The sequence below is a fragment of the Ochlerotatus camptorhynchus genome, unplaced genomic scaffold (assembly GCF_037179485.1).
Source record: "Ochlerotatus camptorhynchus isolate MF236.1 unplaced genomic scaffold, CSIRO-AGI_Acam_v1.1 ptg000124l, whole genome shotgun sequence".
NCBI lineage: Eukaryota > Metazoa > Arthropoda > Insecta > Diptera > Culicidae > Ochlerotatus > Ochlerotatus camptorhynchus.
In genome coordinates this window covers 2,194,776-2,770,233 of record NW_027040614.1, presented here as the reverse complement: position 1 = coordinate 2,770,233, position 575,458 = coordinate 2,194,776, and the positions used below count along the sequence as shown (strand labels likewise).

The 575,458-nt window shown below is 42.4% G+C and overlaps 6 protein-coding genes and 1 pseudogene across 8 annotated transcripts; 3 read left to right on the top strand and 4 right to left on the bottom strand.

Annotated features, from left to right (window-relative positions):
- Nucleotides 1–50,005: 50,005 nt before the first annotated feature.
- Nucleotides 50,006–104,490, bottom strand: LOC135699982 (facilitated trehalose transporter Tret1-like). Of its 2 annotated transcripts, none has more exons than XM_065220325.1 (5): nt 104,227–104,490; nt 84,526–84,647; nt 84,297–84,457; nt 84,060–84,235; nt 50,006–51,093 (listed from the first exon to the last, which is right to left on the bottom strand). In XM_065220325.1, the coding sequence occupies exons 1-5, from the start codon at nt 104,357–104,359 to the stop codon at nt 50,168–50,170; spliced, it is 1,518 nt and encodes a 505-aa protein (XP_065076397.1). In that variant the 5' UTR covers nt 104,360–104,490; the 3' UTR covers nt 50,006–50,167. The 2 variants fall into 2 exon arrangements, with proteins under 2 accessions (XP_065076397.1, XP_065076396.1); XM_065220324.1 differs by lacking the exon at nt 104,227–104,490 and adding an exon at nt 93,446–93,584.
- A 5,967-nt stretch (nt 104,491–110,457) lies between these two features.
- Nucleotides 110,458–111,503, top strand: LOC135699943 (uncharacterized; annotated as a pseudogene).
- Nucleotides 111,504–111,734: 231 nt separating this feature from the next.
- On the bottom strand, nt 111,735–112,869 carry LOC135699965 (uncharacterized). Its single transcript, XM_065220290.1, has one exon. It carries the CDS (start codon nt 112,713–112,715, stop codon nt 111,735–111,737), a length of 981 nt encoding a protein of 326 aa, XP_065076362.1. The 5' UTR covers nt 112,716–112,869.
- Nucleotides 112,870–143,369: 30,500 nt separating this feature from the next.
- Oamb (Octopamine receptor in mushroom bodies) lies at nt 143,370–544,404 on the bottom strand. Of its 2 annotated transcripts, none has more exons than XM_065220322.1 (7): nt 543,379–544,404; nt 395,152–395,719; nt 377,114–378,089; nt 348,224–348,661; nt 299,087–299,323; nt 272,515–272,938; nt 143,370–144,639 (listed from the first exon to the last, which is right to left on the bottom strand). In XM_065220322.1, the coding sequence occupies exons 4-7, from the start codon at nt 348,473–348,475 to the stop codon at nt 143,744–143,746; spliced, it is 1,809 nt and encodes a 602-aa protein (XP_065076394.1). In that variant the 5' UTR covers nt 348,476–348,661; nt 377,114–378,089; nt 395,152–395,719; nt 543,379–544,404; the 3' UTR covers nt 143,370–143,743. The 2 variants fall into 2 exon arrangements, with proteins under 2 accessions (XP_065076394.1, XP_065076395.1); XM_065220323.1 differs by lacking the exon at nt 143,370–144,639 and adding an exon at nt 199,229–200,372.
- Nucleotides 237,437–238,370, top strand: LOC135699994 (speckle-type POZ protein B-like). The gene has a single exon (XM_065220341.1). The coding sequence runs from the start codon at nt 237,636–237,638 to the stop codon at nt 238,158–238,160; it is 525 nt and encodes a 174-aa protein (XP_065076413.1). The 5' UTR covers nt 237,437–237,635; the 3' UTR covers nt 238,161–238,370.
- LOC135699964 (uncharacterized) lies at nt 371,199–374,618 on the bottom strand. Its single transcript, XM_065220289.1, has 6 exons — nt 374,517–374,618; nt 374,149–374,441; nt 373,828–374,075; nt 373,658–373,771; nt 372,134–373,323; nt 371,199–372,083 (listed from the first exon to the last, which is right to left on the bottom strand). The coding sequence occupies exons 1-6, from the start codon at nt 374,616–374,618 to the stop codon at nt 371,199–371,201; spliced, it is 2,832 nt and encodes a 943-aa protein (XP_065076361.1).
- Nucleotides 443,358–452,248, top strand: LOC135699963 (nucleolin-like). The gene is made up of 2 exons (XM_065220288.1): nt 443,358–443,714; nt 452,084–452,248. The coding sequence occupies exons 1-2, from the start codon at nt 443,358–443,360 to the stop codon at nt 452,246–452,248; spliced, it is 522 nt and encodes a 173-aa protein (XP_065076360.1).
- Nucleotides 544,405–575,458: the final 31,054 nt, after the last annotated feature.

Below are 575,458 nucleotides of genomic sequence, written 5' to 3'. Positions count from 1 at the left end.
ACTTTGCGTGCGAGTAGCTCGGATTTTCGCGATGCGCGAGCAAAATTTTGATACGCTGCTCTTCTTGCTTGGACGGCATTTTGACAACTGAAGAGTGAATTCCAAAATAAAAATAGGAGCAACATTCTACACACACACACCTTCAAAATGAGGGGTGTTCAGGTTTTTTAAATGCAAAATTGAAAGAAATACGTCAAGTTGATATTGACCAAAATTTTGACCGTATCACCCTTTAATCATGCGCTCGTTGAGGGTTTTCTCGTCGGGCTGCTGATCAGTTAAGAGTTTGCTAACTGAGTTACATCTCAACTAAAAAGTAGTTATCCCGTCAGAAAATTGTGTCAAACTAGCCTGAACATTTCATTGTTGTTACTTGGGATTAATCTAGTGTGCGGGTTTGCATGAAAAGTTACAGTTTGACATGAGGTTGCGTCTCAACCAGTGAATGATGACTATTTTACACATCCTATCAAAAGAATCATATCATTCAAAATGGAGCAACAAATTCTTAGCTTTTTTATGGTTAGTACACTAATATTTTTTTTAAAGTTCTATGATAACGTTGAGCAAATTAGCACTCTCAAGTAAGTTCAGAATAATCTGAGTATTGGCAGCTAAATAGAAAAAAAAAATATTTTCGGGCTTGATCTTCTTCGATTTTTTAGAAAAACTTAGTCAGTGCTGCTTTGGTAAATTTAGAGGTTACTTACTGATTTTTCATATGTGCGCCCCAACCACCTCAAATCCATGCGTATCCTTTAATTAAAACCACGGTCTGGTAAACAAAAGAAAACAAATCAAATCAATGCGTGACTCTCTCATAGCCAATGTAGATGATGAGTTTGATTTTTTTTCGTTTCTCGGTAGTAATTGAAACGTGGAGCTACGAAAAGATTGTGTACATGCACTGCAAGTGCACCGGTAAAACGGACCATGATCATGAGAGCTATTTTGAAGTGATTAGTGAAAAAACAGGAAATTCTCTTTTCAGCAAGATTTTTCGTTTATTTCCTTCATGCAACAGTAAAAACACCTTGTTTCAATTTTGTGAGTTCAAATTGGTTCGAGCATCATTAAGTCTTCACCAAACCCAGATTTAAACTAGTTGGCTGCAATCAGATCGTCATAAAACTTTAAAATACATTTTTTTTGACGTAGGACCACACACTTAAATTTTTTCGCCGAGAATCCAACAGCCGAGTATTTCAGCAATTTATTTAGCTGATATTCAGTAAAACAATTGCCGAGACTCAGCTAACAAATAATACAAATAAATTTTGCTGAGATATCAGCTAACAAACAGATATTTTGCAGAGATATCAGCAAAAGTTACTGCTGAGGTAATCGGCTGTTGGAGATTTTACCGAGCTAGATTAAGTGTGTACGTCTGTGATTTCTATATAGGGGTACACTTTGTGAAAACCGAAAATGGAGCATGTAACAAAATTATGAAAGATTTTGAACGTTAATAACTCAGCTGCCCCTGGACCAACATCAATAATTTTATCACCAATCGATCAAGAATATTTCTACGCATCTGTTGAATTTAATCTTTTTTTTTAAATGTTACTGTTAATTGCACGAATGTGCAATTGTTGCTATGATAATTAAAATTAGCAACAATTGCCTGCGAAAAGCGATTTCCCTAACACAGATTTCAAAGTTGAAGTCCATCCGGTGGTAAGTGGTGGTGTTCTCCAGTACACAACGAAAGGCTGCCTGCAAGCAGTGAGCTGCAGCCCACATGAGCATCCATAGAAAGAGGAAGTAGCCGCACCGCTATTGATCGGAATCAGTAGCTCTTCGTGAGTCGCTGTGGGCCATCTATGTCAAGTGCGTCATAAAGAGTATAAACAGAGAGAACCGCGCTCAAATTCCTATTTCTACACACAACACTAGCTCCTGCTGCAGTTAGCAAATAAGATTTAGTATATAAGACCACGTAGTCCTACGTCAACATTGCGTACAACCAACAATCAATACGAAACTAACGATTTTAAATTGGCTCACCACTTTAGTAGCCTATTGGTCCCAAGCAAACGATTAACGTACCCTATTCTAGTTGAAATTCTATTACTACACTATGTTTGTTTTGATTCGCTATGAAAGTTTGACAGATAACATCAGGGGTGTGTGGATTCATGCAGAACATGCAGGGGTGAGTGAAATAGCTTTCGACTGCTTGGGACCGTTGTTCTGGTACTGAGTGAGCCAAAAATAATAATGATTTTCTTCGGGACCCAGTGGTCTTAGAGTTACCTCTATGGTACAACCCCATAGGACTCTCCTTCGTAGTTATTTTTTTTTTATATTAGCTTTTCAGCTTCAGAGGTGGACTCCTTCAGGGGATATAAAATTACACAAATTCTTTACTATCTTAAACTAAAACTAGCCCTGATGGAGATTTCACCCCTTGACGATAAAACTGTCATCAGCATTTTTAATGAAGACTGAAAATCCGTATCAAAACTTCTAACTCCATCGAAAGTCTAGTCATTTCTGGAATTTTCGTCTAAAGTTATTGGAACTAATTCTGTCAGAAATTCCAAGTTCCCACATATTTTCTGGAGTTAATTCAAAAGCCTTGAAACTACCGGAAATTATCTGAAAATTTTTAGAAGCCTACTAAATTTACTGCAAAAACTTCTAAACTTACCTGTGCTCATCTGGGCTCTGGGCCCAAAGTTTTTGTTTTTCATGAAATTCCTTAAATGTTCGAGGATTTTTTGGGACATCTCTTACGTCTTAACAATTTACATTCATGAAAAATCCTGCAATTAACTAACCTATGCGTTCCTAACGTCAAAATTGGCATAGATTTCATAAGTCAATTAGCTCTAAAAACATAATATCTCAATATATTTTCTGCACAACAAGTTGCATTTTGTCTATTCATGTTTTTGAATCCGCTAGAAAAAAAAAATTGGATCATGGTAGGGGAAATGATGGCTTCGGCATGACAGACTATTTTCGGCACCTCAAATTGAAACACTGATTTCGCTGGATTTTCTAACGGAAACACTTCACTTAATGCATTCAAACGATTCTTGAGGCTTCCAGCTTCAATTTGATTACATTTTTATCACTGAGAAAAAGCAATCTAGCAGGGTTTTCTTGAAATGAAACACACGCACTACAAAATGCTGCTGATTTCGAGTTGCCGAGCTCAAATAGAAAGGTTGCCGTATAAAAAGATGTTGCCCACAATAGTCACTCTCACTAGAGAAGATTGGAGCTTTGTAAAAGCGTTTCAAAACAGTTTTCGACCATTCTTTCGACTGAAATTGTTAGAGCAGCTGGCAGCAAAAGATTGTAAACAAACCAATACTGCATATGTGTGGGTTCCTTAAAGAAAAGGGCTATATAAAGATGGTCACTGCTTAAGTTGCCGAGAATACCGAAATTCCCCTTCTTCTTCTTCTTTTTCTTCTTCGCATTTTAAGCTTATTGCATATCGCATATTAGCTTATGGCGTGCTCTCAACTTAGTGTTCTAGATGCACTTCTACAGTTATTAATTGAGAGCTTTCGATGCCTGTACCATTTTTGCATTGGTATGATTGTGTGGCAAGTCCAATCATACTTCTATGCCCTGAGAAGTCGAGAAATTTTCCAACCCGAAAAATTCCTAGACCGGACCGGGAATCGAACCCAGCCGCCTCCAGCATGGTCTTGCTTTGTAGCTGCGCCTTTACCGACTGAGCTAAGGGAAGCCCCACGTAACCCTACGAATGACATGAAAAATATGATATGAAACGGCAACACTGTTGAGCGCTGATTTTTTTCTAATCGATTTACCCGTTGCTAAGGTTTGTTTACTCCAAATGAAAATATCCGTCAATACTGGTGCAACAGTGATTAATCCTTGAATTTTAAAAGTTGATTGTACATCACAATCCCAAAAGTTTGGTGCCGCTTTTAAAATGGAAGAGGCATGGGATGAGGTAAGTACGGGAAATGCAGGTAAGTGGAGGCGAACCAGCCCAAGGCTGAAAGCCTCATTAATAAAGTTAAATAATAATAATAATAAATGCAGGTAATGTCGGCCTAAGTGTCCCTAATTTGGGCTCATACATAAATTGAGCAATCGACTAAATTTTCAATAGCAACCAAAAATATCCATTAGTAACGTCCCAATAACGCGTTCATCTAGATAAAATTGATAAATAGCAGATTTTTAGCGATGGGCCCAATCGTAGATCCATAGGCGAACATTAGAGACATTTCCCCTATTATCAAAACTGCTGCTCGATTGAAAAAGTATTACATAGGGGAAATGTCTCTAATGTTGGCCTATGGATCTAAGATTGGGCCCATTGCTAAAAATCTGCTATTTATCAATTGTATCTAGATGAACGCGTTATTGGGACATTACTAACGGATATTTTTGGTTGCTATTGAAAATTTAGTCGATAGCTGAATTTATGCATGGGAACTTGTGGCTGACCACTACATTTAAGCAGCAGCTGAAGGTGGTGATCCCCTCCATGAGCTATACTAAGCTGCCCCAGAAGTTCGAGTTTCTGGAAGGGGAAGTGATTTGGCAGCGATCATAGGAAGTCGAAGGATAAAGACCTTCCACTATTTGAAAAAAAAATACTGATGCATTCTACTTCCCAGTAACTCTAACAAAACAATTAATTAGTGAGCATATCACATTCCTTTTTCAGAAACATTCCTGTATAATTTTATGATCATTTCCTTGGACAGCTTCAGGACCTGAAAATTCAAATAAAGGCGATAAAATAATAAATGGTATGCCCAATTTGCAGCTATGAGCGAAAACCGACGAAAACATCGTTTACCATGGACCACACTGGCAGTTGGCATATATTTGGTTTGATGCAATTCTGTCCATCTTGGATTGTCTCAATCTTCCAAGCCAAAAAGGAACAACAGGCTTGATGAACTTCAGGTACGGTCCAGCTGGCCAAACGAAGGATACATGCAATGGCAAGAGGGAAAAACAGTGGTTGGGGTTTGAAAAAAAAAACTTCTTCGTTGCCTTTATCTACTTCAGAATGTTCAGTTTTTCACTCTTGAAACAAACTTCAAGAGTGAAAAACTGAACATTCTGAAGTAGATAAAGGCAACGAAGAAGTTTTTTTTTTCAAACCCCAACCACTGTTTTTCCCTCTTGTCACGTTTTTCCTCTAATTCATTGCATGTCACAGAATCAAACACCACCCTACTCTACACTTATTATGTAAAATAATAAATGTATTACCCCATAGCGAAATAAATTAAGGTTTGTGTTTATTTTTATCTAAACTATTTATCACATGCATATCACACATCTTGTTATATTTCTAACATGTACATTTTTTTTACAGTAAATAGTAAGATGGGTTAATAATAAAATGAGTGTCCTCCGGAGGGCCCTGTCTTGACAAATTTACTCACCGCTGAGTTCCTGCACTTTTGGCGATTATGAGTGAACAAAACTCAAATTTGGGTCGTTCTCATTCGCCGTGTTGCTACCATTGGCATGCCGCCATCTTATCGCCGAAATTGTATTCAAACACGTTTTACAACACGAAATACATGGCGATAAGTCGTAGTCAAACAATCTCGATTCTGTCAATGAATTCAAAAAAAGAATTCAACCAAAATCGAAGCAACCGAAAATTCCGGACCGTTATGGATGATCCGGAGCTGAGGAGCTTAACTGAACCATGGAGAGACGGAATCATCGCGTTTTGTAACGACCAGCTATTGAATAAACAACAACGATCAGATTACGAAGAGCTCCTCGAATTGGTCGTAATGTTTTTGGGTGGAGTTCCTCCAAAAGGATTAAGATTCCACAAAGCAGGTAGCCTTAGCCGTGCGAGGTGGATCGGTGGCAAAAAATCATCATTTTGAAATCATGGATGTGCAGCGAAAACTTCGATGATTAGTCTCTTTGGAAGCATAATATAACTTTGGCTCTATTTCTATCACAATGCTTCATTTGATATTGGTATGGTCTAAGTAGTTCTGTTTCGGCCCCTCTAGTGGATCTGGAATTTTGAGCAGATCTCCACAACTTTCACGATCAACATTACGCTTTGATTGCCATGAAAGCCTTTAAAAATCATCTATGGTACTTATCAGAATGGAACGTGGCCCTTGCTTTTTTCGATTCAAAAGTAGAAATAGACTCTGATTGATTGATTTCTTTATTAAAGATGAAAGAGTAAAGAAACTACCAGCTTTAAATGAGCCAAAAAAAAAATCGATCGAAAAATCCGGAAAACGACGCAAACTCAGCGAGGATAAAGTTCCCGTCAGAGCAACTAACATCAGGGACCATTCGACCCTTTCGGACTTTATTACTGAGGCATCAAGTGAGTTTTTTTACTGTAATGAACATCTCCACCGATTTTCTCGGTGAAAACCCTGAACAAGATTATCTGAGAGGTAAGTAAATATTACAAATCATCAAGATCAAAGTTATTTTTTGTTAATTTATCTTGTTCATGAATATGTATTCACTGTTACCAACCGAAAGAGAGTGACATATTTTCATAAACATTGTTTCGATTTTGAACAAAAAAAGTGCTTTAAATTTATTGAAAGTGACGGCGGTTCTTTTCTACTTAACAGCGCAGCAGCGAGTTCAAGCTCTTGGGGTTGCGAAAGATGTCACGGAAAGGGCCGTAAAGCTTGTTTCCGACCTCAACAACTCGGTAACCAAGAATCCCAAACAACATGAATACCTACTGCAAGTTGTGGAGCACCACCGAAAAATGAAGCCGATGAAATATTGAAGTCTGAGCAGCAGCACATCGAATGATAAGGTTTTAATAAATTGTGCGCCAAAGCAAATACACCCTTGTGAAAAATCACGCTTGTTTCCAAATGACCCCCGTGAAACATAATTGTTGTACTTTACCGGAAACCTTTGTAAAGTTTCATCAAAATCGAAGATTCTTTGCGCATGATATCGGCTTTCCTCCATGCTGAGTGAACCCCTACACAACGTGACTGCCTCGCGCAGACAGCAGCAGGCGGCAGCTGGCAGTGCTACTAGAAAAAAAAGAATAATGAGCAGTTCGTTTGGTTAGCAATCAGTAATGGCTAAATAACTTTTTCCACAAGCGTCGGATCGTTTTGCGGTCTTCTAAGAAAAGTTTTCTTGTAAAATTTCCTAGCGAAAAATTGGGTTGGTTTATTTTTGGAGGATGATGGGTGACCTCACCAGATTTTTATTTGAAAAAGTAAGTTTTCCCATAGAAAATCCTACGTAAAATTAAAACCGCTGGCGCTAAAATATAGTTCCACCGACCGATCTGAAATTTAACACAGTTATTCTAGGACCCAGAAGGACCCCGGAAATCATACTGGAACTGGAATTTGAATTTTGTCCCACCCTAGTACCCATCTTAATAATACTCTTTACGGGCATTTTTTTTTATGAAAAATGATTAAAATGAAACTATGTACGAAATCGACTCAACCAAAAATGAAATCAGTTTGTTTTGCTTGCGCTGTCAAAGTGCAAAAAAGTTTCTTCAATCATGGCCATCTTGGTCTTTGCCATAATGATAATCGTCACGATTCAAGTTAAAAGCTGGATAAAAAGTTACCGTTGAAAACCAGTTTTTGAGGGACCACCCTAAGATACTTTTTAAAAATCTGTATATAAATCGAGAACCATTAGATATAGGAAATTGCTGCCTACAGCAAAGGGGTTCAAAAAACATGTTCTACAACTTTGTCGACCATTAATGCTGATCCATCTCGAATAACTAAAAAGTTGATTTTTAGTGCTCATCCACCGTAAAGACCACCCTAACCTAATGTCTTGATCATCAAAAGATGGTCTAGAATAAATGATAGAGATTATCCAAAGTCTGCTCCTAAAACTAAAAATTAAGGCACAAACAATTTACACTCTAAAAAATCATTACCGACTTAGGTATTTTTTTTACCAAACATTGAACAGTTGAACTCTACGGTAAAAATCAGGTTCATTAGTTTTAAAGCATCAAAACATGGAAAACATCACCGCAATGGCAAGACTCGATTATTTAAACAAGACTGGCAGTGTTTTGAATTTGAAATATAGTGAAAACAAAAACTTTTGATATGAGGGTCAAAGTTTTACCGAAAGTTCGCTGTTGAAAGTTCGGTACAAAATTACCGGAGTCGGTAATAATTTTTAACAGCGAATTTGTTTATTCCCAGGTTGGAACTAGTTTTGCACCAGTTTTAACCTAACTGCTGTCAAAAAGAAATGTATTCGCTTGGGTTGAAACTAGTTCAACACGAGTTTCAACTCCAAAACCGATAGGCACTGAAATATTTGTGATTGTAATATATAATATACATCTAGCGTGATTGTTCATACGAAAAGGACTTTGGAAACAAGGTTTAAGGAACACATTGGAGAGGTAAAAAAGGCTAAGAAAGAGATTGATAAAAGACTTCATTATGAATTTAAATCCAAGGTTGCATAAATATATGTTACAAAGGAGCACAGTTTGACAAAGGATAATATTAATATCCTACGGAGCGTATCGTCACTTTGGAAACTAGACGTAGCAGAAAGTTTAGAAATATTTAAACACAATCCATCAACATTGCTTAATAGAGATCAAGGAAACGGGTGCTCGAAATTCTTCAGCATGTTACCCAAAACCGCACATCATAGCATGCTTCTATCTGTTCAAAACTAAATTTAGGTACCGACCAAACTGGTTAGGGTGTCCCACATCAAATTGCATCACGAAAAAAAAACGCTGTGGAAAATTACCTATTGGGTATTTTATCTTAAAAATTTGGGTAGAAGCAGTTTAGAGTGTATTGTTTACACTGTATTTTTATCGCTGTGGGGTCACCCGAAAAGCAACGTCGCGAACTGATTTGGCGCAAGCACCTAGAAAATCCTCAACTCTCTCATCGGGACGTCGGAAAACAACTCGCAATCGTGCAGTCAACGGTGAGTCGTGTGATTAAACGTTACTACAAAACTCTGAGCATCAAACGGAAGGAGAAATGCGGTCAGAATGGATGTTCTATTAGTCATCAAGATCACAAGCATGTCGTGAAAGCGTTAAGGCGGAATCCCAATGCTTCGGTCAGGGATGTGGCCAAAAAGTTGAATCTGTCCAAGTCTTTGGTTCAGAGAGTCAAGGATCGGGAGAGAGTGCATACGTACAAAGTGCAGAAGGCTCCAAATCGTGACGAATGGCAACATACTGTTGAAAAGTCATGGGCCCGGAAACTGTACACCCAAATGCTGGCGAAGCCTCATTGTCTCATCATGGATGATGAGACTTACGGCAAGACGAACTTCCGGCAGTTTCCGAGGATGCTGTTCTTCACCGTCCAGCACAAGTTTGATGTTCCGGAGGAAGTAAGGAAGCAGAATCTTTCAAAGATTGCAAAGAAATACATGATGCATGATGCAAGCGATCTGCTCATGTGAAAAACGGAGTGCGCCGTTCGTGACTACCGGTACTGTAAACGGGGAGATCTACATCAATGAATATCTACAGAAGCATCTGCTTCCTCTGTTGAAGCAACACGAGGGCCCAATGATCTTCTGGCCGGATCTAGCTTCGTGCCACTATTCAAATGTTGTCCTGGAATGGATCGGTACGAAGCCAACGGGGTCACTTTCGTACTCAAGAACACGAACCCCCCCAACGCACCGGAACTAAGGCCCATCGAAAAATACAGGGCTATTATGAAGCAGGCACTACGGAAGCATTCCAAGGAGGTCAAATCTGAGGAAGACATGAATCAAAAGTGGGTTTCCGTACAGAAGAAGCTGCAGCCAGATGTTGTACAGAACCTAATGAGTGGAGTTAAGCGTAAGGTGCGAGCGTACGGTTATAGTATTGATGTTGAATGAAATAAATAAATAAAATTATTTTCTACAGCGTTTTTTTCCGTGATGCAATTTGATGTGAGACACCTTTTAAATGTGACATGGCAGTTAGATACCTGCTGATTTTTATTTTTAGTGCCTATGTTTTAATTTTGTTTTTCGTACTGCGTACCAATGCTACTGACGCTAGGGAGGCAGCTTCCACACCTGAACCCTACCATTTGACCCATCAACTCATGAACCGGGGATCAACGGTTTTACTTCCCTACGGCTGCAATGAATAACACATAACACATCTGCAAAAAGATTAATGTTGCAAAATCGTAAAACATGTCACAAGTCATTAATATACATAATAAATACAAGGGGCCCTAATACACTTCCCTGGGGAACTCCAAGGTAATTCCCCACGAGGCTTGAAATAGAATAATTAAAAACAGTTCGTTGAGTTCTGTCACGCAAATAGCGGTTAAACCATTTATGTGCAGTACTTGTAATTCCAAAGCGCTTGATTTATCGTAACAATAAGGTTCTAGAAATTGTTTCAAAAGCGCGTGCTAGATCCAAGTTATATTTCTAATCCTAATTTCGCTAATACCAAATTCAACGCGGTTTCACAAGAATGACCTTTCCGATATCCCGATTGTTCTGGTATCAACAAACTATTGCTATTTCAATACTCCAACTGCTGGCCTTTAACAACAAGTTACAAAATTTTCTCTAATGTGAGCAACATGTTGATGGGACGAAACTCTTCGGCTTTAATCGTTCCAGCAACTTTTTGAATAGGAACCACTTAGGATTCCTTCCAAATTTGTGGCACATGTCCATTCTGCAATGATTGATTAATAAGGTCCAGAAAGATGTGGCCAATTACATGAAAGCAATCTTGAATAACTATAGCATTAACATTATCTACTCTAGCCGATTTTGCTAATGAAAAACAAATAACTCTAAGTTCATCTTATGTGAAAACCTTCAAAACTACAACTACTATTAAATGGCTGTTTTATTTTGTCAGGTTCATCGACCAATGAAACACTGTCTACAAAATAATCATTAAACTTAGTTGCAATTACTTGTTCTGACTGTTCTAATGTACCATTAAAAGTTATGGACCGCGGTTTGCAATTACTAGGTTTAGATAAAGATTTCAAAATTTTCCATAACTCTTTGCTGTTGTTTTGATGCTGATCAATCCTCCTCTGGACATATTCACAACGATTTTTTTTAATCGATTGTGAATATTTCAGAGTCAATGCACGCATTTAATAATGTTTAAATAAATAGAACTTAAAAATATTACAAAAGCATTTTCTTCAAATTGATCGATAAAACCAATAAAATGAAACAGATCGACGATTTTAATTTTATGGAACAGTTCGTTAGAACTTACTGAATCGTTCGGTTTTTTTGACATTTCATAATATACACAGCAAAAAAATAATTTTAATATCACATCAAAGTGGATGCACTTCAATCGTATCGAAAATATGGTGTAATATTGCTTGCTAAAAAAAGCAAAATTATCATGAGTACAGTGATGAACTGACATTATATACGTTGCTTTTACTGCATTTGTTTATTTGTGTGGCCATAAAAATTACATGAGATTTTCGACATGACTGAAGTGCATCCTCTTGGATGTAATATTAAAATTTATTTTTTGCTGTGTATATCGTTTTTGATCGGTCGGTAGTCATTTGGATTACCGAACCTTCGGCCGTTGAAAGTTCGGTAAAACATTATCGAACACGGTTATAATTTCGAAGTATGTATTCGACCTAAATACTGCTTCTAGACCATTATGTGCATTGATCTCATAGCCAATGAACACGTAATTGACCTTTCAATTTTGTCGAACCTCTTGCCGGAATCCCTATATGAAGAGCATTTTGGGTGTGTTGATTTCTTTCCTTTTAATTCCGTTATAGGTAATTGCTTATCTTTTGACAGAAACGCATATTTCGTCTACAACTCTACTACTGATGAAGTCAGCAAGTAGTAGCCGAAATAAGCGTATCTGTCAAAAGATAAGCAATTAAAACGCAATTGAAAGGAAATAAATCAACAAACTCAAAAAGCACGTAATCGACGTAATCCAACAAGGGTCCTCTTTTCAGAAAAAAAAAAGACAATAGATGTTTTGCTCGGATTAATCGAAACTCAAAAATGATGAAAACAACGTTCAACTGCGCCAAAAATCCACCTCAGACAAAACGATATGATTTGTGACACAAATCGCTCAATCAACGCACAACAATGCCAAATTAATTCAGCAACGCACTGAGCCGGAAAAATGAAGAAATGCAGTAAAACAGTCGATTGAAAACGATCTAAAACAGACAATCATGCCAGTTAGTGAGCTACGTATAATGAAATATCGACACACACGCACGCTTGTAAGTTAGTTAGTCTTGCAGCCGGTCTCTCCAACCAAACAACAAGGGGTTACCCAATTACCCATGGCAACCCACAGCAATAAAAGCAGCACCACACTTGAAAGCCAATAATAGAGCCAATAATCGCTCGCTACCTACTAGGAATAGTTTCGCCTCACTCTTTTGCACAATATTTATCTCGCCCGGGGTTCAATCGCAGCGCAGTTCAGCCGGGTAGGTCGGTATCTATCAAAGCGGGTGGCTGGCTAGGGAAATTCTATCAAAACTATTTGCACGTATTTTCTTCCCCTGAGCGACCCTAAGTGGGTGGGTGGAGGGAGTTAGGTGGAGTTGGTTGGTGGTCAATTTCATCAGAGCACACTACTGTGCCCATTAGCCGCATTGAGAGACGGGAGACATTTTCCCGGCGGGGTATCTTTGTTTATAGCATGCTGTACCATATGGGTTCAATCAGCTGATCAAAGAAGGCTGCTGCGTTGTCGTCGTCGTTGTCGTTGCCATGGGGTATGCCTGTGCTTTGCCCTGTGTTGGTTTATTATAGGTTATGTGTCTTTATTTTCCGTTTAGATACTGACCTGATCTCGATTCTCGGCGGTCTCCGGTTTCTGTTTTCGTGCTTCGATGGTCAGTCTTGCCCGCAGGCTCTTGATGACCGGAAATTGACCTAATAAAATAGAAATAGAAAAAAACGGTCAGTGATTGATTGTACCAGTCGTAGACAAAAGTGAGATAGCAAATCGAAGTTATTTGCTTCACGTCACGGTACAACGAGCAAGAAACCTAATGAAGGAAGTGTTAAGCACGTTAAGTAAACCTGTGCTCGAACTTGTTTCTCTCCGTTTGTACAACTTGGATCAGGTTACGAATTAAACCAACAATTCTGGATAATTGAGTAACGGTTTGCACTAGCACATTTTTTGCTGAAGAAGGGGTTGAGAGTACCTTTAATGTGTGCAAATCGTAGCATCTGTAGTTGCTGCTGGAAATTAAATTTTAAAAATTCATGGCTAGTGCGATGCTTTCTCGACATCAGTCTACCGCCATGGCCTACCATCGGCATTCAGAAAAGCCAACTGAGTAAACACGCTCAGTCTGCCATAAAAAGCAGCCTTGCGCAAACATGAAACATGCCCAAATCCTCGCCTCAGAAGTTCAATTCCATTTCATTCATCCAAATCCGCCGTGCGCTCGCTTCCGTATCTGAATGCAGATCTTGGTTAACGGGATATCTAGTAGTTCTCCCAACGAAAAAAATGAAAACGGAGGAAAGCCGAGCGATGATGATTGCAGCAACAAGTCGTATCGTTGTAGAACCTAGACCACTGTTCGGAGCTTGTCCTAGAAAGGTGGCGCTGGTGCTGGTTTCGATTCAGTACCGTCAGCAGGATGCGACAAAAAAGTACATTTAATCTAGGTACATCATCCATCTTCCGTTTTTCGGTTTTTCGATGGACTAACTTGGCCGTCATCGTCGGAAGGGTTTGAACAGCGGGAGGCTGACGCCGCCTATCTGCAGCAGTAGCAGTGCAGTGCACCGAGCGGGTTTGTCGGGTGCAGTTCCGGCAGTCAGTGTGGCAGCATTCAACACGTATGTTTTCTGTTCCTGAGAGCAGCGCACAGCTTTTCGCTTTTATCTTTCGGCAGTTTAGCATGGTTTAACTTGTGTTGTCTGGCTGGGTATCCGTTGTACTATGCAATACACTGCCGGTTGGAAGTTGTTTCCAGATTCAAATTTTCGCTAAAATAGCAATAGTTTGTTCTCGATCACAGCCTCTTTTAACAAACGTGAAATTGTTGTTGGGCACCAGAAGCCATGCAAGAAACATATCGACTTTTGTTGACTTCGCACAATGATCACAGATAGTTTCAACGATGGAGATGCTCTAATACGCACGACGTTCGGTAATGCAGCGAAGAAATGTGAGATAGCGGGTCGATCTACCCAAAGAGACGGATTCTTCTGTGCATCACAAAATCCAGAGGGTAAGTCACTCTGTCACATTGTGGCACGTGCCCATTCGTCTTTCCCCTGTAGCGAGAGGGTCAATGCCCGTGTCAAGGACTAATCTTCGGACAAGTTACCCTGAACGGTAGTCGCACGCTGACTAATATTCGATCTCTACAGTTGTGAAACGGTTATGGAACTCTACTACTGCAAGTCAGCGATATAGCTGGTGGACCTTTTTATTTCTCACTCGGAAAGCCGTGCTCCGGGCTGCGGTCGTATTAGCTGACAAAAATCCTCCCGCCGGTTGTGCTTTTTCATTAAACAAACAACAGCAAAGGAGTCGCAGGGATCTGTCATTTTCAGCGTTATGTTATGGTTGGGGATAGGGTTGCCAGTAAATATATTTTTTCCGTTTAATTTTCTTTGAAGATCTCGGACAAAAAGTCGAAGAACATAAGGTCGAAGGACAAAAGGCTGAAGGAAAAAAGGTCCAAAGGAAAAAAAGGTCCAAAGGAAGAAAAGGTCTAATTGAACTTAGAGGGAGCGATATGGACAAATGGTCGAATGGAAAAAACTTCAAAAAATCAACATCAAAACTGTCAAAATATTCTTTAGAAAATTTTCGCTCAGAGTTTAAAAGATCTAAAATAAATTCTGCCAAAAAACTGATCATGATTAGAAAAAGAATATATTCAAGAGAAAGGCAGTTATTTGTCTCCGTGACTCGCAAATATTTGAGAGTAGCCACCCATTTTACTCTCCAACAATATGACCAGTTTATCTGATTCGACCTTTTGTCTATTTCGACTTTTCGTCCATTTTAATGTTTCTTTTTTTATTATAGTCACTTTAACGCTCTTGGGTAATTCGTGACTTGTCCGGGGGTGAGATTTGAACTCGTGACTTTGGCGTGAGAGGAATGGATGCTAACCACTATGCCGGGGTCACCCTCCTCCCTATTTCTATGTTTTGTCCAGTTCAATATTTTGACCATTCGATCTTTTGCCCTATATGTTCAATTCGACCATTTGTCCATTCGACATTTCTTTCCTTCGACCTTTTGTCCATATTATACCTTTTGTTATACAACCATTTGTCCTTCGACCTTTTGTTATAGATTCCACGGAGCTTATCTCAAGTCCTTGAACTCTCAACAGTTCTTGGAATTTCACGGGGCAAACCGACCAGCCCACTCGCACCCTCCCTGTGGCTACCGCCTTTCTGGCATCAGCTGCCGAGAGCTTGACGGTAGCCACTTGGGTGAAAAACAGTCCCTTCCTCAAGGTAATCGCTGTTTGCGGTACCTCGACTTGACACTGCTCCCTGAGCGCCTTGACTATCTCGGTCGCCTCCGTCACTTCGTCCAGGTCCTTGACCTGGATGGTGATCATCGAGCCTAGCGACTTCACCTGCACCCCATCACCATGTTGGTTCCTGGTCTTTAGCGCCACGCTTGAGCACCAGGAGCATCTCGCCAGTACGAGTGCGCCTGATGCTCTTCACGTTGCAGCCCATTTCCGCAAGACGCTTGTCCGTTCTCATCTTCTTCAAGACTTCCGCGTATTTCGACGCTTCCGTCTTAAAGATGAGAGCCTCACCCTTCGTCTTGTTCCTGTTCCGGGCAGAGCTGCTCTTGGGGGCAGTTTTGTCCGGGGGTTTCGGGGGAGCGCCCTTCTTACCGCCCTGCTTGGAGCCGCTGTTTTTCTCAACTGATTTTCCATTCACTATTTCAGCCCTCTTCTGCGGATCGTCCACTGTTGCATTGGACTGATGGGCCACCGCCACGCACTTCACCTGGGTAGAGACTTTCCGTCTCTTAGGGCGTGCTGCGCCCTTTACTGGCGAGGGTAAGGGCCGATCGCGCTTCTGTTCCTGCGTAACTGTGTGTTGTGAATGGCTGTTCAGTCTCGACAAAATCAAAATACTGCTATTTAATTTTTGTCCAACGTTTCGGTCCGTTTGGGACCTTCTTCAGGGACTCAATTTTTACAATTTTCTCGTCTAGTGTGGTTCTGTGGAACCACGTAACCTGCGTAACGGCAAAGTGAAGGGCCTCACTGGCCATCGTGTTGTTGCCCGCGAAGTTGAAGGCGTCCGTCTGGGTAGACTTCGGCTCCTTCTGTTCCGCCCTCTCGGCGACCTCTAGTCACTTCCTAAGCCGCTCGTAGTCATCCTGGGCCTCGTTCACGGTTGCGCGGAGCTGTCGCATGGCCTGCTTTAGGTCCTTCGCGATGTTGCTCCGCGTGCTCGTGAACTCAATGATGGCGTCGAGCTGTCCCGCGATTGCCAGCAACCTAGGGAGGGGCCCAAAGCTATTCATGGCTCTGATTAGCCCGGGCCAGTCCTTCGGTTGCTCCTCCGGCTGTCCACCGATCTCGACCGTTGTCTCTGCGTCTCGCGGAGATTTCGACCGTTTGTTCGGATCACTATGTTGGGGAGATCTGGTTAGACCACCCTTCGCGACCGCTATCCTACCGTGCAACTGGAATAGTCGCTGTTTGATCCCCATGGGTGCCTATGCAAGCAGTGAGGTCCATGACAAGGGTTGACATAGGCCATCATGGGGCGTTATGTTCAGAGCCGGATCGCGTAAGACGGGAATAACTCAACCGAACCTGTGCCGGTGGGAACCGGAAGGAACGTATTCTAAGGCCTGCCAGGGTTTTATGGGACGGAGACGGACAAGGCATTAGCTCAAACGTCGTTTCGGTCGGTTCCACCCGACTGTACTAAGCGGATGAAATACCTTGGCCGCCAGCCCGTAGCGTGGTTTATGAGAAGTTTCCGCTCTGTTACATACGGCCAGTGTGTCAGTAAACATACTTGCGATCTTACTGACATCGATCGCAAGGCGCCGTCTGGCGCGTCCCATCGTTTGTTGTTCGATTAGCCGACTGGATCAGTACCGCAGCACTGGTGGTCAATCGTTTCCAGGGTACACCACGAGGAGGCGAACAACTTCACACCCCCCTGGTTAGGTGTCTGTATCCGCTGATTTGCCGTAGATCCCGCCTCTCAAGGGTGAACAAACTGGCTGTCTACAAACAAATCATAGCACCTGCGATCCTCTATGCAGCTCCGGTATTTCAAAATTGATGACATTAAGACTAGGTTTGTGTCAAATGGCACAGGAAATTTGGCTACAGAAATCTCAATGCGATAACCCGAGTGGAGAAGGACGACATGGCCAGCGGATTGAAGATCAACGAATGTAGAGTTAACGAGACTTGCGAGTATTCCTGCAAGGGTAAAAGCTCCCGTAGCCCCTTTCCCAAGGAATCGAAATCGTGCTCGAATTTGCCGTTGGACATAGTGCACACGGATGTACACGGTAAGAAAAAAGTACCCAAAATTAAGTTCTTTTCACTCATCTCGGCACTATAGTGCAGGAACCTAAAAGTAGGTAAAGCGGGTCAAAGTAATTTTCATTAACTTGTGTGCAGTTCGTATGGAATTTTCCACTGGATTTTTAACCAAGTAAGTTAGTTGTACCCAACAGCAGGTAAATATGATTATACTCAACGTTGGGTTCCCACACTTTACTACCCCTGCTGGGTGGTTTTGCTCCTTCTTTTTTTTTGACAACATTAGAAGGAGAAAAGGAGACAAACTGGTCAAAACTAGGTAAAAGTGAACTTTCCGTTGTGTATTTTTTTCTTACCGTGTATGGGGTCCAGTTGATGTATCATCGGTAAGTGGTTTTCGATACTTCATGACCATTAGCGACGACTATTCGAGGTACTGTACGCTGTATTTGCTGAGAGAGAAATCGGAGGTAGCAGATAAAATCGTCGAATATGTCGAAGCGTTCAAGACCCTTTTGGCCGCAAACCCAAAGTCGTGCGGTTCGATCTTGGGGGGAGGGGGGGGGGGGGACGTGCTGTCAAATCAGCCTACTGATCATTCTTGTATGCAACTGGTTCCAAACGTAAACAAACGCTGTAGGTTTCTTATGGCTTGTTTACGTTTGGAACCAGTTATGCGAGGTAGGCGACGATTGTTCGTATTTGACAGCCACCTCCCCCCCTTGGTTCGATCAAGGAGGAGAATGTAGCAGCGAGAAACTGTGTTCGTTCTACCGTCAAAAAGGCATCAAGGCACAATACACGATGGCGTACAGTCCGCTGCAAAACGGAGTGGCGGAGCGACGAAACCGTTATCTCATCGAAATGGGTAGGTGGATGCTGTTCGATTCTGGATTGCATCCGGTTGTATTGGTGCGATATGTGAGAGCGTGTTAGTGCATATCCGAGGAAAATGCAAACCGATGTCAAACTCATTTTGACGGGTATAATTTCATACATTTTTTAGGTTAGCCAGAGGAAAATAATAAACAACTTTACACGGCGCTGCTCCCGCTAGTGTGCGTGCGTTAAACGCCACTAATCTCCATTGGACGGAAGCAATGAACACGGCGGTGTATTTGCAAAACATATCGCCATCAAGATCCGTTACAGTCACGCCGTACGAACTATGGAAGAACCGAAAACCTGACGTTGGTCATCTGCAAGTTTTTGGTACCAGTGCCTGGGTACACATCCCGAAGCAAAAGAGGAAGAAGCTCAACCCTACATCTCAGAAGCTGATTTTCGTCGGATATTGCCAGGACCACAAGGCGTATCGGTTCCTGGATAAAGCAACCCGGAAAATCTACATCAGCTGGAACGCAACGTATGTCGAGGCCGGACCAGAAAAGCCGATCGAAAATCCTCAGAAGGAGAACACGGTCGAATATCATTCGACACTGAAGCCGACCGTAGCAGATATGCCCGACGATTGGTATTGGAGAGGACGATGATGGTATCAATGTGAACATCGAGAGTCACCAAGAGAATCCTGCCGAAACGTAACTCAGAGGTCACCGGTGTCACCAATACTACCACCCATGAACCCAGGAGCTATACCGACGCAATCCAATGTCCAGATGCAGAAGCGTTGCATTTCGCAATGAAGGAGGAGCTACAGTCGTTACTGGACAACCAAACATGGGACCTAGTACCACTATCCCTTGGAAGGAAGACCGATGGGTGTAAGTGGACCTTCAAGAAAAAGCTCGATGAAAATGGCAACACAGTGCGACCAACAAGGATTTACACAAAAATATGGGACACACATTTACACAAAAATACGGATTACGGATTACGGATTGCTCGGCAAACTATTCTTCATACCATCTTGACCATTGCCAGTCGGGATGACACCCCATGGATTCAAAACGGACGGCGACAAGCTTTGTCGGTTGAAACGCTGCATCTACGGGCTGAAGCAAGCGGCACGGATCTGGAACCGGAAAATCGACAGCACGTTCAAGAAGATGGGGTTCAATCCTGCCGAATCGGATCCTTGCCTGTACGTGATGGAGCAACATGCTAAGCTCTGTTACATCTTGATCTACGTTGATGACATGGTTGTGTGCTGCCACTCAAAAGAAGAATTCGAGACAATCACAAAAGCGCTGGCGAAGCAGTTGAAATTCTCAATCCTGGAAGAGCTACGACTGTTCCTTGGGATACGCATCGAGAAGCAAGACGGACACTACGTGTTGAACCAGGCCGGTTAAATCGACAATATTGTGGAGCGGTTTGGGCACGAACACGCCAAGCCGTCTAAGATTCCACTCGACCCAGCTTACGTAAAGCAAAAGGACGAAGAAGAACTGCCTACCAATGAATCGTACCGTAGCTTGGGAGGTAGGCGTCAACACGCGGCCAGACATCTGTGTTGCAACTTCATTGCTGGGATCCGGAAATGAAGGCTTGGCATGTTTTGTCGACGCAGACTGGGCTGGAGATGGAGGAGATCGAAAATCCAACTCTGGTTTCCTGATCAAATTCGGTGGACGGTTGATAAGTTGGGGCACCCACAAGCAGTCTTGCGTTGCACTTTCTTTAACAGAAGCCGAGTTTGTGGCCTTAGCTTAAGAATGTCAGGATTTGTTATGGATGCGGAAGTTGATGAAGGATATCACTGAGGAACCAGCATATCCAATTGTTGTGTGGGAGGACTACCAATCCTGCATCAAGATGGTCGAGTCCGATCGCATGGAAAGGAGGTCGAAACACATTGACACGAAGCATGCGTGGGAATGAATTAGAGCTTCATTGGAGTGGTTTGAACTTTGCAGAAATGTTTGAAACTTCATTCAAATTCTTGAAACTTTGCTGAAGTTTCTGTTGCTTACCTCAAGTTTTGCAACCTTCAGTCGAAGCTCATGAACCTTCGCTAAAATTCTTGGAGTTATTTCAAAGATATACGAACTTTGTGGAACTTTCTGAAACTTCACTTAAGTTTTTGAAATTTCATTGAATCTGTGCTGAACGTCTTGGACTATCGCTAAATTTTTTGGAGCTTTGCTCATAATATTGAACTTAGCTGATCTTTTCGGCACTCCACTGATTTTTTTTTTAAATCATCAATGTTTTCGGAACTTCTCTTATATTCTTGGAATAATTCTGAGAAATGTAGAGAAGATCAACTAAGTTCTAAGGAATTCATCGAAATTCTATGATCGCCAACAAATTCCCAAATTTCACGACTTCGAACTACCCGCGACCCTTTTTAGAAATTCTTGGATCTTCTCAGAAGGTCTTCGAACTTCTCCGGATTTCTTGAAGCTTTAACTTCACTGAATTTCTCTTGGAATGTTTTGGAGCTTCACTGGAGTCCTTGAACTTTCAAAAGTTCTTGGAATTTCTCCGAAGATCCAGGAAATTCTTCGAGCACACCTCAAAGTCTTAAAAATTTGGACCTTTATCATTTTTTTAGAACTTTGCCATTTTTAGAACTTCGCTGAATTTCTTGTTCCGTTGATGAAGTTTCGGAGCTTTAACTACTCCGAACTACACTTTTTAGAAGTTCTTGGAACTTCTCAGCATCTCTTGGAGCTTCTCAGAATTTCGTGAAAACTCGCAAAGTTTGTTGAGAAGCTATTGGCATTTTTTTAAGTTCTCGGGGCTTATCACAAGTTTTTTGAACTTCACTGTATTCTCTTGGAATGTCTTGGAGCATCACTGAAGTGTTTTGAACTTTGCAGAAATGTTTGGAACTTCGTTTGAATTCGTGATGAATTCGTGAAACTTTGCGAACTACCTCAAGTTTTCTCAACTTTAATGAAGCTCGTGAACCTCTGCTGAATTTTTTGGAGTTAAAGATAAATGAACGTTGCCGAACTTTTTGAAACTTTGTTGAAGTTTTTGAAACCTTGTTGAAACTTTGCTTAACATATTTGAACCTTGGTGAAGATATATGAACTTTTCTGATGATTTCGAATCTCTGCTGAAATTTTTGAAACATCGCAAATGTTCTCAGAACATCTACAATATTCTTGGAAAAATTCGAGAGCCTAAGAGAAGTTCGAGATAAGCACCAAGAACTTCAACGAAGGTCCAAAGAATTCAACGACCCAAAAATTTCACGGCTATTTACTACTCTCGACTCTTCTTCGAAGTTCTTGGATCTTCTCAGATGGTCTAGGAACTTCTCAGAACTTCTTGGAACTTCTCGGAATTTCGTAAAATTTGTCAGAAGCCCTCGAACTTTTTCGGAAGCTCTCGGGGCTTTTTGAACTTAACTGAATTTCTCTTGGAATTTCTTGGGGTTTCACTGCAGTGTTTTAAACTTTTCAGGAATGCTCGGAACTTCATTTAAATGCTTGAAACATCGCTGAAGTTTTCAGAGCTTACCTCAAGTTCTCCATACCTCACTGAAGCTCTTGGGGCTTCACTAAATTTTTTGGAGCTTTTGAAACTTCGGACCTCACCTCAAGTTTTCTAAACTTCGCTGAAGCTCTTGGAATTTCGCTGAAGTTTTTGAAACTTCATTGAAACTTTGCTGAATGTATTGGACCTTCGTTACTGTTTCTGGAGGTTTGCGCTAAAATATTTGAACCTTGGTGATAATATATGAATGTTGCTGAAATTTTTGGACCTCCACTGATTTTTTTGGAACATCACCAAAAGTCTCGATACTTCTCCTATATTATTGGAAACATTCTGAGAACTTTAGAGAAGTTCAAGATTAGCACCGAGAACTTTAACGAAGGTCTAAAAACTTCACGACTCCGAACTACACTCGACCCTTCTTAGAAGTTCTTCGATCTTCTCAGAAGGTCTTGACACTTCTCAGAGCTTCATTTAGCTTCTCAGAATTTCCTGAAACTTCTCAGAAGATCTTGCTCATTTTGAGAAGCTCTCGGAATTTTTTGGAATTTCTCGCAGCTTACCTCAAGTTTATTGAACTACACTGAATTTCTCTGGGAATGTATTAGACCTTCACTGGAGTGGTTTGAACTTTGCAGAAATGTTTGAAACTTCATTCAAATTCTTGAAACTTTGCTGAAGTTTCTGTTGCTTATCTCAAGTTTTGCAACCTTCACTCGAAGCTCTTGAACCTTCGCTAAAATTCTTGGAGTTATTTCAAAGATATACGAACTTTGAGAAACTTTCTGAAACTTCACCTAAATTTCGCTATTTTTTTGGAGCTTATTATTGAACCACAGACAAACAGACGTTACTCTTCATTGTGTATCATCGTTCACGCATTTAACGGTTGATTTGAATATTATCAGTTCCGCGAACTACTCGCCGCAGCACTGGCATCGGATCACTTTGACGTTTCTATACATTCTATAGAACTTTTATGCAATATTTTTTTAGAGTTAGCGAGCAAGCTTGTTTTCCGCGAGATGTCGCTACTGAGGTCCTATGTTTTGAGATATTATGTTTTCAAGAAAAACTTTTTCAAAGAGTTTCGTCTGTTTGTCTGTGATTGAACCTTGGTGAACTTTACTGATGTTTTCGGACCTCCACTAGAATTTTTTAAACATCACCGAAGTTTTCGGAACTTCTTCTATATTCTTGGAATAATTCAGAGAAATTTAAAGAAGATCAACGATGGTCCAAGGAATTCATCTAAATTATATGATAGCCAACAAATTCCCAAAATTTCATGACTCCGAACTACTCACGACCCTTTTTAGAAAATGTTGGACCTTCTCAGAAGGTTTTCGAACTTCTCCAAATTTCTTGAAAAGTCTTAGAATATCTCGGAACTTCTCTGTGCTAATCTTAAGTTTTTTAAACTTCACTGAATTTCTCTTGGAATGTCTTGGAGCTTCACTGGAGGAATGTTTGGAACTACCTATAAATCCTTGAAGTTCTCGTTTTCCAATTTGAATTTCTTAGAGTTATGTTGAAGATATTTGAACTTTGCCAAAGTTTCTGAAACATCGCTGAAGATTTTGAAAATTCGATGAACCTTCTCTAAATATTTTGGAACTATGCTCAACACTTTGGTGAAGCTATTTGAACTTTGCCTCCACTGAATTTTTTGAAACATTGCCAAAGTTCTCGATAAATTCTGAGAACTTTAGGGAAGTTCAAGATTAGCACCGAGAACTTCAACGAAGGTCCAAGGAATTCAGCGAAATTCTAAGATTCCCAGCATAATCCAAAAACCTTCACGACTCCGAACTACTATCAACCTTTCTTGGATAAATGCTTGGATCTTCTTTTTTGGAGTTTCTCAGAATTTCTTGGAGCTTCCCTGAATCTCTTGGAACTTTTCAGAAGCTATAGTAATTTTTCAAAATTCTCGGAATTTTTTTTGAAGTCATTGGGGCCCATCTCAATTTTTTTTTTTGAACTTCACTGAACCTCTCTTGGAATGTCTTGGACCTTCACTGAAGTTTTGTTATCTTTGCAGGAATTTTTGGAACTTTATTTAAATTCTTGAAACATTTCTGTTTAACATTGCTGAAGTTTTCGGAGTTTACCTCAAGTTTTCCAACCTTCACTGAAGCTCTTAGAGCTTCGCTAAATTTATTGGGCTTAAGTTAAAGACTTATGAACTTCTCTAAAGTTTCTGAAACTTCGTTAAATCATTGATGAACTTCTTCGGCTATCGCTACATTTTTTGGAGCTTTGCTAAAAATATTTTAATCTTGATGAACTTTGCTGATGTTTTCGGACCTGCACTGGAATGTTTAAATCCACGCCAAAGTTCTCAGAACATGGCCTATATTCTTGGAAAAATTCTGGCTAGAGCTACCTTGTGGTGTACCATATAGGGATGCATTTTCTTTGACAAACTGGATATTGTGAACATACAGCCTGAGTGACAAACATCCAGAAACCCAAACACTTTCGACCTTCAATGTCGCATTTCCTGGATCCGCCGCACAGCAGAATTCCTCATCCTACGATTAAAACTTTCATCCGAAACAACTTTCGCCATGTGCTTGTGCATTCCACTTCCACGTTGCTCGGAACCATTCGTTCACGATGAATATACACTACCCTAGATAGGACCCCGAATCTATCCTGTGTATATGTCGAGTATATACAGCCGAGTCAAGACGGAAACATTTACCTACCTCGCATGGCATCTCGTTTTTTTTTTTTTGTGGATTGTGGAAGGTCGGGAAGGAGAAAGCATAGCCAACTTTTCCATGTTTGCACTCTGAACTTTTGATACATTTCCAACTAAACTCTTCCTTGGCCTGCTGTGCTGAGCTGAGAGCCCCGGTGCGAAACTGGTGAGAACACAGTTCTGCAGAACAAGGGAGCACTTCTTACTCGCTTAATCCTCACTTTCTTTTCTGGTTTTGTGAGCTGTATTTGTTGTAACCCTAGGTTTTTATGTGTTGGTATGAATTTTAAACAATACAGTTAACACGACCAGTTACGGAACAGTTTTCCGGTCCTACAGTGGCTGGGAGCCGGCGCTGGAGGACGCAAAACTTCCAACATGGGGATGCATTTCCTTCCCGAGCCGAGCATATGCGAACCGGTGAGTCGATTATCATAAATTGGCCTTAAAGTTCCGTTGAATTGTGCCGATAATTTTCCAAGAGCAGCCAAGTTTAAGCCGTTTCTGTTTATGTTGCTGAAGGAGCATCCTTTGGTGCGGATGTTCGCTTCTAACGCAGCCGTTGCCTGCAGCGCCGGGATGCCCGCAAAGTGCTTCCACGCGGCCCACGCGGTGCTCGCATTAAAGCATTTTGGCGATGGCTTTAAATCGGAAAAGTACTGGAAATTATAGTTTTGTGTCATCGGAAAGAATTGTCCAATTGAGCAATACTGCTACTTAACCACACATCATTCTAGATTTACAGTTTAGGAACATAAGCATGCACTTTACCAACCCATCAAATCCGCGCACTAGAAATTCAACCAAAAGCCAATATTCATCCAAACGAGGAGCACCACTCCCGAAGAGCTCTAACCAGAAGCTCATAAGCCTCTCGAAACATACTCTCGACACACCATCCCAAATGCGGTCCGGAGCGGGTGCTCGAAAGATAATTCAAAACTGCCGAGCTGAAACTGAAATCGAACCGCCATATCTACACTTTATCAGTAGAGGCGTGTTGCCCCGGGCAACCACATCATCGCCTACGCTTTGGTAGCTGCTAACACTACTCAACATAAACCTCTCTATATGGGCTGGACCGAACATGAAATGTGAATGAATGTGAGCTCTGTTCTTGTGGTAAAACTAACCCGAAGTGCACTGTCACATTGACAGCCCCGATGTGGAGGCATGGATGGTGTGGTTGGTGGCACTTAATCGATGCACAAATGCAAACTATTTGTGTTGCTTTGCTCCTGTTGAGCTAGTAGTCCCTGGGCACCCGCATCCTCACATGTCAGCCGGGATCGAGAGCTATTACCATCGTCGTTGTTATAGTAGTTGTCGTCAACCGTCATATGCACTCACGTGGTGTGCTGTGTGTGAAGGGGTTCGCTTTGTGATCTCCAGAGAGATGGAGATTTGTGAAATAATGATGTTTGGTTTTCCTATGCATAAATGCCGGTGGTTGGTGAAATGGATTAAAATGATGGCCGAATGGAGTTTCTGCATTCAACATCGTCGTCGTCACTCAAGTGGCTTTAAATCCGATAATATGTCTCCATTGTTGGTTCGGGATTATGGAGAGAAAACCTATGGGTGCTATGGGGGAAAGAGCAGCTCTGCGGTGGTGAGTAAGAACAATGTTGGTTAGCCGGTTGCATACCTTACGGGCGAAATCGAGCAGCAGCAGCATCAGAAAGCTTTTCGTTTTGTTTTGGGTTTGAGTGTAACTACGACTACTATAGGATCGGATATCAGTCAGTCTGCCTACGTCGATTAGGTTCTCGGTATTTAAATGGTAACAGAAGATGTGTCTTGCATCCAAAGCTGGGTTTTTTAGCATCATCATCGTGGTTGCTTTGATTTCTGGGGATAACCGGAATTATATGAAGACTGATTACACGCAGAGAAATGGATTGCACGTTCAACAAAATATTGGGTCAAAATCAACAAACATGTTTGTTATCTGAGGGCTAACAAACAGTGCAGCGAGGTCGTGGTTCATTCTTCACCGCCACTCACCGTTCTCCTGCACACCGCCGAAGATCGTGCTTAGCACACGTCGCTCGTAAACTCCGAGTGCTTGCAGGTCCTCCTCGAGCATAGTCCATGTCTCGTGTCCATAGAGGACCACCGGTCTTATTAGCGTTCTGTACATGGTACATTTGGTGCGGGGTGAATTTTTTTTGACCATAGTTTCTTCTGGAGCCCGTAGTAGGAACGACTTCCACTGATGATGCGCCTTCGTATTTCACGACTTACATTGTTGTCAGCCGTCAGTAAGGAACCAAGGTAAACGAATTACTCTACTACCTCGAAAGTATCCCCGTCTATAGTGACATTACTTCCTAGACGAATCCTGTCAAGTTCGGTTCCGCCTACTAGCATGTGCTTTGGTTTTGACGCACTCACCACCAGTCCGACCTTTGCTGCTTCGTGTTTCAGGCGGGTGTATAGTTCTGCCCTCGTTCCAAATGTTCTTGCGATATTGTCCATGTCGTCCGCAAAGCACACAAATTGACCGGATTTCGTGAAAATCGTACCCCGGCTGTTGAGCCCGGCTCGTCGCATAACACCTTCTAGAGCTATGTTGAAGAGTAGACATGAGAGTCCGTCCCCTTGTCGCAGTCCCCGGTGAGATAGTTCACCCGAAACCCTTACGCAGTTTTGCACATCGTCCATCGTTGCTTTGACCAGTCTGATCAGCTTCCCAGGAAAGCCGTTCTCGTCCATGATTTTCCATAGCTCTGTGCGGTCGATACTGTCGTATGCCGCCTTAAAGTCGATGAACAAATGATGCGTTGGGACCTGGTATTCACGGCATTTCTGGAGGATTTGCCGTACGGTGAAGATCTGGTCCGTTGTCGGCTTGATAACTTTCCACGAACTCGGTCATTTTAGGTGATAGACGACGGAAGATGATCTGGGATAGCACTTTGTAGGCGGCATTCAAAATGGTGATCGCTCTGAAGTTCTCACATTCCCCTCCTTCCACTCCTCCGGTAGCTGCTCTGTTTCCCAGATCCTGACTATCATCCGGTGCAGGCAGGTGGCCAACTTTTCTGGGCCCATCTTGATGAGTTCGGCTGCGATACCATCCTTACCATCCTTACCAGCTTTGTTGTTTTTGAGTTGCTGAATGGCATCCTTAACTTCCCTCAGCGTGGGAGTTGGGTCAGTTCCGTCCTCTGCTGCACTGACGTAGTCGTTTCCTCCATTGCGCTGGTCTCCCGTGCCTACGTTCTCCTCGTCATTCAGGTGCGCATCGAAGTGCTGCTTCCACCTTTCAAGAGGCTCCCGTCCTTATCCTTGCACATTTCGGCTCGCGGCACGAAGCCGTTGCGGGATGCGTTGAGCTTCTGGTAGAACTTCCGTGTTTCTTGGGAACGGCACAGCAGTTCCATTTCCTCGCACTCCGCTTCTTCCAGGCGGCGTTTTTTCTCCCGAAATATGCGGGTCTGCTGTTTCCGCTTCTGTTTATACCGTTCCACGTTCTGTCGGGTTCCATGCTGCAGCATTACCGCCCGCGCTGCGTTCTTCTCCACCAAAATAGCTCTGCACTCCTCGTCGAACCATTCATTTCGTCGACTTCTTTCCACGTACCCGATGGTGCTCTCGGCTGCGTCAGTGATGGCTGCTTTTACTGTACTTCAGCAGTCCTCTAGAGAGGGCACAACGAGCTCGCCCTCCTCTGGCAACGCTGCCTCGAGATTCTGCGTGTATGCTAAGGCGACATGCTAAGGAGAAATCTTGAGCCGGTCACGACAAGCGGTGCTTGAGTTTTAATCGGAAAGTCAACAACCAAACAAAAACTATACCATCAGGCCATTCGAACTGCTCGAAAACATCCATGGGGGTGGCTGCTACACCAACCATTCCATCGTCCAACATATAATGTTGGAGGACTCGTTCCTTATTTTTACTCGTTCCTTTTTGCACTTCCAACTAACACAATAAGATGTTATAATTACGAATCAACATTAACTATACAGAAAAAGGAAAATCCTTTCCTTTCTCAGAAAAAAAGCATTCGCTCTTTCAATACTAACGTGTTTTCGGTGTTCTCGTTGCTCCACGCACCGTTCATCTTCTTTGAGGAGGAGAAGCACAGCTTCATAATGAACGGGAGTTTTGTGCATTTGTGATCGATCGCGCTGTGGTTGCACTTTATGATGACGTTCGCCGCCAGGCTACGCTCGGGAACTCGACGAATCCGGAGGAGGAACTTCCCGATTTCAGCGTGAACATTCGCACTTGCGACGGGTGGCAGTCCTTGGTGGTGAATGCAGTCAGCAGCAGATCCTTGGACGGCATACGGGTAGGGTATTGAAGAAGTGGAGAATATGATTTTTGCTGGCCTGGGAAGCGATTGTTATTGGAGGCGCTGTAGACCTTGAAGCTGATCGAATTGTCCGACAGAATGTACGGGTTGGTGGACTCTGACAAGTAGTTCAGCTTGGAAAATTGGATGGTCCGTTTCGGGTCAGCGGTGCGTCCTTCATCAGTCCGACGTGTGTTCCGGCCGGTGTTGGTTTCCAGTTTTCCGACGGATGATACTCGGGCGGTGAAAAATTCGGTGCAAATCCATTTCCTCCGCCGGCTCCCAGAAGGGTTGGTTGACTAATGATTGACGTTCGTTGTGCGGGGCCGAAGAAGGAAGGATCGTGTAGCAACGGAGCTCGTCCGTTGCAGGCATTCTTGGAGACGGATGCATCCAGTGTGTAGTCCCAACTGGAGTCCGTGTCGTTTTTGAAAACATTGAAAAACAAAACAAAAATAAGAGCTGTTAAAATACCGGGTTGCCAAACAAGACATTATTCACAAGCAATCAAAAGTCAGTTCAATGACTTCTTGGCATTGCCGGTACAGCTGTGGCACACTGAGGTACACTGAGAAAAAAGTTGGCGCAAAATAAGTGTGTACAGTGACCACCCCTTGGCTCTACCCTAGTTAAGAATTACCTCACCACGTAGCAATTTTGAACTACTGTCCACTAGCGAAAAAGTTATGACCTCTTGAATAACTTTGTCGACGACAGTAACTTCCAATCTGATCAGAATCTCGAGATATTTTACATGCGAGAATTTCGCTTGTATACAAACGCCACGTAGTGTGAAAATTCTGAACTATTGTGCACCAAGCAATAGGCATTGACCTAATGAACAACTTTTTCGAAGACAGTAACTTTCTACCATACGCATACGCGAGAATTGTACACGTTTACTAGCGCCACGTGGTGAGAAAATTCTGGGCTACTGTTCACCAGCCAAAAATTCTTGACCCCCTGAATAAGTACACCCTGCCCAATACAGTAACTTTCTATCTGCTCAGGATCTTGAGCTATTGTTTATGCGAGAATCGCATGTGTATACTAGCACCGCGTAGTGAGAAAATTCTGAACAACTGTCCACCAACGAAAAAATCTTGAGTTCCTGAACAACTTTGCCAAGGACATTTACTCTCTATCTGGTCAGGATGTATCACATGCGAGAACTTAACTGAACTACTGTTTACCAGCAAAAAGTTTATGATCTCCTGAACAGCTTTGCCGAAGACAGTAACTTTCTATCAGGTTGGGAACTCGAGCTGTTGTAAATGCGACAATTGCACGTATATACTAGCGTCACGTAGTGAGAATTTTCTGAACTACTCTCCACCAGAAAAAAAAAGTTATCATCTCTAGAACAACTTTGCCGAAGACAGTAATTTTCTATCTGGTCAGGATCTCGAGATCTTCCATGTCGTAGTCCAAGATCTTCCAATTAAGTCAAATCTCACCTAGTACGGACACCGTATACGCGGTTTCCATTCACATTTTCTTTATTATCCGCATTGTTTGGGGGTTAACTGTGATAAAAGTTTAGCTTGTTTAGTTAAAAACAAGTTTTGTAAGGAATACCCGTTGGTTTCATATCGATTGGTAGCTCGGCTGCAAAATGGCTTGAGCTTGAGCTTGAGCTTGATTGACCGCCCACGGTTGCTACTTTTTTACTGTCAGATCAGCTGTAATTACACAGAGAACCAATAGACGATGCTTGGGACTAGCAATCATCCTCAATGTGTAAAAACTGGTGATCTTAAATTAGGCAATACCAGCGCCGGCCGCGCCCGAACACAGGTCAAGAAAGGAATGGGAAGGATTGTGTTGACATGACACTCGCTTTGATGAAAGCCGAGAACACCTCTGTACTTCCACGAGGAATCACTGGGATGTTAGATAAGAGGGTTGGGTTTGCAGCAGGGTTCGTTTTGGTTAATGATAAGCTGAATTGATGTCCTAACGATCATATAACGCAAAGGAGCTTGGGACTAAACCCACGGTCTTCTGCTCAGTAAGCAAAAACGTTTGCCACTAGGCAGACGAGCACCTTTTTAATCACCGAGTTGCTGTTATTACCATGTAGTCATATTAACAAATAAAACGATTGACGAATCTTGAATGTAGATGGGCCTGAGATTAGACTCATGATGTTCTGCTCAGTAAGCAAAAACGGTTGCTCTAAGGCCACCGAGCCCCTCACAATACCGTTGCTCAAATTTGTGTATCCATTCAAACCCGGAACCAACGACAACAACGAGTTTCGCAAAATACACGATACACAAGCGATTTTACCATAAATCTCGTTGATATGTAAGGACCTGGGACCGCGTTATTTTGCTCAGTAAACAGGCCACTGTAACCGACGATCTTTCAAATCCGAAAACTAAAAACTACGAAAAAAGTACTTAGGCCTTCATTAAGTTCCACTTTCACGCGACGTTCAATGACAGGGTCCTATCCAGGATTACTTCTGAAAAATCCAAATCTGGCCAACGCCCACCCTAAACATGTTCTAATCCACCTGAAATGACTAACGAATGGAAGACTTTGACTACCCAGCCATGCAATAGTCTCATTCCGTGCCTAATGGCAACTTGATGATTCTATTGCGCTCATCTTTTGGCACCACCCAGGGGAGACTTGGTCCTGTACCCAATGCTTAACTTATCTCCATTCCACTCAGCTACTCGCAATTTCTTGTGATATAGTGGGCGGAATATTATTATATGAGACAATTCAATGCAGACGTCTTTCCAAATTTGGCAGATCGACAGGTAATCGGTGAGTTACCACGATAGTTGCTATTCAACAACTCGACAACGTCCCATCGTCAACGCCTGCTATGAGAATTTCCCATTGCAGACGTCAACGAAATGACGTCATCGAGCTATCGATCAACTACCCTGGTTATCGCCTGGTACCTTATAGCACGATGCTAGGAGGCGAACCGGAAGAATCGATGAGCTACCTCTCCCCCAATAGCTCGACTGCAAAATGGCAATGGAAAACTCACACTGTTGTACAAAGTACAACGCGCGAGTACTCGTGTTACAAAAGTTGACGCGAGTAACGGAGGGTTAAAATCATCCGCATAACATAGCTTCGGACACCTGATTGAATAGTGAATGTCATTCAAATACAGCAGAAATAAGAACGGCCCAATATGACTACCTTGCGGTGCACTAGAAGAAACCGGAAACGACTGAGAAATACGGTCACCTATTTTCACTGACATTTGACGACCGGTGATGTAAGAACGAAGCCAATTAAGAAGGGGACCATGGAAGCCTAATCGCTCTAATTTGGCAACAGCAATCTTGTAGTTCATTTTATCAAACGCAGCAGAGAGATCCGTGTAGATAGCATCAACTTGTTCGCCTTTTTCAAGCTCGTTAATGTTAGCGCCACGATAGGTCCTGACGTCGATAATGTCGGAGAAGTGCCGTCCATCAATCAGAACGTGGTCGATTTGCGATTCCTTCTGCTGTGGTGATCTTCAGGTGTAACGATAAGGGAGGCATGCACTGCAGTGTTGGAAAAAGGTGTTCTTGGAGGCGGCGAAATCGATGAGTCGTAGTCCAATCGTCGGTCTAAATTCCTCCTCCTGGCCTACCTGAGCGTTTAGGTCACCTATGATGATCTTGACGTCGTGGCTTGGGCAGCGATCGTACTCGCGGTCGAGCTGCGTGTAAAATGCGTCCTTGTCATCATCAGTGCTTCCGGAGTGAAGGGCTGTGCACGTTGATTATGCTAAAGTTGAAGAATCGGCCCTTGATCCTCAACCTGCGCATTATTTCGTCGATCGGCCACCAACCGATCACGCGCTTCTGCATTTCGCCCATCACGATGAAAGCTGTGCCCAGCTCGCGTGTGTTGCCGCAACTCTGGTAGATGGTATGATTACCTCTAAACGTTCGCACCATGGATCCTGTCCAACACACCTCCTACAGCGCTATGATGCCGAATCCGCGGTCCTTCAGGAGATTGGCGAGTATTCGGGTGCTCCCGATGAAATTGAAACTGTTGCTGATTTTACGTTTCAATGTTTTTTTACGGCTGGCTCGCAGGGCCTGACACCAACCCCCTAACATTCCGGAGGACCAGGGTGCACAGTTGTGTTTAGAGTCCTTCACTGGCACTCGGGCGTAGATCAGCCGCCCCTAACATGAGGAACAGACGCTGTTGTGAGCCGCTCCTCCTGGAAAACAGACGCTCAGGCTTGCCGAAGCAAACCCCCCTTCCCTGTCAGCCTATGACCAAAGTTCCCACCGGGGTTGGTTACCCAATCTACCCTAAGGTTGCTCACAGTTCCCGGCCGGTACCACGGGGAGATAGGGATAGGAGTGGCTGGGAAGAGGCTAGTGATCTCAATGAGATCTGTATTGCGCATTACCCAGCATTTAACTTATTATTATTAATTCTACAGTACTGTTTAGCTTCTTTGTGCTTAGCTTCACCGCGCATCGCCCATTGGTGACGAGGTGCACCAGAACATACTAAAAATGAGGGATAATGCACCCATCAATCATTTCCTACCCGAAAAACTGCGTACGCCCCTGCTTGGAAAAATATTCTCTCATCCGGAAGCCGCATCGCAAAGTCAGGTTTGTTACGACATCGCATTTCAACCGCTGGCGGCATCCGAAAGCATTTCGAAATCCGTTCACTGTTTACAAATTGACGATAGGAACTATTTACAAAATACCATACCTCGTAGAAGGGATGTATGCGAGGGCGCCAGCCGCGTACCGGTACAACTTGTTCACATTTGTAAATACACAGTGAAACGTAAAATCAGTGCTGGCAGTAGAACCTACTTACTTTGATTGACAGACAGCTGTTTTGAAAGCAACCGGCGAGACTGAAAAAGGTACGTCAAACTTCTACACTATGTTTTTGTTTATGTTTACAGTCCAAAGATGCACCACACTAGAGCCTACTACGTGCACGTGGCTCCGGTTTGCTTCGAGAATGGCAGCTCTTTTGAATCTCAGCGGCCAGCCGCCACACAGGGAGGGGATGAGACCGAAGCTTAAATTTAGCGAGAACAAGTGCTTTTCTTCCACCTTAAGTAGTTGTCCCCTTTCGGTAAAGCGAGCGCAAATCGTTGTTGCATCATTCCTCAAGGCCACCGGAAACAATTACTGACATAGTCCTACCAGTCGGAGAAGAATAAGAAGAACTGGCAATGGAAACGACCGGAAGCGCTGTTGTCCCTGCATTTTTTTTCTGACGACGTTCACCAGAGCATTTAGCAGCAATTTGTTGATGGATTCCATCATCAGCGGCAACTTTGCATTCTGCGCTCGGTCGGATTATTCCCATCCGTGGGACGGCGAGTGCCACCGAGAGTCGAACGATGGACGGCTGCCGGAATAGAGATTCTGCTTTGGCTGTATTACGTCCCTACTGGGACTTTACGCCGGCTCTCAAGTTAGTGTTCTTTAAGCACTTCCACAGTTGTTAATTGAGAGCTTTTTCTAAGTCTGTGCCAGTTTTGCATTAAGAATAATTGCGTGGCAAGTACAATCAGCACCGTACTCAGCAATTCCTGAGGGGCGGAAAAATTTCTCCAATGTTTATTGCAAATCAAACAGCCGAGTAGTTCTGCAATTTATTTTGCTGAGATTCAGAAAATCAATTGCCGAGACTCTGCTAACAAATGACATTTTGCTGAGATATCAGCAAAAGTAAATGCCGAGTTAATTGGTTGTTAGAGATTTTATCGAGCTAGATTGAGCGTGTGCAAGTTTCGTGAACTGAATTTCAGAACATTCATGACTATCTTCAAACCTTAGAAAATCCAACAAACAATTTTAGCTGCAGATCAGCAAACATGTGCTGTATAAGCCAATATTCTTGAACATCTGGGCGAAACAAAGTTCCCAAAATTTAAAGTAAGTGCCAAAATTAAACCCTGAACTTCCGAGAATTGAAATGAAAGGACTTCCCTGAACTTCGGCAGAATTTTTTTGAACTTCGGCAGGTCTTCGGGAACTTCGGTAAGACTTCCCTGAACTTCGGAAGGACTTTCCTGAACTTCGGCAGAACTTCTCTGAATTTCCGCAGAACTTCCCTGAACTTCAGTAGGACTTCCCTGAACTTCAGCAGGTCTTCCCTGAACTTCGGAAGGACTTTCCTGAACTTCGGCAGGACTTTCGGCAGGGCTTCCCTGAACTTCATCAGGACTTCGCTGAAGTTCGGCAAGACTTCCCTGAGCATGGAATCTTTGAATTGAAGTTGTCATTTCAGTAGTAGATTTATTATAATTATACAAGAATATTGTGTTTACGAATACGGTCAAAATTTCGATACTTCTCAGTGCTTGGTGCATTTTGAATTTGGGTTTGGTTCGAACGGGTGTGGATTCAGTATCAACGGAAAAGCATTAACTTTCACCTTAATTGGGAACTATGCCGCTAGAGGCGCTTCACTTTTATGTTACTTATGACGGGCGCTATAATATATGGATATAGGTCCAACAACAGAAAGTTGCTGTCTTCAGCAAAGTTGTTCAGGTGACCAAGTCCTTTCGGATGGTGGTCATATTATTTAAGAACTCAATCACTACACGGCGCTTGTGCGCGGAAAGGGGATGAACGTGTAGAGGCTGAAAATCTATGCCAGGTGCAATTTTGCAATCCAAGTTGGCGGCCATCAGTTCAAGAAAAACTGTCAAATACTCTACAATATGGGTATTTCCAGAACGGAGACGACGTGTAGAGGCCAGATATTGATTCCAGACTGCATTTTAGAATCCAATATGGCGGCCATATGGCGGTTCAAGAAAACTATCAAATACCCTACAATATGGGTGTTTTCGGAAAGGGGATGACTTGTAGAGGCCGGAAATCGATGCCAGACGTCATTTTGGAATCAAAGATGGCGGCCATTGCACACTGGGACAAAATAGAAACAATGTGTTAAAATTCAATAACTTCGGTGCTCGCTGGAAAAAGAGACTAAAAAATAGTCATTCTTATAGAAAAAAGTCTCAGAAATCAATTGGAGTGGTTTTCATCTTGGGCACGATAGAGTAAGTTGGTGTTTTTCACCGTTTTGCCCCAAAATCTCCTATTTTGCATGATTTGAATGCTGTATCTCAAGATACCGATGATATAGACGGATGATTTCTTCGGCAAAGATGATCAGGGGGTCAAGGACTGTTGGATGATGTACAGAACAATTCGGAATTCTTCCGCCAGGTGGCGCTAGTGAGCATTCGAAGTGAATATGTTTGCGCTGCTGTATCTCAAGATCCTGACTATTTAGACGGATGATTTCTTGGGCAATGTTATTCAGGAGGTCAAGGACTGTTGAATGATGGACAGAACGATTCGGAATTCTTCCACTAGACGGCGATAGTGAGCATTCGAAGTGTATATGTTTGTGCTGCTATATCTCAAGATCCTGACTATTTAGATGGATGATTTCTTCGGCAAAGTTGATCAGGAGGTCAAGGACTGTTGGATGATGGACAAAACAATTCGGAATTCCTCCACTAGGCGGCGCTAGTGAGCATTCGAAGTGTATATGTTTGTGCTGCTGTATCTCAAGATCCTGACTATTTAGATGGATGATTTCTTCGGCAATGTTGATCAGGAGGTCAAGGACTGTTGGATGATGAACCGAACAATTCGGAATTCTTCCGCTAGGCGGCGCTAGTGAGCATTCGAAGTGAATATGTTTGCGCTGCTGTATCTCAAGATCCTGACTATTTAGACGGATGATTTCTTGGGCAATGTTATTCAGGAGGTCAAGGACTGTTGAATGATGGACAGAACGATTCGGAATTCTTCCACTAGACGGCGATAGTGAGCATTCGAAGTGTATATGTTTGCGCTGCTGTATCTCAAGATCCTGACTATTTAAACGGATGATTTCTTGGGCAAAGTTGATCAAAGGGGTCAAGGATTGTTGGATGATGGACAGAACAATTTGGAATTCCTCGACTAGACGGCGCTAGTGAGCATTTGAAGTGTATATGTTCGTGCTGCTGTATCTCAAGATCCTGACTATTTAGACGGATGATTTCTTCGGCAAAGTTTATCAGGAGGTCAAGGACTGTTGGATGATGGACAGAACAATTTGGAATTCCTCCACTAGGCGGCGCTAGTGAGCATTCGAAGTGTATATGTTTGTGCTGCTGTATCTCAAGATCCTGACTATTTAGATGGATGATTTCTTCGGCAATGTTGATCAGGAGGTCAAGGACTGTTGGATGATGAACCGAACAATTCGGAATTCTTCCGCTAGGCGGCGCTAGTGAGCATTCGAAGTGAATATGTTTGCGCTGCTGTATCTCAAGATCCTGACTATTTAGACGGATGATTTCTTGGGCAATGTTATTCAGGAGGTCAAGGACTGTTGAATGATGGACAGAACGATTCGGAATTCTTCCACTAGACGGCGATAGTGAGCATTCGAAGTGTATATGTTTGTGCTGCTATATCTCAAGATCCTGACTATTTAGATGGATGATTTCTTCGGCAAAGTTGATCAGGAGGTCAAGGACTGTTGGATGATGGACAAAACAATTCCGAATTCTTCCGCTAGGCGGCACTAGTGAGCATTCGAAGTGAATATGTTTGCACTGCTGTATCTCAAGATCCTAACTATTTAGATGAATGATTTCTTGGGCAAAGTTAATCAGGGGGTCAAGGATTGTTGGATGATGGACAGAACAATTCGGAATTCTTCCACTAGGTGGCGCTAGTGATTATTGAATGTGAATATATTTGTGCTGCTGTATCTCAAGATCCTGACTATTAAGACGGATGATTTCTTCGGCAATGTTAATCAGGAGGTCAAGGACTGTTGGATGATGGACAAAACAATTCGGAATTCTTCCACTAGGTGGCGCTAGTGAGCATTCGAAGTGAATATGTTTGTGCTGCTGTATCTCAAGATCCTGACTATTTAGATGGATGATTTCTTCGGCAAAGTTTATCAGGAGGTCAAGGACTGTTGGATGATGGACAAAACAATTCGGAATTCTTCCACTATTCTTCGGCAAAGTTTATCAGGAGGTCAAGGACTGTTGGATGATGGACAAAACAATTCGGAATTCTTCCACTAGGTGGCGCTAGTGAGCATTCGAAGTGAATATGTTTGCGCTGCTGTATCTCAAGATCCTAACTATTTAGATGGATGATTTCTTCGGCAAAGTTGATCAGGAGGTCAAGGACTGTTGGATGATGGATAGAACAATTCGGAATTCCTCCACTAGGTGTCGCTAGTGAGCATTCGAAGTTAATATGTTTGCGCTGCTGTATCTCAAGATCCTGACAATTTAGATGGATGATTTCTTCGACAAATTTGATCAGGAGGTCAAGGACTGTTGGATGATGGACAGAACAATTCCGAATTCTTCCGCTAGGCGGCACTAGTGAGCATTCGAAGTGAATATGTTTGCACTGCTGTATCTCAAGATCCTAACTATTTAGATGGATGATTTCTTCGGCAAAGTTAATCAGGGGGTCAAGGATTGTTGGATGATGGACAGAACAATTCGGAATTCTTCCACTAGGTGGCGCTAGTGATTATTGAATGTGAATATATTTGTGCTGCTGTATCTCAAGATCCTGACTATTAAGACGGATGATTTCTTCGGCAATGTTAATCAGGAGGTCAAGGACTGTTGGATGATGGACAGAAAAATTCGGAATTCTTGCGTTAGGCGGCGCTAGTGAGCATTCGAAGTGAATATGTTTGCGCTGCTGTATCTCAAGATCCTGACTATTTAGACGGATGATTTCTTCGGCAAAGTTGATCAGGAGGTCAAGGATTGTTGGATGATGGACAAAACAATTCGGAATTCTTCCACTATTCTTCGGCAAAGTTTATCAGGAGGTCAAGGACTGTTGGATGATGGACAAAACAATTCGGAATTCTTCCACTAGGTGGCGCTAGTGAGCATTCGAAGTGTATATGTTTGTACTGCTGTTTCTCAAGATCCTGACTATTTAGACGGATGATTTCTTCGGCAATGTTGATCAGGAAGTCAAGGACTGTTGGATGATGGAAAGAAAAATTCGGAATTCTTCCGCTAGGCGGCGCTAGTGAGCATTCGAAGTGAATATGTTTGCGCTGCTGTATCTCAAGATCCTAACTATTTAGATGGATGATTTCTTCGGCAAAGTTGATCAGGAGGTCAAGGACTGTTGGATGATGGATAGAACAATTCGGAATTCCTCCACTAGGTGTCGCTAGTGAGCATTCGAAGTTAATATGTTTGCGCTGCTGTATCTCAAGATCCTGACAATTTAGATGGATGATTTCTTCGACAAATTTGATCAGGAGGTCAAGGACTGTTGGATGATGGACAGAACAATTCCGAATTCTTCCGCTAGGCGGCACTAGTGAGCATTCGAAGTGAATATGTTTGCACTGCTGTATCTCAAGATCCTAACTATTTAGATGAATGATTTCTTCGGCAAAGTTAATCAGGGGGTCAAGGATTGTTGGATGATGGACAGAACAATTCGGAATTCTTCCACTAGGTGGCGCTAGTGATTATTGAAAGTGAATATATTTGTGCTGCTGTATCTCAAGATCCTGACTATTAAGACGGATGATTTCTTCGGCAATGTTAATCAGGAGGTCAAGGACTGTTGGATGATGGACAGAAAAATTCGGAATTCTTGCGTTAGGCGGCGCTAGTGAGCATTCGAAGTGAATATGTTTGCGCTGCTGTATCTCAAGATCCTGACTATTTAGACGGATGATTTCTTCGGCAAAGTTAATCAGGAGGTCAAGGATTGTTGGATGATGGACAGAACAATTCGGAATTCTTCCGCAAGGCGGCGCTAGTGAGCATTCAAAGTGTATATGTTTGTGCTGCTGTATCTCAAGATCCTGACTATTTAGACGGATGATTTCTTCGGCAAAGTTGATCAGGAGGTCAAGGATTGTTGGATGATGGACAGAACAATTCGGAATTCTTCCGCAAGGCGGCGCTAGTGAGCATTCAAAGTGTATATGTTTGTGCTGCTGTATCTCAAGATCCTGACTATTTAGATGGATGATTTCTTGGGCAAAGTTGATCAGGAGGTCAAGGACTGTTGGATGATGGACAGAACAATTCGGAATTCTTCCGCAAGGCGGCGCTAGTGATTATTGAAAGTGAATATATTTGTGCTGCTGTATCTCAAGATCCTGACTATTTAGATGGATGATTTCTTGGGCAAAGTTGATCAGGAAGTCAAGGACTGTTGGATGATGGAAAGAAAAATTCGGAATTCTTCCGCTAGGCGGCGCTAGTGAGCATTCGAAGTGAATATGTTTGCGCTGCTGTATCTCAAGATCCTAACTATTTAGATGGATGATTTCTTCGGCAAAGTTGATCAGGAGGTCAAGGACTGTTGGATGATGGATAGAACAATTCGGAATTCCTCCACTAGGTGTCGCTAGTGAGCATTCGAAGTTAATATGTTTGCGCTGCTGTATCTCAAGATCCTGACAATTTAGATGGATGATTTCTTCGACAAATTTGATCAGGAGGTCAAGGACTGTTGGATGATGGACAGAACAATTCCGAATTCTTCCGCTAGGCGGCACTAGTGAGCATTCGAAGTGAATATGTTTGCACTGCTGTATCTCAAGATCCTAACTATTTAGATGAATGATTTCTTGGGCAAAGTTAATCAGGGGGTCAAGGATTGTTGGATGATGGACAGAACAATTCGGAATTCTTCCACTAGGTGGCGCTAGTGATTATTGAATGTGAATATATTTGTGCTGCTGTATCTCAAGATCCTGACTATTAAGACGGATGATTTCTTCGGCAATGTTAATCAGGAGGTCAAGGACTGTTGGATGATGGACAGAAAAATTCGGAATTCTTGCGTTAGGCGGCGCTAGTGAGCATTCGAAGTGAATATGTTTGCGCTGCTGTATCTCAAGATCCTGACTATTTAGACGGATGATTTCTTCGGCAAAGTTGATCAGGAGGTCAAGGATTGTTGGATGATGGACAGAACAATTCGGAATTCTTCCGCAAGGCGGCGCTAGTGAGCATTCAAAGTGTATATGTTTGTGCTGCTGTATCTCAAGATCCTGACTATTTAGACGGATGATTTCTTCGGCAAAGTTGATCAGGAGGTCAAGGATTGTTGGATGATGGACAGAACAATTCGGAATTCTTCCGCAAGGCGGCGCTAGTGAGCATTCAAAGTGTATATGTTTGTGCTGCTGTATCTCAAGATCCTGACTATTTAGATGGATGATTTCTTGGGCAAAGTTGATCAGGAGGTCAAGGACTGTTGGATGATGGACAGAACAATTCGGAATTCTTGCACTAGGTGGTGCTAGTGATTATTGAAAGTGAATATATTTGTGCTGCTGTATCTCAAGATCCTGACTATTTAGACGGAGGATTTCTTCGGCAAAGTTGATCAGGAGGTCAAGGACTGTTGGATGATGGACAGAACAATTCGGAATTCTTCCGCTAGGCGGCGCTAGTGATTATTGAAAGTGAATATATTTGTGCTGTTGTATCTCAAGATCCTGACTATTTAGATGGATGATTTCTTCGGCAAAGTTGATCAGGAGGTCAAGGATTGTTGGATGATGGACAGAACAATTCGGAATTCTTCCGCAAGGCGGCGCTAGTGAGCATTCAAAGTGTATATGTTTGTGCTGCTGTATCTCAAGATCCTGACTATTTAGACGGATGATTTCTTCGGCAAAGTTGACCAGGGGGTCAAAGACTGTTGGATGATGGACAGAAAAATTCGGAATTCTTGCGCTAGGTGGTGCTAGTGATTATTGAAAGTGAATATATTTGTGCTGCTGTATCTCAAGATCCTGACTATTTAGATGGATGATTTCTTGGGCAAAGTTGATCAGGAAGTCAAGGACTGTTGGATGATGGACAGAACAATTCGGAATTCTTCCGCTAGGCGGCACTATTGAGCATTCGAAGTGAATATGTTTGCGCTGCTGTATCTCAAGATCCTGACTATTTAGATGGATGATTTCTTCGGCAATGTTAATCAGGAGGTCAAGGACTGTTGGATGATGGACAGAACAATTCGGAAATCTTCCGCTAGGTGGCGCTAGTGAGCATTTGAATTGAATATGTTTGCGCTGCTGTATCTCAAGATCCTGACTATTTAGACGGATGATTTCTTGGGCCAAGTTGATCAGGGGGTCAAGGATTGTTGGATTATGGACATAACAATTCGGAATTCTTCCGCTAGGTGGCGCTAGTGATTATTGCCGTGAATCAACGAGCTTACGGCTTACAAAAGTGATCGTCTGCTGGTCAGTGTAATGCCGCTGATACACTTGTATGGCAAACTTTAAACATGAGCATTATTTATATAATAAATCTTTATCTTTCTTTATTAAAGAGACTTTCAGCCATCGGCTGGTTCATCTCTGGGATTATATAATAAATTATGAACACATCCCTGGTCACATTTGTATAGTTTTGGTATAGTTGTTGTATAGTGCTCATAATCAGAGTAGGCTGCACGTGTGAACGAACGCGACGTTCTTTTTTTTTTCTCGGAGTTAAAATTTTCGACGATTGGACACTTCAAATTGGTTCTACATAGGACGGGACTAGTTTATGTCGATCCCCATCAAACGAACCGTCTTCGATTGGAACTACAATGCAACAATAGCATGGATGCTTCTTGTGGATTTACTTGGACTAACTTGGTGAGATCATATCTGATTTTATCTATATAAACTAAATGTACATGATTCTCTTAAATTTGGCAAATTCAAAAGTTACCCTTTTTGAAGTACTAGTCTTCACCACATAAAGGGCACCATAACGGAGCATGAGATATGATCAAATTATTCACAATACAAACTACAGAAGTCTTTTAATCATCCCCTATAGTCGGTCTCCAACAATGTTCCCCGACGGTTCCAACTCTTTCCGGCCGCTGATAGACCGTTGCTTTCACATCACGAAAGGCTAGGTTTCTGGTCAATCCAATTTATTCTTGCGATTTCAAACCAAAACATTCAAGGTGTCAGAAATACCGGGTTGCCAGGATGGGTATTTTACAAACAATCGCAGCCTGCTCCATGACCGGCACAATCGACACACTGACGAAAAAGATGACCCAAGATTGATGTGCGGAGTGACCTACACAGTTAAAAATTCGGAATTTTGCTGGTGATGAAAAAGTCCATGCATGCAAAAATGTAAGCATGTAAACTTCCTTTTCCCGTAAACTAGCAGCTTGCAAGAAATGTTGCTTACAAAGAAGGACAGTTGCATAAAATATATGGAATATTTCATGACATGTGTCATAAATTTACACGATCTGTAACGTAAACTTGTGTGATGTATGATGCTCCTTTTATGTGCATCATAGTAACGCAAATTTACACTATTTTTTTAAGTGTACCTCTTACGATCATCATTTAAAAAAAATGTTACTTTTTGAATAACTGTTTTTTTTTGGAAAAAGGTAATTAAATTTAGGAATATTTAATTAACGCAATGGAAACAAATTTACCTATATACGGATCGTTTTCCATGAAAAGTTAACAACACTGCCGAGGGAACAGCAAAAGCGTAAAAACCAGACATATGGGTGCGTGACTGCAAGGGAACACAAAAAAGAAACTATTTTCTCCGACTGTTTCATCCTAGTATTCTTCTTTGGGGTGGAATTTGCATACTGGGAAGGAGTTTTCCTGGAATTGGTCCGCAAGCAATTAACATGCTGAGAGGCACGCGGAACCACATAAATTCAATAAATAGCAATATCATTAAGGTGGTGCTTAATTATTTCGCTGGTCATCTCAAGGCGGCTTGCCAACCGCTTTACGACGTCCATAAAAACCCATCCACGAAAATGTCCCTCAAAGATTATCGTTCCGAGATGCCGGAAAATGGCAGCACATCCAAGTAGGAAAGACTCAAGATGCCAACTCGCCGATACGTTGCGGCAAAGTGACAGCCAAAGCTATTGTCTAACTGTCAAATTTGCCGCGATGGATCTCCAACGGATGCAATGTGCGTGGGCCTTTACCCCACCCGGACCGGAGCAGGTCCCATTAAACGATGGTGGCGCTGTAATTCACGTGTAAACCATCTCATCATCACCCGAAAAAAAAATGAAGCGAAAATGGGAAAAATCACGTCCCATTTGGGCAGTGAAAAAAAAATCAGAAACAAGATAAGAAACGAACGACGAAGACGGCGACAGTTCAACTTCCGGTCATGCCCAACACAGTCAGTGTATCAATGGATTTCATCATCATCGTCGACGTCGTCGTCCGTTGCTCTGAGGCGCGTAGTGAAGCTCATAAAAATGTCGTTTCCCATCCTCGGCCACAACTAAAATGCTTATCTGCGCTTCACTTTCCCACCAGCCAGCGTGACTCTGGTGACCTATACGCATCTGCATGGTGGAACTTAATTTTCGTGCAAGAGAGCAAAACTTTTCCACCGTGTTTGACTTTTGCGTGTGGGTGGCAGTAAATCATAAAGGCTTTAATTATAATTGGAAAATTCAATCCCACGAGCGAATGTGTCCGTCGAGGTTGGCCACCCCTGCGATCACACTGTCCCGAAGAAGACTTGGGCGAAAGTTTTATCTTTTGTTTGCGCGCCGAGTTGGGAAACTTTTCCTTCTGGTTTCAGCCGTGTCCGTACTTCGGTCTCGAAGTAGGCGTTGTGGTTATTGAATTTGGATGGGGCCATTTTGCTTCGAAGTTTGCTTTGTTTTAGGGTTAGCTTGCGGGGGTGAGTGTGGGTGGGCGGTGCTGAAAAGTTTATTCTTTCGTGATTCGGAGTATTTAACTTTGGGACTGGAAGTCTTCTAGGCGTTCGAAACGTATGCCATCTGTTTCCGATTTGAAGCACTTTAATGAAATTATAGAACGCTACTGTATTGCGATGCATCCTTAGAGCAGTTCCACGCCAAATGACGAATCGGAAAAACTTGACCTTCTCCGAATTGCATGAAACTAAAAAAAAAAAAAACTGAAACGCCAGGAGAGGAAGAGGTGTTGAAAAGGGAAACGCCAGGAGAGGAAAAGGTGTTGAAAAAAGTCAAGAACGACAAGGAAGACAACAAGGAGGAAGGCTGGCGTACCGTCGAGAAGCCGAAGGAGAAGTGGAAAAACGGAAGTAAAAAGAAGTGAAGAAGAAAGCTGAACAGAAGAAGGAGATACCCCGGACTCGCCGGGAGTGAAGTAAGGGCGATGCTCTGATCGTCGACGTTAAGGACAAAACGTCGTATGCAGCACTCCTCCGGAAGGTTCGCGAGGATCCGGAGTTGAAGCAACTAGGAGAGAACGTGGTGAAAACCAGGCGAACTCAGAAAGGCGAGATCCTCTTTGAGCTGAAGAAGGATCCTGCTATCAAGAGCTCAGCCTTCAAGGAGCTCGTCGAAAAGTCTTTTGGCGAAGGGGCGAGCGTAAGAGCTCTATCCCAGGAGACAGTGGTCGAGTGCAGGGACCTGGACGAGATCACCACAGAAGAGGAGCTAAGAAGTGCGTTGAGAGTGTACTGCGATCTGGGAGATGTCCCGATGTCAATCCGCATGAGGAAGGCGTATGGCGGCATGCAAACGGCGGTTATACGGCTTTCGACAGTTGCAGCGAATAAACTGTTGGAGACGGGCAAGGTCAAGGTTGGCTGGTCATTGTGCTCGCTGAAAGACACTCCTCGGGTTACCAAGCAACTGGAGCGATGTTTCAAGTGCATGGGATTGGGTCACAAGGCGAGGAACTGCAATGGCCCTGACAGATCTGATCTGTGCAGGAAATGCGGAGAGAAAGGCCATATTGCAAGAGGCTGCACGAAGCAATCGAGGTGTATGCTCTACAAAAAAGAGGACGGTAACTATCATACGACGGGAGGCTTTAAATGCCTAGCATACAAAAAGGCGATGGCAGGCCAACAGTAATGGAGGTAACCCAAATAAACCTCAATCATTGTGACACTGCTCAGCAACTGTTGTGGCAGTCGACAACAGAAACAAAGTGCGACGTTGCAATCATTGCGGAACCGTATCGAGTCCCTCCCGATAACGGTAACTGGGTGGTCATCGAAGGAGACTTCAATGCTTGGGCAGTGGAGTGGGGAAGCAGATGTTCCAATGCAAGAGGGCACAGTCTGCTGGAAGCTCTGGCAAAACTGTAAGTTATGCTGGCCAATAAAGGCACCAGCAGCACTTTTCGCAGAGATGGCCGGGAATCCATTATCGACGTTACTTTCTGCAGCCCGTCGCTGATGGCAAACATGGATTGGAGAGTGGGCGAAGGATATATCCATAGCGACCATCAGGCGATACGATATGGCATCGTCCAACGGAATACTGTGGCAGTACGGAGGACGAGAACTTGTGACCGGAAGTGGAAGACGAAGGCTTTCGACAAGGATCTGTGCGTTGAGGCACTTCGTGTGGACTGGAGTCCCGCAGATATAAATGCGGACGAGCTGACAGAAACGTTAGTGAGAGCATGTGACACGACCATGCCGAGGAAACTGGAGCCAAATAACAGACGGCGTCCAGGTTACTGGTGGAACGAGGCACTTAGCACTCTCCGCGCTAGTTGTCTCAGAGCCAGAAGACGTGTTCAGAGAGCAAGAACGGAAGCAGACAGAGAGGAACCAAGAGAAGTGTTTCGAGCGGCCAGGGCCGCTTTTAAACAAGTGATAAAGCAGAGCAAGTCGAACTGTTTTAAAGAGCTGTGTCGAGACGCTGATGCCAACCCCTGGGGCGACGCATACCGAGTCGTGATGGCGAAGATCAGAGGTCCAACGATGCCCGCTGAAATGTGCCCAGAGAAACTGAAAGTCATCGTGGAAGGACTTTTCCCGAAGCACAACCCAACAACCTGGCCACCTACACCGTACGGTGAAGAAGGAGAGGGAGACAACGTCGAAGTCACCAACGAGGAACTCGTAGCAGTGGCGAAAGGATTGAAGGTGAAGAAAGCTCCCGGTCCGAATGGAATCCCCAACGTAGCGTTGAATGCGGCGATCCAGTCAACCCTGGACATGTTCAGGATGGTGCTGCAGAAATGCCTGAACGAGGGTCACTTCCCTGACAGGACGAAGATACAGAAGCTAGTGTTGCTGCCGAAACCAGGAAAACCGCCGGGGGATCCAGCATCGTACAGGCCTATATGCCTGCTGGATACACTCGGAAAACTCTTGGAGAGGATCATCCTAAACAGGCTGACGAAATACACGGAGAGTGAGCACGGATTGTCGGAGAGGCAGTTCGGATTCCGGAAAGGGAGATCGACGGTGGATGCAATTCGGACAGTGGTCGAGAGAGCTGAAAAGGCGTCCAAACAGAAGCGGAAAGGAGATCGATATTGCGCCGTGATAACGATCGACGTCAAGAATGCGTTCAACAGCGCCAGCTGGGAGGCCATCGCCGAAGCACTGCATAGAATGAGGGTTCCTGATTACCTGTGTAGCATTATAAGGAGTTACTTCCAGAACCGGGTTCTAGCCTACGAGACGGACATGGGAGAGAAATCAATCCGGATCACGGCGGGTGTGCCACAAGGCTCCATCCTTGGTCCAACGCTCTGGAACGTGATGTACAACGGCGTGCTAACGCTGAAGTTGCCCAAAGGAGTCGAGATCGTAGGATTTGCGGACGACGTCGTGTTGGCGGTAGTAGGCGAGACGTTAGAAAAGGTAGAAATGCTGGCAATCGAGGCGATCGACACGGTTTCCAACTGGATGCAAGGAGCGAAGCTGCAGATAGCCCACCACAAAACGGAAGTGCTATTGGTCAGTAACTGCAAAGCTGTTCAGCGAGCAGAAATTACCGTCGGGGAGAACGCCATAGCATCAAAGCGCGTGCTGAAGTATCTTGGAGTGATACTCGATGACCGGCTATACTTCAATAGCCACGTCGAATACGCATGTGAGAAGGTGGCGAAGGCCATCAATGCGATAGCTAGAATCATGCCTAACAATTCTGGACCAAGCAGCAGCAAGAGGCGTCTTCTGGCTAGTGTATCGTCGTCGATACTGAGGTATGGAGGTCCAGCCTGGGATGCAGCGCTGAAAACGAAGAAGAACCAAAGAAAATTGAACAGTACGTTCCGCCTCATGGCCATGCGAGTCGTGAGTGCGTACAGAACCATTTCGACGGAAGCAGTATGTGTTATCGCCGGTATGATACCCATCGTCATCACCTTGGCGGAGGACACCGAATGCTATATGCGAAGAGATACCAGAGAAGTACGAAAAATGGTGAGAACGTAGTCGATGGTTAAGTGGCAACAGGAGTGGGACGCAGCGGAGAACGGTAGATGGACACACAGGCTACTACCGATTCTTTCGACCTGGGTGAACAGGAAGCATGGAAAAGTCAACTTCCACTTGACGCAGTTCCTGTCTGGTCATGGCTGCTTCAGGAAGTACCTGCATCGCTTTGGACACACAACGTCACCCCTCTGTCCGGAGTGTGGCAACGTAGACGAAACGCCGGAGCACGTGGTTTTCGACTGCCCAAGAATTGAGGCAGTGCGAGTGGAGGTGCCGGCCCCTAGCGCGAGAAATGTCGTCAGTGAAATGTGCCGGGATGAGAGGACGTGTAGCGTCGTCAGCAGGGCAGTGACGCAAATTTTGTCGGAGCTGCAGCGAAAATGGAGAGATGATCAGCGAGTTAGCAACGCCGGCTAGCTGAGCTAAAGAGAAGTTCTTGAGCACAGCCCCCCCCCCCTCCCGACGAAATACTCTAGGGGAGTTCCGGGGGGATCCGCAGGACAGTGACAGGCCGGGCTTTTGAAGCATTCCTTACTATAAAAAAAAACACACACACACACAATTCGCTTCATGCGCTACTAATCAACTATATATTCAGCCTGATGTTAACACTTTAAATCAACCAATAATCAGCTTCTGTTCTTACTGTTCAGCTTGAATTGTTACTTGGGAGTTTCATTGTGGTACATATCGTGCAAATTAATGAAATTCATAATGAATTTTTCCGGCTAAAATCCATCTGGAAATCTAATGAATACCGAGAGTTTACTTCCCTAAGTGTACTATGGTGGATTAATCATCATTCATGGACCTAGGATTTGTAAGCACTTTGGGTTTGGGTGCTTTAATACACAAATCGGTTGGTGGGAAAAGATGATATGGGGATCGGTATCAGAAACGACGAAGTGACGTTTATATTGTGGATTTCCGCCGGTTTTGTCGAGCTTATTAGGACACCTGACTTCCGGATCCTTGACGTTGGTTTCACTGCTTTTGGTTGAGTTCCGAGGAAAATCTGGAGCTAAATTCTGCCGAATGTAAACAAGAAGGAAAGTAGAAAGCAGGACACGCTAATAATTGTTTACCCAAGTTTACTTTGAATTATTCATCTCTCTATAGAATGATAATTTATATTTCTTCCACCAATAGAATGAAGACTCGACTATTGGTGCGTTTACCTTATAGTGCAAATTGTAGTCAATAGCTATAAGTTTTCGATAATCCTCCGAGCAGGAAAGATGCCTCTCGGAGGCAATGAAATGAAATTATGTATAAATCGAAGTGTACTTTTTTTTGTGAAAAAAGAAAACATTTGTTGATTCATCTTTCCTGTCCGCTGACATTCCATCAATGCCCTCCTGCAAGCCTAATCACAACGTAAAGCCTTTATTTATTCTGGCTGAAACAATGCCTTACCAATTGGGAGCTTCCCGTTGGCCATGGTTAAGACTCACCGGAACAACCTTCTGCCTTACCTGCTATGTTTTTCTGTGGAGGTGAACCAGCCTTATTCTGCTGAACCTCCGCAAAAACTTAGAAGAAACCAGCACTGTTTTAGCGTGAACCGGATAATTTCGGATGAAAAAAAAACTCAATTTACAGTTTGTTCCGTATACATACATTCCGTAGCAAAAGATTCTACATTCTTGAAATGAAAGCGCCAAAGTGCCCTAACCTACCTACACTGGGACGAGTTTACGTATATAAGTTATAGGGGAAATGGCTCTAAGATTGGGCCCATCGCTAAAAGTCTGCTATTTATCAATTTTATCTAGATGAACGCGTCATTGGGACGGTACTAATGGATATTTTTGGTTGCTATTGAAAATTTAGTCGATTGCTGAATTTATGTATGGGTCCAAATTAGAAGCATTTAGGCCGACATTACATCCATTTCCCCTATATGTAAATAAAAAATCACCCCCCCCCCTACTCCACCCGCCAAAGCTACCATCGCTTACACACTAAACACAAATGTCGTAAAATCTACTTACCTCCTATCGACCATCTCGTCGTCCGCCCGCTTATCAACGGTAAAAATTGAGTGTGAGTGCATCAATCAGTCTTAAATAGCAGTTTCTCCTCTTGCACGATTCCTCCCACATCATTCACACCACATGTTCCATCGCTTCCAAATTCGACGACGACGACGAGCTGCTACACTCGGCAAGGGTTTTGCTCTGGATCGCACTCCGGTCCAGATTGGGGATGACCACCATGATGAACAGCGCGCCAAACAGCAGAACGATGCTCATGTTCCAGAACAGCCACCCGACGCCGATGAAAGTAACCAGGGTCGGTACCAACCGGACGCACACGTACAGCGAAGCCCAGCTGATGGCGGTGGCGATTGTCCTCAGTGGAAAGACGTTCTCCTCCTCCAGACTTTCGTCGAGCCACTTCCAAGGAAGTCGCTGGAAGCCGATGGCGTACAGGAAGATGAAGATTCCGGAGCATAGCAAAGGAATGTGGCCGTATTCGTCCGAGTGGCCTCGCATGCCCTGAACGTGGCAATGCCAGCCGAGACCGGCCATCGCTGTGGCCATCAGGAACGAACTCCACAAGAGCAGCTTGTAGTCACCGATTTTGAAATTCAGCAACCGGTAGACCGGGATGCTGATGGTAAAGATTCCGGCCACGTAGATCGCCGTCCATTCCGGACTATACTCCCCGTGGCTAAGGGTGAAGATCCGGGTGAGGTAGAACATCGCCGGGATGGCTCCGGTGAACTGCTGGAACACGATCAGCAAGATGGTGGGATAGACGATACGGGAGTTTTGCAGTTTTCGAAGCGATTCCAGAAGCGGCACGGCCATGTACTTGCACTGCTGCCAGTGGTTCAGGTTATTCTCCATGACCTGGATCGAGAGGGCATCATTGGTGTGGGTTTTCTTCAGGACGGCCCGGGCGTGGTTGACTTGCTGGGTCGCACACAGGTACCGGGCCGATTCCGGCAGGAAGAGGAACCCGATGAATAGGAATATCGGGAAGGCCGAGCTTATCACGCTGGAGAACTCCGTGATGGGGATGAGATCTGTAAGCGGGGGCAGAAATGAAAAAAAAAATATGATTGGGTCGTTAGGAATTGCTGAGCAGAATCAAGTTGCATTCAAACAACTGATGTTATTGCTATTCCGGAGATTCTTTTCATCTTGCGGATTATTTACAGTGGGATGTCGTTCGTTGGGCTATCATCGCCCACCTAGTTTTTGTTGGGCTCCCGCAAGAGCTTCCGTTAGGTGGGCTGTAGCTCACCTAAATCGAAGGCAAACGTCATTTGTTGTTTTTGAAAGTGTAGCTACGATGGTCGATGTAAAGTTCTTCGTTCCCAAACTGAATGGAACGAACTGGTCCACCTGGAAGATCAAGGCGCGGATGTTGCTTACCCGTGATGATCTGTGGACCGTGGTGGAAGAAGATATTCCGGAAGAAAAGACGATTGTGTGGAAGCGTGATGATCGCAAGGCTAAGGCGACATTAGTGTTACTGCTAGAGGACAGTCAACTGTCTCTAGTGAAGAACTGTGAACATGCGCGACAAGTGTACGATACCCTGAAAGCGTATCACGAGAAGACAACGCGTTCGCTCCGTGTCTCACTACTTAAAAAACTTTGTGCTACGAATCTTCCTGAAGTTGGTGATCTCGAGAGGCATCTGTTGGCGATGGATGACCTTTTTGATCGGCTAGACGCAGCAGGCACGAAATTGGAAAAAGATGTAAAAATTTGTATGTTGCTCCGGAGCCTTCCTCCGTCGTTTGATGGTATCGTTACCGCCCTTGACTCCCGGTCGGACGATGACCTAACGATTGATACCGTCAAGTCCAAGCTTTCAGACGAGTACAATCGTCGTCTGGAGCGCGAAAGTTCTTCCAGAAAGGGGGAGAAAGCAATGTGGTCTTCCGAAAACAAGCGCGACAAGGAGAGCAGAACGTGCCACTTTTGCAAGAAGGCCGGCCACTTTAAACGGAACTACCGGAAGTTCCTGGCCGAGAGGAAATCGGATGAAGGACCATCGAGGACCGGTACTGGTGGCAATGCAAAAGCAAAAGCCGCTAATGTAGAGCAGAAGCTCGTCGCGTTCAAGGCTGGTAACGAGAAAACGTCGCTGTGGCTCATCGATAGTGGGGCAAGTGCCCACATGACATCGGATCGTTCCTTTTTCACGTCTCTGCGGGAGTTTGCTGGTGGATGTATCACACTAGCAGATGGAAAGAAGACCCAAATATTGGGTGAAGGCAGTGGCGTCATCTTCGGGATCGATGACGAAGAACTAGATGTGAAGATTTCGATGAGTGAAGTTAAATACGTGCCTGAACTGGCCTCGAGCCTTATTTTAGTGACAAAATTGGCACAGAAGAACATGAGTGTAGTGTTTGATAGTGATGGCTGCCGGGTTGTGGATTCATGTGGCACCGTTGTGGCAACGGGATGTCGCTACGGTGGCGTGTATTACCTGAAGACCAGAGAGTCTGCAGCAAGAGCATCAGGGCAACATCTTCAAAATTGCCAGCATCAATGGCACAGACGCCTTGGCCACCGTGATTGGGCAGCGGTGGAGCGGATTAATAAGGAGCAGCTGGCAACTGGTGTGAAAGTCGCCGACTGCGGTTTAAAGCTCGTGTGTGAATGCTGCATGGAAGGCAAGTTGGCTCGATTGCCTTTCCCACCTGTTACGGAACGCAAATCTAGGCAGATCCTGGACATCGTTCACACAAACCTCTGTGGGCCGATGAGGAATGTAACGCCAAATGGTAACAGGTACGTGATGAATATTATTGATGACTTTAGCAGATTCACTGTGACCTACCTGCTGAAGAGCAAGACGGAAGCTGTAGACTGCATTAAGGAGTACGTGAAGTGGACCGAGACCCAGTTCAACCGCAAGCCCAAGGTGATCCGCTCTGATGGGGGCGGGGAATTCGATAATAACGATCTCCGCCGATTCTACAAGCAGGAGGGAATAAATCCTCAGTTTACAACGCCGTACTGACCGCAGCAAAACGGCATCGCAGAGCGGAAGAACAGGGTTCTTTCGGAAATGGCGACGTGCATGCTGATAGATGCTGGCTTGGAGAAAAAGTTCTGGGGGGAGGTAATTCTCACGTCTACGTACCTCCAAAACAGGTTGCCTTCACGATCGCTTCAGAAGACGCCATTCGAGTTATGGTGGGGAAGAAAACCCGATTTGAGTCATATCCGTATTTTCGGGAGTGAGGCATTTGTACACGTGCCTGATGTTAAGAGGGGAAAGCTAGATAGCAAAGCCCGTAAGCTCAAGTTTGTCGGGTATTGTATGAATCAGAAAGGTTATCGATTTCTTGTGCCCGGAACAGACAACATTGTCGTGAGTCGTGATGCTCGTTTTATTGAGCTTGGCAATGGCTCCTCCTCCGTAGAATTTCCTTTGACAAATGTAGACACGAGTGCACAACAGCCCGAGGAAGAAGAAATCAAGTTGATTCCATTCAAGGAAGATGATTCCGAAGAAGAAGAAGAAGATGAAGGAGCAGTCGGTGGAGAAACAGATTCGGAAGAGTTCTACGATTCGTGGACTGTAGAGAACCAAGAAGTGCGACGATCTGGCAGAGAGAATCAAGGCGTAGCACCTCGCTATCTGCAGGACTTTGAACTAGGTACTGCAGGAGTTGCAGCGTGCGCTGTAGACGAACCGGTTGATTTCAAGCAAGCTGTCAAGATGCGGGAATGGCGTTCGGCGATGGATGAAGAGTTGGAGTCCCATCGGCAGAATGAAACGTGGAAGCTTGTTCCGCTACCCCATGGAAGGAAAACTGTCGGTTCGAAATGGGTTTATAAGATAAAGCGCAACGAAAATAATGAGATCGTCAAATACAAGGCCCGCATTGTAGCACAAGGCCACACCCAACGCTATGGAGAGGACTTTGAGGAAGTCTTCGCACCCGTGGCCCGACAAGCAACTCTGCGAACCTTTTTCGCGATTGCCTCGAAGCGGAAGTTGATCGTTCGTCATCTGGACGTCAAGACGGCGTACCTCTACGGTAGCCTTGAGGAAGAAATTTTTATGCGGCAGCCGCCGGGATACATGAAGCGAGGACAGGAAGACTTAGTGTGCCGTTTAAAACGGAGCATCTATGGTCTTCGGCAGTCCGCTCGATGTTGGTGTAAGAGGCTCCAGGACGTCCTACTGAGAAACGGATTCAAGAGATCTAGCGCGGATCCGGGCCTGTACATTAAGCTGGTAGGAAAAGTCAAAGTGTTCTTCATAGTCTATGTCGACGACATTCTTCTGGCGTCGTCTGCAGAAGGGGAACTGAAGAAATGCATCGAATACCTAAGCGCGGAGTTTGAGCTAACGTCCCTGGGTCAACCACGACATTTTCTGGGGATGGAGATAGTTATGAAGAGAGGCGTCTATCACGTGCGCCTGATGAACTATGTCGACAAGCTGATTGAACGGAACGGAATGTCTGAAGCCAAGGAAGCAAAAACACCTATGGATGTTGGATATACGAAAACGAAAGATACAAGCGCACCGTTGAAGGATCCTACCGTGTACCGTAGTCTCGTTGGTGGGCTGCTGTACTTAGCAGTCATAGCCAGGCCGGATATTGCTGCAGCTGCGGCCATCCTTGGTCGAAAATTTGCAGAGCCAACAGAGAACGATTGGACCGCAGCCAAACGGGTCCTGCGGTTCTTGAAAGGGACGAAGGAGTGGTACCTAAAGTTAGGTGGAGAACCCAATCAAGAGTTGGTTGGCTATTCTGATGCCGACTGGGCTGGAGACCTGGCCACCAGGAAGTCAACAACCGGATTTGTGTTTGCATACTGTGGTGGCGTATTTTTCTTGGACCAGCCGTCGTCAATCGAGTGTCACGTTATCATCAATGGAGGCCGAATACTACGCCCTCAGCGAAGCCTGCCAAGAAACAATATGGATTCGGCAACTACTCAACGACTTCGGTGAAAGGCAGGAACATCCGACCGTGGTTAAGGAGGACAACCAAGGTTGCCTCGCCTTTGTGAGAACAGAAAGAAGCAACAGACGCTCGAAGCATATCAACACTCGGGAGCATTTCGTGCAGGAGTTGTGCCTTAAAGGAGAGGTGGTGCTGGAATACTGCCCCACAGATCAAATGTTGGCAGACATCTTTACGAAGCCACTTGGACCACAGAAACATCAGACCTTTCGTGAGATGCTCGGGCTTGGCGTCGAGCAGTGAGGACATCGCATTGAGGGGGAGTGTGGAACGGGAGCACTGCTTGTTCCTCACCTGGTAAGCACACACCATGCACCCTACTACCGTGAGCGCACCTATCGAATATGCACATCTGGCATCCCGCCACTGAGTTTGACATCTATCCAGGGCCATCTTTAATCGCAAACGTGCTTTTCCGGCTATCAAGCAGCTAAATAAAGTTATGCTTTTAAATCGTATTTTCGCGTAATAAAACCGATTATTTCTTGTCCGAATCGACCATTCCAGCTTCCAATAGTCCATCTGAACTCTTGTCGTCAGTGTTAACCCCGATAATAAACGAATTCGCTATAACCTATGGGTTTAGCCCAACGAGCGAAAGTTGCCTGTTTAAGAAGAAGATTAACCGCAGCTTTCATACAATCAAGACTTCAATTGGGTTCTTTAATTTTTGAAAAAAATATCAGTTCGTGAAGTGCTTATTTCGCTTTAAATCTTGAATGCAAAATCGAGATGGAAGTAAATGAGATCGAAAAAAATATACATAACCCACTTCACTGGATTGACACAAAACCAGTATTGCCACATTTTGCCTCTGTATTTTGAGCTCCACCCGTATTTTTGATTTTTTAAATATATTTTCATTAATCTGTGATCTGGAATACAGATTCCGTTATTGGAAATGGTCTAAAATCTGTAGCATTACAGAAAGATCTGTATATGTGGCAACACAGCTCAGAACTAACAAATTGACAGCTAGCTCCCATGCAAAGCCTCACCGAGGGGCAACAAATTGGTGATTTTTGCTAATGTAATCACACTTATTTAAAATAGTTCCGGTGTACCAAAATTGATGTAACTTTGCATTTTTTGGTTCCATTTGAAATGCAGATTACGAATGTGCAATTATCTCAATACCCCTAAATAATTTTAAAATGACAGTTTTAGAATTTGGAATTGGCCTACTTAGATGGCCATGACCAACTAGAAAGTGTAAAGAACACACGTCTCCCGATTTGGGATCCAGTTACATGAAAAATTTGCATAAAATGAACTACGTGCGACTGTGAAGCAATTCCAAGACCAATTTCCATGAAAACATAAATTGAACAAATTGAAACAGAGAGCAGCGCAGAGCCGAGCGGAAATTTTCTTCTGATTCAATTCCCACTACGGACAGAAGATGACGGTCCGCCTTCCTTGAGTTCCGTACCTTTCAAGTTGCATTGCAGGTGCTCTGTGCACGACCGACGGTGAAAATGGAAGAAGGTAGAATCTTAAAAAGGACTTTAGTTGACTTGAAAGGTACCTTACATGTACAACTATAGTAGGAGAGGTAGTCACAACTCATAAACTGAGTATACAATTTCGGTACAAGAAGCAAGGGATCAGGTGGTACATGAAACTCAGCGGGCTGGAGAGAGTTTTTTCTGCAAGACAGTTGCCTTATACTGCAATTTAAGTTACTCTTTCTTCCTTCTAGCTGTCGTCCCGAATAAAAGTTTCATGTTAAAACGACTTGGAGAAACATTGGCTTTATTTTCATCCTTTGTTTGACTCATTTTGCCCACTTATTCCACATCTTTTGCACTAATTGGTAGCAATTTGTTGGTTACGTTTCCCACACATGCAACAAGATCATCTCATTCAGTCGAATAGGACGGTTTTCCCATATTCAGTAATTTTGCTATGTACTTGTTCCTCAAATTTTCCTCTTATTGGTTTAATTTTTCAACGTATTCGAACAATTTACTTCTTCAATCTGGCAATTTTTGACCGATTTGTTTGGCGATACTTCTTTTGTAAACAAAGCAAGGAAACGTACGATATATATTACACATCAGAGATGCGCAACACGTATCAAAACGGCCCGGCTTACTGTGTGGTATTTAAGGGGCAAGATGATTCAGAAACATCGAGCATGTTCAAATCGAAGATTTAAGCACAATGCTTCAGAATCCATGAATTACAGCATAGACAAGAAAAATTATTAAGATGTACCCAACAGTTTCCAGGCTGCTTTCAAGAACTGGCTGTGCTGGTGTGGGATTAGATTCGATTTGCTTGGCGAAACTTATTCTGTAAACACACAGGAATGCAATCCAGCGGAACAAAATTAATAGCTGCGAAACGAGTCATTTTAGTGACTTTGTGTCTTCGGCAATGTTTTTTTTTAAATAAAAAGTGCAATCTTTTTGTCCAAAAATAATCGTACTAAACTTGTACTAAACTTCTATTCAAAACGTACATTTTTAATTATTCATTCTGGAGCTTTCGTGTCTTCGATGAAGTTGTTTATAAGTCAAAAATATTAAACTTTTACGAAGACGTAAAATTTTTAGCGGCCTTGGTTTTCAAGTTATTGATTTTTTTTTACTATATTTTTAATATCAAAAGTAGCCAGACGACGGATGGCGGTTATCACGAAGAACCTTGCGATGACGCTTGACCCTTTACCATTGTTGTAACAGATATCAGAAACCTTGCCCCTACTTTATACATGCTCCTCTACATACCCCTATCTACTCTATGTATACACGACGCCACTGTATCTCGATAATGAATAAAACGTAATAAACACCACATGGTGTCAGAAGTGGTTTTCGCGCGCGGAAAAACCCGAAAAAACCGATGAAAATATCGTGGATACGGGAAAAATAGTTCGGAAACGCGAAACGTAAAGTTGGACAACGTTAATATTGATTGGATATGGATCGGTAAAGCGTAAAAGTTGCGAAAATGGTCGATCCACCACAGCCACCGCCTCAGCAGCAAGCGAACAGCGTACATAACCCCATTCAAAGTTTCTCAGCCCAGCCGCCGGAGAGAATCAACATCCGGAATCAAATTGACAAGGCGAGAATCTGGAAAGATTGGAGTCAGCAATACGAGTGGTTCGAGCTAGCAGCAGGAATTAAACAGCTCCCGGCGGAAAGGCAGGTCGGCATCCTCATGAACAGTCTGGGACCGGATGTAATAGGAACGTTTACGGGATTCCAACTGACGGAAGAGGAGGAAAAAGACCCGAATGTGATCAAGCGAAAGTTTGCCGAAGCGTTCAACCCTACTGCTAACCCTACGTACAGCACGTACATATTCCTGAAGCTTATTAAGCTGCGACAGGCTATTGTGGATTGCGATTTCAATACTCCACAGGAAGGTATGTCTACGGAAGATCGACTGCTAAAGGACAAAATCGTGCTGGGAGTGCGCAGTCAAAAAGTTCGGGAGAAGCAGAGTTACATTTTCCTCGTGCGTGCAAAAATGTGCTGCCGAGACTCTCAACAAACCGTCTCCCGTCGCAACGAAAACAACATGTGACGAGCGAGAAAGAGACACGCGAGAATAAGATACGAGCGAGATACAAATGCGACACCCAAAAATCCTGGCGTGCGCGAGGCTCGCGCTGATCTCATGTGCCTCATCTCATGTGCTACGATTAATGCTAGAACTGCAGAGCTCGAAGTTCTGGAAGGTGTAGGTAAGCAAAATACAGGCTGTAGAAACTTGGTTGCTTTGACCGACATTTCATTTGCGTTTGCACAAACCATTCCTATTTTAGAGGAAAGGTAGCATATATTTGCAGTGCTTAAATTCTTGAAATCCTCTTATAGCAAAAGTCATTAATTTGCCGGTCAATTAGCATATTCTTTGTTTATTTTTTTTTCCGGTTCAACACTTAACTGCACTTGCATAAAAATTCTACAAAATGTGTATCGGTATTGTTTAGTACGGGAACTTGACCGTTGCAAGACGTTCACACATTTTCAACGTAATTTAACCATTCACCGGCAACACAACTGGTATACATTGCTAGATGGGATGTTACGTATTTTGAATAGATTATATCGGAATGCTACGAATGCAGTTTTAATAATTCAATGGGTGGAAGAATTTTTTGCAGAAATTTTTTTTCTTGGCGTATTACCTTTACGCTTTCACTTGTACTTTGTTATCATTACTTTAAAAATGTTCAGATTTTTTTCAATGTGCCACATGTGATCGAGCATTCAGATAAACTCTATAACAGAAGCGGTGACCCACTGGGTCTATGCTAAATAGCTGCAGCAAAATAGTGACATGAGCGGGCATCGTTGGCTTTAACTCAGATGAGCGTGTAGACCAGTGCAGTGATATATTTACCATTCCAATTATTAATATCACCAAGTCTACCGACCTTCTGTTCCGTTCCTTCAAATCGCTTCTGGTTGGCACGGTACGATCTAGGTGGCATCTGCTGACCGCGGGTTTCGATGGCATCGTTTTCGCGTCGATGTCCGTAATCGCTAAGAAGAAATAACCTTTTCGGTTAGAAAATGGGCGACCTTGCCTTTGTATACCAACAGTGTCAGAAAGAAGCGCCTGAGTATCGGCACCAATTCCACAAAGTGACCACCAAGCGCCACCATCTCGATACAGAACGTGGCACAGCCATTGCTACAACCTGCAACAGATCAACCAATCAAATCACCATGTTGCCACCATGTTGCCAGAGTGTATGGTTTAAGTTTGGAAAATACCGTGTTGAAAGTTGATCTATCTATTTGAAAAATTATGATATTCAAAAACTTAAGCACATTCTTAAGTCATCCTTTTTTTAGCAACTCGCTAATTCAGATCAGAAGAACATAAGCAAATGCTGATCTTTTAAAACTTCCTGGCTGTCTAGGGAGCATATCAGAAAGAATATCCTGTTACTTATGCAACGTTTCCTGAACATCTACAAAATTTCCTTAAGTTTTAGAAAATTTACTCAAATTTCAAAGTACCTTGAAATTAAACGATGGTCCAAAATCTTCATCTTTAGGAAGTTCATTGAGATTTTTAAGATCTCTGACAAACTGCTATGAAGTTCCCTAAACTCAAACGAAGATCCCTGAAGTTTTCTATCTTTACGAAATTCCCTGAACTTTTTCAAAAGGCCCTGTACTTTTATGAAGTTATACGCAGTTCCTCGAATTATTACGCAGTCCACAAAACTTCATCAAGCTTGCTTCACGTCTACGTTGCTCGTTGATTTTGAAGTTCAACGCACAAAATTTCCTGAATTTGTGCGGAATTCTCTGAGCTATTTCAAGTCCATGAGGTTACATCAAAGCTCTGAAGTTATAAAAAAAGGTCCCTGAATAATAAAGAGGTTCCCTGTCATTAAACAATAAACTTCTACGAAGATACCTAAATTTGTATAAAGTTCCCACTTCTACGAAGTTTTCTGAACTTATCCATGATCTCAGAACTTCAAATAATTTCAATAAATTTAGCTCATGATTCATCTGACATATGTTGGTCTTAATGCATAAACCAAAATATAATAATAATACCAAAGAAACATTAAAAATCAGGACAGTGTTCTAGCGAAAACAGTTAACGGAACATTAGAGTCAAACGAAGCATAAGTGTTACTAATCACATTAGCGACAGTATGAATAGCCTCATTCAGCCCATAATGTCAATTACGAGCTGCGAGGTGTATGAAGTGTCGTTGTCTTATAACTTTTTCAGGTACGTAGAAGAAGAGTTACCGAAGCAGTTCGATAAAACTCTACGAAGTTCACTGAAATTCAGTGAGCTTCTACAATGTTAGCTGAACTTTAAAGAAAAATCTGCACTTCAAGAAAGTTTCCTGAACATTTAAAAATTCCTTGCAACTCGGATAGCAGTTCGTACCCTGGTGTAGTGGCTGTAGGTGCATTGTCAGACAGCACCAGCAAATCAACAGAGGAAGTGGTAGAGCTGCTGCATGAAGAGGTGGTTATAATGGACGTGCCCTCAGGAGCACGAAGCAGCACGAGCAATAAAGCATGCAAAAACGAACATCAGCATCCTTGGCAGAAAGGGTTTGCGGATCTGTCGAGATTCGATGCGTTGCAAACAAAAAATAATAATAATATAGGAAATCGATTTAGATCTCCATTGTTATATTTGTTTTGTCCTTCGGCTCCGCAGAGCTTTTAAAGTAATTGAGCCTACTAAACAAACATTTTGGAAAACATGGTTTTCGATTCATATATCGTTGAGTGTTGGATTCATCCCATAATTTACAATCCAGTTTTCTTATTTCTCATCATATTTTCAGGTTGACAACTACTTGGGACGAACACACCATGCTTTTTGTCCAAATATATTTGAACAGTTCTCAAATTTAAGAAGATGTTTGAATTAACTAGTGATATCGGCTACAGCTTGAAAGGCTGAAAATACTGATGGATGAAGTCTTACGAATCAATTTCAACAACGAAGTTTTTTTAAAGGGCCCTCCGAACTATTGGTTCTCTGCCAGCAGCAAAATACCTATCAATTTGATCCACCAAGATCAATCGCATCCAAATCAGGCTGATCAATATCCCAAAATTTGAACTAATTTGGTGGCGAACTGAGTCTGCACTGGCTCTTTGAAGTTTATATGCGAATTACTATAAGAAAAGTGTATTTTTTGTCCTCATCGCTCTGCACCATAATGATTTACAGAAAAGTTGTCCATCAGAGCCCCCCCCCCCCCTTCTTATTCTGACGAGAAAATTTCCCAGCTACAGCTTTGTTGAATGTCAAGAAAATTTGTTATTAATTAATGTCCATGTTGATAACTTAATCGGCTGTTTTCAGGGCAACACTGCATCTTGCCCTTATGACATAATAGCCTTGATTTTTTTGTCTACTGAGTAGTAAATGTACCATGTCAGAAGAACATCATCTTCCTTATCAATTAATAACTAATTATCCTAACGTTCAATTATTCAATTCCCACATAAACTTCAATGGGCCAAGTGCAGTATGAGTTCGCATCCTAATGAGAACAAATTTTGTGAGAATGATCAGGAGCTGATTTGAAATCGTTTGAACTTGGTGGAGCTAAATCAATATTTTGAACCATGAAAATTCCATGCGCATGGATCGGTAACAAATAACCCCGCCGGTAATTGGTTCGTAATCGTTTAACTCATCTTCCGCTTGAAATACTTCTATAAAACCACAATCTCTCAACCCTCAAAAACTGAAATCAATCAGTTGTACCAGCAACACGAGAATGTGACAGGACTACAACAGTTCTCTGCTGTTTTTTTTATCACCAGCCAGCCACTTTTAGCATGCACGCAGAACGTAGGTACGCTGCCGATCTCCCTGGAGCTCGCCGAGCTTAGCTCATGAGACACAGCACATGTGACACGAATGAGGCACGTAGGAACAAAAAGAAACGCGAAATAATACGTCTCGAAATGTACCAGGCACCTACGATCTTATAGACAGCGTGTCTCTATCACGCGGGATGGATGCACGTGTACATTAACTCTGGGGAGAAGCTCCTCAGTGACTCCAAGTTGACCCTTGAGAAAGCAATTCAAATTTGCAGATCCAGTGAAAAGACGACGGAAACGTTGCACCAGATCAGCTCTGACACGAAGAGTTGCGATGCCATCAAGGGAAGAGAAGCTGATAAACCTTTCAACTGCCGTAGGTGTGGAACTAAGCACGGAAAGAAAAGTTGTCCTGCATTCAAGAAAACCTGTCCTGTTTGCAACAAAACTGGACACTTGCCAGAGTGCTGCTTCAAGAAGAGCAAGGACCGGGAATCGTCTAGCAGTAGCAGTAAGAAGAATAAGGAGAAGAAAACAGCGTCTATCTTACAGGAAACAGAAAATTCGTCGGAAGAGGAACATGTGGACCTGCATCTGCACGCAATTCAAGCTCAGGAGAACTCCAGGACGGATGATGACGATTGGTTCGAGGGACCTGCGAAAATTAGTTGTTGTGGAGCACAATGCAATGCTGTGCCATTGGATCTGGCTAGGAAAACTGGCGCGAAGTTACTGGACTCATCGACCAAGTACATCGTCTCGTACAATGGACACCGGAACAAGGTGGAAGGCGAATTCACAATGAAAAGTGTAGTGAAAGGTAAAGAAGAGAACATAACCTATAAAGTTGAGGATCTAGACGTCGTTCCTGTTCTTGGAAGGACCAGTTGCGTGAAGCTGAATCTGCTTATGCGAATACACGTCGTGAGAGAGGACACCAACATTTTCAAAGGTTTGGGCTGTCGGAAAGGATTTGAGTACGAGTTGGACTTTAGCCGGACGCAAAATTCGAGATTCGACCAGCAAGGATGATTCCGCACAAAATTCGAGGAGAAGGTGAAACTGGGAGTTATAAGGAAGCAAGAAGAACCAACACCAGTGGTAAGCAACCTAGTAGTGGTCCGGAAGAATAAGAAGATTCGACTGTGTATTGATCCGACAGACGTGAATAAAAGCATTCTGCGCAGACACTATCCACTCAGGACGATTGAGGAGATTGCGGCAAGGATCTGTGATTCAACTTGGTTCACCATACTGGACTGCAAGAAGGGCTTTTGGCAGATCCAAGTAGCGGAGGCGTTCCAAAAATACTTGACATTCGGAACGCCATGGGGCCGCTACTCATGCAAACGTCTTCCATTCGGTCTCGCATCAGCACCAGAGGTGTTCCAGAATCAGATCTCAACGCTGCTGGATGGACTAGATAACACGGATGTCTCGATGGATGATATATTGATATATGCAACAAGCGAAGCGAAACTAAAGGAGATCACAGCGAACGTTATTGACCGCCTAGATCGCGCTGGATTGAAGCTGAATAAGGAAAAGTGTCGGTTCGCCGTTAGATCCGTGAAATTTCTTGGACACATCGTATCGGCGGAGGGACTGAAACCAGACGACGAGAAAATTGTGGCAATCAGAAGGCTGAAAGTACCGGAAACCAAGAAGCAGTTACAACGTTTGCTTGGAATGGTAACTTACCTTTCGAAATTTATTACTAACCTCTCGCAAATTACAGCTCCTCTAAGATTGCTACTCCAGAAGGAAGTTGCTTGGGTTTGGAGCCACGAACAACAAGCAGCATTCGAGAAGATAAAAAGACATCTCTCAAGTCTCCCAACGCTGAAATTCTATGACGTGAATCAGGAAAACGTGCTATCGGTGGACTGCAGCTCACACTCGATGGGAGCAGTTCTCCTGCAAGAAGGACGCCCGGTAGCATATGCATCTAAAGCGCTGACTCCATCTCAACAAAATTATCCTCAAATCGAAAAAGAGGCCTTTGCAATTAGATTCGGATGTCAGAAGTTTCATCCTTATATCTTCGGGAGGCCGGTAACAATTGAAACCGACCATAAGCCTCTTGAACCGATATTCAAGAAACCATTGGATAAAGCCCCACCACGACTGAAACGCATCATTCTCGATGTCCAACCGTATGCACCGTCGATTATCTACGTAAGAGGAGAGAATGTACCAATTGCTGATACGTTAAGCCGTGACGTTGACAACCCGAAGGAGAAAAACGAGGATGAGCTAGAGGTTCACGTGGTACTCAACGTGACGAAGCCGTGGATGGATCAAATTGCAACTCAGACTGAAAGGTCTGAAGTGTTGCAGAAACTAATTCGCTGCTTACTCGAAGGATGGCCAGAAGAACTAGCACATGTGGATGGTGATCTCCAGCCCTATTAGAACTTCAGAGATGAGTTATCAACGTATGAAGGTGTGATTTTCAAGGGTGACTGCATTCTGGTGCCAGAATCGCTTCGAAAGAAAGTACTGAGCCTTACGCATGCTGGACACTTCGGAATCCAGTCTTGCATTAAACGTGCGAAACAGTTAGTGTTCTGGCCTGGCATGGGCCGTGACATCCAGCGGTATGTGGATGAATGCAGCGTGTGTCAAAAGCACAGTCGAAGTTGTGTAAAGGAACCGATGATCGTCGAGAGGATTCCTGACTATCCATTCCAGATAGTCGATTCGGATATTTTCCACTTCAACGGAGTAAATTATCTGGTACTCATCGATAGCTATTCGGGATGGATTGACTTTAAGAAACTGCGCACGATGGAGTCATCGGAGGTAATAGAGAAGCTGGAAACATGGTTTGCAGTTTGGGGAGTTCCAGAAGAGCTCAACAGCGATAACGCGAAGCAGTATACGTCACAATTGTTTAAAAAGTTTTCATCAACGTGGAATTTCGAACACGTAACGTCGAGCCCGTACTATCCACAAAGCAACGGTCTATCTGAAAGAGCAGTTCAAATAGCCAAGAACATTCTAAGGAAGTGCAAAGAAGACAACAGCTCCGAACAGCTTGGTTTATTGAACTACCGCAATATTCCACGATCTAAGGAACTATTGTCGCAGAACCAAAGGATTATTAGCAGGATAACAAGAACTCCGCTGCCGATAGCAGAAGAGAAGCTAAAACCAATTGTTGTCGAAAACGTCAAGGAATCCCTAGAAGCTGCGAGGCAGAAACAGAAGGACTACTATGATCGAGGAGCTTGGAAACGCCTGGAATTGGATGTCAACGATAATGTACTGGTGCAGAATCAGTTGACTAATATCTGGGAGTCGGGTAAAGTGATCTCCAAAACGGACACTCCACGGTCTATTATCGTTGAGAAAAACAACGGTGACATCGTTCGACGCAACATGAAGCATGTAAGGAGATCCGTTGTCTCGATTACACCTAAACCCGAAGCCATTAGTGAAGATGATCCCGAGAATCCCGAAGGAATCGATCCCGATGGACCGTCATCCGAAATACGCCGTCATTGTCGCCAGCTGTATCACCACAGGGTCAACCTTCTCTACCAGTTCTTCAATCAAATGATGATAGCGGCCTTCAGCCATACGTGACAAGAGCAGGAAGAACTATCAAACCAGTAACCAGACTAAATTTGTAGTTGTTCTTTTTGAAAAGGGAGATGTAACAGATATCAGAAACCTTGCCCCTACTTTATACATGCTCCTCTACATACCCCTATCTACTCTATGTTTACACGACGCCACTGTATCTCGATAATGAATAAAACGTTATAAACACCACAATTATCACTTTTTATTTGTACATTGAACGATGCTTGACATTACCACTTTTACAATAGTTTCATGAAAATCATGAATCAAAGACATTGCTTTTGATGCGTGGAAATATTTCCGATCGATTGGTGGTAAAATTATTGAAATTGGTTCAGGGGCAGCTGAGTTATTAATATTCAAAATCTTTCATAATGTTGTTACATGTTCCATTTTCGGTAGTCTTACATCAAAATGCTATGCTCAGCTCATTTCCGACTCGCGAGTAAGGCTCCATGAAGTCTGTTTTTGAGTCCCACACCCCACTAACCAAGTTCAAAAGTGGCGGGGCAAAGACATTTGAAGATAGTTTTTAGATATTTTTCCTTATTGTGGTGTTTACATCAGTGCCAGTCTGCTAGCGCTAGTGTACTAGAACTGTGCTAAAAAGGAGTCAGCATCAGCACCAGCATGAGATTTCCGGAGCAACTGAAATTCGTACCAGTTGGTTGAGCTGGTGGAGCTAATGAACTAGCATATAAATGTAAACACCCCGTAAACCTTCTGGCATCCCTACGTAAATTAACATGGCAACTCACTCGCAATAAGATGATCCAGGTGTTAATGGTGCTGAATGTAAACATTAACAAGGCAGAAATTCATATTGATGAATTTACGATACGGTAGACCAGCAGATGGAAATGATGGGAACATGATAATAACGTTTTGCTACCTATCAAATCGTATGTGAAATTTTTTAGTAGGTACATCATCACTTTTGTGGTTTTGAATTTCAAACCTAGGCGTCACATGCTCTGGTGCAGTTGCGTGTAAATTCATCAATGAGAATAAACTGCCAGACTGTGATCTTTCAAAAGGTCTTGGTAAACAAAAAAGTCAGCTAATCGCAACTGTTTCGTGAACAGCCCTATTAAGGGATAGTAGTGTGAGAGCACCATTTACTAAACGAAGATAACGTGTGTCAAAAATGCCATTCGCATGGCGACTTCTGGAGGTGAAAATGGAGCAATCAGAGCAGAAAAAAAGCTTCCGGCACGGAGATGCCTACTACAATCGAAAGCGCTCGATTTCGATGAATTATTGTTATCGCAGCTGGCGTTTGTTTGGCGCGTGGACCAGTTATCACGGGTTCTACTTTGCTCCTGCTGTTACTGAGGCACATTGTGAAACATTCTTGCTGCTGGAGTATCGAAGCAATCTATTAATTTTTTCCATTGAATCAGAATATGCCTCTGTACCAAAGGTTCAAATTTGATAGACACTAGAACGTCAAAATTGAAGACCGGCTGAAGGCTGTGTTCCATTTGGTGAATTTTAACTTAACCCGTAAAAGCCCGGGACAAACTTTTTATTTTCAAAAATTGGTATCTCATAGATGCCAAGGCCGATTAGATTGAGACTTTTTTTTAACATCGTTCCGGTGAATGGTTCTTACATCTGTTGGGTGGTAATCCCCCCCCAAGAACCTCCTTCTTTGTTATATATTCAAGAATGTGTTGGTACGGAGGTGTGTTTTTTCAATCTTCATCATGTATCTTACTTATCTTTGCCTCAACATATTTTTTTCGTGGAGCTTCCGTGGAAATGATAGAGGATTATGGTTCCATATGATCAAATTTATTATCTCTGATAACGATATCATGCGACATATTAAATCACATCTACTAGATGGCAACTCAAAATGCTAACCATAGAGCCATATGGCAACCGTAGAACCGGTTCCGGATATTCCGGATTATGGTTCCATATGGTCAAATTTGATATCTTTCATAACCATATCAAGCGACACATCAAATCACATCTATTCGCCGAAATATGATCAATGGCACACAAAACGATATCCTTAGATCCATATGGCCTCCATAGAACTGGTCCAGGATATTCCGGATCATCGCTTCACATGGTCAAACCATCTCTCATAGCCACTTCTAGAAGCAACTCTGGATATTCCGGATTGTTGTTCCATATGGTCGAAATGTTATGGTTATGAACAGTAAAATCATTATCCATAGAACCATATGACCATCGTAAAACTAGCTCAGATATTTTTGATCATGGTAGCAGTGGAAACATTAATTGAGCTAATTGACACCTTACAATAGGGTTCTAATGATCTAGGTAATGGGTTTCCTATTCTGCAAATTCATCATTAATCATTATCATATCATACGACACATATGTCGTATTCCGACATTTTCGAATGAAATCAAACTGGATATTACACGTTTTGTAAACCCGAGCCAAATCGCGACTACTCTAGGCAAATATCTATCACTGAATGACGCCGTTTTTTTTTTATTCCCAAAGCTTTCAGTTCAGTCTTGCCGATGAAGCTGAGCTGAGGTCGACGCTATGCGTTTTTTTTATATAGCATTTGAATACTTCCTTTCCATCTTAGAGCTTTTCATAAATTCTCAACCATTAAATTACCACACAGCATCTTACTAGAATTTATTGAAAGCTTTCGCTTGAAATATTTCACCTGAAATAGCTGTCAAAGCATAATATGGTTCAGTGGAAGTTTTCTTACTTATTTACTTTAGTCACGTCTAAGAAAATGTTATTTACTTCACAGCGACCCACTGACCTACTTTTACTTTTATTCAACGCGTACCTAGTGTCCTAAATTTTCATTCGGCTGTGCAAGTGCCTTATTAACTGCATCTCCCTTCTCATCTACTCTTGTCCCACAAACAAAAAATCGAAGAAAATCTTTGCATATCCGAGTAGTCAAATCACAGGAAGCTGTCATTGTAGCATGCGAAGGTTTAGTTCTCCGCACGGAATCAGCGTGTGTTTTGCTGGCAAGTTTAGCTTCTGCGTCTCTCTCTTCCAATTCATTACGATCAAGGTCACCGGATCTAGTAGGAGACCACAAGCAAGGGAACATCCCACGATACCTCCATCCGACCATCATTTCGAATGGAGTTACACCAAGTCTTGAGTGGGGAACTAGAGTGTTGTGCCGGTGGACATATTTTTGCAACGCAAGTCTCCAATTTAACGGGTGTTCAATAAAAAAATGAGGATGATTTCAGTGCCGTCCAGCGCTCTTGGGAGAGCATCGCGACTAAGTTGCATCGTACGGCTGACCAGGGCCCCTTCTCCAATATTCATTGACGTATTTTCGAAGAATAAACATTATGTATTACTGAATCCGTTAAAAAAAATTTTTTTTACTACCTATATGACTGAAAAAAATCTCATTTTTTTTATTAAACACCCGTTATACCGGCAAGCCTAGAAGCCGCCAATGCCTTAATTATACCTTGGTTCTGTCTTTCAACAGAACCATTTGATTGTGGGCTTAACGGTATTGATTTACGTACTTCTACACCCTTAGCTACACCGTTGTCACTCTGCAGTATAGTTGGTCATCCCCATATTTGGAAAATTTTGCAAAGTGCTTTAATGGTTCTGCTAGCATCTAAGCCCTTCATTTCAACAGATGTATCGGGAATAAGTGTCGATAACAACAAGAAGCTCTCCAGATCCATAATTTGGAACCGAAAGAAAATCAACTGGAAGGATTTCCCAGGGCCCATTAGGTACCCAGACAACCAGAAGTCGTATAACAATGTACAGACAGTATCGTAAATTGCTACAGTTTAAGTCAAAATCGCATATTAGAATGGCATACCTCGCATTATGTTTAAGTTAAAGCATATAGAATGCAAATTTCCGACTTATATGGTAGATCTCTGCTGACTAGAGGCTACTGCATCTCGAACCATTTCCAACTCCTTGTCTTTCTCCGATGCAGTTTCAATTTCGTTCCAGGCCATTTGCATACAGCTAACATCCAAAGCATACAGATAGTGGCTGCCTTCGTCGTCGTCAAATGGTTTGTCTTGCTGTGAAGCCGGGATTAACCTAGAACCATCTGGAATGTTCTGGCAGTCTGGTACATGTTCAATTGTGAAGTCATACGGTTGAAACCGTAATGCCCAGCTCTCCGCTCCAGATATAGCTCTTTTCCCCAATCTGTGGTTGGAATTAAAAATGAACCGATTTGCCTCCGCATCCGTACGAATAACAAAACTTTTGGCCAATAGGTAGAATGAAAATTTTTCTACTGCCCACACAACCGCCAACGCTTCTGTTTTGCGTATGTTGGTATTTTTGCTCGTATATGGTTAGTACCTTAGATGCGCATGTGATTATTCTTGGTATTCCTTCCGCGTTGAATTGGGTCAAGATCGCACCTAATCCTGTTGGAGATGCGTCTACAAATAGTGCGATCATCCGCGTTGAAGTATCCTAGCCGTTTGATTGAAGTAAGTGATTCTTTTTTGATGTAGTTATATTCCATAAAAAGAATCAGAAGAGGCCAAACTCCGAAGGTATTCCGTTTTCGTGGCACAATGAGGAACGAACTTATCGATGAAGGTAATCAACCGTATGAAGCTCTTTACTTCGGAGCACGTAGTAGGCTTTCGGATTTTTTTTTTTTTTTTATTTTGGGCCTTTTAACAGTTCCAGAACAACATGTGAAAAGGGCATACAAGCTTTTTGTAAACAAACCTTCTTATGCCCTTTTCTCGCCACCCATATGATACCAACGCAAACCTTTAACATCACCGGGTAGGGGACACTTTCCCCTTCCCGATGATATTGCTTTTTTGCGTAAGCGACCCTCGGTTGGTGAGAAAAGGGCCTACAAAGGTTTGTTTACAAAAAGCTTGTATGCCCTTTTCACATGTTGTTCTGGAGTTGTCATTTGGGTCCTTTAAAACTGGATGTTTAATTACATTTTTGTTTTTGATTTTAACCTCTCACAGATTGTGTTTAAAAGCTGTACTTCCTCAAGAAATTTCAACACTTTTTTGGCCGTTTCCTCATCATCCGCAAGAGATTCTTTTAAGTTGTCCGTTAGCCCTGCTTTTTTTCGCTCCCTTCCTAACTCGATACAGTCCACAAAGATATGTTTAACAGTTAAATGGCTATTACAAAATCTACATACGGGAGGATCTTCCTTGTCTAGTAGGTATTTATGTGTTAGTAAGGTGTGCCCTATTCTTAGTCGTGCTAGAATAACGCTTTCTTTTCTCGTTGTTCCTACCGCTCGCTTGTAAGATTTTACGCTATGCTTTACTTCTCGCAGCTTGTTATTACTGGTCGATGTCCATTCAACTTGCCATTTGTGGTTTGTATGTGTCTTTATCAGTGTTTTCGATTCTTTGAAGTCAACGCTTTCGATGTCTACATGGGTTGCTTCTAATGCTTTTTTGGCTTCTTTATCTGCTCTCTCATTCCCAGCTTTCCCTATGTGACTGGGAACCCAGCACACCACTACTTCTGTTCCCCTGCATCTGATTTGATTGTTTATCATAGTTACTTCATCTTTCCAATGGTTTTTAATTCTTCGATTTTCCAACGCAGATACCACACTCAGCGAATCCGTGCATATAATGTAGGCCCCCACTCGCTCTTGGCTTGCCACCCAGCTTAAGGCTTCCTTAATCGCTATACTTTCGGCACTAAATATACTACTAATGTCATTCACTCGTTTCCTTAGTATTGTATCCCTGACCACTACACTAAACCCGCATCTTCCGTCCTTTTTTGATCCATCCGTGTATATCGGCGTGTGGATTCTGTACTTGGTGTTCTTCATTTTTCCAAATGTTCGCTGCAGTTCTGTAGAGCTCGTCCCTTGTTTACAAAGCAAATGTAAACTTTTGTCAACCCGCATCGGTTTCCTTTCCCAGGGTGGACATTTTGCTCGAGTGAAAGTCCTCGTTGGTGGTAATACCAAATTCAGTTCTTGAAGTACTCTGGTTCCCCTGATAGTCACGGTATAGGCTTCCCTAGCCGGTTCAGATCCCCAAATTTCGCCAGAGCTATCGTCCTCGCCGCTCGAGGCATTTGAAGAACTCTCACTGTTGTTTTCTTCATTGTGAACTTCGTGATATCCACTCAATCCTGCTTTGCGTGCAACGAAAATTGCCGTCCGCTCTTCTAGTAATGTTCTCAAATCCGGTATTCCCGTCTCTACTTGTAAGCTAACGACGGGCTCGTCCTAAAAGCTCCAGTCAATGCTCTAAGTCCCGAATTATGCGTCGTTTCAAGGTACTTCAAAGCACTTTCATCTAGTCCTGACAATATTGGAGCAGCGTAAAGTATTTTTTCTAAAATAGTAGCGCGATATATTTTAAGTAGAGTGTTCCTATCACCGCCCCAAGCCCTAGCAGCAATGCTACGAATGAAGTTGATTCTTTGTTGACAGACAGCTTTCACTTCTTCAGCGTGTTTTCGAAATTTCATGAAGCAATCCAGTGTAATTCCCAAACATTTGTGGCTTGTGTTAAGAGGGATACCGATTCCGTTCAGGTGCAGTGTTCCTGAAAGACGGGGTTTACGTGAACGCGGATTACGAAAAACTACCGTTGCGCTCTTCTCTGCAGATATTGTATATCCTGTTTGGTACTGCCAATCTTCGATCTTCGTTAGCGCTGCTTGAAGTGTATCTCTGATGCTTTCAGAGTTTTCTCCAGTTGCAATGAGGATCACGTCATCTGCGTAAAGAAGGCATTTTACATCTGGTGGTAAGTATTGCATGATTGTATCGATCGCGATTAGGAACAGTGTTACACTGAGAATTGAGCCCTGGCATAATCCCGTCTCCATGCTCTTTTCGTTTGAAAGTGTGCCATTTACCAGCACGTTGAACGTTCTTCTTTCCAGCATTTTATGCAGGAACCGTAACATAGATCCATCAATTTTCCAATCTTTCAGTCTCTGCAGTATAAGTCTCCTCCAAGTCGTATCGTAAGCCTTTGTTACATCCAAAAACACAACCTGTGCGTATTGTTTCTTATTTAGTGACTCCCTGATAGTTTCCTCGAGTAAAGCTAAATGGTCGACGGTTGTTCTACCTTTTCTAAACGCATACTGGTGCTTACTCAAGAGTTCATTAGACTCCAGAACGTGCACCAAGCGATTATTAACCATTCGTTCGAATACTTTTCCGACGCAACTGTTTAAGTTTATTGGGCGATAGTTTCGTGGATTGACCCGTTCTCCTTTTCCTTTATATAAAGGAACCACAATGGAACGTGTCCACTCTATAGGAAATATACCCTCAACCCATAATCTATTGTATGCTTCGAGTAACTGAGTCTTGCAATCTATTAGTAGATTAGCAATCATCGCGTAGTGCACTCCATCCGGTCCTGGCGACGAACCCTGTAGGCCTTCGAGGGCTTCTTCTAGCTCGTGATACTGAAATGTTTGATTATATTCAGAATCATTTTCCTCGTCGATTTGAAACTCCTCTGCTTCCGCTGCTTCTTTCCACTCTGTGAACCTCGTACCATAAGCTTCGTTACTAGATATAGCTTGAAAGCTATCTCCAAGACAATTTGCTATACCGTTATCATCTATTACTGTTTCGCCATCGCACATTATTGCATTGACCATCTCGTTTTTATTTTTCCCTTGTATTAGTCGATATTTGCTCCACATTTCTTTTACTGGGGTTTGCACCGTGAAAGTATCAGCTAATGCTACCCAGCTCTTCTTTTTTGCATTGAATACAACATCACGAGCTGCTTCTCTAGCCTCACGAAACTGCTTGGCGAGTTGTTCTTTCTCCTCCAATCCGGAACTCGACGATTTTAATTTTCTTAGAGCCTTGCTTCGGTTTTTTATAGCTGCAGCCACTTCTTCATTCCACCATGGAACACATTTCTTTCCTAAAAATCCTTTTGTTTTTGGGATGAACCTTTCTGCTGATTTAAGGATCTTGTATTTGCTCCTCCGCACCGTATTTTCGTTCAAATTTGATGTCAGTCTGATATGACGTCCAGTCGGCTTCTTCTATTTTCCACCTAGGAAAGGTTTTCCGTGGCCTTGTAGTTCCTGGAAAAGCTATAAAGGTCGGGGAGTGATCACTGCCATGGAAATCCTCGGATACGGTCCACTCCAATTGTCCTGCAAGGTCCGTGGAACTGATTGCAACATCGATGCAGGAAAATGATCCGTTCGAATGGTTCACATGCGTTGGTTCTCCGGTATTCAGTACTGCTAAACTGTTCTCTTCGATAAACTCCATAACGATTCGTCCTCGCAAAGATATATCCCTAGATCCCCAAATAGTATGATGGGCATTCAAATCTCCCACTAATAGAACTGAGTTAGGTGTCTGGGTGATTATGTCCGAAAGATCCCTGGTGGAGATTTCTTCTCTGGGTGGCAAGTAAACATTTACGACACGAACATTGAGTGGGGGACCTACCTTTACTATTATTACTTCCAGATTTGTGTCGAATTGGATTTCTTCAGCGTCGATTCCAGTTTTGACCGCCGTTAGTACTCCTCCTGCTGCTCGTCTGCCTCCTTCTCGTTGTCTGTGAAATATTCTGTAAACATTGATGGCTGGTGGTTTCCGTGCTGAACACATGCTCTCCTGCAAGCAAATGATGGCTGGTTGCTTCTCTTTTATAAGTGTGTCCAGATCAGGTTTGCTAGTCCTTAGTCCTTGGATGTTCCATGAGATTGCGATCGGGTGGTTCTCGGCTGGTACCGTTTTGTTGGCAGAACGTCGAGGCGACTGACAGAGCACAGGTTGGGCTGTAACGTCCTCGCTCCCGTCCCCCGAATCGTCCTCTTCTCCAAGGAGAAGCGGGGAGGCTACTTTCTCTTCGCACTGCCCCAACCAACCTGCGGTGTTGCGTGGTCCTTGTGATGAGATTGGGATATCCATTGCGTTTGTGAGATTTCTACTGTCCATTGTGTTATGTTGTTGATTATTCCGATATTCGTATCCGTGTTCGTTGCCAATATCATTATTCAACGTTTTCATATTTGTTGAATTTATGTTTCTAGACAATTTTCCGTTTTGGTGGTCTTTCTCTCCTAGTCCTTTGTTGGTCACCATTACTTTTGGCATTCTCTTTGTTTTGTTTCTCGGGTTGGCCAATTCGAGATGAGCTCCGGGATCGTATGGTTGTTACTTCCGAGTTTTGCTTCTTACGTTCGTTCCTGCGTCTTCTGGCTGCTTCATTACCTTCTTCGTTGTTTTTATTGTTATTAGGTTTCGCTTGTATTATGTATTTTTCGTGTCCTTGATCAGCTTCTGTCATGATAGCGTCTTCTTCGTCCTCGGATATCCCCATTTTTTGTTTAGTTATCGCTCGATTTGCTTTAATTTCCATTAGATCAGCCTTCATTTTTTGGAATTCCGCAATGATGGTTCTCATTTGCTCTACTTCACGTCGTAGCCTTTGGATTTCCCTGTCTTTTTCGGTTTTCTTTGAAGCTTCCTTTAGCTTGATGATTTCCGCTTTTAACATTTCCACTTCGTTTTCTTTTCTGATACGTTCAAGCCGGTCCTGTGCACCGCTCACTCCAGCGTATGTATTTTCCCCGTTTAGTTTCTCATATTCCTTCCTGGCCTCTGCGAATGACATTCCCGTTTCCACTTTCATTTTGATGATCTTTTGCTCCTTGACATACTTGCTGCACTTTCTGCTGATTGGTTGATGGTTTCCTTGGCAGTTCTTACAGAACGGATCCTGATTGCAGTCATCGAGTCCTTCTGGATGTACTCCAGAGCAATTTTTACAGACTGCAGTGTTTGAGCACTTGGTTTTGGTATGACCATAGTTACAACAATTGTAGCAAATCATCGGGTTCGGGTAGTACAATCTCGTTGGTAATCGTAATGGGTTAAAGTAGACATACTTAGGAGCAACGGTTCGTCCAATGGTAAGTATCAGTGTTGGTGTGTTGATTTTTTTCTTCCCTTCTAGTCAAGATATTCTTCGAACTTCAACTACTCCTTGATCTTTAAGCTCCGCTAGTAGAACTTGTTCCGTCATTTCCACAACCTCGTGGCAGCTCACAACACAGCGACACCTGCTTAGAGTGGGATGGAGCTCTACTACAACCTCTGTGCCGTCGATTAGTTTCTTCATGTTGATTAACTGTTTCGCTTGCTGAATGCTTCTGGTTCTAAGCACGTACTTCCTTCCTTTGTCCTCTGTGCTTGCTGATTCGATTTTTCCTCCACATACATCTTCAATGGACTTTCCGATGATGAACGGGACAGGTAGTTTTGAATTTTCGCCAACAGCAGACATTTGTAGAATTAAACGTTCTCCATGCAAGCCAAGGCGGTCCATCCACGCTGGTACAGTGCGGGCATTTTCGTTACTATGCTGCTCATTATTGTCGTCTGGTGGATCACCCAAGAGGGGGTCCCCCGGTGCGGAAAGTGCTGTAGCCATGAGGCCAGGGAGCACAGGAGGTTCAGGATCCGTGTGTAACGCTCAGAATCGTTTTGTATTTTAACCGCTGGTTCAAACTGTTTCCCAACTTGCGCCCTAGCCTAGACTAGTAACGACTACCCTTTCACCTTCTATCTGAACCACCCAAGGGTTAAGGTTCAGGTGGACAGTTTTGCAGCCCCACCGAAGTGGGAGACGACTACGCTTTCTCCTAGTACTATCTCAACAGAGCGTTAAAGGTCCAGTTGTGATAGGGACGTTTTAACCCAACACGTCCAAAGGTACAGCTAAGTTCAATATCGAACAAGTAGATTCGTTCTCCACACGCCTAACGATAGACACTGCTCTTGACAATAGAGCAATGCGTTTGTGAGGAGCTTTCACTGGCAGCTACCTACGGTTGGAGCAAGTTTTGCTTGCAAGCGATGTTGCATGCAATCTTGCTTGCGCTATCCGGCTTATTCCACGCAAGCTATAGGAATGTCAAACAGTAATCCACTTTCCTTCAGATGCTCTTGTTTACTCAATTTTTAATAAGTTCACTCTGTCTTCCACAATCTTGGCAAAAGTAAACTTCACTTTCACGTGCCACTAAACACTTTCAGTAACTAACTGAACTTTGAATAATTACAGCCCGGTGGCTATAACACTCCGAAAAACAATCCGAATTCCACACGTCTTAGCACTCTGTCTATCTGTATAGAGCTTGCATACTCGCCTGCGGAAATTTTTCATTTTCTTCATTGATCAGCCATCTTTCCGGAGTCAAAGTGAACCCAAAAAACTCTGCCGTTTGAGTACCAAAAATACATTTGCTGTCGTTTAGCTTAACATTATGATTTTCTAGGCGTGCAAGCAGTTCTTTCAAGTTTTCATTATGTTCAGCTCCAGTGTTTCCGTAGACCAACACATCATCCAGATAGTTTGTACAGCCTGTTCAGGCAGCCAGGATCTTGCGTTGTAGAGCCTCTTAAAACAGGTCGGGAGCATTACACAGGCCGAAGGGCAATCTCACACAACAGAACATAACAAATTCCGTATAGAAATTGGTGAGATGCCTGGATTCTTCATCCAGCTCCATGTGAAAGAAGGCATTTGACAGATCAATTGTCGAAAACCATTCCGCGCCGTTCAACTCTGCCAGAATCTTTTCTAAAGTGGAGTACGGTAGATGCATCGGTTGGGTCACCGGAGATCGACGATGTCATTCGTCCCTTTCGGGACCACCAACATTGACGAACAAAATGATGTGTCCATGCCATCTACAATAGGTTCGATGATATTCGCTGATACCAAACTTTCCAATCTCTCAAATCATATCTACTCGACGAAATATTTATCACCACTTGTTTTTGGCTGTGTTACGTCTCCTCTAGGACTTTATGCCATGGAATCGGTTCTGGATATTCCGGATTATGATTCCATATGGTCAAATTTGATATTTGATAGGCGACATATTAAATCACATCTACTTGATGAAATACGACCAATGATACTCATAACGACAACCATAGAGAAATATGCCCATCTTCCGCTTCCGGATATTCTTGATCATGGTTCCATATGGTTAAATTTGATATCTCTGATAACCATATCAAGCGACATATTAAACGAAATATGACCAACAGCTCTGAAAACGAAAACCATAAAGCCATATGGCCACCGTAGAACTGGTTTCGGATATTACGGATTATGGTTCTAAATGGGTAAATTAGTTATTTATCTTAACCATATCAAGCGACATGTCAAATCACATTTACTCGACAAAATGTGATCAATAGCTCTTTCAAATAATAACAGAGCCCTATGGCCACCGTAGAACCGGTTCCGGATATCCCGAATTATGGCTCCACATGGTCAAATTCATTATCTATTATTGACATATCAAATCACATCTACTCTACGAAATTTGACCAATGGTATTGAAAACAACAATGATAGAACCATATGGCCACCTAAAAGTCGATTTAAGATGTTCCAAATATATATTTTGCATAATATAGGTAAACTGAATCCAACAGATCCAAAGTCGATAACAACAGAATTTCAGAAACATAAGTGAAGGTGTATCGACCCATACACTATGGAGGGTCGGAAACGAAAGCAAGTGCTGAATTAGAACCAGGCAAGATATCGCAGCAGAGGTAGCAGTCTGTGGATCTGAGAGAAGAGCCTCAACAAGAACTTTAAAGTTGGTTGGAAATGCTATCTAACATGAAGCTTCAGTGTGATAATTTATTAGCTAGAAAATGGTCTTAGAAGAGAATAGGTAGATAGTTCCGTTAGAGTACGGCAGTATGAAAACTGAATGGAAGTTGAAACTAAGCGAAGGGCCAGTAATGAGACAGTACAAGTCAAACGCACACTTCTTCTGAGATTTGAAGTATGTCTTCAAATCTAAAGGCAAAAAAGTGCGCGCTTGACTAGCTCATATACTGTCTGCGGCTGTGGAATAGTTCTAGCGACGTTTCATCACTACCTAAAACCCCACGTTGCCGAAAGATTCTTCTTTACCCAACTATCCTGTGCTACTCCTCTCGTCATGGCCAACTTAGCCATCTCAGAGAGAAAGCAGTAGGGTGGTTGTTGCGTGCTGTACCATCAACAGCATTGTTGACGGCTACTCCCGTCTTGAATTGTTACATTCAAAGTGTTAGATAGCATTTCCAACCAACTCTGAAAATCGCAATCTTCGTGACACCGAAGGATCTTCCAACTGGTTTTCTAAGAGCAGAAGAGCTACGGCAAGCAGAATATACGTTGATACGAAAGGTACAGGAAGAGGTATTTCCGGCTGAGCTAGGAGTTGTTCGGAATAAGGAACCTGTCATTCGAACGTCTCCACTTCGCTGGTATCATCCTTATGTTTGCGAGAATGGCATTCTAAGAGTCGGTGGACGTTTGCGTAATTCGAAAGAGCCTGACGACGCCAAACATCGCATGAATCTTCCAGCAAGACACCGGTTAACCAGGATGGTCTTTGAACATTACCATCTTCGTTTGCTCCACGCCGGTCCGCAACTTCTGCTTGGAACGGTTCGGCCACGCTACTGGCCTCTCGGAGGAAGAAACGTTGCAAGGCAGGTGTCCACCCGAAGCCAAAACAAAGACAGCAGTTCATGGGAGAACTACCTACATCGAGGGTCACGGTTTCTGCTGTGAAGGGCTACGTAGCCTTACATGGAATTGGTGTCCAATTTGTCCACAGCGAGGATCCTGTAAGCACTCCGACGCACTCACCTGTAAGCACTCACACGCAGAGGAAGGTGTACCGATTTGTATTTGGACAATGGCACGGATTTCGTTGGACCCCGGAACCAGCTGGAGGAATTATTTCGTCTATGTAAGGATGCTGATCATCGTCAAGACGTATTCAGGTTCTGTGCCAATGAAGGGATTACTTCGTATTTTAATCCTCCCGGCTCCCCACACTTAGGACGATCAGCTAAACATCAAAGCTGATCGGTACGATCAGCTAAACATCACATGCTACAGGTCATCGGTTCCAATCCTGTTTCACACGAAGATATGGTCACGTTGCTAGTTCAAGTGGACGGCTGCTTGAATTCCAGGCCGCTGATTCCGATGTCAGATGATCCTAACGATCTTGAGTCTCTTTCCCTAGCACATTTCCTGGTTGGCAGTTCATTAAAATCACTTCCCGAACTACGGTTGGTACCCCCAGTCCGCTTAAGACAATATCAAGCGGTTCAGCAGCATCTACAGCATTTTTGGGACAGATGCAAGAGAGAATACCTCTGTCAGTTACAAGGTAGGTCCAAGCGTTGAACTAGAGACAATAACGTCGTTTTTGTACCAAAAACCGCCAACCCCCCAAATTCACCAGAGATTCGTCCGGTGGAAAGATTTTGGGCCATAATGAAGGCCAAAGTTCGAAAATCCTGCAAGGTGTTAAAGAACGAGCTGGAGTTGAAGAAAGAATGGATGAAAGTGACCAAAAAGGTCGGCTCCACCATTGCACAAAATGTAATGTGGGGTCTTAAGGGAAAGGTACGGGCTTTCAGCGATGGACAGGAAATTGAATAAAGTAATTATGCCGAAACATAATCCATGTGTATTAGTTCATTCCATGAAATTTTCATGAAAATCCGACTTAAAATAAATTGTTGGCGAACACATTGGTGCATTTTTTTTTCGAGTACAGGCCTTAGACCAAAACAGACAATGTTCATTAACTCAGTAAGGACTGTTCATTTTATAAAACTGACATCTACATGTGACGATAGAAAGCTAACGTTTTACCTCAATTTGATGAATTTCTTTTCGCCGTGTACAAAGGTTTGTTGACAAAACACAAATATTTTTTATTTTTTTTTAAAACAGTTTGATCCGAACATGGGACGAATTGATGAAACCGAGTTTTAATTATTCAAAAATACTGCTCAGAGCGACTATCTTGTAGAGATATTGCGAAAATTGTAAAAAGATCGAAGTCTGCTGTGTATCAAATCATCAGAAAGTTTGGAGAGCACCATACGTTGAAGATTTGCCAAAATCCAGAACCAGACACGGTGCTGCAAACCTATAGATAGAGAAGAAATGTGTTGAACTTTTGTTGTCTGAAGAATCTAACTCTGTACGTAAGATTGCCAAAAAACTGGGAATATCCGTCGGAACGGTCCAAAACATAAAGAAGAGGAAGAATATCAAGATTTATAGGAAACAGAAAGCGCCTAAACGGAGCGCGGAACAGCACAAACGAGCTAAAGAGCGATGCCGGAAGCTTGATACAATTTTGAGGAAGCAAAGCAACCGTTGCATTTTAATGGATGATGAAACATATTGCAAACTGAATACAATCACACTACCTGTGCCAAGTGCTTGTATGGCAAGCAATTTGTTCATGTGAACGGTGAAATTTATCGCAGAGAATGCATTCAAAAACGACTTGTTGCTCTGTATCGTCAGCACAAGATCCCTCCACTGTTCTGGCCTGACCTTGCTTCCGCCCACTACGCTTCTGCTACGCTCAAGCTGATGAAGTCGTATAAGATCAACTTCGTCGAGAAAGAGGATAATCCACCAAACTGTCCAGAACTGCGTCCGGTTGAGCGTTACTGGGCAATCATCAAGCGCAACCTTCGACAGGATGGTAGAGAAGCACAATCTGTCAACGAGGTTAAAGAAAATGTGGTCAGCTGCTAGTCGAAAGGTCACACAGAAAACTGTAAAGAAGCTTATGAGAGGAATTCGTGGAAAAGTACGTCAGTTTTATCATTAAAAGCATTTCGTGGATTTTTTTACTTTGCAATTGTTATAGAATAATAAGAATCTGTTATGCATAAAACCGTGTTTAAATTGGATGATAAATATAAAATATATCGTCAAATGAATGTGTCCGTTTTATAAATTGAACAGTCTTTAATCTTTGAGATTTGATCATATGCGTAGAACAATTTTTTACTTCAAATATGATCTTCTATCGCCCCTTAAATTATTTGCACTAAGGAACCGAACGTCCTGTATACATAACAAAGAGGGAGGGGCCTGGGGGGATTACCACCCAACAGATGTAAGAACCATTCACCGGAACGATGGTAACAAAATCTCAACTTAATCGGCCTGGGCATCTCTGAGATTCATTTTTTCACGGGGATTTTACGGGTTAAATTTGACACTTCTAAAATAAATTATAATGTTCGAAAATTCCCCTGTTGTTGAGCTTACGAATTTCGCGAAGGTGGTTTGTCAAAATTGATTCCTGGTCTGTCATAAATTAGGCTGGTACAATTGCATCTGTCGAATTTAAGAGGAAATTCACCAAATGGAACACAGCCTGAATGTAGGGCGTTCGACAGCTGGATTTGAACAACCTGCTTCAGTTTCTGTTTCTGAAATAAAAAATCGACGTTATTTATTTGCAAAACGGATAATCACCAACCCAGCTTCCACTCCACTCCAATATGTCATGCCTTTCTTTTCGCATTGCAAACAAAATATTGCAACCTTTCTCGCGGCACGTAGCACAGGGACGTTACCGGCAAGTGATAAGACAGCTCGGCTCGGAGAAGGGAAATTTTGTCGCGAACCGACTTCACGCGGCCTACGGGATGACTTTTGCCTGTTATCAGTTCCGTCTACCAATGGCGCTCCATCCATGCAAGCAATTTCTAATGAATATGCTTTACAGAAAGATAGCCCATTCCACCTTATCTCCGCGGACACTTTCCGCAAGAGACTTTCACACCAATCTAAGGCGTTAATCGATTACGAAATCCAATCACGGCTCGAGCAGGTGGATGAGAAGGGGGCGGGGGTTGGATGAAGGTGAAGATAGCTGGCGCCCCGTATTCCTATCATCGAGTTAAGACGGCTACCGACCGGGGGGATTCACAATCTTGTTGACATCATCAGTCGGTGGAGAACCGCGTGGCAGAGAGACACCTATCGTAGTAGGCATGTCGCATGAGAATAGGAAAAATTCAGGTTGTGTTCCATTTGGTGGATTTTCACTTAAATTTGACAGATGGAAAATTTTAAAATAAACCTTCCATTGTACCAGAGTTATTTCTGACCGACAAGGAATCAATTGTGACAAACACCTTTTCGAAAATCGGAAGATCAACAATAGAGCGATTTTCGAACATTATAATTTATTTTCCAAGTGTCAAATTCAAGTGAAAATTCACCAAATGGAACACAGTCTCAGGTGTTTAGACGGAACGGGGGTTGACTTGAAATATGGACGACTTCCAACTGTCAAAATCTGTTTCAATCGAATGACAGTTCGATCAACAATCAATACGAAACTAACGATTTTAAATTGGCTCACCACTTTAGTAGCCTATTGGTCCCAAGCAAACGATTAACGTACCCTATTCTAGTTGAAATTCTATTACTACACTATGTTTGTTTTGATTCGCTATGAAAGTTTGACAGATAACACAATAGTCCAGAATGGGAATTGAGTATGGAAGATGCATTTAGGCTGTGAACCATTTGCCGAGTTAAAATTAACTCGTGGTAAAAATGACATTTCGAAAGTTATTTTCTATGTTCGAAAATCCCCGTGTTGTCGATCGACCGGTTTTCGACCCACCGTTGTCAAAATTTAACTTCTTGACTGTCAGAAATAACCATGCTCGGATAGCAGGGTTCATCGATAACTTTCCATCTGTCAAATTTTAACCAAAAGTTAAAATAATCCACCAAATGGTTCAGAGCCTAAGTTGTTCCTTACAGTTCACACGAATAATTCGTAATTATGTTGTGAAACATTCGTTATCAATACGAACGAAAAGGCAGTATGCCAATTTTAACGAAATACGCTTCAATAATCTATTTCGTTGCAGAAAACAACGAATCAATTCGTGGTACAAATAAATCATTTTCGCTGAAGAGGAGACAATAAGGGGGCTTTTATGATTCGATTTTCTGTCAAACGCGAACCAGCGCCTGATTGGTCGGGCGAACGTATAGGAACGCGAGAATTTTTACAACAGGGAACCTATTTTCTTGTAGTTTGACAGTCAACTGCGTCGCCCATAATGAATTAATTTTTGCACGGTCGTTTCCGCGAGAAAAGAAGAACACGTCACAGCCAAAAAGAAGCCAGCTGTCGTCACTTCCTGTTAGATATAAACTAAATTTTATTTTCAGTAGATGACGGGAAGGGGTCTATTTAACATGCCCGCAATCGATATACGTTACACCAAGGAAAAGTCTTATCAGCCGCTCCCCCTGTTTACGTTCAGATTGCCTATTCGAACAGCAAAATCTCACTTACCGGACATCAGCTGAATCAGAATCCCCAGCGCAAACTGCACGTACAGCACGCTGTCCAGCAGCGGTTTGAACTGCTTCGAACCGAACTCGTCCACGTACGGCGGAATCAGCGTGTAGCAAATCCCGGCGGAAATTCCCGCCAGCGCCCGGCCGGCACTGAAGAACCAAAACGACGTCCTGGATTGGAAACATAAATGTCAATGTTGGCGTCAGATTAAAACCCAATCTTCGTTGTTACCCAAAGCTCAGCAAACAGTTGGAGGCGATCATCAAGCTGGCCGCCATCAGCATAAACAACTTGGTGCCCACCTTGTAGTACAGCTTGTAGACGACGACCGCCGCAATCGCTGCAGCCAGGGCCGGAGTCGCCGCCAGGGACGTACGCTGATTTTGCGAAAGCTACACCCAAAAAAATAAATCATTACTATGCCTGTACCGCCTTGGGGGGGGGGGATAAATTCACGTACCTCGTCACCCCGCGTCAGTGTCAAACGCTGCTGCGTCAGATCGTCCAAATTGATGTACACCTTGGTGAAAGCATTGCAACTCCAGGCCACCATCGTTCCGACGGACAAGTAACCGAGCGATGCTGTTTGGGAAGGTAGAAGGATGAAAGGAGATTATTGAAATGTAATCAGAACTTTGTGCGGCAGGAGATTGATATCTGCTTTTCATCTTTATCTACATTCTGTCTCCGGATGACGCATGGCAAAAGGGTCTGGAATTTGAGTTGGTCGGAATTCTTTGCAGTTTGTTTGGAGGGGGGGGGGGGGGGGAAGGTTTACTCCACACATTCCGGAGAACGACAGAATGAAACGAAAGCATTTGGATGGGAGCTGTTTGGTTTGTAGGTGGATACAGAATCAATTACAGCCATTGGAAACAGTATCACTTTTTTGTCAAAACATTTTGAAAGAGTTGAGACACATTCGATAGGCGTTTAAAACTTGGCCTCTTGAGGCCATCTTGAAAAAAAAATTGGTTGATGGTGCAGATTTCAAAATTTTGAGATAAGTTTTAAAACACTTATATTTTTAAAATTAAGTATGTTTCATTGATTCGTTTGTTTGGCATGACATTAATCGTGATTGTTGGAAATCGATTTAATTTATTGATTTATTCGAAAAATTTATTTTAAAATGTCATTCCCCACTGTGCAAAATTTTTAAAATCTGTATCATCAAACCGGTTCTCAAGATGGTCCCGTGTTTTAAACGCCTATTGCATCGGAATAAGTGGTACGGACTGACGTTCTGTTCAGATCAACATTTGACGTTTGATGTTTACCTATGCAAAATAGGATAAGTATCAGCATTGGATGCATGCTTGGATTCATCGAAATCGAGCACTTGTTGGCATGGCCTGCTCCTACGCCGATGCCCACGCGGAGGGAAAAGTTATTTTTTTGTTTGTGAATGTGTGTGCCTATACGAAGGTTATGTAAACGAAGAAAGGGATTGAATGCAAATCGATTGTTTGTCTTACAATACGCCTTTTTAATAGAAACTAAGCAATCGATTCAATCTCTGCTGGTGAATAGGAAAACGCTAAAAGGAGTGTTGTGGGCAGAAATGTTTGCCGGGAGATATAGGAAATGGAACACTGTGGTCATTCACACATTTAATTTAACACATGGTCTTCATTAACATTAATTTTCTATCCGTGTACCTAATTTGCTGTCAAGGATAAGGAAATGAGGTAGTGGATTTAAATGGAAATTGATAATCCTTTTTTTTTTTATACAGGTATAAACCCACAATTTCCAACGCTCCATTATGACATGAGATTAAGCCCTCCCACCAACGTCAAGGGGCAAAAACTAGCCATGGGGAGGGAATTTCGTAGGCATTGGATTGCTGTAAATAAAATGGGAGCACTGCTGGACAACTGTCATTGAGGTTGTTCACAACATTACGTACTGTTTGACTGTATATTCAGGAACATCCTCTAATCGAATATACCAGAGGAACTCAAACCAGCTCAACCAGGCTCAAGAGAAAGAGGCAGTGAATCAGACCCCATTAGTATCCTCAATTCAAATAATGCTGCAACTCACACAAAACAAACTACAGAAGTCTATTCATCATCCTCTAGAGTCGGTTTCAAACAATGTTCCCCACCAGTTCCAACTCTTTCCGGTTGCTGATAGACCGTTGCTTTTCTCATCACGAAAGGCTAGGTTTCTGGTCTGCCTTTGAGGGCATTATTAAACCCTAAAACACAGGACTTTTACTATCCTATGAACACAAAACAATTTCGCACCCTCCCCTCCCCCTCCACTTCCCACGTTATCCTGATTCTGATTTCAAACCAAAACATTCAAGGTGTCAGAAATACCGGGTTGCCAAGATAGGTATTTTACAAACAATCACAGCTTGCTCTATGACCGGCACACCTGCGGCACGGGCACACTTGTGGCACACTGAAAAAAAAGATGACCCAAGATTGGTGTACGGAGCGACCTACCCCTTGGGTATTTTACTAAGACGCCCACATTCATCAGGATTTGACAATATGAACCCTAGCACAAATCGGTAAAAACAAACGATTTTAAATTTTGGATGTTGGCTCACACTGGACTAGTCTATCGGTCCCAAGTACATCGATTAACGTGCCCCATTCTAGTCGAAATTCTAGCTCTACATTATGTTTGTTTTGATTCGCTATTAAATTTCGAAAGATAAAATGAGGGGTTCGTGGATTTTCCTATGCTTCAAGGGGTGCATCGATTAACTTGGGACCGAAGAGAGTACCATAGCTGGGCCAAAAATTTGAGCACGTTTCACGCGGGACCTTCTGGTCTTCTAGCACTGCGATCACCAACTTAGCCAGTTGACCAGCCGTATGATATAGCAGTAGGAAAGTAGACTGTTAGACCGTGGCTATTGTTCTAGCCATCGTTCGGTTGGCAGCAAACCAACAACAGATCACTTTCGCTTTCCATATGGATGAGTCTCACTAAAGATCGCTCTTTTGAGAGCGAGAGATTCGGTCTACGATCCGGTATATGGGTATCAATATGGGTATTTTTGGAATCGGGATGACGAATAAAGACTGGAAATCAAAATCCTGATTCCAAAAATACCCATATTGAATGATATTTGGCATTATTTGCTGGTTTCCTTTTACCTGGAGCCGACATCTTGGATTTCAACATGGCGTCAGACATTGATTTTTGATCTCTAGACATCAACCCGATTCCGGAAATACCCATAGTGAAGGGTATTAGGCAGTATTTCCCAGTTTTTTTTTATAACAGGAAGCCCCCATATTGGATTTCAAAATGGCGCCAGAAATTGATTTCCGGTATATATACGTATTTCCGATTCCAAAAATACCCATATTGAAGGATATTTGGCATTATTTCCCAGTTTTTCTATAATCGGAAGCCACCATCTTGGATTCCAAAATGGCGTCTGACATGGATATCCGGTCTTTATACGTCATCCCGATTCCGAAAATACCCATATTGAAGGGTATTTGCTAGTATTTCCCAGTTTTTCTACAACCGGAAGCCGCCATCTTGGGTTTCAAGATGGCGTAAGACATTGATTTTCGGTATGTATACGTCATCCTGATTCCAAAAATACTATTTTGAAGACTATTTGACATTATTTCACAGAGTTGGTTGGAAATGCTAACATGAAGCTTTAGTGTGATAATTTATAAGCTAGAGAATGATATTAAGAAGAGGGTAGGTGGATAGTTCCGTTAGAGTACGGCAGTATGAAAATTGTATAGAAGTTGAAAATGAGCTCCACCTACCCTCTTCTTAATATCATTCTCTAGCTAATAAATTATCACACTAAAGCTTCATGTTAGCATTTCCAACCAATTCTGAAAATCGCTAACTTCGCGTATGAAGTAACATAAAAACACTTTGAATTATTTCACAGTTTTCCTATAACCGGAAACCACCATCTTGGATTTCAAGATGGCGTTGGTCGACGATTTCCGGTCTCCACGTCACCCCGATTCTGGAAATACCCACATTGAATTCACAGTTTTTCTGTATTCAAAAACCGCTATTTAGGGTTTTTGATCTAATTTCCGTCTTACTAAGGACAACCCGTGCTTTACTTCTCTTTTCTGAACGAATTTAAACCAAAAATGGAATATTTCTGTCAAAGATGACTTCTTAATTTATCCACCTTTCTATACGTACCGTTGGATTTGATAAACAGTCACAAATTGTTGAGATATTGTTCAAAATCTAATACTGCTTCTTGATTCTAAATTCGTTCTACGAGTTTCAATTCCGTCCTAACGCATTGAAACGCCATTAGATTTTCTTCGTCCTACGGATAAACGTAGAAAAGGGGGATTCGTATTTTTATTTTTAATGCCTTGTATTGATGGCTGCTTGAACATGATTAGATGCTACAAGATAATTTGTTTTATATAGAATGTATCGACAAACATGAGTTGTTTCACTTATGGAAAGCCAATGGAGCACCTAAAACTGTGTCTTTCTGTGGCTCAACATATTTTGTGCAAATTCGACATCGATGCCGACCTCATGCCAGATTCATTCAAAGGTATTTGAAATCGCAGAGAATCTGTGCAAATACTTTAAGAGGCGGTGGGATAAGCACAACCGAACCTTGAGCAATGTTTTCGAGCAGAACGTTGAATACTTTAAACAACCGTTTCGATTACCGGAAGCAATTATGAATGAACTTCCGTCTACATCTAACGGTGTTAAGCGTGGTCGAAAGCCGTTGTCTTTTGATGACTGTACCGATAGCGTTAAAAGACAAAAGACAACTGACCTTCGCAAAAATTATGCAGCAAGTGAGCTATGCTACGCAGCTCAGATGAAATTACGATCGTGCGGGAGAAGTAACGAAGCTACTGTTGTCCGGAATGCCACGTGTACGACACCTACTCGGGCCAAACGGATGCTTTCAACTCTGCAAGGCTCATGCCAGCCCAAGATCATGCCGTACTCAAATAATGAGGCGTTGGCATTGATTTTGGATGCTAATTTGACAAAATCTCAATACCTTAAAATGAGACATGGCGCAAACACGAGGAATGCTAAGTTGTATCCGAACTACCACGAAATATTGTCTGCTAAAAAAGCTTGCTACCCAGATAGCGATGCCATCACCGTTACCGAAGACGTTGTCGAAGTGAAACTTCAAGAATTGTTGGACCATACTGCAGCAAGAATTATCGAAGCGAATACTTCAAAGCTTGATGAATTTTCAGAAAGTGAACTGCTCGACGTCGTGCTTTCCGTTAAATGAGGGTTTGATGGCAGTTCCGGTCACGCCGAGTGTAAGCAACGATTTGACTGCGATGATGCAGCTAAATCGGATTCCAACATGCTTATTACATCTATTGTTCCCATTATTGCTCGAAGCGGCGAGAAGTGCCTTTTTCAGAACCCTCGACCGTCTTCAACACGCTACTGTCGTCCAGTTCATATTCAGTTCCTAACTGAAACAATCGAGGTATCGGTTAAAGAAAACGACTATATTGAACAACAGATCTCGGATTTGCAACCATTGAAGCTGACGATAAACGGGAAGAATATCGTTGTCAAATAAATATGATATGCTCATGACAATGGTAGACGGAAAAGTGTGCAACTCGGTAACGTCTACAAAATCTGCCCAAAGGTGCTACATTTGTGGTGCCACGCCTATCCAAATGAACGATCTCTCCAAAATACATCAACGCCCAACAAACAAGGATAATTTTCAATTTGGTCTTTGCACATTACATGCATGGATACGTTTTTATGAATATTTCCTTCACATCTTGTATCGTTTTTAATACAAGAACGGTTCCGTGTGAAAACAGGATTGATCGTCGACAAACCTCGTTCAGGAGGATCTGGAACTTCGAATGACGGAAACAGTGCACGCCGCTTCTTCCAGAACTGGGAGAAGTTAGCTGAGATCACCGGATTGAACCCTGCATTGCTATATAGATGCAAAATAACATTAGAAGTTCTGGCTTCGGGATTGGAAATTGACTCTCATAAGTTTGAAGAGTATTGTTTTGAAACGGCAAGAGAATTAATCAAGAATTACCCCTGGTTTTATCTCCCGGTGACTGTACAGAAAGTTCTTATGCATGGATCCCAGATCATAAGCCATTTTCTTGTGCCAATTGGGCAATTGTCGGAAGAGGCCCAAGAATGTCGGAATAAGGACATGCTGAACGTTTTAAATTACAATGTATCACACATAGTCGATTTGATAAGCACATTGTTGTGTTGATGCGCCAGCTAAACGTTTTTATCATGGCTTGCTAGGATCATGATGTGAAGCCGAAAAAGCTATACAGTGTTGTTTGAATGAGAGATGACGTGTTGTAGAGGTTGGATGTTGTTGGTAGTATGGCAAATGTATTTCTAACATTCCAAGCGTAGAACATATCAGAACCTAATGAAACCACTTGTATTTTGTAGTTCAAAGGCATACTTTAGAATGAAAATGTTTTGGCTTCCCGTATCTGCCCGTTCTCCAGATATTTTGCGTAGAAAATGACCTATTTTTATGTTAAAATATTGAATAACTTTTGATAAGTTCATTATAACAACCTAATGTCTTCTAGTAAAATGCGTGTTTTGATGATATCTACAATTTTTTACAACAAATCATACTGCTAAAATAAAATTTTTAACATTTTTTCTAACAAAAAATGATTTTTGAGGGAGTTTTCATAAAAACGTCAGTTAACTGCGTGTTTTGATGATATCTACAATTTTTTACAACAAATCATACTGCTAAAATAAAATTTTTAACATTTTTTCTAACAAAAAATGATTTTTGAGGGAGTTTTTATAAAAACGTCAGTTAACTCAACATTGTGTATACGATATTGTTATCTTCAGCAAAGTTGCTAGTATTTGCATTATCTACAACTTTGCTCAAGATGCCAACCACTTTTGAGCATGTTTACAAAATTTGAATTTTCTATTGCCGTTCTAGGTGGACAGATCCTAATTTTACTTACTTCAAAACAAAGCTTACAAAGTATCTAACAACTTCTCTGAAGACACTACTCTTCCAAAATGACGTTTACATACCCAAAATAAAAAACGCACGTTTTCGGTAGGTTTAAACCACTGTGCAACCCCGTGAACGCAAAAAAGGTGAAGGGATTACTTCAAGCGCAATCCGAACCTTTCGATTCGGGACGTAGCCTAGAAGGTCAATTATTCCGTCTGGTTCGTCCAGCAGACAATGAAGCGGGCCGGACTTCATGTCTTCAAGGTAAGGAAGGCGCCTAACCGAATCGATAAACAGAATACGGTGGCCAAATCCCGCGCCAGCAAGCTGTACCACGAGTGGTTGGTGCAGCCGAAATGCATCGTAATGGACGACGAGACGTACAATAAAGCGGACGCCAAGCGGATCCCCGGCCTGGAGTTTTTCGTCGGCAAGTCCCGCCTGGATGTTTCGTAGAAGTTCCGGAAGAAGATGGTCGATAAATTTGCCAAGAAGCACTTAGTGTGGCAGGCGATCTGTGGGCGCGGCAAATTCAGCAAGCCGTACATAACGACCGGCACCATCAACGGCCAAATATATAAAGAAAAATGCCTCCAGAAGCACCTGCTGTCCTTCTTCCGGTACCTAGAAGGTGACACTCTGTTTTGACCGGATCTGGCATTGTGCCATTACGCGAAACTGGTGATGGAGTGGTATGAAGCCAACGATGTTGTTTTTGTGCCGAAGGAGGCAAGTCCGCCAAACTCACCAGAACTTCGCTCAATAGAAAATTTCTGGGCGATTATGAAGGGCAAGCTCCGGAAAACAGGGAAGGTCTTCAAAAACGATATGGATTTGAAGAAAGTGGATGAAAGTGTGTAAGAAAGGATTTGATCGGTAGCGTTAATTCCAAGGTGTGGACTAGTATGTGCTTATTTATTCCCTGAGAGTTTCAAAAATATCCGACTTAAAACTATTTTTTGTTGATCATTTTTGTCTGTTGCATTTTGTTTAGTGTTGCTCTCCTTCTTTCTCATGGCTCTTGCTTTTAATACGTTTATCCAAAGATCCAAATCTCATTCCAGGTTCTCGATACTGATTGTAGACGTTTGATGATTACCTCCTCCTTGTATCTGCTTGTTGTGCCTTCATATTTTTTTATCCTTGCTTGGTCCTGCCGGAATCGCATATTAATCTCCCTGAAACTGCTGGTGGTTCCGATTGTGTTTAATAATATCGCGATTCAGACTGGCTCCGTTGGCTCTTTCTTAATGTTGCTGTTGCCGTCAGTGAAACGTTGCGTATGAGCATGAAGAGACTGCAAACCGGTAATATGGGATCCCCTCACTCCATCAGCCGGTTAGAATCCTATGCTCATTTGGGGTTAATACGTATGCAGGCTAATTTTGCGTGACGTGGTGTCCTCTGACTAAGTCGTTTAGATTTCCTCAAAAACAAAAATTCTTTCGAATCCATGGACATCTCTCAAAAGTCGTGTGGAATGTCTGCAGTGATTTTCACCAGCCCCCCTTACTTTGAAGTAAACAAAGTAGTAAACCTTAGCAACGATTGACATAATGTCAACTCAAAACAGTGATGTATTTTTATATTATACTAGCTGAGTGTGCCCGGTCTTGCTCGGGATTCAATATTAGCTTGAGTTTATGCGCCGATTTAAAAAAAAAGCATGCTATATTGTACGTAGACCCCCCCCCCCTATTATCTAAGGGGCTACCCCCTATGATTATCTCCTTATACCCCTACACTCGCCCCCACATGCCTAATTTGGTTCCATTTGCTTGATTAGTTCTCGAGCTATGCAGAAATTTCTGTTTCATTTGAATTAGAGCCCCCCCCCCCTTACAGAAGGGGGAGGGGTCTCGAACCATCATAAGAACCTTCCACGGCCCCAAAAACCCCTGTATACAAATTTTCACCCCAATCGGTTCAGTAGTTTCCGAGTCTATAAGGGTCAGACAGACAGACAGACAGACAGAAATTCATTTTTATATACATAGATTTTGTGTCATACTTGCCATCGTGTGCCATGACGTGCCAATCAATGAGCCACGATGTGTATCAGCACTGTGTGCAGAGTTGAATACCCCTTGATTTTGATTTGGTTTCAATTACAAAAATTGTCATGACAAAAAGAACAAACTATAAATTAACTCCCTCCCAGCTATGAACTAACATAATTATCGAAAAAAGAGCGCCAAAAATTACCTGTTTTTGTCAAATTATTTAAAGAATGCCCTTCATTATCCAAAACTGGATTTCATCACATCAGTATAAATTCACCAAAATAGCTTGAAAACCCTCACAATAATCTTGAGAACACCAAAATAGAAACGCCAAAATAGCTCAGAATGCCAATGAACATTTTAAAACATTCATATTTTTTCCTACCCAGTAATAAAGAGTCAGTTCCCAAACTTACCGACAACCGTAAACTGTACGGCGGTCAACTTCTCCGCCAGGCGACATCTTTTCTGCATTTCCATCGAGTCGTTACTACTCAGCATCCTCCGGGAAGACTGTTTCACCCTTCCCACACTTCCCATGGTGACACTTTTCGCGGATCCGATTCGATTCATGATGAGCTTTCAGCTATGAACTTCACCAGCAACTTCCAGCAACCGTTTTTTGACACTCGAAGCTTTCATCAATCACGCCCACCAACCCTCGCACCTTTGATGACGACTTTGTGGTTCGATTGCACTCCACTCATGTTCGGCACCGCCTACTAATACTCTACTTTGGCACCGAAACACGAGCGTTCGTCATTCAGTCAATATTATGCTCAAAACCCACTTGGTTTTTTGTTTTCCTCGCTATGCTCTCACCTCAAATGGTTCCGAGAGCAGAAAGGAAAACCTCCACACCTTTTTCTTTTTTCTCGCTGGTTGTTGGCGATCCTTATTTTTTGTAAGCTCAGGTTTTCCTAAACGGTAATTAAGCACCACCAGCGGCACTTCGACGATGGGATTAGGCACGATTTGGAATGTTTCCTTGCTCCTCTAAACAATGCAAGAAACAAAACAACTGCATAGAAACGTCGAGACTGACTGATCGGGTGCTCTGATTGCTGCTCCGTCCGGCTAGATGTAGCATCAGTGAAATGTTGCGTAGGAGCGTAGAGAGACTGGAAACCGGTAATACGGGATCCACTCTATCAGTCGGTTCGAAACCTATGCTCATTTGGGGTTAATTCGTATGCATGCCTTTCTGACTATTTCGTTTAGATTTCCTCAAAAACAAAAATTCTTTCGAAACTAAGTGCATCTCTCAAAAGCCGTGTGGAATTTCTGCAGAGATTTTCACTGACCCCCTTACTTTGAAATAAACAAAGTAGTAAACCTTACAGTGGCGTCCCGTAACCTCACTTGTTACCTGTGCACCCTTCAAAACCCGATGTAATGCCATATTCATACTCGAATCGGTTGAAAAATCCACTTAATCTTCTAGTTTACTCGATATCTATCCATTGCAACCAATGTTTTGATAACTGTTTATGTTTTGAAAGTCGGTGCACAGGTAGATTGAGGTTAAGGAAACGCCACTGAAACCCTAGCAACGATTGGCATAATGTCATCACAAAACAGTGCTGTCTTTTTATATTATATGTTGTGTCATACTTGTCATCGTGTGCCATGAAGTGCCGATCAGTGTGCCACGATGTGTATCGGCACTGTGTGCAGAGTTGAATATCAAGGGGTATTGATTTGGCTTCATTTACAAAAATTGTCATGACAAAAAGAACAAGCTATAAAATGAATGAATCATTAATTCAAGGTTATTTTCCACACATAATGGTACTGTTCCATTGGTAGTAAGCAATTAAAATCCCCATATATACATTTGGAAAAGAGTAAATTATACGCTTTTGATGCATATTCAGGTCGAAAAAAGTTGACAACAACCTAAAGAAATAATTCATGGACTTCCCCAAAGAACCAAACAATTCAAATTTGTGTAACCGTTGGTTCCAAGTTTATACTTGTTGGCTCCTCCACAAGTCCTAGAAACCTTCGTTTAATACTAATTAATACGTCTTTTTCCACAGTTAATACTAATAACATTGGGACAGCTGGCACTCACATGTTGGCATTCGTGCGGGTGAGCCTGTTCCACTTAAAAATTACTCGAGTATGAGTGGTGGTTGCTTATTTTGAGTAGTTTGAGCACCGTGGCCAAAACAATATCCATGCCCTGATAGTTTTCAATCGTCACTCACAGATGGAGTACCCGTATATTCACAAACAACATAAATCAAACATAATCTCGTTTTTCCATTAGAACTTTTCCTATAAATGCTTGGCTTGATTTGTTATTGTTCATTAATTTATTTGATAAGGCTCAAACGAATTAACTTTACAGAGACGGGGATTCTTGTTCACTATACAATAGTGAACTTTTTGTGAACATTAACGGCAAAGAACTCACCTGGGAGACCGTGAGTTCCTGCCCACATGTCATTTCTCATCTTGGTATCGGCCGAAAGAACTGCTGATTAAGAACAATAAGGAGGGCCACACAATAGAGATTTTCACGTCCGATTGTATTGGTGCGATATGTGAGAGCGTGCTAGTGAATATCCGAGGAAAATACATAACAAATCGATGTCAAACTCATTTTGACAGATCTACTTTTATACATTTTTTAGGTTAGCCAGAGGAAAATAATAAACAACTTTACACGGCGTTGCCCCCGCTAGTGTGCGTGCGTTAAACGTCACTAATCTCTATGGTTGCTGCCGAGAAAACAGACGATCGCGTGGCACACATCGAGAGTGGCCTGCTTTTGTCGACAGCCGAGTGAACACTGGCTTGATTTGTATGAAGCTTCTTTCCAAATTAAATCATCGGACAAAGTAGTAGTGCGCGCATGTGTAGTGAAACCTCACACCGTGGTGCAATTGTTATAATTTTTGTGTTGTTTTTCTTTAATTAGGTCAAATCGTTAGTACGTTAATCCGAGATGTTAGTGCTGATCAGTGATTGTTAGTACGGATGGTAAAAAGTACAGACTATTTGTTGGTTAGTGTTAGTAAATGTATTAAAATTACCTAAAAATTAAAGTTTTAAGATCTGGCAAGCACTGGCGTCGAATCATCATCGATCGTCATCATGACAGTTGACAAACACACCCCGACTGCCGACCGTTACCAATAGCACCACCGCAACACCACCATTACACAACTCATCACGAGAATGATCGCGATTATGAATATTTTTCATACCTTCCGGAGCCAATGACGGATATTACAGTTAACAATTTATCCCTCAAAGAAATCTTGCATGCTCTTGAGTCCTTGGATACGTCAAAAGGCGCTGGTCCAGATGGTTTACCACCTATTCTTCTAAAAACACTTTCAAATGAATTAGTAAAGCCTTTATTTTGGTTGTTTAATTCATCGTTAAACGCCAGTATGCTGCCTCCAATTTGGAAGGAATCTTTCTTAATCCCTATTTTTAAAAACGGGAAAAAATAGGATATCACAAACTATCGCGGGATTGCTATATTATCTACTATTCCTAAACTTTTCGAGTCCATCATTAATGCCAACATATTTTCCCAAGTTAAATCTCTCATTACTAGTAAACAACATGGATTTGTTAAAGGTCGATCTACAGCCACTAATTTGATACATTTTGTAACATATGCTTTAAATGTAATGGATAAGGGAAATTACGTAGAAACATTATATACTGATTTTAGTAAAGCATTCGATAGAGTGGATATACCACTGTTGATTTTCAAGTTGTCCAAGTTAGGTTTTAATACCAGGCTACTGCAATGGATCGAGTCATACTTGTCAAGGAGAACGCAAAGAGTAAGATTTGAAGGAAAATTGTCGTCTGTCGTTCATGTAACATCTGGTGTGCCACAAGGTTCGCATCTTGGTCCACTACTATTCATCTTATTTGTCAATGATATAGAATACATTTTGAAGCTGCTTCATGTTTCAATATATGCAGACGACATGAAACTTTTCATGGAAATATCTAAAGCTATTTTAGCAAGAAGTTGACATTTTTTACACTTGGTGTAAGAAGAATTTGTTAGAGATTAACGTTAGTAAATGTAATTCTATATCGTTTACAAGAAAGCATGCCATAGTAAATGACACAATTTCCCTTGGTGAGAAAACAGTTGAAAGGTGTAATCAAGTAAGGGACTTAGGCATTATTCTCGACTCTAAGTTGTCATTTGTTGATCACTACAATAACATTATATATAAAGCAAGTAACATGCTAGGGTTTATCAAAAGATTTAGTCTGCACTTCAATGATCCTTACACTATTAAAACATTGTATGTGGCCTATGTGAGACCTCTTCTTGAATACTGTAGCGTAGTGTGGGCTCCGTATCAGGATACATATATAAACCGCATTGAGTCTGTTCAAAAACAGTTTTTGTTGTTTGCCCTTCGAAAATTAGGTTGGACGAGATTACCACTTCCATCTTATGAATCGCGATGTTTGTTAATAAGTTTAGATTGACTGAAAAAACGAAGAGACTTTGCCATGGTAACATTTATAAACGATGTTATTGCTCAAAGAGTTAATGTTCCGGAAATTTTAGAAAATATAAATTTTTATGCTCCCACTCGCTCTCTGAGGATTAGGAATTTGATTTACATTAACAATCAAAGAACAAACTATGCTAAAAATGGGCCTTTGAATAGAATTATGACCTGCTATAACGCATATTCCCAATCAATTGATATAACAATGAATAAAATAACACTAAAAAAAGCATTCTTTTCAAGGTTAGCCAGGCAATAATATTTAAGACATAGTTAATAAGCATTCATTGTAATTGGTCTACGATTGATTGACGACATAAATAAATAAATAAATTGCACAGTTGTCGGAGATGCCAATTTGGTGAACTTAATTGTTTTGTGGTCAAACCGTTGACTTTATCCAAAAACTGTCTTCAAAAGAATTGTTCACAAAAAACATCGCGCATATTATGACAACCAACAATATTTGTCATGGCATACTATGAAAAAAAATTATAAACACAAACTTTTTTTCAAAAGAGATAGAAGAGTAGTTTTTTCAGCAAAGTTGTAGTACTCACAAAAATATGAATCTTTGCTGAAGACACCAAATTTGTATGACGAATACTTGTGAAGATATGAAGCGTTGTTGATGGAAACCCCCTTAAATTCAGTTTTTAAGTATAACTTTTTTTATAACAGTAAACAATGTTCTAGAAAAATGTAAACAACATACAAATACATGTTTTTGCTCAAAACAGTATGTGACTAAAATCATCTCTTTCAAAGTTATAGTACTTTTTACATTTATTTTTCCTTAATTTCAACTGTATATAGGGGAGAAGGTGGCAAACCGGGACACAGCATCAAGAACTCTTTTTAAAGCTTAGACTCTGTACTACAAAGTAGTGAAAGTTTGGTTAGCGCCAATTCATAAGTGAGTTAATAGGGTCACGTTGAATGTTCACGTGTTTGGCCTTTTTCTATATGTCTCCTCATTTATGACCGGTAAATTATGGATTAGAATTTTTGAGCATTTTGGGCTTCACTGAGATACATAACATCACATGGTAGTATGGGTAAACCTTCGTGAAGCCCCATAATATCATTGGTTTGGATTATTTGGTTTTCCAAAATACCTGGAACTCAGGTCTTTATTTTTTGTAGAGTCACTTTAACACTATTGGATCATTCGTGACACATCTCGGTTAGATTTGAACTCATGACTTTAAGAGGTATGGATTCCATCCGTTATGTCTTACCAAGGGGTGGTCACTCTACACACTAATTTTGCGCCAACATTTTTCTCAGTGTGCCTCATGTGTGCCGCGCTTTGCCGAGAGTGCCATGCCATCGGACTGTTTTTTTTTTATGAATAATTGTATGTTTGGCAACCCGGTATTTTGACAATTCAAATGTTTTTTTTTTGTTTTTGGTATATCAAACCGTACGAGCTGTCGAAAACAATGGTCACGTCAATGCCAGATCAACAGAATGGGCAGCCCATCAAGAATACTGCTGCTGCGCAGCACTCAGATCGGCCCAATTCCGTCTCCCGTAAGTCACAGTGCGATGAAGATTTGATCCACGGAGAGTACAGAAAACATTACACGCTGGTGAGGAGCATTGGGAATGCACTCATTGAATATTCTGCACCGAGATATCAAAGATGAGGACGTTATCATCGATCACCATTTCCATATCAAGCTGATTAACTTCGGATCGGCGACGTTCGTACAGGAAGGGCAACTGCAGTCCGGAAGTGGTAGGCAACCGCTACTCCTGCCCTGAACTGGAAATGTGGGCTCTCTGTGTGACACTGTACGTGTTGTTGTTCTTCGAGAACCCATTTGTGGACGTTGAGGAAATCCGTGGACAAGAGTCCGAAAACCATCACCATCCAGGAGCTACTGGAGACGGAATGAATGACGCAGGAAATCAATTCGTCACAGTTTAATTTTCCCAAAATTGTCCCCTGCTAACTGTACGAAATCAATCCGTCGAAGAGCTACGTAGATGCAAATATCTGCGCCAGCCAGACGGGACTGTCCACGTCGCCGCAAAGCCTTTCTATATTGGGTAATGTCGATAGTGAGCAGCGTTGCCAGTATTCCAGATTTATCTGGATTTTCCAAATTTTCAGTCGTCTTGCCAGATACACAGACAGATCAAGTATATTTCCATATTTTTTAAATATGTTCCAGATTTTCTCAGATTTTTTATATATGTTAATGGACTCTCTAATCAAAAAAATAAAAAGTCAAACTGACATCTTTTTAATTATAAAGTACCATCAGCGTTGGATATTATTGCAACATCGTACATGGAATTGCTACAGTATGTTTGCAGTGGGTTGCAGAGTCATGAAAATTGAGATATTTTCTAAAGATTATTAAAAAAAACCTTCAAATTTTTAAAAATACCTGGCCTGGTTTTATTTATTTTTTTTTTTTTTAGGTTTTGTTAAGATTTTATCTATAATTATTTTTTTTTGAAATCCTGGATTTATAAAAACCAAAATTTCAATTGGCAAATCAAAGTTGGCACTCGTGGAGAATAGAAGAACTATAACAGTGATGATGGTTTCAAAATTTTCCACGGGGAAGTATACGAATGCAATCTTAAAATGCTTTTATTTTGCAAATGGAACATTTTATTTAAATCTGGTTGCTGCTACAGTGGTAGAAAAGCTCAAATCTATGTGTACACCTAAAAATCTGAAAAGAAATTAATTTTTCTGTATTATTTGTCTATTGAGTAGTCCTTAAGTTTTCTACTAACATAGCATCAACCAGATTTAAATAAAATGCTCCATTTGCAAAATAAAAGCATTTTAAGATTGCACTCGTATACCTCACCGTGTAAAATTTTGAAACCATCATCACTCTCATAGTTCTTCTATTCTCCACGAGTGGCAACTTTGATTTGCCAATACGAAGGATTTTTTTTTTAATTTTGTAGAAATTGAAAACTGTTCAGAATTGAAAACAATAAATTGAGTTTAGGAAAATTAGCAAGGCTTTTGAATCTAGACATTCACCAGGTCTTTGAAGTATATTGGTGAGATTTTTGAAGATAATTCATAGGATTTTTAAAGTACCTGCGAATATTGAGTTACCTTAGCAGTCTGAATTACGTCAAATTCTGAATTGCCCTAGAATTCAGAGTCTTAAGGTAGTTCTGAAAATAGTTGTGAAGTGTGAGGCCAATTTCTTGTGAAACCAAAGGGAATTTCAGCTTAATTCTGAGTAGGGTTGTGGGCTTCGTCACCCGTCGTTCAGGCGTATTGTGAGTGTCATGAAGTGAGGGTTCGAATCCCGCTCCAGCCGGTGTAACTTTTTGGAACCTGAAAATTTACCTACTGGCACAGAGAACAGACATCCAAGTCAAATTCTTAAAGTGTGTAAGAAATTTAACTTAACATGAATGTCAAAATTGTTGTGAGCAAAACATTGTTTGTATAAAACCGATCAAAACATGGGCCGCAAGTGCGAGTTTTATTGGTGCGCAAATAAACAAGGTGTTACCAAGCGAAAATCTTTTCACAATTTTCCAAAGGATGCTGAACTGTCCGAACTACAGGAGATTTTCTTGTCACGTGTAATCCAAGCGCTTGCAACGAAAAAGTTATGTTCCGACCACTTCCACCGGAGGTTTTTCGAGTTCCTGGAAGAACGGATGTAGGTTAAGCAGTGTTCAAATCTTACCACATGAATTTAAATGAGGGCTAATTCTAGTTCACACCCTCACTGAATCATTTGAAGATACGCCGCCAGTGAACTCAAGAAAAGTCAATTTTGCTCCTGATTACTATGCTCAGTTAAACTTGGAACGAAAAACGGTTGTAGATCATCAGGAAACTGTAAAGCTGTGTTCCATTTGGTGAATTTTCACTTAAATTTGACAGATGAAAAAAATTCTAATAAACCTGTTATTCCAGCAGACTTATTTCTGACAGACAAGGAATCAACTTTGACAGATGCTTTCTCGAAAATGGGCCGTTCAACAACAGAGGGATTTTCGAACATCATAATTTATTTTCGAAGTGTCAAATTTAAGTGAAAAATTTCAAAATGGAACACAGCCTTAAAGACTTTAGTTTTTTATTCGAAAATAATGGTTCCGCAGAACTCGAATAATTTCCGTTGTTTTGTCTTGTTTGTTTTGAACTGATTTCACAGTTCATTTTTATACACGGTCAAAAATATCAACCCAAATTTCAGTTCATTTTACTTATTAATCGTGATAACTCGAGTCGCAGCATTCCGTATGGCAGCGCCAGTGTTTCTAACGTATTTTAATTTGAATTCTTACATTTAATTTTTCGAAAAAAATTGTTTAAGCTTGGATGTCTGCTCTCTGTGCTACTGGTGTGTTGTCAGTTGTCTAGTGTTAAGTATGCAATCTGTGCAACCTCTGGTTGAAGATGTTGTCAATTGTCTTTTAAAAACTCTGATGACATTTGCATGGAGATTTTGAGAAGAAAGGAAATAGTTAGAATTCGGAAGAGAAATCATAGAAAATTCTTAAGATGAAACTTAAGGAGTATGCTGATACGAATCGTGAGAATAATTTTAAAGGAGTTCTGTCCAATGTTACTATGGAGATTAATTTTCATCGCATTTATAGTAATTTGATCAGAATTATGCGAAAATAATATCTGGCAATTTCTGGAATACTTTCAAGGCCATTTTGCCAAAGTACTTGAGTACTTAAGCATACTGAAGAGGATTTCAAATGAATTCTCACATTACCTTACGAAGTAGTTTAAATGGAATTAAATAATAATAAGTTTGGATATTATCAAGATTATTTTGGGGGAATCCAGAAAGTCAAAGCAAACATTTCATGTGTATGCTGGGATTTAGCTTAGCTTTATCCGAGACTCAGCAATCAAATGTCACTTTTGCAGAGATCTCAGTGAAATTTATTTTTACAAAGATTTGTACAACCGAGCTCAGTAGAAAAAAAAAACTAAGTGTGTATGATGGAATTCTAGGATGATTCAAATGAAACTATGAAAAAAGAACGAAGATGTCCAGTGAAGAGTTCCAACTTAATTCAGACTAACAACAAATTTCATGATCCGGGACACAGGAAAAATATAAATTCCAAAATTTAGAATCATTTCAAGATCCTGAGACTTCAAAAATAATGCTTTCAGACTTTCATTTTAGTTACCTATATAATAAAATTATTCTTTGGCATAAAATTAGTCGTAATGGTCATGTGAATAGTGGAGTTACCCGTAGTTTGTTTGTGTCAACAATCAAATTTTGACACATCCCACTGCACATACGCAGAAAGAATGCAGTGATGCCAATTACTTTAGAGATCACTTAAAATATGTACCATGGGTGCCAAACAGTGCCACTGAGTGAGTCATGGTGTGCCCTACTGTATTTTTGGCACACTGTGTTTTACAGACTAACCAAGACATTCGACGATGTCGTGACTAATCTTATGTACCTTAATTAATTATTTAATTAACTAATTTTTAATTTATCTCTGAACCAATCATGCAAGGAGCAAGACTGCTTCTAATTCATGTGCAATTTCAGAGTTGCTTTTGAGGCACCTCGAGTAACTCACATTGCTCAGTGAGAAATATCACTGTCATTTGCTTTCTAACTGTTCGCATTACAGCAACAACAATCGTGAGCTTCCGCTCTGCAACTCCAGGCGATTATGATTGCGATTTGGAACTTTCGGTACCTGCTTTGGAGAGCTTGATTGATCAGGGACGATCCTTTCGGAGTCAGTAGGTTTGGTTGCTGAGAAGGAAGAACAACTGCTGAAAACAGGCTGGAAGTGTAGGTTATTGTTGATAGTAGGCAGGCACTGGCACAGGTTCTTCCATAATATTCAAGTTATTCAAAAGGCTCAAAAGACACTTGGGCTTACTTTGTTTACAAACTAAACTGACGTCTAATATGAGACGCCTTTTCTTAAAAGGAGTAAATGGAGTAAGCAGAGAAAAAATCGTTGAACGTTGATAAATATTGAGGCACTCGCTGCAAAAAAAGGAGCTCAGAGTAAACCTGTCTCACCCCTTGCAATCATGGTGTCGAACATTTCCATGCCAGGCATGATCGGGCATGCAAGGAGTTTGAGATCGGACCTTTTTTTATTTGCATGAATCTGCTTCTCTATCTTCAACTACCTTCGTAACAGGATATGTCTTGCTCAGGTTTTATACTAGAACTACTTTACTCGGAAAACTGTAGCAAAAGAATTCAAACACTATTCCTCCAATGACACCAACATAATTTCTAAAAATTTACTCTTTAAGCTATTGTGGTAGAAAAAATCGCCAACTGACTCGTGCGCGAGCAGATTGTGGTGAGAGAAAATAATATAGTTTTTTTTTTCAATTTTAAGGATATTTAGATATTTTACCAAGACATAATATGAACGTCGAGACCAAATTATGGGCTATAAGACCTAAAACCTAAAACCTAAATTGTTGCTCGGGATGAGTATATATGATTTGGGAAAACCCTAATTCCCGCATTTTTCCCGGCAAATCCAAATTCCCGGTTTTTTCCCGGATTTCCCGATGCGAATTCACCAAAATAGTCTGAAAACCCTCACAATAATCTTGAGAACACCAAGGTAGAAACGCCAAAATTGCCCAGAATGTCAATGAACATTTTAGAACATTCATTATTTTTCCTACCCAGAAATAAAGAGTCAGTTCCCAAACTTACCGACAACGGTAAACAGTACGGCGGTCCACTTCTCCGCCAGGCGACACCTTTTCTGCATTTCCATCGAGTCGTTACTACTCTGATTGCTCAGCATCCTCCGGGAAGACTGTTCCACCTTTCCCACACTTCCCATGGTGACACTTTTCGCGGACCCGATTCGATTTAATTTATGATGAGCTTTCAGCTATGAACTTCACCAGCAACTTCCAGCAACCCTTTTTTGACACTCGAAGCTTTCACCTATCACGCCCACCAACCCTCGCACCTTTGATGACGACTTTGTGGTTCGATTGCACCACCGCCTACTATACTCTACTTTGGCAGCGAAACACGAGCGTTCGTCATTCAGTCAATATTATGCTCAAAAACCCACTTGGTTTTTTGTTTTCCTCGCTATGCTCTCACCTCAAATGGTTCCGAGAGCAGAAAGGAAAACTGTTTGCGATGCAAATTATGCCCTCACACCCCACACTTTTTTTTTCTTTTTTCTCGCTGGTTGTCCTTATTTTTTGTAAGCTCAGGTTTTCCTAAACGGTAATTAAGCCCCACCAGCGGCACTTCGACGATGGGATAAGGCACGATTTGGAATGTTTCCTTGCTCCTCTGAACAATGAATGAAACAAAACGACTGTATAGAACGTTTGCGCGGAACGATCCGACCGAGGCTGACTGAACCGGTGCTCTGATCGCTGCTCCGTCCGTCTAGATGTAGCGAGAATATTTCCAATATGGAGGAAATACAAGCACTTATCAGTAGTATTGAGATAGTGGCTATGTTGTTTTATTTAAAAAAAAAACTCTCAAACTTCTTTCGGTGCCATGCATGTCATGCATGGCGAGAACTTTGCTACGAAGAAGAATAAGATAACGGTGGTGGCGATGCGGGAAAATTGTTATTTTCTTTTTCGGGTTTCTTTTCGCTGATAAGACAGTTCTTGTGCAGTGCCTACTTGGATGCAGTTAGTCATAAGAAAGTGATTCGTTATATTTCTGTTTTTGTCAATGAATGACAATCAGGGTGGGAAATGGTTGAAAATAATTTACGAGGGAGATTGTGGCAGCATTTACTATTTCCGGTTTGCCTAATTACCCACTGCTCAATGAATGCTATGTGTAGCCCAAATTACAAGTATGGTTGATTTGGTTGAGCCGTTTGATGGATAAGCTGGATGATTTATTCTGTGCAATTAAGAATTGTGTGTCAAACGTGGATGATAACAGTAGACAGCCGTGATTTTCAACATGGCGTTTTGGACAGGATTTGTTACAAGAATGATGTCTTCCAATCGGTGCTGTCGTGGTAAAATTGAAGCAAGTTAGTCTCAATATGGTATATAAGGGTGCTACTATTAGGAAAAAAAATATAAATTATGGTTTCCGAAAAAGCTAGTTAGTTGTTGATCGTGCTAGACTACAGCAGTAACAGCACTGCCTAAAATCTGTGCCTCTTTTGAAGAATGATTTCAGGTTGTTGAGATACCGTCGTGGCTATATTGAGCGTGCAGTATTGACCAAGACTTTACCCAAATCCAATTGATTCCATTTGAGCGTGTAGAGAGAAACTGTCAATAAATATATTCATTCTGTTGTTGTTCTCACCGAAACCACATGTGATGTGATTATTATTATTGAAAGAATTCAATAGGTTATGTGTCCAGTTTTTACGCGATTAAATCGAAGTTTTTTTTTTTTTTCTAACTTTTCGGCGGGTTTCGTTGTTCCGGGAGTAGTTCGCGAAAAGAAAACGTCGTACGAAATGGAGGAGGAATCGAAGAGTTTTCGAATCAAACCATTCGATGGAATTGGTTTCAACAACTGGAGCTTCCGCATGCGAGCTTACCTCCAGCAGCTGGAAGTGTTACACTGCGTGGAGCGGAGTACGGAAGAGGAAGAGTTTTGGAATACTCCTGATACGGCAACGGCGGAAGTGAGAGCGGCGAATAAGATCCTGGTTCAAGCGCGAGTGAGAAAATACAACAAGTGTCGGTCTGTCCTAATTCAAGCGGTGGCGGACAGCCACCTTGAGTACGTCAAGGACAAAGTGTCACCGAAGGAAATCTGGGACGGTCTACATGATGTCTTCGAACGGAAGAGTATAACTAACAGGTTCTTGCTGAAACGGCAGCTGCTCGCAATGCGATACAACGAGAGTGAGAAGCTGCAGAATCATTTTTTACGGTTCGACCAGCTTGTGCGAGAGATAAAAGGTGCTGGTCGTATGGATGAAGAAGACGTTATATGCCATCTGATGTTAACGATGCCAGATTCGTTCGATGCTGTCACCACAGCAATGGAAGCAATTTCGGAAAAGCTGACAATGGATTTGGTGCGACGAAAGTACCTCGACGTTGAGGCTAAACGCAGAGGGCAGCGGCAAGAAGCTGAAACGGAGGAAGCGGCTTTCGTGGGAAAATTCAAAGGCAAACTGAAATGCTTTGGCTGCGGGGAGCTCGGGCAAAAACGTGCTCAATGTCCAAAGTCCAGCGAGAAGAAGAATAGTGCGTCGAAACCAGTGAAGAAAAGTGAAACGCAAAAAGCAAATGTGGGAGTAAAAACGGTGTCGTTCGTGGCCGCTGAAACCCACCCCGAGATGGCGGCGATTAGTAAAATGACTGACGTGCGGTGGTTTTTGGACAGTGGGGCATCGGATCATATGTCCAACGACAGATCACTGTTTTCGGTTTTGGAAAAGTTGGATCGTCCGGTTGAAATTCTAACTGCCAAGAGTGGTGTGAGCTTGGTTGCAAGCTACAAAGGTCGTGTTATCGCTAGTGCTTTGGTGGATGGTAAAAAGATTCAGATTACCATGGAAGACGTGCTGTTCATTCCGGAACTGTCACTGAACTTGCTTTCGTTGCGACGTCTAGAAAATTCCGGGAAAAGAGTTGTATTTTTCGGCTGAAAAGTGAGTGTCGAGGACGAAGAGGGAGTTGTGGCTACCGGACGACAACTAGGCCGTCTGTACTGTATGGACTTTGTTTGTGACAAATTGAAGCCTGACGAAAAAGCGCTAGTGAGTGGTCGAGTGTGCAAAAGTTTGAAAATGTGGCATTATCGATTTGGCCACCTTGGCAATGAGAATCTCATGAAACTTGTGCGGAACGAGATGGTCGAGGGCATGCGGATGGAAATCGGGCGCGCTAATACCGAAAAGTTCTTGTGTGAACCGTGCATTAACGCAAAACAGACGCGGGAACCGTTCGAGTCGCGGGTGGAAAAGCGTGCTAGCAGGCCTCTCGAGATTGTGCACAGTGACGTTTGTGGCCCCATCTCCCCTCTCTCCTGGGATGGCCACGAGTATTTTGTTACGTTTACGGACGATTTTACGCATATGGCGGTAGTTTACCTCATGAAGCGTAAGTATGAAGTGCTTGAACGGCTGATGGAGTACGAGGCGATGGTAACCGCCCATTTCGGGACAAAGATCGCGCGTCTCCGAAGTGACAACGGCGGCGAATATACCGGAAAATCCGTGAAGAACTTCTGTAGGCAGAAAGGCATAAGGCTGGAGAAAACGGTGCCATATACGCCAGAGCAGAACGGGGTTAGCGAGAGGCTGAATCGAACAGCTATTGAAAAAGTGCGTGCAATGCTCGAAGCCAGTGAACTTCCGAAGGAAATGTGGGGTGAAGCGTTGTACTCAGCTATATATCTGCTGAATCGAAGCCCGACTGTCGCGGTGGAAGGTAATATCACGCCATATGAAGCGTGGTACAACAAACGACCGAACGTATCGAATCTTCGCGTGTTCGGAAGCGAGTGTTTCGTACATGTTCCAAAAGCATTGCGGAAGAAACTTGATGCGAAAAGCCAAAAGGCAGTTTTTGTGGGCTATACGCCGAACGGTTTTCGTTGCTGGAACGGTGAAAAAGTGATTGTGGCTAGAGACGTCGTCTTCAATGAGTCACGATTCGGGAAGCTCACTGCAGTTAATGAAGAAAACCGGGTTGATGAAGTGATTATCATGGAACAGCCGGATAAATCGGAGCGTGATGGTGTTCAAGAAGACGATTCAGAGGCTGGAAATAGTAATCCTCCAAGTGAAGAAGGTTGGGAGTCGGCAGCCGACTCGGCAGAAGAAGCGGTCGGAGGTGCGGATTCGGATCTGGAGGAGACCCCAGAGGAAAACAGTAACGTGAGAAAAAGTGGAAGAGTGATTAATCCACCCAAGTGGTTGAGTGATTATGATGTGGATAACTCGGATATAACGGCGTTTGCGCTCAGTGCGGATGAATTTGTTGAAGACATTCCGTCGGATGTGAAAGTGTTGAAGACTAGAAGCGATTGGCCTATGTGGAAAAAGGCCATCGATGAAGAACTTGCATCTCTGGACAAAAACGATACGTGGACCCTTGTTGAACTGCCAGAAGGTCGAAAAGTGGTGGACAATAAGTGGGTTTTCAAGATTAAACGGAACAGTGATGGTGAAGCGGAGCGTTACAAAGCCAGACTTGTGGCGCGCGGTTTCTCGCAACGGCGAGGCTTCGACTATTCGGACACTTACTCTCCGGTAGTGAAAATATCTACGTTGCGTGTTTTGTTGGCATTGGCCAACCAGGAAGATTGGGATGTGCACCAATTAGATGTCAAATGCGCATTTCTGAACGGCGTGTTGGACGAAGAGGTGTATATGCGCCAGCCGTCTGGTTTTGAGCGGGGAGGTACACTGGTGTGCAGATTAAACAAGGCGATCTACGGGTTGAAGCAAGCTTCGAGGAAGTGGAACTTGCGTTTCCACCAGTTTATGATCCGGCTGCAGTTCAAACAAAACGAGTACGATTCATGCCTGTACAGTTGGTTGAAGGGCGGTGTGGTGTTGTACGTAGTCATCTACGTAGACGATATACTTGTCCTCGGGAACTCGGTGGATATAATATGTATGCTGAAGGCGAAGCTGTGCGGTGAGTTTGAAACTAGGGATCTTCAGGAAGTAAAGTCGTTTCTTGGCTTGAATATACATCGCGATCGCAAAGCAGGAGTGTTGACTGTAGACCAGCGCGTTTACGTAAGTAAAATTCTGGAGCGCTTTGGGATGAGCTGCTGTAAACCGTCTGCTATACCAATGGAGCCTGGCCTGAAGCTAGAGCAGAAGAAGGATACGAAAGAGATGACGTCCAAGCCGTACAGGGAGCTTATCGGTTGCCTAATGTACCTCATGGTGACATCGAGGCCGGACATCTGTGCGGCAGTAAACTATTTTGCTGCATTCCAGTGCTGTGCTACGGAGGATCATTGGGTGCACCTCAAGCGAGTGTTACGCTATCTTCAAGGTACGACCGATTACAAGCTCGTGTACCGTCGACAGGTATCACCAACCATTCTCGAAGCGTACGCGGATGCTGATTGGGGTAATGACCCGAATGATCGGCGTTCGGTTTCCGGGTTCGTTTTCAAGCTGTGTGGATCTGTGGTTGCGTGGACAACCAAGAAGCAGTCTTCGGTCGCGCTTTCAACCACGGAGGCGGAACTGATGGCCCTTTGCCTGACCAGTTGCGAGCTGGCTTGGATGGCGAAATTACTCAGCTCTATTGGATGCGCTATGAACGAACCAATCAACATCTTTGAAGACAATCAACCTTGTATTGCTATAATCGTCGAACCAGGGAAGCAGAAAAGGTTGAAACATGTGGATATCCAGCATTTCTTCGTTCGTGAGTTGGTTGAGGATGGTAAGCTGCGTATTGTGTACTTGCCGACTGAACAGCAAATTGTAAGGTCAATTTATGGTTCGCGTTTATGCGGGTTGGTGGAAGAACGGTGAGAATTGATGCAGTAGTCAATATTGCAGTTTGCATTGAAAGTTGGATTTTCAGCACACTTCTCAAATCACAGTTTATCCTTGTGCTATATTGTTGCCAGAAAAGATTTGATATCGTATTGATAAATAATTTAACAAATTCTTGAATACTTGCTTGAGTATAAGTGCTAAGCATTCACTATTTGCACGCTACAATTATCCCATGTACTATGTAATCTTTTGTTATTGTTTTTTGCGTCATTACAAATCATAACAAAGAAAAAAAACTTTTTTGGATTTACAATTTACAATTTTTTTATGCACAATACATCCTGGCAACACTGCCAGAAGCGATCCTTCAGATTGTCAACAGAAACAAAACAGAGTTGAAATTTGATTGTTGTTGTTTTCTTGAAGTTTCCTGCTGCCTCGGAATTGTGCGCTTGAAAATTGTTGTCGAAATAAATATTGTAGTAGCAACGATTACCAGGTAAAATTAAGTTTTTATTATCTTTTGATCATTGACTGATTCAACTTTTGATAATGTTTGCTTGCAGCAACATGGACGATGACGAGGCTAACGCTGAGGATCAGGAGAATCGGGACACTACGAATCAAGTGGATTACGACGTCAGCTTTGATGATAATTCTGACCAATACTCCATTGAAGCTCTCGACGATGATTGTGACCCTCTGATTCTTCCTTTGGGTCATGATGACGCTGCAGGAAATTCATACACGAATGGAGGAAAACCTGACGAGCCTGCGAAAAGTACGGGCAAAAGCGAAAGGAAACATAATGTATCGCTGTGTGGATCATTCTTAAAGCGTAGGTTTGTTGGAGAAACATCCGGTAGCTTGATAGCTTCAAAAATACTGTACGGTGATACAGTAGAGGAGATTCTGCAAAGTGTGTGGACAATTGTGAAGCCGGTCATTTGTCGTGAAGTTATTTTCATCGAGGATAATGGAAGTCAGGTTCCTACCTGGGCTGATAGTGAACCATCGTATGAGGATTTGCAGAAGTTCGTTTATATGCAGAATAAGAATCGGAGACGAATAAACATTGACCAAATTGACAGCAAACTGCTGATTAGCTGGAACACGAAGGACATACGAGTACATGTACACATCTACTCAACGGCTGTATCGTGCAAGCAACTGTGGGATTTGGTCAACAAACAATTACAGGATACTGATCGAGCGGGTGCTCCCAACAACCAGTCTCTCTCCGTGTTGGCTAATGAGCTTCGAGAGTTGCATGGAAGACAGTTTACCGGTCACGCTAGCGCGTGGAAGCTGTGGGCAAATTACATCCACACGGCTCCAGCACACGAACGGGAACGAAGAATGGCAGAGTTACCTCCGTACTCCATAATTAAGTTCTTCAGGTCTGTACCTATTTCCGAAGCTGTGCAGCTGGAAAGTACTCGAAATGGGCTATCTGTTGCCAGCACCATCAATGACGCATTTTCAACGGAGCTAACAGTATTGGAAGAAGAGGCCGACCAATTGATTGCACTGGGACAGAGGGTAAAGCACCGCATTAGTGCACTGCGGGCTCGATCATCGATCAATTCGAGTCTAGTTTCAGCAATGCAGGACTCTATCAGACCAGAGGAGAATGAAGTAAGCCGTTCCCTTGCAGAAAACGTTTCGGATATGTATGATATTGATCATTCGTGAATCATCATTTTCAAATACATACGTGATTTTTGTACCTGAACAATTTTATTCAAATAAAGCCTCTTTACTCACACTTTTGTTAACTTCACTCTCCTTTAGCATAATTTGGCTGCCCAGCATTTTGCGACAACCCAACTGAAGGGTTAAAGACTCCACCCGATGAATATCCACAGTGATGATAAATTTTGGTACAATCATAGTTTTCCAACCCCATAAATGTTTCCAGAGCCAAATGGGACAGGTTTTCGTTTCGATTTTCTACGTATACTTTCCTAATTCGTGATTTCATCATGCCGAATATCATTTCCACCGGATTGAAAAAGGGACAGTAAGGAGGTATCCATACAGAGTTCTTTCCTGGGTATTGAAGTACTTTGTTGTTCTTTAGGGCAAATTCACGACATTCAAAAAATATCTTCCGGGTGAATGTTCCCTCTGTTTCAAAGCAGTCCAACACACCATGCAAACCCAGAAAACATAAGAATGATGCCCTGGGACGACGCACAAATTCACCCCGGAAAACGAGTCGTTTCCCCTTGATCCCGTAGCCACGATCCCTCAAGATGCTTCTGTTATCCAACGACACTTCGTCTAGAAATACTAGTTGATACGTATCCCAATCAAAAGAACTTAGTTCTGAGCAGTAACGGAGAATTTCATGCTCTTTGATTTGGATGGCCCTTCGTTCCAAAGCCTTCCACGTCAATCCTTCAGCATGAAAAATTCTGCAGATAGATGATCCACTAATCTTGATCTGGAATCGTTGGTAGAAAAGATCTCGACATTCCTCAAGGTAGAGAATCGGGTTCTGATGGTAGAGGTCCAAAATCCATTGCCTTTGTCGTGTACTGAATTTCCGGAATACTTGCTCCCGCTGCTTAGAGGAAAGTAGTCCATTCTCCTCGTAGGATGTTATCCAGCCGCTGATTGTTGTTTTGCTCTTACGGTATACAATTGCAAGCCTGGCTCTTGTTAGCCCGAGGGAATAGTAGCCATAAAGGCAATGATACTTAGTATTCGTGCTAGCTCTTTTATTTTCAACATTCTGTAGGATTACGTTGGCCATGTTCCTATTGTAAATAATCAATTTCCACAAAATCGACGGAAAACGAACAGCTATGAAAAATCAAAACAAACAATGACAGATGTCATAAATAAAACAGCGCATGCCAGAACTTGACAGATAGCACTTCTAATCACACTTATGCATGGTTGCACTTTCAAACTGTGCAGTCCATTTAAGGGAGAAGAGCGCAATAAATTATGAGCACATACATGGTGACACTTGTATACTTTTTGAATTTGCTCTTAATTTATTATACAAATAATGCTCATATTCATAGATTGTCATGCAAATTTATCCACATCAAATTGCATCACGGAAAAAAAAACGCTGTACACAATTACCCATTGGGTATTTTCTCTTGAAAATTTGGGTAGAAGTAGTTTAGAGTGTACTGTTTACACTGTATTTTTATCGCTGTCAGTTTATCGAAAGTAGGAAATAATTGGCGTTGACGGCACTGTCGAAAAATTTGCTCTTCCAGCAAATGTAGACAGTTTCTTATGGGAATTTTCGATGGAGTGAAAAGATAGTACGAAGTCCGCCATGTTTCACGCACAGTCTGACGTTTGCTCATGGATTTTCTCATAGGAGTAAAGAGCTACAGAGTCGCCGTCAACGCCAATAGCGTCACCCGAAAAGCAACGTCGCGAATTGATTTTGCGCAAGCACCTGGAAAATCCTCAACGGGACATCGGAAAACAACTCGGAATCGTGCAGTCAACGGTGAGCCGTGTGATTAAACGTTACTACGAAACTCTGACCATCGAACGGAAGGAGAAATGCGGTCAGAATGGATATTCTATTAGTGATCAGGATCACAAGCGTGTCGTGAAAGCGTTTAAGCGGAATCCCAATGCTTCGGTCAGGGATGTGGCCGAAAAATTGAATCTGTCCAAGTTTTCGTTCAGAGAGCCAAGGACCGGGATGGACTGCATACGTACAAAGTACAGAAGGCTCCTAATCGTGACGAACGGCAGAATACGGTGGGAAAGTCACGGGCCCGCAGACTGTACACCCAGATGCTGACGAATCCTCATTGTTCCACCATGGATGATGAGACTTACGTCAAGACGGGCTTCCGCAAGCTTTCGGGGATACTGTTCTTCACCGTCCAGCTCCCCCAACGCACCGAAACTAAGGCCCAACGAAAAATACTGGGCTATTATGAAGCAGGCATTATGGAAGCATCTTAAGGAGGTCAAATCTGAGGAAGACATGAAGAAAAAGTGGGTTTTCGTACAGAAGAAGCTGCAGCCAGATGTTGTACAGAGGCTAACGAGTGAAGTTAAGCGTAAGGTGCGAGCGTACGGTTATGTTATTGAAGTTGAATGAAATAAATATGCCAAAAGCTTACTAATGGGTTATATTTTACTGTCTGAATTTCTACAGCGTTTTTTCCGAGATGCAATTTGATGTGGGTGGGACACCTCTTAGTAGGATGTGGTGTACAGGGGTTACTCAAAATAACTAGGATAGGCAAATTTTTGGTCAACTTAGGAGTGTTGAAACTTCGTCAAATATGATCCGATTTTAAATCTTCCAAGAGCATTTGACTGGAAAACTAGTATTGTTCTACGGTGAAGCCACGAAAATAATCCTAGTCACCTAATACCGTAGATATTCCGGTATCCGGTGTATATATGGCCATTTCCCTGGAATCGGTTCTGGTGGAGGGTTCTGAATATGCTTTCTATAGACTTAAAGTGAATCATTGACCACATTGGCCGCTCTCGGAACCACTGGATACCCCCTGGGGAACCTGTAGCAGGGGGCAATTGCGTTTTTACTCAAAAACATGCCGTGCATCGAATAGAAATTGTAATGTAGGAAACATCAGCAGACATCTTCAATACATTAAATTTTAACGTGTATTGCTGTACCCTTAATGTATTCAGACTTCAGTGTGACGTCCAAGTACATAAAAATACATTCGCCTCAAACGTTACATCAGAATCAAACGTCTTGACGATGTAAAATTTGACATCAGAAAACATCCAATGACAACAGAACCTAACGTTACATTAGAATCAAAGTTCATCACGATGTAAATTGTTGTCCCTCGGTCCCTCGCCGCATGCAAAGTTTGTTTTGTCCTGAGTCAGCACTACACGGCGAGTAACGACCCAAATTTGAGTTTAGTTCACTCATGTTTTCCAGGTTTTTCCAGGAAAATTTTTCCGAATATAAGAAAAGCAAAGATTGGATTCTCTGGATTCTCATCAATTTTCCTAATTTTAGGGCAGATTTTTGAGATTTTCCACTGGAAAACATGCGGTAAATTTACTCATCCTCCACTTTTTTCGATATTGAGTGCACTTTACTCAAATTTGCGTTGATCTCATTGGGCGTGTACAGTTTTTTTCGCAGTGGAAAAAGTTTGGTTTTTCGATAAATTAGCCCGGGAAAGTGCCGATAATGTGTCCGTCGCGAGTTTTGGTGGCGATTCAATGTTTTTCTGGTAAGTAAATGTGAATTTATTAATGTAATGTAATGTAATTATGTTTTTTTAGGAGAGTGTACCAGTACCAAGCCGAATCCCGGTAGGGAACGCGAAGCTGGATCCCGGCGGGGAGTTTGCAGCCGGATCTCTTTGCAGGTTAGTGAGTGTGTTTACTAAAAGCTACAATAAAGTAGAAGTGGACCCCGATGGAAATCCGATGACGGGTTCCGTAGACGGATCCTGATGACGGGATTCCGTAAAGGGATCCCAATGGGGAAACCGAATACGTATCCTGATGGGGATTCCGTAGACGGATCCCGATGGAGAAATCGAATACGGATCCCGATGGGAAAACCGAATACGGGTCCCAATGGGGAAACCGAATACTGGTCCCCATTTAGTTTATTTGTAGTTATAGGCAATATTGGAAGTTGTTATTTTAACTAATTCAAATATCAATCAGATCTTCGATGTTTGCTTACAATTGAATTTTGGGGAAGAAAGAAAACTCAATAAGTAATGATAGGATGAGGCTGAACAGAAACTTTTTGATTGTGTATAGTGGGAGTTCGGATTGTTATGCAACTATCTGTATCTGGTAGGGGGATATTATAGCTTCTCACTGGATTCAGCTTGAGTTGGGTTTGATTATATCAGAATATACCCTGCATTATTATGTGTGTCGATAAGCATATATTGCATGGGGGAATTTTGTTTAGTTTGGAATAGATACTGGTTGAAAATATCGAGAACAAAATGTAAAAACTTCATAAGATTGAATAAAATTTTGAAGTTTTTGGAAAGTATACATATGCTTACATAGCTGAACACAAAACAAATTTAATAATAAGCTTGATGCAGTAGGTTTTTGGTTTGCGTTGTTGGGCATATTATTTACTTTTGTGAATTCTAACTCAAATGTTCTAAATATCAATTTCTTTAAATAAAATCAAGTATTTTATTATTCTCTTCAGCAATCGTGGGGATGGGAGTGATAGCAGTAGTGGGGGAGACTTGGTGACTAATCCGATGAAACTGTCACTTCTTGAAGCTAATCTTTTTCGTATGTATTTCCTTCATTCTCTTTTCACACTTTGCATATGACACCATCTATGTACATTGGCGAACCAGCCAATGGCTGAAAGCCTTGTAAATAAAGCAATAAAAAAAAAATATTTACATTGATATCTACATTGATTCAATGATGTGCGGAGAGCTCATTCCGAATGATCAGTGGACCAGCCTCGTCCCAGATGATCATGGCAATGCAAGAAAATTTGTTTTCGTTGAAGGAAGTATCACAACACAGGTAATTGCTATTAAATATTTTTGCAGACAGTGACAGATGGTGAACATGACGATCCAGTCAAGCTGTTATATCATAGACAAATGGTAAGTTCCAAATTCGCTGTTGTCGCTGTTGCCAGTCCCTAATAAACAAATACCATAAACGAACTGTATCCCGGATGGGTAAACTATCCCATAAATGGTTTGGATGATACCCCCAACACGTCGTAAATTAATTAACCGTGAATCGCAGAAACTATACGAATTATCGCGTATCTCTTTTGTTCATTATATGCCAAGTTAAAACATAATCATATATTGTCGTGGAATGTTGTGGTTTTAAGATGCTCGATGACCCAGGAGGGATCGTTTTTGCTTACCGAGCAGAAAATCATGGGTTTGAACCGAGGGGGGCGACACATCTAAATCTCAAGTTTAGATGCTCAACAAATCTCACACTAACGAATCAATCTTCGAAAAATCTTCTTTCATTTGTCGCATCTACTTGCATCGTGCATCATCTTTTTGCAGGAAATCTTCAGAATCGTCATCAATCTTCTTTCTATCTTCTCAGCGTGCGCGCAGCTAGCCACAGCAAAACACAATCTTTTCTGCATCGTAGATAGAGTCGTCCCCCTCGGTTTGAACCCAAACCCTCCCACAACAGAATAAACCGCCAACGCTAATCTAAAGCGCCGTAATAATAAAAACAAATTATATGTAAGTTTAAATAATTTTTAATTTTAAATATAAATAAATATTCCGTATTAATTAACCATAAAATATTTCGTTGATTTACGCCTCAGCATTTTGTTTTTTGCATGGTCAATAACATTAGCCGATTATTGTAAACGTTACAACAGCCTGTAGTGCCATTAATTTTCGTTTCGTGTGGAAAACCTGGAATTGGGTTGTATAATTTCGAAAAACAAACAAATTTTTATACATCATCTGAACGAGCTTCGTTTTCTGAGCACAAATATATTTTTATCGTTCCCATAGACATTCATCTCGATTTGTAAACCAAGATTTAAATTGTCGATAAATTGCATTAGATGGCATTAATATCCTTTAAATGGCAGTTCGCTCTATGGCGAGGGCCGCTAAAATGGTGATGTTTGCAAATGTAATGTTCATGTGAACCAAAATTTATGAAATTTTGGATTTATGTGTTTAATAATTTATTTGATAAGGCTCAACCGAATTAACTTTACAGAGGCGAGGATTCTTGGTCACTATACAATACATCTTAAAACTATAGTCAAAAGGTACAACACAATAAACACTTTATCTTCCGCTATCCAAAAAGCCTCCTCCATCAGAACTGGAGCCGCTTCCAGTGGTTTCATTGTATGGCAGATACACCATCGGTGGGCAAAGCGCTTCCATTGCAGCAATGGACGCAAAACGTGGTCAGCACTCACACACTCATCACGAAACGGTTGCTTTTCAAAGTCGACGACGCATCGACCGAAAGAACTGCTGATGAAGAACAATGAGGAGGACCACACAATGGTTGCTACCGAGGAAATAGACGATCGCGTAGCACACATCGAGAGTGGCCTGCTTTTGTCGACAGTCGAGTGAACACATTTTTTTTTTTTTTTTGATTTAGGTTCCATTTTTGAACTATTTTTTTTTTCAGGCTAAATATCAATATTGGATTCAGAGAGCCGCAATAATGGCGGTAAGCTCCAACTCGGATTAACTTTTAATACCGTCCCTGTTTGGATGATCTGCAGCCGGACATTCTTGATCGGGATTTAATCCGAGGATAATATCGATTGGAGCTTACAGCCATAAGTGATTTAATGAATTCGCTGATTGCGACTCTCTGAAAACTAAATGCACAGGTTTCATACGTCAAACTCATCCTTTGCAACGTCCTCTTGTAACTTAAAAATACAAAATGTCATCATAACGTATTTATAATGACTTCATAATTCCGAAAAAAAACATGTTTCCGGGCGGAATAAGTTTTATCAAGCCTTATGATGGTACACAAGATGGGTCACAAGTTTATATAAAATTTAAAAAGTGGTTCGCAATCAGGGAAAGACTGAGATTTAAGAATTCTAATGTAATTTTTTCATAAATAATGCCAATTTAGAACTCTGTACTATCTAATAACTATTTCTTCGAACTTTTAAGCAGTTTGGATAACAATTTGGCCAACGTATAAGATACTTACTTTACTTTTGCTGGTCCGACGTCCATCAAGATTTGACCTGTATAACAAAGTTGCGCCAACTAACTCGGTCCCTGGCTGCTTGTCTCCAATTTCTCGAGCGTCCCACACTTCCTACATCTTGCTCCACTTGGTCTAACCACCTAGCACGCTGTGCTTCTCTGCTTCTTGTACCGGCCGGATTTGAGGAAAACACCATTTTTGCGGTATTGTTGTCCGGCATTCTTACAACGTGTCCCGCCCATTGTACCCTTCCACCTTTAGCGACTTTCTAGATATTGGGTTCGCCATAAAGTTACGCCAGTTCGTGGTTCATTCTTCTCCTCCATACACCATTTTCATATACCCTGCCAAAGATGGTCCTAAGCACGCGTCGTTCGAAAACTCCCAGTGCTCCTCGAGCATTGTCCATTGTCATATTTTTCATGCACAATAATTTTGTTTATTATATATTTGCAGTTCGTCAATAAGGTAGAAGACTGGCAGCCCAAAACTTTCCGCATTTGTGGATTAGCAGCGATTTTTGAAGTGATCCGTGAAGGGGAAGGTTTGCCACTTGTATATCCGAACAGTGGACCAAACAAGCCAGCAACCCCGTCCAAAGTGTCATGCATTATTGACAAATTGGCACAGCGGGTCGATTTAAGGACCCACCGGAATGAAAAAATCTGAAACCTGACTTCATTGCACGTTTGTGCATGAATTTCAAAAATCATGATTCTCATTGTAATCAGATATAGTCTATTCCCTAAATTGATACCTAAGGTTAATTTGAGCCCAAATTCATGGTTTTCTGCCCACTCATGCAAAAGAAACTCTCTGGAGAAAACTAGTGAAAGTTATTATTTTTTTATTTTATATGGGGAAACCATACCCCGCTTCCTTGTAACGGTTATAAAACCATAATGGCTAAAAGGATCACCTAATAAATGAGTCTATTCCCTATTCTATACCATAAGTTTTAATCGATTATTAAATGTTCGAGCATATTCGCAAAGAATTTTGAGAAACTCACGAATGAATTTCAAATATGAATTTATAAAAATCATAGCCATAATGGCAACCATGCGGCAACATAGATTTGTTGCTTGCACAATGTGCTATCCATAAGATTAAGGTCTAAATCAATATTTATTCCTAGTTTGAAAAATACGCTGCACATATTCATATATATTTGATACCCTTTCTATTGAAATACTGTTCGAATACTCAAAACTAATTTTAGAAACATTATGTATGAATGAAAAGTCGAAGTAATGTTTCTTATTGAAACGTAATAATTTTGACGATTCATTTATCCGATTATGTAATGTGCACATTTTGTTGCTTCACCGTTAGACCAAACATTTGTAGTGTTCACAATACACAAATATGTCACTCGAACATGTATATGCAAAACTAAACTAAAAAACATACATGCAGGCGTTTCGGAAGGACTGTTTGTTACTTTCGGCACTATTTTCCTTTTATCCTTAGATACTAACTCGTTGATCAGTTGAATGAATGATAAGAAAAGTGTTTTAATCTTTATTTTAGAGATTTTCAGCCCAAGGCTAGTTCATCTCTAATCCGTAAAACTTATTACTTTATAGTTTTATTGTAGTATGCCTTGATTTGTCTATATATCAATATTTTTTATGTAGCAAAATACTGATTGTTAAAATATCAGGTAGTCAAAGACTCACCGAATGGTCCTAGGAACATCCATAAAATTAAATACTTCCTGTATTTGGTTGTGATCATTATGCAATGTAGTAAAGCACTGAATTTATATTCATCAGCTGGTATTAGACTCTGAGTGATAGATTAGATTGTAGTATGCGTTGATTTGTATCTGTAACTGAAAAGTATAAAAATGCTGATTTTTGACCTGGTCATACTGAGTGGCCACCGGATGGTCTCCTGGAAGATCCGGATCATCCTGAAAATTAAATACTTATTGTATTGGATTGTAGTATATACACCACAATTCGTCTCTATGTAATTAATAATGTAGCAAAATGTTAAATTTTTAAACATTAGCTGGTGCTCTCCTTCAGTGATATTTGGGTTGGAATATATTTAGTATTCAGTATTTTTATGACCAACAGAATCCTCCCGGTACAGAACCTTGAAAGATGGTTCATATGGCTTTTTCTGAGAGTTACAAAAGTTTAATTTTTACTGAAATTTTAATGGACCATCTGCACTTATATTTGGGATGAAATAAATTTAATATCAGACTGAGGAAGTTTTGAAATTGTGGGTGTTAGCATTTTGCAAATTGTGGTTCTTAGCACAAGTCAAAAACTGCTGCGGTCTGGAATCAAATTTATTTATTTTTATTTAGATGCAAGGGGACGCAGGCATGTTTTCTACAAATTTACTGGCTTTTCTGATCAAAATCCAAATTCTATTTATGAAAAGGTTCTCTAATATCTTCTTGACAAGTGGAACTGAAGGGAAACATTTTCATGAACAGAAATTCGGTTTTGAATGAAAAAAAAACTGCTTTTGACATTTTTTTTGTGCTCAGCACGGAAAACAAAATCGGCGTAAAATAAATCCAAGAAAAAAAAATTTCTCACGAATTAAATTATGAATGCTGTAGAGAAAAACTGTATGAAATAAGGTTTACTGAAATGGAGCCGCACCCATCAACCAAAAGAATTTCTAAAGTATCCATGTACCATAGAGCAGGTATATGATCTTCGAAAGGTCTTTGGAAACATCCCTGATAAACGTACACTTGCTGGAATTTCTAAGATACATGGTTGGATTTTTTTAATTATTAGGGGTCTTCAGAATTATAATTAATTAATTAAACATATCCAGATACCACAGTGCAGATCTATGATGCTCTTTAATTTTTGGAAAAAATCATAATCCTTCTTTCTTGCGAGAATATCTAAGAGTCATGATTTCATTTATTGAACAATTAGAAATCATCAGAATGATTACAAATCAATCAGGAAAATAACCAAAATAATCAGAGATTTTAGTGCTGAACGTCTTTGTAATAAAAAAATCATGATCAACCTACTCTTGGGAGACTTTCTAATATACATTGATTGATTTATTGAACAATTAGAGGTCTTCCGACTATTAAGTAACTAGTCATAAAAATCAAGACGCCATAGTGCATGTCTATAACCTTCTTAAGTTCTTTGGAACAATTTCTGATCAACCTACTTTCTTGCGAGAATAGAAAATTAGATTAAGATACAAGATTTGATTTATTGAGCAATTAGAGATGTTTAGAGTAATTGCTAATCAACCAGTAGAATTACCATGATAATAAGAGAACATAACGCTGGTCTATGGTCTTTTAAAAGTCTTTGTAAATTTTATGATCATCACCTCTTGGGAGAATTTCATAATTTATAAATAACCTACTTGCATGCGAGAATATTTAAGAGGATATTTATTGAACAATTAGAGATCTTCAGAATAATTAGGGTGGAACACTTCTTCGACTTGGTGCTGGTCTATGATATTCTGAAAGTCTTTGGAAACATTCTTGATCAATCAACTTTTGCGAGAGAGTGAGAGAGATATTAGATTCGATTAGAGGTCTTAAGAATAATAAGTAAATAACCAGAAATATATAAAATACCATAGTCCAGGTCTACGATCTTCTAAAGTTCTTTAGAAAAATGTTGATCAACCTTCTTTCTTGTGAGAATGTTCTTTTTCTTCGCATTTCAAGCTTATTGCATATTGCATATTAGCTTATTGCGTTCTCTCATCTTAGTTTTCTAGATGCACTTCCACAGTTATTAATTGAGAGCTTTCGATGCCTGTACCATTTTTGCATTAGTATAATTTTGTGTATATTGTAGCATCATACTCTATGCCAAGGGAAGTCAAGAAAATTTTCAAACCGAAACATTCCTAGATCGGACTGGGAAATGGAACCCAGCCACCTCCAGCATGGTCTTGCTTTGTAGTTGCACTTTTACTGTCTGAGCTAAGGGAGGCCCGTTTCGAGAATATCTTAGTGTCATTATTTGATTTATTGAAGATCTATGGAATGAAAACCAAATAACCAGAAAAATTGCCAACATATTCAGAGACCATCTTTCAGGTCTATGATCTTCTGAAGAAATTTGGTCAAATTCATGATCAACCTATTCTACGATAATGTCTAAGATGCTTGATTGGATTTATTGATCAATTAGAGATTATCAGAATAAGTACTTATCAACTTGAAGATTTCCTAAAATATTCACAGAAAATTATGCTGGTCTATGATCTTCTGGTTTATGAATAATTTCTGATTAACTTACTATTTTCCGAGAGTATCGTATAGTCATGATTGGATTTATTGTACATTTTGAGATCTTCCGAATAACTATCATTCAGCCAGAAGAATTTCTAAAATACCGAGAGACCTTAGTGCAAGTCTATGATCTTCTGAAGGTATATGAAAAAAAAATTATCAACCTACTTACTTGCGTGAATGTCTAAAAGACATGATTTCATTTATTGGAAGATAAGAGATCTCCAAAATAATTACCAATCGATCAGAAGAACTACGAACTCTTGCGAAAATATCTAAGATTTATTATTTGATTTATTGAACAATTAGAGGTCTTCAGAATAATACGTGACTAACCAGAAATGACCAGATCTATGATCTACTGATATTCTTTGAAATAATTTTGGATCATCCTTTTTCTAGCAAGAATATTTAAGAGATATGATTTGATATATTTAACAATTAGTGATCTTAAAAACAATTAATAATCAACCATAAAAAATGACAAAATATTAAGAAAACATAATGCTGGTCTACAGTCTTCTGAAGGTATTTGAAATAATTTCTGATGAACCTTCCTTTTTGCGAGAATGTCTAAGAAGCATGATTTAATTTATTGAACAATAAAAGATTTAAGAAAAAATACAATCAACCAGAATAATTTTCAAAATATTCAGAGACCATACTGCAGGCCAATGAATTTCTGAAGGTCTTTGGGAAAAATCCTGTTCAACCTTCTCTTGGGGGATTTTCTTACAGTCCTGGTGTGATTTATTGAGAAATTATAGGTTTTCAGAATAATTAATAACACTTGGAATATCCATAGACCTTAGTGCAGATGGATGCAGATCAGGAAGTTCTTTGTAATAATTTTGATCAATCTACTTTCATGCTAGTATATCTAAGAGTCATCATTTTATTTATTGAACAATAAGAGAGCTCGAGAATATATTCCGAAACATCCAGGTCCATGATTTTCTGAAGGTCTTTGAAACAATTCCTGTTCAATTTATTCCAGATATAAGGAGGAATCATCAATCCATCAACCAGGATGAGCAGGTGTATGATCTTTTGAAGGTCTTTAGATGCATTTCCTTCCTTTATATGCAGATAAACCTACTCTTGCGAGAATTTCCAAGAGACATGACTGCATTTATTAAAAAAATAGAGGTCTTCATAATCATAAGTTACTAACCAGAAATAACCAGACACCTAGTACATGTTTATGATCTTCTGATGTTCATTGTAATAATAATTGCGGATCAACCTACTTTCTTGCGAGGCTTAGGATTGTTCAAGTTATAGAACGAACACACACTACCAGCCCCATTTTTTTATTTTACTACTTAGTTTAATGCTTTCATCGGCAAGTTTTAAACTCTTCTTATAAGCAACAAAGCAACAATAATATACTATATTTTTGAAGCAGAACATTTGAAACACATACAATAAATTTCGTTCTGATTATCAACTTTGTCAACATACCTTTTATCACATTTTGTTCTAATTAAATGATCTGACAAATGTAATGGTTATTATTTTGTACCTAAAGTGTATAAAGTGGATCTCATTGAAAAAAAAAATGAAAAATAACCTTGTTCATTTACGCAAAAAACAAAAAGGGTGCAAATATTTGTTATAACTTAAAGCAATGAATATATGTTTTTATCATAATCTATACAAATACTGATTAAAAGAATACGGATGCAGAGAAAGATTAAAAATTAACAGACTATTTTTGGTAACCGTTTTATAATATGAAAAGTTCTTATCTAAGAGCCATAATGTCAGATTATCGATCATATAGAAAAAGCTCCAAAATATAATGTACAAATTGCGTTTCAATGTTCTCTTGGGAGAATTACTAAGAGACAAGATTTTATTTATTTAACAATTAGATATCTTCAAAATAATAAGTTATTAATCAGAATGCAGGTTTATGATAATCTGAAGTTCTTTAAAAAATTTGTTCATCAACCTTTATCCTTGCAAGAATATCTAACAGCCATAATATCATTCAGGCTTGCAGCCATTCGTTTGCTATAAAACAAATGTTTTTCGGATTTATGGAGTCATTACATCATATGATATGATGTATGATGACATGATATGATGATATTTTGCACATATGAGAAACAAGATGACTTTGTAAAGTATGTGTTTTACACATGAAACCTGTCAATTTTGCTTCCAGAGATTCATAATTTGATAATCAATGATTATTAATTACTCATGAAGAGTGAATTTTCACCGATCATAAAATTGCTGACTGTGACTCTCTAAAAGCATAATTGAAAATATTCATGTGCCAAATATATAAATTACAACTTCTTCTTGTTAATTACAAGTATAAAATCAATTGATTTCACAATGCTGAAAAACCAGTTTTTATAGAAAACGAATGGCCACAACCCTGGTAAATATGCTCTCTTCATGAAGAATGAATGTTCAACGATCATAAAATTGTGCCTCCCCGAAAGTGAAACTGACAGGTTTCATGTGTCAACCACTTATTATACAATCTCTTCTTTTAACTGACAAGTGCAAAATATCTTCTGAAGATTTAATGATTTCATAACACCCACAATTTTTTTTATGGTAAATTAGTAACAAAAACCTTAGCCAATATGTTACTACAAAGCCACCTAGTTATTGTTAACATGGTTTTCTGAAATATACAGATCGATCACTTCCTCCATATGGTTTACCAGCCATTATCAATTGACCATGCCTGTCACGTCAGCAACTGGAAATGGGATATTAATCAATATGATATTATAATATCCAATCTCTTATGTAAAGCATGGTTCATAAGAATTATTGCATACCTTAATATGTCTGTATCTGTATAAAGGTATGAATTATGAAACTTGAATCCCCCATCACTAAATTCCCAATATATGTTTTACCCCCGAATGTATATGCAAATATGTTAGTGCAACATGTAGAGAATCGCACTACATGTCGCAATACATTTCCTTGATGCCAGATGATTTTTTTACAAATTCACCTATTTTCTCATTCCGGTGGAGCCTTAAAGGGAGATCTGGAAGCGCAGCGATCGCATTGTCATGATAAGGCTGTCCACTAGACAGTTGCGATCAGCTGACTTTTTTGTTTACCAAGAACTTTTGACAGATCACAGTAGAACTGACAGTTCACTCTCATATGAATTTCTGCTTTGTTTATGTTTACATTCAGCACCATTAACACCAGATCACTCACACACTCTTGATTTCTAGCTGTCAGTTCCACTGAGAAACGTCTCTTGGATCACCTTATTGTCTGGTAGTTAACTCAAAAATGCTATAACAATCGCCAAGCTCGCTGTAATGTCACCAAGTGGCTTGTCACCCACGAATAGGCGCCTATGCCAGTGGTCTAACAACTCTTAGCGCGCTAATGGCATAGTTCCCCTGCCGCATAGAAAGTTGCCACAATGATATTAGGTTAGCTAAGGTCAGTTAACTGACTGGTGGGAAACGGGAGCTTAAGCATTGACTGTTATGTACGCATTTTTATGATGTTATCTAACAACAATGGTGTGTAGTGTTTACACGATCATGTTTCTAATTCTAATGTGTTGTAAATATAATTGAAAGCATTTGAAAAGTAAGATTTCAGTGTTTTGTACTTCTAAAAACAAAAGTAAACATCTACATTTGAAAACATTCAAACAACGTTTACTTTAAACGTTTTGTACATCTGAAAACATCAGAGAACAACAAACACGTAATACAATTGAAAACATCCGAACAACGTTTAGTTCTAACGTTGTGTACATACAAAACATCCAAAAACGTTTGGCGCTAACATCAGGAAACTTCTACATTAAAAAAAACATCAGAAAACATTTAAATATGCACAAATCGGTCTACGATTGTGAAACTCACCACATCCACGATGGGATACTGGGATCGGGTTAGGGAGAAGATAACGATATTTTGTAGTTTAGTTGATAAGTGACACAAGGTCGACAGTCCTGCGAGACCGAGAAATAATATTGTAATTTGTGTTGTAGTTATATTAAAATAAATGTAGTGTAGTTAGAGTTTGTGTTTCCTCAAAACTTGTGTTACAACGTTAATTGTGGAACGATTGATTTGAACACCGAAGTTTCTTCAGCAAGCACCCAGCTAAACCTACATGTCCATTTGAACAACATTGCTTAGGACAGGAAATTTCTATCTGATCTCGATTTCAAGTTATCACTAGAAGAACTTTATATGTACTCTGGTGCCACCTAGCGAGTCAATTCCCACCTAAAACGTTCCCTACTGAACGGGTATCGTTCGTTTGAACAACTTTGCAGAAGGTATGTAACTTCTACCTGGTCTTAATTCTGAGTTATCAATGGATGAGCCTTATATGTACTCTGGCGCAACTTAGCGAATCAACTCTGAACTAAATTAACACTCCGAATACGGTGGGTAAAATACTTTACGCCGACTACGAAGCCTCCGAAAAACGTGTAACAGCAAGTTTGCAATAGCATAACTTAGCCATTTCTTAACGAATTTCAAAAATTGTGGTACCTCTAGAATTCCTAAGCCCTGTAGATTATTTTGTTTGAAAAAAAGATTAAAAATAGGGCCGTCTACTTTATTCAAAAGCGAAAAGAGTCGTTACACTTTTTTTTTTAAAAGGAGTGTTTATGGGTTTTGCAAGTGGCTTAAGATCCATAAATTAGATTAATGGGCACAAATGTTCATAATTAGCCAGAATACAGTCATGGTTCCTATATTTTGAACCTGGAGATAACGGAACGGTCCTTAAAAGATCCGTAGCATCCGTTAGAGTGGTCTATCCATAAACCCCTGATCCTAGAACTCCGCGCTTTTTTCGAAAACATTAGAAACTGTGATATAAAAAATAATTTGGATTCATGACATAAACATGGACCCGGATGGCCATCGGACCATCTTCCGGAAGATCCGGAACATCCGTAAAAGTGTTCAATCTATGAAACTAGATCCCACTAGAGCCCACGGTTTTTTTTTTATTTTTTTTTTGAAAACACGTGGAAGTGTCGTATATAAATTAATTAAGGGTCATGACATAAACATGTACCTAGAAGGCCTTGGGGCCGTCCTCTGGTAGGTCCGGAACATCCGGAAAAGAGGTCAACCAATGAAACTGATCGTAGAGCTCCGCAGTTTTTTCAAAAACATTAGGAACTGTGATATAGGAATTTTGGGTCATGGTATAAACATGTACCTGCATGGCCATGGGATCGTGAAAACTGATCCATTAGTTCCACGGTTTTTTTTTTTCGAAAACACGTGGAACTGATACTGATACTGATTCTAGAACTTCGTGGTTTTCTTGAGAACACTTCGAGCTGTGAAGTTTTCGAAGTATGTTTCATGTATGAAACACTTTTACGGATGTTCCGGATCTTCCGAATGACGGTGCAATGGTCATCCAGGTTCATGTTTATGTCACGACCCCAAATTTATTATTATAACACAGTTCCTAATATTTTTTCTAATAAACTGCGGAGCTCTAGCATTAGTTTCATGGATTTACCACTTTTAATGATGTTCCAGATCTTCCAGAGGACGGTCTCATGCCCATCCAGGTCCATGTTTAAGTAACGCCCTTTCTTATATCACAGTTCCAAGAGATTTAAAAAAACTGCTTTTACCGATGCTCCGAATCTTTTGAAGGACGGTTCCATACCCATCCGGGTTCATGTTTATGTCGTGACCCCAAATTCTTTCTTATACAACAGTTCCACGTGTTTTCGAAAAAACTGCGGAGGTCTAGGATCAGTTTCATGAATGGACCACTTTTATGGATGTTTCGGATTTTTCGAAGGATGGTCCTATGGCCAGCCAGCTCCAGGTTTATGTCATGATCCCAAATTCTTTCTTATATCACAGTAACTAATGTTTTTTGAAAAAACCCCGGAGCTCTACGGTCAGTTTCATCGATGGACCACTTTTAAGGATCTTTCGGATCTTCCTGTTTATTTCACGACCCTCTATTATTTCTTATATCACAGTTACTAGTGTTTTCAAAAAAACGCGGAGCTCTAGAATCAGTTTCATGGATGAATCACTTATACGGATGTTTCGGATCTTTATGAGGATGATCCAATGGTCATCCTGGTCGATTTTTATGTGACGACCCCAAACTCTTTTTTATATCACAGTTCCAAGTATTTTCGAAAAAAAAAAACTGCGGAGCTCTAAGATCAGTTTCATGGATTGACTACTTTGACAGATGTTTCGGATCTTCCTGAGCACGCTCTCATGGTGATCCCAATTGTTTTTCTTATATCACAGTTCCTAATGTTTTCGAAAAAACCGCGGAGCTCTAGGATTAGCTTCGTGGATTGATCAACCGTTCCGTTGTCTCCATGATCCATATATAGATACCATGACCGTATTCTGGCTAATTATGAACATTTGTGCCCATTAATCTAATTTATGGATCTTAGGCCTCTTGTAAAACCCATAAACACTCCTTTTATAAAAAAACGTGTAACGACTCTTTTCGCTTTTGAATAAATTAGACGACCATATTTTTAATCTTTTCACAATCAAAATAATCTACAGGCCCTAGGAATTCTAGAGGTACCACAATTTTTGAAATTCATTAAGAAATGGCTAAGTTATGCTATTGCAAACTTGCCGTTACACGTTTTTCGGAGGCATCGAATTCGGAGTGTTAAGCAGCTGGTGGCTATTTTCACCATCACAATCCCTCTTTTGGATGAACATCATTGATGACACCTTCTGAGGTTGACTGTAAGTAGCCTCTTGAATATTTTGATTCGTCGATGGTATGGAATTTCAAATTAGTCATTCTCTATTGGACGCAAATATTTGTCATCCGATTTTAATTTAAAAAAAAAACTCAACTCATTTCCATACTCGAGTATGATTCCTCTGTCAGTCTTATCAGCCGTAAGCTTCCAAATTAATCAACATGCCAAATAAACCCCCAAATCGCGCATCACGTTTTCCGGACTACTGCGATCGCCACAAATAACCAGTATTATTATGAGATTGACAGTTTGTGCAAACATCTTTACGGCCAAAACATAATCCAGAGCAGGCGCTGCCCAAAAAATCCACCAATCAGAGACGACCGCTGCCGGATCGTACGATCCATTTCTTATCAACACCAGAAGAACACTGGAAGTATGTGCTGAAAGCGGCACACGCACATCATGTGATTAACAGCAATCTTCTCGCACTGAAGCGCAACAAAGTTGACAGGTTCAGCGCGAGGTGAAGTTGTGCTGCCATCACACAGGTGAATTGCTGGTTACTAACAAGATGTAGTGCCATCAAATTATCAAACCTTGGAGTTGATTTATTTGTTTCAAAATATAACATTCAGATTGAGGTATTTGTAATTTGACGTCAATAAAAGTTGACGTCTGTAAATGAAAAGCTCCAAGGACAGCAGTTCGACAACAATGTCATGCATTTGCGCTCGCAACTGATAAGAACAATAACTGCCAAGTTTAACAACTGGAAGTGTCATAAAATTGACAATAACCGTTTCCACCAAGTACACTATTCAAGACAGCAACAATAACCGTAAATAGTAAGATGCGGATCCGTCGTCGTCGCCGTCGTCGTCATGACACCATTCCGAACCGAACCGGGTTAAATTACCGCGCTTCGATCTAGACCTACTGTGATGAAATCGGAGCTCATCACCATCCATACTTTCGGTCTGCCTTCTTATCGCTCCCGACATTCTGTAATCATCAATGTAATACCAGCCAGACACTTTACATAGACCGCACCTTCTCCTATAGATGATGCGTGGTAAACATAAACAACGTGGTTTCTGCCAAGACAGCGAGAAATCAAACACCATCAACGGCGACGAGGATCATGCGATGCTCCAATGTTTATGGCGGGCGTTCGGCTCTGAGTAATGTTTGATTCATGATAAGAACGGTGCTTTCAATGAACTCAACTTCAAACTGCGTGTCGTGCGGAAGGAGTAGTAGGCCTTGGAGTAAAGCTTGTCGCGTGATCTCGGAAGAAAACATAAACATTGGGAAGGAAGAAGAATCTCTCTCCGTCGTCGCCGTCGTCGTCGTCGCGTCGTATTTCTGTTGTTTTAACTTGATTGTTTGCAAAACTGTCGATCCGGTTCGATTTTCAATACAGAACTTTGCGTAATATTTGTTTACCAGTATCGACGAAGCCTTTAGCCATAGCCAATCGTGTGAAAAGTTGGAATGAAATTTCGGATGAATCAGCTAACCCCTCGTTGTAAACATAGTCATATCTCACTTTTATTTTCCTGGTACATGTTAAAATATAGATTGTTTATAATCTGCTTTTCCTGTTGTGATTTTTTCTTGTTCTCCTTCTGCTAGTTGTCATGTTGAATAATCTGATTATTGATTTTGGTTTCCTATAAAGATTTTGGTTTTTGTTTTTCCCTTAGCAGTATAACACTCACTATTCGTTTCATTCGATAAACGCGTATATTATGTAACTTTGCTTTGTGGTTTTGATAATTCTTCTTGCCGACTAGCTTCCGACAATTTTGGTTTACCATTTAGGAAAAAAATTGCTGTTTGGCTGATATAAAAAAGCACAGAGAAGCATATAAATTTTCAAAACGTCATGCACTCACCTATATATTTCGAATATCCGTAAATACGGCCGAAGCAAAGATTCAACAATAAATAGATTTCAACTTTCTGTTTGTTTCTTTTGGTTTATGCTCCATTGCCTAAACAGTATTCAACACTTGCAAGCTTTGGAAACTTTGCGATGATCGATTTGATGGCATTTGTACAGAGCAATAATAGGATGAACGACTTTTTTTTTATTTAGTCTATGTTTTTCCTTTGTACACCGAGAAGTTTAACAAGTGGAAATTGGTTTTGCGATACTCTGTTTGCTAATACTTGATAACATTTATACTATATAGGTGTGTTATAGGAAACAACATCACATTGCAGTTTTTTGTCTTTATTCTTCTTTGGTAAAAATAAACCTTTATTCTAGTATTTCTAACGGTTTTCCTTTTTGGAAGATCACATAATCAAAATAAATAAATAAATACTTCGTGGCATTTTCAATACCTTCCTAGGAATAATTTACCTTCATTCGCTAAATAAAACTAACTGAATTCTCCTATAACTTAGGAGAAATTAAAATTTTACCTCATTGCATATGTATTCCATTACAACAGTGCTGATAACTATCATTCATTCACGACCGCATTGACAGAACGGCAATGCAATGTGCGCCGTTTCATTTTCTGACGCCGTCGCCGGTGAATTTCCATCTAGCAGCTACCGCAGAGTTCTACCGCAGCTGTCAAAGTTCGACCGCCAGTATGTAAAAGAGCTGACTACTGCAAAAAACATAGTGTACATTTATTGGATGGGAGGCAACAATTGCCGAACCCCCAAACTGCTGAACCCAGCAGCGCAAAGCTTGTTTGCGTGCTGTCATAGAGAAAGCACAACTATAAATGAGAGACGCTTTTCTATGCGATCGCACCGTCTACTGCGATCGCCCATTTTGCTGATTATCGTTTCTTTTCTCGTACTGTACACATGTGTTGAATAAATCAGTTTACTTTTATTATCAAACCAATTAATTCCGGTGTTATTATTTAACCTGCTAGCTCAGCCCAATAGGTTATGGGCCCAGTGTAACGCGGAGTTTGTGTACATTTGTGGACAATAGTGAAAACCCGGAACGTGAAGTGTTTTTTCAAGAACGAACAATTTTGCGTCGCGAGTGAAAAACAAAATGGCTGATGCAAAGGTTTCGCTAAAGAAACTGAACGACCAGAACTATTCGATCTGGAAGTTCAAGATGGAGCTTCTGCTGGTGAAGGAGGAACTGTCAAAGCTGGTGACGGATCCAAAGCCTGAAGCGGTCAGTGCGGAGTGGCTCGCGAAAGACGGGAAGGCTCGCGCTATGATCGGCTTGGCGGTGGACGACGGTCAGCTGGTTCACATCATTCGGAAGCAGACGGCGAAGGAGATGTGGGACTCATTGAAGCAGATTCACGAGGCGACGTCCCTATCTTCGACACTTCACATCTTGCGAAAGCTGTGTTCGCTGCGGCTATCGGAAGAGGGTGATCTTCCCGAGCACCTGAACGAGATGACGGATTTGGAGAATCGTTTGGAGGTGATTGGGGAAGGTCTGAAAGATCGTGTTTTCATGGCGCTAATTTTGTCGAGCCTTCCGCCATCGTACGGCAGCTTGATTAACGTGACCGAAAACAAGCCGGAGAACGAAATTACGGTGGATTTCGTGAAGAGCAAGCTGCGCGACGAATGGCGTCGTCGCTTCGAGTGCAACGGTGGAAGTGTGCAGAGCAGCGAGAAGGTGATGAAAAGTGTGAAGTCTAAAACGACGGACAAGAAGAAGAAAGGTGTGTGCCATTACTGCCAAGAAGAAGGTCATTTTCGACGGGAGTGTCCGAAGTTGACCAAAGGTAGGCATGAGGAAAAGAAGTGGGAAGATGGAAAGGCGAATTTGGCTGCTGAAGTTCCGGGCGGGATGGAGATGTGTCTGATGGCTGTGACGACCTCTAGCGCAAACCGGTGGTACTTGGACTCCGGTGCTACGTCTCACATGACCAGTGACAAAAAGCTCCTGAAGAACGTGAACGCAGCGAAGCAGCCGGAAATTTGTCTGGCCGACGGAACCAAAATCAAGTCGAGAGGAAAAGTGGTGTCAGTTACCGGCAAAGGTATTCGGATGGATGTCACTTTGAACGACGTGTACCATGTCCCTTCGTTGTCAGGAAACCTGCTCTCGGTGAGTAAAATTTGTGATTTGGGTTACAATGTTTTATTCGATCGAGCTGGATGCAGAGTTTTGAAAGGTCAGGAAGCTGTGCTTGTGGGCGAGAGGAGTGGTGGCTTATACCGCTTGAAGCAATTTTCTCACCAAGCACTTGTAACCAAGGCTGCGCATCCGGACCTGTGTCAGCGCCTGTGGCATCGAAGGTTCGGGCATCGTGATCCTGAGGCGGTATCAAAGATAGTGCGTAAAGGATTGGGCTTCGGGCTGAAAATGCAGAAATGTAAGATTCAGTCCGTTTGTGGAGTGTGCTGTGAAGGAAAGATGAGCCGTATACCATCAATCCGGCGTTGGAGAACGAAGGAATCTAAAGCCGTGCAGGGCGTGTCAGCGTACAAACCATCGGTTGCGGTATTGCCAAGATTTCAAGAACCTGAACGAACACGGTTCGGCGCAGTGTAAGTTCAAGCTGCGATGCAACGTTGAAGAATGCAGACAAGCTCACAATTATCTTCTGCATCCGATCGATGGTGCAATTGGTACCACAGCGCACATTCGGACAAACAACGTCACTTTGTTCCGAATGATACCGATTAGTCTTTACTGCGGAGAAATATCCATCACTGTGTTGGCTTTCCTGGATGAAGGTGCATCGGTGACATCGGTGACATCGCTCACCATAAAGTGGACGGCCGACATTGCTAGAGTGGAGAAGGAGTCAAAGCGGCTGTTGATGCGGATGAAAAACTTCTTCTGAAGACGGTCCGCACTGTCGAAAAGCTGATGTTGCCTTCACAAGCTTTGGACGCAAAGGAGCTTTTGCGGCAGTATAAGCATATGCGAGGATTGCCCATCTCCTCGTATGACGGACGGCCGGAAATACTCATCGGGTTGAACAACATCCACTTGTTCGCCCCGATTGAAGCAAAGCTCGGTGCAGTGGTTGATCCGATAGCCGTGCGGTGCAAGCTCGGATGGACGGTCTATGGACCGAAGCAAGCGAACGCTGTCGAAGCGAGCAGCGAATATCTTGGAATCCACCAGGAAGTCACAAACGAAGACCTTCATAAGCTGCTGAAGCCACACTACGCACTGGAAGAATCGGTCGTTGGCGTACCACGGCAGTCTGCTGAGGACGAGAGAGCTCGCGAGATCCTCGAGAGGACCGCGAGACGAATCGGTGACCGCTTCGATACCGGGCTACTGTGGAAGACGGACGATCCAAGGTTCCCGGATAGCTACCCGATGGCGTTGCGAAGGCTGAAGCAGTTGAAGAAGAAGCTAGAGAAGAATCCGGAACTTCACGTGAACATTTGTAAGCAGATCGATGAGTATCAGGAGAAGGGGTATGCGCACCTTGCTACTCCGGAGGAGCTCGTTGGAACGGAACCCGATAAGGTTTGGTACCTTCCACTAAACGTGGTACTGAACCCCAAAAAACCAGGGAAGGTACGCCTCGTGTGAGATGCTGCGGCAACGGTGCAAGGTATCTCCCTGAATTCACAGCTTTTAAAAGAGCCTGACATGCTTGTGCCGCTAGTGACTGTGGTTGTTGGGTTTCGGGAATACAGAATTGCTGTAGGTGGCGATCTGCGTGAAATGTATCACCAGATGAAGATCATCGCTCGGGATCGGCAAGTACAACGTTTCCTCTTCCGGAAAGATTCCAAGGGACCTCCACGCGTGTTCATCATGGACGTTGCCACGTTTGGATCGACGAGTTCTCCCTGTTCGGCGCAATATGTGAAGAACCTCAACGCTCAAGAGTACGCTGGGCAATATCCGGAGGCAGCAGCGGCGGTTATCAACCGTCATTACGTCGACGACTACTTTGATAGCGTCGACACCGTGGACGAGTCAGGTTAGGTTTATTCACCAGAAGGGAGGCTTCGAGATTAGGAACTGGGTTTCGAATTTGCCGGAAGTACTCCAGAGCCTCGGTGAGCAGAAACCGGTTTCAGCCGTCCACATCACCGCAGACAAAGTAACGTCACACGAACGCGTGCTAGGTATGATCTGGGATCCGGATCGTGATGAATTATCTTTCTCTACCCAACATCGCTAAGAGCATCTTCCGTACCTATGCGAAGACAAACGGCCAACGAAACGTGCGGTGTTAAGCTGCGTCATGGGCTTCTTCGATCCGCTTGGTTTACTTTCTCCGTTCACGATCCACGGAAAGATCATCGTGCAGCACTTATGGCGTAGTGGCTGCGATTGGGACGACGCGATTAACGACGATTGCTGGGAAATGTGGAAGCGCTGGATTGCTGTACTGCCGGAAGTCGAGAACATTAGGATTCCACGTTGCTATCTTGGAGATTCCTTGTCGTCTGCGGTTGAGTCAATCGAAGTTCACATCCTCCCGGATGCCAGCGAACACGCATACGGCTGTTTTGCGTATCTGCGAGTAGTCATCGACGGAGCTGTGCGGTGTATTCTAGCAATGTCTCGATCTAAAGTGGCACCGTTGAAGCGCCAGTCAATCCCGCGACTGGAGCTGGTGGCGGCTGTACTTGGAGCGCGGATGAGTCAAACGATGATTGCTACGCATTCACTGAAAATCGATCGATGCGTACTGTGGACAGATTCACGAACGGAGTTGGATCCGGTCTGACCAACATAAATACAAACAGTTTGTTGCGTTCAGGATCGGAGAAATACTGGAGTTGACACGAGCGGAATATGGCGGACGTCCTGACGAAATGGCATCGAGGTAACGATCTGGAAAGCGATGGGGTATGGTTCACGGGTGCACCATTCCTGTACCAGCCCGAAGACCAATGGCCGACTGTGGAGGTGCCGATCGAAGAGACGTACGAGGAAGCCAGGGGCCACGTGACATTCCACGGCGTGGTTGAAGTAGACCGATGCTCGAGATGGACAACGCTGCAAAGGGTGATGGCGTGTGCGGTCAGGTTCATCGACAATTGCAAACGCAAGGTAGCAGGGCTGCCGATAGTCACATTGGAGGCAACAGATAACCAGCAACATCAAATCCTGGTACCGATGCAATCGATACAACGTCCGCTCGAGAGAGATGAGTTTCGAACTGCGCAGATCATCCTGTGGAAGCAAGCGCAGTTCGAAGGTTTCCCAGATGAGATGAGCAACCTCACCAAGAATCTGGAACAACAACAACCAGATGCAGTAATGGAAACGGTGAAGAAGAGCAGTTACCTGTACAAATTGACTCCGATGCTGGACAAAGGAGGTGTAGAATGGAGATGTCCGTTGACATGCCTTTCGACAAAAAGTGTCCAATAATTCTGCCAAGAAAGCACGCGATGACGGAGAAGCTGATCCAGTTCTACCACGAGAAGTATGGACACGCCAATCGAGAGACGGTGATGAACGAGCTTCGAAACAAAGAAAAGAAAATGAACTCTCCGCAGAATCGCTCCATTTCGAGCAATATCATTTTCGTGTAAGTCATTGTGTTTCTTGTTATCGAGTCATGATGAGTCCTTTCAAACATGACTTGACTATCGAATGTTTCGTTCGTCAAGTGCTTCAGTTCATTTCATTTGAAGCAAAGACTTGAAAACTGCTTCCTTGGCGGCTATCGGGTTTCAGGAAAAGTGTCAAATACCCTACAATAGGATATTTTCCTCGATATTTTCGGAACGAGGATGGCACGTAGATACTGAAAATCGATACCCGACGCCATTTTGGAATTCAAAATAGTGACAATTGGTGTCAAATACCCTAAGATATGGGTATTTTAGGAACGGGGCCGATGCGTAGAAGCCTAAAGCCGATATTCGACGCCATTTTGAAATCCAAGATGGTGGCCATCAACCCGAGCAAAGTAAAATATCAAATTGATAACAATTTCTATTACCCGGTAAACAGCCAACATAACAAAAATGATAACAAAAAAATGCTCGTTGGATATCACAAAAATAACTAATTTTGTTAGCATTGATAATATCTTGATAACAAATTCTGTAAGCCATACAAATTTATTCCATAAATTTCAAATCATGTTATCATTTTGATATCAAAGTCTTACGCTGAACACAGAAATACAGAAAAACAGAAATATGATTAGGGATTAAATGCACTATTTTTTATTGTTTCAATGCGAATAATATTTAAAGTTTTTAACTAACCTTGCATCGTTAATAAATAAATAGTGAATTTTTCATGATAACAACTGATAACACTATTGATCAAGGCTGATAACTAAATAAGTTATGCGATAACAACTGAAAACAAAATGATATCTGGGATAACAAGACTTGTTATCTAGATGATATCGGGTTGTTATTCTACTTTGCTCGGGAAGTTTCATAAAACGTGTCAAATACCCTATTTGTACCAGATACCATTTTGGAATTCAATATGGCGGCCATCAGGATTCAGAAAGTGTTTCGCTTAGCTGTAGCAACGCAAAGAGAAAATCGATGAAGAAAATCTATCATCGCGTGTACGCCCTTAGGGTTCGGCCAGGGTAGACGCGACGCGACCAATTCAAAAGAATCTTATTATTTATTATTATTCCTTGCGTGAGTCGCATCGCGTCGCGTCGTGTGTCGCGTCTACCCTGGCCGCGGCCTTATGCATGCTCACTGTCGAAATGTTCGAAACTGAGAGAGCCGTACCCGAGAACGACGAAGCCAACGCAGCTCTAATGGCAGAGATCAGCATTGACGAGTTGAAAAACTCCATCCAAACGTCGCTGAGTTCCTGCATTTTTGGCGATTATGAGTGAACTAAACTCAAATTTGGGTCGTTCTCATTCGCCGTGCGAGAATTGACGGTTTGCCGGTAGAGTTCTAGCAACGAGTTTACCGTATGCGTTATAATGTTTGCACCATCGAGCAATGTCAAAATTAAAAAAAAAAATCTCAAAAATTTCGTTTTCGATTTTTTTTTATTTATTCAAAGGAAGGATGTTTCTCAGAGTCTTAAACTAGGTTAATCATCGATCGAGTTTCCACTGCCTCCACACGCTTCCGAAATGCACGGCAGGTTCTAATAATGTAATCTGGATCCATTTCTCTCCAGGTACGGGTCAATGTTTGTCTGAGGCTTACTGTACTCGGGTGGCGTTTAGAACAGGCCTTGGCCTTCATGACGCGCCATATTGAGTAATCCAGCGGATTAAGATCGGGGCTGGATGGTGGCCACATATCCTTCGCCAAGAACGGAAGATGTTCCTGCAACCATTTCTGAGTGCGGATCCCTCGAACCTGTGCACGGAGCCCCATCTTGTTGAAATACAACATTTGGCTTCGGACCGTACTGTTCTTTGATCCACGGAAGAACATACTTAATTAAAATCCCGATGTAGACCTCCGTGTTGACCTTGTCGCCTTCTGGAATGAACACCGGGTCTATTTTTTTTTGCCATCGGAAGCCACTAATCCAAAAACCATAACGCACGGCCACGTCTTTTACCGGAAGAGAACTAATATACCGGTCGCTTCTGGATCGACGGTAAACATGCTCTCGTTGGTGAACAGGATTACCGGATTTTTTCGCTTAAGGAAGTTCAAGATTTTCTTGCCTCGTTCGACTCGTAGCTCCCGGATGCGGTTGGTAATCATGTGAGTTTTTTTTTCCGAGCCATCGACTTCGCCCCGCAATCTTCCTTTACGATCTTCCATGCCTTAAAGTCACTGATCCCGTGTTCCTTTGCCATTTTCCTTATTGAAGGGACTGGATTCACCCAAATCTTCCTTTTGATAGCAGCGATAACTCCTTTTTTTCTCGGTCTAAAACCCTTTTGACGGTCCACCGGGACACTCCCACGGCAATTGACATATCTTTTTGTGACATTTGCGCATGGGACAAATCACGAATACGCTGCCACTTCGTCATGGTGCAACTGTCAAACTAAGTAAATCATTTTCTTTTATACACAGCCTACTACGGTATGAGCTATAGGTTACGTGCATGCAAAGAAAATCAAGGCATTGTATGCACAGGTGAAACGGGAACCTTATTTGTACTAAGGTGCAAACTTTATCACACATACGGTGCACGGCTACACTAGCAAGGTTGTATTAGTGAGATCTTGAGGCGAGAAGTCAATTCAAGGAACAGAACAAAAGCGGATCTAGATCGAGAAAATTGGCTCCACCTACTTGCACGAACATTGACGACAAGTGACGGTAGCGGGCAAATGTTTAACACGGAAAGTGAAAATAATATTGGATAGCTTTATACAAGTCATCTCGTATAATTTAAAAAAGCAGTATTGCGAAAGTCTCACAAATATGTTCGAAAAAACATCTTAGTAAGCTCCACGTCTGCATATTAGTTGCTCTATAGAGATCTCCATATATAAACATGAAGAAGAAGAACCGAAAAGGTATCACGATATCACAGCTACTTAAAAAGGTAGCACGCAGTCTCATGCACACTTTTATGCATCTGGAGAACTCAAGCAAATCACATGAAAAAAGACTATTCAGTTAATCGTGTCCTTAAAGGCGTCCCTAAAAAATGTATTTTTGTTTTGCTTAATGACGTGTTCGGGGTAATGGAGATTCATTAGAAAAAAAATGATATTTTGCAGGGAGGGTAGGGATGTGTTTCTGAGTGGAAAGTAATTTTATCTGCATACAAAAGGTGACATTGTAAATTTTTCATTTGAGCTCTTATTCATTTTTTTTTTCCAATAGGACGTTGCCTTGACGCACTGAAATTATTTTTCTGTAGGAAGTGTAGTAGCTCAAAGTCCTACTACCGCCAGGTGTCGCCAATGTTCGTGCAAGTAGGTAGAGCCAGTTTTCTGAATCTAGATCTGCTTCTGTTCTGTGCAGCTTACCAAGCCAAGGACCGCATTTAATCAACAAAGTTCAGTACACCAGCATTTTTACCGCCCTAGCTGACGCCCCTTATTGGTTGGCTACCTCCCCTTTCAAATGAAAAAGTCTGCGCCGGAATACAATAAATTGAAACAAAAGCAAATCGAGTGTTGTTTAGTACACTCAAATGATTACTTCGGCAGTAGTCATGCATGATTAAATTCGAAATAATATTTCCAGTATTAAATTTCATTATTTTTGAATATTAATATATAATCAAAACAGATAAAAATTCAATCAAAAATTATTAAAATAGAATCAAAAATAAATTAAGTTTATTCAAAAAAGATAATTTTCAATAAAATCAACCATGATTAACCTGGGTTTCATATCAGACGATTAGTTTTTAGAAAGAGAGTATTAATTTTTAACCATTCGATATGATTAAACTGAGTTAAATGTCAAATTGATTAAATTTCAAGCAAAATGGGAATATTTTAATTTATCAGTGTTTTAGATACTATAGATTCCATAGATAAGCGGAGGAAAAGTATAATGTAGCCAAACGAACTGTCAGTTAGTGTAGCCAAACGAGCATGACGTCATCATGGTGTTGTTTGAGGGAGAAGTATTGTAATATTATGAGCACAAAACACTTTCCACTCTCCACATTCCGATTTATTTCGCGGACAACGGAAGAAGGAAAGATAAAGCAAACCATTCCTCGATACATTGTTGCAAAGATTTGCTTTGCACTTCATTTTAAACGTTTACGCACGAAACAAAACAAAACTGCATAACGAACACACTTAGAAATTATCGCCGACTTCGGTAATTTTTACCGAAATCTGAACAGCTGAACTTTTCGGTAAAATTTATGCAATTCAATTCAATTGCTTTTCAGCTACTTTGAAACTAAATCTCCTCTAAAATGACAAGATTTGATCATTTAAACAAGGTTGAACATGTTTTGATATTATTTTCAAATTCAATAGCCTTTAAAATGAATTTACCGAACACGGAAACAAAATCTTAGTGTGAAGAGCTCTATGATGGTATGAACTTTTTTCACGGATGCCAGTAAGATCATTTATTTTTAATGGTTGCCAAAACAACTTTTGGTGCCTCTGCTTATCTATGGAATCTATAGTATATTTAATGTTTAGTTGCCTATTTAACATTCCCTAACTCGATGAAAATCCCACTTTTCCACATCCCATACAAATTACCTAAATTTAGCTCCGCAACAGAATATTCTTCCTAAATCCAAGTCCCCTTCAATATTGAGTTTTGGAAAGATGGCTGTACTGTGTATTCGCACTTTCGAGTGTCAAAATTCGCTTATAATTTCTGGTGTTCTAAACCCCGTGCAGCCGATGTAGATATTCACCAGCGGCGTGTCTCTTTTGGACAGTGTAGATTTATTCATGACATTCCGTTGAAGGGAACAAAGATCAAACATAGAGGAAGTAGCTCAACACTAATCTAACCCGTTACCTCCTACCAGGATAAAAATAATCCAAACAAAGCGGGCAAAGATAAACAAACTTTCGACTTCCGGCTTCCTACCCTTCCTGACTTTCCAATCTAGCCCCTTTCACAATCACCCAGACGGCACAACATGCCATCCGAAAACTTGGCAATAATCCACTCACGTTCATAGCAGTAGGCTGTGCTTGGCGGGAAACCACCTCAGACCCTACATTTATGCAACAACCCAAACACGGTGGCCCTCATCGCCAATCGCCACATCCATACATGAAGCTTTTGAAGTTCTAACGCTTTCTCCTCCTCCGACGCCGACCGTCCAGAATGTAATGTGATGTAATCGCAGTAGGCGTTAGCTTCGATCGTATCGCCAAGCCAAGCCAAGCGTGGTGAATAATGATTGCCCGCACATGGCCTGCCTGATGTGCAGCTATTTTGAAGGTGAGCATTCCTTCGGATGCATTTTCGATCCGCCAAAAAAAGTTGCAATGAGGTAAAACTTTTCCTTACGACACAAAAATAAATAAAAAAAACATCGATTTACGTTGTCTTTCTTCTGCTTTCACTGGAATCTCTCTTGGTTGAGTTGAACATAATCACCGACCGTCTGACCTAATTTTAAATCAATCTAGATGTTCCTAACTACCTACTATGGCCTAGAGTTGTCAGTTGGAATTTATCTTTTTGTGCTAAATTTCACTACGATGTTTTTCCTTCTACCATATTTTTTTTTTTTTTTGCTCTTGTCGCTCTTCTATAACTTTCTCTCACTTCACTGTTTGCTTGTGCTTTTACGTGTTTAATCCTTTATTTTTAGTTTTGATTCATAAAAATATTACCCGTATTACCCGTGTATTATTTACACAGTTTAAACTTTTAAGTCAAGATGCTTTTCCACTTCGGTTCTCACTGTTTTCCTAACGAGATTTATGTTTATGTTTGTTTCAAACTTCCCGTCTTCTTCTTCATTTTCCCTTCGCCTTGTTTACAACTGTCCCGCTGAACTATGTATATACTCTGTAATAATGCGGGAGGAACGTTGAACTGCGGACTTCTCTCGATTTATGATAAAGTTTGCTTTCCACTTACCTTGCGGCTTCGGCTCCGGCATTGCGATGGAAGGGCTTTTTTTTTTGTTTTGGACCAGGAAGGAGAATGCTTGGAATGTTTGATGTTTACAGTTTCTTGTTTTCCCATATCGCATTTCGATGTCTTCCGGGAAAGGGGATTATCCGTAAGGCGATTGTTCCGGCGACGTGATGATTGTTTACATCATGCTGCCTAGCAGTTTCTACTCTAATCTAATCTAGTCGCATGGAGTTTGGCGGAAAACAAATAGGCACAAAGTAGGCTTTGAACGTCGTGAGCGAAAAAGTTGTCAAAGCAAATTACACGCAAAATTTAATCTGTTTGAAATTTAGCACACTGAATCAATCGCCGAAACGTCACCCTTCGTTGGAAATCCCCTCCCCCCTTACGAACTGTCGCAGAAATGTAGCAATCTCCTACCCCAGAAGGATCAAATATTTGCCCTCGCCAGACTGGTATCGGTCAAACTACTTTCCTTCCCACCTTCCGACCCTCTGCCTCCTAAGCCGTCGTCCCTGCCGTGCCCGCTTCCTGTTCCTCCGTACCCCGCGAACCCAGGGCTCTCCATGACCAGCGGATGGCAGATGTCGTACACCGGCACACGACTAACCACTCTGCCCGGCGACGACGAATCCGCCATAGGCGACACCGCCGTCGACGTCGTTGCCATGCCACTCGTCACCGCCGAAGAAGCATTGGTAATACTGTTGCTGCGGCCTCTCCGCACACCCGTACCGCCCGGACTAGAATTCGAACTCAGGCTCGGCGCAAACGATCGTCATCTGCTGTCGGAAAGATCCCCGATCGGATCGCTGTCGTCCCCAATGGACTGTGCCGCCGCCGATGGGGAAATGCTAGGCGTTCGGGCCCCGTGCATCCGGATCTGCGACATGTCCGAACCCCGGCGACTGGCCGGCCGTTGAATCGCTTCAGCCGAGCAGAAGAACCGACAAATCAACCGCTTGAACGCGAACCGGAAGTCCTTGGAGAAGAGGGCGTAGATCATCGGGTTGATGGCCGAATTGCAGTACCCGATCCAGAAGACGATCGAAAACAGCAGATCGTTGATGCAGTTGTCGCAGAAGGGCCGTATCAGGTACATGGTGAAAAACGGAAGCCAACACAGGATGAACAGGCCCACGATGATGGCCAGCGTTTTGGCCGCTTTGGTTTCCATCCGGAAGCGCTTGACCTGAGCTTTGATGTTCCGCTTTCCCATCCGTTTGCTGGAGCGTGGCGACAGCAGACTCCGGCCCTGACCATCGACCGTCAAATACTGACCGCTGCTGCTCTTTTCCTTGAAAGGCCTTCGGAAGATGTGCGACGCGTTATGCTCCCTGCCACCATTGGACGAGTAGTGAACGGCGTACAGCAGCTTGCTACCCTCCCCACCGGAGGAACCCTGGTTGAGGTTCTCCGTCGAAGGGTAGGACACGGAAATTTTGATCTTTTCATGATTCTTGCAGCGGGTTGTGTACCGCGACAGCCGTTCCGGCGAGGCACTTCCGATGCTGGTGGTGGTACTGTGGGTGCTTCCGTTGCTGTGCGGTGACTCGTGATGGCCGCCGACGCCACCGAGGGCTGCACCCGGAGCCCCGTGGGCACTGGCCGTCGAACCGCGGCCCCGGTGGATCCGCAGCGTCAACCGGTTGTCATCGAAACGGGTGCCCATGCCTGTATCGGTGGGGGTGAGAGAGGGAGAAAGGAAAGATGGAAATGAGGTTAGTTGAATCGTTCGTTGAAGGGGTGTCAGTTCGTTGCTTTAGTAGCGAAGATTGCAAAGTTCGTAGGGTGAAAAATGGTGAAAGATTCACCAATCGTTTGTTTATGAGTGAGCAAATAAGAATACAGTAAATTGTCAAATATTGGGCTTATAGCCCAAGTAAAATAAATGTAAACGTCGTATTCTAAAGAAACTTTTTCGCTTGTAGTAAACAGTAGCCTGCTCTCTTATCAAATGTTCTTCAGTGGATGAATTTGAATTCATCGATGCACTCATCGATGCTCTGGGTCACTAACTGATTGACAGCATGTCTCGCTTGGACGAGTCCAGTATTCTCCTCTAAAGATTCAAGTGAGAATTTTTGTTTTTGGTTTCAGAACTATCTTCTCCCAGAAATTTGGAGGACCTCCACTGATATCCAATAGAACCTTATCTGAAAACCTAGAGAACCACTGCTGAGATTGTGTAGAAGTTTTCAAGAAAATTTTGTAAAATCTCGCTTGAGATTGCGAAGAATCTCCTCTAAGATTCGCGATTATTCAGAAACGTAGATTTTCTTTTTAGATTCTGGAGAATCTTCTCTGACATTCTGGGGAATGTCCTCTGAAATTCTGGAGAATGTTTTCTGAGATTCAGGATGAGCTGCTGTTTCCTCTAAGATTTTGGAGAATCTCCTACCAAATTTCTGGATAATGTCATCTATTCTCCTCGGAAGCTCTAGAGAATATATTCTAAAATTTTGGATACACTTCTCTGAGATTTTGGAGAAGCTTGTCTGGGGATTCCGATAATCTTCTCCAGGGTTCTGGATAATCTCCTCTGAGATTTTATGGAATCTCATATGAGATTCTGAGGAATTTTCCCTGAAATTCTAGTTAATTACCTCTGATAATCTTCTTTTGAAATAATTAAGAACCTCTGGAATTTTGGCGTTTTTCTTCTGATATTCAGGACAATCTCTTCTGGGATTTATGAAAAATATCTGAGATTTCGGGGAATCTCTTCTGAGATTTCAAATTTTTTTGATTATCTCCTCTGATATTCTAAATAATCTCCTTTGAGATTTTGAATAATCTCATTTCGGACAATCTCCCCTGTGATTTCGATTTCTCTCCTCTAAGATTTTCGCGAATCCCTCCTGAGGTTCTGGACAATATCCTCTGAGAATTTGGATTATCTCCTCTGAGATTGATGGAAATCTTTTCTAAAATACTTGAGAATCTCCTCTGAGACTCTGTTAAATCTCCTTTGAAAATTTGTAGAATCTCCACCTGTATTTTATACATAACAATCTTCTCAGATTTTGAATAATCGGCTCTGAGATTCTGGAAAATCTTGAAGTTCAGCAGAATCTCCTCTGAGAACCTGAAAAATCCCCGCTGGGATTCTGCATAATCTCCTCTGTCATCTTGAAGAATCTCCACTATGATTCTGGATAATGACCTCTGAAATCTCATCTAAGATAGTGAAGAATCGTCTTTGAGGTTGTGGACAATCTCCCTGCGAATCTAGACAATCTCGTCTGAGATGTTGAAGAATCTCTTCTCATATTTAGGACAATCTTCTATAAGATTTCGGACATTCTTCCGCTGAGATTGTGATAAAACTCTTCAGAGTTTTGGAGAATCTCCTCTGTGATTTTGAAGAATCTCGTTTAAGACTCTGGACAATCTCCACTGATATTTTGAATAATCTTCTCTGAAATTCTAGACTATCTACCCTGCGATTTTACAGAAACTCTTCCGAGATTCTGGATAATTTCCTCTGAGACTTTCGATGACCCTTTTCAATATTCTGGATGGTCTCCTCTGAGATTATTGAAAATCTTCTCTGAGATTTTGGAGAATCTCTTAAAAGATTTTGGAGAATCTACGCTGAGATTTTGGAGAATCTCTGTGGAGATTTCGTGAATCTTCTCAACATTTTGGAGAGTCTCCATTGAGATTTTGGCGAATCTGCTCAAAAATTTCGGAGAATCTCTGAGATTTTGGACAATTTGCTCTAAGATTTTCGACAATCTGCTAGGAAGATAATTTCCTCTTAGATTTTCGAGAATCTCCTCTGAGATTTCGTAAAATCTTTTCTGAGATTTTGGAGGATCTCTTTTAACATTGTGAAGATTCTCCACTGAGATTCTTGAGTATCTGCTCTACCATTTTGAAGAATCTCCACTGAGATTCCGGAGAATCTGCTCTGAGATATTAAAGAATCTTCTCAGAGATTTTGGAGCATCTTTTCTGAGTTTTTGAGGAGTCTCCTCTACCATTTTGAAGAATCTCCACTGAGATTCCGGAGAATCTCCACTGAGATTCCGGAGAATCTCCACTGAGATTCCGGAGAATCTTTTCTGTGATTTTGGAGACTCTCCGCTATGATTCTGGATAATTTTTGAAATTCTGAATCATCTCTATTGAGATTTTGAATAATCTCTACTACGATTTTTCTAATCGCCTTTAAGACTCTGGATTATCTCATATTATATTTTGAATAAACTTCTCTGAAATTCTGGAAAATCTCCTTAAAGATTCAGGACAATCTCCTTTGAGATTCAGGATAATCTCCTTTGAGATTCAGGAAAACTCCTCTGAATTTTTTTTAAATTTCCTATGAGATTTTGGAGAATCTCTTTGTAAATTTTGGAGAATCTCCATTGAGGCTTAGCAGAATCTCCACTGAGATTTCGTGGTATCTCCACAGAGAATTTGGAGAATTCCCTCTGAGATTTTGGAGATTCTCTTTGAAGATTTTGGAGAATCTTCTCTGAGATTTTGGAGAATCTCTGTGGAGTTTTGGGGAACCTTCTCGACATTTTGGAGAATCTCTTCCGAGATTTTGGCGAATCTCTTCAGAGATTTCGAAGAATCTTTGACATTTTGGACGATTTGCTCTTAGATTTTGGACAATTTGCTCTGAGATTTTGGACAACCTGCTCAGAGGATAATTTCCTCTTAGATTTTAGATAATCTCCTCTGAGCTTCTGACAACTCTTCTGAGATTTTGGATGATCTTTTCTAAGATTATTTGTTATCTCCTCTCAGATTTTGGATAATCTCTTTTGAGGTTCTGAAAAATCTCTTCTGAGATTCAGAAAAATCTCTTTTGAGATTTTGGAGAATCTCCTCTGAGATTTCGAAAAATCTTTGAAGAATTTCCACTGAGATTCCGGAGAATCTGCTCCAACATTATGAGATTTTGAGATATCTCCTCTACAATTTTGAGGAATCTCCACTGAGAGTCCGGAGAATCTTTTCTGAGATAATGGAAAATCTTTTCTGTGATTTTTGAGACTCTCCTCTATGTTTCTGGATAATTTCTGAAATTCTGAATCATCTCTTTTGAGATTTTGAATAATCTCCATTATGATTTTTTTAATCTCCTTTAAGACTCTGGATTATCTCATATTATATTTTGAATAAACTTCTCTGAAATTCTGGATAATCTCCTTATAGATTCAGGACGATCTCCTCTGAGATTCAGCAAATCTCCTCTGAGATTCTCCACTGAGGTTTAGCAAAATCTCCACTGAGATTTTGCAGAATTTCCACTGAGATTTCGTGGAATCTCCACTGAGAATTTGGAGAATTTCCTCTGAGATTTTGGAGAATCGCTTCTGAGATTGTGGACCATCTCTGAGATTTTGAACAAACTGCTCTGAGATCTTAGGTGATCTTTTCTAGGATTCAGTATATTTTTTTCCTAAGATTTGGAAGAATCTTCTCTGAGATTTTGGAGACTCTCCTATATATTTTGAATACTCTCCATTGTGATTTTTCAAATCTCCTTTAAGACTCTGGATAACCTTCTCAGAAATTCTGAATAATCACCTTAGAGATTCAAGACAATCTCCTTAGAGATTCAAGAAAATCTCCTCTGAGATTTTGTCGAATTTCCTCTGCGATTTTGGAGAATCTCTTTAGAGATTACGGATAATCTCCTGAGATTTTGGGGAATCAATTTGGAGATTTTGGAGAATCTCCTCTGAAGGTTTTGGAGAATCTCCTCTGAGATTTTGGACAATCCGCTCTGAGATCCTGGATGATCTATTCTAGGATTCAGGATAATTTCCTCTGAGATTTTGGGGAATCTCCTTTGAGTTTTTGAAAACTCTTCTGGAAATTTTAGATAATCTTTTCTAAGATTCTGGGTTATCTCTTAGATTTTGAATAATCTCCTCTAAGACTCTAAGAATTTGGAGAATCTCCTTTGTTATTTTGGAGAATCATCTCTGAAATTTTGGAGACTCCTCACTGAGATTTTGAAGAATCTCCACTGAGATTCCAGAGAACTTCTCTGAAATTTTGTCTAATTTCCTCTGCGATTTTCGAGAATCTCTTTGGAGATTACCGAGAATCTCCTGAGATTTTGGGGAATCTAGTTGGAGATTTTGGAGAATCTCCTCTGAAGGTTTTGGAGAATCTCCTCTGAGATTTTGGACAATCCGCTCTGAGATCCTGGATGATCTATTCTAGGATTCAGGATAATTTCCTCTGAGATTTTGGGGAATCTCCTCTGAGTTTTTGAAAACGCTTCTGGAAATTTTAGATAATCTTTTCTAAGATTCTGGGTTATCTCTCAGATTTTGGATAATCTCCTCTAAAACTCTAAGCATTTGGAGAATCTCCTTTGTTATTTTGGAGAATCATCTCTGAAATTTTGGAGAATCTTCACTGAGATTTTGATGAATCTTCTCTGAGATTTTGAAGAATCTCCACTGAGATTTTGAAGAATCTCACTGAGATTCCAGAGAACTTCTCTGAGATTTTGTCGAATTTCCTCTGCAATTTTGGAGAATCTCTTTGGAGATTATGGAGAATCTACTGAGATTTTGGGGAATCTAGTTGGAGATTTTGGAGAATCTCCTCTGACGTTTTGAAGAATCTCCTCTGAGATTTTGGACAATCCGTTCTGACATCCTGGATGATCTATTCTAGGATTCAGGGTAATTTCCTCAGCGATTTTGAGGAATCTCCCCTAAAATTCTGAACACTCTTCTGAAATTTTGGATAATCTTTTCTAAGATTCTGGGTTATCTCTTAGATTTTGAATAATCTCCTCTAAGACTCTAAGAATTTGGAGAATCTCCTTTGTTATTTTGGAGAATCATCTCTGAAATTTGGAAGACTCCTCACTGAGATTTTGAAGAATCTCTTCTGAGATTTTGAAGAATCTCCACTGAGATTTTGAAGAATCTCCTTTTTGACTTTCATGATCATGTTTGGAGAATCATCTCTGAAATTCTGGAGACTCTTCACTGAGATTTTGTAGAATCTTCTCTGAGATTTTGAAGAATCTCCACTGAGATTCCAAAGAACTTCTCTGAGATTTCGGAGAATCTCCTCTGAAATTTTGTCTAATTTCCTCTGCGATTTTCGAGAATCTCTTGGGAGATTACGGAGAATCTCTTGGGAGATTACGGAGAATCTCCTGAGATTTTGGGGAATCTAGTTGGAGATTTTGGAGAATCCTCCTCTGTTTTGACAATCCGCTCTGAGATCCTGGATGATCTATTCTAGGATTTGGGATAATTTCCTCTGAGATTTTGGGGAATCTCCTCTGAGATTCTGAACACTCTTCTGAAATTTTGAATAATCTTTTCTAAGATTCTGAGTTATCTCTTAGATTTTAAATAATCTCCTCTAAGACTCTAAGAATTTGAAGAATCTCCTTTGTGATATTGAAGAATCATCTATGAAATTTTGGAGTCTCTTCACTGAGATTTTGGAGAATCTCCTCTGAGATTTTGAAGAATCTCCTCTGAGATTTTGAAGAATCTCCACTGAGATTCCAGAGAACTTCTCTGAAATTTTGTCTAATTTCCTCTGCGATTTTCGAGAATCACTTTGGAGATTACGGATAATCTCCTGACATTTTGGGGAATCTTGTTGGAGATTATGGAGAATCTCCTCTGTTTGGACAATCCACTCTGACATCCTGGATGATCTATTCTAGGATTCGGGATGATTTCCTCTGAGATTTTGGGGAATCTCCTCTGAGATTCTGAACACTCTTCTGAAATTTTGGATAATCTTTTCTAAGATTCTGAGTTATCTCTTAGATTTTAAATAATCTCCTCTAAGACTCTAAGAATTTGGAGAATCTCCTTTGAGATTTTGAATAATCATCTCTGAAATTTTGGAGTCTCTTCACTGCGATTTTGGAGGATCTCCTATGAGATTTTGAAGAATCTCCTCTGAGATTCCAGAGAACTTCTCTGAGATATTGCAGAATCTCCTCTGAGATTTTGGAGGATATCCTCTGAGATTTCGGAGAATCTTCTCTGAGATTTTGGAGAATTTCCTCTGAGATTATGGAAAATCTCCAATAAGGTGTTGGAGGATCTGTTCGGAGATTGTTTCAATTCTCCTCTGAGATTTTGAAGGATCTGTTCTAAAATTTTCGAGTTTTCGACTCTTTTGAGATTTCGGAGCATCTTTTCTGACATATAGGAATCTTTTCTGAAACTTTAAGGAATCTTTGCTGATATTTTAAAGAATCTTCTCTGGATTTTGGAGAATCTCCACTGAGATTCCACAGAATCTCCTATGTGATATTGGAAATCTTCACTGAGATTATAGAAATTCTCAACTGAGATTTTGGACAATCTCCTCTGCGATTATGGAGAATGTCGTTTGAGATTTTGAACAATCTCCTCTGAAATTTTGAAGGATCTCTTCTAAGATTTTGGAGAATCTCCTCTGTGATTTCGAAGAATTTCATCAGAGATATTGGAAATATTTTTGAAATTTAAAGAATCTGAGATTTTAAAGAATCTTCTTTGATAATTTTAAGAATCTTCTCTGGATTTCGGAAAATCTCCACATAGATTCCGGAAAATCCCTTCTGAAATATTGGAGAATATCCTTTGAGATTTTGGAGAATCTTTTTAGAGACTTCGGAGAATCTTTTCTGTAATTCTGAGAATCTCGACTGAAATTTTGGAGAATCTCTTCTGAAATTTTGGAGGAGCTGCTCTAAGATTTTGGGTAATCTTCTTTGAGATTTCGGAGAATCTCCACTGAGATTTTGCAAAATCTCCTCTGATATATTGATGAACCTTCTCTGAGGTTTTAGAGAATCTTCTCTGAGATTCTGAATAATCTCCTCTGAAAATGTCAATCATCTTTTTTGAGACTTTGAATAATCTCCTATGCGATTTTTAAGAATTTTCTCTAAGACTGTGGATAATCTTAAAAAATGTGAATTTTGGAGGATCTCCTCAGAGGTTTTGGTAAATCTCCTCTTGATTCTGGAAAATATCTCCCGCGGTTCTGGAAAATCTCTTCTGCGATTCAGGCGAAACTCTTCAGAGGATTTGGAGAATCTCTACGGAGATTCAGGAGAATCTCCTCTGAGATTTTGAAGAATTTCCTCCGAGATTCTGGATAATCTCGTCTTAGATTCGAAATAATCTCCCTTTAAAATTGTGGAGAATATCCATGTAGAATATCATCTGAAATTATTGAGAATCTCTATTGAGATTCTGAAAAATCTTTCCTAAGATTCAGGAGAATCTATCCGGAAATTTTAATGAATAGCCTCTGGGTTGTTGGAGAATCTCTTCTGAGATTTTGAGCTTCTTTTCTGCGATTTTGGATAATCTTCTCTAAGACTTACAATAATCTCCACTGGTCTAAATGGTCTTCTCTCAGATTTTTGATAATCTCCTCTGAGATTCTGGATAATCTACTCAGAGATTTTGGATAAACTCCTCTGAGAATCTTAGGAATCTCCTTTGAGATTTTGTGGGGTTATTCAAGAGATTCTGGACAATCACCTCTGCGATTTTGGATAACCTCCTCAGAGATTTTGGAGAATATCCTCGAAGATTCTGAAAAATCTCTTATGTGATTCAGGAGAATTGCTTCAGAGATTTTGGAGAATCTACTCTAGATTTTGAAGAATTTTCTCCAAGATTCTGGATAATCTCGTCTGAGATTCAAAATAATCTCCTTTTATAATTCTGGAGAATATCCATGTAGAATATTATCTGAAATTATTGGGAATCTCTTATGAGATTCTGAAATTTTTTTCCTAAGATTCAGGAGAATCTATCCGAAGATTTTAATGAATATCCTCTTGGATGTTGGAGAATCTCTTCTGAGATTTTGAGCTTCTTTTCTGCGATTTTGGATAATCTTATCTGAGACTTACTCTTAGATTTTGGATAATCTCCTCTGAGATTCTGGATAATCTCCTCAGAGATTTTGAAGAATCTCCTCTGAGAATCTTAGGAATCTCCTTTGAGATTTTGAGGGGTAATTTAAGAGATTCTGGACAATCACCTCTGTGATTTTGGATTACCTCCTCAGAGATTTTGGAGAATATCCTCGAAGATTCTGAAAAATCTCTTATGTGATTCAGGAGAATCGCTTCAGTGATTTTGTAGAATCTAACCTGCGATTTGGGGATTCTGCATTAACTTCTCTGATATTAGGGATTCTGCACTATCTTCTCTGCATAAGAATCTTTGAGATTATAGATAATCTCCTCTGAGGTTGAGAGATTTAGGAGAATCTCTTCTGAAATTTTCAGAGAATTTCGTTTGAGATTTTGAAGAATCTCCTGTGAGATTCTAACTAATTTCCTTTGCGATTTTGAATAATCTCTTCTGTGATTTTGAATCATCTATGAGATTCTAAATTATCTCCTCACAGATTGTAGAGAATCTTCAATCACAGATATTGTGGATGGTTGGTATCACTCTAGAGAAATATAAGAATATTCATTAATATACTATGGAAGAGCTCCGTTGCAATTGAAAAGAACTCTTCCACAGATACAATATATAATTTCCAGTAATTAAGAAATACCTCTGAAGAACCTCTGCAGACATTGTGGAGAATCTTCACACAGTTTAACGAAAACGGCCACGGTAATTGCAGTAAGCCCTTCTTAGAGATTGTGGAGAATTTCCACAAACATGACGGAGAATCTCAACAGAGATTGTGAAAGACGTCCCCATGAATTGTAGATAAGGTCCCTAGAGAATAAGAAGAACTTCATCAGATATGCAACTTCCACAGACATTGGGTTGAACCACCACAAACATTGTGGAAAATCGCTACAGAGCATATGGTGGTCCATAATAGATAAACTACTTTCCAAGGGGTATTGTAGACCATTTCCAGAAAATCCTCCAAAGAGTTTGAAACGGAGTTTGATGAGATTCTGGAGAATTTCCACAGGAAATGTAAACAATCTCCACATACCTAGAATGTGGATAATCTTCACAGACACGGTAGAGATTATCCACAGATTTACAGATAATATTCACAGAGATTGAGAAAAACCTCCACAGAGGTGGGGAAGGATCGCTTAAGAAAAAAATATAGAATATTCATGACGATATTTTGGAGAACCTCCATGAAGATTGGAGAAAATTGGAGAAAATCTCCTAGCATACTGCATTCCACATAAAATGAAGATAATATTCATAGATATTGAGGAGAACCTCCGCAAAGATAATGGAGAAATTCCATCAATAATATGAAAAGTCTTCAATTTTCATTTTGCGGATTTCTTCCACACATAATGACAAATATATTCTGAAGGACCACCGTAATTTCTGCACAGGTTCTGGAGAATCGATAACTCGCGAAAAACCTCCACAGAGATTGTAGATAGCCTCCGTAAAAGTTGAGTAAAACCAAGGCAGATATTGCGGAAAACCTTCTCAGAGATTGAGAGCCCCATAGTGAGGAATTTCCATATAGATTCTGGAAAATCTCTACAAATCGTAGAAGATCTTCTCAGATTGTGAAAAATCTCCACGTAGATGGAGGAGAGTTATTTGAACCTTCTATATTTTCCAGCGATTCTACACCCTTTGAAACAGGCTTGGAATTGCTCGTTACAGCTAAAATCCTACTTTTAGAATTCTGAAGCTAAGAGATAATAAAGTAATAATTTGTACATGTAAGATGCAAGAAGAGGAGGTAAAGTTTGTGTATGACAAATCTGGAAGCGAAATTGGCAGGTTTTATGTGGTCATACACAAACTTTACCCCCTCTTCTTGCATCTTACAAATACAAAATATCGTTATAATATCTCATAGTTCCATAATTCCTAAGAGTAGCATTCTTGCTGTAACGAGCAATTGCGAGCCTGCTTAGAAATAACTATTTTTACAAGTGACGTCTTTCAACGTAAACAAACATGTCATGTAAAATTAAGTGTTCCGAAACCCAAACATGTCCTACTCGAAAAAAGTGCGATCGATTGAATTGAATTGACTGTATAGAACCTCCACAGAGATTGTAAAAAGCCCCCACAAACAGCCATTGAGATAGAGGAGAACCTCCTTTCCCATACAGAATCTGTATTAACTCCACGGTGAGACTCTGTACGACGTCTAACCCTCAGCAATAAATCGTCATCTTGCTAAAATTAATGCTTGAAAAAAATACCATCCTTACAAATGTTCTCATCAAAACCGATCACCAAACCGTTGAAGCGTTCCTTTACTGCCGACATCGCCTCCCACTGTGTGCCCTTATCTTCCATCCATCCATCGCTTTCATTCAACTTCACCGTACAACGTAACCTCCGAAAGTATCACGAAATGTCAATTTCCCAACATAAAGCTGTCATCGTGCCGCTTGTTCAATGTAAATAAAACCATCTTACCCCCGGCCCACACAAACACGGATTGTGTGACCGTTTTCTAAATACCATTCTATTTATGAAAGCGACGATTCGATTCTCTATTGCAAACTTTTGCCACAGAAATAGGTAGGTATCCACTCTCCAGAAGAAAAAAAATGACAAATTGCGTGGACCCATCCCATGGAAAAGCAAAAAAAAAACTAAGCGTAAGCAGATTTTCGCCTTTCTCCGATCGCCCATTTTTGTATATAAGTTCATATTCATAAAAGGAAAAGACCTCCGACATTTTTTCCTTTCATTCATTCTGCCTTTGGATCGATTTGAGAGGAAGGTTCCGCCTCATCCAAAACCGAAACAAGTAGCCCAAAGTCATCAAATTTGTAATCGAGTCCTGAATAAATAAAGCACTCTTCCTGTCTCTCTCTCTGGTTCGTTTTATAGCTACTCTACGCCAAAATGCCGGTGGCGGTGGATTTTGAATTGATTTTCTCAAGTTTTCTTCGTGGTTTCTTCTTTTTTTTCTCTTGCCCATCTCCATTTGCAATCTCATCGGATGATTCGCTTGGATGATCTTTAATAAGGATTTGTCCGGGTTTTACCGAGCAGCTGCCTACTGCTACTGATGATTTATTCATAAACGTCATGTAAGCTCATTGTTCATGTATGACACATGGCAAGCGTACCGCATCAGTCATCGTCACCATGGATGCATTTATTTATGAATGGCTTTCCCTCCCCCCTCGACGACCCTTTAAATGCCATCTGCTGGTGACGTGCTTTCATCGATTTGATTTGAATAGGATTTGTCTCGTTGTTGTTCACCTATTCTGATTCAAATCAAATGTCAAACGTCATTTACAACAGCCCACCCTCTTGGGCTGTAAACCATTTGCTAAGTTAAATTTAACTCGTGGTTAAAAGTGACACTTCGAAAGTTATTTTCTATGTTCGAAAATCTGTCTGTCGTGCTGTCGATCGACCGGTTCTCGAGCCACGGTTGTCAACATTTAACTTGTCTTTCAGAAATAACCATGCTCGGATAGCAGGGTTAACCGATAATCAAACGTTAAAAAAAATCGCCGAATGGTTCAGAGCCTTAGCAGCCCACAGCAAATCCCCATCATCGATTGCTTTGTTATAGGGGAATTTACGTATTTGCGGCAACCTTAGCAGCGACCATCTTTCTATAGCCTTTTTCTCTAAAGAACGCACACATATGCAGTGTTGATTTGTTTACAATCCTTTGCTGCCATCTGCTCTAACAATTTCAATCGAAAGAATTGTCCAAAACTGTTTTGAAACGCTTTTACAAAGCACCAAACTTCTCTAGTGAGAGTGACTATTGTGCGAGGGGGGCGACTGTACCTACGATGAAGGCAAAATTGTTTTTTGCTGTGCACGCTGAGTAGATAGTAAGAAGATTTATGACGATTCTGAAGATTTCTTGCAAAAAGATGATGCGCGATGCAAGTAGATGCGAGAAATTAAAGAAGATTTTTCGAAGATTGATTAGCTAGTGTGAGATTTGTTGAGCACCTAGAATTGAGATTTAGATGTTTCGTCCCCCTCGCTATTGTGGGCAAAACTTTTTATTCGGCAACCTTTCTATTTGAGCTGCGTGTTAAACAGCTGTGCTTTCATCGGCAACTTGAAATCAGCAGCATTTTGTAGTGCGTGTGTTTCATTTCAAGAAAACCCTGCTAGATTGCTTTTTCTCAGTGATAAACATGTAATCAAATTAAAGCTGAAAGCCTAAAGAATCGTTTGAATGCATTCAGGGAAGTGTTTTCGAGATAAATTCCAATAAAATTAGCAAATCAATTTGGGTTGCCGAAAATAGTCTGTCATGCTCTAGATTTGACTGACATTTTGATTTTTTCGACAAATCTTCTAGATTTGACCAAGAAATGCTTTAGATATGTCCGAAAAATGTTCCCGATTTGTCCGACAAATATTTTGGATTATTCCGGAAAATATTCTGGATTTGCCCGACAAATCTTTTATACCCCGTTCACATTACAGCGTATATCACGTGATATACACTGTCTTGCAATGAGCACTCATACATCTAGTTTTCACTGGAAATCCTATGTATGAGTGCTCATTGCAAGACAGCCTATATTACGTGATATAGGCTGTAATGTGAACGGGGTATTAGATTAATCCGAAAAATTTTCGAGGCTTGTCTTCTAGATTTATCCGACAGATCCTGGTTTTCCGAACAAATGCTCTAGATTTGATTAACAAATATTCTATATCTGTCCGACAAATCTTCTAGACCTATCCTACAAATCCTCAAGATTTGCTCCATTAATCCTCTAGATTTGCTCAACAAATCCTCTTGATTCTCCCCGGAAATCCTCTAAATTTTACCAACATATTATCTATATTTGACCAGCAAATGTTGTCTATGGGACTGACAATTGCTCTAGATTTGAAAGCATCTAGAATAGGCAGACAAATCTGCTTGAATTGACTGTCAAGTATTCTGGATTTGTCCGACAAATCTTCTAGATTTATCCGACAAATGTTTTAAATTTTTACGATAAATCCTCTAGATTTATCCGACAAATCCTCTAGATTTATCCGACAAATGCTCTAGAATTGTTCGAAAAATGCTCTTGATTTTACCAGAAAAATCCATTAGATTTGACCAACAAATCCTATAGATTTAACCGACTAATTCTCTAAATTTGTCCGATAGCTCAATATTTGTTCGACAAATCCTTAAGACTTTGTCGGAAAGTTATTGATTTGTCTGACAAATCCTCTAGATATGATCAACAATTGCTCTAGATTTGTCCGATAAATATTCTGAATTTATCAGTCAAACTTTCAAGACTGATCCGAATAATCCTCTGGGTTTGACCGATGAATCCTCTGGATTTTATTATCAAATTATCTATATTTGACCTATATTCGAACAACAAATCTTCCAAATTTGACCGGCAAATTTTCTAGATTGTTTGAAAAATCTTTAATATTCATCCGAAAAATCTTCTAGATTTTCTTGCATTTCTCGCATCTACATGCATCTGCATCATCTTTTTGCAGGAAATCTTGCAGAGAAACGTCATCAATCTTCTTTCTATCTACTCAGCGTGCGAGCAGCTAGCCACAGTCTAACACAATCTTTCCTGCAGCGTAGATAGAGTCGTCCCCCTCGCTTAGGCCATTTACTTAAATGAATTTAACTCGTGGTCAAAAGTGACATTTCGAAAGTTATTTTCTATGTTCGAAAATCCCCGTGCTGTTGATCGACCGGTTTTCGAGCCGCGGTGTTCAAAATTTAACTTCTTGTCTGTCAGAAATAACCATGCTCGGATAGCAGGGTTAATCGATAACATTCCATCTCTCAAATTTTAACCAAAAGTTTAAAAAAAATCGTCGAATGGTTCAGGTCCTTAGTCTGTGTTCTATTTGGTGAATTTTCACTTAAATCTGACACTTCAAAAATAAATTAAGATGTTCGAAAATCCCTTTGTTGTTGATCTTCCTATTTTCGAGAAGGTGTTTGTCAAAATTGATTCCTGGTTTGTCAGTTATAAGTCTGGTACAATCGAGGGGGATGACTCTATCTACGATGCAGGAAATATTGTGTTTTGCTGTGGCTAGCTGCGCGTACGCTGAGCAGATAGAAAGAAGATTTATCACGATTTTGAAGATTTCCTGCAAAAAGATGATGCTCGATGCAAGTAGATGCGAGAAATGAAAGACGATTTTTCGAAGATTTATTCGCTAGCGTGATATTTTTTGAGCATCTAGAATTGAGATTTAGATGTGTCGCCCCCCTCGGGTACAATAGCAGTTTTATATGAAAATTTTACATCTGTCAAATTTAAATGAAAATTCACCAAATGGAACACAGCCTTAAAGGCCCAAACGCAATGTGGGCGGAAGGGGAACGGAAACGCTTACTCAGGCTTACTCAGAGCGGGCTTTTCCGCTGCCGTTGCCGTTCCGCTTCCGCCGTCATTGCGCTTGGGCCTTTAGGCTGTGAACCATTTGCCGAATTCAAATTTTAATCGTTGTTAAAAGTGACATTTCGAAAGTTATTCTGTATGTTCGAAAATCCCTGTGCTGTCGATCGACCCGTTTTCGAGAAGAACTCATCCACGGTTGTCAAAATTTAACTTCTTATCTGTCTGAAATAACCATGCAGGGTTAATCAATACGCCTTTTTAATGCACCACCAACGTAGAGTGCGCCACACGAGTTCGAGAAGAAACGTCAACCAAACCGTTTGTTTATATCAAAATAAGTATTTTCCCCAACGCAAATAACAGCATTTTTCATTCAAAATCTTGCCAACTTCCATCGGTAATTGTCTTATTGTACGATTTTCCACAAATCTGAACTGATTTGCACCTTAACTCTAGATAGAGCTAGAATTAGGGCCTAACAGCTTTTGTAAACAATGACTTCTCTCGGTGATTTATAGAAATTCAAGGCGCGCCCACGCAAGCCAACACAATAATCGGGTAGGAGAAGACTTCCCCTACCTGATGGTGATATTGATTTGCTTATGCGAGCCTTGAGTTTCTGGAAATCATCGGCAGAAGTCATTGTTTACAAAAGCTGTTTCGCCCTAATTCCAGCTCTATCTAGAACTATTCACACACAAGAAATCCGGAAGATCATAACCACTAAGGCACTTTTCTAATTTTCCATTTTTCTCAACAAAAATATTCCTGAACGCTAGCAGGATCTTTTCAAAAACGTTACAGAATTAAATTTTTCGACTGTAGATTAAGTTTTGCAGCATCTCAGATGAATCAATTTATCAGGAAAAGTAAAAAAGTGTTCCGCTTCCTATGTCTCAAGGCAAAAATTTATGCTCACAACACTCTTTTTGACGTTCTCCTCACCACCAGAGGTTGAATCGATCGTTTAGTTTTTATTAAAAAGGCCTATAACTTGCCATCTGTCAAATTTTAACCAAGTTTTAAAAAAAATCGCCAAATGGTTCAGAGCCTTAGGCTGTGAACCATTTGCCAATTTAAATTTAACTCGTGGTTAAAAGTGACATTTCGAAAGTTATTTTCTATGTTCGAAAATCCCTGTGCTGTCGATCGATCGGTTTTCGAGAAGAACTTTGCCAAGGTTGTCAAAATTTAACTTCTTATCTGTCAGAAGTAACCACGCTCGGATAGCAGGGTTAATCGATAACTTTCCATCTGTCAAATTTTAACCAAAAGTTAAAATAATCCACCAAATGGTTCAGAGCCTTAGTAGCCCACAGCAAAACCCCATCATCGATTGCTTTGTTATATATTTAGCAGGAATTGACGAACAGAAAAAAATGCAATTCAGTTTTGGTGCAGCCCTAGCGGCATGACAGCTTTCGATCATGGGTAATATTGATTACAGGATCAACTTGATATTAATATTAATTGCGTTTTCAAAAACTCAACTTTTCACTCTACGCGTGGCCATTTCATTTTGGCATGTTAGCAAATGTCTCGCTACACCAAATTTCCAGCTACCACTTTGCTACCATAAAAGCTCCCTGTTACAATTATAACTATTTATACAGTTCCAGTTTGCGAGCAAAAAAAACATCCCTCGGGATATGTAACAACCATCATAGAAACACACCAAGCCGGATACGTCCAACACCACCACTGGTACTCACCAGTTCAGACCAGAAAAACCGATACAAACTTCCGGCTTGACGAGGGTGGTATGTCACGAGCGGCCAGCAGCCGGAATTTTGCGGTTTACCACATCGTTTTTGGTCGATTCATTCACCATTTTCCTGCACTTTTTTTATTTCTACCCCTCCCATGCCAATATTCAAGCCTTCCCTCCGGGGTTCGTACAGTAAATCCTGGGTGATGCGGAGACGGACCACACAATCGAACCATTTTCGAGCTGTCAAATCGAACCAATGGTACAAGGGACAAGACAACTCCTAATTATGAGCAATATCAGAGATGCTTTTGAGGCACCTCGAGTAATTCACATTGCTCAGCGAGCAAGATCACTGTCATTTTTAGATAGAGCTGGAATTAGGGCCTAACAGCTTTTGTAAACAATGAATTCTATCGATGATTTCTAGAAATTCAAGGCTCGCCCACGCAAACCAACATTCTCATCGGGTAGGGAAAGACTTCCCCAATCCGATGGTTGTATTCGTCTACGTGGGTGTGCCTTGAGTTCCTAGAAATCATCGATAGAAGTCATTGTTTACAAAAGCTGTTACGCCTTAATTCCAGCTCTATCTAGATTTGCTTTCTCACTTTTCGCATCACAGCAACATATGGAAGTGCGAAGTCAAAAAGCTGCTGCCAAGCAAAACAACAACAAAAATCGGGAACCTCCGGCCTACAGCTCCAGGCGAGTATGGTTGGAATTCTGAACTTTCGGTCCTAAATTTCCTTCGGTTTCCAGCTCACGGGATCGTGCATTTGCTGAGTACTAAAACCGACTTGTTTTTCTTGGCTGTTGAATTTGATCGTACTGACGAAAACGGGACTGGATGACCAGATCTATGCATCGCAACCTCGGATCACTTTATTCCGTCTTCAAGAAACCGATCTCCCCTGCACAGTCAAAAGGCGTTCTGGCTGCTGTATCAACTAGACTTATCAGCTACCTAAGTATCTTGCCCATTTCCAGTCTGCTGGAACAGCTCTGGATTGTCGTGGAATTTCCGCAAAACATTCTCAGTATTGGCGCTGTCTACCTGCCAACTGCACGATCATCCGTGAGCATCATCGTTAGGTCTCGATTGAGTCCCCGCACTACTATTTGGCGACTACAATCAAGCTCGTTTACAGTGGCGCTTTACCGGCACCGGCTTTAGCGGCACACCATTCACTGACCCACTGCTATTGCATATGCTGGTGGTTTGCTGTACTCTTTTGGACGGATTTAACTTACACGGGTTTAGTCAAGTAAACACTTTTCCCAACCGAAACGGACGTTTGCTAGATCTTGTCCTGGAAAATGGTTTCGTATTACCGGCCACTGATCAGTCTAGATGCTCCCGCTCTCGTCGTGTCATTCAGGTTACCTACTCCGAATTAAAATAGACCAATCTACATTCTCTCAATTCTCAATTCTCTTCATCGACTCTCTCTTTCGTAAATAACTCGGCTACAAAAACATTTCCTGCCGTCTTTGTCGTATTAGATGCTATAGATTGTTGCGTCTTCCATCGATCTGGGTGTCCAAAATATCCGGAAAAACGGAACTCAGAATAAAGCTGTCTCACCCCTTCCCCGGTATGAAGAAACAGAAACTAAAGTGACTAGAATATAGAAAGAGGCACCATGCTCCGATTGGCATTCCAATGAATCTGTCAGTGTCATTCCATTCGAGCACGAGACCTGGTACAGATACAATCTCCAAAACCAAGCGCAATGAAAAGATAAATTCGTTTGATTTAAATTGATTACAAACTGTAAATCGAATCACCGAAAAAAAAACAACACTGAATAATGTTGCTCGAATGACAACAAACGTGACCAAATCAAGACTAGCAATTGAAACGAACTCAACTACATTTTGAAAACAAAGCTTGTAAAGCAATTTTTCGTGAACCAAAACCTACACACCAAATTTCAATTTTGAGTTTCAGCAAAAAAAATGCTGAAATGGGTTCAGTAAAATAACTCCGTATAACTATTTTTAGCATTGCCAAAATCCAGTAACACAGGCAAATGTCAGATTATTTGCTGATGATCAGTAAGGCGAGCACTTAAATGACAGATCACGCAAAACCTGTCTACACTATCTGACAAAAAACTTCAACTTGGTCTTTGAAGTTTTTTGTTTTCGTTCCCGCAGTTCCAGACACGATATGTAAGTTTTATAATAAAATAAGGTTATGAAGTTTCGTGTAAAAATTGAACTGGAAAAGATAATTACTATCCATAAATTCACGGCAGATAGCAGGTATGTCAAGAAATTATTTGATTAAGCTAGTTTATAAATAAAAAAACCCTATGGCACAGAACAGAAGGGGAAGTACAAACAAATCGATGAACCAAAAAGTGGTTCGTTTTTCTGATCAACAAGCAATGTGTTGTGGTTAGACCTGTGCGCCGCCGCGCCACGCCACCGCCGCCAACGATTTTCATACGCCGCAGCCGCCGATGAAATTAAGCCGGCGCGCTGCCGAAGTAAAATCTTCCACGCCGCCGAATAAATTTATGTCACGCCGATGAAAAATCCGTAGCACCTTTTAGGTAAAATGCATCTTGAACGCGTTGAAATTAGCGTGTAGTGCAGCGATTGTCATTTAGTTTTTTTTACGTTTGTTCGCACTTTTAAGAAGCAGAAGAAGCCAAAGCTAAGGTAAAAACAAGCCGCATCCGCAAACCGAAGGTTCGGAAGCAGGGTGGCCATATTATTTTTTATTATCGGTAGCTTCTCAAAACTTTTATCGGTAGTTATCGGTAGGCCGTCTGAAGAAGGCTTTCCCGATATTTGAAACCTTTAAGGGTTGGTTGACTGTCCTTCAGTTCTTCTGATATAAACGTGTCGAAATCAATATTTCTAATTCTAATGCCAATTCTGACTGCAAGGAAAACAACACATAGGTATTGAATATTTTTCAAGATTACTAAAAATCTGTGATTCTCGGTAGGAAAAGTGAAAAATCGGTAGTTTTTAACCTTTTGTCTGTGAATCGGTAGGCATATTGAAAATTGGTAAGTCTGGCCACCCTGCTTGGAAGCTATTGAGTTCTCCAAGCAGGATCTCACGAACACTACACTAATAATATAATTTTACACACACTACTAGCGTATACTGTCATGTGTACGGTAAGAATCAAACTCGCATTTATGAGTAAAAGTGAACCCATTGTCAATAAAATTGGCACTGCTAATTAATGACTAATTTATTATACCAATTAAGTACTAACTGTTAGCTACTGTTAGCAGAAACTCATTGTTGTTGAAATAATTTACTCATTAATGAGTAAAGCCACTTTTATTAAAAATGGGTTAACTTTTACTCATAAAAGGGTATTTGACTGTTACCGTGCAAGCGTAGGGTTTGTTTTCGTTTTGTTGTATATTTTTACTTTAGAATGACAGTTCTTACAGCAAACAAAAAAAATTCTCACAGCTAACAAAAAATTTCATCTCACTAACCCACGCAAATCTCACCAATACGAACCCACCTGGAGAGGACTATAGAGCTTTTTGACGTTTAATCAGCGCACACTACTACACCATTTAAATCGAACGAGTCCGAGCAAGAGGGAAACAGATTAGTGGGAAAACAATTCATCCATGTATGCTAGATAGAGAAAGGCTATTCCGAGAACGTCAAAAATGCTTATACGACCAGTTAGTTGCTGTGCGGAAAATCGGTGTTCGAGATTATGAACGTTGAATCATACGTTAAATTTAATTACAAAACTCTTCCTAGTGATCAGTACTGCACCGTTCGTGATGGCCGAAGTGTTAACGACGCGGATAAGTCGATTTTTTTTCCGAAAAAATCGGTAAAAATGCTATGGGCCAGCCATTTGTGAGTGTGGTACGCTTTCCAAACCGCTTGTGACAACGGAGACAATGACAACCGATGTTTAAGTGCGTGAATGTTCAAACAAGCGTCTGTTGACCATGATCCGTAAATACGACGCCTCAGTACTGTTTTGGCCGGATTTGGCGTCGGTTCATTACTCCAAGAACACGATAGCCTGGTATAAAGCCAACAAAGTCCAATTCGTACCCAAGGAGACGAATCCGCCAAACTGTCCCCAGGCCAGACCAATCGAAACTTTTTGGGCCCTGACCAAAGCATATTTGCGGACACATGTAAAGGCAGCGGATTCCGTCACAAAGTTTGTGAAAGACTGGGAAAAAGTATCCAAAATTGTTGGACTAAAGCTACGTTAAACTGTAAGAGAATACTATAGAGAACATGAAAACGACATAAAAATCGAATTTGCTGTAAACAAAGTTACGTTATCGTTTTTTCAAATTGTGCTTAGACATTCTGCAACACCCTATATTACTAACAACACGTTGATATTTGAGCTTTTTTTAAATCTCTTATCATTTATCGCTATCAATATTTTAATAACGTGTAATGCTCAATAAATGAAAGAATTCCTAGGGCCCATTAAAATGTTACGCAATCCAGCAGATTGCTTTTAAATACTATCCACCCCTACATAACGTACTTTTCTTATACTTAATAGAAGGGTTGTAATACTTTGCTAAACGCTTCACCAACAAGCACTTGACATACTTTCCTAAACAAATTCCGCATGTACGGCCAATGATAACAACTCAAAATTGAGTAAGAGTTACTATTGAGTTCAGTTATTGAGTTCAGTTATTTATTTATTTTTTTTGTTGGAGAGTCAAGTAAAACCACTCCGTGCATTGTTTGAACTTTTGTGGTACCTCTATTTGCTGTTTGTATCATGCAAACCGACCACTATTTAACGAGTAGACAGCTAATTGCATGGACACATCTTTTCTCAGTCCGGTATAATATGGTTTATAAAACTAACTACCTTTCCAAGATTTGCAGACTAAATATCACTACACTGAAAATGTATTTTCGTTATTTCTCTGAAAACCGTTTCGTAAAAATGAATATCGTACATACAACACATCTTTCATAAATGGTACACGAAACGAAAATCAATTATTTTATTCATGTGTTTCACTTATACAATTTTGCCAAAAGATCAGCCTTATACATTCTATAAGGCAAACCACATAGGTCCTATAAAAATGCATAAAATGCATGCGTGACCGCTTATACATTTCATTTGACACATGAGCTTCATTAACTTTTTGCAAGGCGTCTGCTTATTAGTTGACTTATACATTTTATGAATAATCAGCAATAGAAATTTGCCAAAAGGTATAAGGAAATTTCTATCCGTGTACGAAACATTCGTTTTTCCTGTCATCTGGCGCAATGTCAATATTACGCCTTTTTCGTAAAATATACAAATACATCTTCGTACAATCAAACCAACAACTGCGCTTATTGTCTCCTAAAGTGCTAATTGTGTGTTGGAGATGGGATATTTTTTTTTTAATATTGTCGATTTGACCAATACATGCAAGCTACCACAATAAATCATCGCGGTGGTTCTATGTTAGAGAAAAAAAATACATGCAAGCAGCAGAAAAAGCAGGAGAAATCGAAGTACCACTGCATGAGTGCTTCTTATTGCCTTTAGCTTTACCTATTCTAATAGCACAGATAGAGCGATGGTTAAAGCACAGATCTGACTATCGCAAGGTTCATGAGTCGAGTCCGGTCTGAAGCCTATTTTTGTCATATTTATTCCTTCCAATGATGAAGTTATTTTTACCCATCCTCCACATTTTTCAGTTTCCACAACCAACACTTGTGGACCGCTGGTTGGGTGTAGCGATAGCGAGTGTGGCAGTTCTAACGAAACTAGCTTCATACAATGTACAAATCCATTTCGTTGCAGAAAACAACGAATAAATTCGTAGAACAAACGAGTGATTTCGTTGTATAAACGAAATTTTATTTTCAGTGTAGGTTGTAAGCTAATACTTCCAAGACATTTGGATCTACGCTTGTGTAATGCATCACAACTGCAGAACAGATGTTCCGAGGTTTCACGTTCCAAATTACAGAAACGACAGATATTACTCTGAACCCTCTATTACTCTAAATCAGTTGAAATAAACTCACGCCGACCCACGCCGCCACGCCGCCGCCACCGAAAGCAAACGGCGTGACGCCGCAACGCCGCCGCCACCGGTAGAAAATAACATATCACGCCGCCGCCGAAAATATTTTGATCGGCGCACAGGTCTAGTTGTTGTAGCGTTCCACACGGGCTTTCTATGTGCACTCACACTATCATAGCATGCTGCCTATCTTAACTGCAGGCAGAAGATGCCTTCTACCGCTAGGTGCGCTAGTGTTTGCAAATAACAAGTGGAGCCACTTTCTGATCCGAAGTTCCACTCGTGTGCCTATGGTTTTGCAGGTTTCGTTTGCAGAACGTAGGCGGCAAAAGAAACATGCTCCAGTTCTTTTTTAAAACCAATAAACCAATAAAATACGTATATGCTTTGGTATACTATGAACCGTGTTCTATAAATATTATTGATAAAAATGAAAACAAAAATCCTGCTGGTAAAGCAATATAAAACCGAAGCTTGCTGAAGAATCAGTAATAACGAAAATAAATAAATTTGCTGTTGATTCAGTAAAAAGTTGTCATATATTCTTATGCTGCAACTTTAGCAAACAAAACACAAATTCACTTAAGATTCAGTTAAGTGTTGCAATTTTGACAGAAGTTCAAATTGCTGGAAGTATCAGCAGCATTACTTTGCTGGAAAGTTTGCTGATATTTCATCAAGTCTAAAATCAGCAAAATTTTGCTGATTTTCAGAGATTTACATTTGGTGTGTACACACTAAATTTTGGAATCGAGTTCCAGCAAAACAAACAAATATCTTGCTGCATGTTCAGTAACTTCAGATATTTTTCTGGACGCTCAGTAACTTATATGAAACGTCAAAATCATCACCGTTCGCTCTCCTGCGTATTCTGTTTTTTTTTTTTTTTTTATTGAAGAGAGCAACTAATCATGAATTATATGTAAAATATAATTAGAATATTCGCAAATGTATAGTGAACTCAATAATTACTATGGATTACACCGATTCTCTGTATATCTGTAGCTGCAAAGCTCGCTGCAAAGATCGCCTAAAAGTGAATAATCAATATGTGAAATGTTCATGCTTGTAATAAAATACCAAATACAATTGAGTTTTATATCAGTTTGAAAACCAATTCCAATTCAATTGTTTTGTATCAAATAACTGCTCTTTCGGCAATATCATTGCCACTCTAATTTGCTGGATATCCAGTACATGTTGCTGAATTTCCAGTAAACAGCTGTCACTTTCACGTAGGGTCAATTTGCTGGTCGTTCAGCAAATATATTTTGCTGGAAGAATTGCTGGTTTTACAGCTCGGCAAAATCCAGCAAAATTTTGCTGGTTTCCAGCGATATAAAAATAGTGTGTTCGCAAACCTAAAACACTTATAAAACACGGCAGGCTACAGTGGTCTGGGCATGTGGCACGAATGCCGGAAGAGCATCAAGCGAAGTCAATATTCAGCAGGGAACCCGGAAGGGGACGTCGGCTTCGAGGTAGGCCACGCATGCGTTGGCTTTGTGCAGTTGAGGAGGAAATTAGGTCCTTGAACATCCAAGGCGACTGGAACGGATTGGCTCTGGACCGAGACCAATGGAGACGGTTACTTCGTTCGGCGCAGATTTGAATTCAACGAGTCGTCACCCATCAGGTACACAGGTAGGTAAAGACCAGAGTCGGTGTATAATGAGTTACGCTAAGAGAAAAACAGTTGAACTCGCATCACGGTTTTCGAAAGATTCCCTTTCTTTTCACTCGGCAACAGAGGACTTCTACATCAACTTCAAATGACTTCTAGCGAGAAAAAAAATAGCGGTTGTAGTAAATCATTATATAAGTGATTTAATCAAATTATCTTAACCAAAATAGTAGAAATTCTCATAAGTGATCATTACCAAATGTATCCCATGACAATTTATTGCTCACAGTGTGTTTATGGTCATTTCTTCGATTATATTTTATATTTTTTTGTAATACCTTTCGTGCATCTTTCATAGTATCGTAATGTTTGTTTATTTTGCACGATAGGTAGCCGGTTTGACAGTTCAATAGGTAGACTTGGCTTCACTCTTGGCGTGACTCATTATACACCGACTCTAGTAAAGACAACCAACCAACCAACCAACCATAGATCCCGAGTAACAATTTTTGTTTTATGAAGGTTCTGTAGGCCATGATTTGGACTTGTAGCAAACCATAATTAAACTTGCAATGTTACTTGGGATAAGCAGAAGCGAAGTAGAATGTAGCCAAACGAACTGTCAGTTACCGTATGCGTGATAATGTTTGCACCATCGTAAAAATTTGGATCAACAATAGAAAAGGGCCCATCAGACACGTATTATGTATTCCATCATGACCATCTCATATAAGATCAGTCTCAGTCGCAAATAAATAGCCAAACGAAAAGCATCTACTCCGATATCAGTCATTATATTGAAGCGAGTAATAAAGCAAACCTTTTTCTTACACCGAGACCGGACCAAATAAGCAATTTTTCGGTACACATTTGATAACGGCACAAAAGCATTTGTAAAAACAAAAACTTTCTAAGGCCCTTTGCACGCGAACCAAAGTACGCCCACGCAAACCAACAACATCATCGAATAGGGGCAGCTATCACCTTTCCGAAAGTGGTATTGGCTTGCGTGGGCGTACTTTGGTTCGCGTGTAAAGGGCCATAAAAAGTGTGTAAAATTTAGCACGTTTACTCGGTTTTGAATGAATGCATGACTACCCATTTTTGAGTAACTTCCCTTTTGGCCAGATTGAGTGATTTTCGATTCAAAAATGAGCAGCCCCAGAATAGAGTGTAGATCAAACATTGTCGTGGTTAGGCCCCCTATCCAATTGTCTGTCCAGAATCTCGATACTGGTTGCAGTCGTTTGATGACTACCTCCTCCTTGTATCTGCCTGTTGTTCCTACTTATTTTTTATCTTTGGTCATGCCAGAATCGCATATTAATCTCCCTGAAACTACTGCCGGATCCGATTCAGTTCATTAAGACCGCTCTGTTACCTCCGGTGTGGCTACCTTCACAATTCTGTTAGCAGTAGAATGTTAATGTTGCTGTTGCCGAAAGAGCGTAGAGAGACCTTCACAGCCAATCGAATCCGAGTTGTACGGCTGACTGATTGGTGAACCATCAATCGTATCGGGGTGTTCTGCAGGAGAAACAGCTGCTAGAGTAGGCTGTGCGTCTGTTCGAACCTGACGTTTGTTTTATCCGTGGTGTTTTTTATCTATAATCGGTTGCTGATCTGGCACAATTTCTAGGTCCCTATTATTTGCCGCTGAGAAGCTGTTCCGAAGCTAAGTAGAACCTCCACGAGGCGTTCTATCATTCGTCCCATCATTAGTTCCATCATTCGTTGAGTCGCAGCGTTGAACCTGAGTATTGGCCACGAAAAGGCTTGCCAATGCACATCAAAAATCGATTATTTACATCCGAACATGTGTTTATCTCAAATCGAAGGAAGACATTTCGTGCAACTACCATAAACTGGACTAGTTTATGTTGATCTTCGTCAAGCTTCGTCTACAATTTGGACTTCTACATCAACACATGTCAGGCAGCCTTCAGGTTCAATTGGCTAAACTTGGTGAGTTCGTTCCATTTTGTTAATTTTTATCCTTTCAAACCAGTAACGTTGGGAGATCACCTTCTTGTGGTGCCTTACTGGTATAAGATCTACCACCGAACCCTAGTCGTGACAACTTCAAACTAGGGAATCAGGATTTTCCAGTTACTTTTTATGACTTGATAATAGTGACAAGACTCGACTTCTGCATTTCTATATTGTATATTTCAAATAAAAAATATTGTTTATGTTCATAGATTTCACATAACCCTTTTCCCTTGGTCCTTCTCCTTCTCCTCTTCTCTTTTCAGAAAGCGAGTAATGGCGCTATAGCCATAAGTCATAAAAGGCTAGGACAAGAGTTAGTGCTCATGCCCCAACCGTCAGAAGAAAACCAATCATATAATTACCAAAATCGGAACGTACGGTACGAGATGTCCACGTTTCATCCATTTATTGGATTCTGAAGCATCGTGTTTAAATCTTCAATTTAAACAGGCCCGATGTTTTCTGAATCATCTTGCCCCTTAAATGCTTCACAGTAGGCCTGGCCGTTTTAATATGTGTGACGCATCTTCGATGTGAAACATATATCAAATAGACAAGAAAAATGATGTAGGTATATGTATATCATTTTCCAGGATGCTTTCAAGAACTGGCTGTGTTGGTGTTAGATTAGATAGATTAGATTAGATTAGTTCTGCAGGAGAAACAGCTGCGATTGCAGAATGGTAGGAAAGTTCGGCACCGGGGTGTTGTTGACATCGTACATTATCGCTGCAATGCTCCTTACCCATACAATTGAATCTCGGTCCGGATGCGATTTTATATTATATTTTGTGTCATACTTGTCATCGAGTGCAATGACCCGCCGATCAGTGTACCAAATAGTGCTAACGCTGGTGTTCCATTTGTTCCGATGTTGAATAATACCAGGTACAGAACTGTCAAACAGCATAGTTTTTTCTCGCTTTGACAGTTGTGTCCCTATTAGACGTAAGGAAAAGATGTTTCGACAGCGACGGCAGCGCTATTCTTCCTCTATAGCTTATTAGCTCTATTGTGTACCACGATGTGTTTCGGCACAATGTGCAGAGTTGATTACCCCTTAAAAATTTGAATGAAACCATTTGTGAAGGTGTGTAGCGAAAATATAAGCTTCATTTATTTTTAAAAGCATCAAAATCAATTCTCTCTCCCTTTCTCTTTCTTGAATTTACAAACGTAAACAAGCAATGGAAGAGTTTTGATTGGGCCTTACGCAAAATGCAGTCTGTCAGCGATGAATCGATTATTTCAGCGCTGCCATCATTGATAAAAAAAAGAAATCACTCCGCATCACCCAGGGTAGATCCCCATTCGAATCATCATTGGAATTGCTCCCAGCTGTGTCATGCTGTTCTCGTTTCTTTTCCCCCCAACCCGTTTCATACGTTTGGGTAAAATTCTAGAAACTGAGCTTGTTTTATTCCTCAGAAGTTTCCGTTTCGAATCGCATGTGGTGAATCGGAAAACGATTGCTTGCACGCACGCATCCATAGACATACACACACACACGCACTCAAGGGTTAAATAGGTCTAATGGGTTTTCCGGGAATGGCCAGGTTGATCCCAGGGATAAAATTCGGTTCTATCAGCATGACAACAGCATTTCGGTTTGAAACTTTCACACACAGTAGGTAGGCACAGTAGTTCATGCTGAACTGTCATTCCTGTGCTGCTTGAGAACCGAAGCAGATCAAAGTAGGCTGTGGAATAAAAAAAAACAACAATGGTTCATCATCAACCCGCCCTGGGGAGAAAAAGAAGAAGAATGAGATGAGATCAATGTTTTTTTTTTTTCTATGGGAAAAAGTTTTATTTTAGTTCATTGCAGTAGTAGAAGTGGTACTGGTCGCTGCAGTAGGAAGAGAGACAGAAAGAGAAAAGCAGAGAGGCAAATAAGCAAAGGACAAACTTTTCTTTCAGAGGAAAACATATCGGTTCTGCTTTATTTTTGTAATTCACTTTTCTTTTTTTGCAACTACTATCAAGTTCGATTAAACGAAAAGAAACAACTGTGGGACAAGCGGACGACGACAAAAACTGCGAAACTGCGTCCTCAAAATAAAAGGAAAAACAACAAGCGGAAAATTAATTAAAAATCAACTGTTTAACAAACTCATTTATTTTGCTTTCACAAATGTGTCCTATGAACTATCATCCTTTTTCTTTGTGCAGTTGCAGAATGTTCCGACAGAGGGCACACTCTTGCCTGCATGCCTGCGCAAAAGTAAACTAAATAAATAGTTTCGTTTCCGCTTCATTTTTTTTTTGTGACAAGAGGAATGTTACACGAAAGGTGAAATGGTTGTCGGATGAACGAAAACAGACGGTTAAAGTGACCCTTTCCTGTCACTTTTCGCTTTCCTTAGATTTACAGTTATACACTTATATTCTGTTGTGTAGATCTGTTGCTTAATAGAATACACAGCTTTTTGCCTCATCGGTTTATTTAAGTACGTCTAGTTGAGGAAAATGTCACAATTTTTCCTGCCTGCCTCGTGTCAGTCGCGTAGCTCGAAGTATGTGTGTGTATGTGTGTGATTAAGAATAATTTCGCAACGAGATCTGCCTATGCTCATCGTTCCGATTTTTTTTTGGTTAGGGGACAAACATGGGATTCGAAAAGTTTCTGCTCGGAGTGTACACCTACTTGCTATGTTCTGATTTTGATTTACTAATTTTTTTTTCTCGGTTTCAAACGGTGGCAACGTGTATAAAATGGCACTTTTCATACATGTATTACGGTTCATTCTGTTGCTTTCTTCTATTTAAACTTTAGATTGGATTTCCCCTTCCGAAATTGGCTTTTTTATTGTTTCGTTCATTCCGTTAACACCTACTGATTCGCCAAAACTATCTCGTAACAATCTCACTTAATTTGCGTTATTTTTCCCCCCTTTCTTAACAACTGTCAACCACCTACTGCTTAATGGCAACTTACTGATTATCCAAAGTTTAGCTCCAACAGTCGTCGTCTGGGAAACTGTTTCGGATTAAACGACGATTACAATACTACACCTGCCGACCGACGACGCAGCGACGCGCGCAGTCGGTCGCTTGAAACTCGTTTGTTTCCGGTTTGTTTTGTTTATGTTTTTATTTTTTTGAACTATGAAGTGCTGTCAAAATCTTTTCTCTCCTTTGTTTGTTACGTGTACTGTCCAACTGGATTTATTCTGGAAGTAACCTTAGCCTAATACTTTCATTAACTTTCCGCTTTCTTTTGATTGGATTCGACTGATACTGATATCGGCCGTACGCCTAGCTTACTGCTCTAATGAATGATGTACTTATTGCTGAATTTATGTTTGTTACATTTATCATCTGTTGTCTTCTATATTGATTCATTTATTTAATATACTCTCAACAACTAGAATTTACACTCGTCTTCCTTTGTTTCGGAAAATATTACTACTATTAGATCTCGCTCCATTACTTTAGTTTCACTACATCTTACAATGCTAATACCCTGTTGCAGTTGGAAAAACACTGCCGTGAAATTGATTTATAATAATTACATTGAGTTATTTATCTTTTTCTACTATTGAATACATCATTGATTTTGATCTTCTGAGTTTGATTTTGCTTATTTTTTATCTTCTTGGGAGGCGTGACTCACAGGGGGTAAAAGCATAGAGGTAACTCTAAGACCGGAAGGTCCCGAAGAAACGTGCTCCACTCTCTTATGGTGGTACACTTTGTGAAAACCGAAAATGGAACATGTAACGAAATTTTGAAAGATTTTGAACGTTAATAACTCAGCTGCCCCTGGACCAATTTCAATAATTTTATCACCAATCGAAAAGAAATATTTCTACGCTTCCGACTGTTGATTTGCAACAAGAAACTATTGAAAAAGTGGTAAATGTCAAGCATTGTCCAAAAGCGTCGAAATAACTAACAAATCCACCAATTCATGCATATGCTTCTTCCCCAACACAGTCATCAGAGAGTCGTTAGTAGACGAAACAAGTCGATCTTCGGGCGTGTGCGAATAGGGAGGATACAATTGCGTAACATTTTGCACACTCATCGACATATTCAGAACCACACGCCCCCAACGACCACACAAAATGCTCTCCAGAGTAATTTTGATCGATTCTCTTCATCGACTTTCTGTATCGTTAAAAACTCGATGTTCGCCGTCATTGATACTTTTGTTGCTCTGGATTATAGAAGCGCAGAGTAGAAATTGTGGGCAATTATGAAGACGGAGCTTCGCAAATTCCCAAAACTATTAACACAGAGCTGGAGTTGAAGAAAATGGGTTGTAGAAAATTTGATGGGTGGAATGAAAAGGAAGGTGCGGGCATTCGGGATGGGAGACGAAATTGAATCAAACAAATTTTGGAAATCATAACTCATTAGTAGTTTTTTATTCCCTGAAAATTTCAAGAAAATCTGATAATCGGTTTAATTTTGGCGAGTAAATATGTGTGTGCTATTTTTTTCGAATACACCTTTACTTTTAAGAATCTTCAAGATTTTTCCGAAAAATCCTCTATATTTGACCGATAAATCCTCTGTATTTGTCTGACCGATTCTCTAGATTAATCCTACATCTATAAATATGTCCGACAAATCTAGATTTGTTCTAAGAATGTTCTAGATTTGATAGACAAATGCATAATTTGACTGAAAATATTCTGAATTTGTCCGACAAATTTTCTAAAGTTATCCGAAAAATCTATTGGAATAATTCGAAAAATCTTTTAGAATTATCCGAAAAATTTTCTGGATTTGTCCGATAATCCTTTAATTTTTTTCAACATCCATTAATTTATGCGACAAGTGCTCTTGGCCGACAACCCTTTAGATTTTTTTTCCGTGATTTGTTTTCCGTCGGTCTTGTTTTCCGTGCTGAGCACCAATGCTACCGACGTGCCAGGAAGGCAGCTCCCACACCTGGACCCTACCTATCGACCCATCAACTCATGAACCGGGGACCAACGGCTTTACTTCCCTTCCGAAGGAAGGCGTGATCAGAGATGTTATGTCTCAGAACATCCCGGCGGCGCCGACTGGGATTGAACCCAGGCCTGTTGGGGTGAGAAGTAATCACGCTTACCACTTCACCTCCGGCGTAACCCTTAAGATTTGATTGACAAATATTCTGGATTCGTCCGAAAAATCTTCTAGACCTATCAGACGAATCCTCTAGATTTATCCGAGCAATCCTTTAGATTTGCCGAAAAATCCTATAGATTGGTCCAACAAATTATCCAGATTCAACCGAGGGGGGCGACACATCTAAATCTCAATTTTAGATACTCAAAAAATCTCACACTAGCGAATCAATATTCGAAAAATCTTCTTGCATTTCTCGCATCTACTTGCATCGCGCATCATCTTTTTGCAGGAAATCTTCAGAATCGTCATCAATCTTCTTTCTATCTACTCAGCGTGCGAGCAGCTAGCAACAAAAAAACACAATCTTTCCTGCAGCGTAGATAGAGTCGTCCCCCTCGGATTCAACCAACAAATGCTCAAGATTAGACTGACAACTGTTCTAGATTCGACCGACCGATTTTATCAAAAAATGCTTTAGGTTTGAGCGATAAACAATCTGGATTTGTCTGACAAATCTTCTAGATTTATCCGTAAAATCGCTTATATTTATCCGTTAAATCCTCTAGATTTATCTGACAAGTTATCTAGTTTTACTCGGCAAATTCTCTACATTTGTCTGACAAATATTCTGGATTTGTCCGACAAATGTTCCAGATTTGACCAACAATTGCTTTATATTTGACCGACTAATTCATTAGATTAGACCGATAATTATTCTGGATTTGTTCGACAAATATTCTAGATTGATCCGAAAAATCCTCTAGATTGGACTGATAAATGCTCTAGATACGACCGACAAATCTGCTATATTTGACAGACCGACAAATGTTCTCGATTTTTTCGACAAATCTTTAGATTTATCCGAATAATCTTATAGCTTTATACGATAAATCCTCTAGATATAACCTATAAATCCTCTAGATTTTAAAGATAAACCTTCTAGATTTGATCAACACATCCCGTAGGTTTAACCGACAAATCCTCTAGATTTGGTTAACAAATCCTCTAGATTTAGTAATCAAATTCTCTAGATTTGACAAACAAATTTTCTAGATTTGACTGACAAATGATCTGGATTTGTTGATCAAATCCTCAAGCACTTATCCGAAAAATCCTTTAGATTTGACCGATTAAACCTCTAGATATGCCCAACAAATCCTCTACTTTTACCGTGATATGTTTTCCGTACCGAGTACCAATGCTACCACAGGCAGGCAGCTCCCACACCTGGACCCTACCATCGACCCATCAACTCATAAACCGGGGACCAATGGCCTTACTTCCCATCCGCGGGAAAGCGTTATCAGAGATTTTATGCCTCAGAAAATCCCGATGGCGTCAACTGAAACCAGACCCTTTGGACCACCGACACTGCTCTCTAGATTTACACGATAAAGCTTCTAGATTTGTCTAACGAATCATCTACATTTGACCAACAAATTATCTAGATTTGACCGTTAAATGCTCTTGATTGTACTGACAAATACTCTAGATTTGACCGACAAATCCTCTGGATTTGACCAACAAATCCTCTGTAGATTTCAGATGCAAATATTCTGGATTTGTCTGACAATTCTTTTTAGATTTGGACGGAAAATTCTCTAGATTTACCAATAAATATTCTAGATTTATCTTTAAAATCTTCTAGATTTATTCGCAATATCTTCTAGATTTGTCAGATAAGTCCTCTAAATTTGACAAACAAATCCTCTAGATTTGACCGACAAATCTTCTAGATTTGACCATCAAATGCTCTGTATTTGATTTGACAAACAAATCCTCTAGATTTGACCGACAAATCTTCTAGATTTGACTATTAAATCCTCTGTATTTGTCCGACAAATTCTCTAAATTTATTCAACAATTCTTGATTTATCCGGCAACTCTAGATTGTCCGACAACTTTTTTAGATTTTCTGTACAAATCCTCCAGATTTGACTAACAAATGCTGTAGATTTTCCCGGCAGATACTCTAGCTTTGACCGAAAAGTACTGAAATATACTCTGGATCCGATTATTTTGTAGATTTGTCCGATAAATCTTCTTAATTTGTCCGACAAATCTTATAGGTTTGCCGATAAATCTTCTTTATCTATCGGAGAATTCTTCTAGATTGTCAACCAACAAATCCTCAATTCTCTAGATATGTCCGACAAATCTAGATTTTTTTTACAAATTCTCTAGATTTGACTGAGATTTTAATGTTTTCGACAAATCTTCTAGATTTGATCAAGAAATGCTCTAGATTTGACAGAAAAAATTTCTCGATTTTCCGACAACTATTTTGGATTATTCCGGAAAAATATTTAGATTCAACCGATAAATTCTTTAGAATCCTTTAGATTTAACCGTCAAATATTCTGGATTTTCCCGAAAAAATTTTTAGATTCATCCGAAAAAATTTCGAGACTTGTTTGACAAATCTTATGGATTTTTCCGAAAAATCTTCTAGATTTATCCGACAAATCCTTTTATTTTCGACAACTCCTGGTTTTCCGGACAAATGCTCTAGATTTGATTAACAAATATTCTATATCTGTCCGACAAATCTTCTAGACCTATCCTACAAATCCTCTAGATTTGCCCAACAAATCCTCTTGATTCTCCCCGGAAATCCACTAAATTTTACCAACATATTATCTAGATTTGACCAGCAAATGTTATCTATGGGACTGACAATTGCTCTAGATTTGAAAGCATCTAGAATGGACAGACAAATCTGCTCGAAGTGACCATCAAGTATTCTGGATTAGTCGGACAAATCTTCTTGATTTATCCGACAAATGTTTTAAATTTTTTCGATAACTCCTCTAGATTTATCCGACAAATGCTCTAGAATTGTTCGAAAAATGCTCTTGACTTGACCAAAAAAATCCGTTAGATTTGACCAACAAGTCCTATAGATTTAACCGACTAATTCTCTAGATTTGTCCGATAACTCAAGATTTGGTCGGCAAATCCTTTTTAAGACTTTGTCGGAAAGTTATTGTTTTGTCCGACAAATCCTCTAGATATGATCAACAGTTGCTCTCTGGGGGCAAGACAGCTGCACTCAGAGTAAATATATTTGCAGCGAGTAAATTTGAGTTACTCATATTAACTCAAAAATGAACAAAGTAGGCTCGATTTTCTGATCAAAGAAATATCGTCTGACAGCATATTTCGTTTGAAGCATCTGTTCGCACATTTGACAGATCGAATCGCTCGTTTAACAAATCGAATTGTGGACAAACGAAATGCTACTGTGGTGGTTTGAGTGCACGACGGTTTTACGGGGCTTGGATGCCTTTCAGGCGCCTTCCCTCGTTGGTGAGGATTGACACGGCCTAGGACGATACAGGATTGACTGGAGTGACCCGTTCCAAAAGGGGAATGCTCCTTTTCGGTTAGCTGAGGTACAACCTGAGCTTGAAACTTCGTTCGTGGTCAATATAATTGGTCCTTAACTGCTGATTGTGGTAAATTATGTAGCTGCTGATTCTAGGCCAGATTAGGTCAGCTCTGGCCAGCTTCGCCAGCGGTAGAAAACCACTTCAACTTTATCGCTTTGCCAGCAATCGTAAATGTATCAGTGAAAAAGCGTTGCCAGATGTATTGCCTCTAGCAATGAATTAAAGTTTATTAAAACAAGCAATTGTGAAGTTTGACTGGATCTATTTAATGGTGAATAAATATCGGAAACTGAATAAATTAAAAAAAAGACCATTTAAGGCATTTTAGCGGTCCAATTAAAAAAATTACAGAAAATTGAATTCAACGGTAACAGGAGAGATGGTAGCAGTAGCACAAACTATATTGCTATAAGAATTGAATTTATTGAATTAATTTAGCCTAATCCGAACCTATCGAACCACCCCAAAAGTCCCTACACAGAAATTCCAAGAAAGCACGTCAACTAACTTTGCTTGACAGCATCGGTTTCAACGTAATTTTCAATATAACAATCAGGTTGCTATGAGTATATAAGACATTGAGCAGCGTGAGTTACTCAGAGTTACTCAAAATTAACTTCGGTTTTACTCATGATCGATAGCTGTCTTGCCCCCAGGTTGCTCTAGATTTGTCCGACAAATATTCTGATTTTATCAGTCCGACTTTCAACACTGATCCGAAAAATCCTCTGGATTTTATCATCAAATTATCTATATTTGACCTATATTCGAACAACAAATCTTCCAGATTTGACCGGCAAACATCCAGGACTTATTCGACAAATGTTCTAGATTGTTTGAAAAATCTTTTGGATTCATCCGAAAAATCTTCTAGATTTGTCAGGCAAATGCTCTAGATTCGACCAACAAATCCTCTAGATTTGTCCGACAAATTGTCTTGATTAGTTCAGCAAGTTCTCTTGATTTTTTTCATCGAAAAACTCTCTTAAGAAATGCTTGTCTAGCATTGCATAAGGTATAGGAAGAACGTGACGACAGAAGGAAGGGAGATTGAAAATCTCATTCTGCATTTAGGCTGTGAACCATTTGCCGAGCTAAATTTAACTCTTGGTTAAAAGTGACATTTCGAAAGTTATTTTCTATGTTCGAAAATCCTCGTGCTGTCGATCGAACGGTTTTCGAGCCACGGTTGTCAAAATTTAACTTCTTGTCTGTCAGAAATAACCACACTCGGATAGCAGGGTTAATTGATAACTTTCCATCTGTCAAATTTTAACTAAAAGTTAAAATAATCCACCAAATGGTTCAGAGCCTTAAAAGAAGTTTTTGAATGTTTTCACTTCAAATTGACCGTCGGGGTGAATACCGTGAGTTGGCTGAAACCTTGAACGGTATCAAATGTCTACTCCAGTACTTTACTGAGAAGTAACACAATTTTTTTCCAGACTCCCTGAAATCTCGTGAGCACAGAAAAGGGACTCGCGTTAAGGACTAATTTTCTCCGCAAAAATAGTATTTTTCTGACACGTTTCGATTTTTCAAAATATATAGGAAAAGATATAAAAAATCCAATGAAATCAGATTTTCTTAGATTCCTGAAAATAAATGCAAAAAAGTTTGACTGGGAAAATGTGGTTTACTTCTTTGAACGTTGCTAGAAGCTTTTGTGCGATTTGGTTTCAAAATATCATTAGAATAATTTTACAAGATCGAAAACAGATTTCTCTATTTTGACACCATGCCAACCTACCACAATACAAATAGAAATAGTTGGATTTTTTTTTCTAAAGTCTCAGATCATGAATGTTTTATTCAATTTAGAGATGTTTAATATATCCAACGAGCTTAATGATATCCCTAAATATTAAAAACGTTAGTCTGAATCACATTATAAAGGACTGCTTTATGTCTAGGGTCTGTGATTAATTATATATTTTCATTACATAATTTATATAATCACAGAAAGCATTCTAATTAACCTGTCCTGGAAATCAACAACAAATCGTACTGTAGTCCTACGCACAACAGCTCAACAAATTTATATTTTAGACAGTAATTTAAAGTGGTTACTCCAAGGGGTAAGTCACTCCGCACATTGTGCCGAAATGAGATTCGGTACTGCTTGGGCACATCTTCAGTTTATTTTTGGCACACATTCGGCACAATTTCGTAGGCATTGGATTGTTGTAAATAAAATGGGAGCACTGCTGGACAACTGTCATTGAAGTTGTTCACAGCATTACGCGCTGTTTGACTGTATATTCAGGAACATCCTCTAATTGAATATACCAGAGGAACTCAACCATTCTTCTTCTTATTCGCATTTCAAGCTTATTGCCTAGTGAATATTAGCTTATTGCGTCCTCTCAATTTAGTGTTCTAACTGCACTTCCACAGTTCGTAATTGAGAGCTTTCGATGCCAATACCAATGCATGAATTTGTATATTGTGCGGCAAGCACAATGATACTCTATGCCCAGGGAAGTCGAGAAAATTTCCAACCCGAAAGATTCCCTTGACCGGACCGGGAATCGAAACCGCCGCCACCAGTTTGGTAATACCGTGCCTTTACTGACTAGGCTATGAGGCCCCTAAGAAACTCATACCAGCTGTTCACTAAAAAAGAAATGGTCTAGAGTGGGCTCAAGAGAAAGAGGCAGCTAATCAGACCCCATTAGTATCCTTAATTCAAATAATGCTGCAACTCCCACAAAACAAACTACAGAAGTCTATTCATCATCCTCTATAGTCGGTCTCAAACAATGTTCCCCACCGGTTCCAACTCTTTTCGACCGCTAATAGACCGTTGCATTTCACATCACGCAAGGCCTAGCTGGTCTGCCTTTGAGGGCATTATAAAAACCCTAAAACACAGGAATTTTATTATCCTATGAACACAAAACACCAAAATTTCGCGCACCCGCCACTTCCCGCGTCATCCTCATTCCGATTCAAACCAAAACATTCAAGGTGTCAGAAACACCGGGTTGCCAAGATGGATATTTTACAAACAATCGGCACACTTGCGACACACTGACAAAAAAGATCATCCAAGATTGGTGTGCGGAGTGACCTACCCCTTGGGTTACTCTCATTCAACTATTAGTAGGAGAGGTGCATATAAGTTCGCCGAAGACACCAAGACGGTTAGACGGAGACCGCACCTTTATCACACAGTGAAAACACCAAGGGGTAATCAACTCTCCACACTGTGCCAAAACACAGCATGGCACACTATTTAGCACGTTAGGACACACGTTGACAAGTAGGCCACAAACAATATAATGTAAAACGGCAGCACTGCCAAGTGTTGGCGTTTCGCCAATCGTTGCTAAGGTTTGATTCTTCGTTCACTCCATTGAGCTTCACAATGGGTTCGAGGATAGTTCCTTGATAATTTTCGAAAAATTCCGAAGAAAAATTCAGTAAATATTGTCTGCATCATGAATTACTTCAAAGTAAGCTTATCTCATCGGATTCGTAGTGAAAATACCAGCTGCTCGTGATTTCGTCCAAAATAGATTACATTCGGACATCACGCCAACAGAGTTCTTCCACACCATGGTCCGTGTCAAGGCGGGCGAAATGCGTTACCTCCAGCAACGGTTGATCAAATGCCTGTAAGATCGTCCAATGGATCAATGAAAATGCTGAGGTTTTGACAGAATTATGCTGTGGCTACCACAGTATTTTACATTTGGTGTGGTGGGTTCAAAACTTGACAATTTAAATTGTTCAATTGATCATTTTAGATGGTCAAGTTTAAAACCCACCACAGCATGCTTTTGGCGCTACTGTATATGGACGATCGAATGTAAAATACTGTGGTAGCCACAGCACAGTTCTGTCAAAACCTCAGCATTTTCATTGATCTATTGTGAGGCCTTACTCAATATCGAAAGTTTAAGTCGCGGCAGAGAGGGTTTCGGTGGGGTCAGTAGTTCCCACATGATGATACTAAGATATTTGCTGTTCGGAAAAATCCTACGAGCGTGTAGATCTAGGTGTAGATCGACAACAACAACCACAGGCTACTGCCTGCAGTAGAACTTCAGATGCGAAGCTAATTAACTTATCGACGCAACATCTCACTTATACAACCTAGCTAGCGCAGCCCTTTATTTTCAACCACGAAATCAGCTGTCAAAGTGTTCGACTTGAAAGCGGTTTGTTTTTTTTTTATTTTCAACCAGTAAAATGCATGTATTAGTGAAACTTCTCACTAATACTAACGGTGGTAGAGAACTCTATATAGAGATTTTCACGCCTGGTTGTATTGGTGCGCTGTGTGAAACTGTGGTAGCAAAAATCCGAGGAAAATATTTACATACATTTTCAAGTTAGCCCGAGTAAAATGATAAACATGTTAGCAGAATGCAACGGTAACCCCTACATTCGACCAGTTTACCGAACCCCTAGTGTCGAATATCGTAGCCGACACCACTTGTATGCTTAACGTCTCAAGATTATGACAAGTGTTTTGACAGATGTGACTAACCTAACATTATAGTATTTTACAAAGTATTAAACGTTTTTCATGTGTACAACACGTTCGAGTTTTTATTCTTTTTGGTCCTCGGTTTTCCGGTAGTTTATTCCGTATTCTAACGCAATTCCACTGTGTACCTGTCCGCTTCGTCCAACAGGTTATGGGCCCAGGGGAAGTTGCGCGAAAAACAGTGTAAACGGTTCACGAAAGTAATCGGTCGTTCGTAAGCTTGCGTGCGTGTTCGTGTTGACATCATCGGCAGCAGAGCGACGATGGAAGCGCTGAATAAGTTTGTCCGGTTGAACAACCACAACTGGCAAACATGGAAGTTCTATATGGAGATGCTCCTTACGAGGGAGGATCTGTGGTACGTCATCGTTTCTCCGAAGCCGGAAAAAGACCCTTATCAGTGGGTGAAGGACGATAAGAAAGCCCGAGCGACGATGGGACTGTGTGTCGAGGAGAACCAATACGGACTAATTAAAACAGCAGCTACTGCCAGCGTTTTTTTGGAACAGCCTGAAGCAGTACCACGAGAAGGTAACGGTGACGTCGAGAGTATCCCTGTTGAAGCGGTTGTGTAGCCTGAATCTGTTCGAAGGAGGTGATCTGGAGATCCATCTGTTTGAAGTGGAGGATCTATTCGACAGATTGACACAAGCTGGACAGGAGTTAAGCGATTCACTTAAAGTTGCAATGATATTGCGCAGTCTGCCAGACTCTTATTCTGGACTCGTTACTGCACTTGAGAGTAGACCGGATGCAGATTTAAAAGTTGTGCTCCTCAAGTCAAAACTGCTGGATGAATTCGAGCGTCAAAAGGAACGTTTAGTACCCGGTTCCAGTGGAAGATCTGGAGAAGCGAAAGCGCTGAAAAGTTTCAGCAAGCGGAATGTCTCCGTTTCAGAACGTGCATGTTTCTTTTGCAAACAGAAAGGGCATTTACGCAAGGATTGCCCAGTGCTGTCAGAGCAGCAGAAGCATAAAGGCGATAAGAAGAAGAAGAACGATTCACCGGCTGCGAAGCAAGTCGTGGCAAAGGACAAGAGCGCTGTTTTGTTCCTGATGGATGGGATTCGGCGGAACAGCTGGATCATCGATAGCGGAGCAAGCGTTCATATGTCGAACGAGAAGCGATTTTTCGAATCGATCGATGAGACGGACGTTCAAGAAGTGTATTTAGCTGATGGATCGTCTGTTAAATCGGCTGGATGTGGCACTTTGAAGGTGTGTACCGTCAATGGTTTTGGCGGAGTGGTCGATGTAACCCTGGAGAAAGCGTTGTATGTTCCGTCGCTGAACAGTGGGCTGCTGTCTGTGACAATGTTGACGTCGAAGGGATTTCTGGTGATCTTCAGGAAGAATGATTGTGACATCACGGATGAAGCCGGCAAGGTGGTAGCTAAAGGAGACCGCTGTGGCAACCTGTACCAGCTAAGGATAGCCGAAGAAGCACTGAAGGTCGAGAGTAAGCAACACAACGAGTTCTGCCAGCATCAGTGGCACCGTAAATTTGGCCACCGAGATCCGACGATTGTGAACAAGCTGTGTAAGGAAAAACTCGCCGAAGGTGTACTGGTGAAGGATTGCGGGATTCGACTGGCATGTGAGACCTGCATGGAAGGAAAGTTGTCACGTACTCCGATTCCACGAACGGCTGAGCGGAAGTCAACGCAAGTCCTGGACTTGGTGCACACGGACCTTTGTGGACCAATGAGGACGCCCACAGCGAGTGGGAGCAGATATCTAATGACGGTGATCGACGACTATAGTTGTTGTTTACCTGCTGTGCAAGAAGTCGGAAGCTGCTGATCGGATGGTTGAGTATGTCAGGTATGTGGAATCCCTGTTTAACCGTAAGCCCAGAATAGTGCGATCGGACGGTGGCGGCGAGTATGTGAATGAGCGACTGCAGAATTTCTTCCAAAGTGAGGGGATTAAGTGCCAATATACGACAGCCTACACGCCGCAGCAGAATGGTGTCGCCGAAAGACGAAATCGCTACTTGCAAGAGATGGCGACAACGATGCTGCTGGATGCGAAGCTCGAGAAGAAGTTCTGGGGAGAAGCAGTCGTGACAGCGGCGTACCTCCAGAATCGATTGCCGTCACGGTCAGTTGAAGTTACTCCGTTTGAGAAGTGGTACGGTAGGAAGCCGAACCTGGGACATTTGCGTGTGTATGAGTGCAAGTCGTGGGTACACATTCCCGATGTGAAGCGGGGAAAGTTCGATAGCAAGGCCCGGAAGCTAACCTTCATAGGATACTCGGAACAACATAAAGCGTATCGTTTTGTTGACCTGGTGACGGAGAAAGTGACGATTAGTAGGGACGCTAAGTTTTTGGAGCTAGATGAGGTTCAATGTCAGGAGGAGGTGGCTGTACTCCCGGCCCCAGAAGAAAGTGACACGGAATTGATTCTATGTGAAGAGTCGGCAAGTGGCAAGCAGCCACCGGCAGAAGGCCAGTGGTTGAACCTGTGAATGAAAAAGAACAATTGGATGATCCTGAATTGGATGATATTGACCGTAGTGAATACGAACAATTTTTTGACTTGAATTCGTCTTCGTCTTCGTTGGAGGATCCGCTAGCAGTGAAAGAAGAGCCGCAAGACGGTGAAGAATCGGAAAGTGTACCTACTGGAATGTCATTCCGTAGGAATCGGGGAAAGTTGCCAGATCGTTTTTCCGATTACGTTGTGGGAGTAGCGGCGCAGTCAGTTAAGGAGCCGGTTACCTACATTGAGGCAGTGAAGAGTGTTGACGGTGATGCTTGGCGAAAAGCAATGGGCGATGAACTTCAGTCGCATTTACGGAACGGCACGTGGGAACTGGTGGACCCTCCGGCTGGGAAGCGTGTCATTGGAAGCCAATGGGTCTACAAGATCAAGCAGGATGAAACGGGAGCAGTTGTTCGATTCAAGGCACGGCTGGTGGCGCAAGGATACGCGCAGCGATACGGAGTTGATTTCGACGAAGTGTTCGCTCCGGTCACCAAGTATGCTACGTTGCGGACATTCTTGGTGCTGGCTGGCAAGGAGCGATTATTGCTGAAGCATCTGGACGTCGAGACCGCCTATCTCTACGGTAGTATTGACGAGGAGGTGTACATGCGCCAGGCACCCGGTTGTGAAGTTCGCGGACAGAAGCAGAAGGTTTGTCGATTGAAGCGCAGCATATATGGCTTAAAGCAATCGGCGAGGTGTTGGAACCGGAAGCTGTCGGACGTCCTGCTGAAGATTGGACTCGTGGCGTGCAGTGCTGATCCGTGTATGTACGTGGCTGTCAGGAACGGCAAGAAGGTATACCTAATCGTGTATGTGGATGATCTGCTAGTTGGATGTGCTTCTGAGAAGGAGATAGTCAATGTGTACGAAGAGCTTCGCAAAGAATTTGAGATGTGTTGGCTGGGCGATGCAAAGTATTTTCTCGGCTTGGAACTACAGAAGGACGACGACGGATTCTACAACATGAGCGAGAAATTGATCGTGAAACTAGGACTGCAAGATGCGAAGGTGGCGAAGACGCCGATGGATCAAGGCTACGTGAAGGACAGGACGACGAGTGAGAACCTGAAGGACGCATCGATGTACCGAAGCCTGGTTGGTGCAGTGATGTATGTGGCAGTCACAGCGCGTCCTGACATTGCATCGGCTGCTTCCATATTGGGCAGAAAGTTCAGTGCTCCGACGGAAATCGACTGGACAGTGGCAAAGCGTGTCGTACGTTATCTCAAGGCAACCAAGACCTGGAAGTTAAAGTTGGGTGGCGTAGGCGGAGAGCTGCTGGAGGCGTATTCGGACTCTGACTGGGCTGGTGACCCAGATACACGCAAGTCTACTACCGGTTTTGTAGTATTCTATTCAGGAGGAGCTGTGTCGTGGGCTAGCAGAAGACAGGATTGCGTGAGTCTTTCGTCCATGGAGGCCGAATATGTGGCGCTGGGCGAGACTTGCCAAGATGTGCTGTGGTTGAGAAGATTGCTGAACGACATGGGTGAGAAGCAGAAGTGTGCCACAATGGTGCACGAAGACAACCAGGGCTGCTTGTGCTTCGTCAGGTCCGAGCGAACGAGCAAGAGGACCAAGCACATCGAAACGAAGGAGTGTTTCATCAGGGATCTCTGTGACCGTGGCGTAGTGAAACTTCAATATTGTCCCACTGATGAAATGAAGGCGGACATCTTTACCAAGGCGCTTGGAACGGTGAAGCATGACCGCTTTACCGAGCTTCTAGGTTTCGTTAAAGGCTGAGGGAACACCGTTGAGGAGGAGTGTTAGCAGAATGCAACGGTAACCCCTACATTCGACCAGTTTATCGAACCCCTAGTGTCGACTATCCTAGCCGACACCACTTGTATGCTTAACGTCTCAAGATTATGACAAGTGTTTTGACAGATGTGACTAACCTAACATTATAGTATTTAGGCTCTGAACCATTTGGTGGATTATTTTAACTTTTGGTTAAAATTTGACAGATGAAAAGTTATCGATTAACCCTGCTATCCGAGCATGGTTATTTCTGACAGACAAGAAGTTAAATTTTGACAACCGTGGCTCGAAAACCGGTCGATCGACAGCACGGGGATTTTCGAACACAGAAAATAACTTTCGAAATGTCACTTTTAACCACGAGTTAAATTTAACTCGGCAAATGGTTCACAGCCTTAACAAAGTATTAAACGTTTTTCATGTGCACAACAAGTTCGAGTTTTTATTCTTTTTGGTCCTCGGTTTTCCGTATTCTGACGCAATTCCACTGTGTACCTGTCCGCTTCGTCCAACAAAACAACTTTACCCGGCGATAGATCCCTGTTAGTGTGCGTGCGTTAAACGTCACTAATCTCTATACATCGCGAACCATTTACAATGTATGACAGATATGGAGTGGGAATAGAGCTTTTTGACGTCCAAACGGCGCACACTAATGCACCATTTAAACTGAAGGAGTGTGAGCAAGAGAGAAACAGATTAGTGGGAAAACAAACCAACCGTTCATCCCTGTGTGTGCTAGATAGAGAAAGACGATTAAACGTCAAAAAGGTCTATAGAGGAAGAATAGTGCTGCCGTCACTGTCGAAACATCTTTTCCTTGCATCTAATAGGGACACAACTGTCAAAGCGAGAAAAGAAAACTATGCAGTTTGACAATTCTGTTCCCGGTATCATTCAACATTGGAACAAAGGGAACACCAGCGCTATTCTTCCTCTATAGTATATTAGCTCTATTGGAGTGGGGGACCAGCGGTACCAGAATGTTTTAAAGCTTATCGGTATCAAACGTTTTAAAAAATCGGTAATTATCGGTATGTACTATTTTAATTAATTTTATATTTTTGCCGTTTTTAAAAGCGAAAATTTTAACTTTTGGGCTATAATCGGAAAATTCCGGAAGAAAACTCCGGGGAATGTTTGAATTAGCTTTTAGAAGAAGCTGAAATCAACATCTAGAGAAAGAATAAAAACGCTCTTCTGGAGGAAATTTGAGGAATGTTCTAAGAGAAGTCGGAAAAACATCCGTGGAACTTCCAAGAAACTTCTGGCAAAAATTAAAAAAATCGGATTTCACATTCAAAGGAAGGCAGAAAAGTTTCGGAAATTTTAGGTAAATTCCAGAAGTAGCCATTTCCAGGGGAAGCCAGAAGAAGCTCGGAAAAACCTTCCAATAGAAGTCAAAAAAAAAACCAACTGGACAAAATTCCAGAACTAGACGAAAGAAATTTCTGGGAGTAGTTTAATTCAACGGAAGAAACTTCCTGGAGACGCTGGCAGAAACTTCCTAGGGTACATTGGAAAATAAATTCTGGAGAAAGTCGGAAGCCAGAGCGCTTACGGAATAGTCGAAAGAAACAAGGAGATAATTCCGGAAGACAGAGCTTCTGGGGATGTTCTAATGATCCAGAAAATTTTGCAAATGGTCATAAACATCCCTGAAGACCCCGCAATGCCCCTGAAGTTTTTAGCACATTCCTAAAATGTACTTAGGAATATTTCATATTTCCTCGGGCTGCTTTGGAGTACTTCGATCATTTTTAAAATACTTGGAACTTCCCTGATTATAATGAGACTACCGGAATATATCTAATCAACTTTGAAGGTCTCTAGACTTTGTTGAAGATTACAAAATTTCTTAAGCGCAAAATTTTCTTGAATTTATTGTAACATCAGCATTGAAGTTCTCTGATCTTCCCGATTTTTCTAATTTTTAAAAGTTATTGACACTTCCCAAAAAATGTACTCACAATGTGCTAATGTTCATGTAACTTCCCTTACGTTTCTTAAATTTGCATGAACCCCTGGGAACATTGCTGAAGTTTTCGGAAATTGCCTGAGTTTCTCGGAACTCCTTTAAAATTTCAGCAATTTCCTTGAAATTTATTGATCTATCCTGATGTTCTCGGAGTTTCCTAAAGTTCTCTCAATTCTCCTGAAACTAATGGAACTGTCCTGAAAACCTTAAATTTTCCAGAAGTTCTTTGGACTTGTCAAGTATCCAAAATATTTATGATGTTTCCTTAAGTTCACTGGAGTTCGCTGGACCGGGTTTTAGAATTTTAACAGTAGTTATTGAAACAATCTTTAATTTATCGAAACTTATTCAAAAGTCTGGACTTTTCCGAAGTTTCAGAAATTCTTAAAAGTTCCTGCAGCTAGCGTGGATCCGCAATCAAAATCTCCCTAAAGATGGAAGAATCATTCGAGCGAAGGCTGAAGAAGTTTCCAAGGGAAGTCGAAATGAGTTTCCAAGAGGAATCGTAAAATAATTTACGATGTAAGGTGGAAGAAAATTTCAGCGGAATGTTGGAAGAAAATCCAGGAAGTTAAATAATGTTTTAAAAGTATTTCCCGATTCCCCCGGAATTACCAGAAAGAGCCATCGACTGTTTATCGATTCATGGGTAGCCAAAAACGGTGAGGAAATTGAAACATTAATCGAAAGAGTATCCATAAGACATTTTTAAAGATGATTTTTGTTTTAGATTTTTTTTAGAAAATTTGAAATACTCAAAAAGATACAAGTCTTTCACAATAATTTTCTCCAAAATTCGAGCAAGGGCAGGCAATAATCATTTTGAATATTTAAAAAAATCGGTATAAATTGGTATAAAACCTCAAAAATCGGTATTCTGAGGAACCTTATTTGTATATTGGTATATAGTTCGGAAATCGGTATAACTACCGATAAATCGGTATATTTGGAAACGCTGTGGGGGACATTTGATGGTTTCCGCCGATGGTGCCTTGGCCATTCGTACAACTGCATAAGATCGTGAATTTGGTAGGCTTGAACGTGTATGATTCGGTGGTGGTAGGAGACATCATAATCAGCGAAAGGCTTGAGTGATTGAAGATTCGAGTTCACGTACTTCTGAGTCGATTAGATGAACAGGTTCGAGGATGTTGTTTCTTGGGTGGGATTTAACTTTCGCCCATTCGAGTTTTAGGTTTGCTTTTGTTGGGAAGTGTTTTACAGGCACCTGGTGGAAATTTCCTCACTAATTATGTCCCCATGGTAAAGGTCCATTTAGACTATCGAATTTGTTGGTGTGGTTCGAGCGGACTGCTCGATAATTTTGTCGGATGCAATGTTCGGATTCGTTCAAACTTTTTCGACATGATGATTAGATTTTACGTTTGATTTGTCGAACGAAATAGGTTTGTGATTAATTTTCATTTGACTCATTCAGAAAAATAGCCGCAAGTGAGGTGAAAATAGCCGGCGCCGGTGGTGTAGTGGTCAAGGTTGCAAATACTCATTTCAGCTAAAATAATGTTTTTCGGAATAATAAAACCAAAAGATGGTATGATGGCATGTTTTACTTGTAACTTACAAGAAGAGGTTACAAAGTATGCGTTTGAAACATAAAACCTGTAAATTTTGCTTCCTATGAGTCACAATCAGCGATTTACTGATCGCTGAGTGAGTGAGTGAGTGAGTGAGTGAGTTTGTGAAAAATCGCTGATTGTGACTCTCATGAAGTGAAATAAACAGGTTTAATATGTCAAACACATTCTTTGCAACCTCTTCTTGTATCCTACAAATTCAAAATATGATCATGGCATCTAATTATTTCATAATTAACAAAAAACATTGATTTACCTGAAATGAGTATTTGCAACCTTGGTAGTGGTAAGCGTTACTGCTTTCTCACCCCAATAGGTCTGGATTCAATCCCAGCCGAGATTGGTGGGATTTTTCTGAAGCATAAAAATCTCTGGTCACGTCTTCCTTCGGAAGGGAAGTAAATCCGTTAGTCCCGGCCCATGTGTGTTTGAATGGGTGCGATATCCTACGCAGGTGTGGAAGCTGCCTTTCTGCACATCCGATTGTCGTCAATGGATGGCAATGGATGTCCGTCGGTGATTGGCACTAGATGATCCCTTGTTCTTTTATCGATTACTGCTTGAATTGTTTTTTTCTTGATACCCATTAAGTCTAGCGATTTAAAAAATGTGAGCTATTTCCTTTGATTTGCCTAAGAGGAAGAGTTTGCATCCTGTGAACCATGTGGCACTGATAAAGTCTGCAAGTAGTAGACGAAATACGCGTATCTGTCAAAAGATAAGCAATTATAACGGAATTTAAAGGAAATAAACCAACCCACTCAAAGTTCTAAACAAAACAGTGTTAATATAATACGAAGCATGTATTATTATATGTTCTGTTTATGTTGCTGAGCTGGCAGCAATCAACTTCGCATTGGGGATGATTTCCAACATGCCCACAGACCATTACTTCATCTTCTCGGATAGTCTCAGTTCGATTGAGGCTATTCGGTCGATGAAACCAAGTAGGCACTCATCTTATTTCCTTTCAAAGGTAAGGGAGCAGATGAGTGTACTGGTCGAAAGATCATATATGATTACCTTTGTATGGGTCCCCTCACATTGCTCAATCCCAGGCAATGAGAAGGCGGACTCTCTCGCAAAGGTGGGCGCGCAGGAAGGCGAATTTTATGACAGGCAAATTTCACACGATGAATTTTAACATTTAGTGCGTCAGAGTACCCTTTCGAGTTGGCAAACCGATTGGGACAATGGAAATCTTGGACGGTGGTTACATTCAATTATTCCTAATGTTTCTTCGAGAGCGTGGTTTAAAGGCTTGGGCTTAAGTCGTGACTTTATTCGCGTGATGAGTAGACTTATGTCCAACCACTACTCGCTAGATGCGCATCTCAATAGAATAAACCTCGTGGACAGCAACATATGTCGGTGTGGAAACGGTTACGACGACATCGATCACGCAGTTTGGCAATGTACGGATAATGACGCCGCCAGAGAGCGACTTTTGAATACCCTCGAGGCCCAAGGAAGACAACCCTCTATCCCTATCAGAGACGTGTTGGGTACCCGCGATCTCTGCTATATGCAGTCGATTTATGTGTTTCTGCAAATGTCTAGTATAAGAATTTAATTCGTTTGTCTTTTGTCTCTCTTTATTAGTTTTTGTTTGTCTTGTCCCCCGTCTCGATGAGCCTCATCGTCGCCCACTGGTCACCATAGCCGGTCGAACTCCAGACGAATCTAGAACCACACTACCGTTCACACTGGCGACAACGCTCTGATGAGGCAACGATACCCTACTCCCAAGCTCCTCCCCTTTTCCTATCCTTCGACAATGTACCCCTCTAACCTCGAGTAAGCCGCGAGTATCCGGCCCAACTCCTACTAGACATAGAATTAAGTGAATTTTGTTACAAACAAAGAACAATGAATTATCGGCTCCGTAAAGCTAACGCGATTGAGCCTTACAAATAAACGAACTAGATAAAAAAAAAGCATGTATTATATAAGAATAAGCATGCCAGACAGCCAACTAAGATTTTTTAGTGCTTCAGAGAGATTCAGAGATCTACTGAGACATTTTTTGAGCTTCAGTGTAGTTCGTAGATCTTGAGAACAAAACTACAAAACTTCATAAAATTTCAAAGAAATTTGCATAAATTTGCAGAATTTCAGTAAAATTCACAAGAGAGTTCCAAGGAAGCTAAAATATTTTCAGATCAATTTGTAAATCTATAAGGGAAATTTTGCAAATCTTCAGAGAAATTCACAAAACTACAGATAAGTCCAAGAATCTACAGTGAAACGTAAAGAAGTTCACAGAAGTTTCGAGATCTACTGAAAAATTATAGAACGTCAGAAAAGTTCGTAGATCTTCAGAACAAAGCTACAGAACTTCGAAAAAAATTACAGAACTTCTGAAAAAAAAAAAAAAAATCACAGGAATTGTCATAGGTCTTCAGATAAATTTGAAGACATTCAAGCAAGGGTGCAGATTTTTTGATACATTTTTAGAATCTCTGAAATTTTAATGGATCTTCAGTAAAATTAACAGAACTTCAGGGAAGATCAGCGATTTAAAAAAAAATATGTTTACGATTTCAGGGAAATTTTTAGATTTTAAGAGAAACATTTAAAACTTGAAGGAAGCTAAAATATTTTCAGAAATTTTTTAGAACTTTAGGTAATTTGGAAGATTTTCAGAGAAGTTTGCAGATCTTCAGGGTAGCCCGAAAGCCTACAGAGAAATTTACAAAACTTCAAAGAAGTTTGCAGATCTACTGAGAAATTTATTGAGCCTCAAGGTAATTCGTATATCTTGAGAATAGAACTACGGAGCTTCAGACAACTTTACAGAACTTTGAAGGTATTTGCAGGACTTCAGAAGAGTAGATATTAAAAGAAATCTGCAGACCTGCAAGGAATTTTGCACATCTTCAGAGACATTCAGTAGTTCAGAAAGCTTTGCAGTTTCAGAAAAATGTGAGATCTTCAGAAAAAATCGATAAATGTCAGAAAAGTACTTCAATTCCAAAAAGCAAAGTACGAAAGTCCAAGATTTTGCAGAACTCCATGGAAGTTGGAAATAGATAGATCTGAAGAACTTCAAAGAAATCCGTAGACCTCAAGAGAAGTCTGTAGAACTTCAAGAAGTTCGTACATTTTTAGAAAAATTTGCAAAACTCACAGAACTACAGGTAAGTTCGCCGATCTTTAGAAGTACTTACACAACTTCAGAGATATTCGTAAATCTTCAATTAAATTTTTAAAACATCAGCGAAGTTAAAATATTTTCAGATTGTAAAGCTTTGGGGAATTTCAAAGAATTTCAGATAAATCTGCAGAGCTTTATGGAAGTCCAAGAGATCTACTAAGAAATGTTTTGAACTTTAGGGCATTTCGTAGATCTTCAGAGCGGAAAAACAGTACTTCAGAAAACTTTACAGAACTTTAAAGAAATTTTATGAACTTCAGAAAAGTGCAGAGGATGGATCGTAAATCAACTGAAAAATCTGCAGATGCTTAAATAAATTTTCAAAATTTTATTGAGGATCTTGGATTTTAAGAGAAATTTACAGCACTTCAGGGAAGTTCACTGATCTTTAGCGATATTTACCCAACTTCAGAATAAATTAGTAGATCTTCAGGAACTTCCTTAAACTTCCGAGGGGGGCGACTCTATCTACGATGCAGGAAAGATTTTGTTTTGGTGTGTTTAGCTGCGCGCACGCTGAGTAGATAGAAACAAGATTGATGACTATTATGAAAATTTCCTGCAAAAAGATAATGTGCGATGCAAGTAGAGGCGAGAAATGAAAGAAGATTTTTCGTAGATTGATTCGTGAGATTTTTCGAGCATCTAGAATTGAGATTTAGATGTGACGTCCCCCTCATAAACTTCCGGGAAGCTCGAAAATTTCTAGATAAATTATTTATGCTTTAGGGAATTGAGATATTTGCAGATATTCATTGAATCATGAAAATAAACAGAGACAATTTGCAGAACTTTCAAGAAATTCGTAGATTATTAAAATTTAGTGAACATCAGAAATAATTATTGATATTTAAGGATCTTAAATCTGCATACCGTGCCGATTTAAATTTTGGACATTTAATCTCGAATTTCGGACACTTTTAAAAGTTGATTATCTCGGTCGAATATGATCCACATGTCTTGTAAATTTTAAATTTTTTTGACTAGTGCCCTCCACGATCATCTAACATTATTACTTTGTTTCTAATTGGATGTAATATTTAATTAAAAATGAAAGTATCCGAAATATGAATCGTCCGAAATTTGAATCGGAACGGTAGATTCAGGAGCTTTGTAGATTTTTAGAGAAATTTGCAGAACTTCTGAAAAACACAAAGAAATCTGCCGAACTACCGATAAACTTGCAGATCTTCAGGAAAATTTGTTGATCTTCAAAGATATTTTAGCAGAGAAGAGAAACAAAACTTCAGGGACATCTTAAGGTCTTCAGAGAAATATGCATAATTGAGTTCTTCACAAAAATGTTCAGAACTCAAGGAATTATGTAGATCTATTGAGAACTTTTCCCACTAGCTTGTGAAAAGTTGGTATCGACATCCTGGTACAGTTTTGGAATCCTTTTTGCCTTCATATTGCAGTTCTTGACAGACAAGATGCCGGTGTTCCTCCAGAGCAATCATTTCCTACTTCACAAAGTTCACCTTCTTCTTCTGATTTTATTTGAAATAACTTCTCGATTTTGTCAACCTCCTTTTTGAACAACTTTTCTAATATTTCACAAATCCCATGCGCCACTTCACCACTGAAAATGTCATTTTGCACCAAAGTATACCTTAAACATACATCTTGAAGATGAATGAGAATGATTTGGAATCGCAGAGTTTTTGTTCTCAGACAGTTGAGCCTTAACAAATAATCGAAGTCGTCGTCGGTGAGGTCGGGACCGAAATCTAGTAGCAGCAAGTTGAACGGGAACTTGATCGTAATTATTTTGTGATATAAGGAGCTCAGTGGCCTACCGATGACCGATTTTGCTTGCTGAGCAGAATCTTATGGGTTCAATCTCAAGCTCCTTAACATTATAGAGTTACACTTTAAATCGGCTTTCTTTCAAAATATGATATAAAGCGTAACGAAATTTGGAGGGAGGGACGGGTACGTAAAAGAAGTAATATTTGAGTTTTAGGAAAAACGTGTTAATCAGGAATTCTACATCAAATCCTTCTCAAGAGCAGTTGCTGTTGTTGTCAGTGAGGTCAGCGCCGGGATCAAAACCTACTAACAACAAATTGGACGTAATTGTTTTGTGATATACGGAGCTCGTTGGCCTACTGGCGACCGAATTTGCTTACTGAGCAGAAGACCGTGGGTTCAAACCCAAGCTCCTTCATACTATTGAATCGTTAGGACATCGATCCAGCATATTGTTTACCAAAACGAATCCTATTACAATTCCAACCCTTTTATCCAGCATCCCAGTGAGTTCTCGTGGAAGTGCATTTCATTAAAGCGAGTATCTCCTACCCATTCCTTTCTTGACGAGCATGCGGGCGTGGCTAGCACTGTTATTGCCTGGTTTTAGATCACAAGTATTTACACATTGAGGGTGATTGCTAATCCCAAGAATCAAGATTTGATTAATATTGATCAAGAATCAATTTAATTCCACTTAATTAATTTTGGTATCCGTAACAGATACGTATTTCGACTACAATGTGCAGTCTTCATCAGTGCCATTCAAACTAATGAACTTATCAAAATCTAACCCCCTTAAGTACTCATCCCCTAGGTAAAAAAGTCAAGATCATAGGTATAAAATGAAACTACAATGTGTTGAATCGGAACCTACCTGACTAATAAAAACCAAAGATTTAAGTAAGCTAGAGGAGAAAAATCTATACAACTCTCTAATAATGAAAATCCCCAAAGGCTTGGTAGCCATCATAATGATGTAATTGCTGTTTTATTTAGCATTCAGCTCACAACCCAATTTCATTACTTCTTCAAGAATCAAGATTAATAAATATTGATCAAGAATCAAGATTAATCAAGAATCAAGATTGATCAAGAATAATGATTCATCATGAATCAAGATTGATCAAGAATAATGATTCATCATGAATCAAGATTGATCAAGAATTAATATTGATAAAAAATCCAGTTTGATCAAGAATCCAGTTTGGCCAAGAATCAAGATTTATCAAGAATCAAGATTGATAAAGAATCAAGATTGATAAAGAATTAAGATTGATCAAGAATCAAGATTAATCAAGAATTAAGATTGATCAAGACTAATGATTCATCATGAATCAAGATTGATCAAGAATACAGATTGATCTAGAATAAAGATTTTTGAAGAATAAAGATTTATCAAGAATCAAGATTGATCAAGAATCAAGATTTAACAAGAATCCTGATTGATAAAGAATCAATATTTATCAAGAATCCAGTTTGATCAAGAATCTAGATTGATGAAGAATAAAGATTTATCAATAATCAAGATTGATCATGAATCAAGATTCCTCAAGAATCAAGATTGACCAAAAATCAAGATTGATCAAGAATCAAGATTGATCTAAAATCCAGTTTGATTACGAATCCAGATTGACCAGGAATCAAGATTTTTAAAGAATCTGCATTGATCAAAAATCAAGATTCATCAAGAATAATGATTGTTTAAGGATTGATCAAGAATCAATACAGAACATGAATAAAGATTCATCAAGAATCAATATTAATCAAGAATCAAGATTCATCAAGACTCAAGATTTAACAAGTATCCTGATTGATCAAAAATCAAGATTAAAAGTCGTTACGAATCCAGATTTACCAGGAATCAAGATTTTTAAAGAATCTGCATTGATCAAAAATCAAGATTCATCAAGAATAATGAATGTTTAAGGATTGATCAAGAATCAATACTGAACATGAATCAAGATTCATCAAGAATTAATATTGATCAAGAATGAAGATAAATCAAGAATCAAGATTAACCAAGAATCAAGATTAATCTAGAATCAAGATTGATCAATAATCAAAATTGATCAATAATCAATATTGATCAAGAATCAAGATTAATCAAGAATCAAGATTGATCAAGATTAAAAATTGATCAATAATCATTGCTGAAAATAAATCAAGATTCATCAAGAATCAAGAATCAAGTTTGATCAAGAATCCAGATTGAACAAGAATCAATATTGACCCACAATCAAGATTGACAAAAAATCAAGATTGATCAAGAATCAAGATTGATCAAAAATCCAGGTTGATCAAGTATCCAGATTGATCAATAATCAAGATTGATCAAGAATCAAGATTGACTAAGAATAAATAATGATCCGCAATCAATATTGATCAAGAATCAAGATTGATCTAGAATCGAGTTTGATCAAGAATCCAAGAATGATTCCCATTTTTGCTAAAATTCGGCCATTTTGAGTTTGTAAAATTTACAAAATGCATCGCTTTGCAGTTATTAATTATGCCCAGCTAGATTCCAGTCCTGGCCCACCGTGCAAAGCGGGTTCCAAAATGGAAGTAAGAACTTCTGAATTTAGTACTATCTTTAGGCTCACACTTACCCCCACCCCCATATAAAGAATGATCCTTCATGGAAACATAACCCCTTTTCCCACTTAACAGATGCGCAGATTACATTGCACTGGTACAATCTAAAAAAAACCTTGTCATCTGGCAACAATATCATCGTCGAAGAATAAACTAACATGCAATCTGTTCTTTCAATGATATTTAAACAATTCATGACTTATATGACTCCGATCTCCGTTTACTTACCGCACATCTGAAAAAAGAACGTTAGAAAATATCACAAATTCTAAAACCCTTCCAACGCTCCCCACCCTGTGAGTCACAAACCCTGATCCCCCCCCCCCCCCTACTGCGATTACCCCCTTACAAGCTCGTAATCGTTTTCCCACTCTTATCTACCGTTCCCACGCTCTCGTCCTCTTTGGCCGGTTGGTCCTCCTCCGCAATGACCCGCTGCGTCCGAGCAGACCCCCCGGTAGCACCCTGCTGAAACTCGATCACGATCGGATGGTGATGCTGCTGCTGATGATGAAGATGACTACCGCCACTGCTGTCCGTACTGCTGTAGGATGGTGCCCTCACTGTTGCGGACCGGAACAGACCCGGTCCCGTCGCCTGCCCAGATCCGCCCGGCGGCAATGGCTTCTTCGAGCTGTACGGTGGCGTCGGTGGCTCCAACGAGCTGAAGGATCGTCATCTGAACACGGCGTTGTCCAGTTCGTTCCGAGGCGTCGACGCCAGCGGGGTGAAGGCCGATGGGCTGTAGCTGTGATTGTTGGTATGCTGGGTGGTGGAGGATTTCTTGAGGAGATTGATTTTGAACCTCTTCCAGCAGAAACAGCGCATGATGATGCGCTTGAACGCTTGCCGGAAGTCACGGGAGAAGAGAGCGTAGATGAACGGATTGACGGCCGAGTTGCAGTAGCCGAGCCAGAAGAGGATGGAGAACAGCGTGTCGTTGATGCAGTCATTGCAGAAGGCCCTGGTGAGGTACATGGTGAAAAAGGGCAGCCAGCAGATGATGAAGCCGCCTACTATGATGGCAAGGGTTTTGGCCGCCTTTGTTTCCATTCGGAACCGCTTGACCTGCACCTTCAGGTGCTTCTTGCCTAGCTTTTTCGACGAGTTGGGCGAAAGGTCCCGGGAGATTCCAGCCGGGGCTTCCTTGAAGACGGATTTCCGCCGGGAGTTGGGCCGGCTTGATGGCGGATGAAAGCGACCGGAACTGCCGCCACCTCCACCGTTGTGCTGCTGCTGCTGCTGCTGCTGGTGAGGCAGATTGATTTGCATCGATGAGTTGAGGGATACGGTGGGGCTGGTGAGATGGGACGTGTTCCCGCTGGGACAGGAGATTGAGATCTGGGGGTTCGCGGCACTGGACGAGGCGTCCGAACTGGTGGGCCGAACGGCCGTTCCTTCGATGAGCATGTTGTGCGTTCGCATCGTGGACGCCATCAAGGCTCCGACGCCCTTGCCGCGGTGCATCCGAAGCGTCAAGCTGTCGTCGAAGTTGTTCTTCTTCTTGCCACCTGCCGTTTGTTTGTTTTGTTTTGGCGATTTCAAAGGATGGAAGTTTTTTTATTTTTTGTATTTACCAAGCGTGTGGCCGTGACAGTTGTAGACAGCGGAAGAAAGAGAGAAAGAAAGAAGAAGAATATCTTGATTTAGGCCGTTGTTGATCGCACGTGGTGGTGGTGGTGGTGGGCGTTGTTTGTGTTGTGTTTGTGGCTGATTGGCCAGGAGCGCGGAATCCGGAAGAAGATGAAGAAACAGTCAGTGGGTGTTGTTGGTGGTTGAAGCAGGCCGTGGTGAAGATGATTTGGTAGTGGTGGTTGGTGGTGGTTGTTATGGTGAATTTTCGTCTGATAGTAGTAGTTGTTGTTGTTGTTATTTGTTAGTGACAGGTGCTTTTAGTTTCAGTTGGACTTCTGTGTGGCGCTAGTTCACCCTGATGTGCTTGTGTGTGTTTGTTTACAATGGTGCTTGATAGCTTGTTATTTGATGATGATTTTTTTTTTTTTGATTTTTCAACTTACATCCTTGCAGTATTAGTTGGAAGGATACTTGCACTCGCTTGATTCGTTTTTTGTTTTGTTTTGATGAATTTGTAGGATGATTCACATACATTTCAGTCGGATTGGTTTTAATTGGCTTCGTGTGGCAAACGTAACGAAATTGATTTTCGTTTTGAAGGGACGTACATAACACTTGAACTTCTGTTTCGATATATAAAATCATGCACTTGGAACTGTCATTTTCCATTTACAAACACACTTACAAAGGTAAAAACTTGGTTGGTTTCCGTTTTTGGTTGCATTCCCTGCGTTTTGTTTACTGAACTCTTACATAACTCGATGGAATATAACACATTGAATGCTTCCGCATATCGGTACTTGATCATATCAAACAAACTTATGTAACAGCATTCCGTAAAATTTGGGCTCCAAATTTTCACTATACAGAAGAGTTTTTAAAAGGGAAAAGTTCGATCAATAGAAGAAACTCGACAAACAAAAAATATTATTAACGGGATTCGAAAGAAGAGCATTCCAATTACAAATCTAGGAGAGAACAGTAACTAATAAATATAAGAAAAATAGAAAGAGAGAGAGAGAGAGAGAGAGCAAAAAATCAAAACCAACGAAAGAGATTTGACAGTTTGGTTTACGAAACGCAGCTTCCCCGAACGGATCGGATCGGAGGAAGCCATGACGAACGAACGAACTGGGGGGTTGCAGAAAGGTACCAAATCTACTACTTGGAAGAAAAGGGGGCGGGTTGATGACTAGCAAACGGTTTCGGTATTTCTGTTGTATTTCTGGATGAATGTATTTGTTTGTGTTTTTGCTGCATTCCGGTAATTGCAACTTGCCCCCTCCCACACTGTATGGGGTTCACACCCCCTTGAATTGTTGTTGATTTTGTTGTTGTTTCGGTTGTTGTTAATGTTACTGTTGTTGTTGTTGTTATTCGGTTTCAGTTCAGTGGATTGCGTGGTTTCCAGCCATCATCGTTTCTAACTACGGAATTTTGTGAAATATGTAATACCAAATTCGACACACTACCGGAAGAGAAAAATGTTTACAGACATAGGCAAACTGTGGGCACACGATGCTCGGCAGAAAGGAACACTTCAACGTATTTACAAGAAGGTTTTGTTGGTGGGTTTGTTTTGCTAAAAAAAATATTTAATCAGTTTTTGAACACATTCAGTTTCGCTGTGAGCGTGTGTGCGTTCATTAGTTTTGAGAAAATTGGTTTTTGCAATATTAAAACGATGAGATGCTCTTTAAATCTTGGAAGGATGCTGTAAGAAGAGCGGAGCGACGGGCAAGCGTCTAGAATGAAGTTCCTAAGGAAGCTTCTTTTAGAATCTTATTTTAGAAGCTTCTTATAAACGCTTTCCTGTCGCTCCGCTCCTCTGACTAAAAAGAGTTAAAAGCTTCTAAAAGAAGCTTCTATTGGAAGTTCATGCTAGACGCTTGCCCGTCGCTCCGCTCCTCTGACTCAAAACAAAACACGAGTAGGACAGTAATCTCAGGAGCTACGCAGTAAAAGAGCATTAAGGAGCATTTCATCGTTTTAAGAATACGTTTCCATAGCTGCTATTGGTTTTTTTTTATTTATTATTTAAAGATAGAAAGATTCAATCATATGTCAGTAAACGGAAGAAGTAAGAAGAGAGATGCAATTTGCGCATAAAATGCGATGAAAGGACATACACAAACACGAAAAGACGGGTTGAAAGTGTTGAGTTTACATTTTAAATCTAGCATTGAAACGATAGAGAAAGTACTGTAAAAGGTAGGTAAAATGCCACATAAAACCTCGCAAAATACGATCAATCACGGCAGGCATAAAACGGGAGCGAGATAGAGAGAGAGAGAGAGAGAATGAGAGAAACAAACAAACAGAAATGACCATAAGCCAATTAAAAGTTGCAGTGTGATTCATAGTTTTACCAGCTGTTTCGAGTGGTGTGTGCTTGTGTGGCGAAATGGTGATTAAATCGAGAATTGATGGCGTTTGTTTTTATTTGATCAGGAAGGAGGAGATTATAACCGGGACTGAGCCAGGAGGGATGGAGGAATGCAATATCAATCAATCAATTACGACGTGCAAATATGCCGGCTTCGATTCGGTTAACCGATTTACTACGATAATGAACTGTAAATGCGGAATACGGCGACGTGGTAATTCATGTATCATTTGCATATTCGATTGCAGCTTGCAAAATTACCGATTGAGCTCAATAATTTGACCCATTTACAAAGAGCATTCAACATTATTTATGGTCGAAGAAATGAGACGCCTGCTTCGATTCGCTTTTATTACGCTGATAACATTTCCAACCAAGAGAGGTTGCTATTAGCAATTTTTAACTGTATTTTGTTTTAGTGGGCCGTATGAATAAAAAGAGTTTACTTTACTTTCCCGTGCTATTCTTACGGGAAAAGTAAAGTAAACGCTTTTATTCATACGACCTAGTATTTAAGGTGCTCTTGTCAACTACACTGTACCAAAACATCATCCTCTGTTCGACTAAAACCTCAGACCATTCAAATCGAAATCGCTTTTTCAAATGATAACTGCAATCGGATGACGGTTGTTTTGCCGGCAACTGATGCTCCTATCGAATACAGGATGAACTTTGATACGAGAGCGGAGCTCAGTTGAAATTCCTAATTCTCTCTGTAGAATTATTGCCAGAGTGGCCAGATTATTTTTTTCATTATCGGTTGCTTCTCAAAACTTTTATCGGTAGGTCGACCTAAGAAGGTTTTCCCGATACTTGAAACTTTTGTGAGTGGGGGGGGAGGTATGTCTCTGCTCCAGTACAATACACTGTCCTTCAGTTCTTCTACTTTAAACGTGTCGAAATCAATTTTTCTAATAATAATCTAAAAATCTGTGATTCTCGGTAGGAAAAGTGAAAAATCGGTAGTTTTGAATCTTTCGTCTGTGAATCGGTAGGTACCCGGAAAATCGGTAGGACTACCGATAAATCATTGCCATCTCAAATTGAAATACATGTAGTATTGGTTCACCTCCTTAACGCAAATCATCCAAAACGATGATGTAAATAATTCTATCGAACGTCATTTGCTGATCTGAGCTGACGAACGAGGGGGCAACTGATATAATTTGCTACCATTTTCCATAATTCTTTGAGCCATGTTGCTTCACCTTATTTCAACTACACTGTACCAAAACAGTATCCTCTGTTCGAATGAAACCTCAGACCATTCAAATCGAAACATCGAAATCGCTTTTTCGAATGACAGCTGCAACCGGATGACGGTAGTTTTGTAATCAGATGATGCTCCTCTCGAATACAGGAAGAAAAGTGATACGAGAAGCGAACGGACCTCAGTTGAAACAATGGATCAATGAAAAAGCAGAGTTTTTGACAGAACTGTGCTGTGGCTACCACAGTATTTTACATTTGATCGTCCATATACAGTAGCGCCAAAAGCATGTTGTGGTGGGTTCAAAACTTGACCATCTAGAATGATCAATTAATGTTCTCTGTATAATGATTGTCATCCCAAATTGAAATGCAGATGGTATTGGTTCAGCCCTTAAACGAAAATCATCCAAAACGATGATGTAAACAATTCTATCGAACGTCATTTGCTGATCTGAGGTGACGAACGAGGTGGAAACATAGTCATCACTATCAGAGATGGTACGAGCATTGGTAAAGCGTGGAAATTTCACCTCGGTATATTGTCTATTTCGTGGTGGAGGGAGTTTCCTCTACCAACAAACGATTTTTTTTTATCTATAATAAAATGGCTGTTAAAGGCTATTCAATATGGAAATGTAAGCAATCGAATTGTAAATCTAATTTAAAGTCATCCTATTATGAAATTGTTGTCCTTTAAGCACTGTATGTTTTACAGCTAATTTTAAAATAAAGATCATCCTTTATTTAGATGACAGTCATATGGCTGCTCATCAGCTGATGGCGAATTCAACCATAAGACAATCATCCGAAATTCGAAAGCATATTTTTCAAGAGTTCGATCAATGCAATAATCATTCGAAGTATTGCGGATGTTTTCTTTCAGTGTACTTGTTGTATATTGTGGCAAGCATACAACGTCTAAAATGCACAGAAACCTCGAAAATATTTGGATTTTTGCTCTTGAAATTCCTAAGGCTGTGTTCCATTTGGTGAATTTTCACTTAAATTTGACAAATAAACAAAATTCCAAATAAACCTGGTATTGCACCAGACTTATTTCTGACCGACAAGGAATCAATTTTGACAACACCCTTCTCTAAAATCGAACATTTTAATTTATATTCGAAGTGTCAAATTGAAGTGAAAATTCTCCAAATGGAACACAGCCTAAGTGTGAAATGCGTTGCATGTGTCCAACCATCTGTCAAATGCACAAACGTTCATCCTCGTGTTCGTCAGGTTCATCTTAACATTTTGAAAAGCAAAAATTTGATAGATAAATGTCCTTTAAATTAAAGTTATTTCAGTTAGCGGACGTTTCAGATAAAGTTCAGATCTTTCAATTGGCGAACGTTTGGTGTGAACGTTTACAGAAATCTGGATCAACAATAGAAAAGGGCCCATCAGCATTTGTATACCTTCCCAGGATTCGCCGGAATCCTTCCGAGGATTCTCCGGAATCCTTCCGAGGATTCTCCGGAATCCTTCCGAGGATTCTCCGGAATCCTTCCGAGGATTCTCCGGAAGCCTTCCGAGGATTCTCCGGAATCCTTCCGAGGATTCTCCGGAATCCTTCCGAGGATTCTCCGGAATCCTTCCGAGGATTCTCCGGAATCCTTCCGAGGATTCTCCGGAATCCTTCCGAGGATTCTCCGGAATCCTTCCGAGGATTCTCCGGAATCCTTCCGAGGATTCTCCGGAATCCTTCCGAGGATTCTCCGGAATCCTTCCGAGGATTCTCCGGAATCCTTCCGAGGATTCTCCGGAATCCTTCCGAGGATTCTCCGGAATCCTTCCGAGGATTCTCCGGAATCCTTCCGAGGATTCTCCGGAATCCTTCCGAGGATTCTCCGGAATCCTTCCGAGGATTCTCCGGAATCCTTCCGAGGATTCTCCGGAATCCTTCCGAGGATTCTCCGGAATCCTTCCGAGGATTCTCCGGAATCCTTCCGAGGATTCTCCGGAATCCTTCCGAGGATTCTCCGGAATCCTTCCGAGGATTCTCCGGAATCCTTCCGAGGATTCTCCGGAATCCTTCCGAGGATTCTCCGGAATCCTTCCGAGGATTCTCCGGAATCCTTCCGAGGATTCTCCGGAATCCTTCCGAGGATTCTCCGGAATCCTTCCGAGGATTCTCCGGAATCCTTCCGAGGATTCTCCGGAATCCTTCCGAGGATTCTCCGGAATCCTTCCGAGGATTCTCCGGAATCCTTCCGAGGATTCTCCGGAATCCTTCCGAGGATTCTCCGGAATCCTTCCGAGGATTCTCCGGAATCCTTCCGAGGATTCTCCGGAATCCTTCCGAGGATTCTCCGGAATCCTTCCGAGGATTCTCCGGAATCCTTCCGAGGATTCTCCGGAATCCTTCCGAGGATTCTCCGGAATCCTTCCGAGGATTCTCCGGAATCCTTCCGAGGATTCTCCGGAATCCTTCCGAGGATTCTCCGGAATCCTTCCGAGGATTCTCCGGAATCCTTCCGAGGATTCTCCGGAATCCTTCCGAGGATTCTCCGGAATCCTTCCGAGGATTCTCCGGAATCCTTCCGAGGATTCTCCGGAATCCTTCCGAGGATTCTCCGGAATCCTTCCGAGGATTCTCCGGAATCCTTCCGAGGATTCTCCGGAATCCTTCCGAGGATTCTCCGGAATCCTTCCGAGGATTCTCCGGAATCCTTCCGAGGATTCTCCGGAATCCTTCCCGAGGATTCTCCGGAATCCTTCCCGAGGATTCTCCGGAATCCTTCCGAGGATTCTCCGGAATCCTTCCGAGGATTCTCCGGAATCCTTCCCGAGGATTCTCCGGAATCTTCCCAGGATTCTCCGGAATCCTTCCCAGGATTCTCCGGAATCCTTCCCAGGATTCTCCGGAATCCTTCCCAGGATTCTCCGGAATCCTTCCCAGGATTCTCCGGAATCCTTCCCAGGATTCTCCGGAATCCTTCCCAGGATTCTCCGGAATCCTTCCCAGGATCCTACGGAATCCTCCCTCCAGGGTGAATCCTTCCCAGGATTCTCCGGAATTCCTTCCCAGGATTCTCCGGAATCCTTCCCAGGATTCTCCGGAATCCTTCCCAGGATTCTCCGGAATCCTTCCCAGGATTCTCCGGAAACCTTCCCAGGATTCTCCGGAATCCTTCCCAGGATTCTCCGGAATCCTTCCCAGGATTCTCCGGAATCCTTCCCAGGATTCTCCGGAATCCTTCCCAGGATTCTCCGGAATCCTTCCCAGGATTCTCCGGAATCCTTCCCAGGATTCTCCGGAATCCTTCCCAGGATTCTCCGGAATCCTTCCCAGGATTCTCCGGAATCCTTCCCAGGATTCTCCGGAATCCTTCCCAGGATTCTCCGGAATCCTTCCCAGGATTCTCCGGAATCCTTCCCAGGATTCTCCGGAATCCTTCCCAGGATTCTCCGGAATCCTTCCCAGGATTCTCCGGAATCCTTCCCAGGATTCTCCGGAATCCTTCCCAGGATTCTCCGGAATCCTTCCCAGGATTCTCCGGAATCCTTCCCAGGATTCTCCGGAATCCTTCCCAGGATTCTCCGGAATCCTTCCGAGGATTCTCCGGAATCCTTCCGAGGATTCTCCGGAATCCTTCCGAGGATTCTCCGGAATCCTTCCGAGGATTCTCCGGAATCCTTCCGAGGATTCTCCGGAATCCTTCCGAGGATTCTCCGGAATCCTTCCGAGGATTCTCCGGAATCCTTCCGAGGATTCTCCGGAATCCTTCCGAGGATTCTCCGGAATCCTTCCGAGGATTCTCCGGAATCCTTCCGAGGATTCTCCGGAATCCTTCCGAGGATTCTCCGGAATCCTTCCGAGGATTCTCCGGAATCCTTCCGAGGATTCTCCGGAATCCTTCCGAGGATTCTCCGGAATCCTTCCGAGGATTCTCCGGAATCCTTCCGAGGATTCTCCGGAATCCTTCCGAGGATTCTCCGGAATCCTTCCGAGGATTCTCCGGAATCCTTCCGAGGATTCTCCGGAATCCTTCCGAGGATTCTCCGGAATCCTTCCGAGGATTCTCCGGAATCCTTCCGAGGATTCTCCGGAATCCTTCCGAGGATTCTCCGGAATCCTTCCGAGGATTCTCCGGAATCCTTCCGAGGATTCTCCGGAATCCTTCCGAGGATTCTCCGGAATCCTTCCGAGGATTCTCCGGAATCCTTCCGAGGATTCTCCGGAATCCTTCCGAGGATTCTCCGGAATCCTTCCGAGGATTCTCCGGAATCCTTCCGAGGATTCTCCGGAATCCTTCCGAGGATTCTCCGGAATCCTTCCGAGGATTCTCCGGAATCCTTCCGAGGATTCTCCGGAATCCTTCCGAGGATTCTCCGGAATCCTTCCGAGGATTCTCCGGAATCCTTCCGAGGATTCTCCGGAATCCTTCCGAGGATTCTCCGGAATCCTTCCCGAGGATTCTCCGGAATCCTTCCCAGGATTCTCCGGAATCCTTCCCAGGATTCTCCGGAATCCTTCCCAGGATTCTCCGGAATCCTTCCCAGGATTCTCCGGAATCCTTCCCAGGATTCTCCGGAATCCTTCCCAGGATTCTCCGGAATCCTTCCCAGGATTCTCCGGAATCCTTCCCAGGATTCTCCGGAATCCTTCCCAGGATTCTCCGGAATCCTTCCCAGGATTCTCCGGAATCCTTCCCAGGATTCTCCGGAATCCTTCCCAGGATTCTCCGGAATCCTTCCCAGGATTCTCCGGAATCCTTCCCAGGATTCTCCGGAATCCTTCCCAGGATTCTCCGGAATCCTTCCCAGGATTCTCCGGAATCCTTCCCAGGATTCTCCGGAATCCTTCCCAGGATTCTCCGGAATCCTTCCCAGGATTCTCCGGAATCCTTCCCAGGATTCTCCGGAATCCTTCCCAGGATTCTCCGGAATCCTTCCCAGGATTCTCCGGAATCCTTCCCAGGATTCTCCGGAATCCTTCCCAGGATTCTCCGGAATCCTTCCCAGGATTCTCCGGAATCCTTCCCAGGATTCTCCGGAATCCTTCCCAGGATTCTCCGGAATCCTTCCCAGGATTCTCCGGAATCCTTCCCAGGATTCTCCGGAATCCTTCCCAGGATTCTCCGGAATCCTTCCCAGGATTCTCCGGAATCCTTCCCAGGATTCTCCGGAATCCTTCCCAGGATTCTCCGGAATCCTTCCCAGGATTCTCCGGAATCCTTCCCAGGATTCTCCGGAATCCTTCCTAGGATTCTCCGGAATCCTTCCTAGGATTCTCCGGAATCCTTCCTAGGATTCTCCGGAATCCTTCCTAGGATTCTCCGGAATCCTTCCTAGGATTCTCCGGAATCCTTCCTAGGATTCTCCGGAATCCTTCCTAGGATTCTCCGGAATCCTTCCTAGGATTCTCCGGAATCCTTCCTAGGATTCTCCGGAATCCTTCCTAGGATTCTCCGGAATCCTTCCTAGGATTCTCCGGAATCCTTCCTAGGATTCTCCGGAATCCTTCCTAGGATTCTCCGGAATCCTTCCTAGGATTCTCCGGAATCCTTCCTAGGATTCTCCGGAATCCTTCCTAGGATTCTCCGGAATCCTTCCTAGGATTCTCCGGAATCCTTCCTAGGATTCTCCGGAATCCTTCCTAGGATTCTCCGGAATCCTTCCTAGGATTCTCCGGAATCCTTCCTAGGATTCTCCGGAATCCTTCCTAGGATTCTCCGGAATCCTTCCTAGGATTCTCCGGAATCCTTCCTAGGATTCTCCGGAATCCTTCCTAGGATTCTCCGGAATCCTTCCTAGGATTCTCCGGAATCCTTCCTAGGATTCTCCGGAATCCTTCCTAGGATTCTCCGGAATCCTTCCTAGGATTCTCCGGAATCCTTCCTAGGATTCTCCGGAATCCTTCCTAGGATTCTCCGGAATCCTTCCTAGGATTCTCCGGAATCCTTCCTAGGATTCTCCGGAATCCTTCCCAGGATTCTCCGGAATCCTTCCCAGGATTCTCCGGAATCCTTCCCAGGATTCTCCGGAATCCTTCCCAGGATTCTCCGGAATCCTTCCCAGGATTCTCCGGAATCCTTCCCAGGATTCTCCGGAATCCTTCCCAGGATTCTCCGGAATCCTTCCCAGGATTCTCCGGAATCCTTCCCAGGATTCTCCGGAATCCTTCCCAGGATTCTCCGGAATCCTTCCCAGGATTCTCCGGAATCCTTCCCAGGATTCTCCGGAATCCTTCCCAGGATTCTCCGGAATCCTTCCCAGGATTCTCCGGAATCCTTCCCAGGATTCTCCGGAATCCTTCCCAGGATTCTCCGGAATCCTTCCTAGGATTCTCCGGAATCCTTCCTAGGATTCTCCGGAATCCTTCCTAGGATTCTCCGGAATCCTTCCTAGGATTCTCCGGAATCCTTCCTAGGATTCTCCGGAATCCTTCCTAGGATTCTCCGGAATCCTTCCTAGGATTCTCCGGAATCCTTCCTAGGATTCTCCGGAATCCTTCCTAGGATTCTCCGGAATCCTTCCTAGGATTCTCCGGAATCCTTCCTAGGATTCTCCGGAATCCTTCCGAGGATTCTCCGGAATCCTTCCGAGGATTCTCCGGAATCCTTCCGAGGATTCTCCGGAATCCTTCCGAGGATTCTCCGGAATCCTTCCGAGGATTCTCCGGAATCCTTCCGAGGATTCTCCGGAATCCTTCCGAGGATTCTCCGGAATCCTTCCGAGGATTCTCCGGAATCCTTCCGAGGATTCTCCGGAATCCTTCCGAGGATTCTCCGGAATCCTTCCGAGGATTCTCCGGAATCCTTCCGAGGATTCTCCGGAATCCTTCCGAGGATTCTCCGGAATCCTTCCGAGGATTCTCCGGAATCCTTCCGAGGATTCTCCGGAATCCTTCCGAGGATTCTCCGGAATCCTTCCGAGGATTCTCCGGAATCCTTCCGAGGATTCTCCGGAATCCTTCCGAGGATTCTCCGGAATCCTTCCGAGGATTCTCCGGAATCCTTCCGAGGATTCTCCGGAATCCTTCCGAGGATTCTCCGGAATCCTTCCGAGGATTCTCCGGAATCCTTCCGAGGATTCTCCGGAATCCTTCCGAGGATTCTCCGGAATCCTTCCGAGGATTCTCCGGAATCCTTCCGAGGATTCTCCGGAATCCTTCCGAGGATTCTCCGGAATCCTTCCGAGGATTCTCCGGAATCCTTCCGAGGATTCTCCGGAATCCTTCCGAGGATTCTCCGGAATCCTTCCGAGGATTTTCCGGAATCCTTCCGAGGATTCTCCGGAATCCTTCCGAGGATTCTCCGGAATCCTTCCGAGGATTCTCCGGAATCCTTCCGAGGATTCTCCGGAATCCTTCCGAGGATTCTCCGGAATCCTTCCGAGGATTCTCCGGAATCCTTCCGAGGATTCTCCGGAATCCTTCCGAGGATTCTCCGGAATCCTTCCGAGGATTCTCCGGAATCCTTCCGAGGATTCTCCGGAATCCTTCCTAGGATTCTCCGGAATCCTTCCGAGGATTCTCCAGAATCCTTCCGAGGATTCTCCAGAATCCTTCCTAGGATTCTCCGGAATCTTACCTAAGAATCTTCAAGATAATCCTAGGATTCTCCAGAATCCCTCTTGGAAATCTCTAAAATCTCCTTTAGAATTTTTAGGAATCTCAATTTTTTGGTTCTCCGGATGCCTTCTTGAGTAGTTGGTCCTGTGATTCGTCTCCACGTCATCATCTAGACTTAACTTTCACCCTACTCTAATGTTTTTTTTTTTCAAATGCAGAAACCCATCTGTTTCCATTGTACCAGTCGACCGAATCTAGCCCCCAGCTAACCGCACTCAAATCTTGTATTTACAGAAGCAAAAAAAAAAGTATCTCTTTGCCTTGAAAGTTCTACTTTGTCCACCGGCAGTTATTTCTCAGAATCTGCGTATGGGTACTCCTCCCTCGTGCTTGTTCGGACATTGAGCCGGGAATCATATGCGCTCGTCTCGATAAAGAACATGCAGATTAAGTTATCATACATTTATTATGCTTGTGTCTTCCTCCACCTTCTCGAACTTCCCTCCCTCGAAAGCTTTGCCTTGCGAGACGAACGAACGAACGAACGAACGAGCTCATAGAAGTCACACATAGTCAAGCATGGCATACTCTGATGTGATTCGGTTCAGTAGCTTCCATGACAACGAGGACTACTTTGTCGGGTGCGCTTCGGGGGTGGTGGGAAATATGATAAGATAGTAAAGCTCACAACCCCCTGAAAACGGAAAAAAAAATCACGGTTCTGCACCACAGCAGTGGAATAGCTATTTTATGCACGAATAGAGCCGTTCCCAGCGGTGACGGTCGTCGTCGTTGTCGTCCTCCGCCCTTGCGCTGCTGGTCAAAAGATAAGCCCCCACCAACCAGCGAACCGTTCGAGTGTGGAATATATTAAATTTATCATTTGCATTTCATTCATTCACTCGTATTCGGGTTCGCACGGCAAAAGTCAAGCGAAGCGAGTGAGAGCATACATGCAGGCGCTGTCTACTACACTGCGCTGCGATGCGGCAAATGACGGCTGCTCGGAAGTTGTGGTTCATCGACAGCGAATGATAACAAAAAATAAGCTTTTGATGCTTGATGATGCTGGGCGTTTTTTTTTTTTTTTTAAACTAGCTGCTGCTACCGCCTGCCTGCTTGTATGCGAAGTGCTTACTGCGGATGTTACAGCGGTAATCTAGTTACCCATGCTTGAGGCGACAATCACAGCGAAAAGCATCATAGTGGAAAACTTCCGGAGATTTTATCCAAACGGTTCTCGTAGATCCGTGAGAAAATATTTAATGCGAAGATCTTGCACCACTGCAGTGTGCCAGTTTAGTTGCTTAAATGCAAACATTTCTTAAACGGGAACCACCAGAATGGTACATTAGAACAATTCCAGTCCAAATGTCCGGTTTGGATTAAAGTTATCACATTTTGAAAGTTCAATTGGAGCCATATCGATCGGATTATTCGAAAACTGACAACGCAGACATATCAAGCATGTGAAAAAGGAATCCACAGTGTTTCGTTGTCCGGTTGGCTTTCTCGGAATCATAACTAATGTCGTTCCGTAGCGCGGGTGAATCCAATTAATTTACTCAAACTGTTTACGATCGATTTACAGAGATAGAGAACTGTTGCCTCAGCATTTCGCAGTTTTGCCTAGCAGCGAAGTGATAAAAAGGAAAACATTCAACACACGATGAGTCCAGTTGAAGTTTGAGCCTGCGTAAGCTACCATCCCAGTGTGATTCGTCCGTTCCTCCGTGAAGTCTGTCAAATTTCAAACTCTGCAGTTTGTTCATCAGTGTTGTTGGTTGGCAAAAAGTAGGTGCAGTTTCCTGTCAGGAAGCATAGTTTAAAGATCCACAAGCACAATGCATCCGTTTGCTAACAGTCGGATTTTCCGCAACGAATCAGATTCGGATGCAATGTGTGTGGTTCTTAAAAATCAAATCACAGCACAGTGCACAGTGGTTTAAGACAACAAAAAGAGATAGAGAGAGATTTCTTGACGGTAGATGGTTTTCAGAATCTTTAACTGCTTCAAGAGTTATGCCATGCATTTTCACCGGTTATAAATTTTTTTCGCAAAGATTCATAAACAGCCCGTTTAATGAACTGTGCAAGAAGGGCACCATCGGCTTATTCGTTTGTAGCTCTCGCAAAAGTGGTTCTATTGCGGTAGCAATGGATCTGAAGAAAGCTAGTTTAGCACAAGCTAGAGGGTCGTTCACGAATTTCACAACATCACTGTATGATTTACACTTCGGCTCAGCTTTATCTTTCTTCACTCCGTCCACAAATTTTCGAATACTGCCAATGTTCTCTATTGCTCTCTTCGCCACTTCTGCATTTTCGAGCCATATATGACCGCAGAATTTCAGTGGAAACACATCACTTCCCGAATATTGCACATACAATGCTCGTCGAGCTGGAACATCTTTGAATAAGTTATGCAAAGCACGCAAGTATGAGACAACTGGCCATTCGGTTTGCTCGAATCCCATCTTTGAAAGCTCCATGCATAGGGATACCATATGGTATCCTAAAGGAGGACATGTCCTCTTTTTTCAATAATTTTTCTACATCCTCCTTTTGCCCGAAAATGTCCTCCTTTTAAATAATTGCATTTTTTTCCCGTTACATATTTATAAAATTATTTTCAAGAGCGTTGTTTGCTGAGTATATTTGTTTAATTATGTCGCAACCTCAGCTTGTATAGCAAATGCCATTCAATAGTGGGATCAGGAATATACTACAGCTGTCAACCCCCTACATTTAGGCTGAGGTTCATTTGGTGAATTTTCACTTTAATTTGACACATGAAATTTTATTAAATAAACCTGCTATTCTACCAGACTTATTTCTGACAGATCAGTGATCAATTTTGACAAACAATTCCTCGAAATTCGGATGATCAACAACAGAGAGAATTTCTAACATTATAATTTAGTTTCGAAGTAACAAATTTAAGTGAAAATTCACCAGATTTCGAAGGGACGTATCAGCTTTTGTAAACAATGCATTTGATCGTCGATTTGGCGTAACTGGTAGTTCGCCTACGCATACTAACACTACCATCAAATAGGGAAAAACATCATCTACTTGATAGTGGTGTTAGAGCCTTAGACTGTTTTACAATTTATTATTATTATTATTATTATTATTTATTAACCACACTTTACCATCATCGTGGCATTCGTGTCGGGTAAAAAGATATTACATAACAAATTCCTCATGGCAATTATTAAGATTAGATTTCATTATGTAGGTTGCTATCTTTGAAAAATTGTAGAACTGCTGAACACAGTAACTGAATTGATCGCTACTTATAACCACTCCAGCACCAGTGGAGTTTCCATCTTTAGAGCCATAAGTGAAAACTTGTGTGTGTGAGTGGTAGCGATCAGCGATGAACTCTAAGAAGTTTGGTATTACGATTTCCTTGTTTGTTCCCGCTCTGAGATGGTGCTTCTCAGATGATTGTCGATTTGTGGAGTTGGTGTGTGCCAATGTCTATCAGTGTCCCTTAGAATGCTGCTTACCTTCGGAAGGGAGAATCCTGCAGATTCTAGCAGAAGTCCTTTAGCTCGTTTTACAACCGGATAGTCGATCGTACTTGGGTTTTTTTCAACGAGTCGTACTGCTAATTGCGAAAGACGTTGTATGAGTGCTAGTCGGCCACTTGGAAGTACCTATCATAAAGGAAGCTAGATATAATGTTCATCAGATTCGTCCAGATATTTTCCAATCTGCTAGGGTGCAAAGAATACCGGATCTCCATGTCGTGTCGTAGGCTTTCGATATGTCTAGGGAAACTATTTCCACATGTTACCACATCGTTACCGAGACTGATGAGAGATTCTAGCTTGGCTAGATGAGTGTCGACACCTTTTCCAGCACGGAATGCGTGTTGGCGTTGATCCAATTTTTTCGTAGCTTCCAGTTCGGTGATCAGGCGGCGGTTCACCATTCTTTCAAACAGTTTACCGAAACAGCTTAGAAGAGTTATCGGTCTGTAGCCATCTGTTTTGCTACGATCCGCATCAGGCTTTGGTATGGGTATTACTGTACCTAGCTTCCACTGCTTCGGAAACGTGCCATTGTCCCAAACCCTATTTAGGAGCTCTAACAGGGTAGTTTTGGCAGAGAATGGTATCCGTTGCAGCAGAAGGTAGCTTATGTTGTCAGCACTAGTTGAGGAGCCTCCTCTACGATCAAGAGCCCACATCATTTCTTCCATCGAAAAATCTACGTTGTAGGGTTTGTGTAGGTTTGGACGCTGTGTTTTGACGAAACTACGAGCGTCTGCTTTGTGCTTCTTCCGAAATTTTTCAGGGTAGTTGGCATCAGATGATTTCCTTTGGTATTCATCGGCCAGTGCGTCGGCTACTTTTTGGCCGTCGTTGGTCATGCCCGTTGGAAGATTCAGTGTGATTGTGTTGTTTTTTCTTTTACCATTAAGTCTATTAATGTTGTTCCAAATTTGGCTAGCTGAGCTGTTTGGATTTATGCTTTCAACAAAGTTCTCCCAACTTTTTTGTTTCGCGTCGCTGATAGTTTGATCGAGCTTCCTGAAATTGCTTCAATGCAGTAATTTTTCGTAGATCAGCATGTCTCAGCCGAAGAAGAGCACGAAGTCGTTTACGCCTTTTCTTTATTGCTGCTTTGACCTCTGTATTACACCATACTACAGCCTTCGGTCCGTTCTTCCCAATAGTTTTTGGGATGCTAGCTTCTGCCGCCGAAATGATCCTGCTTGAGAATTCCTCCACCGTCAGAGGTTGTCCCGGACGCAGAGATCTGCTAGTGAGATTTTCATACAGGTCCCAGTCAGCTTTATCTTAGATCCACCTTGCTCGATGCTTCTGAGACACTGTAGATGTCAATTAAAATTGGGAGACGGTCACTATCGGAGCAATCCGGTAGGATCCTCCAGTTGAATTTGGCAGCTATCGATGTGGAACAAACGGAGACGTCGAGAGCTTGAGAGGTCCTGGTGGTGGGATCTATCCGAGTATGAGAACCATCGTTGAGCACCAGCATGTCGTGTTGTACCACTAGCTCTAAAATTTGATCACCTCTTCTTCTCGCCTCTGAAGCTGATGGGCATAACCTGCTGCCCCAAGCTGTGTGGTGTGCGTTTAGATCGCCCAATAGCAGTACAGGTTTCGGGAGTTCGTCCAGTAATTCACGAAATAATCTTGCAGAGTTTTTGTCTTTAGGTGGCAGATAGACCGATACGACTGTTATATTAGTCGGAGCGTATAGTTGAACGGCAATTGCCTGGATGTTGGTTTGTATTGGAATCTGACGAAAAGGAGTTCCACTCTTGATAGCCAAATCAGCGCCTTGTCTGCCATGGGCTGAGCATTGACTCAATAGAAGCTGGTACCTATTTCCCAAGACTCCAGTGGATAGTCTGTGATGATCAGCGTTCGTTTCTTGCAGACCGATAACGACAAGTTCATGTTTCGTGGTCAAGATCTGCAGCTCACTTTGGTGTGAACGAAGGCCACATATGTTCCACTGCATTGCAAAGAAGGGTGGAATATTGTGTCCTTTGTTGTTGGAAATCACAGTGTCGTCAGAAGACTGGGAAGACAACCGTGCGTTCTCTTTTTGAGGTAAAGATTGCGGTGATGGGAGTGGTGCAGCCGGCGACTTTGGTCGAACTGGACTGCTTGATGGCTTGCGTTGTTTTTCTTTTCGGGCGTTGCTGCTGTTGTAGTTGAACTCGACTGGTTTTCGGGAGGATTGAAGAGATGCAAGGCACCCGTGGCTCACTCCATTCCTGTCTCCCCAAACATCCACTCCCAGTGTTGGGAGTGGGGACGTTACTACACGATCACCCTCCTCTCGTCGAGGGTGTCCGTAGGACGGACTGAAAGAGCTTGAACAGACTTCGTCGTTTTCGGTAAAGATGTCTCCGTTTTGCTTAGGTGGCTCGGCATTTTCACTGGGACCTGGATTGGTGGAGAAGGAATTGGGATTTGACTGCTTTTTAGGTGAGCCATATGTAATGGTACTTGCCCGGAGATGCGAGCAGTCCACATCGACTGCCGCCAGAGGCTCATCGGAAGAATCCGGAACATCCCTGGTCGGGGTCGACATGGAAGGCCTCGCTCTTGGCGAATCGAGAGTTCTAGTTGCTGTTGTCCTGCTGGATGATGGTTCACTGTTAATTTTGCGGAAATTATCGTAGGCGACGGAGTTGGAGACTGTTGAGGATGGCAGAGACTGCAGCTTCAAATCGGCGATGGCCGGGCTGGAAGTTTGGGTATCAACGGGTTGGAGGAAGTCGTCCCGGACCCCCTCTCTTGCCAGCTTCGCTTCCTTTTTTGGAAGTGAAGGGGGTACTACACTTTCCCCGCCTTCGAACCGCATTTCTCGTTGATTGTTGGAATCGAGCGTTGATTTCAAACGTTTTCCTGAATTATATTTCATGTCGATATTGCCGGGGTCTATACGTGTGCTGATTGGTGGGGGTTGTTCGTCCGTTCTCATGTCCATTTTTGTCGCGGGGTCAATGATAAGAAGGGTCAATGTTGATTTTTTGGTAGGTGCTTGGTCCATCATTCGTCCATACTAATCGTACTGCTCAGTGTGTCAGGCTGGGTTGATGGACGCTTACCCCGATTGTTGCTTGTGTCGGTTGGAGATATCTCAATAGGGCGTTTTCCGCTTCTGCTCCGAGTTCGTATTCCTTGGTCACTATCATTACTCCGGTTATCTTTCCAGTTAGCTGATGGCGGGATTAAAGCTCTGTCTTTCCTAGATAGACGTGAATCGGTTTTTTGTGATGACGCAGCTAACTGAATTGGTATGGAAGATGGGTTCTGTGTTGATGATTTGGGTTGTGTGGTTGTGCGTGGTGGTTGTGGGGCTGGGGAATAGCTATGGGGGCGAGATCTTAGCACAGAAGTTAATGAAGCAACCTGCTTTGCTAAATCGTTCACTTGCTTCTGTAGGTTGGCTATCAGTTGGTCCTTGGCAGCTACCCAAGTAACCATTGGCACCTTATTTCGCCTTTTTGGCTATATACAGCAGCACAACGGCTTTACCAGTGTTTTTAAGTTCTGATGAGGCCCGTTTATAGTCTAGTCTAGTCTAGTCTAGTCTACACATACACAGCCAGTACTTGAAAGAATCCTGGAAAATGATACATCTATCATTTTTCTTGTCATTATTAATGCCTGCTGCACATCAAGGATGTGAAACAAACATTAAAGCGGCCAGGCCTACTGTGTAGCGTTTAGTTAATTTTTGTGGAAGTGAATGTTTACCATGTCTACTTAATAAGTATAGACAGTGGTTAACATTTAATCCACAGGTAATCAAAGAGCGGGGACATACCGTACCAACCGCTCCGTATGCAGGATTTGAAAATAGGCTATATAAATCGTTGGGAGTGACAGAGCTAAGAAAGTTAATGTACACTCCTTGGTTGTCCGATCTCCTGGGATGGAACACAGGTATTTACCCCTTGTGTTCGAGCGTACAGTCCTCCCTCCGTACAAGCGTGGACGGCACCGCCAACCCACTGCCATCCCTCAATCGATCCAGCCGACCTCAGTCGAAGGACAACAGAGAGCGGTGTGCGGACGTAACCTATACGGAGGGAATGCTGTATTCGCCTAGGTTATAGCGCCCTTACTCGCTACCATTTTCTTCTAGCGGTTGGGACCTGAGCACTAACTCTTGTCCTAGCCCTATATGGCATATGGTTATAGCGCCATTACTCGCTTTCTGAAAAGTGAAGAAGGGAAGGGAAGGAGAGGAAAAGGACTCGGGAAAAGGAAATGCGGAATTCCTTTCCTCATTAGTATTTGTATCGTCAACTTTTATGACAATTATATAAATCATTTTTCCTTGGTCAGAGGTATTATTACGACATTTCAATAAGATTGTCTTATCATTTGTTATTCAAAATTTAATGTTATAATGATCAACATAGCTTTGGATTATCCAATATATTTCATTATTAAAAAAAAAAAAAAAACACATTTTTTTAGCTGAAATGAGTATTTGCAACCTTGTCATACAGATCTGAAAATTAAATCAGTAGCTTGCTTCTCTGCATCAGACATGCTTAGACGGCTTAGACTGACTCCACAAATCAATGGTTGCTACTCCGTGATTGGCCAGAATCAGTGAAATTGCACAGTGAATGGGGTTAGGAGTGACCGAAAATTCTCATTGTAGGGGAAATGGCTCTAATGTTGGCCTATGGGTTTAAGATTAGGCCCATAGCTAAAAATCTGCTTTTTATCAGTTTTATCTAGATGAACGCGTCATTGGGACGGTACTAATGGATATTTTTGATCGCTATTGAAAATTTAATCGATTGCTGAATTTATGTATGGGCCCAAATTAGGGTCATTTTTGCCGACATTGCATCCATTTCCCCTAAAAGTTTCAGTGACTCCTTATATTAAAGATCAATGATGACGCCGGCCACGTCTTTGCAACCAGGTGGGAGATGGGAAAGAAAGTTAAAGTGACCTTTGTTGTTATGGGGGCCGTGTTTACCTCTGCGTCCTCACAAAGGTCACAGGAGGGAGGTTTTGTTAGTAAGGTGGGGTTCTTTGGACCAGGATTCACCTTGATAAGTGATGTGATGATTGCTTTGATACAATCGCAGTTTGATAAATACACGAATGCGGAGCTATGAGAAAACGAACCAATATTATCAACTCTTTATTGTAAAGATGTCTGGGATTGAACCCATGATTTTCTGCTCAGTAAGCAGAGTAAAATCACTATGAACGACTATCGTTTTTGAATAAACGGATATTGAAATAACGGTTGATTATTTGAAATATACGTATGGTTCAACCAACACTATCAGCGGCGCCGGTGGTGTAGTGGTAAGCGTGATTACCTCTCACCCCAGAAGGCCTGGGTTCAATCCCAGTCGGCGCCGCCGGGATGTTCTGAGGCATAACATCTCTGATCACGCCTTCCTTCGGAAGGGAAGTAAAGCCGTTGGTCCCCGGTTCATGAGTTGATGGATCGATAGGTAGGATCCAGGCGTGGAGCTGCCTCCCTGGCGTCGGTAGCATTGGTGCTCAGCACGGAAAACAAGATCGACGCAATCAAGGAAAAAAAAAAAAACCTACACTATCACGAAGACGACGGCGATGACGACAACAGTGATTTTGGATCTCACTTTTTGTCTAGGATATAACACCTTTGCCTGTACTGCCGCTTGGAAAGCGAGAAAATAATACTCTTTGCCATTTCGAAGAACCAATATTCCAACACCATTCGAACTTTTACTGGATGATACCCATTTTGCTTCGCGATCGCGAAACACGAAACTAAAAATTCTGTAAATTTGCAAACATTAAAACATTTAGAGATAGGTCTTTGCTCGTCGATTACCTTGCCCGTACTCGAAGGAAAGCCAATGTAAGTAATGTTTATAAATACATAGGCGAGACCAAAACGGCCCCACGTGGCTCCTCGCCGCACTCTCACTACCAGTTCCGGGATTCCACGTGGCAGAATTCACCCCAGGGCGCGTCCTAGACCATCCTACGCTACCTAAGTATATGGCAAAAAAAAATATTAAACTGGAACGAACTCACCAATTTAGTTGACTGTCCGTAAACTGGGTTCTTCTGCCGCTCTTGAGATGGCATCCATGTTTCCGTTGGTCGGCTGCTTCCCGATGTGAAAGGGTTCTCAGGCCGAAATTGTTCGCAACGTCACAAATTGTCGGGATGGAAGAGGTCTCGGAAAAGTACCGGCCTTACCTGAGCCATAACCGTTGGTTCCGTTACCACTTCTCGAAAACTAAACTGGGGATTGTTCTTCATTAAATGCACTTCAGAACGGGGAATCACGAGAAAACATCTTGACAGCAAAAACGAACGCGTCCGTTCGCCGGCACAGCCTACTTCCTCGCCTCATTAAAATTCCCTGAAGTTCCAACGAAAAGTTCAGAGTACTGCCGTTGAGAAGTTCAAAGGACTGCCGGCAAGAGATTCGGTGAACTTCTAATGATACGTTCAGAGATCTTGCGACGAGAAGTCCAGAGAACTTCCGATGAGAAATTCCAATGTTTTCTGACAACACATTCTTAATATTTTCTGACAAGGAATTCCGACACTTTCAATCATTTGCTGCTTCCTCCCGAATAAGATGCGTATAACTTTTCTGAATTCCTTCTGGTAGATGGGATCGGAACAGCTGCAGCGAATCGAATTTGGATGCTCGTGCATATGGTTATGTGAGAGCGGTGAGAGCAAGTTTTGTTTCTTTTGAAGGTCTTTTGAAAATCCGAGATTGGCGTATTATCAACAATCAATACGAAACCCACGATTTCCAATTGGCTCACTACTTGACCAGCCTATTGGTCCCAAGCAAATCGATTAACGCACCCCATTCTAGTATAAATTCCAGTAATACACTGTTTTTTTTTTTGATTCGCATCGGTTGCATCAATTAGCTTAGGACCGAAGATAGTACCAGAGCTGAGCCAAAAAGTTGAGCTCGTTTCTTCGGGACCTTCTGGTCTTAGAGTTACGTCTATGGTAAGTTCTGATGAGGCCCGTTTATAGACAAAAACGCAAAATAACGTGCATATGGTTAATTGGGTAGTTCTTGCTTCAGTTGGTCTTGGATAATACGAGAAAATGATTCCTATTTGTTTTCTTCAGCGTATATGCGTCTTGCTTCAGCAAACGAAATACACTGATTGACTTTAATGTGGACAATTTTGTCCTCCTCTTTGTATTTTTGGCAGTCACGTGACGTGACTGAATGCCCGTTTCTGCAATGGAAACAGTGAGGTGGATTATCACACTGCTCACCGTCGGCCAAGTGAAGAGGTTGAGAGCATTGCATGCAGACGCTGGTTTGTTTGCAAAATTTGCGAGGATGACCATAAGCGCCGCAGTTAAAGCAGATCATAGGTGATGGATAATATGGGTGTACTGCGATTCGCACCATACTGAAGTACACATATTTTGGTAAGACCGACCCATGGAATGAAATAACCAGTAGAGGAGTATTCTGCAGTTTGCCGTTAACTCGCTTCTTAATACGTCGAACTGCGTGTACACCTTGCGACCTCAAATGTTCCTCAATTTTCTCTCATCGGTATTGGTGCAGTCCGGATCATACACGGTTCCCTGTATTGTGTTGAGCGTAGGATGAAGGAGAATTTCAATTTTTGACCCATCGGTGAGTTCCGTCATTTTTGTCAGCTTATCGACGATCGTTCTCGAATTAGTGCGGAGAAGATATCGTGATCCACGTCCTTCACGTTTTTGGCTTCCTTTACACCGATTGCCACTTCAACTGATGCTCCTACGATGAATGGATCCGGGAGACGAGATTCCTGATTCTGCTCAGGATCGTTAATTTTCCGCTGCAACACTAGAACCATAGTTTGGCCCATCTCATCTTCACCCCGCATCCATTCAGGAATTCTTCCATCGCCTGGGTTTGGAGGGACCCCGGGTGGGGTGGAAGAGCTGCCAGTCATTTGACCGGAGCTCAGTGAGACTTTTACAAATTCACTTTACTTTGACGATTTTTCGCGACCAACAAACGGGAACCGATTTTCGACACTTTTCAGTTCACACTGCCGCTCGGGACACACTGTTCAGTTCGTTCCTCAATGGGCACTATCACAACGATGTGTGTATTGGTGACGTTATTTTTGCAGCCACCGCGTGATATTCGCACTACATGTTTATCACTTTACAACACTTTCGTTTGGAATCTCACGAAAAATTCACTTTAGCTGAGAAAGCACCACCGAATACAATCACGTGACCACTGACCGTGGTATTATTAGTCAGTGCTACTAAGCAAAAAGATCAATTCCAATTTGAGCAACTCGCTCGTGTTGATATACAACCGTAACCCGATCACTCGAAGTTGTGTTACAATTTAGGAATTTTCATTTAATGTTGAAATTTCGAAAAAAATATAATATTGTTCAAAAATTCCTCTCGTATTGTTTGGCCCAAAAATTCACCAAATGAAACACAGCAATCCAACATGTGTAAGTAGGCTTACTCAGATCGGGCTTTTCCGCTGCCGCTGCCGTTCCGCTTCCGCTGTCATTGCGCTTGGGCCTTGACGCTCTGGTTTTAGGGGATTTCAGGTATCAGTTTAGAGTTTTATGCTGAATCAATGGTAAAATTGACAGGTTGCTTAGATGTTCCTTTTCATGTTGGTTCCAATCAGCGATGGCATGTATCCTGATTTTTGTACATCATAAAAGTTGGGACGGTTTAAGGCTGTAGTTTTCATCAAAATAAATTATGAAGGCTATTTTGATGCATTTTTGATGTTATGAACAATCTCAATTGATAAAAATTCATTGTCCTCCTTTAATGTCGAGAAAAGGAAACATTGTCCTCCTTTACCTCTAAACCTAAAACGAAATGTCCTCCTTTTCAAGTTTTTGATATGGTATCCCTATCCATGCATAATATGAATCCCACAAGAGCCCAAATCAAGAAATTTTGTATCTCCCTTCTTTAACTCCAAGTTGAGCTCCCGGAGAAACGCCCAGTTAACATTGGGGCCATCCATAGATACTTGAATCATCTTATCCGTATTCAGCGTATTTATGCCTTCTCGAAAAGAATCCAACAAATCAGTTGCTCGGGATCTGGACAAAAACCGTGACGTGAAATATCTAGTTTCAATCTCGTTGGTGGTTGTTATTCCAATATCGGATATTGATATCCATTTGTTGTTTTTTTGTAACTTTGTTCAATGATTCATCGAACACAGCCACAAAAAAAAATCACACTTATTCACGTTTTCAATGAGTTCAGCTTTGAAGTACGGAGCAATGCCATACATAATTACGTAAGCAATGTTGTCCTTCTTTAACTGCATCCTACTAGCAATGTTGCTATCTCCGAACATTCTTTTTAACACTAGCACATCCTTTTCCGGTGCCCGTAACGACTTATGGCTCATGACGGTTTCGATGCACCATAGTATTTCTGCTTCGGTCACTTCTTTTTTTAGTAATAACCTGGTTGAGAGGTTGACCGGATGACGATTGATTTGTGCTCGTAGCTGCTTTAGAAGACAGTTGCAACAACGAGCTTTCCTCACTTCCACTGTTAACAGATAGGGCTGCTGACAGGATTCCCGGCGACGGAGCAGATGACTTCTTCATGTAGGTAAGCAACGAGTTCATTTCGACACCAGAGAAAGTTTCCCTTAAGCACACCGGTTTAAGCCCGCAAGTTGCAAATCAACCCGGCACCAACACGCCAGCGTATTGCCGGCAAGTTGGCGGTGCATTAGTTCGCACATTTTTCCTGCTGGGAAAGTGTTATTGGATCACACATCGAGCATATAGACCTTTTTGACGTTTAATCGTCTTTCTCTTTCTAGCACACATGGATGAATGCATGGTTTGTTTTCCCACTAATCTGTTTCCCTCTTACTAGTTGTAAAATTATGTTTATTTCTGTTGATTATGTTAGTACATTGATTTATCATTTTAATTGATTAGCCTACCTGGCTCTTCATCTTTGATTGATTTGTTATTCTAATTTAATATTTGCGGCTTTCAACTAGTTTACAGAATACCCCTTTGCAGTGATGCCACATATACATATTTATCTGTAATCATACAGATTTTTGTCAATATTTTGATACAGATATCTGTATATACAGATTACAGATTTTTCAAAAATATAAAGATTTTTCAGATTTTTCAAATGAGGGGAAAATATGTTATACTATTTTTTATATTTTTTAATTCCGAATAAAAATATTTTCTTACTTTTGAACAGCTTGAATTCAATCTGACCATCAAACCCAAATCGTCTTTTTTACTAAATAAATTATCATTGTTTTAGCTTCGAATGGACTTGAAATCTTTTGAAAGGACTTCTGATGTTCAGATGCTCTGATTTCTCGTTGGAAGAAATAGTCATTTTTCTTTCTATTTGTCGAAGAGTCAACTGGGTATATTGATATTTGATTAACAAAATTTCAGAAATAAAGAATATTGCAAGTGGCAATCAAATCTGCACACTGTACCGAAACACAGCATGACACATTGTTCGGCACATTAAGGCACACTTTGACAAGGAAGACACAAACAATATAATATAAAACGGTACCACTGTTGAGTGTTGACATTTTGTCAATCGTTTCTAAGGTTTACTACTCGGCCCAAGTAACACTAAAAACATAATTTCAAATTGTATGATATTTAGTTTGTCGTATAAATGTACTACAACAGTACTATTTTAATAATTGAGTCATACTAATGTGTGATAAGTGCAATAGAAAACATAAGCGCACGAATCCATTTGGATTGTAAATTTGTTTGTTTTAAATTGGCATCACTCATGTATTCGTAAACACGTTTGTAAAAGCATGCAATTTTGATTACATATTTTGTTTGACAAATATCACGAATCAAGTATTTTATGTTTAAGTGTACAAACCAGAAGTATGGTCAAATATGTTTCATCAAAACAAATAAAAGTCTATGTGTATTAAATAATGTGGAACATTTCGTTTGGCAGGTTAGACATAATCAACCATTACAAAGATTTTGCATAGCCTGCAAATGTTTTGTAACAGCATCCATAAGTTATGTAGTGAAAAAATATTCTTTTAATTTTATAAACCCCCATATAAACCCATTTTGCGGGAGCCACTGTTAAACTTGGTTTGGAATTCTTCGATTTCCATGTTTGAACAACGAGAAACGATATTTTTCACATTTAATAGATGTAAACAATACAACAGAAAGCCAATCGGCAGTAGCCAAATATGTTTTTTTAAAGTCATGTTTAAATTTCGTTGACAATCTGTTACATATGTGTTTGGAATGATTACTCAATACGCTAAGTATGTTTTTTACCAGTCTTATTAAAGTTTTTTTTTATAGTTACATTAACATGGAAAATTTACATCTTTTTTATCTGGAATATGTTTCGAAATGTCCTAAGAATGTCATATTTTGGATCATTTTAGACATTCAGGTACATCAAAAACTAAATCAACTATTTCTGGCTATTAGGATTTTTTTCCAAACACACTGCCGACTAAAGTTTCCAGTATAGGACAGTGAAATGAAAAAAAAATAATTTCTAATCAGTTTCTAAAAAGCTACAAATCTCTCCACGTCTGACTTTGATGCTTTAACACGAGCTTTTGTCTGCTCTCAACATAGTGTTCTATGAAGCACTTCCACAGTTATCATTTGGGTTCTCTAAGGATATTGAGGTAAATGCATATTCGTAATCTGCATTAAAAATGGATCAGAAATCCAAAATTTCATCAATTTTGATACACTGGAACTATTTTAAATAAATGCAATTACATTATCAAAAATCACCATTTTAGCACCCCTCGGTGGTCCTTTGTATGGGAGCGAACTGTCAGCTTGTTATTTTAGTGTCAAACAGTGAAATTATGACTTTGCTTTAAATCTTGACAGCATGACAAATGCCACCAAGCATTATACTAATCAAGTACCGTCAAGCAATTTTTCTGGCCCTATAATCACATATATTGCAAGTACTTGAGACATAGAAGTCAGAAAACTTTTGATGTTTGTAAGCTTTCCGTAATGCTGAGTTGATGCTGTGATCGGTCATTTCAAGTCGGGTACATTTTTTTTCTGTTTGTTTTATTATGAAAACAAATCATATGGAAACAGACAACTGCAGAATATCTTCACCGCTGGAGGGAGAATATTAGGAACAGATCATCACTACTTTGAACATACTGACATGTAAGCACATATCATCGGTAAGAGACGTGTGTGTGAGAAAATTTGCGAAAAAAATCTAAGGGCTCCGGTGGGATTCGAACCCACAAGTCCCATTCGGTACACGGATGCATTGCCAATTATACAACGGTGGACCTATGGTTTACGGATGTATTTGGCTAATGACATTTGAGTTTCGAATCCGTTCCCCACCCTAGTATTTTTGCGCAAGTGTTCTCTGATACACAACAATCGTCTATTATCGACGATATGTGCTTGTACCGCAACCACTCAGTATCAGTCGATGTGAATAAACACAGCTCATTTTTTTGACTGCAAAGTCACTAAGCCGTAAATCAAGAAGATCATCACTACTTCAAAAAGAGAGCCGTATAGGAAAAGAGAAAACGAGACTCGTGGCGAAAGGAGTTTTTTGGAAATGGGTGGATAAAAGTTTAACGGTAACGGAGCTGGAGTATCTGAATGATTTGGAACTACATCGGGCGGGATCACCGTGTTCGTTGTTATCCTTCTTTGCAAGCCGCCTAAAATAAAATTAAGCATGCTAACGGGTTTTCCCAATTTCAATCAGCCATCTTCTCTCATTCCTTGTATCTGAAAGTCAAAAAGTAAACAACATGTCAATTTGTAATATCATTTAGATCGATCATCATCAAACAGCGGTGTTAATTAGATCATTCAGCGTGCAAAAATAATCACTCAACTATGGTCCTTTCTTTGAATCTTAAAATCAATAACCAAAATGCCATTACTAACTATGCTAACTGAGGTTACAATTAGTTGAATGTTTTTGTTAATCAATATGTTCAATTAGCACATTAGATACTATTTAAAGTTTTTAAATCGGTATGTTTCTTTTTATATTGAAAGATTTTAAGCGAGTTTTTATGTCGCATGCAGTGTTTGCTTTTGGATTACTTTAATGTGATCTTGTTTTTTAGCCTCATGAATTAGCTTCTTTTTTTTCTTCGTGAAATTACCATTACGTTTGATTTTTTTTTTTTCTCTTATAGTAAAACAATTCTTAGGATTTATTTTTGATTTTCTATATGATATTTTAACCATGTATGTAACAAAGATAAATAAAAACCTCGTTCAAATTCACATGTCATTAAGCTGGGAATGAGCTTTTTTTAAGATATATCTAAATTTGCAACATGCGGTGTGCGTTTTCTCCATATTGATGTTATAAAAAATAAAACAATCATTTATAATTATATCAAATAAACTGTCTGTTTCTTTTATTTGTTTTATCAATGAGCAGGTTAAACATTGTTTCACTGTATGAAATTACAGTTAGAAATAAAATATTATTCTATTTTATATTTTAGGTTAGCGACTGAAAGTCAATTTTTATGTGTTATATGCGACAGTTAGAAGATACTGAGAGGTTAGCACATATCATCGGCAAGAGACGTGCGTGTGAGAAAATTTGCGAAAAAATCTAAGGGCACCGGTGGGATTCGAACCCACAATTCCCATTCAGTACACGGGTGCATTGCCAATTATACAACGGTGGACCTATGGTCTACGGATGTATTTGGCTAATGACATATGAGTTTCGAATCCGTTTCCCTCCCTTAGTCTTTTTGCGCAAGCGTTCTCAATACACAACAATCGTCTATTACCGACGATATGTGCTTGTACCGCAACCACTCAGTATTACTGAATGGGAATTGTGGGTTCGAATCCCACCGGTGCCCTTAGATTTTTTCGCAAATTTTCTCACACGCACGTCTCTTGCCGATGATATGTGCTAACCTCTCAGTATCTTCTAACTGTCGCATATAACAAATTCTATTTTATAATTACGCAAAATCTAAGACAAAAATCTTTTTAAACTTTTGCTGGAATCAGGAACAAAATAATGGCGCATTGCATTTTGAGAGGCCAAATTGTTAATTCCACCAAAAATTTGAAAGCGCACCTAAAATCTTAGCTCTATTACCCTAACTGATAATTTATTACTTTGACTATAATTAATTCTGTTCTCTCCGAATAATTGAATCTTGCAAAAATTTTCCAAACAAATCGGCCTACACTTATGTATGACACAATTTTTTTACCTTTCTACAATAAATAAATTATTCAAATCTGTGAAAGGACCTTAGAAATCAAAAGTATTTTTAGGTCTACTGGAACGTTTGTAGGACAAAATGAGAACCTAAAACTTGCATATGTTTGTTTAGATTATGTTTGTTGAAATGCTTTATATGACATATTATTTAGTGTTAGAGAAATCATGCTGTGACATAAAGATGTTTCATTGGCTCCACCTTCTGCGCTTTTTTGATCTTATAGAAGAAGGAATAATAGTTTAGGCGTTTTACTGGAAAACATTTTAGAAAGTCACACTAGGATTCCAAATATGTATATGGAACATTTGGTGTTACTTGGGGGGTCAATACTTTGTTTACTCACAAACGAAACTAGTGGGAGAATGTCATACATAAAACTGGTGATACAAGGATTCAATCAAGAAGTTGTAAACGACAAACGGATACCCACTGGTGTTGGGGATCATTCGACAAAATTTGTAAGTATTGTCTGACTCGTGAATCTCTTCAAACCTAGCAAAACTAAGTCCATCTCTTCCGATTTCCACAGCAAAAATCACAGCGGATCGAGTTTTCATCTAGAACAGCTTCTATCAGGGCCTCACTTCAGTCGAGTTCATCTATGTACACCATGGCCGGTCCATAGCGTTTTGTCTATACGTCAGTCAAGATGGTTGAAACTGGTTTCCTCTAGAGACGATTCGTTTTCGATTGAGGATGAAATCATTGTGAAAAATGCCCAATGGTTGCCTTTAATGATAAATTCGAACGGCCACACCAACAATTTTATCAATATCAAGCAAATGGATCCCAACTATGCAACAGGGATGGCAGAACACCTGCACTATTCTGTCATTCGTATGAAAATAAGAGTACCATGTACCATGCGAAGATCGGATTTAATTGTGGAGCGATGAGCATCGGGCATCTATAGTTTGATGAATCTTCATATTCACTATTGGAAAAGTTCACCAAAACGCACTAGGACTCCCGAACTTTTTCCTTGATGAACTTCGTGAAATATCGTGAAAATTTTTCCAATGCTGCTCACATTCTAGCCCACATGCTGTCCCACTGGAGGCTTTATTCCAGAGCACACTTCTTATTTTTGAACATTACATTTGATACTGTCATGTGTATCCAATCTCGAAGCGTACAACGAAGGATCAGAACAATATCTTCTGCGAGAGTTGAGGTACATCAACAATTTTGTTATACATAATGAACACTAAAGAAGAAAACAAGTTAGGGGCGGCTAGATTTGGCTCCCGGTCTTGCCGAGTATCTTTGGGACGGAAATTTTCACATTTTCTCCTGCGTTTTTCCTCGGGTATTCTTGTCAGTCATTAGTCTTAATTGGTGTGGTCTTTGATAGGACAACCACAGGAATTTAAAGCGATGTCCATAGAATATTGAAAGGTGTATTTGTAATGCTATATGCTCTTGAATCACCAATTGCCCACGTTTGTCATCTGTGTGGAGCTGACTGGATTGGGCGGAATCTTCTCGAGTTCTATACAGATCTAAGGCGCCTGATAAAGCACTTCCGCTGAAGTCTGTGGTGGCAGACAATCCTTAGACTTATGACAGTTCTTCAGGGGAAGGTATCATAGGTAGCGATACGATAGACTTGGGTTATATCTTTGAGGACACGCACTTCTGAGTCGATCAGATGATTTAAAACTGGTTCGACGATGTTGCTCCAAGCGTGGGATTGAACTATGCTTGGTTTGATGGTTTGCAGTTCCTCTTCCACCTCCCGACCCGCTAATGATCTAATGAGAATGGAGGTGAATGTCTACCATGATCCATCAGAGAAATTGAGAATGTAAACAAAATTATAAAAGTCATAACTTTCAGGGTTGCCAAACACCTTGATAAGCATACTTTAATTCAAGAGCAAATTTTCATTATGTCGTAAGTAACATTCGCAACCAATCCGAGAAAAATAAAATTTTGTTTTGATGACCGAAAAGTTATTCCTATTTCCAAGTAAACACACATAATCTCATAGTGATAGCAATGTTTAACATATTTAGCAGGGTTTTAATCATACAAATGCAAATCGCTAGCTTTCATGCTAAAAAATACTGGTTTTTGAGTCAAAAGTTATTATACGTCGATTGGTGGCCCCTATTGTTACTTAAGTCAAAGTGTATTTACCAGGATATTCGGGAGAATTATCAATTACGTCTCCTTACGTGCAGCCCATTCATCATTTTAGGACTACCGAAATCATCTTAGCATTAAACAGTTCGATTTATTCACTTTAATAATGAGAAAGCGAAACGACGAACGTACACTTTTCACGGGTTTCTCAGCGCTGTTACTTAAGTCAAACGGCATCTCCATAGAAATTGGGTGACTTAAGTAACATCGTAAACTATTTTGATCGGAAGGTGATTACGTCAAAAAGCAATTTGACTGGCAAATAAATTTAAAAATGGGATTTGATCCTATATTCGGACAGTACATAGTGTAATAGCAGGAGAATCGATTGACACTGATAGCTCGACTTTGTTTACCTTTGTTACATTCGACGTAATGAAAATTTGCTCTTGAATTGTCCTTAAGCAGAGCGCTTGGCACAGCTTTTGACATAACTTATAACTCGGCACGAATTAAGGTGTGCAGAGTTGAACACCCCTTGGAATATTGCATACAATTCGACTAAACTTCCAGTAAAAGTTTTGTGTTAAAACTTATTGAAAAATTACGGAGTTGAAAAAAAAAAACAAATGCCCAGATAAAGGTTGTCATAATTACAGACATACAAAAAATAAAATTCTAGAAATTGTGATAGTTACTTCATTAAGAAAATCTTCAGCCGGAAACAAATTCGCCTCTGGAAACAACTGGAACTTAATGTTTTATATTTTCAATCTATAGAGAAGATACACATCACTTAACAAAAATTTTGTAGGATTTCAGGATTTTTCAAATAAACAAATTCTTTAGAAAGCATGGCTGTGATTAGTAATTTTTCAAGATTCTTAACTTTGAACAAAGTCCTTCTAAACTATGAATTAACTCAATGGAGATTTACGCATAGCTGCACCAAGACCAAAATAAAGAAATTTTACAGATTTGTTTACAGATTTTTGTCAGTCAGATACAGATTAAAAAGATTTTTTGCGATGAAAATACAGATTGAAAATCAAAAAAATGTGGCATCACTGCTCCTTTGGGGTTGTGTTTTATTTGAATTGAAAAAAAAGTGATAACCTACCTAACTACGAGTAACCTAACGTGCTAGATCACGTATGATCTGATGATTTGATCTCAGACAGGTGTCTCTGAACCTTTCCAGGATGAATACTCTCCGTTCTTCTAATGTTTGAATTTGGTTCTCAGAATTTCTAGTCCGCGGGGGACTGTTGAGGACCATCCTAAGGATCTTGTTCTGGATCCTTTGGAGTTTAAGGTGATGGCATTTTGCGCAACTCCCCAGATTGGCATACCGTACTCGATTACAGGAAGGATGATTTGTTTGTAAACAGCAAGCTTATTTTTCAGGGACAGGGTTGACTTCCTGTTGATAAGTGGATACAACGATCTTATCAAGATGTTGCACTTGGTTTTTGTTTTGTCAACGTGCTCCCTGAAAAGAAGCTTGCTGTCTAGGGTTAGCCCGAGGTACACGACCTCTTTGGACCATTCCACCACTGTGCCGTTCAGGCAGATCTTGTTATTCTCCGACGGAACAAGTCTAGGAGATTTAGAGTGTGGAAAGATAATGACCTGGGTCTTTGCCGCGTTGATACGGATCTTCCAGCTGTTGAAGTATTCAGACAGGACGTCCAGGCCTTTCTGAAGTTTGGCAGTCAGAGCTTCGATGACCCTACCCTTGTAGATGATGGATGTGTCATCTGCGAACAGAGACAACGATCCACCATCAGGGAAAGCCGGCATATCGGAGGTGAACAGGTTGAATAGGATGGGGCCAAGGATGCTTCCTTGTGGAACCCCGGCACCGATGTTGAAAGCATCCGATGTTATGCCATTCATAGAGACTCGGAACGTCCTGTCTGATAGATAGTTGTTTATGATCTTCACTAGAAAGATTGGAAGACCGTACTGCTGCAATTTGAACACCAGGCCATCATGCCAGACATTGTCGAACGCTTTTTCAACGTCCAACAACGCCATGGCAGATGTTTTCGAAACAGACTTGTTCCGTCTGAGAATGTTTGTTACTCGAGTCAGCTGGTGGACGGTCGAACGACCTTTCCGAAAACCAAACTGTTCCTCGAGTAACAAGTTGTTTTCGCCGGCAGATGTTAGGAGCCGGTGGTACAGTGCTGTTTCGAACAATTTTGATAACCCTGAAAGAAGGCTGATTGGTCGATAACTTCAAGGAGAGGACGGATCCTTCCCAGGTTTCCGGATGGGTATGACTTTAGCTGACTTTCAACACGAGGGGAAGTAGCCAAGTCTGAGGTTGTCCAGATGGTTGCAGAATCTGGAACTCAAGTGTTTGAGTTCCAGATTCAGGACGTTGTCGAAACCTGGGGCCTTCATGTTTTTTGATATAGGCCAACAGTTCGTCAGCCGTAATCTCGGATTCCTCTGGAAAAATGTTAGGAATCTGAAGAAGATTGGTTACATTTTCAGCAATTTCAGATTCATGAGGGCTGACGATGTTTTGTCCGAGATTATGGGAGCTGACGAAGTGTTGACCTATCGCGGCAGCCTTCTCTTCAGGAGTTATCAGATGAACCACTGGGTCGCCGGGACGATCCAGTGGGGTCAGTGGTGGAATGGGCCTAGGCTTGTTCTTAAGAATGTTTGTAAGTTTCCAGAAGGGCTTTGCACAATCTGGGAGAGAGTGGATCTTACTAGCAAAATTGTTATTTCTGAGATCCACCATCCATCCTGGCCTGAATGATCTTTGTTAATCGATTACAATTGGTCTTCAAGATAGACAGGCCAGTACGCTGGTACTGCCTACGAATGGTGTTACGGAGTCTAATGAGATCTTTGGTAGGGATGTCAAGGTTCAGAGTGTTACTCACCTGTCTGGATACTGGCACGTGTTGTTCCCTGGCCCGGGAAATTGCCTCCTCAATAGTTTGTTGGCACCGGTCAACATTTTCCGACGTCCCCGGTTGGACATCGTAGTCGATGGTTGTGTCGACGCAGTGTTGATATTGCGCCCAGTTGACTCGATGGTAGTTGCGCCGGGAAGCTTCGAATCGGTTTACCGAGGATCCTACTTCGGCCACCACCGGGTAGTGGTCAGAGCTCAGCTCCTGGAATGCCACAGATTGCGAGACGTTGTGTCCCATGTTGCTTACGAAGATGTCAATGGACGCATGGACCCCAGACCGACTCAACGGGTGGAAGAGTCCGGGGCCATGATGGTATGGCAGGTCTTCATTGAGGATGATGCCGTTTCTATTGCTCCGACCGTTGCCCCAAGCTTGGTGTTTTGCGTTCAGATCGCCAGCGATGATAAAGTTCCCGCTCCTCCGGGTGAGTTTGATGATGTCTTTCCGGAGGGCCACTGACGACCCGTCCCTGATGTTGGTTTGCTTGGGGTAGTAGGCCGCGATGATGGTGATTGGGCCAAGTGATGTGCTCACCTCCACTCCGATGGCTTCAATTGTTTTCAGCTGGAAGTTTGGTAGCGATGGCCACTCCCCCACCTCCAGAGCAGGTGCGATCAAGTCTGACGAGCCGGAAGTCGGGAAGGAATACGTTCAGTTCGGGCTTCAGATGCGTCTCGGTGATGATGGCAATGTCGACCTCCTTGGTTTTGAGGAAATCGAGTAGCTCTCTATGCTTGTTCGTCAGTGAGCAAGCGTTCCAATTTGCAATTTTTATAGCTTCACGGTCCATACTTGGTGACGAGTGACAAGGCACCATGAAGCAGTTCAGATCGAGTCTTGCAGGTGCGCATGATGATGATGACCTCGGCCAGGAGCGTCACAAGTTCCTCCGAGGTGATCGGAGAATCGTCGACAGATTCACCTGAGACAGCACCAGCGTATGATAAACCAGGGAACCTGGAATTGGCTGGGCCGCAGCAGCGAGACGATGCTGAACTGTCCGACTGTTAGGCACCATTTGGATACTCGCAGGATTGGCTTGTTGGCTGTTGAGCGGAAGCGGGGCTAGGTTCGGAACATATCGACGGGGCTGGAGAGCTGGGTACTGGACTTCCGTGAGTACAGGAGGCGAACGATGATTACGGAGGCGACCGGGCTGGTTGTTGATTGTGGCCTTCCGATGGATATTAATGAACTCCACTCGCTTGGGACATCCGCGGAGGACGTTCGATGTCATCGACTTGCTCAGAGGACGCAGTTGAGTGAGTTCCAGCACACTTGTCGCAGTTTGACTTCATGTGGCAGTTTTTGGTGCCATGGCCATATGAGAGACAGTTCATACACTGCGTTACATCACGATGTTGGGGTTTGTAATGCTCCCAACTGATGATGACGTGAAACAGGTCCCGGATATTGGATCTCAGAGCCGCAAGACTGGTGGATCCCTTCGTGAAATGCACCAGGAACAACTGATCACGGAAGCTGGTGTTTTGGTTGGTACGCCGGTTCATCGGGTACACTGCCTCAGGCTTGAGCCCGAACCGCTTCAGCTCGGATTTTACCGCAGTCGCCTCGAACGACGGTAATCCACGCAAAACCACCTTCAGTGGCTTGCTCGATGGCAGATCATGCGTGAAGAAGTCAACGTTGTTGTTCTTCAGGAAACTTCCTATTTGTTTGTACTCCTCCAGGCTGGAGCACATGATTTTGGTACCGATGCTGCAAAGCTCGAAGCGAGGCAGCAGCTTGTGTTTTGCCAGTTTGGCACCCAGCTTGGCAACATCCTTCACCGGCGTGAAAAGCGGGGGAATCCGCTCTCGTCTTGCAATGGGAACGGCGTCACAATCGCCATTTTCTTCCGGGAGTACTGCATACTGGTTGGCTTGCAGTACTCGTTTTCCGGCGTCATCCTGCGACGCGCTGGGCTTGATTAGCACCTTCATGTTTGGGAAAACCTACAGGAATTCATAGCTAATGAGCAGCTGCAGGTTTTCACAAATATGAGTTAATTTCGAATGCCGCGGGGTCGTTCTGATTGGCCGTGTGAGAACCCAACGGAGCGTATATTTACCTACACGGAAAACAAATTGCACGTTGTTTCTATTGGGAATGCACATAATATTTTTCCATTAACAAAACCAATTATATCTATCTGAATTTCACATAACATTCATGTGATCACATGAGCTCTATATTGTAAATCACTTAAATTTCATTTGACACATAAGGTTCATGTGATTTTGTGGTTCAATTCCCAATTATTATTTACATGAAAGTTCTGTTAAATTCTAATGAATATATTCCATTGGACATGTGATTTATTCTTTGAGTGTACTTTTGGGTGGACAGTTAGAAAAAAATTCCATACAAATTGCACAGAAGTAAATGAAAACTACTATGACCCGCTTTTTCTAAACAACTCAAATTAGAGTAGGATCTACTCATTTTCGTCGAAAGTAGGGCTACCCAAAATTGAGTAAACAAAGTTGAGGCTGACAAGATGACGAATGGACAACATCGACCCGAATTCGAACGATGTTTTGTCTATTTGTCATCTTGTCAGCCCCAACTTTGTTTACTCAATTTTGGGTAGGCCTACTTTTGAGGGATATGAGTAGATGCCACTCAAATTTGGGTTGTTTAGAAATAGTGTGCATGCACTATAGTGCCGAGATGAGTGAAACGAACTTACTTTTGGGTACTTTTTTATAGCCGTGGAGGAGCTGTGCGGGCGATGATTATATATAGTTGATCGTGTTAGTACTTTTTTGGTTTATTTCAGACAGGCGAAATGACGACCCCGAATGCTACCACGGTTTCAGCCACCACCTTTGCAGAAGATGTCGAGGTTTGCTATAGATGGACCATATACGACATAAGTTTTCTTCTTAAGGATCCACAAAGGCTGGAATCAGGGACATTTAAATCGAGCGATCAAACTACATGGGACTGGCGTTGTTCCATTATGCAGAAGGATGGTTACTTGAAATTTGGATTGCTATTAATCGGTACCAATCAGCGAATACCCGCTGAATTTAAATATTCACTGATTGGGCCGGAAGGAGAAGTGACTTTGGTAGGACCCTCTTACCGAATTTTCGAAAGACGATGCTGCGAGCATCATATCGATTCACTTTTGACCCAACTAAGACTGCTGGAGTACAAAGTTGATCCAGGTGATACACTGACGATCGTTTGTCACGTTCGAGCAGTGATACGTAAACAAACCTCCGTTAACACCTTGTCGATTCCCACTTGCAAAATGCAGCATGACTTGGAAAGCATTCTCAAGAATGCACAGTTCACCGATATTACATTGGCTTTCGAAGGACACACCATTAAGGCGCATAAAGCAATTCTGGCCGCCCGCAGTCCTGTCTTTGCGGCAATGTTCAGCACGGACATGGAAGAAAGCCGGCAAAATCAAGTGACAATCACCGACATGGAGTACGAAGTGGCACAACAGTTGCTGCAGTTCATTTACACCGGCAAAACTGACATTTCTCCAGGAACGGTTGACCAACTGCTGGTTGCTGCTGACAAGTATGGCTTGAGCCGATTGAAAGCGCAATGCGAACAAACCATTTTCAACACCCTCGCAATTCCAACGGCCATCAAGACGCTGATCTTCGCTGATAGGATGAATACTCAACAGCTCAAGTCACGCACGATGAAGTTTATCAAAACGAACATGGACAAAGTGGTGGAAAGTGCAGACTGGAAAACTATGGCCGTCGAGCATCCGACACTGCTGGTCGAGGTGTGCCGTGCGCTGGCGCATGCCTAATTTACTCTGATTTTTTGCATGCCAATAAATTCAAAGCAGAAAAAAATTCGGTTTCATTTTTTTGTATTGCCTACTTCTCTTCTATTCGTTTTTTTCTATTCCACCTGTCAGCCTTATTTGCTGTTTAGATTTGATTCTGCGTTCCGTTTCGCATTGTTCCATTTCGGTTTTCTCCATTCCATGTCTTAAATGACGTTTGAGCAATTCAAGACCAACAATTGAAAAGGCCGCAACTCCACTTTGAAAACAAACCTTGTAGAACCATTTTGCCGCGAACCTAATGAATGTAGGTTTCGGTTCGCGAGAAAATGGTTTTACAAGGTTTGTTTACAAAATGAAGTTGAGGCCTTTTCAATTGTTGGTCTTAAAATTTAGTTTGCACGGCGTGCAGATGAGCGGGGTTTTAACTAAAAAGTGTTCAGATTAATAGCGAATGCGTTTATTATCGGGGTTAACACCAGTTCCAACCCAGTGCGAAACCGAACTTTTTGTCAGTGTGAACCTCAACCTGAGCTAGGTTTTAAAAACAAACGAGCAAACTGACGTTTGTCAGAAAACAAGCAGACCCAGTCTTGATACCCGATCCAGGTTGGAACTGAATAATAAACGAATTCGCTATAAGAACGGCCTCATTCAGGAACTTTCAAGGGGTTCCGTGAATTTACGTTTCAGAAATAATCCGAAAACTTCAGGGGCATTGCAGTGCTTTCAGGGATGTTTAATGAATATCAGGAAAATTGCTGGAACCTTAAGAACATGTAAGGAACTTCAGGGAATATTGTGCTAAAGTCCCCCGTAAATCATTTGCTTCCGGATTTCGTTTCCCAAATTCTCCTTGAAGTTTCATTTTACTATTCCGTAAGCGCTCTCTATTCCGACTTTCTCCAGAAGTTTCTTCCAGTCTACTTTAGGAAGTTTATTCCAGCGTCTTCAGGAAGTTTCTTCCGTCTTCTCCAGGAAGTTCAGTTGAACCGTTAAACTTCTACCGGATGTATCTTTCGAATTCCACCCTGAAATTTATTTCGTCATCCTGGAAGCTTCTCCGTAGGTTATTTTTCCGACGTCTGCTAGAAGGTTTCATCTGACTTTGTCAATATTTGTCTTGGAAGATCCCCGGACTTTTCATGGAACTTTCTTCAAACTTCCTCCAGAAGAGCATCGTTATTATTTCTCTGGAAGGATTGTTCGGCTTCCTTCAGAAGTGAATTCAAATAAGCCCCGGAAATTCCTTCCGAACTATCCTGGAGAGTAAATTTTCCGATACTATTCCAGAAGTTTGAATTTGAAAAAAAAAATAATTAAAATAGTGAGTATCGATGAACATCGATTTAAAAAAAAAATTAAATCGATATGCTTGAAATTAATCTGGTAACACTTCCCCTCTATTATTCAATGCAAGCAGTGTCAGTATTTACGTTATTTGACAATATCCAGCTAATCATGACAACAGTAAGTCTCTTTCCTTTGTTCATTTTGTTGTCTACAATTAAATATCATTATTACCCAGGCCGGTGACAAGACCTATACTAACAGCTATGTTTGACAGTAGGCAGCATGTCCGGGGCCCAAATCGTTTGTTTTGTTGTACTGGGCCCGCTGTCACCGTATAGAATGTTGCCTACGAGCCTGCCACCGGCCTGTTATTACCTGGGATTTGTCAAATAACTGCTTGCATCAGAGAATTGAATAAGCTGTGACTTACATAGTAGGCTAGTGAATAAATCTTCCACGTTTGCCCATCTTCCGTCCATTCATCAAACGAATTAGACGTCCTGGCTACGCACTCCCAACAGTGTCTGGACCTGCCGGAAAACATCCTATAAGAAAGATTCTAGAAGTCCACGAAAATCAAGCATAAAGAATTACTTCCAATTCGTCAGGCACTGCTGGTAGCAGTAGCATATACAGTCAAGATTCGTTCTTGCCGGATTCCTATAGTACGGTTGACACTGGATTCCTATAACACGGTCGGTCCGGCATTAACGAATTCACGTACCATATGGGATTTGAGCTAATTGGGACCAAACCTGATTGTACGGCAATTAGAAGAGATAGCTTCCTGATGTCAGTTTCCGGTAGGTCACTAGTCAGGTCCTGTGGAAGATCCGGAACATCCGTAAAAGTGGTCAATTCATGAAGCTGATTCAAGAGCTCCGCGATTTTTTCAAATCCACTCGCAGCCGGCTTATCAGAATGATTTTGGAGTTGAGACACCCGAAAATGGACACTGAAGACCACGGGATGGTCCACTGAAAGATCCGGAACATCTGTAAAATTGGTCAACTCATGAAACCGATTCTAGAAATTCGTGGTTTATTTGAAACCACTCATAGACGTCTTATTCAGAGTTGTGAACGGAATATTGACCAAGAGAATCTCTGGTACAGCGGAAGATCCGGAACATCCGTAAAAGTGGTCAATTCATGAAGCTGAGCCAAGAGCTCCGTGGTTTTTTTCAAATCCACTCGTAGCCGGCTTATCAGAATGATTTTGGAGTTGAGACACCCGAAAATGGACACTGAGGACCACAGGATGGTCCACTGAAAGATCCGGAACATCTGTAAAATTGGTCACTCAACCACTCATAGACGTCTTATTAGAACGAATTCAGAGTTGTGACCGGAATATTGACCAAGGTAACCTCTGCATGATCCACCAGAAGATCCGGAACATCCGTAAAAGTGGTCAACTTATGAAACTGATCCTAGAGCTCCGTGGTATTTTTGAAACGACTCATAGACGTCTTATCAGAATGATTTCAAAGTTGTGATACCCAAAAATTTACACTGGGGACCACGGGATGGTCCACCAGAAGATCCGGAACATCCGTAAAAGTGGTCAATTCATTAAACTGATCCAAGAGCTCCACGTTTTTGTTTTTCTTAATCACTCATAGACGTCTTATCAGAATGAAACACTGGGGATCAAGGAATGGTCCACCGAATGATCCGGAACATCTGTAGAATTGGGCAACTCATGAAAATAATTATAGTGATTCGTGGTTTATTTGAAACCACTCACAGACGTCTTATTAGAACGAATTAAGAGTTGTGACCGAAATACTGACCAAGGGAACCTCTGGTTCAGCGGAAGATCCGGAACATCCGTAAAAGTGGTCAATTCATGAAGCTGGTCCAAGAGCTCCGCGATTTTTTCAGATCCACTAGTAGCCGGCTTATCCGCATGATTTTGGAGTTGAGACAGCCGAAAATGGACACTGAGGACCACAGGATGGTCCACTGAAAGATCTGGAACATCTGTAAAATTGGTCAACTCATGAAACTGATTCTAGAAATTCGTGGTTTATTTGAAACCACTCATAGACGTCTTATTAGAACGAATTCAGAGCTGTAACCGGAATATGAACCAAGGGAACCTCTGGATGGTCTACCAGAAGATCCGGAACATCCATAAAAGTGGTCAATTCATGAAGCTGATCCAAGAGCTCCGTGTTTTTTTTTTCAAATCCACTCGTAGCCGGCTTATCAGAATGATTTTGGAGTTGAGACACCCAAAAATGGGTACTGGGGACCACAGGGTGGTCAACTGAAAAATCCGGAACATCTAAAATTGGTCAACTCATGAAACTGTTGCTAGTAATTCGCGGTTTATTTGAAACCACTCATAGACGTCATATTAAAACGAATTCAGAGCTGCGACCGTAATATTGTTCAAGGGAACCTCTGGATGGTCCACCGAAAGACCCGGAATATCCGTAAAAGTGGTCAATTCATGAAACTGACCCTAAAACTCCGCGTTTTTTTTTTCGAAACCACTCGTAGACGGCTTATCTGAGGAACTTAAAGGATCTTCTAGGGAGCTTTAAGAAAATTCCGGATAAACCAGGGAACTTTAGGATGGTTTGAGTGACGTTTAAGGAAGTTCTGGGGATCTTTGTGGAAGTTCCGAGAGAACTGCATGAATGTTTCGCGGAAAAAGGAAAATATCCAGGGAACTTTAAGAAAGTTGTGGGAACTTCACAAAGGCAATAACGCCCAATTCCAAATCGTTCTGGACTTACACTCTGCTAATCAACTTTAAGCATGTTCTGGGATACTTTAAGCAAGTTCCGGGAAACTTCAAGCAAATTCCTGCGAACTTTAAGCAAGTTCCGGGGAACTTTAAGCAAGTTCCGGAGAACTTCAAGCAAGTTCCGGAGAAGTTCCATTTACATATGGAACTTCTCCGGAACTTGCTTGAAGTTACCCGGAACTTGCTTAAAGTATCCCAGAACATGCTTAAAGTTGATTAGCAGAGTGTAAGTCCAAAACGATTTGACTGCACTCGGAAAAAATGCGACACTTTGTTTTGGGTGTAGCTTTCTATCGCGTGGGTAAAAATTAATAAAATTTTGGGTAACACTAGTTTAGAGTGTTATGTATATGTGTGCAAAATTTTATCGCGATATGTCAAGTAGTTTTCAAGATGCATTCGAAACAAGAAGAGCTACGCCAGTCGCACAGATGGATCGGCAAAAGGCTTGGAATCCACCATTTCACCGTGTCCCGCGTTGTGAAGATATTCCAGGAGACGAAGACCATCGAGTGGCACGCTGTAAGCGGCCGAAAACCGAAAACGGAGTACCCAGAGAAGGCGCGTCCACCCGAGACGTGGCCAAAAAGATCAATTCGTCCCAGTGGTTCATCCAGCAGACCATGAAGCGGACTGGGCTACGTGGTCAGGAAGGCGCCAAACTGGACTGACAAGCAAAACACGGTGGCCAAATTGCGAGCGCGGAAGCTGTACCGTGAGTGGCTGGTCAAGCCAGGCTGTCTCGTCATAGACGACGAGACATACATTAAGGCGGACACCAAACAAATCCCCGGCCTCGAGTTTTTTGTCGGTACGTCCCGCATGGAGGTTACGGAAAAGTTCCGGAAGAGAAAGATGGACAAATTCGCGAAGAAGTACCTGTTGTGGCAGGCGATCTGCGAGTGCGGACGGTACAGCAAGCCGTTCGTTACAACCGGCACGGGCAGATTTATCGAGAGGAATGCTTGCAGAAGCGCTTGCTGCCCTTCCTCCGCTCTCACCGTGGTCCCACGCTGTTCTGGTCGGATCTCACTTCGTGCCATTACGCCAAGCCTGTAATGGATTGGTACGAAGCGAAGGGCGTTATTGTGGTCCCGAAGGAGGCGAACCCGCCAAATACAGCAGAACTTCGTCAGATCGAAAAGTTTTGGGCGATAATGAAGAAGAAATTGAAGAAAAGCGGAAAAACATTCAAAACCGATGAAGCTTTGAAGAAAACCTGGGAGAAATTGTGTAAGGAAGATGGGCAAAGCCTCGCCCAAGATCTCATGAGCAGTGTTAAGAGAAATGTACGAGCATTCAGCTTGGGAGAGGAAATTCAATAAATAAATTATGCCAAAACATAGCTAATATAAAGTTATTTAATCCCTGAAAATTTGAGAAGTATCCGATTTCAAAAGAATTTTTGGTGATCATTTTTGTGTGTCCCATTTTTTTTCCGAGTCCAGTCTTTAAGTGAAGATACACTTCTCTTCCGATAGCTGCAGAGCTGATTCAACTAAGGATGTCAAATGAGCTACATTCTGTCTGAAACCAAGATATCTTCGATTTTGATGTTTTGGTTTTGAGTTCTATTCAGAACCAATTGGAAAATTTACAGGTTATATAAATATTCTATTAGCATCCTGAATAGCAAAAAAAAAAACATGTTTTTGTCGGTGAAGTTGGGAGAATTTCCCAGGGGGGGGCATCCGATGAAAAGTTCGAGGAAAGTTTAAAGTTGAATTGTGGAGGTAATTGAAAAAAAACTTCCAGGAACTTCCTGGAGGATTCAGCTCAGCGTTCAATTCGCTTGAACTGAGAATCAGGTCTGACAGTTTAGAGATCTTATAAAAAAAAGGTCAGGAGCTTCGAGAAAGTTTTAAGAAATTCAGGGCTAATACATGGACTTCCGAAAATGTTTGGGAACATGAGAGTAAATTTTAAAAGTTCAGGATTATTTTGACGTTTTTTTTTCGAAACCGCTCATTGACCTCTTATTACAATGAATTCAGAGTTATGACCGGATTATGGACCAAGCGATGGACAAATGAACAACGTTGATAGAATTTATGTCGATGTTGTCCATCTGTCAACTTGTCACTTCCACCACATTTTACCCATTTTGCGTAGGTTCAGTTTTGACCGATCTGAGGAGATTCTACTCAAATTTGGGTAGTTTTGAAGTAGCGTGTAAGATAAAGCAGTCGAGAGAAAAACCTTTCTATTTAAGAGTCCTCTTTCACAGTCCCTTTCATCGAAGGGGTGGGACAGCTTTGCTCTGAGTTCCGTTTTTGCTGCGAGTAACTCACGAGTAACTCAATGTACCTCAAAATTAAATCGACGTTCATCGATTTACTGCCTGTTTACTCCGTTTACCGCCTTCATATCGACAGTGAGCATGCATAAGGGCGTATGCGAGATGATCGATTCTCTTCATCGATTTTCTCTATGCATTAGTACAGTTAAGCGAAACAATTCTCGATGAACATTTCAAATGGTTCTATCTGCTTTGATCGATTCTCTTCATCGACTTTCTCTTTTCATAACCACTGCTATGCAAACAGATTTCGCGCTAATTCTACACATTGTTTGATAAAGGAGGTTCTTATCTGGCGGTCAAAACGTCAAATACTACAGGGAAAGGTTTTGCAGCTGAGATATTAACGAAAGAGAAAATCGATGAAGAGAATCGATCAATGTCTATGTCTAATCGGATCGGAAATCGGATTTGAAATTTTGAATGTCTATTTGAAATCGGAATAGGTAACCTGAATGACACGACGAAAGCAGGATGGTCAGCATCTAGACTGATCAGAGACCGGTAATGCGAAATCATTTGCCAGAACAAGATCTAGCAAACGTCCGTTTCGGTTGGGAAAAGTGTTTACTTGACTAACCCGTGTAAGTTAAATCCGTCCAAAAGAGTACAGCAAGCCACCGGCATATGCGATGTGCCGCTGTCGGTAAAGCGCCACTGTAAACCAGCTTGGGTGTAGTCACCAAATAGTAGTGCAGGAGAGCGGGAACTCAATCGAGACCTAACGATGATGCTCACGGATGATCGTGCAGTCGGCAGGTAGACAGCCCCAATACTGAGCATGTTTTGTGCAACCTTAACGCCTTCACCGCGCGATTTTTGACTGTACAGAATAAAGTGATCCGAAGTTGCGATGAACAGTTCCGCAACAGCTAAGAAAAACGAATCGATTTTAGTCCTCAGCCCACGCACGTTTTGATTTTTTTTTAAATCCGTAGGCCATTCGAGGAACGATCCCGGGAGCTGGAAACCGAAGGAAATTTAGGACCGAATGTTCAGAATCACAACCATACTCGCCTGGAGTTGTAGGCCGGAAGTCCCCGATATTTGTTGTTGTTTTGCTTGACAGCAGCTTTGTGGCTTCGCACCTCCGTATGTTGCTGTGATGCGAAAAGTGAGAAAGCAAATGACTACTCGAGGTACCTCAAAAGCAACCTTTAAAATTGCACATGATTAGGAGCTGTCTTGCCCCTTACTTTCATCCACTGAATACCCCCCGTATGCAAGATTCTACAAACGAAGGTTCCTGACGATTCCGACGGAAGTGATTCCATACAAAATCAGTGGAGATTTCAAAAGAAGATTCCAGGCGATTCCAAAGGAGGAGATTCCAGACAAAGTTTGCTGACGTTCCCGACGGAGGATTTCAGATGCTGCCAACGAAGGTGACAGACGATTCCATACGATTTCGACATGGTTTCCAGGAGATTTCAAAGAAGCTTGCTACCGTTCCCGATGGAGGAGGTTCAGGACCATTTCGGTGGGGATTTCAGATGCTGCCAACGAAGGTGTCAGACATTCCGGCGGAAGAGATTTCAGGTGATTTTTACATGGTTTCCAGACAATTCAACCATATTTACTGACGTTATCGGCAGTTCCATTCCATACGATTTAGGTGAAGAGTTCAAATGCTGCCAATGAAGGTTCCAGACGATTCCAACGGAGGAGATTCCTGCCGATTTCGACAGAGATTCCAAACAATTTCACCGGAGTTTACTGACGTTCCTGGCGGAGGAGGTTCCGAACGATTGCTTTGGGGATTTCAGATGCCTCCAACGAAGGTTCCACCCAATGCCCGCAGAGATTCTAAACGATTTTGACAGATGCCACACGATTTCGACGGAGAATGATGACATTCCCGACGGTTGTTCCAGTTTCCAGCTTCTGTTTTACGAGGTGCAGGGAAGTTTTATGAGCTCCATGGAACTTTTACGAGCTTAAGAGTGATTTCAAGAAACTGTAACGAGCTTGAGGGTAACTCTCAGGATAATTCATGGAAGAGGACGGGAATCTACGCACTTAAGGGAAGTTTTAAGAAATTCAGGGACGTTCTACGAACTTCAGACGTCATGGATGTTTTCAAAAAAGTATCATGAGCAATTTTCAGAGATCATCTCAGGAAGCGTCAGCGAAATTCTCAGAGAACATCGGTGCAGTCTTCAGGGAACTTCAGTGAAACGCTCAAGGAAATTCAGCGAGCCTCGGTGAACTTCAGTTCGGAAGTTCTTCGAACCTAAGTTCTCAGGGAACTTTCAGGATGCTCTCAGGGAGCTTTGATCCGAGTTTTGGGATTCTTGTCCAACAGCGAAAGCGACACGTACTCCAATTCTTTGCAGGATTTCTTCAGCATTGCAGGACTTCCTCAACGTCCAAGAATGGGTTCTCGAAGAACAGCAGCACGTACACAGTGTCACACCGAGATGTCCATTTACTTGCCGGAGTAGCGGTTGCCTGCCAACACGTCCGGACTGCAGTACTCGGTCATGCCGTAGAAGGTAGAAAAAAGTTGCACTTCCTGTACGATCCAAAGTCAAGTGCAGAATGTTCAGCGAGTGCAGGAAAGCTATCGCATTAGCAATCTGTCGAAAGATTCAACAACCCAGCTTCTCTGTCATCACGGATCTTCGATCGATAAACTCGAACAGATCCTTCCTGGAACCGAGGATTTCCATCACAACCTGGAAGAACTTTTCGTTCTCGAACCAATCGAACATGCTGACAATGTTTGAGTGCTTCACCTGGGTCAAAAAGCTTCTATCATAGAGGTAACTCTAAGACTAGTAGGTCCCGAAGAAACGTGCTCAACTTTTTGGCTCAGCTCTGGTACTATCTTCGGTCCCAAGCTAATCGATTCACCCCTGTCAAACTTTCATAGCGAATCAAAACAAACATTGTGTAGTACTAGACTTTTGACTAGAATGGGGTACGTTAATCGATTTGCTTGGGACCAATTGGCTAGTCAAGTAGTGAGCCAATTTAAAATCGTTAGTTTCGTATTGATTGTTGCTTCTACTTCAGTATGAACTTCGATATCACCAGCAAGCTATCCGAGTTCCGGTAGCTCAGCTTCACAAACCCGCACGCGCCCTTCCGAATGTTCCTCACCTCCGTGAATCAAATCTTGAACTCACTGCGACATACGGGAGACGGAACTAGCCGAGTGCTGCGCAGCAGCAGTATTCCTGATGCCCTTCCCAAGCGAATTATCCACCGTACTGGTCACGCTATTGAACTTCAACGTCAGATTCTGATGCTTATCCTCACCTTATACGATGAATCCGAATGCCGGCTTACCCAAATGCAGTAGATCTTCCTCGCACATGGAAGCGTCTGATTCAAAATGTCGATCACGTTGTCATCGTAGTGAATCACTTCCCCGAGGTACTTCCTGTGGGAGTAGAATGACCACTAGCGTCCTACCCCTACATGCAGACAACAGAGACAACCTATATTGGTACACCTTGAAATTTGCTTTTGGTTTTTTTTTTTTTTTTTTCAGTTTAGCGTTCTAGTTCTGTAGTAAAAGACGCAAATAAAATATTAGCTTTTTTCTTTTCCCGTAGTTTACGTGTGTTTAATCGTTTTTCCAAAATTCGTTCCTTTTCCGAGGTTTCCGGTAGTGCTCTGCTCCTTCAGGTTATGAGCCCAGTAGTGAAAAGTGGACAGTTTCATTTTTTTTCGTGGAAAACGGGTGTGCCGGAAGAATCGCGTTTTTTCTTTCGAGAGCCTTTTGTGTAACACGTGCAGTGGGAAAAGATGGCCGAAAGCATGAAGGTCATGTTCGCCAAGTTGAATGGCAACAACTACGTTTCCTGGAAGTACAGGATGATGACGATGCTTGAGCGCGAGGAAGTTTGGGACGTGATTGAGAAACCCAAGCCAGAGGAGGTTGATGCCGAGCTCCAGCAGTGGATCAAGGATGATCGGAAGGCTCGTAAGACAATTGCGCTCTTCGTGGAGGATAGTCAGTTGCGTTTCATCAAAAAGGCGGCGACTGCTCGCGAGATGTGGTTTAACCTCAAATCGTAACACGAAAAAGCGACTATTGGAAACCAGGCCCTGTTGTTGCCGCAGCTTTGCTCGTTGAATCTGAGTGAAGGTGGAAACGTCGAGAAACACATCGAGGAGATGGAGAATCTTTACGAACGTCTGGAAAATGCTGGTGTGGAGCTTAGTGAGCTGCTGAGAATCATTATGATGCTTCGGAGCTTGCCATCGTCGTATCACAGCTTTGTTACTTCATTGGAGAACCGGCCTCAGGAAGATTTGACGATCGATTTAGTGCTGGCGAGACTTCGGGATGAGTGCCAAAAGCGAGAATGTCAGCAGGGAAACGGTGTCAAGATGGAGAAGGCCATGAAGATGGTAGCGAAGCCAAAAAGTGAAACTCGGAAGTGTTTTTTCTGCAATATGCCGGGTCATCTGAAGAAGAATTGCAGGAAGTTTCTAGCAGCGAAAAAGGAACAAGGCCTAAGCCAGTCAAGTCAGAAGGATAGTCCAGACCAGCAAGCGAAGCAGGTGCAAACACAACCGGCGCCGGAGCAGCGGGATGCTGAGAAACCTAGTGAGAAACCCAGGGCTGTTTTTGGAGCTGTGTGCTTCGTCGCAGGAGGAGTTATTCCCGGAGCATGGACTGTGGATAGCGGTTGTACGTGTCATATGACCAACGACCGTACTTTCTTCAACGAAATGAAAAGAGGTGTCGTTGTCGATGTGACCCTGGCGGATGGAACCAAAACGATGTCTGCTGGATGCGGTAGTGGAGTGTTGTTCGGTGTAAACGGAGATGGAAACCGAATTGCCATCACGTTGGAGAACGTTCTGTACGTCCCTTCTCTAGAAGGTGGACTGATCTCGGTCCGGAAGCTGGCACTCAAAGGATTTTCAGTGGTGTTCGGCGTAGATCGTTGCGAAGTAAAATCTGCGGATGGCGTTGTAGTGGCAGTTGGTGAAACCGTCGGCAACCAGTACAAATTGAAAACGGCCGAGCAGGGTATGCGTGCGGTGTGTGGAAACCATACCTTGTTGTGCCAACACACCTGGCATAGAAGGTTTGGTCATCGAGATGCGGATGTCATAGAGTCGATTAAGGCGAAAGATCTGGCAAGTGGACTGGAGGTCAAGAGTTGCGGTGAGCAGATAGTTTGTGAATGTTGTCTGAAGGGGAAGTTGACTCGTTTCCCTTTCCCAGCGGTAACTGAACGCAAGTCTAAGCAGCCTTTGGATCTGATCCACACGGACCTTTGTGGCCCCATGGATAATCAAACGCCTAGTGGTAACAAGTACCTGATGACCATGATCGATGATTTCAGTCGATTCTGTGTGGTCTTTCTCCTGAAGTCCAAGGACGAGGCAGCAGGGAAGATAAAGGAGTACGTGCGCTGGACGGAGAATGGATTCGGACGGAAGCCCCGCATCATTAGATCCGATGGCGGAGGTGAGTATACTAGTAACAATTTGCAGGAGTTTTATAAGGCTGAAGGTATCGACGCGCAGTTCACGGTTCCCTACTCCCCACAACAAAATGGGGTAGCGGAACGCAAGAACCGAGCGCTTCAAGAAATGGCTAACTGCATGTTGCTCGATGCAGGCCTGCCAAAATGTTACTGGGGAGAGGCAGTATTAACAGCAGCTTATATTCAGAACCGGCTGCCTACTCGTGCTGTAGATCGTACTCCGTACGAGATGTGGACTGGGACGAAGCCGGACCTGACCCGTCTTCGTGTTTTCGGGTGCTCCGCTTATGTCCATGTCCCGGAATGCAAGCGTAAGAAATTTGATCCCAAAGCAAAGAAGCTATTGTTCGTCGGCTACTCGGATCAGCACAAGGGTTGGAGATTCCTGGATCGTGAGAGTGATCGGATCGTCATCAGCCGCGACGCGCGGTTCCTCGAGCTTGATAACGGCTCGGAGCGGGAAGATGCAGTTCAGGAGGACCAACAAGTTCCAGCGGAAATGCGTGAAGAAGATGAAAGTGAAGTGATCCTGGTTTGGAACCAGAGTGATGAGGCAGTTGAAGAGCCTGAAGAGCAAGAAGAAGATGAATCAGTTTACGAGGACGCTGATGATACAAACGAGAGTGATTTCTTCGGTTACGGTGATGAAAGTATTCACGAATCCGGACAAGTGCAGAGAAGGGCACCGCGCTCTACGCGAGGTGTTCTTCCAAGAAGATATGACGATTTTGTCGTTGCGTTGGCATCTCACGACGAAGAACCCGAAGACTACCGGGAGGCGATGGCCTTGCCAGAGTGGCGAAGTGCGATGAAGGATGAACTTAAGGCTCACGAACAAAACCAAACGTGGGAACTTGTGAGATTGCCACCCGGAAAGAAAGTGATTAGTGCGAAGTGGGTGTTTAAACTCAAGCGCGATGAAAATGGAAGAGTAGTCAAACATAAAGCGAGAATTGTTGCGCGGGGCTACTCGCAAAAGTTTGGTATTGACTATACGGATATTTTTGCCCCAGTAACCCGTATAACTACGTTGCGTGCGTTGCTGGCTGTTGCGGGCAAGAAGGGACTAGTACTGAAACAATACGACGTTAAAACGGCGTACTTAAATGGAACAGTTGAGGAAGAATTGTTTATGCGTCAACCCCCCGGTTTCACCGTAACTGGACAGGAGGAGATGGTGTGCAAATTGGTAAAAAGCATTTACGGTTTGCGTCAATCGGCACGTTGTTGGAATAAAGCGCTCCACGCTGTGTTGACGAAGAAGCTGAAATTTCAGCAATGTACATCAGATTCGTGTCTCTACGTACGGCACGTTCAAGGCGTTACGGTATACTTGCTAGTATACGTAGACGACCTCCTACTCGGAAGTGTGAATGAAGCAGAGATCAATAAAGTGGCTGAAGATTTGAAGGAAGAGTTCGAGCTTACCTGTCTCGGCCCTGTTCGACATTTTTGGGACTGGATATTCAGAAAGAGGACAGAATCTACTCTTTGCGGCTTACGGCGTATATTGACAAGTTGGTGAGCCAGCTGGGTATGGATAAGGCACCACCAGTAAAAACACCTATGGATCCAGGGTATTTGTCTGCGAACCATGATAGCAAGCCATTTTCGGATCAGACCTCGTATCGAAGTGTTGTTGGAGCTCTTTTATACTTGGCTGTCAATGCGAGGCCGGATATATCTGTTAGCGTGGGATTGCTTGGACGAAAGGTAGCTGAGCCAAATCAAAGCGACTGGTCTGCAGCTAAGCGGATCGTGCAATATTTGAATGCAACGAAGGATCGGAAGCTGACATACGGACCTGGACAGGAATGGAAGTTGATCGGATTTTCGGACTCCGATTGGGCCGGAGATCAGCGAACAAGGCGGTCTACTACTGGTGTGATATTTTTCTACGGTGGTGGGCCGATATGCTGGGTGAGCAAAGGACAGGATGCGGTCGCACTCTCGTCGTTGGAAGCAGAGTATTACGCACTCACCGTGGCGTGTCAAGAAGCAATCTGGATCAAGCGATTGATGAATGACTTCGACGAACCTCAGGCCGATGCGATTACCATCTTCGAGGACAACCAGGGGTGCATATGCTTTGCGAAGGCCGAACGATCGAGCGGAAGGGTAAAGCACATAGACACGAAGAAGCATTTCATTCGTGACTTATGCGAACGGAAGATTATAGTTTTGGAGTATTGTCCTTCAAGTGAGATGATTGCTGATGCTTTAACAAAGCCGTTGGGACGACTGATGTTCAACAAATTCATTGAACGGATCGGACTATCGACTTAGGTGAAGTCGGTGGTCATTCAGGAGGAGTGTGGGAGTAGAATGACCACTAGCGTCCTACCCCTACATGCAGACAACAGAGACAACCTATATTGGTACACCTTGAAATTTGCTTTTGGTTGACAGTTGGAAGTTTTTTTTTTTTGTTCAGTTTAGCGTTCTAGTTCTGTAGTAAAAGACGCAAATAAAATAGTAGCTTTTTTCTTTTCCCGTAGTTTACGTGTGTTTAATCGTTTTTCCGAAATTCGTTCCTTTTCCGAGGTTTCCGGTAGTGCTCTGCTCCTTCACTTCCCATCCGAATTATAAGAATCGTCTTGGTCGTTGACGGCCGGGTGTTTTCTCACCTGTCGAGAGAAGTTCGTGTCCAGGCTATTTGTTGGGGAAGGAATTTCAGTTTATTCCCAAGGGGTTCCCTCAGCAAAAGACGACACGAACTGACCACTTTTTTGGACAATAATTTCAACGAGATTAACTATTTTTTATTTTATTGAGGAAAACTTCTTACAAACTTGGAGGCAAGTCAACTAATTTTATCACCCTTTTTTCACACCCGCTTGCTTCGATGGTTATTTTGTTGCTATGGTTACGCTCAAGGGTGGCCTGACGGTTGGCGGCGCGACGACTGCGATACCCGAGTAGAAAAGTTCGGACTGGCAGTATTATCAACATTCTCCGGGCCAGTAACCGAGCTGATTGCCTGGAGCAGCACAACCTTGCTTTTGTAGGTCGACTTTGATGTCCACACTGCAACCGTTCTCACCTTTCCATCCGGTCCTTGGTAGATCTTCTCTACAACTCCTTTCGGTCAGCTTCCTCGGTGTACCGATTCGTCCACTATTATCACTAGATCACCGACGTGATAATCGTGGTAATTCCTTCTGTCCTGCCACTTGCGGCTTCTGATCAACTCCGGACGGAACGAGGCTATCCACCTGCGCCAGAAACGATCCGCGTAAATCTGAGAATGCTTGTAGGCAGCACGGCAGTTAAGATCTCGTTCATCAAAGTTATGGTCGAACTGGATTGAATTGTTTCGGCCAAGCAGCAACATGTTTGGTGTTATCGGTTCAGGGTCCAGGGGGTCATCCGGAACGTGTGTCAAAGGTCTGTTGTTTACGGTGTTCATTGCCTCGCATAAAGCAGTACGCAGCACCAAGTCCGTAGGGTGTCTATTCCATAACATTGCACGAAGGGAAGTCTTCACAGAGCGTACTAAACGTTCCCAGCAACCTCCGAAATGAGGAGCACCAGGTGGAATAAACTTCCACTTAACACCTCTGACGCTCAGCGAATCTTCAATCTGCGGCTGATCCAGAGTTCTCACCAGTTCAGTTCAGCATCTGCACCAGTAAAGTTGGTACCGTTGTCGATTATGATGCACTGTGGTAAGCCACGGATGGACATGAAACAGCGGATGGCCATTATGCAGCTGCCCGTGTCTAAAGATGGCACGACTTCAAGGTGTACAGCTCTTGATGTCATACACATGAACAATACTACCCACCTCTTTTCAACACGACGACCAACTTTTACAGACAACGGTAAAAATAATCAATACCCGTACATGTAAACGGGAACACGAACGGGGTTGTTCTTTCCGGTGGTAGGTTTCCCATTTGCGGAACAGTCGGTTTTGCTCCAAGCTCACGACACTTGACACAGGACATCGTGTACTTCTTTACCTGGGAGCGAATCTTCAGGATACGGTGCCGTTCCTTGAAATAAGTAACAACGGTCTCCATTCCTTGATGTGCGTTGGCGATATGGTACATACGAATCAGTAGAGTTGGAAACTGGTGGTTGTCAGGAAGAATCATAGGATTGTTCACTTCAAACGACCTTCCATCATTCTGCACACGACCTCGCATACGGATGATTCCGTTTTCCAGAAACGGCGAATATGTTTTCAAACGACTATTTCTTTTCACGAATCCGGTCTGCTTCAGACTGCGCAACTCTACACAGAAAATTAGCGACTGTACCTTCCTGTACCAGGCACTCTTAGCTTCATCCATGTCGTTCACGGAGATTGTCAAACATCTAGGCTTTTTACACTTTGGCAGTGCTAAAATCTTTCGCATTTTCAGATAGTACGCAGTAGATCTAATCAAGCGATTGAAATCAGAGAACCTCTCAATATCGAGAAGGTCAACCAACTCAACTTCAACCACGGTATAACACATCGGATCCACGGAAACATCAGCAATCACTTCGGTATGGACATTTATCAACTCAGACGAGGACATCTCTAGCGGTTCATTTTTCGGCCAATGGACACTATCCCGATACAGAAAGTCAGCACCTTTCAACCATTCCTGCATACAACCAAACTTGGAGGACTTCGTAGCCAAATTCACAAACAAAGTCAGTCCGATGACTGGCGCTCTCGGCACAGCGCGGCACACTGAGAAAAATGTTGGCGCAAAATAAGTTTATAGAGTGACCACCCTTTGTCCCCACGTTAACTGATAAAAAACACGAGTGCTGGCCGGTTGGTAGAACCATAGAGGTAACTCTAAGACTAGAAGGTCCCGAAGAAACGTGTTCAACTTATTGGCTCAGCTCTGGTACTATCTTCCGTCCCAAGCTAATCGATGCACCCCTCGAAACGAAGGAAAATCCACGAAGCCCTCATTTTATCTGTCAAACTTACATAGCAAATCAAAACAAACATAGTGCAGTACTAGAATTTCGACTAGAATGGGGTACGTCAATCGTTTGCTCGGGACCAATAGGCTAATCAAGTAGTGAGCCAATTTTAAATCGTTAGTTACCACCGGTTTATCTCAGTGTGCCGTAGCTGTGCCGGCAGGGCCGAGAAGTCATTGAACTGACTTTTGTTTGCTTGTGTATAATGCCTTGTTTGGCAACCCGGTATTATGACAGCTTTTTATTTTGATTTTTGAAACCTGAGACGACCCGGGAACAAGTACAGTACTTGTTCGCTGGCTGGGCTAAGAGCGCAGTCCAGTTAGCGAATTCCTTGTCTTGTCAAATGTCAAAAAAAAAACACTGAGGGGAACTTCGATGAATTGTTTGATCGATGTTCAAAAATGTAATGCGCATTGAATTGAAACAGTGTAGCAGTGCAGCTTTCGCTAAAAACGCATTAAAGTCCTGATTTCAACGTGAAATGAAAAAAATAAATAAATAAAGTTTAGTGATATTAACACTTAATATTCCATTCGAATGCCTCTCACCAGTTTTGACAACGAAATGTCAAACTAATTGTGACGTCTATTTTTGACGTACACTGAACGAAAACACCCACAATACTTCGAATGATTATTGCATTGCTCGAGCCCTTTAACAATATGCATTCGAATTTCGGATGATTTTCTTATGGTTGAATTCGTCGTCAGATGATGAACATCTATATGACTGTCATCCAAATACAGGATGATTTTCGTTTGAAAATTAGCTATAAAACATACGGCACTCAGAGGACAAACATTCAAGAATAGTGTGGCATACAAGTGCTTTTAATTAGATTTATAATTTGATTATCTACAATTCCATACTGAATAGCCATAATAAGCCATTCCATTATGGATACAGAAAATTTTCGTGGTGGAGAAAACCTTCTCCACCACGAAATAGCCAAACATTGGTTTTCATGCTTTACCTTTGTTCGAAACAGCTCTGATAGCGATGCATATGCTTCCACCTCGTTTATCAGTTCACATCAGCAAATAACGTTCGATAGAATTATTTACATCATCGTTTCGAATGATTTGCGTGATGGAGCTGAACCAATACCATATGCATTTCCATTTAATATGACAGTCATTCTGCAGAGAGCATTACGCATTTCAACTGAAGGCCCTATCCCTTCTCATAACAAGTATCATCCTGTATTCGAGAGGAAAATCATCTGATTTCAAAACAACGGTCATCCGGTTGCAGCTATCATTCGAAAAAGCGATTTCGGTGTTTTGTTTTGAATGGTCTGAGGCTTCATTCGATTAGAGGATGATGTTTGTGTACAGTGTATGACTGCTTTTAACTGGGCTACAGCCCAGTTAACGAACGCCCAGTTAAAAAGCAGCCCAGTTAGCGAACAAGTACTGTACAACATTTCCGTTCCGAGAAACGAACCTTGCGGGTGGATTTTGCCAAGAAAATCCTGCAACATTCTATGATGGACGATGGAATGGTTGGTGTAGCAGCAGCACTAGTAGCAGCCGCCACCGTGGATGGTATGTCTTCGAGCAGTTCCAGTCAGAGGCGAGGTCAAATGGTATAGTTTTTGTTTGGTTATTGACTTTAGACTAAAACTCAAACACCGCTGTCAGCTGTTCTGTCTTCTGTTCATCTAATGAACGAATAGGGCCTAGATAAGAGGTAATTTGGACGGAACTGCAGCCACGAGAGTCTGTGTAGCGATTTGAACCCGGAAGGGATGAGAACTTTGTCGAGGGTTAGGATGAGCATTTTTCCCGGTAATGTATCATTTAAGTCACTTGAACGCCGACCTCTAGATCGGATGTGAGTTGAATTTACGCCTAGAAAAAGTTGACAGCACAGTGTTTTCCCAATATCCAATCATCGCACTTGAGAGGAACTGGGGTCTTTCATCTAGTGTGCCAGAGGATGAGAAAGACACTGACAAAAAATTCACCATCAATCATTATTGAGTTCCCGTCTAATGAATTTTAAAGCACCTCATAAAAGACGCAAAACCAATTATCTTATCAATTTCCCACGCTTTCCACCCTTCCGAGTCGAGCTTTGAAGCCGACCCTCGGGACCGAGTCCATTAAACCTCACCCTCACTCAGTCAACCAGCCACAGCCCGATACGTGTGGGTGAATGAGTAGGTAGATAGCCGCCTAAACCACATCGAGGGGGACGATAAAATGTCTGTCTGCAGCACCAAGCAGAGCCATTCAACCTTTCATCGAGAGGGCTCTCGGGTTCTTTACGATCCTAGAAACCGAACATCGATAATAAATGCGAATTTACACTGGACTGGCCGCCGCACATATTGGCACATACGATCCGACCGACCATCATCATCAACTCGATGAGGATGATGGTGCGGTCGGTCGGTCGGTCAGTATCCTTGTGCATCGACCCTGCTCGGTACGTATAGATTGTTTGAGAAAGAACGACTACGTCGGATGCACTGCAAGTGTCAACAGCTTTCACATGAGTCCGGAGGGTCTGGAAATATTCATTCGCTTTTGAAGATCCGGTTTGCACCGTTTCCGAATAAACACACAGATAGAGATTTTTAATCAAGTTACACAGAAATTCAAAACAACCCAAAATTAAGTTCTTTTCACTCATCTCCCATGTTCCGTACGATAAGCCAAATTTGGGTAAACCGGCTCAAAGTAGTTTGCATTTAAGCACGGCAAAAAAAATTACCCATCGCTAAGTTATTTTCAATTTTTTCTACCCAAAATTAAGTTCAATTAACTCAAATTTGGGTATATCGCATATTACTCAATTTTGGCTTCTCGTACGGAACTAGACGGTTGAGTCGAATCTTTCGTTCTATTTTTGACAACAATAGCGAGAGGAAATGAAACGGGCATAGGTCAAATAACTCAAATTTGAGTTTAAAAAACCCAAGCGGTGGGTAGTTTTGTTTTTCTGTGTAGAGAAGTTGAGCTTTCTTTAATCTGGGTAGTACCATGCGTCTCCATTGGTTTTGGTCCACACGAAGCAGGCGGTGAATATAGTCAAATCTAGTTTGCTTTGGCCAGACAAAAGGACTCGCTCGTTCAAGTGCACCCAAACTGAGTCCATGCAGTGAATATAAATTCAATTCAATTTCAATAGAGATTCATTAGAGAAGCAGTTTGGAGCGCACATCGCTTCCGTCTGTGTCAAAGTTACATTTCACTCACTCACTCCGAGTCACGACGATGCGTGCATCAACTTTCAATTGCCCCATTCGGGCCGGAACGTGTGCCGGAGTCGTCGGGCGTTTGAAATGTATCTATTTGATTTAATTAAGAATGCCGCCTCTATCCTTTCGCTCGAGAGTTCGACTTGCACTGCTGCAGCAGTGACTGACGACAACAAGTGAACGAGATGAGCAATTTGTTGAATCCATCGTTCAACGCATAGTATAGTAAGTAATCCATTCTGCGAAATTGTGTGACCGAAAATTGATTTACCTCTCGACCGACGGCGCCCTCGGCGTTTATCCCGTTTATTCCGAGAATGAGACCATTCATCGTTCGGAAACTGGTGCGCCACTGCTGGTAGGATGGGAACCATTCATTCTGAGCCGAAAAATGATTCCCATTGACAGATCCGACGCATCGCCTACTACGTGCGCGCACTGCACGTGTGGTGGGCGGATGATGACGATTCTGATAATGGTCATGACCATTGCAGTTGGCGGTTGGTTGCGGCCACACACCGACTGATGATGGTGGTAAAATATGGCGCAAAAACGCACATCTGGCCTGGTTCGCACACAAATAACGCAGTAGGAGGATGTGGGTTGCCGGAATGCGCGATATGCAAAATTTACATTTTTCCGTGGAATGATTGTTTGGTGTACGTATTCGGTTTGCTCGCTCATCTCTCCATAAAGTTCAATCATGTTCCGCTTCGGTTGGCACGGTAAAGCTAACACGTGTGCGGTGTTTTTACAAGATAGAGGGGAAAAATGCAGAATGGAAAATATTTTGACAGACGGGCTTGTTTGTGTTTTTCTTGAGCGGAAACTCGGGGACGATCTGGGCAAGTCTCAAAGTAGCACCAGATTTGGAAAACAGATATCGAGCCCAAAAAATGGAATTGAAAATTGGCAGAAATTGAAAAATCTGAAAATCTGCGGGTTTCTAAAGAGCTGATCACAATGACAGTGGCAAGCAGGGTTGCCAGGTATTTTTTTTTGAAAACATCACGAACCTACACTCAAAATCACGGCCTCCCTGTTCGGTAATTTTTTACTGGGTTTTTGAACAGCTGAAAAAGTCAGTAAACTTAAAAAAATTGTAAAAAATTGTATAAAAGTGATTTTTTCTTGAAATTTATACAGACTGTGTTCTTATTACATTTATTTGATGATAAAAATAAAATATGTTAAAATTGTTCGTTGCATTACGTGTGACCGTTATTTTCAGTTTACTGACTTTTTCAGCTGTTTGAAAACCCAGTAAAAAATTACTGACCCCAGTAAAATAATCTCTGTGTGTAGTGATAAAAAATCGCCTAACCCATTAGGCCAGCGCGATCACCTTCAATAACAACACACCTTGGCACTGACAGCATCGCACGCAGCGCTCTTCAGTGGCGGAACCGATAACGGAAGAAGTGACAAAGAGTGTCAGGTAAACTGTCACGGTCCGGTGAGTAGAATAACAAAAACAAACTGAGTAAACAAAAGACGAGCTTCGTGTTAAAAGTGGATTCGTCATTGCACTAAATATATCGTGCTTCATATGGCTATTTATTATATTTAATTGCCTACCTAGTAATAATTAGCACTGTAAAATGAGCTACAAACTGTCTACTAAACTAGAGTGAACGGTAGTGAATTAAAACTAAATTCTGGTCAGCAGTGCTGCATTCGAATAGACTAAATGAAGCTAACATTTCCGTCATGAAGTAGATCGCCCATATCTACGCTACAGGTGAGAAATAGGAAATTGTAAATTCTATCACCAGAGGAATGTGAAGTAACATGCACTATGATTGTCGATTTAGGACTTGCCACTAAATGACCAAAGTGAACTAGAACTACCCTGGAACCATACATAAGGACAGCCGTAACTAACAAATTGTTATGCACACTTACATCTAGGACTAAGACAAACTTGAGAACATTGTGAATTCTACTCGTACGGTCAGGATTCCATATGGGATTTTCACTAATAGGGCCTGTGGTCGATTATCTCATTTCTTTCAATATATAAAGCTATACAGTCTTGGACAAAGTTGTTGTACTGGGATAGACCAACAATTCCTCTGCCATCCGATTCAGGTTAAATTGAAAACTACGCCACTAGAGGCGCTTCACTTTCATATTACTTATGACGGGCGCTATATTATATGGAATTTGGGTCCAACAGAGAATATCTGTTGATCCTGGCCATTTAGAAAGTTGCTGTCTTCTGCTAAGTTGTTCAGATGACCAAGTCCTTTTGAATGGTGGCCATATTAGTTTAGAACTCTCACACTACGCGGCAATAGTGTGCACATGAACTTCCTGTATATTATGTATCTCAAGATCCTGACCATATAGAAGGTTACTGTCTTCAGCAAAGTTGTTCAGGTGGTCACATTAGATCAGATCTCTCATACTACGTGACGCTAGTGTGCATATTAACTTCCTAGATCTCCAAAAATTCCTCAAAATATTTGTTCAAGACTTCAGCTTGATCAGATTGACCATTCTGAAGATCTATTCAATCATTCAATCTATGTTCAATGTTCATCAATTCAAATCACATCTACCAGCTATTCTGTCAAATACCAGATTGCTCAGCTGGTTTCTGAAGTTTGCTTGATCTATCTGAAAATTTCGGAATATCACTATTGAAGGGTGAGTCGATAATGATTACGACACTTTCAAACTTACGTAACTTTTTTCATTCTTGACCGAAATTAATGAAATTTTGCCCAGTTTCTCGTTAGAAGTAAACAATAAGATCTCCCCCAAACTATCTTCAATTTCCCACGGAATATTCATAAAGTTTACCCAACACTTCCATCAAGTTCCCTTGGAACATCGTTCAAGTTCCCCCGGAACTTCCTTCAAGTTCTCCAGGAAGATCCCACGGAACTTTCTTAAAGTTCCCCTTGAACTTCCTTAATGTTCCCCCTGAACTTCCTCAAAGCACTCCCGGAACTTCCTTCAAGTTCCCCGGCAACATCCTTTATGTTCCGCAAGAACTTCTTTCAAATTCTCCGGAACTTCCTTCAAGTTCCCCCGGAACTTTTTCTTGGAGTACCCCCGAAAAATAGCCTTGAAGCTCCCCCGGAGTTTCCTTCAATTTCCCCTAAAACTTCCTAAAAGTTCCCCCAGAGTTTCCTTCAAGTTCCCCGGATTGTTTCTTTGAATTTCCCCGGGAATTTTTCTTGGAGTACCCTCGAAAAATAGCCTTGAAGTTCCCCCGGAGTTTCCTAAAAGTTCCCCCAGAGTTTCCTTCAAGTTCCCCCGGATTGTTTCCTTGAAGTTCCCCGGGAATTTTTTCCATGAAGTTCAGCCAGATCCTTTCCCTTAAAGTTCCCCCGGAACTTCCTTAAAATTCTCCCGGAGCTTTTACTTGCAATTCTTCAGAACTTCAAAGTTCCAAAGCTCCTTAAAGTTCCTCCGCAAACTCCTTAAAGCTCCCCCAAAAACTTTCTTAAAATTCCCCCAGTGCTGCCTGCAAGCTTCCTTGGAACTCGTCCTTCAAGTTCCCCCGGAAATTTTCCTTGAAGTTCCTTCGAAGCTTTTCCATGAAGTTCCCCTGGAACTTTTCATTAAAGCTCCTGTGGAACCTTTCCTTGAAGTTCCCTGGAAATTCCTTAAAGTCCTCGCGGAACTTTCATTTGCAATTATTTTCCTAGAAGTTCCCCGGAAATCCATCAAAGTTCTTGGGTACCACCTTAAAGTTCCCAGGGAACGGCCTTAAAGTTCATGTGGAACCTGTTTAACGCTCCCCACAAAACTGCTTTAAGGGGGCCCCCCTTAGCTCAGTCGGTAAAGGCGCAGCTACAAAGCAAGACCATGCTGGAGGTGGCTGGGTTCGATTCCCGGTCCGGTCTAGGAATTTTTCGGGTTGGAAAATTTCTCAACTTCCCTGGGATAGAAGTATGATATGGACTTGCCACACAATTATACCAATGCAAAAATGGTACAGGCATCGAAAGCTCTCAATTAATAACTGTGGAAGGGCATCTAGAACACTAAGTTGAGAGCACGCAATAAGCTAATATGCGATATGCAATAAGCTTGAAATGCGAAGAAGAAGAAGAAGAAGAAGAAGAAGAAAAACTGATCCCCCACAGCTTCTTGCAAGTCCCCGGAACTTGTCCTTCAAGTTTTCTTGGAACTTGTCCTTGAAGTTTCCCAGACTTCTTCCATGAAGTACTGCTGGAGATTTCCTTAAAAGTTCCGCTGGATTTTTTCGTCATAGTTCCCCTGAAACTTTTCCTTGAAGCTCTCCTGGAACATTTCCCAGAATTTTTCCTGTGACTTCTTTAAAGTTCATTGGATCTTCTCTTAAAGTTCATCCAGAACATCCTCGAATTTCCCCAGGAACTTTCTAGAAGTTCTTCCCCTTTCCATGAACTTCCCCCGGAACTTTTCGTTAGAGCTCCCTTGTAAACTTTCCTTGAAGTTTCCCGGAACTTCCTTCATGTTCCCCAGAGCTTCCTTAAAGTTATCGCGGAGCTTCTATTATCAATTCTTACGAACTTTTCCTAGAAGTTCCCCCGAAAGCCTTAAAAGTTTCTGGGAACTTCCATAAAGTTCCTCCGGAATTTCCTTAATGCTCCCCAAAAACTTTCCTTAAGTTCCTGCAAGTCCTCGGAGTTTGTCATTCAAGTTTTGTCGGGGAGCTTGTCTTTCGAGTTTCCTCGGAACTTGTCCTTCAAGTTCCTCCGAAATTTTTCCTTGAAGTTCAGCTGGTGTTTTTCTTAGAATTTCTGGCGGAACTTTTCCTTAAAGTTCCTCCGGAATTTTTCCAGGAATTTCCCCTGAAATATTTCCTTGAATTTTCCCGGAACTTCGTTAAAGTTCTCAGTAACTTCCTTAAAGTTCCTTCGATCTTCTCTAAAGTTCCCCGGAACTTCTATTATCAATTCTTACGAACTTTTCAACTTCTATTATCAATTCTTACGAACTTTTCCTAGAAGTTCCCCCGAAAGCCTTAAAAGTTTTTGGGAACTTTCCTAAAGTTCCCCCAGAACTTCCTGCAAGTCCGCGGAATTTGTCCTTCAAGTTTTGTCGGGGAGCTTGTCTTTCAAGTTTCCTCGGAACTTGTCCTTCAAGTTCCTTCGAACTTTTTCCTTGAAGTTCTGCTGGTGTTTTTCTTAGAATTTCTAGCGGAACTTTTCCTTAAAGTTCCTCCGGAATTTTTCCAGGAATTTCCCCTGGAATATTTGCTTGAATTGTCCCGGAACTTCGTTAAAGCTCTCAGTAACTTCCTTAAAGTTCCTTCGATCTTCGCTAAAGTTCCCCGGAACTTCCTTAAATTTCATTTAGAATATCCTCCAAGTTCCCCAGGAACTTCCTAGAAGTTCTTCCAAAACATCCTTCAAGTTCCCCCGGAACTTTTGTCTGAAATTCCTCCGGAGATTTTCCATGAAGCTCTTTGAAACTTCAATAAAGTTCCCCCAGAACTTCCTGCAAGTCCTCGGAATTTGTCCTTCAAGTATTGTCGGAGCTTGTCTTTCAAATTTCCTCGGAACTTGTCCTTCAAGTTCCTCGGAACTTCTCCTTGAAGTTCAGCTGGTGTTTTTCTTAGAATTTCTGGCGGAACTCTTCCTTAAAGTTCCTCCGGAATTTTTCCAGGAATTACCCCTGGAATATTTGCTTGAATTTTCCCGAAACTTCGTTAAAGTTCTCAGTAACTTCCTTAAAGTTCCTTCGATCCTCTCTGAAATTCCACGGAACTACCTTAAAGTTCATTTGGAATATCCTCCAAGTTCCCCAGGAACTTCCTAGAAGTTCTTGCAAAACATCGTTCAAGTTCCCCCGGAACTTTTGTCTAAAATTCCTCCGGAGATTTTCCATGAAGTTCTTTGAAACTTCAATAAAGTTCCCCCAAAACTTCCTGCAAGTCCTCGGAATTTGTCCCTCAAGTATTGTCGGAGCTTGTCTTTCAAGTTTCCTCGGAACTTGTCCTTCAAGTTCCTCGGAACTTCTCCTTGAAGTTCAGCAGGTTTTTTTCTTAGAATTTCTGGCAGAACTTTTCCTTAAAGTTCCTCCGGAATTTTTCCAGGAATTTCCCCTGGAATATTTGCTTGAATTTCCCCGGAACTTCGTTAAAGTTGTCAGTTACTTCCTTAAAGTTCCTTCGATCCTCTCTAAAGTTCCCCGGAACTTCCCCATAGAAGTTCATTTAGAATATCCTCCAAGTTCCCCAGAAACTTCCTTCGTTCAAGTTCCCCCGGAACTTTTCTCTAAAGTTCCTTCGGAGATTTCCCATGTAGTTCCTTGAAACTTCAATAAAGTTCCCCCAGAACTTCCTTAACATATTGTTTTTGACCTCCGGAAAATGCGCGATTTTTCGAGGAGTAACGCGAGAATAATTCTCACATTATTTGAAAACAAGATTTTAAGGATATTTCAAGGATCGTTCTAGTGATATTGAAAACATAATTTACCTTCCCAATATCTGTTAGGACATGATTAGAGAAAAAAAAACGGTATGAACTGGGCGTTATGGGTTAAAGTTCTTCCGGAATTTGGATTTATAATTCTTCAGAACTATTATCCCCCCGAGTTTCCTTTAATTCCTCGGAACTTGTTCTTCCTGTGTTTCTTCGGAACGTGTCTTTAAAGCTCCCCCGGACTTTTTCCTTGAAGTTCTGCTGGAGTTTAAAGTTCATTGGAGCTTCTCTAAAGTTCCCCAAAACTTCGTTAAAGTTCATCAAGAACATCCTCATAGTTCCTCAGGAACTTCCTGGAAGTTCTTCCGAAACTTCCTTCAAGTTCCCCCAGAACTTCCTTCAATTTCCCGGATATTTTCCTAAAAGTTCTCCAGACGTTTTCCTTGAAGTTCCTCCGGAGCTTTTCCACAATGTTCCCCTGGAACTGTTCTTTGAAATTTCCTGAATCATCTTATAGTTCCCCGGAACATTCCTTGAAGTTCCTCCGGAACTTTCTTAAAGTTCCCCCGGAACTTCCTTAAAGTTCCCCCGGAACTTCCTTAAAGTTCCCCAGCAAATGCTTTAAAGTTCCCCGCAACTTCTTTAAAGTTCATTGGATCTTCTCTAAAGATCCCCGGTACTTACTTAAAGTTCATTGGATCTTCTTTATAGTTCATCTAAAACATCCTCAAACTTCCCTAGGAACTTCCTAGAAGTTCTTCCGAAACTTCCTTCAAGATCCTCCGGAACTTTTCCTAGAAGTTCTTTAGAAGATCTGTGGAAGTTCAGAGGAATTCTGGAATAAGTTCAAAGGATTTCTGGAGAAATTCCATACGACTTCTGGAGCAATTATGAACGACATCATGAGGAAGTCCACAGACTATCTGGAGAATGTCCAGAGCACTTCTAGAGGAAGTTTATCGCAATTCTGAAAGTTCCAGAGGAAGTTCATAGGAAGTTCTAGAGCAAGTCAACATGAAGCTCTAGAGGATATTCATAGGATGCTTGAAAAGATGTTCATAGGAGATGTCCTGAAGAAGCCCATAGAAAGTAGCGGAAAAAGTCCACATTAGGATCCAGAGTAAGTTCAAAGAAAGATTCTGAAGAAATCCATAGAAAGTTCCAGAGAAATTCCATACGAAATTCTAGAGGAAGTCCATAGGAAGTTGCAGAGGAACTTCCTATAAAGTTTCAGAGTATTTCTGTTCCTATGTAAATGTTCAGAAAGTTCATATGAAGTTCTTGAGGAAGTTCATAGAAAGTTCCAGCGGAAGCTCTTAGGAAACCCTAGAGGAAGTTTATGGTATATTGGAGAGGAATTCCATACAAAGAACTAGAGAAATCCATAGAAAGTACAAGAGGAAGTTTCATAGAAGGCGCATAGGAAGTTCCTGAAGAAGTCCATAGGAAATTCCAGAGGATGCACTTTGGGAATTTCCAGAGAAAGTTCATATTTAGTTCCTGATGAAGTCTAGGCAGCTTTCAAAGGAAGTCTATAGAAAGATCCAAAAAATGTCAATAGGAGGTTCCTGAGGAATTCTAGAACTAGAGAAAACAAATGTTCCAGCATGTTTCAATATGAATATCCTGATGAAGTCCATAGGAAGTTTGAAAAGATGTTCATAGGAGATGTCCTGCAGAAGCCCATAGAAAGTAGCGGAGAAATTCCACATTAAGATCCAGATTCTGAACTGAAGAAATCCATAGAAAGTTCCAGAGAAATTCCATACGAAATTCTAGAGGAAGTCCATATGAAGTTGTACAAGCAGTCCATAGAAAGGTGCAGAGGAACTTCCTATTTCATATTTAATAGTATTTTCTTAAGATGTTCCTGTGTAAATTTTCAGAAAGTTCATATGAAGTTCTTGAGGAAGTTCATAGAAAGTTCCAGAGAAAGTCTTTCGAAAGTTCCAGAAGACGCCCATAGAAAGCTCTAGAAGAAGCTTATGGTATGTTGGAGAGGAAGTCCATAGAAAGGTCTAGATTAATCCATATGAACTTTCTGAAGAAGTCCATAGGAAATTCCAGAGGATGCACTTTGGGAATTTCCAAAGAAAGTCCATATTTAGTTCCTGATGAAGTCTAGGGAGTTTCAGAGGAAGTCTATAGAAAGTTCCAAAAAATGTCAATAGGAGATTCCTGAGGAATTCTAGACTGTTTCAGAGAAAACTCATGTTCCAGTATGTTTCAATAAGAATATCCTGATGAAGTCCATAGGAAGTTTGAAAAGATGTCCATAGGAGATGTCCTGAAGAAGCCCATAGAAAATAGCGGAGAAAGTCCACATTAGAATCCAGAGTAAGTTCATAAAAAGATCCTGAAGAAATCGATACAAAGTTTCAGAGAAATTCCATACAAAATTCTAGAGGAAGTCCATAGGAAGTTGCACTGGAAGTCCATAGAAAGGTGTAGAGGAACTCCCTATTAAGTTTCAGAGTATTTCCTTAAGATGTTCCTGTGGAAATTTTTAGAAAGTTTATATGAAGTTCTTGAGGAAGTTCATAGAAAGTTTTAGAGGAAGTCTTTTGAAAGTTCCAGAGGAAGCCCTTAGGAAGCCCTAAAGAAAGTTTATGGTATGTTGGAGAGGAAGTCCATAAAAAGATCTAGAGAAATCCATAGGAAGTTCCAGAGAAAGTTTCATATGAGGCGCATAGAAAGTTCCTGAAGAAGTCCATATGAAGTTCCAGAGGATGCCTTTTGGAATGTCCACAGAAAGTCCATGTTTAGTTCCTGAAGTCTATAGAAAGTTCCAAAAAATGTCAATAGGAAGTTCCTGATGAAGTCCATAGGAGGTTCCTGAGGAATTCTAGATTGTTTCAGAGAAACCCCATTGAACGTTCCAGAAAGGTTCAATAGGAATATCCTGATGAAGTCCATAGGAAGTTTCTGGAGGAGTCCTTAGGAAGTCTTGGTGAAAGATGATAGGCAGTTCCAGAAGAAGTTCATATTAGGTTGCAGAGTAAGTCCATGGAAAGTGTAAAAGGAATTCCATAGGTAGTTGCTGAAGTTGCTTGTGCGCTTCGTTGTTGTATGACTAGCGGTGTTGTGGTTGCAACAAAGTGAAGGATCGATTCCAGCTCCAGCCGGCGGATCTTTTCGTCTACTGGGTGTTGTGTGTTGTCCACTGTCTAGTGTTAAGTGTTCAGTGCAGCCTCTAGTTGAAGACGGTGTCAATTGTCTGTTTTGAAGAAGTCTATAGGAAGTTCCAGAGAAAGTCCATAGGAAATTCTCGATGAAGTCCATAGGAAGTTCCAACGGCTATCCATTGGAAGTAGCAGAGGAATTGCCTATTATGTTCAGAGTATGTCCATAAGAAGTTCCATAGAAAGTCCTTAGGAAGTCTATAGGAAGCTCATATGAGTTTAAGAATTTCCAGATGAAGTCCATATTTAGTTCCTGAGAAAGTTCACATTCAGTTCCTGAGGAAGTCTAGGCAGTTTAGAGGAAGTCAACAGAAAGTCACTGAAAATGTCAATAGGAAGTTCCTGGTGAAGTCCATAGGAGGTTCCTGAAGAATTCTAGGCAGTTTCAGAGAAAGTCCACAGACCTTCTGGATAGTTGCCAGAGCATTTCTGGAGGAAGTCCATACGAAGTTCCAGAGGATGTCCATAGGATGATTCAGAAGTTGTCCATAGGTAGTTGCAGAGGAAGTCCATAGGAAGTAGTGGAGGAAGTTCATATTAAGTTCCTAAGGAATTCCATGAAGGCTTTGTGGTCGTGCGATCATCGTTCAAGCGTAAAGGGTGATACGGTCAAAATTTGGTCAATATCAACTTGACGTATTTCTTTCAATTTTGCATTTAAAAAACCTGAACACCCCTCATTTTGAAGGTGTGTGTGTGTGTAGAATGTTGCTCCTATTTTGATTTTGGAATTCACTCTTCAGTTGTCAAAATGCCGTCCAAGCAAGAAGAGCAGCGTATCAATATTTTGCTCGCGCATCGCGAAAATCCGAGCTACTCGCACGCAAAGTTGGCAAAATCGCCAAAAGTTGCCAAATCAACCGTTACAAATGTAATTAAAGTGTTTGGGGAACGTTTGTCGACAGCCAGGAAGTCTGGATCGGGGGGAAATCGAAAACCGGAAGCCGCTGAGACGACAAAGAGAGTTGCCGGTAGTTTCAAGCAAAACCCTAACCTCTCTCTCCGAGATGCCGCAAATAAGCTGGGTGTATCGTCTACAACCGTGCATCGAGCCAAAAAACGAGCCGGACTATCGACTTACAAGAAGGTAGTGACTCCAAATCGCGATGATAAACAAAATACGACGGCCAAAGTGCGATCCCGGAGGCTGTACACGACGATGCTGACGAAGTTTGACTGCGTGGTAATGGACGACGAAACCTACGTCAAAGCCGACTACAAGCAGCTTCCGGGACAGGAGTTTTATACGGCAAAAGGAAGGGGAAAGGTAGCAGATGTTTTCAAGCACATGAAACTGTCAAAGTTCGCAAAGAAGTATCTGGTTTGGCAAGCCATCTGTACCTGTGGCTTGAAAAGCAGCATTTTCATAGCTTCCGGGACTGTCAACCAAGAAATTTACGTAAAAGAGTGTTTGAATAAACGTCTGCTGCCTTTCCTGAAGAAACACGGTTGTTCCGTACTGTTTTGGCCGGATTTGGCATCTTGCCATTACGGTAAAAAGGCCATGGAGTGGTACGCCGCCAACAACGTGCAGGTGGTTCCCAAGGACAAGAACCCTCCCAACACGCCAGAGCTCCGCCCAATTGAGAAATACTGGGCTATTGTCAAGCGGAACCTAAAGAAGACCAAAAAAACTGCTAAGGGCGAGCAGCAGTTCAAGGCAAACTGGCTTTCTGCGGCGAAGAAGGTGGACAAGGTGGCTGTACAAAATCTGATGGCAGGGGTCAAGCGTAAGGCCCGGCAATTCGGATTTGGAAAAGCGGAAGCCAAATTGAATATTTTTCCTGAATTTTATACTAATTGAACTTGAAAAAGAAATTTAATTTGATTTTTTAAATAAACGATTTAACCGATTTACACGCGTTTTCCCTTGACCAAATTTTGACCGTATCACCCTTTATTATGAGTTGCACGAAGTGAGGGAGGGTTTTACTCCCGCTACAGCTGGTGGAACTTTTCGCAACCCGCAAATTTCTCTACTGGTCTACTGGGTCAGTCTGTACAACCTCTGGTTGAAGACGGTGTCAATTGTCTGTTTTGAAGAAGTCTATAGGAAGTTGCACAATAAGTTTATAGATATTTCCTGAAGAAGTCCATTGGAAGTTCCAGAGAAAGTCCATAAGAAATTCTTGCGGAAGTCCATAGGATGTTCCAACGGATGTCCAAGTTCCAGAGAAAGTCCTTAGGAAGTCTATAGGAAGCTCCTCAGTGAGCAGGTCCATAGAAACTGTCAAAGGAAGTCTATCGAAAGTTCTAGAAGAAGTCCATAGGAAGTTCCATAGGAGGCGCGTTGGAATTTCCTGAAAAAGTCCATAGGAAATTCCAGACGATGTCTTGAGGAGTTTTCAGACGAAGCCCATATTTAGTTCCTGGGGAAGTCCACATTAAGTTCCTGAATAATTCTGGGCGGTTTTGGAGGAAGTCAACTGATAGTTCCAGAAAATGTCAACAGGAAGTTCCTGAAAGAGTCCTTATGAAGTCTTAGAAAAATGTATGGGAAGTTCATAGAAAGTTTCAGAGGAAGTTCCAGAAAAAGTCCATACAAAGTACCATAGGAGTCCAAGGGAAGTTTCAAAGGAAGTCCAAATCAAGGGTGGTGGCTGCAGGAAAAGCTGTATTTTTCTGTGATTAGCTGCACGTAAGCGTAAAGAAGATTCCTGCAAAAAGATTATGCGCGATGCAAGTAGATTCGAGAAATGAAAGAAGATTGTTCGAAGATTGATTCACTAGTGTGAGATTTGTTAAGCATCTAGAATTGAGATTCAGATGTTTCACTCTCCTCGGTCCAAATGAAGTTCCAGGGGAATTCCATAGGAAGTTCATGTGAAAATTTATATTCAGTTCCGGAGATAGGAAATTCTAGAGAAAGTCCCAGAAGAGTCCATAGAAAGTTCCACAGCATATCCATTCACAGTTGCAGAGGAAGTGTATATGAAATTTCAGATGAAGTCCATAGAATGTTCCGAGGGAGCCCATAGTAAATTCCATAGGAAGTTCCAGAGGAAGTTCAAAACGGACCAGAAAACTCCTGGATGAAGATCGCTCAACTTCAGGAGAAAGACAATAGAAGTTCTGGAGAAAGTTCATTGTACTTCTGTAGACAGTTCATTGAAATTCTGTAGAAAGCTCGTAGAACTTCTGGAGAATGCCCATAAGATGCTTTGAACCTTCTTCAAAAGTCTTGCTGGACTTCCCCTAGAAGTCTTATAAACTTCCTTCAGCAGTCTTATGGACTTCCTCCAGAAGTTTTATGGACTTATACTAGAAGTCATACATACTTAGTTACTTACAGGACTTCTACAGGGAGTACAGAATATTTCTGAAGATGTCCTAAAGTACTTTTGGAAAATGTCCAAAGGACTTCTAAAGATTCTCCTTTGATCTTCTAGGGAAAGATCATAATATGTTGTTGCATCGTCTATATGAAAATCAGAGCGCTTTAAGAAAGTTCATAAAATTCTGCTAAAAACCGCTCCTTTAACATTTCATAAACCAAGCATCATTCCCAAAAAGTTGCAGAATCCAAAAATTCTTCCAAATAAGTGGCAGTCTCATCGAAAAATTGTCGTTCCACACCGCCGAAAGAGAGACATAGACATGCAAAAAAACGGATGATAAAAATCGAACGAACGCTACAAACCAAATTTCCCCCGAAAATCCAATCACAGCCAGTCACACGGCTTCGGAGATAACGCACCATCAAAAGTCAGCGCCAAAGTGGATTAACGCTATCATCCCTTCGAACGCCCAAAAAGGAAATCAACCCTTTCCCCCCTTTTTTTTTCTTCGCCCCATTTCTTGAATCCCAAACTTTAAACGGCCTCCATCGCGCATCAGTGGCGTTTGTTTACTATTTGTGTTGGCTTCTTTAAAACATCAAAAGGCCCACCAGTGAGTGAGTGGTGAACTTTTGACGTCTCCTTCTATCGTTGGTATTTTCACAGTTTTTTTAAACGAATCGAAGCAGGCGTTGCAAATTTTTGAGTTCGGCCGTCGTAGTCGCACCCGGAACGGAAACGCAACGATCAAATTTTTTTTTTTTTGGTTTCGAGTTTATGTAGAATGTCTGTGTCGGAAAATGTGTTTGTGATGGACGATTTGAATCGGTTTCTTTTTCTCTCCCGTTCGAAGCAAGTTTAAATTATTACACATGATTAGGATCGATGTTTGATATGCGTGTATGGGACCTTTTTCCAGCGGATTCTTCGGAAAGTTCGAGGAATAAAGGGGGAAAAGGGGTTCTACGGAACCATGCTTATCGTGGCGTTAAGATTACAAGGGACCCAAGCACAGAAAAAGAGAGAGAGACAGGGAAAAAGGTCCTCCACCGGACGGAACACAAACATACATCAGTAGTGGGATAGAAGGTAAGTATGGAGAGCGTATGGATGCAAAGGCAAGGTACAGAAAAATGATGTAAATACTTTCTTGGCGAAGGCATCGAGACAAGGGACGTGGAATGAGGTTAGGATCAAGCCATCAATCTCTCGGAAAGGAATTTTATTAAATCAGTGATGCCTGTATTCGTAGTTGTTGTTGTTGTGGTTTTTGTTGATGTTGTTGGTTAGCAAATTGTTTGGGATGGCAAACTCTCATTACGATGAGGTTAGAGAACATGAGAAGTGGCAGGGCACTGTGTGAATTTATCACCGAAAAGACGTTGGGAATATTGATAAAAAAAAAATGAGTTATGATTTAGGGGCAATGCAGTGTTGCCAGATTGGCGGTTCGCAGTGGACGACGCTTTTTTGGTAGGGAACGGCAACACTGCTCAGGGAATTAAAAAAAACATCCCCCGTAAATAAATGGCATTTCTCGGAATCAGGTGGATCCCATCATCGCAGAAAACGAAAATAGGGGTTGGCACTTACCTTTGGTGGTCCTGAATCCCTGATTGATGGCACGTGTGGTCCGCTCGGCGGCCCGGTAGATGCGCCAGTAGAAGAACAACATCACGAACATCGGGATGTAGAAAGACCCGAGTGCCGAGTAGACGACGTATCCGGCGTCGTTTGTCAGCTCGCAGGTCCACGGGCAGGGCGGGTTGGTTGGTTCGGCGAAACTCAGCCCCATCCCCAGTTCCCAGTCGGCGGCGGCGGTGGTGATGGTACTGAACGTCGTCACCGATGGCGGTGGCGACGCGGTGGAGGACGTTGATGGCGAAGACGACGGCGACGATGATGGCGATGGTGATGATGCTGATGATGAATACGATGACGAGGAAGTGGCTGGTGGTGGCAATGTCACCGACACCAGCGTGTGATTTCCATACGGTAATAATAGGTTCTCTTTCACCTATGGGGGAGAAAAAGGGGACACAGATGAATAGGAGCCCTAATCGATTCGGAGGAAAGGGGCGGTACATTGAGGCGGGGTTGATTTATTAGCCGTTTTTTGAATGAGCAATCTTCGATTATGACGAAAAGGTGCAGTTTAAGAGGGATATTTTGAAACGTCATCAGCATGGAATGTCAATAAAATGAATGCTAGTGTTTATACAAACCTTAGGCAAGGCATTAAGACTATTTTAAAATATTAGAGAGCTAATTTGGTTCTTTCCCATGCAGAGTCCATGTTTAGACAGTTTTGAATACCCTTATACCCAGCACTCCAAATAGGGTAACAGTCTTAGCTCAACAGAGCACATTTTTTTTCAAAATCATAATTACCAACATATCATTGATCAAAATTATCTATAATCGCACAAGGAAGACACACCAACTGACAAAAAATCTAGCTGTTGTTGCAATTGACAACAGTCATCACTGCTACTAGAGAGGGTTTAGTATAAAAGAGGAGCGAATTGGCTGATTTTGAGCCAAACGAACTGTCAAAGCCAGAGCCAATCGAGCAGATCCTATCTTGATTGCATTAGCAGTGTTGCTAGAAATCGCCTAGACATAGGTTGCCACGGCAGTTTATTTTGAATCCGCTCCTCTCTTATACTAGACCCTCTCTACTCCGTACAACAAACAATCAATACGAAACTAACGATTTTAAATTGGTTCACTACTTGACTAGCCTATTGGTCCCAAGCAAATCGATTAACGTACCCCATTCTAGTCAAACTTCTAGTACTACACAATGTTTGTTTTGATTCACTATGAAAGTTTGACAGATAAAATGAGGGGTTATTGGATTTTCCTAAGTCTCGAGGGGTGAATCGATTAGCTTGGGACCGAAGATAGTACCAGAGCTGAGCCAAAAAGTTGAGCACGTTTCTTCGGGACCTTCTGGTCTTAGAGTTATCTCTATGGTACAACTAAGTAGATTTTCAAATCATCTGCGTAGAACATTAAGCAGCAGTTTTCAAGGACGTGGGACACATCATTGAAGAATAACGCGAACAACACCGGTCCCAAGTTGCTCCCTTGTGGTTTTCCGCATCCAGGTGGTGAATGGTGCCGATGCGGCTGATCCAATGTTCACAAACAATTGACGATCAGTTAAATATGATCTCAGCCACCTACAAATCCTCCAAGATGCTCCTAACCGCTCCAGCTTGGCTAACAGGATATCGTAATCAACAGTATCGAACGCAGCCTTTATGTCAGTGTAGATCAGTGTCTGTTTTTATCAGTGTAGATGAATTGCGTTCGTTTGAATATTTTCGCTGTGAAGTACGAGCGAAACAAACAAATGAGTTCATTATACATCAATGAATACGCCACCACTGCTTGATGATCCAACCCAAAATAGTCAAAATCAGAAGCGATCCTCAAAAGCAAAATAATCAAATTCATTTTGAGCAATATTGTCGACTCCACAGCCACCTCGGTATTATCATCAATTCAGCATGAGGCAATAATTTTCCATCAATCAGTGTATAAAAACCAACACAACACGTTCTTCAACTTGCGCAATATGAAAAAAAATCATTTTGCATTTGATCCTCAAAATCATCGCCAGCAAGATGAAGATGAAGATGAATATTGATATTGACAACAACACGAATGAACAAAAACCAATGTTGACTTCGATACTCAGAAGTTGCCTTGATGAAGAGAATGTGTTTATGTCAAAATTCAAATTCACGCAGGTAGTTGGTCTATCTGTTAAGGTTGCCTTCATTTTCAGCTAAGCTGAGTGTAGAAGGAATGATTTTTTATCAGCACTGGTGTAGATACTGTGGACTTGATCTCCTTGATTCATTTCGTTGATACAAAACGACGTGTAAAGTCTGGAACGCGCAAAAATTTGTCAACTTTAAATTGGTGTTGTTGGGGTATGGGTGACTCACCGGCGCTGGCTATACGGGAAGGGCTTCAACGGGACGGGTCAGCTTTCCTTTTTTAGTTCCTTTTCAGATGCAGAACCGACGAGGACAATGGAACTTTGGCGAAGGAGACGAACAGAACGGACGATGGCACCAGGTAAGAACACCTCGCAGGTAAGTTCTCTTTCCAGGGGCAATTCGCACAATTTGGGGTGCATCCAGCAACGATTCCGACGGACGCAGCACGGTCCAGACCGAATGAAATAAAACAAATCCGGAGCTACAACAGGGAAAAAACTCGAACTTCTCGCGGATAGAAGAAAAGTCGCTTGCACTCCCTTTCAGCCTTTTTACTTTGTGTTTTTTATTCAAAATGAACATGACATTTCTAGCTGTCAATGCGAAGGAAGAGCGAAACATAGCGAAAAGTGCTATGCTACTGAAATATTTCATTGTGCCGTTTCTAACTACAGTAGTTATTCAGTTTATTACCTATCATAATACCGGCCACCTTCGCAAATGATTTGCGAAACAAATTAGACTAAATCAAAAGTTAATTTACTAATTTCAAACAAATGTTTTGTTGCTTACCAATTCATTGCAAATCTTATTCTTCTAAGGCACACTCCAAAGGGCAAATTTTGCAGACTGCCCTCTTCAGAATTCCAGTTGAGGTTCGAAGGCTAACCACACGGGTAACTCCGTCAGCTCCGGGGTGAAGCTCAAGGATGCAGGCCAGTGGCCAGCGGGCAGGAGGAAGAGAATCATCTTTCACGATGACGACGTCACCGATGCTGAGCTGGTAACGCTTCGGGTTGGTCCGGTACTGTAGGTTCAACTCCTTCAAATATTCATTTCGCCAACGGTGCCAAAAAACTTGCGAGTGCTTCTGAAGCTTTTGGTACTGGCTAAGCCGGTTGAACGGAACATTTCGGATGTCTGCTTCAGGAAGAGGGCGGATCATATTTCTCACCAAGAAATGCGCTGGGGTGAGGGCGGCTAGATCATTCGGGTTGCTCGAAAGCGGCAACAGCGGACGAGAGTTCATGCACCCTTCGATTTTAATCAGCACCGTGGACATCTCTTCGAAGGACAGCAAAGAAGAGCCGAGTTGAAGAACGAGGTGAGTTTTGGCAACCTTCACTGCCGCCTCCCAGAGGCCACCGAAGTTAGGAGCACGAGGAGGGATCAAGTGCCACTGGATGCTGTCTTCGGCAAGGCGTTTGACGATCTTGTTGTTGTCGGGACCGGGTTGGAGCATAGTGTACAGGGCGTGCAATTCATTTTTCACCCCGATGAAGTTTGTGCCGTTGTCTGAATACAAGTGCTGGGGCTTATTCCTCCTCCAAACGAACCAATCAAGTGCCATCAGGAATGCGGCTGTACTCAGGTCACTCACGAGCTCCAGGTGGACCGCCTTTGTGCTCATACAAACGAAAATGCAAATGTAGGATTTGCGGGCAGCTGCTTTGCGACGTGTTGGCTTGAGGAAAATGGGACCACAATAATCAACGCCGGTGCAGGTGAAGGCTTCGTTGGCGGTAACACGGGCGATCGGAAGTTGACCAATCGGTTGCTGGATGGGTTGCGGATTTGCTCTGCTGCACTGCTTTCCGGCCATTCAGCGGCCAGAATTCATCACGGGCGAAGGACAGGGTCATCTCAATTCCACCATGGACAAACTTGCGGTGATGGTGCTTCAAAAGAAGATGGGTAAAGGGGTGGAAACCGGGGATGACAATCTGGTGTTTTACGTTATACGGTGCATCGGACAGCCGCAACCGGCCACCCACACGGATCAAGCCATCAGCGTCGATGAACGGGCTCAGCAGGCGAAGAGAAGATTTGTTCGTGACCATCTGTCCTTTCTTCAAACGCTGCAGGTCTTCGGGGAACGATCCAGCCTGAACTATCCGCACGAGAACTAATTTGGCGTTTTGCAATTTGGCAACGGAAAGAATCCTACTGGAATGTCGCTGCTTTTTGTTGCGAGCATTGTGGCAGAAACGAAGGCAATATCCAACTGTGCCAAGCAGGGTCTGGAACGATGAAAATGTTTCGAATAGCGGGTTTGATGTGAGCACTTGGGTAGTCAAGATCAAATTCTTCTTGAGCTCCAATTCTTCGTCGGTGAACTTGTTGTCCAGGCAGGCTTGAACAGGCCTCTTTGATTTTTCTTCACCCAGCCACCTGGGTCCATATTTCCATAGCTAACTGGTGATCAAGTCTTCGGCGGAGACTCCTCGCGAGATCATATCAGCAGGGTATTCGTTCCCGGAAATATGCGGCCATTGCGATCCATGAGAGGGAGGGGGGGGGGGGCTTTCAGCCACTGGATAACTATCGTTGAATCAGACCAGAAGAAACATCCAGAGAACTTCAAACAAACGGGAGGCAAGCAGCGCGGCACAAAGCTCTAGGCGCGGGATGCTGAGTGGTTTCAATGGGGCAACCTTTGACTTTGAAGCAAGCAAGCTCACTTGTACACGCCCTTCAGAGGTTTGGGAACGGACGTATATGCATGCACCGTAGCCTACTTCTGACGCGTCTGCAAAGCAGTGCAATTCAGCAATGCGATAGCCGGGAATGAACGCATACCTTTCGATACAAAAGTTGGAGAGGTTTGGAAGTTGTTCGCAGAATTGATTCCACTTACTTTGCAAGTCGGGTGATACTTCTTCGTCCCAATCCAATGCCGAAAGCCACAGTTGCTGCATGATAATTTTCGCCTGAACTACGACGGGTGCGATGATCCCAAGCGGATCGTATAACTGTGCGATAGCTGATAGAATGTTACGCTTTGTGGGCGTTTGGTTTTTCACGACGATGGAGACATCAAAACGGAAAACATCTGCCTCGAGATCCCAGCGTATTCCAAGGGTCTTGATTATTTCTCCAGGATCGAATCTCAGCGACGAATGAGTCCCAAGAACATCAGGAGGGAGTCCAGATAAAACGGGAAGTGAATTGGAACACCATTTTCGGGGACGGAAACCACCTTTCTGCAATAGTTCAATTAGTTCTTCACGAAGCAGAATAGCCTCTTCGATGCTATCGGCTCCGGCGAGGATATCGTCCACGTAGGTGTTCTTCTTGATGGCCGTGCTTGCTTTCGGGAACGGGATACCTTCATCTTCGACGAGCTTCAAGAGTGTTCGTGTAGCCAGAAATGAGGACGGATCGAGGCCGTAAGTGACAGTGCATAGTTCATACTCCTGAATCAGTTGTGAACTGTTGAAGCGCCACAGAATTCTTTGCAGGAGACGATCGTGTACATGCATCAGTATTTGGCGGTACATTTTCTCGATGTCAACCACCAAAGCGATCAAGAATTTCCGGAAACGGAGAACGAGACTGAATAGCTCGTCCTGCACGACGGGGCCGACTAGCAAGGAATCATTTAGCGAATGTCCAGAGCTCGTCTTCGCAGATCCATCAAAAACAACTCTCACCTTTGTGGTGGAGCTCGAATATTTAAGGACGGGATGGTGGGGGAGGTAGCAAGCCTTCGGATCGTCTTCCTTGTCCACAGGAACAGGAGCCATGTGGCCAAGGGATATGTATTCATTGATGAAGTCATGGTATTGGGTCTTCAGGTCATCGTCCTTTAACAGCCTTCGTTCCAACAGCTTGAATCTGCGCAGTGCAGCCGGCTTCGATGCTCCAATCATCTGCTCGTGGTCAATGTGTCTTGGCATTCTCACGATGTATCGTCCAGTAGTGTTACGGGAAACGGTCCTTCGGTAATAATCCTCGCACGTCTGTTCTTCGATGGAGTAATTCGACCCATGGAGCTCTTCCACTCGCCAAAAACGTTCTAATTGTTCGCTTATGGAAGCGACGGTCACCGTATGGCATGTAACTGAAGGCTGCGAGTGTGACCCACCGATGTCTTCAAATTTTCCGGCCACTACCCAACCAAATACTGTCTCAACAAGTAATGGACCATGGCCAGGCAGGCGGAAGCGCCCATCCCGCAGTCGAAAAGCGAGTGTTTCTGCTTGTCGCAGGCTGGGCAGATCGGGAAGATCTTTGACGGGATCTCAGCCGCCGCGATGGTGCTTAAGCGAGGCTGATTTGGTTTCTTCGATGCGGGGAACTGGTTGCCAGGCTTGGGGCTGGCATGTTGCGGCCGATTTATGGCAATCGTCTCCAGAATTCGGGCACGTTTCTGCAGAAAATCGACCATCTTGTCGTAGGTGGGATGTTCGTCAACGGCGACTGATTCCTCCCAGGCAGTGAGCGACGCATCATCCAGTTTATCCTCAAGCAATTCGATGAGAATAGAGCTAAACTGATCCACTGGTTCACCAAGCTGTTCCAGAACCTTAGTGTGGCGTTGGAACTCATCCACGATCTTGTGAAGGGCATCAACGTTGTTGCTTGGAATCTTGGGATGCTTGAGTAGGGCCCGAATATGTTTCTTACGGAGGATGGCCTTGTTGGAATATCGGTTGACCAACGTCTGCCATGCTACGGCGTAGTTGTTGGCCGTTATTGTTACCGACTGTATCAAATTGGCTGCTTCACCCTTCAAAGCAGCCCGGAGGTAGTGAAATTTCTGTACCTGGGAGATTTCTGTCGACGAGTGAATCATCGACAAGAAAGTATCGTGGAAAGTCAACCAGGTATTAAAATCACCATCGAACTCGGGGAGCGATATGGTTGGTAACTTCACGTTGGCGAGAGTAGGCGTAACGGGTGGTGCAGTGGAAGGTCCAGAAACAACAGTAACGGGAGAAGGTGGCAACTTCGTAGCAAGCCCAGCTTTCACACGGTATTACAGCTGCTCCACTTGGGCACGCAACTTCAGGTTCTTCTTTACGAATTCTTCCTCGTCATCCATTTCTTCGTACTCGTCCTGTATGGTCTCGAACACTTCCCATATTTTCTCCACACGTTCCAAGCGAAGTGCAACTTCGTGCTGGTGTTGTTCAGGAATGTAGTTGGCGAGGAACAAGTCCATGCGCTTGAAGCCATCGATGGCGTTCCGTCGTTTGGCTTCCTTTATTTTCATGCGCTTTTCGTCGGGCATGTCGAGCTGTTCCTCAATATCGTCGACACTATGCAGACAGTTTGACTGAAATGGTCGAAAAGAGACCAAAGAAGCACCACACAACTGGAGGTAAGAAGGTTGGAGAGGTACTCACCTTGTACCTCTTGAAAAGAGCCCTTGTATATTTATATTCTGGAACCAGCAGTAACTTCCAGAGGGGTATGCAGCGGCTCAATCGATCCAATGAGGTTATGTCGTTGATCTCACGTGGTTGGGAACGGGAAAACCAGGAATCATGGTCACGGCACCAAAATGTTGCGGTATGGGTGACTCACCGGCGCTGGCTATACGGGAAGGGCTTCAACGGGACGGGTCAGCTTTCCTTTTTTAGTTCCTTTTCAGATGCAGAACCGGCGAGGACAATGGAACTTTGGCGAAGGAGACGAACAGAACGGACGATGGCACCAGGTAAGAACACCTCGCAGGTAAGTTCTCTTTCCAGGGGCAATTCGCACAATCTGGGGTGCATCCAGCAACGATTCCGACGGACGCAGCACGGTCCAGACCGAATGAAATAAAACAAATCCGGAACTACAACAGGGAGATAGAAGAAAAGTCGCTTGCACTCCCTTTCAGCCTTTTTACTTTGTGTTTTTATTCAAATTGAACATGACATTTCTAGCTGTCAATGCGAAAGAAGAGCGAAACATAGCGAAAAGCGCTATGCTACTGAAATATTTCATTGTGCCGTTTCTAACTACAGTAGTTATTCAGTTTATTACCTATCAGGTGTATTTCGGTTAAAAATGCATAAAAAACCTGAAATGCTGCATTTGGAAGTTGAGTGTATATACAATGGTTGCTATGATGAGTTTACACCGTTTGCTCTCCAGTTTTCAAAATGACGTCCAAGCAAGAGGAGCAGTGTGTCAAAATTTTGCTCGCGCAGCAAGAGAATCCGACGTTCCCATACACCAAGTTGGCAAAATTGCTGGATGTGGCTAAATCGACCGTGACAAACGTTTTAAAAGTGTTCGGGGAGCGTCTGTCGACCGCCAGGAAGCGTGGAAGCGGCGGAAATCGTATTCGGGTTTTGGCAGCGACGACGAAGAAGGTGGCGGTGAAATATAAGCGGAGTCCTAACCTCTCCATCCGGGACGTTGCTGGCAAGCTCAATGTCTTCTATACTACTGTGCAGCGGGCCAAGAAACGATCCGGTTTGTCGACGTTTAAGAAAGTGAAAGTGGCGAACCGAGATTACAAACAAAACACGTCAAAAGCTGTATACGAATCTGCTCACAAAGTTCGGATTTCAAGCAGTTTCCGGGAAAAGGAAAGGTGGCTGAAATTTTCAAAACCATCAAACTATCGAAGTTCCCGAAAAAATATCTCGTCTGGCAGGTCTAAAAAGCGGAATTTTCATTACTACGAGAACCATCAATCAAGAGATCTATGTCCAGGAGTGCCTGGAAAAGCGGCTGCTTTCATTCCTAAAGCAACATAATAGACCTGTGCTGTTCTGGCCGGACTTGGCGAGCTGCCACTATGGAAAAAAAGGGCAATCGAGTGGTACGATGCGAACAACGTGGCTGTGGTACCCAAAGACCACAACCCTCCCAACAGCCCAGAACTCTGCCCTATCAAACGGTATTGGCCTTGGTCAAACGGAATCTCAAAAAAAACTAATAAATCCATGGAAAACGAGCAGCAGTTTAAATCTAACTTGCGATCGGCGGCGAATAAGGTCGATGAGACCACTGTGCAAAATGTAATGGAAGGGGTTAAGCGGAAGGCACGGTTATTCGGATTTGGCAAACTAAATGAAAAAACGAACATTTTTTCCTTTAAATATATAAATTGAACTATCAAAAGAAAAATAATAATATTTTTGTGTTATAAATTTTAACTGAAAGAAACGATTTATTGTCGACCAATTTTTGCACGTTCCAGTCTTTATTCACACAGATTAGTGATAACTGAACGTTGCGGAAAGAATCCATGCGTATTTGTCGGAAAAGGCTTGAAATATTACGTCGTTAATGATTATCTCAAAGCATTTGGATCCAGCAGGTAACGAAGTTATTCCACGATAGTTCGACACATCCACTTTACTGCCTTTCTTGAAGATTGGCAGCATGTATGACATTTTCCAAGCGACTGGAAACTGCTGGCTTCGAACTTGTTGCAGCTTCGGACATCCAATGGAGACGGAGTTGATGTCTGGAACACACTTGCAAAACGTGTAGCAAACGTGTAGGCTTCTGCAGAGGAAGCAGATTTATGATCCAACCGCAACGGAAGGCCGCTTTCGTTCCGTTTAGAATTTACAAAATTTCAGAACTGCTTCGGATGTCTGCGTAAATTGTCCTGAACACGTCTTAAGTAACAATTATAGCTATGATAGCTGAGACTAGCTCGGTTGAATGCCAGCTTTGTGATTACATTTTTTCACGTTGGGAAGCGTTTCAGCATCTTGTATCGAAGGTACAGTAAACGAGAGTTAGACCAAGCAGGTTTCTTCCGAGGTCTTGACAACTCAAATTGTGCCATTGATACTACTTTATTGTTTGCTTTTTCGAAAAAGTAGCTAAGGCATATCCACCTTATAACATTATGAAGGTAGCATGCAACTTACCTTTTCCCTCCGGGGCTGCCTACTCTGTCGATTGAGAGGTTACGTTGGGCCCGCGCCGTCGCTCGTTGCTCTCTGCGTCGTCGCAGGCGTCGGGGCACTTTCTGCAGGGATTCTCGTAGGAATCCTGTGAGCACACGTGATTAATATTTTTTTGTTGGCGCACTTTTCGGACGTAGGTTCAAAATTTCATCCACTCGCGCACTATTGTGGACCGTTCTAACGGCAGATTCTGGTCTGTTTTCTCGGACCAACACTAGGATCACGAAGGAGGCTATTCTTCACTCCTTCGGCTACCACACAACCGACGGACACTCGCGAACTACCAATCCCATGCAGTCGAGAACGCCTATATCTAATGGCGGGGATTGGGGACCAGCCCGGCGGCAATTAATACACACGCCACTTGCAGGTTTCGGGATACTTCGTCCGAACACCAGAATTACGCACAACCGAGACTGGGTTTAGCTTCTTCTGGCCAGGTTAACAGCTCGTTTCACTCGCCACACTAGGCGTCACACACGCGAAGGCAAACATCCGTCTTTCCTTTTTTTAACACTTGACTTTATTCCGCGCGTCCGTACTATGCAAAAGGTTTTCCACAAAAGAGACCCATCAAGCGATCGAGCGCCTATTTATCTTCTCCCTCGCTCGCAATGGGAGGACTGAACTTCCTTCCCACACACTTTTGCCAACCCTTGAGAAGGGGTGGTAGTTGTCTACTCGAGCAGTTTTGGTAGCGGACGGCGCTCAAATAGGCGAGTTTATTTTAAATATTATGACAATTTCTAGTTCTAGCTCCTATCTTTCAAACTATTACAATAATGGGTATATTTTAATTTAATGGAACATGCTCTAATGTTACAACCTATAGCTTAAGATTTTTCACAAATTTGAAAATAGGTTTTGTGGGATGAAACTTGTAAGTTGCGGCTTACCCACCGACAAACCGACATGAATGACCATAGAAAAAACAATAAAATTTCTGACCAAAGCTCACGACTGACATCTTCGCGGGAAATATTTAGTTAAGCCATGAATCAGCATGCAAAAGTTATTAATTGGTTCATGTCTGATCTATTCTGGACAAATTATTTTTATCTAGATCAAAAAATCCTATGGTTTTGACAGTCACTGCACATTTAAATCGGCCGTTTACGGTTTTCGGGCGTAAGTCAGAATTAAGTGTCATGTCGATTTGTCGGTGGCTTACCTGCCAGCCTGTAGCTGGTGGCTACGAGCAGAGAAAAAGATGAAATTTAATACGTCTATTGACAAATCTGACCTTTCCCTTTTTCTCCTCGTTGTCCTCGGTGTCACTCGGCCCTTAGACGAGTTTACGTCGGCCTCAGACACGCTCTGTGCCGAGCGTCTCCTACTTCACTTTCAGCTGCCTAGCAGCGGTCCTTTGCTTTTAGCGGAGGGGATGAGCAAGGCTCCTTTATCGGATCCCCCCCCCCCCGGCGAAGAATGGTGACGAATCAACGAACCAACTACTCGCCGTAGATGGTCCCGGTAGTCACCGCAGTGCACTACCCAGGCGAACGCTCCTTTGGGTCGGCCTGCTTCGTCCCTCCTTGGCTCTTAACTGCGGTGGCGAGACTGGCTCTACTTGCTGAGCCACCGCAGTGACGACAGTGGGTGTTCGGGGATGCTTGGTGGTTAGTCGAGAAGCGAAAAAATCCTTGAAGTTTCGCTTCCCTTGGCGGCGATCCGACACCCTTCGCTTATGCAGCTCACGAACAACGGCACTTTTCAGGGAAACGATGTCACTTCTACGCGACGATGCTGGGAATTATCCCTCCAGCGGACACACGCCACGAAAACGGCACTCAAACTTCTCGTTTTCACTTAAACGGACGGGGCAAAATCTACGCGTCGAATTCCAACCGTGGTTCGTAACTTTCTCCTTCGTACTCGCTGACAATCACCGACAATACAACCTCCGCCATCGTTTTCCTAGACTGCACTCGAATGTTATGCTGTTAATGTTTTTCGCCTTCTTTCGCAGCGGGAGGAGGAACGGGACCTATCTTTATTATAGTCTCGAAACCATTCAAAACGATAATTTTTACGCTACATTCTAATCCTAAAAACAAGCCTGCACGAATAACATCTACTATGACAATAACAAATTAAAATATTTACAAATAAAGCAGTGGTGAGTGTGTTGTCGAGCGTGCGACCAAAACAAACACAAATCATAACAGACCAAGCACACGCTCATGGCAAACACGGTAAAAGGGTGGGTTATTAATTGTCACCCTAGACGAGAGTTACAAACTTCACACCTTCAAAATCTAAAAAAAATTAAAAAATCGACTTGTGACAGTATTGCATGAAACCGATGATATAGGTGTAAATTGGGCTTAATGCTAAAACAGCTCGTTGTAAAAATTAGCGGAACCATGACAGCGGCGCTGTTTTAATAACTAGTGGTAATCCAAGGTATAACCAAGTGGTACTCGATTATGATGACTGGGTTAGGGAAAACTTTTTTTTTTCATGAAAACAGTGGTAAAATTGTCACTTTTTATTTCTACATCTTTCAAAATAAAAATTATGAAAATTTGGAAAACTATTTACATTAGCAGATTTGTAGAGTTATTTCCCATCGATTGGGTGTTTGAATTTTGATTTCATCGATAAATGACAAAGTTAGAAGTGTTCAAAACCTAACACCTTATCGTGAAAGTCGCAATGTTAGACTTTAGATTTAACCCCTGTACTTTCCCGTAAGACGTACTAAGGTATGAATATGGGGATCTGAGCAACAGATCTCAGATAGCTCACGATAAAAAATACAGGCGAATAAAAATCATGAAAAATCAAAACTAAGTGTATCACAAGACTTTCCTTAGGATTATTCTACAATGTACTCAAAGATCTTCTTAGGATTCCCCTACAATAATGTCTAAACATTTTTTTAACTCACTTGGATCATTGCCAACGCAGGTGGAGGTGGTCTGAAGCCTCTCAAAATATGTCCACAATACTCTTGAATCAAGAAAATGAACTCTCCGCAGAATCGCTTCATTTCGAACAATATCATTTTCGTGTAAGTCATCATGTTTCTTGTTATCGAATCACGATGATCATTCCTCTTTTCAAATATGACTGTTCCGTTCGTCAAGTGCTTCAGTTCATTTCATTTGAAGCAACGACTTGTTTCAATTGACGCAATGAATGACTCAAAAACTGCTTCCTTCGTTTTTTCCACTTTCACTTCAATTCGGGGCTAATTCGACTTGTCACGACCTGACGACGCAGGTATCACAATATAGCATCCGGATAGTATCCGCACAATATCGGTTGCCGAGAGGGATGGCATCCGGATTATATATAGTAATAATATATTATTTTATATTAAACGACAATTAAACTAACGAGACCATTCTGGACTCCGAGTTGGCAGCCATATGGGTCAGGTAAAATCTAAAATACCCTACAAAAGGGTTTTTTTTTTCGGAACGGGGATGTCGTTTAGATGCTGAAAATCGATACCTGACGTCATTTTGGAGTTCAAGAGGGCATTGATTTTATGAAGTGTTAAATACCCTAAGATATGGGTATTTTCAGAACGGGAATAACGCGTAGATGCCAAAAATCGATATCCGACGCTATGTTGGAATCCAATATGGCGGCCATCAGGATTCAGAAAGTGTCAAATATTTAATAATTTGACACTTTTTCGCAAATCGGATGCCGACGTCTTGGATTACAAAATGGCGGCGGATATGGATTTCCGGCTTCTAGACGTTACCCTGATTGTATGGGTACTTGATAGAATTTACAACTTTTTCTCAAACCGGAAGTCGCCATCATGGATTTCAAAATGGCGTCGGATATTGATTTCCAATCTCCAGACGTCACCCCGATTCCAAAAATACCCATATTGATGGGACGGCATCAGCATTTCCCATATTTTTCTGAAATAGGAAGCCGTCATATTGGTTTTCTAAATGGCGTCGTATATCTATTTCCGGCCTCTAGACGCCATCCCGATACTAAAAATACCTATATTGATGGGTATTTGACAATATTTCCCACTTGTTCTGAAATCGGAAGCCACCATCTTGGATTTCGAAATGATGTCGCATATCAGTTTTTGATCTGTAGACTTCATACCGATTACAAAAATACCAATATTGATGTGTATTTGACTGTATTTCCACTTGTTCGCAAATCGGAAGCCGCCATCTTCGATTTCAAAATGGCGTCGGAAATCGATTTTCATCCTCTAGACATCATCCCGATTCCAAAAATTCCCTTATTGATAAGTATTTGACAGCATTTCCCACTTTTTCTTAAACTGGAAGCCGCCATCTTGGATTTCAAAACAAACCACCCGACAATGATAAATTTGACATCCATGCGCATACGCTTAAATGAACCGATTGAATAATCAAAAGTAAAAAAATTGCGCGAATTTGGATCGAACATTTTTGCTTCAATGCAAAATAAAGTTCATTTGACAATGAACGAAGAAATTAACACGAGTCAAGCCAAAACAAACAGCATGAAAACTGATCGAAAATGGTTAAGTAGATGTTGACGGGGATCTGCTCGAAGAGAAGGCAGAATGACTTTCAATTGAAAGTGATGGTTGACAGCAAGGTTGCTGATTATCGCAACGAATCGTGTCTCGTCCGTTCACCTGCTCACAAACGATAAGACGCTGTCGCTGTAGGCGCTCCTCTCTTCATGCACGAATGTTGGTGCTCAGTGAATGACTCGACCTATTTTGTTTTTGTCCTTCCTCTTTTGCTATCTGTCATTCGCTGAGTTACCACCTTTTCCAACTGAACAAGAGTCACTCACCACCCGTTCATTACTGCACGAAAACTGACTTGAGCAATTCAACTGCAACTCGATTCACAGCTGATTTTCATTCGCAACGAGTGCATCTGAACGATACGAACGATTCATAAGCTACGAGTCGCGGTTCGATACGAAAAGAGTTGTTTTGTTGTAGTCCTAAAAAGAGTTTTTCGCATGGAAAGGTACATTTAGCTGAAGACGAATGACGGGAAGTATTCTGTAAATGAATCTTTTTTTTCAAGGATTGATACTTTGTTCTTTTGTTGTGTAGATCCGCGTCACCAGCTGGGCAGCATTCCAACAACAACAAGCTATAGGTGCCTTCTCGTTGAAAGTGTAAGATCGCTTGCACCAAGAACGATGACGGGGAGGAGGAAGTTCATTGTAGGTAGCTGTGAAAAGACGCAATTTTCGAAGCATGTCCCATTCCTCAAATTTGAACTGGTGGACGAGTTTCTGATTTTCGACTATTGATCTTCTACACCAGGCTGATAATGGTAAGTGCAAATGATTGTTATCTGATAGATTGAAAGTTGACTACATTCTTTTGGATTAAGCAGTGCTCGCATCGCATCACTTCGTGCTGTACTTACGATTTCCGGAATCCACCACAGTTTCTACGGATCATCATCGACACGGAAGCGAATCGCACCGATGAAATGCAGGTTCACCACTGTATTGAATATAATTTCAAGCCGAGAGGAGATGGATATATAGACGGTCTTAAACAACCGATTCAAGCAAATCATCTTTACGTCCGTCCGGGATCCGTTTATGTGTGTGGTCCAAGCACGTGTACTACGGCATCTTTTGAGCAACTCTATCCATGAGTATCAATCTTCATCGGCGGGGTTCTGGACACACGGTCACGCGATGCATCCCATTAAGCAGTACAAGAATTGTGATAGTGGAATCCAATGACTCGCCGGAAATACTGTCCACCGCAGTACGCATTATTGAATTCGCATTGGAGAAATTAGTTTTTGTTTTATACAGTAGAGTAAGTGTACTAGTTTTCGACTGTGCTCTAATTTTCGACCTTTTTGCAGTTTCATTCAGTTAAATTAAAATTCCACTATTTTGGATGCACTTGGCAATAATGATAAATCAGCATTAAGTTTGGAACAGTTCAACTTGTAGGGAAGGGTCGAAAACCAGTGTTAGGCCAACAATTACTACATTTACTCTAAACTTGAAGGCCTTGGTAAACGACTGGATAATGCATATAATAAATTGATTTTACGCGTTTCGGTCGTTGAGAAGATCATTTATCATCTTTTGGTAAAATTTAACTATTTGTACTATTTGTAAAAATAGCTCATAAAATATAGTAAGATATTTCGAAAATAGTTAATGCAATAAATAGTAGAAATCTCGAGTTTATTCAGAATTTTTTTTTTTCTGTATGATTAAGAAACATGACAGACAACCCCTTTGTTATACAGGTATACCTTGATATAACTTAACTGTCACTTTTCACTTCAATCGTTGATTTCTCGCAGCCAACAACTCAATCACACAAATCAGCATCACCGTGGGGATTTGTCTCATGTTTCCGATGGTGTTGTCAGTAAACTTGATTGAATGGCCGTTTGCTAGAAACCAAAGTCGGAAGTGAAAAGTGACAGTTACGTTATATCGAGGTTTACCTGTATTGCTGATATACCGTAGATTCTATTATAGGAACAATATATTCTATAGTCGTTTTATCATTATGGATAATCCGATTGATTGTAAATGCAATAAATTGCATTGCTCGATGAATTTAGATCCGGGACCAGCATGCAAATGAAATTAGGGTAGGATGGTGCATAACGCACCCCTGGGGTAAAATGGCCCCGTGCTGTTTTTCATAGCTTTCCGAGTGTCAATTCGTGACTTCAGAGAGCAGCAGTGATACAGTGCCTTCCCGTTTTTGGCAACACGTGATTTTAGTCTTCTTTGCTGTCTTTAAAATTTATTTAACGCTGTTTTCCAGTTGCTACTTCATTAGATCGTTCTTTTGGGATTAGGGTAGCTTTGTATTACATTGAAAATTGTACATCAAGTATCAGCTCAAATTTGACTTATTAAATAGGTGATGAGGTCGTGTTGCCAAAAACGGGAAGGCACTGTAGTTCAGTACTTGAACTAGCATTCTGGCACAAAAAAGTTCCAGAATTAGTTATGGCAAAGCAACGAAAAACCGCCCGGGCCATTTTACCCCAGGGGTGCATTGTGGGCTGTCTTCCCCTACTCGTGCACTTCATTAAACAGGTTCATGTTTGTTATACAGGAAGATAGGGGCAGAGTAGGGGAAATAGGGGCAAGGAGGTGACAGGGCTGCATGCCAGGGAAAAAATGAATGTCTTTTTCATAAAGTATTTTTATTAATTTTGAAAGTTAAATCGAATTCATGTTAGTTACAGTTTATTTGCATTCATTTTTCAAACAATTTGTACTGGATTAGTGTTCTCTGAGTTTTGTATCAAATTTGAACATATTATTTGATTGAAATTTAAATATAAAAAAACATATTAAAAAAAAACAGTAAATGTGATCCTCATTTATTTCGGCATCCTTATGTGTATGTTTGATAGCATTGCTTTCGATACATGTTCGTGTACCACATGAAAAATTAAATGAACAGAAACAAAAAATAAAACATTAAGAAAGTCTTCAAAACCAAAACATTAGATTTTCATTTAGTTTAATTTAGCTTCCAGTATCTCTACGACCTTCGGCAATAGACACCTATTTGCTTTAAGCAACATGATATCCTTGATAGAATCTCCTTTTAGACGCGTTCTTGTGTCGCTGACGACAAGCTTTAGTTGGCTAAAAAGCCTCTCAACCGTTACCTGCGTCGACGGTATGGATAATAATGCCATTGCGATACGATACATACGAGGATTGGCAATTTTTCTGCGCTGCCAGTATCGTATGATGTCAAACGGTTCGGGAAGGGTTTGACTGCTGCTTGAAGACGGTTCCGAAGAGGAAGACGGTTCTGATGAAGCTGTTATTGATATCTTCGGACGAGCTTCCAGCTTCATAATTTCCGATAGGAAGGTATCAGCACTTACATTCCCGGACGACGAATTCGTCTCTTCTTTGAAAAAATTACAAATGTATAATTCGACGAAGTCGTCAGACATGGATGAGTTTGCTGGAGCTTCAGATTCGTCTACAGTTGTTCCTGCCAAGTCATCTAATCTGGCGTTTAATGCCAAGATATATCTCTGAAAAAAACATTTAAAAAGATAAGAATAGTAGGATTTTTTGTACAAATTGTACAAAGCCGATGGAAGATTCTCAGAAATGTATGGAATTCTGCTTAAATTCAAAAATAAAATGAATGATTTTTTTACGAAATATTTTCTGATTTTGGAGCAACACGCGCTTAATAATAATGACACATGAATCAAGTAATAGAGGAAGTATTGTTATTTTTTTTCTAGTCACTTTAACACTCTTGGGTGACCCAAGTTGGGTCATTCATGACTTGTCCGAGGGTGAGATTTGAACTCGTGACTTTGGTGTGAGAAGCATAGATGCTAACCCCTACAGTCTTCCTACGCATATAAGACCCCCCTGCATCTACTTATAAGATATTTCTGATCTTATATGTGGATCCTGTTGGAGGTCTTATATGTGGATCCAGATAATCTGCATTGAGTTACATTGGACCGACGTCACTTATAAGACCTGGGTCTAGTTGGTGGATGGAAAAATGATGGGCTTCATTTATAAGACCCCTGGTCTTATTTGCGCAGGAAGACTGTACGGCGGGGTCCCTCCAAGTATTCTTATTGAAATTTAAAAAAAACAAAGAAATCCTAAACTATGAATTTAGAAAGTACGTGAACCGAGAGAATCACAAAATAAAATAAAATGATACGTAAAAATATGCAATAAGGTACTTTTTTTGAGGATTTATTTTTTGTTAAGAAAGTCATAACCTTTATAGGCAGGTAAAATATTACACAATTCTAAAATAATCTGGTGAAATATCATACAATTCTGAGATTCTTCAGTCCTTGCGTGTTCGATTCTAAAATATAAGGAAATTTAGAAAAGTTTCCAAGAACCAAATACCTGTATTTCACTCTTCTCATCTGCACTGATTCGATTGGATCCAAGAAAATTGAACCGAGGGTCCATGTAAAGACATGCTTTGAACGGCATGCTTTTTCTCATTGTTGTCATCCGCTTTTCCATCGCTGCTAGGAGTTTTCTGGCTAATGCATTGCCCTCATTGGCAATTACACTCAATTGAGCTTGGCTCATAAGCCAATCTACATAGAACTGCGAAATGGGCACGTGGTCCTTCTGGCATTTCATCGTAAGTATAAAAAGTGGTTCAAATGCCCTACAGAACTGATATATAAAAGTCCAGTGCCGAGAAAATTCTAAAAAAATATATAAAAAGCACATCAAACATTTAATAATGCAATGATATACGTAACTAAAGATTTGTCAAAATTACTATCACGTAAAAATCATGCAATTTATTTATTAAAAATCGAACCAACTGCCGTCAACGCGAAGCATACCGCTGCAACAGCAGAAAAAATCACGTTTTGATTTTTCTAAAAATACCTATTGGAAAAATATATCAAAAACCGCTGGACTGCGGTCCATGAGGTGATGGGTTGATAGGTAGGGTCCAGGTGTGGAGCTGCCTTCCTGTCGTCGGTGGCATTGGTACTCAGTTATTTGTTTTATTTTATCATTTGAAAAAGCTGGATATAAAAATACTGCAAAATGTGTCTATTCGAATTTCTTTTATAGATAACTTTTTTTTAAAAATAATTAGACGAAATAAAAATTTTATATGTAAATTTTCTGAAAGCTCGTACGTAAGCTAAATCTCATTTTACTAAAAATCTTTAAAAAATGAACCATTGAAATGTCTAATGAGGGCCAAAAAAATACATTTGACCATAAATCTCAAAATATGTAAATGTCATGTAACTATTAGGAGTATATTTGGAAGTGATCATATTGTCGATCTTATACATGGTTAGGATCATGTTTAATCCATATCTATCCACATAAAAGTGTGTTCAAATATGTGTTTACCAACGGGCATTTTCAAACAACGCTATTTTCAGGTATTTATGGCACTTAACTTTTCAACACTATCTAAACAAAACAACATGATAATGTTATATACGCTTTACCTCAGGAGTTCAAGTAACATGATATAGTTATCACTTTTTACATATTCCAAATATTTGCAACACTAGACATGTTTCAATTTTGGCCCAATGTTACCCCCACTGGCGGTACTCGAATCACAAAAATTAATTAAAACTTGTTTTTTTTACCACCAAAAACTTGTAATTTTTGGCAACTTTTGTCAACACAAACATAAATCACCCACTGTGTTAACCGCTGTGTATTTTTTCATGTTGTTTTCAAACACGCAGCATGAGAACATGCTAAAGATATGGTCCCCACCTAGTTTTACTCATTAAATTATCAAAATCTGTGGTTTTAAGACACTGCTCATCTTGCCCCATATGGCCATCTTGCCCCACTTTCACTTACCTCAATTATCTACTATAGCGGAGATATTAAGGTTCAAAGTTTTGGACCCCCCAATCCGAACCACCCTAGTGCAAACAACAAACCACTAAGCGGTCTAAACCAAAATTCTAAAATTATCTTGAAGCCACAGCTATCTGCTGAGCAGCTCACAACTATCAGTTGAATAAGTTAAACATTTTTTTAAATCTAAGGCACCCCAAAATCCCCATTTTTAGACATTTTTAAACATAACTTTGGCATACAATCAAATCGCATGGAAATTTTGCTGCATAATGTTGAGTAACTTTTTTTTTCATATCTGCTAACTCTACCGAGTTATAAATGCTTGAACATAATCAGGTTTTCTTAATTCCTATGAAAAAGGGGTAAAACTCATTCTTCATAGAAATTTTGAAAAACTGATTATGTTCAAGCGCTACATGGACATGGCAGGATTTCCATGCGAATTGATTGTATGCCAAAGTTATGCTTAAACATGTCTAAAAAATAGGGGATTTTGGGGTATCTTAGATTAAAAAAAATGTTTAACTTATTCAACTGATAGCTGTGAGCTGCTTAGCACATAGCTTATGCTTCAAGACAATTTTCGAATTTTTGTTTAGTCTGCTAAGTGGTTTTTTATTTGCACTAGGGTGGTTCAAAAATAGGGTGGTCCAAAACATTAGACCTTCATATCTCCGCTATAGTAGAGAATTGAGGTATAGTGTAGAACAATTTTTTGCTCAGTTCGAGGCCCTCTACCACTCTGTTCAGTATTGACCATGACTTACCAGTCACCCTGTGTAGAAGAAGCGTTATAAATTATTTGTATATTTCGAATAGAATCGTACCAATCATTAATTTGTATCAGAAAGGACTCATTTATATTAGAAACCTGTTAATGCTTACCAATGTCGGGATCGTTATTCTTTAGAATTGCCAAGAACGGGGTTTTTTCGAGTTCCTTTAAATATCTTAGCAACAAAAACCAAACGTTCCAGCGAGTTTCACAAGTTTTAGGAGGGAGGGAGATTTTGTGGAAGAGAAATACTTCGCGATTCTTCCTATGGTGCATCCGGAGGCATTTCTTATTGATGTTTGCCAATCGTGTCTTATATTGTCGCAACACGTCCCACACCGCTAGTTGCGCTGTGTGTGCACCACACCTAACGCTTTCCAGGATATCCATTCGAAAATCTTCATCATCTTCATTATCATTACTTTCGCAATCACTTCTTTCAGCTTCTTGATTTTCAGTAAAATCATCGTGTTCCTGCTCGTGTTCCTGTTCGTGTTCGCGTGTATCGCGTCACACTCCTCATCCCCCTCCTCTTCCTCTTTTTCAGCATCCTCTGCTACTTCTATATCGTTATCCGCATCAGTTTTCTCTATCAGTTTACCAATCAATGCGTTCTCTTTCGAAAGAATGGATGCCAAAGGTCCTGTAATACCTGGTCCGAAAATTTTTTTCATTTCAAGAACAGTTGCAAGCATATTCTGCCCGTTGTCAGATGTTATGGCCACGATTTGTTTGTATTCGAGGCCAAATGATGCGATTTCTTCGTCGATAACTCTTGTAAGATTTTCTTTTGTTTGGCGCCCTGAAATTTCATGCGCCGCTGTATTTGGAGAAAGAAATATTTATATATTATATATATATATATGAGCAGCCAAAATTTCAGAAGATTTGATGCACCTACTGAAAAGTTACAGCTCTTTGAACTTTTTTTGGAGTGGCATTAAAATCATGGTGCGTACTTTAATATGGCCAGTACTGTATATATAACATTAAACATAAACACATTAGGATGTGTCAACTTTGCAACCCCTTGCTCCTCACCGGTCTTTCGATGTGTATTATGGTCCCCAACAACTGTGTAAAATTTGAGCGAATTTGGTTGAGATCTGGTTTTGCAGTAGAATGTTAAGTTTGCATGGGAAAATGAAACTAGTCATTTGCATATCAAAAATTCAAACATTGCTCATACCTGGGATTGAGATTGAGAAAACTATGCAGAACAATTTTGCCGAAGATCGCAAATCGATTCGACTTATGTGCAAAAAGTTATGAACCGTTTACAGTGCTGATTAGAATAAAGTATACAGCGTAATTTTTTGTATCAACAAAAAATTTGAAAGAGCTGTAACTTTTTAGTAGATACAGTAAATCTTCTGAAATTTGCACAGCTTGTTGAACAAATAATAATAGATTATTGGTATAATTTGGTGTAAATATTCATCCTTTGTATTCTTGTAGGCTTGAGGCTTTTTGTTGCAACTTTTCAACAAAAGCATCGTATTCATCGAAAAATTGATTCTTTCACGTCAAAATCATTGATATATTTGATGTTTCTCTTCGGTGTTACGTAAATAAGCGATTATGCCGAAGCTACTGCCAAATTAATAGATATATTCGATGTATTTCTACGGATTGCATATCTATCCTACGATAAAAAATCTCCATCTACTATTAATAAATATTGAAAAATATTTGACTCATGACCATTTTAGAGGGGAGGGAGGGTTTCAAAAGTTGTCTCTGACCATGTACTAGGTATGGCAAAATACGCTATGAGAGGGAGAGGGTGTCTAAATTTCTAAATCTGGGATTTCTCTCGCCAGGATTTTGTCATTTTTTCGACAAGCTTCCGCATCACGGAGCCACTCTTTTCCCATGCTCCCTCTGGTCCAAATTTGAGCCAAATCGGTCAACATTTACTCATTTCTAAAAGCGGGTTGAAGTTTGTACCTATGTAAAAAATCATCGAAACGTATGGAGTAATACCAACAATCAATACGAAACTAACGATTTTAAATTGGCTCACTACTTGACTAGCCTATTGGTCCCAAGCAAACGATTAACGTACCCCATTCTAGTCGAAATTCTAGTAGTAGTATTGTCTCTCTTTAATAGTTTTTGTTTGTCTTGTCCCCCCGTCTCGATGAGTCTCATCGTCGCCCACTGGTCACCATAGCCGGTCGAACTCCAGACGTAACTAGAACCGCACTACCATTCATACTGGCGACAACGCTCTGATGAGACAACGAAACTTTACCCCCAAACTCCTCCCTGATCCTATCCTTCGACAATGTACCTCTTTAACCTCGAGTAAGCCGCGAGTATTCGGCCCAACTCCTACTAGACATAGAATTAAGTGAATTTTGTTACAAACAAAGAACAATGAACTATCGGCTCCGTAAAGCTAACGCGATTGAGCCTCCCAAATAAACGAACTAGTTAAAAAAAATCTAGTACTACACTGTGTTTGTTTTGATTAGCTATGAAAGTTTGACAGATAAAATGAGGGGTTAGTGGATTATCCTATGTTTCGAGGGGTGCATCGATTAGCTTGGGACCGAAGATATTACCAGAGCTGAGCCAAAAAGTTGAGCTGGTTTCTTCGGGACCTTCTGGTCTTAGAGTTACCTCTATGGTAATACCATGACTTCAGTAGGTATTTCGGTACTAGGTGGCGTTGTGAACGTTTCAATACCAACACCTAACCCTAACACTTGTCACACTAGGAACTAAAAATGCATAATGGATTTGTTCGTTACTGTTTTAACCCTTCGCCAGTATCAGTCAGACAACCTTCAATGAAATGGTAATAACTTTGGATAAACTCGAATCGTCTTGCGGTCTTGGACAAAGTTGTTGTGCATAAAATTTCCTATGAGAATCTCAGACTTGATGGTGATTGACACGTTCACAATGCCATCTAGTGGCGAAATTCTGAAGTCATGATATTTCTCTGTAGGTCTTGATGATTTTTCCCATACAAACTTCAACCCGCTTTAGAAATAGGTAATTGTGGACCGATTTGGCTCAAATTCGGACCAGAGCCTAAGGGTGGCATGAGGAATAAGTGGCATCGTGACGCGGGAACGGTCTTTTTTGGGCACCCTAGTGTTCCAACACTTTTCTAGGCTTTCTTATTTAGGAGATTAAAAGTCGTGTAGGTTCTTCGAGGATATCCACCGGATCCACCTTAAAGTTCCCTGGACCTTTTCTTGGGGTTCGTAACATAGAATATCAGTGAATTAAAACCCAAATCTGCAGGGCATTATTTTGTTACAAAAGACACGGAGCCATTCATTACCTAACATTCCTCAAGCTTTTTGGGGCAAGGGGCTTCAAAAAATGTGCGACTCGTGCAAAATTTTAAACTTACTTATTCAAGACATGTTTCAACAGGAAAATAGGGAAAAATTTGACAAGGCATTTATGCAACTATATACAGTATCTACTATATTTACCAAGATGAAAAATCTGAATATTTCCGTCATCATCCGCTAGAGTTAAGTTGATTCCAAATATCGATTTCCCTTGACGCGTAGCTGAATCAACTTTCAGACACACGAGTTTGTTCCGGAACAGATCGGACATGAGTTTCCGCATTATTTCAGCAGCACGAGCTAAGTAAGTCGGTAACGTATTCCGTGTAATGGTAAGACCGCAAGCCTTCCATGAGGGACCCGCGAGCATCTGCATACCCTGCCACTGGGGAAACCTGATTGGTAGGTTATGTTCCGTAGCTAGCAGAAGCGTTCCAAGAAGCACTTGTTTTCGATCAGTTTCTGCGGTAATTTTGGACGACGACGACGGGCGAGGACGCTTTGCCGTACTTTGCTCGCCTCCACTGCCTTCCACTATCAAATCCAACCGGTGGGCGACATCTTTATGGCACGAGATGAGATGGCGCTTGAAGTTCCCCGGAACAAAATTAACCTGCTCGTAGCTACACTGCCGCTCAGCATCAACGTCGGCCAAACACCGATATTTGGTCACTCCTTCCGCATCAGTTTTTACCTCCACCACGTCCCTCAATTTTTGTTTCAAAGCACCTCGGTTCATTGCGATTTTTATTTTCCGCGTCGAGTACTAACTATAATGGTCCGTTATCGGCGCGAACGAATAATGCGAATGATACAAATGCAAATGAAGCGAATGATACGAGCGATACGAACGATACGAACGGTAACGAATGAAACTTCTTCTTCGACTTTTCATGAGTGGGCCGAATCGAGTCTGAAATGGAGATAGCACGAACAGCACGAACATTTCTCTCTCCCAGGTCACTCATCGAGACGCATCGCATTGACAGCGTTTGATTCATTCGAGAGTACATGCTTTGTTGCATCTGTTTTGACTACTTCTGGGAACATTGAACGAATTTGAGTGGTACGAAGCGATAATCAGCAACCCTGGTTGACAGCTTCATCGTCACTTGACGGTTTTCGATTGAAAGTGACTTTGTGGGGCCCTGCTCTTGATATTTGTTCGGCAAACCTCTTCAAATTCTTAATAATTCGTTAGTTCGCTTAAATTTTTCTCCATAAATTCCCTTACAAAATTCCTGAAAAATAGCGTGCGGGACGAAAATCCGTGCACCTAATAAATGTATCGAATTCCGTACATCTCTGTTTCTTGGGAATGGATATAGATCATAAAGGAAAATTTCCCCTCGAACTGAGCCAAACGTCCCAAATGCCCGCCGCCATGAATAATCGATCCAGCTTTCAACGTTCCTTCGCTTGGGCAAGGGATTGATTCCATAAAATTAATTTAAATCTCAGTCATTTTTCCTCGGAATGTCCAATGAAGGAACTGGGAATTACACTTCAATTGACCAGGGTTTAGTAAATATTTATTCCCGTTCGGTCCGGTCCGGTCTTCGATCTGGTCCCGCCGCATTGGAATGATGCGATGGAGAAAGAAAATTAATTCCTACTGGGTCCACAGGAATCCTCTTCATTACAAAGCTGCAGCTGGATGTTCCATGGGGAAATCAGAAATGTAACTTGCGGTTTGCATTCTTCGGCTGCATTTGAAATTGTACTTACCCTTGTTTTCCGAGTGTGATTAAATTTCCGACGACAAACCGATAGGGTGAGTTTCCGAGATGGTCATTACCGGTAATTACCGATGGATGATTATCTCATCCGATGAAATGTAGGTTTGCGATGCGGTATAAGCAGTTTTTTTCTGGCCTCCTTCGACTCTTCGATTCCATTTTCAGAGAAGGTTAAATCTTTAAAATTTACCGTGCAGCACACGATAAAATATTCCATAAAAATAATGCGTTATTTACGGAGATGTATGTTTGGTCCGAGCTGATAAATTCTCGAAATCGGCTAGCAGCTATTTATAACCTCCCCAGTGCTCGTCCTTCGAGGTTTAGCGGAAGCGAATTGCTCTAAAAATATACCCTCATCCCGGCCTCAATCGAACCAGAACCGAATCAATCAATCAAATCAACTTACTTTCTGCTCCTTCCACCCGACCAGCGGCGGAAAGCAGATCACAAAGGACAACACCCACAGCCCGGCGATGAGCGACTTGGCCCGCCCGGTGGACATGATGCTCGGGTAGGTGACGGGACGCGTGACGGCCACGTAGCGATCGAGCGAAATCGCGCACAGGTTCAGTATCGACGCGGTGCACATCCAAACGTCGACGGCCAGCCATACTCGGCACCACACGTCACCGAAGATCCATACCTGCGAACAAAGAAACAATCAAAAAAAACAAGAGGGGAAAAAAGAAAAAGAACTAGCATTAGAATAAATTTTCCACTCGATTTAATCTGGAAATGCAAATCCGGGGGGAAATTATTCTGTACCGAAAAGCATAATTTCCTGTGGTTTCCATGGTATCCGATCTCTCTCTATATTGTTGTTGTTGTTGTTTTTGGTGTCGACTGGCTATGGTTTGCCCTCGTGTGTAATTCCATCGGAGCCAGAGCGAATCAGAAAAATTCAGCACCATCAACAAAACTGGATTATCTTATAAATTGACTTTATTATGTAAGCCAATCATTTCATCCGATAACGGTTGTTTAACCTGGATTCCCCATTTACCTTGCTCTCGGGTCATGCGGTTCACTTTCGGTTGCCGTCTTGCACGGACGATGAGACCGTCTCAAAATGGATCATATCAGTCGAGCAGTTTAAAAGGATGTTTCCTACCACTCGAATTTTACCGCGGAACAATATTTTGATATTGTTTTCGCCTGGAACCTCGTCTTATTTATGCTAAGCTTGAAAAATCAGGAATTTATTGCTTTATTTTCACCACCGCATTTGGTATTATTTGGTAGGTGGTAGAAGGTCCTCCCAAAACTGTTCGACAATAATTTTAGGGAAAAGCTCACAAAATTCAACTCAAATTTTTCAAAATTGGAACGCTTTCAACTCATTTTTGAGGCAGTCTCATCGTCCGTGTAGATTTTGACTTTGTTTTGTTTTTCGTTTGCTAACCAAAGATGGCCAAAGATGACCACCTGTCAAAGTACACTTAAAACGCAATTTTCGCAGTTGTTGACTAATTCAATGCATACTAAGATTTCAGTTTTTCTAATTATTTAAGAATAAAGAAAACCCCCGAAAATAACTTCTAATTTACAACCCATTAAGATAGCCATAATTATCGCTGGTGCTAAAGTTGCTTTCCAACCCAAAATAAAACATTCCCTCAGGCAGACGGGGACAACCGCATCGCGGTTTCCGCCGAACCCTTTACAACGGAGTTCCGTCAAAAGTCATTTTTCTTCATAACTTTATCCTGTCTCAAGAGCACCAAAAAGGACCAAAAAAATGTACAAAGAATCTCTTTTCAACGGTAGACAGCACGAGAGACACTTTTGTGCTAACCTTATGGAAGGACTCCTCCGCACACGCTCCTCTTCAGTTTTTCACTCACCACCGGTGAAGCTAGGCACGGGTGGCCATAAGTGTCCTATTGAGAAGAAGTAGCGAATGCTTTGAAGAGGGATCTGTATGGTTCTGGTAATGAGTTGTGAGGACTGAAGAGCAGAAACGAAGACAGCAAATCAAGAAGATTGACCACTCTCGCATTTTCCTAGGCTGTGTTCTAATTTGGGGAATTTACAATTAAATCAAATGTTGGAAAATGTTCAAGTAAACCTGCTATTGCTGACAGACAAGGAATGAACTTTGACAGACACGTTCTCGAAAGTCGGGCACTCATCAACAGAGGAATTTTCGAACATCTTAAATTATTTTAGAAGAGTCAAACTAAGTGACAATTTACCAAATGGAACGCAGTTGTAATAATTTTTTTTTTTTCGTCTCTAATTTTGTTCGTATGATCTCACCAAGGCTGTCCACGAGACAGTTGCGTCAGCTGACTTTTTTGTTTCCCAAAAACTTTTGACAGATCACAGTAGAACTGGCAGTTTATTCTCATATGAATTTCTGCTTTGTTTATGTTTACATTCAGCACCATGAACACCAGATCACTCACACACTCTAGATGTATAGCTGTCAGTTCCACTGAGAAACGTCTCTTGGATCAAAGTAGCTTGATATTCTTGATCTACGTCCCTTTGGTAACTTTTCGCGGGTGGTGCCAACATGCCCCGACCGTATTGCTTCAAGTGCCCTGAAGCTATACTTCCTTCTCTGGCTACATCCAGGGTAGCGAGCTTCGTTGCCGGTCGGAGCATGATACCCGCTGAGGTCTGAACATCCGCGCTGCGGACTCGTCCATCTCGCCCAGGATACACCCGAGTGACTCTTCCTCTGATCCAGCTGTTCCTTACACTCTTGTTCACAACGACCACCAAATCTCCAATGTTGATTGGAGTGATCTCTCCAAACCACTTTGGTTGTCGGGAGATGACAGGCAGGTATTCCCTGATCCACCGCACCCAAAATCGATCCAGCATTACCTGAACCTGCTACCAGTTCGAGCGCAATGCCATATTCTCCTCCATTGGCTGAACCGCCAGCTGGAGTACTCCGCTTGAACTCAACAGTAGAAAGTGGTTCGGTGTCAAGACTGCGCATTCCTCGCTGTCGATTGGTAGATAGGTTAAGGGTCGCGAGTTCACCATGGACTCCACCTCTGCTAGAGTAGTTACCAAGGTCTCCTCATTCGGATTCTTTGACAACTCCATGTATGCCAGTCCAGTCTTGACTGAGCGCACCATCCTTTCCCATATGCCTCCCATATGGGGTGCGTAAGGAGGGTTGAGCTTCCACTGCGTGTCTACGTTCGTGAACGTCACCGCTAGATCCCGATTGATGGCACCGATCTGCTGCCTTAGCTCCGTACTAGCACCTTGGAAATTGGTTCCTTGATCTGAGTAGATTTCCTGTGGCGCACCTCGGCGGGCAATGAACCTACGTATTGCCATCTTGTAGGAAGACAGAGTGTAGGCGACTTCTAAGTGGACTGCTCGGGTTCCTAGAGCGCTACCCAACTTTTGACACCACCACGGCCAAAGCGAACAGTGATCTGACTGAAATATACCAGTCCCGTAAAGGTGAAAGTCCTGACATACGGCGTAAGGCGCGCCGAAGGCAGTGGAGCCATCGGTGGGACTTGTGGTTTCGATTTGTAGACTCTACACCAGTTACAGCAACTTGCCACCTTCTTGACGGCTGTTCGCAGTTCTGAGACATTTCGTTCACCACCGTTTCGTTGTTTGCGTGTTCATACTTCTTATGATACCAGTTAATCACTAGCTGCGTGACGTAGTGATCCTTCGGCAAGATCACGGGAAACTTGGCTTCATCTGAAACGCACTCCGCGGCAGCGATGCGTGATCCCATTCGCATGACTCCGTTTGGGTCTAGAAACGGAGATAGTTTGAATATCCGACTGCTCTTCTGGATTCGCTTACGTTGCTCTAGCTGCACTTGCTGATTTTTCCGCAGAATTTTGCATTCGTCCGGGTATTCACTCGCTTGGATCAGCTTAAACACGGTCGACTCCGCTAGTTTACACTCCTCACCGCTCAAGGTTGCTTCTCCGTCCTTCTCTGATTCGTCCCTGTCCTTCTGTCTGCAGCCAAACCGTAGAACGAATGCTACTGTGCGGGTTAACCTTTCCCACTTTGAAAACCATTTGAACTCGATGACTGGCTGCGTCGGTGACAAATGGTGCACATGGACCATCCTTAATTCTTCGGCTGTTGTCGACTCGACCGCTTCCTCTGGCCAGCTACACTCCGGCTTATACAGGAACTCTGGGACCTTGAACCACCTGCTCTGTTCTTCGAAACATGGTCCATGACCCCACTTGGTGGCTTCATCGGCTACGTTCATTCTCGTGGGCACCTTCTTCCAATCGCTGACCTTCTTTTCGTCCAGAATTTCTGTTACCCGGAACGCTACATACTGCTTGTACTTTCGCGGGTCTGACCGAAGCCAGTTCAAGACCGCGGAAGAATCGCTCCACAATACTTTGCGCTTGATCTGCAACGTGTGATTTGCTACGATGGACTTCATAAGTCGTGTTCCAATTACGGCTGCTTGTAGCTCCAACCGTGGCACTGAAAGTAATTTAATCGGCGCCACCTTGGTTTTTGCAGACACGAGACTGCAGCGTATTTTACCACCATCTACTATCCGGAAGTAGACTGCGGCGGCGTATGCAGTACTGCTAGCATCAACGAAAACGTGCAATTCGAGCGAATCGTAGGCTCCAGCGCTGTAGCCGGGAAAGTAGCATCTGGGTATCTTAACCATATCCAGTGTTCCAAGTAATTTTACATACTGCTCCCACCGGGGTACGATATCTGCAGGTAGCGGCTCATCCCAGCCAATTCCGGATCGCTACGCTTCCTGAACTATCGTCTTTCCATGAACTACGAAGGGAGTGATCATCCCTAATGGTTCGAACACACTCTTGACTAAGCTCAGGACTTGGCTTTTGTTCGGCACAACGGATTCATCCATTAGACGTTGCAGATCCTCCCGGAAAGTCATCGAGAATACGAAGACATCCTCTTGTGGTCGCCACACCATCCCCAATACCCGTTCCAGGTTGCTACCCTTGTCCATGGTGAAACTCCTCACCGACTTCGTGTTCTTCTCCCCAATCCGCTGCAGCACCTCTAGAGAGTTCGACATCCAATGCCAAATAAAGAATCCTGCTTTTTCGTGCACTTCCTTAACGTCTAATGCCAGCTGAACTGCTTCTTCGACAGAATCAACGCTGTCAAGGTAATCGTCCACATAGTGATTTTTCTTTATCACCTCCGACTCCTCCGGGAATTCCGCAGCATACTCATCCGCATTCAGGTTCTTCACAAATTGCGTCGAACTAGGAGAACACGTTGATCCGAAAATAGCGACGTCCATGACGTATACTTGAAACGGATCGGATGGATTGTCCCGCCACAGGACCCACTGAGCTGTACGATCTTGGAGTATGATGGGTACTTGATGGAACATTTAAATTATGTCTCCGCTGATGGCGGTCTCCTTCTGTCGATAACGACATAAGACTGCTTGCAACGATGTCAGCAAGTCAGGTCCTTTTAGAAAAACGGAGTTCAAGGAAACGCCTTCCACCGATGCAGCGGCATCCCAGACGACCCTAACCCAGAGGTAAAAATCACGTCCGCTTCGGATCCATCTCATCCAGTTCACGTGGAGTTGCCTTGTGTGCGTAGCCCTTGGATACGTAGTCCGCGATTTGCTGCCTAACGTTGTCGTACATGGTTGGTGATTTATGAAGACGACGTTCTAAACACTTCAGACTCTGCTCGGTCATGGACCTGCTGTTGGGAAACTCAACGTTGTCGAACTTCCACAGAAGTCCGGTTTCGAATCTGCCGGTTTCGGTCCTGGTTGTGGTTGCTTGAAGAATCTCTTTAGCTCGCTTGTCGTCCGCTGATTCCTTCGCCTGTGTCACCGAAACCCCAACGCTCTCCATACAGAAGAAACTCTTCACTAGCTCGTGCAATTCGTTGTCTTGGGACTTGGTACGAATATGAAGAACTCGCTGCGATAAACTTCTGACGTGATTTCCAGAGTGACCATATAGAACCCAGCCTAGCCTAGTTTTGGCGACTACTGGCGCGTGTTCACGGCCCTCTCGCAATTTTAGCGTTGTCTTCAACCTTGTGTTGTCCAAACCTGGATACCTGGAACAGCGTCGTACAGGTAAACCTCTCATGTACAGATATTTGATCCTCAGCTCTTCAACATGTATAGACTGTGGCGGTAGTTCTAGCCCATCGATGGTTTGCACTTTTTGTAGGGTGAACTGTTTGGTAACTCCATAAATATTCAGCTGAATTTGCTGGGATTCTTCTTCCACACGCTTGACCCCGTTAGTCCACTGCATACACAGAGGAGAAATCGGACCTTGTACACGCAACTGCTCTGCCAAAAACCGCTCCATTAAAGTGGAATCGGAACCACTATCCAGGAAAGCGAAGGTTTGAACCGATCGACCATTAGCGTGAAGAACTACAGGGACAATACTTTGCACGGTTATTTACCATGCGGATACAAGCAGCGTCTACACAGATGAACTTCTTGGGCCACCTTCCATTTGTCTTCCAACGACTTCGACTTGAAGCTACTGCAGTCTTTTGGTTTATGGCCGGCTGTTTGACAAACCACACAAGGACGTTCGCTTCCCGTTTGGATTGAAGCTTCTGGTTTCTTGTTGGTTGCCTTGTCGTTCCGGACGTTCACCGTGTGTATCTCGGCTTTCCCTTTCGATTTTTCGGATTTGGCGGTGACTGGTGTAACACTACTAGCTGCCGTTACGATCACGTTCATGTAATCCGAAAATGTCACCAAGTCCACGTTCTGCACTCGTTGCTTATGCATCGCCCAATCCAGCTTAATGTTGGCTGGAAGCTTTTCGGCTAGCTCATCGATCAAGATCGGGTTTGTCAAATATACCTGTTGTCGAAACTAGATGCGTACAGAAATTGCGAACAGCCAGGCCAAAACTGATTATAGTCCCCAGTTTTTCTGGTCGCGGTGTCGGTGTTGCTCGCACTTCAGCCAGAAGAGAGTTGATGATTGCTTCCGGTCGTCCATACAGAACTCGCAACGTGTTGATTATCTCCGGAACGTTTGACGGATGAAGAAGAAAACTGCTCACTGCTTTCTTCGCGTCCTCTTTCAAGCTTCGTTGTAGTCGCATCCGCACCCACACTCTGTTGGATCCCCAGTAAAACACAGAAGGTCTTTGGGAACAACGTGGCGTGCTGCCAACTGCTGCGCATTCGAGCCGTACGATGGCTGAAACACCCCATACTGCAACTGTGGGTTTGGTACAGCTGGTATAGGTGTTTGATAACTCGAGACACTCACTACAGGAAGACGAAGTGGCGGTCGAGAATTACCCCATGTTTGCGAAAGCATTGATACGGTTTGTGTGTGAGAAGCAGCGAAAGGAGTATTTTGTGACACCGGAGGATTTGAAAAACCTAAAGGCTGGTTCCTATTTAAGAAATAGCTTTCGGAATCTAAGTGCGATACGTTTCTAGGTATTTCAGAGTGCCCTAGCTGCCCTAGCTGTCGACTTTCTCTTTGTATCCTCACGGCCATGTAAAGACATTCCCAGGAATTTTCAGCACACAGAACGAAAAATGATGCTTTTATCTAGCATCTAATACGACAAAAACAACAAGAAACGATGTTGTGCTCAATTTATTAACAAAAGAGAAAGTCGACGAAGAGAATCGATCAATGTTACTTAGGACCTAATGCAATGTTCAGCTTGATTTATGTTAAGATCACGTCTGCTGGTTATCGACGTCAATGGGCAGCGACACTAGCGCCACCACGATATTGCTAGTTTCAAATGTCTATTCTCTGCGGTTACGTTTAATTCCACGTGTTAGTTTGGGTTTCTGTGTTCCGGAAGACCGCAGTCCTTTTAGGTTATGGGCTCCTCAGTGAAGGACGGTGCTGGTATTCCTTAGCTGATTAGAACAAACTATGAGATCTGGCGGTTCCGGGTGCAGCTGTTTTTGGAAGCCGCGGAAGTTTCGGACGCGCTCACGGAGGACGTACCTGTAGTAAGCAAAATCCTTGCTGGTTGGATTCATTGGCGACAAGTGCCTGGGAATCGTGCGAGAAAAAACGACTGCGAAGACCATATGTAAAGCGCTGGAAGACACGTTTGCGAAGAAGTCTGTGGTAAGCCAGACTGCTAGAGCTAGAGCTAGTGCGACAGCTCAAATCTGCTGGAGCAAAGGTGGAGGTTTCTCAGTTGTTCCTGACGCTACCAGACAGTTTCGAGCCACTCGTGACCGTACTGGACAACATTGATGAGAAGAAAATCAACATGGAAACCGTTCAACAACGGTTGCTAGGAGAGGAGTCGAACCGTGCCGATCGAGTGGACTACTCGATTGAGGAGAAACCGTTGGCGAATGTGATATGAAGAAGAAGAAGAAGTTGTGGAAAAATTGGCCACATGCAGAAATACCGAAATACTGCCGAGTTAAGATTGCCGGAGCCGAGGCAAATGCTGTTGTGGAAGGTAAAGCTGTTACCTTCATGGTCAACCAAACCGAAGTGGCGAAAGAAAAAGAACGCGCCGTTTTGGTAATCGACAAAAGGTACCTGTTATACGACAAAAGGTGCAGGAGGTGCGCAAACTTAAAGACCCGTTTGTCGTCGATGTCGCCAAAGACGGAGTATCACTTATCGGTGAGTATGAGGGTGTCGTGCGGAGCACTACCTAAGCAAGGCGTGCGTTTCGAAATGAAGCACGTGGTTTACTTGCCCGACCTAAGGAGTCATTTGCTGTCGGTGAAAAAGTTGTCGAAAGCCGGAATCGATGTACCTTTCACGCGAAATGGTGGTACAGAGCACGCAGTTATGAAGCACGACGGCGATGCGATTGCCGTTGCCCAGTTGCAGCGAAATTTGTATGAACTCGAGCTAGAGTTTGGAAACGGTCGGAAGGTCAGCAAATTTGTGCACTTTCTTGGGAAGCAGTGCAGATAACCATTTGATGGCACACGAGAGCGATCAACTCGACCGTTGGAGAGGGTGCACTCTGATGTGTGTGGGCCAATTGATCCCCCAGTCTGGGACGGTTCGAGGTACTTTGTGCTATTCATCGACGATTTAGCGTACTTCCCCGTTATCTATCCGATCAAGAACAAGTCGGAAGTATTCGTGCGCTTCAAGGAATATGAGGCGATGGCGACGACCTATTCGAGAGAAAAATAAGTAAGCTGACCGTGGACCAAGGCCGGGAGTACTGTTCAAACGAGCAACGAAAGTATTGCAAGAGAAAAGGAATCCAGTTGCAGGTTGCCTACTCTCCACAACAAAACGGTGTGGTAGAACGCTTCAACCGGACGTTGGTCGAGAAGGTGAGGACGATGCTGATCGATTCCAATATACCGAAAAACTTGTGGTCGGAAACGGCTCTAACAGGTACGTACTTGCTAAATCGTAGCCCAACTAGCGCACTCGAGAGATACGTGACTCCTGCCGAATGTTGGTTGAAAGCGAAGCCAGATTTTGAGAAGCTCCGTAAATTCAGCTGACGCGCTCCCTTCGCATCAAAGAAGTGTAGACTGCGAGGAGTCAATCACGAGGCGCAGTGAACGGGAGCGCAAGGCTCGGTTGGTCGTCAAGGGTTATCTGCAAAAGCCTGGGATGGACTCAAGGTTGCAAAGACTCATTTCAGCTAAAATAATGTTTTTCGGAATAATAAAACCAAAAGATGGTATGATGGCATGTTTTACTTGTAACTTACAAGAAGAGGTTACAAAGTATGCGTTGGAAACATAAAACCTGTAAATTTTGCTTTCTATGAGTCACAATCAGCGATTTGCTGATCGCTGAGTGAGTGAGTGAGTTTGTGAAAAATCGCTGATTGTGACTCTCATGAAGTGAAATAAACAGGTTTAATATGTCAAACACATTCTTTGCAACCTCTTCATGTATCCTACCAATTCAAAATTTGATCATGGCATCTAATTATTTCATAATTTAGAAAAACATTGTTTTAGCTGAAATGAGTCTTTGCAACCTTGGATGGACTACCGATGCGCTTCGGTTGTGAAGTTAACCACCATTCGAACGGTGCGGGCTGTCGGCGCACAACGGCGCTGTTTCTTCCACAAGATGGACGTGAAAGCGGCATTTCTTCATGGCGAGTTGCGTGAGTAAATATATATGGAAGCCCCCGATGGCGTACAAGCTGTCTCTGGAATGGTGTCCCGTTTGCAGAAATCGTTGTACGGGCTGAAGCAGTCTACCGCTGCTGGAATGAACTACTGCTTGTACACATGGTACAGCGAGGACGGCAAAGATGCAGTGTTTATCGTGCTGTACATCGATGATTTATTGATAGTAGGCACGAATCTGAAGACGAACCAGGCGCTGAAGAAACGACTATCTCATGTTTTCGAGATGACGGATTGCGGTATGTTAAAGCATTTCCTAGGGATTAGGATCAACTACGATCGCAACGCCGGAACCATGCAACTGTCGCAGGCAGTAAACATCACAAATCTCCTGGCGAAGTTTGGCATGGCTGATTGGAATCCGTCTAGGACTTAAAACTTGTTGTGAATGGAGCACAAACAACTGAAGAACCTTACCGTGAGCTGCTTGGAAGCCTCATGTATGTTAAGATGTCCACCCGGTCTGACATATGTTACCCGGTTGGCTATTTGGGCCGATTTCAACAGCACCCCGGCTAACAATATTGGATCGCACTGAACCGTGTAGTGCGTTATCTGCAAGGCTCGAAGAATTTTATGCTGGAGCTGACGAGGAACGAGCAAGCCAAACCACTCGTTGGTTACGCAGATCCGGATTGGGCCGGTGACACTACGGACCGGAAATCAGTAAGCGGTTACTTGTTCCAGGTGTACGGAAACACCGTTTCGTGGTCCAGTAAGAAGCAGAGTACTGTGGCCACATCATCTAGCGAGGCGGAATATGTGGCATTGAGTGCTTCAGCGGCTGAAGCAATCTGGCTTACATGACTATTAGGCGATCTTGGCTTGAAGACCGTCGAACCGGTTCCTATTTTCGAGGACAACCGATGATGCATCGGAATGGCGAAAAACCTCGAGTGCAAACGGGCCAAGCACATTGACATTAAACACCACTTTGTGCGAGACCACATTGCTGCTGGAAGTCTGACTGTGGAAGTCATTCCGACTTTGGATCAACTAGCAGACATCTTCACCAAAACATTGGATGCTGGTCTATTTGAAGCCCTAAGAAGGAAGATTGGCCTAGACGATCGAGAGGGGGTGAAAGCGCAGTAGGCGGTTTTTTATTTGAATCGATCGCCTTGGCACCAGCTGGGTGAAAATTCTATTAGTCATTCATTTCTTTATTTAACGTCGGTCTCTGTTCCGCAATCTAGTGCCAATCACCGACGGACATCGATTGCCATCCATTGACGGCAATCGAATGTGCAGGAAGGCAGCTTCCACACCTGCGTAGGATATCGCACCTATTCAACACACACATGGGCCGGGACCAACGGCTTTACTTCCCTTCCGAAGGAAGACGTGACCAGAGATTTTTATGCCTCCGAAAAATCCCACCGACCTCGGCTGGGATTGAACCCAGACCCATTGGGATGAGAAAGCAGTCACGCTTACCACTACACCACCGGCGCCGGCATAATTTTATTAGTCGTTAGTCGTTAATAATCACTAGACGCGAACGGTCACTTTTTAATTCGTCCTAATAAACCTTTTAAGTTACGTTTAATTCCACGTGTTAGTTATTTTTTTTTTCTGTGTTCCGGAAGAGCTAAGTCATTTTAAACGTGAATCGGAATTTTTAAAGAATTATCTATCTCATTGAAAATAGAAACAATTTTTTGTTCATCAAAACAAAACACAACGTTTCTCTAATTCTCGATGAACATTTCAAATGGCCCTATCTGCGTTGATCGATTCTCTTCATCGACTTTTTCTTTTGATAACCACTGCTATGCAAACAGATATCGCGCTAATTTTACCGCATAGTTTGAAAACGGAGCTTTTTATCTTGCGCCCAAAACATAAAATACAATAGGGAAAGGTTTTGCAGCTGCGTTATTAACGAAAGAGAAAGTCGATGAAGAGAATCGATCAAAGCAGATAGGACCTTTTGAAATGTTTATCTAGAATTGACAAAAAATGTTACACACGACCCAATCAAAAAGGACTCCAGATTTGTTTTCATGGCTATCTCAAAGAAACGAAAATGTCAACTAGGCTTAGCATTTTGATACATTCAGCCTAGACTTCCCGCCCCAGCTCCGCCCCTTAGTTGCCCATGGACGGAGTTTCGAAATGAAGGAGGCGCATCGCTGTCTTTGTTATCTCGGGGGGAAATTTGCTCTCTGCTTATTCGCGTTGCCACACCACAACGCTTGACACTTTCGGCTTGCTATGACACTCTCGCACCTGCTGCGATGGTTGCAAAACAAAGAAAACAAGCTTCAGTAAGAAGCAACATCAGGGCTGAGTCGTTCAACTGTAATCTGGTCACCGTCGTCGTCGTCGCCGTATTATTAGCATCGCACCCTGCAGAGAGACATGCAAAAATGCTTCACTGAATATTTTACTTTTCATTCTCATTGCTCAAGGGTTGGAAGAAGTTTTCGAGCTACCCATCTCAAAAAAATCGGGACAACAAAAGCGAGCGGGCTTCCATAATTTGTTGTCGTTTCCAGTAAAGGGGTGGTCAGCAGAGTACCCAAAAGCGGTTTAAGGTGAGATTCTTCTTTGTTGCTTAATCGTTTCCTCGCCGCAGGCAGCAGGAGTGGAACGTTATTCCCCTCATCCCTCCCTAGTTAATGGTTGGTTTTATTTCATCGAAGAAAACAAATTTGTCACGAAAAGAAGCTGTATTTGACGTTGAGGAGCGGAAATTTTCCGGCTGAAAATGTGGCTTTAATGATAGCGTAAATGTCTACTCGGGCGCTTCCACAGAACATTGTTTAAAAACTCGTGGCACTCAAAGCGAAACACGTCAAAAACGGAGAGCCAAACATTCTCCGCCTACATCGATACCTTGCAGACGCACAACAATGGGTACGAGATGAAACCATTGCAACAGCATCAACGACAACAAATCGCAAACAATAATGAAGCTGTAAAATGGGAAATCCAATTTACACGTACTTTCATTTAATTTGGCTGATCCTGATGATGATGATGATGCTGCTGGAGGAGGTGTTGCTGATGGTTACTGCCGCCATTCGCTCCTTCCACAGAATCACATACAACAAGAATAAAGCAAAACAAAAATAGCAACAATAACAACCAAAAGACCATCGCTGTCAACCTTCATTAGTCAAAAAATGCTCTGCTGCTGGCGTCTTTTTCACCTTTGCACGTGTCAATGTGCGTCGCTCTGTGCCGAATTAAAATTTAAAAGTTAGATTGCTTTGTGAAGTACCTAATAACCTTGGCTGAGTACAACGAAAGTGTTTTGCACTGTTGTTGTGCCGTCAGTGCCGTTGAATTTAAATGTCAAAATTGAAAAACAAAACGGGATGAATTTTTACTCGGGATGCCGGGTACCATTTACTACGAAGGCAGACATAAAATTGGAAGTGTCCGGAGCAAGAGCGTGGTCATATAACTGGAAGTGACACATAACGATTTCGTTTGATGATTGACCGGTTAGGCTTCTTTAGAGATTATATCGTAAAGAAACCTGTTGATCCGCAAAGATTCCGGTGGATTCGTGAAGAATCCGGTGGATTCGCAAATATTCCGGTGGATTCACAAATAATCCGGAGGATTCACAAAGAATCCGGTGGATAAGCAAATAATTCCTTGGATTCGCGAAGAATCCGGTGGATTCGCAAAAAATCCGAAGGATTCACAAGGAATCCAGTGGATAAGCAAATAGCTCGTTGGATTCACAAGGAATCCGGTGGATTCGCAAAGAATCCATTAAATTCATAAAGAATCCGGAGGATTCACAAAGAATCCGGAGGATTCACAAAGAATCCGGAGGATTCACAAAGAATCCGGAGGATTCACAAAGAATCCGGAGGATTCACAAAGAATCCGGAGGATTCACAAAGAATCCGGAGGATTCACAAAGAATCCGGAGGATTCACAAAGAATCCGGAGGATTCACAAAGAATCCGGAGGATTCACAAAGAATCCGGAGGATTCACAAAGAATCCGGAGGATTCACAAAGAATCCGGAGGATTCACAAAGAATCCGGAGGATTCACAAAGAATCCGGAGGATTCACAAAGAATCCGGAGGATTCACAAAGAATCCGGAGGATTCACAAAGAATCCGGAGGATTCACAAAGAATCCGGAGGATTCACAAAGAATCCGGAGGATTCACAAAGAATCCGGAGGATTCACAAAGAATCCGGAGGATTCACAAAGAATCCGGAGGATTCACAAAGAATCCGGAGGATTCACAAAGAATCCGGAGGATTCACAAAGAATCCGGAGGATTCACAAAGAATCCGGAGGATTCACAAAGAATCCGGAGGATTCACAAAGAATCCGGAGGATTCACAAAGAATCCGGAGGATTCACAAAGAATCCGGAGGATTCACAAAGAATCCGGAGGATTCACAAAGAATCCGGAGGATTCACAAAGAATCCGGAGGATTCACAAAGAATCCGGAGGATTCACAAAGAATCCGGAGGATTCACAAAGAATCCGGAGGATTCACAAAGAATCCGGAGGATTCACAAAGAATCCGGAGGATTCACAAAGAATCCGGAGGATTCACAAAGAATCCGGAGGATTCACAAAGAATCCGGAGGATTCACAAAGAATCCGGAGGATTCACAAAGAATCCGGAGGATTCACAAAGAATCCGGAGGATTCACAAAGAATCCGGAGGATTCACAAAGAATCCGGAGGATTCACAAAGAATCCGGAGGATTCACAAAGAATCCGGAGGATTCACAAAGAATCCGGAGGATTCACAAAGAATCCGGAGGATTCACAAAGAATCCGGAGGATTCACAAAGAATCCGGAGGATTCACAAAGAATCCGGAGGATTCACAAAGAATCCGGAGGATTCACAAAGAATCCGGAGGATTCACAAAGAATCCGGAGGATTCACAAAGAATCCGGAGGATTCACAAAGAATCCGGAGGATTCACAAAGAATCCGGAGGATTCACAAAGAATCCGGAGGATTCACAAAGAATCCGGAGGATTCACAAAGAATCCGCAGGATTCACAAAGAATCCGCAGGATTCACAAAGAATCCGCAGGATTCACAAAGAATCCGGAGGATTCACAAAGAATCCGGAGGATTCTCAAAGAATCCGGAGGATTCACAAAGAATGCGGTGGATTCACAAAGAATCCGGAAGATTCACAAAGAAATCGGAAGATTCACAAAGAATCCGGAGGATTCACAAATAATCCGAAAGAATACGGTGGATATGCAAATAATTCGTTGGATTAGCAAAGAATCCCATGGATTCGCAAAGAATGCGGTGGATTCGCGAAGAATCCAATGGATTCACAAATAATCCGGCGGATTCACGAAGAATCCGGTAAATTTGCAAATAATCCAGTGGTTTCACCAAGAATCCAGTGGTTTCTCAAAGAATCCAATCCACCGGAATCCAAAGAATCCGGTAAATTCAAAAGAATTCTTTAGATTCGCCCAGAATCCGGTAGATTCGCCAAGAATCAGGTGAATTCGCCAAGAAGGATAATTTTAAGATTAATCTTAAGAGAACTCAATGAAAGATGTCAAAAGGAGTTCAATAAATTCTAACGACACATTTTTTACGATATTCTGAAGCGAGTTCAATTTTTTTTGTAATTCGCGACAAACTGCCCAACTACCGGTTTTTTTCTAGGCGTAAGCTAATAGGAATAAATAATAATAAAGACACATTTGCTTGTATAAGATCACTACCATAAGCAGCTGAGGGGTGATATAGAAAATCCAATCCGTTATTGCAAATCATTCCGAGAAGAATTAATCATTTTGTCAAGCTTCTGCATTCATGTTCCATCAGATGTCACTGCTGTTGTTTGCGGTGACATCTATCGGAAACTATGAACAATATGTTTTCCGTTGAATGTTCACAGAGGACACTACAGTGCAAAACATGTCTGGTACCTCAATATATGCATTTCGATCAATATTCGAAGTCCCTCCTTTTTACACATTCTGCCCACAAAATAGCTCACCCCTCACAGAATTTCTCGCCGGCAGAAAGTATCTTTTGTGCAGAATATGTAAAAAAGGAGGGACTTCGAATGTTAATCAAAATGCATATATAGAGGTACCAGATATATTTTGTAGTGTCAGGTACTCTATTTTGTAATCTATGAAAGGGAAATCAAAAATCGAGTGTCAACAAAATACATGGCATGTTGAGAGATTGAGGTCATGAGAGTGAATTTTCTCTCTCAAATTTGAATTTTTTGGCTCTCTGGGGACTGGTAGTAAAGCAGGTAAAACTGTATGGGGAAAAATAATTTTTATTTTATTGTAGCTTGTTTAACAATAATTTCCGGGAAAACACTGAACGGCATAGTCCCTGACTAATTAATTCAGGATGTCGTTCACTTTTTTTAACCTGAATATGCACCGAAAGCGAATTATTCCCACTTCTCTCAATTTATATATGGGGATTTTTATCACTTCCTACCTGTGGAACAGCGCCATCTCTGTGGAAAAAGGCCGGACGAAATGATTATTTAATTCCTCGATGCCAAAATTCCGTCAATGATCCCAGGAGAATGGAACACTGGATTTTTTCAATGAATTCTGATAAGCAATTTAAGAATATCTCAGGGAGCATTCCTAAAGAACGCGTCGAAAAATCGAAGGGGAATTTCGAAAACATTGAAGAGAATTACAAGAAATTATAAGAGGGGAATTTCTAGCATTTTCTTAAATCATGTCCAAAAGAAGTCTGATGTCAATTTTGAGGGCATTTTTTGGTAAAATGTTGAGAAAAGATTATACATTCAGGGTGAAACTCAAATGTGGGTTGATCTCATTGACCGTGAAACATTTTTCGATACTCGGCAACCAAACGTGACTGCGAATAAGTTGAAATCCGTTCGCTGAACTAATCTCGGCAAAAACGGCTACCAAGAAGAATCTCCACGGGAGACCTCTCGAGCGATGTTGCTTATTTTAATCAATTCTAAACTCGGCTCCGTACAGATGAATGAAAAAAAATAAATAAAAACACAGCAACCTCCAGCTACCCTAACCGGTGACCTAACCTCCAGGACGACAAGGTAAGGGGGAAAATCCCTCGGCAGCCAAGGTTCCACAAATCTGAAAAGATGAAAGGGCTCTTAAGCTTGATTAAGATACCCAAGCTACGTTTGAATTTTTCACCTTCGCTCATGCTCTGTAGCCTGTTACAATAATTAACAAAGAGCGACCATTTCTTACGCGGCAAATTTATATTCGTTATATTATTCGAGTAAATGAAACGACCCACTAAACCGAATCCGCAAGTTCTCGTCCATTTTACCGAGCTTTTCTTCCGTTTTCTTTCCCCCAACATCCAAGCAAGCGAATAAACGACGACAGATGGATTATAGCTGCTGCTTGCTGCCACTAACAACCAACGAACGTTCGCCCATCGCTAACCATCATCAAAGCGGTTGTCCAGTGCTTCTCCACCCTCAAGCAGCGCCCGGCAGTTATGCAACTGAAATGAGACGTATTTCCCACGTCCGGGCCGCTTCAGCGAGCGAGCTCATCATGCAGTGTTCGTCATCATTTTGCGTGCTTTTCACTTCTGTTTTTTTTTGCGCCGAGTTGTGTTACTAATGATGCCTGTTTGGGTTGAAGGGTATGGGAAAGGGTTTTTCCTCCCCGGCTTGTCACGTGGCGACAAATTTCGTGCTTACGCTGATGTTTTTGGGTGAGGCTCCACGGGTGCTTGTTATTGTTGCCCCTCCGCTACTGCTTTCATCCATCGCTGCAAAAAGGATGACAAATTATTCCGGCCAGTGTGTGATGGGCGATGGGCGAATTTGTCTGTGTCCCCTCGCGACAAGATTCAAGAGCTGCCGGAACGTGCTGAAACCCTTTTTTGTCCGGTTCATAATAATGGATCTAGCAGTCCGGTTTTATTTGTGGGTACCACAAAGGGTACCATCCGCCTCCTTTGTCCGTCATGGCCAACGCTGATGATGATGATGATGATGACTTTATAGCGTAGTGAGCGATGGAGGCGAAAAAAATGTGTGGAAGCTCGAATTTATTGGGATTCGTGGCACAACATGCTGCTCCATAAAAGTCGATTGATGCCGTAAACCAAAAATTTGCACCGAATGACTGCATCATAAATATTGGCTTCATCATCCTCCTCCGGCGCTGACAACCAATCTGCAGTGGTAATAATTTGTTCCTGCCGATTTGGCAGGACCAACCGATAAACAGGATCGGTTTATCGTTTTCCGCTACACAAAAAACACAGGCGAACCAGAAGCATTCTTGAGCGAAAAAAAAATCGACGGCCTGCAGTTTGTCGTAAAAATAAGCATTTTATGTTCAACAATCTTTGGAAGATGCCCACGTAAAAAAGTTCTGTGCGATTTTCAATGCAATTTTTACTCGGGCCGAACCCCCCAACTCTGCCAAGTACACAAATTCCCACTAGCTAATTTGATGAACTTTAAAGTAGAACGACTTCAACGAAATCCTTTCGAAATAACTGCACCGTGAAATAATTTAGCCTTGCATACATGCCGTCGTCGTCCTTGTGGAAGTGTTTCAGCACACCGATGAGCTTTTCGGAAAAGTTTTTCTTTATTCCCACGATGCATCTGCAAACGGGCGTAGCTTAAAGAGCTGTAAAATACCTGGGGTATCAACACGGTGGTGGTGCGTAGGTGAAAAATGATGGGAGCGACGCGTCGTGTGGGCAAAGAAACAGATTAAACTTTTCCAATGGGTTGAAGAGCGGAGGAGGGGGAAAACTTTTCTAGTTTTCCCGCCACTTAATTCAGAAGAGTATTCCACTGTCACGCTTTGTGCACCGTACCGGTTGCACTGTGAACTTTATGGAGAGCCTGCGGAGGATCACGTCACGACTTCTTTTATTTTTTTTATTCTCCTCTTCAAAGCTGACGTAATTGGAAGTTTTATCGATTTAGAAGGTGCCATTTTGCTCAGTGTGCGGGTTTAGAGAATTGCGGCAGAGGAAAACCAATATGCTCAACCAATCGAAGTTCACGCTGAAAATGGAAGTCAATTATAGTGGTTGTTTATTGACTTATTTGATAAGGCTCAATCGAATTAACTTTACAGAGCGATGGATTTTTTTTAGGTCTTTATTATCGAGATTTTCAGCCGCAGGCTGGTTCATCACCCAGCCAAGGATTCTTGTTCACTATACAATATATCTTAAAACTATGCTGCCGCTATTCGCATAACAGTCCTTATCAGACATTTCCTTGTTGTAAACAAGTTACACCCGTGTTAAAAAAAAAACTGTCTACCCTGGAGTTGCTGAAAGTTTATTGCAATGAAGAAGACAGTTCCAATGAGGAATTCATCGGTTTTGATGAAGATCTAGCAACAGAACGGTTTCATAAAGTTTGAGAAAAGTTCTGATAATCATCATTCACAGCTTCCGGAATCAACTTTGCCACCTCTCCTAGAACCAAGTGAGGAATCTGTCGCAGAATGGCAGAAAAAAACCTGTTCCAGAATCTCCGTCGGAGCTGGAGTCTTTCACTGGTTTTGATCATGAATCGCGTTCAAAATCTTTCCCGGAACCTTTTTCGGCATCTCGGCAAGATCGTGATGGCAGCTCCAAAGTGCAGACCCTGACGTAGTTTTCAAACCCAGAGCTTGATTCTGGAAGCGAGACGTTGGATTCGGATGGCAGCTGCTTCGCGGAAGAAAAAACTACTTCACGTAAGCGGAAGGGAACCAAGAAAGAAACTAAGAAGGCGAATTTTGCTCGAATGACTCGAGAAACTAAGAGCTCGACGATTGAGTCATAAGTTAGTATTGACAAAATGCGGATGTAGTAAGGATTGCAATGGAGTGATATCGAAAGATGAACGAGTATCTATGCATGCACAGTTCTGGAAGATTGAAGCTGAAGAACAACGTGGCTTTAAAGGGTGATACGGTCAAAGTTTGGTCAAGGGAAAACGCGTGTAAATCGGTGAAATCGTTTATTTAAAAAATCAAATTAAATTTCTTTTTCAAGTTCAATTAGTATAAAATTCAGGAAAAATATTCAGTTAGGCTTCCGCTTTTCCAAATCCGAATTGCCGGGCCTTACGCTTGACCCCTGCCATCAGATTTTGTACAGCCACCTTGTCCACCTTCTTCGCCGCAGAAAGCCAGTTTGCCTTGAACTGCTGCTTGCCCTTAGCAGTTTTTTTGGTCTTCTTTAGGTTCCGCTTGACAATAGCCCAGTATTTCTCAATTGGGCGGAGCTCTGGCGTGTTGGGAGGGTTCTTGTCCTTGGGAACCACCTGCACGTTGTTGGCGGCGTACCACTCCATGGCCTTTTTACCGTAATGGCAAGATGCCAAATCCGGCCAAAACAGTACGGAACAACCGTGTTTCTTCAGGAAAGGCAGCAGACGTTTATTCAAACACTCTTTCACGTAAATTTCTTGGTTGACAGTCTCGGAAGCTATGAAAATGCTGCTTTTCAAGCCACAGGTACAGATGGCTTGCCAAACCAGATATTTCTTTGTGAACTTTGACAGTTTCATGTGCTTGAAAACATCTGCTACCTTTCCCCTTCCTTTTGCCGTATAAAACTCCTGTCCCGGAAGCTGCTTGTAGTCGGCTTTGACGTAGGTTTCGTCGTCCATTACCACGCAGTCAAACTTCGTCAGCATTGTCGTGTACAGCCTCCGGGATCGCGCTTTGGCCGTCGTATTTTGTTTATCATCGCGATTTGGAGTCACTACCTTCTTGTAAGTCGATAATCCGGCTCGTTTTTTGGCTCGATGCACGGTTGTAGACGATACACCCAGCTTATTTGCGGCATCTCGGAGAGAGAGGTTAGGGTTTCGCTTGAAACTACCGGCAACTCTCTTTGTCGTCTCAGCGGCTTCCGGTTTTCGATTTCCCCCCGATCCAGACTTCCTGGCTGTCGACAAACGTTCCCCAAACACTTTAATTACATTTGTAACGGTTGATTTGGCAACTTTTAGCGATTTTGCCAACTTTGCGTGCGAGTAGCTCGGATTTTCGCGATGCGCGAGCAAAATTTTGATACGCTGCTCTTCTTGCTTGGACGGCATTTTGACAACTGAAGAGTGAATTCCAAAATCAAAATAGGAGCAACATTCTACACACACACACCTTCAAAATGAGGGGTGTTCAGGTTTTTTAAATGCAAAATTGAAAGAAATACGTCAAGTTGATATTGACCAAATTTTGACCGTATCACCCTTTATTCATGAAAACGTCAAGCGTATGACAGTTTTCCGGATCATAATCCTTGGAAATTCTACACCTACATTTTGAACGTACGTCGTCAACTTGCTCTATGTGTGACTCACATGCTAAACATATGCGACTAGCCACGCTTTCACGGTCCGAGTGCTAGAATGATGGTGATCAAGGTCATCCATATAAAGTAATCCTGGCCGTTGATCTTCAAAATGTAATTTTTAACTACAAATAATATAACTCTATATATTCATGATGGTTCGTCTTGCTGTTAAAGGTCATTCAACTACCACGGTTGGATGGTTTTAAATCGATTGTTTTCAGTCAACGTATACTGGCATTTAACGAGACCTTTGCACCAGTCGGTGCTTATTCGGCAGCGTTCCCTGTGACAGCTTGTGTCTGGGATGAGACAACGGCTGGGCGATCTTCGAGCAATATTACAAGCTGCTTTCACAAAGTCATCCCTCGATACAAGGATATGGACAAAATTACTTTCTGGCTGGATAATTACGTCTCCCAGAATAAGAACTGTAATTTTTTTCCTACACTTAATTCTTCTTCATCATCAATTCAGATGAGGTTGATGTAAAGGAACTAACACTGAAATTTTTCGAAACTGGTCACACTTTTATGGCTGTTAACGCTGCAGTAGAGAAAGCCATGCGCCACGGTCATCCCACATCAACATTTCCTGATTTCAAAAACGTCGTGCAAAAAGCAAAGAAAAATGCAGAAGTTATGGATATGGAAGCAGCCGGCATTGTACGGCAGTATCGCCAACGGGAGACAGAGCGCTTCAATTGCAGCAATGGACGTAAAAAGTGGTCAGCACTCACACACTCATCACGAAAACGGTTGCTTCCAAAGTCGACGACGCATCGACCGAAAGAACTGCCGATCAAGAACAATAAGAAGTACCACACTTCGTAAAAATCGGGGAACTTTGTAGAACTTAAAGGAGCTGAATGAACCTGCGTTGAACCTCATGAAACATCTAGGAAGTTCGGGGAGCTGCGTAGAAGTTCAGCAAACTTTCTAGAAGTGCAGCAAATTTTGTAAAAATTCAGCAAATTTCGTAAAACTTCAGTGAATTTCGTAAAAATGCAGAAGTTCAGCGAATTTTGTAGACGTTCTGATAATTTTGAAGAACATCATCAAATTTTATAGATATTTAGCAAACTTTAAATGAAGTTTGCTAATTTCATAGGGATTTTCCTTCAACTACACAGAGAGCTTCATGACACTTCAGGGACTTCTTAAATGATCAGGGAACATCGTAGTAATTTAGAAAACGGGGAACACGTAGAGCTTCAAAAAAATTCGTACAAATTCAAGGAACTTTGTAGGAAGGCGAATTTTATGACTTTCACACGATGAATTTTACCATTTAGTGCGTCAGAGTACCCTTTCGAGTTGGCAAACCGATTGGGACAATGGAAATCTTGGACGGTGGTTACATTCAATTATTCCTAATGTTTCTTCGAGAGCGTGGTTTAAAGGCTTGGGCTTAAGTCGTGACTTCATTCGCGTGATGAGTAGACTTATGTCCAACCACTACTCGCTAGATGCTCATCTCAATAGAATAAACCTCGTAGACAGCAACATCTGTCGGTGTGGAAACGGTTACGATGGCATCGAACACGCAGTTTGGCAATGTACGGATAATGACGCCGCCAGAGAGCGACTTTTGAATACCCTTGAGGTCCAAGGAAGACAACCCTATGTTCCTATCAGAGACGTGTTGGGAACTCGCGATATCTGCTATATGCAGTCGGTTTATGTGTTTCTTCAAATGTCTAGTATAAGAATTTAATTCCTTTGTCTTTTGTCTCTCTTTAAAAGTTTTTGTTTGTCTACTCCCCTGATGCTATCCTTGGACAATGTACCTCTCTAAACTCGAGTAAGCCGCGAGTATTCGGCCCAACTCCTACTAGACATAGAATTAAATGAATTTTGTTACAAACAAAGAACAATGAACTATCGGCTCCGTAAAGCTAACGCGATTGAGCCTTCCAAATAAACGAACTAGTTTAAAAAAAGGAACTTTTTACAAATTTAAGGAACTTTGTAAAAATTCGGGAAAACTTCGAAGAAGCGGGAACTTTGTACAAGTTTGAGGAACTTCATGTGAATTAAGTGAAAAACTTTGTTAAGTTCCGGGAAACTTCATACAAGTTCGGGGATCTTCTTTTAACTTCATGATTCATCGTTAAAAAAGTTCAATCCAATAAGGATAGGTCAGGAGAATCAGTAGCAGTTCAGGAAACTTCATAGAACTTCAGGGAACTTCGCAAAAAATCAACGAAATTCGTTGAAGTGCAGCAAACTTTGTAGACGTTTAGCAAATTACGTAGTATTTCGAGAAACTTCGTAAAACTTAAAATAAGTTCAGGAAATTTGGTTAAAGTTCAAGGAACTTCTTAGAAGCTCTGTGAACTTTGTTGAAGCTCAGAAAACTTCGTAGAAGTTTAGGGAATTCCAAAAAAGCTCAGGGAAAATTGAAGAAGCTCAGTGAACTTCTTCGCACTTCAGGGATCTTAGTATCAGTTTCGAGAACTTCGTAGCAGTTATTTAAACAAGTTTGAGGAACTTCTTGGAAGAATTCTGTAAAAATTCAAAGAACTTTGTAAAAATTCGGGGAAACTTCGAAGAAGCGGGAGCTTTGTATAAGTTTGAGGAACATCATGGAAATTAAGGAAACTTTGTTAAATTTCAAGGAACTTCACAAAAGTTCGGGGACCTCCGTTACACTTTGTGGTCCATGGTGAAAAAAAATTGTAATGAACTGTAAATAGGTCAGGAAAGTCCGTAGAAGTTCAGGAAACTTCATAGAACTTCAGGGAACTTCGCAAAAAATCAACGAAATTCGTTGAAGTGCAGCAAACTTTGGAGACGTTTAGCAAATTACGTAGTAATTCGAGAAACTTCATAAAACTTCATAGAAGTGCAGGGAATTTAGGTTAAGTTCAAGGAACTTCTTAGAAGCTCTGTGAACTTTGATGAAGCTCAGCAAACTTCGTTGAAGCTCAGGAAATATTGAAGAAGCTCAGTAAACTTCTTTGCACTTCAGCGATCTTAGTATCAGTTTCAGGAACTTCGTAGCAGGTATTCAAAAAAATTTGAGGAACTTCTTGGAAGATTTGGAAACTTTGTAAAAATTAAAAGAACTTTGTAAAAATTCGCGAAAACTTCGTAGAATCGGGAAATTTTTTACATGTTTGGGGAACTTCATAGAAATTAATGAAGCTGTTTAATTTCAGTAAACTTCATAAAAGTTCAGGGACCTTCTTTAAACTTCATGGTCCATCGTTAAAAAAGTTCAATGAACTAGGAATAGGTCAGAAAAATCCGTATCAGTTCAGGACACTTCGTAGAACTTCAGGAAATTTCGCAGAAAATAAAACGAAATTCTTAAAAGTACAGGGAACTTCGTTAAAATGCAGTGAACTTTACATACGTTTAGCAAATAACTTATGAATTCGAGAAACTTCGTGAAACTTCATAGAACTACAAGGAATTTTGATTAAGTTAAAGGAACTTGTTTGAAGCTCTGTGAACTTTGTTGAATCTCAGTAAACTTCGTAGAAGCTCAGGGAATTCCATAGAAGCTCGAGGAATATCTTAGAAGCTCAGAAAACTTCTTAGCACTTCAGTAATCTTCGTATCAATTGATAAATTGTTAAAGTTCCTATAGGGAACTTCGTAGCAGTTATTCAAATAAATTCAATTAAGTTCCTGGAAGATTTAGAAACTTCGTTTAATTTCACGGAACTCGGAGCTTAGGGATCTAAATATCAGATTAGGGAACTTCTTAAAGTTATTTAAAAAAAAGTTCAATTCACTTCCTGAAAGATTTGGAAACTTCGTTTAATTTTATGGAACTTTTTAGTAGTTCCGAGGATTCCATAGAAGCTCAAGGAATATCGTAAAAGCTCATCAAAATTCTTCGCACTTCTGAGATCTTCGTGTCAGTTTAGGAAACTTCGTAGCTATTATTAAAGAAGCTCAATGAACTTCCTGTAGATTTGAGAACTTCGTTAAATTTTGCGGAACCTTGTAAAAATTGTTTAATTTCAAGAAACTCTTCGTGGCCCATGGTGTTGTAATGGAATGAAAATAGGTCAGGAAAGTCCGTAGAAGTTCAGGAAACTTCGCAGAACTCAAGCGAATTTCGCAGAACATCAACGAAATTCTTAAAAGTACAGCGAACTTCATAGTAATTCATCGAACTTTGCATACATTTAGCGAATTACGTAGCAATTCGAGAACCTTTGTAAAACTTCATAGAAGTGCAGGGAATTTTGTCTTAGTTCAAGGAACTTCTTAAAATCTCGATAAACTTTGTTTAAGCTCAGAAAACTTCGTAGTAGTTCCGGGAATTCCATAGAAGTTCAGGGAATATCGTAGAAACTCAGCAAACTTCCTCGCTCTTCAGCGATCTTCCATATCAGTTTGAGAATCTTCGTAGCAGCTATTCAAAACTGTTCAACGAACTTCCTGGAAGATTTGGGAACTTCGTTTAATTTCACGGAGCTGTTCAGAAATATTCGTAGAAAAGTTTCAAAGTCTTCCCAGAAGTACGGTGAAGTTCACAGAACTTGAAACAAGTTCAGGGAGCTTCGAAGAAGTAAGGAAAATTTCGTAGAAGTTAAGGGGACTTTGCAGGCGTTCACCGAATAGTGTATGAGCTTCAGGAAATACAACTTCAGCCACCTTAGTAGAAATTCAGTCAACTTCCTAGAAGCTAAGGAAAGTAGGCAGCTATGAAAAAATCGTAGAAGTTCATGGAACTTCTATGAAGTTGGCAGCACTTTACAGAAGTTTGCGGAACCCCCCACAAGTTCAGGGAACTTAAGAGAGGTGCAGCGTTGAAACTAAGTTTAAGTTCAGGACACATTGAGGAAGTACAGAAACCTTCATAGATGATCAGGAAACTTCGCAGAATTTTAGAGAACTTTGTTGATACACACGGATTTGCGATAATGTTCTGTTCATAAATTAAAAAGTAAATGTTCTTGCAAGACGGCAGAGTGATCAGGGAGAACTCAAAAGATCTCCAGGTGATCGAAGATTTCAATAATATCCTGTGAATATTTCTTTCGATTTTAGGTTAATGAAGATTATTGTGAAGGTTAGTAACTGTTCAAAAAATCAAATTACGTCCTCAGATATAATCTCTAGTCAGTAGGTTAATCCAAAAGTATTCGAAAGATTTTTTCCAGACTTCAGGTTGATGCGTGAAAAAGATGTTATGTTCTAGAACTTTGGTCAATTTTGAAGTGTTCATTTCGGAAAATTTAGCATTCTCGATAATGATGAGTGTGTAGGTTCGTTGCCCCTAGAGATCAATTATTTGACGTTTCTTGGAATTCAAGGAGGGAAAATCGAGTTAAGCAGTTCCACGCCAAATGACGAATCGATCTGACGCGACCTTCTCCGATTTGCATGAAACTTAGAATAATTGTTTGTCATGGTCAATCATTCGCATTGGAGCTAAAATTCGGCCATTTTGAATTCCTCAAAAAAGTTAAAAATAACGTATTTGAAATTTTTCAGCAAATCGTACGTCAAAAACGTCACATCCAATCGAAGTGACATCCGAAACAAAGTCTGAAATAGAAATAGAGAGCATTTAATCGTTTTAATATTACGTTTCCATAGCTGCCTGATTTTTGATCGTATCTGGAGACATTCAGGTTCCGTACACGCTATTTTAAGGCTGCTCATTTTTGACTCGAAAATCACTCAGTCCAAAAGGGAAGTCACCCCAAACAAGGTAAACATGGTTCTACTAAAAATTTGAGTAAACGTTCCTATGGAGGAAGCTGGATAAAGTTTACTCACATGATGACATTGGTCAACTGAGTAAACATTACCCATTTCGATAGTAACGAATGAATGCTTTATATATACATATAAATTATTTCGTCCAGCAAGAATATTAAAAAACACAATGAAAATGATAATTCGAGAAGTAACCAATCAATCATTTTTAACAAGTAGTAAAAACAAAAACAAAGAGGTACCGTGGACCCCCGGTAATCTGAACGTTTTTAATCGGCACACTTTTTAATTTGCACCTGCTAACCACATCAAATTCGAACAAACCTCGTTCACACACTTTCGGGAATTGTTTGTTAGAGTTGTATACATCACCAACTAGCTGCTGATGGATTTCGCTATCCAGGTTATTACGTAGCTGCTCCATTTTCACTGACTTTAGACTCACTGCGCAAAAATCGCCTGTTCACCCGAAGTACATCATTTTGCACTTAGGGAAAATTTATATCAGAATCATTTACGCAGAATCTGGGTACATTCCACTCATCGTCGCAAAACCAGTTTACTCATTTTTTTTATAACTCCATACAGCATGCAAAAATGAGTGCGATCCACCCAGCCATTGAGTAGCTTCAAAATGGCGTGTAGGGTAGACCGTAGCACTCTAGCTCATTTAAATTCATCACCAATCATGGCGCCGAAAATGAACTGTGAAACAGAAAACAAAAATACAGGAGAAACAATCGCCCAAGTTTTCCTTTTTCCTTGAAAACAACCTTCTTTGAATTGAAATTAAAAGCAGGATGGGTCTTGAATTTCAATGATTGCATCAAATGTTATAGCCACTCACAATAATAGACTAAAGAAATTCTAATTTTGGTTTTGGAACAACACACTTGGTTGGATCGAAGAATATTAAGTGCATCTGATGCTCATGCATATTCACACACTCACACTCATAACGCCGCAAAATCATGTCAGCTTTAAGCTCATGAAAAACCACTCGAACGTCAATTGATAGCATGCTTATGCATGTTGTGTTAGTTTTAAACAAGTAATAACAATGAATAACGCCAAACTGTAAAGAAATGAATTTTTGAACCTGACAACTCAACGGTGATTTTTGCGACGTTTAATTTTGTAAGGCAAAACTCATGCACGAGATTTGAGTTTCTATTTTTTTTTCCGAACCAACAACAGGCAGCTTGCTGGTGAGTTTATTTACGCGCTGCAAGGTGCTTGGAAGAGCTCGGCACGGTCGGTGATGCTGTTGGTTCGCTCGCAACTACTTTTGCAAAAAATTAAGTGTTTTCGACCGAAATTGATACCGAAAGTGTACCAAAAGTGCTTCTGAACGTGTTTCGCAGTGTTCGTGCATTCCCGGTTGATTTTCAGTGGAAATTTCGTATCACAAAACTGCTCACGGAGTTTTTTTTTGCCGTTCGAAGACGACGGGTTTCCTTTCGCGAGAGTGACGTTTGTTGGATCCGTTTCTTTGCACGGGTGTGATTTTTGTAACCAGCGATGTGTAAGTGTGCTTGTGATTTTCATTGCCTCCCGGGAGGCCGGTTCACCGTGTCATGCTTTCAGCGTGTAGTTCTATCGAGAGTAGAGTTAATATACACGTGCATCCATCCCGCGTGATAGAGACACGCTTTCTATAAGATGCTTTCTATAAGGTGCCTGGTACATTTCGAAACGTATTATTTCGCGTTTCTTTTTGTTCCTACGTGCCTCATTCGTGTCACATGTGCTGTGTCTCATGAACTAAGCTCGGCGAGCTCCAGGGAGATCGGCAGCGTACCTACGTCCTGCGTGCATGCTAAAAGTGGTTGGTTGGTGCTAAAGAAAACAACAGAGAACTGTTGATCGAGTAGTCCTGTCACATTCTCGTGTTGCTGGTACAACTGATTGATTTCAATCAGTTTGTATTCAGTTTTTGAGGGTTGAGAGATTGTGGTTTTATAGAAGTATTTCAAGCGGAAGATGAGTTAAACGATTACGAACCAATTACCGGTGGGGTTATTTGTTACCGATCCATGCGCATGGAATTTTCATGGTTCAAAATATTGATTTAGGTCCACCAAGTTCAAACGATTTCAAATCAGCTCCTGATCATTCTCACAAAATTTGTTCTCATTAGGATGCGAACTCATACTGCACTCTTGGCCCTTTGAAGTTTATGTGGGAATTGAAAAATTGAACGTTAGGTTAATTAGTTATTAATTGATTAGGAAGATGATGTTCTTCTGACATGGTTCATTTACTACTCAGCAGACAACATTGGAATAATAAGACAAAAATCGAGGCTATTATGTTGCCCTGAAAACAGCCGATTAATCCTACCAGCAAGTTATCAACTTGGAAATTAATTAGTAACAAATTTTCTTGACATTCAATTAAAAAGTGGTTTTCAACAAAGTTGTAGCTGGGAAATTTTCACGTAAGAGGGGGGGGGGGGAGGGGGGGCTCTTATGGACAACTTTTCCATAAATCATTATGGTGTAGGGCTAGAACGATGAGGACATATAAACTTCAAAGAGCCAGTGCAGAATCAGTTAGCCACCAAATTAGCTCAAATTTTGGGATATTGATCAGGATATTGGATCCGATTGATCTTGGTGGATCAAATTGATAGGTATTTTGCAGCTGGCAGAGAACCAATAGTTCGGAGTGCCCTTTAAAAAACTTTGTTGTTGAAATTGATTCGTGTGACTTCATCCATCAGCATTTTCAGCCTTTCAAGCTGTAGCCGACATCACTAGTTAATTCAAACATATACTTAAATTTGAGAACTGTTCAAATACATTTAGACAAAAAGCATGGTGTGTTCGTTCCAAGTAGTAGTCAACCTGAAAATATGATGAGAAATAAGAAAACTGGATTGTAAATTTTGGGATTAATCCAACATAGTTGTCACACTTAACGGTCAGTATCTGAATCGAAAACCATGTTTTCCAAAATGTTTATTTAGTAGGCTCAATATCTTTGAAAGCTCTGCGGAGCCGAAGGACTAAACAAATATTACAATGGAGATCTAAATCGATTTCCTATATTTTTTGTGCTTGCAACGCATCGAATCTCGACAGATCCGCAAACCCTTTCTGCCGAGGATGCTGATGTTCGTTTTTGCATGCTTTATCGGCCTTTTGAGGGCACGTCCATTATCACTACCTCTTCATGCAGCACCTCTACCACTTCCTCTGTTGATTTGCTGGTGCTGTCTGACAATGCACCTACAGCCACTACACCAGGGTACGAACTGCTATCCGAGTTGCAAGGAATTTTGTAGTTCTTCGAGAAACTTCGTGGTACTTCAGGGAACTTTTTTAAAAGTTCAGGAAACTTTCTTGAAGTGCAGATTTTTCTTTAAAGTTCAGCTAACTTTGTAGAAGCTCACCGAACTTCAGTGCACTTCGTAGAGTTTCATTGAACTGCTTCGGTAACTCTTCTTCTTCGTACCTGGAAAAGTTATAAGACAACGACACTTCATACACCTCGCAGCTCGTAATTGACAGTATGGGCTGAATGAGGCTATTCATACTGTCGCTAATGTGATTAGTAACACTTATGTTTCGTTTGACTCTAATGTTCCGTTAACTGTTTTCACTAGAACACTATCCTGATTTTGAATGTTTCTTTGGTATTATTATTGTATTTTGTTTTATGCATTAAGACCAACATATGTCATATGAATCATGAGCTAAATTTAGTGAAATTATTTGAAGTTCTGAGATCATGGAAAAGTTCAGAAAACTTCGTAGAAGTGGGAACTTTATATAAGTTTAGGTATCTTCGTAGAAATTTATTGCTTAATGGCAGGGAACCTCTTTATTATTCAGGGACCTTTTTTATAACTTCAGAGCTTTGATGAAACCTCATGGACTTGACATAGTTCAGAGAATTTCGCACAAATTCAGGAAATTTCGTGCGTCGAACTTTGCGGAAAATCAACCAGAAACGTAGACGTGAAGCAAGCTTTGATGAAATTTTGTGGACTGCGTAATAATTCGAGGAACTGCGTATAACTTCAAAGAAGTACAGGGCATTTTGAAAAAGTTCAGGGAATTTCGTAAAGATAGAAAACTTCAGGGATCTTCGTTTCAGTTTAGGGAACTACATAGCAGTTTGCCAGAGATCTTAAAAATCTCAATGAAGTTCCTTAAGATGAAGATTTTGGACCATCGTTTAATTTCAAGGTACTTTGAAATTTGAGTAAATTTTCTAAAACTTAAGGAAATTTTGTAGATGTTCAGGAAACGTTGCATAAGTAACAGGATATTCTTTCAGATATGCTCCCTAGACAGCCAGGAAGTTTTAAAAGATCAGCATTTGCTGATGTTCTTCTGATCTGAATTATCGAGTTACTTAAAAAAAAGGATGACTTAAGAATGTGCTTAAGTTTTTGAATATCATAATTTTTCAAATGGAAAGATCAACTTTCAACACGGTATTTTCCAAATTTAAACCATACACTCTAGCAACATGGTGGCAACATGGTGATTTGATTGGTTGATCTGTTGCAGGTTGTAGCAATGGCTGTACCACTTTCTGGTTTGTTGTAGCGAGATGGTGGCGCTTGGTGGTCACTTTGTGGAATTGGTGCCGACACTCAGGCGCTTCCTTCTGACACTGTTGGTATACAAAGGCAAGGTCGCCCATTATCTAACCGAAAAGGTTATTTCTTCTTAGCGTTTACGGACATCGACGCGAAAACGATGCCATCGAAACCCGCAGAGCAATGGTCAGCAGAAGCCACCTAGATCATACCGTGCAAACCAGAAAGCGATTTGAAGGAACGGAACAGAAGGTCGGTAGACTTGGTGATATTAATAATTGGAATGGTAAATATATCACTACACTGGTCTACACGCTCATCTGAGTTAAAGCCAAAGATGCCCACTCAAGTCATTATTTTGCTGCAGCTATTGCTAGATAAACATTTCAAAAGGTCCTATTTGCATTGAACGATTCTCTTCATCGACTTTCTCTTCTATTAATAACTCAACTTCAAAAGCATTCCCTGCTGTGTTCAACGTTCTAAGCACAAGATATGAACTGCTGCTATCAAACTCTGTGGCAAAATTAGCACCAAATGCATTTGCATAGGCGGGGTTATCAAAAAAGAAAGTCGATGAAGAGAATCGATCAAAGCAGATAGGATCATTTGAAATGTTCATCGAAATTTAGCATAGATCACGCCATCACCCAGTGGGATACCGCTTCTGTTATGAATTTATCTGAATACTCGATCACATGAGGCACATTAAAAAAAATCTGAACATTTTTAAAGTAATGGTAACAAAGTACATGTGAAAGCGTAAAGGTAATACGCCAAGAAAAAAATGTTCTGCAAAAAATTCTTCCACCCATTAAATTATCATAACATTGCTGCATTCGTAACATTCCGATATAATCTATTCAAAATACATAACATCCCATCTAACAATGTATACCAGTTGTGTTGCCGATGAATGGTTAAATTACCTTGAAAATGTGTGAACGTCTTGCAACGGTCAAATCCCCGTACTAAACAATACCGATACACTTTTTGTAGAATTTTTGTCCATTCTATATTTAGAAAATAACGTGTCAAAAGATGTTAGTCATGCAAGTGCAGTTAAGTGTTGAACCGGAAAAAGAAACAAAGAATATTCTAACTGACCGGCAAATTAATGGCTTTTGCTATTAGAGGATTTCAAGAATTTAAGCACTGCAAATATATGCTACCTTTCCTCTAAAGTTGGAATGGTTTGTGCAAACGCAAATGAAATGTCGGTCAAAGCAACCATGTTTCAACAGCCTGTATTTCGCATGCCTACACATTCCAGAACTTCGAGCTCTGCAGTTCTAGCATTAATCGTAGCACATGAGATGAGGCACATGAGATCAGCGCGAGCCTCGCGCACGCCAGGATTTTTGGGTGTCGCATTTGTATCTCGCTCGTATCTTATTCTCGCGTGTCTCTTTCTCGCTCGTCACATGTTGTTTTCGTTGCGACGGGAGACGGTTTGTTGAGAGTCTCGGCAGCACATTTTTGCACACACGAGGAAAATGTAACTCTGATCGAGAGTCTCATCGCTATGTGCGAGCTTGAACATGGTCCGGTTGGTAAATTAGCCGGGGACAGTGCTGATAATGTGTCCATCACGAGTTTTGGTGGTGATTCGGTGGCCGACGTTGCCGTTAATCAGCGAGTTTACGGCATGCAAAATTGCTCGTGCTGGTCTCTCGCCAGTGTCGGAGATTGTGAGCAAGCTGAAGGATGCCTCGCTGGATACGCCCAAGACTGGACGGACGGTAGCTGGTGGCCGTGAACGGTTCCTGGGGAAAGCACTAGAACCTCCTCCCAGATGACTATGGCAAGGCACGAAAATTTGTTTTCGTTGAAGGAAGTTGTTCCGAACGACAAGAAACCAGCACCCCGGTGCGACAGGGTTACCCGGTCTACACGCAGCAGGATGAACTATACCTAAGAACACCAATATATACGCATTGAATTGTCAACGAATTGAATAGTTCCTAAATACCTACACACGACAAGTAAATTCACCATTAAAAAGCTAGAACAAAGAACAAGCAAGACGCAGAACAAGTTTTTTTCTTAAAATTTATAATTATTCTAGTTTAAAATTGTTGGACAGAGAACAAACACACTAATAAGGACTAGAAATGTAAGTGAACACATATACACAAACATTTAACAAACCCTTATAATCCTAATTAAATATATTGCAGCTAAAAAGCTGACTCATGCCCATTGCACAAAAACGAGTCGTGCTGTACCAGTCCGAAAGCCAGTTTCTGTCCCAACAGAAGTATTACAACAAAGGTAATTGCTATTAGATATTTTTTACAAACAGTGACAGATAGCAGACATGAAGCTCAAGTGGAGGTGCCGGACAAAGGTGTTATATCCTAGACAAATGGTAAGTTACAAATTCGCTGTTATCGTCGCCGTAGGCGCCGTCGTATTCGTCGTCGTAGTCGCTGTCATAATCAACATCGTAGTCACCGTAGGCAGTACCGTTAGTATGTTTAAAATTAACCATCAGCCGCTGAAACTATATGAATTATCGCGTATTTCTGTTGTTCATAACATACCAAGTGAAATTCGAGAACGTAATTTCATTTTAATAGTTTTCAAATTTGAAAGATCGTCTGTTGCAGTGGCTTGCTTACTGAGCAGAAACACGTGGTCCCAGGTCCTTTCATATTAAAACTGTATGGTAACATCGCTTGTTTATCGTTGTTGTCGGTGCCGAGTTTGAATAGTTACAACAACTTGAGTAACGGTATAATTTGATATGAGGGGCTCGGTGGCCTTAGAGCAATCGTTTTTACTTACTGGGCAAAAAATCATGAGTCTAATCTCAAGCCCATCAACATTCCAGATTCGTCAATTGTTTTATTTGTTAACATGACTACATGGTAATAACAGCAACACGATGATTCAAAAGGAGCTCGTCTGCCTAGTGGCAAACGTTTTTGCTTACTGAGCAGAAGACCGTGGGTTCGATCCCAAGCTCTTTTACCTTAAATGATCGTTAGGACATCAATTCAGCTTATCGTTTACCAAAACAAACCCTCTTACCCAACATTCCTGTGATTCCTCGTGGAAGTGCAGAGGATTCCTCGGCTTCCATCAAAGCGAGTGTAACGTCAACACATTCCAACCCATTCCTTTCTTGACCTGCGTTCAGGCGCGGCTGGTGCTGGTATTGCCTAATTTGAGATCACCAGTTTTTACGCATTAAGGGGGTATTCCCGATCTTTTTTTTTTCAAAAAATCAAATTTTTTTTTTCACGTTTTTTTGTACTTTAGACTATATACTTTCATCCCCCCAAGCCGTTTTCCGATCAGCGAATTCGGTGTCCAGGCATAGCTGACTAATGGTAAGAACCCCCAAATGGTTTTAACTAAAGTCAAAACTTTAAACGCGTTTTTCTCGAAACCACATTTTTTTATCGGGCGAAGATTTTTCTCAGAAACTATAAGAGATATTGACTTGAATCTTTGCGCATTTTGTTCCTTATTAAATTCTTTGGAGCTTCTCCCACTTTCAGCCAAAAATATTAACATTTAACATTGTTTGAAGCACCTTAAAGTTGCAAAAAAGCGGGCTAAAAATCGCCTGTTTTTTCATATGGCCGCCATTTTGTTAATTTGCAAGATTTTTTGCTGCCAACGGGAGAAGCTCCAGAGAATCTTATGCAGATTATTAATTTCATCACGAAATCTGTTTCAGATGAACCGTTCCAGAGAAAAGTCTTCGCCCGTCCAGGCGTTTGCGGCGAACAGGGGTCTGTTTGTCGCCATTTTGTGACGTCAATAATGTCTTTTTTTATGTCGAAAAAAATTTATTTGTAAACTTTAATGTTCAATAAACAAGAATCCCAAAGAGTTAGGCGCATTACTATTCATTTTCCTTGAAAAAAAATAATTGAAAAACAGGCCGAAAAAAGGCAAAAGATTGGGAATACCCCCTTAAGGTTGCTAGTCCCAAGCATGGTTTAGTGGTTCTCTGTTTAATTACAGCTGGTCTGACAATAACAGAGTAGCAACCATGGGCGGTATGGCGCCGGTGGTGTCATTGGGACGGTACTAATAGATACTTTGGTCGCTATTGAAAATTTAGTCGATTGCTCAATTTATATATGGACCCAAATTAGGGGGATTACATCCTCGGAAATGTTTAGTTAAAAGTACACTTGTGAATCAAATAACTCGAAAACTCAGCTGCATCCCCAATACAAGATCTTCAGAATCAGGCGACTAACAGCTGTTGTTAGAAGGTAGCCAAACCCAATCCCGAGCCGTGACTTAACCTGACATTTCTAGTTGAAGGTGGTTCGGGATGTGCCACTTCCGAGGAGATGGTTGGAGTATAGCGGATGACCATCAGAGTCCAATTTGGCAAATGGTTTTCGACTAAACCGATCTACCGATACACCGACCTACCGTTGCACCGTTTCGTCATTATATGGAATACAACCAAATTAAGGTGAGAGACCCGTCCTACAGCCATCGATTAATTCATTGGAAGAATTCCATTCCATCGCCAATCAACTAGCACAGTGGTATGTCTCTCAAATGATTCGATGGACGTGTAGATAGATCAAATTCCCTTCCATTTCAGAAATACTCCTGTCCCTGTCGGCGAGCAGATGTTACTCTAAGTTTGACAAATGCACTTCAGAGTAGTTCCACATTAAACGAAAATAAGTGAATTTTTACTCACTTTTAGGGAAATTGAACGAGTCTGGAACGGTGGCAGAAAAGTCTATGTCAGTCAATGGGGGGAGCATGCTTGGCATGCACAGTTGTACACACCAACTGCTCATTTGTTAATAACTTTTCACTCAGTTGTTGAAATTTGCTTTTCTTTGAAGTAATTGATAGATTAGGATCATAGTTTACTATAGATAAGCAAAGAGTAGGTAAATCTTAACATTTGAATCAACACCAATGAATTTTTACACTTAAAGTCTGGGACATGCAGCGAGCATTTCTCACTTCATTTTTCCAACGCAAAAAAAAATACAGTTTATTACTAGAAATAAAATCTACTATTTACATATCTATAACAAGCTTAAACCATAGAGGTAACTCTAAGACTAGAAGGTCCCGAAATAACGTGCTCAACTTTTTGGCTCAGCTCTGGTACTCTCTTCGGTCACAAGCTAATCGATTCACCCCTCGAAACAAAGGAAAATCCACTAACCCCTCATTTTATCTGTCAAATTTTCATAGCGAATCAAAACAAACATTGTGTAGTACTAGAATTTCGACTAGAATGGGGTACGTTAATCGTTTGCTTGGGACCAATAGGCTAGTCAAGTAGTGAGCCAATTTAAAGTCGTTAGTTTCGTATTGATTGTTACTTAAACTCTATTCTATCTACTGGTTCAAAAAGAACTACGTTTCGTCAAGTTATTAGCAAATGAGCACTTCGTGGCCAAAACTGTGTATGCCAAGTATGGGGGAGGTGGCTGTCAAATACGAACAATGGTCGCCTACCTCGCATAACGCATAACTTGTTCCAAACAACAACAAGCCATAAGCAACGAAATTAACAAATGGAAAATCAATCAGCTTAAATAGGTGAAGCCCAATAAATTTGCGTCTGTTTCGTTCTCCGGCTGATTAAATGGATGACGGAATTTGACGTCACACTCCTTCATTGATAGATGTTTAGTAGGCCGATTTGATAGCATATCCCGCCCCTGATGCCAGCTTATGAACAAATGCTTGAAACAAAACAGCGAAGTTCTGTACTAATACTAGGGCATTCAGACAAACGGTAGAGAAGTCTATTAAGCGAAATGTTCATCTCAACTTCATCGCGCCATTGTGTTAGATAATGATTGCTACGGGTTACAAGCATCACGAACCCAACAACACCGTTTTCAAGCGATAATCCTACACCTCCATTGTCGTTAGGTGTTCTGTTGTGCCCGACAGCAGCATCACGATGAACGGCTCATTTAAATTCATGACCAACCGATCCCAAAAATTTACCACAGAAAACTCAAAGGAAGGAAAAACAACATTCTCCCAAGTTTTCCGTAGAAAAAAAAAACAAATCTTCCAATGGTGGCTGCTGTCGAAAAAAAAAACGAAGGCGAGTAAGCCAAAACCGACGGTGCAGGTTATGAATTTCAATTATCGCATGGTGGGTCGTTTGACCGAAAATAACACGTCGCACAATTTAGGGTGTGAAGATGTGTTCTTCTTGGACCTTCGGCATTTATTTTATTTTTTACCTAATGGGCTGTTTACACTTATGCTAGTTTGCTAGCTCGATCAACTAGCGCGAATTTCAGTTGTTCCTGAAAGCTCATGCTGGTACTTGCCGACGCTCTGTTTACAGTATGTTGGTTACTTTTGACGTACAGTTCTAATACACTAGCGCTAGTGAACCAGCGTACATAGCAAAAAATTATGAATTTTAATTGTGATGTAAATATTCATTCACGTAAACTTGTGTTTCATTTCACGCAAACGAGCAACTTGTAAGCAATGTTGTTCACAAAGATGGGCTTTTGTATACAATATTTGTAACATTTCATGAAAAGTCTCAGAACTTTACACGGTTTATAATGTTATGTGTTATGTTTGATATGTGACGCTCCTTTTATGTGAATCATATTGAACAGAAATTTACACTACTTTTTCGAACTGTGTATATGTAAACAGCACATTAATCCGTTGACTATGGCACTGGAGGCTCGCAACGAGGAACAACTGACTCTCGACCTGGTTAAGGTGAAGCTCATGGATGGTGTTTCGACATTTTTTTCTGTCGACCTTTTGTCTTTTCGATCTTTTGTTCCACATCGCACCTATACCAACGGTATTGAATCATATTTAAAACGTGATCCAACATCTTTCTGGTCCTATATTAAAAACCAGAAAAACATTAACTGGATTCCCGAAAAAATGACGTATGGCGTATGAACAACTGCAGATGTGCTAAAGATGCCTGCTGATGTTACTCCAGACGAATCTAGAACCGCACTACCTTTCATACTGGCGACAATGCTCTGATGAGACAACGAAACCCCACTCCTAGCTCCTCCCTTGATCCTATCATTCGACAATGTACCCCTCTAAACTAAAGTCCTTTAAGTAAAAGTATGAACGTCTGTAAAAAAATTTTCCAATCGAACCGACAAAATGCACTGTTTTGTTCGATTGGAACAACTTTTTTTCAGTTTTGTGGTGACAATCGTCCATACTTTTACTAGAGTGCTTTACTCTAAACTTGGGTAAGCCACGCATATTCGGCCCCACTCCTACTAGACATACACACTACGAAAAAGTCATGTATGTAAATTTACGTGCCCTAATGACATAAGAATCAGTTGAAAGAAACCACAACATCAATTCAATCAAGCGTACTTTTCGCCAAGTTGCGTATGTTTCGCTTTGGGAACACTTAATTTTACATGACATGTTTGTTTACGTTCCATAATTTACGTTAAAGATGGAATTTTGTTACAAACAATGAACAGTGAATTACCGACTCCGTAAAGCTAACGTGGTCGATCCTTCCAAATTTACAAACGAAAGATCTGTTGGGGTTTTCTGCATTCTCGACGGAGCATATTCCAGTCGATTTCGGTGGTGATTTTCAGTGCTGCCAACGAAAGTCCCGTTTGAATTTTCTGTATTCTCAACGGAGCATGTTCCAGTCGATTTCGGAGAAGATTTTCGATACGCATAAACTTCCAGAATGCTCCGTCAAGATTTAAAAAAAAAATCCACTGAACGACAGGAACTTCCTCCTTCGGCAATGTTACTTTTGCTTTGCTCCTCCGTAGACAACTTCAGAAAAAATCCAAATAAGCGATAAAAAATAAGAGATAGGGGAATTGGATGCAATGTCGGCCTAGAGGTCCGTAATTTGGGCCCATACCCAGCAATCGACTAGATTTCCAATAGCGATCAAAAAAATCCATTTGTACCGTCCCAATGACGCGTTCATCTAGATTAAATTGATAAATAGCAGATTTTTAGCGATGTGTCCAATCTTAGATCCATAGGCCCAACATTAAAGCCATTTCCCCTATCTGCTGACTTATTGGCAGAACGTCGTTTGCATTTTGCCTGCCACGATAGCCCGCAGAATTATTTTTTTATGATTTTCTTTGGCTGTCATTACAGGTGAAGTGTGAGCTCTTTTGCCACAGTTTTCCGAGTGAAGCAGTTCTAATATCAAGCTTGAGGCTCAGACTCAGACTAGATTCACTGAGTCTACGAACGCGGAATAGTGTACGACTTCCAACAGACATTAGGACTTCTATGTTTGGACTATGTGTTTTTAGACGGAACTTGGTGTAAGTTCAAGGTTGCGGAAAATTAGATTGTGTCAACAGCTATAGTTACCAAAAGTTTGACACATGCGCACTGCGCAGGCGCACAGATAGAGCAATGCTGCCAGAAACATTAAAGATCCTAAAAATTTCTAACCATGGGTGCCAAACGGTGCCAATGAGTGTGCCCTGGTGAGCCCATATCTGTTGTTGGCGCACTGTGCGGAGTGACCAACCACTTGAGTTCGCTAGATTTCCTTAAAATTTAAGATGCTGTCAATTTTTTCCTAAATTTTCCTGAAATGATCCGCAGATCATCTCAGAAATCTTGTAACAGCCATGAGACTTTTGGGACCTTATTAAAAATGCTCCCAAATTTTCCTAATGTTCGTGAAACTTTCCTGAAGTTCTTGGAGTTTCCCTGAAATTCCTAGATTTTCGCTAACGTTTTCTGACTTCCCCGAAATTTTCGGAGCTTTTCGAAGGTTCCCCCTATTTTCCTGAAAATAGAACTAGATTTTCAATTAAATTTTTCTGCCTTTAAATTATCAAAACTTATTCTTCAAAATGTTAAAACTTCTCCAAAATTCTAGACTATCCCGTGCTTTCCTGATGTTTTTAGGCTGTGTCCCAATTGCCGAGTTAAATTTAACTCGTGGTGAAAAGTGACATTTCAAAAGTTATTTTCTATGTTCGAAAATCCCGGCGTTATCGATCGATCGGGTTTCAAACGGAACTCAGCCACGGTAGTCAAAATTTAACTTCTAGTCTGTCAGAAATAACCATGCTCGGATAGCAGCGTTATTTGATAACTTTCCATCAGTGACTTTTAACCACGAGTTAAATTTAACTCGTCAATTGGGACACAGCCTTAGAAATGCCCAAAAGATCGCTGAGCTTCGTTAAGTTGTGCTTTAGACTTCCCTGAATTCCTCAGTATTTGTAATGGTTCCTGCAATTTCCTATAATTCTGCTGATGTTTTGAAAACTGCTTTGAAACTCGTAGAAGTTCTCATAGAATCTCTTATTTTACCAGATCTTTTCTGAACTTCCCTGAAGCTTTTGGTACTCTAATGTTTCGACAATTTTTCTGATGTTTATAAAATTTCCCAGAAGACTCTACAATGTTCCTTAAGTTTTCGAAACATTCCTGAAATTCTCGGAATATCTCATATTCCCTTGGAACTCATTGAAAGTTCCTGCAATTTTTCTGAAGTTAATGGGACTACTTTGAAGTTCTCTGTGCATCCTTGAAGTAAGTACTCAAAACTTCCCTGAACCTGAATATAATAAATCTACCTTAAAATCTCTAACATTCCTCGAAGAGTTCTCGCAATGTTCCCGAAATTAATGGATCTACCTTGAAGTTCTCTGATGTTCGTTGAAACTCGCGCATATCCCGGGATATAAAGTTGTACCGTCTTGCGTTCAGCTCAAACAATTTTACGATCTTCCACAACATGCCCTGATCTTAAGCCCTGGACCCGAAACCCAAACAAAATTATTAATTCTGCAAGAGAGCAGTTTCAACCAAATTGCGAAAAAAATCAGATTTTAGATTTTACCTCCCAGAATTTCAGTCAAATTTCGCATGATTGTTCACTAGGGGCAAAGAATCAAGTTTTAATTGGAATTCGGCCACGACGTTTTTCGTTTCTGAGCACAACGATATTGTTTTCGAACCCATAGACTTTCATCTCGATTTTTAAATCAAGATTTAAAGCAAAATACAATGGACTGGTCACTCCGCACAGTGTGCCAAAATTAGAGATGGGCACACCAATGCACTTTCATTGCCACCCATAATTAGAAATTTACATGAAATTTAAAGCTACTGGCAACACTGTATTATATCTGCGCCTGCTCTGGTGCATGTGTCAATATGTTAAACATTATTGTTGACCCAATCCAATTTACGATTTCATAACTTCAACCGTGAATTTCCGGCACAGTTCTGCCATGGATTCCTCACAGCGAACATATTTTCAAAACATTAGGATGAGCGAGGTCCGTTGCCAAGTACAACTGGAATCTGCGGGTCATACGGGAATTCTTCCGGATGGTGCTGGAGTCGCTACCAGAAGACTTCGAGATCGAAGAACCTTCACTCAAGACGATCGAACTGTTCGCGGATCTGGTGCGGAAGGCTTTGGTGTATCAGAACAGCTTGATCGAAGTTGAGAAGTGGGTGGCATCGTTCCGGAAGCTGATTGAAACGATGACCATAAAGGGACTGCTACTGGTCATACAGCTTATTTGGAATGCGATTAGTGAGACCCTGAAGGAGAAGGGAACTTTGAAGACGTTGGTAGATCAATTTGGGGTGGGGAGATTCGTGTCGGAGTTGAAATCACAGCCGATGGAGGTTAAGCGGAATTGTAATATGTTGATTAATCAGTTGTTGGGCTTGAAGGTGAGCTCCTGAAAGTTGGCATCGGTGAGTTGGTTGAAGGTTAAGTTTAGCTCTCAGACACGACACTGGTAACCCAGCGCTTGAAAAAGAATATTCATAGGCTTGGCGGAGAAGAAGTCCCGGTAGTAGTAGTTTTATCAGTGGTCGTTTACCATGTTTGATTCCGTAAAGCTTCACCACTTCGTTGATCAGCCAACCGACATTCACTTCCTTGATTCGTTCTTCATCGTAACTGACATGAATTTGCCTTCGTTGATCACTCGGACCATGTTCGGAGGTAGAATCTTCACCGGTATTTGCTTTCCTACCATCTACATCGCCCCGGCTTTTCCAGGTGGTCTCTGGCCGGCACTTATTTTCGCCAGAGACATCATACTTCACTCCATATTAAACCCCACCTCCACCAGGGAAGTCTGATTCCGGTTGAAACTCCCACTAGAACGCTGGCGACGCATCTTTAATTGAGTCGATAGCTTTCGGGAGAATCTCCTCCCGGAAGCGTTCATCAGAATTTTAAGAGCATCTGGACCAGTTTTCTCTGATGATGCACGCTCGCTTCGTCTACTTACCCCCCTCACCTGTGGTTCATCCAAGTCCTCATCATACTCCAATCCAGTAGAAGTTATTGTCCTATCGAACAATGGAAATGCCTCCCCCGGAGAACGTTCTCGCTCGAAGCTTCGATTCGGTGGCCGAGGCCGTTGCTTATTAGGTTCACTGTAGTCCTTTTCCGATAGAATTTGGGAGTAAGGAACCGAGAGTCACGACAGTTAGGATCTGGGATAGGATTGCACTGCTTGTTGTTTTGTTACTTGCACCTCAATCACCCCTCGACTGTAATCAAATGCATATTGGTTGCATTTTCTAACGTTAGATGGTGCAATAGATGAGGCATATATGCTTGTCTATAGACTCGTTTGCCGGATGGTGTTGTTACTATGCGTGATTGAATGGCCCTTTTCTCGAAATTGGTAATGGGTATGTAAAGTGACAGTTATGTTACATCGCGGTATTATCGGAACAGTTCAAAACCGAAATAACCCACTAGCGACAATCGATTTTACTTTCGTTCTGTACGTTAAACACAGTGTCGGAAGCCGTGCGCTGTAATCGCACAATGATGCGCTCAAATTGTCGCTAGTGGGTTATCCCGACTTTCAACTGTTTACGATAATATACCTGAATCTTGCAAGACAGAAATCCGCAATAATAGATGCTTTAAAATAAAATAATCGACCGGCTGCTTGTTGCAGCAGCTTATTGCCATTAAACATAATCGACCGGCATCATTATCGAAGCGCACGTTTCGTCGATTGATTTGCAAAGACGATGACAACTGCTCAGTTCGCTTTCGAAGATGCAAATCCGAAGAGCCGCCGCACGGTTGACATGTGTTAAACATCGACAAAGCAGGCTTGTTGGTGCGCGAGGCAAATTCGTGACACATTTTCAACTCGCTCGAAACTGTCATCGCCTGCTGCGAGAGTGCACATTTGCATGCCAACCACCAACTTCTCCCTCCTATGTAGGTAACTCTACATCTAAAACGGAACGAACCACGTGAGTGTTCCTCTGCGAGTTCTGTTCCGTGCTGATAGAAGTTGGCGTGTTTAATCGCATTTGACCATTGTTTGTGTTTGTGAGTCAATTCAGTCGTGCTCGCTGTCAAATATATCAACACAATCGCCCGCCGGGACAGGCCTTTTTAGAGCCGGTGCATGCTGCACTGGACCTGCAAACGGTTGGGAAAGCGAGAAAAATGGAAGTCACAGGCAGAGACAGTTTGATTAGCATTCCGGTTCGGTTTGGGGGAGGCATGGTGAGATCACAAATCAAAATTTATCTGTAGTCGAGAGCTGGACCGGATGGCGGACGGCGGTGATAAAGATCTCTGCTAACTTGCTAGCTGTCAACTTGACGTCTCACGCGATTGATTTGATTTGGTCTGGAACGACGGCGAGAACTGTCAGTCAGTCAGGCAAATATAGTCAAATATGGCGACGAGGGCGACACGGTGGACGAGATTTACGATTTTGATTACACTGCGAATCGCGACGACCGTTTTCCGTTTTCGGATCGTAAATCCACACGCGATTGTGGGGCAGTAATTTTTTCCCCTAACCTCCAAAAAGGGTTGGGAATCGATTGTGATTTGCTTCACGGTTCGTAGACACGAGAATCAACTCATTCTTTGCAAACTGCAATCGACCGCCCAAAGCTGCAATAAATATTATGTTTGTAAATAGGTTCGAGAGAAAGCAGACGTAAGCTTTATTTCCTCCTTCAGGGAAATCGATAAAGAAAAACGTGAACTGGGTTCGCAGTGGGGGAAGAGCGAAATCCATCCGCAGACCGATCACAGCAGGCGGTGCCCATTATTCGAAGACGGAAAACCCAAGAGCTTTCGAACTCACTCGCTCACGGTCGGTGGTCATCGTAGTAGCTAATGAAAGAAATGAGAAAATCCCGGAAAACGAAACGAGGTACACAAGAAAAAGAAAATCAAGGTGATAAAGTGATTCCGGTCCGCAGTAGCAGCAGGGCTCTCGACTGGCTTCCCACGGGTCGAACCGGACGGACTTGTAGAGACCCCGGCGGCGGTCGTCGGTGCTATTAAATAAATTATACATTTCGATTCCGCTGGAGTCCTTTCTTCCTCTCCGGCGAAATTCATCTCTTTTTCCAAGTTAGGTCGTACACTGACCAGTTCTTTTGCATTCCCATTTCCCACCATCGAGCAGCAGCAGGCCGCCGGCCGGGTTCGTTTTCGTTCTCCGGAGGTAAATGGGAAAAGTTTTCCTTTGCTTCGTCTTGTCTCCTTTTTTTTATTGCCAACGATAACGCGCTTTTGCGGAGGCTCTCCACAAAACCAATAGTGGCCGGGTTGGGCCGGGTTGGGCCGCTGTACCCGGCCTGTATTTTAGGATGTAGCAGAGGTAATAATAATAACCATCGAGTCTCTCGAGTCTGACGCTTGAAGAGTTCGGTTCGGTTCGGTTCGGGTCGGTCGTAAAGTAAAAGCGGAAGGAAGGTTTGGTATATTGCGGAAATATGGCTGAATCGAAACGTGTGTCGGGGCAAAATGGTGTAATTCAAAACACGGAAGGTGATGAAATAAATGGAAGAATTGTGTTTTATGGGCGCTGGGCGCGCTTTCGCTTTGGGCCAGACTTTTTTTTCCGGAAGGTTTATCGACTTTCAACGGTTTGGAAAATCGGAAATTTCACGACAGGGTTGTCAATCAATCACTAATGAGGTGTTCGGATTTAGTGTGTAATGAGGAACTGTCAAATTCTGAGGAGACGTTTTTTTCAGTTTCTTTTGCGGAACCAATGGCCGATTTCCGGATTGTGCTGGGGCTGTGGAAGACTGCCGGATCCTTGTGGAGTGCTTCCTTTCTGCAGGAGGAAGCCGGTTGAGGGTGATTCGTTCGCGGTTGTCTGTTGACCGGGGGGTCGTCTTGATGGCACCTGTGGAGGCGGCTGGTGACGGTTGCTGTGTCGTTGCATTTTGCGAGCTTACCGAGTTTGATGGAGCCATGTCCTTTGCCGGCGCCGGTGGTGTAGTGGCCTCAATCCCAGTCGTGGACGGTGGTCTTGTCACGTCTTCCTTCGGAAGGGAAGTAAAGCCGTTGGTCCCGGCCCATGTGTGTTGATCAGGGCTGAAAAAATCACTAAAATTCATCAAAGTTCACTATGGATGAAAAAATCATTTCATAGTGAATGCTGGTGATTTTTTCATGATTTTTTCAACTCTGGTGTTGATGAATGGGTGCGATATCCTACGCAGATGTGGAAGCTGCCATCCTTCACATTCGATTGCCGTCAATGGATGGCAATCGATGTCCGTCGGTGATTGGCACTAAATTGCGGAACAGAGACCGACGTTAAATAAAGGAAAGAAGAAGAAAAAGAAGCCATGTCCCGGAAGCCTCCCGACATTGCCGGGAGTGATTTGGGACGGTCGTCAGTGGTTGTGTGTGCTTGTGGAGCAGCACTGCCTGGCTCTGTCCGCGACTACGCAGGTTTGCCGGGCATCTCTGGCAGGCGTGATTCACTGGTTAGAACTGGGAACAACCTGAATCGGTCATCGGTTCAGGATTTAAGTGGGAACCACCAGGATAGTTCCGAGGGAGGTGCTCCAGGGGAACTTATGGGCGGTTGGCGGGATCTTCTGGGAACTTGTGGAGTGTCCCAAGGGCTCTTCAGTGGAGCTCCGGACGAGCTTAAAGGGAGCTCTGGCCAAGGGGAATCACTCTACCTAAGATTCCGGAAAAATTGTTTTGCTCTTATGAGATGCACGCACACTCAGTAGATAGAACGAATATTGTAGAACATTTGGAAGATTGGCTGCCGAAAGGGGGAGAGCGATGCAAGTAGATGGATTTAAATGCAAAATTTTTTTAGTGGACTGATTTGAGATGATGAGATTTTGCGACGATCTAAAATAAAGATTTAGAGGTGTAGCACCCCTAGATTTTAAGGTTACTTCACAGCGAGTTCTTGGAACACTTTAGGAGGATTTCGTCAAGGGTGTTCCAAGGGAGCTTTGGGGAAGTTCCAAGTGAACTTTAGAGAAGTTCTTAAGGAATTCCAGGGAAGTTCTTATAGAACTTCAGAGAAATTCAGTGGGAACTTTAGAGAGGTTTTGAGGGAACTTCACGGGACTTCTGAAGTAACTTCAGGGAAATTCTGAGGGAGCTTTATGGAAATTCCAAGTGCACTTATGAAAAAATTATAGTCATAAAAAAAATCCAAAGGAAGTTCAGAAAACATTGAACAACATTGCAGGAGCTTTCTCATGTTTCCTTAGAGCTTCCCTGAAGTTTGTTTGGAATAAACTTTTGGACAGTTACTAGAGAACTTCTGGTTGCTTTAAGGGAGCTTTTGAGAAATTCCGCTGGAACTTCTGGGAAACTTCATGGGCAGAAAGTTCAAAGGAAACTTCAGTAAACTTCCGAGGGAACTTCAGACAAGTTTTCCGATAACTTCTGACAAGGTTCGAGAGAGTTTCAGAGACGTTTAGAGGTAGCTTCGGACTTCCGAGAAGTTTCTTCAGACTTCCGAGAGGTTCATAGAACTTCATGGAACGTCTGACTAGTTCACGGAACTTCCGACTAGTTCATGGATCTTCTGGTAAGATAAGGATCTTCCAAGGGGATGGTCACTCCGCACAGTGTGCCAAAAACAAGCTTGGGCACACATGGGCACAGTCATTGGCACTGTTTGGCACCTATGGTTACAATTTTTCTGATCTTTAGTGGCAACACTGAACTTTTTCTGCGCCTGCGCAGTGTGTATGTGTCAAAATTTTTTATGGATTCTCAATATCGTTACACCCGTGATGGCAGTCACGTCCACATTTCCTCCCAGACGAAGAACAGCTGACAGTGGTATCTTGACCTGACCGAGGATTCCGGCCATCGCGCTGTGGTTGCACTTCATGATGGCGTTCACCGCCAGGGCTACGCTCGGGAACTCAACCAATCCGGAGGAGGAACTTTCCGATTTCAGCGGGAACATTCGCACTTGCGACGGGTGGCAGTCCTTGGTGGTGAATGCAGTCATTAGCAGATCCTCGAACGGCATACGGGTAGGGTATTGAAGAAGTGGAGAATGCGATTTTTGCTGGCCTGGGTCAACGAAAGGAAACGATTGTTCTTGGAGGCGGTGTAGTCCTTGAAGCTGATCGAATTGTCCGGCAGGGTGTACGGGCTGGATGCTGCGTTCGACTGGTTCGACTGCGATGGCGTTTCCCATCTGGACCATGGTGGTACCCTCTTGGTCTTCAGGAACTTTATCCTGACCATATTTCCGTACAGGCAGAACAGATTGAACAGCTTATCGGTGTTGACTGTGTTGTTATCGATTCCGTAGACCATCATCACTGCGCCCTGTTGCAGTGCCGGTTGAATGAAGTTGGCTGGTCCGTTTAGGGTCAGCGGAGCGTCCTTCATCAGTCCGACGTGTGTTCCGGCCGGTGTTGGTTTCCAATTTTCCGACGGATGATACTCGGGCGGTGAAAAATTCGGTGCAAATCCGTTTCCTCCGCTGGCTCCCAGAAGGGCTGGTTGACTAATAATTGAAGTTCGTTGTACGGGGTCGGCCTTCCGCCGAAGATGGTAGGATCGTGTAGCAACGGAGCTCGTTCGTTGCAGACATCCTTGGAGACGGCTGCGTCCAATGTGTAGTCCCAACTGGAGTCCATGTCGTTTTTGTAAACATTGAAAAACAAAACAAAAACAAGAGCTGTTAAAATACCGGGTTGCCAAATAAGGCATTATTCATTAGCAAACAAAAATAAGTTCAATGACTTCTTGACACTTCCGGCGCAGCTGCGGCATACTGAGGCACACTGAGAAAAATGTTGACGCAAAATAAGTGTGTAGAGTGACCACCCCTTGGGATCTTCCGACTAACTCGTAGAACTTCAGACAAGTACGCGAAATTTCGAAACGAAACTATTCATAGAACTTCCGACAAGCTCTCGGAACTTCCGAAATTTTAGTATATCTTCCGACATGCTCACGGATCATTCGATAAGTTCACGGAACTTCCAAAATGGTTAAAAGGTCTTTCAATTATTTCACCAAACTTCTGACTAGCTCAAGAATCTTCCGACTAGTTTACGGTTCGTCTGACTAGTTCAGGAAACTTCCGATGAGTTTAAGGATTAACCGGCACCGGAATTTCCAAGAACTTCAAGAACGGTAGGAGTTGGACGGTTCACGAAACTTTCCGCAAGTTCTCGGAACGTTTTGAGGAATTTACGGGTTACTGCAAAGACAAACTTATGCATCTCACTAAAAAGTTGACCAACATTTCATGGAGAATCTCCAAACGCCTCCGAATAACTTTAAGAAAGTTACTAAACTCTCAATTACGCCTAATAGAAACGATAAATTTAAAACATAAATAGCTGTTCCGCTTGCTGTTCTGCCGCGCAAAACAATACTTGGCATTAGGCAGAACGGGTCATTAAATCAAATTTAAAAAAATGAAAACCTGACCAGGAATTTGGCCTAATGACATTCGGCCTAATGACCCATCACCAACTCGAGTACATACTACCATTGTTCTGCTGTCCTGAAATAATTTTTAAGATGTCCTGCTAAAAGATGAAGCATGATGCAAGTGCATGGAATTGAGTGCAAAAGATTTTCCATAGATTTTTCGAGCACCTTAGGGTTGAGATACAGATGTCATGACGCTCCCTTTGACCCGGTTTGGGATTTGCATTCCAAGGACACACAAAACAACCATCCACCTACCTTAAACACCTCCCAGGTGGCCGAAAACGGCAATACAGCTAATCCAACTAACAAATCGGCAACGGCTAGACTAACGATGAAAAAATTGGTAACACTCCTAAGCTTATGCGAGCTGGTGACGGCGGCCACCACGAGCGTATTGCCGACGATGACCAGCACGTCGATGAAGATGAGTATGGCCAGCAGCAGGATCTTCTTCGGATCGGACCACTCGACCGAGGCAATCATACTGTTGCACTCGCTCGCATTCATCTCGACTACTCGGCGGCGACAGCTGCTGGTGACGACGACGAAGACTACAGCTAGTTGTTTGATGCCGGAAGTTGCTCGGCGGCAACGGGCGGTGGAATGTTGAACTGCTTCGCAGATTGCTGTTGCCGACGATTCGGCTTCTCAGTAGACAACTGCGACGGCCAACCACTAGAGGCTGGTGATCATCTGCAAAGAAATAGAAAACAGAGCTGTTGTAAGTCGTGGCTCGAATGACATCCATCAATCAATTCATTTCCGAAGTCGAATCGAATCAACTCCACCGGGTAATCATGGGGAATAAATCATACCAATCCCATTCTTATTTACTCAGCCATTCATCCTTTCTGCTTGGCTCGGGCGAGTGTACCAAAGGCCTCTAATGAATCGTTATCTTCTTCAGAAACTAGTAGCATGATCATAAACGCCGCAGGAAGCCACATAAAAGCCGACGAGGAGGATGGGGAGGAGATTATTATCCGGGAACAATAACCGCAACAATTCTCCACAACCACAGAGGCCGCGTGCGGAGTAGCGATTCATCATCCAATCCTCCATCGTCGTCGTCGTCGTCGTCGTCGCAATAATCGAACAGTTGAATGGAGAAGGTAGTAATTATATCTGTTTACGAACAAGCTCAGCCTTTCCCGCTTTCCCAACAGAGAAAGCCAATCTGCCGAAGCTTAGGAGGATTCCCATTTCCATTGAATATTGACGGAGAACGGCGAGAAACGTGGTGGATTTTGATGTAGAAAAAAAAGTACAGATGTGGAGGCTCCACCTGACGGGCAAGTCTTACCTCCACAGTTAACCACCAAGGAAGGACGAAGTAGGCAGTACTGAAGATTGGAAAAAAAATATTGAACAGGCAAGTTAGTTGGCTTCTCTGGAATAGGTTTCGTGTAAAATCTAAAACTCTCCATTCTTAAAGCGGTTCACAAGTTGACTCACCGTTCCCACTGGTTTGATACGCGACCCACATTTCTACTCCAGCAGCTGACAAATCGAAGGACTTCGCTGCCCAAAGCTGACTATACCGGCACTTTGTGTACTTCGATCTCTCTCTCGCATTCAGAAGGAGGAGTAATTAATTTTTTAATCAATTTCCTGCGTCCGTCTAGTTTCATATAGTGTTGCCGAGGTTTTCATACACCAGCACCTTTTATTTCAAAATGTTGCTGACTATTAATAATCCTCAATCTATTCACTGGCAAGGGGATGAGGCGGAAGGCGCTTTGGAGGATTCGTCATCATCCCGTATATGCACACACACACATACACACAAAGGGAATCGATGATGGAAAAGCAATATTAGCTTCATGTACACGGCGCATGAGAACGACCCAAATTTGAGTTTAGTTAGCTCATAAATCACATAAAGCGCAGGAACTCAGCGGTGATTAAATTTGCCACATGGGGTAAATTTTCGTCAATTTTCCTTTATTTTTAAGTGAACTAAACTCAAATTTGGGTCGTTCTCATTCGTCGTGTAGGAAAAAAAAGAGCAAATCATTGAATTGGCTTCGCCTGAAGCCGGTCAGGATGGTTGGATTTGAATGTCCGTGATTGAATGTGGATGGTGCTTTAAAGTGAAAAAGCGCTAATGGCGACTGCGAATGGTGTGAAGTAAGTGACTTCTATCGCGTGACTTTTCACCACAGATTAAAACAAAATTATACTGCGAATGTCAAACCATGTTTGGGATTAGGCTAAAGCACAAGAACAGCCATTTTCCGGGCAATGACTACTAGACCCGTTTCGAGCAGTCGTCATCGGACAAAAGTAGTGTGGGCAAGAATGTGTCATTTTTATTGCCATTATCCCAGCAACCCGCAACGGCATTACTGTACTAGCGACGCCCAACACAAACAATCTTTTATTGAGATTAAGAAAGCAGAACACTGACACTGTTCAGTAGTGTTATTCTGGCTCACATCGAGCGGAAAAAAACAACAGAACCGGGATAGAGAAAATAGCCAAAGCATTATCGCCCGGCTTAAATCAATTCCCGGTCATTAAGCATTTATGGCATATCTTTCTTCTCCTACACGGTTAGAAAAAAGTACCCAAAATTAAGTTCTTTTCACTCATCTAGGCACTATAGTGCAGGAACCCAAAAGTAGGTAAAGCGGGTCAAAGTAATTTTCATTTACTTGACTGCAGTTCGTATGGAATTTTCCACTGGCTTTTTAACCAAAAGTAAGTTAGTTGTACCCAACAGTAGGTAAATATGATTATACTCAACGTTGGGTTCCCACACTTTACTACCCCTGTTGGGTGGTTTTGCTACTCCGTTTTTGACAACATTAGAAGGAGAAAAGGAGACAAACTAGTCAATAGTAGGTAAAAGTGAACTTTCCGTTGGGTACTTTTTTCTTACCGTGTACTACACAGTGTCATTTCTTTCGACTAAGTAGATTCCTATCGGTGTTTGTTGTTTTTCCGAGTGATTGACGTCGGCTACTTCGCCTCCTCCCTCTTCCCGGTCGTTTATCTTGTCATGTGATTTTGCTTTTAATTCACCAACTCACTAACATTCTTTGTGCTTCGTGGAGTGTTGGTGGAAGGCTTTTCTTTTAGGGATGCCCAGTTTTTGACGCAGGACTACGTCTTGGTGGACTATACTGCCCATAAAAGCATATCAGTCACATCTGGAAAAACAGCAAGCCGATAAAAACGCTATTGAACATTTATTTATTCAGTGTTCACTCGGCTGTCGACAGAAGCAGACCACTCTCAATGTGTGTCACGCGATCGTCTGTTTACTCGGCAGCAACCATTGTGTGGTCCTCCTCATTGTTCTTCATCAGCAGTCTTTTCAGTCGATGCGTCGTCGACTTTGCAAAGCAACCGTTTCGTGATGAGTGTGTGAGTGCTGACCACGTTTTGCGTCCATTGCTACAATAGAAGCGCTCTGACCCTCGTTGGCGAATCTGCCATACTAGTAAACCACTGGAAGTGGCTCCCGTTCTTGTAGAGAAGGCTTATTGGATAGCGGAAGATAAAATGTTTATTGTGTTGTACCTTTTGACTATAGCTTTAAGATGTATTGTATAGTGAACAAGAATCCTCGGCTCTGTAAACTTGATTCGGTTGAGCCTTATCAAATAAATTAATAATGATAAAAATAAACATTTATTTATTCGTAGAATCTTTTAGATGCGACAACCAAGTTTAGGTATTTTTCATCAAATTTTGACTTTTAGTGCTCAGTGTCAAGTACAGGTAGTATTCCATCGATTTTAATGGATAACTCGTTTCTGATTAAAACCCATATGGGACTGTAATGCTTTTATAGGCAGTATACTGGGGTGAAAATCAAAAAAATTGTGTAACGAAATAGTGTCAGGTTTTAAACGCTTATAACTTGGCCATTTATGGATGGATTTCAATTCTATTCACACTATCTGATTCAGATATGATGTAGGATTTGTTTGGTATAACGCTCATTAGAAAAGAATTGAAAATGTATCAATCTTTTTGGTCGCAATCAACCAATTGCGTGCTTGCTTGCTATGGCTATCGAGAGAACAGAGGAAGACACGACTCGATGACGAGGTTATAAAAGAGCGTACCTGTACAATTTGCTTCACGTCCACATCAAAGATGGACTTTCGTACGAAATCAATTTGGGAAGACTAACGAAATCTGGTCGTGAAATTTCAATGTTTGGGCATTTTGCATGGAAAATAGTGATTTTTCATGGCAAATTACTCACCGATACTGGCAGAAGTCATCAATCTTCCCACTCCCCATAGAACATCCAGGATACACATTACTCACTGAGGATGTCTCCTTTGTATTTTTCAGTTACAGTACAAAACCTGTCAAAAAATCAGGCAAAATCGTGGATACATTCTGGTAGAATGTGTCATAGATGGAGAAGGACAGTTGTACAGAGAACATTAACTCATTTGGTATGGTACAAAGGTTGATTGTTTAGGGTGGGCCTGGGTTCAATCCCACTCGGCACCGCCGGGATTTTCTGAGGCATAAAATCTCTGATCACGCCTTCCTTCGGAATAGGTAGGGTCCAGGTGTAGGAGCTGCCTTCCTGGCGTCAGTAGAATTGGTACTCAGTACGGAAAACAAGATCGGCGTAAAACAAATCAAGGAAAAAATAACTTCATGGCAGTTTCTAGAACTTTAGAACATTTTCGGGAGCTCTAGGATCAGTCTCATGAACTGACCAATTTTAAGGATATTCCGGATCTATCGGTGGACCATCCCATAGTCTCCAGAGTCCATATTCCAAACACGACTACGAATTCATTCTGATAAGATGTCTATGAGCGTTTTCGAAAAAACTGCGGAGCTCTAGGATCTACTGGTTGGTCATCCCGTAGTCTCCATAGTTCATATTCCGAGCACAACTCGTCCTTATCATTCTGATAAGATGTCTATGAGTGGCTTCAAAAAAAAACGGAGCTCTTGGATCAGTTTCAAGAATTGACTACACACTTAGGCATACCTAATCATACACGTGACGGAATCCGTCTTTAACATAAAGGATGAGACGTAAACAAACATGTCAAGTAAAATTAAGTGCTCCGAGACTGAAAAGTTCGAAAGTACGTTTAATTGAGCTAAATTTCGCTCCGATCAGAATACGTGGCTGAACGTTCTGATACGATTGTATAGGAAGGCCCTACAAATAGTAGTTTTCGTTTTGAAGTTGCTCCAACTCGAGCGTCTGACTCGGAAGCTGAAGTTCCTTCACTGTTCGAACATCTCTGAGGTGGAATCGATTCCCTTTCAATCCAGAGATGTCGAGACTAACGCTCCGTGAGTCATCCTCCGATCGATGTGTACCTCCGGTTCACTTCAAACATAACGGTCGGCGCTCCCCACTGAGTTTCAACTCGTCAGCTAGCTTTTCATCCATGAGCGTCACCGAAGATCCATCATCCAGGAAGGCATAGCAGTGCACCACGATTCCACTGCCACACAGTACTACAGGAACATAACGGAACAAGATGGCACTGGATCCAGATTGATGAGTATTACACGATTGCTCCTCGCGCTTGGAACCAGCTCCTTGTGCAGCAAGGGAAGGTGTTTGAAGGTGCACCCGTTCACACCGCATTTCTTTGATTCACATCCACATCCAGACATTTGCGGCAAGCTCTAGCCTCACGTATGGTTGCCCATCTTCCGTCGTAGGAGAGATCCAAAAAGCGTCCACACTTCGCCAGAGATGCACAAGCTCCTTTGCAAACGATGCAGGAGTTAGAGGTAGGTTTCTTCTTCTCTCCCGTCGCTTTTGGCGTACCTGACCCGTGCGGATGATCTTTTCTCGACTCCTGCTGTTCAGCGTGCGTGTTCAGAAAAGCCTTTGAATTTTTACGTGGCTCGTGACTCTGAAGACTTCCTTGTTTCCCACGCACTTCACAAACCAAACAGGCATATTCGGCAATGTTATAAACCCAATGCATCTGGTGTGTCTCGCCCACTCTAGTTTCATTGAGGCGGGCAGCTTCCCAAGATGTCCCGCATGTACTCCTTACGTCCACAAGCGTCGATCGTTGCTTCCAGGTTTTGCACTGCTAACGCAAAATCGATAATATTGTTCATCGAGTCGGCTTTCAGCGGCGGTATTGCTAGTAGCTTATCTCTCAGCGAATGTATCACGAACTGCGGCTGTCCAAATCTCAGCTCTACGCACCGTCGACGGATGTAGCAGAAAGCTCCGCACTGTGGCGCATGCATCTCCTTTCAAACAATTCCTCAGACGAATCATATTTTCGTCGTCCGTGTAACCGCACATCCGAGTTGTGTTCTCGTAAGTAGATGAAAATATAGACCACTCTTCGGGATCTCCTGTAAACACGGGCAGGTCTTTTGAGACAACACGGTGAGCAGGGAGTTGATTACGTGTCACGCTACAGTTTAACTGATTGCTGGATGTAGTAGTTCTCCTCTGCTGGTTCACGTCATATTTCTTCGGCGTAGACCGCTTTGCTTTGGGATTTTTCCTCCTCATCTTCGGACGACTGATCACTGTTATCCTCCGATTCCGTATCACCAGGATCTTCTTCATCGGGATACTCGCCGCTCGAGTCCGTACCTTCGGCTTCTTCACTTTGGAGTCACCATCTTCTTCGTCGTCGTCTTCTTCCGTTTCCACCTCATCGGGATCCACTAGCTTCTCAAGAACACTGAACTACTGCTCCATCAACTTCTTCTATTCGTCTAACAACGTCTGTTCAGCTTCGAGTTTACGCAGTTGTAGTTCTAGACGATTTCCTTGAAGCCACCCAGATCACTGACGCCGCCTTCGAAGATTTTCCCGCTGGATGAGGCTCCTCCGCCGGAGTCCGTTGCTTCGGATCTTTGGTAGCCCCTTCAATGCGGTTTTCTTAATTTCCTCCTCTACTACCTTTGAAGATTTCACCGCTTTGTGCGACTTCTTCTCTGTTGGAGCCCGTTGCTTCGGCTCATTTGTACGCTTCGCTTCGGCTCATTTGTACGCTTCGCTTCGGCTTTCTTTTTTTCTTTCTCTTCACTGCCTTCGCCCTCCTGGGACGCTTCTTCTCCGCCTTTTCCCCGCACTTAGTACACCGCCAGGATTTTTTCGTTATCTTGTCATGAACACCTACGCAGCTGTAATGGTGCCAATCATCCCCTTTGGGATCGATGGGGGGGTTTTTGTCATTCGCGCCTGGATCAGCAACACCATCCTTCTTCGTACAAAACGAATTTAAAAGTTTGTTACGTCACGGACTGCGGTTCCAACTTCGGACGAATAAAGGCCGTTGCAGATTTGGAATAGCATCCACCGTCTTTTGTTAACGCAGTCCGTGACGTAACATCTATTATGACACAATTTTATGTCAAAATTGACGCTCGTATATGTCAGTCTCTTTGGGCTACAAAATGATGAGTTGACAACCTGGAAGGAGCGGAATACCTAGCCCTGGTCCTCACAAGTTCCTAATTCACGCCTCCTCGAGTCATATGATAACAAAAGACTACCAGCTGAAACATGGACACAGCTGGGTGGCGTAGCCTGGGCAATGTTGCCAGTCCGGCAATAGCAAAATGAAGAGGTGCGACGCGAGCACTGGCGCTGTAACCATAGTACGGTGATAGAGGAAATGCTTCACCAAACCCAAGCGTCTGTTCATTATGGAGGTGCGGCTCAAAACGGCGTCTGTTCTCCATGTTAGAAGCGGCTGATCACCGTCCTAGTGCCAGCGTGGGACTCTAAACAGAGCTGTGCACGATGGTCCCCTGACAAAGTTGCAAATACTGTAGAAAGAAAAGATCGGAACAATCGGCACAGACCTACGCGACGAAATAAGGACTACGATTGGAAACTCGGAACATGGAACAGCAAATCGCTTGGCTTCCCGGGCTTTGTAGTGCTGGGTAAGATGCACCAACGCGTGATTGGTTGGCAGCCGATCAACGCGAGGATGTGCAATTTGAGGATTACCCAAGTAACATTGCAAGCTTTATAGAGGTTTTATAGCATTCTACAAGTCCAAATCATGGTCTACAGAACCCTCATAAAAACCAAAATTGTTACTTGGGTAAGGGCCGTTTCTTCAACTACAGTATCATCAACGTGCACTGCCCACACGAAGGGAGACCCGACGACGAGAACGAAGCGTTCTATGCGCAGCTGGATCAGGTGTACGACGGCTGTTCGCAACGGGACGCCAAAATCGTCATCGGCGACATGAACGCTCAGGTAGGACGGGAGGCAATGTATAGACCGGGAATCGGGCCAAACAGCCTGCATGTCGTATCGAACGACAACGGCCAACGATGCGTGAACTTTGCAGCCTCTCGGGGCATGGTAGTTCGAAGTACCTTTTTCCCCCGCAAGGATATCCACAAAGTCACCTGGAGATCACCTGACCAACACACAGAAAACCAAATCGATCACGTTCTAATCGACGGGAAATTCTTCTCCGACATTAGCATAGTCCGCACGTACCGCAGTGCGAACATAGATTCGAACCACTACCTAGTTGCAGTATGCATGCGCTCAAAACTCTCGACACACGTCGAAGTCGAACGCCGCGACCCAACATTGAGCAACTACGGGACGCCGGAGTTGCCCAGGACTACGTGCAGCAGCTGGAAGTTGCACTACCCACGGAAGCGCAGCTTGGCGCAGCTTCTCTTGAAGATGGCTGGAGGGACATCCGTTCAGCCATAGGTAGTACTGCTGCAGCGGCACTAAGTACTGCAATCCCGGACCGAAGAAATGACTGGTTTGACGGCGAATGCAAGCTGTTAGTAGAGGAGAAGAATGCAGCACGGGCGAGAATGCTGCAACACCGCACGAGATTGAATGTGGAGCGATACAAACCAGCGCGGAACAGACAAAACTCGGTTTTCCGAAGGAAGAAGCGTCAGCAGGAAGACCGAGATTGCGAGACGATGGAAAATCTGTACCGCGTAAACGACACACGGAAGTTCTATGAGAAGCTAAATAATTCGCGCAAAGGCTACGTGCCGCAAGCCGATATGTGCAAGGACTTGGACGGTAACCTTCTCACGAACGAATGTGAAGTGATTGAGAGGTGGAAGCAGTTCTATGACAAGCCACAGACCTTGGAGCACGCGCAGAAGACGACAGGCTACCGGCCCCTGATCTTCAAGAAGTTGAGGAGGAGATCGGTCGGTTGAAGAACAACAAAGCAACTGGTGTAGATCAACTACCAAGTGAGCTATTAAAATACGGTGGTGAAGCACTGGCTAGAGCGCTGCACTGGGTAATTGCCAAGACTTGGGAGGAGGAGATATTACCGGAGGAATGGATGGAAGGTGTCGTATGCCCAATCTACAAAAAGGGCGACAAGTTGGATTGCTGCAACTACCGCGCGATCACACTGCTGAGCGCCGCCTACAAGGTTCTCTCCCAAATTCTATGCCACCGCCTGTCACCATTTGCAAGACAGTTCGTGGGGCAATACCAGGCGGGATTCATGGGTGCCCGCGCTACCACGGACCAAATTTTCACGATTCGGCAGGTTCTGTAGAAATGCCGCGAATACAACGTGCCCACACATCATTTGTTCATAGATTTCAAAACCACATACGACACAATCGATCGAGATCAGCTATGGCAGATTATGCACGAGTACGGATTTCCGGATAAACTGACGCGACTGGTCAAGGCAACGATGGATCGAGTGATGTGCGTTGTTCGAGTATCGGGGACACTCTCGAATCCCTTTGAATTTCGAAGGGGGTACGGCAAGGTGATGAACTTTCGTGTCTGCTGTTCAACATCGCGTTAGAAGATCAGAAGAGCTGGGATAGACACGAGTGGCACGATATTCAGGAAGTCCATCCAGCTCCTTGGCTTCGCCGATGACATTGACATTATGGCACGGAACTTTGAGATGATGGCGGAAACGTACATCAGACTGAAGGCTGAAGCTAGACGGATTGGACTTGCCATCAACGCATCAAAGACAAAATACATGAAAGGAAGAGGTTCCAGGGGAGACAATGTTAGCCTCCCACCCCGAGTTCAGATTGACGGTGACGAAATCGAGGTGGTCGATGAGTTCGTGTATTTGGGCTCACTGGTGACCGCCGAAAATGATACCAGCAGAGAAATTCAAAGACGCATTATGGCAGGGAATCGTGCCTACTTTGGACTCCGGAGGACGCTCCGGTCGAATAAAATTCGCCGCCGCACGAAGTTGACTGTCTTCAAGACGCTGATTAGACCGGTGGTCCTCTACAGCCACGAGACCTGGACTATGCTCAAGGAGGACCAACGCGCCCTTGGTGTTTTCGAACGGAAGGTGTTGCGTACCATCTACGGTGGAGTGCAGATGGATGACGGAACGTGGAGGAGGCGAATGAACCACGAATTTCACCAGCTGCTGGGAGAACCATCCATCGTCCACATTGCAAAAATTGGGCGACTACGGTGGGCTGGGCACGTCGTAAGAATGCCGCACGACGACCCAGTGAAAATGGTTCTAGAAAGCAACCCAACAGGAACAAGAAGAAGAGGCGCGCAGCGGGCAAGGTGGATCGACCAAGTAGAAGGTGACCTGTGGACCCTTCGCAGACTACGAGGCTGGCGAACTGTGGCCATGGATCGAGTAGAGTGGAGACGACTTCTTCGGACAGCAGAGGACAACAAGGCCTTAGCCTGATCGGTGAGGGTAGGTGTAAGTAAGATCTTCCCTACGTGCAAGCTATCTACCAATTCCTTTGTTTGTCTGATGTTAGAGTTTGATGTGACCATCCCCTTCTTTCCAAACATTTTTCAGCCATTGTGTCCCAGTCGTACTATCCTCCTGTTTCTATGCTACTTGTCCCTACCCAGCCATGATTTGGTCAACCGTCCGAGAGTAGTATCTGAAGGAGGTTTCAGAAACCAGTTTCCTACCTAGCTCCTTCCAATCGAAATTGGTACCAATTAACCTCGAGCCCACCACGAGTAATTGGTACCCAATACTAACCTAGAAGTACTGCTGTTCAAAATGTAAATTCAAACATTATTGATTTTTGGCTCCGCAAAGTGTCACACACGGCTGAGTCTACTAAATAAACGAACTAGTAACAAAAGAATGGACCACTTTTACGGATGTTCCGGATCAATTAGCGTACCATCCCGTGGTCCCCAGCGTCCATTTTCTTGTCACAACTCCGAATCTATTGTGATAAGACGTCGATGAGTGGTTTAAAAAAAAACCGCGGAGCTCTAGGAACAGTTTCACGAATTGACTACTTTTACGGAAGTTCCGGATCTCCCACAGGACCTGACTTGTGACCTACCGGAAACTGAATGTTCCCAAAAGGTGGTCAATTATCTGCTTAACAACACCTCCAAAGACATCAGGATGTTATTTTATGTTTTATGCAAATCGGAGAAAAACGAATTTTTCCGATTGGTCATTTTGCGTGGAGCTGCTCGGCTGTGAAATTTTGACGTCCATAAAAGAGGTGTTTATTTTGTTACGATGAACCACTTTGTCCAAAACGTCAAGTCTCCAGAATGTCAGAGAAAAAGTTAGATTTAGGCACCATCTATGCGGTTGAGTATCAAACTAGCGGTTAATGCCAATAGATCGTGCTAATTATTGTGAGAAACTTTGGTGAAGACACCAAGTCACGGAAATGCTTTGTTTAGGAGCTATTAATTTTGTCCCGCTAGATTGCATTCCTGGCCCATAGTGAGTCGGCATAAAGTCAAAAAAAAGTCAAAAAGAAAAAGAATGGTTCATATTTAACAGAGAAAATCGAAATTTCTCTTTAAAATAGCGTCAAATAAATGTCAACGGCGCTCTAGATGAAACATGTGACAGCAAGTTACACCCGATTTATTGTTAATTGATAATCCATTAAACGAATAATAATGGAACATCCCTACCATCGCTATCTCCTTCCATGTCATTTCACTGCCGAATGCTAAATAAACACTACTTTCCTCTCGGTGGCATGCTAGACTGATCGAATCGGATGGTCACAAAAATAACCTCACCTTCCGCTCTACAGACGGACGAAAATATAATTTCAATTTCCGGCCCCCCCGGATCGTGCGCCGGGGAGAAGCGCTTTTTGAACTTCACTTAACCTTGTGGTTTGTTAACTTCTGAAAGCTCCACGCCGTCTGCGACCGTCCGTTCGTCACGCGAACAAACGACCGGACCACGACGTCGAAGTTCAAGGATGCGGAAAAAGTCACACGTTCTCGAACAAAATTCGAAACTTGACACGAAACTTCCCTATTAATAAACAACAACAAAAAACCCTCGAATTGAAAGGCTATTCTTATCGCCTCCAATTTTCAGGTTTATTACTATGTAAGTACTGCAGCTTCGAGAACCACCTACGTGCGGCCACTACAGACGTGTCAAAAGTCAATGAATTATCGACCACCGGTAGTTGTGTCATGATGTTAATGGTGGTCGGTGGCAGCAGCAAAAGACCAGGTGTCTCCGGCCTGAAATGGCCTGCTAGATGTCCACTAAAGTGTGAATTTGTTTGCTGCTCTCTTCTGCATAAGTTCATACCTATGGCTCCCACACAGCAAGCGGCGAGTTTCGTTCGCCTCGGTTTCGATAGTAGCGGCGGGCGCCTACGTTTGCTTAGATTTCATAAATAATTTCGTGACTTCGATCAGTCGGAATTCAATTATTATTGCAGGCGAAACATTTCGGGTACATACGTTGGGACAAGCTTCTTGGAAACGAGGTTGACTGAACAGATGTGAATAAATTTAGATCGGGAGGAAAATCACACTTCCATGAATTTGATTACATAAAAATTTATTCGGTAGAGTTTTAGTATCTGAAAAACAAACGCAGAAACCTTGAAATGCCTTTGACCACCTTGCATTCAAGTGCTTCTATAGCAATCAGACAAAAGTGATTGAATTTTCATCGGATCCACTGGATTCCAAAAGTAGAAGTATCCCCAATTTATTCAATCCACATGTTCCAAGGGTAAACAAACACAAACACACACCGAACACTAAACCAAAGAAACCGAATGTGTTGCCGATAAATATTAGATCACAAACAAGCATCGAAACCAACAGCTCAACGGGCGGGGGAGAGCGTTCCGGGTCGATCCCATTTCGGGGTTTCTCCGACACATTTGAGGGTAATTAATAATAAATCAGAGACAACCTTTCCTTCGGTTCGTGTGATGTTCACACAAACTCCCACCCGTATCAATCACCTTCGAACAAAGGAAAACTCCTCGTAGCTAACCTTTTGTACCAATCGGTAGGTCAGCTCTGCGGACGACGAACTGCTTCGTTTGCTTTCTCAGTGCCAGGGTCTGTCCGATAAAAGGTTGAATCACACCCTCTCTCTCTTGTCTCGAATTGTCGAATACCTATACCTATTAGACTATATGGGCTCGTTTGTACTCCGAAAAGGGGCATGAGAAGAAACAAATCGGTTATTTATTCATCTAGTTGGCCTTGATTGGTAGTGATCGGTTTCTTCGCACCTAGTGCCCTTGCTAGGAATGGAAATTTAAAACAATAAGAGTGATGATGCTCTCCGATTGCTTCGATGGTATGTACTTGGAGGCGAAGGGTCTGCTATCTGTCTCACATCAAAGAGATGTGTTTGTTGTTCGCTTTACAGAAAACTTCGGAAGCTGTCTGTTTGGGTAATATTTAGACAGCTTGTCGATTCAGATGTTCCGACACTAGGAAAAATATTGACTAACAAGCATTTTATTCTTCATCATCTTCTTGGTCATTAGGTCTTTCCGGAGCTTAATTTTGTTTAAGTAAGTTCACAGTTATTAGCTGAGAGCTTTCCGAGCTTCGCATTTTTGGTACTCGCATGTTCAGTACACAGTTAGAAATAATTGCGGTAATGTTTACAGAACTTCCAACAGCTGGTAAAAATCAGGCATTGCCACAATGGCAAGACTCGATTATTTAAGCAAAGCTGACAGTGTTTTGAAATTAACATTTAGTGAAACAGCGTTTGAAATGAGAGTCAACATTTTATTGTGGCTTCGATGTATGCGGTTTTCGCCTGCCTCCATTTGTGCGGTGGAAGCGCATAAATAGAATCCGCGTAGAATATTTCGTGATCCTGGACATATAGAAGGTTACTGCCTTCGGAAAAGTTGTTGAGTGAATCAAGGTGGACCGATGTTTAGAATTTTCTCGCACACGCGGCGCTGTTTCTGTCTTCAGAAAAGTTGTTTAGGTTACCAAGACCTTCCGGACAGTGGTTTAGAATTCATTCAGTACGCGGCACTAGTGTAAAAGTGAATATTTCTGTAAGCTACACACTTAGAAATTTCTAATCTTACACGTGACGGAATCCATCTTTGACATAGCGAATGAGACGTAAACAAACATCTCATGTAAAATTAAATGCTCCGAGACTGAAAAGTTCGACACCAACACCCGTCGGTACGTCAACTCCGTTGATGAATAGCGGAATATCTGATATTGAAGGGGATGTAATTTCTATTCCGCGTACCACCGATCGATAGTTTAACCATCGGTGAAAGTCCGGAGAACGAGTCAGATTCGGCAAACGATCAACATCGGAATCCAAAAAACCATTTGATTTCTCCAAAGCTGCAGTTAGTGAACATTCAACCATATGCTCGCCTACTGGAAGAGTCTAGGGTTGCACAGTGGAATATAGGACATAATCCGATGCAATCCAGAACCGGCACGATTCCGAAGATCGTTCCGAAGCTTATGGGAAACTCCTCTCCATACGATGTTTGGCACCGTGAAACCAGTGAGCTGAGAAAGCAGCAATGTCTTGAGCTGCAACTTCAGCACGATGTTGAACTGGAGCATCATGAGCAACGTGAGCGTGAGCTGGTAGATCGCCTCAAACGCGTGGAGGAGCAGCGCGATCTGGAACAACAACGGTTGCTTCAAATCGAAGATGGCTTGCAAAGGCAGCGTGATATAGCAACGAAACATCAGGAGGAGAACGATTTGAGGCGCAAACGAGAGATGGACCTGGTAAACAAGTTGAAGCAGTTGGAACAACAGCGTACGGAAGAACGGAACCAATTACTCAAGGCTGAAAACGCTTTGCATATGCAGCTTGAAATGAGTAATCAACAGTACCAGACCCTGGCGGCGGCAAAGCAGCAGGAGCAAGCGGAAAGAGATGAAGACCGACGAAGATTTCGTTCGTTAGAGCAGCAACTTGCAGACCATCAAGAACTACTTCGCCTACGAGAGCAGAGCCGTCCATTTCGAGCAACGGAGCCACAACAAGTGGCACCAGTGGCATCCACTCAGCCAATGCTGCACGTGAGTACAAATCGTACTCCCCAATTGGAGCGTAGGGAAATAAATAACTTCTCCCATACTTCGACACCCGATACCAGTATCGTTAGTTCGTTAGACAGAATAGGAACGGCTCATACGTTTACTGTACCCCCTGAATCAGGGCCTTCTTATGTAGGACCACAGGGTCAACCACAGCTCAATCCGTTAGGGCCTTCTTATGTAGGACCACAGGGTCAACCACAGTTCAATCCGTACCGCCCTCCGGAGTTTCACCCTTGCCATCATAATCAGTTCCCACCAGTGCAATACGGTCCAACACATCATCAGCTAGCTGCCAGGCATGTTATTCCAAAAGAGCTTCCGGTTTTCTCTGGGGATCCAATTGACTGGCCACTCATCATAAGTAGCTACAAGCACTCCAACGAAGTTTGTGGCTACTCTGACTCGGAAAATCTACTACGCTTGCAACGTTCCCTCAAAGGTGCGGCAAAGGAGTCAGTTAGTAGTTTCCTTCTTCATCCGTCGACCGTGCCACAAATTCTTTCCACGCTACATACCTTGTATGGGAGGCCTGAACATATCGTAAATAACATGGTTGCCAAAGTGCGAGCGACTCCAGCGCCAAAGGCGGAAAGACTGGAAACACTAGTCCAGTTTGGGTTAGTTGTCCAAAATTTATGCGGACATCTAAAGGCTGTTGGCATGGATAACCACCTTTCCAACCCTATCCTTCTTCAGGAGCTCGTTGATAAGCTGCCAGCAACAATAAAATTTAGCTGGGCACTCTATCAAGAGAATTTACCCGTTGTCGATTTGAACGCTTCTGGTGAGTACATGGTTAGTTACATCTGCTACTAGTGGTGTTACAAACCAATGTATGACAGCAAGAAATCTAAAGGAGGAGAAACCGAGACCGAAGGATAAGGCATATGTGAATACACACGCTACCTATGACCGTAGAAATTCGGGGTCGTCCAGTAATCAACCCAAGAGTGAACGGCGGGAGCTACCAACGAACAGCAAAGGCAAAGAAAACGAAGGAGTTAAATGCTGCTCGACTTGTAAATCAAAGGACCGCATTGTAGCAAACTGTACATCTTTCAAAAAGCTTTCGTTACGTTTCGTTCTACATTATGAGCCTACCTCAGCACAATCCGCGATTACCACCAACGCTACTGTCACCATCCATCGTCAGCCTGTTTCGTCGACGTTGTTCAAGATACTTCCGGTGACGTTATACGGGAAGAATGGTTCCGTTGATACCTATGCATTTCTGGACGATGGATCATCGATCACCCTAGTAGAAAAGGCAATAGCAGATGAACTTGGAGCCGATGGTAAAATGCAATCCTTGTGTATCCAGTGGACTAACGGAATCAACAAAAAGATTGCCACTACACAACTGGTAAAGCTGGGAATATCAGAACCCGGTGGTAAAAATAAATTTGATGTGTCAGAAGTCTACACCGTCGAGAACTTGGAGCTACCAGAGCAATCGTTGGATTTTGCTAGCATGCTAAAGCAGTACAAGCATTTTCGAAACTTGCCAGTCAAGAGTTTCCAGAGGGTCGTTCCTGGTTTGCTGATTGGGTTAAACAACGCTCACCTCCTGACCGCGTCCAAAATTTGAGAAGGAGAGGAACAAGAACCTGCGCTAGTCTGCGAGGAGGAGCTCATCAATTCCAACACCGGCAGATGCACATGTGCGTGGAACCAGCGGAGCTCGATCTACACGAATACGTACGTGAATTTTTCTCTGTGGAAAGTCTAGGGGTTTCAGTGGCCCCGATTTTGGAAGGAAGTGAAGATCAACGAGCTCGTCAAATCTTCGAAGAGACGACGGTAAGAACAACTAGCGGGAAGTACGAGACTGGACTCTTGTGGAAACAAGACTTCATCAAATTTCCGAATAGCAGGCCGATGGCTGAACGTCGTCTGAAATGTCTCGAGAAGCGCCTTGAGAAGGATCCGCAACTCTACGGCAGCGTACGGCTCCAAATAGCGGATTACCAGGCAAAAGGTTACATCCATGCGGTAACGGAAGAAGAAATTACAAAATTCGACCCACACCGCACTTGGTACCTTCCCCTTGGAGTGGTTCTGAACCCTAATAAACCGGGAAAGGTGAGGGTAATATGGGACGCAGCGGCTAAGGTAGACGGAAGCTCTTTAAACACGATGTTGTTGAAAGGTCCTGATTTGCTGACTCCGCAGCTGTATGTTATGTTTAAGTTCCGTGAACGGGAAGTGGCATTCTCTGGCGATATCCAAGAAATGTTCCTGCAGGTCGGAATCAGAAGAAAGGACCGAAGTGCACTATTGTTCGTGTTCCGCAACTCGCCATCTCAACCTATGACTACTATGGTATCTGACGTGGCGATCTTCGGAGCGACTTGTTCTCCAGCTCAATCGCAGTATGCCAAAAATATGAATGCAGCGGAAAACGAGCAAGACCATCCAAGAGCGGCGGCAGCAATCAAGAATAGACACTACGTCGACGATTACTTGGACAGCGTCAACACGGAGGAAGAAGGGATTGAGTTGGCTCTGGAAGTGGCGGAGGTCCATCGGAAGGCAGGTTTCCACATTCGTAACTGGGTGTCAAATAGACCCAAAGTACTAGAGGCTATAGGAGAAGTTAACCCAGCTACTGTCAAGAACCTCACGATGAACAACCAGAGTGGATTTGAGCGACTACTTGGGATATCTTGGCTGCCGAGGGAAGATGTGTTCTGCTTTTCGCTTAGCCTACAAGGAGATCTTGAAGAATTAGTGGAAGGCGTGATTGCACCAACCAAACGAATGATGCTGAACTTTGTCATGAAAATCTACGATCTGTTGGGGCTGGTAGGTTCGCTGACTATTCAAGGGAAGATCCTTATACAAGAAGTCTGGAGAGCTAACGTGGATTGGGATGAGCAAATACCGGAGAATATTTTCAAGGCATGGAAACTCTGGCTTCAGGCCCTGCAAGAATTGAACGTGAGAATTCCTCGTTGCTACTTCTCGGGGTACGATGTTAACTGTTATGATTCCCTGGAATTGCAAATATTCGTCGATGGCAGTGCACAAGCATACTCGGCCGTGGCTTACTTCCGTGTTCAGGATCGTGGACAGATACGATGTGCTCTAGTTGCTTCAAAAACTAAAGTTGCTCCACTACAGTTACTATCAATCCCGCGCTTGGAATTGCAGGCGGCGGTTCTCGGGGCGCGTCTTCGAAAAACGATTGAAGAAGGTCATTCAATCCAAGTCAAGCGCACAAATTTTTTGAGTGACTCTAGTACGATTATCTCGTGGATTAGATCGGACACTCGTCGGTATCGGCCATAAGTTGCCTTCCGAGTCAACGAAATTTTAAACCATTCAAGGATTGAGGAATGGCGATGGCTGGGAACGAAAATCAATGTTGCAGATGAAGCTACAAAATGGGGAAAAGGCCCGAACTGTACGCCAGATAGTAGGTGGATGCGAGGTCCTGCGTTTCTCTACGAAAAGAAGAGTGAGTGGCCGAGCAGCGGATTCGAGGTACCGGAAGAAACAACGGAAGAATTACGATCGGCATATATATGCAGTCACTTTCTAACAGTTCCGATCATTGAGGTGGAAAGATTTTCCAAATACGAGCGTCTGTTGCGAAGCGTAGCATACGTTTACCGCTTCCAAGAGAAAAGTTTGCGACGAGCTGGAAATACACAGTGCGAGGGTGCAGAAGAGTTAAGCAGTGAAGAATTGCAGAAAGCAGAACGGAGTCTGTGGCGACTTGCACAATCGGAGTGCTATCTGGACGAGGTAGCTACTCTAAAACATAACAGTCAATTGAAGCGAGAACAGCAGAAGGCGTTGGATAGAAGCAGCGACGAGCACGGTGTTCTATGCGTGGATAGCCGTATCGCAGCAGCAGACTACGTCCCGTACGATACCAGATACCCTATCATTCTACCGCGGGGTCATCGGATTACCAACCTATTACTGGATTGGTATCACCGTAAATTTCGTCATGCTAACAATGAAACGATTGTCAATGAAGTGCGTCAGAGACATTATATTGCAAAACTCAGAACTCAAGTACGCTCTGCAGCACTTCGGTGCCAGTGGTGCCGCGTGTATAAAGCGAAACCCGTAGCACCAAAGATGGGTCAATTGCCTCGGATCCGAATAACGCCGTTCCTACGACCGTTCACGTTTGTAGGAATTGATTATTTCGGCCCCTACTTCGTTAAGGTCGGACGAAGTTCCGTCAAGCGCTGGGTAGCTGTCTTTACGTGCCTTACCGTGCGTGCATTACATCTGGAGATAGTCTTCAGTTTGACAGCTGATTCATGCAAGAAAGCCATTCGACGGTTTATCGCCAGAAGAGGAGCACCGCAAGAAGTGTATACGGACAACGGCACCAATTTCGTTGGTGCTAGCAGGGAGCTGGAAATTGAGTTGCGAGAAATCAACATCGCGACGAGCAGCACTTTTACGGACACGAACACCAAATGGCGTTTCAACCCTCCCTCTACCCCTCACATGGGTGGTTGTTGGGAACGGATGGTACGATCTGTAAAGACTGCGCTGGGATCATTGCCAACGTCACGCAAGCTAGACGATGAATCCTTCATGACGCTGTTAGACGAAGCAGAACACATGATCAATTCACGACCGTTAACGTTCGTGCCGCTGAGCAATGAAGAACAGGAGTCGTTGACTCCGAATCACTTTTTGATGCTAAGTTCGAGCGGAATTCGACAGCCGGTCAAAGCTTCCGTGGATGAAGGAAAAGCTCTATTAGACAGATGGAAGTTACTGCAACATATGCTGGATGCGTTTTGGCGGCGTTGGATTATTGAGTACTTACCAATCATTTCCCGCAGAACCAAGTGGTTTCAAGACGTGGCACCAGTCAGGGAAGGAGCGATAGTAGTAATAGCAGACGAAGGAGTTCGTAACCAGTGGACACGAGGCCGTGTTATCCGTACATATCCGGGCAAAGATGGAGTAGCACGTCGAGCCGACGTAGAGACATCTAGCGGCGTATTGAGGAGACCGGTTTGCAAACTTGCAGTTTTGGATGTAGTTCCTGATGGTGACGCCAAAACGGATTCCGGGCGTCACGAGGGGGAGAATGTTGCCACTGGACAGTCCCTCGAATCGACATGAGAGTTTGTGTGTGGAAGAGTTAACTGTCAACTCAACGGTGGTAGGACATGGGTCGTCAATTAGAAGTAAGCAATCAGAAAACGATTTGTCATCATTGTTGTAGTGAACGAAATTGATAAAGTGAATTAAATTATATTTTCTCATACCTAATTAAATCCTAATTATTAAATTAATTACAGATTGAAACTTAATAGTATTTTGAATTTGTTGCTGAGAAATATTTTGTGAAATACTTAATAGGAGGCGAATTGTAAGTAAATTAAACTAAATTAACCTAAAATGTTCCTAAATAATAAACATTTACAGCTTTGAGCTGATCTCATCGCAAAGACGAGTAGCTTCAACGAAATCCGAATAATAAATTCTCGCAACACTATGTGTTGGCGGGCAGACAAGTTGAGAATTTAATCACTACACGGCGCTAGTGTGCATTTGTATTTGCAGCTTGGGATCCTGCGAAGGGGACGACTCTATCTACGATGCAAAAAAATTGTGTTTTGCTGTGGCTAGCTGCGCGCACGCTGAGTAGATAGAAAGAAGATTGATGACGATTCTGAAGATTTCCTGCAAAAAGATGATGAGCAATGCAAGTAGATGCGAAGATTGATTCGCTAGTGTGAGATTTGTTGAGCATCTAAACTTGAGATTTAGATGTGTCGCCCCCCCTCGGGATCCTGGCCATCTAGAAAGTTCCTGTATGCGGCAAAGCTGATCAGGTGACCAAGACCTTCCAGGCGTTGCTGGAGGTAGTTTCGGGTGATTTTTACAAGATGTAGTGGAAAATAGAAGTTACAAGTTAGCTACAGCTTTGTTACTTCAAATATTATTCATCACCCGAACTAGCTGGTGATTTGTGGAATGCCTCTTCCTAAACCCAAACTGTCAAACAAACTTAAGCAAACGGTTGAGAATTATTTTCTCGAACAATTTGCTCAGCGCTGAAAGGAGGCTGATTGGTCTGAAGCTTGAAGGCAATGTTGGATCCTTACCGGGTTTGCGGATTGGTATGATTTTTGCTACTTTCCAGATGCTTGGATAGTAGTGCAGTTCCAAGCATCTGTTGAAGATAGCGGTTAGAAGAGACTGCACTTTCGTGCTGAGTCTCTTCTAAATCAAGTTGAATATACCATCAAACCCGGGAACCTTCATGTTCTTCGTGAATTTCAGCGCTGAGCAAATCTGTTGTACTGTTATCATATCCGCCAGAGGCACGACACAAGGGGAGGGATCAAGGTTTTGAACGCATTGCGCAACCTGATCATCGAGCGGACTTTGGATAGTCGAGCCAAGCAAATGCGATGAAGCGACATGCTTGCCGATCGCATTTACTTTCTCCTGTGGGGTGATTAAAAGCCGATCGTCATCATTTTCGACTCTGAGAGGTGGAACGCGTTTGGGATGAGTTTTCAGGACCTTGGCTACCTTCCAGAATGGACGGGAGCGGTCATCCAGGTTCTGAACAACACGCCCGAAACTTTCATTTCGGAGTGAGTCCATTCTGGAAGCAATCTGACCGTTCAGAACGACCATTTCACGTTTTCAGATCTCCAGCCCTCTGAAACTGGCGTCTACGCAAATTTCTCAAGTGAATCAGTAATTGGGTGTGGAAACCAATGGCAACAAACTTACCCCTCACAGGAACTTGTCGAACACACGTCTCGTCAGCCACGGATATGGCCTGGAGGAGTCCTTCCAGAGCCCGGTCGATGTCCTCTACGGTGTCAAGCGGCAGATTTTCATCGATTTTTCTGTCAACCACATGCCCAAACTGCACCCAGTTGACATTGTTCGCACAGGATCACAAATTTACCGGATTTTGGACCTTAAATTACTAATTGCGGTTATTTGTAACGGGAACGGAATTTATTCTTCTTCAAAAAAAGGTCACAGGAATAATGATAAAAACATCTGTGTACGCGCGCGATTGGTGGATAACTAATAGTTTGCCCCTATCAGCTGTTCACTCGTACCTACAATCTACTCGTGGAAAGGAGATTAGCTGAAGAGAGGATCGTGAGAGGACCTGATCGCTTTGTGTGAGAGTAGGTGAAGTAAAATTTCGTGTGGAACATATTTGGTGGTAGGGTTCTTCTATTTATGTTCAAACATACCGCCCAACTTGGAATCTCAGTGATTTCAATCTAATCTAAACACTTGTCTTCTTCGATACTGCTGCCGGTTCCACGACGTCAATAACGTGGACTAACTTCTCCTCTTTGATACTGCTACACTGCTACTACTGCTGGACGACTGCTACAACCCAACTACTGTCGGAACTTGGCATGGAATGACTTCGATCTTCTTCTTCGACTGACTTACTTGAGGTCTGACACGGGTTTGTCCACGGGTTGGCGACGGAAGAATTATCTAAAAAATGAGAGAGTTCTTTTTCAACTATTTAACCCAACTATAAATCGACTTGCCTGGAGTGGAGGCCTCCTGGCCTCCGCAAGCGCCGAAGCACCAACGATGATCCCATATCACACGGATGAATTGATTGGAAAAACGGATGTGTTGACCACCAAAACGATGAAGATGCTCAGCGAGGCTCCAATTTGGACGAACATCGGATTGGGGTGCCATGGATTCCCTTTATCCATCAACGCGTCGTTGAAAATCATCACCCTACTTTACGGAAAGGAATTGCGACAAAGTCAGGAATGTATTGTAATGACAGACAAGACAGCACCATGAACTTCACACATGCAGAACGATACAGGATGCCGATCACCAATGATGGATCAGCGAATTACGGACGGATGGACTGGACTTGGTAGACCTCAAGATGTTCCGGATTTCCGGAATTGGAAAATGGTGACAGTGGTTAGTTCTGGTCGCACTGAAGCACGAGCAGAGCGCAGTTTAGTTTTGCTCGGAAGCAGAGAGATCAAAGTTGTTGTCACGTATCGGTAGGATACAAATTTTGGAAATTGCCCTTCGGTACAGACCGTTTTGCGTTTTTACAGTAACTACGCGGATGTTTCCATCTGAGCCAGCATGGATGTCAACCACACGTCCTAGCTTCCATTTCAGAGGCGGGAGGTTGTCCTCTTTCAACAGAATCGAGGTACCGATGGAGATGTTATCGCGCTTGCGGGTCCATTTTGTTCTATTGTGGAGATCGGAAAGGTACTGGACACACCACTTCTTCCAGATTTGCTGAACATAGTCCTGAGCTCGCTGCCACATAGACAGCCGATTGTGCTGAATACTTTCCAACAAAGGTTCTGCAATCGCTGTTAATGGTCGCTGGACGAGAAAGTGTCCAGGAGTTAACGCTTCGAAATCCGACGGGTCGTTACTGATCGGAGTGAGCGGTCGAGAATTCAGGATGGCTTCTATTTGTGGCAACACTGTAGACATTTCGTCATGCTGGAGCAATCTATCGCTGATAGTGCGCTTGAAATGCCCTTTGAACGATTTCACCGCGGCTTCCCATAAGCCGCCGAAATTGGGAGATCTTGCCGGAATGAAGCAAAACTCTATTCCTTCCTCTACTGCTCCGCGTGCAACAGAATCGTGGAATCCTTGATCCATGAATAACTGCCGTAATTCATCCAACTGACACTTGGCTCCAACAAAGTTCAAGGCATTGTCGCACATGACTAGGGCTGGTCTTCCCCTGCGTGCCACGAATCGTTTGAAGGCAGCAAGAAAGGCTTCACTGGTCAAATCGCTCACCAGTTCAAGATGGACTGCCTTCGTTACAAGGCAGACGAAGATTGCGACAAAGTGTTTCCTAGGGATCTGCGGATTGGATAGCTAATCAGGAACGGTCCGCAGTAATTCACGCCTACGTTCAGGAATGGTGGCACTGGAGATACACGTTCGGATGGACGGTCAGCCATTAGCTGATCCAAAACCTTCGGTCTGTTACGGAAGCACTGGACGCATTCATGAATGACAGTGTTGGCTAGGCTTCTGATGCGTGTTACCCAGAATCGCTCCCGCACTGTGGACACAAGCAGCTGCATCCCAGAATGGAAGTTCTTGCGATGATAATAGTCTAGGACCACCTTGGCCAACGGATGACGGTGACACAGGATTATCGGATGCTTCCGACTTGCTGATACTGGTGCCTTTGCTAATCGACCTCCTACACTAAATACTCCATCGATGAAGATAGGGTTGAGCTTGTTCAACTTTGACGACGGGCTGATAGACTTTCCTTTCTCCAATGCAGCGAATTCCATCGGAAACGATTCTCGTTGTGCCAGTCGAACCAGGACTGCTATTGCTTCTTCGTGCTCAGGATACGACAGGAAAGCAATACGCCTCTCATCTCTATGCTGTGTATCATGGACGAAACGGCGTATTCTTGCGATCAATCGGACCAAGATAAAGAGCGACGAACGAAGGCTGAATATTTCACTGACTGGGTCCGATGTTGCTGGCAGAGCAACGATCTTTCTTTCCTCCAGGAGTGCTTGATCAACTTCTTCTTCTGGAACATTCGACGGCCATATACTAGCATCTTGGCGAAGCCACAGAGGACCTTCGAACCACAGCTTTTCATACTGTAACTGGGCTGGAATCATTCCTCGAGAGATAATGTCGGCCAGATTGGCTGCACCGGCTACATGCTTCCAGGAACTTCCCTTTGTAATGTGCTGGATTTCAGACACTCGATTCGCCACGAACATCTGCCATCTCGATGGCAAGGATGACAACCAGTACATCATGATCGTAGAATCGGTCCAAAAGTGAGCTGTGTGGTGGATACCGGTACTGCTGACGATCTTCTCGTACAGATGACTAAGGAGTAGCGCGCCTGACAATTCCAGTCGTGGTGTAGTTTGTTCCCTTTTCTTCCCCTTTCTTTTGGATTTCGCTGTGATGAGACGAACTTCCACTGATCCGCTGAATGTGGTACTCCGGAAGTACAGACATGCTCCGTAGGCTTTCTTGGACGCATCGCAAAAGCCGTGAATTTGAATTGAAGCAAGGTCCGTACAGAACGCCACCCACCGAGGAATCGAAACAGAATCTGAAGCGGAGAGATTTCTCCTGTATTCGATCCCATTCACACTTCTGTCTCCATAAATCTTGCACGAACATCTTCGCAATGATGACGACTGGTCCCACCAGGCCAAGAGGATCGAATAATCGAGCCGTGTCCGCAAGTACACGCCCCCTGGAGTCGATACGATCAAGCCGGATAATGTGGGGATCAGGCAACCAAAAGTCTCTGTTAGGAGGCCCACGTCGATACTATGCTTGCGGAGGAAGTCAGCAAGCTCGAGCCTTGTTGCCCTTACAGAGCATGCGTTCCATGTGACGACAGTTATCGGTTTAGACACCATACTGAATAATAAACTTACCGTGCACTTGGATCTGTTCGGGCTTGCTGCGGCAGATACGAAGGGCGCTGGTCATGTCGACGAAAATCTTCATCAGCTCATCCGCAGAGAAGAGATCGGGATTGACGTTTTGTGCTGATGGTTGTCTCCAGAATCCAGGGGGGATGGGGAGCTTTGTCCAGCAGTAGCACCAGACGTTTCTTGACGAGGGCCGGGTTGCACCCGCGGATTTGCTTGACCGTGTTGCGTAGCACGAAGAGGCGGGAAGTCCTCCACTCTGAATACCGGCGTATTGTCCTTCTTTCGTCCTGATTGATTTCTTGTGGACGCCTGCTTTCGGATCCGCTTGAAATCTTCGCGCTTGGGGCACTGTTTGTCGGACCTTTGATGAGAGTCATCACATTTGGCGCATTTTGCCGTTTCCGACTCGTCGACAACACTACTCGGAGGAGACATGGTTTTGGGCACATTTGCCACAGTGCGGCTTGACGAAGCAGTTTCGGGTGCCGTACCCGAAATTCAGGCAACGCTGATACTGGGTGACGTCGTGACGGCCGCCACGGTATGGCTTCCATCGAACAATAATGGAATTGATGGAGCGGATGGCCTTCAACGCATTGAGCGTCACCGTTCCCTTCTGGAAATGCACCAGGAAAAGGCAATCCGGATATTTCTTGACGTTCTCGTTCCTCCTTGTCATCCGGAAGACGGCAGTTGGGGCCAGCTTGTAGCGGTTCTTGATTTCAGCTTCGATCAACTTCGGGTCAAAGTTCGGTAGACCTCTGATGACGACCTTGTATGGTTTCTTTTCAGGAATGTCGTGGGTGATGGATTCCACCTTGGAAGTCCTCAGATCAGCGACGACCAAGTTTTACTCCACTTTCGTACGGAGCAGCACCTTGGTGCCGACTCTGTCCAACTTGAATTCGGCTTTGACGCCCAGCGACGCCAGTTTCATCACTGCCGTTCGTCGCAGTGGCATCGTCGCGAGAAATCGTGCAATCGGACTGGCCCCGATTCTTCTTCCTCTTTTTCGATGGGAAGAACAGCAAACCTGTTCGATGTAGGCACACCGAAGCTTCCTTCACCGGGGTTCTGGTCCTTCGCCGGGCTTCGCGAACGATGCTTTCCCATTTTGGGGCACACACACACACGCACGCACGACAAACCACGAAAGAAAGAGCGCGAACACTAACTCGAAAAGCTTTCCGAACAACTCAAGAGAGTGAGCTCAAACCGAACTGAACTGCTTGACGGGAAACAGGAAACTTCGTCCACCACGAAATAGACCAATGTTCGGTGCGCCTCTGTTAGCAATTGTTTCCCCCTCGTTTGTCAGCTCAGATCAGCAAATGACGTTCGATAGAATTATTTACATCATCGTTTTGGACGATTTGTGCTATGAAGTTGAACCAATACCATATGCATTTCAATTAGGGATGACAATCATTCTACAAAGTGTAACGGGTTGCTGCCAAAAGGTTCGTCTTTAGGTGCATCAACCTCTCCATTTTAGCGCCAAGCAAGCAAAGGAGTCACTTGCATGCGAAAAGGCTAGGTTTGCACGTGCCTGGCGAGACTTCTCAAGACGAGTTCTTCAAATTACTACCCCCATTTTCCGATCGTACCACAACCAACGCTACACAATATGACCCCTAGATAATGTAATCAACGGGGACCCAAACTAATAATGCACGAACTAAAAAACTCAATCATCAGGCTTTTCTCTTTTGCTCACGACAGTCATGTTTGGTTCTTATATTTTCATACACTCTAGATTCGGGTTTGACAGGGGTTAGCTATTCGCCATCGGCTCTGCTATACCGACGGTAGTTTAAACAAATCAACTATCAACTGAATCCGCCTTGGTTGTCCCTCGGGGCTGCCGTCATAGACTACCTCTCACTGATGATGCTGTCAGTGGTGCGTGTCTCGGCTAGAACGATTTTCTCCTCGAGACAGCCACCACACGTGTACACGTTTTGACTGGTTTTTAGCGGGCCCGGTTTTCTACTCGCGCGAGTGCTGCTTCGAGGCCAACGTGGGATGATCTGGCAATTGGCGTCCGATATACAACCCCGGAAGTAGTGGTGACTTCCGATGGCCCGTAAGTGCGCCGGGGAATATCGCTAACCTGCCAACGAGACCAGCTACAAGCTGACGAGTTTTCGGACCTTCCCAGAGATCGCGTGACATACGCGAACCCCTACACCTAACTCGACGAAACACCTTTGGTTGAAGGATATTTGGTCCTTCAAGTGAAAAGAACGCACCAATTACAATTTTGTTTTCTAAATTCCATCATTCGAGTTGGGGAGTTACCTGTACCGTGGACCTCGAGCAGAGTCTTAAGTGTGTTTCACCTTTTCTCTTTTAGAAACACTTTAGCCTCTTTACATGCTAAGGAAAATTTTTTAGGTTAGGCTACATTCAACTAAATTAACCGAGAAACTCACTAGGCTTTTTATAAATTTTAGACACGCGTGGGCCAATAATAACGTTCGCAACCAATATTGATTTTTATCAATTTTCTCGGTTACTGAAATACAAGATTTTTTTTTTAATATTTTCCTATGGTCGGTATCTCTATAAAACTCACTATAACTTTTACGATTGGCTAAGAATCCTCACAATTAATAACTTTTCCACTAAGTTTTTTTTTAAGGCTACGTCCAACCACTATGCCGATCGAAACGAGAAAGAATGGTAATTGAAGATGGCCTTCATAGCAAAGTGTTACGCAACGAGGGGCTCCCTACTAATACCATGACTTCAAAAATTTACATATCATCATTTCATCTTTAAAACATTGGCTATACTATCTGCGATCAAATCGGAGTGGCATGTCTTGCTTCACGATCGGATTCAAATGAGCGTTTCCAATTCTCGCCGCTCATGGTACTACGATGCATATAAAGGTACTCGAATGCAAACATCACCAAATATATACAATTGTCTTCCTTCTGACTTCCTTGTAGCCTGAGAAGCGGAAGATACACACTTCCAAAAAATATATTTTACAAATGTTACTATTTTTAAGACCATTTTGTAACAATGTTACAAGAAGCATTACGTATTTCAACTGAGATTCGTTCGCTTCTCGTATCAATGTTCATCCTGTATTCGAGAGAAGCATTATTTCGATGTTTCGATTTGAATGGTTTGAGGTTTCATTTGAACAGAGGATGATGTTTCGGTACAGTGTATCAGATCCTACACACTGCAATCATAATGCTAAATCTCAAAATAAAATCACGCTAAAAATGTGACTTGACCTTAAAAAAGGAGGCTTGGAAAAAAAAGTGACTCGCTTCCGGTCGCAAATTTTAAACGTAGCGGTGAAGACATTTCAACCATCTCTTTGAACTTTTTTTTTAATAAACCTGACATCCCTGCATCTAATTGATTGAACTGGAAAAACGTCATTTGCTATGAATCGACCATTGCATTTAAGTGTTTCAAAGAGTAGATACTCACCTCCAACCCTCTGGCAGAGAGACAGCAGCTTCTTGACTTTCTTGCTTCGTCCCGAACTTGCCGTTGGCTGCTCTTCCCCGGAAGCCACTCTGTATCTCTTTCTTCTGATTGTAGATTTCGTGCCGACAACGGCAGCGACGACGACGACTGCGACGGTAGTAGTAGTAGTATTTGCACTTGCTCTAACAAATCTCAGCTCGGACCAGTGCGGGCAGAATCTAGCCATTTTGCGGTCCACGTAACACGCCAACGGCCAACGATTCCGACGACGACGACGATGACGATGACGAGGCCCGGTTTTCCCGGTTACCACTTGCACTGACACTGACGGCACTTTTCCTCTTCCTGCTAAGCCACCACGTTGCACGTTGACGTTGTTGACGTTGTCGTCCGGCGGTAGCCATTCAACCCACGACCAGCACTGCACACCCAGGAACCCAACACCTCCCCCCTCCGGGAACACAACAACACTACAACCCACTCACCACACAGACACACCTCACACCAGCTATAAACGGATCAAGGAGACCAACTCTTCTTCCTTTGCCTCCACGAAACGACGTGTTCAAAACTAATGCAACTTGATTTCTGCTTAGTTCCACTTGATTTCCTTTCTTTAGACTCGCTCTCACCACAAACACAATACAACGCAGCAGCAAACCTTCTCCTTTTTTTTCACAGAAACTTCAATGGCCGTTGCCTGTCACAAATGCCCCCACTAATGGTCTGGAAATTGCTTGCTATTGAACGAGAAATGGGCGCCTTCCGGTTTTTCTTGCACTTTCTTCTGCCTCTCTCCCGTGGAAAGTGCTTTTCGATTTTCAACTTGCCTTTCTTCACATTTCGACTTGATGCGATTGCGATGGGTGACTTGTTGTGTTTCTGTGAGTGTGGGTCGTCTTCACTTCACGTTCACCACCTCCCTTGTTCGAGTATCTTTTCAATATTTCTGTTTGATCCGAGATTGCACTTTTCTCTAAAATTGAATAAAAGATAAAAAAAAAAAGAACTCTTGAGCGATTCCCCGGTTGCAGAAATGGAAAAGTAAAATTGTACAATGAATGGAATGGAGCGAGAGGAAGGAACCTAATTTGGCGAGGGTTCTTTTCGGGAATCCTTTTTTTTCGAACGATTTTTTTTTTCGGTAGAATAGGTACACGACGAATAAGAATAACTCAGTGGCTGAGTCGAATTCGACTCAAAATTGCGTGGAAGTGGAATTACTCAGTGGGTGGGTAAATTTTTCGGTGCTTTCCAGGAAAACTGCTGAAATATGAGGAAAATCGACGAAAATGTTACCCACTCACTGAGTAAGTGCACTGTCGAATTCGAGTCAATATTGGGTTACTCTCATCGGCCGTGTAGTAAGGGGTGGAAGCAGAAGCGACGACACCGACGACGGCAGTGACAGTGAAGAAGTGGGAGCTTTGATTTTAAACTTCGGTTTGATGATGGAAATTTTCCAAGCTTCATCAAACTTCTCGACCCGACAGCCGTTGTCCTTGGTTGCTTCGATCGTTGCCATACGCACGGGTCATTTGAGCGGTGAGAGAATAAACGGGAAGATCGGGACGGAAGTGGCGGAAGGTGCCTGATGGCAATATTGTTCTTGCGAAAGGAAGGGTAGAGCTTAGTTCTGTTACTGAAGCTGTAAAATTCAATTAATGGGAACTGTTGAGAGCAAATGAGCCAAGAGGAAGCTGGGTATGCTTTTATTGAATTTTGAAACTTTCCCGAGCAATCATGCGTGGAAATTTATGCAGAAGACAATCTCAGTGGAAAGGGGGGGTGGTGAGTATCGGATGGGAGCGATATTCAACACTTCACAATTTTACATTTGAAAGACTCAGATGAAGACATTAAAAAATATGTTTTTCAATCAATTGGAATGAATTTTTGTCGTAGGACTACGTCTGTGTTTTCTATATGGGGGTGGAAAACGAAAATGGAACTTGAAACAAAATTATGAAAGATTTTAAACGTTAATAACTCAGCTTCCACTGTACCAATTTGAATAATTTTATCACCAATCGATCAGAAATATTTCTACGCATCTGTTAAATTCAATACTTTATCATTTTTTCAAAACGTCACTATTGAAAATTGCACGAATGTGCAACTGTTTCTATGATAATAAAAATTATCACCGACTGTCACAGATTTTCAAAGTTGAATTCCATCCGATCTCACCAAACTGTGTTAATTCAATTCTCCGGTACACAACGACAGGCTCCCTACGGGGCAGCTAGCTATTAAGGCTAACCTCAACCGTTGTTTGGATTCAGTCCAATCACCGTGTGTGGAGGTGTCCGGTCGTCGGCATCAGCAGTGCTTTCGGCGCGTGACCTTCAATATTGTTCTCCAGTACACAACGAAAGGCTGCCTGCAAGCAGCGAGCTACAGCCCACATGAGCATTCATAGAAAGAGGAAGAAGCCGCACCGCTATTGATCGGAATCAGTAGTTCTTCGTGAGTCGCTGTGGGCTAACTATGTCAAGCGCGAGTTAGCAATCGAGCTACCTGGACTTGGACAGTGAAGATTGCTGACGGACACATTGGCGTACGTTAGCAACGGAGCATCCCAAACGGGGACAGTGAAGAATGCTGACGACAACTTTAGAGCGGATGGCAACGATCGATGTAACTTGGCAGTTTACGGCGTGGAGCACCAGCAGCGAAAAAGTGCAAGGAGAGCAATGTGAACTGTAGTTATAATCGATTATCAAGTAAAGTTCAGTTCGTTTTAGGCTAGCGTGTAGTTAAGTTGTATTTTTTTAAAAAGGTTATCGCGTCCGGGAAATCTTAACTCGCGTCATACTATAAAGTATAAACAGAGAGAACCCTGCTCGAATTCCTATTTCTACACAAAACACAAGCTCCTGCTGCAATTAACAAATAAGATTTATTATATAAGACTACGTAGTCCTACGTCACCATTGCGTACAACCCAATAGGGCTGTCCCTTGTCGTTTTTTTAATAACTTAAAAAATGGTAAAGTATATTTACAGACATATTTTTTTCACGTTTTAAAATCAAATCTCATTTTAGCCATCATTTCAGTACAATCAATAGTTTGTGAGATACATTCTTTCAAACCTACACTGAGGCAAAAGAACGTAAGAATTCCATAAGAACCACTTATGACTTTTAGCCACAAGAAATCGGTATGAATTTCATTGATTTGCCTTATGTAAAATAATATCGACAACAAAATAATAAAACTGAGCAGACTGGAACCGAACCTTGGACGTTGAGATTACGAGTTCTGTGTCTGGACCACTCGTCTTGTGAAAATGGAATGACTAATGGCGTAGAAGAGCTACCTCATGTAAGACGAAAATTTTTCATAAGTCGTGCTTATGAAATTCATATGTGTGATTCATAATTCGAGCCCTATGAAATTCTTAAGTCTATTTGCCTCAGTGTATACACTTAATCTTATATTTTTATCTCAGTAAAATAGATTGCTGAACTTAATCGTTAAAACACGATTTTTGCTCGTTTCTCGTTAGAAAACATGTGTTAACTGAATATCGGTACATACAGTTAACGAATTTTGGTTATATGAAAGTATTTACTGAAGTTCGGTAGTGTTGTTTACCATGAATTTCGTTGAAATCTTGCTTCACCGACTTCGGTAATAAAAAGTGAAGAACCTCGGCAATTTATTCAAATTTTAACATGAGATATGCCCACTTCACATCTCTCAAACGGTACATTATTCAAGAACATTCAGCGATACCAGATGAAATCATTGTTCCCCTGAATGCCCCCTTAATATTGAGTGCACACTTTCTTTAAAAAAGCTAGGTTAGAATTACAACAAAATCCACCCAAAGAGAATTCCTCAGCAGATATGGCTCAAGGGGCCATATCTGCTGAGGAATTCTCTTAGTGAATAATAGTGAAATTTCCATCGAAGAGAGCAAATAAAGAGAACTGCTGGTTTAGGAATTTGTCGACTTGCCAGGGATATTACCTTACCTCAGAAAACAGTTTCAGAAGTCATAAAATTGTCCGAAAGTTTGATCACAATGGTAACGGAACGTCTGAGGAATATTGCTGTTTCTATTCTAAAGAAAAAGCTGTAAATTTTCTCAACGGATTTCAATTTTCTGGATTATTTGTTGACGCAACAACCCATCCCAAACGGCTACAATTTTTGGAGAGAACAGTTGTCAGCATTCCGCAGCCTGAAGAGAAAATGCTTGCTTATCGCGGAGATGTGCGCCATGTCCAAGGAGCGCACAAAAAAGTCAGAGTGAATGAAACTTTTTCGTATATTCCTACTATCGAAACTTTGGAGTTAATCTTCACAAAACCCAGCAAACTGAAAATTGTTAGAGGAATCTGAAAATGAGCAGCGAACTAACGTATGCATTTAAAAAATGAACTAATTTTAGCGATTTTCCATGCGATTACCCTGCCACCTGGTGGCGAATCCACCTATGCATCGCCAATCATAGCAACCCTGTTGTGTACAGAAAAAGATTGACAGCGTTATCAGTTGATTTGTAGCAGCCATAGCGAAAACAGTCAAGCAACGCTCGATGGTTTGTTCGTACTGCCAGCTCCACACCGGAGCGAAAAAGTTGGACATCGTTAGGCAATTCGTGTCCGCCGGATATAGGATCCGGCATTTACAACATTCTCTCCCTTCTGGCTAAAGGCGGAAGCCTAGTTCCGGCCGCCCGAAGGGGTGCTGCGCGACCGTAATGTGCAGCAGAAGCTGAAGAGGAAGATCGAGGGCAAGGTAGTCTCATCGTTCCGCGCCTTGGGCCGGGAGGTCGGAGCAACCGGCCTGAGTTGAGGCCGGCCGTGTCTGAGCAGCAGGCAATCACCCAGAAGGAGCGGCTGAAGGTGCTGGTGAAAAACATCTTTCCGGCGAAGCGCGATGGCGATGATAAGCGTTGTGTCGAAAGTCGCCAACTCTCCCAACGTCCCCCAGCTGCGACCGATAGAAAATGTTTGGGCGAACCTCAAACGGAGGATCTATTCCAATTAGAGATAGACACTGATTTTCTATAAAGTTGTGGTACCTTGTATTTGTTCTGTTTTTATTCAACACAGCTGGTGTGTTGACAGATCGAGGGAAAAGCAACTAGTGAAAAAAATGCATGAACGAGGGATGCTCCGGTTGAAAACCAATGCTTGGGAATGTGTGTGATAGAGGGTGCTAGCATAGAGGTAACTCTAAGACCAGAAGGTCCCGAAGAGACGTGCTCAACTTTTTGGCTCAGCTCTGGTACTATCTTCGGTCCCAAGCTTATCGATTCACCCCTCGAAACATAGGAAAATCTGTCAAACTTTCATAGCGAATCAAAACAAACATTGTGTAGTACTAGAATTTCGACTAGAATGGGGTACGTTAATCGTTTGCTTGGGACCAATAGGTTAGTCAAGTAGTGAGCCAATTTAAAATCGTTAGTTTCGTATTGATTGTTGGTGCTAGTGTGTTTGCAAAATATGTGTCTGTGAGGACCACCCTAGACACCATAAATTTAGCCGGTAGCTGCTGCTGATGTACACCTGTTGGCTATTGTACTGGCTATCGACCAGTCAGGCAGATTGTTTTGAACTTGGCTATTGTTAAACGCATCGAGCGAGTAGCATCCAGACCGATTCAATAGAAGCTTCAACAGCGTTGGAGATCTCCTTTGACGTCATCGATGGGAGATGGAGACAATGCAGAGAGAGATTCGCCCGGATCAATCGTGTGACAGAAATTCACCACTAGACTTCGGATATTGGGTTTCGGTTTGTATTGCTGTAACCGTAGGTCGAAGACGGTCACCAAGACCGATAATTTGTCTTAGATTTACATTTAGTGTAGTTAGTGTTTCCACCAGAAAAAAATGGATTGCATTACAAATAGCCCCAATTAAAGAGAAGTACCAGTTTGTCATTATCAGTGCCTTCGAACTAATGATAGTGCTTGCTGCGTGTACCAATCCTTAACTCAACTGCCATTGAGCCGCCGAAGACGATGTAAGGTATTGTTATTGACAGTTTCGGTGAAGCCATGAAGATTGAAGTGAATGAAGTAAAATTCGTGCCAGGGCTATCCACGAACCTGATCTCGGTCGGGAAGTTGGGACAGAAGAAGTACAAGGTGTGTTTTGACAATGAAGGTTGTGAGATTGTGAACACTGAAGGTGTAGTAGTCGCAACCGGATCCCACTATGGTGGGTTGTATTACCTGAATGCTGCGGAAGCTTCGATGGCTTGTTCATCTTACTGGGCTGCAGCTGAATTCATATTGAAAGAAAACTTGGCTACTGGAATGAGGGTAAGTGATTGCGGATTGAGGTTAGTGTGTGATTGTTGTATGGATGCAAAGTCGACCAGATTCCCGCTTCCTCCGGTTACCGAACGCAAATCCTCACAGACTTGAGACATCGTACACCCAGACCTATGTGGACCGATGGAGAACATCACACCCAGCGGGAACCGATACATTATGATTATCGTAGATGATTTCAGTAGGTTCACGGTAACTTACCTCCTGAAACACAAGTCAGAGGCTGCTGGAATCATTAAAGACTATGTGCGATGGGTTGAAAACTTTTTCGGTCGTAAGCCACGGGCAGTGAGGTCCGATGGAGGGGGAGAATTTAACAATAAAGAACTGCGAAGGTTCTATAAGCAGGAGGGAATCCAACCGAAATTCACTACCCCCTACTCCCCTCAACAAAACGGTGTTGCCGAACGCAAAAATAGGTCACTGACGGAAATGGCAACATGTATTTTGGTGGACGCTGGAATCAAGAAGCGATTCTGGGGTGAGGCAATGTTCACTGCCACATACCTCCAGAACAGGTTACCCTCGTGGTTCATCCAGAAGACCCCTCACGAGCTCTGGTGGGGAAGGAAACCCAATCTTAGCCATCTACGGGTGTTTGGCAGTCATGCTTATGTGCACGTGCCAAGTATCAAGCGTGCAGGGTTGCTTCCACTCACTTGCTATAAAAACATATTTTTCGGAATTATGCAATCATTAGATGATATAATGATATGCTGTGCTTATAAGTAACGAGAAGAGGGTTTAAAGTATGTGTTTGACTAATAAAACCTGTCAATTTTGCTTTCAGAGCGTCACAATAAGCGATCTTATGATTCGTGAGCGTTCACTCAGAGTGAGCACTCACGAGTCGTAAAATTGCTGATTGTGACGCACTGAAAGCAATATTGACAGATTTTATGTGTCTAACACATACTCAGTGGTGGAAAAGTTCGCGATATTTCACGAAGTTCACCAAGGGAAAAGTTCGCGAGTCATAGGGAACTTTGATGAACTTTTCCATCACTGCACATACTTCACGTCCTCATCTTGAAACTTACTAGTACTAATTATCACTATACCATCTCATGATTTCATAATTCTGAAAAATATTTTTTTATAGCAAGTGAGTGGAAGTAACCCTGGGTGGAAGTGTCAGCTTCTGAAATTAAGAAGATAAGTGAAACAGCAAATAAAGAAAAAGAAGAAGACATTGAACTAATCCCCTTCAAAGGAGAGAAGGAAGAAGTGCTTGAAGATTCGTCCGAAGATTACTACGAAGCTGAAGTGAGTTCCAGTTCGAACATTCGTCGTTCGGGAAGGCCGAATCTTGGAACACGGCCACGACATCTGGAAGATTATAATCTGGAGTATGCCATAGTTTTTGCGGCGTGTGCTATTGAAGGACCGATCGATCATAGAGAAGCTTTGAAATATCATGTGTGGCGCAAAGCTATGGTGGACGAGCTGAAGTCTCATCACCGGAACAAAACTTGGGAGCTGGTCCCGTTGCCGGAAGGGTGAAAGGCCATCGGTTCGAGATGGGTATACAAGGAAAAACGGAATGAAGAAAACCAAGTGGTGAGGCATAAAGGCTGGTATCGCAAGGTTTTGCCCAGCGATCCGGAGTCGACGTGGATGATGTGTTCACGCCTGTCACGTGTCAAGCAACGTTCAGAACTCTCCTCTCAGTAGTGGCGAATAATAATATGTACGTACGTCACCTAGACGTAAAGACGGCCATCTCAACGGTTCACTTGAGGAGGAGGTGTTCATGCGACAGCCGCGAGGATTCGTCGTTCCTGGGAAGGAGAACATGGTGTGCCGCCTACAACGTAGTATTTACGGTCTGCGTCAGTCAGAACGATGCTGGAACCGACGACTGGATGAAGCTTTGGTGAATAATGGATTCAAGGCAGCTGTATCGGATCAGTGCCTGTACGTCAGGGACATCGGAAACGCAAAAGTGTTTCTAATAGTGTATGTTGACGATCTGCTGATTGCGTCTACCGACGAGTCGGAAATTGAAAAGGTTTGTGATAAGCTTAAAGCGGAATTCGAACTGACATCTCTAGAAGAAGTGAGGCATTTTCTTGGAGTGGAAGTTAAGCGTGAAGGGAACGCGTTCAAAATAGGTCTACGAAACTACATTGACAAACTACTCAAATTGTTCAGTATGGAACAGTGCAAAGCGGTCAAGTCACCGATGGACCCCGGGTATGTGAAGATGATTGAAGCTGGTGAACCGGTCGAAGATCCTACTAACTACCGTAGTTTGGTTGGTGGGCTGCTTTATTTGGCTGTCGTTGCTCGGCCAGACATTGCAGCAAGTGCAGCGATATTGGGAAGAAGATTCAGTGCTCCTCGTGACTGCGACTGGACAGCGGCGAAACGTGTGCTCCGCTATCTGAAGGCTACGAGGTGCTATCAGTTATAGCTTGGTGGAGATCAACAGTGACTGGTTTCTCGGATGCCAACTGGGCCGGTGATGTCAAGAGTTGTTGATCGACATCCGGTATACTGTTCAAGTACGGAGAAGGTTTCATAATGTGGGCCAGCCGTCGCCAATCATGCGTGAGCCTATCGTCGATGGAGGCTGAGTATGTGGCGCTAAGTGAAACTTGTCAGGAGGCACTACGGCTCAGGCAGCTACTTCGTGACCTGGTTGAGTCTCAGAATCAACCAACGATCGTCATGGAGGATAATCAGGAATGTTTGGCATTCGTGCGTTCTGAACGATACAAAGGAACGTTTCATACAGGAATTGTGTGTTCGTGAGGAAGTTCAACTGGAGTACTGCCCAACAGACAAGATGCAAGCCGATATTTTGACAAAGCCGTTAGGTCCCGTGAAGAACCGGAAGTTCTGTGAACTGCTCGGACTCTACGAGGACTGTTCAAATGAAGAGATTTCACATTGAGGGGGAGTGTGGAAAGGTACAATGATCACCTCTTCGTAAGTATACCTTGTGCTTTTGCCCAGCCCTACTGCGTACACCTTCTGTGCACATAAACTTTGTTGTCGTATGCGCAACGGTAGTTAAAAGTTCGCTACAGCGTGTAACGTGTTCTTTATCTCGATAATAAAGTCCCGTTGTAATCGTTAGTTCTCGCGTGTAATTTTCTCCTCAAACGATCCGAAATCCTTTGATGGTGTTCCGCTGCATTGACCTGTATTCCGCCGACAGAAACAGCCATCTACACAACTTTTAACAATCGCACAATTGTGCACCGCGAAGAAAGGACCTGTTGGGGAGATATAGCGCATAGTTAAATTGGTGCCATTTGGTTTTCTGGACTTTCGACTACGCTTGGACGATTTCTCGTTGGTATTCGATTGGAGTTTGAACACCTGGTGACGTCACGATTGGAGTGTTTGCGCTGATCAATCATTAACGTGTGGGAATATTCGATCGATTGGACCATTGGGGAGGTATATTTCCATGCTGGTTTCCTCTCCTCTTCATTCGTCTGTCTCTTCTACGCTAGTGAGCATTCATCCATTGCGTGATGAAGCTGATGCTTTGATCAGTCGGACTACTGCAGGTACGCTGTTTTCACGTCGGCGTGTTTCACAACCATCTTCCTCTGGCTAGCGACCGACAGCATAACACGAAAGGTAACCTGCTTCACTACAGGAGCGAACACCTCGTCGAAGTCGGTTCCGTACTTCTGCGTGAACCCCTGTGCTAACAATCGAACACAGTGTTCACTCGGCTGTCGACAAAAGCAGGCCACTCTCGATGTGTGCCACGCGATCGTCTGTTTTCTCGGCAGCAACCATTGTGTGGTCCTCCTCATTGTTCTTCATCAGCAGTTCTTTCGGTCGATGCGTCGTCGACTTTGGAAAGCAACCGTTTCGTGATGAGTGTGTGAGTGCTGACCACGTTTTGCGTCCATTACTGCAATGGACGCGCTCTGACCCTCGTTGGCGTACAACAATTTGCCATACAATGAAACTACTGGAAGCGGCTCCAGTTCTGATGGAGGAGGCTTTTTGGATAGCGGAAGATAAAGTGTTTATTGTGTTGTACCTTTTGACTATAGTTTTAAGATGTATTGTATAGTGACCAAGAATCCTCGGCTCTGTAAAGTTAATTCGGTTGAGCCTTATCAAATAAATTAATTTATTTATTTAACAATCGAACTTTTTAGTAGCGCACAACGTCACCTTTTTCGTCCTCCGTGCACTTGAAACTCCATTTGGATCCGATTAGTTTTCGGTCTCGAAGGAGGTCCGTCGACTCCCATGTTCGCTTTTCATGGAGCGATTGCAGCTCCCCCTCAATAGCTGCCTTCCACAGCGCGCTTTCGGGACTGTTGATAGCTTCTTCGAACGTTCTAGGGTCAGGTGGAAGTTTTTTCACCAGACTACTCATCTGAAGTTTCACCCAATGATTCATCACCGGATTCGTATTCCGAGTTCTTATCGGAAACGTCATCCTGTTCCTTATCGTCTTGCTCGAGTTCCGGTTGGATATCATGCTGCAGCGGTGACTCGATCTCGATAACTACGTGTGCTTGTGTGCTTTTTCGCCCTCCAGAAAACGTACGTCTCTGCTGTACACCATCTTGTCATTCGTGGTATCGATGAAACGATATGCCTTGTGGTGATCAGAGTATCCCACCAACGTCATCTTCACAGCTTTCAGCTCCAGATTGTTTCAGTTTCTTACCATACCACGCCTCGTACGGTGTCTTGTCGGTCGATCTGGTTGGCAGCAGGTTTTGCTGGTAAGTAGCGGTGGTGACCGCCTCAACCCAGTAACGGTATCCCATGTCTCCGTCTAGTAGCATACAGCGTCCCATTTCCACCAAGCTTCTATTTTTCCGCTCTGCAACGCCGTTTTGCTGTGGCGTGTAGGCGGTCGTGAACTGGGGTGAAATTCCTTTCGAAAAATAGAATCGTCCGAGGTGTTTGGATGTATACTCCCCTCCTTGGTCAGACCTGATTGCGGTTGTATACCTGCTGAAACGTGTATGTACCATTCCTACATAAGCTACGATCTTTTCGGCGGCTTCGAATTTGTGCATCAAGATGAAAATCACAGTGAATCGACTGAAATCGTCTATCATCACCATGAAATAACGAGCTCCTCCTGGCGTTACGGTGTTCATCGCGTACAAGCCGTTGTATCGCTTCGATGTCACGGTGCCCAAACTTGCGGTGCCAGTCATGAATGCAGTTTTTTGTGTGGTTTATCTCGGCGGTTTTCAGGTCGTGATGGCACACACTTAGTTGGTACAGGCCACCAGCCTTAGCAGCAACAGCTGCTATTCGGTTGTTGTGCTCGATGACGCATTTTCTTGCGTCGAATTTGACCAACGCACCCTTGTCGGTCAATTGTCCCACAGAAACGAGATTTGTATCGAGTTCTGGAACGAGGAGCACATCTGATAAGATAATGTCTTGTTTATTACCTTCATTGTCTTTGCAGAAGAGATTGCCGGATCATTTTCCAGCGACATCGGCCACGCGACCATCGGCGAGCGTGATGGACATTCCCAAGATTGGCTTTATTTCGTTGAACAAAACTTCGTCACTACACATGTGACTCGATGCACCCGAGTCGATGATCCAATTCTTCGTCGAACGATTCACAGTAGGCCTTGAATTTGCTACAAACGCGAACGGCGACACCGCGTCGTTCTCCATGTCAACCGGCGCTTTGGGTTTCGGTTGCCTAGCAACATCCTTCTGCTTCGCTTCATTTTTCTTGCTGATCGAACGGCGATCCTTTTCCATGTGCCCTGGCTTCTGGCACTGGTGACACACCATGATCTTGGAACTAGCGTCGACTCGCAATATAGACTCACTTCGACCGGATCTCTCGTTTCGTTTTAGGGCTTCATCCAGCAACTTTCCCTTCACGATTGTCAATTATGTCAGCGTTTCGAATGACGCTGGCAGGCTTCGAAGAATGAGCACAACCGTCAGTGTGGCTCCCAATTCCAGCCCCGCATTGGTCAACCGTTGGAACAAATGCTCCATCTCGTGCAAATGGCGCTCCATGTCGTCACTATCCGAGTAGGTGAGGTTGCAGATCCGTTTCAAAATCGAAACTTTCGATGTCAGGGAGGTTTTCTGGTGATAATCCCTGAGTGTCTCCCAAATCTGCATGGCTGTGGTACACTTACGGATCAGCGACTGCTGCGTGATTCCGATGAACAGCGAAATCGTTCCTTGCGTCTTGGCGTCCCCGTTTGTCCATGCTTCGGTACGGGGTGCTGGCGCGTCGGTGGTAACGAATTTCCACAGCTCTTCGCGCATCAGTAGACTTTTCAGCTGGAAACTCCAACTTTCGTAGTTCTCGCTACCGAGCCTCTCGATGCCGAACTTGTCCATTTCGTCAGTAATTAAACTTCCGAAAAGGCCCATAACCTATTGGAATGGCCATAGATCGTGGGAATGAAACACTATCAAAACTATAAGAGAGTGAATGTTCTTTATTACCGAGCTTATACAGAGGTTACTATGATGGTAACATGGAACAAATTCAAAATTATTATGGCATGCTGCGTTTACTCGTCGTCGTCATCTCCCACATTACTGCCGGTAATTATCAAGTTGCATAGGATTTACTGTTGAAGCGGCATAACAACAGAAAGCAGCTGAAGAAACGCCAATTTCAATTCCTCCTCAAGCTGACTACCCTATCCAAACAGTCTGCCAACGATTTGCACAATCTACTAGCTGGTTTCGAAGAAAAATTGTGCAAACTTTGGACCAAGTGGTACAGCCGATTGATTATAAGCCGATTGATCGAGGTTGGCAAGTGTCCTCTTCCACTAAGGAAAAAGACATTATCAAGGAATTTTTGGAGTTCCTTCAACGACGGGTTCGCATCTTGGAGTCCTTACCCTCCAAGACAATCGAGATATCCAAACAATCCCATCCATAACTTCCTGCAAAGCAGAAGCCAACTGCAGTGAGGACTAGTTTCAACATGGTTCAGACGTTTGGAGGACATTGGCATCCTCTGGAAAGCATCCGTTATTCCAGTGTGGTTCATTCCAACGAATGTCGGTGACAGATAGGGATTTGATACTTCGATCGCATTCGTTGTGCAGGAACTGCTTTCGACGGGGACGCCATCATACGTTGATCTGCTTTAAGCCGGAAAGAAACTCCAATACGAGGTCAACCAAGGGCAGCACCGTATCCAAGGAAGCATTGAAAGCTTCATCCTCTTCCCCATCAACAAGTATCTAACAAGGCAGCTAACGACAGCTTGGTGGCAGGCACAGCCCATCAATGCTCGTCGAAGGTTTTGCTTGCTACGGCAGTCGTCGTCGTTTAGGATAACGATGACAATCGCATTCTGGATTCTGGCTCAGAAAGTAATTTCATCTCCGAGCGTCTTAGTCAACGCTTGAAGGTCACGCGTCAAAGGGTAGATATTTCAGTTCTGGGTATTGGTCAGGCAGCTACCAAGGTCAAACATCGGATATCGGCTGAAATACGGTCCCGGATTTCAGATTTCTCACGCAATATGAGCTTCTTGGTGCTGCCGAAGGTCACTGTGAATCTACCGACAACTACAGTAAACACCAGCTGGACACTTTCAGAAGGAATCGAGCTTGCTGTTCCGTCATTCTGGGTATCATCAGGAGTGGATCTCTTCCTGGGGATAGAGGCATTCACTTCTTTGATTCTGGTAATAAGTTTCGTTAGGAGAGCGACTACCAGAACTCCAGGATTCTGTTTTTCGCTGGGTAAAGGGTGATACGGTCAAAATTTGGTCAAGGGAAAACGCGTGTAAATCGGTGAAATCGTTTATTTAAAAAATCAAATTAAATTTCTTTTTCAAGTTCAATTAGTATAAAATTCAGGAAAAATATTCAGTTAGGCTTCCGCTTTTCCAAATCCGAATTGCCGGGCCTTACGCTTGACCCCTGCCATCAGATTTTGTACAGCCACCTTGTCCACCTTCTTCGCCGCAGAAAGCCAGTTTGCCTTGAACTGCTGCTCGCCATTAGCAGTTTTTTTGGTCTTCTTTAGGTTCCGCTTGACAAAATTGACACGCTCTGGCGTGTTGGGAGGATTCTTGTCCTTGGGAACCACCTGCACGTTGTTGGCGGCGTACCACTCCATGGCCTTTTTACCGTAATGGCAAGATGCCAAATCCGGCCAAAACAGTACGGAACAACCGTGTTTCTTCAGGAAAGGCAGCAGACGTTTATTCAAACACTCTTTCACGTAAATTTCTTGGTTGACAGTCCCGGAAGCTATGAAAATGCTGCTTTTCAAGCCACAGGTACAGATGGCTTGACAAACCAGATATTTCTTTGCGAACTTTGACAGTTTCATGTGCTTGAAAACATCTGCTACCTTTCCCCTTCCTTTTGCCGTATAAAACTCCTGTCCCGGAAGCTGCTTGTAGTCGGCTTTGACGTAGGTTTCGTCGTCCATTACCACGCAGTCAAACTTCGTCAGCATCGTCGTGTACAGCCTCCAGGATCGCGCTTTGGCCGTCGTATTTTGTTTATCATCGCGATTTGGAGTCACTACCTTCTTGTAAGTCGATAGTCCGGCTCGTTTTTTGGCTCGATGCACGGTTGTAGACGATACACCCAGCTTATTTGCGGCATCTCGTAGAGAGAGGTTAGGGTTTCGCTTGAAACTACCGGCAACTCTCTTTGTCGTCTCAGCGGCTTCCGGTTTTCGATTTCCCCCCGATCCAGACTTCCTGGCTGTCGACAAACGTTCCCCAAACACTTTAATTACATTTGTAACGGTTGATTTGGCAACTTTTAGCGATTTTGCCAACTTTGCGTGCGAGTAGCTCGGATTTTCGCGATGCGCGAGCAAAATTTTTACACGCTGCTCTTCTTGCTTGGACGGCATTTTGACATGTCAAGCGCGTCATACAAAAGAGTATAACCAGAGCTCAAATTCCTATTCATATACAAAACACAAGCTCCTGCTGCAGTTAACAAATAAGATTTATTATATAAGACCACGTAGTCCTTCGTCACCATTGCGTACAACTCCATAGGGCTGTCCCTTGTAGTTTTTTCTACATTAATTGAGTATTATTAAAGTAAACCCAATTACAAAAAAAAACTGTTGTTCCGTCACAAAACAAAAAATAAACGAGAAGGTTTTTTTTTTGTTTAACTCAATTAATCAACTTTCCAATTGCGTACTTCAATTATTACTTTCCAACATGATCATGCAACAAGGCATCATAGCATTTCAGTATAAAGATCACTGGAGAGCCCACCGTGTGAGAAATTGCTAATTTCGTTTAAGCACTGGTTGTGATCGCCTTCAGATGGAAGCAACTTACCGGATTGCGGAGGAGGAAGCACTTTTCATAAAATTCAAGCCTGAAGATTCATTTTACATTGTGCTGATGGAAATATGGTGAAGTTTCGCAGAGCTGTCGGACTGCTGCATTCCCTTAATCGGAAGGGGAATATATTCTGTTGTTTTGATTTGTTAAGATGGAGTGACACTGGATGAATTCCTTCTCAACACGGAAGACTCGAAAGCAGCCAGAGAAGCAACAACAGGACGAAGAACTAAAGCAAGACATGGATGAAGATCGGAGCGGTAGCAGCTGTGGTAGCCGGAGGTGCCACAGCGAAAGCAATTGAGTTGCTAGATGATGAGTTGATGGTAATCGACCCCGATCGATGACCCCGGAGGCCGGAAAGTACAGGAAAGGAGGACAAGCCAGCGGAAACCAGGAACAGCAGTCACAGTTTTTTCCATTACCAAAAAGAGTAGGTGGAAACAGCAACAATGCAGTGAGTAAAGAGAGGTAAACTGAAGAAAGTTGTGGGCGCGGTAGAATATAAGCAGCAAGCAGTTAGCTCTCAGGAAGAAATGAACTGACATTATTACCCTAATATTTTCTTTTGCTGGTCCGGAGGCGAACCAGCCTCAGGCTGAAAGCCTCTCTAATAAAGAAAACTTTACCTAACTTCTTTTGCTGGTCAAACAAATTGTTTGTAATCGGATCCGTATAGTTTTATAAACATTTGAACCTGAACAAATAAACGAATTAGAAAAACGGCATGTTTTGGGTTCTAAGTAAATTTGTAACTGGCATCTAAATTTAGCGTCTAAATTAAAACCTAGAAATCTTTCCCCTAAGATGTTTCAGGAAAACTATAATCCAGCTCATGTCCAATCACTGCTCGTTAGACTCGCATTTCTTTCGAATCTGGCTCACAGGCAGCAATTTGTGCGCTTGCGGTAGTGACTATCATGATATCGACCACGTGCTTTGGTCATGCACCCTACATTTTGTTGCTAGATCCAAGTTATCCGCATCCCTCAGGGCCCGAGGAAAACAACCTTTGTGGCCCGTTAGAGACATCTTGGCGAGCCGAGATCTCCATTATTTTAATTTAATTTATGTGTTTTTAAAACGGATCGATCTGAGGATTTAGTAGTTAGTGTCATCTTGTGTTCTCTCATGTTGCTAGGTCCCCATCGGTGTACCTCTATGTTCGTCTTTTCTCCAGTATGTCGTTTAGTTCTAGATCAAGAGCACATTGCTCGAAAAAACCTTGTGTTCTCAACCCCTACCCTGCCATCCGTTTGTTACAATTTGTTACCCCTAACCTCGGGATAGCTGCGAGTTATCGGCCCCCGCTTTACTAACGTTAGTTTTAAGTAACTTTGTAATCCTGACGATGAATATCGGCTCCGCAAAGCTACGGCAAATGAGCCTGGACAAATAAACGCATTATATAAAAAAAAATCCGATGCAAATCAACCAGAAAGTTCCCGACTATAGTCTATAGATTATACAGACTCACCATCACCGAAATACCTTCCGCAAATGAACCATCAAACAGCCATTCCCCCCCTATCGCATTAAGTATGCCACCAAACCATTAATTGAAGCAAACACAGCTTGATACAATTAGGGGCAACCTTTGCTCAAGCACAATGTCAAACAACAATATTTCCGCGTCCCATAATTCGCGTGATGGTGTTACCATTTTGTAGTAATCCGGTGCTGGCACGCATTACGGAACACGCCATTTACCCTTGGCAACCCGCTGGGCTATCACCAGCCCCTCACTTGACGCCGGCTTGCTAGGATGGATCAACTCTCATCGAGCGCTAAATTACTGTTTCATTTGCTCATTTGTCGAGTGCACACACTCCTTCGCCTTCGGGCTTGCTCTGGTAAGTGTGTTCTCCATAATTCCTAGCCCAAAAAAGCGCCCTGCTCCTGCCAGTTGCAACACTGTCGCCAACTGTGTGTAGCTGCTCACTTTCCCACAGCTCACACCTCAGCTCCTCACGTTTCTCCTGCCTCTGGTGCGTTGTTCTGCCTCCTCTACCTACTTCCTGCCGGCAGTCACAGATTGTAACGGTGCGAGGAAAATTTCCATTTTAACGCCACTTTTGTCGTCGTCGTCGCCGTCGTCGCTCACCCATTCAAAAACATCCTCACATGCTGCTGGAGCTGGTTGAACGGTACAGGTTCCGTTAGTGTGATTCAAATGTACACGTGATGTAATCCACCGTCGATATCGCAAACTAACGGAAGCGTACTGTACCGGCAAAGGGAACCAGATATGTCAGAACTATACTCTCACCCACTTAACGCGTCCGCACACATTTCCCCCAACGACAAATTCCTGACGTGCGTTTTTCCACCTAACCTTCCTAGATGGGGAAGCGACGGCGATGATGACTGAAAAGATTGTTAAGATTCCAATTAGATGTCCTTCCTCCCTTCCGCCTCCCATCCTATATAATCAAGGAACAAACACGACACACACATACATTTCTGGTCAACCCTGAAGGCATCGGAAAGCAGCTGGGTACTTCCACGGAACACACCCACAATCGTATACGTATGTCACACAACGTCGTTCACTTATTTTTCTGCTTCTTCTTCTTATTATTCTACTACTTCTTCAGCCTTTCACCACGCAAACAAAACCGAAGCAGGCGGCCACCAGGCAGAGGGGGCGGAAAAGCAATCCTTGACAGACGGCGAGAAACTCTCCAACAACAAAGGCAGAGCCTGCTACTTCCAGTCAGTTATTCCAACTTCCTTCTTCCCCCTCCGACTTGCTGTTCAGCTTTAAAATGTTGTCTTCCGGCGGCGCGAGAGCTTTTGTTCCACGCCGTTGAAAGCAGCGCACGCTTTCACACTTCCGGTAACGTGCTACACTATACACCGTTGAAGCTCACTCGGAATGTTGTAGGCGTTTTTTAGCGTGCCGTGCTGATAGGATTGTGATTTGCTGCTCGCTGCTCGGGGGAGCCTTTTCTTGCTTTCCTTTTTCCGCTTCACCGACGACTAGCTGGGATAATGCCTCTGGCCCGATGGCACATCATTCCGGGTCTGTGAATGAAAACGGAAAGGAAAAGGATTTCTCTTAGCTAATTATGGTCATGACATTTTAGATTGCGATTGCGTAATTAAAAGCAGCGCTGAAATTGCAGTCATTTGATGCAGTGGTTTGCGGGGGAGGGGAGCTAGATTGACCGCCCGTCGTTGCTACTTGGTACTTGCACCGAGAACCAACAGATGGTTGCTGTTGGGTGTTATGCAATCATCTTCATTGGACAGGTTTTATTTATACTACGGCATTGTTCCGTTTTCGGCAACAGACTTTTTTGTTTTTCAGTAACCACAAACAGAACAATTTTCAATTTTGTTGAAATTGGCAAAACTAGTAGTAATATTGTACCCTTTGCTACGAGCAAAGTATGGTCGACTTAAACTTGACGCATTTCTTTTAATCGAGCATTTAAAAAAAAAACCTGAACACCCCTCATTTTGTAGGTATGTGCGTGCAGAATGATGCCTATATTTTGATTTTGACATTTGCTCTTCAGTTAACAAAATGGCGTCCAAGCAAGAGGAGCAACGCATCAAAATTTTGCACGCACGCCGAGTTAGCGAAATCGTTAAAAGTGGTTGGTTGGTTGATTGTCTTTATTAGGGAGATTTTCAGCCAGACGCTGGTTCATCTCCGAAAAAGAAACGTGGTCAAAACATCTCTCACCAACCAGTAGGGAATGTTCGTCGACAGCCAGGAAGCCTGGATCGGGAAGAAATCGAAAGCCGGAAGCCGCAGCGACGACAAAAAGAGTGTCCAGCGGTTTCAAGCGGGACCCCAACCTCTCCGTCCGAGATGTCGCAAAGAAGCTGGGAGTGTCGTCTACAATCGTGCATCGAGCTAAAAAAAAACGAGTCGGACTGTCGAAGGTCGAAGTAGTGAGTCCAAATCAAGACAAGACGGCCGAAACACGATTCCGGAAGCTGAACACGACGATGCTGACGGAGTTTTTCATTTTAATGGACGACGAAATCTAGGTCAAGGCAGACTTCAAACAGCTTCCTGGGATGTTTTATACGGCAACCGGAAGGGGAAAGGTGGCAGACATTTTCAAGCATATGAAACTGTCGAAGTTCGCTAAGAAATATCTGGTTTGGCAGGCTATCTGTACCTGTGGCTTTGAAAGCGACATTTACCTGGAACAACGTCTGCTGCCTTTCCTGAAGCAACACGATTTTTCCGTGCTGTTTTGACCAGATTTGACATCCTGCCATTACGGAAAAAAGGCCATGGAGTGGTATGCCACCAACAACGTGCAAGTGGCGCCCAAGGACAAGAACCCTACACACTTAAACAGAGACCCTGAGTTCGGTAAAAAAAAATACTGTCTTAAATCGGTAATGCTAAAAATTGCAGATTTTTCGGTATTTTCTCGCTTTATTGCTGAAAACTGTAAATGAAATGATCGAATTTCGGTAAACATTTTTACCGGCAGGTCTGTAAATCAGCTTCATCACTGACTTCGGTGAAATTTTTCACTGAGGTTTCGGCAAACACAGCGTTCCATTACTGAGTTCGGTAACGGTCTCGGTAAACGTCAAATCCACCATATTGTGATTTTCGATTGACTTTAAAAACGTTCGTGTTTGTGGAAAATAAAAAGGTGAAATTATGGAGGCTGTTATGCAGCACCAAGATGAGCGAATCGTAGATATTTTCCGTAAGTAATTAATTTTAGTTATCTAAATAAATACCGATTACAGATGGCCGATGTTGTTGCTTGTTTTTTTCTGTCGGTTCAAGTTGCATTCCCGTTGGTTACGATCTGAAAACAGCATTTTGAATCTTCATCCAATGCATCCCTGTTTTCAGTGTAGCGCCGAATCCTTCCGACAAAAACTTGTTTTTGTTCATTGGTGGAGCAATTTGCAATACTAACACATTGATCACGACTGCAGCCAAATTTTTGCATGGATTGCAGTGACCGCCACCTTGAAACAATATTAAAGCAAATTACAGTTGAGTGGGTTACCTTTTTAAAAAGTTACAGATCGTTCGCTAATTTTTGATTTGCATATCGTCCTCAAAATTACAGTTCTCCGGTAAAGTCGACTACAAACCAAGCAATGCACATCGGTAAACGTTACCAATCGTTCGGTAAATTTGACAGCTAATTTTGCTGATCCAGTTTACAGATTTTTCAGTAATGTTCTCGATTACCGAAAACATTATCGACCGTTCAGCTGTTGAGAATTCGGTGATTTCTTCTAAGTGTGTACCAACACACCAGAGCTCCGCCCAATCGAAAAATATTGGGCCATCGTCAAGCGGAACCTGAAGAAGACGCAAAAAAAACTGTTGGAAGCGAGAAGCAGTTTAAGGCAAACTGGCGTTCTGCGGCGAACAAAGTGGACGAGATGGCTGTACAGAATCTGATGGCAGGAGTTAAACAAACGGCCCGGCAATTCGGATTCTAGCTCCGTAACTCTATCCCAAGCCGTAGAAAAGTAAAATGAATAGTCTCGGTAGTTTGTTCACTGAACTTTCCAAAAACTTTCTTCGCATTTCAAGCTTATTGAATATCGCAAATTAGCTTATTGCGTGCTCTCAAGTTAGTGTTCTAGATGCATTTCCACAGTTATTAATTGAGAGCTTTCGATGCCTGTACCATCTTTGCATTAGTATAATTGTGGGGCAAGAACAATCATATATATGTCACAGGGAAGTCGAGAAATTTTCCAACCCGGAAGATTCCTAGACCGGACCGGGAGTCGAACCCAGCCACCTCCAGCATGGTCTTGCTTTGTAGCTGCGCCTTTACCGACTGGGCTAAGGGAGGCCCCTTAGCCGATCGAGTAGCCGATTGCATTACTTTACAAAATTGTGGAAAGTGAAATCTCAAAATATGAAACTTCGAACGGGATATGTTTGAATACTTTTCTGGAATACCAGGAACTACAGCTAAGGCTTGTACTCGAAAAACACCATTTTTATCCGTGTGTAACTTTTTTATCCGTGGGTAAAAATAGATGAAAATCTGGGTATAACTAGTTTGGAGTGAATTGTTTACATGTGCAAAATTTCATAACAATCGGTTCAGTCGTTATTGAGATGTCATCGGCCGGCACCGGTGGTGTAGTGGTAAGGTTGACAGCTTTCTCACCCCAATGGGTCTGGGTTCAATCCCAGCCGAGGTCGGTGGGATTTTTCTGAGGCATAAAAATCTCTGGTCACGTTTTCCTTCGGAAGGGAAGTAAAGCCGTTGGTCCCGGCCCATGTGTGTTTGAATGGGTGCGATATCCTAAGCAGGTGTGGAAGCTGCCTTCCTGCACATTCGATTGCCGTCAATGGATGGCAATTGATGTCCGTCGGTGATTGGTACTAGATTGCGGAACAGAGACCGACGTTAAATCTGGAGTAACATGTCAGAAGGGCCTATCTAGAATTTGACAGTTTTGAAAAAAAAATAAATTTCAAATTTCGGTTTAAATTTTCAAATCCTTTTTAAAACAGTAACATTATAGAAAACATTAAGGAAAGCTAAAAGAAGCACAAAAACTAAAGCTTTAAATATCATGCATCATATCCGTCGAAAATCCACTACCAACATGTAAAAAATGCGAAAATGTGAAAATAAACCGTAATAGTCCCTTTATACTCGTTACCCTGAGTTAGACCCTTTCTGTTAGCACGTATTTTGTTTTTAATTTTAGTAAGAACCTTTTAGTTGAACCTTTATTTACATGGCATTTTCATTAGATCTTTTTTGATTAGCTGCAGGTTGTTTTGAATTCTTTATTTATTGTGATAAAACCGGTGTATATGTGTTGGGTATTAATTGGCCGATACGGCCGACGATTTAGTCATCTACGATTCCAACTGGCACCCTTAAATGGATGCACAGGCTATGGACCGCCCCTATCGTATTGTTCAGAAAAAGCAGTTTCATCACCGAAAATACCGTTGAAAAAATTGTAGAACGGGCAGAAAAATAGAAATCAAGATTGTTATTATAAGCTATTAATCAAGATTGTTATTATAAGCTATAGCTATAAGCTATAACCAACGTGTCGATCAATGAAGAAAGCGGAAAGTTAGACTGATAATGTTTTCCGTTATAAGACTACGGACTGCACTAATAAGAGTTAGATTTGTAACGTTCAACATATTTTATTTAATAAATTGTATTTGTATTGATATATGTGGATAACGATTGATGACAATGCTGAACAATAATTGTAGAACGGTTGTTTGGGTTTGGTTTTGCTGGGAAACCAGTGAGTAATTTGTACTACATAGGCCACTCGTTGTCGACTGCCTCTAAATATTCCACTGGCCAGTCGTCGGTGTTTGGATCCAAATCAGCATCGAAGTCTTTTTCAATCAGTTTTCTTTTTCTGCCTCGTTTTGGTGCCACGAGATTTTTAAGTACGTGTCATAATACTGCTTGTTCTGAATGAATGGCATCAACTTTTTAAGATCATCCAGCTTCTCCTTGGGTAATGAAATCGGTTCTTTTTCTATTAGCAAAAGCTGAGGGAGAGGCATATCTATGTGAAATACTTTCTCATCGCCCAAAGCGAAACTAGAGAAGTCTTGTTCCTTAATATTCGTTTTATAAAATACAACGCCAGGAGAGGCAGTGCGGTATTCAAACTTCATGATTTGTTGGAATTTGATTAGGTGTCCTGACGAGTTATGCTTTGGGTGTTTATATCTGGCTTCAAGCGATTTTAAAGCGAAAAAATCGCTTTGCTCTAATTCCGTAACATTGAACGGAATTTTTCTTTTAACCTGGGATATAAAACCGCCCAGTCCCGCGGCGTTTCAATATCCATCGTGTTCTGCTTCTTGGCCCGCTCAATGGCAGCGTGTACAGAGTCCATATGGCTATGGCCACTGACCATAAAGTTATGCTGAATGGTCATTTCTCGGTTTGCTCTTTTGCACTCCTCAATGAAAAGGCTCATTGTCATGCACATTGTAATATTATGATTCTGTCCACCGCACCTATCCGAATAAAGTTTGACAACACGAACTTTAGGGTAAGAATCTCCATTTAGTAGAGACCGAAGGTTGTGTAGGATACACGACCCAATTTCTTGTGATGCCCGGCGAGCCTTTGATTCATCCCACAGGAAGCATCGAGCGGAGTTTCGTCCCTGGCAAGTTTCGAAAATGGTGAGATTGAGAGTGTATAGTTGCCGGCTGTAAAAAACTTGCCCGCACAAAAAATGGGGTGTTGGCAGGCATTTTTGTAAATCGAACGATGCGGTATATACCGTATGATCGATCTTAGCATCTTGTACATCCCTTTTTTCTCTGCGTATACATACTGCGCCAGTTCTTGATGCTCTCGCCAAGCCATCCAAGCCATTCAGGATTTTTTCAAGTTCCGCCGTGTTAGCATGTTGTTTTATTTGTATATTCAGTCTATCACACTGGCAGCACGTATCCTTTTTAGGCTTGCGGAAGCTCATATTAAACTGTTTAAATATGAGCCGAAAGCTATTATAGTGGACTGGATTTAAGCTGTCTTTTGTACATTTTGATTTGTACATTTCATACATCTTTGCAACGTTCAGGTCACTTGACAAATACAACTTTGATGACTTTTTCCTGCTGTAGTGGGACGTATAGGCTGGATATGATAGAATATGATCCTCGATGTATTGTTTTGCTTCGATGCTGATTGGATTTCTATTACTATTATCACCTCGCTTATCGTCGGCACTGACTCCCAAGCCGTTCAATTTCCTCACGGTTAAGCATCTCATTTTTTTTGGATGTAACATCCAACGTGGCCAAAAACATCGCCTTGCACACTCGTGCCATCTCACCAACTCCTGGAAGAAAATTTCCTACAGTGTATTCTCTTTTCTAATTGACAACCTAAAATAAAATGCAGAATAAAATTTAAAGCATACAAATATAAATATGTTTTTAGCTCACCGTATGAGTGTTCACATGCGATACAGCGATATGGCAACTCAAAAACTGATTTTGCGCAGAAAACGAAAGCTTAACAAAATCATTCAAAATCTTTTTACGTATATCGTCGTGATATTGTTCGTCACAGCGAAGCTTTGAGCAGGCACATGCTTGCTTAACGCTGCGTGCTGCAACCTTGGCACCATTGTATCGGCTGTATTCCAGTCCTTTCTCTTTTAAATTTCTATTTTCCGTTCGTTTCCGAAGAGCATTGGGCTTGACTACGACGTTCTCTTTTTCCAACTCGATAAACCCAAGGTCATCTATTCCAACGACAGCGGATCGGGAAGACGGACCTGTTCATAAAATCTATATTCATAACCACAACTTAATTAGAACAAAACATTATTAAATACCTGCGGAGTAATCAGACTGTAAACACTTCTTTGGATCAACACAAGATTTTACGCCAACGATATCTCCATCCTCGTCCCCAATCACCGCTTGGTTACGATACGGCTCAAAGTATTCGTGTATCGAACAATCGTTCCTAAGAGTAGCGTCACCAACTTGTTCACTTCGTGGAATCCATTCCGCATCTGTGATTAGCGGAGCTTCCTTCTTCTGATCTGTTCCCGCTGATTTTTCTGAACATAAATTAATACCTGAACGACTGGTGTCGTAAGAATCCGTGTTTCGCATTGGTTGACTTTTCTCTACTGTGTGAGCACTGGTGATTGAATGTTCCGGCTGAGCCACGGCTTGGACACTACCGGCAGAAGTATCGTGCATTGCATATCGTGGTTGGACTTTGTAACCAATACTGCGAGCTAATACCGGACTTGGTACCGTAACAGCACAGCTGTTTTTGTACGGACCTGTGTGAGAATGTGTAATAACATTCATGTCCAGATGTTCGAGAGGGCTACGAGCATAAGCTTGCTGGCTGTTGTTAACCGATTGATAGAATGTAATAGTCAATCTAGAAATGAGTTTATTCACAGGAGCCAAATTTAGTGGAGCACAGTCATTCACTAACATAGATGCAGTACGTTCGTTACGACTCACAGGAGCTAAGTCCAGTGGGGTATCGAGAACACTACACATCTCATTGCTTCTGTACGACAAATCGAGTGGTGCTTCTTCTATGAATGACTGGGAAAGGTCCAGAGCAGGAAATATCACTGGGTCTCCAAATTCTCTAATTGGAGTTCATGCAGCAATATTGGCGAAAGAGACACTCGTGTTCCGGGAACAATTTCCAGACGCCAGACAGCCTGTGAAATTCACTTCCTCATACTGCGCTACGGTTGGTGTTTCGTAAACAACACCGATATTGACATCAATGTCTTCCTTGAGGACAACTTCTGCCGCTTCTGGAATTGAATATTTTTAAATAATGCTACAATCTCGGCTACAATCACGAATTAAAAGCATGTTTACCCAACAAAAGCTGTAATCCTCTGCTATGCTCACGATTGTTCACCACCACAATAAACTGACCGGCGATTATCACGAACAATTAATTCGACTTGCAATTAATACGAAAAATAATGAAAGAAATACAACAATGAAAGAGAAAATATAAACAAATACTTTTAACAAAAAGGCCTATCTCGTAAAAAGTTCCGATTCTAATTATACCCTTTTGCACTAAAAAGGACTAACTCAAAAATTGAGTAATGTGAGTTAGGCCTTTTCTTTCAAAATAATTTATATATGTTTTCATATATTTTACGCCTTTTTTTATTAATGGAAGCGTAAAATGCCCACGTCATCATGCGAAACACACAAAAAAGTTTGTTTACATTTTCGAGTTAGGCCCTTCTGACATGTTACTCCAGAAATAAAGGAAAGAAAAAGAAGAAAAAGAAGAGATGTCATCGAAACAAGAAGAAAATCGCCGGAGAATTTTGCGCGCCGTCATGGAATTACCCATACAACTGTGTCTCGGGTGGTAAAATCGTTTAAGGTTCAATTTACTTATAGCGAATTCGTTTATTATTCAGTTCCAACCTGGATTGGGTATCAAGATTGGGTCTGCTTGTTTTCTGACAAACGTCAGTTTGATCGTTTGTTTTTAAAACCCAGCTCAGGTTGAGGTTCGCACTGACAAAAAGTTCGGTTTCGCACTGGGTTGGAACTGGTTCCAACCACGATAATAAACGAATTCGCTATTAGATGCTTTTTGGAAAATTTCAAAAGCATTTTTTTTTTTTTGACGCATTATTTCAGATTGCCAAAAGCTCGCACTATTCGATTCCTTTGATATTTTACAAAAGATTGAATTCTGCAGAAATACGATGAATGCTCTTTTTAGATGAAAATAAGTTCAACCTTGATGGACCAGACGGATGGCAAAACTACTGGCCCGATTTGCGCCAAGCACCAGGTGTTCAAATGAGCAGGAACTTTGGTGGTGGGAGCATTTTCCTTTCGAGGCGTAGATTTCGACGGAATATGAAGTCCGAGGATTACATAGAATTGCTTGAGATAAGTTTTATTGAACACGATGAGTCATTGATGGGTCCTGATATTGTTTTCCAACAAGACAATGCTGCAATTCACAACTCAAACTGACTAAGGCGTGATTTTCTGCTAAAAACAAAGAGGTTCTCGAGTGGCCAGCGCTTGTTCTCCGGATCAAAATCCCATCGAAATATAGAATATAGTTTCATTCCACCATATATGATCCATTTCCTTGAGGTTGTTTGAACAGCATATAATTTCCATGGCCATAGCGTTACGAGCAATGTGTACGAGCAATTTTCTTCTCCATTTACTATCGATGATACGAGAACAGTCTTCATCAAAAATGTCTCCACAGCCGGAACAGTTTTGATTACGTTCAGAGGATTTTCGTCCCTACAGGGATTTCTATTACGAACGTGCATAACCTGACGTTCAATGTCTACCGGTTTATTTTTGATTTCCATGCACTCAACGACTTAACCGAACCGTATCGTCGTATCAGACGATCAGATCTTGCAGGCATTTGACCAACTATTGCTGGAGGTAAGCCGTTTCGGCCTTTCGGCCATACTGACTGCTGTATCGATAAGACCCTCTCGACCGGCCATCGTGTGGAAGAAGAACTCGGTAGGAGTGTTCGGAACGAGAGCCGCTGGAAATTCCGCTGTGAATTGGGTGATTTGATCAGTTTTGCTAGTTTTGAAAAGATTCATGGTGCAGAGAATACTACTTACAGTATTTTTCGATCAAGGAACGATCACCGTTTGCCATTTTTAAATTCTAGGTTGAATCACTAATTTCACCTATGTCTGTATGTATGAAATCTAACACTACATTCACTTCGAGGTAAACAAAGTAGTCAAAACTAGCAACGATTGACAAAATGACAACTCTCAACATTGATGCCGTTTTATATTATATCGTTTGTGTGTTCTACTTGTCAACGTGTACCCTTAAGTGTCGATCAGTGTGTCATGCTGTGTTTTGGCACAGTGTGCCGAATTGATTATCCCTTGTATAACCGAGACTTAATTGGTTACTGATTATGAATATTGAGAACGAAATATTAATGAAAATTGATATCAACACTTCTATCCAACAAATTCGCAAGTATGAGGAGTCGTAAACAGATTTAATTTATTCAGTTTAAATGTGTATTAAAATAGAAGCAGGTTAGAAAAATAAATTTAAACGAAAAAGGATTGTTGCAAGTACTTATTTATATTTCATGTGTGCTTGAATTTGAAAATTGATTTCGAATCACAGGCCAGACCAGGGGCTCCAAAGTTGGTTAAGACGGCCCTGGCTGAGTCCACAAAGAAGGTAATCCTTTGAGGTTTGTTAACGTTTGTTAACGTGTAAAAAACAACCAAGATTTGGATTTTTCACATACTAAAATATTTTTAAAAAAATATTTTGATGCCATTCGTATTTACTATATAGCATGCTATGGTTCATATAGACATATTTTTTTTAAATTTCTGTATTTACACCAAAAGCTGTGATTTAACGAAAGAGAGAGTCGATGAAGAGAATCGATCAGTGTAGATTGGTTCAGTGATGCAAAATATCATAACACACACGTGACACTCGTTTTCGCATCAACCGACTATCGCTGACAGATCGTTTTGTCACGCAGTGAGAGTTAGAGCCATGGCAAACAACAATCACCAGTAATGGTCGCTGCTCACAAGCAAAACGTTACACTCGCTGTTGATGATGAAACGCACAACGAAAACAGTGAAGAATTCTGCAGTACGATGATGAGAAAAAGCGAAGCGACAGAAGAAAATGAAAACAATGCTTACGCATTCCAAGTTCGTCTCGGAAGGCGCGACTGTGTGAGTTACAAAAAAAGCAGGCAACATGAAACGGAAGCTGTTGGGCTCACTCACCAACACACTCAAATAAGCAAGCAAAGCAGCAACTGCTTCAAAACGAGCACAGATGAGTGTCGTGATTGTCGAACAGAAGACGACATTCACCAGTTGCTTTTTACTTCTTTCGTCAACTTGATGGATGGTCATGGAGAGAGCTTCGACGAGCACATTGATAGGAATGTACAAAGCGTTACTACCATCAGCTGTTTGGCGATCGTGATTGTGATAGGTCGCAATTCTGGATTGGTCTATATGAAAGATGACGCGAGAAATTGAAGCTCGTTGTGAAAAATTGGCTGCCATCTTTCAATGTGATCGACAGACAGTGAGAGAGAAATAACTATGTGTGAAAGAGAATACTCGCGTCAATTTTCGAATAGACCACATTGATCGATTCTCTTCATCGACTCTCTCTTTCGTTTATAACTTGGCTAAAAAAACAAATTTTCTTAGCTACAAATATGCTGATGATCGTTTTGCAGCCAAAAGTCAAATTAAATAATTCTAGATAGAGCTGGAATTAGGGCGTAACAGCTTTTGTAAACAATGACTTCTATCGAAGATTTCTAGGAATTCAAGACACGTCCACGCAGACCAACCTAACCATCGGATAGGGGAAGTCTTTCCCTACCCGATGAGGATATTGGTTTGCGTGGGCGAGCCTTGAATTTCTAGAAATCATCAAGAGAAGTCATTGTTTACAAAAGCTGTTAGGCCCTAATTCCAGCTCTATCTAGAATTATTGATTACTTGAGAGATTGGTAATTGCTCTATGCTACGCGCCAGAAACACCAATTTTGCCTGCAATCAACTGAGCATAATCATAAGAAATCAGTGACTTGAGTCGCTCCTCCCAAGTAACAATTTCGGTTTTATAAGGGTTCTGTAGACCATGATTTAGACTTGTAGCATGCTTTAAAACCTCGATAAAACTAGCAATGTTACATGGGCTTACATTTGATCGAAAAGTGGTATTCAATAAAGTTATAGCTGAGGAAATTTCCAGCAAACACAGCTATCATTTTTAAAAGCAGAGTGAAATGGTGAATTTTGAGATAGATGTGAACTGAAAATTAGGTTTTCTCATATAAATTTCCATATAAACTTCAAATGATTTGTGCCAAGTCAGTTTCTTAAAAAATGAGTTCAAATTTTGAGGATCCCATCAGGACCCAATTTGGAACCGTTTGAGCACTGTAGAGCGATAATTTCAAATTTTGCATCATTTTTCAGCACAGTCTTGAACTTAATGCAACCCGTTTTGCCTTCCGAAATCGGGTAAGTTTCATCCATCGCAGCAGTCTTGATCTCCCAAGGTCAATTTCACATTTACATTTTAGAAACCAAAACAAAGGATGTTCATGACTTCTTTTTCAGACATCATCGGTGACGAAATAAAACCGACCAATGCATAAAGCGCACCGAAACAAAAGCTTGTATCGCGTATATAAAATATCGATAGCGTGATAGACACAACAATGAGTGAACTGACGGCAATACCTACTTCTATTCGTTTCTCCATACCGAAAGAGTACACAGCAAAAAAATAATTTTGATATCACATCAAAGTGGATGCACTACAATCATGTCGAAAATTTCATGTAATTTTTATGACCACATAAATAAACAAATGCAGTAAAAGCAGCGTAATGTCAGTTCATGCATTGTATTAATGATAATTTTGTCCTTTTTAGCAAGTAATATTACACCATATTTTCGACATGATTGTAGTGCATCCACTTTGACGTGATATCAAAATTATTTTTTTGCTGTGTAACCCTAACCAAGTGGATCGAATGACAGCTCATTATTGGCACGAGCCCATCTAAAAAGTATGCTTTTATTCAAGAAGTAAATCAACTCGACAGCAAATTCCCACAGCGAACTTTGAACCCAACTCCTGCTGTATAAAAGTTTTTTCCTACTTCCACAGAAGGCAATAACTTAAGCGGCATTAGGATAAGTGGCTCCGCTCACCGTAACACCACCAGGTAGCTGTCACATTTTTTGATTTCCCTTTTTTTCGAACGCTTTCTCTGCTCCCAACTCCCGAAGGTCGCACATGTCTGATGTTTTCGGTTTTCCACCTTGTCCCATTCGATTACATCATTCACAATGGATTTCCCCCCCATAAAAAGAAGGCACGCAGGACTGCCAGTCACCTTCCTTTACCATTGGCGCCCTCCCGTGGGAAAATCAAAAAAGCAAATGCCCGTTTCGTCCATGACTACCTATTCCGCATTTTTTTTTCCATCGAGTAAAATTCGGCATGGATCAAGATTATGCGCGTCAGACTCTGGGAGTTGGAACTTGTAAATGCAAATGGAAGGCAAATCTAATACGAATGAGAATTTTCTGCAACATCTGTTCGTGACGAAAATTACCAACGCAACGTACCGACGGGATAAGCAGGCGTTGACTTTTCCAAGGCCTGCTTAAGTGCTTACTGCTTTGCTTGCCTGTGGACAGAAATTCGTCGCTGATGGTCTTCGGGTGGTGATAATGGAAGAATAACAGTGAGCTTATTTGCACTTCTGTTTTGCTATTTGCCACCTTTTGCCATCATGAATGACGGGTGGACGGGAGGCGTTGGCGGAGGTGCGTCTTGACAGTCCCAGTGACAGCAGCTTATTTGCTGGAGTGTTGGTGAGCAAAGGCGTTATAATTCGAGAAGAGATAATTAGTTTTTTCTTGCTTGTTTTCCGTCGCTATGGAAGAGAGGAAGTCATTGTGTAATCTCTTGAATAAATCCACGCTTCCTGGCCGGGAGATTAGCTAGTGGCTTCTTTACTTGGAGCAGTAAATATTTGAATGAAAGTACAATAATGAAGCGTCTTTTAAAATTTATTTTGTGGGAAGAACCTGGCGGACTATAAAATCAAAAAAAACTCCATATTCCGTAAATTTTGATCTTGAAATCACCTTCCTATCAAAGACGGGAAAATTGGCACACCCATCCCAGCCGCACGTTAAATCCAATTTGTTTATTCAAATTGAATATTCTTCAACGCATCCCTTGCTCCGTTCCCGCATACTGTGATTGATTTTCTCCCACATCACATCCAAGCAGGCGGACGGGCGAAAATAGAACCGCTCCGGCCCCCGGAAGGAAGGCTGGCGCAAAACATAGAAGCCCGGGGAAACCGAATATGACAAATTTTCATAAACGCAAAATGTGACACGTCTAGACAATCATTTTTCTTTTCGGGAGAGAGTGACAAGGAAACCACGCCATGTAATCCCTGGGACAATATTGATCAATCAGCTCGTAAAATCACGGAATCGCGGAAATTCTGGGCCTCCCGGAATCCGCACGCAAATATTTACCGAGTACCATAACCTGACTTTCGGGAAATTTTGCTCTTATTTACCATTTCCGTTCCGGCAGGTTGGGGCACGAAATTAAACGGGTTTCTTTTCCTGTCACTGTGAGGCTTCCACAGCTCGGAATAATCCCAAGAAATTGCTCAAATTATATACGGCGCCATCGCCGCCATCTTGAGAGATCGATAAAGGATGAACACGAAAATAATCATTAGGCTGCCATTAAGGCATTTATGAGTAAGTTTTCAAAATTTCTCTGAATCAAGTTAAGAGTGTATAGCATCACAGTAGGCATTGGTTGTCAAGATAAGTTCATTTGTTTACATCATGGCTTCACCGGAGCAAGCACGTCGCGATTAGATTCTGCACGCTCGAAACGAAAATCCCGGCCAAATCTGTTCCTGGCAGTTTTTGATCAAATTCCTGGGCAATAATTGTACCTATACCTCGGTTGACTGCAAGAGTGCCCAGGAATCATGTAAAATCAAAAAGAAGTTGAAATTCCCCAAAAAGTTCCTTGTCTGGCAAGCAATCTGTAGTTGTGGGCTGAAAAGTGAAATTTACCTCAAGCGTCCCATACTTCCTAGATTTTGATCCACTTAGTCGTCCTGATCCAACCGGGTTTTAGGAAAACACTTTTTATGCGGACTTGTTCCACAAAATCACAGGGCCTCCAGGCTTGTTCCACAAGGTCTCTTGAAATGATCCACAAGGCCTACAGGCTTGTTCCACAAGACTTTTTCACGTCGGAAGTAATTTTGGCTTGATCCAGTACAACTTCAAAAAGCATCCAGATAAATACCACGACCTTTAAACATTATCCACAAGCTCTTAGAAAAGTACTACAATGCGAACTTTATCCACAAAGCATCTTAACATGTTCCACATAATATTCTGTCTTGCACCGCAAATCCTTTAAACTTTTTCTATAAGGTCTCAGGAAAAGTTTTGATCCATAAGGCTACTAAACTAGTTCCATAAATCCTATAAAAATGTTACATTTTTGTACAGCACTCCTCCGGACATGTTCCAAAGTGCCTTTAATCTTATTCCATATGGTCTATAAATTTTTGCATCCAGACCTCTAGGCTTGATCCACAAGGGGTTCAGGATTAAATCGCAAGTAATTTGGACTTGTTCCACAGGATCTCTAGCCGTTCGCTTCAAGCCCACTGAGCTCGTTTCACTAAGCCACTGAACGGGTTCCCCAAGACCTCTGATAACGATCCTTGCTTTTGCTGGTCCCACGTCCCTCAGGTCCCACCTTCTGTTCAATGTTAACATGATCCAAAAAGTTTGCATACTTTTTCTTAAAGGCGTCCAAACTTACTCCTCGAGATCACTGATTCGAAAGAACTCCAGATATGTACCCCAAGTATTCCGGAGATGATCCACAAGGTTTCTGAGCTTTTTCCACAACATGTTCCACGACATAGTTTAACATACGCCCCAATACCTTCCCCCCTTCCGGACTTGTTCCACCCTGCCTCTGGATTAGTTCCTCAAGAACACCGAACTTTTTATATAAGGCCTCTACAATGCTTCTGGACTTGTTCCACAAAGTCTTTTTTCAGAAGGGCTCAGAGCGTATTTCACTAGGACTCCGGACTTGTTCCACAAGGCACCAGAATTGTTCTACAAGAGTTCTGGATTTATTCCTCTAGGTCGCTGGATTTGTTCCACCATGGTTCAGTCTCGCAGTTTTTCAATTTATTTATAATCACCATCATTGGCATTGGAGCAGCACAGACTAAATTATAAGGACTTAATTCTATTCTTATAAACTAATATTAAAATCAAAAGCATTACACACATCTTTGAACAGTTTGCAACATTTTTCGAGTGGATTATTATAGCCATAAGCAGTGCGGTGTCCAAGAGTTCAAAAGAGCTTCGTATTGCGGAGACGACGGATTGGAGCGTGAAAGTTGATATCCCGGAGCTCCCTACCGCACTCAATATTATTACTAATCATGTTCCACAATATCTCCGAACTTGTCCCACAAAGCCTCTGGACTTGTTTCCCAAGGCCTCCAGACTTGTTCCACAAGGCTTCCAGACTTGTTCCCCTCTAGATTTCCGAATTTATTCCACAAGGCCTCTAGATTTGTTCCACAAGGCATCTGGATTTGTACCACAAGGCCTCTGGATTTTTTCCACAAGGCCTCTGTACTTTTTCCACAAGGGCTCAGGACGTATTCCTCTAGGCCTCCGCACATGTTCCACAAGGTATCTGCACATGTTCCACAAGGCCTTCAAACATGTTTCGCAAAGCCTCCAGGACTTATTCCACAAGAATTCCGAACATGTTCCTCTAGAATTCCAAATTTATTCCACAATGCATTTTGATTTGTTCCACAAGGTATCTGAACTTTTTCCACTAGGCCTCTGGACTTGTTCCCCAAGTCCAACGAACTTGTTCCTGAAGGCCTCTGGTCATGTTCCCCAAGGCCTCCGGACTTGTTCCACAACAATTCCAGACTTGTTCCCCCAGTATTCCAGATTTGTACCACAAGGCCTCCGGACTTTTTTCACGAGGTTTCTGGGCGTATTCCACTAGCATCTGCACTAGATCCATGAGGCCTGCAGACTTTTTCCACAAAACCTCCAAGGCTTGTTCCACTAGAATTGCAGAATATTCCACAAGGCTTCTGGAGTGATCCATCATGGCTCTGGACTTGTTCCACAATGCCTTTGAACTTGATCCACAATGCATTTGAACTTGTTCGCGAAGGAACCCATACTTGTTCCACAGGGCCTGTGGACTTGTTCCACAGGGCCTCTGGCTGGACTTGTTCAACTAGGTCTCAGAACTTGTTATACATGGCCTGTTGACTTGTTCCACGAGGCCTCCGGACTTTTCCCACAAGGTTTCTGAATGTATTCCACAAGTTCTCTGGATGTAATCCACAATTTCTATGGATGTATTCTACAAGGCCTCTGAACTTGTTCCACAAGGCTTCTACACTTGTTCCACAAAGCAGAACTTTTTCCACAAGGATTCCGAACTTGTTTCACTAGGATTCTGGACTTGTTCCACTAGAATTCAGAATTTGTTCCACAAGGCCTCCATAAGACCTCCGAACATGTTTCACAAGGGCTCCGGACTTGTTCCACAAGGTCTCCGAAATTGTTCTACAAGGCTTCCGAACTTATTCAACAAGGCCTCAAGGACTTTTTCCACAAGGATCCCAAAATTCATCCACTAGTGTTCCGTATTTCATCAAAAAGGCCTCCGGACATATTCTACAAAGATTCCGAACTTGTTCCACTAGGATTCCTGACTTGTTCCACTAGGATCCTGGAATTGTTCCACAAGGTTGCCAGACTTATTCCACAAGTACTGGGCTGGTTCGTCTCCGTCCTCAAGACTTGTTCCACAAAACCTTAAGTACATGAACGACAAAGATTCCGAACTTGTTCCACTATGATTCCGAACTTGTTCCACTAGAATTCTAGATGTGTTCCACAAAGCCACCAGACTTTTTCCATAATAACTCTGGACGTAATGCATAAGGCCTCCGAACTTGTGGAGTTGTTCCACAAGGTCACCAGACTTATTCTAGAAGTCCTCAATATATTTTTTAATTTCTTTATTAAGGAGACTTTCAGCCCCGGGCTGGTTCGTCACCGTCCTCAACACTTGTTCTACAAGACCTCAAGTACATGTTCCACAAAGATTCCGAACTTTAGGATTCCGAACTTGTTCCACTAGGATTCCGGACTTGTTCTACTAGAATTTCGGATGTGTTCCACAAAGCCTCCAGACTTTTTCCACAATAACTCTGGACGTATTGCATAAGGCCTCCGAACTTGTGGAGTAGTTCCACAAGGTCACCGGACTTCCACAATGATTCCGGGCTTGTTCCTAAACACCTCTGTGTTTGTTCCACAAAGCCTTTGTATTTGTTCCACAAAGTCTCCGGACTTGTTCCACAAGGCCTACGAACTTGTTCCACAAGGCCTACGAACTTGTTCCACAAGGCCTCCGGAATTGTTTCACAAAGCCTCCGGACTTGATCCAGAAGGCCTCCAGACTTAACCCACACACTTAACCTTGTTCCAAAAGTTCATATTGCGTAAGGCATCCGAACATGTTTCACAAGGGCTCTGGAGTTGTTCGACAAAGTCACCAGACTTATTCCACAATTCTTAAGTTCTATTCCACAAGGTCACCAGAATGTTTCCGGACTTGTTCCACAAGGTCACCAGAATGTTTCCGAGCTTGTTCCAAAACGCCTCTGTATTTGTTCCACAAAGCCTACAAACTTGTTCCACAAGGCCTCCGGAATTGTTCCACAGGGGCTCCGGACTTAATTAACAAGGACTCCGGGCGGACTTGTTCGACAATCCATCAGGCTTGTTCGACAAGGCCTCCGGACTTGTTCAACAATGCCTCCGGAATTGTTCCACAAGGCCTCCGGACTTAACCCTCAAGGCCTCCGAACTTGTTCCACAGGGCCTCCGAACTTGTTCCACAAGGTCTCTGGATGTAATCCACAATGTCTCTGGATGTAATCCACAATGTCTCTGGATGTATTCTACAAGGCCTCTGGACTTGTTCCATAAGGCTTCTACACTTGTTCCACAAAGCAGGACTTTTTCCACAAGGTTTCCGAAATTGTTCCAGTATTGTTCCGTATTTGATCCAAAAGGTCTCCGGACATGTTCCTCAAAGATTCCGAACTTGTTCCACTAGGATTCCGGACTTGTTCCACTAGAATTCATATATTGTTCCACAAGGCCTCCATAAGACCTCCGAACTTGTTTCACACGTGTTCCGAAATTGTTCCACAAGGTCTGCGGATTTGTTCTACAAGGCTTCTGAAGCTCTCTGAACTTGTTCTACAAGTCTTCCGAACTTATGCAACAAGGCCTCAAGGACTTTTTCCACAAGGATTCCAAAATTGCTCCACTAGTGTTCCGTATTTCATCAAAAAGGCCTCCGGATCTGTTCCACAAATATTCCGAACTTGTTCCACTATGATTCCGGACTTAATCCACTAGGATTCCGGACCTGTTCCATTAGGATTCCTGACTTATTCTACTAAAATTCTGGAGTTGTTCCACAAGGTCACCAGACATATTCCACAAGTCCTCAAAATATTTTTTAATTTCTTTATTAAGAAAACTTTCAGCCCTGGGCTGGTTCATCTCCTTCCTCAAGACTTGTTATACAAGACCTTTAGTACATGTTCCACAAACATTCCGAACTTGTTCCACTAGGATTCCAAACTTGTTCCACTAGGATTCCGGACTTGTTCCACTAGAATTTCAGATGTGTTCCGCAAGGCCTCCAGACTTTTTCCACAATAATTTGGACGTACTGCATAAGGCCTCCGAACTTGTGGAGTTGTTCCACAAGGTCACCAGACTTATTCCACAAGTCCTCAAGAGATTTTCCGCAAGATCACTTGGCTTCCACAATGATTCCGGGCTTGTTCCAAAACGCCTCTGTGTTTGTTCAACAAAGTCTTTGTATTTGTTCCACAAAGTCTCCGGACTTGTTCCACAAGGCCTACGAACTTGTTCCACAAGGCCTCCAGAATTGTTTCATAAGGCCTCCGTACTTGATCCACAAGGCCTCCGGACTTGTTCCAAAAGTTCATATTGCATAAGGCATCCAAACATGTTTCACAAGGGCTCTGGAGTTGTTCGACAAAGTCACCAGACTTATTCCACAACTTCTGAAGACTTATTCCACAAGGTCACCAGAATATTTCCAGGCTTGTTCCACAAGGTCCATAATGTTTCCGAGCTTGTTCCAAAACGCTTCTGTATTTGTTCCACAAAGCCTACAAACTTGTTCCACAAAGCCTCCGGAATTGTTCCACACGGCTTCCGGACTTGATCAACAAGGACTCCGGACGGACTTGTTCGACAAACCACCAGGCTTGTTCGACAAGCCACCAGGCTTGTTCGACAAGGCCTCCAGACTTGTTCCACAAGGCCTCCGGAATTGTTCCACAAGGCCTCCGGACTTGATCAACAATCCCTCCAGACTTGTTCCACAAAGCCTCTAGGACTTGTTCCACAGGTCCTCTGAACTTGTTCCACAAGGCCTCCGGACTTGTTCCACAAAGCCTCTAGGAATTGTTCCACAGTGCCTCCGGACTTGTTCCACGAAGCCTCTAAGACTTGTTTCAGAAGTTCTCCGTACTTATTCCCCCACGGCCTCCAGGATTCCTGATTTGTTCTACAAAATTACCTGACCTGTTTATTGAGTGCGTTGAATTTCTAGATCATGATAATTTGAAGAATTTGCAATACTTTCTCATTACAACTATGTACCCAACATGATATTACGTGTTAAAACCAACCGGTGGAAACTAACGATCTTAAGTTGGCTCACTCCTTGACTAACCTATTGGTCCCAAGTACATTTATAAGCGTACCCCATTCCAGTCGAAATTCTAGTACTACACTATGTTTGTTTTGATTCGCTATGAAATTTTCCAGATAAAACGAGAGGTTCGTGGATTTTCCTATGTTTCGAGGGGTGCATCGATTAGCTTGGGACCGAAGAGAGTACCAGAGCTGAGTCAAAAAGTTGAGCACGTTTCATTGGGACCTTCTGGTCTCAAATGTTAAAACCATTTAGTCGAGAAATCGTTGAGCATCTCGTTGGGTCTGTAGAAGTTCAAGATCAGGCAATCTGGCTCCGGGATCAAAGATATGTAAACACCATTGTAAATCTCACATGATGTTTGTAAACCTCCACAAAGTACTAATTCAACCTGCACATCGAACCAGATTCCGTTGAGCTTCCAGAATATCAAGATCTGACCTCAAGACCGACTTGCAGAGCACCAGATCGTTAGTACAAGGATACTTATCTGTAGAAATTATGCAACCTAAAAGCGCTCACGTATGTGTTTGACAACTTTGGTTTGGAAAAACATCCATCTGATTAGTCTCCGGAAATATGGTTCCAAATACCCGCAATAGGTTATGTATCCAGCTCATGATGGAGCTCCGTGAGGCACTTAACTTCTTATTCAATCTGACAATAATGCTAAAAAAAATATCTCGGTAACGGTCTCTTGGCGGCAAGTGGTACGATAGGCACATCAAACGGAGGAGCGTCATTTTCCTTCGGGGGATGTTTTGAATGGCACCATACATGACAACGCGTTTGTCGAGATTTCCCAAAATCCCACACCACGACGACGACGACGGTCTGTTTTTCTTTTGTTATATCCGTGGCTGCTTTGTTAATATGGTAATTCGAGAAGAAGCCGTCTCGGTGCCCGGCACGCAGCCTACTCGGTTGCGGCTCATCTACGACATCCTCCACCATATATTATCGTCAGACAACAGCAGCATCGAAGGAGCCACTGTGTTTTTCGTTTTAATGATCACATCATTATCATTACCATAATCAAGTTTGTTCGGTCTCACCATGTATGCAGGATGGATCTTCTTCGCAGACGACTCCGTCTCGCCCGCCCTTCTGATGGAAATTGAGAAAATGTTGAACGATTAATTTTCCGTCCATCCCTGTCAGAGACGACGACGGGGTGCCTCTTCTGCAGGGGTGTAGCGTGACAGGAGACACATAAAAAGTTGACGACCCGTGAAAAAGTCCCTCCAGCAACAGCTTGCTGGCTGGCCTACTTCGTCGACGTCATCCATTTCGCAGTGAAAGTTTCATTGCAACTTGATGCAATTTCCGATTGCTTTGATTGATCCCGGGATAATGCAACAGAAACAGGCCGAGTAACGGCGGTCGCTACCTAGCCGTAATTGAAACTCACTGAATTAGTAATGAGAACCTGCAGCTGCTGTTGCGGTGTTGGTTGATAATCGATACTCTGTGTCGATACATACACGGCCAATGAGATCAACCCACATTTGAGTTCAGCTTACTCTTACATCGCAAAAAGTTTCCCGGCAGATTTTTGCGGTTTTCCCCAGGAAAACATGATGCAAAATTATTATGAGTAAACTGAACTCAAATTTGGGTTGATCTCATTGGTCGTGTATGCCTATAGCCCATTATCGGTGACGTTTGAATGGAAACCGCGAGCGACCGCAGCGTGCGGTGGCTGACGGTGGCAAATGTTGACAGCTTTGCAGAGGTTACGACGAGGGTTCGATTTTTTACGAGGTGAATTTTTCATGAACTGGATTTATTGGGGGTAGAAATGAATAATACATTGGTTTTTACTGCGTACGGCAAATCCGGGTTAGTTAAGGGGAATACGACAAAAATCCAATACTCTCGAGCTTTTTGCGCTTACTGCAATTAGTTAATGAAACACGAAATTCTATTTTTCTAACAGTTGGAAGTTGGAGAGGTGAAAATCAACCATTCGATTGTGAACTAGCTCCAAGGTTGGTTCCCCGTTCTCTCTGCAGAGGCTTCTCGGAAAGCGTCAGCCTCACCTCCGCAGTTAAAGTACAAGCAGTCGTCCGATCCATCAGCAATTAACTGTCATCTCCTCCATTCATAGTCTGATTCCTTATGCAGCCTTAATTCCGAATTCCTTCGAGATTTACCAGATGCTCTACAAAAGATGTTTGTCTAAATTTCAATTTAGATTCGCCTCTGGAATCTGAATTTCTGCAAAAGTCGTGGAAAATATTTCATTTATTATTGATTGACGACAAACAACGTGTCTTGTGCTACATCACGAAAACGAATCACATCCAGGAACCGTGTCATTTGCGAACAAAACCCATCAGTACAATGCACATACACACTGACACAGGCGCCTAAAAAAAAACACTTACCTACACAACTTCCCTCACCATCCGCGAGGCAAAGACGCCCGCGAATGGGATTTGATCAAAACTCGTCGTCGTCCTACGCTTCTACATATACAGCCCGGCGACAAAGTTGAAGCGGGTGCGAAGATGGATTCACACGTTTTTCGCGTTCCGTGCTCCTTTCTGACAGACAACGAACGGACCGGGTCACCGGGTGGCAAGGGGAGGGGTGGGTTAGAAAAGAACGTATTATGAAAATCTCCTCAGCTCAGCGTCAATCTCGCGGGACGTTTACTTCGGGGAGGGATCAATGCGCGGTGTCAGATCTGGCTGGGTGTATTCAACTGGATATGCCAAACATCATCCACTTTAAGTGAAAGAGACGGGGGCGCTGCAGCGTTGCTTGTGTGTGAAAGATTTTCCGGGGTTCTTATGAAGCATAGCAATCTGTTCTATTTATGACATAACGCGTTATACTGCGCCCTCTTTTTTTTTGGCATACGTATTTACAAGTTCGCGGAAGAGGCCATTTGCAGATTTGGGGTTTTCTGCTGTCGCTGTTAGCATTTTGGTAGCATGTACCATAAAGTCCCTAACCGATCCTTTTCCGCGGAATACTTTCCAGTTCTGAAGGGTTTCCACTTTCCGCTGCCAGTCCTACCTGAAAACGGTTGTCTGTAATGGACTTTGTAGGGTATCTATCGTCATCTACACCCAAAATTCGAAAATATTGCGAGAAATGCAACACGCCAAAACGCGCCAAATCTTGCGATTTTTGCAAAAATTTCTTGCATTTCTTTTGCATTATTCGGCAAGGCATTGCGAAAAATGCAACAGATGAAGTTGAGCGTGTCGAGTGACAGGTATATGTAGCAACTACACTGAACGAAAACATCCGCAACACTTCGGATGATAGTTGGTCGAACCCTTTAACAATGTGCTTTCGAATTTCGGATGATTGCCTTATGGTTGAATTCACCATCAACTGGTGAGAATCCACATGACTGTCATTCAAATGAAGGATGATATTTATATTTAAAATTGGCTGTAGAACATACAGCGCTAAGAGGATAACAACATAAGAATAGGATGACTTGCTTTAAGCATTTAGATTTATAATTCGATTGTTTACATTTCCATATTCAATGACCATGAACAACCATGGATACAAAAATCGTTTGTTGGTAGAGGAAGCTTCCTCCACCACGAGGTAGACAATCTTCGGTTTTCACGTCTCTGATAGCGATGACTATGTTGCCACCTCGTTTGTCAGCTCAGAGATCAGCAAATGACGTTCGATAGAATTGTTTACATCATCGTTTTGGATGATTTGCGCTATGGGGCTGAACCAATACCATCTGCATTTCAATTTGGGATGACAATCATTCTACAGAGAACATCTCGTATCAATTTTGTGGAGCATCATCTGATTCCAAAACAACCGTCATCCGGTTGCAGCATTCATTCAAACAGAGGATAACGTTTTGGTACTGTGTATAGCCCTATAGAGTACACGGATCGATTTAGGCTGTGAACCATTTGCCGAGTTAAATTTAACTCGTGGTTAAAAGTGACATTTCGAAAGTTATTTTCTATGTTCGAAAATCCCTGTGCTGTCGCTCGACCGGTTTTCGAGCCACGGTTGTCAAAATTTAACTTCTTGTCTGTCAGAAATAACCATGCTCGGATAGCAGGGTTAATCGATAACTTTCCATCTGTCAAATTTTAACCAAAAGTTAAAATAATCCACCAAATGGTTCAGAGCCTTAATAGCGAATTCGTTTATTATCGGGGTTAACACCAGTTCCAACCCAGTGCGAAACCGAACTTTTTGTTAGTGTGAACCTCAACCTGAGCTAGGTTTTAAAAACAAACCAGCAAATTGACGTTTGTCAGAAAACAAGCAGACCCAATCTTGATACCCGATCCAGGTTGGAACTGAATAATAAACGAATTCGCTATAAGTTTACTCGCTCGAGAAAAGGAGACACAAGCTGCCGGCAATGTTTACTAATCATGAACACTAAATGTTCATTATGCATTATTCATGAACATTTAGTGCCACTTTTTTTCGAGTACATGAACTCAAATCTAGCCGTGCACTTGTCTACAGTATGAACTAGAAATACTCAGAGGTAGAGATGGGCGGAGAAAACAAAATACCATTCGGCAGCAGGATTTTGTATATAAATTATCTTGCAACCCTGGCTAGAAGCTTGCATTTCACATGACTTTGCTTTTCGATCCGATTTACGGGCAGAATAATAATTGAGAGTAATGCAATATATTGCACATTTATCGGTGCTGTTAATTAGCAAACAAAGATCAATTTATCAATAGAATAAGAATGATAGTTTTGGTTCTAAAAACAAAGTTGAATTTGAGAAGCTCTCCAAAAATAAACGTAATTGAATTTCTATTTGATTACAATAAGGCCTGTACTCGAAAAAAATGCACCAGACAAAAGTGTTCGCCAAAAATTTATTTTAAGTCGGATTTTCTTGAAACTTTCAGGGAATGAACTAATACATATGCATTATCTTTTTTTATCTAGTTCGTTTATTTGGAAGGCTCAATCGCGTTAGCTTTGCGGAGCCGATAATTCATTGTTCACTATGTGTAACAATATTCACTTAATTCTATGTCTAGTAGGAGTTGGGCCGATTACTCGCGGCTTACTCGAGGTTAGAAGGGTACATTTTCGAAGGATAGGATAGGATCAGGGGAGGAGCTTGGGGTAGGGTTTCGTTGTCTCATCAGAGCGTTGTCGCCAGTATGAACGGTAGTGCTGTTCTAGCTTCGTCCGGAGTTCGACCGGCTATGGTGGGTGACCAGTGGGCGACGATGAGACTCATCGAGACGGGGGGACAAGACAAACAAAAACTAATAAAGAGTGACAAAAGACAAAAAGGAATTAAATTCTTATACTAGACATTTGAAGAAACACATAAACGGACTGCATATAGCAGAGATCACGGGTTGCCAACACGTCTCTGATAGGAACATAGGGTTGTCTTCCTTGGGCCTCGAGGGTATTCAAAAGTCGCTCTCTGGCGGCGTCATTATCCGTACATTGCCAAACTGCGTGTTCGATGTCATCGTAACCGTTTCCACACCGACAGATGTTGCTGTCCACGAGGTTTATTCTATTGAGATGCGCATCTAGCGAGTATTGGTTGGACATAAGTCTACTCATCACGCGAATGAAGTCACGACTTAAGTAGGATTATCTTTCGGCATAATTACTTTATTCAATTTCCTTTCCATCGTTAAAAGCCCGCACCTTTCCCTTAAGACCCCTCATTACATTTTGTGCAATGGTGGAGCCGACCTTTTTGGTCACTTTCATCCATTCTTTTTTCAACTCCAGCTCGTTCTTAAACACCCTGGACGATTTTCGAACTTTGACCTTCATTATGGCCCAAAATCTTCCCACCGGACGAATCTCTGGTGAATTTGGGGGGTTGGCGGTTTTTGGTACAAACGTTATTGTCTCTGTACCAATCCAACGTCGATCGCGCGTAATGGCATGATGCCAGGTCCGGCCAAAATAATTTCTCGTCTCCGTGGGACCACAGGAAGGGCAATAGACGCTTCTGGAGGCACTCGGTGCGGTTAATTTCGCTGTTTATGGTACCCATTGTGATATGCGGTTTACTCAGTTTACCGCATTGGCATATGGCCTGCCAGAGCAAGTATTTTTTGGCGAATTTGTCCACTTTCTTCATCCTTATGTCTTCCGGAACATCAAACCGTGATTTGGCAACGTAGAACTCCAGCCCCGGTATCTGCTTTGCGTCTGCCTTGATGTAGGTTTCGTCATCCATAACCACACACATCGGTTTCGTTAACCACTCTCGATACAGCTTCCTTGCGCCTTCAGAGCCACGTCGCGAATCGAAAGGTTCGGATTACGCTTGAAATAATCCAACACCTTCCGGGCCTTCACAGGGTCAGCTGTCTTCGATTTTCTTCCCCTTCCAGCCCGCCGCTCGGTCGTCTCGGACTCCTTAAACGATTTTACCACCCGAGACACAGTTGTATGAGTGATTCCCAGTTGTCTTCCGATCCATCTCATGGTCGCAGTCTGATTTTCCATGACGGCACGCAAAATTCTCCGGCGATTTTCTTCTTGTTTCAATAACATTTCAATAACCAGTGAACCAATTGTTATGAAATTTTGCACATGTAAACAATTCCCTCCAAACTAGTTATACGCAGATTTTCATCAATTATTACCCACGGATAAAAAAGTTACACACGGATAAAAATGGTGCATTTTTTTCGAGTACAAGCCTTACTCTAAACCAGAGACGCGTCCACCATAATGTGAGTAGGGCAAGGTACTATCAACCTGAGTACTGCGAACTAACTCAAAATGCTTGTCATCTGGGGGCCGAGTCGAACTGTCAAACGGGAGCCAAACATTCAAAAGAGCTCAGAAGTCATGTGGATAATTACTGTTTTAACCATAAGTAAAGGTGTTGCCACCTACTGAAAACATATTAAGAATTAAAATTATGAAACTGTCAAAACATCAACCTTAGTAGGCGGATAATGTAAATCATCGAGCGTGATGCTCGAAAAAGTGTTTTTATTTAATATTAATAATGCCAAAACAGGGTTGCTGAGACAAGAATGTAATCAAACTTTATAAGAGTCATGTGAGCTTAGTGGGCAGGTGCACTCCCATCACCATGTATACGTTATTTCTGGAGCAGAGGAGGAGGAGCCAAGAGCTCATTTGACAGCATGTATATACAATTTCGTGAGCTGTTTCAGCAAAACAATTTGAAACTTCGGAAGTTTTTCAAGGTGTTTTCTAGCTCACTTGAAAAATAAAATCGGCTGAGTTCGCAGTACTCAGCTATCAACCAATGGAAACTGACGATTTACAATTGGCTCACTACTTGACTAGCCTATTGGTCCCAAGCAAATCGATTAAAGTACCCCATTCTAGTCAAAATTCTAGTACTACGTAATGTTTGTTTTGATTCGCTATGAAAGTTTGACAGATAAAATGGAGGGTTAGTGGATTTTCCTATGTTTCGAGGGGTGAATCGATTAGCTTGGGACCGAAGATAGTACCAGAGCTGAGCCAAAAAGTTGAGCACGTTTCTTCGGGACCTACTAGTCTTAGAGTTACCTCTACCTCTATGGTACTATCATAGAGGTAACTCTAAGACTAGTAGGTTCCTAAGAAACGTGCTCAGGCAGTAGGCTAGTCAAGTAGTGAGCCAATTTATAATCGTTAGTTTCCACCGGTTGGCACTATGGTCTAATAGAACTTTTTGAATATTTTTGGAATCGTGAACTGGTTCTGGACCTTCAATCACATGAAAATTCATCAATCTCTTCTTCTTCTTCTTCTTCTTCAATTTATATAACGTCAAATTTTATCATTGAAAGATTAATTCAGTTTTGGCGTCTTCCAGCAACATATATCAATAGCGGATAGATTTTAATTCTAAACAAGCCAATCGATTGGAAAATTTACAAATCTGCTAAAATGCATTTTTTATCAATTTTCAACAGGTCATTATTGAAAATTACACAAATGTTAAACTGTTGCAATGGTGATCAAAATTATCAACGATTGCCTGCAAAAAGCGCTTTCCCTATCACTGATTTCATAATCGAAATAAACTCAAATTTGGGTCGTTCTCATTCGCCGTGTAGCTATCAAGGCTGCCATCAAGTGCCCTCGATTCACCGAAGAAGGATTTTTTTTTTTTTTACTTTATTATAGAGATTTTTAGCCATAGGCTAGTTCATCTCTTAACCGAAGAAGGAGGAAGAAGGCCGCAACGCTACTGATCGGATTCAGTAGCTCTTCGTGAGTCGCTGTGGGCCATTTATGTCAAGCGCATCCCCCTCATTCCAAACAACATACAGCTAGCAAGCCTCATCCGTGTTGAAGCTCCTACTAGCTCAGCATTACTTAACCATCACGACGAAACGGTTCTTTTCAGGACCACCATAAATTATTTTTGTTTAAGAATTAATTTTCATTGAGTGTTCGCTCGCCTTGCTGCCAGCCACATCCCTCACATACCCAGCAACCAAATGTGTAACAGTATTAAAGTGGTACATACAAATTCTCGCAATGACCGAATACCGCATGACCTTGTCAAATGTCGAATTTATGCGTTTGATCGTAAATATCTCGCGATTGATTTTTTTTTTCATTATCTATTGAATAAACCAAAAACTCCGTGCTGTTTGTGCACGAAAATGCGTAGTTTTGTCATCAGAAAACGAGGCGTTTCCGTAATGGGAAAAAAAGTGTTTTCCCTAACACAGTCACCGAAAATTGATACCGAGCACGTAATCCTACGTCAAATTTACGGTCATGTCTTGGATACAACTTCTAACTTTTTACGACTGACCAATCTTGTTGTGCGAGATTTTTTCTTTAAATGAAATAAACGCACTACAAATTGCGGCTGATTTCGTGTTGCCGATAAAAGAACAGCTTGTTAACACGCAGTTCAAATGGAAAGATTGCCGAAGAAAAAAGGGCTGCCGACAATAGTCACACTCACCTGAGAAGTTTGAAGCGTTGTAAAAACGCTTGCAAACAGTTTCGTGCAATTCTGACGTTTGAAATGGATAGAGAAGCAAGCAGCAGATGTACCTGAAATTAAATGTAAACAAACAAATACGTCAGATGGGTGCGTAACGCTGATAAAATGCTAATAGAAGCGCAGACGCTGCTTAGATTGACGGGAATACGTAAATTCTCCTATGTGAACTGTAATCATAGAGGTAACTCTAAGACTAGTAGGTCCCGAAGAAACGTGCTCAACTTTTTGGCTCAGCTCTGGTACTATCTTCGGTCCCAAGCTAATCGATTCACCCCTCGAAACGTGGGAAAATCCACGAAGCCCTCATTTTATCTGTCAAACTTTCGTAGCGAATCAAAACAAACATTGTGTAGTACTAGAATTTTGAACAGAATGAGGTACGTTAATCGATTTGCTTGGGACCAAGAAGTGCTTGGCTAGTCAAGGAGTGAGCCAATTTAAAATCGCTAGTTTCGTATTGATTGCTGCTGTAATAATGTTAAAGAAAATTCATGAGAACAATTCAAACGAATGCTTTAATTGCTGCTATTGGCTTATTTTTCTTAGTGATTCTTTCGGCTCAATTGCATTCGGTTTACTGTTTGATTTAAATGTTTAAAATGTGTATCATACATACAACCAAAAAAATGTCCAAATTCCAGGAAAAACCGGGTAATACCCGGGAAATTACTAATTGGAGTTGGTTGTTATGTAAATTTGAAAAATACTGATCAAGTTTGACAGAAATTTCAATTTCGATTGAAAAGCTCATTTTACCTAGTGACCCCTTCGGCCTAATCTCATTCGGCCAAATAGCATTCAACATAAGAGCACTTGGCCAAATGGCTTTCAGCCTGTTGACACCTGGTCTAATCCTTCATCTAAAAAAAACCTTCCCCCCCCCCCCCCCCTCCTGTTTCAAAACCTAGCTGTGCCCTTGGCCTAGAATCTTCGTTGGCAGCATCTCAAAAAGTCTGGAACCACCTCCGCCGTGAACGTCCACAAACTCCGTAATTGTGTGGAATCTCATCACCGTCGAAAAAGACTAAAAACTCCGTCGGAATCGGTTGGAACCAAGAGCCTTTTTTTCGTAGCCAGCATAAAAACGTGATCAATCCCAGCGGGCCCAGAGCGTGGGCCCACGCCTATGCTCGCTACGGCTACTTGTTATTAGTGGAGATAGGGGTGCCATCTCCTTGGTTGGAACTTTCGTTGGCGACCTGTGAAATCTCGACCGATATTATATGGAAAGGATATCAGAAACGGCAGTAAACTCCGTCGCAATCGTGTGGAATCTGTGTCACAATTGTCTGAAACCTCCTCCATCCTTACGATTTTTCGCAAGCAAACGACCCCAATCTGTCAAATTCATAAGGAAAACAAGTGAGGTCTAATTTCAAGAGTGAACTTCTTAGACGAAGACAAAGTTCCAAGCAGTTATAAAATTTATAAAGATCTACGAATTTTCAATAAGCTCTACGAACTTTCAAGACGTTCTAGCAATTATACAGATGTTTTATGAGCTACCCAGAACTTTTACGAATTTCCCATAAGTTCTGCGAATTTTACAGAAGTTCAATAATTTTCTCAGCATAAGATCTATACAATTTTCCCAGAGAAAAAATGTCGACGAACTTTACAGCAGTTCCCAATTGTTCCTAAAATTCTACGAGTTTTCCAGAAAATCTAAGAACTTCTTCCAACTTTTCAGAAGTTCTAAGTTGAACGAATCATCCAGAAGTTCTTAGAATTTCCCAAACGATATACGAAATTCTTAAAAATTCTACGATTTTCCCAGAAGTTGCAAAATAGGACTACCAGAAATTTCTATGAATTTGATAGTAGTTTCTAAATTTTCTCAGACGTTTATCGTATTTCCCAGAAGACCCAAAGTAGCGATAAAATACAATTGGCCGTCGTCAGCGCTGATTGAGCGAATTCGAGGTGGAAAAAAATATACACAGCAAAAAAATAATTTTGATATCACGTCAAAGTGGATGCACTACAATCATGTCGAAAATATGGTGTAATATTGCTTGCTAAAAAGGACAAAATTATCATTAATACAATGCATGAACTGACATTACGCTGCTTTTACTGCATTTGTTTATTTATGTGGTCATAAAAATTACATGAAATTTTCGACATGATTGTAGTGCATCCACTTTGATGTGATATCAAAATTATTTTTTTGCTGTGTACATAACATAAAATCCACTGCAAAACCATTCGATGACCACAAATAGAAACATTTAACTTTATCATTTTCCGTGACCAAACGAATACCTCCATGAAAAGTGTTTGACCAATGCATTGAATATTGTTTACGCGTATCATTACTGATAAATAGCAAGGACCCTGAAAAGAAATCACGTGACGAAATGGAAAAGTACGGTAAATAAGTTCGCATGATCGAAAGCTCCGCATCGGGTGACAATGAGGAACTTTACCCTCCGATCAATCACATTGACCAGACCAAAACCGCATTAATGGACAACCGAGAAACCCCATACAGCGTCAGTGATGCCGATGGATCCTCCGAAGGCGTAGGTTGTGACGAGGATGGATCCTCTGATGGTTCCGGACACTTATTTGCACGATGAATTGATTCCGTCCTCACCGTATTCATTCGGATCCCTATCGGGTTCATCATACTCAGAGGTAGCCCATCGTAAAGACGCAAGCCCTAGAGAATCGGAACGTGCTCGAGAACATAAACGTCGCCTTGAGTCGCTTCCAGGAAAAGACCGAACCACAACGAAACGACGACGCTGATAAGAGTTGGGGATTTTCAAACAACGTGAACACGTGCGGAAATGGAAGTTCTTCCTCTAGCATCCGCTGGGACCACACAAAACCATTTCCTAGTGGAATCCTAACCATCAAGATGTGTGAGGAGTGGAACCGCTATATCGAGAACTTTGAGATAGCGGCATCCCTTAGCAACGTGAACGACCCCGCCAAAAGGATCCAATTATTATTCCTCTCGATGGGTGATGATGATGCTGGCCATAAACTTACGACAATCTTTGCGGATATGGTCTGGTCGTTTGCAATAAAAACGTACCCTCGATTCGGCATTCTTCGACGAAAACGTACGCAGCACCTTATTTTCGCCCGACGCACCACCTCGCTGATCTTCCCGCTTCTGAAACTCATCTGTCAACTTTTGCTTCACCAGCTCGATTGTGATGTCGTCGTCTGGTCGAGCCTCTAGAGCAACCACTAGGCCGTCGTACGATTCCGGTAGGCTGCGCAGAATCATCGCCACCTTCAGCTCCTTTGCCAACTCCAGATCAGCAGCTCTGAGACGATCGAACAGCTCGTCCAATTCCATAAGGTGGTTGACCATACTTCCCCCTTCATCCAGATTTTTGCAGCACAGCCTCTTCAGAAGAGATACACGCGATGTTACTGTATTCTTCTCATAATGCTCCTTCAGGGCATTCCAGTGCGCAAATTCATAAGGAAAACAAGTGAGGTTAACATATCGTGCACTTCTGTATCAGGGGTGCCAACTGTTTTGAGAAAAAAGTCTTCAACGAGTGCGAAAAAATATCTTCACATATCTTTATAATTTCTATGATTCTCTCAGCAGGTCTAATTTCCCAGAAGATCTACGAATTACAAAGTGAAATTCAAAAAAAAAAAAAAAAAATTATTATAGTCACTTTAACGCTCTTGGGTCATTCGTGACGGATGCTAACCACTACGCCGAGGTCACCCCCACACCACTTCCAAAAAATTGTACGAATTTCTTAGCAGTTCTAAAATTTTCCCAGAAAATCTACGAATTTTCAATAAGTTCTACGAACTTTCAAGAAGTTCTACCAACTATCCAGATGTTTTACGAGCTACCCAGAAGTTCAACGAATTTCACAGAAGTTCAATAATTTTCACAGTAGTTCTTTTTTTTTCAAAAGTTTTAAAAAAAATCCAGAAGTTCTACAAACTTTGTAGAAGTTAAACGATTTTCCCAGCAGCTTTGTGAACTTCCATCATACGATCTTTCCAAAAGTTCTTAAATTCGAATAGACGTTCTACGAATTGCCCAGAAGATCTATACGATTTCACCAGAGGCTCTACAAACTTCCAAGAATTTCGACGAACTCTACAGCAGTTCCCAATTGTTCCTAAAAGTTCTATGAGTTTTCCAGAAAATCTAAGAACTTCTTAAAAGATCTCCCATTTTTTCAGAAGTTCTAAGTTAAACGAATTGTCCAGAAGTTCTTAGAATTTCCCAGACGACATACGAAATTCTTATACATTCTACGATTTCCCCAGAAGTTTCACTTATTTACCAGAATAGGACTACCAGAAATTGCTGTGAATTTCCTAGCAGTTCCTGAATTTTCTCAGAAGTTTATTGTATTTCCCAGAAGTCCCAAAATAGCGATAAAATACAATTGGCCGTCGTCATTCAAGAATCGCGCTAATTGAGCGGAATCGAGATGAAAAAACTACAAGGGACAGCCCTATGGGGTTGTGTGCAATGGTGACGAAGGACTACGTGGTCTTATACAATAAATCTTATTTGTTAACTGCAGCAGGAGCTTGTCTTTTGTATAGGAATAGGAATTTGAGCGGGGTTCGCTCTGGTTATACTCTTTAGTATGACGCGCTTGACATAGATGGCCCACAGCGACTCATGAAGAACTACTGTTTCCGATCAATAGCGGTGCGGCTTCTCCCTCCTTCATGGTCATGCTGGCTGCAGCTCGCTGCTTGCAGGCAGCCTTTCGTTGTGTACTGGAGAACGTCTCCACTCACCACGCAGTGATTGAATAAATACCGTTTAATGAGATCGGATGGAATTCAACTTTGAAATCTGTGTTAGGAAAATCGGTTTTCGCAGGCAATCGGTGATAGTTTTAATTATCATAGCAACAGTTGCACATTCACGCAATTTTCAATAGTGACATTGTGAAAAATGATTAAGTCTTAATTGTAACAGATTCGTAGAAAAAATTCATATCGATCGATTGTAAAGAATTAAAATCCATCATCTCTGGATCAAAATCAGATCACTTTCATGCTACGACCGACTTTGGTTTTTGAAATTGCACCCCCAATGTTGCCTTCAAGAACATGGTATGTTAGATATAAACCTGAGTACTGCAGAGTAAATCGATTTAATTTTGCAAGCCAATGGAAAACTGCTTGAAAATTTGTGCAAGTTTAAAATTGTTTTGTTCTTTCTCAGTTGATTCCCGCCAAAAGCTCTGAGCCAGGAGTGCTCGAGCCCCCATGACTCTATCAAAGTGTGTTTACAAACATGTTTCGCCAAAGTATGTTTTACTGCAATTGAAAACTCAGCTGAGTCATAAAAACTATGCTGGAACCTGTTGGTTTTTATCTTTGAGCTTACAATTAAGAATGTGTTATGAAAAAGTATGAATCATTTTTATGAGATTGCAATGCTTGACGAGAGGTAAGAAAAGTAACTGAGTTTGTTGCTTCTGAATGTTTGGCTCCCGTTTGACAGTTCTGACTGGCTCCCAAGTGACAAGCACATTGAGTATAACCAACAATCAATACGAAACTAACGATTTTAAATTGGCTCACCACTTTAGTAGCCTATTGGTCCCAAGCAAACGATTAACGTACCCTATTCTAGTTGAAATTCTATTACTACACTATGTTTGTTTTGATTCGCTATGAAAGTTTGACAGATAACATCAGGGGTGTGTGGATTCATGGAGAACATGCAGGGGTGAGTGAAATAGCTTGGGACTGCTTGGGACCGTTGTTCTTGTACTGAGTGAGCCAAAAATAATAATGATTTTCTTCGGGACCCAGTGGTCTTAGAGTTACCTCTATGGTATAACTGGGTCTGGCGGACTCGTAATGGATTTCGAACCAATTTGAACTGTCAAAATCGAACCATTTTTTACTGTTCTTATAAGAGCTCATATGGAAGAAACAGATAGGGAGTATTGTAATCTGAGTAAAACGTAGTTGTTATTATTTTTGGAAACATATTCATAGTTTTGATGAACTGGGGTTTCCGGATCAATCTCGCAAAAAATCAACCACGCGCGGCGCAAGAAACGATCCTTCGGAGAGCGAAATAAACTTCTCTTCACCGGTGCACTTGCAGTGTAGCTGCAAAACTTTGCGTAACATCGCATTTTAACTGCTTAGGAACTTTTATGAAAACCAAATATTATTGATACAGTAGAAAACCGGAAAATTCGACACGCGCCAATCGATTTTACTCTCAATCTGTACATGAAATATAACGTCGGACATAGTGCGCTGTATTTGTACAATGATGCGCCATAATGCACACCATGTCCGATGCTTTGTTGTTGTACAGAACGAGAGTAAAATCGAAAGTCGGGTGTGGGGTTTTCCGGTGTCAAAGGCGACCGACAATAACAACGAACTACAACAGACTACAACCATAGAGGTAACTCTAAGACAAGAAGGCCCCGAAATAACGTGCTCAACTTTTTGGCTCAGCTCTGGTACTCTCTTCGCTCCCAAGCTAATCGATTCACCCCTCGAAACATAAGAAAAACCAATAACCCCTCATTTTATCTGTCAAACTTTCATAGCGAATCAAAACAAACATTGCGTAGTACTAGAGTTTCGACTAGAATGGGGTACGTTAATCATTTGCTTGGGACCAATAGGCTAGTCAAGTAGTGAGCCAATTTAAAATCGTTAGTTTCGTATTGATTGTTGCTACAACTACCAATCGATATTTCAAGAGAGTCACTCACAATCTTGCACACATTTGCTTTGTTTATCAATTTGACAACCATTCGAACAGAGTAAAGCTTGCTGCAATGCGTCTTGGATAGTGTCTGAAGCTGGCTGCGATTCGACTTCGCCAGAGCCAGGATATAAACATATCAAGATAGATCTGGAATTAGGCGTAACAGCTTCTGTACTCAGTTGACGCTGTCAATGACGTTTCTCGATGATTTTTAGAAATTCAAGGCACGCCCACGCAAACCAATATTACCGTCGGGTAGGGGAAGTCTTATCCTACCTGATTTTGATGTTGATTTGCGTGGGCGAGACTTGACTTTCAAGACATCATCGAAAAAAGTCATTGTTTACAAAAGCTGTTACGCCCTAATTCCAGCTCTATCTTGATATGGGACATCCACATATGACATCCGATTGATGACCTTGACAAATGTCCAAAAAATACTCTTACAAATTTATGATGATCCTGAAAAGTTTTGTCATGATGGTTGAGTAATGCTGAGCTATTAGGGTGTTAAACTGAGGTATTAGGGTGTTTTTGTTTGGAATGAGGGTAACGCGTTTGGCATAGATGACCCACAGTGACTCACGAAGAGCTGCTGATTCCGATCAATAACGGTGCGGCTTCTTCCTCCTTCTATGGATGCTCATGTGGGATGCATTTCCTAGTGGAATCCCAGCCAACAAGATGTGGGAGGCGTGGAACTGCGAGGTAGCGGCATCCCATAGCAACGTGAACGACTCTGCCAAAAGGACCCAATTATTGTTCCTCTCGATGGGTGATAACCTGCAAGGAATCATCAAAGCAGCCAAGCTGCGACCAGGCTTGACGGAACCGGCCTGCGAATCAGCTGTTGCGTTCCACGCAAGATTGATGTGCAAGGTTCGTTCGTGTAAATACAGTGCAGACGACGAAGACAGATTTGTACGAGCGCAACTGTTAAGCGGACTGAGGAACAGGGAGCTAGTCACGCAGGCCAACACCTACGGCTACATCACGAACTTCATGGTCCAGACAGCTACCCGGGATGAAGCGTTCGAGTCTGAGACAAAGCAGCAAGAAGAGCCGACCGCCTTCGAAGTCCGAAGTGCTCGCCTACCACCACCTATATAAATCAGGCCAAACGTTAATATGCAAGCGTGAAAGGAGGACCACCAGCCAAGCAATATCGCAGCAGCGAAGCGAATCATCGGTTTCAGGGACACTATTTACGATGCCAGTGATGCTTTCTCTTCCGACATAGAAACGGTGAATGTACAGCTCTAGACCGCTCTTGCAAGACGCAAGTGCGCGTGCTTCGACAGCTTATGCCAAAGTGCTAACACGAACCCCAGGAGGGATGCCTACAAAGTGGTCATGGCTAAGACCCGTGGCGTGGCGGCACCACCGGAGAGATCGCCGGCGATGCTGGCGTCGATCGTACAGTTCTTGTTTCTACGTAGGGACGTTGACTCCTGGCCGCGGGGTATCCCAGTCGCGGAACAGGGAGAAGTGTCTAGAGTGACTTACAGTGAACTGACCGACATTGCCAAGTCACTGGTGGTGGAAAAGGCTCCGGGCCCGGATGGGATCCCGGTTGTGTGACATGTTCAGGTCTGTATTTCAGACCTGTCTGAACGTAGGCATCTTCCCAGATGCGTGGAAGCGGCAGCGGCTGGTGGTTCTCCTGAAGTCAGGAAAACCCCCTGGGAATCCGTCAGCATACAGGCCCATCTATTTGCTGGACACCACTGGTAAACTGCTTGAGAGGGTCATCCTCAACAGGCTGTCGACTTACACCGAAGGTGTAGACGGCCTGTCAAGCAGCCAGTACGGGTTCCGCAAAGGCAGATCTACGGTGGAAGCCATCCGCGACGTCATCCAGACGGCAGAGATGGTCCATCGGAAACGAAGGGGTATTCGTTTCTGCGCGGTGGTAACTCTAGACGTGAAGATCGCGTTGAACAGCGCGTGCTGAGGGGCGATAGCCCACTCGCTACACCAACTCCGAATCCCCGGAGGGCTATACAAGATTCTGGAAAGCTACTTCCAGAATCGTGTGTTAAAGTATGACACAGAAGATGGCGAAAAATACGTTAGAGTCACCGCTGGAGTGCCACAAGGCTCCATCCTGGGCCCGGGGTTATGGAACGTCATGTACGATGGAGTGTTGAGGATAAGATTCCCAGTAGGCGTGAAAATTGTTGGTTTTGCCGACGATGTCACGCTGGTAGTCTACGGGGAATCCCTTGAAAGGGTAGAGCTGACAGCGGTTCACTCCGTTAAGCTTGTGGAGGAATGGATGAGATCCAGGAAACTGGAGCTTGCCCACCACATGACGGAGGTGGTCGTAGTCAACAATCGCATGTCGGTGCAGCATGCGACGTTGACAGTTGGCGAGAGCACAATTAGGTCTGTGCGCTATCTGAAACTCCTGGGGGTTATGCTCGATGATAAGCTCAGCTTCGGCTGCCACGTCGAGTACGCCTGCAAGAGAGCGTCTACGGCTGTGGGGGCATTATCCCGCATGATGTCAAACAGCTCGGCGGTAAGTGCCAGTAAGCGCAGGCTCCTCGCCGGGGTCGTAGTATCTATCCTCATATACGGAGGCCCTGCGTGGGCTGCGTTACTGGATACTGACTGCCACAGGCGCAAATTGGAGAGTACACATAGGCTCGAGGCCAACTCGAGGGAGGCCGTCTGTGTCATAGCAGGGATGATGCCAATCGGCCTCATCATTGAGGAGGATGTGGAGTGCTATGACACGAGGAGCGTTCGAGGGGTGCGCAACAACGCGCGCGCGGTATCGATTGCGAGGTGGCAGTCGGAATGGGAAAACTCCACAAAGGGGAAGTGGACTTACCGCTGGATACCTTCCGTATCAAGCTGGGTCAACAGGCGCCATGGGGAAGTAAACTTTCACCTGACACAGTTCCTGTCAGGCCATGGCAGCTTTATGAGTTACTTGCATAGGTTTGGTCATGCAAATACTCACAAACCCCCCCCCCCCCCCCACCCCCGGAGCGCTAGTGTCGAAGAGACGGCGGAACACGTTATGTTCGCCTGTCCACGCTTCTAGCCAGTAATGAGCGTTATGCTAGCGATATGCGGAGCGGATACCAGTCCGGATAACATTGTCCCTAGGATGTGTGGTACTACCGAGAACTGCCGAGCAGCACTTGCTTACTGCCCGACTAGAGCGTTAGAGTGCGGCTAGAGGAGCGCTATAGCGCACAGGTCCCTCACACGAAGTAATGCCTTCGGGCGGTTCCGGAGAGGTCAAGGGCCAAGCGCACAGGTTGGGGTTTAGTGGGTCGGGAGTGCAATTCTCCCATCCCCACACCCTGAGTTACTTTCTCAGGTGTCTGTGAGCAGATTCCCCCTTGTATGATAAAAAAAGAAAAGACCACTCTTGCAATGAATGCGGAAAACGTGGACATTTTGCAGCGGCCTGTCGACAGAAATAGGACAATTTTGAGAATTACACACTTTTTCAGGCATTCTTCGATGTAAACTTGGGATGTCATTGTCGAGGATGTGATTAATGGTTCCGTTTTCAGGCCACAACTGCAAATCGCTTGCCAAATCATGGCCTTCTTCGCGAACTTGTCGGCAAACACGAACTTGAATCTTCCCGGCACATCCCCACGTCCAGTCGCGATGTAAAACTTTTGACCGGGAAGCTGCTTAAAATCGAGTTTGACGTATGTTTCGTCATCGATCAAAGAGCAGCCCTTGTGTTTCGTCAAAACACGGTCGTACAAGGGTCTTGCACGCTTTATGCCCACGGAATTCTGTTTCATGTGTCGGTTCGGTTGTTTACTGGCTTTGTACGACTTGTATCCATCCCTGGCAAGGATGTTCCACACCGTTTAAATGTTGGCGTTGTACCTTCTGGCCACATATCGGATCGAAAGACTGAGGTTGGCTTTAACGCACCTCAACACCTTGCTGCGCAGCTGACGATCCCTGGTTTCAGTTTTTTCGTAGGTCCGATGATTCTTTTCCACACTCAGGGTTTCCTTGTGGGTTTTGAGCACTCGACAAACTGTTGTTTTCGGCATCTTCAGCTCTTTAGCCAGCTTGGAACCGGACCACTGCGGATTTTCCAGGTGTTTGTGCACAATATTTTTTTCTTCTTTCGAGTTCCATTTGACGTTATTTCTGAACGCGATCGACTACTTTGATCAAACTTGCACCAGTTGTTGTCAATAGAAGTGTAAACAAACCACTGTCAAAGATTTTCGATTCCCAACACTAGAGGCGTGTTAGCGGCGCACGAGGGGCGTAACAATTTACTTTTAGTAAGCCTTATCGGTCAGTTCTACTGATAACCGTGAAAACAATACAAAATCAGCAGATTAAACACGCTAAACTTTAAATCCTCAGTTATGGTTTAATTCCATCCCCATTGAAATATATAAAATTAAACCCAATGTAGCACATAATTAAGCGACCCTTCACGACACGAATCAATTCATTAGACCTAATCTGAAGCTTCAAGGGAGCGAAACATGAAAAATGGACCGTGTTGAAAAAAGAAAACTTTATCGTCCATTTTTTCCCCTCCCAAACGACTCCACGATCGCTTTGCACTAATTGAATGAGACAGAAAATGAGAAACGATTTTCTCAAACCGGCAAGTGGGAAATTGGTGCTAGCACCAGCGCTACTAGGAGGCGCGTTTTCCGAGATTTCCTCAGATTGCCGGAGGAAAAGGAGTAAATCTTGATTACCCTTTTACGGACCGACGGCTGACGTCGACAAGCCCAGAAAAAAAGGGTTACGTTTGATGCGAAGAGCCTTAAAACCCGGTAGCTTTTAGTCCCCGTTTCATCCAGGAAGAGAGAGACCATCTGTCGCCAAAATAAATAAAAAAAAATCCGTGGAAAAGATGTGCGTATAAATATCCCACCGGCTGTTTTTGCCTCGGAGGAGCTCTAAAGTCGGTGACGTTGAACCAAGATGCGGTGCCTTTCGGCTTTTTGGTGGAAGCGTTGCGGCTGATGGCTCGCAGCCAATTTTCGGCGGTCCTCTCCCCCTGGTGGTTTCAAATGAAATCCTTGACCCTTTGTGAGCTTGAGAAACAGGATAGATTCTTCCTTTACACTCAATTGGTTTTGTCGGGCGTTTTAAAAGAGTTTATATATAGGTAGTTTACCTCACATAATTTACCAAGCGTGGGTGGCCATGATCTTGCGCCAACGGCGAATCGAAAATAGTGGTAGGAGAGATTCCGCAAGCATCATTAGAAAATCTCCAAAGAGGAATAGCGGTAAACCGCTTGCAAAATCCAATCAAAGTGAGCATTATTTTTGCTCTTCTGCTTTCGTTTGCTGCTGGAATTCCGGTGCATTTTTGTCATGGCAAGCGTCGATCGACGGGGATGGTGCACGTGTGTTCACACACTGCAGCGCTTCCTCAAACGGGACACGAGTTTTCCTGTGCTCGGTCCCATCCGGCCCCAGAAGTTGTTTTCCTTCCCGGTGGCGAAGCACGGTCGATCAGACCGACTCAAAAATTAGTTTAAAAGTGGATTTGCTCAAAAGGGAGTCGAATTTTCCGGGCAAAAGCCATGGAAAATCAGGAAAAACTTCTCAAGTTGAAAATTTTACTCAGACTGAGTGAAACCTCCATCGGTTTTCCTCATAGGAAAAGCCCGGAAAATTCAACTCACTGTTGAGCTAATCCACTTTTGACGAAATTGAGTCGACTCGACTCAACTTTGAGTCAATCTGATCGACCGTGTACTGTGCTGCTGCTGCTGCTGCTGTGGGTAAGATGCAATAATCCTGCTGTCGGAATCATACGTACAATGCCGAACGTGTGCATGCATCGAGTAAATGCGATTTTCTGCAAACGACGAGCTGTAGGTGTGGGAGGAGATTTGCTTTCACGTTGAAAAATGTCAACGATGCAGGATTTTTTTCCTTTGCAGATTACGCTCACGGTTAAACGTCGAACGAATGGCATTAGACGATATCTTGTTTACATATTCATTGAAATTTCATATTTTAAGTTCCAATTCGATTGCAACTCACTTGTTGCGATTGAAAAATGCAAACAACGTTTGTTCGAGACTCAATAAAAAAAATAATAATCAAATTTCGTGAATTGAGTCCCAAAGTTGAGCGAGGCATTTCAGCAGTAAGTAAACTCCAAGTGCTATCAAATGCAAACAAACACTTCAAACGCCGTACGGAATCAATTTGAAAAATTCTAATTAAATACATAACTGCTGACGGGAAACGAAATTACGCAGTCAATTTCACGCGAAACCGCCTTCTTCGACTGCGATGCGACGTTCCGATCCGGTGGATTCCAAGTAGGCGTGGTACTTTCCCAAATGCAAAGCGATGCCAAAGGGCGAAAAAAATTGCGTTACATTTTTCCACCAAATTACCCAAGCAGCTCTAATTCCACCGACACCAGACATTATTACCGTGGAAATTCATTTAGCAACAGCACCCGGCCCGAGGTGAAAATGACTTCTAGATTTCACTTTCGATGGCATGCGTGTGTGCGTGTAAACGACAACCGCCTTCGGTAGGGTGGGCAGCCGACAATCATTCCACACCTGCGATGAACTTCGACCGCACAGCGGATGAGGGTTGATGTTGAATTTTGTAATCAATTTGTATCACAAGTGACGCCCGAGGTGCTGCTCTGGAGGAGAGTGTCGTTACCCGGTTCGCTGGTTGTGCTGTGATTGGATTTGGCCGGATGGACTATGGGCCGGAAATTGTGATTACACGACAAGAATCAAAAATAAACGTTTTGAAACAAATTTACATTTTCTCGAGGGGTTGGTCACTCCGCACAGTGTGTCAAAAACATAGTTGGGCATACCTGGGCACACTCATTGACACAGTTTGGCACCCATAATCTTTGAAGTTACTAGCAGCACAGGTATAGCACATTTATAAAAAGATGACATGTCAAAAATGGAACAATTGAGGCGGTTTTCTGATTAAACAGCGAACCTGCGTTGATCCGAATGAGGAAAAGAAGCTGGAAGACTCCTTCATGGTGCCGATATAGTTCGGTGAATGTCTGAAGTGAGGAGTTTGCTTTGCGGATTCGTATGTGTTGGCCACGATTTTGAAACTCGGCTGAGAAACTAAAGGATTGCGACCTGGACGGGAACTGATATTGCAGGTGGAGTGAGGGGTACTTAAGTTTTGAAAATCGGAGGAGGATTTAACTAATGACAAGGAGCTGAAGGAGCAAAAGTGGACGAAGGTGAAAAATTAAAACAAGTGCCTAACAGCACATCAGCACAGCGGGGCCGAACGGAACTTACTAGAAGATGTGATCTTCGTGTACGGGTATAGTTGAATAGTAGGAGTTTGATTAGCGCTGTTATGATATTCTCAGTGGCATTTCCTCAACCAAAATCTAACTGTGCACCAACTCTCAAAACATAAACAATTATCAAAATATTGCTTGCAATGAATAGATATCGAGTAAACTAGTAGATTGAGTGTATTTTTCAACCAATTCAAATATGAATATGGCATTAAATCTGGTTATGAAAGTTGGTGCACAGATAAAAAGTGAGGTTACGGGACACCACTGGACATTCTATATTTTTGTCTCTTTATTTCGATAGCCATCAACAACAACAACAGTAAGATTATCATTAAACAGATAACTCAATATGATTTGAGACCTTTTTGCCTTCCGTGTGTTGTTTATTAGCCTCTGAAGAAAAAATCCAACCATGGATTCCCCAACAACGCACATTCTAATGCCTGTCCGAACCAGTAATTCATTCCTAAGCAGACTAAAACCGGGAAGAGCTAGCTTTTAGCAGCGGAACACTTTCGTCGCAATCTCCCGTGTCCATTGGTGTAAGCAACGCAACCCCATCTCATCATGATCATTCATGACATTGAGCTCCTCCAACTGTGCATCCGCGTTGTCCCGGTTTGCTATCCATCGTTGATTACCGCAGCCGATTTTCATCCCAGAAGAGTTCTAGCGATTTCAATAGCAGCAGCTTGCCCCGGCGGTTGCAGATTTTAAAATGCGATTTGATGCGTTTAGCTGTTGTCTTTACAGAGTTCGTTCCCAACCATCTTCTGCCGTGGTCGGAGGAAGTCGATCGCCTTCTGAAGGGTCGTTCAAGTTTGTCCGGTAACAGCTTGTCCAGTTGGGGTGGCTTTAGGCTCTGAACCATTTCTAGATAGAGCTGGAATTACGGAATAACAGCTTTTGTAAACAATGACTTCTCTCGATGATTTCTCGAAAGTAATAGCTGTTCCTGACAAATCGACATAACCAGAGAGTGGATGGATATTGTAGCCGTCACTGGTTGATCTCGAATAAGTATGCGGCTTAAGCGCCACTCCGGTAAAGGAGACCGCATACCATGTTGAGTTTGCCCGGATGAGACTGCCTCAAGGGCGAGTCCAAGTGTAATCTTCCTAAAAAGAAGAGATCGAGCCAGCTTCACTACCACCGAAATTGATCGGTTAGAAAACCTTATTGCTAAAACAGCATAATCTCTCACACCCCGAAATATTTCCCCGAAGCTCACGGTAAGAGATCACACAAACCTAAACGACGTTACCCGTCAAGCTTTCCTCATCGGTAGTTCCACTTATTTCCGCCAGAGGTGCAGCTTCAACAAAAGAGGTACGCCACATACAAGTCCAATTCCGACCACGCGGAAGACAACATAATTACCCGGACCCGAAACAACGTGAAGACACTTTCTTCCTTTCATTCAAAAGTTTTAATAGGACTGATCAACAACATTACATTCAATTCAAATCAAAAATTCATTTTATAACGGAAAACGGTAAGTTGAGGTTTATTGTAAACTCATGCTTTTCAGAACTTTGGATTGCTTGTATTTTCCTACTCCTCTTTATTCTATTCCTCTACCTATACTTGTGTGCGTGCGGTTCTTCTATCTACACGCTAACTTTAAAGTACCCATTAATGAGTAAAAAAAGACCCATTTTGAAGAAAAGTGGCTTAACTCATTAAATGAGTAAAACCAACTTTACTCATTAATGAGTATTCAATGGATACGTCACAAAATGGGTATTTTTACCCGTTATAATTTTTCTGAGCATGCGTAAAAAGTACCCATTTTATTGATTTGTTTTTGCTTCATGAGGCTACCAGTCATAAAATAAAGAACCTCTTGAAATCTTTGCAAGTATAAACCGAAATCATTAAAACAAGTCATATTTTTGTTATTGCCACATAATTATTGGAAAAAATAGCCATTTAAACATAATATTATCACCATCATCAACCGGTACGATGCAATCGAGGCTTTCCTCGAAGGGTGTTTTCGTCATGCAGCACAGTTCACTGCTGGAATCGATCCTTGAGGGATGTCGCTCATCGAATGGGTCCGGATGTTTACAAATATTAACTTTGTTTCTCCCTTCACTGGAAACGGGTTATATTTTTGTTATGCCAACTTAATCCTCATCATAATGACACTTTTGATTCTTACCTCGTAAAATTGGTACAGGACCATACCCGGGAAAACTGTACTGTTGTTCTTCTTTAATTTTGTATTCCGTCACAATCAACATCAGCCGGATGGAATCTATTAGTTCAATAACTCGCGTAATATTGTGAATGGAAATAATTTTGACCGATTTACAAAACACTTCACACGCGGAATCTACGGAAGCTCGATTCGCTCGTTTGCTAAAAATGATCGGACATTTTGCATTTTCACTATCATGACATCACATCCATCGAGTCACTAATTATTTTTACCCATTTTTATTGCATGTAGATACTTTCCAAAATGAATAAAAAGTACTCGCTTTCCATTTTTTGATAATACCCATGTTTTGACACTTCAGAATAAATTCAAAAAATGAGTACAAGGTACTCATTTACTGGGTACTTTCAAGTTAGCGTGTACCTATCATATTGTGCTGTGCTCTTGTGTTTTTCTTCTCGGTTAATCTCGACGACGACGATGCAGCAAGCGGGGAACGGCAAAGCTTGGCACCCGGGTGTCTCACATTAAAGGGTTGGGTGGGCATCCATATATTACGAAACGTGTGCACGTTGTCCTGCCGACACCCAACCTCACAAATATTGGACTTATCCAAATCTTAGCAATTCATGCTCTTCGACCTGATGGTCGGCAAAAAAGGTCCTCCGTGGCGCCCTCGCCGGACGCCACACTCAACAAAGAAACAATTGGAACGGACTCACCAGTTGATGATGCTGCTGTTGACTGCTGCGCTGCTGTTACGGGCGGCGACGGTGCTACTTAGCGTTCGACCGTTGGTGATTGAACGGCCAACGATTTCCACGTGGTTGGACGGATGGTAATTCTACCACAGGCGGCGCTTGACAACCACCAAGCCCCGACAAGCGATGTGGATGCGGATCGCTTTCCACCGGCCAAGGTGACGGTTGCCGGAATCTTTCGCCCCGGGGATGCAGATGATGGCGTTGGAAGAGGATATAGCCGTCGGCTGTTGAAAATACCATTAAGCACATTGCACAGATTTTCTTTACCGAGCAGCACATTACCTGGTCTAGCTTGTTTTTTGCACACACAAAGTCTAGCCTATGACGCACACTACTTTTAGATTGATAGCTATAACTAAACAATCAACGAGGAGAAATTAGAATTCAAGAATAAAGTAAAACCACGTTGCTTTAACTCACTATACAAAACTATCAAATAACGCGAACAAAAAAGGACACACTTCCACTGTTATCTGCGGTTCGGACGAAAGTGAGGCGAAACCGTGACCCTCAGATTAGGGAAGGTGACCTCGGCCGAACTTAACGGAAGTTCGATTTTCCCGGGAACTTCTTCGAACTAGATCGGCAATGCGAGAGATTATTCCGATCGCTGGTCCTTCGTTCAATGTCGGGTGTAGCCACAACTCTCTCTTTTCCCAACTTTCCCGAAAATTTCACTGGACTCGGCCTTGGGAGAAATTGCACAAGGTCGTGTGGCTTTACTCATGAGATATTCTATTTTTATAGTAAATCGACCAGTGTCGTTTCGCTACTGGCGTAGTTTTTGGCGTATAGATTAGATCCATTTCATCCTACTTTAATTATAGCTAATTTGATATTTACAACAATGAGTGACTGGCTGTTTTCATATTTGTAACATGGAGTGACTGACTGATTTAATATTTACAACATGGAGTGACCGTTACAATATGTTGGTTTGTGTAGGCCTTCCTTTGAATTCTTAGAAAATATCGAGCGAAGTCATTGTTTACAAAGGCTGTTACGCCCTAATTCCAGCTCTATATAGAAATGGTTCACAGCCTAGAGCGTTTTTTTAAACTTTTGGTTAAAATTTGACAGATGGAAAGTTATCGATTAACCCTACTATCCGAGCATGGTTATTTCTGACAAACAAGAAGTTAAATTTTGACAACAGTGGCACGAAAATCGGTCGATCGACAGCATGGGGATTTTCGAACATTAGAAAATAACTTTCGAAATGTCAATTTTAACCACGAGTTAAATTTAACTCAGCAAATGGTTCACAGCCTTAGAATACCGCCTTGGTTTGGATTTTACTGCTTGGTTGTGTTTTTCCTTTACCTTCAAAACAAAACATTTGAACTGTGAGACAAACTTAGGCTGTGTTCTATTTGGAAATTTTTCACTTAAATTTGACACTTCGAAAATAAATTAAGATGTTCGAAAATCCCTCTGTTGTTGATCGGCCGATTTTCGAGAAAGCGTTTGTCAAAGTTGATTCCTTGTCTGTCAGAAATAAGTCTGCTGGGATAGCAGGTTTATTTGAAAATTTTCCATCTGTCAAATTTAAGTGAAAATTCACCAAATGGAACACAGCCTTACTCATCGCTGAGTTCCTGCACTTTTGGCGATTATGAGTGAACTAAACTTAAATTTGGGTTGTTCTCATTGGCCGTGCAGTTTGTCAAGCATGCCATTATCTTCTTTTTTTTCACGGGCTTGTTAATTGCAACGGACGTTTTCTTGAAGAGTGTGAAAGGAATTTTTCCAAATTGAAACCCTGAAACAAATCCTACACGTTAATTATCAAGCTAAGTGATACTATATTAATTTACAAGTGGAATGAACAAAAATGTGACAGTGGACCGTACAAGGTTATTGTGGAAGGATGCAAGAAGAAACCGAGAACAACGTACGATTGAGCGGAATCAACAAAGTCACAGTGGGGATGATGTTGAAACAAAACGGATTTGCGAAAGCAGTGATGGACATCAAGAATATCGGAATAGCAAAAGTGATGGTGCTCTTCAGTGAATGGAAGGAAGCAAACATGCTAGTAAACAGTCAAAACCTGATCCTTAAGCGATTCAGAGCCTTCATTCCGAAGAGTTTTGTGACCGCCAAAGAAGTAATAGCAGGAATCCCAGAGAAGTTACAATCCGAGGAACTAATCGAAGACATCGAAACAAACAAGGAAATTTTGGAAGTATTCCGCCTACAGGGGACAGTAGCAGCAGGCAAAAGAGTACCGATCGAGAAACTAGGAGTAGTATTCCGAAGCAATAAGCTTCCAGAATACGAGTCTACTCAGTCACAACGAAGGTAGAACCGTACATCACAAAGGCAGTCATGTGTAACTCGTGCCTACGTTACGGGTATATCGCCAACAACTGCAAGAGCCGAAAGCGCTGCGGAAATTGCGGAGAAACACACGATGGACGTGTTCAGGATTCAGAGTGCCCGAACCAACGAAAATGTGTACACTGCTAGGACAAACACAGATCATCGGACATCAAGTGTCCAGAACGTAGCAAACAAAATGACATCAAAAAATGATGGCAAGGAAGTATCTCACCTATCAAGAAGCTCGGAATGAGTTTCCTTCAGTCTACGAAAGCTTCTCCAACATAGGTACTGAAGAAATCCAACAACCGGGAAGGGAAGAAAGTGCACCTAAGCATCAGCCAACAGCAAGAACGAACAACCGTAGCGGCCCGGTGGTCACAACAAATAGGAATTTAGGAGCAGTCACGAAGCAGACTCTACCCAAGGATAAAGGGCCAGAAGCTAGCAGCAGGATAGAAAGGGAAGTTGACGAAGACGGATTCGAAAAAGTCCGATACGGAAGCAAAAAAAAAAGGAGGACAGTGAACGATAACACGACAGGACAAGAAGATAGCCTGGCAGGAACCCAGGTAATGACGATGGAAAAACGTCTCGAGCTCCGAAAACAATGGGAAGATAAAATGAAGGAAATCGCAAAAAGAGAACTTGCAATCTATGGTTGGAAAAACTTTCAACAAACTCTCGAAAGCCGTTAAGGCAAAAGACGAAAACGGTTACTATATTGTTCTAGAAGTAGTCAAGCAGCTAGCAGTTTCTCTAGGTTATGACGTAGGGTTAACTACCCCATTTCCGGCCTATTAAGCACAACCCGCACTTAGTCTTTCTTAATCTAGCACAGTTTAGAACCAAACGGAATGTTATTAATACTGATGGCTTCCAAATGTATTTACCTCTCCGTACGTACCGTAACATTTGATAAAGAGAAACCAATCGTTGAGATATTGTCAAAAATCTAACACTGCTTCTTAACGCCAAACTCGGCCTACGGATTCCAAACTCGGCCTAACCCATTGAAACGCCTTTGAAGCGCAATTGAATTAACTTCGGCCTATCGGATGAAGATAAAAATTGATTCGGTCGGAGCGCTTCTTTTGTTTTTGGGAATAATGGGTGCAAACCTTCATATCACGCGTTCTCATTGACTTCGTTCGGTAGCTTATTATCTAAAGTATCGTACCAAACGCATAATTGACTTGTTAACTCTGAAATCATGGATTTATTTAAAGTTTTCTGCTCGATAGGCCCAAAATGGGTGATTAGGCCGAAGTAGTTCTCTACCCTATAAGACGGAATTCCGAATACTGATATCGAAAATGGCGACATTCAAGATATTACAGAGTAACATTCAAAGTCTCACGAAAAATAAAAAGGAACTAGCGCATGAATTACATGCAAGAAATCTCGATGCAGCATTATTATCAGAAATATGGACGAGTGAAAATAGGATAGCATCATCAGACATAACGGGCTATCATAAAATTCTACAGCCACGTCTGAGTCTAGTCTCAGTTTACATAAATCCTAGGAAAACAATAACGGAATTGAATACAGGTTTTGAGAAGTTATTAGGAGAAACACAAACGCTCAAAAACTTACTGATTGGAGAAGATTTCAACGCCCACAACAAGGCCTGGGGCTGTGAATCTACCAATAGTAAGGGTAAACTAATCCTAGAAACTATTACTACAACAAACTACTGATCCTGAATAATGAAGAGAAGGCGTACCGTCCCGCTGCACTGAATAACACCCCCAGTGCAATCGACTTGACTCTATGCACACCAGATCTGTTAAATGAACGAATCTGGAGTGTAAAGCACTATACATTTAACGACTCAGGCCATCGTATAATAGATATCGAGCTGACAAAAACACAAAGAGCTATTTTCAATCGGAAGAAGGTCAATGAGGAAATTGCGCTTATAGATGCAGATCAACTGGAGTCAATTAAAGACCTGCAACGCCTAGTTACCGACACGATGAGCAGAAGCAGCGGGGTGAGCGACTTCGTCCCAAAATATTATTGGAGCGAAGAACTTTCCCTGTTGTACAAACAAGACTGCTGTAGAACCTTTAACAGGTTATCAAACGAAGCAAATTTACTTAAGCTGCAAAGGATATCGATCCACGAGATACCAAGTCTAATTGGAGCATGGTAAGGAGGCTACGATACCATCACGAAAACAAAACCAAGAACAACATAGTACTCACGGTCAGTGTTCACTCGGCTGTCGACAAAAGCAGGCCACTCTCGATGTGTGCCACGCGATCGTCTATTTTCTCGGCAGCAACCATTGTGTGGTCCTCCTCATTGTTCTTCATCAGCAGTTCTTTCGGTCGATGCGTCGTCGACTTTGGAAAGCAACCGTTTCGTGATGAGTGTGTGAGTGTTGACCACGTTTTGCACCCATTGCTGCAATGGAAGCGCTTTGCCCCACGATGGCGTAACTGCCATACAACGAAACCACTGGAAGCGGCTCCAGTTCTGATGGAGGAGGCTTTTTGGATAGCTTTTGACTATTGTTTTAAGATGTATTGTATAGTAACCAAGAATCCTCGGCTCTGTAAAGTTAATTTGGTTGAGCCTTATCAAATAAATTAATGAACAAAAAAAAAATAGTACTCACGGCTAGAGAAAAAGCTGAAACATTCCTAGAAGGACACTTCGGGCTCACACAACCAACAATGTCTCACCCCAATTCTCCAAGTACGACTCCTGCAAAAGAGTTACTCAACCTAGAGCAATGAAATCATATCATCCATAAAAAGGAAGGCCCGATCGGCACCAGGAACAGATCGTCTAACTTACGAGATTCTGAGGAATCTAAACACACATACAAAGCAAAAAATTGTTCAAGAAATAAATACGTACTACGCCGCTGAAAACCTGCCGGAAAGCTTCAAGGAGGTCAAAATAGTACCTATTGCAACCGAACTATCGACATACAGGCCGATTTCATGCCTGTCGACGATCGTCAAATCACCTAACACTGCAGTACTACATCTAATACAACAACATGAGACCGGATCTATCGTTCGGGTTCAGACCAGGAAAATCAACGGAGGACTGTCTTGAGTTCGTAACAAATCATCTAATGGCAGCAAAAAGATGCAATTTGATCAGTGCAGCAGTATTCTTTGACTTTTGCAGAGGATATCATAGTATGGATCGAGCATTTTTCGAAAAACCGAAAGCTGGTTATGCAAACGGAACAAGGGTTGGTATCGACCACAATCTCAAGAGGATTGCCTCAGGGGGATGTGTTGTCTCCCACCCTCTTTAACCTATATACCAAAGAGCTGCACGAAACCGATCACGACGAGGAAAATGTGGTGTCACTGCAATACGCGGACGATTTTGTGTAGATAATTAGCGATAAATGTCTCAATGAAGTCAAAGTGAAATCACAACGAGTGATAGACAACTTCGTGGACCACAGCGATAGCCTACGCCTCGAAATCAACGGCAATAAAACGAAAGTAATAGTATTCCAACCAAAAGAGACGAAACTAGGTCTGAAGATCAAGGATAAGTCTATATAGTGCGTTAGATATTACAAATATCTGGGAACCTGTATAGACAGCCACTTGAACTACGGCACGCATGTACGAGACTTGAAACACAAGATCAAAGATCGACAAAATATGCTGAAGATCATCGGCAGCATAAAGCAGGGAGCGACACCAAAAGTACTGATACTGTTCCATAAAGCACTATACGATAGCTTCCTCCGGTACGGAAGCTCGGTCTACGGTAGCACATCTAAAACCTACCGGAACGACTTAGACCTAACACATCGACAATGTCAACGCATAGCTACGGGATGTTCTAAGACCACACCGATCAACACCTTGGCTGCCCTAGCAAATGATTAGCCACTAGAACTGCAGCGGTACTATTGGACAAAGAAGAGAATATCATCCCACTTCCGTAAACAACTAATTTCACTAGAAAACAACGATACAGCTGGAAACAAGAGATTCACATTCATCGAGAAAGTCTACATGGAAAACGCGAATGAAGTTAGCAGAATCTACGAGCAAGTCCCGGCAGAGACTGCATATGATGTCACGATTCGGCACCAAATTGAAAGAATGCCGATCAATAAAACTAAAATGGCTCCATCTACTATGCGACAAATCACCCTGAAATACATGAATAAAGGGTACTCTCTATGGCGAAGCGTATATAGGGACGCGTCGAGAACAGCTGACGCTTACGGAATAGGAGTTTACGAACGCGAGACCGGAATGAACATAAGTCTTAAGTTAGAACAACACTCCAGCATCATGACGGCGAAACTCGTTGCCATACGGATCGGCCTAGAAGGAAATTCAAAATTAGACAGGGAGAACTCTGTGATACTCACCGACTCGCAATCAGCCTGTCTGCTATTGGAAAAACATCAGGAATGAAAAACTTGGGACAGTCTAACAGGAGCAATCTGCAAGGAACTGCAATCAACGGGCACTATACTACAATGGATCCCTGGCCATGTGGGCCTGGAGGGCAATGAAGCAGCAGATACTTTGGCCAAAGCAGGACTAAACAACGATGCGGTTATCGTCAACAAGCTCCTCTGGAACGATGTGGTACTTCGCTATAAGAAGCAGCTAGCAGAAGCGACAAATGATTGGTATACCAACATCGTATTCACACAGAATAAAGGGAAGAAATTTCACGATTTGTTTAACTGTTTTCCTGGAAGACCGTGGTTCTGGAACTCGGAATTCAACGGTGAATAGGTGCGAACACTCAACAGGATTCTGGCAGGTCACTATTTTTCGAACTACTGGCTGGCCAAAATGCGACTGGTAGAATCAGAAGAATGTGATATTTGTGATGAAATCGACACAACGGAACATTTGCTATTAAACTGTATAAAGTACACCCACATTCGAAACTATTTTGATTGCGAGGATCACAGACGTATACAAAACCTAGCACGTGACAAAGAAGGAGTAAATGACGTAGAGTTGAAAAACATAATTAAATTCATCCGAATGGCAAGAATAAATCCGTAACGGCTAGGTAACGACTAACCGTCACAGCTCCTCGGGCCAATAAATCGAAACTCCAAAAACAACAACAGCATGCCATAATTCACTAGCAAGCAAAGACTGGCACTCTCGGCACTGCCGGCAAACTGAGCAAAAGGTAGGCCCCAAATAAGTGTAAAGAGTGATCACCCCTTGCATTTTCTACAACTTAACCAATCAAAAAACAAATATCAAAAATCCTTTAACAACAACTTTTGTATAGTCGGAGATGCTTAATACCAAATATCAGACTTAAAGTGTTCACTGTACGATAGATGAGGAGATGAAAGTATAGAGTTGATAGTTCCGTTAGAGTACGGTAGTGTGAGTAGAAAGCGAGCAAATGTCAATTTTGAGGAATCGGACTAATCATCTCCTTTACCAAACTCTCCTGCTGGGGAGAGATTGTGAGGGATGGTGCGGAGTATCTCCCCCGCCACCACTAGCAAAAGAGATTTGTTCACGATTGTTTCACACTCAAGTCATCATGTGACGTAAACATCTAGTCGATAGGTTTGGAAATTGCAGCTGTTGTTGCCTTTACCGCTGTATGTGCTCCTGTTATCGTCAACTTAACGATCTATGAGTATAGAACTATCTGTTTATAGATCAGTGCACGAAGATTTGCTGCACTCTTCTCTCACTCGTAAATTTTGACAGTTTTGGGTGGTTTGTTTTGGCTCCCATTCGTTGCCATCTCTTTTACTCAGAGACAAAATGATTGGAACCAAAAAGTGAGGTTAGGGACCGTGCACTGCTCTATGCCAATGGTTTTCGTTATTGCTCGTCCAGAGATTTATTTCCGTTTTACGGATTAGTGTCAAGAAGAAGAAGAAGAAGAAGAAGAAGTTCCACAACAGTTGTCAAATAAACAAGGCTATAAAGAATCGCCAGCAAGATTGTCAATGCACACTATGTTTTATTCAGTATTCAGCTCATTTTCATACTGGTGGCAGGAATGGCTGTAGAACCACCGACAAACCGACAAACTTAAACTTCATTTTCGCTCGAAAATATACAACGGCCGAATGAAATGTGCAGCGATACCATCTGTCAAAATCAAGGAAATTTTGTATCTAGATATAAATAGTTTATCCAGAATAGACTAGACACGAACGAGTTGGTTTGCACGCGTGTTCGTGGAATAGATAAACGTTTTCGACGAATACGGAGACAGATGTCAGTAGTGTGCTTTGTGCAGAAATGTCATGATAATTTATTTGGTCATTCATGTCAGTTTGTCGGTGGTAGAACTTTGACAGCTGCGCTAGAACTCTACGATAGCCGCCGGAAGGAAATTATACTTAAGATTCGCAAAATAACGAGAGACTTGTTTCAAGACACCAAGCTTCGTAAACGGTTCGTTTCAGAGTTGATAGTCTAGCCGACTAAATTGACTTCCTGGCCCACTGTGCGATGGTGTGGAACGTTTAATGCAGATGTCAAATTCAGATTCCATGAAACGCTGATTTGGCTGGCTTTGATCTCATGTCGGGAACGGCCCCCGGGATTCGCAATACGACTGTTGATTTTACTTTGTAATTATCGTTAATTGAGGCTCAAAACACCGTCACTTAATTTGTATGCTTCTTGTATTTTAAATAATCTTAAACCTTATCATTAGCCTACACCTGCCTACACTAGTCATCTGAAAATTTAAAGCATGTATTCGTCCTGATTTTACAACACTTTCACTGCATTTACTTGCTTGTGTTCGTGGTTGAGTTTCACAATTTCACGCAATCGAATGCTACTTTTCAAATCCCTAAGGCTGTGTTCCATTTCTCTATTACTTTTTCGAAGGGGTAAGAATTGTTTGCAAAAGCTGATACGTCGCTTCGTAAAAGTAATCGAGATTTGGTGAAATGTCACTTAAATTTGACTTGTGATTTTTTTTCAAATAACCCTGCTATTCCACAAGACTTATTTCCAGACAGACACGGAATGAATTTTGACAAACACCTTCTCAAAAATCGGCCGATCAACAACAGAGGGATTTTCGATCATTTTTTTAAATTTATTTTCGAAGTGTCAAATTTAAGTGAAAATTCACCAAATGGAACACAGCCAAATTGAACACCAAGAAAACCACTTCAAAACGACTTTTTTGCTTACATTGGTAAAAGTATCATTGAACGAGTGTTGCCAGATGTTTTGCATTGAATTTAAGTCTATTAACACTCCGAGCACGATGCCTCCGATAAAATGCGTAACGGAAAACTTGAAATGTTGGAAATATCATAGCTCAGCCATTAATTGACGAATTTCATATCTATTGGCGCTACACAGCAAAAAAATAATTTTGATATCACGTCAAAGTGGATGCACTACAATCATGTCGAAAATATGGTGTAATATTACTTGCTAAAAAGGACAAAATTATCATTAATACAATGCATGAACTGACTTTACGCTGCTTTTGCTGCATTTGTTTATTTATGTGGTCATAAAAATTACATGAAATTTTCGACATGATTGTAGTGCATCCACTTTGATGTGATATCAAAATTATTTTTTTGCTGTGTATTTGAAACGTCATACCATAGAGGTAACTCTAAGACCAGAAGGTCCCGAAGAAACGTGCTCAACTTTTTGGCATAGCAAATCAAAACAAACATAGTGTAGTACTAGAATTTCGACTTGAATGGGGTACGTTAATCGATTTGCTTGGGACCAATAGCCAAGTCAAGTAGTGAGCCAATTTTAAATCGTTAGTTTCCAACCGGTTGGTAATACCCTACCTTTACTGACTAAGGCTATCTGATGCCCCTAATATGGCAGGCATAAATAGTAACTGTATCTAAAAATAGCTCCTGGTCCTGAATGCACCTCATCTATACAGCGTATTTTCGCATTAAGTGCGGATGAAATACGCACAGTTGTCGTTTCGTAATAGCACTTTACTGTGCAGAAAACCGATTCAGCACCATCATCATCATTAGAGCTATTCAACAGCAGAGCGCTCGATCAAAGTGAGTGCAATGCATCCTTCGCTTTCCCATATGATGATGATGATGATGATGACGACGACGACGACGACGATGGTGATGCGATGCGTGTGCTCCTCCCTCGCAATCCCGGCGAAAAAGCATTAACAGTAAGCATAATCCACTATACCATTTTCAGAGGGGGGTTTGGGGTGCTCATCTACTCTGTGCTGTGCAATACACTCTGCAACCAATCGATAAAGCTAACCATTTTATGTAAATCTATTTTTACGACATTGCAGATGGACGGTTGCAATCCAATAGCAAGTAGCGAGGAGGACGAGGAGGAGGACGAGGAGGAGGACGAGGAGGAGGACGAGGAGGAGGACGAGGAGGAGGACGAGGAGGAGGACGAGGAGGAGGACGAGGAGGAGGACGAGGAGGAGGACGAGGAGGAGAAGGAATAACCTCATCTTTCTCTCTTTCAGTGTGATTAGTGAGCTGGCGCCGGCACTCACACCGCACTTTCCAATCATCAAAGTAGGTTTAGGAAGAGCCGGGAATAGTCTGGTCACTGACAAACAGATATAACATTAACATGTTGTTCATCGACACGTATTGAACGACTTATTTAAAAAATTTTAGTTTATAATACTGCCACTTGTGGCACGCATATCCAAATGCCTTACGTTTGAATGCCTAGATTAAAACACGCGCCTCTCGTTTGTTGAAAGGAATCGATCGATGGTCGTTAAAATGAGTGGACGGTAGTTCCACCTCGACTTGTGCCCAGTGGTTGCGCCAACACACACTATCACCATCTGTTGAGCGTACTGCCCGTGACAGTGTACTCAACAGATGGCGGTAGCAGTGTTGTAAGCGGTCACCGTAGTCGACACTTGCAACACAAGCTATCAATGTACAGTACCAAACTAAAATGTCATATGACAGTCTTTGTCATACAACACCAAACTAAAATGTCATACGACAGTCTTTGTCATACGACACTGTCAGCGAAGACTGTCACGTATTTATGTATTTTAGATTATCGCATAATAAGAGCCGCTAAGGTTGTGCTTGTATGAATTCTGACAATAACAAGCAACGATGTACTAGTAATAGCATTTCTGATCAGAAATGGTTCAATTTACATAAAATTGTGGTATTGGAAAGAAATCACACATTGTCATATGATAGTTATTTGATAATTCTATTTTTGCTCGAATGATCTTCTACCGTTTGAGTTGTGTGAGAGAGACGACGGTAGAGCATGAGTGTACCAATACAACCAGACTTCGACGCACGAAACGAAGCGAGTATAGAAGAAAACGTCAATCGTTTCAACCTCTGGGCGGTAGTTTTATTATTGACGATGTCTGTTTGTCTGTGGTCTGGTCGTAGCCGGAAGGATGTTTTGCAAAACGATTTAGTTTTAGATAATATTTTCTCTGGGTTGGTAGTCCAATAATCACAAATTAAAAAAACCGAAGGGGACGACTCTATCTACGATGCAGGAAAGATTGTGTTTTGCTGTGGCTAGCTGCGCGCACACTGAGTAGATAGAAAGAAGATTGACGACGATTTTGAAGATTTCCTGTAAAAAGATGATGCGCGGTGCAAGTAGATGCGACAAATGAAAGAAGATTTTTCGAAGATTGATTCGCTAGTGGGAGATTTGTTGAGCATCTAGATTTGAGATTTAGATGTGTCGCCCCCTCGCAAAAAACAGCGTTCCTCTACTACAATTATTTTGAAAGCGGCGTAGACAAAATGATTGAAATAGGCAAAATGTGGTCAAAATTCAAATGACAACAACTTTTCGAAGAATGGTCCAAATTTAATGTTTCCAATTTCATTCGCCAGGAAATTTATCGACGTTTGATAGCTTGAAAGTGGCCAGTGTCATCACTTGGTATTTTTTGGGTGTAATTTTTCCTCATCTTCATATTTTTACCTGATACTAGAAGGAATTTTGAATTCACTGGTAGCAAAAGATCCAACATCGGTTAAGAAACAACCGATATCTGGCCATTTCCGCGAAATCAGTTCCGGTAATGCGAACAGTAAGTTAATCTCTTGAATAACGTCAACACAGGTATCAATCCTCATGATTTTGCAGCTCGATATCTCCAGTATTATAAGTATAAGTATTTTCAGAATCACGAGTTGCGATGGTCATCTTGGAGCAGGTTCTTGGTCCTCCGGGGAAGTGGCCAATTGGGGCCATGACCGGAACCATATAAATATGGATGTCAAACTTCATGATGTTGCTTGCCTATGGCAATGGAAGTTCGATCAGGTTCACAGCTTGATCCGAGGCTTGCTCCGGTTCCCCAGGGAATCAACTCCGGAGAACAGATTCTAGGTGCCCCGAGGGATGTGGTCAGTTGGGGCCATGACCGGAACCATATCAATATGGATGTCAAACTTCATGATGTTGCTTGCCTATGGCAATGGAAGTTCGATCATAACCATGACTTGCCCTAGTTATCTTGGAGCAGGTTCTGAGTGACCCGCGGGATGTGGTGAATTGGGGCAAGCAAAAGTATGGACGACCACAAAACTGAAAATAAGTTGTTCCAATCGAGCAAAGCAGTGCTTTTGATGGTTAGATTGGATCACCTTTTGACAGACGTTCATACATTTAAAGTCTGTACTCGAATAAAATGCAACAGACCAAAAATTTATCAATTCAAGTCGGAATTTTTGTAACTCTCAGGGAATAAATAAACACATATTAGCTATGATTTTGCAAAGTTGGTTTATTCAACCTCCTCTCCTACACACTTAATCTAGCTCGGTAAAATCTCCAACAGCCGATTACCTCGGCATTTACTTTTGCTGATATATCTGCAAAACATCTGTTTGTTAGCTGATATCTCAGCATAATGATATTTGTTAGCTGATTCTCGGCAATTGTTTTACTGAATATCAGCAAAATAAATTACAGAACTACTCGGCTGTTGGAATCTCGGCGCAAAATTTTAAGTGTGTAGGCTAAATGCCCACACCATGGACTTAACGCTAACCATCAAATCCTGTGCAACACTTGCACCATCTTTCTTACACACTTTCACCGACTCTTTTTTCAAATCCTTGTCGTTTTTTAAGACCTTCCCTGTTTTCCGGAGCTTGCCCTTCAAAATCGCCCTTCGGCACAAAAACAACATCGTTGGCTTCGTACCACTCCACATCACCGGTTTCGCGTAATGGCACGATGCCAGATCCAGCCAAAACAGAGTGTCACCTTCATGGAACCGGAGGAACGACAGCAGGCACTTCTGGAGGCATTCTTATTTATATATTTGGCCGTTGATGGTGCCGGTTGGTTTTGTACGGCTTGCTGAATTTGCCGCACCCACAGATCGCCTGCCACACTAAGTACTTCTTGGCAAAGTTGTTGACCTTCTTCTTGCGGAACTTCACCGGAACATCCAGGCGGGACTCGCTGACGAAAAATTTCAGGCCGGGGATCCGCTTGACGTCCACTTTAATGTACGTCCCGTCGTCCATTACGATGCATTTCGGCTGCACCAACCACTCGCGGGGTACAGCTTCCAGGCGCGGGATTTGGCCACCGTATTCTGTTCATCGGTTCCGTTAGCCGCCTTCCTTACCTCGAAGACATTAAATCCGGCCTGCTTAATTGTCTGCTGGACGAACCAGACGGAAGAATTGACCTTCTTGGCCACATTCAGAATCGGAAGGTTCGGATTGCGTTTGAAGTAATCCCTCACCTTTCTTGCGCACCACTGGGTCGCCTGGGTTTCCTTGAACGATTTTACCACGCGGGACACGGTCGAATGGTCAATTCCAAACTGTTTCGCGATCCACCTGTGGGACTGGCCTTGATTTTCCACGACCGCTCCCATAATTTTTTGTCGAAGCACTTCTTGCTTGGAAGCCAACTCGATAACCACTTGACAGATTGTAGCGAGATTTTTCATATGTAAACATTACACTCTAAACTAGTTTTACTCAAAATTTCATCAATTTTTACCCATGCAATAAAAAGTTAATAAAAAGTGGGCTGTAGCCCACCTAAATGGAAGTCAAACGTCATTTCTGACAGTGCTGATTCCATTTCTAGGGGCTCATGGATGAACAACTTGGAAAATTGCTCAAATATTTTGATGATAATAAACCATCGGTGTATCCTTCAATCAATTTTCAGTTTGACAGTGTCGGTGTATCCAGTCACAGGGCGCTGATGCACTGGTGAATATCAACAGCCCTAGTCACAGGACCAGCAGAGAAAGTAAGCAAACTGTGCTTTTTATATTTTTCATCTGTCATGCATCTAACCCCAAAATAATCGCATTAAATATTCACGTGTGTAAAACAGTTCTCCGGTTGTCCGTGTTTTTCTACCGATTCCGACGGAGATTCGTGGTGCCACTCTGTTTAGGTCATTCCCTGGTTCCAACAGGTTATGGGCCCAGAGGTGGATCGTGGAAAAACGGATTGTTCTCGCGGGTAGAAGTAAAAGCGTTTTGTTGATCGCGGTGGTGGTGGCGGCGGTGTTCTTTCGTCGTTAGCGTGTGTCGTTCGTCGGGAAGTTTGTTTGGTGGAGCGGAATGGCGGAAGCGGGAATGTTTACCCTTGCCAAGCTCAACAACAACAACTATGCGACGTAGAAGTTCGAAATTGAGATGCTTCTCACGAGAGAAGATCGCTGATTTGTTGTGGATGAGGTGAAACCTGAGCCGGAGACGGACACTTAGCGGAAAGCCGACAGGAAAGCGCGAGCCACAATCGCTCTCTGTGTGGAACCGAGCCAGTACACGCTCATCCGTGATTGTGCTTCTGCTCGTGATGTCGGGGATGCACTTAAAGCATACCATGAGAAGTCGACGACTACTTCCCAGCTATCGCTGTTGGTACGGCTGTGCGATGCAAAGCTCCAGGAAGGCGGAGATGCAGAAAAACATTTGCTCGAAATGGATACGCTGTTTGGACGTCTGCAGAATGTTGGGCTTACTCTGGAAGAGAAGCTGAAGGTTGCCATGGTGCTGCGCAGTATGCCCGAGTCGTATCACTTTCTGGCATCAGCACTGGAGGCACGACCAGATGCTGATATCACCATGCAGCTCGTCAAATCAAAACTCTTGGATGAATTTCACAAGCGGTGCGAGAGGGACGGAAAAGGACCCGGTGGCGAGCAGGTGCTCAAGACGTAGTCAAACTTGACGTGTTTCTTCTGCAAGCAGCCTGGCCACTATAAAAAGGACTGTTGGAAGTGGCAAGCAATGAAGGGGTCACAGGATGAAGCAGGATTTTCCGGAAGCAATAAGCCAAACAACGGTGGTCAAAGGAAGTTCAAAGCGAAGCAAGCTACGAGCGCCGAAAGGGAGCCGGTGAGTTTTCTCGTGCAAGAAGAGAGTTACGTCACTCGTTCACATACGAAGCAAAAACAGTCGTGGACCGTGGATAGCGGTGCGTCATGCCACATGACAAGTAGCGGTACCTTTTTCGATACTCTGGACGAGTCGAATAGTGTTCAAGTTGTGATGGCAAATGGCAAATGGAAACCGCACAAAATCGGGTGGTCATGGCAGTGGATTTGTCAAGTGTGTGGATGGCACTGGCAAGCCGGTGGATGTCCGGTTGAATAACGTTTTGTACGTACCAGATCTCGATAGCGGACTCATTTCGGTGAGTAAAATTGCAGATAAGAGCTACGACGTGCTTTTCAAGCAGAATACTGTTGAAATTATTGACAATGCGAAGAATGTTGTGGCGATCGGTGATCGTAGCGGCGGACTCTATGTACTGAAGGGCCAGGAATGTGCAGCGGTGTCAAATGCGTGCCATTCCGTAAATTGTCAGCACACATGGCACAGAAGATTCGGTCATCGTGATCCAGCGGTTCTGGATCGGATCGTAAAGGAGCAGTTGGCTACGGGAATGAAGTTGGTGGACTGTGGGCAGAAGGTCATCTGCGAATGCTGTCTAGAGGGGAAGTTTTCTCGTCCGCCGTTTCCCCAACAAGCCGATCGAAAGACCACCCAGCCTCTGCAGCTCATTCACACGGATCTGTGTGGGCCGATGACAAATGTCACTCCGGGAGGCAACCGTTACTTTATGGTGCTGATTGACGACTTCAGTCGGTATCTGGTACTATATCTGTTGAAGGACAAAAGGGAGTGCATCAGGAGCTTTGTGAAACTCGTCGAAAACCAGCTCGGCAGCAAAATGGAGTTGCCGAACGTCGGAACAGGTACCTGCAGGAGATGGCGGTGTGCATGCTGCTGGACGCCGGACTCGAGAAGCGGTACTGGGGAGAGGCAATTGCTGCAGCGGGATATATTCAGAATCGATTGCCGTCGAGGGTAGTGGGAAAAACTTCGATGGAACAGTGGAACGGCCAAAAACCGGACCTGAGTGGACTGAAAAAGTGTTCGGATGTGATGCTTATGTGTACATTCCAGGCGTCAAACGCAGAAAGCTGGAGAGGCGTGCTGAAAAGCTGACGTTCGTCGGATACGCCTGCGGATCAAAGGCGTACAGATTCCTGAACAAGAAAACCGGAAAGATTGTAGTCAGCCGAGATGCGAAGTTCCTCGAACTCGGTGTTGAGATGCAGGAGGGGCATGAGCCCAAGCTGCAACGGTCCTCAAGCGGACCATTGACGGAGCAGATGTTCGACGATGACAGCAAGGAAGAAGAATGCGAAGAATCAGCGGTCGATAGTGATGATGATCCATTTGTTGATTTTTTGGATGAAGAAGAGCCTGAAGGCGAAGAAAGTGATGATGAAGTGAGTGCTAGAAGGTCGAAGCGAAGTACCGCGGGTGCTTTACCGAAGAAACTTGAAAACTATATTGTGGGCGTGGCAAAAATGGAGGAGCGTGATCCAAGGAACTATAAGGAAGCAGTAGCAAGTGTTAACATGAAAGAATGGCTAAAGGTTATGGACAGTGAATATGAATCGATACTTTCGAACGATACTTGGAGGCTCGTTCCTCTGCCAAAAGGGCGCACGCATTCGGGTCGAAGTGGGTGTTTAAACAGAAGAAGGACTCAAGTGGACAAACAGTGAGATTTAAAGCGCGGCTGGTTGCTCAGGGCTACGCACAACGTTACGGTGAAGATTTCGATGAAGTTCACGCACCAGTTGCACTGCAGCAAACGTTCAGGGTGCTATTGACTGTGGCGGGCCATAAGCAACTTCAAGTGCGACATGTGGACGTTCAGAATGCTTATCTGAACGGAGTGCTGCAAGAAGAATTTTTTATGCGCCAGCCACCAGGATACTCGGGGCCAGGTAAGGAAGAGCTCGTGTGCAAACTGGATCGCAGCATTTACGGACTCAAGCAGGCAGCTAGAGTCTGGAATGCGACCATCAAGAAAGTACTCATTGGTCTTGAATTCCGGCAAACGGAAGCGGATGCTTGTCTCTTCAGTAAGCAACTGTCGAACGGTGAGTGGATTTATCTTTTGATTTATGTTGACGACATGATCCTTGTATGCCGAGATGGACGTCAAATCGATGTCGTCGAGAATGCACTGCGAAAGCATTTTAAGATTTCCTCTCTTGGGGAAATAAAGCAGTTTCTCGGTATCAACGTGACGAAAGACAGTAATGGGATGTATATGCTGAGCCAGAAATGTTTGATTCGCGAAGTAGCGGATCGATTCGGTCTAACGGAAGCCAAACCGTCGAAGTATCCGGTGGATCCAGGTTATTTCCGCCTGAATGGTGGAGAGCAACTTCCGGATAATACGCAGTATCACAGATTAGTCGGTGCGCTTCTCTACATCTCAACGAACTCAAGACCGGATATGTTAGCGGCAGTCTCTATTTTGAGCCGCAAGACAAACTGTCCCATGCAGCGGGACTGGTTAGAACTGAAACGTGTTGTCCGATACTTGATCGGAACTCAGGACTACCAACTGAAATTGGCTAGCGATCGGACGAAGAATTTGGAATTAGTCGGGTACAGTGATGCTGATTGGGCCGGCGACATCACCGATCGAAAGTCTACCAGCGGTTTTGTGTTCCAGATAGGCGAAGCGAGCGTGAGTTGGGCTAGTCGAAAGCAAGCGTGCGTGGCGACGTCGACGATGGAAGCCGAGTACGTCGCGCTATCTGAGGCGGCTCAGGAGGCAAGGCTATAAGCAGCGCCAGCCGACCATCTTAAACGAAGATAATCGCGGCTGCATTGACTTCGTTTCGCTGGAGCGGCAGAACAAAAGGAGCAAACACATCGATACCAAGTTTTACCATGCTCGGGATCTCTGTAGTCATGAGGTCATCCAATTACGCTATTGCCCTACAGAAAGAATGATCGCGGATGTGTTCACGAAGCCACTCGGCGCAACCAAGATGCAGTAGTTCGCGGAGAATCTTGGTCTGTGCCTAAAGCGGAAGTCTGTTACGGAACTCCAGTGATCAGCGAGGAGGAGTGTCGGTGTATCCAGTCACAGGGCGCTGATGCACTGGTGAATATCAACAGCCCTAGTCACAGGTCCAGCAGAGAAAGTAAACAAACTGTGCTTTTTATATTTTTCATCTGTCATGTATCTAACCCCAAAATAATCGCATTAAATATTCACGTGTGTAAAACAGTTCTCCGGTTGTCCGTGTTTTTCTACCGATTCCGACGGAGATTCGTGGTGCCACTCTGTTTAGGTCATTCCTTGGTTCCAACAGACAGCTCAGCCCAACTAACGAAAGCCTTTCACTAAGTGAGCTATGGGTTTAGCCCAAAAAGCGACTGTACAACAGATACGTATTTTGTTTACTACTTGCAAACTTCTGCAGTGTCTAGTTGGAGATCCATTTGTTCATTTGTCATCTCGAGTAGGTTTAGTTTTAACCGATCTGAATGGATTCTACCCAAATTTGTGTAGATTACGCTCATTCTAAACACGTTGAAATGGTGGGTAAAAATGATCACGAAGGAAACAATTTAAATTGTTCCACTGAAAAAAATCTGAATTTTAATCACCGCGTAAAACTGGATTACTTAAACATCCAGCTTTCCTCGTTGATACGTTTCAAGTAAGGAGTGTTAAAAGCTAATCCGAATTAGAGCTTAGTGTGAAAAGCTACAGCAAAGTATAGAAAGCTGGATTACCATTTCTCCACTTCCGACAGTTCCTAATACACCAAAATCAACCCGAAAAATGTATCACAAAATGCTTCTACAGCTAGCTGTCACTTTTTCCATCACATTTTCGCGAAAAAAATAAATCTAAAATGCTTCCCTTCCTGGAACCCTACCGTGGTGGATCGGAACAATGGCACAGCAAGACAAAAGGCGAGAAGATTGCGATGTTTGCTATTTGTCTTCATTTAGCGACGAATTTGTCTCGGAAAAACAACAAATGCCATCGCACTGCAGATGGCAACCACCACCAACCACTCCTGATGGTGGTGGTGGTGGTGTAAAAAACAACAACAACAATCAACCAACCGCCGGGGAAAATCCGTCCGCTGTATATTTGTCTTTGGTTCCACTTCGTTGGTTGGTGCGCGTGATTGGATTGCCAAGCACCAACGAGTGCGATGATTCCGCGATTTCCGCGGAATGGAATTTAGCTTTCCCATTGCCCCTCGAAGCTAATTGATGCAAATTGACGGGATCGTTTCGAACGATTCGTACTGAATCCCAGGAATTTCGACCGCACCACGACCAAGACGACACCGTTAAGTTATTTCCCAATAATGCGAAATTTGATCAGTTCGGCAAACTCAATTCCCAGCCCAAAGAAATTAAATTGAGAGGAAAACTCATCATTCAAAAGTGCTCAAGTTTCCTCCACCATTGGTCTCCTTCGCCATCAATTCCACAAAAGAGCAATTCGATACGGAATTAAGACGTTTCCACGGAGTTCGATTCCGAAAGCGGAGCGGCAGCTGCCGTATCGCTCATCGCTTTGTTTCAATCTCAATACTCCCCCACCCCCACCCTTTAGTACAGTAGTCGTTTGACAACTTCAGACAGTCGAGCATTTGGCAGTAAAAGTGTCTCCATTTCAAATCCTTTCACCCCTCGTTTCCACCTCCCATGGTGTCATGATGGGACTTTTTCACGGCCTGCTTCGTTTCGTCGTCGTTGATGCTACTGTGTCAGGTGGAATATCTTTTGGAATTGCTTTTCAATCGCGCTGTCTCCGGGTTCGCAAAAATAAAGAGCGATGGAATCAATATTTCAAACTCAGCGACGCGTGTTATCAAAACCACCGCAATCGATCACTTTCCACCGGTTTTTTCCCCTACGTATTTTTATTCCACTGCGGGACAAAAAAAAAAGTTCGGGTTTTCTAAAGCTGCAAAAGCTTTTTAGGTTTATCGTGCTTACTTCGATTTCGATCGGGTCGCCGCTGAAGTGTTTTAATTTTCCTGTCACTGATGACGACAAAAAGAAAGTACTGAAAGTAACGAAGTCAAAATGAAAATTTAATATCGTGATCGAAATTGAAAGCAATAGCCAAAGTATGACTCGATTTGAGACAGAAAATTTCCGTCAAAATGTAAGTCAAACAAAGTTGGCAAACGAAAGAACAAAAAAAAAGCGTGGCGGTGAACAAAAACTCGGCTGCGAGACGGAATGAAAGAGTCTTTTTTTTTGTGCTGAGCCAAGAGGAATGGAATCTTTTAGACAGAAAGTAGGCTATTGTGATGATTTTTGAAACTCGAGCAGCGGGGTTTCCTCTCCTTTCGCTCTCCTCCGGTTTCGGCAAAAAGTTCATCAAGGAAATGGATGATCTCGTTCAGTTCGGTTCGTTGGAAGCGAATAAAGCAGTGCAAGTTTTGCAGCGGGAAATTATGGTTCTCATGGAATTTCAAAAGTTCCACAGTGGAGGTGGAAACTCGACTGAAAGTTGGTTGGTTGGGAATTGTATTATGGTTAGGAATAATGCAGCTTCGACTGTGCGTAGAAAATCGGTCACATCGATTCGATGCCAGTCGTCGTTTGAAAGAATTTCGTTCAGATAAGTCGGAAAAGTCAGATTAATAGTGGAACTAACCACTTCATTCGAGCAGCTAAAATGACGTTTACTACCACTCGAACTTTGAAATAAAACATTGTTTTAAGATTTTTTCTTCTCGAACCACGAGAAAAGTAGCCAAAATTTGTGCGTTTGATAGAAAAATAGAAATTAGTTGGTCCAGTTCTGTGAAATCGCTGGTAGAAAGTCACGCTAAAACTGCTTGACAAAGTGGACAATTAGGCTTCCGTTTGACCATTTGACCAAAGAAGAATGCTAAAGCAAACCCGACACGTATCAATATATTGACGCGAAGTGGAATTATTGACAATAATATTGATGATGTGAATATAGAAATCTTGTCTGCGTCTTATTTTTAGAGTACCCATTGAATATACATATAACCTGTGTTCCATTTGGTGAATTTTCACTTAAATTTGACACTACGTCCTCCCTCTCGTCCAATTTTCGAGAAGGTGAACATCAGGTTTATTTGAAAATTTTCCATCTGTCAAATTTAAGTGAAAATTCACCAAATGGAACACAGCTTTAAATTGTCATGGGTACGTTTGGTAATGATAATTTGTAATATTTGTTTCGACAAAATCACTGATATAATGATTTACTACAGCTGCTAATTTGCTTCCTCGATAGAAGTCATTTGAAGTTGATGCAGAAGTCTTCTGTTGCCAAGTGAAAAGTAAGGGAATATTTTCAAACCGTGTTGCGATGACAACTGGTTTTCTCTTGACGTGATTCTTGTACACAAACTCTAGAAAAATCGTCGTTCCGCACGATTTCGGTGTAGTGGGTGCAGTAGAGAATTCAGTTGCTGCCAGCGGAGGTTTCAGGGAGTTTCAACGAAGTTTTCTTACGTTCTCAGCTGAGGAGGTTCCGCACGATTTCGATGAAGATTTTCGGTGCTGTCAACAAAAGTTCTAGGAATTTTCTACGGCATTTTCTCGTGTTTTTGGTAGAGGAGCTTTTGCAAGATTCCGATGCTGTCAACGGAGGTGCCACTGCATTTCGACGGAGTTTTCTCACGTTCTCGGCGGATAAGGTTTTCCGCGATTTTGGTGGAGGTTTTCGATGCTGGCAGGGAAAGTTCTGGAGAGAACTTCTGCTCGATTTTGCAGGAGGAGGTTGGGGAGTTTCGATTAAGTTTTTGCCTGTTCACGGCGATTTCGGTGGAGATTTGTTATGTTACCGGTGGAGGTTCCGGGAAGTTTCGACGAAGTTTTCACTTGTTCACGGCGGAGAGGGTTCCAAACGATTTCGGTGGAGATTATCGAGTTTCGACGGTGTTATCTCGAGTTTTTGGTGGATTATGTCCCAAGCTAATTGAAGCACCCCTCGAAAAGTAGGAATATCCACGAACCCCTCATTAAATTCTGTCAAATTTATAAGGCAAATCAAAACAAACACAAACTTTGACAGATTCTAGTACGAGAATGGAGTACGCTTATAGATGTACTTGGAACGCTTATAGATGAACTTGGGACTAGCAGCCTTCACTGGAATTATCGGGCGCAAGTCCAACGCTCCAGGTGATGTGAATAGGACCACCGTCAATTCGCGTGCTATGATATTTGAAGGCAACGGCTGATTACAGCCTAAAGCTAGGATGAAATCCAGATGAAGCACTGATCGGATATTCAGATACCGATTGGACTGGAGACGTCCATATATAGCAAGCATGCTAAGGCCGTTCGCAATGATGAGTTTCAAAATTGTTTTAAACTACTCGACAATTCTATAATTTGAAACTGTCAAAAATAAAACTGCAACACGATCAGCGCAACGCACAGTTCTAAAAGATGTTTGTAATCATCAAGTTCCATAAACTTTACTGTTCTCTGTGAAGTTCTCCGTTTTTTTTTTTGTGAAGCTCTTCGAAACATCTTTAAACACATCCAAAGAAATTTGAAACAAAGTTCCATTCGTGTTTCAAACTCGCTCAGAAATAAAACAGAATAGTCGAGCAGTTGCAAATCTGGTGCAAAATAGTGCTCGAATAATGAAACTGCAACTCAGCATTGCGAGAGGTGCGTTTCTGTTCTAGTTTCAAATTGAAACAGTCCTTATTAAATACAACAGCATTGCGAACGGCCTAATAATAGTCTTTTGTCACTTTCCCCCTTAAAAGCCCGCAAGATCCCATGGAAGTTCTATGCACGAGAAATTAGTGCAAGGAATCACTGTTTACAGCCATAACAGGCTCTAATCTACACAGAAAAAATCTGAATTTTAATGGTGATGTAAACATAGATACATGCAATCATTCATGCATGTAAACTTTCTTTTCACGTAAACTAGCAACTTGCAAGAAATTTTGCGTACAAAGATGGTTGCATACAATTTTTGGAATATCTCATGACGTGTCTCATAAATTTACAAGATCTATAATGTTAACTTGTATGCTATATGACGCTCCATTTACGGGCATCATAATAACAGGAATTTACACTACTTTTTCGAACTAAAGGGTGTCCACGATGAAATTGCCACACTATGAAATTGCTCTAACTTTTTCACCGTTGGGTAGAATTTAATGAAAATTTGGGTGGATTTAGTTCATAGTGCATTATTTACATCCTGCAAGTTTTAAAGTCCTGTGATCAAAACTCGCGGAAATGGAGTCGAAAGAACAGCTCGTGCGTGATAAAATCTTGCGCATTCATCACGAGAACAAGGATCTCTCGCATCGTTCCATCGCTAAAACGTTGGGAATCGCGAATTCCACGGTGTCGCGAGTGATTAAGCGGTTCGAGGAACGGTTGACCACCGATCGGAAGCCCAGAAGTGAAGGAAAAAGTATTCCGTACAACACCAAAAATCACAACCGCGTAGTTGGGGCCTTCAACCGAAATCCGAACGCCTCCGTTAGGGATGTGGCTAAGAAGCTGCACCTAAGCCGAAGTTTTGTCCAGAAGGCCAAAACTAAGGCTGGGCTTCGAACGTTCAAGGTACAAAAGGCCCCTAATCGCGACGAGAAGTAGAACAAGTCCGCCAAAACCCGTGCCAGGAAGTTGTACCTCAACATGCTGACGAAAGTTGAATGCTGAATCATGGACGACGAAACATATGTGAAGGCCGACTTCAAACAGATCCCCGGCAACCTGTTTTTCACGGCCAAGGATAAGTTCAGCGTTCCGGAGCATGTCCGCACTCAGAAGATGTCCAAATTTGCGAAGAAATTCCTGGTTTGGCAAGCCATCTGCACGTGCGGGAAGCGGAGTGCACCTTTCGTGACCCAGGACACGATGAACGGACAGGTGTACATAAAATAGTGCCTCCAGAAGCGGCCCACAACGTCCCAACAATCTTCTGGCCGGATTTGGCCGCATGCCACTACTCCAAGGACGTGCTGAAGTGGTATGCGGACAATAAGGTCAATCTCGTGCCGAAAATGTTCAACCCTCCCAACACTCCGGAGCTCCACCCCATCGAGAAGTACTGGGCGATTATGAAGCAGCACCTTCTTAAACGACCTAAGGTAGTGAAGACAGTCGAGGTACTGAAGAAAGTATGGGTTTACATGCAAAAAACGGTTGATTCACAGGTTGTGCATAATCTTATGGCCGGGGTTAAGGCCAAGGTGCGGGCATTTGCGTATGGACTGTAAATAAAATACGAGTAAAATGGTAAAATGAAGTTTAATAGTTATTTCTCAATCCCTGAAAATTTGATGGCAATCGGATGAAAACTCGAATTTTGCGAATCAATTTTGTGTGTGGCAATTTCATCGTGGACACCCTTTAGTTAGGGTTGAAAAAATCACCAGCATTCACTATGAAATTAATGTTTTATCCATAGTGAACTTTGATGAATTTTAGTGATTTTTTTCAGCCCTGCTTCCAACCCTCCATTGCAAGATCCGAACCTTCACCCTTCATCGAGTACTTTCAAAAGCATGGCTGGCCGAAACTCGTCTGAAAAGCACCCCCCCCCCCTCCCCCACGCCCTTGCAACTATATTCACCTCCAACCCGCATGGGCGTTTATCATAAGTCCTCCGGTAACGTTTCTAATCGAACCCGAACAATACTTTGACTGCCCACCCATTCAACACCGCTACGAATCCTCGTTCGAACCGCCTTCGAACATCTCAGTTTCTGATCCTCATCCATGCAGGCGCAAGTCAGACATCGTTTTAAGCTGATTCCATTATCCAGATCGTGGATCCGGAAGCGCTCACGCATTTCATCGATCAATGAAGAAATCTCTAGTTTTCTTTCAAAAATGGCAACGGCACAAACGTAGACAATGAGCTCTTCCTCGAATTTCTCAAGATTGAAAACTCGCCCAAGCAAGCCATGACGATAATTATTTAGAAAAAGGGTTCCCCTTTGTGATGGAATTGGTGGCTTATATCGATAGACCTTGAATTACGAGAAATTTACAAAAGAAGCCATTGTTTACGTTTGAGACATTAACCCTTATGAATACTCACTGTCGAAATCCCATTCAACGTCTCAATGTTGTTACCGTAATCTGCCACGCGATCTTTCATGCAATAATTAGAGGTGTAACCCAATATGATAGAGTTCTAATAGATAAAAAGCAAGAGGGGCGACTCTATCTAAGATTGCAGGAAATTTTTTGCTATTGCTGTTGTGAGATGCACTTGCGCTTAATTGAGTTCTCCAAGCAGGATCTCACGAACACTACACTGATAACATAATTTTACACACACTAGCGTATACTGTCATGTGCAAGGTAAGAATCAAACATCCATTTATGAGTAAAAGTGAACCCATTGTCAATAAAAGTGCCACTACTAATTAATGAGTAATTCATTATGCCAATTAAGTAGTAACTGTTAGTTACTGTTAGCAGAAACTCATTGTTGTTAAAATACTTTACTCATTAGTGAGTAAAACCACCTTTATCAAAAATGGGTTAACCTCTACTCACAAAAAGGTACTTGACTGTTATCGTGCAAGCGTAGGGTTTGTATTCGTTTTGTTGTTTATTTTTACTTTAGAATGACAGTTCTAACAGTAAACAAAAAATTTCTCACAGCTAACAAAAAATTTCATCTCACTAACACACGCAAATCGCACCAATACGAACCCGGCTGGAGAGGACCAAGGTTGCAAAGACTCATTTCAGCTAAAACAATGTTTTTCTAAATTATGAAATAATTAGATGCCATGATCAAATTTTGAATTGGTAGGATACAAGAAGAGGTTGCAAAGAATGTGTTTGACATATTAAACCTGTTTATTTCACTTCATGAGAGTCACAATCAGCGATTTTTCACAAATTCACTCACTCACTCACTCACTCACTCAGCGATCAGCAAATCGCTGATTGTGGCTCATAGAAAGCAAAATTTACAGGTTTTATGTTTCCAACGCATACTTTGTAACTTCTTCTTGTAAGTTACAAGTAAAACATGCCATCATGCCATATTTTGGTTTTATTATTCCGAAAAACATTATTTTAGCTGAAATGAGTCTTTGCAACCTTGGAGAGGACTATAGATAGAAATACGATTATTTATGATTTTTTTTTATATAAGGTGGAGAGCGATGCGAGTAGATGGGTTTAGATGCAAGAAATGAACACAGATTTTTCGTAGATTGATTCGCTTGTGTGGGATTTTTTGACCATTTAAAATCGAGATTTAGATGTGTCGCACCCCTCGATAAAAAGCGATATTATTCTGAACATTATTCATTCTCAAGATTTAAGCGGATTTAAGTACGATTATATTGGATAAAATTTAACTGCACGGATATAAATCGTTACATCAAACTAAAAGGTATTTTGCATAAAATTTGAATTAATCTGGGACCCCCCGCTGAGGATAATACCGGTTGGAGCTTAATAATGAACATTTATGGTGGTAAGCTCCAACCGGTATTATCCTCGGATTAAATCCCGATCAAGAATATACAACTGCTTCGACGTCGACATCAGAGTTAATCCAACACGACTTTAAACAAACATTTAGCAAATTATCCAAACAGGGTCGGAATTAAAAGTTAATCCAAGGTTAAGCTTCCCGCCATAAGTGTTCATGAAATTAGTAAACATTGCCCGCAGCTCGTGCCACTTTTTCTCGAGTGATCCATCCGTGCACTCGTCTATTAGTAAACGTTGCCGGTAGCTTTTATCAATTTTTCTCGAGTGACCCTAAAAAAACCGTGCCCGAACGATAACGCAAATGATCGAACTATTCCACAAAAGGTTTGGATGAAACCCTGAACACGTCGTTAAGCAAAATAACCATACTCAAGTTCATCGGTGCACTCGTCCCTGTTGCCAACAGAACAGTAAACTTAAATGCAAATTTGGGTAGTCTGCTTTGAGCGTGTTCGCGAAAAATTAAGTCAAATCAAACAAAGATCAGTGAAAGTGGTGAGAGTTTACATTTTTACGAAATGAGCGACATTGCTTTTATTGAATTTGAATTTTATCAAACCCTGATCTTAAAACATTTTAAGCTGAACAATGAGCAATGCATTAGGTTCTAAGTAACATTGGCACTGTCGAAAAATTTGCTCTTCCAGAAAATATAGACAGTTTCTTAGGGGACTTTTCGGTGGAGTGAAAGGATAGTACAAAGTCCGCCATGGTTCACGCACAGTCTGACGTTTGCTTATGGATTTTCTCATAGGAGTAAAGAGCTACAGAGTCGCCGCCGACGCCAATTAATCGATTCTCATTTTCGACTTTCTCTTTCGTTAAAAACATAGGTACCGTAAAACGGGGTATTTTTGATAATCCGGGTAACGTTGATAGTATAATATAAAGATTAAATTTACTCGCTGCGCTTTTTCCAAATTAGAAACATTGGTTCAATATTGTAGCTTAGGGTATTTCCGTTGATATAGTATATAGTTTTTATAAAGTATGTGTAACATATTTTATAAACATATTAAAAACCATTTTCTTGTTTTTCGCCTGTTTGAAAAAGCACTCAAACCATCACCTATGAAATGTATTTCTGATAGAGCCATAACAAATTCAATTTTGTATTCTTATGGCTTATGAGGTTTTCTGATTATATACTCATTCAATGTTTCATATTTTAAGAACTACATTGTTTGAGTTTCACCCATCCCACACATATGATATATATGTGTCATGCGCATAGTTCTTATGTGTACACATAAAATCCAGGTGTAACCACACATACAATTCATTTGACTCATAAATTTCATGTGTACTTCTGAGAGGATTCTGTTTATGTGTGGACACATGAAAATCATGTGGAACTTTACATGGAAATTCGTCAATAAAAATGTGTTTAATTTTATGAGTGTAGGGTTTACACTGGCCTTAATGTGTTATTACTATTACCCCTCGATCAGCTGTCAAATGGATGAACTCCATCTGATGACAGAACGAAATCACATATGTCATATGATAGTTATTGTTGAGAGGTAGCAATTCCACTATTCGACTTTACTGTCGGAACCCCTTTTTCGTACACAACTGTCAATTTCTTTTTCCTGAAATGTCATACAAAACAAAACCTCAAAGAATATAAACGTGCTTATTTTACTCCGTAATTTTCTCTAGTTTAATTCCGGTTTATCACGGTCAAACCTATTTCCCATTAGGTTATGGGCCCAGAATAACGCGAGTAATCGGTTCGGGAGTGTTTATCGACCGGAAAAGGTGAATTTGTGAGAAATGGAAGAGGAGAAGGACACGCATGATGTGCATCGTGTGCATCTATTTGACGGGACCAACTTCCCCACGTGGAAGTATCGGATGGAGGTAGTTCTGGATGAATATGAACTACTGGAATTCATCACGACGGAAGCACGCGAACGGGAAGAGTTGGTCGTCAATGCAGCGGACACGGCGCCGGAAAAAGAACGCAAGGAGAAGGAGCTGGCAAAGGCGAAGAAAAGGGAACGCAAATGTAAATCCCTCATCGTCTCCCGGATAAGTGACAGCCAAATCGAGTACGTACAGGGACATGAGACTCCGAAGGCCATCTGGAGTGCACTTTCTCGTGTGTTCGAGCGCAAAAGCGTTGCAAAAAGGATGCACCTAAGTCGACAGTTGAAGGAACTGAAATACGAAGACGGACCATTGCAGCAACATTTTCTGAAGTACGAATCGCTCGTCCGGCAGCTGCGCGGAATCGGAGCGGTGATGGAAGATGTCGATGTTGTCTGTGGATTGCTTTTGAGCCTGGGTGAAGAGTACGCAACTGTTGTTACGACGATGGAGTCGCTTCCAGCCGAAACGCTTACGCTCGAGTTTGCGAAATGCCGGCTGCTGGACCAGGAAATCAAGCAGAATGCATCCGGTAGTGTGAGTGCTGTATCGAAGCAGGAATCAGCGGCGTTCGGTAGCAGCTCTAAAGGAAAGTCCGCGGGAAAACAGAAGACATTCAAGTGCTTTTACTGTCAAAAGGTTGGCCATAAAGCTTCAGAGTGCCCTGTGAAGGAGAAGGAGAAGAAGAATAAATCGAAGCCGACCGCTCATTTCTCGGAAGAAGGCAAGGGTGTGTGCTTCGTCAGTGTTGGAAATCCGTGCGCAATCAAGAAGATTCAGTGGTTCGTGGACTCCGGCGCGTCCGAACACATTGTAAACAATCGGGACCTTTTCGTGAAGCTTCACCGGTTGGAGCGGCCGATGGAGATTGCCGTTGTGAAGGACGGTGAAAGCATCGTAGCGAAGTACTCCGGAACTATCGTTGTGAACTCCGTAGTCGGTAAGAAGAAGATTGAGTGCCAAGTGAAGGACGTGCTTTTCGTACCCGAAGCAAGATGCAATCTATTCTCCGTGAGAAAGGTTGAAAGTGCGGGAATGTCGGTAATTTTCCAAAACGGGACGGTGAAGATTCTGAACGGCACGGAAGTGGTCGCGATCGGTAAGCGTGGTCATTTGCTCTACGAACTCGAGTTTTACGCGGTTGATAAGGCGGCAAATGCGTCGTTGCTGTATTCGTGCGGCGAAGTTCGTAAGTGTGACGAGTTATGGCATCGTCGGTATGGCCATCTGAGCCAGAAGAACTTGGTGTGTCTCGTTGAAAACGGAATGGTCGACGGGATGAAGAAGGCATTGAATTCGAAAGATAGTGACACCGTCGTTATTTGTGAATCGTGCGTCGAGGGTAAGCAAACCCGGAAGCCTTTCGATAAGGGACACGTCGGAAAACGTTCGTCGCGAGTTCTCGAGTTGGTGCACACAGACGTGTGTGGGCCAGTGACTCCAGTGAGTCATCATGGAGCAAGGTACTTTGTATGCTTCATTGATGACTGGAGTCGCTTTGTGAAAGTGTACCCTATTGCAACGAAAGACGAAGTGCTACAGTGCTTTGAGGAGTACACGGCCATCGCGGAGGCGCAGTTCGGGAAGCGGATTTCTCGGATCCGCTGTGACAACGGTGGCGAGTACCGGGGCAGTGCGTTCGTCAAGTTTTGCCGCAAGAAGGGAATCCAGGTGGAGTACACCGTGCCCTACACGCCAGAGCAAAACGGGGTCAGCGAGCGCATGAACCGTACTTTGGTGGAAAAGGCTCGCTCGATGCTCGTTCAATCTGAAATCAGCAAGAAATTTTGGAGCGAAGCGGTTGAAACCGCTGCTTATTTGACAAATCGGAGTCCGGCGAGTGCAGTGGAGCGAAACAAAACACCGTTTGAATTGTGGAGTGGAAGCAAGCCTGATATCTCCAACCTACGTGTGTTTGGGTGTGTTGCATACTGCCATATCCCCAAGGAACACCGGAAGAAGCTCGATGGTAAGTCCTGGAAGGGCATCTTCGTTGGGTACGCCAAGAACGGATATCGCGTCTTCGATCCAAGGAGCAAGAAGGTTTCAATCGTTCGTGACGTGGTCTTCGACGAGAACGTCGGCGGCAAGATCAGCGGGGAAGGTGTTGCAGAACCAAAGAAGCAATCGGAGAGTGGTGACTTTCTGAGTATCCGTCGTTGTGAGTCGAGTGATTCATTGAGTAGTGATGCCAGCGGTGCTACCGGTGGTACTGACGATCGCCAAAGCAGTGACACCAAAGAAGTGTCAGATGTTTCTGACGAAGAGTTCGAAGGATTCACCAGCTGTGACAACATACACCTTGGAGAGGAAGAAGGCTTGGAGGAAGATCAAGAAGTGAATGATGAGCAACAGGAACAGACCGACCGAAGTCGTCGTATTAGGAAACCCCCTGTGTGGCAGAAGGATTTTGATATGGACTTCGCGGGATTCGCCTTGAGTGCCCTCGGATTCGTAGAGGATCTTCCAGATACGCTGCAGGAAATTCGGAAGCGTGACGATTGGCCGAAATGGCAGACGGCCGTGCAAGAAGAAATGGACTCGTTGACTCGCAATCGGACGTGGATGCTAACGAAGTTACCAGCTGGAAGGAAGCCAATCTCATGTAAGTGGATTTTTAAAGTGAAGCCTGCTGCGAACGGTGAACCGGACCGTTATAAGGCAAGGTTGGTAGCTCGTGGGTTCACTCAGCGGTATGGGTATGATTATACCGAAACATACGCGCCGGTGGCGAGGTTGAACACCTTGCGAGCGGTTTTAGCAGTGGCGAACCAGCAACGATTATTAGTCCACCAAATGGACGTCCGGACCGCCTTCCTAAACGGTCAATTAGAGGAGGAAATCTATATGGTCCAACCGGAAGGGTTTCAGCAGGGACACGACCTGGTGTGTCGCCTAAACCGATCTATTTATGGCCTGAAGCAAGCTTCACGGGCCTGGAACGACCGGTTCCACCGGTTTGTGACCAGTATTGGATTTAAGCGCAGCGACAACGATCCGTGTCTGTATATTCGGAGCTCTGGACAGGAGAAAGTGTTCCTCGTTCTTTATGTGGACGATATACTCGTTGTAAGCCTCAGTCTGAAGGTGATCCGGATCGTAAAGATGCTGTTGTCGAAGGAGTTTGAGATGGTGGATCTTGGCGCCGTGAATAGTTTCCTGGGGATGCGCATCGAGCGTGACGTGGACGGAAGGATTATGCGGAAAGACCAACAAGCTGACATTCTAACGAAGGGATTACCGACTGCAACGTTCGTTAAGCTACGAGAGATGATCGGGTTGAAGGAATCTCGGAATTGAGCAGGGATGTTGAGAGGTAGCAATTCCACTATTCGACTTTACTGTCGGAACCCCTTTTTCGTACACAACTGTCAATTTCTTTTTCCTGAAATGTCATACAAAACAAAACCTCAAAGAATATAAACGTGCTTATTTTACTCCGTAATTTTCTCTAGTTTAATTCCGGTTTATCACGGTCAAACCTATTTCCCATTAGTTATTTGATAATTTTCTTTTTGCTCGGATGTTACTCTACCGTTTGCGTTGTGTAAGAGAGACGACGCTCTCTTCCCCGTCAGCTCGATGATGATCAGGCCTTCAAAGTGTTCATCAAAAAACACGTAATCCATAAGTCGTCGTACTTGTCCGGCTTTATAAAGGAAACTATGATTAAAACGTGGCTTTCTTATTAGATTACGACACCACTGTACCGCCGCTACGGGGTCACAATTGATCAGATCGCCATAGATGGTCTTGAAACCCCTGCAGTGGATCCTCAAGTTGAGCTGCAAACCATTGCAGAATTGCTGCTTGGAACAGGAAACGCTCCTTTGGAATGAGGATAAATGGCTGGAGATCGCTTCCATAGATGGAAGAAACATATGGCTTTTCCTGCCACATGTTTCGGCCATCTATGGAAATTCAAGCCAGGAGTTCGGATGACATATTTCATGATGGCATCCAGTGAAACTCGTCGTCAAGACAGGCGTGTGGCCAAACCAGAACATTTGTTGTATATGACAATGAAAGTTCTACGCCTTAGAGTTTCCGAGCTTGCAATGCACTTTTAAGTGCACGGGGACCGCTAACATTACACGTGTCAACCTTAAGGACCGCCTTATTCATGGAGCGGTGCATTGAGCAAATTCTATCCTTCCTCAAATCAATACCGAATTCAGTACAGTCAACCGGTGGAAACTAACGATTTTAAATTTCCTCACTACTTGACTAGCCTATTGGTCCCAAGCAAATCGATTAAGATGCCCCATTCTAGTCGAAATTCTAGTACTACACTATGTTTGTTACCTCTATAGTACAGTATTGGCATCCAGGAATTGGCTGCACTACAAAGAGCAACTCTGGTCAATGATGATCCAGTCACGTGCTGTGTGTACTTCAACGAGATGGCTGACACGATTGAATTTCAGCACCGTGGAAGTCATCATGCGCACATCTTGCTATGGCTGAACAAAGAATCCCCGGGAACCAATCAGTGAAAGTATTCTAAAAACTACAGGCGCAACAGTATCATGGTATTCAAGTCTGTACTACCATCGGCCCTTATCAGGGCCACCACGCTTGTCCAAAAGATTTAAATTTCTTAACATGACCCAACTAAAATTCATATCAAAAGCTTCTTTTCAGGGCAATCATAGCCATACTTAAGAGTATAAACAGAGAAAACCCCGCTCAAATTCCTATTTCTACACAAAACACAAGTCCTGCTGCAGTTAACAAATAACATTTATTATATAAGACCACATAGTCCGACGTCACCATTGCGTAAAACCCCAGAGGGCTGTCCCTAGTAGTTTTTCAAAAAATTCTTTCATCGATTTATCATTTAACGTAAAATATCACCTTAGAATTAAAAAAAATATCACCTTCGACTAAAAGAATCCGTAGAAATCCGTAGATCGTCTTCTTTCGGCGGTAGACGGTAGCAAACTTTCACAGATACAGGACCGTTTCTTGTCGTGTTTGTCGTATTAGAGGCTAGATAATATTTTCTTTCGTCGACCTGTGTGCTGAAAATAGCTGGAAATATCTTAACATGCCCGCGAAGATGCAAAGAGTCGATGAAGAGATTCCGTCAATGTTACTTAGGACCTAATGCATTGTTCAGGTTGATTTTATTCAAAGCGATTTGATGAAAGGTTCATAGAATCCTCAAATGGCCGTTGTCATGGCTGATTTGCCAATATCAGCCACGACAGCGACCATTTGTGGATTCTACCAATCTTTTCCTGAATAGACCTATAAGACACTTTTAGGCCCCGGAACCGCTAGGACCTGGAGAAGGACCTGCCAAAACCCCAAGCTGCCGGTCTAAGCCTACGACAGCTCCCAGGGTGGGCACTCACGGCCTCTGATAGGGGAGAGTTTTCGGACAAGTGATCCTATCAAACGCTACGGTCAACGGTTAAATTATTTATTAATTGATGGCAAACAAACCTGACTGGGCTTTGGTGGTGACGGGTAGCGATCGGGTGATTGTCGGGTGGCAGCAGGATGGCGTCCGGTAGGCAACCAGGTGGTGGCCGGGTGGTGTCCGGGTAGTGACTGGATGGTCGCCGGTAGCAGCCGGATGGCGCTCGTACGACGGCCGGGTATTCTGCCGGATGAAGGCGAGTTCGGTCGGATGAAGACCGAGTTGCGGCCGGATGAAGACCGAGTTGCGGCCGGGTTGGCGGCCGGAGGGTGGCGAGTTCGGTCGAGGGGGGGGCGGCTGAGTGCGGCCGGATGAAGACCGAGTTACGGCCAGGTGGCCGGTTACTTAGAGCAGCTGGAAGGCGTCCGGGCCGTGGCCGGGTGGCGGTTGAGTTGCAGCCCGTCGTTGGACGGATTATGACCGGGGTTCGATCGTACGGTAGGTGTGGTGATCCCGCAATGGTACGGCTTATCACTATGCACGTGGTCACTGATAGCCGGGTGATCGTCACTTTCCCACAGTACGCGATTTCTCTCAAGCACTAGGAGTCTGCCCGCTGGACGACACACGAGCGCACGTCTTACGACTTAGGTGGTTGGCTCTAAACTTCCTCAGCCTCCGTTATCTGCTCACTCTCCTCCATCGTGGGCTCCGTCACTCTCTCCAGGGAGAGTTTCCGTCCACACTCTCTTCGAGTTCAGTGGATATCGCCACCACCCACCTGCACTCATCGTTTAGCTGTTCGATCGTCTGACCACTTATGCCACCCACCAACGAATTCAAATTGACCGTTGCCGATTAAATAATCTCCCTAATATAATTATAGCTATATCCCGTGTACTAAACATATGAAAACAATGTTACCCGCCGGTAACAGACCTTGGAGGAAAACGTCGTTCTTTTTTATAATTTTCATCGATCAACTCTCACCTTTCCATCTCTACAACAATTCAAATAATTGCGGATACCACAATTCATCGGAAAGAAAAATCAACGTCTTCCGCTTTAATTCCAGGCAACCCCGTCTCGTGGTCGTGACTTTGAAGAAGATAGATTACGGCGAGCCCTCATGGTTCAACCAAGCAGCCTCAGTCAAGTGTTGCCAACCTTCCAGATTTTATCCAGACATCCATACAATCTCTTGTCTAGACCAGACTTTTCATGATATGTTAAAAAATTTCCAAAGTTCTTACTTCGTCTTGATTCACAATGGAACGTTTATCAAACGATTTTACCGCTCACAGAACATTTTCAAATATTATTCCTCGGGTGTAAGGATTCTGTTGGATGATTAAAAAATTAGAGAGCTGATAAATCTTAACTTTAAGAATTATTTTTTCGATGATTCAAGCAAACTTTTGGGGTTGAAGTTGGGGCCACACCTAACTGTCTCCTTGATTATCCTTGAAAAAATGGCATATATTTAAAAAAAAAACGTCTTAATGCAGAACATTTATTGTACAACAACCAGTTTAAAAAAACACACACACTTGGCAACCCTGCCTCAGTTCAGTATTCGTGAGAAATAAACATCAGTTTTATTGCTATTTCAGCTGAAAAAAAAACTCAATCCATGGAATCAATTCAACCGAAACTGCCGGCAGCAGCTGAACCATATTTCGCTTCGTCGTCATCGTCGTCGTCGGTTGATGATAAAGGCGAAAAGCTCACGCAGTTTCATTTATTTTCCACAGAATTCGGAGCAAGCAAGTCAAACCCAGCGTGCCACAAAAGCACATGAAGATGAACGTTTTTGTCCGTGTTTGATTTCATTTGAATGTTCCTTATTGAAGCAGAGGAAGCGTGAGAGTATCGATATCGTTCATACATACGTCCTACACGCAAACAAAAGTCCCGATGGAGACGGTTGCTGCTGACTGACTATAGAACCCCTCTCGCAGTAATGTAACATAGGCTGGAAAAGGATGCTGGAAATGGAAATTTAATCTTGTTATTTGTTTCTTCGATTCCGAACCGTTGGATATCTGACAGTTGGGGTCGACAACGGGTTCGGATACATTTATGCTAATTTTTTTTGGGGAGTCGATATAGCTTCGAAAACGGGACAGGGAACACACAACTGTGATAAAATTTTATGAAATGAATTCGTTTTTTCTTCGGCATACAGACTGTAAGATAAGAATTTATTGGTGGTGGTGATTTCTGGCTCCATGGGATTGGGCGTTTTCCTAATATTTGAGTTATCGCATTGCATTAATTGAAAGAAATCGGGTCCCATTGTATCAAGGTGACTACATATAGGTTATTTGTCAAATTGTGATGTCAAATGAATTTTTGTATGGGACAGCGACCGAGCTCCCCTCGCGATCTCTTCAACCATTTAGTATCACCATTATATACCCACCATGCATTGTATATTTGCAGGAAATCGAGAGATTATTTTGCTGCCCCCATGCACCGTCAGTTCTCACCACTTTTATTAACCCCGGCCTTACGATGACATTTAACGACTAACACACAAAACACTAAATACTCAATTTGAAAAAAAATACCACCACCAAAGCTGTACGGACCGAAAATCGAAAAAATCGATCGCAAACATAAGCTTATTAGCGAAAACAAACAACAATTCCCGTAAATCCGACGATGATCATTGATTTCTGCTTCGGTGGAAGCAAACGGAAAAAAGCTACCCTCTTTCCGCGGCACTCCCGGTTCCCACAAAACGCAGCACACCGGAGCCCAGAAAATAAATGATTAATCATCCTCAAAATTCCGCTTTTCCCCGGAAAATGTGGCTTTCGTTCCGATTCCGAACCCCGAGGGGGCGTGGGTCAAAGTTTTCACCCCGGGACCAAGCCAAACACCGAAAAGCAATAAAAAACATTTCTCTTATTATCATTACGCAGAAGTGAGGAGCGAGATTTTGTTTTTTTTTTTTTCACCCGAAACAGACGGCAGAAAACAATTCAAAAACTGTCAAAAGTCCGATTCTTAATTACGACGCAGTCCCACGTGACCACCAGCAACGCAGCCGCCGTCCGCCACGGTCATTTATTTCGCTTTGCCACGCTGTTTCCGCCGTTTCCGGCGGTGGTGCGATGCTTGAGATGTGGTGCGGGAAGAAGGTGATAAATATAAAGCTACTTTGTCCGGAGTCCGGAAAGAAAGTAAGACCCCTCCCCGCAACTCTTCGCTAGTCCTGATTGCGAGTTGAAGGGAGCACGTCCGTTGCGGGGTGTGATTGGGATAAGTGATTTATGACTGTTTGTGTTCACCGTTTCCACCAACGCACCACCACACCGTCGTTATGAGGGGCGGTGGCGGCTGCGGTGGCGAAATAAATCTCGATTTAACGATCGGAACTTCTTCAGGACATGAAAGCGTTTGCAGCGGGAGTAAGAGTTGAGACTTGGCTGCCGAAAATGTTCCACGGAAGATGGTTAATTTATGCGGTTGGGGAGTTTTAGCAGTAAAAGTTATCATTTTTTGGTTTAACGTGTACTACTAGTAGCCGAAAATCCGAGCCTATCAAGCGTTGTTCAAAAATGTCGACATGTCAAAAGCTCCCATCTTCGTTGATTGATTCGAAAGCCTAGTATCAGTGCTGATAAAAATCATTTCCTCAACATTCAAATAAGCTGAAAATGAAGGCAACCATGAAAGATAAATCAACTACCTGCATGAATATGAATTTTGACATTAAGACATAACATGCTCTTGATCAAGGCAACCGCTGAGTTTCAAAGTCAACAATTGTTCTTGTTCGTTCAAAGATGTGTATTCATTATCGCCTGTTCTGTTGTCATAATCATCTTGGTGGGGATGATTTTGAGTATCAAATGCGAAATAATTATTTTCGTTTTGCACATTTATTAATTTACCTTCGCGTCAATATATTGATACGTGTGGGGTTCGCTTTCGAGACAATTCTCGGAATCGTCCTTCTGCAACTAGTGATTTTCCTATTGCTATTCTTTCTTTTGCAGTTCGAGCCTCTTCTGCTAGTATTAGCTTAACTTGGTTGGGTCCTAATTCTATGGGACATCCTCCTTGGTCTTTCCGGGGACATGCAGCGACATGCTAGGAATTTTGAATGGTTCATTTGTCACCTGTCACTTTTGCACACAATTCAATAAATCATAGCCGTCTACAACTTGCCCATAAAATAGTAAGTGTCTAATATCACAGATGAATCACCCCTCGGCAAACTTATGGCGAGCGTAAGAAGCTGGATAGTTCTTGCCTATGGGCAATGCTACACAGCAAAAAAAATGTAATATCGATCAACGTAATTCAAGCTGATGTATGAAATAATGATGTAATAGCAAAAAGCAGGTACAATTTTACATCAATGGATGTAATTTTGTTCGCAAAATCGATGTACATCGTACAATGTGATATTACACAACCGAGGGATTGACCTGGTTGCAGCAGTTTCGATGTAATATTCAACAACTTTTTTTGCTGTGTATTCTTCACCATCGGCTGGCAGTAAACACTGCCAAACAGTATTATGCGTAAAGCTCAATCGTGACTCTACGATTGTTTGTTTAGGTTCGCAAATTGATGAATGATTAGAGAGAAGCAAAATTAACCAACTTTTGATGAAAAAAGGTTTAAAAGTTTTTTAGATATATTTGAAAAATAATGTAAAGTGTGTCCGGAAATATTGTTTGTAACTTTGTGGCGTCAGTGGTCTGAGTCAACGTAAGAATTTCTTTCAGTGTATGGTTTAGCTGTCAGTGGATACTTTCGCCTTCGCGTCAACGTGCATATTGTTTAGGCTGTGAACCATTTGCCGAGTTAAATTTAACTCGTGGTTAAAAGTGACATTTCGCAAGTTATTTTCTATGTTCGAAAATCCCTGTGCTGTCGATCGACCAGTTTTCGAGAAGAACTTAGCCAAAGTTGTCAAAATTTAACTTCTTGTCTGTCAGAAGTAACCACGCTCGGATAGCAGGGTTAATCGATAACTTTCCATCTGTCAAATTTTAACCAAAAGTTAAAATAATCCACAAAATGGTTCAGAGCCTTACTATTAAATTGAAGTGAAAATAACGTCTCAACAACAGGAGCTGTAAAATCTTATTTTGGACAAGTGGTTCTCAGAAAACAATCGCGAATTCAGTCTGGGGGGACGCAATAAACGGTGTCGAGTGTCATCAGCAAGTTTCTACAAACCAAAACGGTTCAGATGAAGCCAACCAAGCAGTCGAAAAGGGGAACACCAAGGGGTAACTCACTCTACCACCTTGTGTTTAACACTCCAAAAACACAGTTCGACACACTCCAAACACACTTCCACCAGAATTTTCTATTAATTCTGGCACCACTTCCATGACTGTTTACATTCGATCAAGCGTTCGATTGTTATGTTTATAAACAGTAGTTTTACATCTACGATGAATTTATTCAGAGAGATATACGAGAGATGGCTCAGAACGTGGCAGAGAAGGCAGCCATTGGTGGACCTTCTCTCGAAAGCTTGTATGGGAGGTACGCGGATCGACCACATGAGTTTAGTTTCATGGAGGGGAAGATCCTGTGCATTCTGGATCTTGCGGAAATTGTGCGAACAAATGGAATTAATCCGTTTTTAAAAGCACGTAAAAAAGCGCGAGTCAGGGCGCGAATTTATCTTGGGTCCGCCGAGGAACAAGACCGTCGTGAATTTGATGGTCACAAGGAAAAACTCTGAATGAAGGGCTTTTTCTATGTCAACCAATGCATGCGTTTGATTATTGTGTGACAAGCACCTGGAACAGTTAAACAAAATCTGCCAGCTACTACCAGCTTTATTAGGCTTCCATATTAAATTTATATTTGTTAGAAAAGTCAACAACGTCTTGCGCTAGGTACGAATTGTTGTGTTTAGAGGCTTTGCCATAAGCCGAGGATGTAGTTTCTTAAATCTTCATCTTGATTAACCCACAAAACGCTACACATGTTATGCTTCGTTGAAATGCCTGGCGGTGGTGGTGGAACGGAAGCCGATCCCGGTGGTACGGCTATCGGCACGTCGCCTTCGATCTTGATATTCACCGAATTCACATTGATTGAGCCCTTCTCATTCATCGATATGGTCCATCCCGCGAAGCGCTCGTTTAGCAGATTGTACAGCTTCTCAACCTTGTTCTCAACTGTTCGCAGGGTTGGTCCCGGATCGTCAATTTTCACCTTCACAATGAATCTGAAACAAGCTTTTAAACTACATTTCATGAGTCACGCTTGAATGCCATGCTTAAACGACATAAAGTTTACCTTATTACGTGACGATTGATTCCACATTTGTTGAAGATTTCGTTGATGACGCTTCGGATCTGGTGGCTTTTAGCTTCATCCTTTAGGTTCACACTACTGGATCAGCTGCATGATGCCTTTCGCGTCTGCATGAGCACTGACACTCATTTATTTGACCTGCCAATTCTCGAACTCCACATTTATCGCTCCACCAAGAATCTTGTGTTCGACCCAAGGTTCGACCGTTCCCTGGACGCAATAATATTGATATTAGGCACCCATTTCGTCTTTCTCCTGCAGTGAGAGGGCCAATGCCCGTTTCAATTGCAAATCTGCACATCTGCACAACAACAAAGGAGTTGCAGGAGGATATGCTTTTATCAGCATTCTGTTATGGGTGAGGATACGGTTGCCAGTAAATATATTTTTTTCGGTTGATGTTTTGACAGCTCAGTTAACATGATGAAACACCCAGAAACACCTTCCGACACCCAAAAACACACATGAAACACAATAAGCACAGACACAAGGTGGCAGAGTGACTTACCCCCTGGGGAACACGCAACAAACAAGGCGAGAAACAAGTGGTGAAAGTATACAAGTCAACTGTGCAGGACATTAAAGTGAGATGTGGACTGTACCGAGATGATAAAGGGCTTGAAAAATCGAAAAGTCGGGCCCGAAAGCTATATCATTGGTTGTTAACCAAACATGCAGGTTGCATCGTACAGAACGACAAAACATACGTGAAGGCTGACTTTTCACAAATCCCTGGTAATAAATTCTACACTACGAAGGACAGAGAAAGCATAGAGTCTAAGTTTAAACAACAGAAGATAGAAAAATTTGCGAAAAAGTATCTCGTTTGGCAAGCCATCTGTACGTGCGGTAAAATCAGCTAAAGGCCCAAACGCAATGTGAGCGGAAGCGGAACGGAAACGGAAAGTTTGACATTTGTCACAAATGACATCAAGCTGCCTAACCGAAGTCGATTTGGTTCTAACTTGTTTTCAATCCGACAAGTAGGCTTACTCAGATCAGGCTTTTCCGCTGCCGCTGCCGTTTCGCTTCCGCTGTCATTGCGCTTGGGCCCTAACCATTCATCTCAACCGGGAATATTAACAGTGAAATCTACATCAAAGAGTGCCATTTCTAAAGCAGCATTCTCAAAACACCCTGTTTTGGCATCTTGCCACTACTCAACAATGAAGAAGAAATGGCACGAGGAAAATAATGTCATTGTGGTACCACGTGACATTAATCCTCCAAACTGCCAAGAGCTCCGACCGATCGAGAAATTTTGCTGGGCAATAATGAAAGCTGATTGTCGGAAAATGGGAGGAGAGTCAAAATCGGTTCTAAACCTCAAGCAGAAGTGGACAAAAGCTTACAAAACCAAAGGAGAGAAGCTTGTCCAAACCTTGATGGCAGGAGTCAAGTCAAAGGTCCGAATGTTTGGGCGTGAGGGCGGAATTTAAATCTTTTATTGCAAAAGTGTTATGGAACATATTTCAGGAAAATAAATGTTGAGGAAACAATTTGTTTGGATTTCTGTTAAACCTATAACGTTCGTGTGATGATACAAAATTTATTTCCGGATACTAAAGAATGTGGCTGCTTTCATAATTTGAGATGTATGTATGTAATGTATGTAAAGGATACCACTCATTGTTGCAAGGCACAGCCATTAGACAGTGGATCATCCTCCAAGTATGACTTGATCAAGTACGATACCTGGTTGTATTCAATTTACCATTGTAAGAAGGGCCAAAAACGGAGGGGCGGACCCGTAAGCAGATACACTTACGCGTAATCCGCGGGATCAGGAGAGTCGCCTTCCAATGATAAAATCCTACAACCCGATGTAGAACAAGCCATCATACGAGGGAACGTCCCAATGAGTGGGGAGAAGAGCCCGCCGTCAATTCACGAAATGTTAATGACAAGGAGTTGGCAATTCCACTCTCCCCATCCAAATCGCTTCAATCCGGTGCCCTGGTGGTCCCATCCCTCCCCTTTGCATTTAATGTGTGTATATTTATATATATATCTATATTAATATCGGCATTACCCGTTAGATTTTGTCAACACCATTTTGACTTCTTAGCTTTTCAAAATCTTTAATAAATGCAAATCTTTCTATCTGACCTATTCCGCGAGTCGTGCGAATCTCCACCACCAATGAGTCAACAAAAGTCACTCACTAGTGGGGTGACTCTCCGTGCAATCAATGAAGAGTCACCTCACCCGAGGCGACCACCGTCACCCTACTAGCGACAGAGAGTCATACTACTCGCAGAACAGGCCTGCAGGTGACGTTTAAATCTCCACAATTTTACTGAAAATCTAAGAAAATTATTAAACAGAATTTAATAATATAACTGCAGAGCACAAGCAGTTTAAATATACTGAGGACGTGTTGCCAAAATCGAACGGATACTTTATATGTTTATTAATTTATCTTACCTTTGATGGACCAACTACTTACCTGTCCTTAATGGTCATAAGCTCCATCGGTATTTCCCGGTAAATCCAATCACGATCCTTTACAACATTTGGCCGACCTAGTTGGAGGTTACACCAACCTAAATCGACGTGATTTCTTTTTTTTTTTTTTTTTTTTTTTTTTTTTATAACAACCACAATTTTAAACAATTAAAATCTTCAATAACTGCAACTATTTGCTATTCTTCTCATATCCCACTTTACTAAATCGCTGCTCTCCCATCACATTCTTATTTTCTTCTTCCAATGTTTGTACGTCTTTCCCTTATTGTCCTCATCTGATGACTCTCCATCAGAAATTTCACTCTCTTCATTATTGTATACTTCATTTAATGTTCTTTTCATTTTTTCTCTATCCTTTGCAAGCTCCTCAAAACTTATTTTGTCCATGTTCTGGAATCTTTGGAAGTCTTGCTCTAACGATTTTTTCCAAGTTATACTAGGTCGACCCTCTTTCTTCTTTTCAAAATTTAAATTATATGCTAACTTCAAAGGGTGATTTTTATCCCTTCGCAAAACATGTCCAAAGTAACTAATACGCCCCACCCTAATTCTCCTATTAATAGTTTTACCGTCTAGTAGCTTTCTTGCATTAAACTTAATTTCTCTAGGTTTTACGCAGTACTGGTATATACTCCTCAAAATAAGTTTCTCATAATTAGCTATTGTAATTCTACTTTTCTTTGTCAAAACTGCTACTTTGGTGCCGTATTGTAAGGACGGTGATATCACTGTTTTATACATTAATTTACCTAATTCCCAGCTTGGTTTAAACTTTTTGCAAAATTCTACTATAATCTTAGATGATTTAACCGCTTTTAAACATCTCTGCCTGCAAGTTAATTTTCTGTTCAATGTAGATGTTAAACAAACTCCTAAATATGTTATACTGTCACATACTTTAAATGTCTTGCCGTTTAAGATGATTTCGTTAGGATGTTGCACTTTATCATTAGGATATCTAATTAATACCTGACTCTTTTTGCAGTTTATTTCTAGTCCTACGACCTCCAGCTGTATTTCTAATTCTTTAAGTATCTCTTCCATCTCTGCTTTAGACTTCGTTATAATTAGAATATCATCTGCAAAAACAAGTAGCAAAGGAAGTTTTAATTGATTAATATCCAACAATTTTAGTTCCGGTATTTTTGCAACAACTCTGTTTAAAATATCTTGCATTATATAATTGAACAGCAGAGGTGAAAGAGGGCAGCCCTGTTTTATTCCTTTTCCTCTCGTTACTTCTTTGGAAAATTGATTCTGCCACAAAACTCTTGTAATCTCATCTTTAACACATAATAATACTCTATCTATTAGTCTCGATGGAACTCCAATCTTAATCTACACTTCTGATAAGCATTGTAATTTTACATTATCAAACGCTTTGCTAATATCTAGAGCTAGTATATAAAGATCCTGACCTGCGTTCCAATACTCTTCCATAATACGTCTAGCTACGAATATATGATCATCTGTAGACCTTTCTGCAGTAAAAGCCGCCTGATGCAATCCTGGCTCACCTGCATATTTCCTTAGCTGATTAGCTATCCACTTAGCATAAGTTTTGTAAGCTACATTACACATGGATATTCTTCTAAATTGATCTGCTTCTGTAGCTCCTGATTTCTTGGGAATGGGTATTTGCGTTGTTTTCTTCCATTCGTTAGGCATTTCATTTCTAATATACACTTCCTGTATTATCTCTGCTAATCTTTGTATTGAATTTTCATCGGCATATTTAATATATTCCGTAAATATTCTATCCGCTCCTGATGACTTACCATCACTAGTTGCATAAAGTATGCTCTCAATTTTATATAATGTTGGTGGATTTGGCAACGGTGTATAATCATTGTTTGAACCAAATTCTATTTCTGGGCCCTCACAAGTTTTTAAAATGTCTTCCCAAACTCTAGTACTAATTATTGCAGATTTCCTCTTCTTTTGCTTAACAAACTGTTTAAGATAATTGTAGGTTTTTCTTATTCTTATGCCTGCATCAAAATCTTTAAGGTTTCTGAAAAATTTCATGATTTCCTTTTCATTATGTTCTTTGACTGCCTGCTGATACTCTTGTCTACGATTTCCAACTCTGTACTTATAATTCTGCATATCTGGGTGTTTATGAGAAACCTTTATCGCCACTCTTAGATTGTCTAAGGCTTTTCTTCTACGTGGTGTGTTGGGAATTCTAGAAATCTTAATGGTTTTATGAGCAGCTATTCTCATTCTACTAGCTAGTTCTTCATAGCATTTATCTATTGTGTCTGTTTTAACGTCTGTTTTAGTAGGCAAGGTTGATAATGCTTCCCTGTAATTTTTTCTTATTCCTGGATCTTTAAGCAAATCAATTTGAACTTTAGTTGACTCTTTTCCCTTCCTTGTTTTACTGGAATAATTGTCGAATAACAAACCTATTGTTATTAATTTATGATCCGTTTTCAAATTTGTCCAATATCCCTTAATATATCTTACTCTGAATTTAGTATATTGTGATACTAATACGTGATCAATTTGGCTACTTTTATCCTTGCTTCTCCATGTTCTGCTAACATCCTTTCCTATCTTGGACAATACATTTTTGAGCCTCGAAAGGTGTAAGAAACATTTGAATAACTCTCCGTTTTCATTACAATAGTCATGACCTAGTGTTTTACCTATCCATACTTCATCTTCTGGTTGTTGATCTTTTAAGCCAAGTTGAGCATTAAAGTCTCCTAACACAATTAAGGTTTTACGATCGTGCTCAGTAATCAGCTCACTAAGACTGGCAAGAAAAGTTTTCTGATTAGAATTCGGCGCATGAACATTTATGATTATCAATTTTGACCCACTTAATGAAAGTTTAATCCACATGATCCCTTTCCTTGGCTCTTTAACTTGCAGTATATCAATCCCCTGATTCTTCTGTACAACTATGGCTAAACCTCTGGTCTTATTAACATGATTGTCTCTTACCTTCCATGTATAGTTTTGAGAATCTATCTGATCTCCTAAAGTATTAACTTCCTGTAATGCAGCAATGATAACATCGTTTGCTTTCAAAATTTCATCAATTTCATCCCTTTTTCGTTTGTCTCTGCATCCTTTCACGTTCCAACTAGCAATTTTCAACACCTTGTTAACCTTGTTTGTACCTTCGTTCCTCCTACTCATTTTTTTGTTTTCCAACGGAATTGTCTGCCTATCTTTAACATCAGCCTTTCTTGGTGTCAAATCTTGTTTATCTTGGTTTCTCTTCAGGTACCCCATAACCCTTCCTCCTAATGTTGCCTTACCTTCTTGCATGGGTCTTGTAGCGTCTGATGTTACTTCTGGTTCCTCCACTCCCCTACCTTCAATTTGTATTACGCTGTCATAGTGATTCCCTGTATAATAAACCTTCAAAGGCAAACTATTGTCTATGTTTTCACCAATTTTAACAATTAATCCTTCCCCATTGTAAACTTCAATTTGTTTCCTGAATAGCTCGGCAACAGTAACTAAAGCTTCCTGTCCCACCCAGAACCCATCCTGTCTTAATTTATCAATAACTAACTCAAACGTTCCAATTTCGTCTAAATATTCAATCAAATAAATCTCGAATCTTTCTCTATTGTGTTTTACGTAGTCTGCAATAATATTTCTTAACTTCTGGACATTATAGTTGGACATGTGATAAGTTTTATTTACCCTTCCAATCTGGTCAAGCAAAGCCCTGATAAGACAGTTACCATCTCCTGCAATTCTTTTGATTTTTGCTACTTCATTAACTTGCCTGAATTTTACGGAGTATTTTTCTACCTCCGGTGTTTCATCGCATATATCTGTTGCTAGGTTCACGCAATAATCTATTGAGTTCCAGTCTTGCAATTCTTCATAACTTTGAATCGCATAATAATCAATCCAGTTTCCACTTACTTCTGCAATTAATTTGAAAGGTGACAATTTCAACCTTCTCTCTGTTACTCCTAGCACTACTTCTCCCAAACCGCTCGTGAATATAATTATTTCTCTATTTAATCTAGCTGCCAATTTGCTTAGAACTTTCCATATTTGTTGCACCTCATTCCAACCCCTACTTATTTCTTCCTTATTGTGTTCAAAAAACTTATCAATAAGATCTAATATGTCTTTCAAATCTGCTTCTCCTATTTCTCCTATTTCCCGTTTCTGTATCGCATTGTGAATCAATCCCTCCTTTAAATTACCATCATTTGCCCGCATAAATTCAACTTCTTTGATTCCGTTATCAATTAATGTGTATGGAAGTAGTTCAATATTGCAATTTGTATTGTCTTGCTTCTGGTCACCTGTGTATTGGAGCAGCTTTTTATCAGGATCAGCATCTGTATTTCCATCCATATTTACATCCCTTAAAATATTAATTTGCCCTAAACCATTTTCTGATTTATCTGATAGAATGCTAACTTCCACAACGTTTTCAATTTTTCCTTTCTCTTCAACAAAAAATTCAAGTGTACCAAACAATTCATTTACTTTCCCTTTTCCAAGTACTCCTACTTTGCCTCCTAGCAGGAAGATTTTTATTTCGCACTCCAGAATGTACGAAATTGACCATAGAATTTTTGTGTCATCATTGCTCATGTAATTATCACATGTAGCTATAAACTCTTGAAGAGAGTCTACTATTTTTTCGTCGTACAACCTTTCCAAATCCACCAACAATCCGTAAATTATAATCTCAAAGTCTGCCACATTTTCTTCTGTAACGTTGCCTCTTCCTACCTTACTAATTATTTGGTCCAATGTCTTTTTGGTGATCTTAGTCGGTTTACAATCTAACTGTACTGTCAAACGTAATCCCTTAGACAATAAAACCGTTTTCTTTAAGAACCTCCCCATGTCCCTAAACTCATGCTTCGTCATCTTGAGACCAAAATCCAATAAGAATTAAATTAAATGTGATGTGAGAGCAGCGACTTACCTACACCAACGCGCATCATCGCAACCACTCGGCACTTTCTTCCTCTTCACTAAATTGAAGAGCTTCTAGGGAAACTATTTTCTTGCGGACCGCGTTGCGGTCAGACTTCACTGTTCTTCTTCTTCTTTTTCTCTTTAAACCCCTACTACGAGAAGATGAAACACCTATGTGGCACTCACTCTCCTACTATCGGTTGTCGCTGCATTAGAACCGCTGCCGCTCTCTTTCACCGTTTTCTTTTTGCTTCTCTTTCTATTCTCTTCGTCTCACAGAATTTCACCGCCGCTTTACTCTGTATTCCTTTAGGGTGCTCACTCACACACTACTGTTTGCCGCTATATTTTTGGCGGTTTATTTTCCCTGCACTATCAGCTTATTCTTTTCTTCCTCTTTCCTGCCACTCGAAATTATCGCTACCGTTCGGCGTGAAATCACAATTTCCACTCTTAAACGCAACTCCCCTTGCGCTCCCCTCGCACACATATGCACACTGGGCCTCCCCGCATAGACCCTTCGCCCTTTCAGCAGCAATTCTGCCAAAGCTGCTTTCATAATTTGAGATAAGCTTAAACTTGTTTAATATTGATGGACATATATTCGTTTCGTCACACCGGGAGGTTCGATTTGACAGCTCGAAATTGGTTGGATTTTGGGATCCATCTTCGGATCAATTAGATTCTTGCCTCTTCTTAGGGTTTGAAGTAATTCGAGGCATTTTCCGGAGAATCTTGACCAAAATTTAAATGGTTTTAGAAACCTCTCAAGCGTAGCATTGAAAACTTCCGAAAAGATGTGTGGAACTATTTCTTGAAGGGCATTTCTAACTGCCTTTATTCTAGTTTTGGTCGATGTCCAATCGTCTTTACTCAAACTCGAATGTGATTCGGAGCATAAGGCAGGCAACGCAGAATTTCTAACATTCTTCGTTCCACTACTTTCTTGAGGACACTCATCAGCATTGTGAAAACATCCCTCGACATTTGCAGTAGCATTACAGCTTTCACTAGGATCACTGTTAGTGATGCCGCTAGCTTCTGTACCTCGTTGATTTGTCTCACGCATCTCAGCATCCTCGGAAATTTAGTGAATCCTAGGACTTTTATTGGACTGTTCTGAATCGCCCTTTTCCTTTTTGTCACCAAGTTGTTCATATTTATCCTGATGAATGTGGGCGTCTTAGTGGAATACCTGTATAATGAGAGAGAGAGAGAGAAGGATTAGTAATTTCCATTTAATTCCACTACCTTAGGTAAGGTAGTGGAATTAAATGGAAATTACTAATCTTTCTCTCTCTCTGATTTCTCGTTACTTCCTGATTTCCTGGAGGATTTTTTTTCTTAGATAGGCAACTCCGAATTTATAATCCACAGTGAAATCGCATTTTTCTAAAGTCTCCATGGAAACAGCATCAACAGTCAAGACAAGTTCAACGTGATACTGTTTAACTGTATATCTTTTAAGGATCTTCCTAGCGTCATCCATTAATCCTTCATTTCGGCTTTCCACGAAGGCAAGAAAATCTTAATTTGTGTCCTCTACACTTTGTGGAAAGAAACCCAGTAAAATTTCCGGCCTAGGTATGTATTTTTCTTCAATTGCAATGAGGCATGGTTCTTCCCATGGCTTTATGTTGGGAGTTGTAGCCTTTAACCAGTCAACCGTATCCTGGTTTTTACAAATGATAATCATATGCCCTGGTCTAAATAAGCAATTGCCAAACTTTGGTTTGGTTCTTCCCTTCCTTTGCTCTGCTACTTTCCTTAGTATTGCCTTTTGGGTAGCAACTAATTGTTGTGTTCTACATGAGGATAACCATCGGGCAAAATTCCAATCCTGATAAAGTTTAATACCTCGCTATAAGATGCTTTATATGAGACATTAGTGACCCGTTTAGGAGTAGACGATTGTCTAACATCTCCTCTTCTAGCTGTGTCCAGCCTTGACTGTACCGAGGACTTTGCTTGAGATGCATTTCCTCTATCAGAATGGAGAGCAACCCTTTCAGGTGGATTGATGTCGCTCGAGTTAGACTCGCTAAGCTCCGCATTTCAAAGACGCTTATTCGGATCAGAATATGGTACGTTAAAAGGCTCCTCAGCCAGTACCCGAGCCTCATCGTGGCTATGACCATGAGGTATCAGGTATTTGAACCTCTTTTTCCTGCTCCATTGAGGCGTTTAGCCTTTTTATCGGATGTGGGCCTTGGAATTGAGCTGAGCAGAATTGTCAGCAGTAGCAGCATTTACAGCAGTAGCAGCATTAGCATCAATAGCAGCGGCAACTGCCGTAGGAGCATTAAACTCCTTTCGCATCTTCTTACTTCCATACATTTCCTCGTGGGACAGATACCGACAACAAGGTAACGTTAATACCGTCCTCATAATCGTCGTCATCATCGTAAACATCGTCGACATCAACACGCCTGGGTGAATCGAGGATTGACGAGGGACATGATTCTATTTCCTCTAGCGAATTATTGCGCAACTGATTTCTCTATCAAGCTCCATCTCAATACGCACTTTTGCTCTGTAATAATGCTTCTTTCATTAAGATATTTATTAGGAGATCCACAGTAATGATGATATTATCAAAGCGAAGAATTAATAATCTATGTTGAGCTGGAAAATTTGTATATTTGATATCTAACGTTATATTTGATATCTAACGCTAGGTGCCTTAAGTAGTCTACCCCTCGGTGTTCTGGGAAAGTTTAGGGGGAGCTTTGGGATCTTCAGAAGAAAACTCTGAGATCTTCTGACCGTAAGTTCGGAGAATTTCAAAGAAGAGGCTCGGAAACAAACGAACCACTACTGGAATTACGAAAAAAAGTAACTATTTTAGTTTTATGTGGGTTCTGTAGACCATTATTTAGGCTTGCAGAATGCTATAAAATCTCTATAAAGCTTGTAATGTTACTTGGGATATATCCACCTTTCCATGTCGGCCTGTTTGTATGAATATATGTATCCTTCACTGTGCTTTTTGACACTAACTTGAAGAATTATGTAAAGCCCTTCAGTAAAAGTATGGACTCTGTCAAAAGTTGTTCCAATCGAACCGTCAAAATGCACCGCTTTGCTCGATTGGAACAGCTTTTTTTCAGTTTTATGGTGACACTCGTCCATACTTTAACTAGAGGGCTTTAGGCGTATGTTGTTCCATTTTCTTCTGTTCCTGGGAGAAAGAAAGGGAGGGGTCAAAATCCGAACCGCCAGATAGTGTCAAAAAGCACATTCATTCATACAAACAGGCCGCCATTACCAAGCATGGAAAGCTGAATATATTTCAAGACTGGAACTATGGAAGCAGTAGCGAAAAATGAATGAAAATAAAAGACACGCTTCGACCGAACCAATTTTTATCTTCATCCGATAGGCCGAAGTGAATTTAATGGCGTTTCAATGCGTCAGGTCGAGTTTAGAATCCGTATGCCGAGGTTGGGGTCAAGAAGGAGTGTTAGATTTTTAACAATATCTCAACAATTTGTTACTCTTTATCAAATCTCACGGTACGTACGGAAAGGTAAATAAATTTAGAAGGCATCTGCTGGGTTAAAATTCCATTTTGTGAGAAAATCCGCTCGAAAAATAGGGTCAAAGGGCGGATTGTGCTTAGTAGGCCCAAAACTAGAACCAAGCCCTAATTGGTAAACCAGAAACAGTTTTCCAAGAACGGTTTGCATTATCCTAAAGTAAGCCCATACTGATTAAGCACAGCAAGCCTCGATCGACCTAAAGGCACTTTGTTTTCACTCATTGTTTTCCAATTAACGTTCAGATGAAAAAGCGCATCGCTCCGTTATCCGAAGCCCCCTCATCGTCCCTCGGACCAAGACCGCAAAATGGCCACCGTTGTAGGTGCGGTGAGCAAAAGCACAGCGATAAGCTATTACATTAAAAACACAGTAATTACTTTACGACGACCACGCTCTTTTCTATGAGCCGCGTACGTGACGGATGGATGGTAGACAAACGACGAGGGTTTTTGATTTACGCTCGTCCCGGCTGACATTTTCCCGCTAAGCTCCCGCGACCGCGCACACTGGGGCAGATCGGGCAAACTCTTGGGCATAACCTAAGTTTTCTTTTTTCTCGGAATTTCTATTCAATTCGACCATTTACCCGGAGGAATCAAGCATAGAGCAGTTCCTTCTCGACCTTCTCCGAGTTGCATGAAGCATTGCGTAATTACACTCAAAGTGTTTTTATGTTACTTCATACGCGAAGTTTGCGATTTTCAGAGTTGGTTGGAAATGCTATCTAACATGTGAAGCTTTAGTGTGATAATTTATTAGCTAGATAATGGTCTTAGAAGAGGGTATAGGTACGTTAGCTAACTGCCGTTAGCGTACGGCAGTATGAAAATTGAATAGAAGTTGAAAATGAGCGAAGGGCCACTAATGCGACAAAGTCAAACGCACACTTCTTTGCCTAACCCGTACGATGTACGCGGAGATTTGAAAATGTACTGTCGCCTGCAGAAAACAGTTTAGAAATGTCATGACATTTTTTCCGCAGTACTGGGAATCCGCAGCCGGATCCCTAAAACTTAGTTTAAATCAGGGGGAACGACACTCATTTGGATGCATTTTTTTTCTTTAATCATTACTTGGGATTTTCGGGGAAAACATAATTGATGGGATTTTTTTGAGTGTGTCGTCTTGACGAAATAGAGCAAGGATCGAAAAAAAAAAAAATTGGAATGGATGTGAGCGTTATGAAAAAAATTCAGATGGATACGAGTCTGAACGCGAAGAGGATAAGTCTGGAGCGCGTTTTCAATTGGTCGTATGTGATAAACGTAAACAAATTGACGTTTTAATGCTACCAATGTCCCCGTGCCCGATTATGAACGGGTGGTCCGAGGGGGAAGACAGTGAGAAATTAAGAGCAATCTAGAGTAACTCTGAGGAACTCTTTTGCTCTCTGATGAACGATTTTATTATCTCGATTGTTTTGACAGCGCAGTCCAAGGAACGTTAGTTGTTTTCAGCCGGTGATCTATGCCGTAAAATACACTCAATTCATCGGAGAAACTATTAGCAAAACAAACATCACGCAATAACGTTGCTATTTTGATACAAAATATATGGGGCTATGGGCTAGGGTAAAATATATGGGCCTCACAGGACTCATCATCAAGTACATGTTCCCACCGGAGCTGGTAGCCGGAAGGGAGTATCAATTCGCTTGTTCTAAGCATCTGGATGCCCAGTACTACGGTAGCAAGATCCTGGTCAATTTCATTATCATTGCATAGAGAAAAGTGCCCTACAGAAAGCCATCATCAGAGTTGTAGAGTTAATAATATCAGTTATGGCTACCTCCTTGGAGGAGAGCACGAAGAAGAGAGAGAGTAGTAACTAGAGAGAGGAAAGAGCTAGGAGAACAACGAAGTAGTATACTAAGGCAGAAGAGTTGCTATCACCGTGGTGTACGGACGTATAATAAAGTGTGGATATTGAACGTTTATATAATTGTGAGTTGTGATTGTTTGAGAAAGCCATTCCCTGTCTGCCCTTTGGATTCTACAAGAGTGATTTAAGAAAATAGCCAAAACTTCAATGATCTGGTAGAAAACGAAATTTTATATTGCATCCATTTATTTTCTTCATTCATTGTTTTCGCACATTTGCATGATCAGATTCCAAAACTATATGCCCTGCTAATCTTGTTTTCATCACAAATTAGATCAGATCCCAGAGAAAACCACAGTAACTCTGAGCAACTCTGAGTGAAAGATGTACTCAAATGAAAGCCGTCTTCCCCCTCGGAGTGGTCCATCGTTTATTTTAATGAGATCGTAGAAAACTGGAAGCGATTATGGCAGAGTGCTTCGTGGTCGACCTAAAAACTGCGAGAAACTGCACGGCTTGCTTGATAATTTGTGTGCATGCAGAAGGGATAAGTTGGGAATAGAAAGAATAGATGTGATGGATTGAAATTTTGTGCACGTTGAAAATTTTATGAGAGATTAGGGTAAAACTGGGATAATCTTGAAGTGTCGTTCCCCCTGATTTAAATTTAAGTTAATGTTAAGTTAAAGTTAAGCTAAAGTTTAGTAATGTTAAGTTAAGTTAAGGTGATACTCTAAGGAAGCCTTAGCGTTAAACTGCTAAAGCACAATGTCAGCTTCCACAAAATATACAAACTTGAAATTGCTACTCATGGGTTGCTGCGCTACAACAAACAGAGAGTAGCAATTACAGAGCTGTATGTTTTGTGGAAGCTGACATTTGTGCTATAGCAGTTTCACGCTAAGGCTTCCTTAGAGTATCACCTTAAAGTTAAGTTAAATTAGTTATTAGTAAAAGTTTACTAAAAATTAAGTTATAGTTTTATTACACATAAAATCAAGTTTAGTTAAAGGTAATGATATGTTAAAGTTAAGTAAAAGTTATGATAAAGTTAAATTGTGTTGAAGATAAGTTATTATAAGTTATGTTAAAGCTATTTCCAGAGAACTTCAGGGAATCTTCTTGGATTTTTTGAAAGTTTTTGGATGTTATTGGAACTCCTAGAAACTTGACACTTCTTGGGAGATCTCATTAAGTTAAAATTAAGTCAAATCTAAGTTAAACTTATGTTAACGTTTATTTAAAGTTATGTTTAGTTAAAGTTACAGCTAAATTAATTAGTTAAAGATAAAATCAAGTTAAGTTAAAATTGAGTAAACGTTTAGTTAAAGTTAGGTTTAGGTTTAGTAAATGATATTTTGACGTTAAGTTAAAGTTATGTTTAAATTATGTTTAAGCTAATAAAAAAATAAGTTAATTTGTTAAAGTTATCTTAAAGTTAATTGCACGTTAAGTAAAGTTAATAAGTTAAAGCAGCCTAAGTCCCGAGCTGCTCGTTTAAGCCAACGGCAGCTCCCAGGGTAGGCCACTTTTGGTTCCGGGTCCCAGGGCGTTTTTTTGCGTAGGAGGTGTTTTTGGAACACGGAATCCTACAAAATTACACGCGGATAACGGTTAAATACCTTTTATTTAATTTCTCCGGCACACAGTTGAATGAGGTGCCAGGAGACGAAACAGGCGAGATAATGCAGATGGTGGTGGCAGAAGTAGCCGAACACAAGGTACTGATAGCAGTGGCCGGATGGCAGTGGCCGGATGGCAGTTGCCGGATGGCAGTTGCCGGATGGCAGTGGCCAGATGGCAGCGGGATCGCGGCATCCACAAACACCAGAGATGGCGGCTGGTCGGATGACGAACGTAGAACCACTGACTGGAGGCCCCACGATCGTGGTGGAGGCCAATATTGCTGACGGCACATGCGGGATCGTGCCAAGTACAAACGATCGAGAAGGCAGCGGACAAGTAGAATCTCTTGAGGCCCAGCGATCGTGATGATGACTGATAGTGCTGAACGACACACACGAAATCGCTACAGGCACCAGCGATCGACTGTCTTCTTAGGAGGCTACATCCCTACTCCCAACCCTTTTCGTCTTCGTCACGCTACTCTCTCTTCGTTGGCTCGATCACTCTCTTCTTTTCTCATACTTCCGCTCTCGCTCCGTCCAGGTTCAGTGGATATCGACACCCACCACTGGTTTAGCATCCACCATGAGTTCGCCTATATCGCCCGCCAGCGCATTCCAAATAACCGGTGCAACCTGACTAATACCCTAATATAAATAATCTATTTCCCATATTCATTGGGAACTTATAAAAACAATTTTTTCCACCGGTAACAATTTACATACTGATCTACTCATTCACTAAATTCCCCTCCTCCATATATCTCAATTTGTTACGATTATTTAACAAAAGTCCTCTGACGAATAAACATCGTTTCTATCTCCTTCTTCTTCTTCGTTTTTCAAGCTTATTGCTTATCGCGTGTTCTCAACTTAGTGTCCTACACTGAGGCAAATAAACTTAAGAATTTCATAAGACTCGACTTATGAACGACACATATGAATTTCATGAGTGCGACTTATGAATGATTTTCGTCTAAAATGAGGTAGCTCTTATACGCCTTTAGTCATTCCCAGGGGGTAAGTCACTCTGCCACCTTGTGTCTGTGCTTATTGTGTTTCATGTGTGTTTTTGGGTGTCGGAAGGTGTTTCTGGGTGTTTCATCATGTTAACTGAGCTGTCAAAACTTCAACCGAAAAAAATATATTTACTGGCAACCATATCCTCACCCATAACAGAATGCTGATAATAGCATATCCTCCTGCAACTCCTTTGTTGTTGTGCAGATGTGCAGATTTGCAATTGAAACGGGCCTTGGCCGTCTCACTGCAGGAGAAAGACGAAATGGGTGCCTAATATCAATATTATTGCGTCCAGGGAACGGTCGAACCTTGGGTCGAACACAAGATTCTTGGTGGAGCGAAAAATGTGGAGTTCGAGAATTAGCAGGTCAAATAAATGAGTGTCAGTGCTCATGCAGACGCGAAAGGCATCATGCAGCTGATCCAGTAGTGTGAATCTAAAGGATGAAGCTAAAAGCCACCAGATCCGAAGCGTCATCAACGAAATCTTCAACAAATGTGGAATCAATCGTCACGTAATAAGGTAAACTTTATGTCTTTTAAGCATGGCATTCAAGCGTGACTCATGAAATGTAGTTTAAATGCTTGTTTCAGATTCATTGTGAAGTTGAAAATTGACGATCCGGGACCAACCCTGCGAACAGTTGAGAACAAGGTTGAGAAGCTGTACAATCTGCTAAGCGAGCGCTTCGCGGGATGGACCGTATCGATGAATGAGAAGGGCTCAATCAATGTGAATTCGGTGAATATCAAGATCGAAGGCGACGTGCCGATAGCCGTACCACCGGGATCGGCTTCCGTTCCACCACCACCGCCAGGCATTTCAACGAAGCATAACATTTGTAGCGTTTTGTGGGTTAATCAAGATGAAGATTTAAGAAACTACATCCTCGGCTTATGGCAAAGCCTCTAAACACAACAATTCGTACCTAGCGCAAGACGTTGTTGACTTTTCTAACAAATATAAATTTAATATGGAAGCCTAATAAAGCTGGTAGTAGCTGGCAGATTTTGTTTAACTGTTCCAGGTGCTTGTCACACAATAATCAAACGCATGCATTGGTTGACATAGAAAAAGCCCTTCATTCAGAGTTTTTCCTTGTGACCATCAAATTCACGACGGTCTTGTTCCTCGGCGGACCCAAGATAAATTCGCGCCCTGACTCGCGCTTTTTTACGTGCTTTTAAAAACGGATTAATTCCATTTGTTCGCACAATTTCCGCAAGATCCAGAATGCACAGGATCTTCCCCTCCATGAAACTAAACTCATGTGGTCGATCCGCGTACCTCCCATACAAGCTTTCGAGAGAAGGTCCATCAATGGCTGCCTTCTCTGCCACGTTCTGAGCCATCTCTCGTATATCTCTCTGAATGAATTCGTCGTAGATGTAAAACTACTGTTTATAAACATAACAATCGAATGCTTGATCGAATGTAAACAGTCATGGAAGTGGTGCCAGAATTAATAGAAAATTCTGGTGGAAGTGTGTTTGGAGTGTGTCGAACTGTGTTTTTGGAGTGTTAAACACAAGGTGGTAGAGTGAGTTACCCCTTGGCTACGAAACAGTTTCTGATTTCTGAATATCAGTCAAGTAGGTTCTCACCAGCAGCAGCCCAATCACGGCATATTGTATTTGCCCTTGGAGGTTTAACTATGGCCACCGACCAGAATTCTACCTTCTACTGCGGATAGGATTGCTCCCATTGCTTTTGCTCCTGCAGTGAGGTCTCATATTCGTACACGTTACTAAATCCTCCCACCAGATGTACTTTTTTGCATTAAGCAAACAACAGCGAATGATTCGCAAGAGGATCCCTCATTTTCAGCGTTTTGTTAAGCTGGGTTTAGACAGGGCAAGTCAATTGATCAAGTCAGTTGAATTCAATTGACTTCAACGCGAATTGAACGTGTAAACCATGCCATTCAACTGACTTAATCAACTCACTTGAATTGAAAAAAGTTGAACCAGGCTAAACTTTTCAAGCCAATTGAATTCAACTGACTTGATAAATTTACTTGAGGGTATGGTTGCCAGTGAGCATATTTTGAAAGCTCGGTCAACGCGGAGAAACACCCAGAAGCACATTCCGAAACACACAAACACAATAAGCACAGACACAAGGTGGCAGAGTGACTCACCCCCTGGTCATACTTTTAAATAAGATTCTCTAATAAGATTTTTATCCAGCTTTCCATGCTCGGTAATAGCGGCCTGTTTGTGTGAATAAATGTATCCTTCACTGTGCTACTATATTTGCCTTCAAGTGCATAAACAATTGATGCTGGAAGACAAATTCCATCGGGTGGCGTCATCCTTATCCACACTGGGCACGAGCCGTTCGATATCTTCTGAATTTTGTTGTATTTTGCCATTATCTAAGCCACTTAGCACTAACTAACACAATTGACAGACGGGAATCAGCTTACCGCGTATTCCAGCGTTCAAATTGACAGGGTCATTCCAAAATGCTAAGGTTACCGCTTCTAGGGATCTTCGAAAAATAACGCGATTCGAAAATAAGTAATTTTTAAACAACTCACTTGGAAAGGATTGAAGTTGTGTCGAGATTCTAACAATACGTTCGCGTGAAATTTCTCCTCCGTGACCTCCCCGTAATACTAATTTCCGACTGTAACCGATTGTGTTTATTGACCGCATAAGGAAAGCTAACCCTTATTTTTCAGTTCCCTCTCCGTATCTAATGCGTATTTTCCCAAATAGAAAGAAAGTCAATGATTGAATCTAGCATTGATAGAACTTAAAAACAAATCGGCAACACTTCCCTACCTCGCACACGAAAGATGGGCCAAAGCCGCTAAAGCAATCAAGCATGGAAAGCTGGATAGCTTTCCTACCAAAAATCGAAACTTTTGTTATGCTATCGGTACTGTTGAAACCCGGAAAACTCCACCCGCGACAATCGATTTTACTCTTGTTCTGTACGTTAAACATAGTGTCGGACAAAGTGCGCTGTATTCACACAACGATGCACTATAATGCGTAATATGTCCGACGTTATGTTTAACGTGCAGAACAAGAATAAAATCGAGTTTCGGGTGTGTACATATAAAATTTAACCACTACTATTCTAATCAAAATTGGATTAAATGCTACATATTCTAACAGAAATTGAACATAAATAATTAATTCCGTAGACATAACATAATGGAATGCTTCTATCAAAAGATATAACTGATCTAGATAAAAATTTAGTGGTATACACCAGTCTGTATTATGTCAAAATATAGATCTAATCTATTTGAATAACATTTTCGACGATTTTTTATATATAACTGTATGTAATATAACTGATCTAGATAAAAATTGGCAATCTAGATCAAAATCAGTGATGTTAAAATGCAGCTTTGTTTCAATAAGATGCCACTACCTAACTTTGATTCGATAAGATTATTCTAGTTGAAGATGCTAATTTCAAATAACAGACTGTAGTGGTATTTTTTATACGATAGATGGAGTAGATGAAAGCATAGAGTTGATAGTTCCGTTAGAGTACGGCAGTGTGAAGATTGTATATAGATATTAGAATAGCGAACTAGGACAACTTTTAAGGAAGGTACAAATCGGTTTTTTCATCTCTCTTTACCAAACTCCCCCTTTGGAGAGGGATGGTGAGGGGTGTCCCCCCCCCCCCCCGCCACCACTGGCAAAAGAGATGAAAACCGACCCGTTCAAGTACCAACTGTGTGTTTGAAACAGTTCTACCGATTTTTACCGCACTTCAATTGTTATTTGAAGGAAGGCATCCAGTCGTAGGTTTGGAAATTAAAACTATTGTTTACCCCTACCACGATATGTGCTCCTGTCATCGTCGACTTGACGATCTCGAGGGGACACGGGTGGGGTAGGTGTTGCTACTGTACCTTTCGACCATTGACAGTAATTGATGGTATGCTCCCATCCAGAGTTATGTACAATAGTTGCAATTTCCAAACCTACGACTGGATGCCTTCCTTCAAATAACAATTGGAGTGCGGTAAAAATCGGTAGAACTGTTTCAAACACACAGTTGGTACTTGAACGGGTCGGTTTTCATCTCTTTTGCCAGTGGTGGCGGGGGGGGGGGACACCCCTCACTATCCCTCTCCAAAGAGGGAGTTTGGTAAAGAGAGATGAAAAAACCGATTTGTACCTTCCTTAAAAGTTGTCCTAGTTCGCTATTCTAATATCTATATACAATCTTCACACTGCCGTACTCTAACGGAACTATCAACCCTATGCTTTCATCTACTCCATCTATCGTATAAAAATTACCACTACAGTCTGTTATTTGAAATTAACATCTTCAACTATGTAAATCGTTGACTTCACGTAGAAGTAATACTAAAAACATATAGTCAAAGTAAGATTATTCTACCAAAACCTAGAACTGATCTAGATCAAAATTTACCAATCAAGGTAGGTTCTAATAGAAATCAAGGTAGGTTCTAATATAGCTCTTATCTATCAGGGAAACTTTGTTGAAGATTTTGTTTTAATAGCGTGATCCTCTTAAAAGATACAGCTGATCTAGGTCAAAATATAGTGATCTAGATCAAAACTAATGATGTCAAAAGATAGACTTTATTCACCTGAACAACTTTGCCTAAGAGCGAGCTAAGACACCAAACCTCCATGACTTGTATTTCAGGAGTTGTGTGGTTTTGTCCGGAAATCTGTATGATCCACCTCACTGTGCACGCGTTGACGACGACGACGGCTTCTTATACACTCACAGACACACATAGTGAAAACACAAACAAGATAAAAAAAGAGTATGTGAAATTAATTTTCTTGATTTTTATAGCTTTCCTCTATAATAGAATGAGTGGAATGAACTTACGATCCACAGGTCATCCATCACAGATGGCGCTTTTATGTTTTAAAAGAAAAATTTCCACCACCATTCGCGGCTACTGGGATTGCACGACCGGTTAAACCAACTCAAATTTGAGTTTCATTCACTCGCATTCGCAAAAACGTATAGATTCCTCATAGTCAATGACCTACCAATGACTGAAAAACCACTCAATTTTGAGTCGATCCAATCGGCCGTGTCGTTAGCGCAAACCATCTTAATTCCATTTTCAAAAATAGACACCGTTTGAAGGAGCGCGTAACGAATTCACATTCATCAATTCGCTCCGGTTTCCCCAGGTAACACCAATGGTGGTGGCTGGGGGGAGGGCGAGTTCTGAGACGCACAGACAATGCTGCTTATAAGTTCGATGGGCCCTCGACTTCGGCGACGAGGACGGTGCCTGTCTGCGGATCTCTTACAATATGGGAACCATCGAGTTGGAAGAAGAGCTTCAGAGAAGGGCGGACCTACGTCACAACACGTACCTGCTATATACGACCGCAAGAGGGCTCTTAACTTTCTTTCACGGATTTTTCCTTCTTTTTCGGTGGGTGGAAGCACTTTCCTTCAGTATTATTATTTTGTGGCGTGTCACGAACAAATCAATCCAATATGTCTACCGTCGACGTCGTCTTCGTCGATGCCGGGTGCACGTGAGAAAACAGCCGGCACAGGAAAATTATGCTGACAAATGCCTGCTTGGATCGTTATTCGGGCGGAGCAAAACGACCGACGAGGATGGAGAGAGTTCATTAATCGTAGGAAATCGAATCTGAAGGTTTAATTTACGTGAGAAATAACAACGCCGATAAGGTAGGTCGATTATTGACCGAGAAAAACGTCACTTGCGGTGTGGGCGGCACGTCATTCGTCGCGTGCGTTGTTCCATTTGTAGACAATAGGAAGTTTGAACTGGGAAATCGGAGCGGGGAATTATTTTCGTACAAAATGGCTTGAATAAATATGCGATTTGTGGCAGGAAGGTGAAGAATTCCTAGCACGTTCTCCTTCCATTGTGTTAGGCAGAACTCCGTCCGGAATAGGAACTCGCGGAAGACGAAGATGCAGTGAGCCGGTAACTAAAACTAAGGAAGCGTCTGTGTAAACAATCGCTAGCTTTTTACGCAGGGATAGGCTACCATAAAATTTGAATCACCCCTTTTTGGCAGGGGAGTAATACCAACAATCAATACGAAACTAACGATTTTAAATTGGCTCATTACTTGACTAGCCTATTGGTCCCAAGCAAATCGATTAACGTACCCCATTCTAGTCGAAATTCTAGTACTACACAATGTTTGTTTTGATTAGCTATGAAAGTTTGACAGATAAAATGAGGGATTAGTGGGTTTTTCTATGTTTCGAGGGGCGAATCGATTAGCTTGGAACCGAAGATAGTACCAGAGCTGAGCCAAAAAGTTGAGCTCGTTTCTTTGGGACCTTCTGGTCTTAGAGCTACCTCTATGGTACTTACCGCTATAAATTATTATAGATTCACCATAGCAGACAGTGATTTGTAAAAAGTTTATCTAAAGGGTACAGATACATTTTCACTTTGTTTTGAGATAGTGTTAGGGAGAGTTTGATAGATTATATGGACATCCAAGCATAAAATAGACTTTTGAGCAACTTCTTCATTCGTTGAAAGAATCATCATTATTCTATTTCGGCATTTTTAGTAAGAAACAAGGAGAGACAACCGATTGCAGTGCAAAAAATAATATTTTGGATCAATTTCACAGATGACTATGGAAAACTACGTTAGCTCAAGCTCCAACGCCTCTAGAAGCTCTAAGGCTGTGTTCCATTTGGGGGAGGGTTTGCTCATGTACTTTTTATACTCTCAGCACTAGCTGACCAATCATGTCGATCGCCTCGGTTGCCAACACTTCCATCTCTTCCTGCATCTGGCCTGTCCCCGACAAGACGACGTCGTCCGCAAAGTCAACGATATCAACTCATTTGGGCAGCGTCAGCGTTAGCACGCCGTTGTACATCCCGTTCCAGAGCGTTGGACCAAGGATGGAGTTTTGTGGAACTCCCGCTCCTAATCGATCTCTGTCGCATGTTTCGTAGAGCAGAACCCGGAACTAACTCCTCACGATCCTGCACAGGTAGTCACGGACCCTCATTGTATGACACCTTCTCGGCTCTCTCGACCACTGTCCGAATTGCATCCACCGTTCCGAAATGTTAACTGCCTTTCCGACAATCCGTGCATTTCGTCAGCCTCTTTAGGATGATCCTCTCCAAGAGTTTTCCGAGTGTAGCTATCCAGCGGCGGTTTTCCTGGTTTCCACATGTTAGGGAAGTGACTCTCGTCCAGGCGTTTCTGCAGCACCATGTTGAACATGTCCGGGGACGCCAGGATCGCCGCTTTCAACGACATGTTGGGGATTCCATCCGGATTGGGAGCTTTCTTCACCTTCAATCCTTGCGCCACTGCTACGAGTGCATCGTTGGTAACTTCGACGTTATCTCCCTCTGCCTCTCCGTATGGTGTAGGTGGCCAGGTCGTTGAGTCGTGCTTGGGGAAAAGTCCTTCCACGATTACTTTCAGCTTCATTGCGACTCGGTATTCGTCGCCCCACGGGTTGGCATCAGCGTCTTGACACAGCTCCTTAAAAAAGTTTGACTTACTCTCCTTTATCTCTCACTCACTCACTCACACTCCTCTACGTTCCTCTCTCTCTCCCCCTTATTCTGCGCCGCTAGTGAGATGACAAAAGTCACCGCGAGTGAGGTGACTCTCCGTGCAAATCAAATTGAGAGTCACCTCACTCGCGGTGACTTTTGTCACCTCACTAGTGACAGTGAGTCACCTCACCACACTCGCGGCGCAGAATAAAGGGGTCTTTCTACTTCTGTTGTTGCTCTCTGAACACGTCTTCCGACTCTGAGACAACTAGCGCGGAGGATGCTAAGTGCCTCGTTCGACCAGTAAGCTGGACGCCGTTCGTTATTTGGCTTCAGTTTCCTCGGCATGGTCGTGTTGCATGCCCTCACTAACGTTTCTGTCAGCTCGACCTCGTTTAGATCCGTGGGGCCCCTGATCCTAAGATATAAATTAGGGAACTTCACGGAAGGGAAGTTCCATGAGCTTCAGGGAGGTTTCGAAAATATCAGGAAAGCTGCGGGAACTTCAGGATAGATCAAGATAGATCAAGTACGGGTACGGGTTGGTGGACTCTGACAAGTAGTTCTGCTTGGAAAATTGGCTCGTCCGTTTCGGGTCAGCGGTGCGTCCTTCATCAGTCCGACGTGTGATCCGGCCGGTGTTGGTTTCCAGTTTTCCGACGGATGATGCTCGGGCGGTGAAAAATTCGGTGCAAATCCGTTTCCTCCGCCGGCTCCCATAAGAGTTGGTTGACTAATGATTGACGTTCGTTGTGCGGGGTCGGCCTTCCGCTAAAGATGGAAGGATCGTGTAGCAACGGAGCTCATCCGTTGCAGGCATCCTTGGAGACGGCTGCATCCAGTGTGTAGTCCCAACTGGAGTTCGTGTCATTTTTGAAAACATTGAAAAACAAAACAAAAACAAGAGCTGTTAAAATACCGGGTTGCCAAACAAGGCATTATTCACAAGCAATCAAAAGTCAGTTGGCACTGCCGGTACAGCACTGCGGCACACTGAGGTACACTGAGAAAAATGTTGGCGCAAAACAAGTGTGTCGAGTGACCACCCCTTGGGATAGATCAAAGAACTTTAAGGTTCAATTTACTTTGATGCTTTTTGGAAAATTTCAAAAGCAGTTTTTTCCGACGCATTATTTCAGATTGCAAAAAGCTTGCACTATTTGATTCCTTTTGATATTTCACACAAAATGACTCGAGCTTTTTGTAATCTACAATAATGCGTCAAAAAAAAACTGCTTTTGAATTTATAAAAAATGCATCAAAGTAAATTGAACCTTAAGGCAGTTCAATTATCTTCAGAAAAACTGCGGTAACTTTTAAAAAGTTCTGAGAAACTCATGGAAATCTAGAGAACATTATTGAAGTTCAAAAATCGTTAGGGCAGTTCCAATTACTTCAAGGAAGCACCGAAAATTTCAGTATTTTCTTGACTTTTGGCGAAGACAACACATCAAGAAGACTGGCAACTCTTCCATTTTCACGTACGACCGCTATGAGACAGGCACAATTGCGTCATCTGCCGCTCAAAGGTAAATGCTTCGAACGAATTTGATAGCAAAGATTCCATCCTCAGAAGAAAGGTGTGTGTATTTGCTCGTTTTTCTATGCGTTGCTTCCACCTTCGCTCAAGTGCAGCGCTACTGTATCTGTCGCTTGGATTCTGGCAAATTTGCCAGTCTTCTTGATATGATGTCTTTGCCTTCGGGGAAGTTTAAAGTCATTTTATTTCATAAGGACAGGAATTGATGAAAAAGTGTCGAGCGCAGTTTTATCATAGACTAACACTAATACCAGGGAGTCCCATAGGAACATGCTCAATATTTTGGCTCAGGATTTACCAGACTTTCGGTCCTAAGCTGATTGAAGCACCCCTCGAAACGTAGGAAATCTTAAGAGGAAGAGGAGACAATACGGGGGCCAAAACTATCCACATTTCTGTTAAACGCGAACCAGCTCGTGATTGACCGATTTGAAGTGCGTAGTATAGACCTTTTTGACGTTTAATCATCTTTCTCTATCTAGCACACATGGATGAATGGACGGTTTTTTTTTTTTTTTTTACTCTTTATTTGTTCCACATTCAAAATAAATTACATTTCATTTTTAACCTAGGTGCTCCAGTTACTACAGTAACTTACCAGCCTTAATTGTTATGATATATATCTAAGTGTTTTTACATTGTTCCTGTCTTGGCAATTCAGTATTTTAAACAGGTTTTTTAAACCTGCATGTCAGTATAACAATTGATAGCTTAAAACTAAAAAACTAAAACTAAATCTTATCTAAGTATAAAGGGAATTAATCGTTGCAATTGAGGATTGTAACGATTTTTGCCGGAAATTATTAATTATTTTGTTGGACATTTGTGCTAAAGTCTCAACATTCGAAATTCTATGTACTTCGGTAGTACTGTACCAGGGAGGCAACTTCAAAATCATCTTCAGAATTTTGTTCTGAATCCTTTGAAGTGCTTTTTTCCTGGTAGTGCAACAACAAGACCATATTGGCACAGCGTAAAGCATGGCCGGTCTAAAAACTTGTTTAAATATTAGAAGTTTATTCGTCAGGCAAAGTTTGGATTTCCTGTTAATAAGAGGATACAAACATTTTATATATTTGTTACATTTGGCTTGAGAACCCTCAATGTGATCTTTAAAAGTTAATTTATGGTCAAGTATTAATCCAAGATATTTCACTTGGTTTGACCAGGAAATTGGAACTCCGTTCATAGTGACTATGTGACTACTACTAGGTTTCAAAAAAGAAGCCCTGGGCTTATGTGGAAATATTATAAGTTGAGTTTTGGAAGCGTTGGGAGAAATCTTCCATTTTTGTAAATAAGAAGAGAAAATATCTAAACTTTTCTGAAGTCTGCTGCAAATAACACGAAGACTTCTTCCTTTAGCGGAAATGCCTGTGTCATCAGCGAACAAAGATTTGTGGCAACCCTGAGGCAAATCAGGGAGGTCCGAAGTGAAAATGTTATACAATATAGGCCCAAGAATGCTACCCTGAGGAACTCCTGGTCTAACAGGTAGTCGATTAGATTTGGAATTTTGATAATTTACCTGCAGAGTTCTGTCAGTTAAATAATTTTGAACTAATTTCATAATGTAAAGTGGAAAATTAAACTTTTTCAATTTAGCAATCAAACATTCATGCCAAACACTGTCGAATGCTTTTTCTATGTCTAGAAGAGCAACTCCAGTTGAGTGGCCTTCAGATTTGTTTGAACGAATTAAATTGGTAACTCTTAAGAGTTGATGAGTAGTTGAATGCCCATGGCGAAATCCAAACTGCTCATCTGCAAAAATTGAGTTCGTATTGATGTGAAGCATCATTCTATTCAAAATTATCTTTTCAAAAAGTTTACTTATTGAAGAAAGCAAACTTATTGGACGGTAGCTAGAAGCTTCAGCTGGATTTTTATCCGGCTTCAAAATTGGAACAACTTTTGCATTTTTCCATTTATCAGGAAAGTATGCCAAATGGAAACATCTGTTAAATAATTTTAACAGGAAAGACAAGGTACTCTCTGGGAGTTTTTTGATGAGGATATAGAAAATTCCATCATCACCTGGAGCTTTCATATTTTGAAACTTTTTAGTTATAGGCCCGAGAGAAAATATTCCGAAAATCCCGAGCAACCTGATTCTCAATAGGACTAGTAAGACCCAAACTGAAATTATGGGAACTCTCGAATTGCTTAGCAAGTTTCTGAGCTTTTTCCAAATTTGTGATCAAAATTTTACCACCTTCTTTAAGCGCTGGAATTGGCTTTTGAGGTTTTTTCAAAATTTTTGTGAGTTTCCAAAAGGGTTTGGAACTCGGGTCTAATTTAGAAACATTATTTTCAAAAGTTTTGCTCCTCAGGCAGAGAATCGCTTTTTAATTTGTTTTTGCAAATCCCGCCAGATAACTTTCATGGCAGGATCGCGTCCCAACAAACAATTGAGAGCTCTTATAAAACACCTGAGTTGATCAAACGTTGAATAATAGCTTCCAGAGTTGAACAAGAATGTAGTTGTATTGCCATTTGATTAAAAGTTTTAAAAGCTGCTGGAGCACTCTTAAATGATTGTTTACGTTCGACCAACCACAATTTTGTTGCTAAAAATAGCACAAGTGATAGGCATGTTTATATAACCATAAGGCAATGATTATTCGACTGCAAGAGAAGTCACTCAAGATGAGCTTGATATACTTCTCTCATATGATCAAAATATGTATTCAAGAATAGAGCAGATGGAAACAGAAGCGGCTGGCAATCCGGGATCATGAGTTCGAATCTTGCTTCGAGGAACCTTTGGTGGAGTAGAGGTAAATTATAGGTGTTATTAATAAATGCAAACATTAATTTAAGACATATATCATATAATCAACGATAACATTTCTAGATAAATTATCTCAATGTGAATGTGAATTATGGCATAATTACATATTTTTTCAATGTGCACAAATAAATTAAATTAATAAAAACTGTACAAGCAACTATTTTGGCGCACCACGACAATTGTTAAACTAATTTTAATCTGTGAATATTGTGAGTACTTACACAACGGTTATTAAGGAGTCATTAAAAGGTGCTATAAACGCTTTTCACCGCTTGCTGTACAATGATTATTTAGGAGTCATAAAATAGTGTAACAAACCCCTCTCAGGTTTACTCTCTACTAAATTTCAAAGCAGCTGTCAAGAAGTGTCTACAAACGTTGTATAAGAGCTTTCACCAAAACAATAAAGCTTGAGTTTAAATATGTATCTATAAACGTTGTTTAAAAGTTGCTTCTACTCCTATACCGCGTATACATATAATGCTGTAGTTGAACAGGTTCTCCAAACCAGTGTAAACAAGAGTTTTACAGAAGTTGTAATAAACAAATTGAACAGTTATTATTCAGCATGCAGTTGAATAAAATCACAATGGAAGCGTTTCTTTAACAAGAAATTGATTTTGGATAAACGTTTTACTGAATACGTTAGACAACACCTTTGTGTTTCAGTTGTATAGGTTCTCCAAACCAGTGTAAACAAGGGTTTTATAAAAGTTGTGGTGAACACATTGTGCAATTATTATTCAACATGCAGCTGAACAAAATCAAAACGAAAGCGTTTCTTCAACTGGAAATTGCTACTTGGGGTGTTCTTTGAAATTGTCTCCTACGGACATTTTTAAGACGGATCAAGAGCTGAAGATCATCGTCTATTATAATTGAATCGAATTTAACCTCGCATTTTGGTACTGAGGCAGCTCTTGCTTCAACTATAGAAGTAGTCAGAGATTCAAGAGCATAATTAATTTCATCTTTGGTTTGCAATGGAATGTTTGGATCGAAGTTATATTCCATAAATGTTCGATATTGCTCCCAATCAGCCCTATGGTAATTGAAAGTAGAGCTGTTGGGATTAGAAATTATTTCTTGAGATATTTCAAAAGTTACTGGAAGGTGATCAGAACCGAAGTCAGCATGGGTAACCAATTGACTACAAAGTTGACATGAATCAGTTAAGACCAAATCAATAGTTGAGGGATTTCTCGCAGAAGAAAAGCATGTTGGGCTGTTTGGATATTGAATAGTGTAATAACCTGCAGAACAATCATCAAACAGAATATTACCATTGGAATTGCTTTGAGCATTATTCCATGAGCGGTGTTTTGCATTAAAATCACCAATAATGAAGAATTTAGACCTATGACGGGTAAGTTTCTGGAGGTCACCCTTGAGAAAATTCTTTTGCTGGCCTACGCATTGGAATGGCAAATAGGCAGCTATAAACGTAAGTTGTCCAAATTTTGTTTCAACAGAAACTCCCAAAGTTTCAAAAACTTTGGTTTCAAATGAAGAAAGAATTTTATGCTTGATTCGTCTATGAATAATGATGGCAACGCCACCACAGGGTCCATCAAGACGATCATTTCTATAAATCAAGTAATTTGCGTCCTTCTTAACCTTATGGTCAGGTTTAAGGAACGTTTCAGTTATAACGGCAATATGCACGTTATGAACTCTCAAAAAATTAAATAGCTCGTCTTCATTATCTTTAAGAGATCGAGCATTCCAATTTAAAATGTTTAATGCTTTAAAATCCATTACTGAATTTTAAAGTCATGACAATATTATTAGCAAATTTTACTCCAGTTTGAATAGCATCAAACATGGAGTTAGATTTAAGCATATCAGAAATCATGTCAATTAATGAATTCTGTAAAAATTCCATTTTAGGGGCAGTAATGCTTCCTAAGTCAAAATTGTCAAAATTTCCGTTAGAACGTTGGTTAGTATTTTGATTTCTACCCGCTGCAATAGCAGCATAGGTAGCTCCATTAACTCGCTGAACATTGTTAGCAGCGAGGGGAGTAGGTACAGATGAAACATTTGAAGCAGGGGAGATATTTGTACCTACGGGTACGAATGTAGAATTTGTTCCTCGCTGACCGTTGTTAACAGCAGAGGAATTTGTACCTGGTCGGAAACGTGGAGCGTTTCTTACCTGTCGGTTAGAACGAGATTGTAGGATCGCTTTGCGAGTCTTACATTCCCAAAAATTGGATTTGTGGTTTTCACCACAATTTGAACATTTAAATTTCTTAGGATCTTCCTTCACAGGACAGTCGTCCTTTGCGTGAGAGGAATCACCACAATTCATGCATTTAGCTGGCATGTAGCAATTTTTAGTTCCGTGACCCCATCCATGGCACTTACGGCACTGAGTGAGGTTTTGGAAATTTCCTCCAGTCTTCCTGAAGTGTTCCCACTTCACTCGGACATGGAGCATAAGGCTAGCTTTTTCTAAGGCCTTAAGGTTGTTTAGTTCACTAGACTTGAAGTGAACTAAATAAAAATCATTAGAAATCCCGTTGCGCGAATCGCCAGGACGAGATTTCATTTTCATTTTGATTACTTGGAGTGGCACAACTCCAAGTAATTTTGCCAGTTCATCTTTGATCTGATCCAGGGATTCACCACTGGGCAGTCCTTTCATGACAACCTTGAACACACGTTCAGTTTTGGTGTCGTAAGTAAAAAATTTGTGCTTCTTCTCAGTAAGATACTTGAGAAGACATTTAAATCCGTCCAAGGTTTCAGCCAATACACGGCATTCACCCCGACGTCCAATTTGTAGTGAAAACTTAACTTTCACGAAATTCAAAAGTTCCATGCGAAGAGCATGGAAATCGGTAGTGGTTATCACAATAGGGGGAATCTTTTCCTTCTTGGCATTAAGCCGGGAAAGTTTACTAGAATTTTTCTTGGATGATGGATCATTCTCATCATCTGTGAGCAAATCAAATTGATTACTCAAATTAATTTCTTCAGAAGGGGGGTCAAGAGTTTGCCCCTTTCTTTTGCGTTTAGGCGCCATGGCGGCAGTAAATTTTTTATCCAAATCGACTTCCAAGCAGATTACTATAAGAATCTGAAGGATCGAAGAGGAATTTTCCAAATCGATATCCAAGAAGGATTACCTCGGATAGGGTCCAAACAAGGATCGAAGAGGAATAAGAGTTGAACAAGGTAGAAATTTTACAGGTTGAGCACTGAAAAGTGCTGTTCAAATTTGTTGTAGCTTTAGGTAGTAGTAACACTTCCTTGAGCAAAAAGCAAATAGATCCGCACGGCAAGAGAGCACGATGCGGACTGATGAATGGACGGTTTGTTTTCCCAGTAATCTGTTTCCCTCTTGCTTGCACTCGTTCGCTTTAAATGATACAGTAGTGTGCGCCGATTAAACGTCAAAAAGCTCTATAGAGATAGAGATAGATATAGATAGAGATAAAAGAGTAAGAAGCCAGTTGTATCCTCTTCCTCTTAGGGAAAATCAACGAACCCCTCGTTAATCTCTGTCAAATTTATAAGGCAAATCAAAACAAACACCGTTTGTAGGTAGTACGAGAATGGAGTACGCTTATAGATGTACTTGGAGATGGATGGACTAGTCAAGTAATGAGTTAATTTCAAATCGTAAGTCAATACGTTGGTTTTATCACAGTCAACGGTTGGTCCAGGGGTTGCTGAATTTTTCGTGTACGTTATACGCCTTTTTAATGCACCACCAACGTAGAGTGCGCCACGCGAGTTCGAGAAGAAACGTCAACCAAACCGTTTGTTTACATCAGAATAAATATTTTCCCCAACGCAAATAACAGCATTTTTCATTCAAAATCTTGCCAATTTCCATCGGTAATTGTCTTATTGTACGATTTTCCACAAATCTGAACTGATTTGCACCTTAACTATTCACACACAAGAAATCCGGAAGATCATAACCACTAAGGCACTTTTTTAATATTCAATTTTTCTCAACAAAAATATTCCTGAACACCAGCAGGATCTCTTCAAAAACGTTCCAGAATTAAATTTTTCAACTATAGATAAAGTTTTGCAGCATCTCAGATGAATCAATTTATCAGGAAAAGTAAAAAAGTGTTCCGCTTCCTATGTCTCAAGGCAAAAATGTATGCTCACAACACTCTTTTTGACGTTCTCCTATTCACCACCAGAGGTTGAAACGATCGTTTAGTTTCTATTAAAAAGGCCTATAGTTTTAAAATTTTCAACCGTATTGCCAATAAACGACGGCATGCTTAAGAAAGTTATTTGCGATCATAACAAAACATAGTTGCAACATGCCAAAGTTGGCTAGTTTGTAGGAAAATCGGCCTATTGTGCTAATTTAAAGGCCACCACTGTATGTGCATCTAATTACACGCTATTTCAAAACTACTCAAATTTGGGTACAATCCACCCAGATCGGTTAAAAGCTACCCAAAAATGGTCGATCGGAATCATGTCACACGGCGAATGAGAACGACCCAAATTTGAGTTTAGTTCACTCATAATCGCCAAAAGTGCAGGAACTCAGCGATGTGTAAAATTTGTCTCATGGTTTCCTGTGGAAAACCTAAAAAGTCTGCCGGAAAATGAGGCAATTGACGAAAATTTTATTCAGTCTCGGAGTAGTACCCATAGACTGAGTGAATCCAACCTTTACTTTTCTTAAATTCGGAAATTTAGCCTTAAAAATCCAGGGAAAACATGAGGAAAATTTACTCATCGCTGAGTTCCTGCACTTTTGGCGATTATGAGTGAACTAAACTCAAATTTGGATCGTTCTCATTCGCCGTGGTGCAATGTTGTTCATTTGTCAACTTGTCACTCCCAACACAGTTTACCCATTTTTGGGTAGGTTCAGTTTTGACCGATATTGGTGAATTCTACGCAAATTTGGGTTGTTTTGAAATAGCGTGTAGCTCGTAAGAAGCTGCACGCAAAAACACATCTACTGTAATATTTTACTAACAGTAGGCTACTATTGAATTTACGTGTAAAAACAGTAAACAGCTCAGTATGTAAACAAATACGATTACGTGAAAATCAGTTGCCGAAATTGCCAAGATTCGGAATCTTGTCCTTTCGTATACATTTGCCATCAGACCCAGCAACGTTCCGCTCGGATGGCCAATTTGCTTTTCACACGAATTTTCACACACTGAATCGAATTACATGCGTCACTTGCCGCCACAAACTCAACCCTCACCATTGAGTGGTGCCGGCAGAAAAGGTCGGCCCAAGATCCTTTCCAAAGACGAAAATCAACCGGGCACGCATCTACTTAGATGGCAGTCGAACCCGAATCATCGGATTTCCTCTCACCCAATGCATTATTCATTCCTGTGCACAAGCAAACAGTGGACCAACGTTTGACCTTTCTGCGGAGAAATAGTTTTGCTCCAGCGCACGCACGAAAATCCAGCTGAACAATGCATTAGGTTCATTGACAGTTTCTCTTGGTCGATTGCCTCATTCCCAGCTATTTTCAGCACACAGATCGACGGAAGAAACTATTACCTAGCTTCTAATACGACAAACACGACAAGAAACGGTGCTGTACCCAAGTTATTAACGAAAGAGAATGTCGATGAAGAGAATCGATCAATGTTGCTCAGGACCTAATGCATTGTTCAGCTACGCGGTGAAAAAATGTCATCCAACATCAAGATTCAAACCATTTTCACGAAAGCCAATTTACCCCGCACTCCTGTCAACCGTCATGAGGGGCACACGTATGCAGTGCCGTCAACCGGCTTACTTTGATGGAATGAGCTTTTTTTCGGTAGAAATTGATGCAAATTTGATTATGTCGTCCTCATCTTCGTCCCCAGCGTCTCAAAAATCAAGACCAACAATTGAAAAGGCCTCAACTCCATTTTGTAAACATACCTTGTAAGCCCATTTTCCCGCGAACCGAAGTCCGCCAAAGGAAAGCAACATAATGAACAGGTAGGGGAATTTCTCCTCTACCCGATTGTGGTTTAGGTTTGCGAATGTAGGTTTCGGTTTGTGAGAAAATGGCCTGACAAGGTTTGTTTCAAAATGGAGTTGAGGCCATTTCAATTGTTGGTCTTGAAATATCATGTGTTTCACCTTTCGCCAAGAAGGTATACCGTACAGGAAGAGCAAAGAAAGCGTTTGGAGTAAGCGTTTAATTGCGGCACCCTGTCGTTTAGAAGCGATGCGGAACGCAACTCTTTGCGACCGTTTGAGGAGAACCGCGCGTGTTTCGGAACGGGGAATCCAATTTTTCGAAGGTTTACTCGGAAACTGGAGGAAATTTGTCAGACTCAGGCGCGTTACATGCATGGAATTTTAAGCGTGGCCGGATGATTTTCAAAAGAATGGCTGTTTGAAGAAAGCGGCACCTTTAGTGGCATTTGCGAGGTGAATGAAAACATTTGCCTTTATTTGACGTTTCAGCGAACACAGGAACTGATGAGGGTACGAACCAGGGTTGTAAAAAAACAAAGACTACTATATTGGCTACTTTTCTCGTGGTTCTAGAAGACAAAATCCCAAAATATTGTTTCCTTTCGAAGTTCGAATGGTACGAAACGTCATTGTAGTTCAGTGTAGTTCAACACGGCGAATGAGAACGACCCAAATTTGAATTTAGCTTACTCATAAATCACATAAAGTGCAACTCAGCGATGGGTAAATTTGCATCATGGTCTCATAGTAACAAATTCACGAATATGAAGAATTAAAGATATGATTCACTCAGTCTATTGGTATCGTCAATTGCCCTCATGTTCCGGCAGAATTTTTAAAGGTTTTCCACAGAAAAACATGAGGAAAGTTTACTCATCGCTGAGTTCCTGCATTTTTGGAGATTATGAGTAAACTAAACTCAAATTTGGGACGTTCTCATTCGCCGTCTGGTCGCGTGAAATGATTCATTTATGGCGGTAAGCTCCAACTCGGATTAACTTTTAATACCGTCCCTGTTTGTATGATCTGAAAAATGTCTGCTCAGAGTTATGTTGATTAACTCTGATGTCAACATCAAACCAGCCGGACATTCTTGATCGAGATTTAATCCGAGGATAATACCGGTTGGAGCTTACCACCATTAACGGCCGTGCACGACAAAATAAAAAGGTCCACACCAAACGAAAAGCTCTCTTTTGAAATAGATGATTGATTGATTAAATTCTGCGCTCACGAATAAACCGACGACGTTCACCACACGCGAAAGGAACTAGGCAAAAGTTCGACAAACGTGCAACTCGTTCCCATCAAATTGCCTACTAAACTTATCATCATTACCATCATCATCTTATCTTCATCATCATCATCATCATCTACCGACTTCATGTAGCCCTTCCGGAGTGCGGAGAAAATTGATTGCCTTCGGTTTGAAATAAGCTCCAAAACAAACTTCCACCTTGACTGCTGCTGCTGCTACGGCAAACAACCCTTTCGTGTCATCAGCTGCTCCTCCCATGGGAGTTGTAAGCCACCGCCCCCCTTCCAAGCAAAATGCGACGTCCTTTCCAGTGAAGACAGAGAAGAAGCGTCACGCTCACGCAAGGTAACAGATGGCGACGAAAGTTTGACGTCTGTTCCACTTTCAGTTCGTTCCCTCCGGTACGTTCGGTCCTCGAATTAATTGCTATCATCAAAGGCAATTGATTATCACTTTAAGGACGACGTCGTCTTTCGTTCCGTTGCATCATCGCTTAGGAAAGTAGATAGGGTGGAGAGCTGCTTCGGCATAAGCATCCATTTCCGTCATATTGAGCAGAGGCGTCAAATATATCATACAGAAGTGCTCCCAGCGAATCGATTTTTTCTGCCTTCATCCGTATGCCGAAGTGAATCATATGACGTTTCAATGTGTTTGGACGGAATCGAAACTCGTATGACGGAATTGGAATCAAGAAGCAGTGTTAGATATTCAACAATATCTCAACAATGTGTGACTCTGTATCAAAGATAACGGTACCTTTGAAAAGGTAAATAAACGTAGAAGTCATCTTTGATAGTATGCCGGAAATTAGATCTGATCCCTACCTATAATTCGCAAACAAGCGTAAGCTATTCATCGTTGTTCCCGTCAAAGCCTACTTCGCCCGCTGATTCCTGACTCTGAACTGACAGCAAATTCGTGTTTTCCAATACTTTATTCATTCATTTCGGCGGGCGGCCGCACCCTCAAACTTGGGAAAAGTTCTGCGAACAGGTGGATTGGGAAGGGGGTGAAACGATCGTTAATCTGTTAATCGGCACTTTTCGGGAGGCGCTTCATGGTTTTTACGACCGGTCGGTGTTGAACGTTTTCAGGAAAGAAAGGCTGCTTTCAGTAGCCGGCTTTTTATGACAGTCGTTGAATGGCTGGATGGACTTGGATGGTTGAATAACGAAGGGTTAATGGATTGGAAAATCCCCTCGTGCGAATGTTGGTTCTCGTGTGCGGAACGTTGAAGCAGCATTCCGGGAAATTTCATGCCAAGGAATTGGAGTTTATCACTTTGGTAAATCTACTTGAACTTTTTAGAAGTTGATCCATTTATTCAGGAATATGAAATTAATCCCATGATAAATCGCTGCACAAGCAAATTTAATGCAACTTAAACGCCTCCATCGTTCATTCGCCAGGACCTCGAAGAGTGAAGAGAAAAATTTCCGGCATTTGCTTAGACAAATCTAATAAAAGAATTCATTACCCTCCTGACTTTTCCACATTTCCAGTGGAACCCCCGTGACTCCTTCGCCCAGTAAGCATACCGAAGCTAACCAGCTGATGCTTTTAATTTATCTTCCAGCTTTATACACAGTTTCTCCGGGAACGTCGTTTGGCTTGGGTCGTCTTTTACGAGCATCTCCCCGCCCCATCGCAACAAGCGTGGACGACGGAATTCCTACGGGATAATCTGCGTCCTGAGCGATGAGATCATCTAGTAGACGACGACGCTTTTTACGACCGACAGGGCACACTGTGATAAAAAAAATTGTTTACATTTTCCCACCCAAACGCACCAGCTGTCAGATGCGGAGGAAGTTTTTCGCTGTGTCAGCTCCAGTGCTCCAGAGTTCCACCTTTCGAACCGAAGGACAGCTCAAAAACGAAGCCTGCCATGCAAGCAGAGAAAAACAAGTCACTCGTACTCCCTTGGCTGCTGGCAGCTAGGCTACTACGATTGAGGATGGATGAGCGAAATTGTCATTAAATCGTGATGACAATTGAAATTCCACCCCGCACCTTTACCTTTACCGATGAAACGGAAGAAAACAAGCAAATAAACAACAACATTCCTTGGAGGATTTTGTTTCGGAATGTCGTCTGCTGCGAATTTGGAAGGGGGAAAACACGTTCCATTTTTGCGAAGAAGCACCGGAATGTTTTCCGGAAATTGGAGTCGACACGGCAGAATGGAACTTTTTACTGGAAAACAATGAATAAATTCAGTGTCAGTCAATGTTTTGACAGCTGAAAATCTAATCTAAACTGTAGTGAATTCATAGCTATCTTCTAATCTCCATTGACCGCACATCAATCAATGCGAGACAGTAATTAATGACAAATACTTTAGCTCAACTGGAAGTTTTCCGAAATTCATGCGCGATGAATAAGGAACTTAACCAGCATAACACTTCACCGACCAGATTTTCTTTCAAAACCAAGGGGCAAGGCAACTTAGTTATATTTGAAAACATCGTCAAATGTTTCGAAATATCAACGAAAATATTAAAGCATTTTCGAACAATATTTTGATACATTCAGCCAAGGTGTCCCACCCCCTGTTCAAAACCCGAATGTTTACCGTTCCCTCCTCCTGTGTCAACAGCGTTAATAATGATATATTAGGCTATAATGACTCTACCCACCCAATTTACTACCCGGAAAAAAATAATTCCATCTCCTACTATCTACCGACACGCCTTAAAAGCTGCCAAACCAGCACAATGGAAGCCCAAATCGCAGGAGACCGAAACTTTACTTTCGGATTTTTCCTAACCGCTCCCATCGGAGCAGGAAAACCAGAATCGAACTAAACAACTATACCGTCAAACCCCATCGGTCCCTCCCCCCCAACCCGGAAAACTTAACAAACAAACATCATTAATCATATACGCACAGGCAAAAACTTTCTGACACAGTGTCATCATAATAGCATTAGTCGCTTTCTGTGCACGCTGCTTCAAAACAATCCAAATTTGAGTCGCATCTACTCATATCGGTCAAAAGAGAAGCAAAATAAGTGAACTAGGTTGGGATTGACAAACCTCACTTTCGACCGATATCAGTAGCTCCTACTCAAATTTGTGTACTTTTGAAATACCGTGTACAACCAACCCCCCGCCCCCACCAGATAACAGTGCGCCCATGCTTGGCCAACTGTCAAATTTTCTCGAAGGTGTGAAAGTTTTTCGTCGGGATTTCGCACCGCTTGCTATGCTAATGCTAATCAGTCACTAACTGCTGCTCTGGCGTAGCTCTCGAAAACACAGGCAAAGGAACCCTTTAATTAATCACATTTTCCAATACCCTTCTCGGCCCGTCCCAACACTGCCATCTGATGGAAAGGTTCACCCTAATTGAATAATCTGTCTCTTTTGTTTTCGTATGTGCGGGTATGTATGTGTGTGTGTTTTTGTGCTTGATTGTTGTTCATGTCTTTTGACGAAAACGACGCCCATGTGTATCCACCTATTTTAGTTAAATGGTCCAAATACGGGCGTCGTCTGGGTTATTGCTGCTGTCGAGCTCGTTTGTAAAACTCAATTATGTTGTACGCAAAATTCCCACTCCACCCATGAATTAATGCATGTGAAAGCTGTCTGACGACGACGGCGTAGACGACGCCGATGGGTGTGAAACGAAAGTCCTTTCTCTGTTCACTCCTCGTCAGTTGATGGTGCTTATGGGCTGTTATGGGGGGGTTTGAATCAAGGGGAAAAGCAAGCTTTACCACTGTTTAAACTATTAATTTAATTGCCCGAGCCATTTGGGGGTAAGCTTATTTGGGATTCGCTTTTTAATGTACCCCCACATGGTTGCCACACCACCAGAATGGAAACGAACGAGTTTGATTACCAATTCAGAACCCCGTTAAAGTTGGGTAATGAATATGGGAGAATCAATCATAATGTTTGACGCAGTGTAGTGTAAAAAAATGTTTATTTTGCGCTTCATTCAAAATATACGAACACTGAAGAGATGTGATTTCATAGGACGTAAAATTGCCCAGGGAAATGTAAAGGCATTTCCAAGGAGGAGGAAATCTGTTTATCTCTTTCCAGAAAGGTACGGCTTGTGCCATTTTCGATTATATCTGCTTTCGAACTTCTGAGGTCGACTCATCTTGACAGCTTGGCTGCAACATAAATGGAAATATATGAACAAAAACAACTCCTTCCTCACTCTAGAACTTAATTGACTTTTCCAGCTGGTTGGATAAAACAAATAGTAACCATCCAGCTTTTTACGCTAGTCCACTATGAAACAGTATCACCCCCATTTGACATTAGACGCTTGCCGTTATAAACCATGGCCCACTTAGGCTCTGATTGGTGGATTATTTTAACTTTTGGTTAAAATTTGACAGATGGAAAGTTATCGATAAACCCTGCTATCCAAGCGTGGTTACTTCTGACAGACAAGAAGTTAAATTTTGACAACCGTGGCTGAGTTCTGCTCGACAACCGATCGATCGGCAACACAGGGATTTCCGAACATAAGAAATAACTTTCGAAATGTCACTGTTGTTAAATTTAACTCGGCAAATGGTTCACAGCCTTCGTAAAGGAACAAACTCTTTTGCTTATTACAGCGCTCCTAGTGGACGTTTTCGGAAGCTTTTGACGTATATTTGTTGACAACAACAATAACAATAACAGTGTATTTTTTCACTTCATAAAACGCTCTTGTTTTGAAAACAGCCACCATGCAAGAGGAGCGTAGAAAAAAAAATCGTGCGCAGTGATTTGGAAAATCCATCGTGCTCCGCTTCCAAGCTGGCTAGAATGTTGAATTTTCCTACAAACACCGTGTGGCACGTGCTCAAAACGTACAGGGAATCGGAAGCCTCAAAGTAAACGCCGGAGTAGAACCAACAATCAATTCGAAACTAACGATTTTAAATTGGCCCACTACTTGACTGGCCTATTGGTCCCAAGCAAATCGATTAACGAACCCCATTCTAGTCAAAATTCTAGTACTACACTATGTTTGTTTTGATTCACTATGAAAGTTTGACAGATAAAATGAGGGGTTAGTGGATTTTCCTATGTTTCGAGGGGTGAATCGATTAGCTTGGGACCGAAGATAGTACCAGAGCTGAGCCAAAAAGTTGAACACGTTTATTCGGGACCTTCTGGTCTTAGAGTTACCTCTATGGTAGAACCATAGAGGTAACTCTAAGACCACTGGGTCCCGAAGAAAATTATTATTATTTTTGGCTCACTCAGTACCAGAACAACGGTCCCAAGCAGTCCCAAGCTATTTCACTCACCCCTGCATGTTCTGCATGAATCCACACACCCCTGATGTTATCTGTCAAACTTTCATAGCGAATCAAAACAAACATAGTGTAGTAATATAATTTCAACTAGAATAGGGTACGTTAATCGTTTGCTTGGGACCAATAGGCTACTAAAGTGGTGAGCCAATTTAAAATCGTTAGTTTCGTATTGATTGTTGGTAGAACTGCCAACCGTCAGCTCCATGGAAAGGTCCTGAGGTCCATCAGAAGCAACACAGGTATGTCCGATCGCGTTTTGAGTAAAAAGTATGATGCTGCCCGTTGTACAGTGCAGTGAACTCGCGACAACCTGTATGACAGACAACCTGTTGACCACGTCCGGTGGGTGCACACTTATGGATGATGAAACTTATGTAAAGCCCGACTTCGGACAGCTTCCAAGATCGAAGTGAAGGCTCGAGGAGGTGTCCCTGACAGATTCAAGTTAGTTTTTCGCACGCACGCAAATATATGATCTGGCAGGGAATTTGCAGCTGCGGCCAGAAGACCAAGGTTTACATCACTGAGAAAATGATGAACTCGGAGGTGTCAGTTCAGGCCCATTGATAACTAGTGGGCAATTATGAAGAGAAAATAATAAGAATAATAAGATTCTGAACCTCGAAAAAATGTCAACACCCTTGGACCGGAGTAGATTTTCTCAATACAGTCACTTTGAAGAACTATGAAGCGTACGATGAGGAAATTTTAATAAGAACTCTAGAGACAACAAGAAAGCGTTTCAGCGATAAATTCCAAGGGAGGTTTAGAAATAACTTTTAGAAAATTTTGCATAGAATTCCAAGTCAATTGTGTGAGTTCAGAGTAGTTACTTTAGGGGTAAATTCCATGTTGATTGTGAAGAGAATTGCAGGTCCATTTCAAAGGAATATTCTAAGTTCTCAGAAGAATATTTAGGCTGTTAACCAAGGGGTGAGCCAAAATTAGATTTGACACAGCTTGGGCACATCCATCGGCACACCTTCGGCACAATCTTGTAGGGATTGTTGTAAATATAATGGGAGCACTGCTGGACAACTGTCATTAAAGCTGTTCACAACATTACGTGCGGTTTGACTGTATATTCAGGAACATCCTCTAATTGAATATACCAGAGGAACTCAGACCAGCAGTTACAGCAACAATCAATACGAAACTAACGATTTTAAATTGGCTCACTACTTGACTAGCCTATTGGTCCCAAGCAAACGATTAACGTATCCCATTCTAGTCGAAATTCTAGTACTACGCAATGTTTGTTTTGATTCGCTATGAAAGTTTGACAGATAAAATGAGGGGTTATTGGTTTTTCCTATGTTTTGAGGGGTGAATCGATTAGCTTGGGACCGAAGAGAGTACCAGAGCTGAGCCAAAAAGTAGAGCTCGTTTCTTCGGGACCTACTAGTCTTAGAGTTACCTCTATGGTTACAGCATAGAGGTAACTCTAAGACCACTGGGTCCCGAAGAAAATTATTATTATTTTTGGCTCACTCAGTACCAGAACAACGGTCCCAAGCAGTCCCAAGCTATTTCACTCACCCCTGCATGTTCTGCATGAATCCACACACCCCTGATGTTATCTGTCAAACTTTCATAGCGAATCAAAACAAACATAGTGTAGTAATAGAATTTCAACTAGAATAGGGTACGTTAATCGTTTGCTTGGGACCAATAGGCTACTAAAGTGGTGAGCCAATTTAAAATCGTTAGTTTCGTATTGATTGTTGGTTACAGTCTCGGTTCACTAATACATTTAAATCCGAAATGTAGGTTCTAGCGTGGGCTCAAGAGAAAGAGGCAGTTAATCAGATCCCATTAGTACCCTTAATTCTAATAATGCTGCAACTCACACAAAGCAAACTACAGAAGTCATATTCATTATCCTCTATATTCCGTCTCCAACAATGTTTCCAACCGGTTCCAATTCTTTTCGGCCACTAATAGACCGTTGCTTTCCACATCACAAAAGGCTAGGTTTCTGGTCTGGTCTGAGGACTTTTACTAGCCTATGAACACAAGAAAAATTTCGCACACCCGCCACTTCCCGCGTCATCCTTAATCGGCTAGCGAACGAATATTGTGAATTTGAGCATCATCTACAACCGATGTGGACATTGCATTTCTCATTGGTTGCCACTAACGTTTGCATTTTAAAAAAATGGACAAAAATTGTCGATTTTTCATGGGTTTACCTTCACCCGCACTGACGAAACTACCCATGCAGCATCAATCATAGTAACCCATGAGTCGCGTGAGTCGCAGACAAAATTTGACAGCTCTATCAGTCGAACTCTAACCGTGATGGCAAAAACAGTGAAGCAACTCCGTTCAGAAGTGTGCGCGTTCAAAGAACGGCACCCCGCAGCGTCGAAAACGGACATCGTGCGGCATTTTGTTGACGCCGGATATGCCCGTTCCGGCATCTACAACATCTTGGCACTATTAAACAACGATCAGAGCATCGAAAGAAAGCTCGGTTTCGGACGGCCGACGACTCTGAGCGACAAGAAGCTCCACAGGATGTTAAAGAGGTAGACCGAGGGAAAAGTGGCTACATCGCTGCGTGCGCTTGGCCGGAAGGTCGGTGTAACCGGCCAAACAGTGAAAAAGTACCTAGCGAACATGAACATACATGTCAGGAAGCGGAAGTCACGTCCAATGGTTTCGGAGCTGCAGGCAATGACGCAGCGGCAGCGGCTGAATAAGATGTTCAACTCGTTTTTCCCGGCAAATCGCGATGTGGCGGTGGTGATGGACGACGAGACCTATCTCACTCTGGATGGCAACGACTGGCAGGGCACTTCGTATTTTACTTCCCCCACGAAGGAAGTGCGCTCCAATGTGAAGTTCATTTCACACACCAAGTTCCCCAAGAAAGTGCTTCTGTGGCTGACAATCAGCGAGAAGGGGATGTCAAAGCCGCTCTTCTTTCGCTCCGGACTGGCCGTGAACGGGGAAATTTATAGTACGAAATGTCTGCCGGAAGCTGCGTCGTTCATCAAGAAATACCATAAGGGCGAAGACGCGGTGTTCTGGCCGGATCTGGCGCCGGCCCACTACTCGAAGCGATCGTTGGAGGAGATGGAGCGGCTGAATATCGATGTGGTACCCAAGTCGGCGAACCAGCGCAACGTCCCCCAGCTGCGTCCCATCGAGAAATTCTAAGCCAACCTGAAGCGTAAGATCTACTCCAACAATTTTGTCGCGAAAACTGAGGGGGAATTGATAGATAATACGAAGAAAGAACTCAAAAACATGCCTACATGCATGTTTTCGTCCGCCATGGCGAATGTTCCGGTTAACTGCCGGAAGGCCGTTCGCAAGGGCGTAGAATTTTTTTGCAAGTAAGCTTAAATAATTACCTTCCATGGGAAATTTATCAAAAGAAATTATCTGTCTTAGCTTTTTTTTATCACCATCAGAAAAAAGTTCATTTTTTTTTAATGCAAACGTTAGACCGATTTCAAACCAAAACCGGGTTGCAGGTAGAGTATTTTACAAACAATCGCAGTTTGCTCTATGACCGGCACAATTGGCACACCTGCGACACACTTGAGGTACACTGACAAAAAATATGACCCAAGATTGTCGTGCGGGGTGACCTATTTACCCCTTGCTGTTAACCATTTACCGAGATAAATTCAACTCGTGGTTAAAAGTGACATGTTCGAAAATCGCTGTGTTACCGATCGATCGGTTTTACCACGCTCGGATAGCAGGGTTAATCGATAATTTTCCATCTGTCAAATTTTACCAAAAGTTATAAAAATCCGCCAAATGGTTCAGAGCCTTAGCAAGTTTTGATGAGATGTCCATGGTAATTCCGAGGGCATTGCATTGCCAATAGTGGTTCCATTTCCCAACCTTTTTGACTACCCGAGAATTGGGAAACAGCAGGTGACTCTTCCCAGGAATCGGAAAATAATTATGTATAGTAACCAGATAGGTTAATCAGAATGTGTACATTTTAATTTCTGTTGAACGATACATGAAGGGTTCTGGATTTTCCTGAGATTGTCTTCCGACTTCTCAAGAGGAAAACCCTTTCTTTCTAAAAAGCTGCTTGTGGCCGGAAGTTTCTCCTTTTTAACGTAGGACTACGTCTTTCTTAACTATACTGGGATCACATTACGAAATTGAAAATGAGATGACGCAAGAATAGTGGAGGACGAAGAGCAGCCGAAATGTTTGTTTACAAAATGGTCTGCCAAATCGCTTCCACCATCATGTTTCGCTGCTTGCCCGTCAAGCAGTTCAGTTCGGTTTTAGCTCGTGCTCTCGAGTTGTTCGGAAAGTTCGTTGCGAGAGTGTTCGCGTTCTCTCTTTTGCGGTGTTTGTGTATGTGTGTGCTCCGAAATGGGGAAGCATCGCTTGCGAAGCCCGGTGAAAAAAGCTCGGGTGTACCTACATCCAACAGCTGCTGTTCTTCCCATCGATGAGAATACCCAGCCAACTGTGACGGAAAAGCGCAGCAAGAAGAGAATAAGAATCGAAGCCAATCCGATGGCCCGATTGGTCGCGACGATGTCACTGCGACGAACGGCAGTGATGTTGAAGGTTTCGGTGACGCTGTCGAAACCGAAAATTATGCCGAAATGAGCGCGGCAAAAGTGAAGCTACCTCCGTTGGTAGTGAAAAATTTCCATCTTAACGAGCTTATCGCGGAACTGGCGTCGCTGGGCGTCAAAGCCGAATTCAAGTTGGGCAGAGTCGGCACCAAGGTGGTGCTTCGTACGAAAGTGGAGTATAACTTGGTCGTCGCCCACCTGAGGACTTCCAAGGTGAAATTCTTCACCCACGACATTCCCGGTGAGATACCATTCAAGGTCGTCATCAGGGGCCTATCGAACTTTGAAGCTGAAATCAAGGGCCGGACAACAAACGGACGAAAATGTGAAGGTGTACCCGGATTGCCTTTTCCTGGTACGCTTCCAGAAGGGAACGGTGACGCTCAACGCGCTGAAAGCCATCCGCTCAATCAATTCCATCATCGTCTGCTGGGAGCTTTACCGAGGCGGCCATCACGATGTGACTCAGTGCTAACGGTGCACAATGGGCATCTATTAGGAAAACTAGGGCCACGAACGGAAACTGGACGTAGGACCGCGATTGGTCGGTGCCTTTGTTTTTGGGTTTGATTCTTCTTCTACCTGCAAAAACCAAACGGTACCTCTGTTTATGCTTTTAGATTACCATTGTAAGTCCCTCCTACTTGGTGAATTATACCCTGTAACGGTTTGCCCCGCCACAATTATTATTTCACGGATTTTTTGTTTTGCTGATGGGGACGGGGCATAGCAACCCTAATAAACAAATACCATAAACGAACTGTATCCCGGATGGGTAAACTATCCCACAAATGGTTTGGATAATACCCGGAACACGTCGTTAAGCTCTCTTTTATGGTTATTTTATTAGGGAAGCTATTCCATATAATTCTTCAAGCAAGAGGGATTTATAGTGCTAATTTAAAAGCATAAACAGAGGTACCAACTCTGCCTAAAATCAGGAGACAGTAACGGCAACGCCTCTTCTGAGCAAAAGTGGAACCCGTGTATGATGATGTGTGTTGTTCACAAGTGCATTCACACACATAGGTAGAAGTAAATAGCTGTCAATTAGGTTGTTTAACTTCGAAAAATATACCAATTTTTATACATCATCTGATAGAGCTTCGTTTTCTGAGAACAACGATATTTGTATCGATCCCGTAGACATTATACGATGATTTTCGCGAATGTAATCGTACCTATTAAAAATAGTTCCAGCGTACCAAAATTGATGAAATTTTGGATTACGGATCCATTTTGGATGATGATTGAAGCTTCCAATTCTTTATAATCAATTGCTTCCAACAGGCAAAATAAACAATGTTTCGGTTCCTCGTTCACAAGTAAAAGTTACTTTCACTAGATATCGATCCGAGTTTCAATCCTCTACTTGATCCATCATGACAAGTTTTTCGGTTTGAAGTTGGAATACCAACGGCTTGCTGGGATTAGGATACAAAGTGCCGTGCAGAGCAGAACGAAAACAACAACGAGTACCGTGTTATGATTATTCGTTTCGGTGACATCGCTGTTATCAGTGACGTTTGACATTTGTATGGGAGAAGGGAACAGTTTCCAGTCTTCTTGATTTGTTGTCTTCGGTAATATTCAATCTTCGTACATACAGATACATTAAAATAGCACAATAGGCCGATTTTCATACAAACTAGCCAACTTTGGCATGTTGCAACTATATTTTGTTATGATCAATTGAGCTGAAATTTTGACACAGGACTACAAATGTGCTGAATTTTGCTTGTACGCAATATCAAATTATTGGAAGCGCTTGTCGGAAATTGACGGGCTGCTTGAAAATGGCCAACTAATTAACATATTTATATTTTATATAAATATATAAATATTTTCCAAAAATCCATTTATCAGGATTCATCATGGCAAGCAAGCCGTCAGAGCCAAATAAATTCATCGGATTGAAGAAAACCATCGCATCGCTTCGTGAGAACGTTGCATTTCTGAAAAAAAATGCCAATAATATAAGGTTATACCTATAAGACGTAGGATTAAAGTACGGACAGCCACCACACCCATCGTAGTAAAGAGGATGGAAGTAGAGTTCATCAACGATAGCATCAGACGACTATATAGCAAACTGGACATGAAGATTTTGGAATGTTATTCTCTGCATCTCAAATTGGCCAAGGAATATCCAATTAAATTCCAGGAGTTTATGTCTAGGGCCAAGGTAGCAGAGGAGTGCGAATCGGATAGGAAGCGGAAACTGCACGATAGGAAGCTAAACAGACTACAACACAAGTCTCAACGGAAAAGGGCGACACACCGAACGGGTGAGCAGATCCCATTCACCATCACCACGACGCCGAGGGTTCACTCCATTGATGGATTGGTTGTCAACCGATCGACGACCGTATTCACGGAAGAACAATTGACACACCTCAACAAGGGGCTAGGATACGCGGTTACAACCAGACGTGGAGCAGATCGCCATTGACGTAGAGACAGCGATTACCAAGACACTTCCAACATCACCACAGAATACGGTCAGGACACATCGAACATAATCAAGGACGGACAGGAACAAAGTCGCGCGTCTATATTAGGAGATGGAGCACGTCGTTTACGGGAATCCAATCCCATTCTACCCAGGATCAAAGGTCTCCCTAAAGTCCACAAACCGGGGAATGAAATGCGAGAGGTCGTGTCTGCAGTTGGTTTCCCCACCCACAAACTAGCGAAGTGGCTAGTCACAGAGTTCCAGAGTATGCCGAATCAGTTCTGGAGTAAAGCAGTTAGTAACACCCAGGAGTTCGCCCAGCAACTACAGTCTTCAGGAGACATCAACGAGGACGAGATTATGGTATCTTTCAACGTCACATCTCTTTTTCCCAGCGTACCGGACCATTTGGAGAACTGGCTATTAACACAACGAGATGGAGGATGCAGGATGGAGAAACAAGGTTCGGACGTACCTTAAGCTTACCCGCCTTTGTATGGAAGAGAACTACTTCTCTTTCCGAGGTAACTTCTACAAGCAGACGAAAGGAGCCCCAATGGGAAAGCCCTTATCCCCCTTCCTGTGTGAACTTTTCATGGCCAACTTGGAGACAATCCTGAAGGAGAAAGGACTATTACCAAACCGTTGGTGGAGGTTTGTTGACGATATCTTCAGCGTAGCTAAACGGGAAGCCCTTCCACAAATTTTAGATGAGATCAACAGAATTCACAAGGATATCAAATTCACTCACGAGGTAGAAAAAGACTGGAAACTCGCATTTTTCGATATTCTAGTCGTCAGCGAATCGTCATCATCATCTTCGCTTGTATACGAAATTTACAGGAAACCAACAAGCACCAAAAGAGTTATCCCCTATACTTCCAACCATTAGTTCCAGCAGAAAATGGCCGCCTTCCACCACATGATTCATTGGATGCATACTCTTCCACTCAGCGATACAGGAAAGGTTGAGGAATTACAGTACATCTTCGAAACAGCGAGACTCAACGGATACAAGGAGACCACAATCCAGGCAATCATCGATTTTTACTGGCAATAGTTAAATCGTTTTTCAGTCGACATAGAATTCCATACTTCTTGGCAATTTTCTTGATGACATTGTCACTGTGAGAGTTGAACTTAAGTTTATCGTCAATAATCACGAAAAGATATTTAATGTCCCGAACGCGATCAATAGTCTCATCATCAATTACAACAGAGACATTCCCATTTAATCGATTCCGTGAAATTACCATAAATTTAGTTTTACTTGTATTCAATTTCAACTTTTACACTTCACACAACTACTTAGAGAACGCAAATCTTCATTCAAGTGTAAAACGGCATCATCTAAAACTTTAGCTGCCATGAATAACACAGTATCATCTGCAAAAAGATTAATATCGCTAAATCGTAAAACACGTCGCACATATACATAATAAATAACAAGGGCCCTAATACATTTCTTTGGGGCACTCCAAGGTTATTCCCCACGGGACTGGAAACAGAATCATTAAAAACAGTCCGTTGAGATCTGTCAGACAAATAGCTTTCAAACCATTTATATGCAGTACTCGTAATTCCAAAGCGCTTGATTGATCTTACCAATAAGGGCATAGAATTTGTTTCAATAGCGCGTTTAAGGTCCAAAAAAACAGCATCAATCGTATCTTTACACTCCAAGTTATTTTTCCACTTCGCTAATACCAAATTCAACGCGGTTTCACAAGAATGACATTCCGGATATCCCGATTGTTCTGGTATCAACAAACTATTACTACCAAGGGGTGGTCGCTCTAAACACTTGTTTTGCACCAACTTTTTTCTCAGTGTACCTCAACGTGCCGCAACTGGCACGGCAGTGCCGAGAAGTAATTGAACTGACTTTTGTTTGCTTGTGAATAATGAATTGTTTGGCAACCCGGTATTTTAACAACACTCTTGATTTTGTTTTGTTTTTCGAAACCTGAGAACTCAACTGACGACGACGATTTTGGGCGGCCGGAGCCGGAAATCGACAGTGGTCAAGAAAGTGGTGGACGCTTTGTGCTAGTCACGACTGTCGGATCTTCGGAATCGAAAGGCGCTAAGCGCAAAGCCATTCCAAGCGACGATCAGACAAAGAAAACCAACGGAAGATCAAAGCTATGAAGCAGCTGTATAAACCGCTGACGGTAGAGGAAATCAATAGATTGAAGGAAACGAAATATTTCTACCACTCGAAGAGGTGGAAGAGATGCTAAGGCTCTGAACCATTTGGTGGATTATTTTACTTTTGGTTAAAATTTGACAGATGGAAAGTTATCGATTAACCCTGCTATCCGAGCTTGGTTATTTCTGACCGACAAGAAGTTAAATTTTGACAACCGTGGCTGAGTTCTTCTCGAAAACCGGTCAATCGACAGCACTGGGATTTTCGAACATAGAAAATAACTTTCGAAATGTCACTTTTAACCACGAGTTATATTTAACTCGGCAAATGGTTCACAGTCTAAGGCTCTGAACCATTTGGTGGATTATTTTAACTTTTGGTTAAAATTTGACAGATGGAAAGTTATCGATTAACCCTGCTATCCAAGCATGGTTATTTCTGACAGACAAGAAGTTAAATTTTGACAACCGTGGCTCGAAAACCGGTCAATCGACAGCACTGGGATTTTCGAACATAGAAAATAACTTTCGAAATGTCACTTTTAACCACGAGTTAAATTTAACTCGGCAAATGGTTCACAGCCTAAGTGAGGTGAAGTTGAAATTCAAGGTGTTAAATTATATTGAGCGTTGGTTGGGCGATTTCCGGAAGGTTTTGAGGACGGTAAAATATGCGGACAATGATCGATCTCTGAAGGATGTGGATTAAGAAGGGGTTAATCTTCCGCTGGCATTTCCCGACGGCTCGCATGTTCTCGCCAAGGAAAGCTTCAAATTCGTTCAGCAACGGATCGTGTTCTATATTGGATCCAGTCGTTTGGGAACATCTTATGGCAAGGTAGATTTACTGCTGGAGATTCCAGACAAGTGTTTCCGGAAGGAAGATTACATCAACTTAATTACCTTAACTCACATGAAGAGGGCCATTTCCTGTGCCATCAAGCGCGCGGAAGCATTGGACAAACAGTCCAAGTATTCTTTGGAAAGTGGGATGTGCTTCATTCCGCTAAAAAGGGACTTTCGATGAAAAATTTGCCAATTGTGTTGTGTTTGTGGTGCACGCTGCTGCAATTTATTTGTAACATAATTAATTTAACAGTGTTATTTTTTAATATAACCAGATTTTATTTCAGCAGTTATTAACAGTAGTATAATAAAAACGACAATTTTAACCATGTGTGCCTATTATCACTCGTCGGCACCTTCCTCTTCTTCGTCGAACTGTCCTTGCTCGCCAATCGTCGTCTCCTGGTACTACTGGTACTCAGAAACCAGGTCGTTTATGTTGCTCTCGGCTTCGGTGAACCCTCGGATTCCTTACGGACAACACCCAGCACAAAATCCACCAGTTCGGCACCCTTGGTGTACTGTCGTTTGACCTTGCATTTGACCCAGTTGTTACCAGTACCGGACTGTACGAAATGGTCCTACTTGGAGCGAATCCATAGTTCCCGGCTCAAGGTTGATCAGAACCGCTCGTGGGACGTACTTTCCTCCGGTCACGGGAGTCTGAGTAACGACTTTAATAACGGAGCTGGAGCCGGTCATATTGAGATTGATTGAGTGGTGTTGCTATGCAAGCGATTTCCCCGATTTTTTCATGTACCTACTTCTTCGGACAGGCAATAGGATGTGCGCTGACTGTACTTTGTGGAATTCAATTCAATTTTTGAGAATCACTGGCGGAACTTGATGGAGATTCACGGTTGTGGTTTGTAAAAATACGATTGTATTAATAACAAATCATCAATAACAAATTTTGACACATGCACACTGGCGCATGCATGCAGGCGCAGAAAAAGTACAATGTTGCCAGTAGCTTTAAATATCATCAAAAATGTAACCATGGGTGCCAAACAGCGCCAACGACTACGCCCTGGTGTGCCCAAGTTTGATTTTGGCCCACTGTGTAGAGTGACCAACCCCTTGATTACTATTTAAATACTCCAACAGCTGGCCTTTAACAACAAGTTCTTAAATTTTCTCTAATGTGTGCAACATGTTGATGGGACGAAACTCTTCGGCTTTAATCGTTCCAGCAACTTTTTGAACAGGGACCACTAAGGATTCCTTCCAAATTTGTGGCACATTTTCAGTTTGTAATGATTCATTAATAAGGTCCAGCAAGACGTGGCCAATGACATGAAAGCAATCTTGAATAACTCTAATACTCCAGCCGATTTTCCTAATGAAACACAAATAACTCTAAGTTTATCTAATGGAATTGGGTGAAAACCTTCAAATCTACAACTACTATTAACTGGCTGTTTTATTTCGTCAGGTTCATCGACCAATTCAATGATTGATTAATCAATGAAACACTGTCGACAAAATAATCATTAAACTTATATGCAATTACTTGTTCTGACTGTTTTAATGTGCCATTAAAAGTTATGGACCGCGATTTGCAATTACTAGGTTTTAATAAAGATTTCAAAATTTTCCATAACTCTTTGCTGTTGTTTTGATGCTGATCAATCTTCCTTTGAACATATTCACAACGAGTTTTCTTTATCGATTGTGAATGCTTATTACGTGCGATTGTGTACCTACTCCAATGATTGTCATTATTTGAACTACAAAACTTGTTGTACCATTTGTCCCTTTTCCGTTTAAGACGCAAAAGATCCACATTGTACCAGCTGTTCGAGTTCTTCAAAGAAACAAATTTTTGCTCAACTAGTTGATTGGTACACGTTTTCAAAGCGTTATTAAGAACAGCTGTAGATTCATCTAAGTTACCGGCCGCGAATGGAAAATCCACGCTCCTCTCAACAAGATTCGAAACTGCTTGCTTCGAATATTTCCTCCAGCACTTCAATTTTACAAAATTATCGTTATCGTTAGCATGATCTAAGACAATAATCACTAAGGTCTCATGATCGGTTATTTTCAAATCAGTATCCGTAACTGAACAAATGGAATCAAAATGGGAATAATCGTGGTCAATTAAAGTTCTACTGTGCTTGGAAATACGCGTATATTCATTTACCGTTTGCTTTAAATTAAAAAAAAACTCAGCAAAACGCTTCAAATGATTCGAATTTTGGTTATCACGCCAAGTAATATTAAAATCATTTAATTTACTAGAATCAAGGAATGTCTCAAGCCAGTTCTCTAAATCTTCAACAAAACGCTGGTCACTAGAACTGAGAGAATGATACAAAACACCATAATTACCCATCTTCATGTCACGTAAAACTGTAATGCCCAAGAACCAGTTGCCATCAATAACTTCGTTGGTACGAAGGTTGAATTGAACTGATTCTTTGACATAAATAGCAACACCGCCAGTGTGTCTAGAATGTGATAAACAAGCAGCAACAATATATCCCGGAATACTATACTGATCAAAAGCTTCAGTTTATACAATATGAGTTTCGGATAATAAAACTAAAAAAGGACGTTTTTCCTCCACAATCTGACGTAAGGCTACGTAGTTTGTTGACAACCCCGCAATATTCAAATACAAAAAATCGAATTGATTCACATTCCTGGAACTTGGCTGCTATTTATTGAAACGCAAGCTGCTTTCCTTCTGATCAAAAAGTCTTACATTCCGAGCAAAATGGTTGACGTCCAAGTTCATTTTACGTTCTTTATTGATTTTCAAACAATTAATACATTTCAATACAGTTGACGTACACTCCGACGTTAATTTTTGTCACCTATGCTCTAATTCGTTACTACTAGTTTTTATTAAGCCCGATTTGATCAACTTGTAAATTAGCACCATTGATGTTTGTAAACAATAACAAACACTGGCTCAAAATAGCTCTTCAAAAACTCTACGCGATAGATTACCCAGCTAATTCAGATTAGCGATGTTCAAAGCGTTTCAAATTCAAAACAATCTTGATCCACGCCGTTTTACTTCAACATTTTTTGTTCAATAGCTGCTCCATTCCAGCTCCATTTGTCACTTTTTATTTCCGTCATCAATTCAATAGTAATAACAAGTTTTTAATGCAATCCGCCGCAATCGAACGCCCAAACAGTGAGAAGAATTCTACTATCAAGCAACACTATTACACACAATATTCTCCGCGTCAAACCAGATCCGTACTGATAAGCCAAGTTTGTATTACCGCACCGCACCGCTCGCGCACCATCCTTCCGACGCTCCCGAGGGGGTCCACATTTTAGCAAGCGTCAGCAGAAGAAAAAAATAAAAACAGCTCCCAACCAACCTGTTGACTCAATTCGATCCACTCTCAACGGTACTTAAAAAGTACAACCTTGCAGCTGTTTGCTGTTAGCGGGAGCTGCCGGAACGTTAGCGAGCACTCGACCCGCCGATGCCGATGAAAAACCGCAACATTTTCCTTTTTTGACCGGACCAGTCGTCGTCGTCGCTGTCGTCGTCGTCGTCTGTCAATAATTCCCAACGTCATGCTTTGCGTGCTGTGCTGTGTGTGAGAGTCGAGTCGGAGTCCTCCTCGTCGCCACTGGATACCGGCGCGACGCGACGCGAAGGCTGCGATGTGTCGCTTTGATGCTTCCTTCATGGCTTGCTTGGGGTTGTGTACTTAAAAAATCTTCTTTTTTTTTTCTTCCCGGAAGGAAGCATCCTACAAGACTTAGTCATCTGCGGTGATTTTCTGCGAATTTGTCGCTTTATGCTTACGAAAATCGCCAACATCTGTTTATCTGTCGGCATAATCGATTGAAAATGGACCAACGAAGAAAAAAAAAGTATGGAACGTGGTTGAAAAACTTTTTTCCCACAGTGGGAAAATAATTTAATTTTCAGAGGAACTGCCCACGCAAGGATTCACGAGAGAAGGAAAAAAAATGCTGACGCGACCAGACCGGCGGGAAAAGTAGACCAGATCAACAGCTTCGGATTCTGGTTATTAGTCATATATTGTTCGTGGCTGCGGGGGCCGATGGGGCTGCGTACTTTTCCGGAGGTGACTATTATGAAACCTTATCGGCTACAGGATCGACCTCGGAGAAGCAATGTAAATGTTTTTTTTTATTTATTTCACTTTTTTTGAGCGAGACGAGTGGGACGCTGAATAGGAATGCGGCGAGACGAGTGGCGGTCGATCGCGATAGAGGCGAAGGAGCGTAGGCTGTCATGTGCAAACGATATAAGGCATTCCAATCTGGATTTTGTGGGATTCTAGCGAAATTTTCCCCCAGATCTATGGCATATGTCAAATTACATCACGGAAAAAACGCTGTAGACAATTACCCATTGGGTATTTACTTTTAACAGTTTGGGTAGAAGTAGTTTAGAGTGTATTGTTTACACTGCATTTTTATCGCTGTCAGTTTTTCGAAAGTTGGAAAAGTCACCCGAAAAGCAACGTCGCGAGTTGATTTTGCGCAAGCACCTGAAACATCCTCAACTCGCTCATCGGGACATCGGAAAACAATTCGGAATCGTGCAGTAAACGGTGAGTCGTGTGGTTAAACGTTACTAAGAAACTCTGAGCATCGAACGGAAGGAGAAATGCGGTCATAATGGATGTTCAGGATCACAAGCGTGTCATGAAAGCGTTCAAGCGGAATCCCAATGCTTAGGTCAGGGATGTGGCCAAAAAGTTGAATCTGTGCAAGTCTTTCGTTCAGAGAGCCAAGGACCGGGAGGGATTGCATATGTACAAAGTGCAGAAGGCTCTAAATCGTGATGAACGGTAAAATACGGTGGGAAAGTCACGGGCCCGGAAACTGTACACCCAGATGCTGACGAAGCCTCATTGTCTCATCATGGATGATGAGACTTACGTCAAGGCGGACTTCCGGCAGCTTCTGGGGCTACTGTTCTTCACCGCTCAGCACAAGTTTGATGTTCCGGAGGAAGTAAGGAAGCAGAAACTTTCGAAGTTGGCCAAGAAATACATGATTTGGCAAGCAATCTGCTCATGTGGCAAGCGCAGTTCGTGACTACTGGGACTGTAAACGGGGAGATCTACCTCAAGGAGTGTCTACAGAAGCGTCTGCTTCCTCTGTTGAAGCAACACGAGGGCTCTACGATCTTCTGGCCGGATCTAGCTTCGTGCCACTATTCAAATGTTGTCCTGGAGCGGTACGAAACCAACGGGGTCACTTTCGTATCCAAGGACATGAATCCCCCCAACGCACCGGAACTAAGGTCCATCGAAAAATACTGGGCTAATATGAAGCAGGCACTACGGAAGCATCCCAAGGTCAAATCCGAGGAAGACATGAAGAAAAGTGGGTTTCCGTACAGAAGAAGCTGCAACCAGATGTTGTACAGAACCTAATGAATGTACGTTTATGGTATTGAAGTTGAATGAAATAAAAATGGCAAAAGCTAACTAATGGGTTATATTTTATAGTCTGAAAGCTTGAAAAGGAACGCTCAGCTAGGCAATTTTCTACAGCGTTTTTTTCCGTGAGGCAATTTTATGTAGGACACCCTTTAAATGAATGTAACCAGCGGCCAAGATTTCCAGTGTCCCAATCGATTTGCCAACTCGAAAGTGTACTCTGACGCAATAAATAGTAAAATTCAACGTGTGAAATTTGCCCAGGGACCTTCTTAGAAATCAATAAAAATCCGTACAAGCTATGACTTACGGGATTGATTTCAGGGGACTTCGTAGATTGTTGGGAAACTTTTTGAAAGATTTTGAGAATATTATAAAACTTCATGAAACCCAAGGGGTAGGTCACTCCACAAACCAATCTTGGGTCATCTTTTTTGTCAGTGTGCCGCACGTGTGCCAATTGTGCCGGTCATAGAGCAAGCTACGATAGTTTTTAAAATACCCATCCCGGCAACCCGGTATTTCTGACACCTTGAATGTTTGGTTTGAAATCGCAAGGATAAATCGGATTAAGGATGACGTGGGAAGTGGCGGGTGTGCGAAATTTTGGTGTTTTGTGTTCCATAGGGTACTGTGTTTTAGTGTTTTATAATGCCCATAAAGGGAGACCAGAAACCTAGGCTTTCGGCCGGAAAGAGTTGGAACCGGTGGGGACCATTGTTGGAGACCGACTATAGAGGACGATGAATAGACTTCTTTAGTTTGTTTTGAGTGAGTTGCAGCATTATTTGAATTAAGGGAACTAATGGGGTCTGTTGAACGTTGAACTGCCTCTTTCTCTTGAACCCACTCTAGAACCTACATTTCGAATTTAGATCTATAAGCGAACTGCTGGTCTGCGTTTCTCTGGTATATTCAATTAGAGGATGTTCCTGAATATACAGTCAAACAGCACGTAATTTTGTGAACAACTTCAATGATAGTTGTCCGGCAGTGCAATGTCTATGCGATTGTACCGATGGATGTGCCAAAGTTAATTTCAGCACAAAGTGCTGAGTGACTTACCCCTTAAAGCAACCTCATAAATCTTCAGAGTTCAGCTACTATTGTAAAAGTTCAGCGAACTCCATAGAAATCCAATGAACGTCGTAAGACTTCAGTGAACTTCGAAGAAATGCAAATTATTTAGTAGAACTTCATCAAACTACACGGAAACTTGTAGAAATTTGGGGAATTTCTTTAAAGTTTTGGCATTTTGTTTAACCTTCATTAAGTTTCTTTAAACTTTAGTGGCTTTGGAGATGTTCAGGTGAAATCGTTGAAATGCTTGGAATCGGAATTCGGAGCGCTTCTAATTGTTTTGAGGTACATGTATGTACAGTATGCAAATATTGAAATTTTCGCTCCACAGTGCTCGAACGCATCGCATAAGTTTAGAAAACTTCGTAGAAGTGGACACAATTCGCAACTTTCTTTCTTTAGAGGCTCAGAGATAAGTTAAATGGATTAGGAAGTAGTTCAGCGAGTTCATGTAATTGAATTAAAGAAACTGCGTAGGAGTACAGGAACCTTTGTATAAGTTTTATATAACTTAGTTGATATCCATGGATTTTCACTATGATTTCAATTCAGTTCTCTGGATATTTTTTTCAAAATCCTGAAAAATTAAAAAAGTTTATTCAGTACACGGCGAATGAGAACGACCAAAATTTGAGTTTAGTTCACTCATAATCGCCAAAAGTGCAGGAACTCAGCGATGAGTAAAATTTGTCTCATGGTTTCCTGTGGAAAACCCAAAAAATCTGCCGGAAAATGAGGAAATTGACGAAAATTTTATTCAGTCTCGGAGTAGTACCAATAGACTGAGTGAATCCAATCTTTACTTTTCTCAAATTCGGGAATTTTTCCTTGGAAAATCCTGGAAAAACCTGGGAAAACATGAGGAAAATTTACTCATGGCTGAGTTCCTGCACTTTTGGTGATTATGAGTGAACTAAACTCAAATTTGGGTCGTTCTCATTCGCCGCGTATTATTCTGAAGATCAGAAAAACTTCTTCACAGAATTCCAAATGTTTTCAAAATTAAGACATATCTTCAAAACGAATGACGAGATTAAACCTTTATATAAGACGTTGGCGTGTTGCAAAAAAGTGAATAAGGCCTGTACTCGAAAAAAATGCACCAGAAAAAAATTGTTCGCCAAAAATTTATTTTAAGTCGGATTTTCTTGAAACTTTCAGGGAATGAACTAATACATATGGATTATGTTTCGGCATAATTACTTTATTCAATTTCCTTTCCATCGCTAAAAGCCCGCACCTTTCCTTTAAGACCCCTCATTACATTTTGTGCAATGGTGGAGCCGACCTGTTTGGTCACTTTCATCCATTCTTTCTTCAACTCCAGCTCGTTCTTAAACACCTTGGACGATTTTCGAACTTTGGCCTTCATTATGGCCCAAAATCTTTCCACCGGACGAATCTCTGGTGAATTTGGGGGGTTGGCGGTTTTTGGTACAAAAACAACGTTATTGTCTCTGTCTCTGACCGCAGGAAGGGCCACAGACGCTTCTGGAGGCACTCGGTGCGGTAAATTTCGCTGTTGATGGTACCCATTGTGATGTACGGTTTACTCAGTTTACCGCATTGGCATATGGCCTGCCAGAGCAAGTGTTTTTTGGCGAATTTGTCCACTTTCTTCTTCCTTATGTTTTCCGGAACATCAAACCGTGATTTGACAATGTAGAACTCCAGCCCCGGTATCTGCTTTGCGTCTGCCTTGATGTAGGTTTGTCATCCATAACCACACACATCGGTTTCGTTAACCACTCTCGATACAGCTTCCTTGCGCGGGATTTGGCCGCCGTGTTTTGTTGATCACGCCGGTTCGGTGCCTTCCGGACCTTGAATACACGAAGCCCAGCTCGTTTCATGGTTTGCTGAACGAACCAGGCGGAACACTTTGCCCTCAGAGCCGCGTCGCGAATCGAAAGGTTCGGATTACGCTTGAAATAATCCAACACCTTCCGGGCCTTCACTGGGTTAGCTGTCTTCGATTTTCTTCCACTTCCAGCCCGCCGCTTGGTCATCTGGGACTCCTTAAACGATTTTACCACCCGAGACACAGTTGTATGGGTGATTCCCAGTTGTCTTCCGATCCATCTCATGGTTGCAGTCGGATTTTCCATGACGGCACGCAAAATTCTCCGGCGATTTTCTTCTTGTTTCGATGACATCTCAATAACCAGTGAACCGATTGTTATGAAATTTTGTACATGTAAACAATTCACTCCAAACTAGTTATACCCAGATTTTCATCAATTTTTACCCACGGATAAAAAAGTTACACACGGATAAAAATGGTGCATTTTTTTCGAGTACAAGCCTTAATACATAAAGGCCAATTATCAGCCGTAAATAGGCTATTAATTAAGAAATTCAAAGTCACTGCAGAGTTTATTTTAAATAATCTGGAAAAAATCGCAATTCCTGCATGCAATGCAAAAATAGATTGATCCGGTATTTATTTCTTAAATTATCTGTGGTGGTCTCCCTCTCCCCCTTATTTACGCCAATGAGAGTTGTTAGACCTCCAGAATTACCTGGATTTTTTGCAGTACATACTTAATATTCCAGCTCTACAGTTCTTTTATGGAATTTCCAAGAGCTCTAAAGGATGTTGGAGATGATGAGATGATGATGGTCCTACCTCTTACTCCTACAAAGGTTTGAGCTAAACGATTTATCTTTAATATAATTAAATATGACAATTTAACCAGGTTTGCAAACAAAATCGAACTGGTTACAGTTACAGATATTAATTCCCTCTAGAGTTTACAGTTGTTTCACAGTGATATAAATGTGAAAAAGCTCAGGCGTCCTTTTAGTCCACCTAAAATATTCATAAGTATTACAAGCAATCAAGAGTTAATGAACAATCAACAAAGCATCCTATTACACTAGCAACCCCGCAATCTGATGCTATCATAATTTTCAGCAATGTCAGGAATGCTCACGAACCCCCAACATTTGCCAGAAAATTTACTACTAACTCAAAGTATCTTCCAAATAAGCATCAAAATTGCATTTTTATAAAACGTTAAATTCAGTCCTCTAATACGCGCGCGAGGCTCAAACCTTTGTAGACTACTCTTTTTTAAATTAATCTACTATTAAATCAAATATTAAAAATCCATCATCACCATCGTGGCGAACAGGGATAGTTTTTGCAGTGCTACAATAATTATTAAAAAAGTCGTTATGACAGCTATCCATATAAAATAATCCGTTAGAGATAACTTTGTCAAGATACATAGTTTGTCAATTCATAAAAAAATATCACTGGATAACTGTTCAAAAGACAGTTTTAACGTGTGAAATGCAGTGTCTTTTAAATACTGTAAGTGTTGCTGAACGTTTTATATGTCTAGGCATCGAATTGAAAACATTTATTCCTTTATAATATAATGAATTTTGTGAAGCACAAGTCAAGAAATGTGGTGTTCTTATTTCAACCGTGTTTCTAGATATCTATGAAAGTCACTTCCTCTTTCAATTCGATCACACAAATATCGAGGCAGCAAACCGTTAACTACTTTAAAAATGAACGAACACCATAGTCAAATATACAAGTCTTTGCTTCACCGACAACCATTGTAAGGCGTCTAGCATCAAAGTTGAGGAAGTATCAAACTCAATATCAAACGCCTTATTTTATTCTGCAAGCGCTGTAATCTCGATATTTGTGTTGCATTGGCCAGAAATAAAATGGAAGGGCAAAAGTCTAGATGAAGACAGATGATTGATTTGTATAGCTGTATTTTACTGGCAATAGTTAAATCGTTTTTCAGTCGACATAGAATTCCATACTTCTTGGCAATTTTCTTGATGACATTGTCAATGTGAGAGTTGAACTTAAGTGTGTCATCAATAACCACGCCAAGATATTTAATCTCCCGAACGTGATCAATAGTCTCATCATCAATTACAACAGAGACGTTCTCATTTACTCGATTCCGCGAAATTACCATAAATTTAGTTTTACTTGTATTCAATTTCATCGATTTAATCACTTCATTCGAGAAGCTAAAATGAGCTTTACTACCACACGAACTTCACAATACAACAATATTTTGAGAGTATTTAAGAGAAAAGTAGTAATTTATTGATCCAGTTGTATCCACACCAAAACTGCTTGACAAAGTGCTCCATTCTTGGAATTCGTAGAGTTGCTGGATTTTTAGGAAGTTCTCAGAATACAGTCAACTTTCGTTCGTTGGGCTAAACCCATAGCCCACTCAGTGAAAGACTTTCGTTAGTTGGGCTGAGCTGTCAAAGTTGAAAATTGGTTGCGGGATACACCGATTGTTCATTATCGTCGAAATCGTTTAGCAACTATCCAAATTATCCTCGATGAGCCCCTCGAAAAGGAAGCAGCCGTGTTTCTTTGGCCCGCTGAAACATAGCCCAACGAGCGTAATTCGACTGTACACAAATTTATTGGATTTCTAAAAGTTGTTTCCAGATCAATCCAATCCAGAATCAATGCCTCATGGTGATTTGACAAGTTCTACAATGTGTCTTCCAAATATATCAACATGTACAGAAACCTATTATTAAACCCCACCTTCTAACCCTTAAAATAGATCCCAACCCCGCAAACGACTCATGACGAAGGCTAATTACATCCCAAATCGATCCCTCCCCCACCCTCCTCCGCCTCAGCTCCATACCCCCCAAGTCCGCCATGCCATAAAACATTGTCGTCGCCACTAAATACTGCCGCCGCTAATCCCAAATTAGTCTCCAAATAATCACAGTTCTACTGATCTGAGATTGAATGACATCACACCCCGTCGTCGTTTCACCGTTCGAGCAAGTGGTCTACCCATCGCGGATCACTTGTCCTACTGAGACTGGAGGGCTGAGCCCCCTAAAAGTGCGGAAAATGATCCTACCCGTGCCATGTAATTACATCTGCCACCCAAGTCTCTGCTGAATAGGAAATCAAAACAGGCAAAGCGACGACAGAACAAATGCATTTAAATATAATCGCCGTCGCCTGAAGATCAGCGCTGCCTAGCGACGAACAATTGTACGCTTGTGTATTAGATAGACAATACCTTTCATGGTTGGCAACTCCTCTCGATCCGGTTGTGACGGCGGCGGCGGCGGCGGCAATCTGTGAGCAGATCTGGTTTCCAGCTTAAGGTTCCACACTTGGCAATGGAGAGTCTCCGATTTCGGACCGATTTACAACACAGCCCACGCCCGCTAGTACAGTAGTTGATATAATTTTGTTTCACTTCTAGATTTTCGGCCGCAGCGCCATCTGCGATCGGCAGTTTTCCACGTAACATGTAACAACTAGAGCAATAAATTTCCCTTCCCCTTCCACTTTTTTGCACTTTTCTCACCAAAACTATGATGCCACAACTTTTATTTTTATGGGAATTTTATCAACTTACGTCTTGAAGCTTTTATTTCTTTCCTTGGTGCACACGTTTCGCAGCAGCCTGCTTCGACTCACTGCACTGCCACTGCACACTGCAACTGCCAAACTGCTTTTTCCTCTTCTCCACTCCTCCCAGGCGCTAAACTTCCACCGTAAACAAACACAACCCGCATCAGCATCATCATCATCATCACAATGGCACTAACGACAACGACACACTATCAGATTTCCTCACCGGCTTCTGGTAAATCTATTTCACGCTTATTTTAGCACTTTTGTTTTCAAACTGTTACTATAACTCGTCATCCACGTACATTCCTGACATTGACATGATCACGCTTCTCAGTAACTGGCCAAATTCTCGGTTTTGTAATATTTTTTTTGTTTATCGTTAAGAAATTAAACCACTCAGGCACACTGCGACTATTCAAAACTCCTTTAAACTCGGATTCAAGAGGTTCGTCCTCTCGCGGGGAAACCTCGTTGCGCACTGATGATCCCCATTGATGGATGGAAGCGGAAGCCGTACAACAGTGTCGGATGGCAGGCAGACAGGTTGGTTCGGGGGGATGCTGCCCAGCACCAGACTCTTTAAGCAGGCTTCTTTCTAGTGGTGATAGCCTTGCCAGCAGAACACAGGGAGATAACAACCGCGGCACGGAGTTTGCGACCAAATCCGTATACTACAACCAGACGGCACGAGCGACAAACGGCAACTGGCCACCACTCGCTGGGTTGTTAGCCAAGCTCCTGCTGCGCTGCGACCGGATGGCGGATCGATTCGAGCAGTTTCGAGGTTCGACATTCGACCTTGCCTGGCTTTTCAGCACTTTGAGAGTTCTCTCCGCTCGCTCGCTCGCTCGCTCTCCCGCTCTCTTTCCTCTTGGGACGGAGCGCAATCAAGAAACAAATTTTGAATGGAAACACGTGGGTGGTTGCTTCGTAACGAGGTTTGGCGCGCGCGGGATTTTCTCTCACTCTCATTTAATTCTCTCACGACGAAAAGTGGCGCGTGTGGGAGAAATTCTTCCGGTTCTCTGTTCCTGCCCGGTGTGCCCGCCGTGAGAATCGCGCGCGCGGGTTGATGTGTTTCAAATCTGCTGCTGCTGCTGCTGATGATGGGTGATTAGAGTAAAGGTAAACAACTCCGCTCGATTGGTGAGTTGTATGCTGGAGGAAAATGAAACAAATTATTGCGATTCGAATGAAAATACATAACGTAGGGAAATAAAGGTTTTGCTGTTCGTTTTTTGATTATTGGTCGGTTAAACTCCATGTTCAATCTTCATCTACCTGACTTTGACGGTTTCGCGTGCTCTGAACTTAGTGTTCTTGAAGCAATTCCACAGTTATTATTGAGTTTGTATACCTATTGAGTGGCAAGCACAATGATACTCTATGCCCAGAGAAGTCGAGAAAATTTCCAACCCAAAAGCCCGGACTGGGAATCGAACCTGCCGGCTCAGGCTTGGTGGATTTTCCTATGTTTCGAGGGCTGCATCGATTAACTTGGGACCGAAGATAGTACCAGAGCTGATCCAAAAAGTTGAGCACGTTTCTTCGGGACCTTCTCTATGGTAATACCGTGCGATTATTGACTAGGCTATCTGAGGCCTCAAAAACAAAATCAGAAATATATAGGTAAATCAAGCCAAACAATGGATTAGGTCCTAAGTTACATTGATCGATTCTCTTCATCGGCTTTCTTTTCCTTTACTAACGAAATCTGGAATACTCTAAAAAACTAAACAAACTCTAATTTCATGGTATAAAGAATATAAACAATATTTTTCAAAATTATTTTCATGTGGAAATCTTGTTTTGAAATAATGCTATTGAAATAAAATTGTTTATTTTTTGTAGAATGTAGTTTATTTATGTTTAGCTAATAGATTCACATTCACACATTCAATTTGTAAAAATATTACTCTTCTAAATTAAGTAAAAAAAGTTCAGTATAGTCATCTTTTTTGTTTTAATCAGAACTGTGTTAATTACCGTCGGAATTTGTTGGTAAATTTATTTTCAATGCAATGTTTTACCAAAGTGAATATGTTGAGCAGAGTTGAAGTGTTTCGGAGATTTATTATTATTTCTTGAATGCATCACATTTTCAAAATAATTTGCATAAACCTTTGCTTTGCTTTGTTCTTCATTCTTTATTCTTTTCAAATTAAGATTGAGGAATCCACCTGAAGACGACTACTGATATATTAATAAAACAAACGGTCACTCATATTAAAAAGTATTGACCGATTTTTTTTTAACACAAGAAACAATTCTATCAAATTCATACCGTTCAGCAGGTTTACGGAATCTACTAGAGATCTATTAACGGAATGTTCCCTTAATTTGAGCCAACTAAACGGTAGCTAACTAAATAATACTATTCGCAAATATTTTGAATTTTGACTACTGAGCAATCTACGACCCAAGAAGAAACGAAAACTTCAGCTTCGCCAAGTGAAACACCTACCGAAACTGAACCAACAACAACCTGAATCAGTGTAATTCAAATTTACGGTTGAGACCAAGTGTGAGCATGGATAATAGAACCATTATTAATCTATTAGACGCAAAATTAAGCCATGGTGACAATGTTCACAGAGCCATTGAATTCATTTGTGAAAATTATAACATCTCGGTGGAAAAACGTAAACGTCTCGATGAAAAGATCCCAAAAAACCGTTACTAAATACATCAACAAATGGCATGAAGCTAATCGCACGAAAGAGCGATTTGAGTCGTATTTTCGGAATTGGCTTGATGGATTTGAGTGAAAGAGGAAAACGTCGCGTAATCGATAAAGAAGCAGTTGATCCAAAATTCGATACCATCGAGAAAGCTTTGTTATTTGCAAGACGGACCGCTTACAATCGAAAGGATTTTAATTTAGTTAAAGTTATTGGGCATATTTTAAAAAACCAAAAAAGCTCTAAAGCCATGCTGGCTCAACTAACTGATCAACGAGGAATGATGTCACCAGAAGAGGCTGTTAGTGTACTTATCGAGGCTGGATTGAGTAGATTTCAATACGAAGTAATACATAGTGAATCACCTTCAAGGTTTCCACCTTACTATGTGATCGGAGCAGTGAAAAAAATATGCGCCCCTCCTAGTGAATTCATCGAAGAAAGTGCATTGAAAATAAGAGTGAAACTCCAGGCGCTGATGGAAAATACAGTGAAACGAATCGTCCAAATAATTGATGCAGAGCTCAACGAGTATATGGATAGCAACGATCTAGTTTCTACGGAACTGGTTCTTCTATGTAGCTTGGGTATGGACGGATCAACTGGATATTCGCAATATCATCAAGTGCTACCAGAAGGATGTCAGGACGATTCAGATGTATTTTCGTCCACTTTAACACCAATTCAGTTGTTCATGTACAATGATCGAAAGGAAATTATGTGGTTTAATCCCATGCCTCAAAGTATTCGATTTTGTAGGTCATTCATCCTTGAATTCATTAAAGAGAGTAAAGAAGTTATTCTGGCTACAAAACAGGATGTAGAAAAAGAAATGAGTGAACTAACGCCAGTGAAAATTGAACTCTCAAACGACAAGTTTATACTGGTTGATTTTGATTTTGTCCTCAGTATGATAGACGGAAAAGTCTTAACTTATATCACTGGAAATTCGTCGATGCAGAATTGTCCAATATGTGGGGCAACACCAAATGTAATGAATGATGCAGAGAAATTCGAGGAAGGATTTATATCAAACGAAGAAGCCTTGCATTACGGCATATCTCCACTTCATGCTTGGATAAGATTTTTCGAATGCCTTTTCCATATTGCATACAGAATGGATATCAAAAAATGGAAGGTAACGAAACCGTTCAAAGAACTATATGAACAAAGAAAAAAACATGTGACGACACAGCTTTACGAAAAATTTGGAGTAAGAGTAGATCAACCACGATCGGGTGGAGCAGGTACCAGTACTACAGGAAACGTTTGTCGAAGAGCATTTGGAAATCCCAAGCTTTTAAGCTCCGTGCTGAACATTGATGAAGAGTTAATTTTCAGATTCCGGAATATATTAATTGCTATTAACTGCCAAGAGCCAATAAACCCGGAAAAATTTGATGCATATTGCAAGGAAACATATAGGCTCTATCTTTAATTGTATGATTGGTACAAAATTCCTGCAACCGTGCATAAAGTTCTCGCTCATGCCGGAGAAATAATCATACATTCACCAGCACCACTTGGTTCATTAGCGGAAGAGGCAGCAGAAAGTCAACATAAACAATTGAAAAAATATCAAACCCATCATGCAAGAAAACGATCAAGAGTAGAAAATTTACATGATGTCTTTATTCGTGCCATTAATGAATCGGACCCACTGATCAGTTCCATTTAGATGGCAAAAAGACGACAGAAAAAAGTATCCCTGGATTATCCCGACATCGTGAAAAGTTTCGTGATATTTGAAAATTCTGTAAGTGATTCAGTAGTCGATACTAGTAACTTCAATGCCTTAGAGGAACTTATGAAAGCAGTTGATGAAATTGAAGAAGAATTTGTTCATGATGATATTGTAACAGAGGAATAAAAAGAAATTCGTTGAAACATATTTGATTTTGATTATTGTATCATGGCTTTTTGTATTTTTTTTAACAGAAGATTTGTTGAAAAAGTAGAAGGGTCTGTGCCTAGGGGCACGAACGGAAGCTTGACGTAGGACCGCTAGTGGACGGAATAAATGTGAAGAGCATTAAGTTCTTTTAATTGATCAAATATCTATTATCTCAACTCTTTCCGTAGGCTTTGTAGGCTTACCAAATTTGTAGTGATCTTTTTCAAAAAGAAAGTTGATTACGAGAATCAATCAAAATCAGTTGCACCCCTGCTTCCAGGTTTGTGTGGTCGTTGCGGGCTTGCGGTTCTGAATATGGACAAACAAGCATAGATAAATTCTATTCCAACTCTTTACTGATGTAAGCTTGATGGCCCTGAAAAGGGCCGTTTTATTAAAGAGGACATCCATGGCCACTTACGCTTGGCGTGTTTAGTGTAGGTGACAGCATCACGGACCTCATTTTCCACGAACACCTTCAGCACACCTCGTAGATCAGACCGGAGATACGTCAGACACTGCCACGGCGAGCCAGACGACGGATGGTGGTTATCTCGAAGAATTTGCGATGACGATTGGCACCTCCTTTGCCACGACCAGTCAAGTGTTGCTTGTTGGTTATAGAAAAGTGGACCACCTTCCTACTGCTGCTATTGCTGACCACGCCGTCCGAAGCGAAAATGAGCTGATACCAGACTTTAAATGACTTTAAATGATCTTTATTTCTTGTGTTTGTGTGGTATGAATTTTCTAGTGACACAGATGCGTCTTTTCAACTTTAGTACAGTTGACATTTTAATTATTAATTACAGTTCCTAGTCCTATCAGGCCTGTTTAAGAGACTGACCACCTTGGTGGGATTGGTTTGTTTTAAATTGAAAAAGGAAACTACTTATAACTACTATTTACAACTACAACTACTATATACACCTAACCTACTATATACAAATTGCTTATCAAAGCATGTTCTGATAAATTACATTTTTGTGCAAATTGAGTCTTAATTTCGTTAATTTTGGAATCTATTTTGGCAATGCCTGCCTCTTCATGTAAATTTGTTATTCTAGTGTTGAAAGGACGATCAAGAACCATCCTCAGCACTCTATTCTGAGCGACCTGAATTTTGTTCCTGTGAGTCTGAGCACATGATTCCCACACCGGAGCTGCGTAGAGGATCGCAGGTGCTATGATTTGTTTGTAGACAGCCAGTTTGTTCACCTTTGAGAGGCGGGATCTGCGGCAAATCAGCGGATACAGACATCTAACCAAGGCAGAACACTTGATTACAGTTTTCTCTACATGCGAACGGAAGAGGAGCTTTTCATCGAACAACATCCCGAGATAGGTAACTTCGGAAGACCACTCAACCCTTGTGCCATCCATGATTACAGTACAAGATGGAGCCGGTTTTAGTTTGGGCGATTGCCGATGGAGGAACATGATCGCTTGTGTTTTGGAAGGATTGATTTTAATTTTCCACGTGGTGGCATAATCAGCAAAGGCGTTAAGGCATCGTTGAAGTTTGTTAGATATTTTGCGAGGCATCCTTCCTTTGACGGCTATTGCGGTATCATCTGCGAACAGGAAGAACACGCAACCGTCACCGAGGGGAGGAATGTCGGAAGTATAAATGCTATAAAGCAAGGGGCCCAGCAAACTGCCTTGCGGGACTCCTGCTGGGATGGCAAACGTGTCTGAAAGACAACCATTCAACGATACCTTAAACGACCTTTGCTGGAGGTAGTTACGGGTGATTTTTACAAGATGTGGTGGAAAGCTTGTACACAAGTCCATCATGCCAAACATTGTCAAACGCCTTTTCAACGTCTAACAAGGCCATGGCTGTGGACTTGGATACAGCTTTGTTACTTCGGATGTTATTCATCACCCGTACTAGCTGGTGATTGGTGGAGTGCCCCTTTCTGAACCCAAACTGTTCCGGAAGGAGAATGTTATTTTCCTCGACAAACTTGAGCAAACGATTGAGAATGAGTTTCTCGAACAATTTGCTCAGCGCTGAAAGGAGGCTGATGGGTCTGTAGCTTGAAGGCAATGTTGGATCCTTACCGGGTTTGCGGATTGGTATGATTTTAGCTACTTTCCAGATGCTTGGAAAGCAGTGCAGTTCCAAACATCTGTTAAAGATAGCGGTTAGAAGAGACTGCACTTTCATGCTGAGTCTCTTCAAGATCAAATTGAATATACCGTCAAACCCGGGAGCCTTCATGTTCTTGGTGCATTTCAGCGCTGAGCAAATTTGTTGTACTGTAATCATATCCGCCGGAGACACGACACAAGGGGAGGCATCTAGGTTTTGAACGCATTGCGCAACCTGGTTTTCGAGCGGACTTTGGATAGTCGAGCCAAGCAAATGCGATGAAGCGACATGCTTACCGATCGCATTTGCTTTCTCCTGTGGGGTGATTAAAAGCCGATCGTCATCATTTTCATCTTTGGGAGGTGGAATGGGTTTGGGATGATTTTTCAGGAACTTGGCTACCTTCCAGAATGGTCTGGAGCGGTCGTCCAGATTCTGGACAACACGCCCGAAACTTTCAAATCGGAGTGAGTCCATTCTGGAAGCAATCTGCCTGTTCAGATCGACCATTTCACGTTTTTTGCCCAGATCTCCAGTCTTCTGAAACTGCCGTCTACGAACATTTCTTAGGCGAATCAAAAGTTGGGTGTGGGAATCAATAGCAATAAACTTACCCCTCACAGGAACTCGTCGGACGCACGCCTCGTCAGCTACGGTTATGGCTTGGTGGAGTCCCTCCAACGCTCGGTTGATGTCCTCCACGGTGTTAAGCGGCGGGTTGTCGATGATGTGTCTGTCTACCACGCGTCCAAACTGGGCCCAGTTTACGCGGTGGTAGTCCTTGTGCAGACTTGGAGCAGGGGCCACGTTGTAGCCCATTTCAGCCACCACCGGTTGGTGGTCGGAGCTGAGTTCGTTCAAGGCTACCGGGTTGGACAAGCTGGTATTTGACAGGAACAGGTCTAGCGTCGATGGGTTGCCCACCGGAGAGATGAATGTTGGCTCATTCGAAAACCAAACGGAGTACAGCCCATGCTGCGAGTGGTCGAACAGCAGACGACCGTTCTGGTTCTGCTGGTAGTTCCGCCAGGCCTCATGGCGAGCATTTAGATCTCCTCCGATTACGAAGCGGGAACCGGTACGGGTGATGGTGGTCAGGTCCTTCTTGAATTTAGCCGCTAGTCCACTGCTGGCGGCACACTGTCGAGGGCAGTAGACGGCAATGAACTGGACGTATCCAGTCGACGACTCCACCTCCACCCCAAGGGCCTCAATGATAGAGGTGCGGATATGGGACAGAGTGTGGTATTTTATTCCTTTCTTGACGACGACCGCAACACCACCACCCCTGGAGCTGGTGCGATCAAGCCGGATAATGTTGTGGTCAGGCAACCAGAAGCTGTCGCCGGACTTTAGATGGGTCTCGGTTAGAAGACCCACGTCGATGCTGTGCTTGCGGAGGAAGTCGGCAAGCTCAATCTTTTTTGCTCTTACAGAGCAAGCATTCCAGGTGACGATAGTTAGCGGTTTAGACGCCATACTGGATGATGAACTTACCGAGGACTTGGATCTGTTCGGGCTTATTGCGGCACTTACGAAGAGCACCGGACATGTTGACGAAAATTTCCATCAGTTCATCCGCTGAGAACAGATCGGGGTTGTTGTTTTGCGCTGTTGGTTGTCTCCAGAATCCAGGGGGGGATGGAGAGCTTTGGCCAGCAGAATCACCGGAAGATGCTTGAGTGGGATGCACCCGCGGATTCGCTTGCCTTTGCTGAGGAGCACGAAGAGGCGGGAAATCCTCCGTCCGAAATGCCGGGACTTTATCCTTCTTGCGTCCTGGTTGGTTATTAGTTGCCGCCTGTTGTCGGATGCGTTTGAAGTCCTCGCGTTTGGAGCACTGTCTGTCAGAACCTTGATGTGCACCACCACAGTTGGCGCATTTTAACGCCACGGCTCCATCCGCAGGGCAGTTGGAAGTGGCGTGTTCGTGAGCGCAGTTGCTGCAGCGTGGCTTGATGTTGCAGTTGCGAGTGCCGTGTCCATAGTTCAGACATCGTTGGCACTGGGTAACATCGCGATGTCCTCCACGGTACGGCTCCTGGGTACGATGATGGAGTACATTGAGCGAATAGCCTGCAGCGCATTCAGCGTCACCGATCCCTTCTGGAAGTGCACCAGGAAAAGACAATCCGGGTACGTCTTCACGTTTTTGTCTCTCCTCGTCATCCGAAAGACAGCGGTTGGGGCCAGCTTGTACCGGTCCTTGAGTTCTTCTTCGATCGCCTTGGGATCAACATTCGGTAGACCCCTGATGACTACCTTGAAGGGTTTCTCACCGGGGATGTCGTGCGTGAAGAATTCCGCCTTGTAATCCTTCAGATATTTCACGGCTACCTCGTACTCCACTTTCGTACGGAGCATCACCTTGGTGCCAATCCTGCCGAGCTTAAACTCAGCTGCAACGCCCAGCGATGCGAAATCGCTAATGAGCGTCTTGAGAGGCACTACCATCACCACCAGTGAAGGAAGCTTGACTTTCGTCGCACTCGGGCCGGCAGAATTCTCGGTTTCGACGGCGTCGCCGAAATCACCAATGTCGCTGGCGTTCGTCGCGGTAACATCGTCGCGTCCGCTCGTACCATCGGACTGTCCTTGATTCTTCTTCCTCTTTTTCGTCCGCTTCACCGGGACTGGGTTGGTATTCCCAACATCGGTGGGAAGAGTAGCGTACCTATTCGAAATAGGTACACTCAAGCTACACTCATCACTGTTCTTCTTTTCCGCTTTCTCACGGGAGCGCTGTCTTCCCATCACACGAAGCGACCGACACTACGCGATTAAACCAACAATCAATACGAAACTAACGATTTTAAATTGGCTCACCACTTTAGTAGCCTATTGGTCCCAAGCAAACGATTAACGTATCCTATTCTAGTTGAAATTCTATAACTACACTATGTTTGTTTTGATTCGCTATGAAAGTTTGACAGATAACATCAGGGGTGTGTGGATTCATGCAGAACATGCAGGGGTGAGTGAAATAGCTTGGGACTGCTTGGGACCGTTGTTCTGGTACTGAGTGAGCCAAAAATAATAATGATTTTCTTCGGGACCCAGTGGTCTTAGAGTTACCTCTATGATTAAACTGCGAATGTTTGGAACAAACTAGGAACTTTCGAACAACTCGACAGAGCGAGCAAAGACCGAACTGTACTGCTTGACGTTCAAGCAGAGAATGTCTGTTCGAGCTGATACCAGACAGCAGCGCTGCTTTATATCTTTTTAGGTTAAAGCAGAATGATGTGCAACCAAGTGGTATAAAAGCTACAAAGACTACCCATTATGAGTAGTTTGCTATCAAGTAGCGACACTGGCTATTTTCTTTTTGCGTATACGGCGAATGAGAACAATCCAAATTTGAGATTAGTTCACTCATAATCGCCAAAAGTGCAGGAACTCAGCGATGAGTAAAATTTGTCTCATGGTTTCCTGTGGGAAACCTAAAAAATCTGCCAGAAAATGAGGAAATTGACGAAAATTTTATTCAGTCTCGGAGTAGTACCAATAGACTGAGTGAATCCAATCTTTACTTTTCTCAAATTCTGGAATTTTTCCCTGGAAAATCCTGGAAAAACCTGGGAAAACATGAGGCAAATTTACTCATCGCTGAGTTCCTGCACTTTATTTCTTATTTCTGAGATAACTAAACTAAAATTTGGGTCGTTCTCATTCGCCGTGATAGATATCAGCGCCGGTGGTTAGCGTGATTACCTCTCACCCCAGCAGGCCTGGGTCCAATCTCAGTCGGCTCCACCGGCATGTTCTAAGGCATAACATCTCTGGGAGCTGCCTCCCTGGCGTCGGTAGCATTGGAGCTCAGTACGGAAAACAAATCTCGCGTCATTTTTCAATAGGTCCTATCTACATTGATCGATTCTCTTCATCGACACTCTCTTTCGTAAATAACTCGGCTTCACAAATCTGGATCAACAATAGAAAAGACACCATCAGCATTTGTAAACAAACCGTTCCAAAGCCCTTTACTCACAAAGCGAAGGCCACCCACACAAACCAACACCATCATTGGATAGGGGAAAACTTCTACCTACAAGATGATGGTGTTGGTTTGTATGAGCGGCCTTCGATTTGTAAAGCTTTGGAACGGTTTGTTTACAAATGCTGATGGGCCCTATTCTATTGTTGATCCAGAAATGTTTCCAGCCGTCTTCGTCGAATTTGATGCTAGATTGTTGCTTCTTCCATATAAAATATCCGGCCGTGGCGATTCAAAGTTGATCAAGGTTGATCAAAATAATTTGTATCCCTGCTTCCAGTTTGATTACATGAGCAGACAAACAGGCAGATGAATTCTATTCCTACTCCTTACTGTAAAAAGCTTGGTGGCCCTGAAAAGAGCCGTTTTGTTTCCAATGTTGGTGATGATTTAACCTCCGAAACCAAACAGAGTGCGTCTCTGTCACTTCAAAAACGTAGATGACATCCATGGCCGCTTACGCTTGGTGGTAGGCAGCATCACGGATCTCATTTTTCAGGAACACCTTCAGCACACCTCGTAAATCAAACCGGAGATACGTCAGACACCTCCACGGCGAGCCAGACGACGGATGGTAGTTATCTCGAAGAATTTGCGTTAGGTTCTGAATATGGCGATGAGTGTGCAAAATATTACGCAATTCCATCCTCCCTATTCGCCCGAGGATCGAAGGCGAATGCCACTTCGACTTGTTTCGTCTACTTACTACTCTCTGACGACTGTGCTGGGGAAGCAGCATATGCATGTAGGTAATTGGTGGATTTGTTAGTTAATTCGACGCTTTTGGACAATTCTGGACATTTACCAGTTTTTCAATAGTTTCTTGTTGAAAATCAACATTTGAAAGCATTGTTATCAATGCGTAGCCATATTTCTGATCGATTGGTGATAAAATTATTGAAATTGGACCAGGGGCAGCTGAGTTATAAACGTTCAAAATCTTTCTTAATTTGTTACATGTTCCATTCTCGGTTTTCACAAAGTGTACCCCCATATAGAAATCAAAGACGTAGTTCTATTTCAAAAAACATAGTTCCAAAAAAAAGGTTTTTTTAAATTTTTTTACGGTGTTTCCCCCAATAAAATCATGGTAGGTTGTCTTTGTTCAATAGATTTTATTCTCTGAAAACAAGCTTGAAACTGTAACCGTTATAAAATCGTAAAAATTAAATTTTAATTAATCAAAAGTTAGGCCCTTTTCAAAAGTTGGTCGTGAAAATGTTGAAAAGTGATAACGCACACCTTATATTGATGAAACAAAGCAAGAATAATAGCAGAAATTGTAAATAGTGGATTCCCGGTCCGGTCTAAGAATTGCTCGGATTGGTAAACTTCTCGACGTCCCTAGGCATAGAGTATGATTGTAGGTACTTGCCACACAATTATACCATAGAGGTAACTCTAAGACCACTGGGTCCCGAAGAAAATCATTATTATTTTTGGCTCACTCAGTACCAGAACAACGGTCCCAAGCAGTCCCAAGCTATTTCACTCACCCCTGCATGTTCTGCATGAATCCACACACCCCTGATGTTATCTGTCAAACTTTCATAGCGAATCAAAACAAACATAGTGTAGTAATAGAATTTCAACTAGAATAGGGTACGTTAATCGTTTGCTTGGGACCAATAGGCTACTAAAGTGGTGAGCCAATTTAAAATCGTTAGTTTCGTATTGATTGTTGATTATACTACTTTGGCTCGAAAACAGGTGACGCAGCCGTGAACAATGCGACGAGTAATGTTTCTGTCGCCCAGGATCCAAAACCACTGCCGAATAGTGTTGGTAAGCAGCTGGTACAGCTGCGTGCAGAAGGCGTTCATGCTGACGACGCACGAGAAGTGTCGTGAATGGATGCGATCCTGACAGAAGTATCCGATGGCGAGAATCATACGATTGTGCGGAACTACTCAATCGTCCTCCGTTATCAGGAGCAATCATCCGATTGAACCAGTGATGTCATGAATTCGAGGAGACCATTTGATGTGCCTGCAGTGCCTTCCATTCCATAGAAAAGCTGTCCCTTTGAACAAGTCGAACGAGTGCTAGTTCGGCGCTACGGAGTTCAGCCAACCGGTGGAAACTAACGATTTGAAATTGGCTCACTACTAGCATAGAGGTAACTCTAAGACTCTCTTCGGTCCCAAGCTAATCGATGCACCCCTCGAAACATAGGAAAATCCACAAACCCCTCATTTTATCTGTCAAACTTTCATAACTAATCAAAACAAACAGAGTGTAGTACTAGAATTTCGACTAGAATAGGGTACGTTAAAGGATTTGCTTGAGACCAATAGGCTAGTCATGTAGTGAGCCAATTTAAAATCGTTGTGGATTTTGGTCTGCCATCTTGGATTCCAAAATGGCGGCGGATGTCAATTTTCCACTTCCACTCATCGAGCTCATTCCGTAGATACCCATATTGCATGGGTTAAATGCATATTCCTAGTCCGAGGGCCACCATATTGGATTTTGGTCCACCATATTGGATTCCAAAATGGCGGTGGATGTCAATTTTTCGCTTCCCCTCATCGAGCCCATTCCGTAGATACCCATATTGCATGGGTTTAGATGAATATTCCTTGTCCGGGCGGCCATATTGGATTTTGGTCTGCCATCTTGGATTCCAACATAGCGGCGGATGTCAATTTTCCACTTCCACTCATCGAGCCCATTCCGTAGATACCCATATTGCATGGGTTTAGATGAATATTCCCTGTCCGTGGTGGCCATATTGGATTTTGGTTCGCCATCTTGAATTCCAAAATGGCGGTGGATGTCGGTTTTTTACTTTGACTGTAATTCCAATCTATTGATTTTCCGTTTGGTTTCTGTGACCGCAAAATCAGCTAAGGTTAAAATCAGCCTTGATTTTCTGCTGTGTGATTTTGCTACTCTCAAGATCAGCTAAGATAAAATCTGCCGTGATTTTCTGTTTGTGAGTTTGCTGATCTCAAGATCAGCAGTGATTTTCGACCGTTCCTGATTTTGGATTTTCTTGATTTTTTCCATCACTGTTCGAAATGTTAAATTTAAGTGAAAATTCGCCAAATGGAACACAGCATAAGGGCCATTCACATTAGATCCGTTTGCGTTGCGTTGACGCAAATTTTACGACAATAGATTTAGCTGTCACTTTGCCGCAACACGTCAGATTCGGATCTAATTTGGGTGGGCCTTAAGTGTGGCAGTAGTTTCGAAGGATATTACAGACAAAACAGGTTTCTTTTGTGTTAACGACAAGATCAGAAGCTCTGTTTTTGATATACCGAGTTATGGAATCACTACGCAGAACAAATAAGGCATCGAGTTATAGAAATATCGATTTATAGAGAGTACATTCCATGGAAAAATCGATGGAAAATGAAGGGACCACTCAATCTATCGAGTTATAGAAAAAAAAGGATTATGGAGAATGGATATTTCTGTAATATACACAACCAAATTCCAGTGAAGGAAATCCATGTTCTTAACCAGGTTACATTTCGAGTGATAGAAAACGTCATTTTGAATTGCTGGATCAATTACTGCCAAGGATATTATCGTACGCTCAGTTGTATGGATCGATTGAAGCAAAGCGTCTGTCCGAAACGTTTTCCAGACGATGAGTTGTAAGCCGATTAGCATATTTCCGTTGATCTGTTAATTCGCCAACCAGTCAGTGTGCAGTGATGTGATCCGCGACTCTGCTTGGCCGGGGCAGTCGTGTGGGGTGATCGCTCAGCCGGGTGATCGAAAACGATTAATGTAAACATGTTGACAAAACAAACAATCCGTCGCGCGCGCTGACATCTCAATCAGCGCTTGCTAGGTTCGCTTTTTTTTTCACTGCAAATTTGAGATGCGACTGCGGTTCGACTGCGGCAAACTGGACCGGCGTAAACCGCAAACTAATCGATCTGTCAATTCGGCCAACAGCGGTCAGTCAGTGTGCTGTTCCTGGGAATTTCGCAACTCGCGCATTCCGTTCGGTTATTATATTTATTAGTGCAATTGTACACGCAAATCACATGCCACTTTGAATCGATTGTTTTGTTTTTCAAAATGTACGACGAACGATCCAGTGTCTGTCTGTCAGTGTAGTGTTGTTTACAAATCCACCGAGCGCAAGCTAATCGCATTCGGATGGTGAATAATGGAGTGCAATAAATTATGTACCACTTCAAAATGGCACGAAAGGGATAATCGTATAAATACTCTTGAAATTACACTTGAATGAATGTAGCTCATTGAATTTACCAGCTTGATCGTTGGAAAAAATATTCTAGTACCGATCGGTCGAGGTTCGGTTGGGGTTAATAATGATTGTAAATAATTATTGTGAGTTAAGCGAGAAATGCGGAATAGAAAACTGTCATCTTGTGTGTAATTGTAACTCTGGTAATTGAATTGAACGTTATTCACTCTCAGCTATTCGAAATGCTTATAGTCATCATATTGAAGGAGAACAAAAATGTAAACAATATTCCAAAACATTACAACACACATTTGTACAGTACCCACTTGCATGACTCGTTATTCCACCTGTGACAGCAGAGCCCAGCGAGTGAGAGTGAAAACAGTGCCTCCGGTGCCTGCTTTGATTGAAATGTAGAACGTTGACGAGGATGCACCAGTGAGTACACTCGGTTGTGCAGAATCAATAGAATAGAAACTAGAGATAACGACTTCCGCCTGCTTGTGTATGTAGGTATGTGTACCGACATATTTTAGTAGCATTGTTTTACATCCTCCTTCTGCGCCTTCCACGACTACAACGGAGGATTATAGGAAGCAACGTGTGCCAGGAAAAATGCTTTTATGTCCCCGCACATGGACGATTTCCACTTTTCCTCTATATTGTGACAGATGGAACATCGGCGTAGGTTCGTCCTTCACCGAATGATGACGATGATGCAACATGGCCTACACTTACTACAACTGCAACTGTTGTATTGAAAATAGCATTTGCTAGCATCGGTTGCGGACTACCCCGGGGACGACCAACCTACCGACGGCAAATGGGCCCTCTATGACAAATCAGACAATAAAACGCCAGGATGAAAATAGGTTTACAAATGCAAAACATAAACCACCCACCGACGGCGAACGGATGGAATGCTGAGGGCTGAGCAGAAGGCGGTTAACGGAAAACGATTTATCATTTCGTGATCAATGGAGGGAGCACTGATTGTTTTGAAACCTACCTTCCGGGAGAGGAAAAACGGGAACGAAAAATAGTCAACAATACAAATAGTTGGAGCTCAACTAAAAATAGCTTTCAATAACAATTCCAATTGTAGCCCGTCCAGGCACATTCAGTTTCAGGGACGACGACGACGAGGACGACTGATTGTGTGAAAGGCTTTCTAATGTCGGAGCTTGTTTACGCGCGGCATTCATCCGGTTTGACAAACTAACTTTTTCCTCCTTGGAAAAGTTGGATCGTCGCCTTCGCAGAGCGCTGGGAAATTCTGAAGAACGAGGTTATGCCTATACTGTGCCTCGGAGTAGGCACTGAGAGAGCGATAATTTTTCACCATTTTCCTCTTATCGAAATATGCTGCACGACACACCGGCACGATAGTACAGACAGAAGCGCTCTTTTTCGCTCTAATAGCTGTAATTAAATCTTCCCATTGCCTTCTTGGATGGCACCCAAAACATGACATCCCCTCTGGCAAGCAAAGAAGGTGGACCGACGGACAGGCGTCACAGCCAGCGCGTCATAGGCTACTAGGTTGATGCTAACTAGCGCAGCCGGAGGTGCTGGTGGGGGTGACGGTAATGTACACTTTTTGCGCGCCATAAATTCATTTATCTCCACACCGGGGCTCGGGTTGCTGCGGTGCCTGTTGCTTCTTGTCTTCTACGTAGTGGAGGAGCGGTTTTTCTCAGTCCAGTCCAGTGTAATTATTTCTCAACTGACAGCTATTTCAGGTCTTATTATTAAAACTTTCCGGAATATTACGGAGACTTTTTATCGGATGGAAAACCAGATGAATAACCTGTTGTCAGATGATGCTGAACGGGGTAAGTTTTTCGAAATTCTTCTTATTTGCAGGAATGTTCTGAAAGTTCATCAAGTGGAAAATTCTTATAAACAGGACAAAATTCCGATTGAAGGGCATTTTTGTTTATTGAAAATTGCTCCAGTCACTCAAAACAATCTACAAATCTGGAAGTCCTTATCACGTCGAAAATTAGCTAGGAATTTTGATAATTAATCATATTTTCGAGCAGTTTGGCAAATTTCGAGTGACAGGAAACGTTATTTTAAGCTACTCAAATGATGGCATAATCATTAGCAAATTTATATGTTTGCGCTCTCATTCCGCTCCCAATATCACGCGCGATATTGGAGCAAAGAATTATGCTTGATATTAATTTTACTAGCTCCTACTATTCACAACGTGTAAAGTTGAAGCTTAGAGTTGAATCGACACAGAAATAATTCCGTTGTACCTTGTTTTCTTAAAAAAAAAAACTACAAGGCAAGGGACATCCCTATAGGGTTGTACGCAATGGTGACGTAGGACTACGTGGTCTTATATTACAAACAATATTTGTTACCTGCAGCAGGAGCTTGTGTTTTGTGTAGAAATAGGAATTTGATCGTGGTTCTCTCTGTTTATACTCTTTAGTATGACGCACTTGACATAGGTCCACAGCATCTCACGAAGAGCTACTGATTCCGATCAATAGCGGTGCTTCCAGCCAGCCTTTCATTGTGTACTGGAGATCACCACCACTCACCACGCGGTGATTGAATAAACACCGTTTGGCGAGACCGGTTGGAATTCAACTTTGAAATCTGTGTTAGGGAAATCGCTTTTCGCAGGCAATCGGTTATAATTTTAAGAATTGTAGGGTCCAGATGAATCCAATAATAAAATATACAAGTCTAAACAATTGAATTACAAATTCTTCATTCGATTAATAAAAGAAAATAAGGAAAGAAGAGGTTCTATAACACTGGGAAGTTGATCTCCTCTGATTGGTTGGAAGTACAGATCTTTTGGGTATATAAGTGATATCCGTTGCTCGTATCGACCATTCAATCAACGAACGGCATAACGATCGGTCGCATTTAGGAGCGACATTCACCTTTAAATAGAGCAACAGTGGAGCAGTCTTACTCTGATCTGAATTAGCTCCGCGTTGTGTAGTGACGCTCTCGCTGACCCAGCCATGGGTAAGAAATCGCGCGGTAACGCGAGTGCCGGTTTACCGGGAAAACAGACTCTCCCAGGAGACGGCGCGACCACCGAGCCAGCCCAGAAGAAGCAGAAGAAAACCCCATTGCCCGTCCCGACGGGCGTTGTGGACCCGCAGCCGGGGCCTCCCGGAACTAAACGACCCAAACCTGAAGACAGCAGCGCCACCGCATCGGCAGCAAAAAAGCTGCTGAGCAACAATCCGTTCTCCGCCCTGCAGAACGGAGCCCAGCCGCAGTCGGACCCTGAGACGGTGCCGAAAAAAGTGAAGTTGCCACTCTTCTATGTGAAGGGCTTCCCTCCCGCGCTATGGGAGCAGCTGGATTTCTACATTAAGCAGGGCCTTCGCTGCACCATTCAACGGTGCACGGAACTCTACAAACTGATGGTTCCGGCCGAAAAACACTTCAACACAGTCCAGGCCCTCTTGGACAGGATGAAGCTGAAGTACTTCTCCCACGACGTCGAGGCCACCAAGCCGCTGAAAGTGGTGCTGCGTGGGCTCCACGACATGGACACCACCACCTTAATGGACGAGATTAAGGCGAACGGCCTCAAGTCGGTCGAAGTCCACAAGATGACCCGCAGCAAGGCCATCAAGTATCGTGACCTGCTCTACCTGGTCCATCTGGAGAAGAACTCCACAACCGTGAAGGATCTCCAGACGACACGCACACTGTTCCACATCGTAGTGAAGTGGGAGCGGTATAAACCGACCCACCGTGGCGTCACTCAGTGCTCGAACTGCCTATTGTTCGGACACGGCACCAGGAACTGCCGCATGGCCAGCCGCTGCATCAAATGCGGCAAAAACCACAAGATCGACAACTGTGACAGCATCGAGGAAGCCGCTCCCACATGCGCCAACTGCGGTGCCGCCCACAAGCCCACGATTAAGGCCTGTCGGAAGCGGGCCGAATACGCCGAGATCCGGAAGAAGGCCTCGTCCAACAGTTGGCTGCTGCCCAGTCGGCTGCCGCTGCAGTACCCGGTCAAGCCTCCGGTCCATCGACGGATGCCCCTGCTCCGGGATTGGCCGGTACAACCGGCGAAGCTACAGACGATTCTCCGCTGTCAACGGATGAGATCGTCACACTGTTGGCCCAGGCCAAGAACACAACAGCTCCAAGCTATCATCTCCTTCGTCGCTAATTATGAACCGTGAAGCCATAAAGATCGCCAACTGGAACGCTCGCTCCGTAGGGGCGAAAAACATTGAGCTTGCAGACTTCCTCCGCAAGCACGACATCGACGTGGGCCTTCTCACCGAGACCCACTTCAAGACCGGTGACAGCTTCTGGCTGCCCGACCACAGCATTGTCCGGCTTGATCGCACCAGCTCCAGGGGGGGGGGCGGTGTCGCGGTCATCATCAAGAAAGGCATCAAGTACTGCACCCTACCCCACTACCGCACTTCCATCATCGAGGCCGTCGGCGTAGAGGTGGAAACATCGACCGGAAACGTCCGATTCATCGCCGCCTACTGCCCCCGGCAATGTACCGTTAGCAATGGTACAGCACAGCAGTTCAGGAACGACCTTGCCATCATAACCCGCAGCAATGCCCGCTTCGTTATCGGAGGGGACCTGAACGCCCGGCACGACGCCTGGCGGAACTACTAGCAGAACCAGAACGGCCGCCTGCTATTCGACCATTCCCAGCATGGTCTCTATACCGTCTGGTTTCCGGACGAACCAACCTTCACATCACCGGCGGGCAACCCATCGACGCTGGACCTGTTCTTTTGGCAACACCGGATTAGCCAAGCTGGTTGCCGTCAACGACCTGAGTTCGGACCACCAACCGGGCTGACCGAGCTAGGCTGCAACGTGGCCCCTGCACCGTGCCTGCGGAAGGACTACCATCGAGTCAACTGGGTCCAGTTTCGGCGCGTGGTCGACCGCCACATCGACGACAACCCACCGCTCGACACAAAGGAGGACATCAACCGGGCCCTGGAGGGTCTCCATCAAGCCATATCCGTGGCTGACGAAAAGTGCGTTCGACGAGTTCCTGTGAGGGGTAAGTTTCAAGCATTTGATTCCCACACCAAACTCTTGATTCGGCTCAGAAATGTTCGTAGACGCCAGTTTCAGCGGACTGGGGATCTGCAGCGTAAATACGAAATGGTCGATCTGAATCGGCAGATCGCTTCCAGAATGGTCTCAATCCGGAACGAGAGTTTCGGGCGGCTCGTTCAGAACCTGGACGACCGTTCCAGACCATTCTGGAAGGTTGCCAAGGTGCTGAAGTCTCACCCTAAGCCCATTCCACCACTTAGAGTCAATGATGAACGGCTTATCACCAATGAAGAGAAGGCCAATGCGATTGGGGAGCACATTGCCCAGTCGCATTTGCTTGGCTCCGCAATCCCAAGTCCCCTCGAGAACCAGGTTGCGCTGTGCGTCCAGACGTTAGATGCCTCCCCTTGTGCCGTCCCTCCAGAAGAATGGATTACAGAGGAACAAATTTGCTCAGCGCTGAAATACAGTAAGAACATGAAGGTTCCCGGGTTTGACGGAATATTCAACCTAGCGTTGAAAAATCTCAGCCCGAGGGTCCACTCGCTGCTGGCTGCCATCCTCAACAGATGCTTGGAGCTGCACTACTTTCCAAGCATCTGGAAGGTGGCAAAAATCATCCCGATCCGCAAACCTGGGAAAGACCCTTCACTACCGTCAAGCTACAGACCGATTAGCATGCTCTCAGCGCTGAGCAAGCTGTTCGAAAAATTGATCCTCAGTTGACTGAACAAGTTTGTGGAGGAACATGACATTCTTCTTCCGGAACAGTTCGGGTTCCGTAAGGGGCATTCCACCAATCATCAGCTAGTGCGGGTGATGAATAATTGTTAGACGTCGAAAAGGCGTTTGACAATGTCTGGCCCGACGGACTTATATACAAGCTTTGTAACTCCAACTTTCCACCATACCTTGTGAAAATCACCCGTAACTATCTCCAGCAAAGGTCGTTCAGGGTGTCGTTGAATAGTTCCCTTTCGGGACAATTTCCGATCCCAGCAGGTGTTCCGCAAGGGAGTCTGCTGGGACCACTGCTTTACAGCATCTACACGTCGGACATCCCTCCTCTAGGAGACGGTTGCGTGTTCTTCCTGTTCGCAGATGACACCGCGATAGCCGTCAAGGGTAGGATGCCTCGTGAACTGACGAACAAGCTCCAACGATGCCTTGACACCTTTACTGATTATGCCACCACGTGGAAAATCAAAATCAACGCCTCGAAAACCCAAGCAATCATGTTCCTTCACAGACAATCGTCAAAACTTAAACCGTATCCCTCCTGTACCGTAATAATGGATGGTACAAGGGTCGAGTGGTCCGCTGATGTTACTTATCTCGGGATGTAGTTCGATGAGAAGCTCCTGTTCCGCTCGCACATAGAGAAAACCCTAGTTAAGTGCTCCGCCTTGGTTAGGTGTTTGTATCCGCTCATTTGCCGCAGATCCCGCCTCTCAAGGCAAAACAAACTGGCTGTCTACAAACAGATCATAGCCCCCGCGATCTTCTATGCCTCCTCGGTGTGGGAATCGTGCGCTCAGACTCACAGGAACAAAATCCAGGTTGCACAGAATAGAGTGTCGAGGATGATCCTAGATCGTCCATTCGACACAAGAATAGCAGACCTCCATCAAGAGGCAGAAATTCCCAAAGTAGATTCCAAAATTGAGGATATGACAACCAAATTTATCCAAAAATGCAATCTTTCTGAACATGCTTTAATAAGCAATATGTACATAGTAGGTTAAGTGTATATAGTAGAGTAGGTTAGTTTTAAGCTGTAAATAGTAGTATTAAGTAGTTTCTATTCAAATTCTAAAAACAAAACGAAACAATCCCACCAAGGTGGTCGACCGTGTACTAAGTCTAGGACTAATTCTGTAAAACAAATTTTGAATTTTGCCCATACCTAAAGATGAAGAAAGCAATTAAATCACTTAGTAAAATGTATATGGTAATCATCCAAGTTAAACTGAAATAAAGATCATTTAAACTAAAACTAACTAAACTAATCGTGTCGACCATTCTATTTTCGGACGCCGAACAGAGCGCACCTCGCAGAGCTAACCATAGCAGAGCACCACAAACCAGCCGATACCAGTAATGGAATCTGGCAGATCGATGCCAAATCACGACAAGTATCATAGTAACAGTTGCACTTTCGTGCAATTTTCAATAGTGACAGTTTGAAAAATGATAACGTCTTAAATTTAACCGATTCGTAGAAAAAATTCCTATCGATTGGCGTATTAGAAATTAAAATCCATCATCTCCGGATTATAATCAGACCACCTTCATGCCACGACCGAGCTGGAATTAAGCTTAACAGCTTTTGTAAACAATCGCTTATCGTGTTAATTCTTAGGAATTCAAGGCATGCCCACGCAAACTAACATTTCCGTTGGGTAGGAAAAATCTCACCCTACCTGATGGTGATGTTGATTTGCGTGGGCGAGTCTTGACTTTCAAGATATCATCGAAAGAAGTCATTGTTTACAAAAGCTGTTACGCCATGATTCCAGCTCTATCTTGATATGGGAACAGACATCCGATTGATGACCTTGACAAATGTCCGAAAAATACTCTTTTATAAATTTACGGTGGTCCTGAAAAGGACCGTTTTGTCGTGATGGTTGAGTAATGCTGAGCTCTTTTTCTTCTCCATCTTCTTCTTCTTCTTTCCTTTATTTAACGTCGGTCTGTGTTCCGCAATCTAGTGCCAATCACCGACGGACATCGATTGCCATCAATTGACGGCAATCGAATGTGCAGGAAGGCAGCTTCCACACCTGCGTAGGATATCGCACCCATTCAACACACATGGGCCGGCACCAACGGCTTTACTTCCCTTCCGAAGGAAGACGTGACCAAAGATTTTTATGCCTCAGAAAAATCCCACCGACCTCGGCTGGGATTGAACCCAGACGCATCGGGGTGAGAAAGCAGTCACGCTTACCACTACACCACCAGCGCCGCTTGATTTGCAGAATGATTTGCTTGTGGACAGCAAGCTTGTTTTTGAGGGACAGGGTGGACTTCCTGCTTATCAGAGGGTAAAGCGACCTGATCAAGATATTACACTTGGTAGATGTCTTGTCCACATGGGATCGGAATGGCAATTTGCTATCGAGCGTGAGACCAAGGTAGACTACTTCACTCGACCATTCAATGGGAGATGGACCTTGACGTTAGCAGGCGGAACAAGCCGAGGTGAATTCGAGTGTGGAAACAGAATGGTTTGTGTTTTAGCTGCATTGATACAAATCTTCCAGCTCTTAAAATAGTCGGACAAAACATCCAGGCCTGATTGTAGTTTACTCGCCAGAGCACGGATCACTCGACCCTTATAGATTATGGAGGTGTCATCTGCAAACATAGACAGGATACCACCACCCGGCAGGGGAGGAACGTCTGACGTGAAGATGTTGAATAGGATAGGCCCAAGCAGGCTACCCTGAGGGACCCCTGCATCAACGTTGAACGTATCAGAGGGAACATTGTTCAAGTAGACCTGGAATGATCTGCCCGACAAGTAGTTTTTAGTAGATCGGAAAGTTGTATCGATGCAGCTTGTACACTAGACCATCATGCCAGACATTGTCGAACATATAACAAACTGCCATACATATATATGCGACATATAACAAACTGCCCACCAGCGAACGATAGGACGAGTTCGTTGGCAGGGCTGTCTCCTCCGTTTGTTTTATATAGCCTGGGTCAAGCGGTATCTTCGACGGCTTAGCGTCCCCGTGTCCGAACCTTCCGAGCAGCTTCTCGATGTAGTTTCCTTGGTTCATGGTGTAGTGCCCGTCGACCTTTTCGATGTGGATTCCGAGAAATTAACGCAGATCTCCCAGATAATACAGCTTGAAATGTTTCTCCAGGGCGGTCCGAATTTGCTCGAACTCCTTTTCCGAGTGGCAGAAGACGACCATATCGTCCACGTAAATCACGATGAAGCACCTTTTCCCTCCCTTGTTCTTTTTCACGTAAAGGCACGAGTCTGCCTTGCCGGGCTCGAAACCCATCTGCTTGAAGATGCCGTCGATTTTCGAATTCCAAACCCTCGCCGACTGTTTCAAGCCGTAGAGGCAACGCTTCAAGTGGCTCACCAAATTGCCGTCCGATTGGAATCCTGGGGGCTGCTTCATAAAGATATCTTCTTCGAGGTCGGCATAAAGGTAGGCGCACTTGATGTCCAGGTGTTTTGCCATCATGCCATCATGTCTCGACTCGCGATCGTTAGTAGCGTCCTGAGGATTGTTTGATTCACTACTGGTGCGAACACCTCGTCGTAGTCCGTACCGTAGCGCTGTGTGAACCCTTGCGCTACCAGCCTTGCGTTGTGTCGTACAACTTGACCGGTATCATCCTCCTTCTCCTTGAACGTCCACTTGCAGCCGATCGCTTTTCTTCGAGGAGGCAGTTGCACTATTTCCTAGGTCTGATTCTCGGCGAGTGCGGCGATCTCTTCCTCCATCGCTGTCTGCCAGACAGCCTTTTCGGGGCGTTGGACCGCTTCCTCGTACGTTCGTGGTTCCTTCACAAAATGCTTCGTCACGCTGGTCATCTCGTCGAACCGTTCCGGCGGGATACCTTTATTGGCCCGTTCGGATCTTCTGGGTTCGCGTTCGTGGTCATCCTGATCGTTGGCTTCTTCAATACCGCGCACAGGATCGACGTCACTGAAACCATCAAAATCTGCTTTGGACTCCGCAGTACCAAACTCGTCATCTTCATCTTCTTCCGCTACGGATTCGGCAACGGGCTCGATTTTTTTCAGTACCGAGTCAAACACTATTATCTCCTCCTGGCTGCAGACAGGGGCCGGCTTCACGATTGGCTTCTTCTTCTTCTTATGACCAACCTCGGCAGGCACTTCCGTAGCACTTTCGAAGAACCTGACGTCACGGCTCACTATCACTTTCCGCGTAGATTTGTCCAGGAACCTGTAGGCTTTGTGCTCTAGTGAGGACCCTACGAAGACGAGCTCCTTCGCAGTGGTCGTGAGTTTCTTCCGCTTTTCTTTCGGAACGTGAACCCACGCGCTGCACCCGAATACTTTCAGGTTTTCCACATCCGGTTTGGTTCCGTGCCACAGTTCAAACGGTGATGACTTGACGGCCTTCGTCGGGAGTATGTTCTGGAGATACGCGGAAGTGTTCAATGCCTCCGCCCAATAACACTGTGGCAGATTGGAGTCAAACAAAAGGCATCGAACCATCTCCACGAGGTAGCGGTACTTACGTTCCGCTACTCCGTTTTGCTGCGGGCTGTAAACTGCGGCTGTATTCCCTCCTTTCTGTAGAAATCACGTAGCGTTTCTCCGGTATATTCTCCGCCTTGATCCGAGCGAATAATTTTCGGCTTCCGGCCGAAGCGGTTCTGCGCTAGCGCCACGTACTCCCGGATTTTGACTGCCACCTCTGACTTGTGTTTCAGAAGGTACAGCACGCAGTAGCGGGAGTGATCGTCGATCACAGTCATGAAGTAACGGTACCCGCTGACGGATGGCACTTCGACAGGGCCACACACGTCGGTGTGCACCAGGTCCATCGTCGCTTTCGTGCTTGATGATGACTCCTTCGGGAACAAAGCGCGGGAGCTCTTCCCTTTCAGGCAACAATCACATGGCTCTTCGATGCCGCACTCAAACACTTTCAAACCGCTTACCAAGTCTTCCTTCTTCATCCGGATGATCGCGGTCGGGTCCCTGTGTTCGAACCGTCTGTGCCAGATGTGCTGGCAGTCTTTGTTGTGGTGGCTGCTCGCCGATAACACGACCTCCTCCGGTTGCTTCAGCTGGTACAGCCCACGCTTCAACGTTGCCGCAGCTACCGTCGTCCCGTCACGCAAGATTCGGCACCCACGGGCATCAAAAATCACTTCGGCGTTCTTCTCCACTATTGCCGGCACCGACAACAAGTTCATGGCAAGACCGGGTGTGTAAAGCGCGACACTTAGGGCCTGTTCATAAACTACGTAGACAGTTTTTTTTGGGATTCTTGACCCCCCCTCCCCATGCGTTTAGTTTATGGACAGCCCCTTATGTTCATTTTTCTCGGTAGTCCATTTTCATCACAACAGTCAATCGTGCCACACCCCTGGCCTTCCCCTTTCGCGAATTTTCCGTCGGCAAGCGTCACAGATTCAATGTCACAACTTTTCAATTCACTGAAAAAACTCCGATCGGCAACAATGTGGCTCGTCGCACCCGAGTCCACTACCCACGGCTTCGAACCGTTAGAACTTTCACACGCGCCGGCGACGAACGCGAACGAAACACAATCTTCATTTTTCTTCTGTTGTTTTCCTTTCGGCTTCGGGTCGCCGTCCGAATCACGACCGCGCTGCGGGCGCTTAAACTGCTTATGGCCCTCCTTTTTGCACCGCTGGCAAATTAGAGATTTCTTCTTGTTGTTCCGACCGTGCACAGTTCCGACTTTCAGCACCAAAACTCCGGATGATCCTTGATGCTTTACGGTCTCGTCCAGCAGCTTCCGTTTGACGAGTTCGAGGGTGAGGTCGGTGTCAGACTGGCTCTCTAGGGCGGTCGTCAGCGTGTCGTAGGAACTCGGCAGACTTCTCAAGACCATCGCGACCTGAAGATTTGTCTCCAATTCCTGTACCGCATTCTTCAGCCTCTCGAACAAGTCCTCCATGGCAAAGAGGTGCTTCGACATATTTTCACCATCCGCGTAACGTTTATCGCAGATCTGCTTCAGAAGCGAAACTTTTGAGGTTAGGGTTGCTGTTTCGTGGTGCTTCTTTATCTCGTCCTATGCTGCCTTCGCTGTCTTGGCCTTACGGATCAGCCCGTGTTGGTTATCCGAGATCAGGAGGCCGATGGTGGACCGAGTCTTGGAGTCCAACGCGTTCCAGGCGTCGTCGGTTTCCCCTTGCTTCTTGCCGCCGGGGTCGACGCACCACCACAAATCCTCTCGAGTGAGGAGCAATTCCACCTTAAATTTCCAGGTGGGATAATTGAAATCGTTCAATTGTTGGATGTTATACCGATTGCCATCCATTTCCGCGCGAAAACTTTCGAAACTTTGCGAAAAACCGAACAATTTTCGCGAAAGAAAAAAAAAACCAAGGAATCTCAAAATGGCGTTGAATTTTCTTTTGTTCTTCCACTCTCTATCACGCACAGGCCCATAACCTGTCGGAGGATTATGCGTAGCGAGAGAGTAATGCTACAATGTCTGTTGTCTGGCAGAAACGAGTAGGAACTAAAACTTTATTTTTACTGTCAGTTACATGGGATCGTGTGCTGTAAGCTACACTGTATCAAATCTAGTAATTCAAATCATTAACTTTATTCGTTGCTGGCATGGTTGTGCCAACAGATTGGACCAAGCGATGTGCTCACCTCAACTCTGATGGCTTCGATAATTTTCAGCTGGAAACTTGGTAGTAGCTGGCAGCTGATGTTCCGCCTCACAGCGATGGCCACTCTCCCTCCCCCGGAGCTGGTGCGGTCAAGCCTTACGAGCCGAAAGTTGGGAAGGAAGACGTTCAGCTCGGGCTTCAAGTGAGTCTCGGTGATGACGGCTATGTCGATGTGCCGTTCGTTGAGAAAGTCAACAAACTCGATGTTTTTGCTCTTCAAGGAGCAAGCATTCCAATTTACGATCTTGATGGCTTCATGGTCCATACTTAGTGATAAGGGACAGAGCAGCATGTAGCTGTTCAGATCGAGTCTTGCAGGTGCTCCAGGCTGGAGCACATTATTTTGGTACCGAGGCTGCAAAGCTTGAAGCGAGGCAGCAGCTTGTGTTTTGCCAGTTCGGCACCTAGCTTGGCAACATCCTTCACCGGCGTGAAAAGCGGGGGAATCCGCTCTCGTCTTGCAATGGGAACGGCGTCACCATCGCCATTTTCTTCCGGGAGTACTGCATACTGGTTGGCTTGCAGTACTCGTTTTCCGGCGTCATCCTGCGACGCGCTGGGCTTGATTAGCACCTTCTTTGAAGGGCCCGCTGCTGACTCATTGGCACGTTTACGCACCATTTGTTTCGTGTTTGCAAGTTCAAGTAAACGCGAGAAGGTGGTGACACTTCCACGGCGCAACGCGACAGCACAAAGCGAAGCAAAATGACGGTTTTAGTTCGATCAACCGTTATATAGGCACCAAATAATCTTCCTGCCGGTTGTGTTTGTTGTTTGTTTGCAGTGAACAGCGAAGATAATGTCATTTTTTGTGATTGTCAGCTAGCATCATTTTTCGCTTGACGTTTTGAAACACCATCCGACACCCAAAAACACACAAGAAACGCAATCAGCTTACCCCCTGACACCAAACAAAAACTGTACCATAACGGTTAACATCGGAGGCGAAACTGACTCGTTCGGTGGAGCCTCCACAGTGAGAACGACGCGTGTCTTCCGGATCCTTTACGGGGGAAAGCGAATGAAACTATTATGATTGTCTTACTGACAGTTGTTCCCAGCCATTATCATACTGATTGGCTGACAAAGGCTTTTTGATAAATAACATGTTTACAAATTGTACGTACGATCGTGTGACGGCGACAATAGATATGTCAACTTTGTATTCATGCAGGCAGCCGCATCAAGCGGCTCAATCGCGATCCGTTTCCATTCCCGAGACGTTGTTTCAATTACAGCTTGTCTACGGAGTTTGATCTTTTGCTCGTGGTAAGCAAATGATAGCTTGCGTTTCAAGTAGTTAACTAATGATCCCGTGACTTTGTAACTGAACTTGTCGCAGTGAGTCACGGGAATTAAGACGCCTAAAAACGCTAATGATTGGATTTCCACATTAGTACTGCCAAGCTTACGGTAGCGGGAGGCATCTCCAGACCAACGCTCGTCATGCGAAAGCAGCTTAATTCAAAAACAATTTAATTTACAATTTCGAACGTTACCCACATGGGGAGGGAAAAAGTTGCTCCTTCGAATTGTCTCTGCCGAGCACCTGCTGCCATGCATCATCATCATGGTACTCGTTGTTGGTTAGGGGCTGTCCATAAACTACGTAGACAGTTTAGGGGGAGGGGGGGGGGGTTGACAATTATCCACGGTCCATACAAATTTTAAATTTTTTGTATGGGCAATTGTCTACGCAGGGGGAGGGGGGGGGGTCAAGAATCCCAAAAAACTGTCTACGTAGTTTATGAACAGGCCCTTAACTTGTTGCCGCTCCTAATGGGTGGAAAATTTGAGCACGACGATACTCCCCAAGCAAGTTAGCTTCCTCCGTAATGGGACAATTTGGGCAATTCATAAGGATCATTTTTGCAAACAACGTAACTGCTTTTCTACTTTTTCGAAAATTTATACATATTCCGAAGCTTTGGTCGAGGGAAATGGGTCACAATTTCGCGTAGATTGCGGAAAACGGACCCGACATCATCAGCAGAACCGCTTTTGATGGGAACTGACGCCGCCGATGGAAAACTCCAAGGCGTGAAAAGCTGCAGGGGAAGAAAGTCCTCGAGATTAACAGCTTTTTTTTCTGCACCAGTCCAAGCAGGCGCTCGCTGGCATAGTTTTAGTCACACAGCAAGAACGAGTAGTACACTATAGTAGGCTCTTTGAAAGGAAAGTAACGTTTTTGTTTTTTGTTCATCTACTACGGGCGATGTGAAGAACTGTGGAGGTGGATGAAGGCTCATTAAACTTGTATGACGAAACAGCATCCATTCACGTTGGCAACAGTCACACCTATCCGAGCTGTTCCCCTGAAGCCTGAAGTATGTATGGGTATACCAACCGAGCCTGATGGTGAAATCTTAATCACTTTGCCCGTTCGTTGTCTACCCGGCCCCGGATGGATGGAGTCACGTGATGCCAGGTAACGAAAGTTTTAAGCACTCTCGAGAGACCGACCACACAAATGCCGTCAGTTGTTGACCTCTCTGCCACCGAACGAAGCCTACAGGATGACAGCTACTCATTCGCAGTCGTCGGTGGGAGCAAATATTGACTTCCCCCATTCTGGGCCATGCGAGCGAAATGGAATCGACAGACAAAAGGCAACAAAGTAGGTATGCTTGGTTGTGGGCAGCCGGAGTAACCGGAGGGGGATTTTTCCCGGGAGAGATGATCACTAAAAATTGAAAATCAAGTCCGCCCCATTCTCATGATGGGGCCGGGTGGAGCTTTCACATCGCACATGTGTACAGGTGTGCAGCATTAGGTTGTGAGTTTAATGTGAGGTATGCTTTGCGAAGTAGGCCGTTTTCCTGAAGTGATGCGTCGCTGGAGGCTAGAACGTCTAAAAATAAAGCCAATGGAAAACTTTTGCTCGAAGAACACGTTTTGCAATTTAGCTAGACAGTCATCATCGGCGCCTTGTATTAGGATGTTGATGAAAACATCGACAGAGAGCGTTAAATTTATGAATATTTAATACTGTCTACGGCTTTTGTCACGTCATGAGTCATAAATCGACAATCCTTATCATTACGAAGCTACGAATATTTATTTATTTTATTGAAGCAATCTTCATCATTTAAACAGACTACATATTGCATTTAACTGGGCTTTCCTCCGCTGCTTTTCGACGTTTGATAAAGGACCAGAAAGCTGCTGGATTCTGTTTGGGATCAATCGCAGCTGCGTGCATCGAAAGCCTTCCTCGTGCCTCCTTCAGAAAAAAACGTTTTACAAACAAATAAAGTAATCCTCATAATTTGATAGAACCCATTGACTGCGATTGCGCCGCCTACTTTGCCTTCCCCGATCCAGTGCCTACTATTCCGCACCGCGCTGAGTCACTGAAATAAATCGCATAATCTGTACACTGCAAGGCCGCAGCAAAGCGCTTTCGTCGGGTATCATTCATTGCGGTAAAATTTTACGTCGACGATTGATTGGCCATGTGGACGCGAAGGTGGATTCGACCATTTGTCACGTCGGTTACGATGTGGTCACAAAGCGTGATGAGCGCACTGAACACCTAAACCAGTGAGTAAACTCGTTGACTGAGTTCGACATCATCATCAACAAATTGATTTAATTGCAATAATCACACGTGCACGAACGGTGATTGGTGGACGTTGGCCAAATTTGGATTTTTCAAATATAATCCTAAACAGGACGTAGATTATTTAATACTCTAGTAACCTCAAGTCCGGCTCGGTCACAATTTTCCATTGTGATTAATCAACACTCAAAGGGTAAAGGATAAAATTGGGTTGAATTAGAAACAAAGGGAACTTGGAGTGTAGAGCCACTGTCCACTGGATGATTCTGAAGAATGGCCAAGTGTGCGGGTTTGAGTTTAGCAATATTAGTATTTCCAATACAGTACAGGTTCATATATTCTCATTCGCATATTCTCATTATATCCTCGTCATAAGTGCACCCCACACCACAATTTTATTGATAATAGTTGTATTGTCAATGCATTCTATATTGAAGTCAATACGTCAAGATTGACAATATCAGGTCATCAATATGATTGTCAATAATTTTACCCGAGTTGTATTTGCATTAAATGTTGACAGCATTTTTCTGGTGTGTTGAAACTGATAAACCGGGAGCACTGAAATATGGACATATGCAGTGTGCCGCATAGGGAAAAAAAACCGGGTAAACTGCTCTCTGTCAAGTTTTATGCGAAGTGCGAAGTGTGGAGGAGCAGGAACAACTTCCTGACTGAAGGCCGCCATTTTATCCAACGTAGTTAGGTTGCGCGTTTCACCGTAGTGGGTGTCGTTGTGTGAACTTGAAACTGCAACAGAAAAGAAGAACTCACGGAAATGGATACAGAACTGGTCCTAGTGCATGAGGGAACACTGGAAGTGTGTTTAATACCAGGTGATGGAAAATGTTTGTTTTCATCACTAGCTCACCAAATATGGAACGCCCCGCCTGGA

What these genes read in the sequence shown, in the direction of transcription:
- LOC135699965 (XM_065220290.1), bottom strand. Translation starts at nt 112,715, where the DNA reads ATGGCCAACGTAATCCTACAGAATGTTGAAAATAAAAGAGCTAGCACG.
- LOC135699982 (XM_065220325.1), bottom strand. Translation starts at nt 104,359, where the DNA reads ATGGGAAGTGTGGGAAAGGTGGAACAGTCTTCCCGGAGGATGCTGAGC. An exon ending in CGTACTGTTTACCGTTGTCG is followed by an intron (nt 84,648 to 104,226) that starts GTAAGTTTGGGA and finishes CTTCCCAAACAG; the next exon opens with CATCGCTCGGTTACTTGTCC. An exon ending in AACTGTTTGCTGAGCTTTGG is followed by an intron (nt 84,236 to 84,296) that starts GTAACAACGAAG and finishes TTTCCAATCCAG; the next exon opens with GACGTCGTTTTGGTTCTTCA.
- LOC135699994 (XM_065220341.1), top strand. Translation starts at nt 237,636, where the DNA reads ATGCAGCATGACTTGGAAAGCATTCTCAAGAATGCACAGTTCACCGAT.
- LOC135699963 (XM_065220288.1), top strand. Translation starts at nt 443,358, where the DNA reads ATGCAAGAAGAAACCGAGAACAACGTACGATTGAGCGGAATCAACAAA. An exon ending in CAGTAGCAGCAGGCAAAAGA is followed by an intron (nt 443,715 to 452,083) that starts GTACCGATCGAG and finishes ACGACATTGCAG; the next exon opens with ATGGACGGTTGCAATCCAAT.
- LOC135699964 (XM_065220289.1), bottom strand. Translation starts at nt 374,618, where the DNA reads ATGCCACTGCGACGAACGGCAGTGATGAAACTGGCGTCGCTGGGCGTC. An exon ending in AGGTGCTGCTCCGTACGAAA is followed by an intron (nt 374,442 to 374,516) that starts GTGGAGTAAAAC and finishes ATTCCTGAAAAG; the next exon opens with AAACCATACAAGGTCGTCAT. An exon ending in CAGCGTTGCCTGAATTTCGG is followed by an intron (nt 374,076 to 374,148) that starts GTACGGCACCCG and finishes TCCTCCGAGTAG; the next exon opens with TGTTGTCGACGAGTCGGAAA.
- Oamb (XM_065220322.1), bottom strand. Translation starts at nt 348,475, where the DNA reads ATGAATGCGAGCGAGTGCAACAGTATGATTGCCTCGGTCGAGTGGTCC. An exon ending in CCACCTGGGAGGTGTTTAAG is followed by an intron (nt 299,324 to 348,223) that starts GTAGGTGGATGG and finishes CTTTGTTCGCAG; the next exon opens with GTATGGATCTTCGGTGACGT. An exon ending in GGGATTCAGGACCACCAAAG is followed by an intron (nt 144,640 to 272,514) that starts GTAAGTGCCAAC and finishes CCACCGATACAG; the next exon opens with GCATGGGCACCCGTTTCGAT.